The sequence below is a fragment of the Hypanus sabinus genome (genome assembly GCF_030144855.1).
Source record: "Hypanus sabinus isolate sHypSab1 chromosome Y unlocalized genomic scaffold, sHypSab1.hap1 SUPER_Y_unloc_10, whole genome shotgun sequence".
Lineage (NCBI taxonomy): Eukaryota > Metazoa > Chordata > Chondrichthyes > Myliobatiformes > Dasyatidae > Hypanus > Hypanus sabinus.
Window position 1 is genome coordinate 32,800 of NW_026779011.1, and position 576,716 is coordinate 609,515.

At 44.2% G+C, this 576,716-nt stretch overlaps 3 protein-coding genes and 3 long non-coding RNA genes across 14 annotated transcripts; 4 read left to right on the forward strand and 2 right to left on the reverse strand.

Moving 5' to 3' along the window:
* Positions 1 to 57,109: 57,109 nt before the first annotated feature.
* LOC132386002 (uncharacterized) lies at positions 57,110 to 63,466 on the forward strand. The gene is made up of 3 exons (XR_009509390.1): positions 57,110 to 57,277; positions 59,276 to 59,339; positions 62,706 to 63,466. It is a non-coding gene; the product is annotated as an uncharacterized LOC132386002 (long non-coding RNA).
* A 5,253-nt stretch (positions 63,467 to 68,719) lies between these two features.
* LOC132386007 (uncharacterized) lies at positions 68,720 to 327,160 on the forward strand. Its single transcript, XM_059958257.1, has 2 exons — positions 68,720 to 70,054; positions 326,788 to 327,160. Exons 1-2 carry the CDS (start codon positions 68,878 to 68,880, stop codon positions 326,925 to 326,927), a joined length of 1,317 nt encoding a protein of 438 aa, XP_059814240.1. The 5' UTR covers positions 68,720 to 68,877; the 3' UTR covers positions 326,928 to 327,160.
* LOC132386005 (protein LSM12 homolog A-like) lies at positions 78,462 to 252,735 on the reverse strand. Of its 8 annotated transcripts, XM_059958248.1 has the most exons (6): positions 178,921 to 179,666; positions 169,284 to 169,393; positions 159,272 to 159,398; positions 152,516 to 152,669; positions 137,745 to 137,811; positions 124,877 to 124,986 (listed from the first exon to the last, which is right to left on the reverse strand). In XM_059958248.1, the coding sequence occupies exons 1-5, from the start codon at positions 179,251 to 179,253 to the stop codon at positions 137,756 to 137,758; spliced, it is 780 nt and encodes a 259-aa protein (XP_059814231.1). In that variant the 5' UTR covers positions 179,254 to 179,666; the 3' UTR covers positions 124,877 to 124,986; positions 137,745 to 137,755. The 8 variants fall into 8 exon arrangements, with proteins under 8 accessions (XP_059814238.1, XP_059814235.1, XP_059814236.1 ...); XM_059958255.1 differs by lacking the exons at positions 124,877 to 124,986; positions 137,745 to 137,811; positions 152,516 to 152,669; positions 178,921 to 179,666 and adding exons at positions 78,462 to 80,001; positions 203,723 to 203,856; positions 251,957 to 252,728; XM_059958252.1 differs by lacking the exons at positions 124,877 to 124,986; positions 137,745 to 137,811 and adding an exon at positions 78,462 to 80,001.
* LOC132386006 (uncharacterized) lies at positions 252,109 to 253,467 on the forward strand. Its single transcript, XR_009509392.1, has 2 exons — positions 252,109 to 252,207; positions 252,764 to 253,467. It is a non-coding gene; the product is annotated as an uncharacterized LOC132386006 (long non-coding RNA).
* A 148,042-nt stretch (positions 327,161 to 475,202) lies between the features above and the next one.
* Positions 475,203 to 488,146, reverse strand: LOC132386003 (ATP synthase F(0) complex subunit C1, mitochondrial-like). 2 transcript variants are annotated; one of them, XM_059958245.1, is made up of 5 exons: positions 488,036 to 488,142; positions 485,926 to 485,975; positions 484,957 to 485,034; positions 483,955 to 484,145; positions 475,203 to 475,485 (listed from the first exon to the last, which is right to left on the reverse strand). In XM_059958245.1, exons 2-5 carry the CDS (start codon positions 485,965 to 485,967, stop codon positions 475,371 to 475,373), a joined length of 426 nt encoding a protein of 141 aa, XP_059814228.1. In that variant the 5' UTR covers positions 485,968 to 485,975; positions 488,036 to 488,142; the 3' UTR covers positions 475,203 to 475,370. The 2 variants fall into 2 exon arrangements, with proteins under 2 accessions (XP_059814228.1, XP_059814227.1); XM_059958244.1 differs by lacking the exon at positions 475,203 to 475,485 and adding an exon at positions 482,985 to 483,881 and having other exon boundaries at positions 488,036 to 488,146.
* A 125-nt stretch (positions 488,147 to 488,271) lies between these two features.
* On the forward strand, positions 488,272 to 493,575 carry LOC132386004 (uncharacterized). The gene is made up of 3 exons (XR_009509391.1): positions 488,272 to 488,516; positions 489,476 to 489,573; positions 492,947 to 493,575. It is a non-coding gene; the product is annotated as an uncharacterized LOC132386004 (long non-coding RNA).
* The last annotated feature ends 83,141 nt before the right edge of the window (positions 493,576 to 576,716 follow it).

Sequence of the window (576,716 nt, forward strand, 5' to 3'; positions counted from 1 at the left end):
AGCTGTTTCCTGAATCACTGCATGTGTGTTTCTTCAGACTTCTGTATCTCCTACCAGATGGTAACAGTGAGAAAAGGGCATGCCCTGGGTGCAAGAGTCCCTTAATAATGGACGCTGCCTTTCTGAGACACCGCTCCCTGAGGATGTCCTCGGTACTTTGTAGACTAGTGTCCAACATGGACCTGACTAGATTTACAACCCTCTGCAGCTTCTTTCGGTCCTGTGCAGTAGCCCCTCCATGTAGTGATGCAGCCTCTCAGAATGCTCTCGAAAGCACAACTATAGAAGTTTTTGAGTGTTTTTGCCAAATCTCTTCAAACTCCTAATAAATTTTAACTGCTGCCTTGCCTTCTTTGTAACTACATCGATATGTTGGGACCAGGTTAGATCCTGAGAGATCTTGACACCCAGGAACTTGAAGCTGCTCACTCTCTCCACTTCCCATCCCTCTATGAGGATTGGTATGTGTCTCATGAACTAATTGCCATTGTGTTAGGACACAGAAAAGATATTAAATTTTTCCTCAATTTGATATTTTTTGTTTTGAATTCTGACATACGATTACATGGTTTTAGTGCAAATATGTTTGTATTCTTCATCACAAAAAATCTATTAATCAATATATATAAACAAACCTCACATCTAAGTTATATTCCAATATCACTCTACAGTGGTATAAGCCTGGATTATAACCGATAACCCACTGGCAGATTATAGATTCTGTTAACATAGTCTCATCTCCAGAGAGAAAAAGATGATTGAGATATGGAAGGTGATAAAGGTGATGAACAAACAGGGACAGACATTACCCACATACATGTGGATTTATGTGAGCATATTTACACATTACAATGAGGTTATATGCATGAAACCTTATGGTCCCCTATCCTTAATTCTTGCCCTTTTCTTATTATTACTCATTTCCCAACTGTGTAGTTATGCAATGTCTTCATGTGCAGCAAACACTGCAATGACTTGAAATGGCAGATGTGACATTTATATTTGTGAACTTTTAAATAGCATTTACATTAAGTGGTTTTACAGTTATCATTAAGACCACACTGAATTCCAGATTATTGGATCAATTTCAATTATATTATTGAGTGCCCAAATTAATAACCTTTCTGTAACTCAGCATTTTCCACACTTGCTCATGTATTCAAGCTACCAAAATTAAACTCCTCTCACATTTACACTTCAAGTTTAATGTCCTTAATTATTAATATTAATTTACCTTATCTTCTGCAGCACATTTCAGTCTTGGTGCTGTGTTCAATAGGAGATACAATATTTCTCAATTAAACAAGCCAGACATGAGCAGTCATGTGCAGATGTATACTTTCATAAATAGATCACATAAAAGAAACAATTTCTATACATGTCATGTCATATAACAGAGTCAATGAAATATGGCAAATCCAAGATAAGTACACAATAAATTTAAATGTACATTATGGATACTGAGTGACACAATGCAGCCATTCGTGTATAGTAGGTGCACAAATGCATACACTTTAACAATCGTGTAAGCTAACAAGAATAGTAAATGCACAACTCCAAGCAAATGCATTTATTTCAGTTTTCTGACTAAACTGATTCTTTTTTAGATAAATCCATGCTCATGACTCAACTGAATCAGTATTTTTTTTAAATTCACGACATTTGTAGTTTACATTAATCTAATCCATACTAATTCAGACTCAAGACTCTTATGGAGATGCTACATCGGCTTAGTCAGAAATGATTAATATTCGGAAGGTGAATGAGGTTTGAGGAAGGAACTCCAGAAAATAGCTGAAGACAGTGGAATGGAAAATGAGAATGACAAAGAAATTAGAATTTCATGGAGATCTTAAAAACCTAGAATCCCTCCAGTAGGATACTGAAAAATGGAAGTGTGATAGAAATGGCAGAATTTAATATTGATAAGGTGTCAATGTAGATCAGTGAACACATGGTTAAGTCCTTCTTCCACATCATACAAAGCAACAGAAGTCAATAATTATATAGAACCAGAAAAGGATAGTATCTTGTTCAGAGCATGAAGTCTCATTCAACTTTATGACAACAACAGACAACTAACGAATGTTCTCGACAACCACCTCCCTTGGTACCTTAGAGAGTTCAATGAGAAACTTCATCACTCTTGTTCTAGAGCTACCAGTGTTTGGTGTTCATAATCTTTTATCATAAGACCTCACACCCACAGCTACATCATCTATTGAAAGTTACATAGTACAGGAGCATAGCATAGAAAATAGCACAGCCGGCCATATTTGTGAATTGACAATGAATACCACTAAAATCTTCTTGAAATCTAACTGATTGATGTAGGAAATTCAAAATGACTGATGCCTAACAGCTTTATTGAGTTTTAATTCTGTAAAGATCCTTCAATTTGATAAATTGCTTACCATATTAGATAGCTTTCCATGAGAGATAATTCAAAATTGCTACTCCAAGAAAACATAGCACTAGACATTCAAGAGTGGCAGGAAAATAAAGTATGTGCAGTGAAAATTATGACTGAGAAGATGCTCAAGAATGTTAATGGTCTGAGGCTGGATAAATCTCCTGGACCTGATGGAATGCACCCTTGGGTTCTGAAGGAAGTAGCTGGAGAGATTGCAGAGGCATTAATAATGATCTTTCAAGAATCCATAGATTCTGGCATTGTACCGGATGACTAGAAAATTGCAAATGTTACTCTGCTATTTTAGAAGGGTGGGAAGCAGCAGAAAGGAAACTATAGACCTGCTAACCTGACATCAGTAGTTGGGAAGTTGTTGGATTCAATTGTTAGGGATGAGATTATGGAATAGCAAAGCCAGCATGGTCTCCTGAAAGGAAAATCATGCTTGACTAACCTACTGCAACGTTTTGAAGAAAATACAAGCAGGGTAGACAAAGGAGATGCAGTAGACGTGGTGTACTTGGATTTACAGGAGGCCTTTGACAAGATGCCACACATGAGGCTGCTTAGCAAGATAAGATCCCATGGAATTACAGGGAAGTTATTAGCATGGTTGGAGTATTGACTGATCAGCAGAAAACAGAGAGTGGGAATAAAGTGATCATGTTCAGGCAGCCGGTTACCAGTGGAGTTCCACAGGGGTCGGTGTTGGGACCACAGCTTTTTATGACATATGTTAATTATTTGGACCATGGGATTAATGGATTTGTGGCTAAATTTGTCAATGATATGAAGACAGATGGAGCAGCAGGTAATGTAGAGGAAACAGAGAACCTGCAAAGAGACTGATAGTTTAGGGCAGGGGTCAGCAACCTTTACCACTGAAAGAGCCACTTGGACCCGTTTCCCACAGAAAAGAAAACACTGGGAGCCGCAAAACCCGTTTGACATTTAAAATGAAATAACACTGCATACAACGTTTTGTTTTGCCTTTATGCTATGTATAAATAAACTATAATGTGTTGCATTTATGAAATTGATGAACTCCTGCAGAGAAAACGAAATTACATTTCTGCATGCAACAAAAACATTTTGAACTCCGAAAAAAAGACGTTGGGTTGAAGGTTACTTTTAAGTAAAATACTCAACGTCTATTTGAGTCCTTCTTGTATTTATGAAAAACGCCAAACTTAAATTTGCCGCCAGCAGCAAACCAAAAATAACGTCAGCCAGCTGTCAACCTGAAAAATAAAAGGACTATTTCACTGAACAATGAAAACATATGAATATACGTAAAATAATAAGCAATTAAAATATTTATCATACTTCTTCAGGTTGACTCACACCTGACAATGCAGTCGTATTCAGTAGGGATGGATCGATGCTTAGGGGAGTGACCGGGAAGGATAATGTGTTTTTTTCCTCTCTGAACTCACAGAAGCGTTTCCCAAACGATGTTTGCATTGCGATGATTGCAGAATGTAAATACTCCGAATTTATCATGTCGTGACATTGTTTGAACTCTCTCAAATTGGGGAAGTGAGACAATGTGCCTTTCTGTAAATCTCTGGCAAGCAACGTCAACTTGCGCTCGAATGCAAAACATCCTCCAACATGTGCAGGGCTGTACGTCCTTACCCCGTTGAAGAGCTGTGTTCAGCGTGTTCAGGTGCGCTGTCATGTCTACCATGAAGTGTAGCTTTTCCAGCCACTCTGGCTGTTCCAGCTCAGGAAAGTTGAGCCCTTTGCTGCCCAGGAAAGTTTTCACTTCTTCCAGACGCGCGACAAAGCGTTTCAGCACCTCCCCTCTGGACAGCCAGCGATAAAAACACGTTGTAGCGGTTGCTACACGCAGTCAGTAAACTGCAGTCAAAGATAGCTTTATTCGAACTAAACAGCCTTGCTTTTAAGCATCCCTCAACCCGCCCCCCATGGGCGCGGATGCTGCAAAAGACACGTACTCACAAACCCCCGTAGGCTATCTCCCTTAGCCTGAACGCTGGCTAATTGTGAGCCGGTTCGGATGTGTCAGGAAATGGGTCGCCACAACGTCTTATTTAGATTGTACAAGATCACCATAATCTTCAAATTTAGATCTACATTTCAAAAACTAACAAACTAACATAAAATACATATTAATTAAATACTGACCATGTAGCGGTGTGCTACACGCAGCGCTAAAATTACGACACGGAGTCGGTAACTGCAGTCGAAGGAAAAAAACTTTATTCGAAATCTTCAGCCTCACTTTTAAGCCTCCCTCAACCTGCCCCCCCCCCCCATGGCGCAGAGGCTCCAAAGCTCTGTGCTCGCAAACCCCCGTAGGCTATCTTATTGTGAGTCGGTTCGGATGTGCCAGGAAAAGGGTCGCCACAACCAATTATTTCCCAAAGCAACAGGGAGCCGCAGCACAGACGTAAAAGAGCCACATGTGGCTCCGGAGCCGCGGGTTGCCGACCCCCGGTTTAGGGGAATGGGCAAAGAAGTGGCAAATGAAATACAATGTTGGAAAGTGTATGGCCATGCACTTTTGTGCAAAAAAATGGGCAGTCTTTTATTTAGATAGGAAGAGGATTCAAACTGCAGAGATGCAAAGGGACTTGGGAGTCCTTGTGTAAGATATCCTAAAGGATAAACTGAAGATTGAGTCGGTGGTGAAGAAGGCAAATGCAATGTTGGCATTCATTTCTAGAGGTATAGAATATAAGAGCAGGATTGTGATGTTGAGGCTCTATAAGGCACTCGTGAGACCACACTTGGAGTATTATGTGCAGTTTTGGGATCCTTATTTTAGAAAGGATATACTGACATTGGAGAGGGTTCAGAGAAGATTCACAAGAATGATTCCAGGAATGAAAGGGTTACGTATGAGGAACATCTGGCTTCTCTTGGGCTGTATTCCCTGGAGTTCAGGAGAATGAGAGGGGATCTCATTGAATCAGTCCAAATGTTAAAGGGCTGAACAGAATAGATATGGCAAAGTTATTTCCCATGGTAGGGGAGTCTAGGACAAAAGGGCACGACTGAAGGATGTCCATTTATAACAGAAATGTGGAGAAATTACTTTAGTCAGAGGGTGGTAAATCTGTGGAATTTGTTGCCACGAGTGGCTGTGGAGGCTAAGTCATTGTGTGTACTTAAGGTAGAGATAGATAGGCTCTTGATTAGCCAGGACATCAAAGGGTATGGGGAGAAGGCAGGGGAGTGGGGATGACTGGAAGAACTGGATTAGCCCATGATTGGGCCAAATGGCATACTTCTGCTCCTGTATTTTATGATCTTATAGTAAATTTGACAGACATAACAAGTTGAAGTTGAATTTTTCAAGAATCTCCCAAAAGGGTTCAGGTTGAATGATGATGAAGATTTATCAAAGCTATCTTTCCATCTGATCTATTACAGACAAAGTAAAAAGTGGGTATTCACACTCATCTTAAATTACCCAAACTTTTACCTGGCACAGGTGAGGTATGAATACCAGGAGATTTTATTTACAGTTTGTTAAAAACTCAATCTGAGAGAGAAGGGACAGTATCCCTTCAATTTATCCCAGCAATAGCATTAAGATTTTATCAAATTTTCAAACTCTTTTACATTACAACCATACATATTTAAGAATTTATGGAATAGTTTCTACTTCAGATGATTTTAGACAACATGAAACCAAAGGAAATGAAAACTATGATAGCCACACATCATATAACTGTCAAATGACAACGATTTTACAGTTACCCTTTGTTACAATTACTTTACACACACACACACACACACACACACACACACACAGACACACAGACACACACACACACACACACACACACACACACACACACACACACAGATAAATATGCCTCACTCAGATACATACATGCAACAAAGAGAAACACACAACAGAGCACACGCAGGCAGACAAAACACAAACAACACACTCAGACAAACACGGCCAAACACAGATGGACACTCAACACGCCCTTATGTACTCACCTACAGCACCCCCCCCACACACACACATAATAACATAACAAACACACTCACGCAAAAGCATGCATACACAAACTCTGACACACAACACATGAAGTCACATACCAACACGCAGTTACTCACAGTCATACAACTCAGACAGACAGACACACATAATCAACACACCTAGTCGCAAACACAACATGCACTAACAAACACACAACACACACACATAGACACACACAAATATATGAATACACAGTCAAAGACACACACACACACAACCATATATCCACACATATATACGTATGAATAAAAATATACACTTACACTATCTCAAATGGACGCATATACACACACATACACACACACAAACATGCAATACACACAGTCATATAGGCTATCACATTTCATCTGCATTGGTCAACCCACAGATTTTCTTTCTCCCTGGCAAGGTGTCCCTTATTTTCACAGCGAGCGGGGAAACATGACAACCACCTGCTGGTTTACGATGTTAAAAGTCTGTTTTGTTGCTTTGGAGTAACTGCAAGTCTGTGTCTTTGATACTGCTTAGACATGTTCTTGCTCGGTGATGGGTGCACTTTTTGTTTTGCTGGTGTGGGGAGGAGGGATTGCTTCTAGCTGCCACTTACGAATGAGAGGTGGGAGCTGGGGGGGTACTTTGGAGTTCTTACATTTAACTGTTGTTCATTCTTTGGGGCACTCCGCTGTTTTCACGGATGTTTGCAAAGGAAGAATTTCAGGATGTATACAGTATACATTTCTCTGATATTAAATTTGACCTTCGAGCCTTTGAACCTTTGAACACTCCGTATGTTCAAGCACACACAAACACAAACACTGACTCACACACAGTACACACACATACACTGATGCACACACAAGTAGAAATATTCAGACACATAAATGAATGCTGATGCACACGCACACACACACACACACACACACACACACACACACACACACACACACACACACACACACACACACACACACACACAGATGGGCACGCTGACAGACACACTCAGACATGTATGAATACACACATACACTTACAAACATAAAGGCACATATGCAGACATACAAACAAGTACACACACTCACATGCAACCATCCACACATATAGATGCACATACAGATAGAAAGAGATATGCAGACACACAAATGCACACAGAGGTACACACATACACAATGTGGTAAACTATGTGTATACCTGTCTGGACACGCCCCCCCCCCTCTGCTGACCGCTCCTGTGGCTTCTCCCACAGACCCCTGGATAAAGGCGATTGGGGTACTGCTCCTCCCTCAGTCTCCGAGATGTCGTGCTCTCTTTTTGCTGTTAATAAAAGCCTATCATTCTCTTCTAGTCTCCAAGAGTTATTGATGGTGGATCACACATGTACTCACACACACAGACATATATTCACACAGAACTATGGAGAAACACACACACAAGCATGCTCAGACACACTCACACATACAAATATACACCACCCATCCCTGGTAGACATACAGACCCACATTAACACATACATAGATACACAGAAATTGATACAAACAGCAGCACTGATACAAACAGCAGCAAACAACACACAAACATGCACATGGAGAAACACACACAACTATATGCACAGACACACATAAACACACACAGGCAGACACACAGAAAACATACAAATACACAGACAAACATATAAAATCACACACAGGCTCACACAGACATAGACACATGCACACAGACAAGCATACACACAGCAATAAACAGGCACACGCTTACAAATATACACAAAGATACAAACAACCAGAGACAAATACACACAGTAACTACACTCTAACACTTCCCTACAGAGAAACGCACAAACACACATAAACCCAAGTGCACATACAGACATAGTCACAAACAGGCACACACGCTCCTGCACATAGAGAGGCAATGGCATAGATTTGCTGACTCAAGTATATACATGCACACACACTCAAAGAAACATACATGAACAGACACACACGCACATACACTCAGAAGCAGACACACACAAACAGCACACAGCATTGTTATGAATGTGGAGCAACTCTGAGGGGCCGAAGGGTACAAAGTCGCCCCCTCCTTTTTGAGAATCACAAGATCGCTATTATTTCAGGTCTGGGACCCAGGAAATGAGAGAGAATCCACAAGGTTTGGAATATGTCCTGACCTCAGTGGAATGGAACCACTGATTACTGCCATTGTCTCTTGGAGACGGAATTGTGTATTGAGTACTGTTCTACTCATTGAAACCCCTCGGGGGCAACCAGAGTAGGCTGGTTGAGGGATTGCATCATCCCAGCCTGATTGACATCTGAGACCCAGTGAGTAAGGATAAAAGAGGGGTCTGGGGGAACACCCCTTTAGACGCACCAGGAGAAACGCTAGAAATCCCGTGACAGCATTTTATAGCGACAGCCGGTGGGAGCTCGTGTGCGTCCTTTTCCCTTGCCTGGGAATGGCGGGCTCACCACGGAAGAACGGTTTAGCTAAAGGAGAGGCCACAAGTGAACGGCCACGACAACGAGACTCTGATGGATCGAAATCATAAAAGGAAAATCGGCAAGTTTTTCTCCCAAAACTCTCTCTCTCTCTCTCTCCAACCATTGCAACACAGCGGTCCCCAAAAGCTGCAGCCTGCATGAACTGAGTGAACTTTATATTTCCATCGGACAATACATTATCCCCTAGACAACAATAGAGCTTATTTCTTATTGATTATTATTATACCCGCACTTTTAGATTTAGTATTGACGATGTATATTATCTGTATATTTGCATTGATATTATTTTTGTGTATTTTTGCTAATAAATACTGTTAAAAATCATATCATCAGACTTCAACGGACCTCTCTATCTTTGCTGGTAAGTGACCCAGTTACGGGGTTCGTAACAACATACACAGATCAGAGAGATAAGAGACACATACACATATAGTCATAGACAAAACATACACACACACACACACACACATACACAGTCCTAGTCCACATACCATGGAAACATACAAATGCAACACTTACACAACAGTGCATATTGATCTCTCACACACACATAGACAATGAAACACACAAACTCTCACACACACACACACACACACACACTCACACACACACACACACACACACACACACACACACACACACTCACACACACACACACACACACACACACACACACATACACACACACACACACACACACACACACACACACACACACACACACACACACACACACACACACACACACACACACACACACACACACAGACACACACACACCAACAGTGGTTTGTAAGTTGATGGAGAAGATCCTGAGAGGCAGGATATATGAACATTTGGAGAGGCATAATATGATTAGGAATAATCAGCATGGCTTTGTCAAAGGCAGGTCGTGCCTTAAGAGCCTGATTGAATTGTTTGAGGTTGTGACTAAACACATTGATGAAGGTAGAGCAGTGGATGTAGTATATATGGATTTCAGCAAGGCATTTGATAAGGTACCCCATGCAAGGCTTATTGAGAAAGTAGGGAACATGGGATCCAAGGGGACATTGCTTTGTGGATCCAGAACAGGCTTGCCCATAGAAGGCAAAGAGTGGTTGTAGACGGGTCATATTCTGTATGGAGGTCGGTGACCAGTGGGGTGCCTCAGGAATCTGTTCTGGGATACCTACTCTTTGTGAATTTTATAAATGACCTGGATGAGGAAGTGGTGGGATAGGGTAGTAAATTTGCTGATGACACTGTGGTGAACTACATATACCTATCTGGACATGCCCCCCCCCCGCCCGCTGACTGCTCCTGTGGCTCCTCCCACTGACCGTGGCTGCTCCCACAGACCCCGGTATAAAGGCGATTGGGGCCTGAGCCCTGCCTCTCCATCTCCAGGATGTAGCATGGTGGTCAATTGCTGCTTGTTCTTTCTTCCAGTCAATAAAAGCCGATATCTTGCCTCACGTCTCAGAGAGTTAATGATGGTGCATCAGACACAAAGATTGGAGGTGTTGTGGATAGTGTGGAGGGCTGTTAGAGATTACAGTGGGACATTGATAGGATGTAAAACTGGGCTGAGAAGTGACAGATGGAGTTCAACCCAGATAAATATGGAGAGGTTCATTTTGATAGGTCAAATATTATGGCAGAATATAGTATTAATGGTAAGACTCTTGGCAGTGTGGAGGATCAGAGGGATCTTGGGGTCTGAGTCCATAGGATGCTCAAAGCAGCTCAAGGTTGACTCTGTGGTTAAGAAGGCGTACGGAGTATTGGCCTTCATCAATCGTGGAATTGAGTTTAGAAGCCAAGAGGTAATTTTGCAGCTATATAGGACCCTGGTCAGACCCCACTTGGAATACTATGCTCAGTTCTGGTCACCTCACTACAGGAAGGATGTGGAAGCCATAGAAAGGGTGCAGAGGAGATTTACAAGGATGTTGCCTGGATTGGGGGCATGCTTTATGAGAATAGGTTGAGTGAACTCAGCTTTTTCTCCTTAGAGTGACGGAGGATGAGGGGTGACCTGATAGAGGTGTACAAGACGATCAGAAACATTGATCATGTGGATAGTCAGAGGTTTTTTCCCAGGGCTGAAATGGCTAACTTCATCTAAAACCAAAATGGGGCAAATCTAACTGACTGAGCAATAATCAAAATTCTGGAGCTATTTAGCATATCAGGCAGCATTTGAGGATGACATGAACATCGAAATTCCAGTAAAAAAAAATCCTTCCTACCTTCTCCCCATCCTTGATTCCCCAGATGGCTTTCCACTTCCTCTTGGCTGCTTATCAGAAATTGGCCCCACTCGAACCTTCCACTGTCCACTCTCTTCTCCTATCAGATTCTCTCTTTTTCGACCTTTCAACTTTCCCATCCACCTGGTCACACTCACCATCCTCCAGTTATCCTCTTTTCCCACTCCAAAGTTTTTTTCACATATGTCCCTCCCCCACATTTCAAGTCCTGATGAAGGGTTTCAGCCTGAAATGTTGACCAGTCATTTTGTTAGATGCTGCCTGACCCACTGAATTCCTCCAAGCAGTTTATGTGTGTTTTATCTGTGGAGGGAAATCAGTTGATGATATTTCTGGTCAAGACCCCATTCCTGTGTCTCTGGCTAAGGATCTCCTTCCTTGAGAGATTTTTGAACCACATGGTATGTTACAATGTCACTAAAAACAATGCACCCTTTACACACATATTTCCAGATAAGGAACTAAATTTAAATTCTGCAGGTAGTTCTGAAATACAGACTCTTGACTCTTGAGTTGATGGCTTTTGGTATGACCGATTGTTCATCCTATCTCTAGATGATAGAGATACCCAAGTGGGAGAGTTTTTAAACGGAAAAACCATTGCATTGTGGCCTATCTACCTCAGATGACTGAGTCCACAGATACAAGTATTTGTAACAACTGCACTCTTCTTAGAATGCAGTGGATAACCATGACTTTGTTGTTCTAGCATATCCTTGGTTTGAACTCAAGCACCAAGTCCTCTGGAGCTAACTTTGCATGTTAGAACATCATGGTATGAAACCTTTCAGCTACCCTCAACTGATTTAACCTATCTGTTGAAGTGGTATATCAGAGTGTGGCCACAGTTACATGCAAACATCTACTAGAAACCGTAGGTGAGAGATGAGTGCCCAGTGCTGTCCTAGAATATATACAACATGCCCCTTCATCAGAGGTGCTGCCTTCTCTAGTCACACTGAACCCACCAGTCTTCGGATTATTGATTTGATAATTTACACTGGCCCTAAACCCCTCTTCTCACATTTCTTATCCTACAAGTTACTTTGTATGCCATGAGATAGCATTCTGGAAATGAACACCTGTCTATCGTATATTCATGACTGCTCAGAGATTTATAGTTAGAAGTCATCTTTTAATAAAATGAAGACCTGGATTTTACTGCTGGTGAAGAATTAGACTTCCTATCAAAATGGCTTGATTTCAAAGTTCAAAGTAAATTTATTATCAAAGCACATATACAACACCGAGATTCATTTTCTTGCAGGCATTTTCAATAAATCTAAAATAGAATCAATGAAAGACCGCACCAACTTAAGTGTTCAACCAGTGTGCAAAAGACAACATACTGTGCAAATAGAAAACGAAAGGAATAGTCCTTGTACATGAGTCTATAGGTTATGGGAACATTTCAATGATGAGGCAAGTGAAGTTACCCATTTTTGTTCAAGAGCCTTATGGCTCTGGGGAGATTATGTTGGGGCTTTAGAGGAAGTCCTATAGGCGAACCAGCTGCAGCTTTAAGAATTACCTAGGATAGGCTCAAAGAATGTTACAGTTTATTGGAAGTACTGGATAGCTCACTCTTCAAGAAGCTGACCAGCATTTCAAAGATTACAAATAAGGCTAACTGTAAGTTATGAAAACTTGTGGATCTGTTAATGGAGCTGCTTTTAGAAAAGGAAGCTAGTTAACTGCCTGGCTTACCTTATTTACGAGGTCCGGTCCCTTTTGAAGGCTAGAGCTGCGGCTTTTAGGACCGGAGATACCAGTCACTACATGGAATACAGGCGTGAACCCATTAAGGGAGCCAGGAGGCAATATCGAGCCGTTAGAAGCCCAGGCTAAACAGAGGGATGCCAGTAGACTATGGCAGGGTCTAAATGAGATTACAGGGTGCAAAGAAAAGGCTGGGAATATCAATAACTGTAGCGCTTCTCTTCCTGATGAACTTAACGTATTCTATGCAAGATTCGAACAGAAGAGGAGCGTCCCGCCCTCTCTGGATGAACTGGACCTGGTGGAATCGAGATTCATTGTCACCGAGGAAGACGTTAGAAGAGCCTTCCTGAAGATAAATCCAAGGAAGGCGACGGGCCCAGATGGCGTCCCAGGACGGGTTCTCCAGGCCTGTATAGGCGAGCTAGCTGGAGTGTTTGCTGACAACTGCTCCCTGCTTCAGTCTAAGATCTCCTCGTGTTTTAAGAAGGCAACGATAATCCCGGTGCCGAAGGAGAGTAAGGTGGCATGACTGAATGACTATCGACCTGTGGCTCTGACACCAATTGCAATGAAGTGCTTCGAGCGATTGGTTATGGCACACATCAACCATAACCTACCAGTCAACCTCGACGCTTTGCAATTCGCCTACTGGAGCAACAGGTCAACTGCAGATGCCACCTCTCTGACACTACATTCCTCCTTAGAACACCTGGAGAATAAATATGCATATGAAAGGCTCCTTTTCATTGATTACAGCTCTGCCTTTAATACCATCATTCCAAATAAACTGATTCCTGAGCTCCAGAACCTGGGTCTTAGCACTCAGATCTGCAGCTGGACCTTAACTTCCTCACAGACAGGACCCAGGTTGTAAAAATAGGGGACAAGCTCTCCTCTACTATCACTCTGAGCACTGGTGCCCCAAAAGGCTGTGTACTCAGCCCCCTGCTGTACTCACTGTACACCCATGATTGTGTAGCCAAGTTTCTATCGAACTCAATATATAAGTTTGCTGATGACACCACAATTGTAGGCTGTATCTCGGGTAATGATGAGTCTGAGTACAGAGAGGAAATTAAGAACCTGGTGGCATGGTGCGAAGACAATAACCTATCCCTCAATGTCAGCAAGATGAAGGAATTGGTTGTTGACTTCAGAAGGAGTAGCAGACCGCACGACCCCATCTACATCAGTGGTGTGCAGGTGGAACAGGTCAAAAGCTTTAAGTTCCTTGGGGTGAATACCACAAATGACCTGACTTGGTCTAACCAAGCAGAGCCCACTGCCAAGAAGGCCCACCAGTGCCTTTACTTCCTGAGGAAGCTGAAGAAATTTGGCCTGTCCCCTAAAATCCTCACTAATTTTTATAGATGCACCATAGAAAGCATTCTTCTAGGGTGCATCACAACCTGGTATACAAGTGTCCTGACCAAGACCGGAAGAAGCTGCAGAAGATCGTGAACACAGCCCAGCACATCACACAAACCAATCTTCCATCCTTGGACTCACTTTACACCACACGCTGTCGGAGCAGTGCTGCCAGGATAATCAAGGACACGACCCACCCAGCCAACACACTTTTTGTCTCACTTCCCTCCGGGAGAAGGTTCAGGAGCTTGAAGATTCGTATGGCCAGATTTGGGAACAGCTTCTGTTATCTGTGATAAGACTGTTGAACAGATCCTGACCCGGATCTGGGCCGTACCTTCCAAATATCCGGACCCGACTTGCACTACCTTACTTTCCCTTTTCTATTTTCCAATTATGATTTATAATTTAAATTTTTATTTACTTCGATTTGTACTTCAGGGAGTGCGAAGCGCAGAAACAAATATCACTGTGATGATTGTACGCTCTAGTATCAATTGTTTGGTGACAATAAAGTATTTGTATTTGTATTTAGACAAAGTCCATAGCATTCATCCTAACTTGAAAATCTGCTACATTCTTCACAAGAACAATGGATTCTTAAGTTTCAACATATAAAGAGCAGTACAGTCACCTATTCCAATTTTTCCTTCTTTACTTACTTTGTCAGTCTTCAAACTAAAATAAGAAATGACCCTAGCTTTGCATTTCCCATCCACAACTCATCTAGAAGCAAAAAGCCTCCTCTGAAGCACACAATTATTAGGACTCTAGTGTCAATATATCAGACAAATGTCTCGCAACACACACTTTTTAATGAATCTGTTCTTCAAGATGATGCAACAAAACATTGTCCAATAAATCTTGCCTAATGTGGAAATGGCATGGCTTTAGGTTAAAAACTGTTGAGAATATAAAGTCCTGCTGAAAGAACAAGGGATTTGCTCCAGGTACTGATTTTTATCACCATATTTTGCACATAACTGCAAGGTCACACTGAAGTGTGATGAATGTAATGACAGTAAGGCAATGTGAAAATTATTTTAACTTGGATGCTATACTTGATGATTGGAGCATCAGATCCTTAGCCTGATCTGACTTTTCAGATCTGTTTTACATCCATAGTGAATCATTATCTTACACCTTGAAGGCCTGTGCTGGTGTAATGGAGAAATCAAGTAGAAAAGTGATGGGTTATCAGACTGAAACATGAAATGGTGATGTTTCTCTTACATGCTTATGGCACATAAGGTCAGAAATATTACTGCTAATTCACAGAAACTGGATCTAGGATAGGTCCTTGTTGGTGATTGTTTGGGAATGTTCACAGACCTTCTGATGACAGCTTTAAGACAAGTACTCTGGAAAATAGGCATCTTCTTTATTTAGTCATATTAACCTTAAAGGTAAACTCCAGTTCATAGTCTCAATATAGCCTCTCACAAAGCATTAACATCAACAGAACGTTCCAGAATAACTTTCCTCCTGAGAAGAAAGTGGCAGAAACATCTTCACAGAGAAAAAGATACAGCTAAATCCATTTTCTCTAGTCAACACCCAACTGCTACGCAAAGCCACAGGTTAAATCCAGTATATGATGGAAAATCTCAAATGATGAATCTCAGAGGAAGCAAAAGACATTTAGAAGGAGAACTGTGTGATCAGATAGCTGTGAACGGAGGGAGTGTCACCCAAATATTTTGTATAAAGTGTGTGCTTCACAATGATTTGACAGCTACAATGAAGAACACATCAAATAAAAGGAAAAGGATGTAAAATTAGTTGTGAAAAAGCCAAAAACTGATTGATACATATATAAAATTCAAAGAAAGTATTATAAATAATTGTTACATTTAATCTATAGCTTATAAAAATGTCTTGCAATATTAGGTTAGGCACTCCTCTTCTTCCAGGAGTGTGACAATTATGAAGCCTGTATTCTAATTTTGCTTGAATGAAAACTAGTTTCAGTGCCTCTCTGGTGACTTTATCCACATTACAACAGTACATATGTGTTACCATATACAAATCTGAGATTCATTTTCTTGTGGGTAATTACAATTAATATACAAAGCACAATAGAAAATCCATACCCAAAAAGGACAACATGCAAAAAAAACCACACTGAAAATACAAAGAGATATAATAATAACAAACAAGCAATAAATATTCAGGAGATGTGACAAAGAGCCCGTTGCTTGAGGGAACACTTCAATAAATGGGGTAAGTAAAGTTGAGTGAGTTCACAGAACCTGGTGGTGAGGGTCCTGAGACTTTTGTAACTATTTCCTGATGGCAATAACAAGAAGAGCTCATGGCCTGGAGGGTGGGGGTTCTTGAATGATTATGCTTTTCTGTGAGAATGTTCTGTGTAGGTGTGCTCAGAAGTGTGGAAAGCTTTACCAGTGATGGACAGGTCAGTATCTACTATTTTTTATAGGATTTTCCATTTAAAAGCACTGGTATTTCCATTCCAGGCAGCATTCTAGCCAGTCAATATACTCACCTCCACATATCTAGAAAAGTTTGCCAAAGTAGGAGATGGCCTGCTGAATCTTCACAGACTTCTAAGAAAATAGTGGCACAGATGTGCATTCTTCATAATAGCAGTTACGTTCTGGACCCAGGAAAGATCTTCAGAAATAATAACATAGAACATAGAACAATATGGAACAGTACAGGCCCTTTGGCCCACAATGCTGTGCCGACCCTCCATCTTAAATTCCTCCATATACCTGTCTAGTAGTCTCTTAAATTTCACTAGTGTATCTGCCTCCACCACTGTCTCAGGCAGTGCATTCCATGCACCAACCACTGAAGAATTTAACCCTTCTTCGTAACCCTGAAGAATTTAAAGTTGCTGATGTTTTCCACCTCTCATCCCTAATCACGACTGGCTCATGGACCGCTGGTTTCCTGACAGACTTGTGGTGCACCTGTACTGATCCAGATTCTGGAGATGTTGTTATCAATCCAAATTTATAGGGTTCTACATGTGAAGAAATCACGGACCCAATTGCACAAGGAAGCATTGAGGCCTAAGGCTTGAAGCACATTGATTAGCTTTGAGGGGATGATAGTATTGAATGCTGAGCTGCAGTCAATGAAGAGCATCATTATGCATGCATTGTTGTCATCTACATCATTTGCTTTCACTTTGCAAGAGGTGACAGTATTCAAGCCCTGCTACAGCTGGTTTCAGTGTTTCAAATTTGGTCTGAAATTACCACTTATGTGAGTGGCTTTCCAGAGCTCAAAACTAATCCTCTTATTCAAAGAAATCAGTGCCCAATTATCATCAACACATCACCTACAGTGTTGACCATGATCAGATATGCACAAGTATATTCCATAATTTGAGTTTTTAATGTATTTAATCTTGTAGTGTAAATGAACAAAATGAAACTTGGAAAATTCCCATAGTACATTACTATATGCTAGTACATGACAGGAACTATTTAATGTTATTAATCAGTCCATTGTGTAACCAAGGGTTGATTGATCTCTTCCTGGCCTTGGGTAGTGTAGCTTATTGAAGCGGAGAAGTAGTCTGCAGAACAGGTAACAACTAGAGCATAGCCTAAAAACTTACATAAAAAAATGAATTTGTAAGATGCAGGTTAGTTAGAATCAGCCTCCAGCTTCCCCCATAACCCTGAACACATGAAAATAACAAAAATTATCTCCACACCAAGTGTGTTAAATATTGTTTAACATTATTTTCATGTGTTCAGGATTATGGGGGAGAACTCTTTTGGTAAGTAGAATAGTCAACACATATCATTAGATCTTCCAGTCAGAAGAACAAGAGAATTAGAAGACCACTTCTTTGCAGCACCATGGACAGTTTATCAAAAACCATAGACTCCACTTTTTGCCTTCTCTGGATCAGCAGCATAGTTTATCCAATGAATTAAAAATTACTCTTGTCAACCATTGTGGTGTGTTGGGAGTGAGCTATGTCTCTATGATACACAGAACACAGAAATTCCTCATTTCCTTCTGATACAGAAATCTTGCCTTTAGGTCCACAATTTTGTTTCCAGTATATTTGCAGGGTAGAAGGGTTATCTTTTCTTGCTGCTTCTTCCTGTATGGATGTCCTTTTCTGTTTTTTTCTCAGTTCTACTCTTATTCAGTTGTATATCTGAGTGCTGCCCTAAACAAGCACCCACAGCTTGAATATTATATCCTGACACCTGCGTCCAATTGAGTAGAATATGGTGTACCAATAAATTGTGTGCTTACTACTTCATGTACAAGGAGAGCAGTACAGGTAGTTATCCTCGAAGTCCTGCTACTGTCATTAGATTCTGGGCCAACTGTTTGTTATATAAATGAGGCTATAAATGAGGAATGGTGTGTCTTAAGGGCAACATCATGATAATCATTCGGGTTTTTAATATGAAAGTGGAAGGGGAAAACCAGGCCAGTACTGGACCTCAAGAGAGAGAATTTGTAGAATGTCTAAGGAATAGGTTTTTAGAACAACTTGTTGTTGAGCCCACTAGGGGACTGGCTGTACTGGATTGGGTGTTGTGCAATCATCCAGATGAGTTAAGAGAGCTTAAGATCAAGGAACCCTTAGAAGATCAGTGATCACAATATGATTGAGTTCACATTGAAATTTGAGAGGGAAAAAGTAAAATCCAAAGTGTCGACATTTCAGTAGAATAAAGGAAATTACAATGACTTGAGAGGGGAACTGGCTGAAGTTAACTGGAAAGGGACATTTGCAGGAAGGACTGCACAGCAGCAATGGCTGGAATTTCTGTGAAAAACGTGGAAAGTAAAAGACATACATTCCAAATAAGAAGAAATTTTCAAAGGGAAGAAGGACACTACCGTGGCTGACAAGTGAAGTCAGAGCCAAAGTAAAAGCGAAAAAGAGGGCCTACAGGGAAGCCAGTGCTAGTGGCAAGATAGAGGATTGGGAAGCTTTTAAAATCTTGAAGAAGGAAACAAAGAAGGTCATTCAGAAAAAAAAGATGAATAATAAGAGGAAGCTGGTGACTAATATCAAAGTAACTAAAAGCTTTTTTAAGTATATAAAGGGTAAAAGGGATGAGGGTAGATATAGGGCCAATACAAAATGATGCTGGAGATATTGTAATGAGAGATGCAGAGATGGCAGAGGAACTGAAAGTGTATTTGCATCAATCATCACTGTGGAAGACATCTGCAGTGTACCGGATATACAAGAGTGTCAGGGAAGTGAAGTTTGTTCATTGAAACTTATGACTGAGAAGGTGCTCAGGAAGGTTAGTGGTCTGAGGTGGATAAATCTCCTGGACCTGATGGAATACACCCTCAGGCTCCGAAGGAAGTAGATGGAGAGATTGCAGAGGCATTAACATGATCTTCCAAGAATCCATAGATTCTGGCATTTTACTGGATGACTAGAAAATTGCAAATTTTACTCTGCTATTAAAGACTGGTAAGAGACAGCAGAAAGGAAACTATAGACCTGTTAGCCTGACATCATGGTTGGGCAAGCCAGCATGGTTTCACGAAAGGAAAATCCTGCCTGACTAACCTACTGCAATGTGTTGAGGAAATTTCAAGCAAGGAGGCAAAGGAGATGCAGTAGACGTAGTGTACCTGGATTTTCAGAAGGGCTTTGACAAGGAGCTGCACATGAGGCTGCTTAGCAAGATAAGAGCCCATGGAATTACAGGGAAGTTACTAGTGTGGGTGGAGCGTTGGCTGATCAGTAGAAAACAGAGAGTGGGAATAAAGGGATCCCATTCTGGCTGGCTGCCGGTTACCAGTGGAGTTCCACAGGGGTCGGTGTTGGGACCGCTGCTTTTTACGATGTATGTCAATGATTTGGACTATGGGATTAATGAATTTGTGGTTAAATTTGCCGACAATACAAAGATAGGTGGAGGAGCGGGTAGTGTTGAGGAAACAGAGAGCCTGTAGAGAGACTTAGATAGTTTAGGGGAATGGGCAAAGAAGTGGTAAATGAAATACAACGTTGGAAAGTGTATGGTCATGCACTTTAGTGGAAGAAATAAATGGGTAGACTATTGTTTAGATGGGGAGGAAATTCAAAATGCAGAGATGCAAAGGGACTTGGGAGTCCTTGTGCAGGGTGCCCTGTAGGTTAACCTCCAAGTTGAGTTGGTTCTGAAGAAGATGCATGCAATGTTGGCATTTATTTCTAGAGGTATAGAATATAAGAGCAGGGATGTGATGTTGAGGCTCTATAAGGCACTCATGAGACCACACGGGGTATTGTGTGCAGTTTTGGGCTCCTTATTTTAGAAAGGATATACTGACGTTGGAGAGGGTTCACAAGAATGATTCCAGGAATGAAAGGGTTACTGTATGAGGAATGTCTTGTAGCCCTTGGGGCTGTATTCCCTGGTGTTCAGGAGAATGAGGGGGGCTATCATAGAAATATTCCAAATATAAACAGTCTGAACAGATTCGATATGACAAAGTTATTTCCCATGGTAGAGGAGTCTAGGGCAAGAGGGCACAACTCAGGATTGAAGGACTTCTATTTATAACAGAGATGTGGAGAAATTACTTTAGTTAGAGGGTGGTAAATCTGTGGAATTTGTTGCCACAAGTGGCTATGGAGGCCAAGTCATTGGGTATATTTAAGGTAGAGATAGATAGGTTCTTGATTAGCCAGGGCATCAAAGGGTATGGGGAGAAGGCAGGGGAGTGGGGATGACTGGAAGAATTGGATCAGCCCATGATTGAATGGTGGAGCAGACTCGATGGGCTGAATGGCCTACTTCTGCTCCTACATCTTATGGTCTTGTGGTAGTGTGGATTAAGAACCAAGGCAAGGACTCAGGATGGTAACGAATCGTGGTTTTTAGGCAAAAGCTAATGTACTCCAAATCTCTTATTTTTATCACTGCTTTTGTTAGCACAGCAGGGAAATGGAAGGATTTGCATAATGAGCCAACATGAAGATGTTTGTAATTCTGCTTTTATAACTTGAAGGAATGTGATCATAAGAACAATGAAAGTTGCGACAACTGAAACATTAAGAGAATATCCAGACAAGAATAGTTTGCAGATAGTATGCATTCAATTCAGGTAAGTGTAAACCTTGAAGAGAATTGCTTTTATTTGCACAGAAGGGGACTACAGACTTTGCATACCCGCAAATTGTAGCCTGAGACAACTTCAAGAAGGAAGCAAAGCACACACCTATTAGGGGACAATTACTTTACTAATCTTGAAGTATCTTCAGTTGTTAACTTGTAGTTTCCATTGACTTTTATCACCTGTATTGAGAACGGTAGTTGATTTTGCAGATAAAGAATTTACATATACGTACTTTAACAATTGGTCTACATCTATAACCACTAATCAGTCCTATATAGAAATGCTGTTCTATTTGTGCTCAGTATTCCCGAATCACAGTAATAAAATGTGATTGAGGAGTAAGTGTGTTTTTAGGGTCAAGTTAATTGACTGTAACATAACGCTAAACGACAACTCCTTTGCCTGCATCTTTAGAAACAGCTCTATTTCTATCTTTGATAGCTCTAATTTTCCCTGTCAGGATTCTTTTGTAGACCCTGACCTGGAGTTACACACTAACTTTGGTTCTTTGTGGGAATGGACCTGCTCTCAGGGTGTCACAACTAACTGTTATCCAACATGCTAAGGGAACGGCCTCAGAGTTCAGCTCACCTTCAGAGGCCTAGGATCTTGGGGTTCTGTAGCTGGATGAATCGAAGGTCGGTGTCCTGATTGACCGGTATGTCATGGGAGCTGGAACATCTTTGGCTATTTGCCCAGAGACCTGAGATCTTTGGGCAACGAGCTCAGAAAAAGTAACCCAATGGACTTTTAACATTGTAAACCAGTGAGTTGTTTGTTATGTCCCCACGCTCGTTGTGAAACAGAGAAATCTTTTTCTACTTTATTAGATAGAGAGAGAGAGCCTGAGGAATGTCTACTACTGGGTGAGATGCGAAGTCTTTGGGGTAACTGCAAGTCTGTGTCTTTGCTATTGCTTTGCTCACACTTGAGTGCTGGTAGCCGGTGCTGATGCTTCTTTTGCTGGTGGCAGGAGCTCGCTGTGTTATGCACAGGAGGGGGGACTTTGAAGTTCTAACATTTAACTGTTGTTCATTCTTTGGGACAGTCCTCTGATTTTGTGGATGGCTGCAAAGAAAAAAGCATTTCAGGATGTATATAGTAACACTCTTTGACATTAAATGTACCTTTGTAACATGGAAATTGCACAGAGATGGCTAGCCCTCTACTTATTTATATAGGAGAAAGGAATTCAGCCCCAGAAACCAGTCCTAAATCCTAGGCAGTTCATAGTTGTGCAAAGGACTGAGTCTTCTGCTGGAACCTAAGTTTCCTCCTGTATGGATAAGTTAGGTTATACCAATACTTAAGTCACTGACATAAGAAAGCTGTAGCGTTAAAAAGGAGAATGCCTTGGGCAGGTTGGATTCGTTGAGTGTATGTTAAAAAGTCCAGTAGATTCCTCTTGTGTACAAGTAAATAAAGTGTGAATGATTGAGGCACAAGTGTGAGTTTTCAAGTCCAGTTTATTGACGTCAGTTAATGAACCTGGAAGAAAATTGCTATCCCTACAGATACCAGGCTTTGACATCCTCAGCAGATCATAGAGACTTAGCTCCAGCCAATGGGCCATGGCCTCCAGGTTTCCAATTTGATCAGTATTTGGTATCAGTCCCAGGACATGACCATAACTAACAACTAGAGTTGAAACAGCAAATGTCAATAATGAATCCATGTACACCTGTCTCACTGATTCATGAATCTTGGTGCCGTTGGAACTGGTCCTCCCTCCTGCCACATAGAACTCTCACTCTGGATATCCACTGAAAACTCATTATCCTTAAGAGCTCTCATACACTCTCTGCTGGTGCGAAATTGGCATTTGACATTTGACCACAATGCCTGTCACTGATTTCTTCAAACACTGGTTTTCAAAGATGTTAACTCCAGCCTGCCTTCTGATTCTAAAACATAACCTGACCATTGATTACCTTCTTTGTTCACAAAACCAGTGTTACAGATCTAAATACAATTGAAAATGAAGAACTAAATCTGTGCCATCAATGACGTACTATAATAAACCCATTAAGTGAAAATTTGTTATTATTAATTTCATTGTTTTAAATTAAATCTTCTTACTTCTGTTGTCCTCCAATCTCTATGGTAAAATGTACTTTAATGATAACCTTCTTGTAAAATATACTAAGCTATAAACCCAGTCTAAATTCTTGGCCTGTTCAGGTAAATAGCCAGGTGCCAAAAGTAAAGATATTTGATATTGGATTAGGCTGACTGATACAACCTTTTCACTTCAATTAATTATTGTTTACATTTTGCAAGATCATAGGTAATGTACAGTAAGTCTAACATGACCATTTAGTGGGATATTATCCCTTCTTCAATTAAGATTGCACTTTATTTGTAGAACTCTTCCATTCTGTGGAATCAATTGTTCCTAAAATGGTTGAAAATCTGACTAAAATAATGTTTATGTTATTTTGATGTATCTTCATTTTAATAGCTATTTTGTAAACAAAATAATGAACTGCTTTTTGAAATAAGGGTAATATATTGCCCATGCAATACATTTTTTTGAAAAACAGTAAATACAGTTTTTCATTGATTCCCAACAAGGATGGTAATGCCACAGTATTCCCCTTCAAGGGAGCAGTTGCATGACCTAATGAGTCGCTAGGGGAAAGAGAAATTGTTGGGGGGGTGCAGCGTTTGGCAGCACCCTAACCTGAGAAATGAGACCTAACCAACCATTAGTTGAGCATGCACTTCCAAACAAAAGTATGAGGCACCAGAACACAGGAAGAATCATAACTCTGCAGGCAAGGAGTACTCTTCATCACAGAGCATCTGAAAGTTTGCAACCTCATTCAGCCTTACCAATCAAATAGAGATAATTGGCGATGCATAAATTAACAACTAGGGTACCCAACAGTTCCCCTTAACTGACGGCACAAAATCAATTCATGCAATTGAAGAGTTGTATGTTAAGTACACCCTCTCAACTTTATCTGCAATTCTACAGAAAAAAAGGTCACACAACCATACAGCACCAATGGGAATGAAATGGTGAAATAGTCAGTCAGTGAATCTATGGTGCACCTGTGCTAGTGAAGGTCAATGGTGGAAATGTTATTGCAAATCTGAACTGATTCGGGTCTGAAGTGGAGAATCTATTGCACAAGGAAGTATTGAGGTCAAGATCTTGAAGCTTATTGATATGTTCTAAAGGAATAATATATTAAATGCTGACCTATATTTAATAAACAGCATCCTGATGTACGCATCTTTGCTGTCCGGGTGTTCCAGGGTTGAGTGAAGAATCAATAAAATGGCATCTTCTATATACCTGCTGTCAGAGTAGGGATAGAGAATTAATTTTCTAATTATAATAGATGCATGGATACAGGTAGGGAATGGGAAGGTAGTGGATTTGGGAAGGAGGGGAGCAAAGAAAATTTATTTCACTGAGTATTAGAATAATTACATTAAAAATAAGTTTGCAGAGATGTTCATATATTCAACAACCTGAAGTTCAAATGTTCAAAGTTAATTTTCTAAATAGAGAGAAAATTCAAAAATATGAAGTGAAGAGAGATTTGGGCGTCCTTTTGGAAAATTCTTTAAAGGTTAACACACAGGTTGAGTCAATGGTGATTAAGGCAAATGCAAATTTAACATCATTTCAAAAGAACTGGATTATAAAAGCAAGGATGTAACTTTAAGGCTTTATAAAGCACTGGTGAGGCCTGAAGTATTGTGAGCAGTTTTGGTGCCTTTATCTAAGAAATAATTTGCTGACATTTGAGAGGGTTATAGAACATAGAACGATACACCACAGTACAGGCCCTTCAGCCCACAATGTTGTGCTGACTCTCAAACCCTGCCTCCCATATAACACCCCATCTTAAATTCCTCCATATACCTGTCTAGTAGTCTCTTAAACTTCACTAGTGTATCTGCCTCCACCACTGACTCAGGCAGTGCATTCCACGCACCAACCACTCTCTGAGTGAAAAACCTTCCTCTAATATCCCCCTTGAACTTCCCTCCCCTTACCTTAACGCCATGTCCTCTTGTACTGAGCAGCGGTGCCCTGGGGAAGAGGCACTGGTTGTCCACTCTGTCTATTCCTCTTAATATCTTGTACACCTCTATCATGTCTCCTCTCGTCCTCCTTCTCTCCAAAGAGTAAAGCCCCAGCTCCCTTTAATCTCTGATCATAGGAAGGATGTGGAAGCATTGGAAAGGGTACAGAGGAGATTTACCAGGATGCTGCCTGGTTTAGAGAGCATGGATTATGATCAGAGATTAAGGGAGCAAGGGCTTTACTCTTTGGAGAGGAGGATGAGAGGAGACATGATAAAGGTGTATAAGATATTAAGAGGAATAGACAGAGTGGACAGCCAGCACCTCTTCTGCAGGGCACCACTGCTCAGTACAAGAGGACAGGACTTTAAGTTAAGGGGAGGAAAGTTCAAGGGGGATATTAGAGGAAAGTTTTTCACTCAGAGAGTGGTTGGTGGGTGGAATGCACTGCCTGAGTCAGTGGTGGAGGCAGATACACCAGTGAAGTTTAAAAGACTACTAGACAGGTATATGGAGGAATTTAAGGTGGGAGGTTACATGTGAGGCAGGGTTTGAGGGTCAGCACAACATTGTGGGCTGAAGGGCCTGTAATGTGCTGTACTATTCTATGTTCTATAACATGTCATTTATTATACTCCAGACACTGTGCACAAAGCAAAGTAAAAGTACTTTAAACAACACACACAAAATGCTGGTGGAAACAGCCGGCCAGGCAGCATCTATAAGGAGAAGCACTGTCGACGTTTCGGGCCGAGACCCTTCATCAGGACATCAGTAAAACAACTTGATAATGTTACGAATGTGGAGCAACTCCGATGGGCCGAAGGGTGGAAGGTCGCCTCCCTCCTTTTTAAGAATCGCAAGATTGCTATTATTTTGGGTCTGAGACCCAGGAAATAAGAGAGATACACAGCATGCCAGTAATGGGAGAGACACAGGATTACAGCAAAGGCAGTTGTAATAGACACTGCAGAATACACAAGGTTTGGAATGTCCCCTAACACAAGCGAACGGAACCATTGATAACGGCCATTGTCTCTTGGAAACGGAATTGTGTATTGAGTACTGTACTATTCATTGAAACCCCTCAGGGGGCAACTGGAGTGGTCTGGTTGAGGGATTGCATCATCCCAACCTGACTGACATCTGAGACCCCGTGAGTGAGGATAAAAGAGGGTCTGGGGAACAACCCTCAGACACACCAGGAGAAACTCTAGAAATCCAGTGACAGCATTTTATAGCGAAGCCGATGGGAGCTCGTGTGCGTCCTCCCTTGCCTGGGTGGCGGGCTCATCACGGAAGAATGGTTTAGCTAAAGGAGAGGTCACACTTCAACGGCCACGACAACGAGACACCGACGGATCGAAATCATAAAGGAAGGTTGGAAAAACACTTAGCGGTAACTGTTCCCATTCTTCTATCTCTCTCTCTCTCCAACAATTGCAACACAGCAACAAACAAACGACAGCAGCCTGTGGGAACTGAACTGAACTTTATATTTCCATCGGACAATTCATTATTCCCTTAGACAACGATAGAGCTATTTCTTATTGATTATTATTATACCCACACTTTTAGATTTAGTATTGACGACGTATATTATCTGTATATTTGCATTGATATTATTTTTGTGTATTTTTACTAATAAATACTGTTAAAAATAGTATCATCAGACTCCAATGGATGTCTCTATCTTTGCTGGGAAGTGACCCAGTTACGGGGTTCGTAACAACTTGGGGCCTCATCTTGAGATTTGATACCAAATTGGAGGGCCAGTGAATCAGGCTTTTAAGTCCAGACCTGGATCTGGTTGCGCGGGTAACCAGACAGGAAACCAGCAAAGATGGACGTAGACAAATCTATAAAAAACCTGACTCCGGAGGCCCTAGAGGCGGCCACAAAGTCGGACTTGATAAATATTGTGAAAGGACTAAATCTCACAGAGGTGAGGTCGTCAATGAAAAAGCGAAAAGTGCGGAGGGCCATAACTCAGTATTATATTGAGAAGAATGTGTTTTTGGCTGAGGTATTGGAAAATATCCCTGAAAAGGTACCAGCTAGTGGGACGGCTCAGTTAGAGTTGGAGAAATTGAGGCTGGACGCGGAACAGAGGAAAAGGGAGTATGAACTCCAGCTAAAGGAGTTAGAGGTGAAGAGGGAGCATGAAATTAGGTTAAAACAGCTGGAAGCAGCTGAAAAGGAGAGGGAGTATGAGGAGAAGGAGAAACAGAGGAAACATGAGCCGGACATGGAGACGTTCAGGCAAGAGCAAAGAGCTCAAGGGCCAGACCGAGAGGTGCGGTTTAATGTTAGTAGGGAGTTTAGGTTAGTACCTCCATTCGAGGAGACGGATGTTGATAGTTATTTCTTGCATTTTGAAAAGGTGGCAGTGAATCAGAAATGCCCCAGAGATCAGTGGGTGGCGTTGTTACAAAGTGTGTTAAAAGGGAAGGCACAACGGGCATATGCGGCGTTGTCTGTGGAGGAGGAGGAGTCTGAGAATTACGAGGAAGTAAAGCAGGCCATTCTTCGGGCCTACGAATTGGTACCTGAGGCCTATAGACAAAAGTTCAGAAATTTAAAGAAAGGGTGGAATCAGACATATACTGAGTTTGCCTATGAGAAGGATGTGCTCTTGGATCACTGGTGTGCAGCAGAAATGGTGGAAGAAGATTTTCGGTGTTTAAGGGAGTTAATTCTGATTGAGGAATTTAAAGGTTGTGTTTCAGATGATATCCGGATGTATTTGAATGAGAAGCCGAATAAGTCCATATCCGAATTTGCCAGGTTCGCAGATGAATATGCCCTAACACACAAGACAAAGTTTTCCTCAAATAAAAGTTACCAGAAAGACCATGGTAACGGTAGAGAAAGCCCGCCGGTTGAGGCAGAGATCCCATGGGAGCTAGTGGTAAGATTGAGGAGGAGGAAAGGCAAGATGGCAGGAGAGGTCCTGGCTTGACCTGTTTTAATTGATGAAAGGTGGGTCATATTGCATCTAAGTGCTTTGCTCCGAGGAAGGAGACAGGAAAAGGGAAAGCAGCAGTCCCTACAGGATGTATTGTGTGATCAGTAAATCAACGAGAAAGTCCCAGGTAGATAGAATATGAGAGGGGCGTGAGAAATTTATTTCAGAAGGGACCGTGTCTGTGAAAGAGGGAGACACACCAGTTCCAGTGTGGATCTGGAGAGACACTGGAGCTGAGCTGTCATTGATTCGCAGTACGGTACTAGATTTTGGTCCCGAGACGGGAGAGGTAGTTTTGAGAGGCAAAGGAAAAGGGACAGAAGCTGTGCCTTTGCATAGGATCATTATAAGTTGTGAGTTGGTATCAGGAGCAGTTGAAATAGGGGTGCGATCCGAATTTCCGAGAACTGATGTGGACATCCTTCTTGGTAACAATTTAGCCGGTGGTGATGTTTGGTCAGCAATGAAACTGACAAGCCAGCCTGTAACTGTTGAGGACCCGCCCCTAGATTCCAAGATCTATCCCGCATGTGTGACCACTCGCAGCATGTCGAGAAAGGCAGCTGAGAAAGAGACCAGTTTAATTCAGGCCAGTGTCGATTTGGCCGAGACGTTTTTACCGACCCTGTACCAAGAGGGGTTAGAGGGTGGTAAAACAGAGAGTAGGGAGGTGAAAGAGAGTAAGGGAGAGGATGTAGTCCTGCCCATAGCCAGGAGGAAATTTATAGAGGCACGGAGTAAAAATGAGAAATAGATAAGGCTGTTAGAAGGTCCAGGGTTGGACATGGATGATCTGTCTGGCTTAACAGAACTGTTTGAAGAAGTTGAAAATTCTAAAGGTGTTCCCGATAATGAAATGAGGGCAGTCCTAGAGGAAAAGGATGCCATTACCTTGAAGAAGTCTGCTGGGTTGGCAGATGAGGTTGTTTCAGCCCGCGGGGTTGAGTTTACTCCGGAAGTGAGTTGCCCAGAGAGTAGCTGGGAGAATCAGGGGAATTTAGAATTTGAAAAGGGTACAGGTATTGAAAGCTTGGAAGAGGCAGATGTCCCGTTTGAGACATCTGTTGTCCCGTTGAGTTCAAGATGTGGATGCACGTGGTACTGAACCTAGTAATGGAACTCAGGAAAAGTCTGAGGAATCTGATTTAGTTAAAAAGGAATGCAGTCCTTGTGGGTCAGATGGACTTGGTTCAGTGAAGAAAGGGTTAACCTTGGTAATAGTGAGGAATCTGATTTAGTTGAAAAGGAATGCAGTCCTTGTGGGTCAGATGGACTTGGTTCAGTGAAGAAAGGGTTAACCTTGGTAATAGTGGGAGGTGAGAATTCCCAGTTGTTTGTGTTCGAAGGTGTGTTCAAAGTTAGTGAGGAGATAAAAGGTGGTGATGTAGATATTATTATTGAAGGAGAAGGGAAAAGTGTAGTTCCTAAGTTGAATGAAGAAAATTTAAGGTCTGGATTGGTGTCAGAAGCAGTAACCAGGCTGAAGGAACAATGACTTGTTAACACAGTGCCTGCGAGTCAATTACAGTTTGATTTTGAATGTAAAGGTGCCCCACGCACTAATGTTATTCAAGAGAGTGCTATGAAGAGGCAGAATTTGAAATGTTGTTTGGACAAAGAGGGATCGCTTACAGATTTTAAACTGAAAACCAATAGAATACAGGGTCCTGAAGATAAAACTAACAACTTGCTTAAAAATAAAGAACTGTGTGGAAGTTCAGAAAATGAGCTGAGTTTGGAAAACATTGTTGATAAAATAACTCCTGTGAAAGGAGTATGCAAAAGCCTATTCCACACTGGTGAGCAAGCTAACCACGTGAGAGTCAAGTGGAAAAGGGGCGAGGGTTGACGGGATGCAACTTTAAATAACAGGATCCAGTTCTATGGGATTTCGACAAAGTATGTAAATAATAAAGACAACACCATGGAAGATTGACTGTTAAGTCTGAAAATAAAATAAAGATTAGTATCGTTATGAACTCCGTAACTGGGTGACTTACCAGCAAAGATAGAGACATCTGTTGGAGTCTGGTGATACTATTTTTAACAGTATTTATTAGTAAAAATACACAAAAATAATATCAATACAAATATAATATACGTCATCAATACTAAACCTAAAAGTGTGGGTATAATAATAATCAATAAGAAATAAGACTATCGTTGTCTAGGGGATAATGAATTGTCCGATGGAAATATAAAGTTCGTTTCAGTTCAAACAGGCTCCAGTGTTTGTTTATCGCTGTGTTGCAATTGTTGGAGAGAGAGAGAGGGATAGAAGAATGGGAACAGTTACCGCTACAGGTTTTTCCAACCTTCCTTTATGATTTCAATCCGTCGGTGTCTCGTTGTCGTGGCCGTTCAAGTGTGACCTCTCCTTTAGCTAAACCGTTCTTCTGTGATGAGCCCACCACTCAGGCAAGGGAGGATGCACACGCGCTCCCACCGGCTTTCACTATAAAATGCTGTCACGGGATTTCTAGTGTTTCTCCTGGTGCGTCTAAAGGGGTGTTCCCCCAGACCTCTCTTTTATCCTTACTCACGGGGTCTCAGATGTCAGTGAGGTTGGGATGATGCAATCCCTCAACCAGACCACTCTGGTCGTCCCCTGAGGGGTTTCAATGAATAGTACAGTACTCAATACACAATTCCTTCTCCAAGAGACAATGGCCGTTATCAGTGGTTCCGTTTTCACTGATGTCAGGACACATTCCAAACCTTGTGGATTCTGTGTATCTCTCTTATTTCCTGGCATGATGTGTATCTCTCTCATCTCCTGGGTCCCAGACCCGAAATAATAGCGATCTTGCGATTCTCAAAAAGGGGGGGGCGACTTTGCACCCTTTGGCCCCTCAGAGTTGCTCCACATTCGTAACAGTATTCGTAACAGTAAACTTTTGTAATATACACATAAGCTAAGATCACAACTCTAGTTTTCTTTTGCTGAAGAAAAGGAATAAAAGAATGGGTGGTTATTAAATTGCAGTCTGATGCTACAGGAATTTATTAAGGTACAAGATGTTAAGATATTAAAGGAAGTGACAATGTAATTGCTAACTGTTTAGATGCTGAATTGAATGTATAACTGTATTACTCTGTAGTGAAAAAAACTCTTTTGTATTGTGTTAGATTCTGAAATTCTGTAAGACTCTGTAGTAGTTAATTTTTACCTGTGGTGAAAATCCTTAGAAAGATGGGGGTGTTACGAATGTGGAGCAACTTTGGTGGACAGAGCAGGTCAGTAATGAGAGAGACACAGGAACAGCAAAGGCAGTTGTTATAGACGACGCAGAATACACAAGGTTTGGAATGACTCCAGACGTAAGCGGAATGGAACCACTGATCACTGCTATTGTCTCTTGGAGAAGGAATTGTGTATTGAGTACTGTTCTACTCATTGAAACCCCTCAGGGGCCAACCAGAGTGGTCTGGTTGAGGGATTGCATCATCCCAACCTGATAGACATCTGAGACCCTGTGAGTAAGGATAAAAGAGGGTCAGGGGAACAACCCCTTTAGACGCACCAGCAGAAACACTAGCAATCCCGTGACGGTGTTTTATAGCAAAAGCTGGTGAGAGCTCGTGTGTGTCCTCCCTTGCCTGGGTGGCGGGCTCATCACGGAAGAACAGTTTAGCTAAAGGAGAGGTCACACTTCAACAGCCACAACAACGAGACACCTGATGGATCAAAATCATAAAGGAAGGTTGGCAAAAACGATAGCGGTAACTGTTCCCATTCTCCTATCTCTCTCTCTCTCCGACAATTGCAACACAGCAACAAACAAACGATGTCTGTGTGAACTGAAGCAAACTTTATAATTCCATCGGACAATTCATTATCCCCTAGACAACGATAGAGCTGATTTCTTATTGATTATTATTATACCCGCACTTTTAGATTTAGTATAGATGACATATATTATCTGTATATTTGCATTGATATTATTTTTGTGTATTTTTACTAATAAATACTGTTAAAAATAGTATCATCAGACTCCAACAGATGTCTCTATCTTTGCTGGTAAGTGACCCAGTTACAGGGTTCGTAACAATATAGTTACGTCATCATGTCAGACCAGCCTCTTAAAGGGAACCCTGATTCACTGGAGGTGGCTGTGCATTATGTACATTTCTACCAATTACATTGTCATACACTAGAACACTTAAATGCTTTTATCACCTATAGACTTGCCTTCAGCTTCATACTCTCCAACAAGCTGAACTTAAACTTCACAATCTGGGGCACAATACAGTAATTTGAAACTGGATCCTGGTGTCTTATCAATCACACATAGACAGTCAGACTAGACAAGTTCATATCAACCTCCCTGACCCTGAACACTGGTGTGATTCAGGAATATGTAGTGAGCCTGTTTGTTTACACATTTTTCACCCTGCCCATGCCAACAAATCCATGATCAAATTTGCAGACAACGACATGGTGATTGATTACTTATTAATAACAATCAAGAGGAACTGCCTGAACAGCACAATAACCATAACCTTTCACTAAGCATATACAAGGAACAAATGAGAAGATTACTGATTTCAGAAAATCAATAAGATATGTGCAAACTCCAATACTCATAATACTCATAACTCATAATTCATTCTTGGGAATGAAAATCTCAAAAGAGCTCTCTTGGATTATCAACACCTCCCTGATAACAGAGAGGGTTCAGCATTGCCTATACTATCTGTCCCAAAATGCTGCTGATAAACTTTTATCAATGCCTAATTGAGAGCATATAGACCTACCGCACAACAATATGGTACACCAACTGCAAGATCAACCAAAAGGCATTTCAGTAAGTAATTAAGAATGTAGAGAACATAAATAGAAGACAACTACCAATATGATAGAATTCACAATGTCTGCTATGGGCTCACAAAATCATGATGGACTTACTTCACCCCAATAATTACCTGTTCAATACCTTACCATTTATTAAGTAACTTCTCTGTCCAGATATCCAAACAGAAAAACAACATTTTCCATAGCTGAACAATGCCGGCTATGGACTATTCCTAATGTTACATACCCTGTGGTTATCTTGTGACTGTCTCATGACCATGATGTAATTAAATATCTGGTGAGCATGATGTAATGGTCTTGTGATGGTGTGGTGATGTAATTTTCCGACAGTGTGAGGTCACATGATGTAATTTTCCTGCCAGTGTGAGCTCACGTGATGAAGTTTTCAACAGCTATAAAACTGGAAGGCCTGCTGTGACGCAGGAGCTTTTGTGTTGAAATGTTGTTTAAGTCGTCCGTTACTCCATTATGTTGCGTAGTTGTCTCATGATCCAATTTCGGTTTAAAGTGAAGTTTTAATTTCTAGTGTAAGGTACATTATCGTTGTGCCAGCAGTTTTGAAAACCACTATTAGTTATGTTTTATGTATCTTTGTTTTAATTTTAAATCTAAGTATTGGAGAGTGAAGATTTTACCAAAGTACGGGAACCCGAAGGATCAAGTAAAGTTTGGTGGTTTAATACAGGATCGACCTTATTAGATTTTCGTTCAAGGAAGTAGTGACCTGTATCTGAGATAACCCCTACCTGTATAGAGTAGAAAGGGTTGCACGGTGTTCATTCACCAAGAAAAAGGTCAGTTCCTTTAAGCCATTTTTATTTCCTTTGTCGGGAATCCCTCGGGCAAGACATATTTCGGATCAGTAGTAATATCACGTCATCGAGGAATTCGTTACTTCAAGGAAGTCTCTCCTAATTGACTGTATAAATCACTTGGACTTTCATATTTACCACTTTAAGTCTGTGTTTGCATTTATCACTTTAAGAACTGTTCGAGTTGCTGTATAGCAGTTAACTTCCGGTTAAGTTAGTCGTTTGTTTACTTTTCATTTTTTGTTGAGCAGAGTTTAATAAATTGTTTATTTGTTTATTTAAAAATCTGTATTAATTCTATATTCATTGTTCCCAGAGATGTATCATAACAATAAGTATAATAAATGGGCATATTTTGATTATAATTCTATCAATGTGTCTACACTGCTTTCTTTTGAATTACATATATGTAATACCCTTGTTAAAGTTTTTACTGTCATGTTGTAGGTATTTCATTTTAGCAGTTCTGTAAGAGCTGTCTGTTCTGCTTTCAGCCCGTCTGGGTTTGAGCTGAGATAAGAAGCTTTGTTGTTCAACTTAAAAATGTGCTGTCACCTGTTAGAATGGTTCTGGGAAAAAGTTCCAGAGAATACTTGGTGGGGAGACTTTGATTGGTGAGAGCTAGGAGAAGACAGGAAGGAAAATGTTGGAGGATGCCACCCCTGTTGTACCAGACACTTTGTAAAATTGAATGGTTTCCAGGAGGAAGGACCAACACTCCCATGGGAGAACCCATTTGTTCAAGATGGACTTCAAGCGATATTTAGAAGGAGGTGTGTGCAAGGATTCAGCACATAATTTACAGATGTTGAAGATTTGAGTTCCACTGTAACAGTTTAATTATTTTGTACTCTTTTTGATTTTTTCTTTATTTCCTTTAATGCCTGTTTGCTTAAGTTAACATTCTTAAATATACTTTGATTAATTGTGTGTAGTGCATGATCTGTTATTTCTTGCTGACAGGAGATTGCCGAGGGAAATAAATCAGAGAGCATTCAAGCAAACTAGGGATTGGGTGGGCATGTCATCCAAATCTCACAAATCAGGTGGGATAAAAGTCATATACACCCTAGACACAAGAAGCATCAGAAAGATGAGTTTCTTGGTGCAGAATCCAGTGGCTATTAGTGAGTGGCTAATAAGTTACATTTCCAGAGATGCCCAGTGGTTTCATATAGATTTCACACTTCAGGCACCCAAAGTGAATGTTTTGTAGCCTGGGGAAAAATACACATGCAGGACAACAAATACTTCTTCTGGCCTTAAATTCTTTTATCTGTTTTAAATGTTTTAAAGCAGAAAGAAGGTATCAAAATAAAAATCAAAAACAAAATAAATTTAAAAAGTTTAATTTCGGACCATGCCCTAGTTATGTATGCAGTATGAAAAAATAACTAAAACAACATATGCAGAACCAGTGGCAATTAAAAAAAAACAAACTTCATTAGAATCCCACCAATCTTGTACCTTATACCCATCATCAAGAATATACATAAATACATCTTATCTCAACTGAGAGGTATACTCACATTTGGCACACACATGCTTAACTTCCAAATACATCTGGAAATGAGTTCTCCTCGCTCACGCTATGTGAACAGAGATTAATACATTCACATTACTCTCTTATGTTCACATTTGGTCATGAAACTATAAGGACAGACAAATAAACTTTTACAATACATTGCCTTGTAGTTGAATTACTAAAAAACTAACCTAGTAGGACAAATAAGCTATTCAGCGCAGATCAATTTACTCATGTAAAGCATCCACATGTAAGATACCTGTCAAATTCCCGATATTCTAGATTTACAAACGAGTATAAACAAAGTTACATGGATATTATCAAATATTATTCACCTTTCCTCACCAAAACTGGGAAAAGTATTTGATCGTCATCCTTTGACAACATGGCATGACAACTTTGTTCTACTCAATCCTTGCAAAATGACATCACTGTTTTCTCTTAAAAGCACAGGCAGCTATTTCAGCATCAACAGGAGAATACCTGTGCACTTTAACAATAAAAAATGTAATTCAACGGTCACCTGGTTACATTCTCCCCTGAATACTAGTAAGTGTACTGATTACTAGCTCACTGCAGAAGTACTTTTAACCTCTTTAGTTGTTTCTCTGAATAGAACTGAACATAGATTAGCCAATGTCTGTGACACTGCTGCAGGACTTAGGGAGACCTCGGTTCGTGATGTGGGTTAAAGTGCTGACCAGCATTTACTCTTCCTGTGGGGTGATGCAACAGGGAGACTACCAATACATGACTGTGTATCAACTGTCACAGGCGCTATGGTCTCAGTTCCAGAAGTTTTACTGTCAAGCCTAGGATCATGATTATGTACACCCTGTTCCGACACATCTTCTCCTACTATCACGTCATTCTCTGAATCCTCAGAATCTGATTCATTTCCCAGGGAAGAAAGAATTACGGGAGTTTTCAGTTTCCTTTGAGGAATTGGGGTGGGAACATTCTCACAGGACCTGATGTCTACCCTGTTTAGCCTCTTGATAGGTCTTACCTCCAAAGGTTCCACAGTGAATGTGTTGTCTAGCACCTCCACCACCTGGTTAGGGTTCAACGGTTACCTGGTTACATTGACTTGTAATCAACTTCAATGCACAATTCCTGTTTGTCTCAGCAGTATTTTAAATTAAATCTACTTTCACATTCATGTCTGAAGATTGGTTGCTGGTGAAGTTAATATTTGATATATACCCTAAATCCAGAATATGCTTTAACAGGCATTTGTAACATTTGAACAGGTCAGCCACTGTTTCTTTTAATTTTTGAGTTGATTGTTTTTAGTTCAATTATAACTTAATTGAGGTGCAATTCTCAATTATTCTGATGTTATTTTAAATTTGTTCATTGTATTTTTAGTAACTGAATTGCCATTTGGCTGTTTTGCACAGATTGGACCTGCACAGAAATTTCCTTCTCCTCAGAAATGACAATAAAGTTCTAACTAATTAACAATTTTAATCTTAAACTTTGCATCTTTACAACATTGTGGATTTGATAGTATTTAATTATTTCCAGGTGCATGGTGTATAAACATCTTTAAGATGAAACTATTAGGTTAATCACATGCTAGCAAATGTTCTGATTGCATCTGATTAATTTGGTGAACTGACTTACTGTGAAAAAAGTTTATATAATCTTACTAGAACAATGCTTCTTTTAGTAAGTAACATTTTAAGATGTTAATACCTTCAGAAAAAGACACCTAATTATAGTCGGGCAATTGAAACCTACAGCTCAGAAGTAAGTTTTAATAATCTGGCTCTTTTATGTAAACCTCTTATTGAGTGTCTTTAATTTGCTTCTCAAGCGACAAACCTCTCTTTCCCTCCTACTTGGTTGCTATGGTAACTCAGGCTGACTTCTCGGCTCCATTGGGCCAAATCATTCCTTAGCTAGATTGTATACTATGGCTGCGAGTGAGTCGATCTTTCTGTGTACTGGGCCTACTAAGGCAACTTCCAGGATGCCGTCTAGATCATTATCGAACTGCATCCAGGTGGCATTGTCTGATGATCTAGGCCATTTGATCCTGTCTTTCCTTGACGAATGGATTGGGGTAGCCAAAGGGGAATTCACTTGGTCTGTTGTTTGGTGCTGAGGTGATTCAAGTGCGGCAAGATCTTCAGCTCTGTGGGGTGCTTCCTGGCTGTCAGTCTCCTTCGTCTCATCGGATACTAAGTCCGTGTGCTGCACTTGGGTCACCACTGATCCACATCTAGAGCTGCTCTGGTGCATCTTGAGCCCGCTGATGTTTTTGCAGACTTTCCCGCAATGACACCTTACTATGAATTCCTCTCCAGTCAGTGTTGTTTACTTTATTTTCCTCGTAGTCATGTTTCCTGTCCTAGCCGTTGCCCGTATGACCATCCCGTTGTCTCTCTCATCCTCCCCCACTCTTGGGAGACTCTGGGGGTATTGCTCTTCGTGTCCAATCATAGCTTGAGTGGTGCCCTCTTGCGAGTGCTGCCCATGAGGTTGCTAGCCTTGTGAGCCCATGCCAGTCTTTCCTGGAGGTTAGCTGTCTGTCCAGCGTCACCGACCTTCCTCGGTTGCCATCCAGTCTTTCCTGGAAGCCACTAGTAAAAAACAGAGATTACGTTACATACACCTGTTAGGGTGCATTCTTCGGATACCTTATGAGATAACCGTAGCCTTCAGCCAGGAGCAGATGTCATCATGTAGTTCCCAACCTTCACAGAGTGTTTTGAACTGTAACCACGACACTCTCCAGTTGGTGGGCCGACAGTGGTGGCCAAATCACTGCCCACCTGCTCCTGGCTTCCAGCTCCCCTCCTCTTGCCTACTTCAAATCCATCAAGAAGCTCATTCTTCCTCTTCCCTCATCCTACAAGCTTCTTGTTTTTTGCTCCTTTCATCCAGGATCAGAGCTGACAACAACCGCCATGCCAAGTAGAATGGGAAACCTCTGCAGCCGATTTGTATTTGATATTTGGTATATGATTTGATCTTAAAACTTACGTATACTTAAAAATTTGAATTACTGTAGTTACAAATCTAGGAAGAACGGCTTAAATCATCTAATTTTTAATTCCAAAAGAATAAAATTTAAAGGATGTTAACAGTAGAATTTTAAACCATAAGATGTAGGAGCAGAAGTCTGCCCATCGAGTCTGCTCCACCATTCAATCATGGGCTGATCCAATTCTTCCAGTCATCCCCACTCCCCTGCCTTCTCCCCATACCCTTTGATGCCCTGGCTAATCAAGGACCTATCCATCTCTGCCTTAAATACATCCAATGACTTGGCCTCCACAGCCATTCGTGGCAACAAATTCCACAGATTTACCACCCTCTGACTAAAGTAGTTTCTCAGTATCTCTGTTCTAAAAGGACTTCCTTCAATCCTGAAGTCATGCCCTCTTGTCCTAGAATCCCCTACCACCGGAAATAACTTTGCCATATTTAATCTGTTTAGGCCATTTAACATTCAGAATGTTTCTATGAGATCCCTCCTCATTCTCCTGAATGCCAGGGATTACAACACAAGAGCGGCAAAATGTTCCTCATATGGTAACCATTCCATTCCTGAACCCTCTCCGAAGTCAGTATATCCTTTCTAAAACACGGAGCCCAGAACTGCACACAACAGTCCAAGTTTGGTCTCACATTACATCCTTGTTCTTATATTCTATAGCTCTAGAAATGAATGCTAATATTTCATTCGCCTTCTTCACCGACAACCTGGAGGTTAACCTTTAGGGTGTGTTGCACAAAGACTCCCAAGTCCCTTTGCATCTCTGCATTTTGAATTCTCTCCCCATCTATATAATAGTCTGCCTGTTTATTCTTCCACCAAAGTGCATGACCAGACACTTTCCAACATTGTATTTCATTTGCCATTTCTTTGCCCATTCCCCTAAACTATCTAAGTCTCTCTGTTTCCTCAACACTACCCGCTCCTCCACCTATCTTTGTATCTTTGCTAAGAAGAGGCAGAACTATGTAGTTATGGCACCCAATGGCAACTCCTTTGTTTGGTTGTTCGAAAACAGCCCAATTTCCATCATTAATATCTCTATTTTTCCCTTTCAGGGTTCTTTTGAAGACCCTGACCTGGAGTTACACGCTGACCATGGTTCTTTGCGAGAATGGGACCTGCTCTCAGGGTTCCATAATTGGATGCTATTCAGCATGCCAAAGTCTCGGCCTAAGATTTTGGCACATATTCAGAAGCCTGGGATCTCGAGTAACTGGAGACAGATGGGTTAAAGGTCGGTGTTTCCACAGGAGAACCATGTGTTGTTGGTGGGTCGGAACATCTGCTGTGAGCCTGCAGACCTGGGATCTTTGCAATCTTCAGGCACAGAGTTCAGAAAAAGCGATGTAATGGACTTTTAACATCGATGTAATGTCTCCCCACTCGTTGGAAAATAGAGTCACCTCTTTCTCGCTTCTTAGGAGGGAGAGAGAGCCTACCGCATGTCAAATTATCGGGTAAACAATGTAGTCTTTGGGGTAATTGCAAGGCTGTGTCTTTTCTATTGCCTTGCTCAAGCTTAAGTGCTCAGTGGAGGGTGCCGATGTTTTTTTTGCTGGTGGCAGGAGGGGGGGATCATTGCTTGCTGCCACTTCTGTGCGAAAGGGAGGGGAGGTGGGGGAACTCTGGGGTTCTAACATTTAACTGTCATTCATTCTTTGGGGCACTCCTCTGTTTTTGCGGATGGTTGAGAAAAAAAAGCATTTCAGCTTGCATATTGTGTACAGTTCTCTGTCATTAAATGAACCTTTGAATCTTTGAACCTTTTGATCAGCAAATTTAGCCACAAATCCATTAATCCCATAGACCAAATCACTGACATACATTGTAAAAAGCAGTGGTCCCAACATCGACCCCTGTGGAATTCCACTGGTAACTGCACCCAACAGAATAGGATCCCTTTACTCCCACTCTCCCACTCAATCAACTAGTTCTTCACCCATGCTAGTAAATTTCCTGTAATTCCATAGGTTCTTATCTTGCTAAGCAGCCTCATGTGTAGGCCTTCAAAGGCCTACAAAGGCCTTCTGAAAATCCAAATACACCATATCTACTGCATCTCTTTTATCTCTGCTTGTAATTTCCTCAAAGAAATTCTGTAGATTAGTCAGTTAGGATTTCCCTTTCAGGAAACCATGCTGGCTTTGGCCTATCTTGTCGTGTGACTCCATGTACTCAGTAATTTCATCCCTAACAATCAATTCCAACAACTTCCCAACCACTGACGTCAGGCTAACAGGTCTATAGTTTCCTTTCTGCAGCCTTCCACTCTTCTTAAATAGTGGAGTAAGATTTGTAATTTTCCAACATCCTGTACAATGCTAAAATCTATCGATTCTTGAAAGATCATCGTTCACGCCTCCACAATCTCTCCAGCTACTTCCTTCAGAACCCGAGGATGTGTTCCTTCAGGTCCAGGAGATTTATCCACCTTCAGACCATTACGCTTCCTGAGCACCTTCTCAGTCGTAATTTTCACTGCACAAACTTCACTTCCCTGACACTCTTGAATGTCCAGTGCACTGCAGACATCTTCCACTGTGAAGACTGATGAAAAATATACATTCAGTTCCTCTGCCATCTCTGTGTCACTCATTACAATATCTCCAGAGTTATTTTCTATTGGTCCTTTATCTACCCTTGACTCTCATTTACCTTTTATATGCTTAAAAAAGCTTTTAGTGTCTTCTTTGATATTAGTCACCAGATTCCTTTCATAATTCATCTTTTCTTTCCTAATGACCTTCTTAGTTTTCTTTTGCAAGTTTTTAAAAACTTCTCAATCCTCTATCTTCCCTTTGACAACTTTGTATGCTCTCACTTTTGCTTTTACTCTGGCTCTGACTTCACTTGTCAGCCATGGTATTGTCTTTCTTTCATTTGAAAATTTCTTCTTACTTGGAATTTATCGGCCTAGTACTTCTCTCATTTTTCACAGAAACTCCAGCCATTGCTGCTCTGCTGTCCTTCCTGCTTGTGTCTCTTTCCAGCCAACCTTGGCCAGTTCCCCCCTCATGTCATTGTCATTTCTTTTATTCCACTGAAATACCGATACATTGGAATTTAGTTTCTCCTCAAATTTCAATGTGAACTCGATCATATTGTGATCACTGTTCCCTAAGAGTCCCTTAACATTAAGCTCTCTTATCACCGCTGGATCATTGCACAACACCCAATCCAGCACAGCTGATCCCCTAGGGGGGTCAAAAACAAACAGTTCTATAAAAGCATCCCTCAGAAATTCTACAAATTGTACCTCATGAGGTCCAGTACTGGCCAAGTTTTCCCAATCCATTTCCATCTTAAAATCCCCAACGATTATCATGACATTGCCCTTCCGACACGCCTTTTCTATTTGCTGCTGTAATTTGTAATCCACATCCTGGCTGCTGTTTGGAGGCCTGTATACAACTCCCATTAGGGTCCTTTTACCCTTGTCATTTCTTAACCCAACCCAAAGAGACCTTCTGATCCTTTCTAATTGTAAATCTTGCTTCAGCTAGCATTTTAATATAGGGGACAATAGCCAATCTTAAGAAATCTCGTTTGGGTGGATACTGTGCGATGTGCCCCCTGTTACAAATCAGTACCCCAAAATAACAAACTACACAATAAGCGATTAAATGATTGAGCTTTCTAATTCTTAATTCGACTATATGGTTAGTAAAGAAAACAAAAGGGCCCATTCTCATGAAACATTCTCTGTTGCGCAATGTTGGAGCTCACTAATAAGCTGTTTGTCCACCATTGGCCTCCTCCGATCATCAGTGACCTTTGGACCCTCACTCCAAGCCCACTCTGTCCAACGGTCTACCCGAGCTCTCCATTCATATCTTCTCTTCTCACCTCTCCCCGGCAAAAACACAAAACTTTCTCTTCCAGACTCATAAGAAATAGCAACATTTCTCTCATTGGATAGCTCCATTATTCCAAAGCCCTGTTAAATCTAGTCAGAACCCATACATTGCTGCCTCAGAGAAACCGTTATATTAGCAGTGAAACATTACAGAGAGGCCACTGCATTAGCAGTGAAACCTTAAAGTGTGTTACATTCTCTACCCATCCCGAACAAATTCAGTCATGTCCACTTAACGTTAAGATAATTTGCTAACCCTTCCTGCAGAACACAAAGCCCAATCCAGGTGTAAAAGGCAGTGACATAGCTCCCCAAAATGGTAGGGTTCATACTCTGTTCCCCTGGTGCTACATAGGGCATCCTTTCCAGTGGTCCCTTAAGACCTCTGCACCCATCATCTAGCTCTTCAGGTTCAAGCACCACTAGAGATACTTCCAGTTTACCTGGCGAGGCCTCACCTGATCTGTCACTTATACCCATCTGTAACTTAGAGCACTCTGTTCCATAGCCAAGCCCCACTTCACCTGACTCAGCAGGAGAAGGAAGGGAGTCTCCTCAGTCAATGGGGAGTTAGTGAAAGGCAGCATATACCACACATCCAGGTCCTCATGCTCTGAATCAGTATTACTGTAAGGGGTGGGGGCTGGCCTAACCTCGACTGCAATGGGCCCTGCAGTCGCCCTGCTTTTCAGCAGTCGTCTTACTAGGTGTAGGCTCCAAGTCGGGTTCTGGGTCAACCTGCACCTCTTGTCCCGGGGCAGCAGGTGGTTCCAGTGGAGAATTTTGACAGGCCCATTCCTATCCTCTGGTTTCACCCAGAAAACTGATAGGTTTGGCATCTGACTCTCCACCACATAGGGTGCCCAGCGGTCAGCCAATTTATGCTTTCCAGTTAGCCCCTTATTCCGTATGAGGACCCGGTCTCCTGGCAGGAGTTGGTAGAACCTCACCTTTTAATCATACCTGCTCCTATTTCCTCGATTCTACTTGGCAGCTGCAACTCCAGCTAACCCACAAACCCTCTTCAGCTCCCTTCTCATGTCAGACAGATACTTCAGATAAGTCTTCGGTGGTAAGTCATCTTCATCAGTCCCAAAACAAACGTCAAAGGGGAACCTTGCCTCACCCCTGAACGTCAGGTAATATGGCAAGTATCCAATAGCTTCATTTCACGTACAATTATAACTGTGGACCAGATGTCCAGTATGTTGACTCCACCTGCTCTTGTTGCTAATCTCCAGGGTCCTGAGGATGTCCATCAGGGTCCAAGTAAACCTCTCTGGCTGGGGGTCAGAGGGCATTGTCCTTGACTTCCTGACTCCGAGCATGCCCAGTAACTTATGGATGAGCCTGTTCCTGAAATCCCGTCCCTGGTCACTATGTATTCACCTGGGAAAGCCATAATAAATGGAACACTTCTTCCATAACACTTTTGCTGCTGTAGTCGCCCTCTGGTCCTTGGTAGGAAAAGCCTGAGCATATCTGGTGTATGCACATTTGCCGTGTTGCTGGTATTGGGTTCTATTGACAGGAAATCCATACACACCAGCTCCGGGGGCCCTGCATTCTGCAAGTGGGACAAGGAAGCAGCTACCTCCATAAGCAGTGTCTTCCGTTGTATGCAGTGAATGCACGACTTGCCGTATTCTTTGACCTCTGAGTTCATTCAGGGCTAGTAAAACCAATATCTGAGCAATCCACAGGTTTTTTCAAACCCCAAATGTCCAGAATCATCATAAAGTGACTTCTACCCTCTGATACTTCTCCGGTAGAACTAACTGGGATCCATATGCAGTATATGACAATCGGGGTCTGCAAAAGTCAGCATAGGCACCCGGATCAGTAGCTCCTTGAGTGACTGAAAGGCCTCTTCACATTTTGCCTCCACACAGAAACTGATTTAAAGGGTGACTCACTTTCACATACCCCTTAACGAACCTCCAGTAGTAAGCACAGAACCCGAGGAATGAACGCAGAGTGCTTACAGTCTGGGGACTTCGCCAAGTTGTACCTGCCTCTATCTTAGCTGAATCTGTAGCTACTCCATACTGTGAGACTATGTGCCCAACATAGCTAACAGACGTTTGGCAGAACTGGCACTAAGTTTTAACCCTTCAGCTTTCAGGCAGCCCAGCACCTTTAGTAGCCTCGTTTCATGTTCTTCCAAGATGGATCCAAACAATATGAGGTCATCCAGATACACCAATACCTCAAGCAAGTTCATATCTCCCATAGTCTTCTCCATGACCCTCTGGAAGTTTGCCAGGGCTCCCAGTTGCCCTGGGATATCCTTTTCAACTGGAAGAATCCCAGGGGACATATAAATGCTGTCTTCTCTCTGTCAGCCTCATTCATGGAGATGTGGTAATATCCACTTCTCAAGTCTAGCTCACTTCGCACCACCTTACACCACTCAGACAGGCCAGTGTGTCTTTGTATAGTGGTCAGGGACAATGCACTGGTTCCGGGTCCTATAGTCCACATACATCTGTACCTTCCCATTCTTCTTCCAGACCACTATTATTGGGGACACATAGGGGCTTCAGGACTCAGTGATGGTCCCAGCTTCTATCAGCTAACAAAAAAACTGCCAGATGCATTAGTGACACGCTGGACCATGGTCCCACTAAGTCTTCAGGAATTAGGCCTTTCGCTTTCATTACTGGGAACGTGCTCCCCCAGAGATACAAGGCATTTCCCTCACCGGGTCTCCTCTAAGTTTTATCACTGACTCTCCCTGCTGAGGTAACCGGGGGTTCACTCTCCTTCTGGCATGATACCTGCTATAAGCAGCCCTCCGCATTGTTCACCCTCTTGGGGAATCTGCCCTCTCTAACAGCTCCATCATATGGGGGGGGGGGGTCACATCTGCTGGTAGCAGCTGATGTATCTCCCCTCTCAACTCTGCCACAATCTCCTCTACTGCTCCCCAGGGTAGGCAACCTATGGACACTTTATTGCAGGGGACCACTACTGAGGACTGTAACCTGCTGACAGAGACCTGCACGCCTCTGACATGTTCCACTCTTCCTATACCTCTCTGATTAGTTCAACAAAAGATGGTGGGTGCGTGACTTACGAGACTGTCGGAGACCCCACTGAATCTGGACATGGGACTGGACACCCCTGATATTTGATCCACCTCAGCCACCTGGATGACCCCTCTGAGCTGCAAGCAATTTAGCTGCCTCTCTAGCTGAAAAATAAAAGCAGAAAGCTTCTTCCTGTTCTTCTGATACATGTTCTGAGACCCTGCCATGGGCTCCATTGGGCTTCCAGTCAGGCCAAAAGCATTGTCTAGTGCTTGCATGAAATTGGCACTTTAACCTGATGGTTCTCAAAATGTCAGCAGTCCCCCCCCCCATTAAAACTTTCAACCAATCCCTGTCGTTTTTCATCTCAGAGCACTGCCATTCATCTAACAACTGAAACTTCTGCACTACCCAAGTCTCATACATCTCCTCCCCTTTAGGGGTGGGTATTATTGTGGGAAAGAGCTGGGACTTGAAATCTGATTTTTCTATTTATTCACCAGAGAGGTAAGTGTGGATACTACCTCTGAATTCTCATTCTTCACCGGAGAATGTGGACTAATTAAATTTTCCAAATCCGACCATTCCTTCCCCTCAATCCTCAGAAGTGATCGAACCCTGTCTTTGAAATCTCCGCCCCTATCCACTGCTACCTCAGCACTGGTCTGCATTAAAACAAGAGCTGCGCCAGCCATTTTATCAAACCTCCACTCACAATCACAACTTTAACAGTACTTAGCAGGCGAATTAACAATTCATCTGGAGTACGAACATCTGCCCCACTGGTTCAAGTCTCAGGGTAATCACACAGCATCCAATGGAATCAATCTGGAAAGTTGCTCCCACAATTGTAACTCTCGCTTTGGCTAGTGGCTTAATATAGGGGGTGATAGCCCCCAGCCCAGCCAAACTGAAGAAATCTCATTTGTGTGGATGCTGCACAATGCGTCCTCCACTACAAATCAGTATCCCAAAATAACACCACACAATATGCAATTAAATGATTGAGCTTTATAATTCTTAATTTGACTCTATGGTTAGTAAAGAAACATTAAAAAAGGCCCATTCTCATGAAACAGTCTAATGCTCGTCACTGCCCTTCGGACCCTCGCTGCACTCTAGTTCCCATCCTCCTGCCAAATTAGTATAAACCCTCCTGAATAGCTCTGTTAAATGTGCCTGCTAGGATATTAGACCACTATCGGTTCAGGTGTAACTTGTCCTTTTTGTACAGGTCGTACCTTCCCCTGAAGGTGCCCCAGTGATCCAGGAATCTGAAGCCCTTGCCCCTATACCAGTCTCTTCAGGCACACATTTATACACCTGATCATACTATTCTTCCACTCATTAGCTCGTGATACTGGCAGCAATCCTGAGATTACTACCCTAGAGGTTCTGCTTTTCAGCTTCCTACCTAACTCCCTGAATTCTCTCTACAAGACCTCCTCTCTTTTTTTCTATTACGTCATTGATACCAACGTGTACCAAGACCACTGATTTTCACCCTCTCCCTTCAAAATACTCTGCACCCGATCCAAGACATCCCGTACCCTGCCACCTGGGAGGCAACACACCATGCTGGTATCTCTGTCAGGCTGACAGAACCTCCTGAATGTTCCCCTCACTATGGAATCCCCTATGACCTCCGCATTCTTCATCTTCCTCTTTCCCTTCTGCACCAGGGAACCGGGCTCAATGCCAGAGCCACAGTCACCATGGTTGTGTTCTGTCAGGTCATCCCCCTCAACCGCATCCAAAACGAGATAACGACTACTGAGGAGGATGGCCCTGGGGTGTTCTCTACTATCTGAGCTATTCCCATCCCTTCCCTGACCGTCATCCACTTGTCTAACTCCTTCAGCCTCGGGGTGACTAACTCCCTGTAGCTCCTATCTATCACCTGCTCACATTCCCTAACGATCTGTAGGTCATCAAGCCACAGCTCCAGATCCCTAACACGGTCTCTCAGGGTTTGCATATCAGTGCACCTGGTGCAGATTTGACCTTCCGGCAGACTGGAAGAAACCCAGGATTCCCACATCAGACACCCAGAGCAAAATGCTAACCCTACAGTCATGCTGTCTATCTCTCAAAAAAAATGACTTCCATTTACCCACTTACCTTGCCAAAGCCCTACCACTCCGCCTGAGAACACTCTGTTGATGACCACTCCACTAAGCAGTATCTTCCTTTTATGGCTGAAACTTCCCTGATCTCCAATTCACAATTGGTGCCCCTGAGTTCCTGAGAAGCTTCCCCCTTCTAACTTCACTCCCAGACCTGTGCACCACCTCCTCTCTTGTAACTCTCCAACTTACGATTGGTGTGCCAGTTATTCTGTATTGTTGATTCTGGTGATAAGGAAGAGGAAAATAGTAGAAAGCAACAATTCTTGTGTGTTGTCCTTTTAGGTAAGGAAATTGCTCCCTTAAGACCTTTTTCAAATATGATTCCATTCCATTTTTTTTATTTCTATTTTTTTTCTATTCCTCCCTAACTCATATATGAAAGGATGAAGGCTTGCCAACTCACTTGATTTTGAACAAACTTAAAATATTTTAAATGAATTATGTGTATGTTACTGAGTGCGCAAGCAAATACTGGAAGACTACAAAAACATGCATCTTTGGAACAGCTAAAAATAAAGTTTTAGAAACTAATCTAAATAGTCCTTCAGTGATGGTGAGGGGTTTGCTATCATAATCCTAATCCATTTTGGAGGTTAAGAAAGGGTACATGATCGTTTACCCAAAGCTCTTTTCTATGGCGAAGAAGCATGGTGGTCAGAAGCTGCGCTACAAAGATGTGCTCAAGCTCCATATGAAGAACACTGACATGGATGTCAACACCTGGGAGAAAGATGCTTCGGACAGATGAAGATGGCGCTGCATTGTCAAGAAGTCAATCCCAGCTATCGAGGAGAAAATATGAAGCAGGTCATGACCATGCTAGACCAGACAAATCATGAAAGTAGACTGATGTGGGAGACAGTGCCGATCCAGTGCTGGTCTTGTGGCCCGTAAACATGCCTGCAGAGACTAAACTCTCAACACATTCAACATCGAAATTGATGGACAGCTGAAGAAGAATGTCGCAACATGGCAATCCAAATGAAATAAGATCTGCATTTCATTTCAGAAAAAGAAAAGAATTTGCAGATGCTGGAAGTCAAGCAACACACACAAAATGCCTGATAAACTCAGCAGGACGGGCAGTATCATTGGAAAAAGTAAACATTCTGTTACATACCACAGGGTATCTTGTGACTGTCTTATGACCATGATGTAATTGAGCATCTTGTGCATCTTGTGTAATTGAGCATTGAGTATCTTGTGAGCATGATGTAATTCTCTTGTGATGATGGGGTGATGTAATTTTCCCGCCAGAGTGTGGTCACATAATGTAATTTTCTCACTGGTGTGAGGTCATGTAATGGCATGTACCAAAAGTTATATAAAGGGAAACCCCGTTCTAATGCAGGTTAGTTTGTTTGTTAGTTTTCCTGCATAGTTGTCTCAAAGCGCAGTTTGTTTTGAAGTGGAGTTTTTACTTTCTATTGTAAGGTGCAAAACTCTTGTGCTGGCAGTTTTGCCAATTGCTGCCAATTCTTATTTGGTGCACCTTGGTTTTACTTTATTGGAGAAATAATAAAGTTACATCGTTTGCTGTGTGGCCAGAACTATGTGACCAGCCTTGTGTTTGCTATTTGCTATGTACCCAAATTATTAGCCAGAATGAAATCTGTATTGTCTCTGAGCTATTGAACACATCAGTGCCTTGAGAATGTAGCTAACAGTGAAAGTAAGCATGTAGAGATAACGGTGGTAGATGGGATGGATCATGGAGTGGCGTGATGGTATGGGGACCAGTCATGGCCGAAAAGGGGAACACGTGTTCCAGGGATTAGACTAGAGGAAGTATGGGCTATGGAGTGGTGTGATGGTATGGGGTCCAGTCATGGCCGAGAAGGGGGACACGTGTTCCAGGGTGTAGACTAGAGCAAGTATGGGCTATGGAGTGGTGTGATGGTATGGGAACCAGTCATGGCCGAGAAGGGGGACACGTGTTCCAGGGTGTAGACTAGAGCAAGTATGGGCTATGGAGTGGTGTGATGGTATGGGGACCAGTCATGGCCGAGAAGGGGAACACGTGTTCCAGGGAGTAGACTAGAGCAAGTATGGGCTATGGAGTGGTGTGATGGTATGGGGCCCAGTCATGGCCCAGAAGGGGAACACGTGTTCCAGGGATTAGACTAGAGCAAGTATGGGCTATGGAATGGTGTGATGGTATGGGGACCAGTCATGGCCGAGAAGGGGAACACGTGTTCCAGGGATTAGACTAGAGCTAGTATGGGCTATGGAATGGTGTGATGGTATGGGGACCAGTCATGGCCGAGAAGGGGAACACGTGTTCCAGGGAGTAGACTAGAGCAAGTATGGGCTATGGAGTGGTGTGATGGTATGGGGCCCAGACATGGCCCAGAAGGGGAACACGTGTTCCAGGGATTAGACTAGAGCTAGTATGGGCTATGGAATGGTGTGATGGTATGGGGACCAGTCATGGCCGAGAAGGGGAACACGTGTTCCAGGGAGTAGACTAGAGCAAGTATGGGCTATGGAGTGGTGTGATGGTATGGGGACCAGTCAAGGCACTAGAACGAGTACATGCTAATGTAACTAAGATAAGAAATTACTATAAAGAATACTGTGAACTAGGCTCGGCAGGCAATTAGTGACACGCTCATTAATTGTCTCAGCTTTTGTTTGCAAATGAAGGCTTAAACTTCTCGAAGAACCTTTTGCGTCTCCTAGTTATTTCAAGAAACCACGACAACCTCTACAGTAGTGGTCACCAACCCATCGATCACAATCGACTAGTCGATCTTGGAGACGTTTCCAGTAGATCCCAAAATAAAGGAAAAAGAAATACACAAATACTGTTGAGAGACTGTTTCCAGGTTGCGGGGTTTTAGTTCCGCTCTTTCTGCCCAGTGTGCATGCGTGTAGCTCCCCCGCACTACACAGTGTACTTCAGTGGTCCCCAACCACCGGGCCGCGAGGAAACGATGTGAGTCAGTTGCACCTTTCCTCATTCCCTGTCACGCCCACTGTTGAACTTGAATACATGCGAGGTCATTACCCAAGGATGCCAGAGATCACTGGTTGGCCTCGGGTAACCGGCCGGCAGGAAGTGCTAATGCCACCGGCCCAGAGTGCGTACAGACGGGCGCCACCTCTGAACCTGTTTAGAACGTCGAATGTTCGTGGGGAACGCTTTGCTATAATATTCACAGACCTCATTCAGGCTCAGGGTTTCATAAGCAGCAGAGCAGTTACCTCGCTGCAACCTACTGAAACAAACTTTTGACGGCTGATAGCTCCTACGGGGGTGGGTGGTGGTGCACATCCTAATGTACTCCTTACTCAGTCAGTTGCTCTCTCCCCGGTCTGTGACCACCACAGCCCGGTATGGGAATAGCTGCACCTGGCCAAGGCAGCAGGCGGGTGGGTGGGAGGCTGTCTAATGAGGTAATGAAGCCCTCAAAACTGCTCGGTCAAAACTACCCTGAGTCCAAGCACCCTGCACTGAAAGACAAACCCGTTGAGTTTTTTTCCACAGTAAAAAACCTGAGCAAATGGGACAGCAGCTGAGAGCCACATCAACTAAATTGCAGAATAGACTGGACATAAGGAACCTGCTTCGAGAATTGCTGTATTCCCGACACATTTAACACCCACACCGCCGCAGCCCCCATCCCCCCGTTGGCCGGTCCGCAAGAATATTGTCAATATTAAACTGGTCTGCGGTGCAAAAAAAAGGGCGGTGACCCTTGGTATTTATATGTTATTTCTACTTCTGGGTTGTGGGGTTTTACCTCCGGTCTTTTCTGCCCCGGTGCACTTGCATGTGACTAATAGATCTGAAGTTGTTCTTGCCTTCACTAAGGCTGAGGTGGGGGATTTTGGGCTTAAAAAGGTTGGTGACCACTACTCCACAGTCTAGTATTGGAGAGTGAAGACTTTACCAAAGTACAGGAACCTGAAAGACTGATTAAAGTTGGTGTCATTCAGCAGTTCTGTAAAGGATCAACCTTATTGAATCTTCATTCAGGAATAATGGCCTGTATCTGAGATAATCCCTGCAAGATCAGGAAGGTTTGTGCAGTGTTCACCCTCCAGCAAAGAGGTCAGTTCCTTTAAGCAGTTCTATTTCCTTCATCATGAATCCTTTGGACAAGGCATCTCTTGGCTGGGAGCAGCAGTAATGTCACGTCTTTGAAGAAATCAGTTTGCAGGGAAATCTCTCCTTTCTGACTGTATAAATCACTTGGACTTTTGAATTTACCACTTTAAGTCTGTGTTTGAATATACCACTTTAAGAACTATTCCAGAGTTTGGCTCTTTGTTAAATTGCCATACAGCAGTTAACTTCCGGTCAAGTTAGTCGTTTGTTTCATAAATTTGGTCCTGAGCCTGCATTATCTGGAAACATCCTCTCCATATGCACTTTATCAAGGCTTTTCACCATTTGATAGGTCATTCCTCACTCTTCTAAATTCTTGTGAATACAGGCCCAGAGGCATCAAACGTTCTTCATATAACCAACTTTTCAATACTAGAATCATTTTCGTGAAACTCCTTTGAACCCTCTCCAGTTTTAGCTCATCCTTTCTAAGGTAAGAGGCCCAAAACTGCTGACAATACTCCAAGTGAGGTCTCACCAGTGCTTTATAAACCTCAATATTACATCCATGCTTTTATATCTTTGTACTCTTTATAATGGTCTGTATTCTTACTTTATTATTGTGTTATTACTTTCTCAAGGTAACCAGTTTCATTCTGGTGTTTTCCCACTGGTAAATTATTCTAATCCAAGAGTTCCCAACTTGGAGTCCACATATCCCTTGGTTAATGGTAAGGGTCCATAACATATATACTGTTGGGAACCCCTGTTCTAATCCCTCACGATTGAAGATAATAGGCCCATTATCCTCTGATGGATTGAGATGGGAAAACTACTATCCCATTCCTTGTTTCAGTGCCCTGTGAATCTGAAGCTTCTGCTCTGTTTCTCCAGCCTTGTATAAACATGGGTCTTTTCCAAGATGGCGGCGCGAAGCAGCTTGCAGCAGCCACTCCAGAGCTGATTATCTGTTATTTGAGAAGCGGGGTGCCGTGCATAATCATAATCAATTGAAAACTGACGTGGGAGCACAGAAGAACATCGGGAAATCTCCAGGAAGACCTTCTTTGTTGCTGCTGCTGTTGCTGTGAGGTCCGGGACTCTGCTGGGAAAAACAGGCCCCCAGTCCTCGGGGTCGTGTTGCTGATGGCCGCTCGGCAGAGGATGGTGCTTGGAGAAGCTGTGCCGGAGGGGATGGTCGTCGGCTCAGAGGTTTGATGGATTCGGAGTTCGCTGCGGTCAGGTCGCTTTCGATGTGTGCTGCGACTGCAAGGCTGAGTCGGGCGGCACCGTGGAAGTCCATAGCGGGGGTATTCCCTTCTGCCATGGCGTGGGACGGCGAGTCTGTCGGGACCCTGGGGACTTGTGGAAACTGTGGTGATTTCTTTTGAACTTATAGTCCTTTAATATCTTTGGACTATTTTTACTGTGCCCATAGTCTGTTTTTTTTTAAATCAATTATGCTGTTGTTTGCACTGTTGTAACTATGTGGTTTTGTGCAGGTCTTGTAGCTTTAGTTTTTGGTCTTGTTTTTGTCTAGTGGATTTGGAGCTCCTTTCCAGGGAACGCACTAAGACAGTAGCACGATATTAATACACAGCAGCCTCTCCGGACTCTGGATTGGGGATTGCCAAACGTTATGTGGATTTTCTAGTGTAGTCTGTTTTGTCATGTGCTTTTGTGATATCATTCTGGGGGAACGTTGTTTCATTTTTTAACTGCATTGCATTTGTGGTTTCTAAATGACAATAATCTGAATCTGAATTTTAACACTGCATTTGTCTTCCTCAACCTGTAAATTAACCTTTCGGGATTCCTGTACAAGTTATGCCTTTTTTTTGTATTTTCATTTAGAAAATAATCAATCCTTTCATTTCTTCTGCCAAAGTTCATGACCATACATTTCCTGACTCTGTATTCCATCTGCTAGGTCCATCTGTAGCCTCTTTACTACCGCAAAACCATCTTCTTATCATCTGCCATCTTGGCCACAAAGCCATCAATTCTGTCATTCAAATCATTAACATACAAATGGACTAAACACAAGCACCTGTGGAACACTTCTAATCACTGCCAGTAAATCAGAAAAGGCTACCTTTATTCCTACTTTTTTCCTGCTAATCAGCCAACACTCTATCCTTGCTAGAATCTTTCTGTAAAAGCATGGGGTCTTATCTTGTTAAGCAGCCTTATGTGTGGAACCTTATCTAAGGCCTGAAAATCCGAGTGCACAACATCCTGTTTTTTTCAAAGAATTCCAGCAGGTTTTTGCAAGCAACAGTTTCCTTTAAGGAAACCAAACTGAATGCTGGGGTATAGTTTGCCTGGTCCAGATGACTTACCTACATTCAGACCTTAACGGTTTCCCTAGCACCTTGTCCCTGGAAATAGTAGCTTTTCTAAGTACTGCCCCTTGGCACTCTTGAACATTTGGAAAATTTCTAGTGTCTTCCACAGTGAAGAATGATGCAAGATACTTATTTCCTTGTTCCTCATTACTACCTCTGCAGCATCATTTTCCAGTGGTAACAATATCTACTTTCACCTCTTTTTCTATCTATATATCTGAAGAAACTTTCAATATATTCTTTAATTATTAACTTGCTTACTTTCCTATTCTATCTTTCCCTTCTTTATGTTATTTTATATTGCCATTTACTGGGTTTTAAAAGATTCCCAATCCTCTCACTCATTTTTGCCCTTCCATTGGGTTTTATGTTGACTTTGACTTCCCTTGTCAGCCGTAGATGTGCCATCCTGCCTTTAGAATATTACTTCTAAATATGAGATTCAATGATCAAAATTTTGGAAAATTCTGTTTGAATTATTAGTTACTGAGCAGATGTTAATTCCCAAGAAATGAATAAAATAATTTGATGTTTGAATATTCATAATGATTACAACAACACCCTGTTGCATGGTAAATTTCTGATTTCTGATTGATAATTCAGGGAGTTGAACACTTGGCCACAAGAAGGTATTAGAAAAAGGCTCATGTCTCTATGAGTAAAGTTTAACCTTTCAGACCCATTAATTAACACTAACATTAGAGAAATAAGTACGATGTTCAGAACAAATGGAAACTTCACTTTTCTAATCAATAATCAGAGATAGATAGATAGATACATGCATACACACATACATACATACATACATACTTTATTCTTCCCCAAGGGGAAATTCAACATTTCTCCAGTGTCCCATACACTTATTTGTAGCAAAACTAATTACGTTCAGTATTTAACTCAGTATAAATATGATATGCATCTAAAATCACCCTCCCAAAAAGCATTAATAAATAGTTTTAAAAAGTTCTTAAATAGTTTACTAAAGTGCATTGAATGGTAACTTAAGCTCAGTCCTAACCGCAGCACTTTAACATGTCTTGCCCCTGGTGGTTGAATTGTAGAGCCGAATGGCGTTGGGGAGTAATGATCTCTTCATCCTGTCTGAGGAGCATTGCATTGACAGCAACCTGCCGCTGAAGCTGCTTCTCCGTCTCTGGATGGTGCTGTGCAGAGGATGTTCAGGGTTTTCCATAATTGACCGTAGCCTACTCAGCACCCTCCACTCTGCCTCCGATGTCATACTCTCCAGTTCTGTGCCCATGACAGAGCCCACCTTCCTTACCAGCTTATTAAGACGTGAGGCGTCCCTCTTCTTAATGCTGCCTCCCCAGCACGCCACCACAAAGAAGAGGGCGCTCTCCACAACTGACAAATAGAACATCTTCAGCATCTCACTACAAACATTGAATGACGCCAGCCTTCTGAGGAAGTACAGTCGACTCTGTGCTTTCCTGCACAGGGCATCTGTGTTGGCAGTCCAGTCTAGCTTCTCGTCTAACTACACTCCCAGATACTTGTAGGTCTTAACCTGCTCCACACATTCTCCATTAATGATCACTGGCTCCATATGAGGCCTAGGTCTCCTAAAGTCCACCACCATCTCCTTGGTCTTGGTGATATTGAGACGCAGGTAGTTTCAGTTGCACCATATCACAAAGTCCTGTATCTGTTTCCTATACTCTTCCTCCTGACCATTCCTGACACACCCCACTATGGCCGTGTCATCAGCGAACTTCTGCACATGGCAGGACTCCGAGTTATATTGGAAGTCTGATGTGTACAGGGTGAACAGGACCGGAGAGAGCACAGTCCCCTGTAGCGCTCCTGGGCTGGATGGTGTTAAAGGCACTAGAGAAGTCCAGGAATGTAATCCTCACAGCACCACTGACCCCGTCCAGGTGAGAGAGGGATTTGTGCAGCAAGTACGTGATAGCATCCTCCACTCCCACCTTCTCCTGATACGCAAACTGAAGAGGATCCCGGGCGTGCCTGGTTTGTGGCCTCAGATTCTGGATTATCAGCCGCTCCATGGTCTTCATCATGTGCGACGTCAAAGCAACAGGTCTGAAGTCATTCATCTCCCTTGGTTGTGGTTTCTTCGGTACTGGGACAATACAGGATGTTCTCCACTGTCTGGGTACCCTTCTCTGCTCCAGGCTCATGTTGAAGATGCGCTGAAGGGGTTCTCCCAGCTCAGACGCACAGGCCCTCAGTAATCGTGGAGATACTCCATCCGGTCCAGCCGCCTTGCTGGTACAGATCTTCCTCAGTTGACCTTTCACCTGTGCAGTCGTAATCTTGGGCGTGGGTAAGGTCTCCTGTGAGTGGCTATTTTCCTGTGAGGGAAGTGAGAGGGAGGACGAGTAGAGAGACAAGCCTGGTGTGGAGTTCTGCGGTGAGGATGAGATTGTGCTATCGAACCTATTGAAGAAGTTATTCAGCTGGTTCGCTTTCTCCACATCTCCATTTGTGTTTACCCCCCGCTTTGAACCTCATCCGGCTCTCCCGTCCCACACCTCCTTCATGCTTTTGTTCTAGCTTCCTCTTATACTGCTCCTTTGCCCCCCTGAGCTGTACTCTGAGTTCCTACTGAACTCTTTTAAGCTCCAACTGATCGCCATCTTTAAAGGCCCTCTTCTTCTGGTTTAGGAGGCCTTTGATGTGGCTAGTGATCCAGGGTTATTATTGGGATAGCAGCGAATAGTTCTAACAGGAACAACGGTGTCCACGCGAAAGTTCATATAGTCCGTTGTGCAGTCAGAGCCCCCCTTGCAGTACATCCCAGTTGGTAGTACCGAAGCAGTCTCTCAGGGCCTGTTCAGCTTCAGGAATCCACTTTCTAAAAGAGCGTGTGGTAGTGGGATGCCTCATCACAATTGATTTATATCTGGGCTGTAACAAAACCAGGTTGTGATCTGCTTTCCCCAGTGCAGGCAGCGGGGAGGCACTGTATGCGTCCTCTACCTTTGCATACAGTAGGTCAATAGTCCTACTTCCCCTGGTGTAACAGTCCACATACTGGGAGAAAGCGGGTAGTGTCGTGTCCAAAGCCACATGATTGAAGTCCCCTGTGATTAACACCAGTGCCTCAGGGTGCTGTGTCTGAAGCCTAGCAACAGCGGAGTTGATGACGTCATACGCTACCGTTGCGTCGGCACGCGGCGGGACGTACACGTTCGCCACAATGACGTTTGCGAATTCTCGCGGCGATCAGCTCAATATCTCTTTCACAAACGAAGATCTTTGTACTCATCTTGCGTTAATGTAGACAGCGAGTCCCCCTCCTTTCTTCTTCCCGCACTTTTTGGCATCTCTGTCAGGTCTTACCGTAGTAAAACCAGGTAATTCCACGTTTATATCCGGGATGTTAGCCGTCAGCCATGTTTCGGAAAAGCACATTAAACTGCATTCCTTGTATGTTTTAACATTCCTTACTAGTGAGGCTAGCTCATCCAATTTATTCGGCAGCGAGTTTACATTCCCCATAATGACCGAAGGAACAGCGGGCTTGTAACGCCGCTTCATCTCCATCCTCCTGTCCCTGCGCAGCTTTCCAGCCCTGGAGCCGCGGAACTTCCCTTTAATTCCGCTCGGGATCTGGTGCGCAACGCTGACCGGCGCCGTTCTTAGCGCAAGTAGCTGGTTTCTCGAATACAACTTTCTCTCCATCACAATACTAAACATAAAGCACTATGACTAAAAACAAACAAAAAATTATCAAGTTCTCGGGAGCAACTGGAAAAGGCTGCCGCTCAGGTCGGCGCCACTCCAACCTTCTACTGTTACTAGACTTGTACTGAGAAGTCCAAGTAACTGGACACCTATATCTAAGCCATTTTATTCTAACATTGTAGCCTATTTCATACAGGTGTTAAAGACCCCCTCTCACCTCCTTTTTATTCTGGCATCTTTCCCTTACCTTTCTAGTCCTGAGGAAGGTCTTGACCAAAAATATCAACTACTTATTTATTTTGGTAGATCTGCCTGACCTTCTGAGATCGAAATTCAAAGTACATTTATTATCAGAGTATTTATACAATACCAATTTCAGATTTGCCTTCTTACAGACAGCCACAAAATGAAGAAACCCAACAGAACCCAATAAAAACAAAAGATCATCAAACACCCAATGTGCAGAAAGAGAAACAAATCATGTATCAGTAAAATCAAGAAAACAGCATTCAAAACTGATTCACAAGGTCAGACCTCACTGCAGCTCATCCAGAAGTCCACTAGTCATAGGCCACAGCTTCATTTCAGCACAGACATGAGCAAACCATGCATAGCAGTGGCTCTGAAGTCAATCAAACCTCAAAAGCTTCCTACAGTTTGCATCCCCTTGACTCCACTGCATCAAATTGTTTCTCTACTGCATAACCCTCTATTTTTCTAATCTCCATGTACCTAACCAAGAGTCCCTTAAAATACCTTATAGTATCCGCCTCTACCACCATTGCTGGCAGTGAATTCCATGCACTCGCCATGCTCTGTGTGAAAATCTTACCCTTGACATCCCCTTAGTACCTACTTCCAAGCATCTTAAAACTGTGCTCTCTTGTGTTGGCCACTTCAGCCCTGGGAAAAAGCCTCTGACTATCCACAGGACCAATACCTCTCATCATCTTATACACCTCTATCAGGTCACCTCTCATCCTCTGTCACTTCAAGGAGAAAAGGCCGAGTTCACTCAACCTATTCTCATAAGGCATGCTCCCCAATCCAGGCAACATCCTTGTAAATCTCCTATGTACCCTTTCTATAGTTTCCACATCCTTTCTATAGTGTGATTACCAGAATTGAGCACAGTACTCCAAGTGGGGTCTGACTAGGGTCCTATACAGCTGTAACATTACCTCTTGGCTCTTAAACTCAATCCCACAGTTGATGGGAGGCCAATACACTGCATGACTTCTTAAATACACTGTTAACCTGCATAGCAGCTTTGAGTGCTGTGGCCCCAATAGGCCCCAAGGTCTCACTGATCCTCCACACTGCCAAGAGTCTTACCATTAATATTATATTCTGCCATCATATTTGACCTACTGAAATTAACCATTTCACAGTTATCCAGGTTGAACTCCATCTGCCACTTCTCAGATCAGTTTTGCATCCTATTAATGTCCCACTGTAACCTCTGACAGCCCTCCACAATATTCACAACACCTCTAACCTTTGTGTCATCAGCAAACTTACTAACCCCTCTTTTACTTCCTCATTCAGGTCATTTATAAAAAAATCACTAAGGGGGGGGGGGTCTCAGAAGAGATCCTTGTGGAACCACTGGTCACTGACTTCTTTGCCGAATATGAACCATCTACACCACCTTTTGCCTTTTATAGGAAAGCCAATTCTGGATCCACAAGGCAAGGTCTTCTTGGATCCCATGCTTCATTACCTTCTGAGGTGAGTCTTGTATGGGGAACCTTATTAAGTGCCTACCAAAATCCATATACACTATATCCACTGCTCTACCTTCATCAATGTGTTTTGTTACATCCTCAAAGAATTCTATCAGGCTTGTAAGACATGACCTGCTCTTGACAAAGCTATGCTGACCATCACTAATCAGATTATATTTCTCCAAATGTTCATAAATCTTGCTTCTCGGGATTTTCTGCAACAGCTTGCCCACCACTGAAGTCAGACTCACAGGTCTATGATTTCCTAGGTTATCTGTGCTCCCTTTCTTGGACATGGGAACAGCATTTACAACCTTCAAATCCTCCAGAATCTCTCTTGTCCTTATTGAGACAATGATCATTGAAAGTGGCTCAGCAATCACCTTACTCACTTCCCACAGTAGCCTGGGGTACATCTCATCCAGTCCTGGAAACTTATTTATCTTAATACCTTTCAAAAGCAGCACATCCTCTTTCTTATGGTCCACTGTAAGTCATCCCCACAAGGTCCTTTTCAATGGTGAATACCGAAAGTATTCATTAAGTACCTCCACTATCTTCAATGTTCCCTGCCTCAATGGAACATACCTATGCAGAATACCATACAAATGTTTCCTGAACATTTTCCACATTTCTGTCATGCATTTCCCTGCTAACACTTTATGTTCACAACTTCTTGTCTAATAACATCATATTTCCCCCTACTCCAATTATTATTTTTTCCCAAATTGTCTATTCTTATCCCTCTCCATTGCTATGGTAAAGGAGATAGAGTTGTGGTCACTACATCCAAAATGCTCTCCCACTGAGAGAACTGCTATCTAACCACATTCATTTCCCAATACCAGATCATGTACAGCCTCTCCTCCAGTTGGCATATTGCATCAGGAAGCCTTCCTAAACACAACTAACAATCACCAACACATCCAAACCCTTGTTCTAAGGCAATACCAGTCAATATTAATAAAGTTAAAATCATCCATCTCAACAACCCTATTATCATTGCACTGTTCCAGAATCTATAGCCCTATCTGCTCCTCAACATCCCTGTTACTATTGGGGGGGGGGGGATTGGTCAATAAAACACCCAGTAAGTAATTGCCCCCTTCCTGTTTCTGATTTCCACCAACAATGACTAGATGGCAATCCTCAATTACTTCCTCTCTTTCTGGAGCTGTGACACTATCCCTAATCAGCAATTCTTCGTCTCTTGCTCTCTCCCCTCCCTACCTGTCCTTTTTGAAACATCTAAAGCCTGACACACTCAGCAGTCATTTCTGCTCCCGAGACATTCAAGTCTCTGTAATGACACATCACAGTTCCATGTATTAGCCCATTTTTTAATTTCATCTATCTTGTTTATGATCCTTGCATTAAAATATTCACACCTCAATCTGGCTGAGTGTTTCTTTGTTCTATTATTTGCCTATCCTTCCTCATAAACTCCCCGCAAGCTGTCACTTGTACACCAACCACCCCATCCTATGCCTCTTCACTTCAGTTCCCACACCCATGCAAATTTAGTTTAAAACTTCCCCAATAGTATTAGCAAACCTCCCTCCGAGGATATTGGTTCCCATCCAGTTCAGTTGCAACCTGCCCCATTTATACAGGTCACACTTCCCCAGCAAAAGTTCCAGAGGTCCAACACCTTGAAACCCTGCCCCCTGTGCCATCTCGTTAGCCACATATTCACCTGCATTATCTTCCTGTTTGGACCATCCCTAGCATGTGGGAGTAATCTGGAGATTAGCTCCTTGGGGGTCCTGCTCTTCAGCCTTCTTCCTAACTCCCTAAATTTACAGCATAGGACCTCTACCTCTCTCCTGCCTATGTCACTGGTACCAATATGTAAGACAATCTCTAGCTGCTCACCCTCCCCTTCAAGGATACTCTGCAACCCCTCAGAGATATCCTGAACCCTAGTACTCAGGAAGCAACTGACAATCCTGGCATCTCTTTTGCTGCTGCAAAATCTCTTTATCTGTCACACTAACTATCAAATCCCCTATGGCTATTACTCACCTGACTTTACTCTACCTTTCTAAGGTTCAGAACTGACACAGGGCTACTGATCTGTAGCCTTGCCTTGCCCAGTTAGGTCATCCCCTTCAACAGTATCCAAAGAGGGGAAAGGCCCTGCACTGACTTCCTTCTCTCTTTACCTCTCTTGCTCTGCACTCTGGGTGTAACCACCTGCCCAAAAGTCAAGTCTATCAACTACTCTATCTCCTGGATGATCCTAAATTAATCCAACTCCAGCTCTAGCCCCTTAATGCGGTTTTCAATGAACTGGAGTTGGCTGCACCACCATGAATTTCCACATCCTACAGGAGGAGCATTCCACTGCCAAATCTGTCATCCTGCCCGCACTGTACAATAGACAACCTAGACCAAATTTGCCACCCCATTTCTTTGGCCTCAGCCTCTTCTTGTTGAAGCCTTTTGAGTCAAAGCCTGACACTCCCACTCTCACCACCAGTCTACTTCCAACAATGGCTACCCCGCTTGCCCCTCTGTACAGTACTTTTAAAAAAATTTGCAGATTCTGGTCCTGAAGCTGATTGAACCTCTGGGAAGTCTGAATGCCTGTGAAGCTCTCCTTTTATACAAGTTTTGCTGGCCTACGAGTAAACTCCTATGAAGTGATCTGCTCCAATTGCTGATTGGATCTCTGGAATGTCTGAATGCTCGCAAAGCTCTCCTGTTATACAAGATTTGCTGATTTGTGAGTAACCTCTTAGAAATGCTCTGCTTCCAATGTTGACTGGACATTTGGACCACCATCTAGTGACCACAAAGCCATCAGTTTCAAAGCAAATATGCAAAACTATAGGTCTGTCTATATAGGTCCCTGTGCAGACTGAGATTCTAAATTGGTGAAAGGCTAATATGATGGTATCAGAAAGGATCTGGCAAATGTGGATTGGGACAGGTTGTTTTCTGGCAAAGGTGCACTTGGTAAGTGGGAGGACTTCAAAAGTGAAATTTTTTGAGCACAATACTTGTATCTGCCTGTCAGAATAAAAGGTAAAAATACCAAGTGTAGGAAACCATTGTTTTCATAAGATATTGAGGTCCAGATTAGGGAAAAAAAAGTAGGTTCACAACAGGTACAGACAGGTAGGAGCAATGATGGGTTGTGGAGCATAAGAAATGGAAGAGAAAACTTATGAAAGAGACCAGCTGGGATAAAAGAAGACGTGAGGTTGCCCTAGCAGACAAGCCAAAGAAGAATCATAAGGGATTCTAAACATATCTTAAGAGCAAAAGGATTGTAAGGAACTAAATTGGTCTTCTGGATGATCACAATGGTAATTTATGTGTGGAACCAAAATAAATGATGAGATTTACATCTGTATTAACCCAGGAACAGAGTCTATAGAAGTGAGGAAGAGTGACATCAACTTCATGGACCTTCTACAGATTGCAGCCAAGGAGGTGTTTGCTGTCCAGACTCAAATCAGGGTGGATTGGACCCTGTGGAAGGTGTTACTAATGTGCCACAACTCTGAGGGGCCAAAGTGTACAAAGTAGCCCCCTTCTTTTTGAGAATCACAAGATCGCTATTAATTCGGGTCTGGGACCCAGGAAATGAGAGAGAGAGAGATTCAAAATACACAGGGTTTGGAATGTGTCCTGGCCTCAGCGAGACAAAGTCCCGGATAAGGGCCATTATCTCTTGGAGACGGAATTGTGTATTGAGTACTGTACTATTCATTGAAACCCCTCAGGGGGTAACCAGAGTGGGCTGGTTGAGGGATTGCATCATCCCAACCTGATTGACATCTGAGACCCCTTGAGTAAGGATAAAAGAGGGTCTGGGGAACCCCTTTAGACACACCAGGAGAAACGTTAGAAATCCCGTGACAGCGTTTAATAGCGACAGCCAGTGAGGCTCACATGCATCCTGTTCCCTTGCCTGGGAATTGGCGGGCTCACCACGGAAGAACGGCTTTAGCTAAAGGAGAGGCCACAAGTGACCGGCCACACCAACGGAACTCTCGAAGGTTCAAAATCATAAAAAGGAAAAGCCGGCAAGTTTCTAAAAATCTCTCTCTTGACTCCAACCAAAGGCTGCAGCCTGCATGAACTGAGTGACTTTTATATTTCCATCGGACAATACATTATCCCCTAGACAACGATAGAGCTATTTCTTATTGATTATTATTATACCCAGTTTTAGATTTAGTATTGACGACATATAGTATCTGTATGTTTGCATTGATATTATTTTTGTGTATTTTTACCAATAAATACTGTTAAAAATAGTACTATCAGACTTCAACGGACGTCTTTATCTTTGTTGGTGAGTGACCCAGTTATGGTGTTCATAACAAAGTGGGCATCTCGACTCGGGATTTGATACCAAATTGGGGAGCCAGTGAATCGGGCTTAAGTCCAGACTTGGGTCTGGTTGCGCAGGTAACCAGACAGGAAACCAGCAAAGATGGACGTGGATGAATTTATAGAAAAGGGTGGAAGCGCTAGAGGCGGCCACAAAGTCGGACTTGATAAATATTGCGAAAGGACTAAACCTCGCAGAGGTAAGGTTGTCAATGAAAAAGCGGGAGGTGCAGAGGGCCATAACTCAGTATTATATTGTGAAGAATGTGTTTTCTGTTGAGGTATTGGAAAATATCCCTGAAAAGGTACCAGCTAGTGGGACGGCTCAGTTAGAGTTGGAGAAATTAAGGTTGGAACTTGAAATTAAGATAAAACAGCTGGAAGCAGCTGAAAAGGAAAAAGAAAGAGCTGACAAGCAAAGGGAGTATGAGCTCCAGCTAAAGGAGTTAGAGGTGAAAAGGGAAAAGGAAAGAGCTGAAAAAGAGCAGGACAGAGCTGAAAGCATGAAATTCAGTTAAAACAGCTGGAAGCAGCTGAGAAAGAGAAGGAAAGGGCTGTGAAGGAGAGGGAGAGAGCCCAGAAAGAGAGAGAGTATGAGGAGAAAAAGAAACAGAGGCAACATGACTTGGATATGGAGAAGTTAAGGCAAGAGCGAAGAGTTCAAGGGTCAGACCGAGAGGAGCGGTTTAATGTTAGTCGGGAGTTGAGGTTAGTACCTCTGTTTGAGGAAACGGATGTTGATAGTTATTACTTGCATTTGAAAAGGTGGCAGTGAATCAGAAATGCCCCAGAGATCAGTTGGTGGCGTTGTTACAAAGTGTGTTAAAAGGGAAGGCACAACGGGCATATGCGGGCGTTGTCCATGGAGGAGGAGGAGTCTGAGAATTATGAGAAAGTAAAGGAGGCCATTCTTCAGACCTACGAATTGGTACCTGAAGCCTATAGACAAAAGTTCAGAAATTTAAAGAAAGAGTGGAATCAGACATATGCAGAGTTTGCCTATGAGAAGGGTGTGCTCTTGGATCATTGGTGTGCAGCAGAAATAGTGGAAGAGGATTTTTGGCGTCTCAGGGAGTTAATTCTGATTGAGGAATTTAAAGGTTGTGTTTTGGATGATATCCAGATGTATTTGAACGAGAAGCCAAATAAGTCCATATCAGAATTTGCCTGGTTCGCAGATGAATATACCCTAACCCACAAGACAAAGTTTTCCTTGAATAAGAGTTACCAGAAAGACCATAGGAATGGTAGAGAAAGCCCGCCGGCTGAGGCAGAGATCCCGCCGGGAGCTAGTGGTAAAAATAAGGAGGAAGAAAGGCAAGACGGCAGGAGACGTCCTGGCTTGACCTGTTTTAATTGTGGAAAGGTGGGTCATATTGGATCTAAGTGCCTTGCTCCGAGGAAGGAGATAGGAAAAGGGAAAGCAGCAGTCCCTACAGGATGTGTTGTGTGATCAGTAAATCAACGAGAAAGTCCCAGGTAGATAGAATATGAGAGGGGCGTGAGAAATTTATTTCAGAAGGGACCGTGTCTGTGAAAGAGGGAGAAACACCAGTTCCAGTGTGGATCTGGAGAGACACTGGAGCTGAGCTATCATTGATTCTCAGTAAGGTACTAGATTTTGGTCCCGAGACTGGAGAGGTAGCTTTGAGAGGCAAAGGAAAAGGGACAGAAGCTGTGCCTTTGCATAGGATCTGAGAGAAATGATTAAATTAAAGACGGTTCTTAAGGAGTCCATTTAGAATGTGCTGACACAGAAAGAGCGTGCAAAGCAACTTGCAGGGCAACGTATAAACCAATTTGCAAAATCAGGATGAAACAATAGCTTGCTGATTAAAGAAGCGATACGGGTAACGGGAAGACATGCTTAACGGTTGAACAATAACGGTGTTAATGCGCTGAGGCTGATAAGTGGGCCAAAGGGTAATCACATTTGTAATTTTGTAATGAGATTAAGGAAGAATGTCTGCACCTCACATGGGTGCAACTCACAAAGTCGTAAACAAGTAGGGTATAAAAAACTGTGCAAAGTGTAATTCGGGACTCAATCTAGCAGGAGCTGGTTGGGTCCGACTCTGCAGACTCGAAAAATAAAGTTTACCGTTCTGCAAATTGCTGAGACTCAGTGTGTTTCTGACAACGTGGGGACTCGTCCGGGATCCACACTCCGGCCGCGGTGGACACGAGGAAGGACATCGGAGACGGTGCACCCCGCCGAGTTTGGCGGTCCCTGACTCCCTGCTCGTCGCTCCAGCGCGGCTTGAGCGAGTGATATCCGGACAGCGCAGAGCGGTAAACGGGGAGAAGGGGACAGTACCTGGTACTGGAAGTCCCCAGGACGCACCGGGTAAGTGCCTACTATTATAGTAGAAGGGTGCGGGAATAAGTAAGGACGGAGAAGACCGGGATCGCTACCCGGGGGTCCTCCTGATAAAAGTCCTTGGGACGCACCGGGTAAAGTGCCTACTGTTGCAGTAGAAGGGTGCGGGATTAAGTAAGAGCGGAATAAGATGGGGGGGGGGGGGGTGGCTCTAAAAAGAAAGAGGAAACGGAAAGACCGGGACCATACCCGGGGGTTCCTCCTGATAGCCCCCTCGGTAGAATGTTTGAGAATTGGGGATGTGGAAGACTAAAAGGGAAACAAAAGAAAAAAATGATACAGTACTGTTTAATTTGGTCGAAACAGCCGATAGAAAAACCTGCGGTCTGGTGGCCGCGGCTTGGGTCTGAGGAGGATTGGGTACGACAAGCCTTAAACATTTACGTTAATTCAAAACCAAATGTAAAACCGGAAGAAATTGCTTATGCTTTTTGTTGGGCTCCCTGGCCAGGAGTAACAACAAGGAGTTTTAAATTGGGCATTAAAGGGGAGCGGAAGTGGGACCCACTCGATCATTTACCCCCTCCCTATGTCCAGCCTTCTGCGCCCCTTGCGGGAGCAGAGGGAGGACGTGAAGAAAGTGAAGGAACAGAAGAAATAGACCCGGAGAGGGATGTTAGGGAAAAAGCAAAAGCAAGGATCGAAACAAGGAGTGTGACAGGAGCAGATAAGAAAAAGAAAGACGAATCAAAAAGGGAAGAGGTATCGATGTATCCCCTTCGAGAGGTTCCAATGGGAGGAGAACGGGGAGGAACAGGATTTGTAAACGTCCCTCTGACAAGTACCGAAGTACGAGGATTTAAGAAAGATATGAAAACTTTATTAGAAGATCCGATGGGACTGGCAGAACAGTTGGATCAATTCTTAGGACCTAATGTTTACACTTGGGAAGAAATGCATGCGATTATGGGAACGCTATTTTCTGCACAAGAGAGGCAAATGATACGACAAGCTGCAATATCAATTTGGGGAAGGGAACAGCCGAATGAGTTACCGGGGGACCGGAAATTTCCAGTAAACGACCCACAGTGGGACAAACAAGCAGAAGAGAGAAGACGGCAATATCCCATTGCCATGGAAGGGAGGAGGGGATTACAACCTGTAATTGAGACATTAGTAGCAGATGGACTCCTGGAAGAATGTATGTCACCCTTTAATACCCCCATCCTACCGGTCCGAAAGCCCGACGGCACGTATCAAATGGTTCAAGATCTGAGAGGTCCAAACACGATACCCGGTAGTGCCTAACCCCTATACATTAATGAGCAAAATACCTCCTGAACATGAATGGTTCAGTGTGATAGATCTAAAAGATGCCTTTTGGAGTTGCCCGTTGGAGGAAGGTAGCCGAGATATGTTCGCATTTGAATGGGAAAATCCCTTCACTGGGCGGAAGAAACAACTCCGGTGGACCGTCTTGCCCCAAGGGTTCACGGAGTCCCCAAACCTATTCGAACAGGTACTGGAGCAAGTATTGGCTGGATTCCATTGTACCGAAAAGAACCAACTATTACAGTATGTCGATGACCTACTACTATCGGGACCAGCAGAGGAGGTAGTGCGAGACGATACTATAAGACTCCTGAATTACCTAGGAGAAAAAGGATTGCGGGTGTCCAAGAAGAAACTGCAATTTGTCGAGAAGGAAATAACATATCTCGGACACAGAGTCAGTAAAGGGCACCGCCAAATAACCCCAGAAAGAATAGCGGGAATAACTAAAATACCGCTTCCCAGGACAAAGAAGGAAATAAGACAATTTCTGGGCTTAGTGGGCTATTGCCGGATTTGGATAGAGAATTATACCTCCCTGGTGAAGCTTATGTACGACAAATTGGCAAAGGAAGACCGGGGAATAATCAGCTGGACCGAAGAAGAAGAACAGAAGTTCAGGAAAATAAAAGGGCAACTAATTCGGGCCCCGGTATTAACACTGCCAGCACTGGAAAAGCCCTTTCAGCTGTATGCAACAAACAATGAAGGAACTGCGTTAGGAGTACTAACTCAAGAAAAAGGAGGAAAGCGGCAACCTGTGGCCTTTTTATCAAAAATGTTAGACCCGGTATCCCGGGGATGGCCGACGTGCATAAAAGCCGTAGCGGCAGCTGCCGTACTAGTAGAAGAAGCACGGAAATTAACCTTTGGGGGAAGAATGACGGTGTATACCCCGCACTCCGTTAGCGCCCTCTTAGCCCAAAAAGCTCAGAGCTGATTGACGGACTCTCGCATACTGAAATACGAAACCATTCTGATGGTCGGGGATGATTTAAGCTTTGAAAAGAACAATAGTTGTAACCCGGCACAGTTCTTATACGGGGAATCAACAGGGGAGGAAACCGAGCATAACTGCGTGGAGCTAACAGACCTTCAGACAAAAAGTAGGGAAGATCTACAAGAAGTTCCCCTAATTGAAGGCGAGGAACTATATATCGACGGCTCCTCCAGATGCATCAATGGGGTACGACACAGTGGATATGCTATTATAAACGGGAGGACTAGGGAGACGGTGGAGTCCGGCCGGCTCCCGGGTAATTGGTCAGCCCAGTCTTGTGAACTATATGCCTTGCAGAGGGGACTGCAACTGTTAAGAAACAAAATAGGCACTATATACACCGATTCTAAGTATGCCTATGGAGTGGTACACACCTTCGGAAAGAACGGGGGTTGATAACAGCCAGGGGAAGGGAATTAGCTCACGAACAAATGATAAGCATGACTCTGGAAGCCCTAACATTACCTCAAGAAATTGCAGTGGTTCACGTTCCAGGACATCAACGAGGAACAGCCCCGGAAGCAATAGGAAACCGGCTCGCAGATGAAGAAGCCAAGCGGGCAGCAATGGAAAAAAACGGTCCGACTTCTAACCCTGATACCAATAAGGGAAGGGCTTAACAAACTACCAGTCTTCACCCAAGTAGAAATAGACGCTATGAGCCAGCTGGGAGCCCGACAAACATCAGAAGGCGAGTGGAAGACCCCCGACAGACGGCAAGTACTGAATAAGGAAGTAACTCGTCATATACTGCAACAACTACACCAACAAAGCCATTGGGGAGTGCAAGCTATGTGCGACACTATCCTAAGGGACTATGTTTGTAAAGGGATATTCACACTAGCTCAACAGGAGGTGTGGGGCTGTTACACCTGCCAAAAGGTAAACAAGAAAATGATGCGTGCCACCCATAAAGGGGGACAAACACTAGCCGTCCGACCGTTCCATCGGATCCAAATAGACTTTACGGAACTACCACAAGTTCAGAGATGGAAGTACCTGTTAGTAATTGTGGATCACTTCACTCGGTGGGTGGAAGCATTCCCAACCACTAAAGCGGACGCCCCTACAGTGGCACGGATCCTATTAGAAAATATAGTCCCGAGATATGGAATAATGGGGTCTATTGATTCAGATAGGGGAACACACTTTGCCTCAAAAACACACCAGCTAATCTGTGACGCCTTAGGAATCCAGTGGAAGCTGCACACCCCCTGGCACCCTCAGAGCTCAGGAAGAGATGAGAGGATGAACAGTACTTTGAAGACGCAATTGACAAAACTAATGATGGAAACCAAGCTACCCTGGACCAAGTGTCTACCCCTGGCCCTACTAAGAATCCGCACGGCTCCTCGAAAAGATATAGGAGTATCCCCTTATGAAATATTGTTTGGCCTTCCATATTGGAACAAGGTGGAGGGCTATCCTTCCCTGCAAGGGGGAGATGTCTTTGTAAGGGACTATTTACAGGCACGGTCTCGTTCTTTTGCAGAATTGCGCAGGAAGGGGTTACTCGCACAAACCCCACCTCTGGACTTCGCACTCCACCGAACTCAGCCCGGTGACTGGGTCCTGATTAAGACTTGGAAGCCAGAGAAGTTACAGCCGCAGTGGGAAGGCCCATTCCAGGTGCTACTGACCACCGAAGCCGCAGTAAGGACAAAAGAAAAAGGGTGGACCCACGCCGCGAGAATCAAGGGACCCGTAAAGCCCGAAGAAGGTGCAGAATGGACTTGCGTCCAGGGAGAAGACCCGATGGTGCTAAAGCTCAAAAGACGGACAGAATGAACTTTGGGACTGTAATGTATATACTGCTATTTATCAGAACCGCTTGGCATTAGATTATTTGCTTGCGGCTGAAGGAGGAGTATGTGGAAAGTTTAATCTAACCAACTGCTGCTTAAAGATAGATGACAACGGAAAGGTGGTCCAAAAAATATCAGATAAAATAAGGAAACTGGCCCACGTGCCGGTACAGACCTGGAAGCCGCTGGGGTATTGGGACTGGCTGGACGGATGGTTGAAAGGAGGCTGGTGGCGAACCGCTTTAGGGGTTATAGGAGGGGGATTGATGGTCCTCCTTCTGCTACCATGTCTAATCCCCTGCTTGCGGGAGCTAGTAGCTCGGGTGGCAAGACAAGTCATGCAACCAGGGGCCCCAGCTGATCCTGTTCAGGTACTCCTACAAAGGGAAATAGAGCTAGAGGAAGAAGCCTATGTAAACCCGTGGCAAAAGCCCAACTGATAGCACATTCTAAAAAGAAAAAGGGTGGATTGAGAGAAATGATTAAATTAAAGACGGTTCTTAAGTCCATTTAGAATGTGCTGACACAGAAAGAACGTGCAAAGCAACTTGCAGGGCACCGTATAAACCAATTTGCAAAATCAGGATGAAACAATAGCTTGCTGATTAAAGAAGCGATACGGGTAACGGGAAGACATGCTTAACGGTTGAACAATAACGGTGTTAATGCGCTGAGGCTGATAAGTGGGCCAAAGGGTAATCACATTTGTAATTTTGTAATGAGATTAAGGAAGAATGTCTGCACCTCACATGGGTGCAACTCACAAAGTCGTAAACAAGTAGGGTATAAAAAACTGTGCAAAGTGTAATTCGGCACTCAATCTAGCAGGAGCTGGTTGGGTCCGACTCTGCAGACTCGAAAAATAAAGTTTACCGTTCTGCAAATTGCTGAGACTCAGTGTGTTTCTGACAGGATCATTATAAATTGTGAGCTGGTATCTGGACCAGTTGAAGTAGGGGTGCGATCAGAATTCCCGAGAACTGACTTGGACGTTCTTCTTGGTAACAATTTAGCCGGTGGTAAGGTTTGGTCAGCAATGAAGCTGACGAGCCAGCCTGTAAGTGTTAAGGACCCGCCCCTCTATCCCGCATGCATGACCACTCGCAGCATGTCGAGAAAGGCAGCTGAGAACGAGACCTGTTTAATTCAGGCCAGTGTCGATTTGGCCGAGACGTTTTTACCGACCCTGTACCAAGAGGGTTTAGAGGGTGGTAAAATGGAGAATAGGAAAGTGAAAGAGAGTAAGGGAAAGGAGGTAGACCTGCCCTTAGCCAGGAGGAAATTTATAAGAGGCACAAAGTAAAGATGAGAAACAGATAAAGCTGTTAAAAGGTCCAGAGTTGGACATGGATGATCTGTCTGGTTTGGCAGAACTGTTTGAAGAAGTTGAAAATTCTAAAGGTGTTCCCGATAATGAAATGAGGGCAGACCTGGATGAAAAGGATGCCATTACCTTGAAGAAGTCTGCTGGGTTGGCAGATGAGGTTATTTCAGCCCGCGGGGTTGAGTTTACTCCAGAAGGGAGTTGCCCAGAGAGTAGCTGGGAGGATCAGGGGAATTTAGAATTTGAAAAGGGTACAGGTATTGAAAGCTTGGAAGAGGCAGATGTCCCATTTGAGTGTGTTCAAGATGTGGATGCACGTGGTACTGAACCTAGTAATGGAGATCAGAAACAGTCTGAGGTATTTGATTCAGTTGAAAAGGAATGCAGTCCTTGTGGGTCAGATGGACTTGGTTCAGTGAAGAAAGGATTAACCTTGGTAATAGTGGGAAGTGAGAATTCCCAGTTGTTTGTGTTCGAAGGTGTGTTAAAAATTAGTGAGGAGATAAGAGATGGTGAGGTGAATATTATTATTGGCGGAAAAGGGAAAAGTGTAGTTCCTAACTTGAACGAAGAAAATTTAAAGTCTGGATTGATGACAGAAGCAGCAACCAGGCTGAAGTAACACGGTGCCTGCAAATCAATTACAGGTTGATTTGGAATGTAAAGGTGCCCCACACGCTATTGTTATTCAAGAGTGTGCTGTGAAAAGGCAGAACTTGAAATGCTGTTCGAACAAAGAGTTTAAACTGAAAACTTATAGCCTTAAGGGTCCTGAAGAGAAAACTAGCAACTTGCTTAAAATTAAAGAATTGGGTGGAAATTCGGAAAATGGTCTAAGTTTGGAACACATTGTTGATAAAATAACTCCAATGGAAGGAGCAGGTGAAAGCCTATTTCGCCAGGGTGCACAAGCTCACCACGTGGGAGTTAACTGGAAAAGGGACGAGGGTTGACGGGATGCCGTTTTAAATAGCAGGATCCAGTTTTAAGAGATTTCGACAAAGCATGTGAATAATAAAGACAACCCCATGGACGAATTCAGTTTAAAAGTAACATAAAGATTAGTATTTGCATGAACTTTTGTAATATACACGTAAGCTAAGATCACAACTCTTTAGTTTTTGTTTGCTGAAGAAAAGGAATAAAAATAGGTAGTTATTAAATTGGAGTCTGATGCTACAAGAATTTATTAAGGAACAAGATGTCAAGATATTAAAGGAAGTGACAATGTAATCGTTAACTGTTTAAATGCTGAATTGAATGTATAACTGTATTACTCTGTAGTGAAAAAAACTCTTTGGTATTGTGTTAGATTCTGAACTCCTGTAAGACTGTATTAATTCATTTTTACCGATGGTAAAAAAGCTTTGAAGGAAGGGGGTGTTACGAATATGCCACAACTCTGAGGGGCTGAAGGGTACAAGGGTACAGGCCCCCTCCTTTTTGAGAATCGCAACATCGCTATTAATTCGGGTCTGGGACCCAGGAAATGAGAGAGAATCCTCAAGGTTTTGGAATGTGTCCTGGCCTCAGCAGGACAAAGCCCCGGATAACGGCCAATGTCTCTTGGAGACGGAATTGTGTATTGAGTACTGTACTATTCATTGAAGCCCATCAGGGAATGACCAGAGTGGGCTAGTTGAGGGATTGCATCATCCCAACCTGATTGACATCTGAAACCCCATGAGTAAGGATAAAAGAGGGTCTGGGAAACAACCCCTTTAGATGCACCAGGAGAAACGCTAGAAATCCCGTGACAGCGTTTAATAGCGACAGCCGGTGGGGGCTCGTGTGCGTCCTTTTCCCTTGCCTGGGAATTGGCGGGCTCACCACGGAAGAACAGCTTTAGCTAAAGGAGAGGCCACAAGTGACAGGCCACACCAACGGAACTCTTGAAGGTTCAAAATCATAAAAAGGAAAAGCCAGCAAGTTTCTAAAAATCTCTCTCTTGACTCCAAACAAAGGCTGCAGCCTGCATGAACTGAGTGACTTTTATATTTCCATCGGACAATACATTATCCCCTAGACAACGATAGAGCTATTTCTTATTGATTATTATTATACCCGCAGTTTTAGATTTAGTATTGACGACGTATAGTATCTGTATGTTTGCATTGATATTATTTTTGTGTATTTTTACCAATAAATTCTGTAAAAAATAGTACCATCAGACTTCAATGGACCTCTCTATCTTTGCTGGTAAGTCACCCAGATACGGGGTTCGAAACAAAGGAAAGTGCAGAAATTGCTGGGGTCCTGGCAGAGATATTTAAATTATCATTAGTGACAGAAGAGGTACCTGAGGATAGCCAATGTTGATCCACTTTTTAAAAAAAGCTCTAAAAATAAGCCGGGGAATTAAAGGCTGTTGAGACTGATGTCTGTAGTGGGAAAATTGTTGGAAGCTTGTCTAAGGGACTGGATAGATAAGTATTTGGATAAACATAGCCTAATTAGATGGTCAGCATGACTTTGTGCACGGGAGGTTTTGTCTAACCAATCTTACAGAGCTTTTTAGGAGAAGTTACCAGGAAAGTCGATGAAGGCAAGGCAGTTGACTGTGCTGACAAGGACTTTTGCAAGGCATCTGACAGGGTCCCCTATGGGAGTTTGGTCAAAAAGGTTCAGTCGCTCAGAATTGAAGATGAGGTAGTAAACTGGATGAGACATTGACTTTGTGGGAGAAGTCACAGAATGGTTGTCTCTCAGACTGGAGGTTTGTGACTAATGGAGAGCTGCAGGGATTGGTGCTGGGTCCATTGTTTGGTCAACAATATCAACCTGGATGATAACGGGGTTAAATGGATTAGCTAACAGAAAAATATGTGAATAATATAAAAGGAATCAATACTGCTAGTCTTGTCTGAACCTGTCCTCAGTTGAACAATCTGTCAGCATTCAAATGCATGAAGCTATAAATGCATTCAATCACACTGAAAATAACAGAATCAAAAAATTCTTCATTTTCATAATGACCCAAGCTTTAAAGAATTTAAACATTTTTTGTTTCTAGATGAGGGAGAACAGCGGTTAGGTTTCTACTTGTATGAAACAATGGTCTGTACACCCTGTTGTTGCTGATGTGCATCCAAATCTCACTCTAACTTCACATGGAATTACTTTTTCATTCCTAAGACAACTTTAAGTCATACCCAGACTTCTTGAAGAGTATTGGATCACCAGTCTTGAATGTCACAGATCTAGCCCTTAGTAGGCTATGAATATTCAGCTTCTGGTTTAGTTAAGTCCAAGAAGTTCTCAAAGACACATACTCATCTGCATGGGTCTTGATGAAGTCTGTGACAATTGCAGCATGGTCATTCAGGTTCAAGGATGAATTCCAGAATATTGTTCAGCCCATCAATACAAAGTGGACCTGTAAGTGTTCTTCTGCCTTCCTTACCACACCTTCAGTCACTACCACTTATGCTATGGTCCTCAATGTCTATCTGCACAATGGGATTAGTACAGCCAGGAGATTGACCATTCTGAAGTGCAGGTGTTGGATAGCACTGTAAGCATTCTGAATAGTCTTGCAATAGGGGTCAAATGTGTTGCTTCCTCTGCTTCCAGCTGATATGTTGGCCACAGACTTCTTCAAAATGGCCTGGTTGAAGTCTACTGCAATGATTGGAAAAATATCAGAGTGCTTTGTTTCACAGTTGCTGATAACGACCGTCAGCCATTCCACTGCCATATAATGTACACTACAACCTGGATGATGGCTGAAAATTCCTTAGCAGATAAAATACATGACGCAACCCCCGCAAGATGTCCAGGTCTGGGAAGCAGGACTGTGATAAACTCTCTGTCCCACAGTGAATGAAGCAAATGCACACATCACTGTCCAGTCCATTTGATGGAAGGTGTAGCCCTCATATCACAGTGCTGTGTCCGGATAGCAGTGGGTGAGTCAGGTCTTAAGTACATAGCAGTCTGGATATCTTTCTGGTACTGAATTATTTGAGGTCTTCAATCTTATTTTCCAGATATAGCACATTAGCTAAGAGGATAGTAGGATAATAGTGAATAGGTGCAACAGAGTGCATTTTTACTTTTGTGTCATGTCAGCCGTTCTTTCTTAAAGCAAATCTACCTGGATGGTCTGCAGTCTGGAATCTGTAAACTTTGTGTATTAATAGATTTTTAAATGTCTTAAAATAATGTTGCATACTGATGTTCTATGGCTGTCACTGTAGCCTTCAGTTGGAGCTCCTAAATGGAAATATCTATAATTCCCTTGGATCTGCACATAAAGAATCACCTCTCCAGCAGTATCTTAGTCAGAACTATGGAATAGGTAACTTAGAAATAGAAACTTAAAGCTGCTCACCCTCCAGATCCATTGATGTCAATAGGGGTTAGCTCGATTCCATTCATCCTGTAATCCACAACCAGCTCCTTTGTTTTTGTGACATTGAGAGAGAAGTTGTTTCTTGATACCATTGTGTCAGACAGTTTTACTTCTTCCCTGTAGGCCAGCTTCTTGTTAGTTAAGATTAGGGCAATTGTTGGCAAATTTAACCCCAGCATTTCAGAGCTGTGGGCGGTGACACAGTCATAGGTGTACAGGGACCCACAGCCCTGAGAGGCTCCTATTTTGAGTGTCAGAGGGCTGGAGGTGGGGGAGCCAACTCTCACCACATGTCAGTGATCTGAGTCCAGGATCCAGCTGCACAAGGCAGGATCAAGGCCAAGGCGTCCTGTTGATTTTGGATGTAATTATGGTGTTAAATGCTTAACTGTAATCCACGAACAGTATTAACATAAACGTCATTATTCTCCAGATGCCTATGGTATGTAGGGCAGTGGCTATTGCATCATCTATCAATAGCTTGTGTTGGTGGGCAAATTGTAGGGGGTCCAGTTTGGGTGGTAACAAGCTGCAGATGTAATCCTTGACCAGCCTCTCAAAGCACTTACTTATCATTGAAGTGAGTGCGACAGGACACCAGTTATGCTCCAATGTTACTTGGTCTTTTTAGGTACAGGGAAAATAGTGGATAATTGGAAGCAGGAAGGCATTCTACACTGGGAGAGGGAGAGATTAAAAATGTATGTAAACACATTTACCAGTTGTGCTGTACACAACCTGAATACTCACCCTGGGATGCCGTCCTGTCCTGCAGCCCTGCGACTGTTCACTTGTTGGAAGCATCTGCATACCTCAGTCTCATGAGATGACCAGATTGCAGGATGTAGTGGTGGTTTTGCTCAGAGGCTCAGAGTTAGTAACAATGAACTGAGCATAATAACGACTAAGCTCATTTGGGAGAGGGGCTGCAATGTTGGTGGCACATTTGGCTTTGAAGTCTGCAATGGTATACAACCCTTACTACGTCATGTGTGCTATTCACTGTGAACCTTGACTCAATCTTGTCCCCGTATTGTTGTTTCGTAGCCTTGACAGCTTTGTGCAGATCGTAAATGCTTTTCTTGAGCTCCTGCTGATTGTGACAGCATAAGCTCTGTGTCGCGCAGTAAGTGCTGCTCGCATGGAATTATTGATCTAGGGTTTCTGGTATGGGAAAACCATGAGCAACTTCTGGGGACATCACTGTTGATGCATTTTTGGATGAAGCAAGTGACTCCATCAGTGAAATCAAAGACATCCTCATCACAGAAGACCTTCCAGTCAACGTCCCTGAAGCAGTCCTGTAGCATGGAGACTGATTAATCAGACCAACAGTGGATGTTTTACCTATGGTTGCCTCTTGTTTCAGCTTGTCTGTACATCAGCAAAAGCAGGATCAAAGAGCAATTTGATTTTCCAAAACCTGGGCGAGGGAGAGCTTTGTAAGTGTTGCAAAAGTGAATGCAACAGTGGTCATGTGTCTTATCTCCATGAGTGCTCAACTGGATGTGCTAACAAAACTTCAGAGAGACTTTCGTCAGTGATGATCGATTAAAGACACAGATGATGATGAAGGCAGCCTCTGAGTGTGGAGACTCCAGCGTATCGATGGTCTTGTGCAATTCCATGAGAGACAGGTCAGTAACCTGCCGCAGAATGTACACCGCTGTGATGATAATGACCATGAACTCCATAGACGGCCAGTAGGACCTGAACAGCAACACCATGCATTCCAAATCTGGGGAACAAAAGAATTTCAGGGCATGCATATTCTGATGGTTGATTCATTGTTGACCATGAAGCATACCCCTTCTCATTTACTCTTCCCAGACAGATCCACTTCTGTCTGCCCAGAACACAGAGAACCCAGAAGGCTCAATTGCATGGTCCAGTATCTCCTGTGTCAGCCAGGTTTCCATGAAGTACAAATGTTACATTCCTTTGTCTCCTGTTCTTAGGAGATTCTGGCTCTCAGTTCACACAGCTATATGTCTGGGGACTGAACATTAGCCAGGTGTACTCTAGACAGCCATGGCTGATTACACGCTGTCTCAGCCTTACCAGGACGCTGGCTCTTCTCCCTCACTTCTACTAAGGTAGTGGTAGTGTAAGAGATGGGCCTCCAACAGATCGTGCAAGCAGGGGATCCCAATGTAAGAAAGGCGGTGCAAAGTGGGCAAATGCCATCTTTCAACGTTCAGAAGGGTAAGTCTATTGTTTCTGATCTGACTGTGAGCTACTTGGACATAAAATGCTGATTGTAGAAATTAGTAGTATACTATAGATCTGGAACAGAGCTTGCAACATGGCAGCCGTATGCGGCACCATCTTGAAGGTCTAATCGAGATTATAATAAACCACAGGAACAGATACCATTAACAGGGAACTACCACTCCTGCTAATAAAGCCTGCCCGTAATTTGCCATATAAACCGCAACCTTCCATATTTCCAAGACAGGTCTATCATGAACTAAAATAAGGCTGAAGCACAGGTACATACACTTTACCATGTTTTAAGTTTAACTGCTCTGTTCATGAAACTAGTACACAATATTTAAAAAGTGAAATTCATGAATGGAATTAAATGATTATAAAATAGCAAACTTCATTTAATTGAAGAAAGAGTTTAACAATAAAAGGTACACACTAAGTATCAGAGGCTGGATTAATAGTGCAACCTGAAATGTATCAACAGGTCCACCAAATGGCCCACAAGTATTAAAAAATTCTCTTCACACTAAGAAGATAAAAGTAACTAAGACTTCACTGCACACGATAATCAGTCTCAGAACATCCCAAATAATATTTAATAAATATTAAACAAATGTAATGGATTGTAATGATGACAATTTACTGTGTTAGTTTTACATTATTAAAATTCATATTTAATCATTCAATTGAGAATTGCAATATTACACAACAACACCACCCTTTTAGAAAAACAATAATTTGGGAATGGGAAAGTCAACAAGAGAATCTCATGTATAGGAAAATTATTATAACAGTTCTAAATGTCAAATTCATTTATCTACTAGATTTCTCAAAACATTTTGATTTGATTTTACAAGAAATGGTGACTTAAATGGAATTTGAACAAAATCCAAAACCTTTTTTTTCCAGATGAATTTTTCCACTCTATCTAACAAAATATGCGCAGAGAAAATAAAATGTATAGCATAAAAAAATTGGCTACATGTCTTCTTACTCCTTAATTTCATCTTTCATTAAAATAAGACAACAGAAGATTCAATTTTAAAATGCATTAAATTTCTCCAATTTATATTACTGTACTAACAGGGACTGTGAATAAAAATATACATTTTCAAAGAAATTTCACCTACCTATAAAAGACTTTAAATTACTGTTTTTGTCTAATTTTATTATGAAAAGACCAGACAACACATTTTTTTCCAACTGAATGAAGTGTACAGTAATGGCGCATGTAAAACTGCATGAACAGTTACATCCTTTAAAATTGCCATCTGCATAAATTGTCTTAGCAAGGAAAAAACGATCTAGTACATGTTTGGAGGATGTAAGCTTATGAGCTAAATCTTCCATCATCAGATGCTTGATTCCGCTCTGGAAGACTTTTCAGTTATGTTTTTATAATGGACATTTCTTTTGGGATAAGGTTCTTGAGGACTTAAAGGAAATCTCTCCTACATGGGACAATCACTTAACAAGTAAAATTACCTTTATGCTTTGCTTTGTATTCCTCTTTAGATTACCATTAATCAACTGGATTGTTACTTTACCAAATATATTTGTAAAGTCATGTTGTGAAGGTCACTGAAAACAACTTAGGCCCTAGCTAAAATAAGTGTAATGTTAATATGAAAAGCAAATGAACGTGTAAAAATAAAGAGGTATAACTTTATTTTTTGAAAAGCAAACAAAGGAAAAAGGTAACAGGTTACAATAAGTGCTGTCTGCTTTTCTTGTACAGTCTACTTTCTTCTCAAAATGGAAATGTTAGCTCACTGTAGATTCTCCCTGGAGGACATGTGGACTATTCCATGCCCAGCCAGGGAAAATAACTCCCCTTCCCTCCCTGATTAGCCTCTGCAGAGGTCTATCCAAGCCACTCAGGATGACAAAGCAGTTTCCTTCAGTGTTTGCTGTGCCTGTGAACGTTGTTGCATTAACTTCTGATTTTCCAAATCTCTAAAGTGTTTCTCGACCTAAAAGAAAAGAAGAGAGAAACAAAACTGAGCAAAACACTATCATGTTTTTCTAATTTAACAATCAGATCTAGTAAAAGTCTTTTTAGATTTCTGTTCGAAAAAGCTGATGAATTATGTGTTGTTCAGAAAAGTTCAGCAAATATGGAGTAAAATATGGATTAGGTTATTTAAGGAAAGCAGACAGAACTGTTGTAAAGTTTAAAAAGTAACACAACTACCAGTGGAATATTGGCCTTTATATGAAGGGTCTGCATATATAAATAAGATGTTAAGTTTTAGCTCAAAGATGCTTCACACATTTTTATTTTGTGTTCACTTTTAGATAACATTAAAGCAGTAGGAAACTATTTCAACTTCAAATCTACTCCATCATTCAAAAATAGTAAGTGCTTTTGTTTCCCAATTCTCTTAACTTCTGCAACCATAAGTACTATCCTTCTTAAATATACTTCATTCATGATTTACTAAGTTTAATGTTTCACCAGGGTTGAAAGAGTTAAATAAAAAAAGGTAGCTCACTTAGCTGACTAAATTCCAGAGTTGATGATGAGGATAATTTCTTTAAAATTATCAAAAGGATCTTTAGAGAATTGGAAAGTTGTTACCTCTGGAAATGAAATCAATGAAAGCAGTGGAAGTGCTTTATCCACAAACTTCATAATCCATTATACTTTCTTAAAACAACCTTTGGATGATCAATAAAAACACAAAATGCTAGTTGAGTTCAGCAGGCCAGACAACATCTATGGGAGGAGGTAGTGACGACGTTTCGGGCCAAAACCCTTCATCAGGAGTGAAGTAACATGGGATGGTGGAGAGGGGATAAGAAGTGGGGGGGAGAGATGAAGTAGAGAGCTGGGAAGTGATAGGCTGGAGGGAAATGGGCTGGGGGAAGGTGGAGAATTATGGGAAATAAAAGAGAAAGAAAGGTAGGGCTGGGGGGAGAGTAGAGTGAGGGGGGAGAGAGAGAGAGAGAGAGAGAGAGAGAGAGAGGAAGAGAACCAGACTAAAATTATAGATAGGGATGGGGTAAGGGGTGGGGGTCAGGGGTATCAACGGAGGTTAACTCACAGACCTCCGTTGATATTCCTGCCCCCCCTTACCCCATTCCTATCTATAATTTTAGTCTGGTTCTCTTTCTCTCTCTTTCTCCCCCCTCACTATGATCTCCCCCCAGCCCTACCTTTCTTTCTCTTTTATTTCCCGTAATTCTCCACCTTCCCCCAGCCCATTTCCCTCCAGCCTATCACTTTCCAGCTCTCCACCTCATCCCTCCCCCCACTTCTTATTCCCCCCGACCATCCCATGTTACTTCACTCCTGATGAAGGGTTTCAGCCCGAAACGTCATCACTACCTCCTCCCATAGATGCTGTCTGGCCTGCTGAGTTCTGCCAGCATTTTGTGTTTTTATCTATTTCCAGCATCTGCAGATTCACTCGTGCTGCCTTTGGATGATGAGATTTTACACATGCAATTGCACCCAATAGACAAGGTATTGAAGAAAACAGATACAGGTTCCCCTGCAATCCGAAGGTAGAGCGTTCCTATGAAACCATTTGTAAACTGAAAGGTCGTAAAGCGAAGAAGCAATTATCATTATTTTATATGGGAAAAATTTTTGAGCATTCCCAGACCCAGAAAATAACCTACCAAATAGCACATAAAACCTAAAATAACACTAACATATAGTAAAAGCAAGAATGATATGATAAATATACACCCTATAAACAGTAGAAATACTGTAGGTACAATGTAGTTTCACTTATCAAGATCGGGAGGACAGCAAGCCAAAATCGATTTGGAAAAAAAAAATCGTTACATACACGCATGCGCAAACAACTGCCCGCACAAGGCTTCATGGTCATTGTAGTCTTTCAAACACACATATAAAGCGGGCATCTTTTTTCATAAACGCGAAAATCCTCTTTGGTTAGCGAAAACAGGTACTAATGTAGGTCTTTTGTAACAGCGAGTTGTCGTAAAATGAACATTTGAAAAGCAGGGGACAGCTGTATAGGGTGATTGTCTGGTTTCGGGTAGCTAAGTGTAAAATAAGAAGAGATCAGATCATAATTGACCACTCTATTAAATTAGCACAGGATGGAAGTTCATATATCTGCAAATTCTAAAAGATCTTTTAACTTAACAAATATAATAGTGTGCTCAAAATAAAGAAGAGCCTTAAATATACCTCAGACTCTTGCACTAAAAAACAGAGGTCAAATTTAATAATAACTTAAGTTGTAATAGCTAGACCCTTAGAAACACTGATCAGCAAAAGAATATTGCACTGCAAGCCATAGCTGTCTTAAATTGGTAACACAAGTAGATAGAGTGGTAAAGAAGGTATTCTTGAGCTGAACTGTTTATAAAATATTTACCTCAATTTGAATCTGTTCATATAGATAATGAAAGATCAGATAAGAATAATCTTCCAACCTCTGCAGAATCTCCAGTGCGTGTGATTTTAAGAAATGTTATGTTCCAATAAAGTCAGATACAAACATAGAAAACAAATGGCCAACATGAAGAATTTTAATAACCCTATTTCTAATTCAACACCTATACCTACACCTACATAAATGTGCTTTCTAAAGCACATTTGAAGTACAATAATGAACTTTAAAAATATTGTTTTCATACACAATCAGGGCATAAAACCATGATTTTATATTCCGTAAAGGAGGGCATCTCTAGTTGATGAAGTACTGTACTTCCGTTAACCCTTAACAGCTCTTAACAACTCCCTTCTTCCAATGATCAGACAGTAAAATGAACGCTCAATTTGGCTTTCTGTATTTTCTACAAAAATCAAAACATTCAGCTAATGAACTTCAGATAGCTATTTCCTTCTGAAGCCCTATGTAGTCTGCTTCTTATTTTAAATTTGTGGCACTTGTTTTGGATTCACCTACTCAAAAAATTAAATTTTCCTATAGCTGTTCTATTTAACCATTTAAAGTAGATCAGCTATAATTAAGTCAAGGAAATACGTAATCACTTTAGGATAAACTCTCTACATTTTAAAAAAGGATACAACTTCAGGGAATCAGTGTTTAACTTTCACTGCCTTTTATAAAAAAAAATCTTCCCTCAATAACCTTAAAAATTATGTCCCTGGAATTAGCTATTTTTGCCCTGGAAAATAATCTCCGGCCATCCACTTGATCCAATACCTCTTATAATCTTGTATAAAGGTAACTTCTATAAAGTTTCTTCTCATCCTCCTTTGCTCCAGAGAAAAGCTCTAGGTTAATGACTCTGCACCCTTAGGTGCAGTTATGTGTCCTAAGAGAGCATTTGAAGAAATACAAGTCATCCTGATGAGGGGAGGTGATGGTAAGCGTCAACACCCATATCACCGAGGACAGTGCAGTGAATTTCCCAAGATTCAGAACATTTACAGAGACAGGTGTGTAAAAAGGGCTTGAAAGATCATTGGGAACCCAAGTCACCCCAGACACAATCTATTCCAACTACTACCTTCCTGGAAGTGGTACCAAAGCATAAAAGCCAGGACAACAGGCTCCAGGATAGCTTCTTCCACCAGGCCATCAGAATGATTAACTCACACTGATTTGAGTGTATTTCTATGTTACATTGATTACTCTATTTATTGTAAATTGCATATTGCACATTCAGACAGAGACATAAAGTAATATTTTTACTCCTTATGTATGTGAAAGATGTAAGAAATAAATAAAGTCAATTCAAGTCACTCACCATCCTGATTTGGAAACGTTTCAGTCAAGATCATTGAATTCCCTCCCTAACAGCACTGTGGGTGTACCTAAGGGACTACAGTGGTTCAAGAAGGCAGCTCATCACCACCTTCTCAAGGGCAACCAGGTATGGACAATAAATGCTGGCTTAAACCCATAAATGAATAAATTTTAAAAACTAGTTACCTTTGATGTTAAAGATGCAAGTATCTGATGTATTTTAGGGACTCTATTGAGAGGGTCCCCAAGAGAATACCTGTTAACTATAATGAATAAAGACTTCCATATCCACTTCTGTAGTACCAATCAAAGTCTCTACGGTGACAACAACCACAATCGCAACACTCATTGAGGACCTCCTCCAGCTTCAGCATCCTTAATACTTGCAGGGCTTTCTAATGTTCCTTTCTAACTCTCCTAGCAGTCCATTTGTCAGTTTCTTCCTGGGGACCTTGTAATACTCTAGTGCTCTGTTTAATACTCACTTCCTTAAGTAATTTCTTACTTCAGGACCCTTCCAGTCCTAATGGAGGGTCTTGTTCCAAAACATCAACTGTACTTTTTTCCATAGCTGCTGCCTGGCCTGCTGAATTCCTCCAGCATTTTGTGTTTGGTGCTTGGATTTCCAGCATCTGTAGATTTTCTTGACTTCTTTCTTTCTTTAGATTAAAATGATCCAATGGTCATTTACCTACCTTGACATGACAAACATCGAGAACTCTGTGCAAACGCTCCCTAAACTATTCCCATATTTCCATTGTGCACTTCTCTGAGTACATATGTTTCCAAATGATGATTTCCAAGTTCCTGCTGTTGACCATCAATAGAACTAGGTTAGGAAACTTTTTATGCTGTTACTTGTGCAGAGACAACATTGCCTAAAAGCATCACATTTTTCTTTCCCTCAAGTAAATATTTGGTCATAGCATGGGAAGTGTTTTAAGAAAGTTCAGGTGCTCAAATTTCACTATGAGGTAGTAAAATGGATTAGGCAATGGCCTTGTGAGAGAAGCCAGAAAGCAGAGTACAGATTTTCCTCTTTGATTGGAGGCTTGTTACTAGTAGAGTGTCACAAAGATGGGTGCTGGGTGCATTGCTGTTAGTGATCTATATCAGTGATCTGGATGATAATGTGGTTAACTGGATCAACAAATTTAGGGATGACACCAAGATTGGGGTTGAAGTGGACTGAGGAAGGCTGTCATGGCTTGAAGCAGGATTGGGACCAGCTGGAAAATGGATTGAAAACTAGCAGAAGGAATTTGATGCATAAGTGTGAAATATAGGACCAACCAGAGTAGGTCTCACTCAGTGAATGGTAGGGCACTGAAGAGTGTAGTAGAAATGAATACAGGTCCATAATTCATTGAAAGTGGCATTACAGTTAGATAGGGTAATAAAAAAAGCTTTTGGCACTTGAGCTTTCATTAATCAATGCCTTGAGTACAGAAGATGGATATTATGTTGAAGCTATGAAAGATTTGGAGTATTGAGTGCAATTTTGATCAATTTAGGCAAGATGTAAGCAAGACTGAAAAAGTACATGGAAAATTTATAAGGTTGTTGCTGGGTCTGGAAGACCTGTGTTATAAGGAAAGATTGAATAAATTAGGACTTTATTCCTTAGATGTAGAAGAATTAGTGTAAATTTGATAGAAGTATAGAAAATTACAAAGGGTAGATAGGGGAAATGCAAACAGGTGTTTTCCACTGAGGTTGGGTGGGACTACAAAAGAAGTCATGGGTTAAAGGGAGAAAGGTGAAAAGTTTAAAGGAAAATGAGGAGAAACTTCTTCACTTAGAAGGTTGTTAGAGAGTGGAATAAGCTGCCAAATAGTGCATGCAAACTCAATTTCAACATTTAAATGGAATTTGGAGAGGTATATGAATGGTAGGGGTATGGATGGCTGTGGGTCCGGTGAAAAGGTAGGTTAAATGGTTTGGCTTGGACTATATAGGTTGAGCAGCCTGTTTCTGTGCTGTATTCTATGATTCTGTAGGGTCTGTCCCCTCTAAGTCTATAATAAAAGTCAGAGAGTTGTGGTCACTGTCTCAGAAATGCTCACACTGAAAAATCAATGAGTGATGTATAGGCTGCTTCAAAAGTGAATCAAAGGAAAGCATTTGGTCCAGGTCGAATATTTACTGATTTGAATTGACTTTATTACTTACATCCTTCATATACATGAGGAGTAAAAATCTTTACAGCACCGTTCAAATGTGCAATGTACAATTTATACTAATTTAAAATAAACAGTATGTACATCAGGACAGGCAATATAACGCAAAAATATAGTTGTGTCTGCATGAATTAATCAGTCTGATGGCCTGGTGGAAGAAGCTGTCCTACAGCCTGTGGGTCCTGGCTTTTATGCTGCGGTACCGTTTCCCGGATGGTAGCAGTTAGAACACTTTTTGGTTGGACTGACTCAGGTCTCCAATGATGTCTCAACCCTTTTTATACACCTGTCCTTGTAAATATCCTGAATAGTGCGAAGTTCAGAACTACAGATATGCTGGGCTGTCCACACCATTCTCTGCAGTTCTGTGATTGAGGGAAGAACAACTCCTAAACCAGTCAGTGATGCAGCCAGTTAGGATGCTCTCAATTGTGCCCCTACAGAAAGTTCTTAGGATTTTGGGGCATATACTGAACTTCTTCAACCGTCTAAGGTGAAAGGTGTGATTTTGTCATTTTCACTATGCAGCTGGTATGTACAGACCTCATGAGATCTTGGTGATGAGTATGCCAAGGAACTTTTAAGCTGTTTACCCTCTCAGCCCTAGATCCACTGATGTCAATGGGGGTTAGCCTGTCTCCAATCCTCCTGTAGAACACAACCAGTTCCTTTGATTTTGCGACACTGAGGGAGAGGTTTTCTTGACACCACTGTGTCAGGGTGATGACTTCTTCTCTGTAGGTTGTGTCATTGTTATTTGAAATTAGGCCAATCAGTGTAGTATTATCAGCAAACTTAATTAGCAGATTGAGCTGTAGGTGGTGGTAGAGTTATGGGTATTCAGTGAGTAAAGGAGGGCCTTAGTACACAGCCCTGAGGGGCTCCTGTGTTGAGAGTCCGAGGGGTGGAGGTGAGAGAGCCCACTCTTACCGGTGAACTGACAGGAAGTCCAGGATTCAGCTGCACATGGCAGGGTGAAGGCTGAGGTCTCTGAGGTTCTTGTTGAGCCTGGATGGAACTATGGTGTTGAATGCTGAACTGTAGTCCAAGAACAACATTCTCAAATAACAGATGCATAAGAACGGTGTGTAGAGCTGTGGCTATTATGTCTTCTGTCAATCAGTTGTCAGAAGGTGCATTGTAGGGGGTCCAGTGTGGGTGGTAATATGCTGCAGATGTAGGCCTTGACCAGCCTCTCAAAGCATTTGCTTATTATTATATTAAGGTGAGTGCGACAAGACCTTGGTCTTTTTGGTACAGGGACAATGGTAGATGTTTTGAAGCAGGAGGGCACTCTACACTGGGAGAAGGAGGGATAAAAGATGTCTGTAAACACACCTGGCAGTTGTACCGTGCACACTCTTGAGTACTTACCATGGGATGCCATCGGGTCCTGCAGCTTTATGATTATCCAATCACTGGAAACACCTGGTTACTTTGGTTCAAGTGATGACCAACCTACAGCTCGCATCAGCGGCTCTCTTCAAAGGCTCAGTGTTAGAAACATTGAATCGAGCATAAAAAAGATTTAGTTTGTCTGTGAGAGAGGCAGTGATGTTGGAAATTCCAATTTGAAGTCTGTGTTGGTGTACAGACCTTGCCATAAGCTGCATGTATTATTGTTGGAGAGTTGTGTTTGAACCTTGTCCCTGTGTTGATGTTTCACTGCCTCTGATGAAGTTTTAAGGGAATTGGGGGCTGTAAGAAATTATTCTCAGATTCCTGTAAATAGTGGGTTAAAATTAAGTGCCAGCTTGTATTAATAACTCACAGTTGTCGCTTTGGAAACGGGATGAGGTCTAAGTTCACACAGGTCTACACACCCTGTCCCATGGTTTTTGCCACTGACTAGACAGAACATTCATTTATTTAATTAAAGCCCTAATTTAGTGGACTCTTTTATCTAAGTAAGTAAGTAAGTTTTGCTCCAAAAGACCTGGTAAGAATACCAGTTTCTCTAAAGTGCTCTTTGTCAGTCATGCTGGTTCAATAAATTGTAGCATTTCTGCATGTTAGGCAGAAGCTTGTCATGAACCTCCAGAGAGAGAGGTATTCTGTCTCTTTGATGTCTGACTCTGAGTTTTCTCACTGGCTGAATTTGAACAAATAAACTGATGAAAGATTTTCACCAGTTTGAAGAGAAACTGGTGAAAAGAATTGTCTGTGGTGTGGTTATTTGGTCCGGCATATTTAAGTTTATATATTTAAGTGACTCAGATACCAAAATAGGGTACGTTTCTCTGGGCTGAGTATATGACTGATGGTTTGAATTAAACACAACTGAGTGGTAGGGCGCCAACGTATTTTACCTCTGGCTGCTCCTTTTGCCCGGTCAGGCATTCTGCCCCTCACCCATAGAAACTTGTACCTTGACAGGATCCAACGAAGCTCCCGGACCAGGAAGAATAAGGTAAGCAGTTGATTTTGTGAAGTATTAATGGAGAATAAGGTTAGCAATTGTCTCTGTGAAGTTGCAGTGGGTGACACTGGCCTATTCTGTAATATGCTCAGAACGGGATTCAAGCCCCAGTTGGGAGAAGTGGTCGCTGGTGCCTGATGAATTCAGTAAAGGTTGCACATGCCTCAGAATATGGTCGGTTGAAATTTGATTTTCAGGATACGGGACTGGCAGCCTGGTAAGTTTCTCACCTCAGCAGCAAAAATATGGCCGGTTGAAATTTGATGATAAGGGTTAAAATGAGATGTTCAGGATAAGGGAAAGAAGGGGAACCCCTCCAGAGTACATGTGAGCAAATACCAGATAAGGACAAGGATCTTTGGATGTTACGTGCTGCACTAAACGATTGGGAAACAGTGTATGGCCCCCGGGTGGAACTCGGGATAAAACCTCTTGTGAACAAGCAATAAATTTTCTTTGGAAATTGATCAAAGAATGGAAAGATAGAGCTGATACTAAATAGCATGGTACCTTACTGGCCAGTTAGAGGAACAATGCAGGTGATAGAGGAATAGAGGCACGTACAGGTGATGGCACTCCCAAGAGTTAGGAAACTTTAGAGGCAGAGTGTGAGTCGGCAGACGGTAGGAGTAAAAGGGAACAGGAACAACAGAGAAAACAGGCAAAGGCTGATATGAACAGACAAGAAGGATTAGAACAACCGCATTGAGGGAAAACTCTGAGGCCTGACCGGGATCCCAAGTCTATGTCTGGTATACCAACTCTTTTTGATGATTCGGCAGATGAGGAGTGGTGATGTTACCCTAGACTGTCACCGCCCACCCTTACCTCTCTCACAACCAACACTCCACCCCCGACACCATACAAGGCTCCCGAAGGATCAAATGTGGCAGAGTGAGTCAAGTTGAATCTCAGAAGACAAATCTGGAGGGGATCCTGGCCAGGAGATTCTGGAGAGGGGCAGTCTAAACTTTGTGATAAGCTTGGAGGAATCCAACTGAATCCCCAATAGCAGTGCCCTATTAGGCAGTTGCCCAATCCCCGAGCGGGTGAGGGGGATGACCAACCACCACCGATTGAGTACGTCACCTGGAAACATCAGGAGATGATAATGAAAATAATTCAGGCCCCAGACCGTCAGGAGAAACCAGCCCAATTTGCTCAGTATGTTCGAAGTTGTATTCTAATGTATAATGCCACTCCCCAGGACCCGCTTGGACTATACTGCATGATACTGTCACCTGAAGAGACAACAAAGTGGCAGGACAGAGGGCCGATCCGAAGCCACAGGGAACTAGAGCAGTGATTTTCTAGTGACCAAGAAGCACAAATGAACCACTTAATCTAATCATTACAACAAGCCCTACACCAACCTGTAGGTGTTGGTGTTAGAGTACAGACCAAAGCCAAGAGAGTTAGGGGGTGATTATCTGGAGCAGTTTGTTGCTTGCTATGGTACATTTTTGGGGGATTAACCAAGGACAAGATTCACCTTTGTTTAATGCTACGGTCTTGCAATATATTTCCCCCGGTATTGCTGTCATGATCCCGACGAATGACATTAACTGGTCTGAGAACTCCTGGCCTCAGATGAGACAAGCAGTGGTGTATTACAGGAATGGCCAGAGTGAGTCTAAGCCTCGACTAGACCACAGCTAAAAAGCAAATATATCCAGTGTCAGAAACACACTGAGTCTCAGCAATTTGCAGAACGGTAAACTTTATTTTTCGAGTCTGCAGAGTCGGACCCAACCAGCTCCTGCTAGATTGAGTCCCGAATTACACTTTGCACAGTTTTTTATACCCTATTTGTTTACGACTTTGTGAGTTGCACCCATGTGAGGTGCAGACATTCTTCCTTAATCTCATTACAAAATTACAAATGTGATTACCCTTTGGCCCACTTATCAGCCTCAGCGCATTAACACCGTTATTGTTCAACCGTTAAGCATGTCTTCCCGTTACCCGTATCGCTTCTTTAATCAGCAAGCTATTGTTTCATCCTGATTTTGCAAATTGGTTTATACGTTGCCCTGCAAGTTGCTTTGCACGTTCTTTCTGTGTCAGCACATTCTAAATGGACTCCTTAAGAATCATTTCTCTCAATCCACCCTTTTTCTTTTTAGAATGTGCTATCAGTTGGGCTTTTGCCACGGGTTTACATAGGCTTCTTCCTCTAGCTCTATTTCCCTTTGTAGGAGTACCTGAACAGGATCAGCTGGGGCCCCTGGTTGCATGACTTGTCTTGCCACCCGAGCTACTAGCTCCCGCAAGCAGGGGATCAGACATGGTAGCAGAAGGAGGACCATCAATCCCCCTCCTATAACCCCTAAAGCGGTTCGCCACCAGCCTCCTTTCAACCATCCGTCCAGCCAGTCCCAATACCCCAGCGGCTTCCAGGTCTGTACCGGCACGTGGGCCAGTTTCCTTATTTTATCTGATATTTTTTGAATCACCTTTCCGTTGTCATCTATCTTTAAGCAGCAGTTGGTTAGATTAAACTTTCCACATACTCCTCCTTCAGCCGCAAGCAAATAATCTAATGCCAAGCGGTTCTGATAAATAGCAGTGCGCATCTGATTTTGTTGCTTAGCTAGTAGTTCCAGGGCCAATGCAGTCTGATTTGTAATTACTTCTACCACCGCCTGTAGTCTGATTATTCGGTTTAGCATGTATATGGGCATCCTATATCCCCAAGAGCCATCCTGAGCCCAGGTCGCTGGTCCATAATACTCAATAATCCGGGCGGGTGGCCAGCTATCTCCCCAGTCTCCAACCTGCAACTCTCGCCTACTTCTTCGTAGGGAATCAAATACCTTTACCCCCAATGCTTTGTCATCCTCCTCGGGCAACAGAAAGAATTCAGGCCGGATAATTCCCAGGAAACACACTCCCCCCCAGTTGGGCAACAGGCGTGTGTATGCCCTACCTCCGCAAATCCAAAACAATCCCTCTGGGGCAACACCCTGTCCTTTGTCCCAAACCTCGCTCACCCCGGGAATTCCGTGGTATGGGTCCGTTCCAGTACAATTCCATACTTCAGGGGTATTCCCGAGGGGCATACAGTTTCCTTTTGGTTCTATGGTAATATACCATTTCGGTTCCTCTGGCCACCAGGTAATGTTTCCGCTCTGCTCTTTATACTTAATGCTCTGACAGGGGCTTTTTCCTACTTTTATTTCCCCGTCCCGCGCAACACATATTTGTCCTTCGGGGAGATTCGTTAGTTCCCACCCCTGCTTCCTTCTATCCTTAACAACCGTCCAGTTCCGCTGAATTAATTCCCATGTATTTAGGCTTTCACCCCGCCAAGGCCATTGTTCACTCATGTGTGGCCCTCCACAGACCCAACAGTTGCTAATATTTAGACTGCCTGCTACCCGAGTTGCCAGATCTATAAAGAGGTTTTCTTTTACGTCTGGTAGCGTAATCTCCCTTTCTATTTCTTGGTATATCGATGGGTCTGTGGAGACTGCAGCTTTTTGTCTGTGTTGAGTTTCCTCAGCTATTTTCTTTTTCTCATTCTGGATTATAGTTTCCTTAACTTTATCCACATAATCGTCTACCAATATCGAGGGAATATCCCCCTGTCCTCCCTTGTTAATGCATAGCCATTTATCCTTGGGAGGACAAGTGGTAACACTCCCATATACCCCTAATCCTTGGCCCCCAAACCCCCACACATATCCCTTATTTCTTACTTGATAATATCGCCTTCCGTTTTCCAGGCATTCCTCCTTTTTGTTGTAGTCATAACATTTCTCGTTTACATGAGAGTGTGATACAAAGGACCCTGGAAAAACCGTCATGCCCACCCTTACTGTCGTCCTGCACTTATCACATCCCCCTTCAGCGCTTCTCAACAATAGCAGTATATACATTACAGTCCCAAAGTTCATTCTGTCCGTCTTTTGAGCTTTAGCACCATCGGGTCTTCTCCCTGGACGCAAGTCCATTCTGCACCTTCTTTGGGCTTTACGGGTCCCTTGATTCTCGCGGCGTGGGTCCACCCTTTTTCTTTTGTCCTTACTGCGGCTTCGGTGGTCAGTAGCACCTGGAATGCTAATAAAGTTTTCATATCTTTCTTAAATCCTCGTACTTCGGTACTTGTCAGAGGGACGTTTACAAATCCTGTTCCTCCCCGTTCTCCTCCCATTGGAACCTCTCGAAGGGGACACAGCTGTACCTCTTCCTTTTTTAATTCGGCTTTCTTTTTCTTATCTGCTCCTGTCACACTCCTTGTTTCGATCCTTGCTTTTGCTTTTTCCCTAACATCCCTCTCTTCCCTCTCCGGGTCTATTTCTTCTGTTTTTTCACTTTCTTCACGTCCTCCCTCTGCTCCCGCAAGGGGCGCAGAAGGCTGGACATAGGGAGGGGGTAAATGATCGAGTGGGCCCCACTTCCGCTCCCCTTTAATGCCCAATTTAAAACTCCTTGTTGTTACTCCTGGCCAGGGAGCCCAACAAAAAGCATAAGCAATTTCTTCCGGTTTTACATTTGGTTTTGAATTAACGTAAATGTTTAAGGCTTGTCGTACCCAATCCTCCTCAGACCCAAGCCGCGGCCACCAGACCGCAGGTTTTTCTATCGGCTGTTTCGACCAAATTAAACAGCACTGTATCATTTTTTTCTTTTGTTTCCCTTTTAGTCTTCCACATCCCCAATTCTCAAACATTCTACCGAGGGGGCTATCAGGAGGAACCCCCGGGTATGGTCTCGGTCTTTCCGTTTCCTCTTTCTTTTTAGAGCCACCCCCCCCATCTTATTCCGCTCTTACTTAATCTCTTACTTAATCCCGCACCCTTCTACTGCAACAGTAGGCACTTTACCCGGTGCGTCCCAAGGACTTTTATCAGGAGGACCCCCGGGTAGCGATTCCGGTCTTCTCCGTCCTTACTTATTCCCGCACCCTTCTACTGCAACAGTAGGCACTTACCCGGTGTGTCCTGGGGACTTCCAGTACCAGGTACTGTCCCCTTCTCCCCGTTTACCGCTCTGCGCTGTCCGGATATCACTCGCTCAAGCCGCGTCGGAGCGACGAGCAAGGAGTCAGGGACCGCCAAACTCGGCGGGGTGCACCGTCTCCGATGTCCTTCCTCGTGTCCACCGCGGCCGGAGTGTGGATCCCGGACGAGCCCCCACGTTGTCAGAAACACACTGAGTCTCAGCAATTTGCAGAACGGTAAACTTTATTTTTCGAGTCTGCAGAGTCGGACCCAACCAGCTCCTGCTAGATTGAGTCCCGAATTACACTTTGCACAGTTTTTTATACCCTATTTGTTTACGACTTTGTGAGTTGCACCCATGTGAGGTGCAGACATTCTTCCTTAATCTCATTACAAAATTACAAATGTGATTACCCTTTGGCCCACTTATCAGCCTCAGCGCATTAACACCGTTATTGTTCAACCGTTAAGCATGTCTTCCCGTTACCCGTATCGCTTCTTTAATCAGCAAGCTATTGTTTCATCCTGATTTTGCAATTTGGTTTATACGTTGCCCTGCAAGTTGCTTTGCACGTTCTTTCTGTGTCAGCACATTCTAAATGGACTCCTTAAGAATCATTTCTCTCATCCAGCGCCTGAGGCGCCCATTGGTGGGCGGACAGGAAGGGACTCCCAGTGGAAGGGAAGAGCCCAAAGACCCTGACCGGCGCTTCCCCAGTTGGTTGTATCCTGACCCTGATAATGACCCACCAGGAAGCCATATTACGGTATTATGAGTGCCTAGAAGACCCCCGAGAGGAGGAGAGCCAGGTATTAAATCCTGGGGGACAGGGGCAAGACACAGGAATTCAATATTAAACAGGATGAATACAGTACTGGGAACGACCCAGCCAACAGGTTGGCCAATTAATCCACCAGTGATGAGCCAGCTTGGGTCATGAAGTTGCGCATCCTACTTGCACCCCAATTCGGATATAAATAAAGGAGAATCAAACTCTACCATCTCTTCCCCAGTATCCCCTGAAACTGGAAGATTAAGAGGGGGCACGAGTGTTGATTAACTCCATTGCAGCTCAAAGGGATCCTGGTGCCTGGTAGCTGTCCCTGCAATACCCCCATATTTCCCATCCCCAAACCAAGGCGAAAAGATTGGCAACTAGTCCAGGACCTCAGGAAGGTTAATGAGATTGTAACTTCACTTCATGCTCTGGTTCCCAACCTGGCCACCATTTTAAGTTGTATCTCAGCCGATTCTTGTGTATTCACCATTATCGATTTACAACATGCATTTTTCACTGTGCCTCTACACCCAGACTCACAGTATTTGTTCGCCTTCACCTATCAAGGCCAGCAATATACCTGGACCTGGCTGCCCCGAGGGTTTAGCCACACCCCCACGCTGTTCTCACTGATTCTTCAGAAACAATTACGTACCCTTGAGTTGCCATGGGGATCAATGGTAATACAGTATGTGGATGATCTACTCCTGGCTACAAGGTGCAAGACTGTGAAAACTAACACTACTGTACTGCTGAATTTTCTCCACACTTTGGGCTATGTAGTTCCTCCACAGAAGGTAAGATGATCACAGACAGAGGTTAAATTCCTTGGCATTGTCCTTTTGACCAAAGAACAAAAACTGATGGAGGACCAAATACGACCCATTGCTGCTACCTCCCCGCCAACCACCCCTAAACAGATGTGTGCTTTCCTATGTCTTCTCAACTTTTGCAGGCAAAGGATACCCAATATTGCCATTTACAACCGCTTATTGACTCCCCTGATGTCATTGAATGATCCACCTAGTTTTACCCTGATGACCGAGCAATTGACAGCATTTATGGAACTAAAAGTACATTCAGCCAGAGACTCATTCCATCGAGATACAACACTAAGTGTCATAGGAAGTCATTCCTGGCTGTGGCCATCCCTCAGAGTGTTAGACATCCTGAGCCAATAGGCTGGTCCTAGACTTATTTCCACTTGGAATAATTTACTTATTATTATTTAATTATTTAGGGTTTAATATTGCTATATTTCTTCACTATTCTTGGTGCGACTGTAACGAAACCCGATTTCCCTCGGGATCAATAAAGTATGTCTGTCTGTCTGTCTAGTCTCTCAAGGGCTCCAGCCTCGGCCGGCCATTGCATGATCACCCATGCCAGCAGTATGTTACTATTAAGGAAGGATCTGCCACGGCCATCCTAACACAGATGCATGCCAACCACAGAAGACTGGTGGCGTAATACTCAATGAAGTCAGACCCGGTCATCACAGGATTACCACCGTTCACTAGTATTGCCAGCGATCTATATGTTAGTATCTGCGGCCTCAAATATTAAATACATCAACAGGTATCAGTCCTGACCCTTCATTCTACGGTCGAATTGTTAACCTCCCAACAGACTCAACATTTAACGCAAGCTCACCAGAACAGATATGAGACAGCCTTGATTGATAATCCCTCGCTCCCAGACCACGAATGTATGCTCAGAAACCATCTTTTTACGAAACCCCTTGAGGATTTAGCCGATCAGCCACTTCCTATTGTCGAACTGATTCTCAATATAGATGGCAGTTCCTTTATTGCTCCGACAGGCCAAAGCTGCTCAGGTTATGCTGTTGTCACGGACTCTGAAACAGTAGATCAAGGCTCCTTTGAAACACCAGTGTCTGCACGCCTATGCTTTCATATTAGCTAGAGGACAATCTGCCAATATTTATACAGACTCTCGCTATGCCTTTGGGGTGGCACATGACTATGGGGCCTTGTGGGAGCATTGGGGGTTCGTGACCTCTACTGGATAGCCCATTAGCAATGCTGCTTTTGTACACAACTTATTGCAAGCTTTACAATTACCATCCAGTGTGGCAATCATCAGATATACTGCCCGCACTGTAGAATATGATGAGGTTTCAAAAGACAATGCACGCGCTGACACTGCAGATAAACAGACCACTCTAAACCCTTCCCTTTTAGTCCCCTCGGGATCCCAGCAAGCTTCTGTTAGACAAAACTTAAGGATGGGTATGCTAGACGTGAATGAGATACCCATGATTAAGAGTGTAAACTATGGTTCCCAAATGGGATGTCACCTCGAGCCTCAGAATAATCTACGGGTGACCCCTGTGGGACAGGTTTGTGACCCTTCTGTGTTTCTACCTATGTTAATTGATTACGTGCATAACTGCACACACTTGGGCAATATGTTATTACATATTTGGAGGCACCCCAATTTCCAGAAAGCAGCTGAAAAACGAGCTAAAGCATGTTTAGTTTGTAAGAAGACAGATGCTGGAAAAGGGATGTCCTGTGGTTCTGGAACCACCACCTTACCCGGTGGGTCTCTTGCTTGTCTGCAACTTGATTTTACAAAATTACCTGGAGTACATTGTTATAAGCTTTGCTCAGTAATAGTAGATGTATTCAGTAGGTGGACTGAAGCTATCCCCACGACTGACAATACCGCTACAACGTTGGTAAAAGTATTGCTAAGGGAAATAATTCCCCATTATGGACGCTCAGAAATGATAAGCTCAAAGGACCGCATTTTGTAGCCAAAATAAACAAGGAAATCTGCAAGGAGTTGGCTATATAGCAACAGTTCCAGGGCAGCCACCACCAAAAAGTAGCTGGTATAATAGAACAAGCCAATGGTACTTTGGAAGATTTCTTTACGTTGGCCAAACTTAGCCAGGAGACTGGACTGACCTGGTTAAAGGTTCTATCCTTGGACCAGTTCCATGAGAATCACACCCTCAGTTAAAACAGAGTTATAACCCGCCGAGATAAGCTACCGGAAGCCCATGCAAACCCCATGGGGTCGGAACAATAGACAATAGGTGCAGAAGTAGACCATTCGGCCCTTCGAGCCTGCACCGCCATTTTGAGATCATGGCTGATCATCTACTACCAATACCTGGTTCCTGCCTTGTCCCCATATCCCTTGATTCCCCTATCCATCAGATATCTATCTAGCTCCTTCTTGAAAGCATCCAGAGAATTGGCCTCCACTGCCTTCTGAGGCAGTGCATTCCAGACCCCCATAACTCTCTAGGAGAAGAAGTTTTTCTTTAACTCTGTCCTAAATTACCTACCCCTTATTCTCAAAACATGCCCTATGGTACTGGACTCTCCCAGCATCTGGAACATATTTCCTGCCTCTATCTTGTCCAATCCCTTAATAATCTTCTATGTTGCAATCAGATCCCCTCTCAATCTCAATTCCAGCGTGTACAAGCCCAGTCTCTCTAACCTCTCTGCGTAAGACAGTCCTGACATCCCAGGAATTAACCTTGTGAATCTATGCTGCACTTCCTCTACAGCCAGGATGTCCTTCCTTAACCCTGGAGACCAAAACTGTACAAAATACTCCAGGTGTGGTCTCACCAGGGCCCTGTACAAATGCAAAAGGATTTCCTTGCTCTTGTACTCAATTCCCTTTGTAATAAAGGCCAACATTCCATTAGCCTTCTTCACTGCCTGTTGCACTTGCTCATTCACCTTCAGTGACTGATAAACAAGGACTCCTAGATCTCTTGTATTTCTCCCTTAACTAACTTTACACCGTTCAAATAATAATCTGCCTTCCTGTTCTTACTCCCAAAGTGGATAACCTCACACTTATTCACATTAAACGTCATCTGCCCACTCACTCAGCCTATCCAAGTCACCCTGAATTCTCCTAACATCCTCATCACATGTCACACTACCACTCAGCTTAGTAGCATCAGCAAATTTGCTGATGTTATTCTCAATGCCTTCATCTAAATTGTAAACAGCTGTGGTCCCAATACCGAACCCTGTGGCACCCCACTAGTCACCACCTGACATTCCGAGAAACACCCATTCACTGCTACCCTTTGCTTTCTATCTGCCAACCAGTTTTCTATCCATGTCAATGTCTTCCCCCCGATGCCCTGAACTTTGATTTTACCCACCAATCTCCTATGTGGGACCTTATCAAATGCCTTCTGAAAATAGTCGGGAACCGGCCCGAACTCCTCTTCCTGAGAGGATCGACAGGCATACCTTAGGGAAGGAGATGGGAAAGTATTTATTCAAGTTAACTAAAACTCTCCAAAGCTTGCATTCACAGGTACGACAGGACTATCGAGAGGACGACACCCAACCTAAGGGAGACCATTGAGCCTGGAGATTTTGTCCTAATTAAGAATCGGGATCGTAAGAAGTTGGAATCAAGGTGGAGAGGACAGTACCAAAAGCTATTAACAACACCTCCTGCAGTGATGGTGGAAGGTCAGCTACAGTGGATACATCAAATGGACTGTAAACGCATTACTGGCGGAACAGATAAGGACTGAAAATTTAGTGGTTAGTGCTGATTTTAATGACCCTAAAGGGACCTGTCCCTATCTCAGGAGGCTCCCCAGTTAACACCTTTTTCGTCCCTCTGCCATACCTACGTTAAGCAATTAGAGCAGGGAGCATGTTGGGTTTGTGCCAAAATTCCCCAACATGGAAAGTCTAAAGCTACATCGACACTAGACCGGATAATTTTGAAAACGCCGGATTTGTGTAAAAACGATAGGCGTCCACACTATGTATTTTTGAAAATACCTCTATCCACATTGAAACGGAGATTTCGGCCAATCTCCTCCCCCTGCGCATGTGCAGGACTCATCTACCGAAAACCACCAACATGTTTGGTGTTGTATCTCACCGTAAAATAATTTCCAAAATGGCAGCGTGACACAGCTTGCAGCAACCACTCCGGAGCTGATTATCTGTTATTTGTGAAGTGGGGTGCTGTGCGCAATCATAATCAATTGAAAACGGATGTGGGAGCACGGAGGAACATCGGGAAATCTCCAGTAAGACCTTCTTCACTGCTGCTGCTGCTGTGAGGTCCGAGAACAGGCCCCCAGTCCTCGGGGTCGCGTTGCCGATGGCTGTTGGCGGGGCCGTCATAGTGCGCTCGGTAGAGGATGGTGCTCGGAGAAGCTATGCCGGAGGGGATGTCGTTGGCTTGGAGGTTCGATGGACTCAGAGTCCGCTGCGGTCAGGTCACTTTCATTGTGTGTTGCGTCTGCAAGGCTGAGTCGGGCAGCGCCATGGAAGTCCATAGCAGGGGTATTCCCTTCTGCCACCGGCGTGGGATGCTGTCGGGACCCTGGGGACTTGTGGAAACTGTGTGGTGATTTCTTTTGTACTTATAGTCTTTTAACATCTTTGGACTATTTTTAGTGTGCCCATGGTCTGTTTTTTTTTATCAATTATGCTATTGTTTGCACTGTTGTAACTATATGTTGTAACTATGTGGTTTTGTGCAGGTCTTATAGCTTTAGTTTTTGGTCTTGTTCTGTCTGGTGGATTTGGAGCTCCTTTCCGGGGAACGCGCTAGACGGAAGCGCGGTATTAATACGCAGCAGCCTCTCCGGACTCTAGATTGGGGATTGCCAAACGTTATGTGGATTTTCTAGTGTAGTCTGTTTTGTCATGTGCTTTTGTGATATCATTCTGGGGGAACATTGTCTCAGTTTTTAACTGCATTGCATTTGTGGTTTCTAAATGACCATAAACTAAATTTGAATCTGAGTAAGAGCATGTTTGTGTAGTTACAAACTAGAAAAACTTAAAACAACAACCAACTGTTGGCTCTCGCACTGGAGAACTTAAAACTAAAGAAAAACAAATATTGGAGCGTACGGAGGCAACCGACAGGGAATTCATGGACTGAATGACCCCACTGACGACAAACACTGACTCTGTTGCATTAATAAAGCACCTTGTTAAATGTGTAAAACATGTCTGCATCAGTGTTATCTTGTATTTCCATACAATGTTACATTAGGCTGTTACACATCTATTGTCAGAGAAGTACTTGCATAAATAGGTAAACCACCTTCATATGAGCAAGGACAGAAAACGGCGAAGTGAGTACAGTATACTTACTTATTTAGTAAGTTATGGGTCAAAGTATTTGGTGAGTACATTTCTAACTCTTCTGGCTTCAATCTCGTTACCGTCTGTTCTGAAATTGTTAGGTTGAGTTCAAGAAAACAGTGAAGTAGCACGCTGCCGTCTGACAGCATTTTCAGAAGTCTCTGGTTACCCCGTCCACACTGATCTGCCCGAGCAGCGTTTTCGAAAATACACACTTTGGAGAGCATTACTGAAAACTCCGGTTTCAGGGGACGAGAACACCGTTTTAGTGTGGAGGGACAGTAAAAACGAAGAGAGAAAGCTTCAGTTATGGATTTTCTGGCGCAGTGTGGATGTAGCCCATGATCCCCATATCAGTGGTACCCCTTAATACTAGCGAAGTAAGTTTACTTATGATGTTTTCTGATAGCCATAATGGTAGTGTTGTCAATTGCACCTTATCCAGATCTGCAAGGCGAGACTGTGGATGGTGTTGCTTTGAGGGTTGGAGTCATAGATCTCCTCCACAAGATCCCTCCAAGCTATGGCCGGGAATAGGAGTTATATCTCCAGCAGTGGTTAATATCTCCAGCAGTGTTGGTGTAACCATAATGACAATGTACCCTATCAAGTGGGAAGTAGTAACTGTACCAAGAATCAAACTTATGATACCCCGGAACACTAAGTGGAACTTGTTGGATTTGTGGGAATACAGTCTATCCCTGGCTGTTGGTAGAAAGAATAGGGTAGCAGCATGGAACGAATCTGAAAGATTTTGGATGATTGCCTTTCCCTCCTATGGGGTAGCTAGAAATTCCAGGGAAATAATTAAGTAGCAGCCAATCTAGAAGAATTAGCCAAAAATACAGCCGGAGTACAAACTGACATTTAAGTGCAGGTAACTAGGATATCTACTGAGATGATTGCGATTCACTAAACAGTGCTACAGAACTGGATGGCCCCTATATCCCTGACAAATCCTCAAATATTACTGATCTATCTAAACACATAACCCAAGAGATCCAAAAAATTCAAGATGTTGGCAGTAAGCCAACAATTTTGGGGTCAGTAAGGCAGGGGATTGGCCTTGGCCCTTTAATATATTTGGGGACTTCTGGGGGTTGCTTTTGCATTTCGGAAGTATAATTGCATTAACTTTGATTATTATCTGTATCCTGTAGTGCCCTGGCCATGTTTTGTATCATGTTGTAGAAGCGACAATCTGTTCTGAAAAGTTACCATGTAATGATAAAAAGGGGAGAATGATGAAGTTTTAAGGGAACTGGGGACGTAGGAAATGATTCTCAGATTCTTGTAAATAGTGGGTTAAAATTAAGTGCCAGCTTGTATGTGCATTGTTCAGTGGAAGTCTGCAGAATCTGTCCTTGACTAAGAAATCTGCCCTTCAGCTTGTATAGATTAACAACTCACAGATGTCCCTTTGGGAGCAAGATGAAGGCTAAATTGACACAGGTGCACACACCATGTCTAATGGTTTCGCACCACTGAACTGACAAAAGGGAATAACTGATAAAGACTAGACAGAACATTTTTTTTTTAATTAAAGCCCCGATTTAGTGGACTCTCTTATCTAAGTAATTAAATCTTGCTCCAACAGACCTGGTGACAATGCCAGTTTCTCCAATGTGTTCTTAGTTTTGCCAGATCTATAAACTGTAGTTATTCTGCATGTTAGAAGCTCACCATGAGGGGAGGGAGGGAGAGGGAGGGGGAAAAAGAGAGAGGGGGGAGGAGGAAGGAGGGTGAGAGAGGGAGAGGGGGAGGGGGAGGGGGAGGAGGGGGAGGGGGAGGAGGGAGAGGGGGGCGAGAGAGAGAGAGGGAGAGGGAGAGAGGGGGAGAGGGGGAGGGGGAGAGGGGGAGAGGGAGAGAGAGGGGGGAGGGAGAGGGAGGGAGAGAGGGGGGGAGAGAGAGAGAGAGAGAGTGCGAGGGAGGGAGGGAGGGAGAGAGAGAGAGAGAGAGAGGGAGAGAGCGCGAGGGAGGGAGGGAGGGAGGGAGGGGGAGAGAGAGAGAGAGAGAGCGAGCGCGCGAGGGAGGGAGGGAGAGAGAGAGCGAGCGCGCGAGGGAGGGAGGGAGGGAGAGAGAGAGAGAGAGAGAGAGAGGGAGAGAGAGCGCAAGGGAGGGAGGGAGAGAGAGAGAGCGAGGGAGGGAGGGAGGGAGAGAGGGAGGGAGGGAGGGAGGGGGAGAGAGAGAGAGAGAGAGGGAGGGAGAGAGGGAGGGAGGGAGGGGGGAGGGAGGGGGGAGGGGAAGGGAGGGGGGAGGGGGGAGGGGGGAGAGGGAGGGGGAGAGAGAGAGAGAGAGAGAGAGAGAGAGAGAGAGAGAGAGAGAGAGAAAGAGAGAGAGAGAGAGAGATATCGATTGATTCTTGATGTACTTCTGGATGACACCTGTGAGCCCATTTGTGAACTCTGAGACATCCTCATCACTGAAGATGTACCAACTGATGTCATTAAAGCAGTCCTCTAACATGGAGGCCGATTGGTCAGACCAAAAGTGGCCACTTTTAACTATGGCTGCTTCTTGTTTCAGCTTCTACCTGTACCTTGGCAACAGGAAGATGGTGGAGCGATCCGATTTTCAAAATGGGGGGTGAAGGAGAACTTTGTAAGCATTGTGAAAGAGACAGTAGCAGTAACAGTAGTTCAGTATGTTATTTCCCTGTGTGCTCACCTGGACATGTTGACAAAACTTTAATCAGTGATGCTCTAATCAGCAACATTGAAGGCAGCCTCTGGGTGTGTAGTCTCCACGGTGATGATGGTTTTGTACAGTTCCAGGACAGTAAGCTGAGTACTGAAGACCTATGCTGACCAACAACTGGTATGTTCATAAATAGCCTCAATTTCTCGCTTTCGCAGTGTGTGGTACCCATTTGCTTCAATTATACCAGTGCCCAAGAAGAGCATGATAACCTGTCTCATTGAAAATTGTTCAGTGGCACCTACATCCACAGAGATGAAGTGTTATGAGAAGTTGGTATTGAAAAATATCAGCTCCTGTCTGATTGATGACTTGGATATGCTCCAGTTTGTCTACAGAAACAACAGGTCCACAGCAGATGATGGCTCATTGGTCTTCACACAACCATGGAACATCTGGACAGAAAAGATGCACACCATCAGGATGCTCTTTATCCATTACAGCTGAGCTTTTAAAACCATCATCCCTTCTAATGAGTAAACCCCAAGACCTGGGCCTCAATATCCTCTTATGCAATTGCATCCTGGATTTCCTCACTTGCAGACCCCAGTTGGTTTGAACTGGCAAAAATGTATCCTCCACAATTCCCAGCAGCACAAGTGCACCACAGGGCTGTGCGCTTTATCCTTGCTCTGCACTTTTTACACCACTATGTGGCTAAGTATAGCTCCAATGCCATATTGAAATACAGTCGGCCCTCCTTATCCACGAGAAATTGGTTCCGGAACCTCCCGCAGATACAAAAAATGTGGATGCTCAAAAAAGGCCTATCAAAAAAGGTGTATATAAAAAGGCCTAATATTTGCATATAACCTATGCACAACCTCCTATATACTTTAAATCATCTCTAGATTACTTATAATACCTAATACAATGTAAAAGCAATATAAATAATTGTTATACTGCAATATTTAGGGAATAATGACAAGAAAAAAAGTCTGTACATGTTCCTTGCTCACAACACAAGTAGCGAGGCGAACAATAATCAAACAAAGAATAAAACTTCTAATAACTGGACAGTAGTTGTTACACTGTCTTGTTTAGGGAATAAGGCCACTTTGGAGGAGGCTCAGTAATAGTAAAGTCAGGAACTGTGGAGGCTGAGGGCTGAGGATCTTAAAGCTTTAAATGTCAAGACTTCACAATTGCAGATGCTTTAGTTGGAAACATAGTTATAGGAAGCTGTCTCTTCTTTTTCTTTGCATCATCATACAAATCTTGCAGTGGTTGTAGGCATGTTGTATCCCTCGGCTGACACGGAGGCTTCTTTCCATCAAAGGATCGTACTCAAGGAACATATCTTTTAAACACTTGTGCCTGTTGACAAACTGCTGTAAATTTTTCAAGTGTCCAAATTGATAGCTCTGCCTCCTCTAAATCTTCTACATCATCATCATCTTCTCTAGAGGATGTCAGCAGATCTTCAAGTTCCTCATTGGTAAGGGTTTCTCTATGTTCTTCTAAGTGTTCCTTGATGTTGTTCTGATCATGTCAGAGAAACCTTCCCTGCCAACTTCCCCTGCAACATACAAGATATCCCTGACTTCTGCATCAATAGCAAAACAGTGAAATCATTGACTCTTTCACTCCATAATGGGATTCAACATGCATTATCTGTCTTACGTTCTTGAGGCTGTAGCACTTTACATAGCCAGCCATCCCCTACCATCCTTTTCTTTCGCTCTCCTCAACCCTGTCACAGTAATGCTCATAGAGATTAAGTGCTTTTTCACGTATAATATTGCCATCCACAGGGATAAGCTTCTGTGACATGTCCTCTAGCCAAACACTTAGTGCTCAGTCTTCGCAAGCACTTTATCATGAACCAGAGAAACCATTTTTGCCGTTACAGGGGCAGCACCAACACTTCCATGAATTTCAGCTTCTTTCTGCTTTATTGTGTGAATGCTCGATTCATTCTTACCAACCTTACTGCCCTTTTCAGAAAGTGGCATGCCACTTTTCAAAAGATCTAATATTTCTACTTTCTCGGCGAGAGATAGCACTTGAGGAATTGCTTTGACCACCTAATTGCTTTTTAGGAGCCATTTTTTTCATAGAAACAAAGTAGTGAATGAACGGCACACAAGGCAAACTATGAGTGCTGCAATGAGAACTTCTGGATACTCCCAATCCATGGTTGGTTGAAGTCACTCATGTGGAACCCGTGGATAAGGAGGGCTGACTGTATGCTGTTGACACCATTGTTGTGGGCCATATCAAAGGTGGTGATGAATCAGCATACAGGAGGGGGATTAAAAATTTAGCTGAGTGGTGTCATAATAAATACCTCTCAAGCAATGTCAGCAAGTTCAAGGATTGTAGACTTCAGAAGAGGGAAAACAGAGGTTCATGTGCCAGTCTTCACTGAAGGATCAGAGGTGAAGAGGATCATTTCCTTTAAATAGCTAGGTCTCAGAGAATGTGTCCTGGGCCCATCATATAAATGTTAATTGCAAAGAAAGCATGACAGCACCTCTAAATCCTTTGAAAACTGTGGAGATCCAGCATTACATCAAAAACCTTCCCAAAAATGTGGTGGATACTGCCTTGACTGGCTATGTCATGGCTGTTTTGAGAACACCAAGTTGCCTTTGAATGGAAATGTTATGTCAACCCACCCTAGTGAGCACCTGGGGAGTGGGTCAACCACTGCTTTCCTCCCTACTGCAGTGCCTACAAAGTGCTCCTCTGTCCACTGTCTGGAGAGTCAGATCACTCCTCCATCTTGTTGCTGTAAAGGTACAGACAGAAGCTGAAACAAGAAATGGCCATAATTAAAACCCACCACTCTGTCTGATCAAATGGCCTCCACGCTACATACTACTTTGATGACATCAGTTGAATTCTCTGTCATGATGACAACATGATACAACAGCTACAGTTCTTCACACCGTCCTTACACATCTGGAGAAGGAGGATGCTTATATGAGAATGTATTCAACATTTGGCACCATAATTTCCCCGAGGCTTGACAAGAAGCTCAGAGACCTTGGGCTTCATCCTGCCTTGTATAGCTTGATTCTAGAATTCTTGTGAGTTCATGGCAGGTGGTAAGAATGGACTCTGTCACCTCTGTCCCTCTGATCCTCAACACAGGTACCCCTCAAGGCTGTGTCCTAAGCCCCATCCTTTACTATCTGCATACCCATCACTGTCGACAGCTCTAATCTGCTAAATAAATTTGCTGATGAAACTACACTGATTGGTCTAATCTGAAATAATAATGAAGCAACCTAGCAAGAAGAAGCCATCACCTTGACACAGTGGTGTCAAGAAAACAACCTCTCCCTCAATGTTGTAAAGACAAAACAGCTGGTTGCGAACTATAGGAGGAAGGGAAACCCCAATGGACCTGGGATTGAGAGGCTGAACAGCTTTAAGTCCCTCGGTAATACACATCACCAAGGATCTCAGGTGGTCTGTATATACTGGCTGTGGGTGGTGAAAAGGCACACTAGTATTTCTTTCACCTCAAATGGTTGATGAAGTTTGGTATGTGTGCCCAAATCCTAAAGACTTTCTACAGAGGCACAATTGAGAGCATCCTGACTGGCTACAGCACTGCCTGGTATGGGAACTGTCCTTCCTTCAATCACAGGACTCTGTAGAGAGTGGAATAAATAGCCCAGCGCATCTGTGGATGTGAACTTCCTGTTATTCAGAATATTTACAAGAACAGGTGGCTAAGAAGGGCCCAAAGATTCATTGGGGACCGGAATCACTCCAACCACAAACTGCTCTAGCTGCTGCCATCTGAGAAATGTATAAAAGCCAGGACAACAGGCTTTGGGATAACATCTTCCATCAAGTCATCAGACTAATTAATTTAGGCTGATACAACTGTATTTCTGTTATACTGACTGTCCTGCTGTACATGCTATTTATTAGGAATTATAATAAATTGCACATTGCACAGTTAGATGGAGATATGATGTAAGATTTTTACTCATGTATATGAAAGATGAAAGTAATAAAGTGAATTCAATTCAGTTCAAAAGGTAGTGGATTTGGCCCTGTATAACAGGATCAGCCCTACCAACCACTGAGCACATCTGTATGAATGCTCTCGTAGAAACCTCATCAAAGATCACCAAAGATCCTCACCACCCAGGCCATACTCTTTTCTTGCTACTGCCATCACTTAGAAGGAACAGGATCCTTGGACTTGCACCAGCAGTTTCAAGAATGGTTACTACTCCTCAACCTTTGTTCTTCAAGAGGATAATTACACTCATCTATTGAAGTGTTACCACAATCAATGCTCTTTTAAAAAATTTATTCATTTACAGTTTGTGGGCATTGCCAGTTACACCAGCGTTTATTGTCCATACCTAGTCGCACTTGAGAAGAAGTTGCCTTTTAGAATCCTTGCAGTCCCTGAGGTGTAGGTACACCTACAGTGCTGTTAGGGAGGGAATTCAATAATTTTGACCCAGAGACAATGAAGGAATGGCAATATGTTTCCAAGTCAGGATGGTGAGTGACTTGGTGAGGGATTTCCAGGTAGTGATGTTCCCAGGTACCTGCTGTTCTCATCTTTCTAGATGGTAGTGGTTGCGCAACTGGAAAGTTCTGCCTTAAGAACTTTGGTGTGTTGTTGCAGTGCATCTTGTGAATTGTACACATTACTGCAACTGTTTATTGATGGTGAAGAGATTGGATGCTTGTGAAAAGGGTACCAATTTGACTTGTACTGGATGGTGTCAAGCTTCTTGAGTGTTAATGCAGCTGCACTTATCCAGGCGAGTGGTGAGTATTCCATTCCTGAGCCTTGTAGATGGACAGGCTCTGGGGAGTCAGGAGGTGAGTAAGACGTTGCAGGATTCCTAGCCATTGACCTGATCTGGTAGCCATGGTGTTTATTTGGCTAGGCCAGTTCAGTTTCCTGTCAATGGTAACCTCCAGGACACTGACAGTAAGGGATTCGGTGATGGTGATGCCACTGAATGTCAAGAAATGATGGTTAGAGCCTCTCTTGTTGGAGATGGTCATTGCCTGGCATATACCTGGCTTGAATGTTAGTTGCCACTTGTAAGCCCAAGCCTGGATATTCTCCAGCTCCTGATGCATTTAGGTGTGAAGTATTTCAATATCTGAGGAGTCATGAAAGTCAGATCATTGTGCAGTCATTTGTGAACATCCCAGTTCTAACCTTATGTTGGAAGGAAGATCATTGATGAAGCAGTTGAAGATGGTTGGTCCTAAGACTCTTCCCTAAGGAACTACTGCAGTGACGTCCTGAGAATAAGATGATTAATCTTCAACCATCTTCTTGTGTCAGGTGTGATTCTAATTAGTGGAGGGTTTTCCCTCTAATTCCTTCTGAGGCACCTTGATGCCATAACTCAGTCAAACCCAAGTTTGCCCTGCCTCTCATGATAGCACATAATACTAAACTAACAATGTGACTTGTCACATTTGGTGCTCCATCTACAGCACTAGAAATCATGTTCCTAACTGGAATACTTTTACTCTCAATATACATTTTGAGTGTGGCTCTGTTGGTAAGGTATGGCATCAAATCAGTAGAAATATGTGATGGAATTGCAAGATGTGAATCGTTGTGCGTTAAGTTAAGAAACTGCAAGGTTGAAAGGATCCTGATGGCAGCTACATACAGTAGCTAAGGTGCGGACCACAGATTACAATGGAAAGTAGACAAGGCGAGGCAAAAGTGCAATGTTATGACAACATGCAGATAAATAGGGAAAATCAGGTTGGAAATGGATTTAAAGAGAATAAGTTTGTTGAATGCCTAAGGTGGCTTTTTAGAGCAGTTTGTCATTGAGCCTACTAGAGGATCAGCTATACTGGATTTGGTGTTATGTAATGAACCAGAGGTGATTAGGGAGCTTAAGGTAAAAGAAACCTTAGCAGACAGTGATCACGATATGATTGAGTTCTACTTTCAATTTAACAGGGAGAAAGTAAAGTCTGACTTAGCAATATTTCTGTGGAGTAAAGGAAATTACAGTGTTGTGAGAAAGGAGCTGTCCAAAGTAAATTAGTAAGAGCTGCTGGGAAGGATGACAACAGAGCAGCAATGGTGTGAGATTCTGAGAAAGTGCAGGATAGATGAACTCCAAAATGAAGAAATACTCAAATGGCAAAATATACTATCGTGGCTGACAAGAGAAGTCAAAACTAATGTAAAAACAAAACAGAGGGAATATGAAAAAGCAAAAAATAGCAAGAAGGCAGAGGATTGGGAAGTTTTAAAAACCTACAAAGAGAAACTAAAAGAATCATTAGGTGGGAAAAGATGAAATATGAAAGTAAGCTAGCAAACAATATCAAAGTGGATAGTAAAAGCTTTTTCAAGTATGCAAAAAATAAGAGAGATGAGAGTAGATATAGGACCACTAGAAACTTAGTCTGGAGAAATAACAGCGGACAAGGGGATGGGAGATGAAGTAAATAAACATTTTGCATCAGTCTGTGGAAGATACTGGCAGTGTGCCAAATGTTGAAGGGTGTGAGGGAAGAGAAGCGAGTGCAGTTACTATTACAAATGAGAAGATGCACAAAAAGCTTAAAGATCAATAGGTACATAAGTCAGCTGGACTAGATGAAATGCACTCTGAGGTTCTGAAAGAGGTAGTGGTAGGGATGGTGGAAGCATTAGTAATAACCTTTCAAAAGTCATTGGACTCTGGCACGATACCAGACGACTGGAAATTGCAAATGCCACTTCACTCTTTATGAAAGGAGAAGGCAGCAGAAAGGAAATTATACGCCTGACCACAGAGGTGGGAAAATGTTGGAGTCAATTGTTAAGGATGAAGTTATAGAGTACTTGGTGACACAAGATAAGACAGGAAAAAGTCAGCATGGTTTCATTATGGCAAATCCTTGCGACGAACCTGGTGGAATTCTTTGAGGAAATTACAAATAGATAAAGGGAATGCAGTGGATGTTGCAAATTTGGACTTTCAGAAGGTGTTTGACAAGGTGCCACATGAAGCTGCTTACCAAGTTAACAGTATTATAGGAAAGTTACTAGCATGTAGTGTTAAGGAAACAGATAGGATGCGGAAGCACTTGGACAAATTAAGAGAATGGACAAAAAGTGCCCGATGAAATAGTATGTTGGAAAATGCATAGTTATCTACTTTGGTAGTAGAAATAAAAATGCACAGTATTCTAAGCAGGGAGAAAATCCAAAAATTGGAGATGCAAAGGGATTTGACAGTAGTAGTGCAGAACACCCTAAAAGTAACTTGCAGGTAGAGACAGTGGAGAGGAAGGTAAATGTAATGTTATCAGTCATTTCAAGAAGTCTAGAATACAAGAGCAAGAATGAAATGCTGAGGCTTTATAAGGCACCGGTGAGGCCTCATCTTGAGTATTGTGATGAGGTTTTGGACTCCCCATCTAAGAAAAGGTGTGCTGGCATTGGAGAGGGTTCAGCGGAGGTTCACAAAGCTGATTCCGGGAATGAAAGGGTTATCATATGAAGGATGTTTGATACCTCTGGGTCTGTACTTGCTGGAATCTAGAAGGTGCGGGGGGGGGGGGAAGGATCTCATTGAAACCTTTTGAATGTTGAACAGATTAGACAGAGTAGATCTGGAAAGAATGTTTTCTATGGTGGGGGAGTCTAGGACAAGAGGGGACAGCCTCAGCATAGAGAGACATCAATTTAGAACAGATGCAGAGGTTTTTTTTTTAGGCAGAGAGTGGTGAATTTGTTATCACAGGCAGTTGTGGAGGCCAGGTTGTTGGGTGAATTTAAGACTGAGCCTGACAGGTTCTTGATTGGACAGCATCAAAGGTTAGGGGGAGAAGGCCGGGGAGTGGGGCTGAGGAGGGGAAGAAAGGATCATCCATGACTGAATGGCCCAATTTTGCTCCTATGTCTTATGGTCTTAATCAAATTTGGTTCAGTACTCATCACCTCATGCAGAATAGCTGATTCCCTAGTCAACTCAATCAGAAGATGTTCTATATACCTCATTAGGCATATAATAATTCTATTGGGATCTAACACCAGCCTGATTTCCCAAACTACCTGCATATTGATATCGACCATGACTAAATCATTGCCCTCAAAACTTGACTTTTCAATCTCACATTGTAATTTATATCCCACATGCTGGCTACAATTCAAAGGCCTGTATATAACTCCCATCATGGTCGTTATACCGCTGCAGTTTCTTAACCCTACCCACAAGAATACTAAATTTTCCAACCTTGTCAGCACTTTCTAAGGAAATGATTTACTAGTTTTTTAACCAAATGAACCATCCAGTCTCTCTGCCAATCTGTATCTTTGGACAATAAGCTCCCAAATATAATTTTCCTCCAGCTATGACTCAGTGATGTCCACATCATAACTGCCAATCTCTAACAAGATCTGTATACTTACACATTCAAATATAACACCTTTAGTCCTGGATTCATCATCCTTTTTGATTTTGTCCCATCTTACACCAACTCATCCCACTGCCTGCAATTTTGCCCTATCATCTGCCATTTATCCTCACACTCTCACTACACACAGCACCCACTTGTACACCAATTGCCCCGTTTTCAGCTGTATCATTCTGGTTTCTATCCCCCTGCCTAATGTTTTAGATGCTTCCCTTTCCCTTTTGAAATACCTAAAGCCCAGAACATTAGTAATAATTTCTAGTTTTTCCTCCACATTATGACATACAGTCAAAATTAGATACCAAAGTTTAGTTTAATTCTAAACTGTTACAATATGCTCGAGTTGGTTTTATGATTTTTTCTGTTTCTATGCAGCATTTAAGGTACTTACTTTTATTTATTTTCTAATATGTTTATAACTACACCATGGGTATATTCTGTTAACTTCGTTAGTAATTAAAGATGGTATATCCTCATGCCTAAAAAAAAGTATCTCTTCACCCATAGTAAGTGAAAGAGAAAGGAGCTGCTAGGAGTTTGCAATGGACATGAATAAGTAGAGAATATATTGTTTTCTAGTAGATATCATTTTGTAAATACTGGCATTTTTCTTTTATATAGTCATTGATTCATAGGCCTTCATCAATCATGGGATTGAGTTCAAAAGCCATGAAGTAATGTTACAACTATATAAGAACTTGGTCAGAACCCACGGAGTACTGTGTCCTAGTCACCTCACCACAAGAAGGATATGGATACTATACAGTGTGTGCAGAGGAGATTTACAAGAATGTTGCCTAGATTGAGAGCAAGCCTTATGAGAATCACTAGAGTGAATTTGGCTTCTTCTCCTTGGAGCGACAGATGATGAAATAGTGGTACATAAGATGATGAGAGGCATTGATTGTGTGGGTAGCCAGAGGCTTTTTCCCAGGGCTGAAGTAGGTACAGAGGTAGGTTAGGGAGTGGTGGGTGCATGGAAAGCACCGCTGGGGTTGGTCATTGAGGTAGATATAATAGGGTCTCAAGAGTCTTTTAAGTACACAGAGCTACGGAGCTTAGAAAAATAGATGGCTATGTGGTAGGGCAATTCTAGGCATACCTAAGTCATTGGTACCATTATATAACATGACCTGGCTTCCCAGCCCCCTCCCCCCCCCCACCCCCACCACCTTTGAATTGCTGTGATTTAGGTTTAGGATGTACCTGACCATGGCAACTGGGAGCATCTCTTTCCCATCCAGACAATACCTTGTCTGGTCCTCTAACTATGAATCCCCCATCACATCTGCACTCTTCTTTCTTACCCCTTTGCTTCTGAGCCATAAAGACAGACTCAGTGACACAGATGTGGTTGTTGCTGCTTTTCCCTGATGTATCCAAAGTGGTTACTATCACTGAAAGCAACAGCCATGAGGTACTCTTGTCTATTCCCTTTACCTCTCCTGACAGTCACCCAGCTACCTGCCTCCTGAAATTTTGGGTGACCACCTTTCTGTACTTCATCATTTTCTCAAATGAACCAAAGCTCATCCAGCTGCAGCTCCAGTTCCCTAACATAGTCTGTAAGGAGCTGCCTTGGATGCACCACGCAGATAATTATCAGAAAGTGGGTTTTCTAAACCACCTACATTTGGCATGAAGAACACATGGCTAACAATGGATCCAGTCCCACTAATCCACCTGTGAAGAAATAAACTTCCCAGAAACACACACTATCTTCTACCTGTTTTTCCTGAAGCCTCTTGAGCCAAAGCCTTAAGACTGCATCATTTAAACCACTCCCTCTTTTTAAAGGCCTAATAAACCAAAGTACCCTAAGCCTGTTAAAATGTTCTTCAAGACCCTGCTTGGTTTCCTCAAAAAAAATGCAACCAATTTGTCAGGCAAGATTTCCCTTTAAGAAAGTCATGCTAACTTAAACCTATTTTGCTGTGTGCTTCCAAATACCCTGAAGCCTCATCTTTAATAAAGAACTAACATTTAGCTAATCGCTAAAGTCAAGCTATAATTTCCTGCCTTTTGCTTCCCTCCTTTTTTAAAGGGTGGACTTATATGTGCAATTTTCCAATCCCCCAGAACCATTCCATAATCTAATGCTCCTTGGATGATCATCACTAAGACCTTCATAGTATCTTCAATTGTCTTTCAAAACCCTGAGGTGTATTCATCTGTTCCATGTGACTTACCTACCTTCAGACCTCTCAGCTTCCCAAGTACCTTTTCCTTAGTAGCAACTACTCACTGCTGTATTTAAATATTCTTGAATTTCTGGCATACTGTTGGCACCTTCCACAGGAGACTAATGCAACATATCTATTAAGATGATTTGCCATTTCTATGTTCCTTTCCAATGTCATTTTCCAGAGGTTTAAGATGCATCTTTCCCCTTTTTTTTACTGTTTTTAGATCTTTTGGTATTCTGTTACAAAACTGTAACACTTTGGAAACAAACCAGCAGCAAGAGATTTCATGCTGAGTCAGGGTTTAACATTAAAACCACTATCTTTATTAGTATCTTCTTATAATATAGTAATTTAACCAAAATAAGTAAAAGCTAAAAGTGTTATGTGTATGTATGTGTAAATATAGCTCCCAAACTATTGAGCGTGGGGGAACAAGGCTAACAGTCCTGAGATGGTAAAGTAGGAAAATACAGTCATTCACATAATAAATGATGGGAGAGAGCTAATTTGTAATCTACATTGTAATGAAGAGAGAAGGTAAGTACAAAGTATTCCACAGGTTCCAAACTGGTAAACAAAGAATTAGTCGCTGTAAATCTTCTCCGTAGTGTTCCAAATCTACAAAGGAATCATCACCAAAAATGACTTGTCATAGGAATATCGTCTTCGCGTGATTACCTCATAATATACCCAGGCAAGGGCTACACAAGTGGTCCCACAGGATATTCCAAAAACCACTCCTATGGATTATACGAAGTGACAGGCACTTTTCTGTTATGCTCTTTGTGCTGAAGATTAACCCACCCATGTGGACATAGGAGAGTTCCAAACCCCAGCTGCGACAAGCTGAAGCTACCAGCTTCCCCAGTCTCTCCCTCTCTCTCTCTCTCTCTGTGATTAAGACCACAGTTAGCAATGTCAGCCTGTGATTGATGTCATAGTCCCACCTCACAGGCGCTCTTAAAGAACCATCTCAGTAAACCACCGCAGATTTGTTACAATTCTCTTTTACAGTATTGGGTAGATTTCCTTCAAGGAGAAGCCAGTAGATGGCTGAGAGGAAGAGAAGCCAGTGGACAAATTGGAGAAGGAGAAGCTGGCAGTTGGCCAGAAGGAGATGGATGAACTAGAGATTTTGTGCAAAATCCATGAGTACCTTGAAAGTTTGTCTTGTTATTGCAAGACACTGTTGGATACTGATAATGTGTCTTGTTCCCTTGGGGAGAAAGGCAATGAAGCAACAGCATGGCCTCAGTTGTAGTGAGGACTAGGCCTCAAGTCAGCTCTCCTGCAGCTGAAGTCCAGGTGATGAGATGCCAGAGATAATGCAGCATTGCAGCTTGTTTGGGGTTGGCCTCCCCTGTTGGTATTGCCCATCAATGATCAACTGGTGGAACAACAGGCTAGTCTGGTGGGTTCTGTACCATCAATTTGCATGTTGCTCAGGGTCTTGGACTATACATGCGTTTTCTAGTGTAAAAATATGCAATTTTGTTCCTCTTGTGATTTTAATATATGTTATACACCTTGGCCCCAGAGGAACATTGTCTCAATCAACTATATACGTTTGGTGTGAAAGCTAATTAAACTTGATTTTATATTGCAAACACGAGGAAATCTGCAGATGCTGGAAATTCAAACAACGCACAAAATGCTGCCTGGCCTGCTGTGTTCCACCAGAATTTTGTGTGTGTTGTTTGATTTTATATTTCAGTTTTTCTCTCATTATAGCTTTTCATAGTTCCCACTGATTTTTGTCATATTACATGTCCTCTCTTTTCCTTTTTTGCTGCCTCTGATTTCCTTTGTCAACTATCACTGATTCATCCTCCCTTAAGAATGCTTCTTTTTTTTAAAGATTCCTGTGTCTTCCAGTTGTAACACCCTGGTTAAGATTTTACCGCTAGTGTAGGGTATTTCATTTAATGGTTTTCTGTAGAAGCAGTGTGTTCTGCTTTCAGCATTTTTATGTTAGAGCTAAAGATAAGGGGTTGCGATGTTCATGCTTAGGAATGTAGTGTCATCCAATCAGGACAGTGGAATTAGGAGAAAGTTCTAGAGAATGCTGAGTGGAGAGGTTTTTGTGATGTACGTTGGTGTGGATCACCTTTTTTTGGCAGGAACTGGGAGAAGACAGGAGGGAAAATGGGTGAAGATGCCATCTCTGTTGCACAAGATGCTTTGTACAAATGAACAGTTTCGAGGAGGAAGAACAATACTCCTGTGGGAGGATTATTTGTATGAGATAGATTTCAAGTGACATTCAGAAGGTGGTGTGTGCTTTCATACAGATGTGGATCCGGCACCTGTTAAAGACAACTGCAAGATGACCAACTTATGTGAATATTTGGACGGCATTAATTGCAAGGGGCCCTTTTATCTTTTAATCTTTTTTTCCTGCTATCTGTCCAATAAAGCTGACATTTGTAAATATACTCTGTTTATAACTCTATGCAGAGTATGCTCTGTTGATAGAGGTCAGGGTTCAGGTGGGTGATACATCCCAAAGTTTTGGTGGGACCTAAGTCATACTAACCCAAGGTGTACAAAGTATGAAAGGGGTGTTTTCTCACTGCTGAGTCCAGGGCTAACAAGCTGTTTCTACAAACACCCAGTAAAAAGACACTTCATAGTTAAAAGGAATAAACTCCTGTCATTGCTGCTCGGTCATCAACCCTGCTATCATCCTCTTCTAATAAATTATGGCCAGCTGGTCTCATGTCTTGGCAACACACAAAAAATGCTGGAGGAATTTAGAAGGCCAGGCAGCATCTATGGAAAAAAAGTACAGTTGACGTTTTGGGCCAAGACCCTTCAGCAGTACTGAAGAAAAAAAGATGAAAGTAGATTTAAAAAATGGGGTGAGAGGAGGAAGAAATACAAGGTGATAGGTGAAACTGGGAGGGGGAGAAATAAAGTAAAGAGCTTGGAAGTAGATTGGTGAAACAGATACAGCGCTGGAGAAGGGAAAGTCAGAAAGTAGAGAACAGAAGGCAATGAAGAAAGAAGGGAGGAGCACCAGAGGGAGGTGTGGGCAGGCGATAAGGTGAAAGCGGAAATGGGGTTGGGAAATGGTGAAGGAGAGGGCTGCGAAGGGTGATTACCCTCATGTCTTATGTCTCTGTAGTTTCTGTTACATCACTATAATACGATTATGTCTGATATAATTTCCCTCTAACAAATTGCTGGATGAATTCTATTATGCTCTCTTTACCTTATGCTCCCTCCACAATCAACTCTAGTTCACTGTACAATACACAATCCTGGAATGTCTTTTCTCGAGCCTAACCACAAGCTACATTAAACCCCTCCCCCATTCTCCTCTGCTTCCTGCCAATTACTTCCCATTGTGCCGGCTCGCCCACATGGCAAGCGAACTGGCTCCAGCAGTCGCGGGCGAGTCTGCAGCCAGCGGCAACCAAGAGGGCTCTGAGTGTGGGCAGACCTCGGCCCGGAAGCCGGTGTCATACAGAACAGGGGATGCTGGGAGCGGGTACTTAAGCGTGCAGATTGAAACAGTAAACAGTTCAACCAGACCCTGCTCAACTCAGTGTGTTGCCTTCACTCGTTGCGTATCAGCGCGACGATATTGGTGACCCCGACGGTCCAACGGCATTTGGACCCAGCATGAATTACATGGTTCTGCAGAATGCAGTTTCCCTTAAACTGCCAACCTTCTGGACCACTCAACCCTGGTCTGGTTCGAGCAAGCAGAGGCCCAGTTCCCAGGTCAGGCACTGTCTCAGACCCCACCAAGTATTACTACGAGGTGGATGCCCTCAACCAGGAGACAGTGGGCCACGTTATCGACTTTCTGCATCAGCTCCCAGCAACAGACAGGTATGAGGCACTCAAGGCCCCGTTAATCCACACATTTGGCCTCTCCCGCCACGAACGGGCCACGCGGTTACTGCATATGGACGGCCTGGGTGACTGCGCGCAATCAGCCCTGATGAGTGACACGCTAGTACTGGCAGACGGCCATGAGCCTTACAACCTTTTTGAACAGATCTTCTTGGAGCAAATGCCTAAAGACATCTGCCTCCTGATAGCAAATGAAGACTTCAGAGACCCACATAGGGTGGCTGCCCGGGTGGACGTGCTTTGGCACGCCAAACAAAATGGCGGAACCACCATCGAAATTAGTGTAGCGGCATGGCTGAAAGCCAGCCCTCCCATACCCCTGCAGCGCAGCACGTAACACTCGCACCAAGGGACAGCACCACTTCTGAGTCTTGGTGTTTTTAACATCAAAGGTGGGGTTCCAGGCCCTGCTGCTTCCCACCACCATACTCATTCCAGGGAAACACCAGGACCAGCCATCACTGATGGCTACGGCGGCTGGTCACTGTGATAGTCTCCTCTACGTTTGGGACAAGCATTCTGGGCGTAGATTCCTGGTGGACACGGGAGCGGAAATCAGTGTCCTACCCCCCTCGAGCCACGAAACCTGAACTAGAAGAACAGGACTGGAACTTACGGCAGCCAACTGCAGCACCATCTGCACCTATTGCACAAGAACCATCCCCTTGCAGTTCGGTTCCAGCCGTTTTACATGGACATTTACACTGGCCACAGTATCACTTACACTGGCCGCAGTATCACAGCCACTGCTGGGTATGGACTTCCTCTGCACGCCCTGCCTGCTCGTGGATTTGAAGGGACGACGATGGTCGATGCGAAGACATTCCAGACTTTCTCCCTCGGTGAGGCCAGGTTACCAGCCCCTCACCTGGACTCTGTCACATATTCTGACGAGTTCGCCAGAGAGTTATCGGAGTTCCCATCTATCATCATGCTGCAGTTTTCCTCAACAGACCCCAAGCACGGCTTGATGTACCACATCCCTACATAGGGACCTCTCCTTCATGCCCGGACCCACAGGCTACTGCCTGACAAGCTCTGCCTTGCAAAAGAGAAATTCAAGAAGATGGGAGGAGATGGGTATTGTGCGGCGTTCTGATAGCCCGTGGGCCTCCCCACTCTATATGGTGCCCAAGTCCACGGGAGGGTGGAGACCGTGCGGCAACTATAGGAGGCTGAATGATGCCACCATGTCTGACCACTATCCAGTACCACATATCCAGGACTTTATGGCCAACCTGCAAGGGGCGCGCATCTTTTCGAAGATTGACCTGGTCCAAGGGTATCATCAGATCCCAGTCCACTCGGACGATGTACCCTAGACGGCCTTTGACTTGTTCGAGTTCCTCAGGATGCCGCTCGGACTTAAGAACGCTGCACAGACGGTCTAGTGCCTGATGGACACAGTAGGGTGAGATCTGGACTTCCTGTTCAATTACCTGGATGACTTACTTATCGCCAGCCGCTCCCACCAGGAACATCTAGCACATTTACGCCTGCTCTGCTGCCGCCAAAGCGACTACGGCCTGGCTATCAACCCCGCCAAGTGCCAGTTCGGTCTACCCGCCATCGACTTCTTGGGACACAGGATCGACTGCCATGGAGCTGTGCCCTGCTGGCAAAAGTTGATTCCATCCACCAATTTGTCAGACCCAGCACTGTTAAAGGCCGCAGGAATTTGTTTGGATGGTTAACTTCTACCACCATTTCCTGCCTTCAGCGGCCCGGATCATGTGGCCTCTTTTTGGCTTGATGTCCGGCAAGGTCAAAGAGGTCACCTGGACAGAGGAGAAAACGGTGGCTTTTGAACAAGCCAAGAACATACTAGCAAACACCACGCTCCTGGTCCACCCCAGGTCAACGTCCCCATTGCCTTCACTGTTGATGCTTCCGATGCGGCAGTTGGCGGCGTGCTCGAGCAGCTCATTGATGGCCAGTGGAAGCCGTTCACTTTCTTCAGCCGGCACCTATAACGCCCAGAACCTAAGTATGTGCTTTTGACAGGGAGCTGTTGGCCCTGTACCTTGCTATCCAGCACTTCAGTTATTTCCTGGAAGGGAGGGAAGTCATGGTCTTCACAGACCACGAGCCCCTTACTTTCGCATTTGCCAAAGTGGTCGGGCCACCAGCAACGCCACCTGTAGTACATCTCAGAGTTTACCACCATGATCAAGTGTATCTCTGGGAAGAACAACAGGGTAGCCGACGCGCTGTCACGCACCTCTGTCCAATCAGTTCACTCTCTGTCTCCGGGGGTGGATTATGCGGCATTAGCTAAGGCACAACGACTGAACAGCAAGATGCCGGCATACAGAACCGCAGTCTCAGGACTCTGCCTTGAAGACATACTGATGCACCATCAATAACTCTTGGAGACAGGAAGCAAACGATAGGCTTTTATGAGCAGCAAAAGTGACCACATCTTGGAGACTGAGGGAGGAGCAGTGCCTCCAATAGCCTTTATACAGGGGTCTGCGGGAGGAGCCAAAGGAGCAGTCAACAGAGGGGCTTGTCCAGATAGGTATATGTAGTTTACCACACATACCCATTGGGCCCGAAGGTAATGAGCTCCTTTGCGATGTATCCACCAGTCAACCTCAGCCCATTGTCCCGATCACTTGGAGGCACATGTTTTTGTCGCCTTGCACGGTTTAACCCACCCTTCCATCTGGGCCACCATCTGGCTGATCGCAGACAGGTTTGTGTTGTCACGGCCTATGCAAATAGGCCAACCTGTCAGGTTGGGCACTGGGCCAGGACATGCACACACTGTCAAACCTGCAAATTCCAGAGGCACATGAGGGCCCCACTGCAACCCTTCCAGCTGACACATAGGAGGACATCCACTGCCGGTTTCGAGAGGAGCAAGATACCTGCTCACCATGGTGGACAGGTTCACGAGGTGGCTGGACGCCATCCCACTCACTGACACGGCCACGGAGACATGCGCCAGAGCCCTGATTACCATCTGGGTGGCACAGTTCGGGCTCCCAGCTCATGTCACTTCAGACAGGCGTGTGCAGTTCACATTGTCTTTGAGATCTGCACTAACACAACTCCTCGGAACCCAGCTCCACCGACTGACTGCTTACACCAGCAATCCAACGGCCTGATAGAACGTTTCCTCAGGCACTTGAAATCAGCCCTGATGGAACGCCTCCGAGGATCAAACTGGATTGACAAACTCCCCTGGGTGCAGTCTGGCATCCGCATGGCACCCAAGGAGGACCTGGCTGCATCATTGGCCAAACTTGTTCATGGTGCCCCGATCACAGTTCCCAGTGAGTCTGTGCCAGCACCCCGTGGCCATCTATGGCGGAACTAATTAAACTCCGGGAGCGACTTGGAACACTTGACCCAGTCCCAACATCCCATCACAGAACAACACCCTCCTTTGTGCCCAAGGACCTACAACAGAGCAGGTACGTTTTCGTTCGCCGAGGCGCACACAGACCACCCTTGCAGCGACCATACGAAGGACCCTACAAGGTGGAGCGCCATAATGGGCGACCTGTGTTCTTGACATGGGCGCTTATGAAGAGACTTTTACCATTGACCATCTCAAACTGGTTGTGGTTCCACCCCCACGACGATGAGGCCGGCCACCTAAAAGAACCGTCAGTGTGCACCTGACTCTGCACCTCCTAGCACCAGTTCGGGGGGGGGGGGTGGGGAGAGGGGGAGTCAGTGTCACGTGCTGGCTCGCCCACACGGCAAGCAAACTGACTCCAACATCCAGCAGTCGCAGGCGAGTCTGCAGCCAGCGGCAACCAAGAAGGCTCTGAGTGTGGGCAGACCTCGGCCCGGAAGCCAGTGTCATACAGAACGGGGGATGCTGGGAGCGGGTACTTAAGCGTGCGGATTGAAACAGTAAACAGTTCAACCAGACCCTGCTTGATTCAATGTTTTGCTTTCACTAGTTGCATATCAGCGCAACGACACCATCTTCTTTTTATACTCATTTCTGGTGATTTGAAGATTCAAAGTTCATTTATTATCAAAGTATGCATGCAGTATACAAATCTGAGATTCATCTTCCCACAGAGTCACAAAACAAAGAAACACCAAAGAAAAAGATATTATATCAAGTCAAGTCCAGTCACTTTTTATTGTCACTTCGACCAAAATTGTTGCTATAGTACAAAGTAAAGATGAGACAATGTTTTTCAGGACCATGGTGCCACATGAAACAGTACAAAACTGAACTGCGTGGAAAAAACACAGAAAAAGCTAGACTACAGACCTACCCAGGACTGCATAAAGTGCACAATACAGTGCAGGCATTACAGTAAATAGTAAACAATACAATAGGCACAGTAGTGGGCAGTAAGGTGTCAGTCCAGGCTCTGGTTATTGAGGAGTCTAATAGCTTGGGGGAAGAAACTGTTACATAGTCTGGTCGTGAGAGCCCGAATGCTTTGGAGCCTTTTCCCAGATGGCAGGAAGGAGAAGAGTTTGTATGAGGGGTGCATGGAGTCCTTCATAATGCTGTTTGCTTTGTGGATGATAGTGTGGTGTAAATGTCCGTGATGGCGGGAAGAGAGACCCCGATTACCTCAGCTGACCTCACTATCCACTGCAGGGTCTTGCGATCCCAGGTGGTGCAATTTCCGAACCAGGCAGTGATGCAGCTGCTCAGGACGCTCTCAATACAACCCCTGTAGAATGTGATGAGGATGGGGGGTGGGAGATGGTCTTTGAGATGCTGAGGTGTCAAAGACTGATCGACCCGACACAAAGGCACAAGTGCCAAGGACGCAATAAGACTATAAAACAAGCGATAAAACTTTTACTCTTTATTTATAGCATACTATGGGGAAAGTTACAGCCTGATCTCTCAAACAGCCAGTCCGGACACTGCATCACAATTCTTCACAATTTATAACACTGATCATTACAGAAAATACTATAATTACGTGAGTTAATACAGTTTTAGAATAGTTTTGATCACATGCTAAGATACAATTAGATGTAAAATCATCATTGGTTAGTTATAATTATTTTCTGCCAAAGCTAGCCTGGATATATTAGTTCCTCATGCTGACACCTCCCCCTATTCTTGAACATTCTACCCCTATGCTATCTTACTCATATTTAGTTATGTTATACCTCAAAATGCTTTGTGTGACCAGATAATTCCTTATTTGACCTATATCTAACACTATTAGGGAACAATGACTGGTATGTAAATTGTTGCTGGGTAAGGTTCCCTTTTGGCTGTCCAGCAACATTAACAAGCATAAGGCACCTAGAAGGTAAATGATCCTTAGCTAATCATTGTCTTTCAATCTATACCCTTATTTACCTATCCCTTTACTCCATCATCCCCCATCTTTTATCATATCATGATAACCAACTAAATGGGGGTCGAGAAGGGCATCATCAGCCTTTCCATGAAAATTCTGCAGCCAGCATTTAGGCGTCATTATCGCACAACAAACGATAATTATTACAATGAGAGAAATCAGCCTGGGCAGTAAATAAGCTGCCCAAGATCCTCCCAGCAACCATCCTATCCAGCCCTCTTCTTCCTTGGAACTTACTAGACTGGATAGCATGGATTACATTGTATGATTCATCAGCAACATGGGTGATAGTCTCCAACTATTGCGCATATCCTCCACTTGCTGGGCCAACTGATAATCCACAGCATACCTGCTTTGCTGTGCTTAGAGTCGTAACTCCACCAATTTCCTGTTCACAGCCTCCAGGCCTTCCACTGTACTGTTTCCCAATGCCATTAGCCCACAAATGAGGTAGTTACGATTCTTTGCAGCTTTGGTTCCTGCAGAACCCCTAGAGAGAGAGAGTGCTCAGGAACCCATAGCACAGAGTAACAGGATTCCTCCAGTCAGCAAAGAATTCCTTACTCACGGCTTGAGCTATCAGTCATCGTTGAACGTGGGCATTCTGTACTTTACATTACAATTTCCACATACACACGGAACTCCCCTACGGAGGGTCACGCATTGTTCTTGAAAACATTCGCTACAGAATATTCCCTTGTCATCTTACATCGGCCATCCAAACGACGTCTCTCCAGGCAAGGTATTTCCCAGGGTACCCTGACGAAACGCACCCCAATCCCTTTCCCGTGAAAAAGAAGGGATAACAGCGTTCACTAGGTACCCACTCTTCCCCTTTCCCCGTTACACGCCGCTCGAGGGTCCCCACACACTCAGGGTTAGCGGCGTAGTAGTCACCATCATTGAGTTCTCCTCTCAATACAATATCCCCTAGCCCCTCTACGAAACTTCCCGTCTATCTCTTTACATTCTGCCCCGATCTACCCTCCACCATTAGGTCACATATAACCATATAGCAATTACAGCATGGAAACAGGCCATCTCGGCCCTTCTAGTCCGTGCTGAACACTTACGCTCACCTAGTCCCACCGACCTGCACTCAGCCCATAACCCTCCATTCCTTTCCTGTCCATATACTTATCCAATTTTATTTTAAATGACAATATTGAACCTGACTTTACTACTTCTACTGGAAGCTCGTTCCACAAATCTACCACTCGCTGAGTAGAGAAGCTCCCCCTTGCGTTACCCCTAAACTTTTGCCACCAACTCTTAACTTATGTCCTCTTGTTTGAATCTCCCCTACTCTCAATGGAAAAAGCCTATCCACGTCAACTCTATCTATCCCCCTCATAATTTTAAATACCTCTATCAAGTCCCCCCTCAACCTCCTACGCTCCAAAGAATAAAGACCTAACTTGTTCAATCTTTCTCTGTAACTTAGGTACTGAAACCCAGGTAACATTCTAGTAAATCTCCTCTGTACCCTCTCTATTTTGTTGACATCTCTGTAACTTAGGTACTGAAACCCAGGTAACATTCTAGTAAATCTCCTCTGTACCCTCTCTATTTTGTTGACATCTTTCCTATAATTCAGTGACCTGAACTGTACACAATACTCCAAATTCAGCCTTTCTAATGCCTTGTACAATTTTAACATTACATCCCAACTCCTACTCTGATTTATAAAGGCTAGCATACCAAAAGCTTTCTTCACCACCCTATACACATGAGATTCCACCTTCAGGGAACTATGTGACATTATTCCTAGATCACTCTGTTCTACTGCATTCTTCAATGCTCTACCATTTACCATGTCCTATCTTGATTAGTCCTACCAAAATGCAGAACCTCACACATTAGCATTAAACTCCATGGCTATCTTTCAGCCCACTCTTCTAACTGGCCTAAATCTCTCTGCAAGCTTTAAAAACTACTTCATTATCCACACGCCACCTATCTTAGTATCATCTGCATACTTAATAATCCAATTTACCGCCCCATCACGTCCCTTCCAGGATAGCCCTAATGGGTTAGCTACAAACAGTGCTTCCACAGATAGTACCAAAGGATAACAAGCAGTATGGTTACTGTGCTGTCATTCATGTACTTGATAAAACAAATTATCCTCTAAGGAATTGACTGCAACACACAATAAAGAAATGAGTCCACAAATGGTTAACTGCTGCCAGAAAGCCATATTTTACAGTCACTGAGGTGTATCCAATGCTCCTGGCCTTGTACTTTAACCGGGGTCCAAGTTTGGGACGCTGCCAATCCCTGATCAGTACCGAATCTCCAATTTTCAGCTTCGGCCACTCCGCTTCTTGCCCTCCGGAATCCTTAAGGGTATTCTTTACCTGAGAGTGGAGAAACTTTAGAAAGGACGTTAATTGGTGATAGTACTTCTGCAATTCATCCCCCATGACATTAAGGTCAATTTGGGTGTGAGGCTGCATGCTGGAATCCCATGGGGTCCTTCCAGGACGTCCATAAACAATTTCAGCTGCAGATACCCCTGTAGTGGAATGTGGGGTAATTCTCATATGGTATAAAGCTAACAAAAGGAGCTTCAGCCAGCTCAGTCCGGTTTTGGACATCAACTTATTTTTCGGGGTGCCATTAGCCAATTCCACTACTCCTGCAGCCTTCAGGTGGTAGGCACAATGAAACTGCTGTTCAATGTGTAGCATCGCACATAGCTCTTTATTTACTTTTCCCATAAAATGAGGGCCACTGTCAGAACTTGTCTGTCTGGGTATCCCAAATCTTGGTATAATCTCTGTCAGCAACACCCTTGCCACCATGGAAGCTTTATTATTGGTGGTCGGAGAACACATCTACCATCGCTAAACACTGTACACATGGTAGTTCGATAAAATCAAGCTGAATGCATGCAAAAAGTCCACTTGGCAAGGGGGTTTTCCCTGGGGCACATTTTATTCCTTTTCCTGCGTTTGTCTTTTGGCAGATCAAAAAGGCTTGTATCTTTGCTGTGTCAGCCTCCTCTAACCTTGGATGTCACTAGGTGCACAGCAAAATACTACTCATTCCCTCCTTGCCAAGGTGGGTGTCCGTATGCAGGCAATCAACAAGCACTGCTAACAATAGAACATGGCATAATACAGCATAGTACAGGCCATTCGGCCCACAATGTTGTGCTGACCCTTAAACCCTGCCTCTCATATAACCCTCCACCTTAAATTCCTCCATATACCCGTCTAGCAGTTTCTTAAATTTTAAATCTTAAATGCCTCCACCACTGACTCGGGCAGTGCATTCCACGCACCAACCACTCTCTGAGTGAAAAACCTTCCTCTAATATCCCCCTTGAACTTCCCTCCCCTTACCTTAAAGCCATGTCCTCTTGTACTGAGCAGTGGTGCCCTGGGGAAGAGGTGCTGGCTGTCCACTTTATCTAATCCTCTTAATATCTTGTATACCTCTATCATGTCTCCTCTCATCCTTCTTCTCTCCCAAAAGTAAAGGCCTAACTTCCTTAATCTCTGATCATAATGTATACTCTCAAAACCAGGCAGCATCCTGGTAAATCTCCTCTGTACCCTTTCCAATGCTTCCACATCCTTCCTATAGTGAGGCGACCACAACTGGACACAGTACTCCAGGTATGGCCTAACCAAAGTTTTATTGAGCTGCATCATTACCCCGTGACTCTTAAACTCTATCCCTCGATTTATGAAAGCTAACACTCCATAAGCTTTCTTAACCACCTATCTACCTATGAGGCAACTTTCAGGGATCTGTGGACATGTATATGTGTCCTGTTTTACGAACATTTGCTTTACGACACCTTGCTGTTACAAAAGACCTACACTAGTTACCTGCTTTCGCTAACAGGTGTTTTCATTGTTACAAAGAAAGGCAGCACGCGAAAAAGACAGCGTGCGCTGAGCAGACAAGCTCCTCCCCCGGATCTGCATTCTAGCCGGCATTGCTTAAACACGTGCCTGTGAGCATCAGTGCTTTATGTCAATTTATTTTGTGCATCCGTTAGTAAGATGAGTTCTAAGGTATCGAAAAAGCCTAAAAGAGCGCGTAAAGGTGTTACACTTAGCGTAAAACTAGACATAATTAAGCGTTTCGATCATGGTGAATGAAGAAAGGATAGACTGAGTCTGGTTAAAGGTTTGTGGAAGTTGACGAAGATGATGTTGAAGAGGTTTTGGCATCCCATGACCAAGAACTGAGAGATAAAGAGCTGATGAAGCGGAAAGGATAACAATTGAAACCAAACGCAGTAGCAAACAGTCCAAAAGTGAAGTCGTCCAGGAACTGAACATAAAGCAATTGTGTGAGATTTTCGCTGCGATTGACAACGCAGCAATGATTGCAGAAAAGTATGACCTTAATTTTGAAAAGGTACGTATGTTTAGGGCATTTTTGTACGATGGTTTGAGTGCTTACAAAGAACTGTATGATAGAAAAATGCACGAGCCTAAGCAGTCAAGCATACCGTCATTTTTCAGGCCATCCACATCAGCCAACAAAACTCGACCTTCGACATCGAGGCAGACAGACATAGAAGAAGGTGACCTGCCTGCCCTGATGGAAACAGACAACGATGAGATGACACCCCAGTTTCCCACCATCTCAACCTCTGATAACTCAGCCTAACACACCATCATCAGAGTGCTCACTGTCTTCCCGATTCTGGTAAGTGAAACTACACTGGACATACATTACTTCTATTTTATATAGGCTGCGTATTTTTATGTGTTATTTGGTATGATTTGGCAGCTTCATAGCTTAAACGTTACTGGAAAGTGTGTTTCTGCCGAGAGTGCTTGCGTGAGATTTTCGCTACGGTGGACAGTGCTACAATAATTGTAAAAAAGTATTTGTACTTTATATAGGCTGTATAATTATCAGATCATATCCTGCTTTTACTATAAATTACTGTTATTTTAAGTTTTACGTGTTATTTGGCATGATTTGGTAGGTTATTTTTTGGGTCTGCGAATGCTCAAAATTTTTTCCAATATAAAAAAAATGATAATTGTTTCTTCACTTTATGACATTCCAGCTTACAAATGATTTTATAGGATCACTGTACCTTCAAATAGTGGGGGGAAACCTGTAACCCCAGAACACTCTGCTCCTCCACACTTCCAAGTATCCTGCCATTTACTTTGTACTTATTGAGAAATATATACCTGAAGCGTAATCACTATGTACTAGTTATTTACTATACTATGTAATCACTATGTACTGAATATTACTATGTTGTAGCGGTGTGCTACACGCAGTGCTAAAATTACGACAAGGAGTCGGTAACTGCAATCGAAGGAAAAAAACTTTATTCGAAATCCTCAGCCTCACTTTTAAGCCTCCCTCAACCTGCCCCCCATGGCGCAGAGGCTCCAAAGCTCTGTGCTCGCAAACCCCTGTAGGCTATCTAATTGTGAGTCGGTTCGGATGTGCCAGGAAATGGGTTGCCACATAACCCCACCCCCCCCCCAGAACCGGCGATACACCCCCCAATGTCCACAGTCTGGGCCGGAACCTGCTTGGGAGGTCGGCCTCTGCGTCGAGGTGCCGGAAACTCGGCCGGTTGCGCCGGTTTGAGGCGGTCCACCGTGAAAACCTCCTTTCCCTCCAACGTCCAGCACGAACGTGGACCCGTTGTTCCGGATCACCATAAATGGCCCCTCGTATGGCCGCTGCAGCGGTGGCCGATGCCCGCCCCTTCGTACAAACACAAACTTACAGTTCTGCAGGTCTTTGGGTACGCAGGTCGGGTTCCGCCCGTGCTGTGAAGTGGGTTTGGGGGCCAGGTTACCGAGCTTCTCGCGTAGTCTGCCCAGGACTGCTGCGGGATCTTCCTCTTGCCCCCTTGGGGCTGGTAGGAACTCCACCGAGACGACCAGGGGCGCGCCGTATACCAACTCGGCCGAAGAGGCGTGCAGGTCGTCCTTGGGTGCTGTGCGGATGCCAAGCAGGACCCAGGGAAGCTCGTCCGCCCAGTTGGCTCCTCGCAGGCGGGCCATGAGGGCCGACTTCAGGTGACGGTGGAAACGCTCCACTAGCCCGTTCGACTGTGGGTGGTAGGCAGTGGTGTGGTGCAGCTGAGTCCCCAAAAGGCTGGCCATAGCTGACCACAGGCTGGAGGTGAACTGGGTGCCTCTGTCGGAGGTAATGTGGGCCGGTACACCAAAGCGAGATATCCAGGTGGCGATCAGTGCTCGGGCGCAAGATTCGGAGGTGGTGTCGGTGAGCGGGACCGCCTCTGGCCATCTTGTGAACCAGTCCACGATAGTGAGGAGGTGCCGCGCTCCACGTGACACTGGCAGGGGGCCCACGATATCCACATGAATGTGGTCGAAACGCCGGTGGGCGGGATGGAACTGCTGCGGTGGGGCTTTGGTGTGCCGCTGCACCTTGGCCGTCTGGCAGTGCATGCACGTTTTGGCCCATTCACTGACCTGTTTGCGGAGTACGTGCCAAACAAACCTGCTGGAAACCATCCGGACAGTTGTCCGGATGGAGGGATGCGCCAAGTTATGAATGGAGTCGAAAACACGGTGCCGCCAGGCTGTCGGGATGATGGGGCGGGGCTGGCCGGTGGCGACGTCACAGAGTAGGGTCCTCTCACCCGGGCCCACGGGGAGGTCCTGGAGCTGCAAACCGCAGACTGCGGTTCTGTAACTCGGGATCTCCTCATCTGCCTGCTGTGCCTCTGTCAGTGCCTCAAAGTCTACCCCTTGGGAAAGGGCATGAACGGTAGGGCGAGAGAGCGCATCCGCCATGACATTGTCCTTACCCGAGACGTGCCGGACATCCGTCCTGTATTCAGAGATGTAGGACAGGTGGCGTTGCTGGCGGGACGACCAGGGGTCGGACGCTTTCGTAAACGCAAAGGTAAGCGGTTTGTGGTCTGTGAATGCGGTGAAGGGCCGACCTTCTAGGAAGTACCTGAAATGCTGGATTGCCAGGTAGAGCGCCAACAATTCCCAGTCGAAAGCACTGTACTTGAGCTCGGGTGGCCGCAGGTGTTTGCTGAAAAACGCCAGGGGTTGCCAGCGACCTGCGATGAGTTGCTCCAGCACCCCACCGACTGCCATGTTAGATGCGTCCACTGTGAGGGTGGTAGGGACGTCCATTCTGGCATGCACTAGCATTGCGGCATTCGCCAAAGCTTCCTTCGTTTGAACGAAAGCGGCGGCGGACTCCTCGTCCCAGGTCCTTGCTCGGACCCGACATCAGGGCGAACAGGGGGTGCATGGTCCGGGCAGCTGAAGGGAGGAAGCGGTGGTAGAAATTGACCATACCTACGAATTCCTGACGGCCTTTGATCGTGGTGGGTCTGGGAAAGTGGCGGACCGCATCTACCTTAGCGGGCAGAGGGGTTGCCCCATCTTTAGTAATTCTGTGGCCCAGGAAGTCAATGGTATCGAGTCCGAACTGGCATTTGGCGGGGTTGATTGTAAGACTGTACTCACTCAGTCGGGCGCAGAGTTGACAGAGGTGGGACAGATGCTCCTGACGACTGCTGCTGGCTATGAGGATGTCGTCCAAATAGATGAACGCGAAGTCCAGGTCCCGTCCCACCGCGTCCATTAACCACTGGAACGTCTGTACGGCATTCTTCAGGCCGAACGGCATATGGAGGAACTCGAAAAGGCCAAACGGGGTGATGAGAGCCGTTTTGGGGACGTCGTCAGGATGCATCGGGATTTGATGGTACCCTCGGACGAGGTCTACCTTGGAGAAGATCCGTGCGCCGTGCAGGTTTGCTGCAAAGTCCTGAATGTGCGGCACAGGGTAGCGGTCCGGTGTGGTAGCCTCGTTCAGCCTGCGGTAGTCGCCGCACGGTCTCCAGCCTCCCGTCGCTTTGGGCACCATGTGCAGGGGGGAGGCCCATGGGCTGTCGGACCGCCGGATGATCCCCAATTCCTCCATCCTCTGGAACTCCTCCTTCGCCAGTCAGAGCTTGTCCGGGGGAAGCCGCCGAGCGTGGGAGTGGAGGGGTGGTCCTTGGGTTGGGATGTGGTGCTGTACGCCGTGTCGTGGCATGGCCGCTGTGAACTGCGGTGCTAGAACCGATGGGAAATCCGCCAGGACCCTGGTGAAGTCGTTGTCAGACAGCGCGATGGAGCCGAGATGAGGGGCTGGCAACTGGGCTGCACCCAGGGAGAACATCTGAAAGGTCTCGGCATGTACCAGTCTCTTCCTGGGCAGGTCGACCAGTAGGCTGTGAGCTCGCAAAAAATCCGCACCCAGAAGCGGTTGGGCTACGGCGGCCAGTGTAAAGTCCCACGTGAACTGGCTGGAGCCGAACTGTAGCTGCACCTGACGGGTGCCATAGGTCCTTACTGTGCTGCCATTCACGGCCCTCAGGGGGGGCCCCGGTGCCCTGCTGCTGGTGTCAGCGGCGGCTGGCCCTGGAGTTTCCCGGGAACTTGCAGGGCGGGCGACAACGGCGGGCTTCTGTGCCCCACCGCTGGTGGTAGAAGCACCAGTGTTCACTGGGCCGGGGGTTGGCGGGCTCTGCGGCCGGGCCTGGACTGGTTTGCTGCTGGGAGCTTGGCTGGGAGATCTGTGCGATGGACGCCCCGCTCACCTTTTTGGCGTTCCACAACAAGTCCGCCCGGGCTGCCACCTTCCGGGGGTCACTGAAATCTGCGTCGGACAGCAGCAAGCGTATGTCCTCGGGCAGCTGCTCCAGGAATGCCTGCTCAAACATGAGGCAGGGTGTGTGTCCGTCGGCTAGAGACAACATTCATTAAAGCCGATGGAGGTCCGTCGCCCAAGCCATCCAGGTGCAGTAAACGGGCAGCCCGCTCGCGCCGTGAGAGTCCTAAAGTCCTGAGGAGCAGGGCTTTGAATTCCGTGTACTTGCCGTCTGCTGGGGGCGACTGTACGAACTCCGCGACCTGGGCCGCTGTGTCCTGGTCGAGGGAGCTCACCACGTAGTAGTAGCGGGTGTCTTCTGAGGTGATCTGGCGAACGTGGAATTGGGCTTCGGCTTGCTGGAACCATAGGTCCGGGCGCTGTTTCCAGAAACCTGGCAGTTTCAATGAAACCGCATGAACAGAGGCGGCGTCGGTCATTTCTGGTCCAAAAATCGTTTGGACCATCGGGGTCACCAATTGTAGCGGTGTGCTACACGCAGCGCTAAAATTACGACACGGAGTCGGTAACTGCAGTCGAAGGAAAAAAACTTTATTCGAAATCCTCAGCCTCACTTTTAAGCCTCCCTCAACCTGCCCCCCCCGTGGCGCAGAGGCTCCAAAGCTCTGAGCTCGCAAACCCCCGTAGGCTATCTAATTGTGAGTCGGTTCGGATGTGCCAGGAAATGGGTCGCCACAATGTATTATTTTATTAGACACATTTTACTATGTATTGTTTTACTAGATACCTTGTATTCTTTTAGCTACATACTATGGCAGTTAAATATCTGTTTATCCTTAGCAGCACTAATTAGCTGAAATGTACCCTATATATTATACAATAGAATGGCTTATGAAGAGATAAAGGTGGCAGACAGGATGGTATGAACAGGAACTGTAATGTGAGGGAGGTTAAGGAGGCTGACTGAGAAACAACCTTGGCCAGGAATGAGGCCCAAGATGTGAACTGGAAAGAAATACTGGTGACGCACCGAGAGCTAGGCAAGAGCCATTGATTAGATAATATATAGATGATATGCGATTAAAACTTGATGGGGTATGCTGATGAAACCGAAATGTAACTGAGATAAGAAATTACTATAAAGAATGCTGTACACCGGAGCTCGGTGGGCTTTCGGTGACAAGTTCATTGATTGCCTCAGCCTTTGTTTGCAAATAAAGGTTTAAACTTCTTGAAGAATTGTCTGCGTCTCCTGGTCATCTCATGTAACCATGACAAAACTGGCGTCATGAACAGGTTCAGAAAGAGACCCGCGAAAAGAATTCGGCGGGTTGAGGCCGCTTCCCGGTCCCTCGGGAGCCATCACAGAGCTAACCGAATTACGGGTGCACCCAGAAAAAAGGTAAGCACTTTTTGCGACAACTTGGACAAAAATTCTGTTGGTTTTGGGGGTCTCGGGGACAGAAGTGTGTAGCAACTGCCGAAGGGTCTCTCCGATCCAAAGAATCTGGCAGAATTGAGGGTTTGACAGGAGACTCAGATCGAGAACACTGCAGTGGGGGTAAGTACGAATAAGGTAATAAGAGGTTGAGTAAAGAAAATTCCACATGGTGTTGGTAAATCCCTGTGGATACCGCTTTGCACAAAGCGAAGGGCTGAACGGGCAGGGTAAGGAATAATAGAGTAAATCCCTGTGGATACCGCTTTGTATGAAACAAGAGCGGAACGGGCAGGGGGAGTGAAGAGAAACTTCTGAGAGTACTGCCCTAGGTTGAGGGCTGCTCGGACAGAACGGAATAGAAGGTAAGAAGAATTTGATAAATTGCTTGAACAGTTTCAAGCAATTATTCTCCTGGTCATTTCAAGTAACCACGACATACTCTGCCTTGGAGTTCGTCCTTCATACCACCTCACACTTCTCTGGACTGAAATTCATCTGTCACTTCTCAGCCCACTTCTGCACTATCAATGTTTCTCTGCAATCTTCAACAATCCTTTACACTATCCACACCACCACCAACCTTTGTGTCTTCTGCAAACTTGCCAAGAATCAAGAATGCAAACTTGGCCAAGTGGGGTCTGCAGAAGCATGTGGACACATCCGTTGTGTCTTTCAGAGTTGTTTTTCTGAATCAGGGGCGTCCCCCTGGAGCTTTTCAATTTAGTCCTGTCTGGAGTGCCCAGTGCTGGTGACGATTTAGTCATAGTGAAAACCAATCGTTCAGTAGTGGAAACTATGACAGTTGCCTCCTGTGCAGCCTGCTTGGCTGCCAAGTCAGCCTTGTTGTTTCCTTTAGTCTTTGCAGAGTTGTCTTTTAGGTGTTCCGAACATTTAATAATGGCCTATTTTTCAGAGAGGAGTATAGCCTGGAGGAGATTTTTTATATACATGGCATTCTGGATGGGGGTCCCGGAGCAGGTGAGAAATCCCCGCTGTGCCCAGAGTTGTCCAAAATCAGGGACGACCCCAAATGCGTAGCGAGGGTCTATATAAACATCGGCCCTTTTGTCCTTAGCAAAAATACAGGTGTGAGTGAGAGCAAAAAGTTCTGCTTTTTGGACAGAGACTGGGGGCGGGAGAACACCATTTTCGAGCATGTAATCGTCGTTGACAATGGCATTGTCACAGAGGCGTTCCCCGGTCTCAGACCACGTAAAGCAGTGGTTCCCAACCTTTTTTTGGCCATGCCCCACCTAATCACCTCTAAAATCCTGATGCCCCCTGTGTTGATATATAATTCTTATTATTCAAAAAGTGAACTCCTATTCACCTGGAGGAAGCCTAAAAGACCATTAACTTGGTTTAAACAAGCTTCCAAAGGACATTACATTCATGAAAGAGAAAAATAAAAGAACCAAAGGACTGTTAAAGTTCTGAGGAAGAAATTACTAAGAAATTGTAAAAAAGAACATTAAGTGATATTAAAAAAATAATAATAATAATAAATAAAACAATGCCGATTCGTTTCTACAGCATACAAAGACAGGTACACTGTTTAAAAGAGATGACGCAATGTACACACCTTCACACCACCAAGAACCGAAAGCTACTGGAAAAAGCAGCATTGGCGCGACCTCGTACGAGTTTCTTATGCGTTTGGACTTGTTCATTCGTTCCTTCCTACATCAGTCAATTCATTAATTTAATTATGAAAGCCATTTGATGGTTGTAATGATGGTGATACACTATATATATATATACAGTACATACGCAATTACACATGTACATACACACAAGTATTTTTATGTATGCTTACTGTATATACACATATGTATTAACTCGCACACACACTCATACTCACACAGACTTACTAGAAAAAATTCACTGTTAATAACTCATTCTCGAATTGCCCCCCATAAAAATCAAATTACCCCCATGTGGGGCGTACACCCCACGTTGGGAACCACTGATGTAAAGGGTAAGTTTTGACCCTGGAATAGCCACATCTGAGAGGTCGGGGGTGGGGAGGTGAGAAAATGTTTCTGTAGCAGATAGTCATCAGGAGGCTCAGTCAACTCAGTCTCTAAAAATTAGAGGAATGGATTATTAAGTAATGTAATTTCATAGCGACTTAGTCTGGCTTGAGTAAGATGCTGGGTCTAGTATTTAATACTCAAATCCCTGTGCTACAGGGTCCAACTTGGTGGAGTCTACGCCTGTCCCCATGAATCTGAGTGAGTACTGCAGTGGCACAGCCACATAAAACATTCACAAAAAGCTGGAACGGACGGTTATTGAGCAGGCGCCCTTGAGTGATTTCTTCAATTCTTCAAAGGCCTCTTTTAGTTGCTCAGTCCGTACTAGAGGCCCTTTAAAGGCACTAGGTGCCAGGGGGCTCAAATGCCTATATAGGGCGACTTTTGGAATCCGGACAAAAGTTTACCAGGCCAAGGAAAACACACATGGATTTTGGCATAGTGGGCAGGGAGGAGGTCGCAAGAATCGGGGTTACCGTTTCAGGAGTGAGCTGCCTTTCAGTTGCACCCAAAAGGGTTCCCAGAAATCTCACTTGCCTTTGGGTTCTTTTAACTTTTTGGGGTGGGATTACATACCACCATGAATGCAGAGCATTCAAAAGTGTACTGGTATCGCGTACACTGGACACCTCCAACGGGCTTGCCAGTACGAGGACGTCTATGTACTGGATTACTGTAGAGCCCCAGGGAAATTGTAAATCTCTAAGCTGCCTATGCAATATCTGCAAGAAAATGGTAGGAGAGTGCACAAACCCTTGGGGTAACCTAGTCCAAGTGTACTGCTGATCTTGAAAGGTAAATGCAAAAAGGTACTGCAACTCAGGAGCAAGAGGAATTTCAAAAAACGCATGCTGCAGATCTGCTATGGTAAAAATTTGGGAGTCCAGTGGAATGCTGCTTAAAATTGTAGTGGGATTAGGGACTACCGGATGTATAGGCTGCACAATTTAATTAACTTTACGGAGGTCCTGCACTAACCGCCGATATGGCCTTCCTGACTTTGGAACCAGCAAGACAGGAATATTGCAAGGGACTGGCATGGGACTAGGATGCCCTTCTTACAGGAGGACTCTATGAGGTGGGTGATGTCATCAACCGCCTCTTTCTTGAGAGGGAATTGAGGAATAGATGGCATCTGAGCCCCTTCCTGAATGTCTACTTTTACGGGAGGGACAGAAGTAAGTCCCATCTCCATATTGGAGACAGCGCAAAGATCCTGTACAGCTTCATCAGTTGCCATGTGACGAGGCTGATGGTGCTGCAGACAACCCGGTACACTGAAGGGTTGTTGTTAAAAGGTGAGGGTCCCATCTGGGATAATCTGTGGTGTGCCCATTACAGCCTGTTCCTGTAGTTTGTTGGCTAAGAAACCCAACTTTTTGTATTTGCATCCCCCGTTAACTGTGAGGGTTACGTAGGTGAAACCAATTCTGATTGGTTCCAAAGTTCCTCCGGCACCTCAACCAGCAGAGCTGAGCCCTCCTTTCCTTTTACCACACCATAAACTGTCACCAGGACAGAATTCCCAAGAAAAGGAGAATAAATAGCCTCCAATTGTCATGAATTGCCCGAGGGGTCATACGGTAGAGTCACATGGGGATCGGGGGTATTTCATAAGATGATAAGTCCTCCCGCGCTATATTAAGGGACCACCACTGGGGAGGGTGGTGGACCCAAAAGACATTCCGGGAGTCAGACAAACTGATAGTAATCCCCTCATCTAAGCATTGAATTCGGAGCAGCAGGGTGTATAAAAGATCCTGTCCCGCTAGACTTCCTAGTCTGGGGTCACAGCAAATTATTGCGCCCTGTCGTTCCCTTTAAGTTAACCAGTGGAATGGTGAGGGGATAGGATTTTTCCTGTCCTATCAGACCACTGAATGTTATCGAGTAATTGGACAGAGCAAAGCTATGTTGGGCAATACAGGAAGCCTCTAGGTTTGACGCGGTGGCGCTGGCATCTATCATAAAGGGTATGATCTGTCCTTCTACTGACAGACTAATAATTGGCTCCTCCTCTGGGTGACTTGTAAGGGCGAGGAACAGTCACTGCCCTCCTTCTGCACCTCTACTTTCACTGGGTAGTCAGTACGAAAAAGGATCACCAGCAGTAAAGGGTTGGCGTCTGCCAGGTTGCCTTGGTTGGTGTTGATGTTGGGGACAGTCACAGAGCCAGCGATCAGCCACACCGCATCCATAGCACCCGATAAGACGGATGCTGTGCAGGGCAGGCTGCTACTGATTCGGTTGGGAGTGGCAGTACCTTGGTCCAGGGCAGCCCCCGGGGTTCCTCAGCAAGGGTGGGGCATGGGATGGTCCGCGGGCCAGAGCCTGAGATCCAATCAGGTGAGCAGCATACCCATATCCATAATGGTCCACCCCTCTGGGTACACAAAATTGAGGTTCCATGTGGTATCCTACATTGTGCGGCTCCTATTTTGGAGGCGCAGGAGGATGGTGCACCATTTCTTGTTTTACACTGGTTGGTTTGGAATCCCTGCCGTGATTGCAGAAATGCTCAATCGCCCTTTTCTTGGCTTGCTTGTTTCTATCTGGCCAATCCATGTCATTAGTTCTGATTGCCTTACTCACATCTTCGGGGAGGCACTGCAATAACATCGTATTAAACTGGAGCGAGGCATTACTGGCATTATAAACTGCATCCCCTGCACAGGTTGCATAGGCATTGCAAAAGCGCACCCAGAAATTGCTGCCATCCTCCCTCACCTTGGGGCAGCACTAAAGGACCTTATTAATGTCTATTGGGTGTTGCAGTGCCTTTCACAAAGCCTGCCATATCATATCCACCTGATCTTGAGGCTGGCAGAGCGCCGCCGAGATTGCCTGCTGGGTTTCCGGTGACATCATCATCAAGAATGGTGGCTTAATTCACTAGCTCCTCCGGAAAAACGAGTATTAAGCCCCATTCACCCATCAAATATAATATTTTTCAAAAAATATTTGAACTGAAAAGAGGGGCAAGAATGAGGAAAGAGAATGGAAATTTAAAAAGCAACACTGCGGAGCCTGTGGCCAAGAGGAGTGAAGTAAGCAGCTCTCCTACCCGACCGCGTGCTAGCAAAGCGGACGCTGGGTCTTGTTCAGGCAAAGCGGCGAATATGATCGAAATTCTGAAAGAGATAAGGGAGTTCCAGAAAGATATGAAGTAGCAGCTCCGTGATATTAAATCAGAACACGCTAATGTCAATCAAAAAATAGCTGTGGCAGAATCTCAAATTGAGAAGGTGGAAGATCACGTTCAAAACGTGGAACAGAAACCGAGTAAGATAATGAAAATATTAAATCACCAAGAAGGTAAACTGCTTGACCTGGAGGGAAGATCACGGCTGAAAAATATCAGAATATCCAACAATGTTCCTGAAGGAGCGGAGGGCTGCGGGACATGCTGGAGCTTCCCTGCACTATGGAGCTGGAAATCGAGAGAACGCATCGCGCGTTAGTCAAGATAAGCCATGCTCAATAATAATTAAATTCCTTCGGTACAGTACCAAGGCAGAGATTCTATGAAGGGCCTGGGGTAAGAAGAGGGTGTTTTTAGGCAATAGATTAATGTATTTCGACCAAGATTACTCCCCCACCCTCCCAGTCCTGCAGAAACGTAAAGAATACTCTGAAATAAAGTGAGTAGTAAGGCAAAAAAGGATTAGATTTCAAACTCCGTACCCTGCTGAACTTCGAGTGTTTTATGACAATGGGATGCGGTTGTACCAGACAGACAAGAGGCGACTACAGAAGGCCTGAGGGTTGCCCGTTAGCATGATCAAACCGAGGGAAAGCCTTGCAGAGGAATTATCCCACTCTGCTTGGGAAATAGTGCGAGAATCGAGAAGGCAGGAGATGGGAGGAGGAAGAGAGAAACATATCAGGAAGAGACTGGGAGTTTCCTAAAACAGTCCTCACCCCCTTCAGAAGAGCCATAAGGTTTGGCTAACTTTAACAATGTTGAGAAGCTAAATGGAAGCAAAAGTAGACGATGATATACCAATCTCGAGAAATACTTATTATAATGTGGATTTTATATTACTTAGTTGTTATTCTTTATTCGCTTATTTACTCCTTTTTCCCAACCAAAATGAGAATATGTATATAATTAAAATATATATAGGAGGAGTACACAGGGAAATCTTTTCTGTGTAATGGATTTGTTCACTGACTTTTATGAATACTGCAATGGGGACCCTCAACTCACAAGTAGGAGGGGTTATCCCCCACAGCTAGACGTTTCCTCTAGCTCAATGCAGGGTCATCTACTAGAGACCTCAGCCTTGGAATCACACGTTCATTGCCATTTTTGTTATTATTTGCGTTTCCTGGTTCTTATTTGTTCAGAGAGTAGATCGATTAAGTTTAGTTCTAATTTCAATGATACATTGACAGATAAATACAGATGGCTAAGGTCAAGGTAAAATTCATTTCTTTTAATGTCAATGGGCTATTAAATCCAATCAAATGTAATAGAATTTTATCCAAAATGAAAAAAGAACAAGCCCATGTAGTATATTTACAGGAAACTCATTTAAGTGATAATGAGCACAGAAAACTAGAGAGAATGGGCTTCACTAATTTGTTTTTCTCCCCATATAAATTAGAACACAGGAGAGGAGTTGCTATTCTTATCACAAGTAAGCTAAATTTTAAAAAAGTATTCCAAATGAGAGATAAAGAGGGCAGATATATTCTGGTAAGGCGGAATACACTTGGAAATTCCGTTACTCTATTGAATATACACACACCCCCGGGAAGTGATATTGGTTTCTTTCAGAAAATTATTGATATGGTAGCGGAAACAGAAGATCTCCTGATATGTGGGGGAGACTTAAATTTACAATTACAACCAAACTTAGACTCTTCCACCAGAAAAACCTATGAAACAAAATCCTTACATAAGAAAGTTAATACACTTTTTGAGGATGTTGGTTTAATTGATATATGGAGGGACCTTTCCCCCTGCAGAAGGGATTACACTCATTATTCTGCTCCCCGTTCTGTATATACAAGAATAGACTATTTCATAACATTTGGAAAAGACAAAGACAAAATGACCATACACCTATATATTTATCTGTTGATTTTGACCTACAACCAAAGAATACTATTTGGAAACTAAATTCAAGTCTACTCAATGATCTGTACTTTAAGGAACAAATTAAAAAAGAAATTGGTCTCTACTTAGAATTTAATGATAATGGAGAGGTTTCACCTCCCATTTTAGGTGAAACTCTGAAGGCGGTCTCAAGAGGGAAAATTATAGTGATATCTTCATATAAGAAAAAAATAAGGAATAAAATATTAGAGGAATTACAAAATAGACTGAAGGAACTAGAGAAAAAACACAAATTGAATTTGGCACAGGATACATTAAGGGTAATTAAAAGAATTAGGAATGAAATTAGTTGTTTGGCTACGCAAGAAATCAGGAAAAATTTAATGTTTCTGAAACAGACATTATGAAACTGGAACGAATTCTATGAAAACAATGGCATGGAAACTGAAAAAAAAAGGATAGCAGAAAATACAATTCACAGAATTTGGTACCCAAGAACAAAAATGATAAAAAATAAGCTATGCGAAAGCTTTTGAAGCTTTTGAACTGTTTTACAAAATCCTATATTTCAAAGTTCCAGGGGGAAGCATAACCCAAATTGACACCTTCTTGAATTCTCTAATTACCCACTTTAAGCGAAGAACAAAATAGAACGATGACTGCTGATATAACTGAAGTTGAATTAAAAGCTGCAATTAGTAGGCTTAAATTAAGCAAGTCACCAGGATCAGATGGGTATACGGCAGAGTGGTACAAAGAATTTAAAAACGAGTTAATTCCTGTTTTACTCCCCACACTGAACTGGGCTCTAAAAAAGGCACAAATGCCACCCAGTTGGAAGGAAGCAATAATCTCAGCTGTACCGAAAGAAGGCAAGAATAAAATGGAATGCGGGTCATTTAGGCCAATATCCGTTCTTAATGTAGATTATAGATTATTTACCTCCATCGTGGCCAAATGATTAGAGGAGTTTCTACCCATACTGATATGTAACTATCAGACAGGTTTTATACGACAACGCCAGACTCAAGACAATATACGAAGGACTCTTCACATTATGGATCATATACAAAAAAATAAAATCGAAGCAATAGTGATAAGCGTGGATGTTGAAAATGCATTCGATTCAGTTAATTGGAATTTTCTTTACAGAGTTTTACATAGATTTGGTTTCCAAGACACAATTATTAGAACTATACAGACACTATATGACAATCCTACTGCTATGATTAAAATCAATGGATATTTATCAAACAGTCTTACCCTAGAAAGGGGCACGAGACAGGGTTGTACATGGTCACCTCTTCACATTATATCTGGAATCATTAGCTCAATACATCAGACAAAATGAAGATATCAGGGGAATTACTATTAAAGGGACAAAGCTTAGATTGGCTCATTATGCAGATGACATTTTGATCTATCTGGGGCAACCAATATACTCTTTATCTATATTGATGCAATCCGTTGAACAATATGTTCAATTATCAGGATACAAGATCAACATAGATAAAACCCAATTACTTTCATATTACTATAGCCCACCAAGAGAAATTGAAAGTAGATACCCCTGGGCATGGCACAAAGAGTCTTTCAAATATGTGGGCATCATTATGTCAAAAGATTTGGCAAAATTATCAGAATGTAATTATCAGCCTTTATATAAAAAAAAGATGTGGCAAGATGGAACCTGATTCCTTTTTTTTTAATCTCAGTTCAAGGACTGAGTCTGTTAAAATGAATATACTGCCCAGACTGTTATATCTCTTTCAGACCCTACCAATAGAGATAAATCAAAATCAATTCAATGTATAGAACAAAATGTTATCAAGGTATATTTGGCAGGGTAAAAGGCCTAGAGTTTGTCTCAAAACTTCACAATTAGCAAAGGAAAAGGGGGAATGGGGCCTACCTTCCCTTAGAGATTATTATTTTGCAGCACAGTTGAGAGCTGTGATAGGTTGGTGCAACCCATCATATGACGCTCAATGGAAAAACATTGAGGAGCGGGTAATTCCCAGCCGCATAAAAGCTATTTTGGCTGATACAACCTGCGAAGGTACGTAAATACTATTGATAACCTATGGGTGAAATTGACTCTTAAAATATGGAATATTTTAAGAATATAAAGAATATTTTAAGAATATAAAAGAATATAATCTAGAGGGAGATATTGCAATTCTTAAATGGTGTGCATATGACTCAGATTTTACACCAAATAAATTGGATGCTAGATTTAAGGAGTGGACAGATAAAGGAATAACAGTTCTTTGCAACATAATGAAAGAAGGAACACTGTTCAGTTTTGAAATGCTTAAAGAGAAACATGAGAGGTCACCAGGAGACGCTGATGGAGTGAGCACTGTTTTAGATTCGCTCCATAACCTTTACTTTTTTAACCTATGATCACCCTTATTTAACTTATTTTCACCTACACCAGAAGATTCTTGCTACTTTTTTGGACTTATCTTTAAGAGTGTACTGTGAATTTTGAAGAAATGAATACTGAAATGGCTTTAAGATCTAAAGGGCGAGACCCTGGGAAAGATTCTAACGGCAATGGAAAGAAAAAAAAGACTGATCCTAAGCGTACCGAATTGACTTATGATACGTTATTGGAGCTCTTAAATGAAAAATTTGAAGAACGACAACAAACTTTCAAAGCAGATTTAAAGACTTTCCAGGATTCTTTGGATAAGATTAATCATGAAGTTAAACAGCATCAAACTCTAATCGCAACTCTGCAAGAGGACGCTCGGAAGCGAGATTTGAAAATCGAGAAACTGAGCAGAAATTATCTTCGGCGATTGAACAGTTGGAAATACTTAAAGCCAAGAGTGTCGATTTTGAAAATCGATCTAGAAGACAGAACTTACGCATACTTGGTTTCCCGGAAGATATCGAACAAGGGACCCCTCAAAGTATTTCGCTCAACTTTTAAAGGATGTGTTCCCTTCTGTTTTCCCAGATAGTCCGTTACTTGATCGTGCTCCGAAATTATAGAATTATGCTCCGATCACCAAGTTCTTCATCTAAACCACCTGTTGTAATTGTTCGATTTCATTATGTGCATGTTAAAGAGCAACTTATTTGTTTGGCTCGGCGTTTAGGGACAGTTAAATTGACAGAATTCCAATTTCCGCTTGTGGAGGATTTCAGCCCAGAAGTGATGAAGGCACGGCTCGCTTTTAAACCTTTGATGTCCAAATGTTATGAGAGAAACCTAAAACCAGCGCTTTTATACCCTGTGAAACTTAGAATCTCGCCTTCGACTACACGACGTGTTTTTCTCTGCACATCTGATGCTCGAAGCTTTCTGGATGAGAACTATCCTACTGCTTCAAATTCTCATCTCTAATAAATGTATGGTTTTGATCGTTACAAGATAGTTTTTGTTTCCAAAACCAGATTTTGTTTCTGACTATTGGTGTAGGTTTATTTTACATTTTATATTCCAATTAAAGTTTTTCTTTATTGACATACTAATCTATTTAATTTACTTACTTCAACCATTGTATTTTAGCTTTGGTCATTATTATTAATCCTTCAAAGATGAGTTTTTTTTAACCTTTTTATATCTTTTACATTTTTTGTGTAACTAAGATGGCGGTTTCTTTTCTAAAATATTTCTTACTTTTTTTAAAATTTCACCATTTTTTTGTCGACTTCTTCCTATAATGCCTTTCTTATCACATCCTTACTTTTATTTGTTTGGGTTTTAATCCAATTTATAAGTTACCAGTGTTTATATTCTTTTTGGTTTTTTTTTTGACTAGCAGACTAGAAGTCTGTTTTAGTATAGTGTTAATTACTTTTTAGGATTTTGGGTGGATCTTTTTTTTCTCCTTTATATATCTGGAGTCGCCTTCTGGAGACATGGGGGTAGATTTAGTCTCACAACTTATTTTCCTGGCCTCCTTCAGGCTCAGGGGGGTCTCTTTTCCGTGGATGGTGGGCAGGGGGTTCCTTTCTAATTCTATTGCTCTTGTTATTAATTTTTTTAGTTTTTTCATTCGGGCCGATTTCAAACTACTAAAATGTCCGACGTGTCGTCATTTCCAGGTCCTCCCCTTATTTTCGTTCCTCTTCCAGGTGCATGAGTTCATACTTTGGTTAACTCTTTATATACAGGGGTTGATTTTAGAAATATGGCTCAGACCACTAATTTTGTCTCTTGGAATACTAATGGCTTAAACCATCCAATTAAATGGAAAAAGATTTTTAAAGTATTCCAAAGACAGAATGTGCATATTATTTTTGTACAAGAAACTCATTTGAGGAAAGAGGACAATCAATTTTTTTTAGGTTTTGGAGGGGTCAACAGTGCCATTCAAAGTCAAATGCTAAAGTAAAAGGAGTTTCAATTTTTATTGACTCCTCTATTACATTTGTTCAACACAATATTATTTCAGAGCCGAGTGGTAGATTTTTGTTAATTACTGGGTTACTTTTTAATAAGAAGGTTGCTATGGTTAATGTTTATGCTCCAAATGTGGATTATCCTGATTTCTTTAAGTCTTTATTTACTTCTCTACCTAATCTAAATGAATATATGTTAATAATGGGTGGTGACTTCAACTGCTGTTTAAATCCTTTGCTGGATAGATCTATATCCATTCAGACTTTACCAAATAAGTCTTAATTCTTTTTTGACTGATAATGCAATTTTCGATATTTGGAGATTTCTGCATCCTAAGGACAAAGTGTTTTAATTTTTCTCATGTTTATAATTCTTACTCGAGAATTGACTTTTTTTATTGACACTTGTTTTATTCCATCTGTAACTGGTTGTAAATATGATATTATAGCCATCTCTGATCAGGCTCCAATAAAACTTTCTATTAAATTAATGGATACAGTTTCTAGTACTAAACAATGGCGATTTGATTCTACCTTACTGCAAGATCTGAATTTCATTAAATTTATGAAGGAACAGATTGATTTCTTCTTTTCAAATAATTCCATGGATGAAATTTCCTGCGGAATACTTTGGGACACTTTTAAAGCATATATACGTGGACAGATTATCTCCTATTCTGTTGGTTTGAGAAAACATATTAAGAAGGAAACTCTTTTATTGGTTGATAAAATTAAAAAAATTGACAAGAAATATTCGACTACTCCTAGTAAGGAGCTTTACAAACAAAGGGTTGAGCTTCAAATGGAACACAGTTTATTACTTACATCTCCGATTGAAAATCAATTAATGAAAACCATTTTTTATATACATAGTGATAAATCGGGTAAACTGTTAGCTAACCAATTGAAAAATGCTTCGGTTAAACGTCAAATTATTAAGATTCGTCAACAGAATGGTGAACTGACAGTTAACCATGATGAGATAAACAAATCTCCCTGTATCATTCTGAATTTCCTCATGATCATAATATCATGCATGATTTTCTTGGGAAATTGAATTTTCCAAAATTATCATCAAAAGAACTTTTAATATTAGAAACTCGTATTATGGATGTAGAAATTAAAGGCGTTATTTCCTCTATGAATTCTGGGAAAGCACCAGGTCCAGATGGGTATACAATGTTTTTCCTCTGCTCTTTCTCCTTGGTTATGCAAGGTTTTTGAAGAAGCAATTAGACTAGGTAAATTGCCACAATCTTTTTATAGAGCTTCCATTTCTTTAATACTGAAGAAAGATAAAGACCCTACTGACTGAGCATCCTATAGACCAATATCCTTATTGAATGTAGATTCCAAGATCTTATCCAAGTTACCGGCAACCAGGTTGGAGAAGGTATTACCTCAAATTATCTCGGAGGATCAAACTGGTTTTATTAAAAATCGCTATTCTTTTTTCAATATTAGGAGATTATTAAATATTGTTTATACTCCTTCACGCAGCACCTCAGAATGTGTCATTTCATTAGATGCGGAGAAAGCATTTGATAGAGTTGAATGGCCATATTTATTCACTGTGCTTGAGAAGTTTAATTTTAGTCCGACATTTATATCCTGGATTAAATTGATATATCATACTCCGGTAGCCTCGGTTTTTACTAACAATCAAAGATCTCCCTTTTTCGTTTATTTCGGGGTACCAGGCAAGGTTGTCGTCTTAGACCATTATTATTTGATATTGCTTTAGAACCTTTGGCAATTGCTATCAGAGAATCACAGAACATTTTTGGCATTACTCACGGGACGGATATACGTAAGTTATTATTATACGCAGATGACTTGTTATTATATATTTCTGGTCCTGAGAAATCCATTCCTGCAGTTATATCATTATTGGCTCAGTTTAGTAATTTTTCCAGGTATAAATTGAATCTTAATAAGAGTGAATTGTTCCCCTTAAACAGACAGGTTCAAATTTATGGAAATTTACCTTTTAAATTAGTTAATGACTTTTTTATATACATAGGGATTAAAATTACAAAAAAACATAAGGAGTTATTCAAAGTTAATTTTTTTACCCTTAATTGATCAGATTAAATGTTTGTTCACCATTGTCTTTATCTCTGATAGGTCGGATTAATGCTATTAAGATGATTATTTTACCGAAGTTCTTATAAATATTTCAAGCAGTACCAATTTTTATTCCGAAATCTTTTTTTGACAATGTTGATTCAAAAATTTCCTCATATATATGGCAGAATAAAAATCCTAGATTAGGTAATTTACAGAAGATATTTACAGAAGGCAAGGAAGGAAGGTGGATTGGCATTGCCTAATTTCAGGTTTTATTATTGGGCAATTAATATTCGATATTTGAAATGCTGGTTAAGGGATTGGGATTTATCTCCTAGCCCTCATTGGGTAAATCTGGAAACTAAATCTGTACAAGGATTTTCATTGGGTTCTATTTTAGGGACTTCTCTTCCCTTTGCTCTTTTTAAGTTGCATAAACGAATTGGCAATCCAATAGTTAAGCATACTTTACGTATATGGTTTCAATTTCAGAAATTTTTTGGGTTGAATCAATTTGTTTTAACTATTCCTATTGTATCCAATTTCTTTTTTCATCCTTCTATTATAGACCAAGCTTATTCAGCTTGGGACACTAAAGGAATACTACGATTTTCTGATTTATTTTTGAATAATTGTTTTATGTCTTTTGAACAATTATCTAATAAATATAATTTACCCAGATCTCAAATTTTTTAGATAATTACAGATTAGGAATATCTTAAACACTGTACTTCCTACTTTTCCAAATCTTGATTCTTCAGGTATTTTGGAGAAATTGTCAGAACTACATCCTTTTCAGAAAGGTGTAATATCAAATGTCTACAATATAATTATGAAAATACGTTCAGAGGCCTTTTATAAGATTAAAAATGATTGGGAAAGAGAACTTAACTTTACTATCCCTATTGAGAATTGGGATAAAATTTTTCATTTAGTTAACTTATCCTCTATATGTGCTAAACATTCATTGATACAGTTTAAAGTTGTGCACAGGGTTCATATGTTCAAGGATAAATTGGCTCGTTTTTATTCCAATATAAATCCTATATGTGACAGATGTCTTTGTAAGATAGCTTCTTTAACTCATATGTTTAGGTCTTGTCCGCTTTTGAAAAAATATTGGAAAGACATTTACGATATTATTTCCACGGTATTGAACATTGATTTACAACCACATCCTATTACTGCAATCTTTGGTTTACCAATGATGGAGTCAATCCATTTATCTTCTTCTGCTTGTCAGATGATTGCATTTCTTACATTAAAAGCTAGAAGATCTATTTTGCTGAATTGGAAAGAAATTAATCCCCCTTCTGTATTTCATTGGTTTTCTCAAACTATGTTATGTCTAAATTTGGAGAAAATTAAAAGTGTCATATATGACCCTTCTAATAAATTTGAAAAGATTTGGAGGCCATTTATTCAATATTTTCACATGATGTAATTTGACCCTGTTCCAAGCCTATTTGTTTTTCCGGTTTTGATTATATACATACGTTGAGAGGATCGGAGTTGGGGACACAGATGATTTTGTAATTTTTTTTTATAGATACTATAAACAGCCCATTTTTTTCTTCTTTCTTTTTTTTCTTTAATAGTTAGTGGTTAGTTTGTTAGTTTAGTTTTTCTTAGGGTATTAATTTTTTTTACTTCTTCTCTTTTCTGTTTTTTTTCCAACATGATTTACCTAGTTTTTTTTTGTTTATATGACATTTGTATCATTCATGATTTGGGAAGACTTAACTATATTGTACTTATTGCTTCTCTATCCTTTTATGTTCATTTTAATTTTGTAAGTTTGTAATCCCATTATCTATGTACTAATCTTATGTTGATATTAATAAAAAGATTGAAAAAGAAAGAAAAAAGAAAGAGAAACACATTAGAAAAACAAGATTTTTATTGGTATTTACGGATGCGACAATTTGTTAATAAGATGCTTAAAAATGTAACCAAGGCAAGTACATGCTTGATAGAGCTATTTAGAAAAGCATATAATTCAGATAACGGTAATAGAATCATTTCAAGCATGTATAAGGTGTTGTCAAATCTTAAAACTCATTCGAGTACAGAGCTTGCTCTGTGTTTGTCTTCACAGAGACATGGCTAATTGATGGGATTTCGGACGCTGCCATCCAGCTAGAGGGGCTAGCTTTGTTTCATTCGGACAGAGATGCAGCTGCCTCCGGTAAGACTCGCGGTGCGGTGTCTGTGTTTACATCGACACGGAATGGTGTGAGAACTCTGAGCTGGTTTCCAGACACTGCTCACCATTAGTGGAGTCTGTGGCAGCTCGATGCAGACCATTTTATTTGCCACGGGAATTCACCTCTGTCCTTATATTCAGTGTGTACATTCCCCCCCAGCGCTAATGCTAAGAAGGCGCTCTGTGAACTGTAATGGGCTATTAGCAAACTGCAGAACGCACACCCTAATGGCCTGTTTATTGTCGCCGGTGATTTTAACCACACGAACCTTAAGTCAGTGCTCCCCAAATTCCATCAATCTGTGGACTTTGCATTGGGGGAGGCGGGGAGAAAGCATTGGACCTGGATTACAAACATCCCCAACGCGTACCGGGCAGAGCCCCGCCCCCACCTTGGATACTCAGACCACATCTCTGTTATGCTAATCCCAGCATACAGACCGCTCGCCAGGCGCTCCAGACCAGTTCAGAAGCAGGTGAAAACCTGACCGCAGGAGCCATCTCTGCTGTTCAAGACTGCTTTGAGCACACTGACTGGCACATGTTCAGGGAGGCTGCAACCGATGGCGACTCTACCAACTTAGAGGAGTACACAGCATCAGTGACCAGCTACATCAGCAAGTGCACTGATGATGTTACTCTGTCCAAGACCATCACTATACATGCCAACCAAAAGCCATGGATGACCGCAGAGGTGCGTGCGCTGCTGAGGACCTGCGACTCCGCCTTCAGAGCAGGCGACAAGGCAGCTTTAACAACAACAAGGGCCAAACTATCCCGAGCCATCAGAGGGGCAAAGCGTGCACATGCCCAGTGAATCCACAGCCACTTCCAGGACAGCGGCGACATGCGGCGCAAGTGGAAGGGCATCCAGGACATCACCAATTACAGGACAACATCACCTGACTGAATAACTTCTACGCCCATTTCGAGGCAGAAAATGACGTGGCGGCAAGGAAGTTCTCCCCTCCTACAAATGACCAGGTGCTGTGTCTCTCCATGGCTGACGTCAGAAGAACCCTGTGCAGGGTCAACCCACGGAAGGCTGCTGGACCAGACAACATCCAGCACCAGGATGTGCAAACCAGCTAGCAGATGTTCTCACTGACATCTTCTACATCTCCCTGAGCAGCGCCACCATTCCAACATGCTTCAAGGACGCCACCATCGTCCCCATGCCGAAGAAGTCTTCAGTGTTCTGCCTAAATGACTACCGTCCCGTTGCACTCACATCCATCATCATGAAGTATTTCGAGAGGCTTGGCATGAGGCATATCCCCCCTCACTGGACCCCCTGCAGTTTTTGTACCACCTCAACCGCTCAACAGACGACACCATTGCCATCACCCTCCACCTGGCCCTAACCCACCTGGACAAAAAAGAGACATACGTTCGGATGCTGTTCATAGACTTAGTTCAGCATTCAACACAATCATCCCTCAGAAACTGATTGGAAAGCTGAGCCTACTGGGCCTGAACACCTCCCTCTGCAACTGGATCCTAGACTTCCTGACCAGGAGATCTCAGTCAGTCCGGATCGGGAGCAGCATCTCCAACACCATCACACTGAGCCACAGGGGCTCCCCAGGGTTGCATGCTCAGTCCACTGCTGTTCACTCTGCTGACCCACGACTGTGCTGCAACACACAGCTCGAACCACATCATCAAGTTCGCCAGTGACGCGACCGTGGTGGGTCTCATCAGCAAGAACGACGAGTCAGCTTACAGAGAAGAGGTGCAGCGGCTAACAGACTGGTGCAGACCCAACAACCTGTCTCTTAATGTGAACAAAAGAGACAGTTGTTGACTTCAGGAGGGCACGGAGCGACCACTCCCCGCTGAACATCGACGGCTCCTCGGTAGAGATCGTAAACAGCATCAAATTTCTTGGTGTTCACCTGACGGAGAATCTCACCTGGTCCCTCAACACCATAGCAAAGAAAGACCAGCAGCGTCTCTACTTTTTGCGAAATGGAGAACAGCTTATGGTTAACATGTTAACGTGTCATTTACAAAATGGAGAAGATAACAGCACCTGTTAACCATAAGCTGGAACAATTTGATTCATACTGGGAAAAATAGTTTAACTACATAATGCCTCAAAGGCATGATTTTATTCTCACAAATCAAAGAATATGTTGTAAAAAAAAGATCACTGCCTACTTGTACATAGTTCTTTCCTGTTGCTTGTTTTTTCTCTCCACTCTCAGATATTTACCTCAGATAAATACTTTGTGGAGATTTGATATATATGTACAATGTCTGAAATACATCTTATGGAAATGTTTGTTTGATGATGAACTGCAATAAAAAATAAATTACAAAAATAAGAATGCCTGCAAATCGGCATGATTTCCTAGTGCCTCCTGCCATCGTTCCTGCTCACTAGTGGTGAAGGGTATGCAACACCTACTAAAGAGAATCTGAGGGATCGCCTGAAACATTCGGATTGTACCAATCATATATCAATAAATCCCTCAGAGTCATTTTTCCTTTTTGGAGCCTGATTCATTATCATACACATCTCTGTGGGTTTCCAGGGAGTATATACATTTATCATGGGCTGCTTACCCGCTTGTTCTGCTTTAGGATTAGGTTCAGTGCACATAGAAAATTGCCTACCATGAGGTCTACTGGTGGCGGGGGCTGGTTGGAATCCTCTGAGGCATCACTACCTGTGCCTGAATAGTACTCTGTATCTGTCTTAGGGTCTACTAGGGGCCTGTCTCCTACCAGAGAATTCCTGGTCCCTGGCTGGTAATTACCCTTCCACTGCCTCAACTGTCTTCTCATGCGGGTGGCTACTGGGCTTGGTGGGGGTGCACTGGGATTACCTTGGGACGAGCACATGGGAGGAGCATATGGGGGTGGCATTGCCCTGGGCTGGGATCTCATTATCATACAGCAAGGGCAGTCCAGACATGTCAAGAGGTACCTGAGTTTTACCTTTGCCGGCTTCACCTTTACCTTGTCATCTATCCTTAACCCACCTATCTTTTGCCTGTTTTTTCTTATTCTTGTCATAATCCTCGCAGTCCTTTTAATGTCTCCCACGATTTCAAATTTCCTTCATTATCACATACACTAATCCCTCTTTGACGTGCATTGTGCTCCCAACTACTTTGCTTAGATCTATTACTTAATTCATCAGCCGTTTTTCTCCAAATGGACACCAAAACCTTCCATTTTTGTCTGGCACTTTGTTTCCAAATTGCTTCTTCTGCGTTCAGACATTTATCTAAGTCCCACCCAAAGGCCAAATGTCATTACCCAATTTATTATTTAACCATGCCGATAACCTTTGGTAATCATTTTCTCTTTCAAGAACATCTCTGCAAAGTTTAAATAATGGCGTATTATTCCCAGACTTATCTAATGTTTGCCCCATTCTTCCTAATCGAGTGGGTCAGCCACCTCCTTTTCTCACATCCACTTCAGGGTCCTGACCTTCCTGATTTCCCCCCCTTAACAACCAGTCTAAGGCTGGATGCTGATACTTCAGAGTGCGGCTTTACCACTATATAACGTACAACCCCTATTCTCTGTTAATCTTGTGCCGTGTCTCTGTGTAACGAATTCATGGTCCTGACCTTCACATGGGGGATTTCCCCTCTTAACAACTAGTCTAAGGCTGGATGCTGACACTGGCAAATTATCGTAAGTGCACCCCAAAGCGTATTTACAATATCCGAACAGACTACAGGAGACAGCCTGTTGCCCTGTGTTTGGCCAAACTTCGGTTCTGTCCCGTGATCAATTTACCATGCTACGCACTCCAGCCCCCCACATCATTTAAGATGCTCACCAGCTTAAAACGTAATAGGTTACTGCTACTAACCCACTGCACAATTCGTGAGACACATCCAAAGAAAAACGTAATAGATCACTGTTAATGATCCGCTGCCCAATTCTTCAACACACACAGACTTTAATTCTCACAATATCTGATATCTCACAACCTTTAATGCTCACAATACCTCATCGGGTCCCCTGTTACCCTGAATCTATTTACTCGGGCACGGTACTTAGGCGATCCTCAACTCAGGTTTCGGAAGGAGTCCGTCAAAGGATTACCCACCAGAGGAAGGGGTTGTCAAGGTGGACAATTAATGAGAGAGATCAAGGTTAATCTTACCCTGTGGGCCCATCCGTCTCAGGTCACGGCCACCAAGGTGACTACTAACGCCGTCTCTCGGGGATACCTCGTTTTGGATTCCTGGCTGGCTCGCCAAATTGTCAAAGACTGATCGACCCAACGCAAAGGCACAAGTGCCAAGGACACAATAAGACTATAAAACAAGTGATATAACTTTTACTCTTTATTCATAGCATACTATGGGGAAAGTTACAGCCTGATCTCCCACTGCATCACAATTGTTCACAATTTATAACACTGATCATTACAGGAAATACTATAATTACGCGAGTTAATACAGTTTTAGAATAGTTTTGATCACATGCTAAGATACAATTAGATGTAAAATCATCATTGGTTAGTTATAATTATTTTCTGCCAAAGCTAGCCTGGATATATTAGTTCCTCATGCTGACACCTCCCCCTACTCTTGAACATTCTACCCCTATGCTATCTTACTCATATTTAGTTATGTTATACCTCAAAATGCTTTGTGTGATCAGATAATTCCTTATTTGAACATTTAACACTATTAGGGAACAATGTCTGGTACCTCAATTGTTGCTGGGTAAAGTTCCCTTTTGGCTGTCCAGCAACATTAACAAGCATAAGGCACCTAGAAGGTAATTGATCATCAGCTAATCATTGTCTTTTAATCTATATCCCTATTTACCTATCCCTTTACTCTATCAGAGGTACCAGGTGAGATTCTCCGCCAGGTGAACACCAAGAAATTTGGTTCTTTTAACAATCTCTACTGATGAGCCATTGATGTTCACTGATGTTCACTTCGTGCCCTCCTGAAGTCAAAAACCATCTCTTCTGTTTTGATCACATTTAGAGACAGGTTGTTGGCTTTGCATCAGTCCATTAGCCACTACACCTCCTCTCTGTATGCTGACTCGTTATTTTTACTGATGAGGTTCGAATTGTGTGTTACAGCAGTCATGGGTCAGCAGAGTGAACAGCAGTGGACTGAGCACACAGCCCTGGGGGGCTTCTGTGCTCAGTGTGATGGTGTTGGAAATGCTACTTCCGATTTGGACTGACTACAATGTACCACCCAGCTACAAATGGTCTAGTGGAAAGCACTGTCCATTCTAAAGAAAACATTGTGAACAATGTCAGTAGAACTCTTTACACTGACTCTGAATCAGGATCTCATCAATTTCCTCCTTATATATCTTAAAAGCACCACACTCCACAACCAACATCTGACCAGCTGTTTTATTTGGTTGTCCCATGCATTTATGCTTGGATCTCCACAAAACCTAATGTCAAAAGGATAATGCAGGACAAACATCTTGATCAAACTGAGGCTCCTCAAACAAAGATGGTCATCATTTCACTCCTGGACAAGCAATCCTGGCAAGGGATTAGTGAGGTGATTAAAAGAGGGTACTTTGACAGATTAAAGACAAATCTCCTACACAGTGAAGATTGCTTCTAATGCCATCTGAGTCAACACATCAATCAGTGGAAAAGAGCAGAGTCAATTGTTAGAGAAGAAGGGTATCCAGAGCAGTCACAATTACAGCTTGCAATCCCAGAGTCAACTCAGCCACCACTGAAGTGGCCCGAGAACCTGAGATCATTTCATACATGCAAAACAGTGACCACTCACCCTGCCCGCCCGCTTGCCCCAGTCAAGAAAGATGTTATTCCATAGAGTATGAAGTCTATCACGGCGATTAGCTCTTTAGACCTGAGTGGCACATTTTATAATTTAAGATGCTATGGATGTGTTTTATAGCATGCTGTATATTTAAATTTATAAACAGTGGTGCTAGAAAGTTGGTGAATTTTCTCTATTTCTGCATTAATATGACTCTAAAATGTGATCGAACTGTCACGTGTCCTAAAACTAGATAAAGAGAACCCAATTAAATAAATATTATACTTGTTCATTTATTTATTGAGAAAAATAACCAGTATCGCATGTATTTGTTCAAATACACGTAAGTTGGGATAAGTTTTTTACAGAGAGAGTGATGAGTGTGTGCAATGGGCTGCCAGCAGTGATGGTGGAGGCAGATTCAATAGGGCCTTTTTAGAGACCCCTGGATAGGCACATGGAGCTAAAAAAAATAGAAGGCTATGGGTAACCCTACATAATTTCTAAAGTACATGTTCAGCACAGCACTGTGGGCCAAAGGACCTGAACTAAGCTGTAGGTTCTCTATATTTTTAAAACTTCAAACATCCAATGCGCAAAAAAAGAACTGATCATATAAATGGCAGAAAAACAAGCAATTATCACAGAGAAGATTAAACATTAAACTGCAAGGTCCTTAAAACATTCTAGAAAAGTTCAGTTCAGTTTAATTTAACGCTGTGTCATTCGTTCACTGCTGGTTGCCGAGCCAGTGCTCCGCAATCAAAATAACAAAATAACAATTAAAAAGGAGTAAACAGAAGCACATCATAATGTGAACTGCAGAGTCCAACAAAGGAAGTCCAATACACAAACTGCATAAATCAAATTTTGCCCAAGACCCAAGAATCTAGCACCCTCCTTTGCCAGTAGCAAAAAGGAGATGAAGACCAGACTAACAACGACAGATGGTGCTGAACACCCACTTGCCTTCTGTTCTTCTCCTAATCTTGCTCAATATTTTATTCAGCAAGATCAGTGAGAAATGGAATCTTCAGGTTTCTTGGTCTCCAGCACATAAACTATGTTCTAAACAGAAGCAACCTCCCTCTGAGACAGCATAGCATCAGATTGTTCTAACAGTACAAAAACACACCACCGAAATGTAAATCACTGGTCCCATTTGCATGCAGATTAGTAATAGAATTATATATAACAGAAGATGTAAAATAATGTTTCATGAACTGTCTAAAGGATGTCACCATTGGTCAAGTTGTTGGTCCATATTAGAGGATCAGAGATGGAGAGGATTATTAGTAACAGTAAATTCTTTAGCATTATCATTTCAGAAGATCTGTCCTAGGACCAACATGTAAGTGGCATCACAAAGAAGGCACAAAGATTCAGCAAGTCATCTAAACTTTTGAGATGTCTATAGGTGAATAATCTAGAGTATCTTAATGGGACGCATCATTTACCTGGTATTGAAATATTAATGACTGAGAATGGAAAAACCAACCAAAAAGTTTTGATACAGCTCAGAATATGAGAGGCAACTGAGCACATCATCAATGATCACTGCCACAAGAAAGTAGTATCCTCCATCTGAACTAGCATGCGCGGCTTCATTCATCTCAACTCCGAAATAAAACTATAACTTGGACTCAATTTCGATGACTCTACAATATATCATTCATGTATCAACTTCCTTTTACTGTATTTGCACAGAACATCTTCTTTTACACATTGGTTGTTTGTCAGTCTTTGTGTGTGTAATATTTCACTAATTTCACTGCATGCCTTTGTTCTATTGTGATTGACTGCAGGAGAATGAATTTCTAAGTACTGTTGGGACATACGTACATACTTTGATAATAAACTTACTTATAACTTTGAACAATTCCTTGAATTTGCAGAGTTATCAATTTTCTTTTGGACTGATATTGCCTGTTGGGCATTATTGGTTAATTGACCAAGTGTAAGTTTTGCCTTATTGATAATATAACTCAGTGATTAATCTACACAAAATGTTGGAGAAACTCAACAGGTTAGGCAGGTGGGAAGATGTTCCTTTCCAGTCCTGATAAAAGGTTTCCATAGCTGCTGTACTTCTATGCAATGTATCATTTCCTGGAGGATATTAGGGAGTTTTTTTCTTATTCTTTAGATACAGTATTTGTCCATCTAGTTTATATTGAGAATACTACTTGCAGAATAGTGCACAGAGGCTAAAGTTTTTGATTGTAGGGTTATAGGCTGAGTGACGGCCAGTGGGACTAGGTGAGAGTAAACGTTCGGCTCGGACTAGAAATTACATAAAATTATTTTCCACTTCAATTGTGAAGACAGCCAATTAACAACTGACAGACTTCATTTACAAGTACTTTTCTTAATCTTCTACGTTACAACATATGAAACATGGTAAACAAGATTAAAAAAGGCACTTAGTAATTTTACTTCTCATTTATCAGAAAATTAATTCCTAATACTTCATTATTGTGTATTAGGCAATAACAATAAGAAATAAATAGTGATAGGTGGAGATTGACAGTTATTGAATTTTAATTACATTGTTTTCTGTTTCACATAGTAGCCTATAATGTAAGTCAATTAAGAGAAAAGAAATCTACCATACTATAGTCGTCCTTCGGTATCCACGGGGAATTGGTTCCAGAACCTCCTGCGGATTCCAAACTCTGCAGATGCCCAAGTCCTTTATATAAAATGGTGTTGTATTTGCATAAAACCTAGGCACATCCTCCCATATACTTCAAATCCTCTCTAGATTACTTATAATACCTAATACAATGAAAATGCTATGTAAATAGTTGTTATACTGTATTTTTTATGAATTAATGATGCTTTGGAGGAGGCTCAATAATTCTAATGTCAGGATTTGTAGAGATTGAGGACTGAGGATCTTCAAGCGTTGAAGGTCGAAGCTTCAGAATTGCAGATGCTTTAGTTAGAAACATAGTTATAAGAAACTTTCTTCTTTTTCTTTGCATTATCAAACAAATCTTGCAGTGGTTGTAGGCATGTTGTATCCCTCAGGTGGCACGGAGGCTTCATTCTATCTAAGTTTTGTACCTTTCTATGAGTTTCTTGAGCTCCTCTGGGAACGCTGATGCTGCCTCGACATCAGCTGATGCTGATTCTCCAGTGATCTGAAAGTTCTTGAGGCTGTAGCACTTTACATAGCTAGCCAGCGATCCCTTAAACTCACTCTTCTCAACCCCTCACAGTAGTGCTCATAGAGGCTAAGTGCTTTCTCATGCATAATTTGGCCATCGACAGGGATATGCTTCTGTAACATGTCCTCTAGCCACACACTTAATGCTTTATCAGTCTTTGCAAGCACTTTATCACGAACCAGAGACCATTTTTGCCATTGTAGGAGTAGCACTTCGATGAATTTCAGCTTCTGTTTAATTGTGTGAAAGCTCAATTCGTTCTTACCGACCTTACAGCCCACTTCCACAAGCAACATGCCACTTTTCAAAAGATCTAAGATTTTTATTTTCTCAGTGAGAGATAACTCTTAACCTTTGAGGAATTGCTTTGACCACTTAATTGATTTTTAGGAGCCATTTTTTCCAGAAACAAAGAGTGCACTCAAATAGTCAGTGAACAAGACACGAGGCGAACGATGTTCAAACAATGAGTGCTGGAGAAAGACTGAGGATCTGTGAAATTGCGGAAGGCTACAGCAGGGTATGTCTACACATCACTTCAGTCACATAGATTAACCGCTTTGCTCGGTAAGTGGCAAATTCAAGTTTTGATTTTTTGGAACTTCCTGGAATTTTTTTCTAAATATTATCAATCCACGGTTGGTTGAATTCGTGGATACAGAACCCGCGGATACGGACAGCTGACTGTACTTATCTAACAAGGCAACCTCTTAGCTCAACAGAACTTTGAACATGTTATAATTAATGACCAAAATTAAGTTTCATAATTAATCACAGAATAAATTTATTAAAGACTCATGAACTTATACCTGTACCAGCGATGAAAACCAACATTAACTAAAAAAAACCTTTGTTAAATGGTATTCATTCCATCATTAGATTTCTCATTTCTGCCAAAGCAGTTAGTAAGCATTCACACAACACACACGAAATACGGGTAGAACACAGCAGGCCAGGCAGCATCTATAGGGAGAAGCGATATCGACATTTAGGACAAGGATTCACTATTACTCTCACAGCTTCACAAATGATACTTAAAAGTTAGTATTTTTCAAAAGACCAATTAAAATACACTCTGAAAGGCAATAAATTGAGGAACCACAAGCAATTTGGAAGACAAGTAAAAGAATTATGAGAACTGCTTGTTTAACACACAACTGTGCAAGTGCAGAAACTTCCTAAACACATCGCCTTCTTAGTCTATATATAAATGAAACAGAAGTTGCCTTCATGTATGAACAATTAGGGTTAGAAATTGACAATTATTGGCACTAATGCACACTGTCCTTAAATATAAAAGCATTTCTGATGTAACTATATTGCACATTTACAGAAACCTTAGTACTAGTACTGTATCAGAACAATTCAAGATTAAAATGAAAACTGAGTACAAAAATTTAGTCAGAAATATAATAATAATTTCAAAGTAAACTGGTAATAAGCAAAACAAAATCAATTGATGCTCACCCTCACTCCCTTCTCCTTGTCACACAACAGCTACCTTAGAGCATAGAACAGGACAGCACAAGAGGGCTTTTCCAACGGTCCCAAATCAAGCTAATCCATTTGCATGCGTAAATAGGTATCTGAATCATGATCTATATTCCTTCATTCCCTGCATGTTCATGAGCCTCTCTTATCTGTCAGTATATACACATATGTAGTCAAATGATCAGTCTAATATTACCATATACTGTAGGAAGAACCCACTTGCAAAAAGATACTCACTTGCTCATATTTAGTAAACATTTAAATATATACAATGAGCATTTACTCAAACACAATGTTTACTCTAGCACCTTTCTGGAGCGAGGATGTTAAAGATTAATTAATAATTCTCCAAATTCTTGCTGTATTGGCAAAGTAATTTGCCATATAGATCACTGAGCTAGGCTATAAAAGTGTCCAGATAGTTACACAATCAAGGAATAATGTGTGAGACCCGAAAAAGGAATGGCAAATACTTACTATTTTGCGTACATGACTTAATGCACTTCCCTCTTTGCCTCTACAGTTCTCAACTTGGTAAGGTGGTACAATTACAACTTCATCCATGACAATTATGCTCTTCTCTTGCCACTTACATTCCTTGATGCTAAAAAAAAGTATGCATTATTTAAGTATGCCAGTTGACCAAACAATGAAGTAGATTTTCAATTTACTGTTCAGAAAACTATTTCAAACTTATTGTATCAACTGAAAACTGTTAAAATATCAAAGAACAGTTCAATAGCCTTTTGCACTCGCATTTTTTCATAAATCAAGTTAGCGAATTTGAAAAGCACTAACTGAGAGTACAAGCTACCTTAGTACTAGTCACCATCATTAATGCAAAACACCTGTTCAAGGAGACAAAATAATCTATCAACAGTTAGGGAAAATAGAAAGTATGAATGTTTGGACAACTGCTGGCAGTAATAACTGATCTGTTAAGTGATCTGTTTTGTGAGAGATCATATAAAAAATCTTTGAATGTTGCTCAAATGGCCATTATTGATGCAACAGTAATCAATTTTTACTTTTAAATGGTATGGCTAATAATTCTTTGAAGGAAGGAGAAAATTCAGACTCCACTTAATTATTGCTGTGTGGGCATGTATAGTAGGCAATTTACACACTGTAATTCCACAAATAAAACAAGGTATCAATTAAGAGATAAAACTGATTGTTACTAGCAGCACACCCTATACTTTTCAGAAAGCAACATGCCTTTTTTAAGATCCTTACGTGAAAGACACAAAAATGAAAAATACACTTGTCTGAGCTGCTGATTCAAAATTAAATATTCATCTTCCTAGAGTGCTCAACAACAACTTTGAAAACCTTTACACTGGTCTTTTCCATTTTTACCTCAGTCTTTCTCGTCCCTATTTTAACAAGGGTTAGAAGCACAATGTTCACAGCCTAATTCAATCATCAATTAAGAGCAATGATTATGTGACAGTGATAATGTTTGAAATATCTCACTAATACCATTCCTTTAATGCTGATGTATTGAAAATGTCAAACCAGCACAGTGAAATTAGTATTATGAGTACAGAAATGTCTAAATTTCCAGAAAATACAAAAATCTTAACAGCACTACAGAAAGCTACAAAAACACTAATAAACTTTATTGTTAAACATGGAAAACATTTCACTCAGACCTCGCTTAATGCTGAGGATGTGTTCCTTGGAGGTGGAGCACTATGTAAATCAAAGCTATGCAGGGTCATCATAACATTATGTAAATGGACATAGTTATCTGATAAAAAAAATCAAACACCAGATACGAGGAAATCTGCAGATGCTGGAAATTCAAACAACACACACAAAATGCTGGTGGAAAACAGCAGGCCAGGCAGCATCTATAGGGAGAAGTGATGTCCACGTTTCGGGCCAAGACCCTTCGTCAGGACTCAACCAGATATATATTATTTTACGTATATGAAGTAATCTGTGGAGTAGCAAACAAGCAAATGGGCCTAACCTGTACATCAGTGGAGCAGCAACACACTGCAGCAGCAGTGGAAGGAACTGGGAGATACTTACATCTTTGAAGCAGGACCAGGCTGTGGGTCCTCCTCTAATTTTGGCTTCCTCTTCAAGTAGGGGATCAAGATTTGACACCTTTTTTTAAGTTTCCTCTCAAGAAGCTGTTCTTGGTAGCAGGAAATCATGCCAAAAACACCACTCTTTGCCTTATTCCTTCACTCCAGTCAGGGTCATTATCAAAGAAACGGTCCATGATTTGTGTGATAATGGTGATGCCAGTGCTGAGGAATATGGGCGAGGAAGCATGAATGTTTACACATGCAGGGGAGGCACAATGTGAACCAATATCTGATCAGCTGTGAGAAGTTCAGAGCATATGTAAAGAGCCCTCATTGGCTGATTGAATATCTACTGTAGTGACATCCACTCGAGAAGTTTTATGTGTCATTTAAAATTGATTTTTGTCATTTAAAAAAATTTCAATAAAAAATTGAATAACCGTGTTATAACAAATCAGTGCTATGCAGGGTAGCATTATGCAGTCTGGGTGTAAGTGTATTACGATAGGGAGTACTGAAAAAGAATCTTTTAAGTTTGAAGGAGAAAGTTATTTCCCCCTAGACCGGGGGTCGGCAACCCGCGGCTCTTTCATCTCTGTGCTGCGGCTCCCTGTTGCTTTGGGAAATAATTGGTCAGTATTTAATTAAAATGTATTTTATGTTAGTTTGTTAGTTTTTGAAATGTAATTCTAAATTTGAAGATTATGGTGATCTTGTACAATCTAAATAAGACGTTGTGGCGACCCATTTCCTGGCACATTGGAACCGGCTCACAATTAGCCAGCGTTCAGGCTAAGGGAGATAGCCTATGGGGGTTTGTGAGTACGTGTCTTTTGCAGCATCCGCGCCCATGGGGGACGGGTTCCGGGAGGCTTAAAAGCAAGGCTGTTTAGTTCGAATAAAGCTACCTTTGACTGCAGTTTACTGACTGCGTGTAGCACACCGCTACAACGTGTTTTTATCGCTGGCTGTCCAGAGGGGAGGTGCTGAAACGCTTTGTCGCGTGTCTGGAAGAAGTGAAAACGTTCCTGGGCAGCAAAGGGCTCACCTTTCCTGAGCTGGAACAGCCAGAGTGGATGGAAAAGCTACACTTCATGGTAGACATGACAGCACACCTGAACACAGCTCTTCAGGGGTAAGGATGTACAGCCCTGCACATGTTGGAGGATGTTTTGGCATTCGAGCGCAAGTTGACAGTGTTTGCCAGAGATTTACAGAAAGGCACATTGTCTCAATTCCCCAATTTGAGAGAGTTCAAACAAACTCACGACATGATAAATTCGGAGTATTTACATTCTGCAATCATCGAAATGCAAACATCGTTTGGGAAACGCTTCTGTGAGTTCAGAGAGGAAAAAAAACACATTATCCTTCCCGGTCACTCCCCTAAGCATCGATCCATCCCTACTGAATAAGAATGCACTGTCAGGTGTGAGTCAACCTGACCAAGTATGATAAATATTTTAATTGCCTATTATTTTACGTATATTCATATGTTTTCATTGTTCAGTGAAATAGTACTTTTATTTTCAGGTTGACAGCTGGCTGACGTTATTTTTGGTTTGCTGCTGGCGGACAATTTAAGTTTGGCGTTTTTCATAAATACAAGAAGGACTCAAATAGACATTGAGTATTTTACTTAAAAGTAACCTTCAACCCAACGTCTTTTTTTCGGAGTTCAAAATGTTTTTGTTGCATGCAGAAATGTAATTTCGTTTTCTCTGCAGGAGTTCATCAATTTCATAAATGCAACACATTATAGTTTGTTTATACATAGCATAAAGGCAAAAAAAACGTCGTATGCAGTGTTATTTCATTTTAAATGTCAAACGGGTTTTGCGGCTCCCAGTGTTTTCTTTTCTGTGGGAAACGGGTCCAAGTGGCTCTTTCAGTGGTAAAGGTTGCTGACCCCTGCCCTAGACATTGTGGGATGAAAATGTAGTACACCATGATCATTTTTCACCAGAAAATATGGAAAACAAAATAATTCCAAATTTCACTTCTCTCTCCAATATAAAGAGGCCAGTTTTCAAGATATTCACAACTCTTTCAGGTGGGCTGATTCCAAATAAACTTGATAATGTGGCGGCTCATTTCCTAGCGTATGCGAACCGACTCACAATTAGATAGCCTACGGGGGTTTGCGAGCACAGAGCTTTGGAGCCTCTTCGCCATGGGGGGCCGGTTGACAGAGGCTTAAAAGTGAGGCTGAAGTTTTTGAATAAAGTTTTTCCTTCGACTGCAGTTACCGACTCCGTGTCGTAATTTTAGCGCTGTTTGTAGCACACCGCTACAATTGGTGACCCCGACGGTCCAAACGATTTTTGGACCAGAAATGACCGACGCCGCCTCTGTTCATGCGGTTTCGTTGAAACTGCCGGGTTTCTGGACACAGCGCCCGGACCTATGGTTCCAGCAAGCCGAAGCCCAATTCCACGTTCGCCGGATCACCTCAGAAGACACCCGCTACTACTACGTGGTGAGCTCCCTCGACCAGGACACAGCGGCCCAGGTCGCGGAGTTCGTACAGTCGCCCCCGGCAGACGGCAAGTACACGGAATTCAAAGCCCTGCTCCTCAGGACTTTCGGGCTCTCACGGCGCGAGCGGGCTGCCCGTTTACTGCACCTGGACGGCTTGGGCGACAGACCTCCATCGGCTTTAATGAACGAGATGTTGTCTCTGGCCGAGGGACACACAGGCCTCATGTTTGAGCAGGCATTCCTGGAGCAGCTGCCCGAGGACATACGCCTGCTGCTGTCCGACGCGGATTTCAGTGACCCCCGGAAGGTGGCAGCCCGGGCGGACTTGCTGTGGAACGCCAAAAAGGTGAATGGGGCGTCCATCGCACAGATCTCCCAGCCACGCTCCCGGCAGCAAACCAGTCCAGGCCCGGCCGCAGAGCCCACTAACCCCCGGCCCAATGACCACTGGTGCTTCTACCACCAGCGGTGGGGCGCAGAAGCCCACCGTTGCCGCCCGCCCTGCAAGTTCCCGGGAAACGCCAGGGCCAGCCGCCGCTGATGGCTACGGCGGCTGGCCATCGGGATAGCCTCCTGTATGTGTGGGATAGCAGGTCGGGACGCCGCTTTTTGGTCGATACTGGGGCTGAGGTCAGCGTTTTACCTCCGACAAGTTACGACACTCGCAGCAGGGCACCGGGTTCCCCCCTGAGGGCCGTGAATGGCAGCACAGTAAGGACCTATGGCACCCGTCAGGTGCAGCTACAGTTCGGCCCCAGCCAGTTCACGTGGGACTTCACACTGGCCGCCGTAGCCCAACCGCTTCTGGGTGCGGATTTTTTGCGAGCTCACAGCCTGCTGGTTGACCTGCCCAGGAAGAGACTGGTACACGCCGAGACCTTTCAGACGTTCTCCCTGGGCGCGGCCCAGTTGCCAGCCCCTCACCTCGGCTCCATCACGCTGTCCGACAACGACTTCACCAGGGTCCTGGCGGAGTTCCCATCGGTTCTGGCACCGCAGTTCACAGCAGCCATGCCCAGGCACGGCGTACAGCACCACATCCCGACACAGGGACCACCCCTCCATGCCCGTGCTCGGCGGCTTCCCCCGGACAAGCTCCGACTGGCGAAGGAGGAGTTCCAGAGAATGGAGGAATTGGGGATCATCCGGCGGTCCGACAGCCCCTGGGCTTCCCCCCTGCACATGGTGCCCAAAGCGACGGGGGGCTGGAGACCGTGCGGCGACTACCGCAGGCTGAACGAGGCTACCACACCGGACCGCTACCCTGTGCCGCACATTCAGGACTTTGCGGCAAACCTGCACGGCGCCCGGATCTTCTCCAAGGTCGACCTTGTCCGAGGGTACCATCAAATCCCGATGCATCCTGACGACGTCCCCAAGACGGCTCTCATCACCCCGTTTGGCCTCTTCGAGTTCCTCCGCATGCCGTTCGGCCTGAAGAATGCCGCACAGACGTTCCAGCGGTTAATGGACGCGGTGGGACGGGACCTGGACTTCGCGTTCATCTATTTGGATGACATCCTCATAGCCAGCGGCAGTCGTCAGGAGCATCTGTCCCACCTCCGTCAACTCTGCGCCCGACTGAGTGAGTACGGTCTTACAATTAACCCTGCCAAATGCCAGTTCGGACTTGATACCATTGACTTCCTGGGCCACAGGATTACTAAAGACGGGGCAACCCCTCTGCCCGCTAAGGTAGATGCGGTCCGCCACTTCCCCCGACCCACCACGGTCAAAGGCCTTCAGGAATTCGTAGGTATGGTCAATTTCTACCGCCGCTTCCTCCCTTCAGCTGCCCGGATCATGCGCCCCCTGTTCGCCCTGATGTCGGGTCCGAGCAAGGACATTACCTGGGACGAGGAGTCCGCCGCCGCTTTCGTTCAAACGAAGGAAGCTTTGGCTGACGCCGCAATGCTAGTACATCCCAGAATGGACACCCCTACCGCCCTCACAGTGGACGCATCAAACACGGCAGTCGGTGGGGTGCTGGAGCAGCTCATCGCAGGTCGCTGGCAACCCCTGGCGTTTTTCAGCAAACACCTGCGGCCACCCGAGCTCAAGTACAGTGCTTTTGACCGGGAACTGTTGGCGCTCTACCTGGCAATCCGGCATTTCAGGTACTTCCTAGAAGGTCGGCCCTTCACCGCGTTCACGGACCACAAACCGCTTACCTTTGCGTTTACGAAAGCATCCGACCCCTGGTCATCCCGCCAGCAACGCCACCTGTCCTACATCTCTGAATACACAACGGATGTCCGGCACGTCTCGGGTAAGGACAATGTCGTGGCGGATGCGCTCTCTCGCCCTACCGTTCATGCCCTTTCCCAAGGGGTAGACTTTGAGGCACTGGCAGAGGCACAGCAGGTAGATGAGGAGATTCCGAGTTACAGGACTGCAGTCTCTGGTTTGCAGCTCCAGGACTTCCCCGTGGGCCCAGGTGAGAGGACCCTACTCTGTGACGTCGCCACCAACCAGCCCCGTCCGGTCGTCCCCGCAGCCTGGCGGCGACGTGTTTTCGACTCCATTCATAACTTGGCGCATCCCTCCATCCGGACAACTGTCCGGATGGTTTCCAGCAGGTTCGTTTGGCACGGACTCCGCAAACAGGTCAGTGAATGGGCCAGGACGTGCATGCACTGCCAGACGGCCAAGGTTCAGCGGCACACCAAAGCCCCACCGCAGCAGTTCCATCCCGCCCACCGGCGTTTCGACCACATTCATGTGGATATCGTGGGCCCCCTGCCAGTGTCGCGCGGAGCGCGTTACCTCCTGACTATCGTGGACCGGTTCACAAGATGGCCAGAGGCGGTCCCGCTCACCGACACCACCTCCGAATCTTGCGCCCGAGCCCTGATCGCCACCTGGATATCCCGCTTTGGTGTACCAGCCCACATTACCTCCGACAGAGGCGCCCAGTTCACCTCCAGCCTGTGGTCAGCTATGGCCAGCCTTTTGGGGACTCAGCTGCACCACACCACTGCCTACCACCCACAGTCGAACGGGCTAGTGGAGCGTTTCCACCGTCACCTGAAGTCGGCCCTCATGGCCCGCCTGCGAGGAGCCAACTGGGCGGACGAGCTTCCCTGGGTCCTTCTCGGCATCCGCACAGCGCCCAAGGACGACCTGCACGCCTCGTCGGCCGAGTTGGTATACGGCGCGCCCCTGGCCGTCCCCGGGGAGTTCCTACCAGCCCCGAGGGGGCAAGAGGAAGAACCCGCTGCAGTCCTGGGCAGACTTCGCGAGAAGCTCGGTAACCTGGCCCCCATACCCACTTCACAGCATGGGCGGCACCCGACCTGCGTACCCAAAGACCTACGGAACTGTAAGTTTGTGTTTGTACGAAGGGGCGGGCATCGGCCACCGCTGCAGCGGCCATACGAGGGGCCGTTTACGGTGCTCCGGAACAACGGGTCCACGTTCGTGCTAGACGTTGGGGGGAAGGAGGAGGTTTTCACGGTGGACCGCCTCAAGCCGGCCCATGTGGACCTGGCGCAACCGGCCGAGTTTCCGGCGCCTCGGCGCAGAGGCCGACCTCCCAAGCAGGTTCTGGCCCAGGCTGTGGACATTGGGGGGTGTATCGCCGGTTCTGGGGGGGGGTTATGTGGCGGCTCATTTCCTAGCGTATGCGAACCGACTCACAATTAGATAGCCTACGGGGGTTTGCGAGCACAGAGCTTTGGAGCCTCTTCGCCATGGGGGGCCGGTTGACAGAGGCTTAAAAGTGAGGCTGAAGTTTTCGAATAAAGTTTTTCCTTCGACTGCAGTTACCGACTCCGTGTCGTAATTTTAGCGCTGTTTGTAGCACACCGCTACAATAAAACTCTTAGGCACACGAGTGAATCTGCAGATGCTGGAAAAAAATAAAAACACAAAATGCTGGCAGAACTCAGCAGGCCAGACAGCATCTATGGGAGGAGGTAGTGACGACGTTTCAGGCTGAAACCCTTCATCAGGAGGGTGATGAACCGTCGTCACTACCTCCTCCCATAGATGCTGTCTGGCCTGCTGAGTTCTGCCAGCATTTTGTGTTTTTATTGATAAAACTCTTAGTTTGCTTCAGGCTCAGTTTTACCCTGTTTTTGCACTAGTGATAAAGTTTAGCAAATCCCTATCATTCCTGATTAATAATGATGTACCAAATGATGTGCTTAAGACAAAATCTGAATACAAAGGTATTCTTGTATAGATTTAGCTCTGGTTCAGTGCGAATAACTGCTTGGATAGAACCTAAAGAGCTACAGTTCAAAGGTATACAATTTCAGAAAGGCATTTGTACAGAGGTTAGATAGAAAGTGGAATAGGGTCCATTAGAAGGAATAGGGGTGGGGAACTGGAGGAAGAAGAGAAAAATGTTACATATAGAACAATGAAATGATCTTTATTAAAAATGGGTGCTTTGGAATGAAGTTGGATAACGCTGGAAAGAAAAGCAGCTGGTACTACTGTAATTGATGATCATGGAGCATTCTTATTACTGATCAACCCTCAAGTTCAGAATTTAAATAGAACTGACATTATGCAAAAATAGTTTAAAACAGTTCTATAGAAAAAGTTTTGAATTACAGGCAGTCCCTGAGTTACGAACATTGATTTACGGACAACTTGTACTTATGAACGGAGGGAGGAGAACACCGTCTGCCATTTTAGGTTGGATCACGACATTGTCTGCCATTTTAAGTCATTGCCGTTAACACTGTGTTGAATGTGTAACTTTGTATTTGGCTTAACTATTTCTAAGCAAGATTCACCCTAACTCCACCCCCCCCACCTTTCCAGTCAGCACCGCCCCCACTTGTCCCATTTAACCTTTCTCAGTGCAGGTGGACTTTAGGACCAGGAGCAGCTCAAGACCTGCCACCCGCGGCCACTGCTATCTTTTTTATTAAATGCAATCTTGAACAATAGCCAGATCAGAAATGCTGATCAAGTCAACTAGTTCCTAATGAGAACTCTGATAAGCCAATTAGATGGTTCACTGCTGCTCAGTGATAGAATACAAAATCCAGAGTTTTCTGTTCCGTTGATGAAAAATGATCGCAATTGAAAATAAAGTGGAAATAACAGAACGATTGGAAAGAGCTGAAACGCCATCGGTCATTGGAAAAGCTTTAGGCTACAGTCGGTCAACGATTGGAACAACTTTAAGGGATACAGGTAAAGGATAAAGTGAGAATACTGGAGCATGTGAAAGGCCCTGCTCCAATGAAAGCTACAATTATTACTAAGCAACACAGTGGTTTAATTATTGAAATAAAAATGCTAATGATAATTTGATTAGATGATCAAAATCAGCATAATATGCCCATTAGCCTTACTTCCGTGCAAAAGATGGCTTGGAGCCTTTTCAATGATTTAAAAGCTACACTGCACGTGCAGCAAGTGAAGGTGATTGGGATGAAGAATTTGTTGTGAGTAGAGGTTGGTTCAAAGTGTAAGGTGAAGCAGCGAGTGCCGATATAAGAGCTGCAAGTGATTTTCCTGAAACGTTGAAAAAATTATTGAGGAGGGAGGTTATTAATGAGGAAGAGGTGCTTTATAAGCATCAAAAAGTAAAATACATACTATACACTAAGGACAAACTTTTGACTAACTGACGCTAAATAAGAACCTGTTATGTACCTGTTCCGACTTACCTACAAATTCAGCTTAAAGACAGACTTAGGAACGGATCTCGTTCGTAACCCGGGTACTGCCTGTAATGTCAATGCACTGTACACTGCTTCAGAATGCATTACATTAAATTCAGTAAAATGAACTCGGGAGACAGTAACAAATTCTGATGTGACTACATTGTAGTTGGTACTACTGAACGTGAATGAATTTTAGGTACATATAAATACAAATTTAGGTAAATATTATATGAAATTAAATCAAATGCTGTATTATACCATAACGTTTTTTATTCTTTGTATTAGAAAATTTCTCCATTTGTGATTAAGTCAATCATTAAGAAATACTGAACTTACGTCTTGTGGATAGTCTGAAAAAGCTGCTGGCCTTCTGGAGAGACTCCGGCACTAATTGCATAAGCTTGGCTTAATTTCTCTTCCTTCTCTGTCCGTGCTCGATTGGCAAGCTATTCATAAAATAATAGTTTAATTATCAAATACCCTATCATCACAATAAAGTTGTCATCATGATGCAAGAGCTGAATCACTCTGAATTGTTATCACTAAGCTATTATAACAGTTTAATAGCCATCTTCTCAAAAGTAACATTCAATCAATCCTCCAATTAAAATCAAGTTCAGTTCAGTTAAAAAATTATCTTAGGTACCTTTTGAAATTTTACTAGTTTTTGAAAACAAAATAGCAATAGGATTCAGATGAAGACATACTATCGATCAATAAATACATGTCTATTAAAAAAAAGAAACACCATATATAATACTATATATACAGAATTATCTGGTACAATTCTTATCAAAACACATTGATGCAATTCTTGTGAATTAGTGTATGGCATTCAATGGTGTAGAATTCAGAATCTATCACTTCAACTGGTGCTGTCCATGGTTTTCAAACACTAACTAAGATATCACTGCCTCGCCTAATGTACCTTTAAGCAGGAATTAGGTTTTGCCTAATTCATGATGGCATCATAACTTTCCCCTTTATTGCTTGCAGCACCTCAGGTTGAACTTAAAAAAATTGGGATTCAACTATGGTCCTTAATCTTGTGCAATAGATGGGGCACTATCAGTGATAGGATGTCATGGTGGGTTCATTAATTTTTTGAAAAAAGGCATACCTTATATACTTACCATTCACTGTCTAATTCACAGATATTGTTATAAAAACAACCTAAGTGATTGGCTGCTCAGATCATTAAATAATAGTTACCATAGTAGTAAATAAATTCAAATGTCACATTCTCAATACTTGGCAGTTTTGAGAGCTTTGTACTGAGAATGATGAACAACTTGAACACTTGCTGCTGCATAAAGAAGTTAGATGGCCCTCAAAAGGAAACAGCCTGAGATCGTTTTATGTGCTTTTAAACACTGAGTCTTTGAAGACTCAAATGTTTCATTAAGTAATCTACTCAAGAATATTACACATTACATATTTGTCAGAATTATTCAGTTTAATGAAATATATCTTAAATTGCAAGAAATCTTATCTTGCGAATCTTATCAAAATCAAATCAGTCATCTCCAGATTTTTGTCCATGTTAAGCCTAAGTCAATGTATATACTTGCAAGCATCTCTGAAATGGAAGAATACCAGATGATGATCTTCAAGTATACTGTACCCACCTGGATGAGTTGCATAAGGCATGTCAGATTCAGCAACTTCTCTCAAACCAAATTCCAGATTAGGTAATAAATCCATTCCTGAACATTTGTAGTGAGGAATTAACAAGAAGGATGGACAAAGAACTGATCTCACTACAAAATTACTTTGAGCTGAACCCAATGTTAAAAAACCACAAGACTTCAGGTTTCAAAAATAAAGTCTGAATGCTACACTGAACTGTGGAAAATGGCCAAGATATTTTTCATTGCCTTTCAACATCATATATAGTATAATACAGTTCCAATACAATCACCAACCTTGTTCAAAACAATAAAACAGACAGGTGGAGAACTGAGAGACATTGAACTTGATGTTGAAAAGCTGATACCCTGCCCCATGCCCATTTATCTCACTGAAATTTGTAAAAACAATGAAATAGTATATATTTAGCGATACAGTGCAAATACTTTGGACGAACCAAGCTGCATTGCCTAACAGCCTATCAATTTAACCCTAGCTAATGATAGGACAATTTACAATAACCAATTAACCTCTATCCTTGGGAGGAGATTGGAAAAACCCACAAGCATAAGGGGAGAACCCCCTCTGGTTCCAGACATTTTCCCACTGTCACACTTGATGGGTCCTATCATCTTACTCTTCACATACTTGATTAATTTAGAAGACGCTGGCAGTGTGGCTCAAAGGTCAGAAGGGCTGTATCCTAGTAAATAATAAGATTCCTTTATAGAGTATGTCTAGGAAATCTGACGTAGCCTTGATCCTTTTGGAAAAGTGACTTTGATCACTTTGCACTAAAGTGGATTTTTTTTTGTACAATGTGTGTACTTTCTTACAAAAATAGAGCTTAGTTTGTATTTATGTTTTTCTTCTGAATGCTAATGATACGGTGCTCTGTGCCCGTGATGTTGTTGCATTGTAATTGCACTCTGTGCATACCTGTACTTCGTTCTGTACAGATTTTACAAGTTGGATGTGTCTAGAGCAGAGGACTCTGGCACTACAAATAATCATGAATGGGAAATCATCCAAGAGCCAGCAATATAGTTGTGAGTCTTAAAAAAAAATTCCAGTACATGAACTACTTAAATGGAATTACCTTAACTTATTCCCAGTACCTATCTGGGACTCACTAAGTGGCACCAATTTTGGTAGAATTCATAGCATGTCAAATGACAAAAGACAGCTATACTGTTAAGCAATAGAAAATCGTAAGGGCATCCAAATGTGAGTATAATTTTATTGGTTAATGCTGTGCATATTTGTGATGATCTGTGCACATTGTTGATCAGACTCTTGGAGTCAGCAAAACACTAGCTTTGCAACCTATAAGGCAAATTCTTGTTTGTTATCAACTTTTCATTAAGTACAATGTAAAACTGTAAAGTATACCTAAATAAAAAATAACACAAATCAATTTCTACACAGATAACACACTAACTACTCCTGAAGCCTGATGAGCCTCAAAACAGACTGATCAGAACAAAGGTTTATGAAATGAGTAGCAAGTATCAGTAACAGCTGTGTTTTGGGGGAAAAACCTCAGAAAATAACCAAGATTATATTTACCGTCCATACACTGAACAGTGATATTGAAGAAATTGTAAACAATATTCAAGTAGTTAATGCCCTTTCAGCAGTTCTCTAGAGGACAGAAATAATTATATTTTTAGGATATTTTTTCAAAAATGATGAAGAATAAAATTGTAAAAAGATAGTCTAATTGCATTACAAGATATTTGATGCTACCTTTCAGAACTACATGCCTGCAATCACAAGTTTCATTCTGAGTGCTAATTTGTTTCATTGTGGTAACTGTAATAGCAGTGCTCTTCAATATGAAACCGTTAACCTTCTTGTGCTTCTCATCCCATTATGCCAATGTAAATCACATGCACACAGATATCAAAATCAAGTTCAATTCTAATGCTAACTGCATTTAAATATCCTGTTGACACAAAATTAGAACCAAAGTACTGACTGAAGGAGGGGAGAAAAAAGTTACTTTTTTACTACATCAAACAACAAAAAGCAGCCCTTATCTGGAACCAGAAGACACAGTAGGAAGAATTCAACCATTTGTCCCATCAAGTCTCCTCTGCCTTTTCATCATGGCAAATCTAATTTTCCTCTTCAGCCCCAATCTCCTGTCTTCTCCCTGTACTTCTTCATGCCCTGACTAATCAAGAATCTATTAATCTCTGATGTCTGTGACAACCAATTTCACCGATCCAACACTAGGAAATATCCTGTCCACATCCACGTTATCGAGACCTTCCATCATTCCTCTCAGACTCAACCTGGAAATTAACCTCTAGGGAATCCTGCAGAAGGACTCACAAATCTGTTTGTGCTTCATATTTTTGTAATTTCTCTCCATTCAGAAAAGTCTCCCCTTTCATTTTTTTCTAACAAAGTGCATGACTACACTCTTCCTGACACTGTATTCCATCTGCTATTTAACTGCCAATTTTCTAATCTAAGTCCTTCTGTGGTGTCCGTACTTCCTCAAAACTATCTGCCTTCCACTTACCTTCAAAGTAAAATTTATTATCATACATACTTGTCACCACATTCAATGCTGCTTTATCTGTGGGCATACTAAGCAAATCAATATTGTTACTGTGTATGTAATCAAAAGGGCTTCTTTGTTTTGTTAAAAGCAGGAATGTTGCGAGAGAGTACTGGAAGCTTGTTTGGGTTAAAATTTACTGAGAACGAGAATTGTATTCCTTTGTAAACCAAAGGGGGATTAATGTTGTTCTTTCTTCTGAGTCTGTAAGCGGTTGTTGATGGGCTTTTGGGCAGATCGGCGCGAGGGGGTTGAGAGAGAGGATGCAATGCTGTAAGCTGGGCGAGGAACGGACCCCAAGCGGGGGTCCAAGGCCAGGAGGTACGCCGAGGAGGGGGGATGAAGCTAGATGTGCTTGGTTGACCACTTCGGAGGGTCCTGAGCTGCGAGTCGAGGAGTTCGGAGGGGATCGAATGGTGGCCAGAAGACTTCAGTAATTGAGCTCCAATGGTTGTGCACGAAGTGGTTTAGACTTTGATGTTTGGCGCCTTTTCTTTATTTTTTTCTTCATATACACTGTATCATTATTAATCACTTAGTTATAGTAACCTTTATAAATTGTACTCATTTAATCGCATATGGTGTACTGTCTGTTTTTGGGCGAGGCGGGGACATCACACAGCATCCACACCAGCTGATTACCCAGTTTGGCGGGGCTGAAGGCTGTTTCCCCTAGACGAGAACGAGCTGAGCGCGCCTGAGGTGACCCAGGGGGTTACAAATAAAAGAGTAACTGTAAACAATTCCAGATGTTTACAATTACTGTTCTATAGATTTGCTAAGTATCTTTGCAGCATGCCATGATTTCCATCAACCAAGTCATTAACGCACAACATAAAAAGAATTGGTCCCAACACACACCTCTATGGAATACCACAAGTTAAGATAGCCAATCATGAGGACATCTACCACGAGGATGTCTGCAGATGCTGGAAATTCAAACAACACACACAAAATGCTGGTGGAACACAGCAAACCAGGCAGCATCTATAAGGAGAAGTACTGTCGACAATTCGGGCTGAGACCCTTCATCAGGACTAACTGAAAGGAAAGATAGGAAGAGATTTGAAAGTAGTGGGGGGAGAGGGAGATCCAAAATGATAGGAGAAGACTGGAGGGGGTGGAATGAAGCTAAGAGCTGGAAAGGTGATTGGCGAAAGTGATACAAGAGCTGGAGAAGGGAAAGGATCATGGGACGGGAGGAAGGGGGAGGGGAGCACCAGTGGGAGATGGAGAACAGGCAGAGTGATGGGCAGACAGAAAAAAACAGGAGGGGGGAAAAAACTAAATATATCAGGGATGAGGTAAGAAGGGGAGGAGGGGCATTAATGTAAGTTAGAGAAGTCAATGTTCATGCCATCATGAGGCTACCAAGCCGGTATATAAGGTGTTGTTCCTCCAACCTGAGTGTGGCTTCATCTTGACAGTAGAGGAGGCCATGGATAGACATATCAGAATGGGAATGGGACGTGGAATTAAAATGTGTGGCCACTGGGAGATCCTGCTTTTTCTGGCGGTCCGAGCGTAGGTGTTCAGCGAAACAGTCTCCCAGTCTGCATCAGGTCTCACCAATATATAGAAGGCCACACCAGGAGCACTGGACGCAGTATACCACACCAGCCGACTCACAGGTGAAGTGTCGCCTCACCTGGAAAGACTGTCTGGGGCCCTGAATGGTGGTGAGGGAGGAAGTGTAAGGGCAGGTGTAGCACTTGTTCCCTTTACAAGGGTAAGTGCCAGGAGGGAGAGATCCCTGCAGAAAGCAGAAAGGGTGGGAGGGAAAGATGTGCTTGGTAGTGGGATCCCGTTGGAGGAGGCGAAGAGTTATACGTTGGACCCGGAGGCTGGTGGGGTGGTAGGTGACTTCAGGCACATCAGAATTTCCTGTAATGCCATGTGCTTGTAGCTTGTTATGCAGCCTCATGTGTAGCACCTTGTCAAATGCCTTCTGAATCAACTTTGTCTACCCTGCTTGTTATATCTTCAAAAACTTCTAACAAATATGTCAGGCAAGATTTGCCCTTCAGGAAACCGTGGTGACTACAGCTTACAAAAACCTTGAGATCTCATCCTTAATAACAGACACATTGTCACAACCACTGTCAGACAAAATAGTCTACACAGTCAGCCCTCCTTATCCGCGGGGATTGGTTCCAGGACCACCTGCATATGCTCAATGCCTTTATTTAACATGTCTCAATGTGGTGGACTTTAGGACCTGGCGGAGCTCCAGACCTTATTTAGTCTTTAGGACTCGGGGAGCTCAGATCAGGACCTGCTGCTGCCGAATCCAGTGTTTTTGCTCTGTTGATGGAAAGCAATCACGATTGAAAATAAATTGTAAAAAATAAAGAGATTGGAAAGGGATGAAACACCATCAGTCATTGGAAAAGCATGAGGCTACAGTCAGTCAACAATCGCAACAATTTTAAAGGAGAAAGTGGGAATAATGGAGCATGTGAAAACCCCTGCCCCGATGAAAGCTGAAATTATTACTAAGTAACCAAGTGGTTTAATTATTGAAATACATTCATTTCTTTAGTGTTTTAGATGTATAGAAAGGTAAAATATATACTATATACTAAAACAAACGTTTGACTAACAGATGCTAAATAATACCAGATGTATCTGTTCCAACTTACGTACAAATCTGACTTAAAGACTGCCTGTACTTTAAATCATCTCTAGATATAATACCTAATAAATGCTATGTAAATAGTTATTATACTGTATAGTTTAGGGAATAATGACAAGAAAAAAAAGTCTGCACATGCTCAAACGACGATTGCTGGAGTGAAATCTTCTGGGTTTTCCTGATCTGTGGTTGGTTGAATCCGCGCACACGGAACCCATGGATAAGGAGGGCTGAATGTAGTTTCCTTTCTTCTGCGTCCCTCTTCTTGAAGAATGGGATGGCATTTGCAATTTTCCAGTCTTCTGGAACTACTCCAGAATCTACAGATACTTGAAAGATCATTAATAATGCCTCCACAATCTTTTCAGCTACCTGTTTCAGAAACATAGAAAATCTACTGAAAAATACAGGCCTTTTGGCCCACAGAACTGTGCCAAACACGTTATTACCTGAGAAATTACCTAGGGTTAACCACAGCACTATTTTTCTGAGCTCCATGTACCCGTCCAAGAGTCTCTTAAAACACCCTATCATTTCTGCCTCCACCACCATTGCCAGCAACCCATTTCACGCTCTCACCACTTACTTGACATCTCCTCTGCACCTACATCCAAGCATTTTAAAACTGTGCCTTTCATACTAGCCATTTCAGCCCTGGGATAAAGTCTCTGACTATCCACAATATCAATGCCTCTCATCATCTTGTACACCTTTATCAGGTAATCCCTCAGCCTCCAAGGAAAAGAAGGCTCCAGCTTGTCTTGTGTGTGGGTGTCAGAACCAATGTCCCCTTCAATCCCATGCCTCGTTACTTTCTCAATAAGCCTTGCATGGGGTACCTTTATCAATTGCCTTGCTGAAATCCATATACACTACATCCACTGCTCTACCTTCATCAGTGTGTTTAGTCACATCTCAAAAAATTCAACAGGCTCGTACATCATAACCTGTCTTTCACAAAGCCATGCTGACTATTCCTGATCATATTATACCTCTCCAAATGTTCATAAATCCTGCCTCTCAGGATCTTCTCCATCAAATTACCAACCACTGAGGTAAAGTCAGAGACCGTATAAGTACAAATCCTTTATTCAAAGCACCTGGGGCTTTCTCAGCTAGCTGCTCAAATAGGAAGTCTGTGACTGTTCTTGCCTGAGGTAAGACTCACTGGTCTATAATTTCCTGGGCTATCTCTACTCCCTTTCTTGAATAAAGGAACAACATCCACAAACCCTGCAATCCTCTGGAACCTCTCCTGTCCCCATTGATGATTCAAAAATCATTGCCAGAGGCTCAGCAATCTCCTCCCTCACCTCCCACAGTAGCCTGGAATACATCTAGTCCTGTCCTGGTAACTTATCCAACGATGCTTTCCAAAAGCTCCTGCACATCCTTTCTTAATATCTGCATGTTCAAGCTTTTCAGTCTACTGTAAGTCCTCCCTACAATCACCAAGATTCTTTTCCATACTGCATACTTAAGCAAAGTACTCATTAAGTTCCTCTTCTATCTCCTACAGTTCTATACGCACTTTTCCACTATCATATTGGACTGGTCCTATTCTCTCACATCTTATCCTCTTGTTCATGTATTTGTAGATGCCTTGGGACTTTCCTTAATCCTGTCTGTCAATTTCACAGTAATGTTCTCTCTTGCTATGACCACACACTTTATGAGCCCTGACACCTAGAACTTCTACCATCTTGCTAGTGTCTTCCATAGTGAAGAATGATGCAAAATTTTTATTCAGTTCATTCGTCATTTCTTCGTTCCCCATACTACCTCATCAACATCATTTTCCAGCTGCTGCTATCTACTCTCACTTATGCACTTTATGTACCTGATGAAACCTTGGCAGCCTCTTTAACATCATTGGCTAGCTTACTTTCATATTCTATCTTTAGCTCTTAATGACTTTCTTAGCTGGCATGTTGGTATTTAAATGCTTTCTAATCCTACTAATGTTTACACTATTATATGTCCTCACTTTGGATTTTATACTGGCTTTGTCTCCCTTTATTAGCCATGGTTGTGTCATCTTTCCTTTAGAATACTTCTTCCTCTTTGGGATGTGTATATCCTGTGCCTTCCAAATTATTTCCAGAAATTCCAGCCATTGCTGCTCTGCTGACATCCCTGCCAGTGTTCTTTTTTAATCAATTCAAGCCAACTCTGCTCTCGTGCCTCAGTAATTCCCTTTACTCCACTGTAATACTGATACATCTGACTTTAGCTTCTCCTTCTCAAATTTCAAGATGAATTTGCTCATATTATGACTATTTTCTCTAAAGAGTTCTTTTACCTCTAAGAGCTCTCTATTCAATTCTGTTCATTTTTTAACACCCAATCCATCATAGTTGATCCTCTAGTGTACTCAATCACAAGCTGCTCTAAATAAAACCATCTCGTAGGCATTCTAAAGATTTATCTTCTTGGAATCCCGCACTAACCTATTTTTCGTAACCTGACAGCATACTGAAACTCCCCCATGACTATTAACAAATTACCCTACTGGCATACATTTTCGATCTCCCATTGTAACCCGTATACCATATCCTTACTACTGTTTGGGAACCTATATATAACTCCTATCAAGGATCTTTTTATACTTGCTGTTCCTTAGCTCTGAGCACAATGATTCAACACCTATGGTACGGTTCGTAAGCCGGAATGTGGTTAAGTGAAGAAGCAACAACCACTTATTTATATGGGAAAAATTTGTGAGCGTCTGCACACCAAAAAATAACCTACCAAGTCATGCCAAATGACACATAAAACCTAAAATAACAGTAACATAAAGTAAAAGCAGGAATGATACAATAAGTACACAGTCATATAAAGTAGAAATACTTTCCTGAAATCACTGCAACACAGTCCACCGTAGCGAAAATCTAACACAAGCGCTGTCAGGAGAAAGACTCGGCATAAGCGCTCTCGGCAGAACCACTCCAGGCACCAGCGCCCTCGGCAGAAATACTCAGCGCAAACACTCTCGGCAGAAGCACTCCCTGCACAAGCGCTCTCGTCAGAAGCACTCTCTCCAGTAATCTTTAAGCTATGAAGCTACCATATAACACATAAAAATATACACCCTATATAAAATAGAAATAATGTACGCCCAGTGTAGTTTGACTTACCAGAATTGGGAAGACAGCAAGCACACTGCTAATGGTGTTAGACTGAGCCATCGGAGGCTGGGGTGGAGGAGGCTGGGTTGTCATCCCATCATCATCTGTTTCCATCAGAGTAGACAGGTCATCATCTATGTCTGCCTGCCTCAATGTCGAAGGTCGAGGTTCATCGTCTGCTGTGGCTGATGTGGAAGACTTGAAAAATGACAGTATGCTTGACTGCTTAGCCTCGGGCATTTTTCTATCATACAGTTCTTTGTAAGCATGCAAAACATCCTGCAAATATGCCCTCAAGCTAAGTACTCTTTCAATATTAAAGTCATACTTTTCCGCAATCATTGCAGCATTGTCAATCACAGCAAAAATCTCATGCAATTGCTTCACATTCAGTTCCTGGATGTCTTCACTTTTGGGCCGTTCACTACTGCATTCAGTTTTGATTGTTATCCTTTCCTCTTGCAATTGTATCAGCTCATTTGTCAGCTCTTGGTCATGGGATGCCAAAACCCCTTCAACATCATCTTCTTCAACTTCCACAAACCAGCCTCCTTAGCCAAACTCACTATTGCTGTATTAATTTTTGATGCTTTGAAGCCCTTAAAATCGTTCACTGCTTCAGGACATAGATTCCTCTAAACGCCATTTCTCATCGAGACTGTTAGCCTATCGAGAGCATTTCCAATGTTGGCGATTGCCAATTTTATATTGTACTCTTTCCAGATCTCTCACAAAGATGGTTTGGAGTTGCCCTCTCTGTTAATGGTACTTAAAATAAAACGCATCACATTTTGCATATAGTAAGCCTTAATTGTGGCTATTAGGCCTTGGTCACATGGCTGCAGCAATGTCTTATTCAGCGTTAAGAATGCAACACAAATGTTACCGGCATACTCTATAATGAGCAGCAAAGTTCTCAACAATCACAAGACACCTATTATTGAGGTTATTTTCTCTACAGTAGTTTTCAACAAAGGGACTAAAGTGTCCACTCATGTACTCAGAGAAATGCACTTGGGCATTCCAACCACTTGGATGTGAACTGAACACAACAGAAAGTGTTTACTTACCAATGCCTTTAAGTGCCCTCGGATTTTCTGAATAGTACACTAGTAGAGGCATAAGAACAGCATCACCAGCGGCATTAATAATAAGCATCAGGGTAAACCTGTCCTTCAATGCCTTGTGTCCCTTAGCCTGCTTTTCTTCTATCGAAATAAATGTCTTGCTCGGCAAATTTTTCCAGCAAGTTGCAGTTTTGTCACAGTTAAACACTTGCTTATATGAATAACCACCTTCTGTAATTATTTTCTTCAGTTCTTCTGGGAACTTCTCCACAGCTTCAGTATCAGAAGAAGCACTCTCTCCAGTAAATGTTAAACCATGAAGCTGCCCTCTCCTCAGAAACCCATCAAACCACCCATGACTATCTTTAAATTCCACTTCTGCAACACTTTCATCACCATTGTCCAGTGTTTTGTTTCAGCTTATTAAAAACACTGACTGATTTCTCCTTAAGAATAAGATAACTTAACAGAACACCACAAAGGTACACTCATCAATCCACTCAAGAAATAGACTTCCCATTTTATCTATTATTGGATGCCAACTAAGAGAAACCACTTTGCTACGAGCAAAACCAACAGTCACATTGGCAGCTTTCAAGATTCTTTCTCTCTGCATATAAATAGTAGAAATGGTGAACGCAGGCAAGTTCAACGCATGGACAATGTCCTTACTTAGTTCACCATGATCGAAACGCTTAAGTATGTCTAGTTTTACACTAAGCGCAACACGCCATAAGCTCTTTTGGGCTTTTCTGATACCTTAGAACTCATCTTGCTAATGGATGCACAAAATAAATCGACATAAAGCACTGATGCTCACAGGCACGTGTTTAAGCAATGCCGGCTACAATGCAGTTCCAGGGGAGGAGCTTGGCTGCTTGGGGCATGCGCTACCTTTTTTCATAATAGTGAAAACACTCTTCTGTTAGTGAAAACAGGTAACCAATCAATATAGGTCTTTCATAATAGCGAGGTGTCGTAAACATTCATAAATTGGGCCACCTGTACTGTGCACAAATTTAACACCTTCAATCCTGATTTCACTTTTTTTGATTTTGTTTACCTTTTACATTGCAATTCAACCTGTTGCCTACAATTTTGCCAATCATCAGCCTATCCTAACTAGGAGTCTCACTACATATTCCCTCTAAACCAACTACCTTATCTACAGCACTATCACCCAGTTCCCATCTCCCCAGCCAAATTAGTTTAAACCTACCTGAACACTCCAGCTAATCTGACCACAAGAAACCCCCTCCAGTTCAGATGTAACCAATCTGTTTATTAGATGATATACCTTCCCCAGAAGAGACCCCAATGATTCAGAAATCTGAACCATTTCCTACTGCACCAGCTCATCAATGCATTCACTTACCAAGTCACCCTACACCTTCAATGGCATATTGCACAGTCCAAACATTACCACCCTCTAGGTCCTGTTTCTGAACTTTCTATCTAGCTCCCCAAAATCTCTCTTCAGGACCTCTTCACTGGTGTCAATATGTATCAAGACCTCCGGCTGCTTTCCCCTTCCCTTGAGAATGCCATGGACATGATCAAGTCATTCATAATCCTATCACTAGGGAAGCAACATACCATCTGGGTTTCTCAACTGTGTCCACAGAAACCTTGTCTATCACTTTTGACAGTGTGCTTGGACGAAAAACAAGCCATTTACATTATGCCAAATCTTGCCTATTGGAAAACCACTGATTATTGAATTACCAGACTAAGATTATTTTAAGTTGAGGGGGAAATTGCAGGTATCACTTAGCGTCTCCCATTTCTTGAATACTTTGGAACTTCTGGAAGATGTATCCCAACTACCTGGGTATCATTAATTTTACATGTACATTTTAGAAAATATAGATTTCATACAAATATTGAGCAAGTTTACTGAAAGAAGAGGAACATAAACAAAATGATGGAAGAACTTGGCAAGCCAGGCAGCATCACTGGAAAAGAGTACATACAATCTACCTTTCCGGCGAAAACCCTTCAGCAGAACCCTCCAGCTTCGCTCAGAAACATCCATTTACTCTTTCCTATAGATGCCCCTGACCTGTTGAGTTTCTCCAATGTTCTGTGTGTGTTGCTTGGCATCTGCAGATTTCTCATGTTTGTGGATGAAAAAGAATAATAGAAACCATATAAGGATGAAATAAATCACAAGATTCTTAAAAACAAAAATCAGAAGCTAGCAAGCGAGCTAGTATTAATGTGGCAGTCAGCCTGTGGTATTTCTAACATGACTGGGTTCAGTGCTGTTATAATTGTTAAATAAGTCTACAGGAGAAAGATAGCTAGGGGGTGATACAGCTGCAGGCAAGGGAAATTAGACTTCAAGAATACAAAGCAAACTAGTGTTTTGAGTTATGATAATCATAATGCAAGAGGAAGGAGGAGGCATTTACATTAGCTGCACATTGAATAGTGCAAATGCTTATACCTGAACCCAGAAAGTACGAGATAGTAGATTAACCAGACAAAATATTTATTTATGGAAGAAAATAGAGGATATAAAGGATATAAGGAAAATAAAGGATAGAACTGTAAAAACAGAGAAGAAAGCAAGCCCCAGAAGAATAATAAGGCCATATAATAAAATGCTGGCAGTAATATGCAACAACAGAAGGCTTATTGTGCAGAATAATATTGAGAAACTGACAAAACAAAATATAGAGAAAAAATATTTACTAGAGTGGACAATTTCTCGACATTATGAATTATATATTTTGATTTTCTGATTTTTTTAAAGCCTTATGCATAAGCTAAAGTTTATAAAAATGTTACTCTTAGAGGACTTCTGGGGAAAAAGATGTATTTTATATTCTGAGATACAGATGCTGTTTTAGGCCATGTCTATAGCTTGTATATTGCCATTCGGATATGAGCAGTGATGATAACATTTAAAATTAGTTAAGATTTTGGGAGTATTCAGAACTAGCAAATAAACAACAAAAAGAACAAAAATAGAAACTATATTAAATAAAATTGAATGATCCTCTACAACACAAAAATCAAAAATAAGTTTGTCTTTTAAGTACTGGTAAACAAAGTTCCTTGAATTCATGAAAGACCTATCAAAATGTTCTGGACTCTAGAACAGATGAAATATACAAATGAACAGAAGAAAGAAAAGGAATAGGAGATATAAAACAGTCAGCCTTTCATTAGCTGTTGAGAAAATAATTCCAATATTAAAGACGGAATCAATTTGAATTTGCGTAATTAGAGATAGAAAGCATGAACAGGCGTAGAACATTCCATGGCATCCAAACTTTGTATCATATTCCAACTTTCTCCCTTTCATCTTTTCTTTCTGGAGAGAAAAATATCTTCATCTTAGTTTTATAAACAGTACAGGCAGTCCCAGGGTTACGAACGAGTTCCATTCCTGAATCCGTCTTTAAGTCAGATTTGTATGTAAGTCAGAACAAGTACATCCGGAATTATTTAGCGTCAGTTAGTCAAACATTTTTCTTCGTATATAGAATATATTTTACCTTTCTATGCATATAAAACACTTAAGAAACGTATGTATTTCAATAATTAAACCACTGCGTTGCTTAGTAGTTTTCATCGGGCAGGGCCTTTCACATGCTCCATTATTCTCACTTTATCCTTTAAAATTGTTCCGATCATTGACTGACTGTAGCCTAACGCTTTTCCAATGACCAATGGCGATTCACCTCTTTCCAAATTATTTCCACTTTATTTTCAATCACAATCGCTTCCCATCAATGGAACAGAAATACTGCAGGTGGCTGGTCCTGAGCTCCACGGGGTCCTAAGGACTACCGCACTGAATTTCCCGGGTCCTAGACTCCACCACACTGAGACAGGTTAAATGGGACAAGTGGGGGCTGTGCTTGGTTTGGATATTTGATCCTCCACAATATTCCGCATGTGAATTTAAATTGGAGGTGGCAGAGTTCTTTTTACGAGGTCGAGTTGCGAGCTCGACATCAGCCCAGCACAGATGGTACAGGAGTCACTGGATCAACATCAACCCAGCACGGGAGCAGTCTGCCACTGGATCGAAATCAGGAACCTCCGTTCTCCAGCCTGGCATTGATCTCACTGCGCCACCAGCGACCGGAATGGGGTGGTGGGGTCAGGGTGAATCTGGCTACGAAAAATTTAAGCCAAATACCAAGTTATACACTCAACACAGTGTCAGCAGCAACAACTTAAAATGGCGGACGGTGTTCTCCTTCCTCAGTTCGTATGTACGATTTGTCCGTAAGTCGGACGTTCGTAACTCAGGGAGTATGTGTAGTTGATTCCTTCCCTTTAGAATGTGGCTCTGATCCTGGTTTCCTCGATCATCTTACATCTAACTTATTTATTCCTTAAAATACTTTTGCTTCCAATTCCATTGCTCCAAATGCTTCAATTTCACTGTTCTAATTCTATATTCTTCACACCTACCATTCTGAAAAACATTCTAAGGAACATTGAATTGACTCTATATTTCAAACATCTCAAAGTTCAAAGTAAAGTTATTATCAAGGTGGATGTGCATGAGTGCTACCAGATAAAAGTAAATCAGGCAAGTTATCACATTCTTCTTAGAGATCAGTATAGCTAAAGCCAGCTGGAAGCAGGTGGATACCTCAGAAGCCAGAGGGGTTAAAGATCTCAGTGTACAGTTCAGTAGTTCAGCAGTACAGGTCTTTAGTACTTGGCTGGGCACCCCTCTTGGGCCAAATGCCTCATGTGAGCTCACCCCTCTGAAGGGTGCTCTCATGTCAGCCTCAGAGACTGAAATCACAGACAGGGTTCTCTGGAGTAGTGAGAATTCAGAAGTATGTCTCCATGTTTAAATCTGTCAAAGCGAAGAGGTTGATAGGTTCAACAGGTATTGAACACATCTATGATTAAAATCTTACTGCACATTTTGCTTAGCTTCACTTTGTAGTCAATGATAGCATTCAAGCCCTGTCACATCTATCAAGCATCCTTCAGTGATTCCAAGTTTGGTCCAGAATTATCACTTTGCATATAAGATGGTTTTCCAGAAGTCATATCTGGCTTCTGGTTAGAGAAGACTGAATGATTTCATTGAGACACACTCATCGAAGACTGTTTTCATAAAGTCTGTGACAATAATGTCATTTTCACTAAAATGCTCTGATGAGCACTGGATACTATGGAATCGACCAATTGACACAATCCCCTAATACTCCACTATTTTCACAACCACCTAGTTATTGTCCTTTTCACAGAAGTCTTTATCCTCTACCTGTATGCAGATAGATGGACAGCCAGATGGTCAGATTTCCCAAAATATAGTCTAAACATGGAACAACAGGCATTCAGAATCAAGGTTTAACAGTAGTTGATTGTGTTGGGACCTCTTGTTGTTCCTTTTCATTTCTTGTAGCACATTGGACGACATTTTTGCCATTTCTTTAGCACCTGCCTGTTTTTTCGAGGCCAGGTTGCTAACTCAAACATCAACCCATCATGATAGAAAGTATGCAAGGAGCCTGGTAGGTACGAATGCAGGACTATTCACTTCAAAGTCCAATGCAGAAGCCAGTACCCCATCCCCTATGCTGTATAATATGAGGAACATAATTGCTCAAGTAAGATCATAGATGCGCACAATGTTCAAGGTATAGTCTCACAAGTCCAAATAAAATTGCATTCCTGATCATTCTCCGTGAAGATCTGCCCATCCATGGGTGTTTTAATTGCGTACTAGAATTGCATGCTTGTCTTTAGTCAGTGGAATCCCTGTAATACTCCAATGGTCACTGATGACTGTTCTTATTGTTTTCTGTCAGCCAATGAGGTCTCTATCCACACAGCACCTTGTCCACAGCAAAACATACTGTAAATTTATATGCCAATTTCTATGCAGAATCTTATCAAAAGCTTTTTGAAAAATCACTCTAACTACTGGTTCTGTCATTTATTCTACATAGACTATTTCTCTATTAATACTAATTTCAGTAGATATCATATTCCTCAACATTTCTTATATCCTCTTTGAGAAGAGAACCCAAAGTTTGAAATTAATTGATCTACCATACCTTGGTATTGCATTATTGTTTTGATCCAAACGATCTACATTTCTTTTTATTTTACTTAGATATTGACAGGAGTAGGCCCTTTGGCCACCTGAGCCATGCAACCCAGCAACTCACTAAACCACGCTAGCATAATCACGGGACAATTTATAATGACCATAACCTTAACACCGGGAGGAAATGAATGCGCAGAGGAAGCCAGAATTGAACTTCCATCTCCAAAGCCCTTAACTTTAATAATATCACACTAACCACTACAGTTCCATGACTAGTTCTTTTCTCTTTACTGTTATTGTCTAATGCTCAAGCTTACTCTCAAATTCTAGTTCCCGCTTCTCAAGCAATCTTTTTGTGTTCTTTGCTGTATCTTAAACCACAGCACTTTTTCAGGCTTACTTTATCAGGCACTTCATACTTCTCAACTTTAGATCTAACCTGTTCTCAATTTATTTTGAAATTTGTGGCAGGCCCATATTTTATTTCTGTGATCAAAATAGTAAGTACTTAATGTTTGCTTAATGTTTGCCATTACTTACCCCGTTTCAACTTTAAATAAGTTACCTAATAGCCAATTCACATAACATATTTTCAAAAGCTACCTGGAATATACCTGTTACCATCCTGAAACTTGTTAAAACACTACTCCCTTCTCTCAATTCCTCTGTCTCTGCTGCACTGCTCTAAAGTTGAGACTTTTCGTTCCACAACAAATGACAAGACCCCCATTCCTTCACCATCAATGCTGCCGACAACCCCATTTCCACTATTTCAAGCAGATTTGCTCTCATCCCATTCTCCTGCCACCCTACCACGGATAGGGTTCTTCCCGTCCTCAACTCGTGACATGAAATGTGGACTGTGCTCTTTTCCATAGATAATGCCTAGCCTGCTCAGTCCCTCCAGTATTTTGTGTAACACCTATTTTCATAGGTTTTTTTTTCAATTGTATGCAGAAGCAATATGATTTCCTAATTCTGTACATCAGCTGAATGGGACCCATCAACCAAGGTTGGCAACTCAACTAGAAGGAAAATCCTAATCTCAAACCTCTGCTGCCTTGCGGCTGTACACACTCATGAGGAAGGCTTTGGTTAGTAAATCCTGAGGGAAAAATCCTGAGCTAGAGACCTAAGGAAGTCCTATGTTGAGCTTTACACTGACTGACAACTCCTGAGATGCTAATGGTGCCTGTTACATGGGCAACAGCTTGTTCTCCATATTGTACCACATTAGTCTGCATATCACGTATTCCGCTAAGACTCAATATCCATGGTTGATCACAATTTTGTAATTATTTTATGCTTTGTAGGAATAAATTATAAATCACTTTTTTTGAAATGATTTTTTTGAATCAGAAGAAAACAGTTGTTATACTACATTAAGGATTTATTAACGTTTAATGAAAGATAACATTAAATACTAATTCATAAAATATATTTTCAAATTTGACCTTTCTTATTTAATTTCTTCTATTTCTATACCTCTTGGGCTTCCTTAGGTATAAAATTAATCAGTATCTTACTTTAGTTAACTGATTAAATCCAGTACATTTGAACAGCTTGAATTCCCCTCATTATTATTAACATCAACTTATCTAACTTCACTTGATCCTTTCAACATACTATCATTAACTGAGTAAAAAAAATGCAAAAATTTAAAGAACCAGGATTTTATTGAAATTTCTTTCTCAAAAGTGTGGATGCATGTTAATTTAGAATATTCAAATTGAAAATTGAATTATGAGTTTTCTAGATATTAAAGAAAATCATTTGGTAGATTGAGCAAGAAATGGACCATAATCCATAATCTTAGTCAACAACTAAGATTCGAGATATATAGCTTAATCTATTTGCTACCATTTGTATTTTTTAATATATTCAATTGAAGTTATCTAGGCATGTTTTTGGACTTTTCAGAAAGAAAAACATATTAGTAATGATACGGAGCTTGTTTTGATGTTGTTGCTTGTTGTCTGTTGTTTTCTGACAGTGTGAGCATGCTATGGATGTGGTGGAAGGTGTAGTGGCACTTGCTGGATGCCCCAGCATATTCTGATACATGTTGGTTGTTAGTGCAATTAATGTACTAAATAAACTTGAATCTTGAATGTTGAGGCAAGATAATTATTCAAACTCATTCAAGGACTATTTATTATAGTTTGAACAGGTCACACAAAGATAGAGAACTAATTTAGGAATTAAAAATATCCTTATACAGCTATTTAAAGGAAATAAACCAGCTAAATATCAATAACTTCCTTTGATGCTTTCTGATACATCTTACATGAAGAACATTTAATATTATGTTCAGAACTGAGTGGGTATTATCATAAATCCTTTAGCATACCATAAAGTGTCACTTCAACCAACATCGGAATGGACTGAGGCTGCCTGAAGAAATAATAAATTTCACTAGCACAATCTCAGTGCTTGAAGTTTAGCAATGTACTTAATTCAATTTTTGTTCACAATTATGTTCCATATAATAGCAACATTTGTATATAGGTGAAAACATCAAGTGATCTGATACACAAAATCATGCTTTATCTTCTTCTCCCAACTTGTCAACCATAAAACATGAATTTACTTAATACTGTGAAATTAACAATGCACAAGCAAATTGTATCTTTACTATTTTTAGATGTTGCCAAATCAATATCTCAAATTATGGAGTAAGTTGAAATAATAAGCAAAGAACCATTTCTAGCAAGTACACATTTCTGATTTACTAGGATTAGGAACCCTTGTCACTTTACAAAGGAAATAACCACGAAATATTAAAACAAAGAAATGGGGTTCCAGCAGAGTTCAAAGGAAGTTATTATCTAGAAAGTGAGATAAATGAATTATAAAACCTGAGCTTCACAGCCCAGCAACCTAAGCAACAATGGCCTTAAGCTACTTGCAGAACAAACTACCAAGTCACCTTGGCATGAAAAAAAAGGTAAATACAGTCGGCCCTCCTTATCTGTGGGTTGTGCGTGTGTAGATTCAACCAACCGCAGATTGGGCAAACCTGGAAGTTCTCTCTCCAACACTCATTGTTTGAGCATTGTTCACCTCGCATCTCATTTGTTCTCTACTTGTGTTGTGAGCGAGAGGAAAGAGTTTAAGGCTAGTAAGGGATGGATAGCTAGCTATGTAAGGTGCAACAGCCTCAAGAACTTAAAGATCATGGGAGAATCGGGATCATCTGATGCCGAGGCAGCATCAACATTCCCAGAAGAGCTACGATGGTTGTGCCTGTACTGAACATGAAAAGACGTCCTTCTCTTGTCATTATTCCCTAAGCAATACAGTATAACAACTATTTACATAGAATTTATATTGTATCTAGAGATGATTTAAAGTATACAGGAGGATTGTGTAGGTTATATGCAAATATTACGTCATTTTATATAAGGGACTTGAGCATCCGCAATTTTTGGTATCCATGGAGGGTCCTGGAACCAATCCCTCACCGATATGGAGGGCCAAATGTAATTTGCTTTGATGCAGAAAATGTATCAAAATGATGCAGTACTCTGAAATTAATGAAGACAAAAGAAATAAAGTGGGACACACACAGAGACAAGAAAATTATGTACATAGATCGTAGCTCATATAAAACGTTAACTGAAACATTTAATCCATGAAGGGATCAATTCAAGATAAATTATCATTTGAAACTAAAATAATTGTTAGTTACCAAATTTTCCAAAGAAACATTTCACAATTATGAAAGAACACAACATTAGCAATTACTTTACAATTTTGAAATTTCAGAAATGTTAAAATATTGTTCAATTTCTAGTACAGTCGGCCCTCCTTATCCGCGGATTCCGCATGCGCGAATTCAACCAACCATGAATTGCGAAAACCCAGAAGTGCTCTTCCAGCACTTCTTGTTTGAGAACGTACAGACCGTTTTTTTCTTGTCATTACTCCTAAAACAATGCAGTATAACAACTACTTTACATAGCATTTACATTATATTAGGTATTATAAATAATCTAGAGACGATTTAAAGTATACGGGAGGATGTGCATGCATTATCATGGATCGAGATCGAAAAATAATCAAAAGTTCTTTTACTAAGTACTAAGTACAGGTACATTTGGTATTATTTAGCGTGTTAGTCAAACATCCGTATATAGTATATATTTTACCTTTCTATGCATATAAAACACTTAACAACGTATGTTTCAGCGCCAGGCTCAGGAAGTTCCCGAGTTTGATCTAGTGACAGATCGATATGGAGTGCGCTCTCCACCGTGCCAGGTTGTTGTGGAGGATCAAAAACCCAAAACCAAAAATTTAAACCACTCCGTTGCTTAGTAATAATTGTAGCTTTCATCGGGGCAGAGCTTTTCTCACTTTATCCTTTAAAATTGTTCCGATCGGTGACCAACGTAGCTTAACACTTTTCGAATGACCAATGTTGTTTCAACTCTTTCCGATCACTTTATTATTTCCACTTTATTTTCAATCGTGATCATGATTATTTTCGTGAACAGAAACTCTGCGGATTCAGATCTCTGCTGCTGAGTCCTAATGTCCACTGCACTGAGAAAGGTTAAAAAAGGTCTGGGGTTCCGCTGGGTCCTAAGGTCCACTGCATTGAGACTGGTTGAATAAGGAACTTGAGCATCCGCGAATTTTGGTATTCACGTGGGGTCCCAGAACCAATGCCTCGCTGATAAGGAGGGCCGACTGTAATTCCATTTATCCAGTAAATAGGTGCTCAGAACAGCCTAATTCAATACCACATATGTGCTAAATTATTTCTCAACCAAACTGACTAAAAGGACACCAATTCCAAATCATTATTTAGTAGCTATCACTGCTGCAAATAAATGTACAGATAAGTTGTAAAGCAAGGGCAGGCAACCTATGGCCCACAGGCCAGATTCGGCCCTTGAGCAAATATTGGGATACTCTGCTTTTCCTTATTCTGAGTGTTTCACATGACCACACTGATGGACATGCATGGCGTCTTGATACACTGGCCCCAGGTTCCGTTATGTTCCAAACCAAACACTGGTATGTATGAATGACAGGAAGGCAGACTACCTTATCAATATGTATTATATACTCTGCATGCACGTGCAGGTTTTCAGATGGGATCATTCAAATTTGTAAACAGAAACAGTGTCACTGTGTTTTAACAAGAAATCCATGCTGAATCCAGATAGTTACATGTGCTACAATATTTGTTGAATAACTCACATTTCAAAATAAAATTAAAGAAAAAAATTCCAATGGCAACGAATGCAAACCGCAGGAAGGTAGACACTGAGTGCTGAAATTTCCAAGACACTTGACACTAGATTATTTCTTCATCATGCAAGCTGGGAAAATAGTTTGTCTCATCTGCCTAGAAAATGTTGCTATGAAGAAGATGGCAAATATCAGGCGACATTACGAGACCTGCCATAGTGGAAATTTTAACAAGTTTACTGGGCAAGCAAGGAAAGATGAAATTGAGCAAATGAAGACTATTTTCGGAAAACAAACATTTTTTTTTGAAGAAAAGCAGTGAAATTGAAAGAAATACCCATGGCAGCTACAAAGTCTCAAAACATATTACAAAAAAGATAAAGCCTTTTACAAATGGAGAGTTTGTCAAAGAATGTTTAAGGGCAGTGGATATTGTTTGTCCTGAAACCTTTATTTGCATCTATCAGCCTGTCAGCAAGAATGATCGCACAGCGAGTTGAAGAAATGTCAGCAGACCTTAAGTTGTTTAAGGAATGCCTGCAACGAATTGCACGTTTTTACAATTGTGCTTAATGAGAGCACAGACTTGAGAGATACTGCTCAACTTGCAGCGTTTGTGCAAGGAGTGACCTCAACTTTTCAAATTTTTGAAGTTTATTAATTAATTTATATGAAGGACATGGTTACTGGAGCAGACATTTTTGAAGCTTTGTTGAAAATGATGTCAGAAATGAAACTTATTGTGTCGAAGCTAATCGGCATCACAACTGATGGGGCACCAACAATGGTGGGACAGAAAAAAAGCATCATCGATTGCTGCAAGGACAAATGGAAAACCTTGGAATCACACAGAAACTGGTAAAAATTCATTGCATTATCCATCAAGAGGCATTATGTGCCAAGTCTTTGAAATTAAAGGATGTTTTGGACATTGTTGTGAAGGCAGTATCTCATGGATGAAATCATCAATAGTTTCAGCAGTTTTTTTAAAAAGCACAAGGACATCTGCAGATGCTGGAAATTCAAGCAGCACACCAAAATGCTGGTGGAACGCAGCAGGCTAGGCAGCATCTATTGGGAGAAGCACTGTCAATGTTTCAGGCCGAGACCTGTCCTGACGAAGGGTTTCAGCCTGTAACGTCAACAGTGCTTCTCCCTATAGATGCCGCCTGGCCTGCTGAGTTCCACCAGCATTTTGTGTGTGTTGCCTCAGCAGTTTTTGTTGGATACGGAGGCAGAATATGGGGATCTGGCTTATTTCTGCAATGTACGTTGGCTTAGCCGAAGATCAATGCTGGAAAGAGTATTTGCATTGCATGAAGAGGTGGCAATACTCCTTGAAATCAAAAATGAAGATGCTTCACATTTTCGTGATCCTGACTGGCTTGCAATCTTGGTATTTCTTGTGAACGTTCCACCTCATTTAAATAACTTAAATTTACAACTTCAAGGGAAAAAATCAGCTGATACATGAGATGTACGGTCATACTGTGGCCTTTGAAAGAAAGCTGCAATTGTGGGAGTACCAGCTTCAAAAAGGAAATAGTGCACATTTTCCCACTTTTGAAAAAAAATAATGCACAAGATCCAGGCATTTTTGTAAATATGGTCCAAGAACTGAGAAAAGATTTTTCATCTTGTTTTGCTAATTTTTGCTTGCATGCAAATGAGTTCAAGCTGTTTGCTACTCCATTTGATGTGGAAGTGGACAATGCATTAGAAATTTTTCAAATGGAATTGATTGAGATGCAGTGTGACAACGTATTGAGATCAAAATTTCATTCTGAAGATGTGTCAGTGCTTGTCTTTTATAGAAAATATATTCATCCAAGTGGGAAGTATCCTAACTTAGCGGATCATGCAAAAAAGATGGCATCACTGTTTGGCAGCACTTATCTGTATGAGCAATTATTTTCAAAAATGAAGCACACCAAGATCCATTTAAGAACAAGATTGACAAGTCTGACACCCAATATTAAGAAGCTTTCACGCAACAAACAGCATTGTCACATTGATTTATCTACCATTTGCATTAAAATTCTTATTTATTATACTTAATTTACCACTCTTCAATGAATCATGTTCATAAGATTCAAAAGATGCTTTGATTGAAATAAATCACAACTGAGTTCTTTGATTATTAATTGGCATCCTTGGTTAAGCACAAATGATTTTCTAGCATGTGTTATTGATTAATTTGAGGCAAGACATATTTAAATGGATAATTCCTATATTTCAAGTTTTTTATGGCATTTATCCAGCCCACCGTCCACTCATTAATATGTGATCCGGCCCACGGAGGCAAAAAGATTGACGACTCCTGTTGTAAAGAATTCTGGTAATTTTGCACTTAAATTTTTAACATTGCATAGTCAAAAATGCAGACTAGGGTAAGAATTACCACATGTAAAATAGAAACAGAAGCCAGCAAGATTGCAACTGTAAAGCTTAAGCAGAACACATTCCAAGGTTGAAAATAGCTGATAAATTCTATTTAAAGTAATTCATGCATTAAATTCCTTTAGAAATGGGAAAATCTATCAAGCCGAACATCTATGAAATGAAGATCCTTGCCATGTTATGAATACCCGATTTACTGACATCCATATATACAACTGAGCATTTCATAGATCAGTAAAATGGACGGGGATAAAAATACCAGTCGCTATAAGACTTCAGGCAGACAGCTTCTGCCTGGTGGAATGAGGATTTTCCATATGCCGCTCTCCACGATCCATAATCCAAAAAATCAGAGTCTGGGAAAGGCAGAGAAGAGCTGGGAGCACTGAGCAAAGTCACTTCAAAGTCAAAGAGGCCAACTGGCGGCTATACTTCGCTATTGTTTCTGCGACCATTTCTATAAATTTGGCTTATGAATGATGTTCTTGAGTCAAAGTCCAATGCAAGTTGAGAATTGCCTGTATAATTCATGGATGTACCTTTTATTTGCAGCAGTAATATTTACTAATTAGTCTGGATGTGTAGTCTTACTAATTGTAAAGGAATGATTTAGTACCTATCCAGAAATGATCAAGTTTTTTCTATACTTCTGCAAAATCCAATAATAGTAAGTTAGGATTAAGTGGAACTGCCACTCTGTGAGTAGGACAGTGTTGGAAGTGGTGAGATGAGGTTTTGGGTATCCTTTCATCTAGGCTTCAAAGGTGTAGGCCATTGGCAGATTTAGAGCAGTGGGAATGCCAAGCAGAATAATGGAATACTCTTGTTGGAAGGCAGGGAGACCATAGGGTGACTGTCAGAATTGGGAAATGGGGCGAGGCAGCCAGTCCAGAGTATCCCATTCATTTCAATAACAGTTCACCACTTTGGATACTGATTGGAGGCAACAGGATGGAGGGGAGCAACTCAATGTCCTAGCAGGGAAAAGCTACAGCTGTCAGATATCCGAGTTTAGCTCAGTACAACAAGACGTGAGCTGTAGTGATAAGAGGATCCACTGGTTTGGGGAACAGAAAGAAGATTCTATGGATAAGAACTATATTCCTGGTTTCTAAGATGCCTCCAGGTTTGTGATCTCAGGATTGTTAACCAAGTCTCATGCTACTGAAGTGGTGCAGGATGGAGAGTTTCAAATTTCTGGATCATTGGGCTCTCTTCCAAAGAAGCTAGGACCTGTACAGAAGAAACAGATGGTGCCTGAATTAAAAGGGGAATTAATAGCCTAGCGGAAAGATTTCCAAGTGCTCTGTGGGGAGTTAAAGTAGAATTGCAGGGGGGAGGGAACCACAGCACTAGAACAGATAATGGAGTGATTGTGGAGAAAGATATTGTTAAGCCTACAAAGTCAGAAATCAAAGGTTGAGCATGGTGGGACTAATGATCTGTTAATTTCATTTTAAGGAGTATTGTAGAAAGGCACATGGAAGTAAGACATTGTAGCCTTTAGAAGATAAGTTCCTGGGTTCTGTTGCCTTAGACATGGTACAACAAAGGGATTAAAGGGGGAGGGGTAGCACATTAGTTATGAAAATTAGTTGCTCAGACTAGTAAGGCTTTGTGAGTAGAACTGAATAATAAGGATATACTGGGATTATATTATGGATTACCAACAATACTTGGGATATACAGAAGCATGTCTGTAGACAGACTGCAGACTGTTGCAAGGAACAAAAGGTTGTGAAAGTAGGTGATTTTTCTTTCTACATATTGACTGGGACTCCCAGACTCATTAAGGTCTAAATGGGTTAGCGCTTGTCAAATATGTACAGGAAAGCTTCTTTAATTAGTACGCAGAAGTCCCAGAAAGAGAGTGTGCGATACTGGATCTTGTTAGGAAATGAGACAGAGCAGGGGACAGAAGTTTGTGTAGGGCAGGGGTCGGCAATGTTTACCACTGAAAGAGCCAATATGGACCCATTTCCCACAGAAAGGAAAACACTGGGAGCCACAAAACCCGTTTGACATTTAAAATGAAATAACACTGCATAACGGTTTTTTTTGCCTTTATACTATGTATAAACAAACTATAATGTGTTGCATTTATGAAATTGATGAACTCCTGCAGAGAAAATGAAATTACATTTCTGCATGCAACAAAAACATTTTGAACTCTGAAAAATGTCCATTGGGTTGAAGGTTACTCCATAGTTAGCCTACCTTGGATCGAAGAATTAAAAGAAAGCGCGCACTGGCGGGTGTCAGGCATTGGCAGTGGTGATGTATATTAATAGCGATAAAAAACACATTGTAGCGGTGTAGCGCTACACGCAGCGCTAAAATAACGACACTGCAGTCAAAGGTAACTTTATTCGAACTAAACAGCCTTGCTTTAAAGCCTCCCTCAACCCGCCGCCCATGGGCACGGATGCTCCAAAAAACACGTATTCACAAACCCCCGTAGGCTAACTCCCTTAGCCGGAACGGTGGCTAATTGTGAGCAGGTTCGGATGTGCCAGGAAATGGGGTCTCCACAACGTTTTTAGATTGTACAAGATCACCATAATCTTCAAATTTCGAATTACATTTCAAGAACTAACAAACCACGGGGAGCCGCAGCACAGAGATGAAAGAGTCACATGCAGCTCCAGAGCCGCGGGTTGCTGACCCCTGGTGTAGGGGAACATTTTGCATTTAGTGATAATACCATTAGTTTCAAGGTAATTATGGAAAATTATGGGTTTGGTCCTCCAGTTAAGGTTCTAAATTGGAGAAGAGCCAATTTTGATGGTATCAGAAAGGATCAGCAAGCATGGATTGGGACAGGCTGTTTTCTGGCAAGGTGTATTTAATAAATGGGAAGCCTTTAAAAGCGAAACTTTAAATGTTCTTGTTAGAATAAAAATGCAAGGATAACATCTATGGAGTCTTGATTTTTGAGAGAAATTGAGGCACTGTAAAGAAAAAGGAGATGCATAGCATGTATAAGTAGTAACAATGAGGTACTTGAGAAGAAATGTAAAGCAACACAAGAATGAAATCAAGAGGGCTAAAAGAAAGCATGAGTTTCTCCAGCAGACAAGGTGAAGAAGAATCCTAAGGGCTTCCACAGATATATTCAGTGCAAAAGGATTCCAAGGGACAAAACTGGTCATCTGGAATACTGAAATGGTAATCTGAGTGGAGCCAAAGGAGATGGGGGAAATCTTACAAAGGATTTTTTTGCACCTGTATTCATTCAGGAGTAGGACACAATCTATAGAGGTGAGTCAAAGCAGCATTAAGGTCACACACTCTACACAGATTACAGAGGAGGAGCTATTTGTAAACTAGGCAAATTAGGGTGGATAAATTCTCGGGGCTTTTCAAAGTGTTCCCTCAAACTCTGCAGTAAACTTCCACAGGAATTGCTTTAAATGATGACTTGTCGTTGAAACTGGAGTTTTTGGAAAGCTATGTTGGAGTAATTGAAACCCTTAGTATTGGTCATCCAGAATTGGTTAAAAAGTGAATATTCCATTATTGTGGGAACAAATACTCCCATTGTAAGAAGGATCATGGAAGCTTGCAAGGAGAGAAACAGAGAGAAATTTTTGAAAATTTTATCCATTCCGCTTGTGTACAGAGCAGCTGTTGAGAAGGTGCAATTTCCTCATCATAATTTATGATGAGCATAAATGAGGAACTATTAGGTACAACCAGTAAACGCATCATGTTACATCCTAGGCAGGCAGCTAGACAGATTGGAAGCCCCAAATTCTCTGGAATGCCCAAAGTCGAGGTTCTCCTGATAGTTGCTCCAGAGGATCACGAAGAGTCACACTTACCTGTTGGACTGTTAGAGAGACCTGAACTGAAGAAAGCTTCAGCTATCCACATGAACAAGATGAGAGTGATTGTCAGGAACACCTCAGAGAGAGAGGTTACCCTCAGTCTAGCATACTTTTCCCTGTGAGAGTAATAACAAGTTTTGCATTGAGAAAACCAGGAGAGACAGTTCTTGAGTTGGGGAAGTTAACAGAAAAGTCACTCAACTTGGGCGGTTCTCCGGTGTCTGAGGAATGGAAAAGGAGACTGACTGAGAAGATGTTGAAGCTCAAAGATGTCTCCCAAGTTTGATGTTAGTTGCTCCAAGAGTACCTGCTACACTATTAGAGTGACAGAGGAAATCCCTTTTAGAGAAAGGTCAATGGTTAACATCAGTGGATGTAGAAGATGTTCAGCAACATCTGCTAAAACTTAAAGAAGTTGGAATTATCAATCACAGTTTCCCAATATGTCACCAATAGTGGTGGTGAGGAAGAAGAATGGGAAGGTACAAGTGTGTGTTGCTAATAGGACACTGAACCAATGTACGGTCCCCGACCAGTATACTGTTCCACAGATAAAGGATGTGCTGACCTGCCTGAGTGAACCAAAGTGGTTCAGTGTTGGATCTAAGTATCAGGCCTTATCAGATGCCCACAAGTGAAGCTGACAAAGAGAAGATGGCATTTATATGTCCACCTGGATTCTTTCAGTTTGAAAGAATGCCCCAGGGCATATCAGGAGCACCAGCTACTCTCCAACGTGCCATCGAGAACTGTTGGGGATATGAGCTTGCTTGAAGTAGTAGTGTATTTGAATGATCTCACTGCGTTCGGAAGATCACTAAACAAGACTACTGAAGACGCCAGGCCACCTGAAAGCTGAAGAGTTAAAATTGTCACTGGACAAGTGCCAGTTCTGCAAGACATCTGTCAACTGTATCAGGCACATAGTCTCAAGGGATGGAATGCTTACACTCATTCCTTGGATTCTTGTGGGTACAACTGGAAATTTGCAAAGGACTACTCAAAAGCTACTCTTTAAATCAGCTTCTGTGTAATTACTAGTGGAAGAAAGAAAGGAGAATGAACAGAGAAGAAGGCAAGGATTAACAGCCCTTCAGAGCCTTATAGGGAAAGTTGGCTTGCAAAATATGAAGAGGCATTTCAGTTGCTGAAAGAGATGCTGACAAAAGTACCTGTGCAGGCCTTTGCAACCCCCCCAGTTGCCATTCTGCATACTGATGCCAGACAAGAGGGCTTATGAGGTGTTCCATAATAGAAACAAGATAAATCGTTCAGACCTGTTGCTTTTGTGAGCCAATGTCTGTCATCCTCCTACCCTACCCACAAATGAGCTTCTGAAATAAGCTATGACGGGTTAAACTAAATGACTATCTATATTATGTTCAGTTCAAGGTGAGAACTGACAACAAATCACTAATTTATATGGATTTACATCTGGTTGGTAGCATCATATGCCTATGATTTCAGCCTTAAATATCTGCCGAGCCATCAGAAAATTGATATGGAATGCTTTGTCCTGAGGTGTGGTATGCAGTGATGGGAATGGACGGAGAGTGGGAAGTCATTCCTGCCTCTGGTGTTGAAGCAACATGCCAATGCACAGCAGTGGGGAAATCAAAGGCAAGGCGATGGAGTGGTAGAGCTATGGATCATTTGGGAGCTTCTAGTCAAGACATTTCACAAGTTTATTGCAACTTGACCTCTCTGGATATTAGGCAGTTTAAGTCTTGTGGAATTGGCTGCAGCCCAGTGAGATGACCCTGAGCAGGTGCCAGTTGGTCATCTGTTGTCAAAGGGGATATCCCGTTGGAAAGACAAAAAGGCTTACCAAGCTCCTACTGATGAGAGACTGCGACAAACTAGAATTGAAGTACAGAGTTTTACTCAGGGTCGTGTCACCTACAGACTGGTCTTAGTGTTGCCAGCTGTTTTTTGATCCTGAGAGTCATCAGAGGATTGTGTTAAAATCACCATGATGATTCAGGTCATCTGGGGTTTGACAAGATCTACAGATTAGTCCAAGACCAGTTCTATTGCCTCCAAATGAAGTCTGAGGTTGAAGTATATGTAAGTTTTGCGTTCAGAGGAAAATGCTGCTTATGAGAGTTGCTTCATTATCTCATTTAGAGTGCACAGCTACTTGATTTAGTGTGTATGGATTTCTTCTCCATATAGCCTGACTCCAGTAAATTGTAAGTGTCTAGGTCATCACAGATCACTACACTAGATTTGCTCAAGTCTTCCGCTCTAAGGATCAGAGAGCATCCACATTTGCAGAAGTGTTAATTGTTCATTGTTCATTATGGCCTTCCCAAACTGATACACAGCAATTAGGAAAGAGATTTTGAGAGTCGGCTCATACACAAATTACTGATCATGCTTAGAGTCAAGAAGTCAAGGACCACGCCGGTACAGGACCCTGGTTATCAGCAAAAAGATCAAATGGAGTCAGCATATTAAGCATCCGATCCACTGCTACAACTGTACACAGACTGAAACTCCCGGATACTCGCCATATTATTTGATGTTGGGCACGAAGTGAGATTACCTGTAGATCTTTGTTTTGGAGCAGTGGTGAAAACTTTCTACAGAAGATCTATCTCTAGTGTTTGTCTGACAGGAGGAAAGAACTGCAAAAAGATTAATGAGCTAGCAGTGGCATCTGCTACCAAGCAAAATTAAAGAAACAATAGGAGATATAATCCAATGACTAATTCTCTCAACTGATAACTGGAGACAGTTTCAATAAGAAATTTGGGGCTATCAGGGAAGTATCAGTTGGCCAACTACTTGATGTCCAGATCTTATATCATCGAGAACCAAATGTTAAATTTGCCTCTTTTCCGGGTGAAATTAGAGGATGGAAAGGGTCCTGTCAAAATTCTCCATCAAAATCACCTTCTATCCCTAAAGCAAGAAGTACATGTTGACCCAGAGCCTACAAATAGTAAGAGAACCTGCTAGAGAAAAAAAAACCAGAAAGGCAATGGATTGAGGGTCCTGGAATCACAAAATCCATTTGAATACTGTGTTGTTATTTAATTTAACACATTTCAAAGTCATGGGAATATGATTATCTTAGATGTGTGTGTGGGGTACGGGACGGGGATGGAGAAGGTAATGCTTTGGGTAAAATTTCTACTGTTGTGCAGTTATTTTAGCAGTCTTCTGTAAAAGTAATGTGTCTTGCTGGAAAGAGTATTTTGGCTACAGCTAAAAATAAGGTGCCATGCTATCCAACTTAGGAATAGTCAATAGGTGCAGAAGTAGACCATTCGGCTCTTCGAGCCTGCACCGCCATTCTGAGATCATGGCTGATCATCTACTATCAATACCCAGTTACTGCATTGTCCCCATATCCCTTGATTCTCCTATCCATGATACCTATCTAGCTCCTTCTTGAAAGCATCTAGAGAATTGGCCTCCACTGCCTTCCAAGGCAGTGCATTCTAGACCCCCACAACTCTCTGGGAGAAGAAGATTTTCTTTAACTCTGTCCTAAATGACCTACCCCTTATTCTCAAACCATGCCCTCTGGTACTGGACTCTCCCAGCATCTGGAACATATTTCCTGCCTCTATCTTGTCCAATCCCATAATAATCTTATATGTTGCAATCAGATCCCCTCTCAATCTCCTTAATTCCAGCGTGTACAAGCCCAGTCTCTCTAACCTCTCTGCGTAAGACAGTCCTGACATCCCAAGAATTAACCTTGTGAATCTAAGCTGCACTTCCTCTACAGCCAGGATGTCCTTCCTTAACCCTGGAGACCAAAACTGTACACAGTACTCCAAGTGTGGTCTCACCAGGGCCATGTACAAATGCAAGAGGATTTCCTTGCTCTTGTACTCAATTCCCTTTGTAATAAAGGCCAACATTCCATTAGCCTTCTTCACTGCCTGCTGCACTTGCTCATTCACCTTCAGTGACTGATGAACAAGGACTCCTAGATCTCTTTGTATTTCTCCCTTAACTAACTTTACACCGTTCAGATAATAATCTGCCTTCCTGTTCTTACTCCCAAAGTGGATAACCTCACACTTATTCACATTAAACGCCATCTGCCAAGTATCTGCCCACTCACCCAGCTATCCAAGTCACCCTGAATTCTCCTAACATCCTCATCACATGTCACACTGTCACCCAGCCTAGTATCATCAGAAAACTTGCTGATGTTATTCTCAATGCCTTCATCTAAATCGTTGACGTAAATCATAAACAGCTGTGGTCCCAATACCGAGCCCTGTGGCACCCCACTAGTCACCACCTGCCATTCCGAGAAACACCCATTCACCATTACCCTTTGCTTTCTATCTGCCAACCACGTCATTATCTTCCCCCCAATGCCCTGAGCTTTGATTTTACCCACCAATCTCCCATGTGGGACCTTATCAAATGCCTTCTGAAAATCAAGGTACACTACATCCACTGGATCTCCCTTGTCTAACTTCCTGGTTACATCCTCGAAAAACTCCAATAAATTAGTCAAGCATGATTTGCCCTTAGTAAATCCATGCTGGCTCGGCCCAATCCTATCACTGCTATCTAGATATGCCACTATTTCATCTTTAATAATGGACTCTAGCCCCACTACTGATGTTAGGCTGACAGGATGATAGTTCTGTTTTCTCCCTCCCTCCTTTCTTAAAAAGTGGGATAACATTAGGCATTCTCCAATCCTCAGGAACTGATCCTGAATCTAAGGAACATTGGAAAATGATTACCAATGCATCCGCAATTTCCAGGGCCACCTCCTTTAGTACTCTAGGATGCATACCATCTGGATCTGGGGATTTGTCAGCCTTCAGTCCCATCAGTCTACTCATCACCGTTTCCTTCCTAATGTCAATCTGTTTCAATTCCTCTGTTACCCTATGTCCTTGGCCCATCCATACATCTGGGAGATTGGTTGTGTCTTCCCTAGTGAAGACTACTAAAGTACTTATTAAATTCTTCTGCCATTTCTGTTTCCCATAACAATTTCACCCAATTCATTCTTCAAGGGCCCAACACTATTCTTAACTATCTTCTTTCTCTTCACATACCTAAAAAAACTTTTGCTATCCCCCTTTATATTCCTGGCTAGCTTGCATTTGTACCTCATTTTTTCTCTCTGTATTGCCTTTTTAGTTAAGTTCTGTTGTTCCTTAAAAACTTCCCAATCATCTGTCCTCTCACTCACCTTAGCTCTGTCATATTTTCTTGTTTTTAATGCTATGCAATCTCTGACTTCCTTTGTCAACCACTGTGGCCCCTTTCCCCCCTTTGAATCCTTCCTTCTCTGGGGGATGAACTGATTTTGCACCTTGTGCATTATTCCCGAGAATACCTGCCATTACTGTTCCACTGTCTTTTCTGCTAGGATATCTGTCCAGTTAACTTTGGCCAGCTCCTCCCTCATGGCTCCATAGTCTCCCCTGTTCAACTGCAACACTGACACCTCCAATCTGCCCTTATCCTTCTCAAATTGCAGTTAAAAACATCATATTGTTGTGGGATCAAAAGTCAATCAAAATTGTGGGATGCAAAAGGAGGTTTTAGAGAGCTAGGCAGGAAGAGTTTTCTGAAGGACCGTAGTCCAGTATACAGTCTTTTTAATGGAGGCGCAGAGAAATGAACATCATGGAAGAAACCTGGAGGATTCCATCTGAAGGGGGGTGCCCTATTGCAAGGAATGCTTCCCGAGACCAAGTATTCCAAGAAGGGAAGTTCTTCCAGTGGTTAGTGATAAGAATTCAGTGCCATGAGTAAAATGCTATACCCAACATCCTCAAAAATGAGCTCCAATGTTTGTGTTCATTTAGAATGGTTTACATGCAACTTTAACAACTTCCTTATAATTTTATGCTGGTGTACAATCTGTCATTTCTGGGCTACCGATAACTGTTCGTGAGGAGTACTTACACAGCATTCGCTCAAATCAAAGTTCCTTTATTTGGAACATTCTGTTTGATTGAACCCCAAACTGTATCAGCCCAAGACATATATTGCTTATGAAAGGTGGCCTTCTCTAGCTGAATTACATGGCTGTTATCAGAGCTAGCTAACAAGTTGGTGTACAAACCCTAGTGAGAGTACATGTAAATTTAAGGTTATATTTTCTCCATAAAAATAAATGAGTTAATTTTGCATGCAGATATTTTCAGAACAAACCAATTGGTAAATTTTATTTCAAATGATTGGTGGAATTATTTGAAATGCACATAGGCTGAGTCCTTATTCTTAAACTAAACAAGAATTTCAGAATGTTATTTTTCTTCAGTTAAGATTCTTACCTTGCTAACATTCAGTGAAGCTAAGGGTGGTGGCATTTCTGTGCGATCACTAATTGTTTTAACATCCGAAACATAAGCTAAATTAATCAGCAGAACATCATTATGGTTGGGCTTCCCACTGGAAGAAGGACATTCTGAGAAAAAAAGTAGTTAAGGAATACACAATTAGTGGTAATTCCTGTAACATGTATTGAATTTTTGAGAACATCATTCAGTTCAATGAATCCATGCTGGTTACCAGAATATCCAAATAGTCCTAAACCTCATTTCCCTGTGGCCTAGAAACTTTTTCTTTCTCACATGCTCACTAATATACTTTTGCGATTTACCTACACAATAGGGTAATTCATAATTATTTGCTATATGTACTGTTTCAGTACATGTGAAGAAGCTGATAGAAACCACATGGTCAAAAGGAGAATGGTAGAATTGCAGAAGTAGTTGTAAGGCAAGCATAAATATAATGTCTAGGCAAGGATAGAATGCAAACGGTTGACACACAAAAGGTCACTGATGAGCATAACTTCTCATTGCGTAGCAGTTTATGACAATTTGATTCAAGATTACAACCAAATGATGAGAGGCATACACACCAATTACAAAATATCAGTTATCCTAGCTTGTAGCTTGTATTAATTTTGAACACCTGTTGTAAATGGCAGCTGATTTTGCGAGTAAGAAATTCAAATATACACAATTTCCAAAATAGACAATATCATAACTGCTAATCAATTCTGTAGAAAAATTTTATTTCTCTGTTCAGACTTCAGAATACTGAGTTCACAGGGGCCATGCTGATCTGCTTACTCACAAGTAAACAAAGGTATGAATGTTGCCTTGATCTAGATCAGATCCTGAAAGAGTCTGAGAGGGGAGTGTCCAGAGAAGGTTCATAAGGATGATTCCAGGAATGAAAGGGTTATCATACAAGGAATGTTTGATGGCTCTGGGTCTGTACTCACTGGAATTCAGAAGGGTGAGGAGGCCTCTCATTGAAACCTTTAGATGTTTAAAAACCTAGACAGAGAAGATGTGGAAAGACAAAAAGTGGAGGCATGTGTTTAATGATAAACTCACAGTGGTGTTCCAGTGTGGTGGTTTTGTTGTACACGATTCTGTCACCTGGAACACAAATGGGGAAATCCAAAATGACAGAAGAAGACAGGAGGGGGAGGGATGAAGCTAAGAGCCGGAAAGGTGATTGGCAAAAAGGAGAAGGGAAAGGATCACAGGACAGGAGGCCTAAGACGAGAGAAAGGGGGAGGGGAGCACCAGAGGGAGATGGAGAGCAGGCAAGGAATGATTGTGAGAGGGGCAGAGAGAGAAAAAAGAGAGAAATGAAGAAAAAAAAGGAAAAGGGATGGGGTAAGGAGGGGGCATTAACAGAAGTCAGATAAAATCTCTCTCCCTCTCCTCCCACTTTCAAATCTCTTACTATCTCTTCTTTTAGTTAGTCCTGACGAAGGGTCTCAGCCCAAAATGGCAACTATACTTCTTCCTATAGATGTTGCCTGGCCTGCTGTGTTCCACCAGCAATTTGCATGTGTTGCCTGAAGAAAACCCTGCCAAATACCATCAGTATATAGCCAGATAGTTCCAGATATCCCAATGTACTAGACCACTGTTTCACTAAGGAATGCCTACCATTCCATTCCCAGACCATATTTCAGTTAATCAGATCATTTCTCCTTCCTGAAAACAAGCAAAGGTTAAAAGAAAAGCTCCACAGATTAGAACAACAAAGAGGAGGTCAGGAGAGGCAAGCAGCTATGGGATTCTTTTGTCAGTGGATTGGGCCATGTTCAAGAAGTCATCTGTTGATCTGAACGAATACAATTTGGTTATCACGGAATTTTTTAAATCAGATGTAGATGAGTGTGTCCCCACAAAATCATTCAGTCTTCTCCAATCAGAAGCCCTGGATAAAGCATGAAATCTGCCACCTGCTGAGGTCCTGGTACAATTCCTGGAAAGTCAGCTCACAGGCCAAATGGCAATCCCAAACTAAAATTGGGGTAGGGCTTAAATACTCTTGATAACTATCACTTCTTACAAAGTTAAATCATCTGACATGTGACAACAGGGCTTCAATCGCAGATGAGCTCAATGCCTTCTAAGCTCACCTTGGCTGTCAAAATATTTGCCAAGAATAGGTCATTAGTTCTTCACTCAACCTTAGAACATCAAGACGATTAAAGCTGCGCATTCAATACCATTATCCTCTCGGAACTAATAAATAAGCTTCAAGACCTTGGTGTCAATACCTCCTTGTCAAATTGGATCTTCGATTTCTTCACTTTTAAACCCCATTCAGTTTGCATTGGCAACATCTCCTCCACAATTTCCTTCAGCACAGGTTAGCACAGGCTACAGCAAGCCAGGCAGTATCAAGGAGAAAAAATTGACATTTTGGGCCAAAACATCAACTGTACTTTTTTCCACAGATGCTGCCTGGCCTGCTGAGTTCCTCCAGCAATTTGTGTGTGCTGCTTGGATTTCCAGCATCTGCAGATTTTCTCTCCTTTGTAAAAAAGGCTATGAGCTTAGTCTTTTACTTTACTCATTTTACATCTATGACTGTGTGGCTAAGTACAGCTCCAATGCCATATTCAAGTTTGTTGTCACAGAACAAATCCAAGGTAAAGACAAATCTGTGTACGGGAGAAATTCTGGCAGAGTGAAACCACAACAACCTCTCACATAGTGTTAAACAAGACCAAGGAGCTGATTATTGACCTCACTAGGAGGAAGCTCGATGTCCATTCAACAAGACGTCTAAAATTCTGACAAACTTCTGCAGATGTGTAAGAGATTTTAAAGACTGACTGCATCACAGCCTGGTACCAATGCCCTTTCTATTAACAGAAATTATTTTCTAAAATGTGTTAAGTATTCCCGCAAGAAAATGCATCTCAGGTTTGTAACTACTGACATATATGTATGTTGGTAATAAATTTATTTTCAAATTTTAAGACCGTAAGATATAGGAGCAGAAGTAGGCCATTCAGCCCATCAAGACTGTTCTGCCATTCAATTCTTCCAGCTTTCCCCACTCCCCAGCTTTCACCCCATACCCTGTGATGCCCTGGATAATCAAAACCCAATCTATCCTTGCCTTAGAAGCACCCAATGACTTGGTCTCCACAGCCACTCGTGGCAACAGATTCCACAAACTTACCACCCTCTGACTAATGTAATTTCTCTGCATCTCAGTTCTAAAAGGACGTCCACAATCCTGAAGTCATGTCCTCTTGTCCTACACTCCCCTACCATGGGAAATAACTTGGTCATATTTAATCTGTTCAGACCTTTTACATTTGGAATGTTTCTATGAGATCCCCCTTTATTCTCCTGAACTCCGGGGATTACAGTCCAAGAGCCGCCAGATGTTCCTCATATGGTAACCCTTTCATTCCTGGAATAATTCTCATGAATCTTCTCTGAACCTTCCCCAATGTCAGTATATCCTTTCTGACAATAAGGAGCCCAAAACTGCACACAATATTCCAATTGTGGTCTCACAAGTTCCTTATAGAGCCTCAACATCACATCCCTGCTCTCATATTCTATACCTCTAGAAATGAATGCCAACATTGCATTCGCCTTTTTCACAACCAACTCAACCTGGAGGTTAACTTTTAGGGAATCTTGCACAAGGACTCCCAAGTCCATTTGCATCTCTGCATTTTGAATTCTCTATCTAATTAAGTCTGCCCATTTATTTCTGCCACCAAAGTGCATGGCCACACACTTTCCAACATTGTATTTCATTTGCCACTTCTTTGCCCATTCTTCTAAACCAGTGGTCCCCAACCACTGGGCCACAAAGCATGTGCCACTAGGCCATGAGGAAATGATATGATGTGAGTCAGCTGCACCTTTCCTCATTCTCTGTCACGCAAGCAAGATCATCAGGCAGTCACAAACCTACAACTACCCAATTAGTAAAGAACAAATGTTGCTTGAGAGTTTCTTTGGAAGAGGTGGTAGGGGACATAAAAGGCCTAACAATGATGATAACGCAGAGACAGCTGAGGCCAAGACTGCAATGGGTGGAGTTTCAGGGAAGACAGTATCAGACAGTAAGATGTTACCCTGGTAACATCAGCCTGTAAATGTGCTCTCTTCCCACTCGGGGGTGGAGTTTTTGACCTCCTGAGAGACACAGCACCTCTCTCAGGCACGACCAAATCTCTATGAGACAGACTTACTGAGCAACCCACTGCTGACATTTTCTCACTGCTCCACTTCAAACCCAGCCACTTTCCTAATGTCACCACTCCAGGTTACAGACAACTCTGAACCCGATTGCGTGCTGTGAAATCAATTTCTCACTACAACCCATGAGGACCTCACGGACCAACCCCTACAGGACCCCGACATAACCTTGTATGTCGATGGAAGTTCTTTCACGGGCCCTCAAGGTTGGAGATGTTCAAGCTATGCTGTGGCCACAGATAACACGATGCTCGATCAGGCAGCCTTTCAACCAGCCGTGTCAGCACAAAAAGCTGAGTTATTTGCCCTCACGTGCCTGCATCCTGGCTGCCAACAAACGTGCAAACATCTACAGTGACTCTCGATACACCCTCGGGGTAGCTCATGTCTACGGAGCGCTTTGGGAATACCAGGGTTTCCTCACCTCCTCAGAACATCCATTAGCAATGCTACGTTTGTACAGAATCTCCTCACCGCCTTACAGCTTCTAAAGACATCGGCCATCATTAAACGTTCCGCTCATACCTGTCAGACTGATAAAATCTCCACCATGGCTGAAGAGGTTGCCGAAGTCACAGCCCAGAGACTCGAAATGATAGTTCCACCTGGGCCCCGCCAAAACCCCCTACCCTCTCAGACAGCACGGGTATGACTGACATGCAAGTCGTTCGCTCCCAAGGAGGAAATCAGACTATGATCACAAATGGGCTGTAAGGAGGGTCCCGTCATGGGCTTCTGGTACTCCCCTGCGGGACAGGTCTGTGTCCCTACCCAATTTCTACCAGTCCACCTTGATAATATTCATACTAGTACCCACCTCGGAAAGGAGGGAAGGGTAAACAGTTTGCTGTAAACATAGCGGTATTCAAAATTGCAGCAAGTGGCAGCAAAGAGGACAGAAGTATGCTTAATATGCTGTAAGAACAATGTGGGAAAGGGGGCACCAAAGAGGCCCCTTTTAATGTTTATAAATTGATTTTATTGAACTACCTAGAATGCATTGTTACAAATATTGCTTAGTGATCACAGGTGTGTTTAGAAGATAGACTGAGACAATTCTTGCCGCGAATAACCAGAATCAAGCTTATTATCACTGGCATGTGACGTGAGATTTGTTAACTTACCAGCAGCTGTTCAATACAATACATAATCTAACAGAAAGATAATAATAATAAAAAAATAAAACTTAATAAATAAACAAGTAAATTAATTACATATATTGGATAGATTTTTTAAAACGTGTAAAATCAGAAATACTGTGTATTACTCTTACCTGATGGTAACAGTGAGAAAAGAGAATGCCCTGGGTGCTGGGGGTGCTTAATAATGGACACTGCCTTTCTGAGACACCGCTCCGTAAAGGTAAACTGAGTACTTTGTAGGCTAGTGCCCAAGATGGAGCTGACTAGATTTACAACCTTCTGCAGTTTCTTTTGGTCCTGTGCAGTAGTCCCTCCATGCCAGATAGTGATTCAGCCAGTCAGAATGCTCTCCACAGTACAACTATAGAAGTTTTTGAATATATTTATTGACATGTCAAATCTCTTCAAGTTCCAAGTAAGCCCTGACATCAAGTAGAATACTGATGCAAGTGATTCCCCAGCATGGGCTACCAGAAATAATGAGTTCAGATAATGGTTCCCACTGTGTAGACAAGTTAAATGAGAAAGCTGCAATGCCTTATCCATCAAACAACAATTCCATTGCTCTCACCATACCCAGCCTATAGGTATAGTGGAGAGGGCAAATGGTACATTAAAAATTAAATTGGCAAAACTTACAGAGGAAACCAGGCTTAACTGGTTAAAGGTATTGTAGTTAGTAGTAGTAATTAGTAATTAGTTAGTAGTTCCCCAAGTGCTGTCGCCAAAACATCCCCTACTGTCTGATTTTGTCTATTGTTTATCCCAGTTTGGCAAAAGAATAAACCAGGGAAGGTAGTGCACCCATGGCTGACAAGGGAAATTAGGTATAGTATCAAATCCAAAGAAGAAATATATAAATTAGCAAAAAAAAAGCGGCACACCTGAGGACTGGGAGAAATTCAGAGACCAGAGGAGGACAAAGGGCTTAATTAGGAAAGGGAAAAAAGATTATGAGAGACAGCTGGCAGGGAACATAAAAACTGACTGTAAAAGCTTTTATAGATACATGAAAAGAAAAAGATTGGTCAAGACAAATGTAGGTCCTTTACAGTCAGAAACAGGCGAATTGATCATAGGGAACAAAGACATGGCAGATCAATTGAATAACTATTTTGGTTCTGTCTTCACTAAGGAGGACATAAATAATCTTCCAGAAATAATAAGGGACCAAGGGTCTAGTGAGACGGAGAAACTGAGGGAAATACATGTTAGTAGGGAAGTGTTAGGTAAATTAAACGGATTAAAGATGGATAAATCCCCAGGGCCAGATGGTCTGCATCTCAGAGTGCTTAAGGAAGAAGCCCAAGAAAAAGTGGATGCATTAGTGATAATTTTTCAAAACTCTTTAGATTCTGGATTAGTTCCTGAGGATTGGAGGGTGGCTAATGTAACTCCACTTTTTAAAAAAGGAGGGAGAGAGAATCCGGGGAATTATAGACTGGTTAGTCTGACATCGGTGGTGGGGAAAATGCTAGAGTTGGTTATCAAAGATGTGATAACAGCACATTTGGAAAGAGGTGATATCATCGGACAAAGTCAGCATGGATTTGTGAAAGGAAAATCATGTCTGATGAATCTTATAGAATTTTTTGAAGATGTAACTAGTAGAGCGGATAGGGGAGAGCCAGTGGATGTGGTATATTTAGATTTTCAAAAGGCTTTTGACAAGGTCCCACACAGGAGATTAGTGTGCAAACTTAAAGCACATGGTATTGGGGGTATGGTATTGATGTGGATAGAGAACTGGTTGGCAGACAGGAAGCAAACAGTGGGAGTAAATGGGACCTTTTCAGAATGGCAGGCAGTGACTAGTGGGGTACCGCAAGGCTCAGTGCTGGGACCCCAGTTGTTTACAATATATAATAATCATTTAGACGAGGGAATTAAATGCAGCATCTCCAAGTTTGCGGATGACACGAAGCTGGGCGGCGATGATAAGAGGATGTAGGGTGACTTGGATAGGTTAGGTGAGTGGGAAAATTCATGGCAGATGCAATTTAATGTGAATAAATGTCAGGTTATCCACTTTGGTTGCAAGAACAGGAAGACAAATTATTATCTGAACGGTGGCCGATTAGGAAAAGGGGAGATTCAACGAGACCTGGGTGTCATTGTACACCAGTCATTGAAGGTGGGCATGCAGGTACAGCAGGCGGTGAAAAAAGCAAATGGTATGTTGGCATTCATAGCAAAAGGATCTGAGTACATGAGCAGGGAGGTTCTACTGCAGTTGTACAAGGCCTTGGTGAGACTGCACCTAGAATATTGTGTGCAATTTTGATCCCTTAATCTGAGGAAATACATTCTTGCCATAGAGGGAGTACAGAGAAGGTTCACCAGATTGATTCCTGGAATGGCAGGACTTTCATATGAAGAAAGACTGGATAGACTAGGCTTATACTCACTGGAATTTAGAAGATTGAGGGGGGATTTTATTAAAACGTATAAAATTCTAAAGGGATTGGACAGGCTAGATGCAGGAAGATTGTTTCTGATGTTGGGAAGTCCAGAACAAGGGGTCACGGTTTAAGGATAAAGGGGAAGCCTTTTAGGACCCAGATGAGGAGAAACTTCTTCACACAGAGAGTTGTGAATCTGTGGAATTCTCTGCCACAGGAAAGAGTTGAGGCCGGTTCATTGGCTATATTTAAGAGAAAGTTAGAGATGGCCCTTGTGGCTAAAGGGATCAGGAGTTATGGAGAGAAAGCAGGTACAGGGTTCTGAGTTGGATGATCAGCCATGATCAGACTGAATGGAGGTGCAGGCTCGAAGGGCCGAAGGGCCTACTCCTGCACCTATTTCCTATGTTTCTATAATACTTTCCTGTCCCTTTGCCACAACTATGCCACACACCAAGGTGGGATATGCTGAGTATGTGCACAAGTACCCTTGCATGAAAAGATTGGCAGTGCTTGCAGACATAGCAGCCGCTCAGCTCACTCTCGGCCTCGCATTTTTCTTAGTTCTAAGTATCCTAAGTATAGTAGCAGCTCTCACCAGTTACGATCGATTCCAGCTACTGTTCACTGGAGAACACTACACAAATCCCGGAATTAACACAACTCTCTTACCGCCGGAGATTCTACGCACCCCAAAGCCCTTTGGAATTGCAATCCCACTGGCAAGACGGCGGAGGGAGAGGAAACAGAAACGGGGAAAGCAAGCTGGGCTAAGGGCTAGGCTAAAGGCTAACCCGTACAGACCAGCACTTTCAAACCTGTTTGTTGCTAACGCCAGATCCCTCACCAACTAGATGGGTGAGATTAGATTGAGAACCATTCCTCACTGTGCGACTATCATCACAGAGACCTGGCTGAACCCAAAGGTACCTGACGCTGTTATCAAGCTGGCCGTCTACTCTGTTTACAGGGCCAATTGCACGAAGGACTCCGGGAAGAGCAGGGGAGGAGGGCTGTGTGTCTACATAGACAATAATTAGTGCACAGCCATGAACATTGTGTATAAACACTGCTGCGTGCACGGATTTGGAGCTCCTTTCAGTAAGGTGTAGACCATCCTTTCTCCAGAGGGAATTCATGACGATAATAATTATGGCTGCATACGTTCACCCATAAGCTAAAGCTAAGTTAGCATTGGAAAAGCTATATGATAACGCCAACAAACAGCCCGTGGCTCACCCGGATAGAGTGATCATTGTAGAGGGGACTTCAATCACACAGATCTTAAACTGGTCATGCCCATATTTTACAAAAATATGAATTTCTCCGACACGAGAAAATAACATACTATACCTAGTCTACACAAATATTCAAAGAGCATTCAAAACTGCCCCATCTGCACACCTAGGACAATCAGACCATATCTCCCTCACAATGATACCAGCTTACAGACCACAGATCTGCAGAGTAAAACCAACTATCAAGACAGTACAAGTGTGGTCTGAGGAAGCCACCTCAAGGTTACAATACAGTTTTGACAACACAGATTAGGGCTTGTTTGCAAAGGGAGCGGACCTGGAGGAATATGCTGGTTCAGTCCTAGGATATATTAAGTTTTGCATAGAAAATGTAATAACGCATAAGACAATGAAGGTGTTTCCCAATCAAAAGCCATGGCTTAACAGCAATGTGAGGGCACTACTCAGGGAAAGCAATGAGGCCTTCAGGTCAGGAGACTAACAGGCCTGCAGTGAAGCATGGGGAAATCTCTACAGGGGCATCAGGGATGCAAAGGGCAAATACAAATTGCGCATTGAAAATCAGTTTGATAACAGCAATCCCTGCAGTACGTGGAAAGGCATCAAGGCACTGAGACTACAAAACCAATAATCTGCTGCCAGATGATGACACCACACTGCCTGATGACCTAAACCAGTTCTTTGTCCTGACGAAGGGTCTCGGCCCGATTCGTCGACAGCGCTTCTCCCTATAGATGCTGCCTGGCCTGCTGTGTTCCACCAGCATTTTGTGTGTGTGGTTCAAACTTCCAGCATCTGCAGATCTCCTCATGTTAAATCAGTTCTTTGCCCACTTTGATACTCAGAGGGAGGAGGCTGCTCCACTGATGACCCACTGACCACTGACTACCCACCAGACGATGAGTCCACACTGGTCCTTAAACAACATCTGGTGAGATCCACCCTGAGGAAAGTGAGTCTGAGTAAGGCAGCTGGCCCAGACGGAATGCCCGGCCAGGTACCAAACGCATGTGCCGACCAGCTTGCTGAGGTGTTTACAAGTATATTTAACCTCTCACTGTTCCAACATACCTTAAAACCTCCGCCGTCATCCCAGCACCCAGAAAATCAGCTGTGAAGTGCCTGAATGACTATCGCCCTGTAGTGCTGACACCCATTGCCAGGAAGTGCTTTGAGAGACTTGTGCTCTCACACAGTAAGGCAACAATCCCACCTGATCTGGACAAACACCAGTTTGCCTACTGGGCAAACCGCTCCACAGAGGATGCAATCACAACAGCCCTCCATATTGCTCTGACTCACTTAGAGGAACTGAACACCTATGTGAGGATGTTATTTGTGGACTTCAGATCTGCATTTAACACAGTCATCCCCCATAAACTGGTCAGCAAACTGAACTCTCTTGGCCTTGGTTCCTCCCTGTGCTCATGGGTCATGGACTTTCTCACAGACCCACCACAGCAAGTCAGAGTTGGTAAGCACACCTCCACCACCCTCATCTCAAACACAGGCACCCCGCAGGGCTGTGTGCTGAGCCCTATGCTCTACATACTCTTCACACACGACTGCACCCCCATCTACATCTCCAGTTCCATTATTATATTTGTGGACGATACCACAGTGGTTGGCCTGATCTCGGAATAGGATGAAACAGCCTACAGGCTCGAGGTGGATCATCTGACGGAGTGGTGTAAGGCAACGACTGGTTCTTAACGCTTCTAAAACAAAAGAGATGATCATTGACTTCAGGAGATTAAAGGACAGAGTACACACCCACCTCCATATACATGGAGAGGTAGTGGAAAATGTGGAGTACCTAAAGTTCCTTGGAGTTATGTTACCAAAGGCTCATCCGGGATCCTCTTCAGTTTGCGTATCAGGAGAAGGTGGGAGTGGAGGATGCTATCACGTACTTGCTGCACAAATCCCTCTCTCACCTGGACAGGGTCAGTGGTGCTGTGAGGATTACATTCCTGGACTTCTCTATTGCCTTTAACACCATCCAGCCCAGGATCATAAGGCACAAACTAATGGAGATGGGAGTAGACTCACACATGGTGGCTTGGATAACGGACTACATGACAGACAGACCTCAGTATGTGCGGTTGGGAGACTGTAGGTCTGACAGGAGCCCCGCAGGGGACCGTGCTCTCTCCGGTCCTGTTCACCCTGTACACATCAGACTTCCAATATAAATCGGCGTCCTGCCATGTGCAGAAGTTCGCTGATGACACGGCCATAGTGGGGTGTGTCAGGAATGGTCAGGAGGAAGAGTATAGGAAACTGATACAGGACTTTGTGATATGGTGCAACTCAAACTATCTGCGTCTCAATATCACCAAGACCAAGGAGATGGCGGTGGAATTTAGGAGACCTAGACCTCATATGGAGCCAGTGATCATTAATGGAGAATGTGTGAAGCAGGTTAAGACCTACAAATATCTGGGAGTGTAGTTAGACGAGAAGCTAAACTGGACTGCCAACACAGATGCCCTGTGCAGGAAAGCACAGAGTCGACTGTACTTCCTCAGAAGGCTGGCGTCATTCAATGTTTGTAGTGAGATGCTGAAGATGTTCTATCGGTCAGTTGTGGAGAGCGCCCTCTTCTTTGTGGTGGCGTGCTGGGGAGGCAGCATTAAGAAGAGGGACGCCTCACGTCTTAATAAGCTGGTAAGGAAGGTGGGCTCTGTTGTGGGCACAGAACTGGAGAGTATGACATCGGAGGCAGAGTGGAGGGTGCTGAATAGGCTACGGTCAATTATGGAAAACCCTGAACATCCTCTGCACAGCACCATCCAGAGACGGAGAAGCAGCTTCAGTGGTGGTTGCTGTCAATGCAATGCTCCGCAGACAGGATGAAGAGATCATTACTCCCCAACGCCACTCGGCTCTACAATTCAACCACCAGGGGCAAGACATGTTAAAGTGCCGGGGTTAGGACTGAGCTTAAGTTACCATTCAATGCACTTTAGTAAACTATTTAAGAACTTTTTAAAAGCTATTAATGCTTTTTGGGAGGGTGATTTTAAATGCATATTATATTTATACTGAGTTAAATACTGTATGTAATTAGTTTTGCTACAGTAAGTGTATGGGACACTGGAGAAATGTTTGAATTTCCGCTTGGGGATGAATAAAGTATCTATCTATCTATCAAAGCAGCAGACGTGGACCACCAACACCTCACTGACATGGACCCCCAACACCGCGCTGACGTGGACCACCAACACCGCGCTGACGTGGACCACCAACACCTCACTGACATGGACCCCCAACACCTCACTGACATGGACCCCCAACACCTCGCTGACGTGGACCACCAACACCGCGCTGACGTGGACCCCCAACACCGCGCTGACGTGGACCCCCAACACCGTGCTGACGTGCACCCCCAACACCTCGCTGACATGGACCACCAACAACTCGCTGACGTGCACCCCCAACACCTCGCTGACGTGGACCACCAACAACTCGCTGACGTGCACCCCCAACACATCGCTGACGTGGACCCCCGACACCTCGCTGACATGGAGCCCCGACACCTCGCTGACATGGAGCCCCGACACCTCGCTGACATGGACCCCCGACACCTCGCTGACATGGAGCCCCGACACCTCGCTGACATGGAGCCCCGACACCTCGCTGACATGGAGCCCCGACACCTCGCTGACGTGCACCCCCAACACCTCGCTGACGTGGACCCCCGACACCTCGCTGACATGGAGCCCCGACACCTCGCTGACATGGAGCCCCGACACCTCGCTGACATGGAGCCCCGACACCTCGCTGACATGGACCCCCGACACCTCGCTGACATGGAGCCCCGACACCTCGCTGACATGGAGCCCCGACACCTCGCTGACATGGAGCCCCGACACCTCGCTGACATGGAGCCCCGACACCTCGCTGACATGGAGCCCCGACACCTCGCTGACATGGAGCCCCGACACCTCACTGACATGGACCCCCGACACCTCGCTGACATGGAGCCCCGACACCTCGCTGACACGGACCACCAACAACTCGCTGACGTGCACCCCCAACACCTCGCTGACGTGGACCCCCGACACCTCGCTGACATGGAGCCCCGACACCTCGCTGACATGGAGCCCCGACACCTCGCTGACATGGACCACCAACACCTCGCTGACATGGAGCCCCGACACCTCGCTGACATGGACCACCAACACCTCGCTGACATGGAGCCCCAACACCTCGCTGACATGGAGCCCAACACCTCGCTGACAAGGAACCCCAACACATCGCTGACATGGAGCACCGACACATCGCTGACATGGAGCACCGACACCTCGCTGACATGGACCCCCAACACCTCGCTGACAAGGAACCCCAACACATTGCTGACATGGAGCACCGACACCTCGCTGACATGGAGCACCGACACCTCGCTGACATGGAGCACCGACACCTCGCTGACATGGAGCGACAGCTCGCTGACGTGGAGCAACACCTCGCTGACGTGGACCCGCAACACCTCGCTGACGTGGACCCGCAACACCTCGCTGACGTGGACCCGCAACACCTCGTTGACGTGGAACCCCAACACCTCGCTGACGTGGACCACCAACACCTCGCTGACGTGGAACCGCAACACCTCGCTGACGTGGAACCGCAACACCTCGCTGACCTGGACCCCCAACACCGCGCTGACGTGGACCCGCAACACCGCGCTGACATGGACCAGCGACACCTCGCTGACGTGGACCAGCGACACCTCGCTGACGTGGACCAGCGACACCTCGCTGACGTGGACCAGCGACACCTCGCTGACGTGGACCCCCGACACCGCGCTGACGTGGACCCCCAACACCGCGCTGACATGGACCAGTGACACCTCGCTGACATGGACCACCAACACCTCGCTGACGTGGACCCCCAACACCGCGCTGACGTGGACCCCCAACACCGCGCTGACATGGACCAGCGACACCTCGCTGACGTGAACCAGCGACACCTCGCTGACGTGGACCAGCGACACCTCGCTGACGTGGACCCCCGACACCTCGCTGACATGGAGCCCAACAGCTCGCTGACATGGAGCCCAACACCTCGCTGACATGGACCCCCGACACCTCGCTGACATGGACCCCCAACACCTCGCTGACAAGGACCCCCAACACCTCGCTGACATGGACCCCCAACACCGCGCTGACGTGGACCCCCAACACCGCGCTGACATGGACCAGTGACACCTCGCTGACATGGACCCCCAACACCTCGCTGACGTGGACCCCCAACACCGCGCTGACGTGGACCCCCAACACCGCGCTGACATGGACCAGCGACACCTCGCTGACGTGAACCAGCGACACCTCGCTGACGTGGACCAGCGACACCTCGCTGACGTGGACCCCCGACACCTCGCTGACATGGAGCCCAACAGCTCGCTGACATGGAGCCCAACACCTCGCTGACATGGACCCCCGACACCTCGCTGACATGGACCCCCAACACCTCGCTGACAAGGACCCCCAACACCTCGCTGACATGGACCCCCAACACCTCGCTGACGTGGACCACCAACACCTCGCTGACCTGGACCCCCAACACCTCGCTGACAAGGACCCCCGACACCTCGCTGACATGGACCCCCGACACCTCGCTGACATGGATCACCGACACCTCGCTGACATGGATCACCGACAGCTCGCTGACATGGATCACCGACAGCTCGCTGACATGGAGCACCGACAGCTCGCTGACATGGACCCCCGACACCTCACTGCCATGGACCCCCGACACCTCGCTGCCGTGGACCCCCGACACCGCGCTGCCGTGGACCCCCGACACCGCGCTGCCGTGGACCCCCGACACCTCGCTGACGTGGACCCCCGACACCGCGCTGACGTGGACCCCCAACACAGCGCTGACATGGACCAGTGACACCTCGCTGACATGGACCACCAACACCTCACTGACATGGACCCCCAACACCGTGCTGACGTGGACCCCCAACACCGCGCTGACATGGACCAGCGACACCTCGCTGACGTGGACCAGCGACACCTCGCTGACGTGGACCCCCGACACCTCGCTGACATGGAGCCCAACAGCTCGCTGACATGGAGCCCAACACCTCGCTGAAATGGAGCCCAACACCTCGCTGACATGGACCCCCGACACCTCGCTGACATGGAGCCCAACAGCTCGCTGACATGGAGCCCAACACCTCGCTGACATGGACCCCCGACACCTCGCTGACATGGACCCCCGACACCTCGCTGACATGGACCCCCAACACCTCGCTGACAAGGACCCCCAACACCTCGCTGACATGGACCCCCAACACCTCGCTGACGTGGACCACCAACACCTCGCTGACCTGGACCCCCAACACCTCGCAGACAAGGACCCCCGACACCTCGCTGACATGGACCCCCGACACCTCGCTGACATGGATCACCGACAGCTCGCTGACATGGAGCACCGACAGCTCGCTGACATGGAGCACCGACAGCTCGCTGACATGGAGCCCAACAGCTCGCTGACATGGAGCAGTGACACCTCGCTGACGTGGAGCAGCGACACCTCGCTGACGTGGAACCGCCGACACCTCGCTGACGTGGACCCCCGACACCGCGCTGACGTGGACCAGCGACACCTCGCTGACGTGGACCAGCGACACCTCGCTGACGTGGACCAGCGACACCTCGCTGACGTGGACCCCCGACACCTCGCTGACCTGGACCCCTGACACCTCGCTGACGTGGAGCACCAACACCTCGCTGACGTGGAGCACCAACACCTCGCTGACATGGACCCCCAACACCGCGCTGACGTGGACCCCCAACACCGCGCTGACATGGACCAGCGACACCTCGCTGACATGGACCCCCGACACCTCGCTGCCGTGGACCCCCGATACCTCGCTGCCGTGGACCCCCGACACCTCGCTGCCGTGGACCCCCGACACCTCGCTGCCGTGGACCCCCGACACCTCGCTGACGTGGAACCGCAACACCTCGCTGACGTGGACCCCCAACACCGCGCTGACATGGACCAGTGAAACCTCGCTGACATGGACCACCAACACCGCGCTGACGTGGACCCCCAACACCGCGCTGACATGGACCAGTGACACCTCGCTGACATGGACCACCAACACCTCGCTGACGTGGACCCCCAACACCGCGCTGACGTGGACCCCCAACACCGCGCTGACATGGACCAGCGACAACTCGCTGACGTGGACCAGCGACACCTCGCTGACGTGGACCCCCGACACCTCGCTGACATGGAGCCCAACAGCTCGCTGACATGGAGCCCAACACCTCGCTGAAATGGAGCCCAACACCTCGCTGACATGGACCCCCGACACCTCGCTGACATGGAGCCCAACAGCTCGCTGACATGGACCCCGACACCTCGCTGACATGGACCCCCAACACCTCGCAGACAAGGACCACCAACACCTCGCTGACGTGGACCACCAACACCTCGCTGACCTGGACCCCCAACACCTCGCTGACAAGGACCCCCGACACCTCGCTGACATGGACCCCGGACACCTCGCTGACATGGATCACCGACAGCTCGCTGACATGGAGCACCGACAGCTCGCTGACATGGAGCACCGACAGCTCGCTGACGTGGACCACCAACACCTCGCTGACGTGGACCCCCAACACCGCGCTGACGTGGACCCCCAACACCGCGCTGACATGGACCAGCGACACCTCGCTGACGTGGACCAGCGACACCTCGCTGACGTGGACCCCCGACACCTCGCTGACATGGAGCCCAACAGCTCGCTGACATGGACCCCCAAAACCGCGCTGACATGGACCAGCGACACCTCGCTGACGTGGACCCACGACACCTCGCTGACATGGAGCCCAACAGCTCGCTGACATGGAGCCCAACACCTCGCTGACATGGACACCCGACACCTCGCTGACATGGACCCCCGACACCTCGCTGACATGGACCCCCAACACCTCGCTGACAAGGACCCCCAACACCTCGCTGACATGGACCCCCAACACCTCGCTGACGTGGACCACCAACACCTCGCTGACCTGGACCCCCGACACCTCGCTGACAGGGACCCCCGACACCTCGCTGACATGGACCCCCGACACCTCGCTGACATGGATCACCGACAGCTCGCTGACATGGAGCACCGACAGCTCGCTGACATGGAGCACCGACAGCTCGCTGACTTGGAGCCCAACAGCTCGCTGACGTGGACCATCAACAGCTCGCTGACGTGGACCCCCAACACCGCGCTGACCTGGACCCCCAACACCGCGCTGACGTGGACCAGCGACACCTCGCTGACATGGACCCCCGACACCTCGCTGCCGTGGACCCCCGACACCGCGCTGCCGTGGACCCCCGACACCGCGCTGCCGTGGACCCCCGACACCGCGCTGCCGTGGACCCCCGACACCTCGCTGCCGTGGACCCCCGACACCGCGCTGACGTGGACCAGCGACACCTCGCTGACCTGGACCCCCGACACCTCGCTGACGTGGAGCACCGACACCTCGCTGACGTGGAGCACCGACACCTCGCTGACGTGGAGCACCAACACCTCGCTGACGTGGACCCCCAACACCGCGCTGACATGGACCAGCGACACCTCGCTGACATGGACCCCCGACACCTCGCTGCCGTGGACCCCCGACACCTCGCTGCCGTGGACCCCCGACACCTCGCTGCGGTGGACCCCCGACACCTCGCTGCCGTGGACACCCGACACCTCGCTGACGTGGAACCGCAACACCTCGCTGACGTGGACCCCCAACACCGCGCTGACATGGACCAGTGACACCTCGCTGACATGGACCACCAACACCGCGCTGACGTGGACCCCCAACACCGCGCTGACATGGACCAGTGACACCTCGCTGACATGGACCACCAACACCTCGCTGACGTGGACCCCCAACACCGCGCTGACATGGAGCCCAACAGCTCGCTGACATGGAGCCCAACACCTCGCTGAAATGGAGCCCAACACCTCGCTGACATGGACCCCCGACACCTCGCTGACATGGAGCCCAACAGCTCGCTGACATGGACCCCGACACCTCGCTGACATGGACCCCCAACACCTCGCTGACAAGGACCCCCAACACCTCGCAGACATGGACCACCAACACCTCGCTGACGTGGACCCCCAACACCTCGCTGACCTGGACCCCCAACACCTCGCTGACAAGGACCCCCGACACCTCGCTGACATAGACCCCGGACACCTCGCTGACATGGATCACCGACAGCTCGCTGACATGGAGCACCGACAGCTCGCTGACATGGAGCACCGACAGCTCGCTGACATGGAGCCCAACAGCTCGCTGACGTGGACCATCAACAGCTCGCTGACGTGGACCCCCAACACCGCGCTGACATGGACCCCCAACACCGCGCTGACGTGGACCAGCGACACCTCGCTGACATGGACCCCCGACACCTCGCTGCCGTGGACCCCCGACACCTCGCTGCCGTGGACCCCCGACACCTCGCTGCCGTGGACCCCCGACACCTCGCTGCCGTGGACCCCCGACACCGCGCTGCCGTGGACCCCCGACACCGCGCTGCCGTGGACCCCCGACACCGCGCTGCCGTGGACCCCCGACACCGCGCTGCCGTGGACCCCCGACACCGCGCTGACGTGGACCCCCAACACCGCGCTGACATGGACCAGTGACACCTCGCTGACATGGACCACCAACACCTCGCTGACGTGGACCCCCAACACCGCGCTGACGTGGACCCCCAACACCGCGCTGACATGGACCAGCGACACCTCGCTGACGTGGACCAGCGACACCTCGCTGACGTGGACCCCCGACACCTCGCTGACATGGAGCCCAACAGCTCGCTGACATGGAGCCCAACACCTCGCTGAAATGGAGCCCAACACCTCGCTGACATGGACCCCCGACACCGCGCTGCCGTGGACCCCCGACACCGCGCTGACGTGGAGCACCGACACCTCGCTGCCGTGGACCCCCGACACCGCGCTGACGTGGACCCCCGACACCTCACTGACGTGGACCAGCGACACCTCGCTGACGTGGACCAGCGACACCTCGCTGACGTGGATCACCGACACCTCGCTGACGTGGACCACCAACACCGCGCTGACGTGGACCCCCAACACCGCGCTGACATGGACCAGTGACACCTCGCTGACATGGACCACCAACACCTCGCTGACGTGGACCCCCAACACCGCGCTGACGTGGACCCCCAACACCGCGCTGACATGGACCAGCGACACCTCGCTGACGTGGACCAGCGACACCTCGCTGACGTGGACCCCCGACACCTCGCTGACATGGAGCCCAACAGCTCGCTGACATGGAGCCCAACACCTCGCTGAAATGGAGCCCAACACCTCGCTGACATGGACCCCCGACACCTCGCTGACATGGAGCCCAACAGCTCGCTGACATGGACCCCGACACCTCGCTGACATGGACCCCCAACACCTCGCTGACAAGGACCCCCAACACCTCGCAGACATGGACCACCAACACCTCGCTGACGTGGACCACCGACACCTCGCTGACCTGGACCCCCGACACCTCGCTGACAAGGACCCCCGACACCTCGCTGACATGGACCCCGGACACCTCGCTGACATGGATCACCGACAGCTCGCTGACGTGGAGCACCGACAGCTCGCTGACGTGGAGCAGCGACACCTCGCTGCCGTGGACCCCCGACACCGCGCTGACGTGGACCCCCGACACCTCACTGACGTGGACCAGCGACACCTCGCTGACGTGGACCAGCGACACCTCGCTGACGTGGATCACCGACACCTCGCTGACGTGGAGCAGCGACACCTCGCTGACGTGGATCACCGACACCTCGCTGACGTGGAACCGCAACACCTCGCTGACGTGGACCCCCGACACCGCGCTGATGTGGACCAGCGACACCTCGCTGACATGGACCAGTGACACCTCGCTGACATGGACCACCGACACCTCGCTGACGTGGACCCCCAACACCGCGCTGACGTGGACCAGCGACACCGCGCTGACGTGGACCAGCGACACCTCGCTGACGTGGACCCCCGACACCTCGCTGACGTGGACCCCCGACAGCTCGCTGACATGGAGCCCAACACCTCGCTGACATGGAGCCCAACACCTCGCTGAAATGGAGCCCAACACCTCGCTGAAATGGAGCCCGACACCTCGCTGACATGGAGCCCCGACACCTCGCTGACATGGAGCCCAACAGCTCGCTGACATGGACCCCCGACACCTCGCTGACGTGGACCCCCAACACCGCGCTGACATGGACCAGTGACACCTCGCTGACGTGGACCCCCAACACCGCGCTGACGTGGACCCCCAACACCGCGCTGACGTGGACCCCCAACACCGCGCTGACATGGACCAGCGACACCTCGCTGACGTGGACCAGCGACACCTCGCTGACGTGGACCCCCGACACCTCGCTGACATGGAGCCCAACAGCTCGCTGACATGGATCACCGACACCTCGCTGACGTGGACCCCCGACACCTCGCTGACGTGGACCCCCGATAGCTCGCTGACGTGGACCCCCGACAGCTCGCTGACGTGGAGCAGCGACACCTCGCTGACGTGGAGCAGCGACACCTCGCTGACGTGGACCCCCGACACCTCGCTGACGTGGAGCAGCGACACCTCGCTGACGTGGAGCAGCGACACCTCGCTGCCGTGGACCCCCGACACCGCGCTGACGTGGACCCCCGACACCTCGCTGACGTGGAGCAGCGACACCTCGCTGACGTGGAGCAGCGACACCTCGCTGACGTGGAGCAGCGACACCTCGCTGACGTGGAGCAGCGACACCTCGCTGACGTGGACCCCCGACACCTCGCTGACGTGGACCACCGACACCTCGCTGACGTGGAGCACCGACACCTCGCTGCCGTGGACCCCCGACACCGCGCTGACGTGGAGCAGCGACACCTCGCTGACGTGGAGCAGCGACACCTCGCTGACGTGGAGCAGCGACACCTCGCTGACGTGGAGCAGCGACACCTCGCTGACGTGGAGCAGCGACACCTCGCTGCCGTGGAGCACCGACACCTCGCTGCCGTGGACCCCCGACACCGCGCTGACGTGGAGCAGCGACACCTCGCTGACGTGGAGCAGCGACACCTCGCTGACGTGGTGCAGCGACACCTCGCTGACGTGGAGCAGCGACACCTCGCTGACGTGGAGCAGCGACACCTCGCTGACAAGGACCCCCGACACCTCGCTGACAAGGACCCCCGACACCTCGCTGACATGGACCCCCGACACCTCGCTGACATGGATCACCGACACCTCGCTGACATGGAGCACCGACACCTCGCTGACATGGAGCACCGACACCTCGCTGACATGGACCCCAACAGCTCGCTGACGTGGACCCCCAACACCTCGATGACGTGGAGCACCAACAATTCGCTGACGTGGACCATCAACACCTCGCTGACATGGACCCCCAACACCGCGCTGACGTGGACCCCCAACACCGCGCTGACATGGACCAGCGACACCTCGCTGACGTGGACCCCCAACACCTCGCTGACATGGAGCCCAACAGCTCGCTGACATGGAGCCCAACACCTCGCTGAAATGGACCCCAACACCTCGCTGACATGGACCCCCGACACCTCGCTGACATGGAGCCCAACAGCTCGCTGACATGGACCCCGACACCTCGCTGACATGGACCCCCAACACCTCGCTGACAAGGACCCCCAACACCTCGCTGACGTGGACCACCAACACCTCGCTGACGTGGACCACCAACACCTCGCTGACCTGGACCCCCGACACCTCGCTGACAAGGACCCCCGACACCTCGCTGACATGGACCCCGGACACCTCGCTGACATGGATCACCGACAGCTCGCTGACATGGAGCACCGACAGCTCGCTGACATGGAGCACCGACAGCTCGCTGACATGGAGCCCAAGAGCTCGCTGACGTGGACCATCAACAGCTCGCTGACGTGGACCCCCAACACCGCGCTGACATGGACCCCCAACACCGCGCTGACGTGGACCAGCGACACCTCGCTGACATGGACCCCCGACACCTCACTGCCGTGGACCCCCGACACCTCGCTGCCGTGGACCCCCGACGCCGCGCTGCCGTGGACCCCCGACGCCGCGCTGCCGTGGACCCCCGACACCGCGCTGCCGTGGACCCCCGACACCGCGCTGCTGTGGACCCCCGACACCGCGCTGACATGGAGCCCAACAGCTCGCTGACATGGAGCCCAACACCTCGCTGAAATGGAGCCCAACACCTCGCTGACATGGACCCCCGACACCTCGCTGACATGGAGCCCAACAGCTCGCTGACATGGAGCCCAACACCTCGCTGACATGGACCCCCGACACCTCGCTGACGTGGACCCCCGACACCGCGCTGACGTGGACCCCCGACAGCTCGCTGACGTGGAGCAGCGACAGCTCGCTGACGTGGAGCAGCGACACCTCGCTGACGTGGAGCAGCGACACCTCGCTGACGTGGAGCAGCGACACCTCGCTGACGTGGAGCAGCGACACCTCGCTGACGTGGAGCCGCGACACCTCGCTGACGTGGAACCGCGACACCTCGCTGACGTGGACCCCCGACACCTCGCTGACGTGGACCCCCGACACCTCGCTGACGTGGACCCCCGACACCTCGCTGACGTGGACCCCCGACACCTCGCTGACGTGGACCCCCGACAGCTCGCTGACGTGGAGCAGCGACAGCTCGCTGACGTGGAGCAGCGACACCTCGCTGACGTGGAGCAGCGACACCTCGCTGACGTGGAGCAGCGACACCTCGCTGACATGGAGCAGCGACACCTCGCTGACGTGGACCCCCGACACCTCGCTGACGTGGACCCCCGACACCTCGCTGACGTGGACCCCCGACACCTCGCTGACGTGGAGCACCGACACCTCGCTGCCGTGGACCCCCGACACCGTGCTGACGTGGACCACCAACACCTCGCTGCCGTGGACCCCCGACACCGCGCTGACGTGGAGCAGCGACACCTCGCTGACGTGGAGCAGCGACACCTCGCTGACGTGGACCCCCGACACCTCGCTGACGTGGACCCCCGACACCTCGCTGACGTGGAGCAGCGACACCTCGCTGACGTGGAGCAGCGACACCTCGCTGACGTGGACCCCCGACACCTCGCTGACGTGGAGCACCGACACATCGCTGCCGTGGACCCCCGACACCGCGCTGCCGTGGACCCCCAACACCGCGCTGACATGGAGCCCAACAGCTCGCTGACATGGAGCCCAACACCTCGCTGACATGGACCCCCGACACCTCGCTGACATGGAGCCCAACAGCTCGCTGACATGGAGCCCAACACCTCGCTGACATGGACCCCCGACACCTCGCTGACGTGGACCCCCAACACCGCGCTGACATGGACCCCCGACAGCTCGCTGACGTGGAGCAGCGACACCTCGCTGACGTGGAGCAGCGACACCTCGCTGACGTGGACCCCCGACACCTCGCTGACGTGGATCACCGACACCTCGCTGCCGTGGACCCCCGACACCGCGCTGACATGGACCCCCGACAGCTCGCTGACGTGGAGCAGCGACACCTCGCTGACGTGGAGCAGCGACACCTCGCTGACGTGGACCCCCGACACCTCGCTGACGTGGATCACCGACACCTCGCTGCCGTGGACCCCCGACACCGCGCTGACGTGGAGCAGCGACACCTCGCTGACGTGGAGCAGCGACACCTCGCTGACGTGGAGCAGCGACACCTCGCTGACGTGGACCCCCGACACCTCGCTGACGTGGAGCACCGACACATCGCTGACGTGGAGCACCGACACCTCGCTGCCGTGGACCCCCGACACCGCGCTGACGTGGACCAGCGACACCTCGCTGACGTGGAGCAGCGACACCTCGCTGACGTGGAGCAGCGACACCTCGCTGACGTGGAGCAGCGACACCTCGCTGACGTGGAGCAGCGACAGCTCGCTGACAAGGACCCCCGACACCTCGCTGACAAGGACCCCCGACACCTCGCTGACATGGACCACCGACACCTCGCTGACATGGACCCCCGACACCTCGCTGACATGGACCCCCGACACCTCGCTGACATGGATCACCGACACCTCGCTGACATGGAGCACCGACACCTCGCTGACATGGAGCACCGACACCTCGCTGACATGGACCCCAACAGCTCGCTGACGTGGACCCCCAACACCTCGCTGACGTGGAGCACCAACACCTCGCTGACGTGGAGCACCAACACCTCGCAGACGTGGACCCCCAACACCGCGCTGACGTGTACACCCAACACCGCGCTGACATGGACCAGCGACACCTCGCTGCCGTGGACCCCCGACAGCTCGCTGACGTGGAGCAGCGACAGCTCGCTGACGTGCAGCACCGACAGCTCGCTGACGTGGAGCACCGACAGCTCGCTGACGTGGAGCAGCGACAGCTCGCTGACGTGGACCCCCGACACCTCGCTGACATGGACTCCCGACACCTCGCTGACATGGATCACCGACACCTCGCTGACATGGAGCACCGACACCTCGCTGACATGGACCCCAACAGCTCGCTGACGTGGACCCCCAACACCTCGCTGACGTGGACCACCAACACCTCGCTGACCTGGAGCCCAACACCGCGCTGACGTGGACCAGCGACACCTCGCTGACGTGGAGCAGCGACACCTCGCTGACGTGGAGCAGCGACACCTCGCTGACGTGGAGCAGCGACACCTCGCTGACGTGGACCCCCGACACCTCGCTGACGTGGATCACCGACACCTCGCTGACGTGGAGCACCGACACCTCGCTGCCGTGGACCCCCGACACCTCGCTGACGTGGAGCAGCGACACCTCGCTGACGTGGAGCAGCGACACCTCGCTGACGTGGAGCAGCGACACCTCGCTGACGTGGAGTAGCGACAGCTCGCTGACAAGGACCCCCGACACCTCGCTGACAAGGACCCCCGACACCTCGCTGACATGGACCACCGACACCTCGCTGACATGGACCCCCGACACCTCGCTGACATGGACCCCCGACACCTCGCTGACATGGATCACCGACACCTCGCTGACATGGAGCACCGACACCTCGCTGACATGGACCACGAACACCTCACTGACATGGACCCCCAACACCTCGCTGACATGGACCACCAACACCTCGCTGACATGGACCACCAACACCTCGCTGACATGGACCACCAACACCTCGCTGACATGGACCACCAACATCTCGCTGACATGGACCACCAACACCTCGCTGACATGGACCACCAACACCTCACTGACATGGACCACCAACACCTCACTGACGTGGACCACCAACACCTCACTGACGTGGACCACCAACACCTCGCTGACGTGGACCACCAACACCTCACTGACATGGACCAGCGACACCTCGCTGACGTGGACCAGCGACACCTCGCTGACGTGGACCCCCGACACCTCGCTGACATGGAGCCCAACAGCTCGCTGACATGGATCACCAACACCTCGCTGACAAGGACCCCCGACACCTCGCTGACATGGACCCCCGACACCTCGCTGACATGGACCCCCGACAGCTCGCTGACATGGATCACCGACAGCTCGCTGACATGGAGCCCAACAGCTCACTGCCATGGACCCCCGACACCTCGCTGCCGTGGACCCCCGACACCTCGCTGACGTGGAGCACCGACAGCTCGCTGACGTGGACCCCCGACACCTCGCTGACGTGGATCCCCGACACCTCGCTGACGTGGATCACCGACACCTCGCTGACGTGGAGCACCGACACCTCGCTGCCGTGGACCCCCGACACCGCGCTGACGTAGACCAGCGACACCTCGCTGACGTGGAGCAGCGACACCTCGCTGACGTGGACCACCAGCACCGCGCTGACGTAGACCAGCGACACCTCGCTGACGTGGAGCAGCGACAGCTCGCTGACGTGGAGCACCGACAGCTCGCTGACGTGGAGCAGCGACACCTCACTGACGTGGAGCCCAACAGCTCACTGCCATGGACCCCCGACACCTCGCTGCCGTGGACCCCCGACACCTCGCTGACGTGGAGCACCGACAGCTCGCTGACGTGGAGCACCGACAGCTCGCTGACGTGGAGCAGCGACACCTCGCTGACGTGGAGCAGCGACACCTCGCTGACGTGGAGCAGCGACACCTCGCTGACGTGGACCCCCGACTCCTCGCTGACGTGGATCCCCGACACCTCGCTGACGTGGATCACCGACACCTCGCTGACGTGGAGCACCGACACCTCGCTGCCGTGGACCCCCGACACCGCGCTGACGTAGACCAGCGACACCTCGCTGACGTGGAGCAGCGACACCTCGCTGACAAGGACCCCCGACACCTCGCTGACAAGGACCCCCGACACCTCGCTGACAAGGACCCCCGACACCTCGCTGACATGGACCCCCGACACCTCGCTGACGTGGACCACCAACACCGAGCTGACGTGGACCACCAACAGCTCGCTGACATGGACCACCAACAGCTCGCTGACGTGGACCAGCAACACCTCGCTGACCTGGACCAGCAACACCTCGCTGACATGGACCACCGACACCTCGCTGACATGGACCACCGACACCTCGCTGACATGGACCACCGACACCTCGCTGACATGGACCACCGACACCTCGCTGACATGGACCACCGACACCTCGCTGACATGGACCACCGACACCTCGCTGACATGGACCACCGACACCTCGCTGACATGGACCACCAACACCTCGCTGACATGGACCACCAACACCTCGCTGACATGGACCACCAACACCTCGCTGACATGGACCACCAACACCTCGCTGACATGGACCACCAACACCTCACTGACGTGGACCACCAACACCTCACTGACGTGGACCACCAACACCTCGCTGACGTGGACCACCAACACCTCACTGACATGGACCAGCGACACCTCGCTGACATGGATCAGCGACACCTCGCTGACGTGGACCCCCGACACCTCGCTGACATGGAGCCCAACAGCTCGCTGACAAGGACCCCCGACACCTCGCTGACATGGACCCCCGACACCTCGCTGACGTGGAGCAGCGACACCTCGCTGGCGTGGAGCAGCGACACCTCGCTGGCGTGGAGCAGCGACACCTCGCTGGCGTGGAGCAGCGACACCTCGGTGGCGTGGAGCCCCAGCAGCTCGCTGACGTGGACCCCCAACACCTCGCTGACGTGGACCCCCAACACATCGCTGACGTGGACCCCCAACACCTCGCTGACGTGGACCACCAACATCTCGCTGACGTGGACCACCAACACCGCGCTGACGTGGACCACCAACACCTCGCTGTGGACCACCAACACCTCGCTGACGTGGACCACCAACAGCTCGCTGACGTGGACCAGCAACACCTCGCTGACGTGGACCACCAACACCTCGCTGACATGGACCACCAACACCTCGCTGACATGAACCACCAACACCTCGCTGACATGGACCACCAACACCTCGCTGACATGGATCACCAACACCTCGCTGACGTGGACCACCAACACCTCGCTGACGTGGACCACCAACACCTCGCTGACGTGGACCACCAACACCCCAATGACGTGGACCACCAACACCCCAATGACGTGGACCACCAACACCCCGCTGTGGACCACCAACACCTCGCTGTGGACCACCAACACCTCGCTGTGGACCACCAACACCTCGCTGACGTGGACCACCAACAGCTCGCTGACGTGGACCCCCGACACCTCGCTGACGTGGACCCCAGACACCTCGCTGACGTGGACCACCAACACCTCGCTGACGTGGACCACCAACACCGCGCTGACGTGGACCAACAACACCGCGCTGACGTGGACCACCAACACCCCAATGACGTGGACCCCCAACACCTCGCTGTGGACCACCAACACCTCGCTGTGGACCCCCAACACATCGCTGACGTGGACCCCCAACACCTCGCTGACGTGGACCACCAACACCGAGCTGACGTGGACCACCAACAGCTCGCTGACATGGACCACCAACAGCTCGCTGACGTGGACCAGCAACACCTCGCTGACCTGGACCAGCAACACCTCGCTGACATGGACCACCGACACCTCGCTGACATGGACCACCGACACCTCGCTGACATGGACCACCGACACCTCGCTGACATGGACCACCGACACCTCGCTGACATGGACCACGGACACCTCGCTGACATGGACCACGGACACCTCGCTGACATGGACCACGGACACCTCGCTGACATGGACCACCAACACCTCGCTGACATGGACCACCAACACCTCGCTGACATGGACCACCAACACCTCGCTGACATGGACCACCAACACCTCGCTGACATGGACCACCAACACCTCGCTGACATGGACCACCAACACCTCCCTGACATGGACCACGAACACCTCACTGACATGGACCCCCAACACCTCGCTGACATGGACCACCAACACCTCGCTGACATGGACCACCAACACCTCGCTGACATGGACCACGAACACCTCGCTGACATGGACCACCAACACCTCGCTGACATGGACCAGCAACACCTCGCTGACATGGACCACCGACACCTCGCTGACATGGACCACCGACACCTCGCTGACATGGACCACCGACACCTCGCTGACATGGACCACCAACACCTCGCTGACATGGACCATCAACACCTCGCTGACATGGACCACCAACACCTCGCTGACATGGACCACCAACACCTCACTGACGTGGACCACCAACACCTCACTGACGTGGACCACCAACACCTCGCTGACGTGGACCACCAACACCTCGCTGACGTGGACCAGCGACACCTCGCTGACGTGGACCAGCGACACCTCGCTGACGTGGACCAGCGACACCTCGCTGACGTGGATCAGCGACACCTCGCTGACGTGGACCCCCGACACCTCGCTGACATGGAGCCCAACAGCTCGCTGACAAGGACCCCCGACACCTCGCTGACATGGACCCCCGACACCTCGCTGACGTGGAGCAGCGACACCTCGCTGGCGTGGAGCAGCGACACCTCGCTGGCGTGGAGCAGCGACACCTCGCTGGCGTGGAGCAGCGACACCTCGGTGGCGTGGAGCCCCAGCAGCTCGCTGACGTGGACCCCCAACACCTCGCTGACGTGGACCCCCAACACATCGCTGACGTGGACCCCCAACACCTCGCTGACGTGGACCACCAACATCTCGCTGACGTGGACCACCAACACCGCGCTGACGTGGACCACCAACACCTCGCTGTGGACCACCAACACCTCGCTGACGTGGACCACCAACAGCTCGCTGACGTGGACCAGCAACACCTCGCTGACGTGGACCACCAACACCTCGCTGACATGGACCACCAACACCTCGCTGACATGAACCACCAACACCTCGCTGACATGGACCACCAACACCTCGCTGACATGGATCACCAACACCTCGCTGACGTGGACCACCAACACCTCGCTGACGTGGACCACCAACACCTCGCTGACGTGGACCACCAACACCCCAATGACGTGGACCACCAACACCCCAATGACGTGGACCACCAACACCCCGCTGTGGACCACCAACACCTCGCTGTGGACCACCAACACCTCGCTGTGGACCACCAACACCTCGCTGACGTGGACCACCAACAGCTCGCTGACGTGGACCCCCGACACCTCGCTGACGTGGACCCCAGACACCTCGCTGACGTGGACCACCAACACCTCGCTGACGTGGACCACCAACACCGCGCTGACGTGGACCACCAACACCGCGCTGACGTGGACCACCAACACCCCAATGACGTGGACCCCCAACACCTCGCTGTGGACCACCAACACCTCGCTGTGGACCCCCAACACATCGCTGACGTGGACCCCCAACACCTCGCTGACGTGGACCACCAACACCGAGCTGACGTGGACCACCAACAGCTCGCTGACATGGACCACCAACAGCTCGCTGACGTGGACCAGCAACACCTCGCTGACCTGGACCAGCAACACCTCGCTGACATGGACCACCGACACCTCGCTGACATGGACCACCGACACCTCGCTGACATGGACCACCGACACCTCGCTGACATGGACCACCGACACCTCGCTGACATGGACCACCGACACCTCGCTGACATGGACCACGGACACCTCGCTGACATGGACCACGAACACCTCGCTGACATGGACCACGAACACCTCGCTGACATGGACCACCAACACCTCGCTGACATGGACCACCAACACCTCGCTGACATGGACCACCAACACCTCGCTGACATGGACCACCAACACCTCGCTGACATGGACCACCAACACCTCGCTGACATGGACCACCAACACCTCACTGACATGGACCACGAACACCTCACTGACATGGACCCCCAACACCTCGCTGACATGGACCACCAACACCTCGCTGACATGGACCACCAACACCTCGCTGACATGGACCACGAACACCTCGCTGACATGGACCACCAACACCTCGCTGACATGGACCAGCAACACCTCGCTGACATGGACCACCGACACCTCGCTGACATGGACCACCGACACCTCGCTGACATGGACCACCGACACCTCGCTGACATGGACCACCGACACCTCGCTGACATGGACCACCGACACCTCGCTGACATGGACCACGGACACCTCGCTGACATGGACCACGAACACCTCGCTGACATGGACCACGAACACCTCGCTGACATGGACCACCAACACCTCGCTGACATGGACCACCAACACCTCGCTGACATGGACCACCAACACCTCGCTGACATGGACCACGAACACCTCGCTGACATGGACCACCAACACCTCGCTGACATGGACCACCAACACCTCGCTGACATGGACCACCAACACCTCGCTGACATGGACCACCAACACCTCGCTGACATGGACCACCAACACCTCGCTGACATGGACCACCAACACCTCGCTGACATGGACCACCAACACCTCACTGACATGGACCACGAACACCTCACTGACATGGACCCCCAACACCTCGCTGACATGGACCACCATCACCTCGCTGACATGGACCACCAACACCTCGCTGACATGGACCACGAACACCTCGCAGACATGGACCACCAACACCTCGCTGATATGGACCACCAACACCTCGCTGACATGGACCACCAACACCTCGCTGACATGGACCACCAACACCTCGCTGACATGGACCACCAACACCTCACTGACGTGGACCACCAACACCTCGCTGACGTGGACCACCAACACCTCACTGACATGGACCACGAACACCTCGCTGACATGGACCACGAACACCTCGCTGACATGGACCACCAACACCTCGCTGGCATGGACCACCAACACCTCGCTGCTTGTAAAAAAGACACAACAAAGATTCCTCTTCCTCAGAAAGCTGAAACAGGCCAAACTCCCACAAAAGCTGTTGCTTAACTTCTACAGAAGCACAACTGAAACCATCCTGACCGACAGCGCCACCGTGTGGTGTGCCAGCTGCACAGCCGCTGAGCGACAAGTCCTGCGTTGTGTGGTGAAGATGGCCCGTTGAGTCTTCAGGATGGCTCTCCCAGGACTGGACACCATCTACTCCAGCAGACTCAGGAGGAAATCAATCAGCATAACCAGAGACACCACACACCCCTGCCACTCCCGGTTTGACCCGCTGCCGTCCAGCAAAAGGTTCAGGACACTAAAAACCAGGACAAATCAACTGAGGAACAGCTTCTACCCCAGAGCTGTGGTCTCCATCACAGCACTCCCAAACAATGACTGAAACTGCGAGCATATACATATACACCAAGGACTCAAATACTTGCACTAACAGCACTTTGTGCATTACTGTGATATTCTGTTGCTGCTACAACTTATTTTCTGCTACTTGTCTATCTAATACTGTTTTTCTATTAGTCTTGTTTTTATCTACCTCTTTATTTAATTGCCTGAGAAGAAGCCAAACAGAGTTTCATTGTCCTATGTATAATGACAATAAACATCATTCATTCATTCACTATGGTACAGTTGTCAGTGATCCCCCTCAATTCTAGCGAGGAGCTTGGGCATTCTCTAATAACACATGGGGTAGTGAAGTCCAGAATTACAAACGGACTCCGAGCAATTGCAAATGTCAGTGTTTTGAAGTGTGATACCTCAGGTCCCCGTTGACTTCCTAAAGCCTCTTAACAAATACAACTTGTTACTTTAATCACCAGGGGAAGCTTTTCCTGAGAAACAGAACTTGCAGCATCTATAAATATAATGTTAATGGCGGACTTCTCCCCAGCCCGACTGTCACCTATTGGGTTTGTGGGGATAAAGCCTTCTTGTGGCTACCCGGGGAAGTGATTAACAGATGGGACCCACAGCCACCCCAGAAGAAATGGAGCGGGTGCTGTTATCTAGCTTACCTAATCCCCAGCCTAAGGGTAGTGCCCGAGCTGTAGGATCACTCCCACAGAGGCAGAAATGGGGAATCACAGAATCAGAGAGGTTCTGGATGATTACCTTCCCATCTGATGGCATGGCCAGGAACTCCTGAGAAATCATTAAGTTGTCAGCTGCCCTGGAGGAATTGGAAAATGAAACTGCTAGTACTCTATTAGGCACCCAGACTCAGGTGGCTGAGGTGATCACGGAAATGTCAGCTGTCCGACAAACAGGCCTACAGATTTGTATGGCTTTAGATTTTATCCTAGCTGAGAAAAGGGAACCTGTGCTATTATTGACACAGAATGCTGCACCTATATCCCTCTCCAAGCACATTGCCAAGGAGATCGACAACATCAAGAAAGTAGGGCAGGATTTACAGTGGCTCACCAAGGGGGCTAAATGGTGGCAGTTTGATGGGTGTTCATTAATATGTAGAGCATGATATTGCACTATGGCCTAACAGTTGTACTTACCATTGTTATAATTACTATTGTCACTGCTTTTACCCACTGATATGACCATAAAACCGTAAGACAAAGGAGCAGAAGTTGGCCATTTGGCCCATCCAGTCTGCTCCATCATCTCATCATGAGCTGATCCAATCTCCCATTTAGTCCCATTCCCCCGCCTTCTCACCATAACCTTTGATGCCCTGACTACTCAGATACCTATTAATCTCTGCCTTAAATACACCCAATGACCTGGTCTCCACTGCCACCTGTGGCAACAAATTCCATAGATTCACCACCCTCTGGCTAAAAAAATTTTCTCGCATCTCTGTTCTGAATGGGTGCCCTGCAATCTTCAAGTCACATCCTCTTGTACTAGACTCCCCCACCATGGGAAACAACTTTGCCACATCCACTCTGTCCATGCCTTTCAACGTTTGAAATATTTCTGAGGTCCCTGCCTCATTCTTTTAAATTCCAAGTAGTACAGTCCAAGAGCGGTCAAACATTCCTCATATGTTAACCCTTTCATTCCAGGAATCATTCTAGTGAATCTACTCTGAACCTTGTCCAATGTCAGCACATCCTTTCTTAAATAAAAGAGCTCAAAACTGGACACAGTATTCTAAGTGAGGTCTTACCAGTGCCTTATAGACCCTCAACATTACAATCCTGCTCCTATACTCTATTCCTCTAGAAATGAATGCCAACATTGCATTCGCCTTCTTCACCACCGACTCAACCTGGAGATTAACCTTAAGGGTATCCTGCACGAGGACTCCCAAGTCCCGTTGCATCTCAGAACTTTGAATTCTCTCCCCATTTAAATAATAGTCTGCCCCTTTATTTCTTCTACCAAATTGCATGACTGTACACTTTCCAACATTGTAATTCATTTGCCACTTCACTGCCCATTCCCCCGATCTATCCAAGTCTCTCTGCAGACTCTGTTTCCTCAGCACTATCGGCCCCTCTTTGTATCATCAGCAAACTTAGCCACAAAGCCATCTATTCCATAGTCCAAATCGTTGATCTACAACGTAAAAAGAAGCGGCCCCAACACCGTCCCCCGTGGAACACCACTGGTAACCGGCAGCCAACCAGAATGGGATCCCTTTATTCCCACTCTGTTTCCTGCCAATCAGCCAATGCTCCATCCACGCATGTAACCTTCCCACAATTCCATGGGCTCTATCTTGCTTAGCAGCCTTTTGTAACTCACTGCTGTACTCAGTGGCTTTCTCTGTAAGAAATTACTGCTTTGTTAATCAGATAATGATCAAAAGGAAGGAATGATAAAGCATGTAAAAGGGTTAACAATTCATTAAAGAAGAGCACCCTGTTTTTCTAGAGAAACCACTGCAGATCTCAGATGTATTAATTTTGTTATTAAATGTTGAACAATAGTTCTTCTTGAAGGTAGCTAGCTAGGCTTTCAGTATACTTATCTCCTTGTGCAATCATGCACAGAAATAGGACAGCTCCAGTCTGTTTTGTGTATTAGGCCATTAAGCCTATTCTGTATTTTGTCTCTCAGTACCGTCAAGCTACAGATAAGTCTGACTCCAGCTTGGTATGTGCAAAGGGTTTCTGAATGACTATACCTCTTCTGTAAGGGGAATCGTGAGTCAGTTGGTGGATCACTATCAGTCACAGACAGACTGTTCCTGTTTAAGGAACTAACTGAGTAAGCACCAGTAGCTTTGAATAAAGAGTCTGTGTCCCTGAATGTCAGCAAAAGAGATGATTGTTGACTTCAGTAAGGCACAGAGCAACCACTCCCTACTGAACATCAACGGCTCCTCAGTAGAGATCATTAGGAGCACCGAATTTTTTGGTGTTCACCCGGCGGAGAATTTCACCTGGTCCCTCAACAAAAGGAGACTTCCTGTCTCCCTTTCTCTTCACCAGCTACACCTCGGACTTCAACTACTGCACAGAGTCTTGCCACCTTCAGAAGTTTTCTGATGACTCTGCCATAGTTGGATACATCAGCAAGGGAGATGAGGCAGAGTACAGAGCTACAGTGGGAAACTCTGTCACATGGTGAGAGCAAAATCATCTGCTGTTTAATGTGAAAAAGACTAAGGAGCTGGTGGTGGACCTGAGGAGGGCTAAGGCACCGGTGACCCGTTTCCATCCAAGGAGTCAGTGTGGACATGGTGGAGGATTACAAATACCTGGGGATACGAATTGACAATAAACTGGACTGGTCAAAGAACACTGAGGCTGTCTACAAGAAGGGTCACAGCTGTCTCTACTTCCTGAGGAAACTGAGATCCTTTAACATCTGCCAGACGACGCTGAGGATGTTCTACGAGTCTGTGGTGGCTAGTGCTATCATGTTTGCTGTTGTGTGCTGGGGCAGCAGGCTGAGGGTAGCAGACACTAACAGAATCAACAAACTCATTCATAAAGCCAGTGATGTTGTGGGAGTGGAACTGGACTCTCTGATGGTGCTGTCTTAAAAGAAGATGCTGTCCAAGTTGTATGCCATCTTGGACAATGACTCCCATCCACTCCATAATGTACTGGTTAGGCACAGGAGTACATTCAGCCAGAGACTCATTCAACCAAGATGTAACACTGAGCGTCACAGGAAGAGATTGCTGCCTGTGGCCATCAAACTTCACAACTCCTCCCTTGGAGTGTCAAGACACCCTGTGCTAATAGGCTGGTCCTGGACTTATTTCCACATGGCATAATTTACTTACTATTATTTAACTATTTATGGTTTTATATTGCTATATTTCTACACTATTCTTGGTTGGTGCGACTGTAACGAAACCCAATTTCTCTCGGGATCAATAAAGTATGTCTGTCTGTCTGTCAACACCAGCTCCATAGCAAAAAAGTCCCAGCAGCGTCTCTACTTACTGCGAAGTATGAGGAAAGTCCATCTCACCCCCCCGCCCCCCCCCCCCCCCATCCTCATCACATTCTACAGGGGTTGTATTGAGAGCATCCTGAGCAGCTGCATCACTGCCTGGTTCAGAAATTGTACCATCTCGGATCGCAAAACCCTGCAGCGGATAGTGAGGTCAGCTAAGAAGATCATCCGGGTCTCTCTTCCCGCCATTAGGACATTTACACTACATGCTGCATCCGCAAAGCAAACAGCATTATGAAGGACCCTATGCACCCCTCATACAACCTCTTCTCCCTCCTGCCATCTGGGAAAAGGTACAGAAGCATTCGGGCTCTCACAACCAGATTATGTAACAGCTGCTCAGCCCCCAAGCTATCAGACTCCTCAATACCCACAGCCTGGACTGACATCTTGCCCTATTGTCCTATTTATTATTTATTGTAATGTTTGCATTATTTTGTGCACCTTATGCAGTCCTGGGTAGACCTGTAGTTTAGTGTAGTTATTATGTTTTTTTTGCTCTGTGCTGTTTTTTATGTAGTTCAGTCTAGTTTTTGTACTGTGTCATGTAACACCATAGTCCTGAAAAACATTGTCTCATTTTTACTGTGTACTGTACCAGCAGTTATGGTCGAAATGGCAATAAAAAGTGACTTGATTTGACTTGTACTTATATGGTCTCTCAGTGACTTTATCTGGATTCGACTTCCACATTCGATCATGCTACCAGCCGAGATTTGGTACTGGTGCAAGAATTCCCTAAAACCCAATCTTATCCCTCACTATCCTTTTGCTATGAATATAACTGTAGAAATCTTTCCGATTAATTTTCACCTTACTTGCCAAAGTAAGTGATCCTGCAGAAAATACGTGTTTATAAAGATTTGACTTCCAGGACAAAATTGCTATCTATCCTGTTATCATATAATACATCGTTTAAAATGAATCACTAATTCGGGTTCCGGTGTCAGCTTAAATCACTAGCTCCTCCAGAAAAACACATATTTTGCCCCATTAATCCATCAAATATAAGATCTTTCAAAAATATCTGAATTGTTAAGGGGGCAAGAATGGGGAAAAGAATGGAGATTAAAAAAGCATCACTGCGGAGCCTATGAACGAGAGGGGTGCAGTGAATGGCTCTTCTACCCGAAGGCATGCTAGAGAAGCTGATGATGGGCCTCGTTCAGGCAAAGCAGCAAATGATAGAAATTCTGGAAGAGATACAGGAATTCCGAAAAGATATAAAACAGCAACTAAATCAAATTAAGACACAGCTCACCAACGTCAATCAAAAAATAACGGTGACAGAGACACGAATTGAGAAGGTGGAAAATCACACGCAAAACATGGAACGGATACAAAGTAAGACAATAAAAAAATCAACAAGAAAGTAAACTGCTTGACCTGAGGGAAGATCACCACGGAAAAATATCAGGATATACTATGTTCCCAAAGGAGCAGAGGGTTTGTCTATGATGGAGCTTGTAGGAAAGTTGCAGTGGGACGAGCTGCAGATTCCCTCGACTATGGAGCTTGAAATTGAGATGGTGCATCATGCGCTCGCCCCGCGGCCTACTGGAGACAGAGAAGATAAGCCACGTTCAATAGTAATTAGATTTCTTCAATACAATACTAAGGTACAGAGAAGAGGGTGTTTTTGAACAGGAAATAAATATATTTCAATCAAGATTACCCCCCCCCAGACCTGCAGAAATGTAAGGAATACTACAAAGTAAAGTGAATATTAAAGGAAAGATTAGTTTCCAAACTCTGTACTCTGCTAAACTGCAAGTGTTTTATGAAGATGGGACACAACTGTATCAGACAGTGGAAGAGCAGACTAGACATGAAAAACAGAGGGCTGCCCATTAGCATCGTCAAACCAAGGGAAAACCTAGCTGAGCAGTTATCCCGATCTGCTTAGGAAATAGTAAGGGAACCAAGAAAGCAGGGGATGGGTGGAGGGCGAAAGGAGAATATCAGGAAGAGGCTGTGAGTTTTCCAAAGACAGCTCTCACCCCCTCCAGAAGAGCTATAAGGTTTGGCTAATTTTAAAAGTGTTGATAAGCTAAGCAAAGCAAAAACAGACGGTGCTCTACCTATCAAGAAATACTTATTACAATGTGGATTTTATATTACTCAATTATTCTTTTTTAATTCATTTATTCAGTCCCTTGTCCCCACTTAAATGAGTATATTTGGGAGGAATACACAGGGAGATCTTATCTATGTAATGGGCATAGATTTATTCACTTACTTTTATAAATACTGCAAAGGGGGCCCTCAACTTACAGGCAGGAAGGGCTATTCCCCACAGCTGGACATTTCCTCTGGCTTAACCCAGGGTCATCTGCTAGAGACCTCAGCCTTGGAACCACACCATTGTTTCTTGGTTCTTATTTATCCAGGGAGTAGATCAATTAACTTTTAATGTTAATTTCCATTACATATATATATATATATATATATATAGGAATATAAATATAGGATATATTTATATTCCATATATAAAGGCAGGACTTCTTTTCAGAGTGGGCAGCGGAGTCCGTGGAAGCAGAGTCCTGGGCTTTGGCTAAGTGGGCTTCGGCGTAAGGGGACTTCGGTAAGCCTGTGTGATTGCTCGCTGAGGGGAAGAAGGTAAGGTCGCTAGGTGCTTTTTAGACTTTTTCTATTAATTCAGTTCAGGTATGGGGGAGACAGTCAGAGCAGTGGTGTGCTCCGTATGCAGTGTGGGAAGTCAGGGTCAACACTGTTGTCCCTGATGACCACACCTGCAAGAGGTGGGTCCAGCTGCAGCTCCTATCAGACCGAGTTAGGGAGTTGGAGCAGGAGCTGGATGAACTACGGATCATTCGGGAGGTGGAGGCAGAGATAGATAGGAGTTATCAGGAGGTAGTCACACCAAAAAACCAAGAAGTAGGGTGACAGTCCAGAGAGGCAGGGGGAGCAGGCAGAGAGAGTAGAGCACCCCTGCGGCCATTCCCATTAACAATAAGTATACCATACTGGATACTGTTGATGGGGATGACCTACCAGGAATTTGTAGTGGTCCTGCCTCTGGCACAGTGGTTGAACACTCAACTAGAAAGGGGAGGAGGGAAGAGAAGAGAGCGATAGTTTTAGGGGATTCTATAGTCAGGGGGGCAGACAGGAGATTTTTTGGGGGAGATCGGGAGTCTCGGATGGTATGTTGCCTCCCTGGTGCCAGGGTCTGGGACATCTCAGATCGGGTGCAGGCTATTCTTGAGAACGAGGGCATGAACCCAGATGTACTGGTCCATGTAGGGACCAACGATGTGGGTAAGGTGAGTGAGGGGATCCTGCTTAGAGAGTTCAGGGAGTTGGGAGTGAAGCTGAAAGGCAGGACCTCCAGGGTGACAATCTCGGGATTGCTACCTGTGCCACGTGCGACTGAGGCGAAGAATAGAATGATTATGCACATCAATAATAGGCTGAGAGCATGGTGCAGGAAGGAAGGGTTCAGGTTTTTGGATAATTGGTCGTTGTTCCAGGGACATTGGGATCTGTTTCGAAGGGACGGTCTACATCTGAACCGGAGGGGTACTAACATTCTTGCAGGAGTATGTGCTGCTCGGGGGGGTTTAAACTAGATGTGCAGGGGGCTGGGATCCAGATCCAGAGGAGCATGGGGTTAAATGTGTAGAAGGTTTGGGTGATCTTGAGAAGGTCATCAAAATTCAGGGTGCAATTAGCCCGATGGAAGTTCAAGGAGCTGGGTTAGGTACACTAGACAGTGTCTTAAGCAAAGAGAGGAGGAATGGGCTCAGAATTCTATACTTGAATGCGCGTAGTGTCAGAAATAAGACAGATGAGCTTGAAGCTCAGATGAAAATGGGGAACTACGATATTGTTGGGATAACAGAGACATGGCTGCAAGGGGATCAGGCCTGGGAATTGAGTGTACCAGGGTATACGTGCTATCGTAGAGACAGAAATATGGGAAGAGGGGGTAGGGTGGCCCTGTTGGTGAGGAATGAGATTCAGTCCTTAGCAAGAGGTGACTTGGGAACAGGGGAAGTAGAGTCTGTGTGGATGGAGCTGAGGAACAGTAAGGGTAAAAAGAGCCTAATGGGTGTTGTGTACAGGCCCCCAAACAGTAGCGTGGATATTGGGTACAAGTTGATTAGGGAGTTAACATTGGCATGTGCTAAAGGTAATGCAGTTGTTATGGGAGATTTCAACATGCAGGTGAACTGGGAGAATCAGGTAGGTGCTAGACCCCAGGATAGGGAGTTTGTGGAGTGTCTAAGGGATGTATTTTTGGAACAGCTTGTGCTTGAGCCAACCAGGAACGAGGCTATTTTGGACTTGGTGATGTGTAATGAACAGGAATTGATAAGTGATCTTGAAGTAAAGGAGCCATTAGGAAGTAGTGATCATAACATGACAAGTTTTTATCTACAATTTGAGAGGGATAAGGGCAGATCAGAAGTGTCAGTGTTGCAATTAAATAAAGGAGACTACGGAGCCATGAGGGAAGAGCTGGCCAAAGTTAAATGGGCGGATGCCCTGGCAGGAAAGACAGTGAATCAGCAGTGGCAGATATTCTTGGGAATAATACAAAAGATGCAAAAGCAGTTCATTCCAATGAGAAGGAAGGATTCAAAGAGGGGGAAGGGGCCACAATGGTTGACAAAGGAAGTCAGAGATTGTATAGCATTAAAGAAAAAGAAGTATGACAGGGATAAGATGAGTGGGAATACAGGTGATTGGGAAAGTTTTAAGGAACACCAGATCTTAACTAAAAAAGCAATACGGAGAGAAAAAATCAGGTATGAGCTCAGTCTAGCCAGGAATATAAAAGGGGATAGCAAAAGCTTTTTTAGCTATGTGAAGAGAAAGAAGATAGTTAAGAACAATGTTGGCCCATTGAAGAATGAATTGGGAGAAATTGTTATGGGAAACAGGGAAATGGCAACAGAATTTAATGCGTACTTTAGATCTGTCTTCACCAGGGAGGACACAAGCAATCTCCCAGATGTATGGATGGGCCAGGGTCATAAGATATCAGAGGAATTGAAACAGATTGACATTAGGAAAGAAACTGTGATGAGAAGACTGGTAGGACTGAAGGCTAATAAATCCCTGGGTCCAGATGGTCTGCATCCGAGGGTTCTAAAAGAGGTGGCTCAGGAAATTGCGGATGCATTAGTAATCATTTTCCAATGTTCCTTAGATTCAGGATCAGTTCCTGAAGATTGGAGAGTGGCTAATGTTATCCCACTTTTCAAGAAGGGAGGGAAGGAGAAAACGGAGAACTATCGCCCTGTTAGCCTAACGTCAGTCATGGGGAAGATGCCTGAGTCCATTATTAAGGACGAAATAGTGGCACATCTTGATGGCAGAAATAGGATTAGGCCGAGCCAGCATGGATTTACCAAGGGCAAATCATGCTTGACTAATCTGTTGGAGTTTTTTGAGGGTGTAACAAGGATGTTAGACAAGGGTAAGCCAGTGGATATTGTGTACCTAGATTTTCAGAAGGCATTCGATAAGGTGCCACATAGGAGATTGGTGAGTAAAATCAGAGCTCATGGCATTGGGGGCAGGGTTTCAACATGGATAGAAAACTGGTTGGCAGATAGAAAGCAAAGGGTAGCAGTGAATGGGTGTTTCTTGGACTGGCTGGAGGTGACTAGTGGGGTACCACAGGGCTCTGTATTGGGACCACAGCTCTTTACGATTTATGTTAATGATTTAGATGAGAGCATTGAAAACTATATCAGCAAGTTTGCTGACGATACTAAACAGGGTGGCAGTGTGACATGCGAAGAGGACGTTAGGAAAATACAGGGAGACTTGGATAGGCTGGGTGAGTGGGCAGATACTTGGCAGATGTCATTCAATGTGAATAAATGTGAAGTTATTCACTTTAGAAGCAGGAGCAAGAGGGCAGAGTATTGTCTGAACGGTGTAGAGTTAGGTAAGGGAGAAATGCAAAGAGACCTAGGAGTCCTAGTTCACCAGTCAATGAAGGTGAATGAGCAAGTGCAGCAGGCAGTGAAGAGGGCAAATGGAATGTTGGCCTTTGTTACAAGGGGAATTGAATACAAGAGCAAGGATGTCCTTTTGCATTTGTACAGGGCCCTGGTGAGACCACACCTGGAATATTGTGTACAGTTTTGGTCTCCAGGTTTAAGGATGGACTTTCTGGCAATTGAGGAAGTGCAGCATAGATTCACTAGGTTGATTCCTGGGATGGCAGGGCTGTCTTACGCAGAGAGATTGGAGAGATTGGGCTTGTACACGCTGGAATTGAGGAGATTGAGAGGGGATCTGATTGAAACGTTTAAGATAATTAAAGGATTTGATAGGATTGAGGCAGGAAATATGTTCCAGATGTTGGGAGAGACCAGTACCAGAGGGCATGGATTGAGAGTAAGAGGTCAGTTATTTAAAACAGAGTTGATGAAGAGCTTCTTCTCCCAGAGAGTTGTGGAGGTGTGGAATGCACTGCCTCGGAAGACAGTGGAGGCCAATTCTCTGGATGCTTTCAAGAAGGAGCTAGATAGATATCTGAAGGATAGGGGAATCAAGGGATATGGGGACAAGGCAGGGACTGGGTATTGATAGTGAATGATCAGCCGTGATCTCAGAATGGCAGTGCAGACTCGAGGGGCCGAATGGTCTACTTCTGCACCTATTGTCTATTGTCTATATTGACAGACAGATACACATGGCTAAGGGCTAAGTAAAATTCATTTCTTTTAATATCAACGGGCTGTTAAATCCATTCAAACGCAGTAGAATTCTATACAAAAGGAAACAGAACAAGCCATGTAGTATATTTACAGGAAACTCATTTAAATGATAATTAGCATAGAAAACTAAAGAGAATGGGCTTCACTAATTTATTTTTCTCCTCATATAAATCAGGACATATGAGAAGAGTTGCTATTCTTATCTCAAGTAAGGTAAATTTAGAAAAAGTATTTGAAATGGGAGATAAAGAGGGCAGATATATTCTGGTAAGGAGGAATATAGACGGCAATTCAGTTACTCTATTGAATATACACGCACCCCCGGGAAGTGATATTGGTTTCTTTCAGAAAATTACTGATATGGTAACGCAAACAAAAGGTCTCCTGATATGTGAGGGAGATTTAAATTTACAGTTACAACCAAAGTCAGATTCTTCCAATAGAAAAACCTATGAAACAAGATCCTTACATAAGAAATTTAATATACTTTTTGAGGATGTTGCTCTAATTGATATATGGAGGGACCTTTTCCCCAACAGAAAGGTTTACACTCATTATTCTGCTCCCCATTCTGTATATACAAGAATAGACTATTTCATAACATTTGGAAAAGACAAAGTAAACACCTGTGGACTTGGGACAACAGATCTAAGTGACCATGCAACTAAAGAATATTATTTGGAAACTAAATTCAAGTCTACTCAATGATATGTACTTTAAAGAACAAATTAAAAAAGAAATTGGTCTTTACTTAGAATTTAACGATAATGGAGAGGTTTCACCTCCCATTCTATGGGATACTCTGAAGGTGGTCCTAAGAGGGAAAATTATAGCGATATCTTCATATAAGAAAAAAATAAGGAATAAAACATAAGAGGAATTAGAAAACAGGCTGAAGGAACTAGAAAAAGAAACACAAATCGAGTTTGGCTCAGGATACAATAGAGGAAAATTTAAAACTTAGGAATGAATTTAATAGTTTGGCTATGCAAGAATCAAGAAAAACATAATGTTTCTGAAACAGAATCATTATAAAAGTGGATCTAAGCCTATAAAAATACTGGCATGGAAACTGAAAAAAAACAGCAGAAAATACAATGGATAGAACTAGGAATCCAAGAACAAAAATGACTTTAAAAAATTCTAAGTGAAATTCAAGAAGCTTTTGAAGTGTTTTACAAAACTCTAAATTCCAAAGTTCCGGGGGAAGCATAACCCAAATTGACACCTTCTTGAATTCTCTTTAAGCGAAGAACAAAATAGAACGATGAGTGCTGATATAACTGAAGGTGAATTAAAAGCTGCAATTAGTAGGCTTAAATTAAGCAAGTCACCAAAATCAGATGGGTATACGGCAGAGTGGTACAAAGAATTTAAAAATGAGTTAATTCCTGTTTTACTCCCCACTCTGAACTGGGCTCTAAAAAAGGCACAAATGCCACCCAGTTGGAAGGAAGCGATAATCTCAGCTATACCGAAAGAAGGCAAGGATAAAATGGAATGTTGGTCATTCAGACCAATATCCATTTTTAATGTAGATTATAGATTATTTACCTCCATCATGGCCAAACGATTAGAAGAGCTTCTACCCATACTGATATGTAACGATCAGACAGGTTTTATACAACAACAAACACAAGACAATATATGAAGGACTCTTCACATTATGGATCATATACAAAAAAAAAATTTGAATCAATAGTAATAAGTGTGGTCAGTGAAAATGCATTTGAGTCAGTTATTTGGTATTTTCTTTACAGTTTTATATAGATCTGGTTTCCAAGACACAATTATTAAAACTATACAGGCACTATACAACAACCCTATTGCTAGGATTAAAATCAATGAATAATTATCAAATAGTCTTACCCTAGAAAGGGGCACGAGACAGGGTTGTGCATGGTCACCACTACTCTTCGCGTTATATCTGGAACCATTAGCTCAATACATCAGACAAAATGAAGATATCAGGGGAATTACTATTAAAGGGACAGAGCATCAATTGGCTTGTTATGTGGATGACATTTTGATATATCTACGGCAAACAACATACTCTACCTAAATTGATGCAATCCTTTGAACAATATGGTCAATTATCAAGATACAAAATCAACACAGATAAAACCAAATTACTATCATATTACTTTAGCCCACCAAGAGAAATTGAAAGTCGATACCACTGGGCATGGCACTCAGTCTTTCAAATATTTGGGCATCATTATGCCAAAAGATTTGGCAGAATTATCATAATGCAATTATCAGCCTTTATATAAAAAATTAAGGAACATAGAACAAGATGAAACCTAATTCCTTATTTTAGTCTCAATTCAATAATTGAATCATTAAAATGAATATACTGCCCAGACTACTGTATCTCTTTCAGACCCTACCAATAGAGATTAATCAAAATCAATTCAATGAATGGAACCAAATGTTAACAAGGTATATATGGCAAGGTAAAAGCCTAGAGTTTGTCTCAAAACTTTGCAATTAGCCAAGGAAAAGGGGGGTTGTGTTCTCTTAGAACACAGTTGATACTTCCCATCCCTATACAAGCAATTTTGGCTTATACCAACCTACAAAGGTACATAAATACTATTGATAACCCATGGGTGAAATGGACTCTTAAAATATGGAAAACTATTATAAAAAATATAATCTAGAGGGAGTTATTGCAATTCTTAAATGGTGTGCATATGACTCAGATTTTACACCAAATAAACGGGATGCTAGATTTAAGGACTGGACAGCCAAATAACAGACAGACAGACATTCTTTATTGATCCTGAGGGAAATTGGGTTTTGTTACAGTCGCCCAACCAAGAACAGTGTAGAAATACAGCCATATAAAACCATAAATAATTAAATAATAAACAGTTAATTATGCCAAGTGGAAATAAGTCCAGGACCAGCCTATTGGCTCAGGGTATCTGACACTCCAAGGGAGGAGTTGTAAAATTTGATGACCACAGGCAGGAATGACTTCCTATGACACTCAGTGTTAGATCTCAGTGGAATGAGTCTCTGGCTGAATGTACTCCTGTGCCTAACCAGTACATTATGGAGTGGATGGGAGTCAATGTCCAAGATGGCATGCAACTTGGACAGCATCCTCTTTTCAGACACCACCATCAGAGTCCAGTTCCACCCTCACAACATCACTGGCCTTACGAATGAGTTTGTTAATTCTGTTGGTGTCTGCCACCCTCAGCCTGCTGCACCAGCACACAACAGCAAACATGATAGCACTGGCACCACAGACTCGTAGAACATCCTCAACATTGTCCGGCAAATGTTAAAGAAATAACAGTTCTTTGCAACATAATGAAAGAAGGAACACTGTTCAGTTTTGAGATGTTTAAAGACTAATGTCAATTAGAAAAACAAGATTTTTATTAGTATTTACAGATGCAACAGTATGTTAATAGGACAGTTATAAATGTAACCAAGGTAAATACATGCTTGATAGAGCTCTTTAGAAAAGCATATAATTCAGATAATGGTAGTAGAATCATTTCAAGCATGTATAAGGGATTGTCAAATCTTAAAACACATTCGACTTCATACATTAAAACAAAATGGGAGAAGGAAGGAGGGATAATTATATCTGAGGAAGAATGGACAATAATATGGAGGTATCAATGGAAGTGTAGCAGTTCACAGAAATGGAGGGAGTTTGGATGGAAAAACTTGCTAAGATATTTTATTACACTCTCTCAGAAATCCCATTATGGTAGTAACAGTGTTTGCTGGAGAAATTGCAGAAATCAAAATGCAAATCATTACCATATTTTCCAGGAACACTCTGTTATCAAAGACTATTGGAGGGGGATACACAATGCTCTACAAGACATCTTTAAATATGAAATACCTTAGAAAGTAAGACCATGTATTTAGGTACAGTATTTACCTCAAGAATGGTTGAAAAGAAATAAATATTTAATAAATATACTGTTGGTGGCTGGTAAGAAGACTCTTACGAGTTGGTTATCACAGGAGAGCACAACTGTAAATACATGGATGGAAATTACAATGGACATTTACAAAATGGAGAAGATAACAGCATCTGTTAATCATAATTTGGAACAACTTGATTCATACTGGGAAAAACGGTTTAACTACATAATGCTTCATAGGCCTGATTTTATTCTCATAAATCAATATGTTGTGAAAAAAAAATCACTCCCTACTTGTACATAGTTTTCTCCTTTCGCTTCTTTCTTTCCACTCTTCTGATAAGTGTATAACTCAGATAAATATTATGTGATTTGTGGCAAACATGACTACATGATATATATGTACAATATCTGAAATACATCTTATGTAAAGGTTTGTTTGATGAACTTCAATAAAAAATTACAAAAAGTAAAATTTATCACAAATCCAACTTGTAAAAATGTTCAAATTAAAAACCAAAATATTATTCCGCAAACTAAAATTCAAAACATTAATTTTGGACTGTCAAGTTAAATAGGTCTACTCATTGTCATGAATACCACTCTCTTCCAGTGCTTATTTGTGCAATCCTCACTTCCTTGTTTTAACAAATAATGAATGAGTTAAGCTCTATAGTTACTTAACTATTCTTCTATTCTCATTTATATCCACCAAAATCTGTTTTACAAAGTTTTGGTCGAATGTCTTAATATCTTCTTCAGCCCTGCCTCACATACAAGTTTTCAAATTCACATTAATAATAGTATTTTCTACTGCATTGTTAGAAAATAACGTCTTTTTAGCACGGATTTTAAATAAATAGTACACTGCAGAACTGAAATAGTACACAACGTTACTAATAAACAGGCACTTAGTCAAAGTAAAAGACGAAAAATATTCTCAAAATACACCAACTGCACGCTGACCTATCTCTACTTCCAATGCCTTTCATGAGGATTTCGATCATTTATTTAGCTTTGGGATTTACTTTAGAGGAACGGAAGTGCAAAATGAAATCCAAGATGGCACGATACTGAAGCTTCGGCATACTCACACCCTTCTTCCTTACCCCATGTTATTAAAGTCCTGGGATACTGACGGCGGTGGCAAGTTAATGGTAACCACATTCGCAGTTTGTTACCCATGCCTGGATTCAACCGTGCGGTACCAAGCCAAGCAACCATTTGCCAGATAACAGACATTATACTTTAAAGATTTTTATACACACAGGTCTACTAACGCAGAACAGCTGCTGGAATCCAGACACATGAATAATTTTTCGTACATATAGCTGGGTTCAAGCCATAGAGCTGCGAATTCTGAGGAGCATAATGCAAGCCAATCATAAACACAAGAAAATCTGCAGGTGCTGGAAATTATAGCAACACATACAGGATGCTGGAAGAACTCAGCAGGCTGGCAGCATCTATGGAAAAAAGTGAAGAGTCGACTTTTTCAGCCGAAACCTTTAGCAGGATGGTCTCGGCCGAAACATCGAGTGTTCACTTTTTTCTACAGATGCTGTCAGCCCTGCTGAGTTCCTCCAGCATTTTATGTGTGTTACGAAACGAAGAAATGGTGTATTGAGCAGGTTACATTTTGTGGAAAAGTACGAAGAATGCTAGTCCATTTTGTAGCAGAGCCGGCGGGAAGATGAGCGCATGCGTAGATCCTACCACTGGCAGGACACCGGTGAAGGCCGCTCCATACCCGCATTGGCTGGGCCTCCACAAACTGACTTACACACTCCCTAACGTGCTCCGTCCGACTCTACTTCCCCACCCTCCTGTCCCAACAAAGGATACTTAAGGTTAACATCTTGGATTGGTAATCGAAGGCGACCACCTCCCCGTGGAGCTGCTGGCCCAGGCACGTCAAACAGGAAATCTGACTTCCGACACCAAAGTACTCTCCAGGAGCAGCCATCTTGTTAATGCTGGCCAGGAACGCTTACCCAGCAGCCTTTGTGCTATGCAGAGTATGCGCAGAGGAAGATGGAAGCTGGCTGTCAATCAAAAAGGGAAGCGAACGGAGCTGAAGCGGTTCAAGTTCTGCAGTAAGAAAGTCGGTGTTGACGTTGTATCGCCGTCTTGCACCTAGAGAAAGAGAAAGTAACTCGGCGACTTTCAGACCCCAAATTAGGAGTACAGTGGAATATTTAATGCCTCTAAAATGAAAGCAGCGCCAAGCAACACTAAGTCGTTAACCAATGCCGTGAAGATGTACTACAGCATCTGTCTGCGAATTTAATACAATGTTTTAAAAATGTTAACACTAATGCTGAATGTATTGACCAGGAATGTAAAAACTTCTATACCTTTATATATAGTCTTTTATTTTTATTTTTAAAAAACTCACCCAAAATGACAAACAAGCACACTGGAAAAATTTAATTTAACCTACTTTAAATAATAATAGATTTAATTGTATATGTTAGATGCTAGTTTATTGGGCCATTAGCTAATCAGGACAGCTGCTTATTTATGACAATTCTTAAACACTGAAAATCAAGGCAGAGCGAAGTGGAGATGGCGCTAAACAGCGATTCCTTTGCTTGCATCTTCAGAAACAGCTCTATTTCCTTCTTTAATATCTCTGTTTTTCCCTTTCAGGGTTCTTTTGAAAACTCTGACCCAGAGTCACACGCTGACTTTGGTTCTTTGCGGGAATGGGACTCATTCTCAGGGTTTCAGGACCAGCTGTTGTTCAGCCTGAGAGTCCAGCTCAGATTTGGAAGCCTAGGATCGTGGAGCTCTGGAGATGGGTGGATCAAGAGTTGTGTCACAGCTGGAGGTCCGTCTGTCTGTCATCGTGGGAGAGTCAGAATATCTGTTGTGGGCCCAGAGACCCAGGACCTTTGTGCTCTTAAGGCACAGAACTCTAAAGAGTGACATAATGGATTTTTAACATCGCAAACTAGTGAGTTGTTTGTTATGTCTCCCCGCTCGCTGGGCAAACAGAGACACCTCCTTCTCCGTTATTCGGGAGAGAGAGCCTGTGGTATGTTGAATGTTGAGTGAGACAAAGTCTTTGCGGTAACTGCAAGTCTGTGTCTGTGTCTTTGCTTTGCTCACGCTGGAGTGCTCAGTGGTGGGTTTCAATGCTTTTTTCATGCTGGTGGGGGGAGAGGGGGGACTGTTTCTTGCTGTAGCTTACGTGTGGAAGGGAGGGCAGCTTGAGGCAGGGCTTTGGACATTTAACATTCATTCTATGGGGCATTTCTCTGTTTTCATGGATGTTTGCAAAGAAAATGAATTTCAGAATGTATACTGTATACATTTCTCTGACATTAAATTGTACCGTTAAACCTTTGAAATAGCTGGGATTCTCATTTATTTGAGACACTAAGTATGCAGGAACTCTAATCTCAGAGTGCATTTTGCTACATAGTTAATAAATGTACTTCTGATCTTTAATTGTGACAGGAGACCATTTCCCAATAGTTTCTAATCAGTTGTGGGCAATTGTGTAGCCATTAGATACAACAAACTTAGAGCAAACAGTTTTTAAATAGTGTCAGATTTGTATTCAAAAAGCAGTGCTTTTTGTCTCCAGCAGTTGAGACAAATAAGCAGTAAAACAATTCAGATCTGCTTTACTTGTTGAAGTTTCAAGCATTAAGGCTTATATAGCCGGGAATGAAAATTGAATAATTTCTCTACATCATCAAGTTAGAAACTACAAAGAATCTGAAAGGTATTGACAGTCATCAACAGTATTTTACGAAAACGCTCCATTATCTGCATTGGGTTCATTTTTGTTCACTTACAGTCAAAAAAATGTGAATGAGGTGAATTCCTCTGATGATAAGTATGAACATACACAATTTCATAGTATTGTGGTGTTCTAATTTGTATTATATTTCATGTATATACAATACAGGCAGCCCCTGGGTTACAAACGAGTTCCGTTCCTGAGTCAATCTTTAAGTCAGATTTGTAAGTAAGAGAACAGGTACGTCTGGTATTATTTAACATCAGTTAGTCAAACATTTGTCTTAGTATATCATATATATTTTTACCTTTCTATGCACATAAAACACCTAAGAAATCTGTATTCCAATAATTAAACCACTGCGTTGCTTAGTAATAATTGTAGCTTTCATTGGGATAGGGTCTTTCACATTCTCACTTTATCCTTTAAAATTGTTCTGATCGTTGACTGACTGTAGCCTAACACTTTTGCAATGACCGATGGTGTTTCACCTCTTTCCAACAGATTTATTATTTCCACTTTATTTTGAACAGTGATCGTTTTCCATCAACGGAACAGACACACTGCGGATTCAGCAGCAGCCACAGGTCCTCTGTTCCTCCGGGTCCTAAAGTCTACCCGCACTGAGACAGGTTAACTGGGACAAGTGGGGCTGGTGCTGACTGGAAAGGGGGGGGGGGATCAGGGTGAATCTTGCTAAGAAAAATTTAAGCCAAATACAAAGTTACACACTCAACACAGTGTTAACGGCAACGTGATCCAACTTAAATGGCGGATGCCAGCAAATTTTTAATATAATAGGCTTTATGGCAGGCCAGTCGTAAGTACAAGTTGCTTGTAAGTCAGACGTTCATAACTCAGGGACTGTCTGTGTTCATTAATCATTTTGTCCTTTTTAATAACTTTTTAACTATTTCAATGAAACCAGCTAATTGAGGCAGACCCTTAATTGGGTCAAAATATACTGGTCCTAATGTGTCCCAATTAACTGGAATCCACTATATTTAAATTACGTAGTTTATTTAAAACTTAAATATGAGGTTACCATGAATCACCGTTGAAATTCAAGATGGTATTTGTGAGCAGGCAGCTCACAAAATGAGTAGATATACATCAGCTGAACGGTGAAAATGGTTCCAGGGGCTATGTTTTTTTCAGTGTGTGTGTGTGTTGTGGGATTTCTGGGAGACCTCCAGCACTAAGATGCAGCTCTCAGAGAGAGTGTTAAAGAATTGCAGCAGTAGCTTGATGACAGGCTCATACAGATGACTACTTTTGCAGTCCTGCTTCTCAATTTCCTTCCTAACTCCCTATAGTCTGTTTTCAGGACCTCCTCCCTTTTCCTGCCCATGTTAATGGTACCAATATGTACCACGACCTCTGGCTGTTCTCCTTCCCACTTCATGATATCATGGGCATGATCAGAAACATCCTGGATGCTGGCACCTGGGAGACAAACTACAATTCATGTTTCTTTCCTGCGTTCTCAGAATTGCCTGTCTGACCCCCTAACTATAAAGTCCCTATTACTGCTGCCATCCTCTTCCTTTCCCTACCCTTCTGAGCCACAGAGCCAGACTCTGTTTCAGAGGGATGGTCACTGTTGCTTTGCCCAGGTAGGCTGCCCTCCCCCCACCAGCAATACTCAAACAGGAGTACTTACTGTTAAGGAGGACAGCCACAGGGGTCCTCTCTAGTACCTAATTCTTGACCTTCCCTCTCCTGACTGTGAACCACTGATCTGTCACCCGAAGTCCTGTTGTGACTACTTGCCTGTAACTCCTTTCTATCACCTCCTCTCTCCCTGATGAGATGAAGGTCATCGAGCTGCATCTCCAGTTCCCTAATGTGGTCCCTAAGGAGCTACAACTGATACATCTGGTGTAGATATGGCCATCCAGGAGGCTGGGAGACTCCCAGACTTCCCACATCTGATAGCGAGCACAGAAGATCAGACCTCACACAGATACTTACTGTTTTTATTCTTCACAAGTAAGATACCTGACCTTGTCCCGTTATCGCTGAAGCCCCATTGAGCCAACTGTGACTCCATCCTTTCCCAACAGCCTCTCTATAAAGCTGTCTTCTTTTTAAATTCTTCCCGCCAGTCTAACTCACTGATGTCCACATGCTTGCAAAGTTGTGCCTTGATCAAACGACTGAAGAAAATATGATCTCCTTTTAAATTCTTCCTGTGCAGTCACCCTTTATTCAGTAAAGCTAAAAAATGATTTCAAATAGTAGAACTGATCTTGAAAGATATAAATATGAACTTTGGACTGGATAAGTGCAGAACATTCAACATAAAGTAAGGTGCAATGGAGCTACTAGAACACAAAACAAAGCAGCATGATACAATACAACAGACAGATACATATGAAACAAGTATCTGGCATATCAAGAAGTAAAGAAAATAGATCATAGTGATGAAGAGAAGATGTCTGGCACAATTTACCTAAAAGCTTAAGAAAATCTGCCAAACTGGATTCAACATTAAAAATACAACAAAGGCAACAGACACTTTTGCTATAACCATATTAATGTATTCTTTTGGTATAATATCTTGTTTGGAAACCGATCTTGAAAATTTACAAAAAAATTAAGCTGAATTGATAAATTTCAGAAAGCTCTATACAGTCAAATATACTTAAATGAACACTACTTAGGACAAACGGAGGAAGAGGAAAAACAGACAAAGGTGAAACTTCTAAGGATATATTTTCATCAATATTAAGCAGGATTCAACACTCCAGGATGAACATATACAATTCTAATTAGTACACCACTAAAATGAAAGCACAAATCAGAATAATGAAAATATTATCAGTAATGAAGAAAATGTTAAACAATGACGCTCCATGGAAGATATCCCTATGATCTAGCTGTTGACAAAGAAATGTTGAATATCTGACTCAGAGTTGGAGACCTCTTCTTAGAAACAGAGGGATTCCATGTAGCAATACAGGAACAGATGGTTTACACAAAAAATACCAAAATTACATAATAATAGAGCAATGAATACATAATGATAAATGAAGAAAATTTTAAGAGAAAATAGTAAATGGATCTGCCTTGATGGAATGGCAGGGCAGACTTAATGGGCCAAATTACAATGGGAGACAGAAAATGCCTGCCAAAAGGGAATTGATTCAATAGTTATGGGAGTCTTCAATATGAAGATAGATTGGCAAGATCAGAACCATTCACAATATTGTTCACAAGTGAGGCCTCAACACCACTGGTTTAAAAAGCTTCAACATTGCTTTTAGATCCTAGCTTTTAGATTCTAGTCCTGAAATGAATGCTAACAACACATTTTCCTTCCTCACTATGAACTCAACCTGAAAATTAACCTCTAGGGACTCCTGCATGAGGAGCTCCAAGTTGGTTTGCACCTTGGATTTGTAAACCTTCTCTCCATTTAGAAAATAACCTAAGCTTTATTTTGTACCAAGTTCATGAACAAAGTACAAAGCCACACTGTATTCCATCTGCGATTTCTTTGTCTTTTCTTATATCTTGCTTCTCCTTCTGTAGCCTCATTGCTTCCTCACTAATACCTGCCCCTCCACCTATCTTCATTTTCCAGAAACTTGGTCATAAATTACAGCATCGATTCACTGGAATTCAGAAGAATGAGGGGTGACTTAATTGACTGTTATCAAATGCTAAAAGGTCTCATTAGAGTGGCTGTGGAGAGGATGTTTCCAATTGTGAAAGAGTCTAGAACTAGAAGCAGCCTCAGAATAGAGGGTCATCCATTTAGAATGGAGAGGTGAGGAATTTCTTTAGCCATAGAGTGGAAAATCTGTGGAATTTATTACAACAGGGAACCGTGGAGACCAAGTCTTTGGATATATTTAAGGCAGAAGTTGCTAGATTATTGATTAGTCAAGGTAGGAAGAGACATGGGGACATACACAAAACACTGGAGTAACTCAGAAGGACAGGCAGTATGTATGTAAAAGAATACAGTTGATGTGTCAGGCCTAGATCCTTCAGCAGGTCTTTTCCATAGATGCTTCCCTGCCTGTTGAGTTCCTTTGGTTTGAGTTCCAGCATCTGAAATTTTCTTGTTTTTGAAGGGTTACGGGCAGAATGCAGGAGATTGGGGCTTAGAGGGAAAATGGATCAGCCATGATGAAATGGCAAAGCAGACTCAATGGGGCAAATGGCCAAATTCTGCTCCTATATCATATGGCTTTATGGTCAAACAGCCACTCAATGTATTGAGTGCCAAATAAGTTATAGCTGCACTAATGCACTCCATATCCTTACTAGGGATATCTATGAGGCCATCATGAAGAAATCTCTGGGGAATGGTCACTGTTGGGACCGCATCTTTTCACATTATATGTCAATAATTTGGATAGCAGAATTGATGGCTCTCTGGACCTTTCAATATTCGATAAAGTTCAATGAGATCCACCCCCATTCATCTAAGCCCCAGCGAGTAAAAGCCCAGAGCCATCAAATGTACCTCAAATGTTGACCCCAGAATCATTATCATTATCTGGACTCTCTCCAATCCCAGCACATGTTTTCTCAGATAAGGAGCCAAAACTGCTCACAATACTCCAAGAGCAAACTGACCAACCCTTTATAAAAGTTCAGTATCACAGCCTTGCTCTTATATTCAAGTCCTCTCAAAATGAATGCTAACATCGCATTGGTTTCTGCCCCACCAACTCAACCTGCAAGGGAATCCTGCATAAGGATTCAGCTATCTGCTTCAGAACTCTGGGGTGTAGTCAGTTTGGTCCAGGTCACCAATCTACCTTCAGACCTTCCAGCTTCCCAAGCACCTTCACTTTAATATGTTACAAATGAGGAGCAACTCTGATGGGCAGAAGGGTACAAAGTACCCCTCCTTTTGGAGAATTGCAAATCGCTACTATTCCGATGCTGTTATCAAGGGAGATGAGAGAGACACAGGATAACAGCAAAGGCAGTTGTTCTTGACAATGCCGGGATACACAAGGTGGAATGTCTCCTATTGACAAAGAGAGAGATTACTGCTATTGTCTCTTGGAGACGGAATTGTGTATTGAGTACTGTTCTATTCATTGAAATCCCTCAGGGGGCAGCCAGAGTGGTCTGGTTGAGGGATTGCATCATCCCAACCTGACTGACATCTGAGACCCCGAGAGTAAGGATAAAAGTAGGGTCTGGGGAAACACCCCTCAGATGCACCAGGAGAGACACTATGAGACCGGTGGGGCTTGTGTGCGTGTCCATCCTTGCCTGGGTGATGAGTCCACCACGGAACGGTCTAGCTAAAGGACAGATACGGATCAAGATCGTAACAAGGAAAGTCGGCAAGTTTCTCTCTCTCTCTCTCTCTCTCTCTCTCTCTCCAACAATTGCAACACAGTGATCAGTAACGACTACAGCCTGTATGAACTGAACTGAACTTTATATTTCCATTGGACAATTCATTATCCCCTAGACAACAATAGAGCTTATTTCTTATTGATTATTATTATACCCACACTTTTAGGTTTAGTATTGATGACGTGTATTATCTGTATATTTGCATTGATATTATTTTTGTGTACTTTTACTAATAAATACTGTTAAAAAGTTACGGGGTTCGTAACAACTTGGGGCCTCGTCTTGAGATTTGATACCAAGTTGGAGGGCCAGTGAATCAGGCTTTTAAGTCCAGACCTGGATCTGGTTGCGTGGGTAACCAGATGGGAAACCAGCAAAGATGGACATAGACGAATTTATAGAAAACCTGACTCCGGAGGCGCTAGAGGCTGCCACAAAGTCGGACTTGATAAATATTGTGAAAGGACTAAATCTCGCAGAGGTAAGGTTATCAATGAAAAAGTGGGAGGTGCGGAGGGCCATAACTCAGTATTATATTGAGAAGAATGTGTTTTTGGCTGAGGTATTGGAAAATATCCCTGAAAAGGTACCAGCTAGTGGGACGGCTCAGTTAGAGTTGGAGAAATTGAGGCTGGACGCGGAACAGAGGAAAAGGGAGTACCAGCTCCAGCTAAAGGAGTTAGAGGTGAAAAGAGAGACAGAAAGATCTGAAAAGCAGAGGGAGCATGAAATTAGGTTAAGAGAGCTGGAAGCAGCTGAAAAGGAGAGGGAGTATGAGGAGAAGGAGAAACAGAGGCAACATGAGCTGGATGTGGAGAAGTTAAAGCAAGAGCGAAGATCTCAAGGGCCAGACCGAGAGGTGCGGTTTAATGTTAGTCGGGAGTTTAGGTTAGTACCTCCGTTTGAGGGGACAGATGTTGATAGTTATTTCTTGCATTTTGAAAAGGTGGCAGTGAATCAGAAGTGGCCCAAAGATCAGTGGGTGGCGTTGTTACAAAGTGTGTTAAAAGGGAAGGCACAACAGGCATATGCGGTGTTGTCTGTGGAGGAGGAGGAGTCTGAGAATTACGAGGAAATAAAGCAGGCCATTCTTCGAGCCTACAAATTGGTACCTGAGGCCTATAGACAAAAGTTCAGAAATTTAAAGAAAGGGTGGAATCAGATATATACCGAGTTTGCCTATGAGAAGGGTGTGCTCTTGGATCACTGGTGTGCAGCAGAAATGGTGGAAGAAGATTTTCGGCGTCTCAGGGAGTTAATTCTGATTGAGGAATTTAAAGGTTGTGTTTCGGATGATATCCAGATGTAGTTGAACGAGAAGCCGAATAAGTCCATATCCAAATTTGCCAGGTTCGCAGATGAATATGCCCTAACCCAGAAGACAAAGTTTTCCTCGAATAAGAATTACCAGAAAGACCATAGGAACAGTAGAGAAAGCCCACCGGCTGAGGCAGAGATCCCGCGGGAGCTAGTGGTAAAAGTAAGGAGGAGGAAAGGCAAGATGGCAGGTGGGGTCCTGGCTTGACCTGTTTTAATTGTGGAAAGGTGGGTCATATCGCATCTAAGTGCCTTGCTCCAAGGAAGGAGACAGGAAAAGGGAAAGCAGCAGTCCCTACAGGATGTATTGAGTCGATCAGTAAATCGATGAGAAAGCCCCAGGTAGACAGAATACGAGAGGGGCGTGAGAAATTGATTTCAGAAGGGACCATGTCTGTGAAAGAGGGAGAAACACCAGTTCCAGTGTGGATCTGGAGAGACTCTGGAGCTGAGCTGTCACTGATTCTCAGTAAGGTACTAGATTTTGGTCCCGAGACTGGAGAGGTAGCATTGAGAGGCATAGGAAAAGGGACAGAAGCTGTGCCTTTGCATAGGATCATTATAAATTGTGATCTGGTATCTGGACCAGTTGAAATAGGGGTGCGATCAGAATTTCCGAGAATTGTCGTGGACATCCTTCTGGGTAACGATTTAGCTGGTGGTGAGGTTTGGTCAGCAATGAAGCTGATGAGCCAGCCTGTAAGTGTTGAGGGCCCTAGATTCCAAGATCTATCCCGCATGTGTGACCACTCGCAGCATGTCGAGAAAGGCAGCTGAGAAAGAGGACAGTTTAAATCAGCCCAGTGTGGATTTGGCTGAGACGTTTTTACCGACCCTGTACCAAGAGGTGTTAGAGGGTGGTAAAACAGAGAGTAGGGAGGTGAAAGAGAGTAAGGGAGAGGATGTAGTCCTGCCCATAGCCAGGAGGAAATTTATAGAGGCACGGAGTAAAAATGAGAAATAGATAAGGCAGTTAGAAGGTCCAGGGTTGGACATGGATGATCTGTCTGGCTTAACAGAACTGTTTGAAGAAGCTGAAAAATTTAAATGTGTTCCCGATAATGAAATGAGGGCAGTCCTAGAGGAAAAGGATGCCGTTACCTTGAAGGAATTTGCTGGGGTGGCAGATGAGGTTGTTTCAGCCCGCGGGGTTGAGTTTACTCCGGAAGGGAGTTGCCCAGAGAGTAGCTGGGGGGATCAGGGGAACTTAGAATTTGAAAGGGGGATGGGTATTGAAAGCCTGGAAGAGGCAGATGTCCCGTTTGAGGATGTTCAAGATGTGGATGCACGTGGTACTGAACCTAGTAATGAAATTCGAGAAAAGTCTGGGGTATCTGATTTAGTTAAAAAGGAATGCAGTCCTTGTGGGTCAGATGGACTTGGTTCAGTGAAGAAAGGGTTAACCTTGGTAATAGTGAGGAATCTGATTTAGTTGAAAAGGAATGCAGTCCTTGTGGGTCAGATGGACTTGGTTCAGTGAAGAAAGGGTTAACCTTGGTAATAGTGGGAAGTGAGAATTCCCAGTTGTTTGTGTTCGAAGGTGTGTTCAAAGTTAGTGAGGAGATAGAAGATGGTGATGTGGATATTATTATTGAAGGAGAAGGGAAAAGTGTAGTTCCTAAATTGAATGAAGAAAATTTAAAGTCTGGATTGGTCAGAAGCAGTAACCAGGCTGAAGTAACAATGGCTTGGTACCAAGGTGCTTGCAAATCAATTACAGTTTGATTTGGAATGTAAAGGTGCCCCACTCGCTAATGTTATTCAAGGGTGTGGTGTGAAGAGGCAGAATTTGAAATGCTGTTTAAACAAAGAGGGATCGCTTGCAGATTTTAACCTGAAAACCAATAGAATGAAGGGTCCTGAAGATAAAACTAACAACTTGCTTAAAAATAAAGAATTGTGTGGAAATTCAGAAAATGGGCTAAGTTTGGAACACATTGTTGATAAAATAACTCCTATGAAAGGAGCATGCAAAAGCATATTCCACACTGGTGAGCAAGCTAACCACATGGGAGTTAACTAGAAAAGGGGTACGGGTTGACGGGATGCCACTTTAAATAACAGGATCTGGTTTTAAGGGATTTCGACAAAGCATGTAAATAATAAAGACAACCCCATGGAAGATTGACTGTTAAGTTTGAAAGTAAAATCAAGATTTATATTTGCATAAACTTTTGTAATATACACGTAAGCTAAGATCACAACTCTTTTGTTTTGTTTTGTTGAAGAAAAGGAATAAACATAGGTGGTTATTAAATTGGAGTCTGATGCTACAAGAATTTATTAAGGTACAAGGTATTAAGATATTAAAGGAAGTGAAGTAATTGCTAACTGTTTAGATGCTAAATTGAATGTATAACTATTATTCTGTAGTGAAAAAAACTCTTTTGTATTGTGTTAGATTCTGAAATTCTGTAAGACTCTGTAATAGTTAATCTTTACCTGTGGCAAAAATTCTTAGAAGAATGGGGATGTTATGAATGAGGAGCAACTCTGATGGGCAGAAGGGTACAAAGTACCCCTCCTTTTGGAGAATCGCAAATCGCTACTATTCCGATGCTGTTATCAAGGGAGATGAGAGAGACACAGGATAACAGCAAAGGCAGTTGTTATTGACAATGCAGGGATACACAAAAGTGGAAAGTCTCCTCCAAACAAAAGCAGAACAGAACCATTGATTACTGTTATTGTCTCTTGGAGAAGGATTGTTTACTTGGTACTGTTCTATTCATTGAAACCCCTCAGGGGGCAGCCAGAGTGGGCTGGTTTGATGGGTTACATCATCCCAACCTGATTGACACCTGAGACCCCGTGAGTGGGGATAAAAGTAGGGTCTGGGGAAACACCCCTCAGATGCACCAGGAGAGACGCTATGAGACCGGTGGGGGATTGTGTATGTGTCCATCCTTGCCTGGGTGATGAGTCCACCACGGAACGGTCTAGCTAAAGGACGGATATGGATCAAGATCGTAACAAGGAAAGTCGGCAAGTTTCTCTCTCTCTCTCTCTCTCTCTCTCTCTCTCTCCAACAATTGCAACACAGTAATCAGTAACGACTATAGCCTGTATGAACTGAACTGAATATATTTCCATTGGACAATTCATTATCCCCTAGACAACGATAGAGCTTATTTCTTATTGATTATTATTATACCCGCACTTCTAGGTTTAGTATTGATGACGTATATTATCTGTATATTTGCATTGATATTATTTTTGTGTATTTTTACTAATAAATACTGTTAAAAATAGTATCACCAGACTCCAACGGACCTCTCTATCTTTGCTGGTAAGACACCCAGTTATGGGGTTCGTAACAAATCATAACAACAACATTGACTTCTTCCCCAACACCTTGAATTTCTAGCACACTCTTACTGTCTTCCATCATGAAGATGACGCAAAATACTTATTAAGTTCATTTGCCATTTCTCTGTCCCCCATTACTACCTCTCTAGCATCATTCTCCAGCAGACCACTATCTGATTTCATCTCTTTTTTTCTCTTTATATACTGTTGATATCCTTTGATATTATTGGCCAACTTACAATAATATTTTATCTTTTCTCTCCTTAAGTTTCTCAGTCACCTTCTGTTGGTTTTTAAATGCCTCCAAATCCTCTAAATTCCTACTAATTTTTGCCATAATATATGCCCTCTCTTTTCCTTTTATGCTCTCTTTGAGTTCCTTGTCAGCCACAGTTGCCTTATTCTGCCTTTAGAATACTTCTTCAGCATTAAGATCCTGCGCCTTCAGAATTGTCCCCAGAAACACCAGCCATTGTTGCTCTGCCATTATCCCTGCTAGTGGTGTTGATTGGTGTTAATCCAAGAGAAAAGTCAACATGGATGTGTAAGTCATGAATGACCTATTTCTGTGCTGTACTTCTTTATGTTTAATATACTTGATGTTTTGTATTTAATATACAATAACAATTTAGTGAGGTATTTCTTTGAGCTGCTTGTAATGACTACACTTTGTCCAGTTGACATATTAAGGGCTTTCATTTAATGGAAATCTAGTTCCACATTCACTTTTGCATGCCCAGTTTGAATGTGAATTCTGTGGCTCATTAGGGATCTCTGACAAAAAACACTCAAGAAGTACATAGGAGTAATTTAAATTATTACTGTCATTGACATAATTTTAAATAGTATAGTCTAATCTTTGACATTACTCACGATTTTTATAAATGACATGAATGAGGAAGTGGAGGGATGGGTTAATAAATTTGCTGACGACACAAAGGTTGGGGGTGTTGTGGATAGTGTGGAGGACTGTCAGAGGTTACAGCAGGACATTGATAGGATGCAGAACTGGGCTGAGAAGTGGCAGATGGAGTTCAACCCAGATAAGTGTGAGGTGGTTCATTTTGGTAGGTCAAATATGATGGCAGAATATAGTACTAATGGTAAGACTCTTGACAGTGTGGAGGATCAGAGGGATCTTGGGGCCCGAGTCCATTGGACACTCAAAGCTGCTGTGCAGGTTGACTCTGTGGTTAAGAAGGCATACGGAGCATTGGCCATCAACTGTGGGATTGAATTTAGGAGCCGAGAGGTAATGTTGCAGCTATATAGGACCCTGGTCAGACCCCACTTGGAGTACTGTGATGAACTACATAGACCTGTCTGGACACGCTCCCTCTGCTGACTGCTCCTGTGGCTCCTCCCACAGAACCCGGTATAAAGGCGATTGAGGCCTGAGCCCAGCCCTCAGTCTCCAGGATGTAGTATGGTGGTCAATTGCTGCTTGTTCTTTCTTCCAGTCAATAAAAGCCGATATCTCACCTCGCATCTCAGAGAGTTATTGATGGTACATCAATTTTATTGACTGGAAGTTTTAAAACATGGAAAGTATTTTACGTCCGGAAAAATTGGATTTGGATCCCCAAGCCCCTGAAGCAGTTCTTGCTTTTGAACTCTGGCTTGCATGCTTCCAATCGTACTTGGAGGAGGTTCATGCGACTGACCCTGCCGTTATGCACAGAATTCTCCTCTCAAGGGTCACCCCGAAAGTTTACTCACTTATCAGAGACCTGCCGACCTACCAAGAGGCACTGGACGCCCTCAAAAGACAGTACCTGTGGCCGGTGAACACCGTCTACACAAGACATCGCTTAGCGATGCGATGACAGCGACCCGATGAGATGAGCACCAAGTTTTTCTGAGCTCTACAGATACCCATGCGGAATTGCGACTGCAAAGCTCTCACGGCGGGGCAGCATTCGGAGCTCCTGGTAAGAGACGCCTTCGTTACGGGGATCAGGTCAGTGTACATGTGCCAGCGGCTACTGGAAAATGCCAACCTTACCTTACGCTCGGCGATCGAGACGGCCGACAAGCTGGAGGCCGCTCTGCACTATGCTGACGCTGTCCAGCTGTGCGATCCCTCACCGGTCCCGTGGATACCTCAGACCCCACTGCCGCCGGTTCCCGCGAGCAAATTCACCAATGCCGCTGCCAGTCACAATTCCACGAACTCCCCAAACCCGACCACAGCTGTGGCCAGTCGCAAGTCCGCGCAGTGTAACTTCTGCTGACTCGAAAAGCACCCCAGAAAACGCTGCCCAGCCCGAGAAGCGACCTGATTCAGCTGCTGGAAGAAGCGCCATTTCGCCAGGGTCTGTAAGTCTGAACCAGGAGCGGGGTCGGGCAGCGCTGCGTGTGAGGCATGGGGGCCGCCATCTTGGTGGCCGCCATCTTGCCTGCCCGCCTCGTGCGTGACATGGGGGCGGCCATCTTGCCTGCCCGGATGGGGGCGGCCATCTTTGTCGGCGCCAACATGCCCTGCCCCCGTCCCACCAGTGCTTACCAGGCACCAAGACGGCGATTCAACTCTGGCCTCCGTAACCCTCGACCAAAGCGCCCCACACCAGCTTGCAAGGTCAATGATGGACATCCTGGTGGGGGGGCACAGGACTAGCTGCCTATTTGACACGGGCAGCACTGAGAGTTTTATTCACCCGGACACGGTGCAATGCTGCGGACTCGTGACACGGCTGGTAAGCCAGAGGGTCACCATGGCTTCTGGGTCGCATTCCACAGACATCCGGGGGGGTTGTGTAGCGACATTGGTGGTGCAGGGCACAGAATATCAGGACTTTGCACTATTGGTCATGCCTCAACTGTGCGCGCCTGTGCTATTGGGGCTGGACTTCCAGAGCCACCTTAAAAGTGTGACTACGGCATATGATGGGTCCCTCCCATCACTTGCTGTCAGGAATCCTCAGTTTTGTGGGACTTCATCATATACCCCGCTACTGACCACACACACAACCGACCCACACATCCCACCCAGCACCATGCCGACAGCTGCGCTACCAACTCCACTTGCAGCCTCTCTACCCTCAAGGTCCCTCCCCCTCCTGCGTTCGCCAACCTGACCCCCAACTGTAAACCTGTGGCAACTAAAAGCAGGAGGTACAGCGTGGGGACAGAGCCTTCATTAAGTTGGAGGTGCAGCGGCTGCTCAGGGAGGGGATCATTGAGCCAAGCTCAAGCCCTTGGAGGGCCCAGGTGGTTGTTGTTCAGACCGGGCAGAAAAATAGGATGGTCGTGGACTATAGCCAGACCATCAATAGGTTCACACAGCTTGACACGTGCCCCCTAACCCCCCCATCACGGATATGGTCAACCAGATAGCTCAGTACAAAGTGTACTTGACAATAGATCTGAAATCCACTTATCACCAGCTCCCCATCCGCTCAGAGAACCGCCCCTACACCGCCTTTGAGGCGGGCGGCAGGATCTATCACTTCCTGCGCGTCCCCTTCGGTGTCACGAATGGTGTCTCTGTCTTCCAGAGGGAAATGGACCGGATGGTGGACCAGTGCCAACTGAAGGCCACATTTCCCTACCTGGATAACATCACCATCTGTGGTCACGACTGGCCGGATCACAACACCAACCTCCATTGATTTTTCCAAGTGGCCGAAGCCCCGAACCTTACCTATAACAGGGACAAGTGTGTGTTCAGAACCACCCAACTCGCTATCCTTGGGTAAGTCGTGGAAAACTGGGTCATTGGCCCTGATCCTGACCGTATGTGTCCCCTGTTAGAACTCCCTCTTCCCACCACCCTCAGAGCCCTCAGACGGTGCCTGGGCTTCTTTTCCTATTACGCCCAATGTGTCCCTCATTACACAGACAAGGCCCGCCCCCTGGTCAAGTCTACCACTTTTCCCCTCTCTGCTGAGGCCCGCGCGGCCTTCAGCCACATTAAAGGGGACATTGCCAAAGCAGCGATGCATGCGGTGGATGAGACCATTCCCTTCCAAGTAGAGAGTGACGCCTCCGATTTCGCGCTTGCTGCTACCCTCAATCAGGCAGGCAGGCCAGTAGCATTCTTCTCTCGTACCCTTCAAGGCCCTGAAATTTGGCACTCCGCAATGGAGAAAGAAGCCCAGGCCATAGTGGAAGCTATTAAGCACTGGAGGCACTATCTCGCCGGCAAAAGGTTCATCTTGCTGACCGACCAACGCTCAGTTGCGTTCATGTTCAGCAACCAACAGCGGGGCAAAATCAAAAATGATAAAATTTTGCGGTGGAGAATAGAACTCTCCACCTACAACTATGATATCCTGTACCGGCCTGGAAGGCTCAATGAGCCCCCTGATGCCCTATCCCGGGGAACATGTGCCAGCACACAGCTCGACCAGCTGTACACCCTTCATGCACATCTTTGCCAACCAAGGGTCACCCGATTTTACCATTTTGTGAAAGCCCGGAACCTGCCGTACTCCCTTGAGGACATCAGGACGATGACCAGGGACTGCCAAGTCTGCGCTGAGTGCAAACCGCACTTCTACCGTCCTGAAAAGGCACAACTTATCAAGGCCACCCGCTCCTTTGAGCAACTGAATGTCAACTTTAAGGGCCCCCTTCCCTCCACTGACCGCAATGTCTACTTTCTCTATATTATCGACAAGTACTCACGGTTCCCCTTTGCCATCCCCTGCCCCGACACCACTACCACGTCCATCATAAAAGCCCTGCGCCAGCTCTTCACTCTGTTCGGATATCCCTGCTATATCCACAGTGATAGGGGGTCCTCCTTTATGAGTGATGAGCTGCGCCAGTACCTGTTGGCTAGGGGCATTGCTACTAGTAGGACCACGAGCTATAATCCCCGGGGAAATGGACAGGTGGAGAGGGAGAATGCCACAGTGTGGAAGGCCACATTTTTAGCCCTTAAGTCAAAAGGGTTGCCGGTCTCTCGATGGCAGGAGGTCCTTCCCCGAGGCACTCCACTCTATCCACTCCCTGTTATGTACGCCCACCAATGCCACCCCTCACGAGCACCTATTCTCTTTTCCCAGGAAGTCTGTCACAGGGACCACCCTACCAGTTTGACTGACATCCCCAGGGCCAGTGCTGCTCCGGAAACATGTGAGGAGTAATAAATACTCCCCGCTGGTCGAGAGGGTTCACCTTCTACATGCGAACCCCCAGTATGCTTACGTGGTCTTACCTGATGGGCGGGAGGACACGGTCTCTGTCCGCGACCTGGCGCCCGCAGGAGCAGCAGACCACTACCCCAAACACTCCACGGTAACTATGAACCCTGTACCTGAGGTGACACCGCGTACGCCGAGCCCTACACAGACTCCTCATGACACTCCCATACCGGGTGTCTCGCTCGTGCATGAGAGATCACCGATGCCTAGTGGGCTGACACCTCCAGTCAGGCCGGAACCAGCACAACCTCCGTCTCCGGTGCAATCACCACCGGCACCTGTGCAATCACAGCCGGTGCTACGTAAATTCGACCACCTCATAGACTTAACCTGTAAATATACTTGTAAGAAACTTCACCCCATGGGGACTCTCTTTTAAAACAAAGGGGGGGTGAATGTGGTGAACTACATATACCTCTCTGGACACGCCCCCCCCGCTGACTGCCCCTGTGGTTCCTCCCACTAACCATGGTTCCTCCCACTAACCATGGCTCCTCTCACAGACCATGGCTCCTCTCACAGACCATGGCTCCTCTCACAGACCATGGCTCCTCTCACAGACCATGGCTCCTCTCACAGACCATGGCTCCTCTCACAGACCATGGCTCCTCTCACAGACCATGGCTCCTCTCACAGACCATGGCTCCTCTCACAGACCATGGCTCCTCTCACAGACCATGGCTCCTCTCACAGACCATGTCTCCTCTCACAGACCCCGGTATGAAGGCAATTGGGGCCTGAGCCCAGCCCTCAGTCTCCAGGATGTAGTATGGTGGTCACTCACTGCTTGTTCTTTCCTCCAGTCAATAAAAGCCGATATCTCGCCTTTCGTCTCAGTGAGTTATTGATGGTGCATCAGGTACTGTGCTCAGTTCTGGTTGCCTCATTACAGGAAGGATGTGGAAACCATAGAAAGGATACAGAGGAAACTATACAGAGGAGATGTTGCCTAGATTGGGGAGCATGCCTTATGAGAATAGGTTGAGTGAACTCGGCCTTTTCTCCTCGGAGCGACGGAGGATGAGAGGTGACTTGATAGAGGTGTATAAGATAATGAGAGGCATTGATTGTGTGGATAGTCAGAGGCTTTTCCCATGGCTGAAATGGCTAGCACGAAAGGGCACAGTTTTAAGGTGCTTGAAAGTAGGTTCTTGAGGAAATGTCAGGGGTAAGTTTTTTACTCAGAGAGTGGTGAGTGTGTGGAATGGGCTGCCAGCAACGGTGGTGGCGGTGGATACGATAGGGCCTTTTAGGAGATTCCTGGATGGATACATGGAGCTTAGAAACGTAGACGGCTATGGGTAACTCTAGATAATTTCTGATGGATATGTTTGGCACAGCTTTGTGGGGCAAAGAGCCTGTGTTGTGCTGTAGGTTTTCTATGTTCTATGTTCTAATTACCTCCAGCATATTACCTTCAGCATTAGACACAGTTAGCCAATGCTACACTAATATCAAGAATGCCCACCATTCCATTTCTAGAATGGATTTTGGAAATATGACCTGTCCTGCTGTTGTCCTGCTCCTGTCTGCATACATGAAGAAGCCAAAGAGCAAGCAAAATTAAGGATAGCATGGGAGGCAAACTAGCAGCAATGGGATTGCTTTGAGTTGGTGGACTTGACTTGGTCAAGGACTCTTCAGAGAACAATGAATGCCTTATGATTATCATGGATTTTATAATGACACTTTCAGGTAAATCTGTCCCATTAAATCAGCTTCCCCATTCAGTCACCTGAATGAACCAAGAGATCTTAAAAGTGAAACCAAGCAGGATAGGTGAAAATAAGGTTCCCCTTAAACTTCCCACCATAGGAAACATCCACTCTTTTGAGGCCTTTCAACATTCAATGTTTCAATGAAGTCATTCTTCATTCTTCTGAATTCCAATGTGCAGAGGCCCAGAGCTATCAACTGTTTCAAGTATGGCATGCCTTTCAATTCCAGAATTATTTCCCATTTTCACCAAGTGAGCTCAAAACAGTTTACAATTGTTTTGACCGACAGGTCGAGGCGTTTTCACATTTCCACATTCCTCAATGACCCAATGAGCTCAGACTCTGAGGCCAGCATGAGAGCATCCTGCAGATGAGCTAAACCATGAGAAACATCTAACTCAGACCACGTACTCAGTTGAGTACTGAAGACTTGTGCTGAACAATGGGCTAGAATTTTATAGATATGTTTGGAAGTCTGAGGTACCTATCCACTTCATGCAGGTTTCAATCATACCTGTGCCTAAGAAGAACATGATAACCTGTCTCAATAACAATCATCCTGTAGCACTTACTGTACATCCATTGTGATGAAGTGCTTTGAGAGACTTGGCACTAAGCAACTCCACCCTGTGGAGTGACTTGGATCCACTCCAATTTGTCTACCATCACACTAGATCAACACAACTGATACCATTTCATTCTTTTTTCTTTACCTTTTTTCTTTATCTGGCTCAGCTTTCAAAACTATCATTGCTTTGAAGCTGATCAATAAGCTCCAAGATTAAGGCTTTGTTCCTCCTTGTGCACCTGGGTCCTTTATTTCCTCAGTTGCACACCCCAATTTGCCTGGGTGGATCATAGCAGCTCAATGCCTTCTCTGCTTACTTTGACCATCAAAACATGGAGGCATCTTCACAAACTCTCATAGTCCCCAGTGAGCATTTCAGTCTCTCAGGTTGATGTGACAGCATCCTCCATGACGATTAACCCAAAGAAACATTCATCCCAGATAGGGTACTTGGCCAATTCTCAACATCTATGTTGACCAACTGGCTTAATCACTATCATTCAGTAACATTCCATCCATAGTGATGAAGTGCTTTCAGAGGTTGTTGGTGAAACATATCATCTCCTGCCTGAAAGCAACCTGGATCACCTCCAATTTGCCTAGATAAGCAACAGATCAACAGCAGATGCAGTTTCACTGGATCTTCATTTAAACCTGGAACATCTGGACAGCAGGTATGCATACATCAGGATGCTCTTTATCAACTGCAGCTCGACATCTAATACCATCATTTTCCAAACCCTAATCAATAAACTTCAAGACCCTGGCCTCACCCTCAATACACCCTTGTGAAATTAGATCCTCAATTTCCTCACTTGCACATCCCAGTCCATTCATTTTGGCAACAACATTTCATCCACAATCAGCACAGCAGAACCATTAGAATAAGTAGATTTTCTATGCTATATTTGAGGTTGCTGACAATTACACTGATGTTTACCAAATCTAAAGTGGTGACTAATTGGCATATATATGGAGGAGACTGAAAATCTGTAAATTAATGCCTCAATGACAACTACTCACTCAGCATGAGGAAAACCAAAGAGCTAGTTATTGACTACAGGAAGAGGAAACTGGAGGTCCATCAGCCTGTTCCCTTTAGGAAATCTGAGGTATATAGGACTGATAATTTTAAATTCCTTGGTGTTATCATATCAGAGGATCTGTCTGAGACTATCACATAAGTCTCATCACAATACCTCTATTATCTTTCAAGTTTCTAGAGATCCAACATATAACCTAAAACATCGACAAACTAAATTTGATTCATTCTCATTGAAGAGTATCCTGACTGATTGCATCATGCTTGGTATGGAAACATCCAACACTCAAGAATGGAATCAATGTGGCTAACTCTGAAAGGGTGTTACAATCTTTCAATGATTTTACTACTTATATTTTTGGTATTATTTATTTACTTATTTATATATTTAATGCACAACTTTCCTTTTACACATTGATTTTATATCAGCATTTGTAATTTTTCATTGCTTCTATTATATTTCTCTGTGTTACTGTGAATGTCTACAATAAAATAAATTTGCAAAAGAGTATATGGTGATATATAAGCACTATGAAAATAAAGTTAATATGAAATTTGAAGTTTCAATTGGAAGTGGATTAGTCTGGAGATGTGGAAGATTTCTTGATCTGCGAATGTCAGCAATCTTCAAATCTCAAATCAGAAATAAATGGAATATTTTGCTCTTGTACATTGCTGCAGCTCCAAATAATACTAAAATGTAACAACAGAGATCAAATAAAGTATAATTGGTGTGAATTACTGTTGTCCAAAAGAAACTTCAGTCTGATCAATGACAGGGGAAGCAGACAAACTAATTGTCTTTGTTTCCCCCCATTTTATGGACTCTGAACTGATTCTTGCACGCGATAATTGAATCAGAGCAACTGAAGCTACATCCACACTAGACCAGATAATTTTGAAACACCAGTTTCGCGCAAAAATGATAGGCATCCACACCAGGCATTTTTGAAAATACCTCCATCCCTATTAAAATGGGTACGTGGGCGAATCTCCTACTAGGCATGTGCAGGACACATCTACAGAAAACAAGCAAAGAGGAAATGGTATACTATTTCCATTGCTGTGGCGGCATTGAAACACGTGTCGTGTGATTCCATGGCTGAGATCTCTAGTAGATGACACTGAGTTGATCTATGGGAAACGTCTAGCCGTGGGGGATTGCCCATCCTACCTGTGAGAGGAGGGCCCCCATTGCTAGATTTAAGGACTGGACAGCTAAAGGAATAACGGTTCTTTGCAACCTAATGAAAGAAGGAACACTGTTCAGTTTTGAAATGCTTAAAGAGAAACACTTATTAGAAAAACAAGACTTTTATTGATATTTACAGATGCAACAATATGTTAATAGTACGGTTGAAATGTAACCAAGGCAAGTACATGCTTGATGGAGCTCTTTAGAAAAGCATATAATTCAGATAATGGTAGTAGAATCATTTCAAGCATTTATAAATGTTTGTCAAATCTTAAAACACATTCGACTTCATACATTAAAACAAAATGGGAGAAGGAAGGGAGGATAATTATATCTGAGTAAGAATGGACAATAATATGGAGATATCAATGAGAGTGTACCAGTTCACAGAAATGGAGGGAGTTTGGATGGAAAAACCTGATAAGATATTTTATTACACCCTCTCAGAAATCCCATTATGATAGTAACCTCCCTGTTTGCTGGAGAAATTGTGGAAATCAAAATGCAAATCATTATTATATTTTTTGGGACTGCCTTGTTATCAAAAACTATTGGAGGGGGATACACAATGCCCTACAAGACATCTTTAAATGTGAAATACCCTTAGAGAGTAAGACCATGTATTCTGACTATGTTGTAAAAAAAAGATCACTCCCTACTTGTACATAGTTCTTTCCTTTTGCTTGTTTTTCTTTCCACTCTTTTCTATAAGTGTATACCTCAGATAAATACTTTGTGGAGATTTGTGATATATATGATTACATGATATATATGTACAATGTTTGAGATACATCTTATGGAAATGTTTGTTTGATGACGAACTTCAATAAAAAATAAATTACAAAAAAAAACGTGTGATGTGGAGGATAGGGTTTACACACATCGCAGCAACTGATGTATAGCTTCTTCGTCCGCTTTGACAAGTACACCTGACTCCGACAGTTTGGACTAAACAACGGGTGAGGGCTGTGACATTTTTGGTGTTGAACCTCGTCATGAAAGACTTGGTGTATGTTTGTCCACTCAAAGACTTGAAAAACATAAAAGAAATTGCCGAACAATGGACAACTGTTCACTCTTGCGCAAGAGGACGTAAAACTAAGAAACTAATACTGGAGCATATGGAGGCAACCGACAGGGAGTTCACGGACAGTATGACTTGGCTGATGATGAACGTTGAAAAACCAACTAACTCTGTTGCAGAGGGATTTGCAATGATGAGGAATATGATGGCCATACCCCCCCCCCCAGAACTTTTCACCGTCACAATACCAGCCTCACAGCTACTACAATAGCTACAGATATGGACACACAGACCCCCAGGTGGCCCCACAGGCATCATCCCCACTCCCACAGAGGGGTCACCCTAGAAAGAGTTCCTACAGCTATAGGAATGTCATGACAGCATTCTTAAAAGGCTCCAGTTACTCCGTACACGCTACACCACCGAACCGACGTTTTCAAATTTACACACTATGGAGAGCATATTAGAAAAGCTCTGTTTTCGGGGGAGGAAAATGCCATTTCAGTGTGGGCAGAGGGTCAAAATGAAGAGAGAATGTTTCAGTTATGGATTTATCTGATCTAGTGTGGACGTTGCCTGAATGTGATTTGCTAAACCTGAGACATTGGGCCTCACTCAGACGAAATGGCAAATATCTTCGAAATCCTGAAAGAAATAATGGAGGTCCGGAAAGAAATAGAGCAGCAGCTCCGTGATATTAAGTCAGAGCTCACCAACGTCAATCAAAGACTTGCATTGAGAAGGTGGAAGATCGCGTTCAAAACGTGGAATGGATACTGAGTAAGACAATAAAAATAAAAATAATACATCACCAAGAAGTTAAACTGATTAACTTGGAGGGAAGATCACGGCGGTAAAATATCAGAATCTACTACGTTCCTGAAGGAGCGAAGGGCTCATCTATGATGGAGTTTGTCGGTAAGTTACTGCGGGACATGCTGGATCTTCCCTCGGCTATGGAGCTGGAAGTTGAAAGAGTCCACTGCGCGCTCGTCCTAAAACCTACCCAGGATAGAAAGCTGCGCTCTATAATAATTAAATTCCTTCGGTACAGCACCAAGGAGGAGATTCTACAAAGGGCCTGGGGTAAGAAGAGAGTGTTTTTAGAGGATAAATTAATATGTTTCGACCAAGATTACTCCCTGCGGTCCTCCAGTAATGCAAAGACTATTCTGAAGTAAAGCAAGTACTAAAGCAAAATAAAATTAGATTTCAAACGCTGTACCCTGCTAAGCTTTGAGTGTTTTATGATAAAGGGACGTGGTTGTACCAGACAGTGGAAGAGGCGACTACAGACATGAAGGCCAGAGGGTTGCCCATCAGCGTGACCAAACCGAGGGAAAGCCTGGCAGAGGAATTATCCTGCTCCGCTTGGGAAATAGTGCAAGAACTGAGAAGGCAGGAGACGGGAGGAGGCTGAGAGAAATATATCAGGAAGAGACTGGGAGTTTCCCAAAGGCAGTCCTCACCCCCTCCAGAAGAGCCATAAGGTTTGGCTAACTTTAAAAATGTTGAGAAGCTAAAGGGAAGCAAAAGTACACGGTGATATACCTATCTCAAGAAATAATTACTATAATGTGGATTTTATATTACTTAGTTGTTATTCTTTATTCACTCACTTACTCCTTTTTCCCCACCAAAATATATATATATGTGTGCATATATGTGTATGTATGTAATGTGTGTGTGTGTGTCTGTGTGTGTGTGTGTGTGTGTGTGTGTGTGTGTGTGTGTGTGTGAGTGTGTGTGTGTGTGTGTGTGTGTGTGTCTGTGTGTGTGTGTGTGTGTGTGTGTGTGTGTGTCTGTGTGTGTGTGTGTGTGTGTGTGTGTGTGTGTGTGTGTGTGTATCTATATATAGATAGGAGGAGTACACAGAGAAACCTTTTCTGTTTAATGGATTTGTTCACTGACTTTTATGAATATTGCAATGGAGGCCCTCAACTCACAAGTAGGAGGGGTTATCCCCCACAGCCTAGACATTTCCTCTCGCTCAACACAGAGACCTCAGCCTGGGAATCACACGTTCGTTGCCATTTTTGTTATTATTTGCGTTTCTTGGTTCTTACTTGTTCAGGGAGTAGATAAAGTAAGTTTAGTTCTAATTTCAACGATACATTGACAGATAAATACAGATGGCTAAGGACAAAGTAAAATTCATTTCTTTTAACATCAATGGGCTATTAAATCCAATCAAACGTAAGAGAATTTTATACAAAATGGAAAAAGAACAAGCCCATGTAGTATATTTACAGGAAACTCATTTAAATGATAATGAGCATAAAAAACTAAAGAGAATGGGCTTCACTAATTTGTTTTTTTCCTCATATAAATCAGGACATAGGAGAGGAGTTGCTATTCTTATCTCAAGTAAGCTAAATTTTGAAAAAGTATTTGAAATGGGAGATAAAGAGGGCAGATATATTCTGGTAAGGGGAATATGGACGGAAGTTCAGTTACTCAATTGAATATATATGCACCCCTGGGAAATGATATTGGTTTTTTTCAGAAAATTACTGATATTATGGTAATGGAAACAGAAGGTCTCCTGATATGTGGGGAGAATTAAATTTACAATTAAAACCAAACTTAGACTCTTCCAATAGAAAAACCTATAAAACAAAATCCTTACATAAGACACTTTTTGAGGATGTTGGTTTAATTGATATATGGAGGGACCTTTTCCCTGACAGAAGGGATTACTCTCATTATTCTGCTCCCCATTCTGTATATACAAGAATAGACTATTTCATAACATTTGGAAAAGAGAAAGACAAAATAAACACCTGTGGAACTGGGACAATAGATGTAAGTGACCATGCACCTATATATTTATCTGTTGATTTTGATCTACAACCAAAGAATACTATTTGGAAAGTAAATTCAAGTCTACTCAATGATCCGTATTTTAAGGAACAAATTAAAAAAGAAATTGGTCTCTACTTAGAATTTAATGATAATAGAGAAGTTTCACCTCCCATTTTATGGGATACTCTGAAGGCGGTCTTAAGAGGGAAAATTATAGCGATATTTTGGCGACCCATTTCCTGGCACAACCGAACTGGCTCACAATTACCCAGCATTCCGGCTAAGGGAGATCGCCTACGGGGGTTTGCGAGCACAGAGCTTTGGAGCCTCTGCGCCATGGGGGGCAGGTTGAGGGAGGCTTAAAAGCGAGGCTGGGTATTTCAAATAAAGTTTTTCTTCGACTGCAGTTACGGACTCCGTGTCGTAATTTTGGCACTGCGTGTAGCACACCGCTACAATTGGTGACCCCGACGATCCAAACAAATTTTGGACCAGAGATGACCAACGCCGCCTCTGTTCATGCGGTTTCGTTGAAACTGCCAGGTTTCTGGACGCTGCGACCTCACCTATGGTTCCAGCAAGCAGAAGCCCAATTCCACATTCGGCAGATAACCTCAGAGGACACCCGTTACTACTACGTGGTGAGCTCCCTCGACCAGGAGACAGTGGCCCAGGTCGCGGAGTTCGTACAGTTGCCCCCGGCAGACGGCAAGTACATGGAATTCAAAGCCCTGCTCCTCAGGACTTTCGGACTCTCACGGCGCGAGTGGGCTGCCCGTTTACTGCACCTGGATGGCTTGGGCGACAGACCTCCATCGGCTTTAATGAATGAGATGTTGTCTCTAGCCGACGGACACACACCCTGCCTCATGTTTGAGCAGGCATTCCTGGAGCAGCTGCCCGAGGACATACGCCTGCTGCTGTCCGATGCAGATTTCAGTGACCCCCGGAAGGTGGCAGCCCGGGCGGACTTGCTGTGGAACGCCAAAAAGGTGAGCGGGGCGTCCGTCGCACAGATCACCAGGCCACGCTCCCAGCAGCAAACCAGTCCAGGCCCGGCCGCAGAGCCCACGAACCCCAGGGTCAGGGGTGGGGAGCACAACGAACAATGGTGCTTCTACCACCAGCGGTGGGGCGCAGAAGCCCGCCGTTGCCGCCCGCCCTGCAAGTTCCCGGGAAACGCCAGGGCCAGCCGCCGCTGATGGCTACGGCGGCTGGCCATCGAGATAGCCTCCTGTATGTGTGGAATAGAAGGTCGGGACGCCGGTTTTTGGTCAACACCGGTGCCGAGATCAGCGTTTTACCTCCGACGAGTTACGACACCCGCAGCAAGGCAACGGGTCCCCCCCTGAGGGCCGCGAACAGCAGCACAGCAAGGATCCATGGCACCCATCAGGTGCAGCTACAGTTCGGCTCCAGCCAGTTCACGTGGGACTTCACACTGGCCGCCGTAGCCCAACTGCTTCTGGGTGCGGATTTTTTCGGGCTCACAGCCTACTGGTCGACCTGCCCAGGAAGAGACTGGTCCACGCCGAGACCTTTCAGATGTTCTCCCTGGGTGCAGCCCAGTTGCCAACCCCTCACCTCGGCTCCATCACGCTGTCCGACAACGACTTCACCAGGGTCCTGGCGGATTTCCCATCGGTTCTGGCACCGCAGTTCACAGCGGCCATGCCCAGGCACGGCGTACAGCACCACATCCCGACCCAGGGACCACCCCTCCACGCCCGCGCTCGGCGGCTTCCCCCGGACAAGCTCCGACTGGCGAAGGAGGAGTTCCAGAGAATGGAGGAATTGGGGATCATCCGGCGGTCCGACAGCCCATGGGCCTCCCCCCTGCACATAGTGCCCAAAGCGACGGGGGGCTGGAGACCGTGCGGCGACTACCGCAGGCTGAACGAGGCTACCACACCGGACCGCTACCCTGTGCCGCACATTCAGGATTTTGCAGCAAACCTGCACGGCGCACGGATCTTCTCCAAGGTAGACCTCGTCCGAGGGTACCATCAAATCCCGATGCATCCTGACGACGTCCCCAAAACGGCTCTCATCACCCCGTTTGGCCTTTTCGAGTTCCTCCGCGTGCCGTTCGGCCTGAAGAATGCCGCACAGACGTTTCAGCGGTTAATGGACGCGGTGGGACGGGACCTGGACTTCGCTTTCATCTATTTGGATGACATCCTCATAGCCAGCAACAGTCGTCAGGAGCATCTGTCCCACCTCGTCAACTCTGCGCCCGACTGAGTGCGTACGGTCTTACGATCAACCCCGCCAAATGCCAGTTCGGACTCGATACCATTGACTTCCTGGGCCACAGGATTACTAAAGACGGAGCAACCCCTCTGCCCGCTAAGGTAGATGCGGTCTGCCATTTCCCCCTACCCACCACGATCAAAGGCCTTCAGGAATTCGTAGGTATGGTCAATTTCTACCACCGCTTCCTCCCTTCAGCTGCCCGGATCATGCGCCCCCTGTTCGCCCTGATGCCGGGTCTGAGCAAGGACATTACCTGGGACGAGGAGTCCGCCGCTGCTTTCATTCAAACGAAGGAAGCTTTGGCTGACGCCGCAATGCTAGTACATCCCAGAATGGACGCCCCTACCGCCCTCACAGTGGACGCATCTAACACGGCAGTCGGTGGGGTGCTGGAGCAACTCATCGCGGGTCGCTGGCAACCCCTGGTGTTTTTCAGCAAACACCTGCGACCACCTGAGCTCAAGTACAGTGCTTTCGATCGGGAACTGTTGGCGCTCTACCTGGCAATCCGGCATTTCAGGTACTTCCTAGACGGTCGGCCCTTCACCGCGTTCACGGACCACAAACCGCTTACCTTTGCGTTTACGAAAGCATCCGACCCCTGGTCGTCCCGCCAGCAACGCCACCTGTCCTACATCTCTGAATACACGACGGATGTCCGGCACGTCTCGGGTAAGGACAATGTCATGGCGGATGCGCTCTCTCGCCCTAACATTCATGCCCTTTCCCAAAGGGTAGACTTTGAGGCACTGACAGAGGCACAGCAGGCGGATGAGGAGATTCCGAGTTACAGAACCACAGTCTCCGGTTTGCAGCTCCAGGACCTCCCCGTGGGCCCGGGTGAGAGGACCCTACTCTGTGACGTCGCCACCGGCCAGCCCCGTCCAGTCGTCCCGACAGCCTGGCGGCGCCGTGTTTTCGACTCCATTCATAACTTGGCGCATCCCTCCATCCGGACAACTGTCCGGATGGTTTCCAGCAGGTTCGTTTGGCACGGACTCCGCAAACAGGTCAGTGAATGGGCCAGAACGTGCATGCACTGCCAGACGGCCAAGGTGCAGCGGCACACCAAAGCCCCACCGCAGCAGTTCCATCCCGCCCACCGGCGTTTCGACCACATTCATGTGGATATCGTGGGCCCCCTGCCAGTGTCGTGTGGAGCGCGGCATCTCCTAACTATCGTGGACCGGTTCACAAGATGGCCAGAGGCGGTCCCGCTCACCGACACCACCTCCGAATCTTGTGCCCGGGCACTGATCGCCACCTGGATATCTCGCTTTGGTGTACCGGCCCACATTACCTCCGACAGAGGCCCCCAGTTCACCTCCAGCCTGTGGTCAGCTAAGACCAGCCTTTTGGGGACTCAGCTGCACCACACAACTGCCTACCACCCACAGTCGAACGGGCTAGTGGAGCGTTTCCACCGTCACCTGAAGTCGGCCCTCATGGCCCGCCTGCGAGGAGCCAACTGGGCGGACAAGCTTCCCTGGGTCCTACTCTGCATCCGCACAGCGCCCAAAGATGATCTGCACACCTCATCAGCCGAGTTGGTGTACAGCACACCCCTGGTCATCCCGGGGGAGTTCATACCAGCCCCAAGGGTGCACGACGAAGATACCCACTTCGCAGCATGGGCAGAACCCGACCTGCGTACCCAAAGACCTGCAGAACTGTAAGTTTGTGTTTGTACGAAGGGGCGGGCATCGGCCACCGCTGCAACGGCCATATGAGGGGCCATTTACGGTGCTCAGGAACAACGGGTCCACGTTCGTGCTGGACGTTGGGGGGAGAGAGAAGGTTTTCACGGCGGACCGACTCAAACCGGCCCATGTGGACCTGGCGCAACCGGCCGAGTTTCCGGTACCTCAGCACAAAGGCCAAGCAGGTTCCGGCCCAGACTGTGGACATTGGGGGGTGTATCGCCGGTTCTGGGGTGGGGGGGGTTATGTGGCGACCCATTTCCTGGCATATCCGACCCGGCTCACAATTAGCCAGTGTTCTGGCTAAGGGAGATAGCCTGCGGGAATTTGCGAGCACAGAGCTTTGGAGCCTCTGCGCCACAGGGGGCAGGTTGAGGGAGGCTTAAAAGCAAGGCTGGGTATTTCGAATAAAGTTTTTCTTCGACTGCAGTTACCGACTCCGTGTCGTAATTTTAGCGCTGTGTGTAGCACACATCTACAATATCTTCATATAAGAATACAATTAGGAATAAAACATTAGAGAAATTACAAAATAGGCTGAAGGAACTAGGGAAAAAACACAAATTGAATTTGGCACAGGATACATTAGGGGAAATTAAAAGAATTAGGAATGAAATAAATAATTTGGCTACGCAAGAAATAAGGAAAAGTTTAATGTTTCTGAAACGAGACAATATGAAAATGGATCGAAATCTATGAAAATACTGGTGTGGAAACTGAAAAAAAAAGATAGCAGAAAATACAATTCATAGAATTAGGGACCCAAGAATGAAAATGATAAAAAAAAGCTAAGTGAAATTCAAGAAATTTTTGAAGTGTTTTATGAAACTCTGTATTCCAAAGTTCCAGGGGGAAGCATATCCCAAATTGACACCTTCTTGAATTCTCTAATTACCCACATTAAGCGAAGAACAAAATAGAATGATGACTGCTGACATAACTGAAGTTGAATTAAAAGCTGCAATTAGTAGGCTTAAATTAAGCAAGTCACCAGGATCAGATGGGTATACGGCAGAGTGGTACAAAGAATTTAAAAATGAGTTAATTCCTGTTTTACTCCCCACACTGAACTGGGCTCTAAAAAAGACACAAATGCCACCCAGTTGGAAGGAAGCGATAATCTCAGCTATACCGAAAGAAGGCAAGAATAAAATGGAATGTTGGTCATTCAGACCAATATCTGTTCTTAATGTAGATTATAGATTATTTACCTCCATCGTGGCCAAATGATTAGAGGAGTTTCTACCCATACTGATACATAATGATCAAACAGGTTTTATACGACAACACCAGACACAAGACAATATACGAAGGACACTTCACATTATGGATCATACACAAAAAAATAAAATTGAAGTAATAGTGATAAGCGTGGACGCTGAAAAAGCATTTGATTCGGTTAATTGGAATTTTCTTTACAGAGTTTTACGTAGATTTGATTTCCAAGACACAATTATTAAAACTATACAGACACTATATGATAATCCTACTGCTAGGATTAAAATCAATGGATATTTATCAAATAGTCCTACCCTAGAAAGGGGCACGAGACAGGGTTGTGCATGGTCACCACTACTCTTCGCGTTATATCTGGAACCATTAGCTCAATACATCAGACAAAATGAAGATATCAGGGGAATTACTGTTAAAGGGATAGAGCATAAATTGGCTTGTTATGTGGATGACTTTGATCTATCTAGGGTAACCCAACATACTCTTTACCTAAATTGATGCAATCCTTTGAACAATATGTTCAATTATCAGGATACAAGATCAACATAGATAAAACCCAATTACTTTCATATTACTGTAGCCCAGCAAGAGAAATTGAAAGTAGATATCCCTGGGCATGGCACACAGAGTCTTTCAAATATTTGGCATCATTATGCCAAAAGATTTGGCAAAAATATCAGAATGTAGTTATCAGCCTTTATATTAAAAAATTAAGGAAGATGTGGCAAAATGGAACCTGATTCCTTTTTTCAGTCTCAGTTCAAGGATTGAGTCTATTAAAATGAATGTACTGCCCAGTCTGTTATATCTCTTTCAGACCCTACCAATAGAGATAAATCAAAATCAATTCAATGAATGGAACAAGATGCTATCAAGTAATATTTGGCAGGGTAAAAGGCCTAGAGTTCATCTCAAAACTTTGCAATTAGCAAAGGAAAAGGGGGGATGGGGCCCACCTTCTCTTAGAGATTATTATTTTGCAGCACAGTTGAGAGCTGTGATATGTTGGTGCAACCCATCATATGACGCTCAATGGAAAAACATTGAGGAGTGGGTACTTCCCATCCCCATACAAGCAATTTTGGCTGATAACAACCTGCAAAGGTACATAAATACTATTGATAACCCATGGGTGAAATTGACTCTTAAAATATGGAAACCTACTATAAAAGAATATAATCTAGAGGGAGATATTGCAATTCTTAAATGTTGTGTATATGACTCAGATTTTACACCAAATAAATTGGATGCTAGATTTAAGGACTGGACAGCAAAAGGAATTACGGTTCTTTGCAACATAATGAAAGAAGTTACACTGTTTAGTTTTGAAATGCTTAAAGAGAAACACTTATTAGAAAAACAAGATTTTTATTGGTACTTACAGCTATGTTAGTAAGATGCTTAAAAATGTAACCAAGGCAAATACATGCTTGATAGAGCTCTTTAGAAAAGCATATAATTCAGATAATGGTAGTAGAATCATTTCAAGCATGTATAAGGGGTTGTCAAATCTTAAAACACATTCGACTTCATACATTAAAACAAAATGGGAGAAGGATGGAGGGATAATTATACCTGAGGAAGAATGGACAACAATATGGAGATATCAATGGAAGTGCACCAATTCACAGAAATGGAGGGAGTTTGAATGGAAAAACTTGATAATGTGGTGACCCACTTCCCAGCGCACTCGAACTGGCATTGAGGCCGGTCCCAAAAAAGGCGCCAAGTCTGCTTCACCAGCAAGGGGAAAAGCCCGTGCACAGGACAGGACTGTGAATACGTGCCCCCTACAGCATTCCCACCCGGGGAGGACGGGATCAGGAAGGCTTTAAAGCGAGGCCGCGAAGTTTGGATAAACCTCTTTTGTAACTGCAGCTCACCGACTCCATGTCGTTATCTCAGCGCTGTGTGTAGCACACCGCTACAATAGGTGACCCCAATGGCCCAAATGATATTTGGACCGGAGATGAACGACACCGCATCTGTTCATGCAGTTTCGTTAGAACTGCCAAGCTTCTGGACTCTGCGACCTCACCTATGGTTCCAACAAGCAGAAGCCCAATTCCACATTCGGCAGATAACCACGGATGCCACATGTTACTACTACGTGGTGAGCTCCCTCGACCAGGAGACAGCCGCCCAGGTTGAGGAGTTCATACAATCTCCCCCAGCGGATGGCAAATACACAGAATTCAAAGCCTTGCTCATAAGGACTTTCGGACTCTCACAGCGCGAGCGAGCTGCCTGCTTACTGCACCTGGATGGTTTGAGGGACAGGCCACCGTCGGCTTTGATGAACGAGATGCTGTCCCTGGCCGGAGGACACAAGCCCTGCCTCATGTTTGAGCAGGCATTCCTGGAGCAGCTGCCCAAAGACATACGCCTGCTGCTGTCCGACGCGGATTTCAGTGACCCCCGGAAGGTGGCGGCCCGGGCAGACGTGCTGTGGAAACCATGAAGGTGAGTGGGGCGTCCGTGCACAGATCACCAGGCCACGCTCCCAGCAGCAAACCAGACCAGGCCTGGCTGCAGAGCCCGCTAACCCCAGAGGCAGGGGTGAGGAGACCAATGAACAATGGCTTCTACCACCAGCGGTAGGGCGCAGAAACCCGCCACTGTAGCCCACCCTGCAAGTTCCCGGGAAACGCCAGGGCCAGCCGCCGCTGATGATACGGCAGCTGGCCATCGGGATAGTCTCCTGTATGTCTGGGACAAGCAGTCCAGACGCTGCTTTTTGGTCGACACCGGAGCCGAGATCAGCGTCTTACCTCCAACGAGTTACGACACCCGCAGCAGGGCACCGGGTCCCCCACTGAGGGCCGTGAATGGCAGCACAGTAAGGACCTATGGCACCCGTCAGGTGCAGCTACAGTTCGGCTCCAGCCAGTTCACGTGGGACTTCACACTGGCCGCCGTAGCCCAACTGCTTCTGGGTGCGGATTTTTTGCGGGCTCACAGCCTACTGGTCGACCTGCCCAGGAAGAGACTGGTCCACGCTGAGACCTTTCAGACGTTCTCCCTGGGTGCAGCCCAGTTGCCAACCCCTCACCTCGGCTCCATCACGCTGTCCAACAACGACTTCACCAGGGTCCTGGCGGATTTCCCATCGGTTCTGGCACTACAGTCCAAGGCAGCCATGCCCAGACACGGCGTATAGCACCACATCCCGACCCAGGGACCACACCTCCACGCCCGTGCTCGGCGGCTTCCCCCGGACAAGCTCTGACTGGCGAAGGAGGAGTTCCAGAGGATGGAGGAATTGGGGATCATCCGGTGGTCCGACAGCCCATGGGCCTCCCCCCTGCACATGGTGCCAAAGCGACGGGGGGCTGGAGACCGTGCGGCGACTACCGCAGGCTGAACGAGGCTACCACACCGGACCGCTACCCTGTGCCGCACATTCAGGACTTTGCAGCAAACCTGCACGGCGCACGGATCTTCTCCAAGGTAGACCTCGTCCGAGGGTACCATCAAATCCCGGTGCATCCTGACGACGTCCCCAAAACGGCACTCATCACCCCTTTCGGCTTTTTTGAGTTCCTCCGCATGCCGTTCGGCCTGAAGAATGCCGCACAGACGTTCCAGCGGTTAATGGACGCGGTGGGACGGGACCTGGACTTCACGTTCATCTATTTGGATGACATCCTCATAGCCAGCAGCAGTCGTCAGGAGCATCTGTCCCACCTCCGTCAACTCTGCGCCCGACTGAGTGCGTACGGTCTTACGATCAACCTGGCCAAATGCCAGTTCGGGTCGACACCATCAACTTCCTGGGCCACAGGATTACTAAAGACGGGGCAACCCCTCTGCCCGCTAAGGTAGATGCAGTCCGCCATTTTCCCCAACCCACCACAATCAAAGACTTTTAGGAATCCATGGGTATGGTGAATTTCTACCACCGCTTCCTCCCTTCAGCTGCCCGAATCATGCGCCCCCATTCACCCTGATGTCAGGTAAAGGCAAGGACATTACCTGGGATGAGGAGTCTGCAGCCGCTTTCATTAAAACCAAAGAAGCCTTGGCGGACGCCACAATGCAGGTGCATCCCAGAATGGACGCCCATACCACCCTCACAGTGGACGCATCTAACACGGCAGTCGGTGGGGTGCTGGAGCAGCTCATCGAGGGTCGCTGGCAACCCCTGGCATTTTTCAGCAAACACCTGCGACCACCCGAGCTCAAGTACAGTGCTTTCGACCGGGAACTGTTGGCGCTCTACCTGGCAATCCGGCATTTCAGGTACTTCCTAGAAGGTCGGCCCTTCACCGCGTTCACGGACCACAAACCGCTTACCTTTGCGTTTACGAAAGCATCCGACCCCTGGTCGTCCCGCCAGCAGTGACATCTGTCCTACATCTCTGAATACACGATGGATGTCCGGCACGTCTCGGATAAGGACAAAGTCGTGGCGGATGCCCTCTCTCGCCCTAACATCCAAGCCCTGTCCCAGGGGGTAGACTATGAAGCACTGACGGAGGCGCAGCAGGCAGACGAGGAGATCCCTAGTTACAGAACCGCAGTCTCTGGTTTACAGCTGCAGGACCTCCCCGTGGGCCCGGGTGAGAGGACCCTACTCTGTGACGTCGCCACCGGCCAGCCCCGTCCCGTCGTCAACTCCATTCACAACTTGGCGCACTCCTCCAACAGGACAACCGTCCAGATGGTCTCCAACAGGTTCGTTTGGCACGGACTCCGCAAGCAGTTCAGTGAATGGGCCAAAACGTTCATGCACTGCCAGACGGCCAAGGTGCAGCGGCACACCAAAGCCCCACCGGAGCAGTTCCATCCCGCCCACCGGCGTTTCGACCACATTCATGTGGATATCGTGGGCCCCCTGCCAGTGTCGCGTGGAGCACGGCACCTCCTGACTATCGTGGACCGGTTCACAAGATTCACCTCCGAATTTTGCGCCCGGGCACTGATCACCACCTGGGTGTCTTGCTTTGGTGTACCGACCCACATTACCTCCGACAGAGGCACCCAGTTCACCTCCAGCCTGTGGTCAGCTATGGCCAGCCTTTTGGGGACTCAGCTGCACCACACCACTGCCTACCACCCACAGTCGAACGGGCTAGTGGAGCGTTTCCACCGTCACCTGAAGTCGGCTCTCATGGCCCGCCTGCGAGGAGTCAACTGGGCGGACGAGCTTCTCTGGGTCCTACTCGGCATCCACACAGCACCCAAGGACGATCTGCACACCTCGTCGGCCGAGTTGGTATACGGCGCGCCCCTGGTCGACCCCGGGGAGTTCCTACCAGCCCCAAGGGGGCAAGAGGAAGAACCCGCAGCAGTCCTGGGCAGACTACGCGAGAGGCTCGGCAACCTGGTCCCCATACCCACTTTGCAGCACGGGCAGAACCCGACCTGCGTACCCAAACAACTGCAAAACTGTAAGTTCGCTTTTGTACGATGGGGCAGACATCAGGCACTGCTACAGCGGCCCTACGAAGGGCTGTTTACAGTGATCAGAAACAACGGGTCCATATTCATGCTGGACGTTGGGGGGAGAGAGGAGGTTTTCACGGTGGACCGCCTCAAACTGGCCCATGTGGACCTGGCACAACCGGTCGAGTTCCCGGCACTGCGGCGCAGAGGCAGACCTCCCAAACAGGGTCCAGCCCAGACTGTGGACATTGGGGGCTGTATCACCGGTTCTGGGGGGGTTTATATGGCGACCCACTTCCCAGCGTACTCAAACTGGCTCACAAAGTGGCGCGCGCCGGCATTGAGGCCGGTCACAAAAAGGGCGCCAAGTCTGCTTCACCAGCAAGGGGAAAAGCCCACGCGCAGGACGGGACTGTGAATACGCACCCCCTACAACATTCCTGCCCAGGGAGGTCGGGATCAGGGAGGCTTTAAAGCGAGGCTTCAAAGTTCGAATAAATCTCTTTTGCAACTGCAGCTCACTGACTTCGTGTTGTTATTTCAGCGCTGCTACAATAAGATATTTTATTACACCCTCTCTTAAATCCCATTATGATAGTAACCTCCCTGTTTGCTGGAGAAATTGTGGAAATCAAAATGCAAATTGTTATCTTTTTTTTAGTACTGCCCTGTTATCAAAAACTATTGGAGGGGGATACACAATGCCCTACAAGACATCTTTAAATGTGAAATGCCCTTGGAGAGTAAGACCATATATTTTGGATATATACCTCAAGAATGGTTGAAAAGAGATAAATATTTAATGAATATACTGTTGGTAGCTGGTAAAAAGACTCTTACTAGGAAATGGTCATCACAGGGGAGTCCAACTTTAAATACATGGATGGAAATTACAATGGACATTTACAAAATGGTGAAGATAATAGCATCTGTTAATCATCAGCAGGAACAATTTGATTCATACTGGGAAAAATGGTTTAACTACATAATGCCTCATAGGCCTGATTTTATTCTCATAAATCAATGAATATGTTGTAAAAAAAAAGATCACTCCCTACTTGTACATAGTTCTTTCCTTTTGCTTGTTTTTAATTTCCATCCTTTTCTATAAGTGTATACCTCAGATAAATACTTTGTGGAGATTTGTGATATATATGATTATATGATATATATGTACAATGTCTGAAACACATCTTATGGAAATGTTTGTTTGATGATGAACAATAAAAAAATAAATCACAGAAAGCAGACAGGTCTTCATTTGGACGCATCATAGTGGTGTGTCCTCAACACTATCTGAAAACACCACCAACATTTGAGTCATCTGCAAACTTGCCAACCCACCCTTCTACCCCCTCATCCAGGTCATTAATAAAAATCACAAAAAGTAGAGGTCCCAGAACAGATCCTTGTGGGACACCACTAGTCACAACCCTCCAATCTGAATGTACTCCCTCCATCACAACACTCTGCCTTCTGCAGGCAAGCCAGTTCTGAATCCACCTGGCCAAACTTCCCTGGATCCCATGCCTTCTGACTTTCTGAATAAGCCTACTGTGTGGAACCTTGTCAAATGCCTTACTAAAATCCATGTAGATCATATCCATTGCACTACCCTCATCTATATGCCTGGTCACCTCCTCAAAGAACTCTTTCAGGCTTGTTAGACACGATCTGCCCTTCAGAAAGCCATGCTGACTGTCCCTGATCAGACCATGATTCTCTAAATGCCAATATCTCTAAGAATCTTTTCCAACAGCTTTCCCACCATAGACTCACTGGTCTATAATTACCCGGACTAACCCTACTACCTTTTTTGAACAAGGGGACAACATTCGCCTCCGTCCAATCCTCCAATACCATTCCCGTGGACAACGAGGACATAAAGATCCTAGCCAGAGACTCAGCAATCTCTTCCCTTGCCTCATAGTGCAGCCTGGGGAATACTCCATCAGGCCCCGGGGACTTATCCATCCTAATGTATTTTAACAACTCTAACACCTCCTCTCCCTTAATATCAACAGGCTCCAGAACATCAACCTCACTCATATTGTCCTCACTGTCATCAAATTCCCTCTCAGTGGTGAGTACCGAAGAGAAGTATTAATTGAGGACCTCACTCACTTCCACAGCCTCCAGGCACATCTTCCCAACTTTATCTCAAATCAGTCCTACTTTCACTCCTGTCATCCTTTTGTTCTTCACATAAATGGAGAGTGCCTTCGGTTTTTCTAACATCCTGCAAGAGATCCTTAAACATCGACCACATGTCCATAGTACATTTCCCTGCAAAAACATCATCCCAATTCACACCCGCAAATTCTAGCCTTATAGCCTCATAATTTGCCCTTCCCCAATTAAAAATTTTCCTGTCCTCTCTGATTCTATCCTTTTCCATGATAATACTAAAGGCCAGGGAGTGGTGGTCACTGTCCCCCAGATGCTCACCCACTGAGAGATCTGTGACCTGACCTGGTTCGTTACCTAATTCTAGATCTAGTATAGTATTCTCCCTAGTCGGCAGGAATCCATCCTGGACACACTTAACAAACTCTGCCCCATCTAAACCCTTGGAACTAATCAAGTGCCAATCAATATTAGGGAAGTTAAAGTCACCCATGATAACAACCCTGTTATTTTTGGACCTTTCCAAAATCTGCCTCTCAAACAGCTCCTCTGTATCCCTGCTGCTACCAGGGGGCCTACAGAATACCCCCGTAGAGTAACTGCTCCCTTCCTGTTCCGAACTTCTACCCATACTGACTCAAAAGAGTATCCTGCTTCATTACCCACCCTTTCTGCAGTTGTAATATTATCCCTGACCAGTAATGCCACCCCTGCTTCCCTTTCCCCCCTCTCTATCCCTTTTAAAGCACTGAAATCCAGGAATATTGAGAATCCATTCCTGCCCTGGTGCCAGCCAAGTCTCCGTAATGGCCACTAGATCATAATTCCATGTCTGTATCCAAGCTCTCAGTTCATCACCTTTGTTCCTGATGCTTCTTGCATTGAAGTACACACACTTTAGCCCTTCTACCTTACTACCTTCACACCCTTTATTCTGTTTCTCTTTCCTCAAAACCTCTTTATATGCTAGATCTGGCATCCCCTCCCCCTGCAAATCTAGTTTAAATCCTCGGAGCAGCACTAACAAACCTTCCCGCAAGGATGTTAGTCTCAAAGAGAATTTAGGAAGTTAGGTGCAAAGTTGAAGGACAAGACCTCCAGGGTTGCAGTCTCAGGATTGTTACCCGTGCCACGTGCTGGTGAGGCTAGAAATAAGAAGATAATGCAGCTAAATATGTGACCAAGGAGTTGGTGCAGGAGAGAGGGCTTCATGTTTCTGGACAATTGGGCCTTGTTCTGGGGAAGGTGGAACCTGGTCTGAGGGGACAGGTTGCACCTGAACTGGAAAGAGACTAACATCCTTGCGGGAAGGTTTGTTAGTGTTTGTTCTCATTCTTCCTACCCACGTCATTGGTCCCTACATAGAACATAGGACAGTACAGCACATTACAGACCCTTCGGCTCACAATGTTGTGCCGACCCTCAAACCCTGCCTCACATATTCTGCCTCCACCACAGACTCAGGCAGTGCATTCCACGCACCAACCACTCTCTGAGTGAAAAACCTTCCTCTAATATCCCCCTTGAACTTCCCTCCCCTTACCTTAAAGCCATGTCCTCTTGTACTGAGCAGTGGTGCCCTGGGGAAGAGGCGCTGGCTGTCCACTCTTGTCAATTCCTCTTAATGTCTTGTACACAAGATGATTAATTAAGCTGTCTTAATATCTTGTTTATTCCTCTTGTACACATGGGCCATGACATCTGGCTGCTCACCCTCTCTCTCGCATCATTCCAAGTCAGCATGGATTTATGAAGGGAAAATCTTGGTGGCAAGAACAGGAAAGCAGATTACTATCTGAATGGTGTCAAGTTAGGAAAAGGGGAAGTACAACGAGATCTAGGTGTCCTTGTTCATCAATCACTGAAAGTCAGCATGCAGGTACAGCAGGCAGTGAAGAAAGCTAATGGCATGCTGGCCTTTATAACGAGGAGAGTTGATTATAGTAAAGAGGTCCTTCTGCAGGTGTACAGGGTCCTGGTGAGACCACACCTGGAGTACTGTGTGCAGTTTTGGTCTCCAAATTTGAGGAAGGACATCCTTGCTATTGAGGGAGTGCAGCACAGGTTCACGAGGTTGATTCCCGGGATGGCGGGACTGTCATGTGTTGAAAGATTGGAGCAACTGGGCTTGTATACCCTGGAATTTAGAAGGATGAGAGGGGATCTGATTGAAACATACAAGATTATTAAGGGATTGGACACACTAGAGGCAGGAAACATGTTCCCAATGTTGGGGGGAGTTCAGAACCAGAGGCCACAGTTTAAGAATAAGGGGTAGGCTATTTAGAATGGAGTTGAGGAAAAACTTTTTCACCCAGAGTTGTGGATCAATGGAATGCTCTGCCTCAGAAGGCAGTGGAGGCCAATTCTCTGGATGCGTTCAAGAAAGAGTTAGATGGAACTCTTAAAGATAGCGGAGTCAAGGGATACGGGGAGAGGGCAGGAACGGGGGTACTGATTGTGGATGATCAGCCATGATCACATTGAATGGCGGTGCTGGCTCGATGGGCCAAATGGTCTACTCCTGCACCTACTGTTTATTGTCACTTGAGAATACTGAGAACTTGATCTGAGATATTGCGGACCCTGGCACCAGGGAGGCAACAGACCATCTGGCATTCTCGATCTCTTCCACAGAACCTCTTATCTGTCCCACTAACTATCAAATCTCCTCTCATTACTGCTCTCCTCTTTTCCCTCTTTCCCTTCTGAGCTGAGGGTCCAGTCTTGGTACCAGAGACAGAACCACTGCAACTTCTCCCTGGTAGATCGTCCCCACCAACGGTATCCAAAACGGTATACTTATTGTTGATGGGAACGGCCACAGGGGTGCTCTGTACTTCCTGTCTATTCCCCTTCCCTCTCCTGACAGTCACCCAACTACCTGTCTCCTGACTCCTAGGGGTGACTATCTCCCTGAAACTCTGATCTATTTCTACCTCTGCCTCCCGAATGATCTGAAGTTCATCCAGCTCCAGCTCTAGTTCCCTAACTTGGGCTGATAGGAGCTGCAGCTGGATGCACCTTTTGCAGGTGTAGTCATCAGGGACAACAGTGCTCGTCCTGACTTCCCACATACTGCAAATGGACCACTCAACTGCCCTAACTGCTGCTTCCATTACCTACTCCTGTTAATTAGATTAATTAAAGGAACTTACCTAGCCATACCTTAGTGAGAGCAAGCTCGTCCTCAGCCTTTGCTCACTGATGCCTCTTGAGCCAAAGGCTTCCTACTCTGTCTCCCTCTACTCCGTTGCTTGCTCCGCTAATTTGCTCGCTTTTTAAACTCTCCCACTGGTCTCACAGGCCAACCTTCATGCATTTGTGCAGTTTTGCCCTGTTCAAACTGCTGAAGAACTTACAAAGAGTACAGAGCAAATCTACTGTAAAAGATTCTGTATTCAACTGTGAATGACAAATGTTACGGAATCACAGCTTAAGACAATGAGGAGGTGTCAGCTCTTCAGTGTCAATGAGAAGAAGTAGTTGGTCACCTACTTCTGCAAGCTGCCCAAGCCACAAGAGAGGGATACCAATCTGTAGTGATCTGCTCAGAAGACACAGATACCTTTATCATTTTGTGACAAGATTGAGGCCCCACTGTTCCAGAAGTGTGGCACTAGAACCCGTACAAGGCTCGTAGGCATCAGGAAGGTTGCTGCCACTGTTGGCATAGAGGTTTGTAGTGCTCTCATCGGGTTGCACGCATATACAGGATGTGAAACTGTAAGCACTTTTGCAGGCAAAGGGAAGACAAGTGCCCAGCAACAGCAAACTTTTGACCAGCAACAGGGAAACTCAGGACACATTCTTAAGAGTTGGAGCAGGAATGGGACCTCTCCCCAGAACTGATGGACAAACTGGAGGCATTTATATGTCTCCTGTATGCCCCAAAAGCATCAACCGCCAAGGTCAATGAGCTCAAGTGCCAAAAAAGGTGAAATTGAAAGTCATCAACTCCCACTATGCAAAGACTGCTTAACAAAACAAGCACAGCGAGCCAACTACCAGACTGGTATATGGAGAAGAGCCCACAAGTGCCAAGCCCTGTTGGCAGAGGATGGAGAGAGAGAGAAGAGGAAGCTGAACAGTTGCTGGTGCACTGGATGGAAGGCCAGCCAGCACCCGATGCCATCCTGGATCTACTGACCTGTAACTGTCCAAAAAAATTTGTTCACTCCCAAGATGTATGTGTGTTGCAAATGGTCTCAGGTGTACTGACATTGTGTAGACTGGCAGACTGTGAGAACCAGGCATCCGCCTCAGAGAGTGTGGAAAGTTCAGGTGAAGATGTGGAAGATGTGGAAGACTATGATGATTATTAATAGGTTATGAAAGTGTGGAAAACATAGTGTGGAAAGCAGTCTTTGATTAAATATATTCATTTTACAACCAAATGGAGCCTAGGTAATGGCCATGTGGAACCCCACATTTGAATTATTGTACTGTAATTCTATATGCTATGACAAAAGCTTAAGATTGTTCTGATTTGATACAATATGGAAAATATCATGACATTGATAAAACTCCAGAAATCTTTTCAAATGAGGTTTTTTACCTTTTGGGGGGGAGGGTAACATTTTCTGTTGAGCTGATGTTAATATGGAATACATACAAATATATACAAAAAGTAATTACTTACAAACGTATTTGAGTCCCTGAAAAAATTCTCTACAAATCCATTTGATTATATGTGTCCTAAGGTTTTTATTGACTTTTCCAAAATAAACAATGGACAAGAATTTTTCTAAAAATGAAATGATTCACTCTACTGAAATTGGGCACTGTTCTGTGAGTGCCACCAATGACATAGCTTTCAATGTAGAATTTTATAAAAACATTTGATGAAAAATGCTTGAACTCAGCTATCATTGTGACAAATTTCAATGTTGAGGGATCACTAATGACAAAATACCACTAGGTTGAATATATATGTTGTACTTCATATTGGACAGTTTCAGAAATGCTTATTTTAGGGCAGTTTTATAAGATGCAGGATAACACACATTAAACTGCCACTGGTGCAATGTTATCACATATTTTCTAACTCTAGAGATGTATACCTTGCCAAAAATCACTATGAGCATTATTCCCCTCAGATGGTACCGATCAACTCTGCTTGGTCATGGACTAAAGGGGTGATTCTTGTAACAATAACCTTTTTGAACTTTTATTTTGCATACCATGAGGTGATGTGAAATTGAAGATGATATACATTTCTACTACGGCAATGATTACTGAATATTATTAAACATCCTCAGTATTGCACAGAAGAGCATTTATGACTATGGAAGGATTTTCATCTTATTCCATTGACGTATCCTACTCAGAACTTACTTAAAGCTTAAGGAGATTTTGAAATCCATAATCACTGAATACTCAGCCTTTACATTCCTGTATGTAATTGGCATGCCTGTAGTTTTTTTGCTCTTTGTGTCTTTATAATTATGCTATTCAAAAATGCATTTGAAACATTTTCTTCAGAGGTATTCTTCGCCACAGAATTTTTTCAAACAAATGTAAAAACATATTCTAGACAAGGCTTTGATAAACAGTAGACAGCTCAGCCAAAGAAATGTAAGAGGGCGTAATTCTGAAGAAGAAATAGCTATGTATACTTTAGGAAACAGTAAAAACACAACTTAGATTAAGATTGAAGAAAGATGAAGAGGGTGGATTCATTACTGGAAGTTTGTGAAATCAACATTCATGCCATCAGTTTGGAGGCTACCAAATGGAATATAAAGTGTTGTTCCTCCAACCTAAGTGAGTCCTCATCAAGACAGTCATGGAGGCCATAGATGGACATATTGGATTATGAGTAGGAACTGGAATTGAAATGGGGAACCATTGGAAGATCCCACTTGTTCTGGCAGACAGAGCATAGATGAACATAATTCTAACACCACATCCAATGGAATCCCACCACCAAACACATCTTCCCCTCTCCTCACTTTCTATTTTCCATATATCCTCTCCATATTCCCTCTATAAGGCCTTTCACCATTTGTTAGTTTCCAATTAGGTCACCCATCATTCTTCTGAATTGCAGTGAATACAGACCCAGAGCCATCAAACACTCTTCATGTGACAAGCCATTCAATCCTGGAATCATTTTCATAAACTCCTTTGAACCCTCTCCAGTTTCAGCACATCCTTTCTAAGATACAAGGCCCAAACCTTTGCGCAATATTCCAAGAGATGCCTCACCAGTGCGTCATAAATCCTCAATGTTACATCCTTGCTTATATGTTTTAGTTTTCTTGAAATGAATACTAACATTGCATTTGCCTTCTCTCCTCACACTCAACCTGCAAACTACCTTGAGAGAATCCTGAAGAAGGTCTCCCAAGTCATTTTGCATCTCAGTTTCTTTCCATTTAGACAATAGACAACTCTTTCTTCTAAGTGCATAACCATACACTTCCCAACATTATATTCCATATGCCACTTCTTTGCCCATTTTTCTAATCAGCCTGTCCTTCTGTAGCCTCCCTACTTCCTTAATTCATATCATCTGCAAACTTTGCACAAAGCTGTGTCCATCACCTGTCATCGACAAAACTTACCACTAGACATGACAGCCAATTAGAAAAGTCCCTTTACTCTCATTCTTTGCCTCCTACCACTGCTTTAAGCATGTTAGAATATTTGTTGTAATACCATGGGCTCGTAGCTTGTTAAGCAGTGAGGTCAGACTAACTGGACTACAATTTCCTTTCTTCTGCATCTTTTCCTTCTTGAACAGTTGAATGGCATTTGCAATCTTCCAGTCTTCCAGAACTGTTTCAGAATCTAGTGATTTTTGAAAGATCATTACTAATACCTACATAATCTTGTCAGCCACCTCTGTTTGAACTCTTGGGGTGCGCACTGTTATGTTCTTCATATTTGTACGTACCGTGGGTTACTAATAAAGAACCATATTCTGGAAGAACAGAACTTCTGTTTAACAACAACCACATTTCTAAAATACCATGTTTTCTTGATCTACCTATCATTTCTGTGCTTGCTCAGAACTCCCTCCAATCATGTTCTTACATGTCATATCACCACGTCTTCCTTTCCTTAAAAAGAAAAACAATTAGCAACATTGACCAGAGCAATTGCGTAAGTTAACATGTCCCTACTAGTCTCTCTGGAGGTTTATGAACATGAGTAGACCTTATAAGTGGTTCACACAGTTCTTGTGTTTCATTGTTATTTCTATGTTTTGTCTGGTCTACATCAGTTAACTGAAACTCTGAAGTTGGCTCTTTCTTGAGGTCTTTGCAATTTCTTCTCCACACTGCTGCTACTTCTGTCTGGACCATGTCTGATCTAGGTTGTGCTTCTTCAAGTACTGTAGCTTTGTGTCCATGTGTTCATTTTGTCTTGTATCCTCTCTTCATCTCCTTGGTGCAGTTCAGGTAATGGACAAGAACATCTGTCAATGTCTTCTGCTTTGCTTTGTGTTCATCTTTCCACCTTTTCACTTGTTCACTTCTCTCTGCTCTCACCTATTGGCAGATTGGATCTCAAACGGCATCCCATCAAGAGCTGAGCAGGTGAAAACCCACATTCCAGTGGAGTACTGTGATAGGCTGACAAAGCTTTATAAAAATCACCTCCTCTGTCTTTTGCTTTGTGCATCAGTTTCTTGATAATTCCTACCGACTTCTCAACCAATCCATTGGACTGGGGGGGAAAATGGACTCTCTGTTGTATGAACAAAGCCCCAAAGTCCCATTCCCGAGCAAAATGTCTCGTGTTCACCATTGAATTGTGGCCCATTGTCCGTGAAAACTTCATCAGGTACACCATGTCTGGAAAAAACTGATTTCATGCATGTAATTACATTCTCTTTTGTCGTTCTGCCCAGACAACATACTTAAGGATACGAGCAATAATCCATTGTTAATGGATAATCTTTGTTGTCAATGACAACAAGAACAACACCTATCTTCTGATGAGGTCTCTGAGGACTAGGATGTGAACGCAGTGGCTTCTTAGGGTTGTTAGGTTGGTATTTAAAGCATATTCAACAAGAACACACCAATTCTGCAATTTCTTGATTCATCCTGGGCCAAAACATCACTTCATTCACCCTTCTGTTATACTTCTCAATATTTAGCTGGCCTCCATGAATTTCATCAAGCATTTCTTTTCGGAGACTTTTAGGAATCATAATTCTGCTACCTTTGTACAATATCCCATCCACAACAGAAAGTTCTGATCTGTGATTCCAATATTCTTGTCCTTCTGAGGTACAGTCATTCCTATTATCTGGCCATTCATCCATCACCACTTGTATTACCGGACTGAGAATGTTGTCCTTCTCTATCTCCAGATGCTGCAGTTCCAACTTTTCAGGAGCAACAGGTACAGTCTCTGTGATCATATCAACAAATGCCTGAATATCAACAGCATCCCAGTGACTGTCTTTTGTTGTTGGATCTACAGCTCTGGAAAGTGTGTCAACCGTGTACGTAAATTTTCCGGGTGTGTATGACACATTCAATACATATCTTTGTAATTTGATCATCATTCGCTGAATTCACAAAGGACTGTTGCTTAAAGGTTTGTAAAACAATGTGATCAGAGGCTTTTAATCAGTTTCAACATCAATAGATTGCCCTGTCACAAACTGATGAAATCGCTCACAAGCAAACATAATGTTGAGCAATTGTTTTTCAATTTGGGCATACCAAAGTTATGAACAAAATACATATGCCATTGGTATCCATTCCTGCCCCTAAGCCTGCTTGAGATGCATCACATGAGATTTTGATGGGTCTCTCAGCATCACAGAATTTCAACACAGGTTCTTTTGTGAGTACTTTCTTGAGATTTTGCCTTGCCTTCTCCTGTTCATGATTCCAGCTCCATTTGTTTCTCTTTTTATTTTTTCCAAATCTTTTTATTATACTATTCAAAAATAACACGTACATTGAAGTAACAACACTTACAATGCCACAAGGAAAAAATTATCTTAAAGGTTGAAAATTTTGTGAATAAAAAAACCCTACTAAGCAAAAAAGTGGGGAAAATAACCCATTGGAAGTACAACACCGGAGCCATGTGTCATACAAAAAGCTTCTAAAGATAAACATCAAATGGTCAGCAAGAAAGAAAAATATATATAAAAAATTTACATTTAGATGGTGGAGGAAATCTATCAGTTAACTGAAATGATAATAACAAGCAAATGAGCCCCATCTCTTCTCAAAATCAAATAAAGGTTCAAAGGTTCGACTTCTAATTTTCTCCAAGCTAAGACACAGCATCACTTGAGAGAACCATTGTGTCAAAGTAGGAACTGATATATCCTTCTATTTCAACAAGATGGCCCTCCTAGCTATCAGTGTAACAAACACAATAACATATTGGTCGGACACAGAAATACCGTGGATATTTTGAGGAATTATTCCAAAAAGCACAGTCAATTTATTAGGTTGTAGGTTAATTCTGAGTGCTTTAGAAATTGTCGAAAAGACTGACTTCCAGAACTGTTCCAGTATGGAACACGACCAGAACATATGTGTCAGTGTAGCTATCTCAGTTTTACATCTATCACAATAACTATCAACATAGGGAAATATTTTAGAGAACCTCTCCTTTGTCAAATTATAATTTTAAATTGAATCAGTGAATGACTAGCACAGATCAAAGAAGAGTTAACCAGCTTCAGAATCAATCCTCCCATAAAGGAGTCAAGTTGAGTTCCTTCCCCCAATCCTGTTTAATCTTATATAAAGGACGCTTATCCCATTGTAATAATAAATTATAAATTCTTCCAATATAACCTTTCATTGAAGGGTTCTTATTCATAATAGTATCTAACAGGTCAGCCACCAATATGTAAAGAAAATTACTTAAATATTTTTGTAAAGAATGTCTAACTTGAAGGTATTGTTAAAAGTGTGAATATAAGAGAGAATATTTATTGACTAATTGTTCAAAAGACATCATTCTGCCTTCTTTAAATAAATCCAAAAAAGAATTAATACCTTTATTTTTCCAAAGTAAAAAAATTGGATCACTCAAAGAAGGTTTAAAAAAGTAATTATGATAAATTAAACTACAAAGTTTAAATTTTTAAAGATTGAAAGAATTGCAGAACTGAAGCCAAATTTGTAAAGAGTGCTTAATCACAGGATATAGGTTTAAATTAGTAACTTTAGCTAATTGTATAGGTAAAGCAACTCCTAATAACGAAGTTAATTAAAACTGTATCACAGCTCTCAGTTCCAGGTCTACTCAAATTGGCCAATCATTCCTATCACCCCAATATAACCAAAAGGACGTATCTCGCAAATAATACATTCTTAGATTAGGCAAAGTGAGACTGCCATCCTTTTGTAAATGACAGTTACCAATTCTTGGTCTTTTATTATTCCAAATAAAAGATAGGATAATAGAATCAATCTGGTCAAAAAAACTTAGTCAAAAAAAGGATATTCTGAAATAAATATAAAATTTTGGTAAAATCATCATTTTAACTATATGAATATGACTAATAAGTGAAAATGTAAGTGGACTCCATCTACTAAATAAATATTTCATGAAGTCCACTAAGGGAAGAAAATTGGCTTTATAAAGATCCTTACATTTTTTAGTAATTATAACACCTAAATATCTAAAAGAATCCATAACTTTAAAGGGAGTATTACCATAGTTGAATCCAAGATGGCGGCGTGACGCAGCTTGCAGCGGCCACTCCGGAGCTGATTATCTGTTATTTGTGAAGCGGGGTGCCATGCGCAATCATAATCGGTTGAAAACGGACGTGGGAGCATGGAGGAACATCTGGAAATCTCCAGGAAGACCTTCTTCATTGCTGCTGCTGCTGTGAGGTCCGGGACTCTGCTGGGAAGAACAGGCCCCCAGTCCTCGGGGTCGTGTTGCCGATGGCCATTGGCGGGGCTGTCGTAGTGTGCTCAGCAGAGGATGGTGCTCGGAGAAGCTGTGCCGGAGAGGATGATCATCGGCTCAGAGGTTCCACAGACTCGGTGTCTGCTGCAGTCAGGTCGCTTTCGGTGTGTGCTGCGTCTGTGAGGCTGAGTCGGTCAGCATCATGGAAGTCCATAGCGGGGGTATTCTCTTATGCTGCCAGCGTGAGATGGCGAGTGTGTCAGGACCCTGGGGACTTGTGGAAACTGTGTGGTGATTTCTTTAGAACTTACAGTCCTTTAACATCTTTGGACTATTTTTACTATGCCCATAGTCTGCTTTTTATTAATTATGCTATTGTTTGCACTGTTGTAATTATGTGGTTTTGTGCAGATCTTGTAGCTTTAGTTTTTGGTCTTGTTCTGTCTGGTGGATTTGGAGCTCCTTTCCGGGGAACGCGCTAGACGGAAGCGCGATATTAATACGCAGCAGCCTCTCCGGACTCTGGATTGGGGATTGCCAAACGTTATGTGGATTTTCCGGTGTAGTCTGTTTTGTCGTGTGCTTTTGTGATATCATTCTGGGGGAACGTTGTCTCATTTTTTAACTACATTGCATTTGTGGTTTCTAAATGACAATAATCTGAATCTGAATCCGAATCTGAGATAGAGACAGATTCATTTAAAGGAAGTAATTCACTTTTACTAAAATTTATTTTATATCCTGAAAAATCTCCAAATCTATCAAATAACTTTAGCAAAGCAGGAATAGATTTTTCAGGCTTAGATATATAAACCAATAAATCGTCAGTGTAAAGAGAGATCTTGTGCAAGGTCTCATTCACGAAAATCCCGTGAATATTTTTGGCTTCATGAAGAGCAATAGTAAGGGGTTCTAATATTAAGTTAGATAACAAATGACTTAATGGACAACCTTGCCTTGTCCCCCATGATAGCTGAAAAAAAGGAGACCTACAGTTGTTAGTGACAACAGTAGCAATAGAAACTTTATACATCATTTTAATCTAATTATTAAAACTAGCACCAAAACCAAATTTTTCTAAAACATTTGTACAATGTCCTGTGTATGTGACTCAAAATGGGTTTTTTGGTTTGTTAAGAGTAGGAATGCTTCTTTGATAAGTGTTTCTCTCGCAGTTGTTTTGCTTTATACTTGTTGATATGGTAATTGTATTCATTTGCTAACCAATGGGGAATGTTATTTTGTCTTGTGAGGCTGGGAACCTGGGGGAGGGGTTTTTCGTGGGCTTTTGGTAGCGCGCAGGAGGATGACGTCGAGGAAGGTGGACGTGTGCTGCACTGCTCGGAAGACCACCGGGGGTGGTCCTGGGTGCGAGGACGTGGAGGTCGGAGGCAAGCGACGAGGGGTCTAACGGTTCGAGGTTTGAGCTCCAACGATGTGCACTAAACCGACTGAACTTTGATAAGTTGACGCCTTTTTGTTTGTTTACCTTGCATATATATTGTATTGCCTAATACTCTTTTAATTTTAGTAAACTCTTTAAAGTGTATTTCGTAATGGTATTTGTTGGTGGGCGCAAGGCATAAACTCAATTCTCACAGCACCTGCATGTACGGGAGGTGGGATTGGTGAGTGGCTGGATCTCCTTTTCCCCTAGACATTTACCAGCCTGCTGGGTAAGTGTTACATTTGTGGGGTGCTCATCCCGGATTGGATTGTCAGGGTCTGTGGAATCGCCCTGGAAGCAAGAATGTTGATGCAGTTGCTTTGTCACGTCGGGAGCCGGGGGGACAGGAGAGGGACGAGGAGTGGGAGAGTGTCCCTGCCCCTGGAGTGAAGGCGATGTGTCAGTTTGCTATCACCGTGAAGGCCGAGGGAAGAGGGAGGATGGAAAGAGCCGTGGACCACTTGGGGGTTTTTGACAACGCCATACCCCTAGTTTACTGTGACCTGACCGCTCTGGGGACTAAACAGTTGCCAGAACTGAGTCCGGGGGAAGTGGCAACTGCTCAGCAAAATGACTCGGGCATTGGCACAGTGTGGAGAGCGGTCGAGAAGGGGGATGGGGCGAAACACCCATGCGTGCCTCTGTTGTTGAAGGAGTGGTCTCGGTTGAAGTTAAAGAACAAAATCTTGTACCGGGTAACGACGCCTCCGGACCAAGCCCGCGGTTGGCAACTGGTCCTGCCGGAGGAGTATCGCCAGGCTGTACTCCAGGCCTTACATGATGATTCTGGACACTTGGGGGTGGAAAAGACATATGGATTACTCAAAGACCGGTTCTACTGGCCCCAGATGAGGGCGGAAATCGAAGAATACTGTAAGGGATGCAGTCATTGCACTCGGAGGAAGACCCTGCCAGCATTGGCGGCTCCACTGTCGCACTTGCAGAGTGCGGGACCTCTGGAATTGGTATGTATGGATTTCCTGTCGATTGAGCCTGACACCAGCAACACCGCGAATGTATTAGTCATCACTGATCATTACACTCGCTATGCTCAGGCATTTCCCACCAAGGATCAGAAGGCGACGACAGTGGCGAAGGTGTTATGGGAGAAGTATTTTGTGCATTACGGCCTTCCCAGGCGAATCCATAGTGATCAGGGGCGGGACTTTGAGAGCCGACTTATCCAGGAATTACTGACTATGCTTGGGGTTGAGAAATCCAGGACTACCCCTTACCACCCACAGGGAGACCCTCAGCCAGAGAGATTCAACAGGACCCTGTTGGATATGCTCGGGATGCTGGAGATTGGGCAGAAAAGCAGGTGGAGTCGTCATATTGGACAATTGGTTCACTGTTACAAATGTACTCGCAATGATGCTACAGGGTATTCGCCCTATTATCTGATGTTCGGGCGGGAAGCGAGGTTGCCCATTGACTTGTGTTTTGGGGGTGGAGTGGGTGAATTACCCGGGAAGCCCTATCTAAAGTATGTGTCTGACATGAAGAGGGAGTTACAGCAGGCGTACGAGTTGGCCGAGGCGGCGGCTACCAAACAAAATCAGAGGAATAAGATGTGGTATGATCGAAAGGTGAAGTTTGTACAATTGTTACCGGGTGACCGGGTCCTTTTACGGAATTTGGGACTCCCTGGTAAGCACAAGTTGGCAGATCGATGGGCGGCCAGCCCCTATGTAATAGAGAGCCAGATGCCGAACCTGCCAGTTTACCGGGTGAAACCCGAGGATGGAAAAGGGCCTATCAAGGTACTCCATAGGAATCACCTGCTGCCACTGGGTCAAGCGGTGCAGGTGGATAAGGAGCCCGAGTGGGAGGTTACGCCCAGTACAAGGACTCTGCGAGGGCGCGGAGAACGGGAAGAGCCCGCTGCTGAAGAGCGGGGACGGGTCCCTCACCCGGGAATGGATACCGATTCGGAAAAGGACGACTCAGATGAGTGGGTCCTGTTCCCATTCGCTGGTGCTCCAGTACCAGGAGAGGAGGCTCCTGGCCCTTCCCATACTGCATTGGGTGAGAGGGTCAGATGGAGAGGCAGCCAGTGTTGGGGGGGAGAGAGGGTGGAACCCGAGCGTGAGCCGGAGAGATTTCAGGTGAGGGAGGACCCTCCATGAAGAAGGGGGTGAGGGTCTATCAGGTAGACCTGGGGAGTCCGAGACAGTGAGTTCGCAGGTGACGAGGGAGCCCAGTGGGGCAGAAGGGGTATGGAGATCTCAGAGGATTAGGCGCCCCCCGGAGCGGTTGACATATGTGGTAGCGAGAGAACCGAGTGTGATTTCTACTGCTCTGGGTAGTTATGTCATTGCTTTCTGCACCTGGGTTGGGTTTTGTGTGTTGCAAGAAGCTTTGGGGAACTCCAGTAATGCCATGAGGGAATGACATTTGCTGGTGGGGAGAGAATGTACAATGTCCTGTGTATGTGACTAAAAATGGCCTCTTTGGTTTGTTAAGAGTAGGAATGCTTCTTTGATAAGTGTTTCTCTCGCAGTTGTTTTGCTTTATACTTGTTGATATGGTAATTGTATTCATTTGTTAACCAATGGGGAATGTTATTTTGTCTTGTGAGGCTGGGAACTTGGGGGCTTTTGGTAGAGCCGGGAGGAAGACGTCGAGGAAGGTGGACGTGCGCTGCACTGCTCGGAACACCCCCGGGCGTGGTCCTAGGTGCGAAAACGTGGTCGGAGGCAAGTGACGAGGGGTCTAACGGTTCGAGGTTTGAGCTCCAACGATGTGCACTAAACCGACTGAACTTTGATAAGTTGGCGCCTTTTTGTTTGTTTACCTTGCATATATATTGTATTGCCTAATACTCTTTTAATTTTAGTAAACTCTTTAAAGTGTATTTCATAATGGTATTTGTTGTGGGTTTGACACTGTTGGTGGGCGCGAGGCATAAACTCGATTCTCACAGCACCTGCATGTACGGGAGGTGGGATTGGTGAGTGGCTGGATCTCCTTTTTCCCTAGACATATACCAGCCTGTTGGGTAAGTGTTACAAATTAAATAAATATTTCCATTCAACTCAGTCAAATGCTTTTTCAGCATCCAAAGATACAATGTATTGTGGAGTTTTTGAAGTGAATATATAATGTTAAATAGTCTCCAAACATTTGGAAAGGAATAGCAACCCTTTATAAAGCCTGTTTGATCTTTAAAAATAACTTTACCTTAAAGACTCTCTAACCACTTGGTCATTATCTTTGACAGAATCTTAGCATTAACATTCAATAATGAAATAGGTCTGTATGAGCCACAATCAGTAGGATCTTTATCCTTTTAGAGAATTAAATAAATAGAAGCCTCATAAAAAGTAGAGGGTAAATCACCTTTCACAAAAGAATCTTAAAACATCTCCAACATATATAGAGAAAGAAATTTCCAGATTTTTAATAAAATTCTACAGGATAACCATCAAGTCCTGGGGCCTTACCCGATCACATTGAAAAAATAGCTTTATGGATTTTGGATTCAGTAATGTGGGCATCAAGAGTTTTTTGATCATCAGCAGAAATCTTAGGGAAAACAATCTTTCGTAAAAAAGCATTCATTTCAGAAGAATCTACTGGACATTGAGATTTATAAAGTTCAGTATAAAAATCTTGAAAAATCTTATTAATTTCTTCATATTCCTGAGCCAGGGTACCAACTTTTCTACGAATTTTCAAAAATTTTCCTCTTGGCTCCAGCTAATTTTAATTGAGATGCAAGTAGTTTATTATTTTTATCCCCAAACGTATAAAATTGGCTCTTTAACTTAAGTAGATAACCTTCAATTGGATGAGTTAATAATAGGTTATATTGTGATTGAAGTTCCTCCCTTTGTTTAAATAAATCAATATTAGGGGAAGTTGCATAGATATTATCTAAATCTTTAATTTTTTTTGAAATTTTATCTAATTCTACTTTAGTCTGTTTTTTAAATTTAGCTGAATAAGAAATAATCTGACCACGTAAAAATGCTTCAAATGTATCCCATATAATTAATTTGGACATACCCCCTAAAAGAAAAAAATCTTTTATCTGGTTTTCAATAAAACTGACAAAATCAGAGTTTTGCAATAAAGTCTGAGACATGCGCCATGGTGGACGGCCAAAAAGGACATCATCAAATGCAAAGGACAAACTCAAAGGCGTATGATCAGGTATAGCAATAGCATCATTTTCACAGTTTTTAACATTAGACAAAAAGCAGGGATCAATTATAATATAATGAATCCTCGAATATTTTTATAGACATGAGAAAAAAAGGAATATTCTCTGTTATCAGCGTGCAAATGCCTCCATAATTCAATCAACCCAGAATTGATCAAAAAGGAATTAATAAGTGATGCAGAATGATTTGGAAGTCACTGATTAGTTGAGCTCTTGTCAATCATAGGATTTAAACAACAGTTAAAATCCCCACCCGTTATCAACATATATTCATTTAAATCAGGCAATAAAGCAAATACTTTTTAAAAAAAAGATCATCTAAATTGACCAAAAAAAATCTTTCTATTACAAATCACTCCTTTAACAATTAAAAATCTACCATTAGAATCTGACTCAATATCCTCTTGAATAAATTTATTGGATTTAATAAAGATACACGTGCCTTTAGTTTTACTCTGAGAAGTAGAGTGGAACTGCAGGCCATTTTACCATCTAAAAAACCTATTTAGATCTCCCACCCTGATATTTGTCTCCTGATAAGAAATTATATCAGGTTGGAATCGATTAATAATTTTACGTCTTTTTTCATTTGATAGAATGATTCCCCATGTCCATTCTAACATAATACATTAATTTGTTTATATATCATACTATAATTTTATTCTAATTTACTTTATATGTGCTCAGAACACATATGGGATGAACAAAAATGGTGGTGATGAAGAATAAAACCATATAGAAAACACGTATGCTCCGGAACCACCTAATGGGAAAAAACTCATAACCCTAGACCCACCCACCCTCCCAAAAGCCCGAAAAGAAGACAAGTGAACTAAGATGGAATACAAAGCCAAAGACCACTCTGTCGGTCTCCTCTCTCCATCTCCCTCTCCCCCAGCCAGAACAAAAAAATAAAATGACCTTGCAAGAAAGACAGTAATGTCTCAACAAAGGAGAGTGTTTTCATTCCATCATGTATTAAACAAAAAAAGATATAATATAAAAGATATAATAATAAAAAAAGATATAATCTCTTAGAGAGAAAAACCAGCTCCATCTTAAGTTTAGTTTTAAATCTCTAAAAAGCTTTAAATTCAAATTTAAATTCAGTTATAAGACACTATAATAAAACAGCAAAAAAAGGTTAATAGTATATTTAACCAATCTAAACTTACAAAAATATTAATTAATAATATCATAAATAAGTAAAACCTCCCAAATTTATATGTACAAACTATGTGTAAAGAAACCTTATTAATAGGAGAAAACTACCAATTAGTTATTAAAAAATAACAAAAAAACATCAAACCAAATATCTTTTCTTGTTCAATTATCTGAATTGCCATTTAAATGGTTGAACCATAGATCTTCTTCCCAAAAAAATCCAATAATGTGCAATAATGAACAAGTCTTCTTATCTTCTTTTATTAATCTCTCAATGAAATACCCAAATAACTTTCATATATCTTCTTTTTGAAATGTGAATAATATACAGATAATCAAAGAACTCTTCAGATAGTTCATTTGGTAGTGCTGTCAGTAGCGGTGGCTGGTATAGTCTGAACAAAGTCCAGTGCAACTTTTGGATCATAGAATGTGCAATTAAAAGTGTTATCAAAACCAAGTCAGAGTCCTCTCTCTCGTTTAATTGCCTCCTTGTTCATTAGACTGCTGAACTTTCTAGCAGTTTCTCACCTGCGTGACACCTTCCCCCTTCTGGTAAATTCAGTTTTAATATTGAAAGAGTATGATAGGGCTTTTCTCATTGGAGTGAAGATAGGCAATTTGATAGAGGTGTACAAGATGATAATAAGTATGTACAGAGTATACAGTCAAGAGACTTTATGCCAGAGCATAATTTAAAGCTGATTGGAGGAAAGTGTAGCCACACCACATAACAACCCACTTATTTTATGAAAGCCTAATCTTAGGACAACTTATAATGATGAATTACCCATTAACCATATGTCTTTGGAATGTAGGAGGAAAGCAGATCATCCTGAAGAAATTCACACTGTCAAGAAAAGGACATATAAATTTCTTCCAGGTGGCATTGGAATGGAACTCCAAACTTCAACAAAGCAGTGATAGTGTTGCACTAACAGCTATGCTACCATGGAGCTCAATATACCATGGAGGGAAGGGTTAAATTAATCTTAGAGTAGGTTAAAAGGTTGGCTAAATATTGTGGCTTGAATGGCATGTACTGTGCTATAGTGTTTTTTATTTTTGTTCATTATTCTCAATAAGTATCGAGCTTTCAATTATGTTATTTACTACAAACTACAAATTACAATCATTGCATAAACACACAATAGCACACTATATAATGCTTGCTTCTAAAAAAAATTCGAAATAACTTAGCCATGGCATTCAACTGATGCTCCAAGAGAATGCACAAAATTCATTTAGTCATATTGATGTTTTTTCTATCAACTTGGCTAAGGCCAGAGTTAATATGCCATTTCAATGTCTGAACACATTAATATGTTTAAAGTTCAAAGTAAAGTTTATTATCAAAGTACACATAATGACCTCCTATACTGAGGTTCATTTTAGTGTGGATGCCCAATAAATATATAGAACAATAACTATAACAGTATCAATGTAAGACTCACCAACAGGGCATTCAACCAGGGTGCAGAAGACAAATGTAGTATTTTGTGCAAATCCAAACAAAAGGAATAATAATTTAAATAAATGATAAATAAGCAATAAATCTGAGAGAAAATGAGATGAAGAGTTCTTGAAAGTGAGACTATGGTTATGGGAACATTTCGATGATGAGATAAGTGAATTTGAGTGAAGTTATTCACTTTGTTTCAAAAGCCTGCTGATTGAGGGGTAATGATTGTTCCTCAGTCTGGTGGTGTGAGTCCTGAGGCTCTTGTATCTTTTTGAGAATAAAGCATGTCCTGGGTGGTGGGGGTCCCTGATGATGGATGTTGCTTTCCTGCGACAGGGTTTCATGTAGATATGGTCAATTGCTGGGAGAGCTTTACCCATGTTGAAGTGTGCAGTATCAACTACTCTCTGTAGGATTTTCCATTTAAAGGATTGGTGTTTCCATATCATACTGTGATGCAGCTAGATAATATACTCTCCACTACATATCAAAAGAAGTTTCTGGAAGTTTTAGAAGTCATGCCAAATCTTCGCAAACTCTTAAGGAAGTAGAGGTGCGGCCATGCTTTCTTTGTAATTACACTTATGTACTGGGCTAGGATAGATCCTCTGAATAATAACACAGATTTCATTTGGCCTACAACAGTGATGACATCAACAAATTTGAATATGGTGTTGGAGTTGTGCTCAGCTAAACAGTCATAGAGCAGGGGCTCTTCTCACTTTACAAAATGAATTGGAGTCTGCGAGTGAGAAAATCCTGAAACCATGTGCAGAATGAGTATAGGGGCCAAGGTCTTGGAGCTTGTCAATTAGTTTTGCGGGGATGACTGTATAGAAGGCTGAACTGTAGTCCAAAAAGAAAATGCTATGTAGGCATCTTTGCTGTCTAGATCTTCCAGGATTGTGTGAAGAGCCAACATGATGGTTCTAGATGTGGAACTACTGCTCTGGTAGGTAAATTAGAGTACAGCATGAGGTGATAAGTTTCATCACCAGCCTCCCAAAACAATTTATCGCTGAGGATCTAAGTGTTACCTATATATCTTTGAGGCTGATCACCACACTTTGCTAAAGCGAGAGGTTAAGGAGGTCAGTGAACACACCAGCTAGTGGATCAGAACATGCCTTGGTACTTAGTACCAGATATGCATCTAGGGTAGATATTTTCATGGGTTCACCCTCTTGAAAGCTGTCTGTGCATTGACTTCAGAGACCGAAGTCATAGGATCACTGGGGGAAGTGGAAGTTTGTGGTGCATTAGAGTTTAGTCAAGTATTGTCACTTCACCTGTGGGATCGTTTCTCATGGTTCATCCATGGCTTCTGACTGGAGAAGAATTTGAATGTTTAGTCATCTACAGCTGTTTTAATAAAGTCCATCATAACCATATGCTTAATTATAGTTGGTTACTGATAGAATGTAAACTGCAGTCAGGATCATGGGTAAGAATTCCCTGCGTAAGTTGAATACACAGCATTTGATAACTTGAGGGCACATGAGTTGACAAAGCTTACACATCCAGCACCGCCAAGAGTTTATCATGAAACACACACCTTCTCCTTGTGCATTCTCTGTATCAGCAGTTCTGTAAATTGAAAAGCCTTTGGTTCTGATCATTCTCTCTGGTGTGCTGGGAGAAAGCCAGGCTTTCAATTCCCTCCTATACAGTGATGTTGCTCTCAGGTCCTTAATTTTATTCTGTAGCAACTGTACATTTGTCAATAATGTTATGAGTGATGAACAAACCTGATATACAATGAGGTACAGAGTTAACCATTCCCAGTCTTCCAAATACAATAAAATCTGTCTTCTTCAGCCTCCAGCAAACTCAAATTTGGATGTGTTCATGAAGATATGGGCCTTTGACTAACCCTGAAGATTTGCAGATATTCACAGATTTGGGGCTTCAACCAATTAACCTGAACTTCTGGGTCTTTTGATTTGATTCTTGGCACAGACTACCAGACCTGACGATCACCAAACTCTAGGCCTCAAACTCTGAACTCGCTGATGATAGGATGCCAAACACTAGACCATGAACTCCGGTCTCACTGATTTGGGAATCAGGGGGTCATTGGATCTTGTTCCTCCTGACCGCAATAATCCACGGCTCTAGAACCTGCTGACAACTCACTGGTCCAGGGGTGTGGGGGTGGGGTGTTTGGTGGGGAAACAGTGCCTTTGGTAATGCTGGTCTGTCAGTCTGCACCCACTACTGCTACTTCCAAGTCTACTCGAATAAGTTTAACTATTTTTGGATATTGTCTGCATGGCCAGCCTCCTGTGACCATTGCTGGATTAATAGTGACAAACAATGTGATAGTGTAGGTTCTGAGAGATGCAGACATACAGGTCCTGATCAACCACATCTTATTTTTTAAAAATCCTTGTGATCAAAGTCCCTCTTCCTCATCTCATCAAGATAATTCTCCTGAATTAACATAGGTTGAAAGTTTGAGGTTAGCTTGCTTCTGAATGGTCCACAGAAATATTCTGACTGAAATAGTGTTAGGGAATAAAAAGCTCCATAAAAACCAGCTACATAAGAGGAATATAAAAATGTTCAATCTTTTTTAAAAGATAATTATTATCACTTTAATGTTTGGTACATTATTTTAGAGATCAGAGCAATCCACATTGCTAAAACTAAGGTAAGTAAGTAAAATATATCTTGATGAGATATTGAAAAGAGGAAGGTGAAGTTGAATACAAATAGTGGCATTAATTTCCGTCAGGTCATCCAGTCTACACAGCCAACAGGGTACTTACAAAGCGTTGTAATGTGGGAGATTCAATAGTCCATTTGATCATTTCAAGCCCCTATAAACCACGTATCAATCTCTTTTAGTAATGTTTATTGAGAATGAACATTGGCCAAGAGAGCAGGGCAATATATCCTGCTTTACTTTGAAATGGTAGTCACAGGGTATTTGAAAAGATAGTGCCTCAGTTGTGAACATCACATCTGAAAAATGCACCTCCTCAGAGCATCTGCTGACAGCCATATTTTACCTACAATAAAGTTTGTAACTATCACAATGAAATTATGGTAATAAACTCTGGCAGCAATCTACTATATAGTACATTTAAAATAACTATATATAATTTAACTTAATTAAATCTGAGTAAAAATACCTGAAGGCTAGGGAGCTAACCAGCACTGGTATTTTTGGTCTTCAGTCAGCAATCAATTTTGATAATCACTTCAAAGGTATTCATTCTGTGTTCTCAACATTCATGACGGCTCACAAGCAGAAAACAAATGACCCAAGACCCAAGTACAGCCAAGACGAAGAGTTTCAACCTCATAAGTCAACTGTATTGTTGCCTGGCTTGCTGAGGTCCTCCAGTACTTTGTGTGTGTTGCTCAGATTTCTGGCATCCGCAGATCTTCTTATTTGTAAAAATGCAGAATAATTTTCTGGACTGAGCAGGGATGGAAGATGGAGAGTAAATTCACCACATTCAGTGTGTGGGCCATGATATTTCCTTAAATAACTGAAATGACTGACATTAGTTCCTATTTAAAAACAAATTCCAAATAAGGGCCAGACTAGTGCTGTTCATATGACTCTGTAACAACCTAAAGCTTTGAAAACTGTTATATTTGTCCATTTCACTGTCTATAAATTATTTAGAAAGTTTCCAATCAGTGACTGAAATGTATGATGTAAATCTTCACTTGTTCAAGATATTGGATGAGCCACATCAGATATTAATCCAAATCCAAGTATGCTGAGGTCCTTTAGTTCTGTCTTTCATTGGATTAGATTTGTTATAATGGTTTTCCATTCTTCAAATCTTCTATATATCAAAGTAATACGCTACTACTTCACTCAATTAAAATCAAGATTATCGCTGGCATGGCCACCATATACCATCTACACACAGAGGTATGATAGACCTTTCACTGAGTCACAGAGTTACATTGCAAGGAACTAAGTCCTTTGGCCCAATTTATTCATGCACCACCTTAGTGATTACAGACTCTTGGGAAAAAGATTCTACAATATTGTCTGTTGAAAGCAGGGTTCCTAGTTTCAATCATGATTGGCTTAGTTGTTAACCTTATGAAGTCTTTTATGTATGTATGATAGAGAAGAAATGTTGGTTAAATCTATCCCATTAGCATTCTATGCAACCAGTTCTCATCGTAACTCAGGCAAGCTCTCAAGAATAAAGTTAACCATCATCACATCAACCCAAGATTCTTTGCTTTGCTAAATAATTTTAATACCATTACCTCCTGAATGGACTCTTTTTATAATAAGTATCCTGTTGGACACCGTTATAGGGTGTTAGCAAATAGGTACAGAGGAGATGTCAGGGGGTAGGTTTTAACCATATAACAATTACAGCATGGAAACAGGCCATCTCAGCCCTCTAGTCCGTGCCGAACGCTCACTCTCACCTAGTCTCACTGACCCGCACTCAGCCCATAACCCTCCATTCCTTTCCTGTCCATATATCTATCCAATTTTACTTTAAATGACAATACCAAACCTGCCTCTACCACTTCTACTGGAAGCTCGTTCCACACAGCTACCACTCTCTGAGTAAAGAAGTTCCTTCTCGTGTTACCTTTTGCTCCTAACTCTCAACTCATGTCCTCTCATTTTTTACGCAAAGAGTGATGAGTACATGGAAAGGGCTGTCAGCAATGGCGGTGGAGGCAGATACAATAGGGTCTTTAAAGAGACTCCTGGATAGGTACATGGAGCTTAGTAAAATAGAGGGCTATAGGTAACCTTAGGTAATTTCTAAAGTAAAGGCATGTTTGGAACAGCATTGAGGGCTGAAGGGCCTGTATTGTGCTTTGGGTTTTCTATGTTTCTATGTTGTACAAGTAACTCCTCATGTAGGTTCTGAAAATGATGAATTATCAAACAATCAGAGAAATAGAACCTGAAGTGCACATCAACCCACTAACTCTGAGCTTTCCCTCACTCGTTCTCCATATGCCATTAGACTTTTCATTATTCACTAATTTCCTTCTTAAACCATTCAGACAATATTAACAGAAACATAATCTCTCTGTAAGAACATTTCTCTAGCATTTGTATGAACTACTTAATATCTGCTGTCTTGTTATAATCTGACAGGAAAATAATCTTGGTAAGTTTACAATCTTGAAAATCTATTAAGTACTCTATGAACCATTTAAATTCTAACTAACCACAACTCGTCACATTTTCAAATGTATTCTTCTACTTAACAGAACATACCCTGAAATTATACTATCGTTTCTCAAAATTCAATATTATTTTATTATCAAAGTACATTTATGTCACAATTAACTGTCCTGAGATTAATTTTCTTGTAGGCATACTCAATAAATCAAATAACCATAGTAGAATCAATGAAAGACCACACTAACTTGGGCATTCAACCAATGTGCAATAAAGACAATCAACTATGCAAATAGAAAAAGAAATAAATATAATAAATAAATAGGCAATAAATATCATGAACAGGATATGAAGAGTCCTACAAAGTGAGTCCATAGGTCGTGGGAACATTTCAATGATGGGGTAAGTGAAATTGAATGAAGTTATCCCTTTGGTTTGTTATGAGTGATGAACAGGCCTGATGGACAATGGGGTACAGAGTTAACCATTCCCCTCCTGAGAACCATGAACTATTACTGTTGCTATGCTGACCATGAGAAAGAGAGAAGGAAAAACAAGCAAGAACATCGGCGACAGATAAGAGAGAGGGGGAATTGCTGATTAACCGTATTGTGACTCTTTTTAAATTACTTACTATTTCGCTGCAAGGACAATAGTTTGCTCATAAACATTCCTCAGTGGACTGAAGGAGTGGCCTTATTTGATGGACACGGTCATTCAGGAGTGATGGATAGCTGAGTCCCCGTGAGTAGGGATAAGAGACAGGTCTGGAGAGACACCCTCCAGACACGCCAGTGGACACTGATTGAGTGTTGGAACCCACAAGAAAGGTGGGGGCTTCGAAGACTGAACCAGGAGGTCGGTCATTAAGGCTATCAGTGTAAAAGCAGGGCTGGTGGGGACTTGTTTGTGTGTGTCCACTCACGCCAGAGTGACGAGTCCACCACAGAAGAACGGTCTAGCAGAAGGACGGAGAGGTCATAACTGAATGACCACATCGATACGATGGATTAAAAAAGCAAAGAAAGGTTTGCCTGACTGTAGCTGTTAAATCTCGCTCGCTCTCTCTCTTTCCGATTACAATACATCAACCATAACTACATCAGCACTTACGAACTGAACTGAACTTTATACTTTTCTATGACAATTCATTTACCCCTAGACATCGATAGAGCTTGTTTATTATTGAATATTATTATTATCCCTACACTTTTAGGTTTATTACTGCTAACTTGTTTTATATGTATATTTGCATTATTTATATGGCTTTGCTTATTTTTATTAATAAACACCTTTAGTTTGGTACCACCAGACTCTAACAGATTCTTCTTCCTCTGCTGGTTAGACACCCAGTTACAGGGTGTGTAACAATAAGATGCTGGTCAGAGAAGGTGTCATCTTTCTGCATTTCACTGTCTCGCCTCCAGCCATGGCGATTATCAGAGAAGGGTGTGGCTTATCCTACTTGTTTTAAGTCACTTTGTTGTGATTGGTTAGTTTAGAAACTGCAGGTGCTTTTCCCATTGGTTAGCCAGCTGGTGTCCAATTTCAGATATTCCAGGTATAATATAGCACATGGAAGGGGCTTGCTCTCTCTTTCGCTGTTTATGGCAAATGGTGCACACAACCATTGGGAAGATATGTTCTGTGTATGCTTTAACTAAGTATGTTTGTTGACTATTCAGCTCCTGTAGTGTCTGTAACTTGGGTAACATGAATGTTTGGTTGAATCTTTACTGCTTGTAAATAAATAATTAATATTCACAGTCAGTTTTCTGTCCCACTTGCCAGATCTGTGAATCTGCAATGAACTTTGTCCTCTTAAAGGTTCAGTACCTGTATGATCCGCTGAGTCCTTCAGACAATCATTATATGTGAAAATCATTATGTTGATTTAAAAGTATATTGATTAGTAGTAAGTTGCATGCTGCAGATTGCAGTGAAAGTAATTCTAAAGAGACATATTTAAAAGAACATTTTAAACCATTGTCTTCAGCCCCCAGAACGTCACTAATATCACCTTCTTGATTAAGGTATTACTGAAGAGTAGAACTACTTAAAGCTACATTGATCAATTATGTCAATAAGGCACTCAGATTTCCTGCACCATTCTATGAAATCACAGGTGGTTGGTACCTTAATTCCATTTTCTATCAATTAGTCCTCCTTATCCAAGGACATATTTCTTATCCCAGAGACTGCAGTGAAGAATAGAAGTAAAGACTGGGTGACAAGGTAGCACACTGGTTAACACAACTCTTCACAATGTCAATTCTCACCACTGTCTGTAAGGAATTTGTATATCTTCCCCATGTCCGCATGGTTTTCCTCTGGCTTCTCTGGTTTCCTCCCACAGTCCAAAGACATATAGATTAGTAGGTTAATCAGTCACATGAGTGTAATACGATAGCTTGAACTAATTGGGCTGAAAAGGCCTATTAAATGATGCTCTTCTCCCTAAATAAATAAAATTTAGTGTGCCTATTTCAAGGATTGTGGCTTTGCTATATAGAAGTGGAAGAATACTGATGCAATCACTGTTACTGCCCTACAGCACCAGCAACCCAGTTTTAATTTGGACTTTATGTTCTGTTTATAAAATGCATTTAACCAAATATAACCATATAACTGTATAACAATTACAGCACGGAAACAGGCCATCTCGGCCCTTCTAGACCGTGCCGAACGCTTACTCTCACCTAGTCTCACCGACCTGCACTCAGCCCATAACCCTCCATTCCTTTCTTGTCCATATACCTATCCAATTTTACTTTAAGTGATAATACCAAACCTGCCTCAACCACTTCTACTGGAAGCTCGTTCCACAAATCTACCACACTCTCTGAGGAAAGAAATTCCCCCTCGTGTTACCCCTAAACTTTTGCCCCCTAACTCTCAACTCATATACTCTTGTTTGAATCTCCCCTACCCTCAATGGAAAAAGCCTATCCACGTCAACTCTATCTGTCCCCTTCATAATTTTAAATACCCCTATCGTCCCCCTCAACCTTCTATGCTCCAAAGAATAAAGACCTAACTTGTTCAACCTTTCTCTGTAACTTAGGTGCTGAAACCCAGGTAACATTCTCTGTACCCTCTCTATTTTGTTGACATCTTTTCTATTATTCGGTGACCAGAATACTCCCCTCACCTTTTGTTTTCCTCTCAATGCTCCCACATTTCACAAAAGCATGTTATTAACAAATGGATATTGTAAGTTATCTCTCATAGGAGCTAAATAATCAAAAGAATCAAAGGCAATTAATGGATGTGTGAAACAGAGTAAGTTGCAAACACAGAAAGAAAGGGAGGAATAGGAACAATGCCACTGCTTGCATAGGATGTAGCACAGTGTTGATAGAATGAACTTTGTTTCTTCTCAAAAAAGATGATCAAAAGTACAATCTCTGGATTTAGAATAGAATAGTACAGCACAGTACAGGCCCTTCAGCCCACAATGTTGTGCTGACCCTCAAACCCTGCCTCCCATATAACACCCCACCTTAAATTCCTCCATATACCTGTCTAGTAGTCTCTTAAACTTCACTAGTGTATCTGCCTCCACCACTGACTCAGGCAGTGCATTCCACGCATCAACCACTCTGAGTAAAAAACCTTCCTCTAATATCCCCCTTGAACTTCCCTCCCCTTACCTTAAAGCCATGTCTTCTTGTACTGAGCAGTGGTGCCCTGGGGAAGAGACGCTGGCTGTTCACTCTTATCTCTTCCTCTTAATATCTTGTATACCTCTATCATGTCTCCTCTCATCCTCCTTCTCTCCAAAGAGTAAACACTAGCTCCCTTAATCTCTGATCCTAATGCGCACTCTCTAAACCAGGCAGCATCCTGGTAAATCTCCTCTGTACCCTTTCCAATGCTTCCACATCCTTCCTATAGTGAGGCGACCAGAACTGGTCACAGTACTCCAAGTGTGGCCTAACCAGAGTTTTATAGAGCTGCATCATTACATCGTGTCTCTTAAACTCTATCCCTTGACTTATGAAAGCTAACACCCCATAAGCTTTCTTAAGTACCCTATCTACCTGTGAGGCAACTTTCAGGGATCTGTGGACATGTACCCCTAGATCCCTCTGCTCCTCCACACTACCAAGTATCCTGCCATTTACTTTGTACTCTGCCTTGGAGTTTGTCCTTCCAAAGTGTACCACCTCACACTTCTCCGGGTTGAACTCCATCTGCCACCTCTCAGCCCACTTCTGCATCCTATCAGTGTCTCTCTGCAATCTTCAACAATCCTCTACACTATTTACAACACCACCAACCTTTGTGTCGTCTGCAAACTTGCCAACCCACCCTTCTACCCCCACATCCAGGTCGTTAATAAAAATCACGAAAAGTAGAGGTCCCAGAACAGATCCTTGTGGGACACCACTAGTCACAACCCTCCAATCTGAATGTACCCCCTCCACCATGACCATCTGCCTTCTGCAGGCAAGCCAATTCTGAATCCACCTGGCCAAACTTCCCTGGATCCCATGCCTTCTGACTTTCTGAATAAGCCTATCGTATGGAACTTTATCAAAAGCCTTACTAAAATCCATGTAGATCACATCTACTGCACTACCCTGATCTATATGCCTGGTCGCCTCCTCAAAGAACTCTATCAGGCTTGTTAGGCATGATCTGCCCTTCACAAAGTCATGCTCTCTGTCCCTGATCAGACCATGATTCTCTAAATGCCCATAGATCCTATCTCTAAGAATCTTTTCCAACAGCATTCCCACCACAGATGTTAAGTTCACTGGTCTATCCCTATTGCCCGGACTATCCCTGCTACCTTTTTTGAACAAGGGGACAACATTCGCCTCCCTCCAATCCTCTGGTACCGTTCCTGTGGACAACAAGGACATAAAGATCCTAGCCAGAGACTCAGCAATTTCTTCCCTCACCTCATGGAGCAGCCTGGGGAATATTCCGTCAGGCCCCGGGGACTTATCCGTCCTAATGTATTTTAACAACTCCAACACCTCCTCTCCCTTAATATCAACATGCTCCAGAACATCAACCTCACTCATATTGTCCTCACTGTCATCAAGTTCCCTCTCATTGGTGAATACTGAAGGGAAGTATTCATTGTGGACCTCACTCACTTCCACAGCCTCCAGGCGCATCTTCCCACTTTTATCTCTAATCGGTCCTACCTTCACTCCTGTCATCCTTTTGTTCTTCACATAATTGAAGAATGCCTTGGGGTTTTCCTTTACCCTACTCTCCAAGGCCTTCTCATGCCCCCTTCTTGCTCTTCTCAGCCCCTTCTTAAGCTCATTTCTTGCTACCCTATATTCCTCAATAGACCCATCTGATCCTTGCTTCCTAAACCTCATGTATGCTGTCTTCTTCCACCTGACTAGATCTCCAACCTCACTTGTCACCTAAGGTTCCTTCACCCTATCATTCTTTATCTTCCTCACCAGGACAAATTTATCCCTAACATCCTGTCAGAGATCCCTAAACATTGATCACATGTCCATAGTACATTTCCCTGCAAAAACATCATCCCAATTCATGCCATATAGCCTCATAATTTGCCCTTCCCAATTAAAAATTTTCCTGTCCTCTCTGATTCTATCCTTTTCCATGATAATACTAAAGGTCAGGGAGTGGTGATCACTGTCCCCCAGCAATGTAAGGGGAATGCAATTTAGAGGAGTGGAAGGAGATATTGTTAAAACTTAAATGCCTTTTCACTGTCTGCATGAACTTGAGTTCACAGTCTCAGAATAGGGGAGAGGGCATTTAGGACAGACGTCCACAAAAAATTCTTCACATAAATGATGATGAATGTTTGTAATTTTCTACTATGAGGTACAGAACTGTGCAAAAGTTTTAGACATCCAGGATTTTTTAAATAAATGTTGTTTCAGATGTTTATTTTCTTTTGTCTTCTGTATTAATATAAGTATAGAAAAGCAAGTTTTAGATTTCCAAACATTAATTTTTCAAAAAAATGTAATGTTATGCTTCATTAAAGAAAGTAATGCATTAAGTAGTAGACCACTCCTGTGCAAAGATAAAGCCACCCTCAGGCTGAAGCAACAACATATTTTGTCTGGGTAGCCTCCAACCTATTGGCATGAATATCACTTTCTCCTTCCAATAAAAAAAAATCTACCTTCTCCTCTTTCCCACTCTGATCTTTTATATCTTCTCATCTGTCTATTACTTTCCCCTGGGACTCCTCCTTGATGCACCATCAATAACTCACACTGAGACGTAAGGCAAGATATCTGTTTTTATTGACTGGAAGAAGGAACCAGGAGTGAGTGTCCATCATACTATGTCCTGGAGACTGAGGCCGAGCGTCAGGCCTCAGGTCTCCTTTATACAGGGGCCTGTGGGAGGAGCCACAGGAGCAGTCAGCAGGGGGCGTGTCCAGATAGGCACATAGTTCACCACACTCCTACTCCCCTTTCTCTTATGGACCACTCTCCTCTTCCATCAGATTCCTTCAACCCTTAACCTTCCCCTCTTATCAGGCTTCACCTATTACCTTCTAGCTAGCTTCCTTACCTTACATACATTTTTTTATTTTGGTGATTTCTTCCTTCTTTCTCAGTTCTGAAGAAGGGTCTCAACCCAAAATGTTGACTGTTATTTTATTTTCATAAAATTTAAGCAATTTTAAAGGCAAAAGGTAGTCACACCAAACATTGATTTGATTTAGCTTTTTACTGTTACAGCACTTTACAATACATTTTTTGTTATTTTTTTGAAAGCATCTTGGCTTTGCAGAATGTGCTTAAGAATTTTTGCACAGTACTGTAAGTGGAAGTCAAATCTCTGCTATCAAGCAAACAGAGATCAATAGATTTCTGGAATCAAGAGAACTGGGATATAAGAAAAATGCTACTGTATGGAAGATTAGCCAGTTTGAAAGGCTGTTTGGCTTATTATAACTGCTGTTTCTTCTGTTTTCATAAAACCATACAAACAGAATGTACTAAAAATCCAAGGGCAAAACACATTAATACACAGCTGCATTGATAACCTAATGTGTGGGCTTGGGGTTTGCTTCTGTATCAGTGGAATTGTTACTGCATCACGATTATTTCCACTCTGTGTAAATACAGACGTGGTTCTACCTTGTGACATTCTTGCTACAGACTTGAGTTATGAAAGGAGAAAACAGTCAAGAATTAAATTTTAGTCATATCTGCCTAAGCAGGTATCATACATTGCAAGTAAAACAAGTTCAAATGCTCTTCTACATTTCACCTAGGAATGATTTTAAATGAACTTTGAGAAGATGACGGCATGATGGCAGTGTGTGTGGCCAATCCAGGAATGAATATCTCTTATCTGTAATTAGGGGCCGTGCACAATCCTGATTTGATGGAGACGGACGGGTGAAGCACGGTGGAACATCTGGTGAAACTTCTGACATGTCTATTTCACTGCCACTGCTAATGTGCGATTGAGAAATCTCCGGGAGGAAGGCCCCGAATCCTCGGCTTTGCCTGTTGCTTGGCAGCTGGTGCCGGGGTCAAAGCACTCGGCAGAGATGGTGCTCGGTGTCGGGGGGGGGGGGGGGGTCGGAGGCTCAAAGTTTTTCAGACGGACTCGGAGTTGGCTGCATCGGGAAGCTTGGCGACACTGGAGGTTCATGGCAGGAAGAGCTTTTCTTCCTTCTACCATCTACGTGAGATGATCGAGGACTTTGAGACTTTCTTTTACCGTGCCCATGGTCTGCCCTTATCAAATTGTGGTATTGATTTGCACTGTTGTAACTATATGTTATAACTATGTGGTTTTTGTCAGTTAGTCTTGGTCTGTATTGTGTTTCTGTGATATCATACTGGAGGAACATTGTATCATTTCTTAATGCATGCATTACTAAATGACGATAAACGAGGACTGAGTGTCCTCACAATCTAATCTAAAATCGAAAAATATATACCTTTTGAGAGAAATGATTCTTAAGGAGTCCATTTAGAATGTGCTGACACAGAAAGAACGTGCAAAGCAACTTGCAGGGCAACGTATAAACCAATTTGCAAAATCAGGATGAAACAATAGCTTGCTGATTAAAGAAGCGATATGGGTAACGGGAAGACATGCTTAACGGTTGAACAATAACGGTGTTAATGCGCTGAGGCTGATAAGTGGGCCAAAGGGTAATCACATTTGTAATTTTGTAATGAGATTAAGGAAGAATGTCTGCACCTCACATGGGTGCATCTCACAAAGTCGTAAACAAGTAGGGTATAAAAATCTGTGCAAAGTGTAATTCGGCACTCAATCTAGCAGGAGCTGGTTGGGTCCGACTCTGTAGACTCGAAAAATAAAGTTTACCGTTCTGCAAATTGCTGAGACTCAGTGTGTTTCTGACAACGTGGGGGCTCGTCCGGGATCCACACTCCGGCCGCGGTGGACACGAGGAAGGACATCGGAGACGGTGCACCCCGCCGAGTTTGGCGGTCCCTGACTCCTTGCTCGTCGCTCCAGCGCGGCTTGAGCGAGTGATATCCGGACAGCGCAGAGCGGTAAACGGGGAGAAGGGGACAGTACCTGGTTCTGGAAGTCCCCAGGACGCACCGGGTAAGTGCCTATTGTTGCAGTAGAAGGGTGCGGGAATAAGTAAGGACGGAGAAGACCGGGATCGCTACCCGGGGGTCCTCCTGATAAAAGTCCTTGGGACGCACCGGGTAAAGTGCCTACTGTTGCAGTAGAAGGGTGCGGGATTAAGTAAGAGCGGAATAAGATGGGAGGGGGTGGCTCTAAAAAGAAAGAGGAAACGGAGAGACCGGGACCATACCCGGGGGTTCCTCCTGATAGCCCCCTCGGTAGAATGTTTGAGAATTGGAGATGTGGAAGACTAAAAGGGAAACAAAAGAAAAAAATGATACAGTACTGTTTAACTTGGTCGAAACAGCCGATAGAAAAACCTGCGGTCTGGTGGCCGCGGCTTGGGTCTGAGGAGGATTGGGTACGACAAGCCTTAAACATTTACGTTAATTCAAAACCAAATGTAAAACCGGAAGAAATTGCTTATGCTTTTTGTTGGGCTCCCTGGCCAGGAGTAACAACAAGGAGTTTTAAATTGGGCATTAAAGGGGAGCGGAAGTGGGGCCCACTCGATCATTTACCCCCTCCCTATGTCCAGCCTTCTGCGCCCCTTGCGGGAGCAGAGGGAGGACGTGAAGAAAGTGAAAAAACAGAAGAAATAGACCCGGAGAGGGATGTTAGGGAAAAAGCAAAGGCAAGGATCGAAACAAGGAGTGTGACAGGAGCAGATAAGAAAAAGAAAGACGAATTAAAAAAGGAAAAGGTACAGCTGTGTCCCCTTCGAGAGGTTCCAATGGGAGGAGAACGGGGAGGAACAGGATTTGTAAACGTCCCTCTGACAAGTACCGAAGTACGAGGATTTAAGAAAGATATGAAAACTTTATTAAAAGATCCAATGGGACTGGCAGAACAGTTGGATCAATTCTTAGGACCTAATGTTTACACTTGGGAAGAAATGCATGCGATTATGGGAACGATATTTTCTGCACAAGAGAGGCAAATGATACAACAAGCTGCAATATCAATTTGGGGAAGGGAACAGCCGAATGAGTTACCGGGGGACCGGAAATTTCCAGTAAACGACCCACAGTGGGACAAACAAGCAGAAGAGAGAAGACGGCAATATCCCATTGCCATGGAAGGGAGGAGGGGATTACAACCTGTAATTGAGACATTAGTATCAGATGGACTCCTGGAAGAATGTATGTCACCCTTTAATACCCCCATCCTACCGGTCCGAAAGCCCGACGGCACGTATCGAATGGTTCAAGATCTGAGAGGCTTAAATGCGGTAGTCCAAACACGATACCCGGTAGTGCCTAACCCCTATACATTAATGAGCAAAATACCTCCTGAACATGAATGGTTCAGTGTGATAGATCTAAAAGATGCCTTTTGGAGTTGCCCGTTGGAGGAAGGTAGCCGAGATATGTTCGCATTTGAATGGGAAAATCCCTTCACTGGGCGGAAGAAGCAACTCCGGTGGACCGTCTTGCCCCAAGGGTTCACGGAGTCCCCAAACCTATTCGAACAGGTACTGGAGCAAGTATTGGCTGGATTCCATTGTACCGAAAAGAACCAACTATTACAGTATGTCGATGACCTACTACTATCGGGACCAGCAGAGGAGGTAGTGCGAGACGATACTATAAGACTCCTGAATTACCTAGGAGAAAAAGGATTGCGGGTGTCCAAGAAGAAACTGCAATTTGTCGAGAAGGAAATAACATATCTCGGACACAGAGTCAGTAAAGGGCACCGCCAAATAACCCCAGAAAGAATAGCGGGAATAACTAAAATACCGCTTCCCAGGACAAAGAAGGAAATAAGACAATTTCTGGGCTTAGTGGGCTATTGCCGGATTTGGATAGAGAATTATACCTCCCTGGTGAAGTTTATGTACGACAAATTGGCAAAGGAAGACCGGGGAATAATCAGTTGGACCGAAGAAGAAGAACAGAAGTTCAGGAAAATAAAAGGGCAACTAATTCGGGCCCCGGTATTAACACTGCCAGCACTGGAAAAGCCCTTTCAGCTGTATGCAACAAACAATGAAGGAACTGCGTTAGGAGTACTAACTCAAGAAAAAGGAGGAAAGCGGCAACCTGTGGCCTTTTTATCAAAAATGTTAGACCCGGTATCCCGGGGATGGCCGACGTGCATACAAGCCGTAGCGGCAGCAGCCGTACTAATAGAAGAAGCACGGAAATTAACCTTTGGGGGAAGAATGACGGTGTATACCCCGCACTCCGTTAGCACCCTCTTAGCCCAAAAAGCTCAGCGGTGGTTGACGGACTCTCGCATACTGAAATACGAAACCATTCTGATGGTCGGGGATGATTTAAGCTTTGAAAAGAACAATAGTTGTAACCCGGCACAGTTCTTATACGGGGAATCAACAGGGGAGGAAACCGAGCATAACTGCGTGGAGCTAACAGACCTTCAGACAAAAAGTAGGGAAGATCTACAAGAAGTTCCCCTAATTGAAGGCGAGGAACTATATATCGACGGCTCCTCCAGATGCATCAATGGGGTACGACACAGTGGATATGCTATTATAGACGGGAGGACTAGGGAGACGGTGGAGTCCGGCCGGCTCCCAGGTAATTGGTCAGCCCAGTCTTGTGAACTATATGCCTTGCAGAGGGGACTGCAACTGTTAAGAAACAAAATAGGCACTATATTCACCGATTCTAAGTATGCCTATGGAGTGGTACACACCTTCGGAAAGATTTGGAAAGAACGGGGGTTGATAACAGCCAGGGGAAGGGAATTAGCTCACGAACAAATGATAAGCATGACTCTGGAAGCCCTAACATTACCTCAAGAAATTGCAGTGGTTCACGTTCCAGGACATCAACGAGGAACAGCCCCGGAAGCAGTAGGAAACCGGCTCGCAGATGAAGAAGCCAAGCGGGCAGCAATGGAAAAAACGGTCCGACTTCTAACCCTGATACCAATAAGGGAAGGGCTTAACAAACTACCAGTCTTCACCCAAGTAGAAATAGACGCTATGAGCCAGCTGGGAGCCCGACAAACATCAGAAGGCGAGTGGAAGACCTCCGACAGACGGCAAGTACTGAATAAGGAAGTAACTCGTCATATACTGCAACAACTACACCAACAAAGCCATTGGGGAGTGCAAGCTATGTGCGACACTATCCTAAGGGACTATGTTTGTAAAGGGATATTCACACTAGCTCAACAGGAGGTGTGGGGCTGTTACACCTGCCAAAAGGTAAACAAGAAAATGATGTGTGCCACCCATAAGGGGGGACAAACACTAGCCGTCCGACCGTTCCATCGGATCCAAATAGACTTTACGGAACTACCACAAGTTCAGAGATGGAAGTACCTGTTAGTAATTGTGGATCACTTCACTCGGTGGGTGGAAGCATTCCCAACCACTAAAGCGGACGCCCCTACAGTGGCACGGATCCTATTAGAAAATATAGTCCCGAGATATGGAATAATGGGGTCTATTGATTCAGATAGGGGAACACACTTTGCCTCAAAAACACACCAGCTAATCTGTGACGCCTTAGGAATCCAGTGGAAGCTGCACACCCCCTGGCACCCTCAGAGCTCAGGAAGAGTTGAGAGGATGAACAGTACTTTGAAGACGCAATTGACAAAACTAATGATGGAAACCAAGCTACCCTGGACCAAGTGTCTACCCCTGGCCCTACTAAGAATCCGCACGGCTCCTCGAAAAGATATAGGAGTATCCCCTTATGAAATGTTGTTTGGCCTTCCATATTGGAACAAGGTGGAGGGCTATCCTTCCCTGCAAGGGGGAGATGTCTTTGTAAGGGACTATTTACAGGCACTGTCTCGTTCTTTTGCAGAATTGCGCAGGAAGGGGTTACTCGCACAAACCCCACCTCTGGACTTCGCACTCCACCGAACTCAGCCCGGTGACTGGGTCCTGATTAAGACTTGGAAGCCAGAGAAGTTACAGCCGCAGTGGGAAGGCCCATTCCAGGTGCTACTGACCACCGAAGCCGCAGTAAGGACAAAAGAAAAAGGGTGGACCCACGCCGCGAGAATCAAGGGACCCGTAAAGCCCAAAGAAGGTGCAGAATGGACTTGCGTCCAGGGAGAAGACCCGATGGTGCTAAAGCTCAAAAGACGGACAGAATGAACTTTGGGACTGTAATGTATATACTGCTATTGTTGAGAAGCGCTGAAGGGGGATGTGATAAGTGCAGGACGACGGTAAGGGTGGGCATGACGGTTTTTCCAGGGTCCTTTGTATCACACTCGCATGTAAATGAGAAATGTTATGACTACAACAAAAAGGAGGAATGCCTGGAAAACGGAAGGCGATATTATCAAGTAAGAAATAAGGGATATGTGTGGGGGTTTGGGGGCCAAGGATTAGGGGTATAGTGGAGTGTTACCACTTGTCCTCCCAAGGATAAATGGCTATGCATTAACAAGGGAGGACAGTGGGATATTCCCTCGATATTGGTAGACGATTATGTAGATAAAATAAGGAAACTGGCCCACGTGCCGGTACAGACCTGGAAGCCGCTGGGGTATTGGGACTGGCTGGACGGATGGTTGAAAGGAGGCTGGTGGCGAACCGCTTTAGGAGTTATAGGAGGGGGATTGATGGTCCTCCTTCTGCTACCATGTCTGATCCCCTGCTTGCGGGAGCTAGTAGCTCGGGTGGCAAGACAAGTCATGCAACCAGGGGCCCCAGCTGATCCTGTTCAGGTACTCCTACAAAGGGAAATAGAGCTAGAGGAAGAAGCCTATGTAAACCCATGGCAAAAGCCCAACTGATAGCACATTCTAAAAAGAAAAAGGGTGGATTGAGAGAAATGATTCTTAAGGAGTCCATTTAGAATGTGCTGACACAGAAAGAACGTGCAAAGCAACTTGCAGGGCAACGTATAAACCAATTTGCAAAATCAGGATGAAACAATAGCTTGCTGATTAAAGAAGCGATACGGGTAACGGGAAGACATGCTTAACGGTTGAACAATAACGGTGTTAATGCGCTGAGGCTGATAAGTGGGCCAAAGGGTAATCACATTTGTAATTTTGTAATGAGATTAAGGAAGAATGTCTGCACCTCACATGGGTGCAACTCACAAAGTCGTAAACAAGTAGGGTATAAAAAACTGTGCAAAGTGTAATTCGGCACTCAATCTAGCAGGAGCTGGTTGGGTCCGACTCTGCAGACTCGAAAAATAAAGTTTACTGTTCTGCAAATTGCTGAGACTCAGTGTGTTTCTGACACCTTTACCTTTTTTGTCGGGGCCCTGTGGAAGATAAATCAATTATGGAAGGATTTGTATAGCTTGGCAAAAAGGACCCATCATCTGCACTTGTGGTATCCGGGGACAAAGCTCCAAAGCTGGAAATATACATTAAAAGCCACCTTTAGGTTGGCCAAACAACCTTAGACCATCATTCTTTGCTTCCAACCATTGATCCAATTAGTCATCACTCCCAGATAAAATGCGATCTAACATTCCAGAGAAACCTACTAAAAGGAACATTAATCACCTAACAGAAATCCATAAACATTACATCTACCACACTGATTAGGCTCTGGAGATCTGTCTTGTGAAAAGAAGAAGCCATCCTGGGCAATAGAAAAACATCAAATGAGATGTTAATGGATAATTTGTCCTGTTAAATTGCAGGAAATTAGATGTTTTTAGGTGATTAAGGGGTCTTTGTCAAATACTACTGAGATATAAAAACTTCAATTTGTCCTGATGACATGCAAGAATTTAGATGCAAATCGCGATTTGCCATTTTGCTGCAAATGGAGTAAGTCGCATTCTTAGCGGCTCTCTTTCTTAATATATTTTATATCCCACTGACAGATCCCTTTTAGCTTTGATGATTTATTATTTCTACTGAAGGATTTACGACTTAATTACAAAGGCCGAAAAAAGTCATTCTGGTATTGAACTGAGAAGCGGCAAGACTTTCCCTGAAACGGAACAAACCAAGAAAACGGAGGAATCTGTTACACTAGCGGGAATATTTTCTTCAATACAAGACATGAAGTCGGAATTCAGATCGCTTAATATTAAAATTGACCAGTTCAAACAGGAAGCTCAAAAAAGCTATTTCTACTGTCAGAAACACAGAGTCTCAGCAATTTGCAGAACAGTAAACTTTATTTTTCGAGTCTGCAGAGTCGGACCCAACCAGCTCCTGCTAGATTGAGTCCCGAATTACACTTTGCACAGTTTTTTATACCCTACTTGTTTACGACTTTGTGAGTTGCACCCATGTGAGGTGCAGACATTCTTCCTTAATCTCATTACAAAATTACAAATGTGATTACCCTTTGGCCCACTTATCAGCCTCAGCGCATTAACACCGTTATTGTTCAACCGTTAAGCATGTCTTCCCGTTACCCGTATCGCTTCTTTAATCAGCAAGCTATTGTTTCATCCTGATTTTGCAAATTGGTTTATACGTTGCCCTGCAAGTTGCTTTGCACGCTCTTTCTGTGTCAGCACATTCTAAATGGACTCCTTAAGTACCGTCTTTAATTTAATCATTTCTCTCAATCCACCCTTTTTCTTTTTAGAATGTGCTATCAGTTGGGCTTTTGCCACGGGTTTACATAGGCTTCTTCCTCTAGCTCTATTTCCCTTTGTAGGAGTACCTGAACAGGATCAGCTGGGGCCCCTGGTTGCATGACTTGTCTTGCCACCCGGGCTACTAGCTCCCGCAAGCAGGGGATCAGACATGGTAGCAGAAGGAGGACCATCAATCCCCCTCCTATAACTCCTAAAGCGGTTCGCCACCAGCCTCCTTTCAACCATCCGTCCAGCCAGTCCCAATACCCCAGCGGCTTCCAGGTCTGTACCGGCACGTGGGCCAGTTTCCTTATTTTATCTACATAATCGTCTACCAATATCGAGGGAATATCCCACTGTCCTCCCTTGTTAATGCATAGCCATTTATCCTTGGGAGGACAAGTGGTAACACTCCACTATACCCCTAATCCTTGGCCCCCAAACCCCCACACATATCCCTTATTTCTTACTTGATAATATCGCCTTCCGTTTTCCAGGCATTCCTCCTTTTTGTTGTAGTCATAACATTTCTCATTTACATGCGAGTGTGATACAAAGGACCCTGGAAAAACCGTCATGCCCACCCTTACCGTCGTCCTGCACTTATCACATCCCCCTTCAGCGCTTCTCAACAATAGCAGTATATACATTACAGTCCCAAAGTTCATTCTGTCCGTCTTTTGAGCTTTAGCACCATCGGGTCTTCTCCCTGGACGCAAGTCCATTCTGCACCTTCTTTGGGCTTTACGGGTCCCTTGATTCTCGCGGCGTGGGTCCACCCTTTTTCTTTTGTCCTTACTGCGGCTTCGGTGGTCAGTAGCACCTGGAATGGGCCTTCCCACTGCGGCTGTAACTTCTCTGGCTTCCAAGTCTTAATCAGGACCCAGTCACCGGGCTGAGTTCGGTGGAGTGCGAAGTCCAGAGGTGGGGTTTGTGCGAGTAACCCCTTCCTGCGCAATTCTGCAAAAGAACGAGACAGTGCCTGTAAATAGTCCCTTACAAAGACATCTCCCCCTTGCAGGGAAGGATAGCCCTCCACCTTGTTCCAATATGGAAGGCCAAACAACATTTCATAAGGGGATACTCCTATATCTTTTCGAGGAGCCGTGCGGATTCTTAGTAGGGCCAGGGGTAGACACTTGGTCCAGGGTAGCTTGGTTTCCATCATTAGTTTTGTCAATTGCGTCTTCAAAGTACTGTTCATCCTCTCAACTCTTCCTGAGCTCTGAGGGTGCCAGGGGGTGTGCAGCTTCCACTGGATTCCTAAGGCGTCACAGATTAGCTGGTGTGTTTTTGAGGCAAAGTGTGTTCCCCTATCTGAATCAATAGACCCCATTATTCCATATCTCGGGACTATATTTTCTAATAGGATCCGTGCCACTGTAGGGGCGTCCGCTTTAGTGGTTGGGAATGCTTCCACCCACCGAGTGAAGTGATCCACAATTACTAACAGGTACTTCCATCTCTGAACTTGTGGTAGTTCCGTAAAGTCTATTTGGATCCGATGGAACGGTCGGACGGCTAGTGTTTGTCCCCCCTTATGGGTGGCACGCATCATTTTCTTGTTTACCTTTTGGCAGGTGTAACAGCCCCACACCTCCTGTTGAGCTAGTGTGAATATCCCTTTACAAACATAGTCCCTTAGGATAGTGTCGCACATAGCTTGCACTCCCCAATGGCTTTGTTGGTGTAGTTGTTGCAGTATATGACGAGTTACTTCCTTATTCAGTACTTGCCGTCCGTCGGGGGTCTTCCACTCGCCTTCTGATGTTTGTCGGGCTCCCAGCTGGCTCATAGCGTCTATTTCTACTTGGGTGAAGACTGGTAGTTTGTTAAGCCCTTCCCTTATTGGTATCAGGGTTAGAAGTCGGACCGTTTTTTCCATTGCTGCCCGCTTGGCTTCTTCATCTGCGAGCCGGTTTCCTATTGCTTCCGGGGCTGTTCCTCGTTGATGTCCTGGAACGTGAACCACTGCAATTTCTTGAGGTAATGTTAGGGCTTCCAGAGTCATGCTTATCATTTGTTCGTGAGCTAATTCCCTTCCCCTGGCTGTTATCAACCCCCGTTCTTTCCAAATCTTTCCGAAGGTGTGTACCACTCCATAGGCATACTTAGAATCGGTGAATATAGTGCCTATTTTGTTTCTTAACAGTTGCAGTCCCCTCTGCAAGGCATATAGTTCACAAGACTGGGCTGACCAATTACCTGGGAGCCGGCCGGACTCCACCGTCTCCCTAGTCCTCCCGTTTATAATAGCATATCCACTGTGTCGTACCCCATTGATGCATCTGGAGGAGCCGTCGATATATAGTTCCTCGCCTTCAATTAGGGGAACTTCTTGTAGATCTTCCCTACTTTTTGTCTGAAGGTCTGTTAGCTCCACGCAGTTATGCTCGGTTTCCTCCCCTGTTGATTCCCCGTATAAGAACTGTGCCGGGTTACAACTATTGTTCTTTTCAAAGCTTAAATCATCCCCGACCATCAGAATGGTTTCGTATTTCAGTATGCGAGAGTCCGTCAACCACCGCTGAGCTTTTTGGGCTAAGAGGGTGCTAACGGAGTGCGGGGTATACACCGTCATTCTTCCCCCAAAGGTTAATTTCCGTGCTTCTTCTATTAGTACGGCTGCTGCCGCTACGGCTTGTATGCACGTCGGCCATCCCCGGGATACCGGGTCTAACATTTTTGATAAAAAGGCCACAGGTTGCCGCTTTCCTCCTTTTTCTTGAGTTAGTACTCCTAACGCAGTTCCTTCATTGTTTGTTGCATACAGCTGAAAGGGCTTTTCCAGTGCTGGCAGTGTTAATACCGGGGCCCGAATTAGTTGCCCTTTTATTTTCCTGAACTTCTGTTCTTCTTCTTCGGTCCAACTGATTATTCCCCGGTCTTCCTTTGCCAATTTGTCGTACATAAACTTCACCAGGGAGGTATAATTCTCTATCCAAATCCGGCAATAGCCCACTAAGCCCAGAAATTGTCTTATTTCCTTCTTTGTCCTGGGAAGCGGTATTTTAGTTATTCCCGCTATTCTTTCTGGGGTTATTTGGCGGTGCCCTTTACTGACTCTGTGTCCGAGATATGTTATTTCCTTCTCGACAAATTGCAGTTTCTTCTTGGACACCCGCAATCCTTTTTCTCCTAGGTAATTCAGGAGTCTTATAGTATCGTCTCGCACTACCTCCTCTGCTGGTCCCGATAGTAGTAGGTCATCGACATACTGTAATAGTTGGTTCTTTTCGGTACAATGGAATCCAGCCAATACTTGCTCCAGTACCTGTTCGAATAGGTTTGGGGACTCTGTGAACCCTTGGGGCAAGACGGTCCACCGGAGTTGCTTCTTCCGCCCAGTGAAGGGATTTTCCCATTCAAATGCGAACATATCTCGGCTACCTTCCTCCAACGGGCAACTCCAAAAGGCATCTTTTAGATCTATCACACTGAACCATTCATGTTCAGGAGGTATTTTGCTCATTAATGTATAGGGGTTAGGCACTACCGGGTATCGTGTTTGGACTACCGCATTTAAGCCTCTCAGATCTTGAACCATTCGATACGTGCCGTCGGGCTTTCGGACCGGTAGGATGGGGGTATTAAAGGGTGACATACATTCTTCCAGGAGTCCATCTGATACTAATGTCTCAATTACAGGTTGTAATCCCCTCCTCCCTTCCATGGCAATGGGATATTGCCGTCTTCTCTCTTCTGCTTGTTTGTCCCACTGTGGGTCGTTTACTGGAAATTTCCGGTCCCCCGGTAACTCATTCGGCTGTTCCCTTCCCCAAATTGATATTGCAGCTTGTCGTATCATTTGCCTCTCTTGTGCAGAAAATATCGTTCCCATAATCGCATGCATTTCTTCCCAAGTGTAAACATTAGGTCCTAAGAATTGATCCAACTGTTCTGCCAGTCCCATTGGATCTTCTAATAAAGTTTTCATATCTTTCTTAAATCCTCGTACTTCGGTACTTGTCAGAGGGACGTTTACAAATCCTGTTCCTCCCCGTTCTCCTCCCATTGGAACCTCTCGAAGGGGACTCAGCTGTACCTCTTCCTTTTTTAATTCGTCTTTCTTTTTCTTATCTGCTCCTGTCACACTCCTTGTTTCGATCCTTGCCTTTGCTTTTTCCCTAACATCCCTCTCCGGGTCTATTTCTTCTGTTCCTTCACTTTCTTCACGTCCTCCCTCTGCTCCCGCAAGGGGCGCAGAAGGCTGGACATAGGGAGGGGGTAAATGATCGAGTGGGTCCCACTTCCGCTCCCCTTTAATGCCCAATTTAAAACTCCTTGTTGTTACTCCTGGCCAGGGAGCCCAACAAAAAGCATAAGCAATTTCTTCCGGTTTTACATTTGGTTATGAATTAACGTAAATGTTTAAGGCTTGTCGTACCCAATCCTCCTCAGACCCAAGCCGCGGCCACCAGACCGCAGGTTTTTCTATCGGCTGTTTCGACCAAATTAAACAGCACTGTATCATTTTTTTCTTTTGTTTCCCTTTTAGTCTTCCACATCCCCAATTCTCAAACATTCTACCGAGGGGGCTATCAGGAGGAACCCCCGGGTATGGTCTCGGTCTTTCCGTTTCCTCTTTCTTTTTAGAGCCACCCCCCCCATCTTATTCCGCTCTTACTTAATCCCGCACCCTTCTACTGCAACAGTAGGCACTTTACCCGGTGCGTCCCAAGGACTTTTATCAGGAGGACCCCCGGGTAGCGATCCCGGTCTTCTCCGTCCTTACTTATTCCCGCACCCTTCTACTATAATAGTAGGCACTTACCCGGTGCGTCCTGGGGACTTCCAGTACCAGGTACTGTCCCCTTCTCCCTGTTTACCGCTCTGCGCTGTCCGGATATCACTTGCTCAAGCCGCGCCGGAGCGACGAGCAGGGAGTCAGGGACCGCCAAACTCGGCGGGGTGCACCGTCTCCGATGTCCTTCCTCGTGTCCACCGCGGCCGGAGTGTGGATCCCGGACGAGTCCCCACGTTGTCAGAAACACACTGAGTCTCAGCAATTTGCAGAACGGTAAACTTTATTTTTCGAGTCTGCAGAGTCGGACCCAACCAGCTCCTGCTAGATTGAGTGCCGAATTACACTTTGCACAGTTTTTTATACCCTATTTGTTTACGATTTTGTGAGTTGCACCCATGTGAGGTGCAGACATTCTTCCTTAATCTCATTACAAAATTACAAATGTGATTACCCTTTGGCCCACTTATCAGCCTCAGCGCATTAACACCGTTATTGTTCAACCGTTAAGCATGTCTTCCCGTTACCCGTATCGCTTCTTTAATCAGCAAGCTATTGTTTCATCCTGATTTTGCAAATTGGTTTATACGTTGCCCTGCAAGTTGCTTTGCACGCTCTTTCTGTGTCAGCACATTCTATATGGACTCCTTAAGTACCGTCTTTAATTTAATCATTTCTCTCATCTACGATTCAAGACTCGCTGAAAAACTTGGATTCTCAACTTCAAACACTCCAGCAGACTACAACCCGAATCGAGAGTGAGCATGATCGATTCAAGCAAACTATTAATGATCAAGGAATGAAGATATCTTCGATGGAAAAGAAAATCAATGAAATTACCTCGGAACTATCTAAAACGAAGAAAAGAATGGTTGATTTAGATAGTAGAGGGTATCGGAGGAATCTGCGTATTCTGGGACTGCCTGAAAATACAGAAGCTGGTGATCTGTTAAAATACTTTTCAGATATGCTGTATTCACTTTCCAATGGGACCTTCGAAGCTAGCCCCTTAATCGACAGAGCCCTCAGAATTCCATTTTCTCGGCGTTCATCTGAATTACATCCTCGAGCAGTTGTACTTTCTTTGCATTATTACACGACTAAAGAAGCTATTCTTCGAGAAGCCAGAAAGAAGCGGGTTAATCTTTAATTCAGCACAAATTCGTACAGTAAAAGACTATCCCCCTGAAATCTTTGCCGAAAGAAAGAAATACTGAGAAGTTATGAGTGAAATGTATATATTAGATTTATACCCCTCCCTTCGCTTTCCAGCAAAGCTAATAGTTTTTCCTGAAAAATCTCAGTCACTGAGAATCTACTCTCCTCAGGAGGGATGGGAGTATATTAAAAATCTTAAAGTTAAGCCTACTGAATAAAATATTAAAGTTAACCCGATTATTCAATAGGCAATTTTGAAGATACGAACTGCTTAAGGATCCTCTGAGTTAAGCTTGTCCTATTTTTTTAGTCTTTGGTATGGGATGTGGCTGATAATTTTTTTTAACCTATTAATAATTAGTATATATAATTGTTTTGTAGGGAACTTTTATAGTATTGTACTCTAATGCTCTGTATAGGACCTATCGTGTATTAATCTTTTTATTTCTTTTATTTGTTTATATACTAATATAGTTTTAGGTCTGTTTTATATATATACTCATTTATTCTTTTTCAAGAGAAAGAATATTGTTTGTAATATTATTTGCTTGGATATTTTCTCCTTTTCTCGAATATGTGATTAAGATACTTTAGCTGATTCTAAGATGGCCATTGTTGATTATGTTTTTATTAATGTTAGACATAACATTACAGTAGTTGAATTCTGCTTGTGCTTTTTATTATGGCTATTTTCCATGGGATTTTTGCTTTAATTAATATACCGAGATGCAAAATGGAGAATAGGGTCAAGGGTTATTAGCTTTTCATGGGGCCAGCCTATTGGTCACTGGTTTTCTGGGGGGAGGGGGCTATTAGAGTAGGTTTTTTTCTTGATTGGGCAGTCCTTTTGATGGATTTTTTTTCTTGTAAATATATCATTCCTTCTGGTTGTATCCATGCCATTTGGGTTAATCTGTGCTTGTGTAAAAAAAATATATATATTGTATTAAATCCAATTTTAAACATGGATGTTAATAAAATTAATATAATACCTTGGAATTGGAATGGTGTGAATCACACTAGTAAGCGTAAAAAGATCTTTAAGAAATTAAAAACAATGCGGATATTATTTTTGCACAAGAAAATCACATACGGAAACAAGATGAGGACAGATTTTTCCATTTTTGAAAAAGGCCTTTGTACCATTTGCTGTCGAATAATAAAATAAGAGGCGTTTCTATTTTTCTTAGTCCCAAAATCCCTTTTGTACACTTTAATACTACTACTGATTCGATTGGAAGATACTTAATTGTTACTGGTTTATTATGCGAGCAAAAGGTAGCTCCGGTGTGTGTATACGCACCTAATGTAGATAATTCTGATTTTTTTAAGAAGCTTTTTTCAGAGTTACCGAATCTCAATGTATATAAGCTGATCATGGATGGTGACTTTAATTGTTGTTTAAATCCGACAATCGACAGGTCATCAACCAATCTGTCACTTCTTAATAAAGTGGCAGTTTATATTAACTCTTTTCTATTAGAATATGGCCTTTTCGATATTTGGAGATATAAACACCCCAATGATAAAGATTTATCATTTTTCTCACACGTCCATCACAAATATTCCCAAATTGATTACTTTTTTATTGACACACGTCTGTTACACTCCGTTGTTGAATGTGCGTATGACATCATTGCGCTTTCAGATCACGCATCTTTAAAGTTAATCCTTAAGCTTTCAGATAGATTTTTGAAAATCTCACAGTGGAGATTGAACCCCGTATTGTTACAGGATCCAGCTTTTGTTAATTTTATTAAGGAGCAAACCTCTATATTTTTTGAATTTAATACAACTGAAGGAATGTCAAATCTGGTTATTTGGGACACCTTGAAATCTTTTCTTAGGGAACAGTTAATCTTGTATTTAGCAGCCTTGAGAAAGAAAACTAAAGTGGAATTGTCAGTGCTTATTAATAAAATTATACAGATAGATAAGGCGTATTCAGTAAAACCTACTGAAGACCTATATAAAGAAAGGATCGAACTTCAATCACAGTATGATTTACTAATGACCTTTCCCATTGAACAGCAAATTTTTAAATCTAAAAGTTCATTCTATATACATGGAGAAAAATCTGCTAAGCTTTTGGTGGGTCAGTTAAAAGCTGGGATGGTCAGAAGACAGATTTTAAAAATTCATAGACCAGATAGAACAGAAACTTTAGACCCTTATGAAATTAATAAGATATTTATGGACTTGTATTCTAATCTTTATAAATCTGAATTCTCTGATAGCACTATTATCATGAATAGATTTTGCAAAGATTAAATATACTCCAAATTTCAATTCAAGATGCACCTATCAAACAAGAGGAGATAGCCAAGGCTATATCCTCTATGCAATTAGGTAAAGCTCCGGGACCTGATGGTTATACGGTAGAATTTTACAAGACTTTTCATGAAATGCTTATAGCACATCTTCATCAAACGTTTACTGATTCTACATCCTCTGGGAACCTTCCTAAAACTTTTTATGAGACATTACTTTCATTGATTCCAAAAAAAGGAAAAGACCAACTGGAATGTGTATCCTATAGACCTATTTCTTTACTGAATGTAGATTTTAAAATCCTCTCTAAGATTCTAGCAAATAGGCTTGAGATTATCTTGCCTAATGTTATCTCAAACGATCAGACAGGATTTATTAAAAATAGGTACTCACATTTTAATATTTGAAGATTATTAAATATCATTTATTCCCTCTCAGCCAAAGAATCTGAATGTATTGTATCTTTGGATGCAGAGAAAGCCTTTGATAGGGTGGAGTGGCCTTCTCTATTTCAGGTTTTGAAGAGGTACAATTTTAGTCCAGGATATATCTCCTGGATTAAATTGATTTATCATGCCCTGGTAGCTGCGGTTCTAACTAATAATCAAAAGTCTCCTTACTTTAGATTATATAGAGATACCTGTCAGGGTTGTCCCCTTAGTCCTTTATTATTTAATTTGGCTTTCGAACCACTTGCTATTGCTCTTAGGGATTCTAATTCTGTGCAGGGTACTAGGAGAGGGGATAAATTACATAAGGTTTCGTTATACGTGGATGATTTATTAGTTTACATTTCAAATCCTAGGAAATCTGTTCCTTTTATGTTATCTATATTTATGGAATTTGGCACTTTTTTCTGGATATAAACTTGATTTACATAAAGTGAATTAGTTCCTATTAATAATTTGATTAATATGATCAAATACCTTTTAATATTGCTAAAAACCATTTCACTTACCCCCTTGGAATCAATATTACTAAAAATTTTAAAGACCTATATCGGTATAATTTTTCCCCTCTAATGGAATATACTCAACAAGCACTTTTTAAATGGTCGCCTATGTCGATGTCATTGATAGGTCGAATAAATGCTATAAAAATGGTTATTTAACTGAAATTTTTATATATATTTCAAGCAGTTTCCTCTTTTGTTCCAAAAACATTTTTTGATAAAATAGATTCTTTGATTTTATCTTATATTTGGAATAATAAAAGCTCTAGAGTGAATAAACTTTTATTGTAAAAACCAAAAAAAGATGGAGGACTGTTTCTACCAAACTTCAGATTTTATTATTGGGCAATTAATACTTGTTATATTACTTTTTGGATTCACGGTATAGATAACCAGGACTGTCCTTCATGGTTACATGTGGAGGAGAATTCGGTAAGGGGGTTTTCTTTAGCTTCTTTATGAGGAGCTCCTCTTCCTTTTTTGTTCTCCAGAATAGGTAGACAAACTCTCAACCCTATCGTTAAACATACTTTAAAAATCTTGTTTCAGTTTTGTAGATTTTTTGAATGAAATGATTTTTTACTTTCTAGTAATACTTATTCTAATTTCTTTTTTTAAATCATCAACTCTGGATAAGCAAACACGAGGAAATCTGCAGATGCTGGAAATTCAAGCAACACACACAAAATACTGGTGGAACACAGCAGGCCAGGCAGCATCTATAGGGAGAAGCACTGTCAACGTTTCGGGCCGAGACCCTTCATCAGGACTAACCGAAAGGAAAGATAGTAAGAGATTCTCTGGATAAGGCTATTTTTAACATGGAAAATTAAGTGAATAAAAACTTTTTTAGATTTGTTCTTACAGGATTGTCTTTTTCGCAGTTAATGGATAAATATGACATCTCTAATACACGCTTTTTTAGATACTTACAGGTTAGGAATTTTTAATGTGATTTTTTACGGAATTACCCCTTGGCCTTACTTAAATTTGGCTTATTTATTTTTCAGTTTAAGCCTTTTCAAAAACAATTAATAGCTATCATTTATAAACAGTTAATGAATGCTTGCCTGTCGCCTAATGATAGGGTTCAATGAACCTGGGAAGTAGAACTTCAACATTCACTCTCAGATAACCACTGGAGTAAAATTTACTATTTAGTCAATAATTCATCTATCTGCGCACGCCATATTTTAATTCAATTTAAGATAGTACACAGGGCCCATATGTCCAAAGATAAATTGGCACATATTTTTCCTAACATAAGCCCTATTTGTGACAGATGTAACACAGAAATGGCTACTCTAACTCATATGTTTTGGTCATGTGTAAGTTTAAATAATTTTTGGAGGGTTGTGTTTGGAATATTATCTAAAGTTATAGATATGGTTGTTCAACCTAATCCACTTACAGCAATTCTTGGGATTATTCCAGAGGAAGCAAGCAAAGTGTCTACTTCTGCCCAACATGTGATAGCTTTTTCAACTTTACTGGCTAGGAGAGCTATTTTGCTACACTGGAAAGAATCTAACACCTACTGTTTTTTATTGGCTCTCCTCCATTATGTCATGTCTAAGCTTGGAGAAAATTAGAAGCCAGACATTTGATACATCTTTTAAATTTGAACAAGTCTGGTGACCCTTTATTGAATATTTCCACACGATTTATTTATTTATTTGTTTGCTTGTTTGTTTGTTTGTTTGTTTGTTTTCTTCATTATCTTTAGGGGAAATCCTTATCTGTGAAGGTTCGAAGATGACTGGAAAGATGTTTATTTTTCTTGCTTTCTCTTTTTTCTAATTTTATCCTCCAATGGACTGCACAATCATTTTTTTTGTTTCAGTTTAGGTAGTGGGTTCTTTTTCCTTTATTAAATAAAATTTCCACTCTTTTTTTTACGATTGTTAAGAGGAGTTGTGTTTTTTTGATTATATTGTATACATAACAGCATAACATTTTACCTAACTGATTTTGACAATATATACTTTTTTTACTGCTGTTTATATGTCTTTTATATTAACTGTTTGCTAAACTCCTCCTCTGATTTGTATATTCTTTATTTGAAAATCAATAAAAAGATTGAAAAATGATACAAATTGCACACTTTGTTCTCGGGCGGCTGACCTTTGTATCTGTTTTAGGTGCTTAATTATTCTCTGTCTTGTACTATCACTGTTGACAGGCAAGTTACTGTGGAGGTAGCTAAAAACTGTATCTTGCATAAGTGGCTGACTGTGGTGTAAACCCTATAAAAAGGGAGGACCGTTCCCTTGTTCAGGGAGTATCGCTTGACAGGTCTCCACAAGCACTGTGAAGTTTGTTAAGAGATCCTGAAAAAAGCTTGTACTTAAATAAAGAAACATGGCTATCTACGGAAGTTGTACTTGTATAAAGTGTGTAAGAATCTCAAGAAAAACGAACTGACATGTGGCGACGAGGATGGGATTCCAACATATATGGAGCTCATAGGTGGACTAAATATGTGATCACCGGTGTGATGGTGATGTGACATGAATAGGCCCACAAGGTAAGATTTACCTTGATCTCTCTCATTAATGTATCACTCAGTCAACCCCTTGCCCCTAGAACTCTGAACTAACAGAATTCCAGGGATACCATACTCAATTGTACACCAATGGATTTGTCTTAGGGAGGTTTGAGTCCCCCTGGAGTTTGGAGGTTAGAGTGCTCCAATAGTGGGGTTTGAGTCCTGTAAATAAGATTAATTAAGGGAAATACCCCACGCGAAGGTCAGGATCTCGAAGTGGGTGTGGAGAGCTGGTATATAGAAATAAGTTAAGAAGTTAACTTATACTTTAATAATGGGACAGACGTTGGATAAGCTGGGTGTCGGAACACTTTTGTATCGGTTATGTCGGGATAACCCCAAAGATTAAAAATGGTTCAGACACCTGGCGGCATACTTAAATAAAATACTGGGAAATGAAATTTGGCTAATAGGGGGAACTTGGGACATAGATAAATGTTTAAAAGTAGAAGAGGCAATTTGGAAATGTAATACTGGGACTAAGTGAAAAACTTAAATATCCACATGGAGGAAGACTGTTGAGGAAACAACGAATAAATCTAAGCAGGCCAGCTGGGAGAATAACGCGCATTGGAGAGGGATTAGTTCATATGATTATGAGGGAAGCCCTAAGCCTTGGGGGGTGTTGAAGTGGCAGTGTGGGAATTACGATATGAACAGAGAAAAACAGGGAAGATTGAGAAAGAAGAGATAAAATAAGGAATCAGGGTTGAAATGCCAAGCCGAACTATCATAAGGGAATAAAATGGAGGTACCTCCTGACATATCAGGTCTGCCAATGCTGTTCCAAAATAATGACACTGATGAACAGGAGGAGGATTGGCAAAATCTGCCTAAAGATTAGTGCAGGATCTCAGGCAGTTCAACAAAATAGTCTAGCCTTTACACCCAATTGTAACAAACCTTACAACGATTCTTAGCAGCATCCCTACCAATGCCTGTGTTTTCACTCTGGTTGACTTACAGCATTCCTTCTCTGTTATCCCGCTGGAAGAAGGATCCCAATATTTGTTTGCCTTTACCTCCAAGAGCTAGCAGTACACTTGAATATGCCTCCCTCAAGGATTTGTCCATTCGCCCACTTTATTCTCCCAGGTACTGACCCAGCAGCTTAGGGAGCTTTGGCTCCTGGATGGCTCTACCATCGTCCAATATGTTGTTGACTTGCTCCTAGCCAGCCCTTCGGAACCTGCTAACATTGCAGATACCAACCGTCTCCTGAACGCTCTCCACTCTTCGGCGTATGTCATACTGGCCGCCAAGGTTAAGCACACACAGCACCAAGTCGAATTCCTGGAAACTTTGTTCAATGCTTCTGACAGACAATTGACCCTGGAATGTATCGCACCCATTCTGGCAACCCCTTTGTCCACAAGCCCCAAGCAAATGCATGCCTTCTTAGGTTCAGTTAACTACTGCCAACAGTAGCTCCCTAACGAAACACTACTCACCAAACAGTTAACCCCTTTGGCCTCAAGCAAGGCCCCAAAGATCTTCTCCTACTGTTCAAATGTGAACCCAGTGACCTTCCTGATTGGCCCACCAAAAGAGCTCCCAGCACCCTCATGATTACCTTTTACACAATCACTTCTTAACCTCCCCTCAACTGAACCTTTCAGATGCTCCATTACCCACAGCGGATCTTACCCTCTTTGTGGATGGTAGCTCTTTGATATCACGTTTAAGAATTCACCTTTCAGGATATGCAATTGTGAACCACACAACCACCCTAGAATCAGTCTCCTTCAGTCCTCCAACATCTACTCAAAAAGCAGACCTCTTTGCTCTAAAACAAGCCTGCATCCTGGCTACAGGAAAAATCGGTAAGCATATACATGGATTCATGAAACGCCTTTGGCGTGGCCTATGACTTCGGCCAATTATGGTCACAACATGGATTTCTGACCTCCTTAGGGACACCTATTCAGAACTCACTATATGTCCAAAACCTCCTCAAAGTCATCCTCCTTCCCAAGCAATTGGCCATAATCAAATGCCCATGTAATGGATGACATGAACTTCAGTAATGACAATGCCAGAGCTGACCAAGCTGCTAAAGACACTACAGCAGCTCGCAATTCTATTGTGTCCTCTATGAACCAGCAGGCACTAGATTGTTCACCTGCCTCGAAAGCAACAAGCATACAAGACATTGTCACTGTGCAGTGCCTACAGGGGGACGCCCCTGACTCAGAAAAACAAATATGAAAGATGCATGGGTGTTCGCACTCTGTGTCGGAGAGCCTCTGACTCATTCCAGTTGGCCATGTGTGTATACCTGATGCTGTGCTATCAATGCTTATTGATTGTTTGCATACTGATACCCACCTTGGAAAGGAGGGAATGAGCAATATGTTGCGTACCTGGTGGCACCCATGACTGGAAGAGGCAGCACAGGCACGTGTCAGATCATGTTTAATATGTCAGCAAAATAACACTAACCAAGGAGTGTGGTGTGCAACAGGGAAAACGCCCTTGTCAAGTGGTCCATTTGAATGAATTCAGCTTGATTTTATTGAATTGATGCATGTACATTGCTATAAGTATTGTTTTGTTACTATTAATGTATGTAGCAGATGGGTTGAAGCCTTTCCAACCACCAATAATAAGGCCTCAATGGTGGTAAAATTACCACTGACAGAGATCATACCGAGGTTTGGAGTGCCTCGACAGATTAGTTCAGACAATAGTCCCTACCTGGTAGGGAAAATTAACAAGGAATTATATGAATCATTGCATATTTAGCAACAGTTCCATTGAGCCTACCACCTTAGGCAGCTGGAATAGTAGAAAGAGCCAATGAAACTCTTAAGACCAAACTAACCAAATTAATGTCCAAGACAAGTCTCAAATGGCTAAAGGTCCTGCCCTTAGCTCTATATCCCATGAGAGTCACCCCACCTCATTCCCTCCTTTCCAAGGTGGGTATCAGTATGCAAACAATCAATAAGCATTGATAGCACAGCATCAGGTATACACACATGGCCAACTGGAATGAGTCAGAGGCTCTCCGACACAGAGTGCGAACACCTGCACAGACACGATACTGTATCCCATTTCCTTCCTGTACAGTTACCTGTCTCTGTGATGGGAAATGTGAAAATGTGATGGGCAGATCAAATATGACGGCAGAATACAATATTGATGGTAAGACTCTTGGCAGTGTGGAGGATCAGAGGGATCTTGGGGTCCGAGTCCATAGGACGCTCAAAGCAGCTGCGCAGGTTGACTCTGTGGTTAAGAAGGCGTATGGTGCATTGGCCTTCAACAATCGTGGGATTGAATTTAGGAGCTGAGAGGTGATGTTGCAGCTATATAGAACCCTGGTCAGACCCCACTTGGGAGTACTGTTCTCAGTTTTGGTTACCTCACTATAGGAAGGATGTGGAAACCATAGAAAGGGTGCAGAGGAGATTTACAAAGATGTTGCCTGGATTGGGGAGCATGCCTTATGAGAATAGGTTGAGTGAACTCTGCCTTTTCTCCTTGGAGCGACGGAGGATGAGAGGTGACCTGATAGAGATGTACAGGATGATGAGAGGCATTGATTGTGTGGATAGTCAGAGACTTTTTCCTAGGGATGAAATGGCTAGCACAAAAGGTTTAAGGTTTAAGTTGTGGGGGAGTAGGTACAGAGGAGATGTCAAGGTAAGTTTCTTACTTAGAGAGTTGTGAGTGCTTGGAATGGGATGCCAGCGATGATGGTGGAGGTGGATATGATGTCTTTTAAGAGGCTTTTGGATAGGTACGTGGAGCTTAGTAAAATACAGGGCTATGGGTAAGCCTAGTAATTTCTAATGTAGGGATGTGTTCAGCACAACTTTGTGGGCCAAAGGGCCTGTATTGTGCTGTAGATTTTCTATATTTCTATGAAAGGTCTTAATCTGTTCGCCACTAAACACACAATTCCCCATCTCCTTCCTATGACTGTAAATGGGAATAGTCACAGACTGTACACCAACAGAGACAATTCCTCATCTCCTTCTTGTACAACTGCCCATCTCTGTGATGGGAGACAGAAAAGGTCACAGAGTGTTCCCCACTAAAGACACAATTCCCCACCTCATTTCTATACATCAATCAATCTCTGAGATAGTAAATAGCAATAATCACAGCCTGTTCCACAACAGACACAATTCCACATCCCTTTCTTGGAACAGTAACAGGAATGGTGACAGGCTCTTCCCCACAACAGACATAATGCTGCATTTCCTTCCTGTACAGCAGCCTGTATATGTGATGGGAAATGAGAATGGTCACAGACTGTTCCCTGCTACAAATACAATACATCATATTTTTCCTCTACAACTCATCTCTGTGATGGGGCAGGGGAATGGTTACATACTGTTCCATTACAGCACAATTCCATGTCTCCTTCCTGTACCACAGCCTATCTCTATGATGGGAAATGGAAAAGGTCACCATCTGTTCACCACTAAAAACACAATTCCCCAGCTCCTTCTTGTACATCAACCCATCTCTGTGATGGTAAACTGGAACAGTCACAGACTGTTCTCCACAACAGACACAATTCCCCATTTGATTTTGCGAGAGTATGATCTCATGATAACTCATATTAAAGGCAAAAATAATGTAATTGCTGATGGTCTTTCCAGATGTTAAACTTGATATGTAATTTTAATGGTGGTGTGGGATTTAATATTTGTATATGCTTGTGCAAGATGTTGTATTAGTTTGCAGTATGCTGTGTGATAACCGTATAAGTATTGTTCACCATTCTGTAGTTTGTACTTAAAGTTTTGCTCTTAGCATATCAAAATGTTCTCTTCTTGGAGCGAAGTGTCACAGTTTTGATTCCTGTGGGTGTTATGTGACCATAGTTTCACTTTATTGGGAATCCGTAGTTTTGTTTCTGTAAGCGTCACTTGATGACATATACTGGCAGTATAAAAGAACTGTGGACATTTTGCTGAGAAGGGAGCTGAAGGAGAAAGAGACTGAGTGAAGTTCAGAGGCTTTGAGCAATCCAGGAACTGCTCACGATTGAGAAGGGTAAAGTCTAATGCTTACCTAAACCCAAAGGTTAATCAGCGGCACACTGTGCATTGTGGAGATGTGTCTGTCCTTCATATGACCGATGGGTATGTTTTTCATGACAGTCACTTTGTGAAATCGCTCTTTGTGGACTTCAGAACAGTATTCCTAGGCTGGGATCTTCGGTAACCGTTTGTTTGTTTGTAGCGTGGGATCTTTGGAATTTGTCCTGATCACCTTGTTGCTGCACTGTGAATCCACAATTCTCTCCTCTCACCTTTTTCGTGAATTATTGGGACTCTCTGAACTGCCACTGTAAGACTGTGCTTCAGTAAGATTTGTTAAGAACGGGTTCTATGTTTGACTGTTTGGGAGCTATAGATGTATAACACTTAACTTCTGTTTAAGAAAGCAGTTTTTTAAATTTTCAATATTTTTGAATAGATGTTAATAAATATATTGGTTTTAATATTAAAACACAACTCAATTTATCATCTCTTGCTGCCGCTACGTTATGAAATCGTAACAAAAGACAATCACTCTACGTTGCTTTCATTGGAGAGACCAATATCCTGGTTGGTAGGTTTGCTAGAGCTGTTGGGGAGAGTTTATACTAGTTTGACAGGGGGTGGGAATCAGAATGTGAGTGCAGAGATTAGGGTAGAAGGACAAGTTCATGTTGTGTGTTCTGAATTGGTGAGGAAGGAAAGGCGGGGATAGAACATAAATAATAAATGTAGCTAGTTAGAGGGGTAGAAATGTGTCTATTTCAATGCTAGGAGTATTAGGAATAAAGGGGGTGAACTTAGAGCATGGATTAGTACGTGGGTCTACGATGTTGTGGCTGTTACTGAACTTGGTTGGAGAAGGGCTGGATTGGATGATGCAGGTCCCGGGGTTCAGGTGTTTTAAAAGGAGGGAGGTAGAAAAGTGGGGAGAGGTCAGGGATAGTATCACGGCTATAGAAAGGGAGGACGCTGCAGGAATGTTCACAGAGTCAGCCTGGGTGGAAGTCAGAAATAGAAAGGGATCAATCACTGTGCTGGGAGTAGTCTACAGGCCTCCAAATAGCCCTCGGTATACCAAAGAGCAGATAAGCAGGCAGATTTTAGAATGGAGCAGGAAATACAGGGTAGTAGTTATGGGTGATTTCAACTTCCCCCATATTGACAGGCACCTCCTGAGTGCAAGGGGGATGGATGGGGCTGAATTTGTCAGGTGTGTTCATGAAGGATTCCTGACACAGTATATGGACTGGCTGATGAGAGGAAAGGCTATATTGGATCTAGTACTGGGTAATGAACCTGGTCAGGTGACAGACCTCTTAGTGGGGGGAGCATTTTGGTGAGAGTGACCATAACTCCCTTAGCTTCAGCACAACTATGGAAAAGGATAAAAAACAAACAGATTCTTTCAAATATTTGGCATCATTATACCAAAAGATCTGGCAAAATTATCAGAATGTAATTATCAGCCTTTATATAAAAAAATTAAAGAAGATGTGGCAAGATGGAACCTGATTCCTTTTTTCAGTCTCAGTTTAAGGATTGAGTCTATTAAAATGAATATACTGCCCAGACTGTTATATTTATCTGTTGATTTTGACCTACAACCAAAGAACACTATTTGGAAACTAAATTCAAGTCTACTCAGTGATCCGTACTTTAAAGAACAAATTAAAAAAGAAATTCACCTCCCATTTTATGGGATACTCTGAAGGTGGTCTTAAGAGGGAAAATTGTAGCAATATCTTCATATAGGAAAAAAATAAAATAAAACATTAGAGAAATTACAAAATAGGCTGAAGGAACTAGAAAAAGAACACAAATTGAATTTGGCACAGGATACATTAAGGGTAATTAAAAGAATTAGGAATGAAATTAATAATCTGGCTATACAAGAAATCAGGAAAAACTTAATGTTTTTGAAACAGAGACATTATGAAAGTGGATCAAAATCAATGAAAACACTGGCATGGAAACTGGAAAAAAAAGATAGCAGAAAATACAATGAATAGAATTAGGGATCCAAGAACGAAAATAATAAAAAATAAGCTAAGTGAAATTTGAGAAGCTTTTGAAGTGTTTTACAAAACTCTATATTCCAAAGTTCCAGGGGGGAGCATAACCCAAATTGACACCTTCCAGAATTCTCTAGAGTTACCCACTTTAAGCGAAGAACAAAATAGAACGATGACTGCTGACATAACTGAAGTTGAATTAAAAGCTGCAATTAGTAGGCTTAAACTAAGCAAGTCACCAGGATCAGGTGGGTATACGGCAGAGTGGTACAAAGAATTTAAAAATGAGTTAATTCCTGTTTTACTCCCCACACTGAACTGGGCTCTAAAAAAGGCACAAATGCCACCCAGTTGGAAGGAAGTGATAATCTCAGCTATACCGAAAGAAGGCAAGGATAAATTGGAATGTGGGTTATTTAGACCAATATCCGTTCTTAATGTAGATTATAGATTATTTACCTCCATCATGGCCAAACGATTAGAGGAGTTTCTACCCATACTGATACGTAACTATCAGACAGGTTTTATACGACAACGCCAGACTCAAGACAATATACGAAGGTCTCTTCACATTATGGATCATATACAAAAAAATAAAATCGAAGCAATAGTGATAAGCGTGGATGCTGAAAAGGCATTCGATTCAGTTAATTGGAATTTTCTTTACAGAGTTTTACATAGATTTGGTTTCCAAGACACAATTATTAGAACTATACAGACACTATATGACAACCCTACTGCTAGGATTAAAATCAATGGATATTTATCAAATAGTCTTACCCTAGAAAGGCGCACGAGACAGGGTTGTGCATGGTCACCACTACTCTTCGCGTTGTATCTGGAATCATTAGCTCAATACATCAGACAAAATGAAGATATCAGGGGAATTACTATTAAAGGGACAGAGCATAAATTGGCTCGTTATGCAGATGACATTTTGATCTATCTAGGGCAACCAACATACTCTTTACCTAAATTGATGCAATCCTTTGAACAATATGTTCAATTATCAGGATACAAGATCAACATAGATAAAACCCAATTACTTTCATATTACTGTAGCCCACCAAGAGAAATTGAAAGTTGATGCCCCTGGGCATGGCACACAGAGTCTTTCAAATATTTGGGCATCATTATGCCAAAAGATTTAGCAAAATTATCAGAATGTAATTATCAGCCTTTATATAAAAAAAATTAAGGAAGATGTGGCAAGATGGAACCTGATTCCTTTTTTCAGTCACAGTTCAAGGACTGAGTCTATTAAAATGAATATAATGCCCAGACTGTTATATGTCTTTCAGACCCTACCAATAGAGTTGAATCAAAATCAATTCAATGAATGGAACAAGATGTTATCAAGGTATATTTGACAGGGTAAAAGGCCTAGAGTTCGTCTCAAAACTTTGCAATTAGCAAAAGAAAAGGGGGGATGGGGCCCACCTTCTCTTAGAGATTATTATTTTGCAGGACAGTTGAGAGCTGTGATATGTTGGTGCAACCCATCATATGATGCTCAATGGAAAAACATTGAGGAGCGGGTACTTCCCATCCCCATACAAGCAATTTTGGCTGATAACAACCTGCAAAGATACATAAATACTATTGAAAACCCATGGGTGAAATTGACTCTTAAAATATGGAAAACTACTATAAAAGAATATAACCTAGAGGGAGATATAGCAATTCTTAAATGGTGTGCAGATGATTCGGATTTTACACCAAATAAATTGGATGCTAGATTTAAGGACTGGACAGCTAAAGGAATAACAGTTCTTTGCAACATAATTAAAGAAGGAACACAGTTCAGTTTTGAAATGCTTAAAGAGAAACACTTATTAGAAAAACAAGATTTTTATCGATATTTACAGATGCAACAATATGTTAATAAGATGCTTTAAAATGTAACCAAGGCAAATACATGCTTGATAGAGCTCTTTAAAAAGCATATAATTCAGATAATGGTAGTAGAATCACTTCAAACATGTGTAAGGGGTTGTCAAATCTTAAAACACATTTGACTTCATACATTAAAACAAAATGGGAGAAGGAAGGAGGGATAATTATATCTGAGGAAGAATGGACAACAATATGGAGATATCAATGGAAGTGCACCAATTCACAGAAATGGAGGGAGTTTGAATGGAAAAACTTGATAAGATATTTTATTACACCCTCTCAGAAATCCCATTATGATAGTAACCTCCCTGTTTACTGGAGAAATTGTGGAAATCAAAATGCAAATCAGTATCATATTTTTTGGGACTGCCTTGTTATCAAAGATTATTGGAGGGGGATACACAATGCCCTACAAGACATCTTTAAATGTGAAATACCCTTAGAGAGTAAGACTGTATATTTTGGATAGATACCTCAAGAATGGTTGAAAAGAGATAAATATTTAATGAATATACTGTTGGTGGCTGATAAAAAGACTCTTACTAGGAAATGGTTATCACAGGAGAGCCCAGCTTTAAATGCATGGATGGAAATTACAATGGACATTTACAAAATGGAGAAGATAACAGCATCTGTTAATCATAAGCTAAAACAATTTGATTCATACTGGGAAAAATGGTTTAACTACATAATACCTCATAGGCCTGATTTTATTCTAACAAATCAATGAATTGCTTGTAAAAAAAAAATCACTCCCTACTTGTACATAGTTCTTTCCTTTTGCTTGTTTTTTTCTTTCCACTCTTTTCTATAAGTGTATACCTCAGATAAATACTTTGTGGAGATTTGTGATATATATGATTATATGATATATATGTACAATGTCTGAAATACATCTTATGGAAATGTTTATTTGATGATGAACTTCAATAAAAAATAAATTACAAAAAGAAAAGAACCATAGGACCATAGAACACTACAGCACAGTACAGGCCCTTCAGCCCTCCATTTTGTGCTGACCCATATAATCCTTAAAAAAAGTACTAAACCCACACTACCCCATAACCCTCTATTTTTCTCTCATCCATGTGCCTGTCTGATAGGCTCTTAAATACCCCTAATGTTTTAGCCTTCACCCCCATCCCTGGCAAGTCATTCCAGGCACTCACAACCCTCTGTGTAAAAAACTTACCCCTAATGTCTCCCCTAAACATCTCTCCCTTAATTTTGTACATATGCTCTCTGGTGTTTGCTATTGGTGCCCTGGGAAACAGGTACTGACTATCCATCCACCCTATCTATGCCTCTCATAATCTTGTAGATCTCTATCAAGTCTGCTCTCGTTCTTCTACGCTCCAAAGGGAAAAGTCCCAGCTCTGCTAACCTTGCTTCATATGACTTGTTCTCCAAACCAGGCAACATCCTGATAAATCTCCTCTGCACCCTCTCCATAGCTTCCACATCATTCCTTTAATGAGGTGACCAGAACTGAACACAATACTCTAAGTGCGGTCTCACCAGAGATTTGTAGAGTTACAACATGACCTCTCTACTCTTGAACTCAATCCCCCTGTTAATGAAGCCTAGCATCCCATAGGCCTTCTAAACTACCCTATCAACCTCCGCAGCGACCTTGAGGGATGTATGGATTTGAACCCAAAGGTCCCTTTGTTCATCCACACTCTTAAGTAACTGACCATTAATCCTGTACTCAGTCTTCTGGTTTGTCCTTCCAAAATGCATCACCTCACACTTGTCTGGATTGAACTCCATCTGCCATTTTTCTGCCCAACTCTGCAGCCTGTCTATATCCTCTCGTAAACTTCGACCACCTACAGCTCCATCCACAACTCCTCCAATCTTCATGTCATCCGCAAACTTACTTACCCATCCTTCCGCCTCCACATCCAGGTCATTTATAAAAATCATTGAACGCTCCTCACATATTAACATTAACACTTTCATTCTGAGAATATTTCTAATGAACCTCCTCTGGACCCCCTCAATGCCTTACATGGAGTGGAATAAACAACCTAGTGAATATAAACAGTCTGACTATCTGTCAAGATCATTTTGGATGTCTCAGTCCAAAACCATTTTTAAGGACCTTAAAGTATTCGGATGAAATACCTTGTCTTAAAGTGTCAACTGCTTATTCCTGTTCATATTTACAGCCTCACAATGTACCTAGATTTCAAGGTCAAAACAGCAAAACTACCCCAGTGCAATAGCTTTTCCACTTTAAAAATTCTCCTGCAAAGGTTTCTTGTTATCATCGGGAAACAACGGACTACCACTGTATGCTCAGCAGAGACATTGTATGCTTGTTTTATATTTATGATTATCAAGTTCAAATGTCCAAACATATATATATATATGACTACAACCAAACAAAAACAGAGCCAAGGTCAGAATCCGAATCAGAATCAGAATTATTATCACAGGCATGTGATGTAAAATATTTTAACTTATCAGCAGTAGTTCAATGCATTAGGTAATCTAGCAGAGAGAGAAAGAAAAAAAATAATAAATACAATAAAAATATAATAAACAACTAAATCAATTACAGTAGAGGTATATTAAATAGATTTTTTTAAAACTTGCAAAAAACCGAAATGCTGTATAATATAAATGAGGTAGTGTCCAAAGCTTCAACGTCCATTTAGGAATTGAATGGCAGAGGGGAAGAAGCTGTTCCTGAATCGTTGAGTGTGTGTCTTCAGGCTCCTGTACCTCCACCCTGATAGCAGAGGGGAAGAAGCTGTTCCTGAATCGTTGAGTGTGTGTCTTCAGGCTCCTGTACCTCCACCCTGATAGCAGAGGGGAAGAAGCTGTTCCTGAATCGTTGAGTGTGTGTCTTCAGGCTCCTGTACCTCCACCCTGATAGCAGAGGGGAAGAAGCTGTTCCTGAATCATTGAGTGTGTGTCTTCAGGCTTCTTTACCTCCTACCTGACAGTAACAGTGAGAAAAGGGCATGTCCTAGGTTCTGGAGGTCCTTAATAATGGACAATGCTTTTCTGAGACATCGCTCTGTAAAGATGTCCTGGGTACTTTGTAGGCTAGTACTCAAGATGGAGCTAACTAGATTTACAAACCTCTGCAGCTTCTTTTGGTCCTGTGCAGTAGCCCCCCTCCCCCAATACCAGACAGTGATGCAGCCTGTCAGAGTGCTCTCCACGGTACAACTATAGAAGTTTTAGAGTGTATACCAAATCTCTTCAAACTCCTAATAAAATATAGCCACTATCATGCCTTTTTAGTAAGTACATCACTATGTTGGGACCAGGTTTGATCCTCAGAGATCTTGACACCCAGGAACTTGCCAAAAATAATGAACAGCACAGAGTTATGATAGCAGAAAAAGTCACAAAATATAATAATATTATAATAACAATACTATAAAATCATTAGGCAATAAGATAAAGGAGCAGAAATTGGCCATTTGGCCATCAACTCTGCTCTGTCAAGTATAATTAGCATAAAAGGGGGTTGAACAGTGTTCTAATAGCAATATGAAGTGTTACAATAGTGATATCAGCAGTCAACAAAAAATTACACAATTCCCCTGCTGCCTCTAATAACTAACTTTCTAAGGCCAAGTGTGAACATTTGTTTGAACCGTGCCATGACCTGTACAATAGATTATCATATTCAGATAAAGTCAACAAAGACAATACAGACAGAAAATATGAACACACACACATACACATACACACACACACACCCACACACACACACACACACACACACACACACACACAGACAGCCCCACACACACACTTACACAAAATCACATAGAAACACACACATACACACATGAACGTGTATACACGCAAACATACACACATACCCAAATGCACACATACACACATAAGTCCTGAGTGTCACTGCTATAGATTTATGGTGCAAAATCTGCATATTCATACATCCACTGCACAAAGATAAATAAATTCAGCCTGCCTTTATGAAATGTGTCAATTGCGGACTTACTTGTGGTGGTAAGATAGTTCTTTGACACAGCTATCATATTCAGAATCAATCAGCTAAAAATGATATACACCATGGACTGGCAGGAGGGTAAAGGGGATAATTTTTTCAAAGATTCAGGTTCGGGATTTAATTATACATATGGCTAGTATGGTACATATTGAACTTCAAGTTTTCCAACTCATATTTTACCCCTCCACCATCCCCATACTTCACTTCTGCACTCCAGTGTCCCTACTTATCTCTTTTCCTCACTGCCTGTCACCTCTTACTAGTGCCCTTCTCTTTCATTTTCTCCCATGTTTCACTCACCTCCCCTAACCCACTCAATCTCCAACTCTAATTTTTTTACATATCACCTCCTAGTCTTAATTCATAAGTCTTAAGCCACCTCTACCACCCATCTGGCTTCATTTATCACCTTCCAGCTCATATGCTTACTCTCTCCCCACCTTTTTATTTTGGTAAGAGCAGAAGTAGGTCATTTGGCCCACTAAGTCTGCTCCACCACTCAATCATGGATTATCCTTTATTTCTCTTCCTCAGCTATACTCTCCAGCCTTCTCACTGTAATCTTTGATGCAGTATTCAATTAAGAACCTTTCAATCTCTGCTTTAAATACATCCAGCAATTTGGCGTCCACAGCTGCCTGTGATAACAAATTCTACACAGTCAGCACCCTCTAGCTAAAGAAATTCTCCACATCTCTGTTTTAAGTGGATGACCCTCTATCCTGAGATTGTGCCCTCTTGTCCTAGACTTTCCCACCATGGGAAGCATTTCTTTCCACAGCTACTCTGCCTAGACCTTTCAACATTCAAAGGGATTGTATGAAATTCCCCCTCATCCTTCTAAACTCCAGCGAATACAGACCCAGAGCCATTAAATGTTCCTTGTATGATAACCCTTTCGTTCCTGGAATCATCCTTTAGAACTGCCTCTGGACCCTCTCCAATGTCAGCATATCTTTTCTTAGATAAAAAAAAGCCAAAACTGTAGACAATACTCAAGGTGAAGCCTCACCAGTGCCTTATAAAGCCTCAGTATCACATCCCTGATCTTGTATTCTAGACCTCTTGAAATGAATGCTAACGTGGCATTTGCCTTCCTCACCACCAACTCAAGCTACAAGTTAATCTTCAGGCTGTTCTGTACAAGGACTCCCAAGTCCCTCTGCATCTCAGATTTCTATAGATTTCCACCATTTAGAAAATAGTCTGCTCATTTATTTCTACTACCAATGTTGACAACCATGCATTTTCCAACATTGTATTTCATTTGCCACTTTCTTGACCATTCTCCTAATCTGTCTAAGTCCTTCTGCATCCTACCTGTTTTCTCAACCCTACCTGCCTCTCCACCAATCTTCATATCTTCTGCAAACTTGGCAACAAATCCATCTATTCCATCAACTAAATCATTGATATATAGCATATAAAGAAGTGGTCCCAACACCGACCTTTACAAAACACTACTAATTACTGGCAGCCAACCAGAAAAGCAACCTTTTATTCCCACTCACTGCCTCCTACCAATCAGCCAATGCTTTAACCATGCCAGTAACTTTCCTGTAATACCATGGGCCCTTAACTTGATAAGCAGCTTCGTGTGTGGCACCTTGTCAAAGACCTTCTGAAAATCCAAATATACAACATCTACTACATCCCTTTCATCTATCCTACTTGTAATTTCCTCAAAGAATTCCAGCAGATTCATCAGCAAACATGAGGAAATCTGCAGATGCTTGAAATTCAAGCAACACTCACAAAATGCTGGTAGAACACAGCAGGCCAGACAGCATCTGTAGGGAGAAGTACAAACAGACAGACAGACATACTTTATTGATCCCGAGGGAAATTGGGTTCCGCACCAACCAAGAACAGTGTAGAAATACAGCAATATAAAACCACAAATAATTAAATAATAATAAGTTAATCATGCCAAGTGGAAATAAGTCCAGGACCAGCCTATTGGCTCAGGGTGTCTGACACTCCGAGGGAGGAGTTGTAAAGTTTGATGGCCACAGGCAGGAATGACTTCCTACGACACTCAGAGTTGCATCTCGGCGGAATGAGTCTCTGGCTGAATGTACTCCTGTGCCTAACCAGTACATTATGGAGTGGATGGGAGTCATTGTCCAAGATGGCATGCAACTTGGACAGTATCCTCTTTTCAGACACCACAGTCAGAGAGTCCAGTTCCACCCCCACAACATCAGTGGCCTTACAAATGAGTTTATTGATTCTGTTGGTGTCTGCTACCCTCAGCCTGCTGCCCCGCACACAACAGCAAACATGATAGCACTGGCCACCACAGGCTCATAGAACATCCTCAGTATCGTCCGACAGATGTTAATGGACCTCAGTCTCCTCAGGAAATAGAGATGGTTCTGACCCTTCTTGTAGACAGCCTCAGTGTTCTTTGACCAGTCCAGTTTATTGTCAATTCGTATCCCCAGGTATCTGTAATCCTCCACCATGTCCACACTGACCCCTTGGATGTAAACAGGGGTCACCAGTGCGTTAGCCCTCCTCAGGTCCACCACCAGCTCCTTAGTCTTTTTCACATTAAGCTGCAGTCAATGTAATTTAAAAATGCAAATACAAGGAAATCTGCAGATGCTGGAAATTCAAACAACACAGAAAACACTGGTGGAACTTACTTCCGATAGATGCTGCCTGGCCTGCTGCGTTCCACCAACATTTTGTGAGATTCATCAGGCAGGATTTTCCCTGAAGGAAACCATGCTGACTTAGTCCTATCTTGTCCTGTGTCACCAGGTACTCCATAATCTCATCCTTAACAACTGACTCTGACATCTTCCCAACCGCTGAGGTCAGGCTAACCGGTCTATAATTTCCTTTCTGTGCCTTCCTCCTTCCTTAAAGAGTGGGGTGACATTTGCAGTTTTCCAGTCTTCTGGCACCATGCCAGAGTCCCATGATTCTTGAAGGATCATTGCTAATGCCATCACAAATTCTACCGCTATCCGACTGGCAACCAGTTTGTACAGCTTCAGAGCTATGTGTCAGACTTTCTACAAGTAGCACTGGGGCCCCACAGGGAAGGTACTGACTCCCTTCCTGTTTACCCTGTATACCCACACATAACACTGAATCATGTCAACTGCAAAAATTCAGCAGCGAGTAAAGGGAGGATAGGAAGATAAATATACGGCCCTGGTAGATGGTTTGTCAAATGGTACCAGCAATGGTGGTGAAGGCAGATATAGTAGGGTCTTTTAAGAGACATGGAGCTTAGAAAAATAGAGGGCTTTGGGTAAACCTAGATAATTTCTAAAGTAGGTACATGTTCAGCACAGCATCGTGGGCTGAAGGGCCTGTATCTGCAGATCAGCATCAGTAAGATAAAGGAGATGGTGATGGACTTTAGGAAGACTAAGCCTGTGCTGCTCCCTGTTACAACTAATGGTGATGATTTGGAGGTGGTATGGACGTACAAGTACTTGGACGTACACCTGAATGACAGATGAGTGGAGCACCAACACAGAGGCTGTGTACAAGAAGGGCCAGAGCTGCCTCTACTTCCTGAGGAAACTTGAGGTCCTTTGGAGGGTGCAGGCCTCTCCTTCGCAAGTTCTACCAGTCTGTTGTCATCAGTCCAATCTTCTATGCAGTGTTGCGCTGGTGCATCAACATGTGTGATATCAGCTGGCTTGATTAATTGATTAAAAAGGTTGACTGTGTCTTAGGAGTCAAACTGGACACAATGGATATTGTGGTAGAACTAAAAAATCTATGGAAAATCCTGGCTATTCAGAGATATGCATCTCACACTCTTGACTGAACAAGGAGGCACTTCTAGTAAAAGACTAAGACAACTGTGCTGTTGCAAAGTGCACCATATGAAGCCATTCTTATATTTGGCCATTAGGCTCTATAATGAGTCAGCTTATAGCTGGGAAAGAGATTACTTCCTCCTGTTAAGACTGTGATAACTTTTTTTATTCTTTCTCACTTCTCTTTTAATATTTGTGTACCTACACATTTGTAATGCTACTGTGACTCTACACAGTAATTTTCTTTGGGATCAATAAAGTATCAATCCATCCATCTTTCAGAACCCTAGAGTGTAAAAGATAGAAACATAGAAAATCGACAACACAATACATGCCCTTCGGCCCAAAAAGCTGTACCAATCATGTCCCTACCTTAGAAGTTACTAATTTCGGCAGCCCATTCTACACACTCACCACTCTCAGAGTAAAAAACTTACCCCTGACATCTACTCTGTACCAATTCCCCAGCACCTTAAACCTGTGTCCTCTTGTGGTAACCATTTCAGCCCTTGGAAAAAGCCTCTGACTATCCACATGATCAATGCTTCTCATCATCTTGTACACCTCTATCAGGTCACCTCTCATCCTCCGTCGCTCCGAGGAGAAAAGGCCGAGTTCACTCAACCTATTCTCATAAGGCATGCTCCCCAATCCAGGCAACATCCTTGTAAATCTCCTTTGCACCCTTTCTATGGCTTCCACATCCTTCTTGTAGTGAGGCAACCAGAACTGAGCACAATACTCCATGTGGGGTCTGACCAGGGTCCTAAATAGCTGCAACATTACCTCTCGGCTCCTGAATTCAATACCATGATTAATGAAGGCAAATACATCATACGCATTCTTAGCCATAAGTCAACCTTTGCAGCTGTTTTGAGGGTCCAATGGACTCGGTCCCCAAGATCCCTCTGATTCTCCACACTGCCGAGAGTCTTACCATTAATACTATATTCTACCATCATATTTGACCTACTAAAATGAACTACCTCACACTTATCTGGGTTTAACTCCATCTGCCACTTCTCAGCCCAGTTCTGCATCCTATCAATGTCCCGCTGTAACCTCTGACAGCCCTCCATAATATTCACAACACCTACAACCTTTGTATCATCATCAAACTTACTAACACATCCCTCCACTTTCTCATCCAGGTCATTTATAAAAATCACTAAGAGTAAGGGTCCCAGAACAGATCCCTGAGGCCAATATCCACGGCAGAATATGACCCGTCTACAACCACTCTTTGCCTTCTGTGGGCAAGCCAATTCTGGATCCACAAACTAATGTCCCTTTGGATCCCATGCTTCCTTACTTTCTCAATAAGCTTTGCATGGGGTACCTTATCAAATGCCTTGCTGAAATTCATGTACACTACATCTATATGCTCTGCCTTCATCAATGTGTTTAGTCATATCCTCAAAAAATTCAATCAGGCTCATAAGGCACGACCTGCCTTTGACAAAACCACGCTGACTATTCCTAATCATATTATGGCCTCTCCAAATGTTCATAAATCCTGCCTCTCAGGATCTTCTCCATTAACTTACAAACCACTGTTGGTGTGTGAGTATGTGTGAGTATGTGTGTGTGTGTGTCTGTATGTGTGTGTGTGAGTGTGTGTGTGTGTGTGTGTGTGTGAGTGTGTGAGTGTGTGTGTGTTTGTGTGAGTGTGTGTGTGTGTGTGTGTGAGTGTGTGTGTGTTTGTGTGTGTGTGTGTGTGTGTGTGAGTGTGTGAGTGTCTGTGTGTGTGTGTGTTTCATTGTCTATGTGTGTGTGAGAGATCAATATTCAATTCCACTCAGTGTATATTTGTGATCTAACTTCCTGCAAATGTACTTTTCACTGACGCTTCACAAGATTAGTTAAATCTAAATATCAGTTTACTTTAGTTTGCAGCTAATTTATAACAGTCCTCAATTAATTGAAATAAGGTAAAGAGAATCTTAATGTACAAGATAAAAAAAACGCTGTTTAGTATAATTTCTTTAGATTTGCTAGATATTGCGCATTAGATGTAGCATGGGCATTTATAGTACATGACATCAAATGGCAACCTGAAAACGATATGCTTAAGTTACAAATCTGTCAGCATTCGCAGGAAAAGGCAGGAGGTATACAGACAGTAAAGGGAAAAAGTTAAAGACACTATTCAATTCCACTATCTACAGGCATTAATCACTATTATCAGCAATACTGATGTTCATTGTAGTGACAATAGTTCATCCTAAATAGTTCAGTTAGGAAGGTTTTCTTTTCTCACTATTTCTAGTCAAGATTCCAAATTGGCGAATCTAGGGTGAGCAGTTTCAAGTTCCTGGGTATCAACATCTCTTGAGGAACTATTCTGGGATCAACATAATGATGCACATACAAAGAAGGCACAACAATTGCTATACTTCATCAGGAGTTTGAGAAGAGTGATGTGTCACTACAGACACTCACAAATTACTAAATTCACTACAGAAAAGGACCTTGGTGATTGTAGAGATGACTTACAGTGGACTGAAAAGCTTGACATTAAGAAAGAGGATGTGCTGGAGCTTTTGGAAAGCATCAAGTTGGATAAGTCACCAGACCAGATGAGATATACTTCAGGCTACTGTGGGAAGTGAGGGAGGAGATTTCTGAGCCTCAGGCAATGCTCTTTGCATCAACAATGGGGTCAGGAGAGGTTCTGGAGGATTGGAGGGTTGCAAATGTTGTTCCTTTATTCAAGAAAAGGAGTAGAGATAGCCCAGGAAATTATAGACCAGTGAGTCTTACTTCAGTGGTTGGTAAGTTGATGGAGAAGATCCTGAGAGGCAGGAGTTAGGCATAATATGATTTGAAATAGTCATATGGAATAGATGGATATGGGTAAGCCTAGGAAATTTTGAAATATGTGCATATTCGGCAAATATTATGGGTCAAAGGTTTTCTGTGTTTCAGGGATTCATCTTCGAACTTGGATGAGTATGGTGCAGTTGTTACTGATTTCATTAAAAGCTGTGTGGATGAGTGTGTGCGTACAGAGACTTACTGTACATTCCCAAACCAAAAGCACTGGATGAACCAGGGGTATGTCATCTGCTGAAGGCTAGATCTGTGCCACTGTGACATTCAAGTCTGGCAACCCAAGCCTGTACCAGAAAACCAGGTACGACTTGTGGACTGCTATTTCAAAAGCGAAGAGACAATTTCGAACAAAGTTGGAGACAATATCGGATGTGTGTGAACTCCGGCAGGGATTGCAAGACATTACTACCTACAAAGTGAAACCCAATAAATAGCATGAATGGCAGCGATGCTTCACTACCAGATGAACCCAACATCTTCTATGCCCGATTTGAAAGGAAGAATATAACTACAGCTGTGAAGATCCCTGCTGCACCTGCTTATTCTGTGATCTCCATCTCTGGGCCAATATTAGCCTATCTGTAAAAAGAGGGTGAACCCTCACAAGGCAGAAGGCCCTGTTGGAGTACCTGGAAAGGCTCTGAAAACCTGTGCCAACCAACTGGTGGGAGTTTTCAAGGACACTTTCAAACTCTCACTGCTATGGCAATAGTTCCCACTTGCTTCAAAAAGGCAACAATTATTCCAGTGCTAAAGAAGAATAATGTGAGCTGCCTTAATGACTATTACCTGGTAGCACTCACATCGGCAGTGTTGAAATGCTTTGAGAGGTTGGTTATGATTAGACTGAACTCCTGCCTCAGCAAGGACCTGGACCCATTGCAATTTGCCTATCGTCACAATAGGTCAACTACAGACACAAACTCAATGGCTCTCCACACGGCTTTAGGTCACCTGGACAACACAAACAACTACATCAGGATACTGTTCATCAACTATAGCTCAGCACTTAACAGCATCATTCCCACAATCCTGATTGACAAGTTGCAAGACCTGGGCAACTTCCTCTCCCTCTTCAACTGGATCCTCAACCTTCTAACCGGAAGTTGTGCAGATTGGTGATATCTCCTCCTTATTGACGACCAACACGTTGCACCTCAGGTATGAGCTTAGCCCACTGCTCTACTCCTCTATATACCCATGACTGTGTGGCTAGACATTGCTCAAATACCAACTATAAATTTACTGATGATACAACCATTCTGCTGACAATAGCATTTCAGGAATGACAAGAGGCATACAAGAGTGTGATATGCCACCTAGTGGAGCATTGGCATTCAACGTCAGTAAGACAAAAGAGCTGTTTGTAGACTTCAGGAAGAGTAAAATGAAGGAACACATACCAATCCTCATAGAGTTATCACCTGATCCCAACCTATCAATGTAGTTATAAAGAAGGCAAGACAGCCACTATACTTTTAGAGTTTAAAGAGATTTAGCACGTCAACAAACACTAAGAAACTTCTACAGATGTACCATGGAAAGCACCCTGACAGACTGCATCACTGTCTGGTATGGGGATGGGGGCTATTACACAAGACTGAAAGAAGCTGTAGAGGATAGTAAATTTAGTCAGTTCTATCTTGGGTACTAAGTACGCAGGACACCTTCAGGGAACGGTCTCTCAGAAAGGCAGCGTCCATTATTAAGAACCTCCAGCACCCAGGGCATTCCCTTCTTTCACTGTTACCTTCAGGTAGGAGATACCGAAGCCTGAAGGTACACACTCAGTGATTCTGGAACAGCTTCATCCCCTCTGTCATCCAATTCCTAAATAGACATTGAAGCCGTGAACACGCCCTCACTTTTTTAATATATATTACTTCTGTTTTTGTACAATTTTTAATCTATTCAGTAAATATATCCTGAAATTTATTGTTTTATTTCTTCTATATTATGAAATGCTTTGAACTGCTGCTGCTAAGTTAACAAATTTCACGTCACATGCCAGTGATAACAAACCTGATTCTGATTCTGCATCACTGAATAGTATGAAAGAGCCACTTCACAGGATTGGGGAAAAGCTGCTAAAAGTTGCAAACAGAGCCAGCTCCATCATAGGCACTAACTTCTCTAGCACTGAAGACACAATCAGAAGTTAATTATTCAAAAAGGCGTCATCCATCACTAATGACTCCCATCACTCAGGACATGTTTTCATTATTATGTATTTCAATGTAGTGCTGTCACAAAAAACAAATTTCATGACATCTACCACTGATATTGCTTAAAGTGCATTGCATTCTGGAGTTGGAATATAGCAAATACTAATTTCAACAGCAACCAGTCTTCAGATCAGAATGCAAATTGTAGATTGAGTTTAAAAGGCACTCAGAACAATGATGTTCTCAGAGCTGCAGACTGGGGTTGATTGCAAACCAGGATATACTCACAGACCTGACTGTGTTCATATGTATGAATGCAACTCAAACACACCAATCATTCAGTTTTGAGTGTTCAGAGTGCCTGAAGATCTAGTTGTTGTCTGAATCATATGAAATAGTAAGAATCTATTGTAACCATAGAATTGTCCCTCTGGTACCGCGCACTCGCGCGCACACATTCACACACATGTGCGCACACACACACACACACACACACACACACACACACACACACACACACACACACACACACACACACACACACACACACACACACACTCGCACACACACACACACACGATTTTACAATTTCACACTATACAAAGTTGTAGCAATTGGTTTTGAGGTTACAATATTAATTTAATCCTCCTCTTGGTGTGGTATTAGTGGATTCAGAATTAGAATCAGGTTTAATATTGTTGTGATGAACAAAGTCAATAAAGAGACACTGAAGCTAGTGAAACAGCACCCTTTATTCAGCACAACAAGGAGGCCTTGAAAGAAGAGTCTCTTTGATTCATTACTTCGTAACATTTTTAAGCTAAAGATCAAAGATAACAGCAGGAATATTCCATACTTACAATAGATTCATACTGCTTAACTGATCATACCTTACCAAGACTGTGCAATTGTGGAGAAACCACTCATACTAAAGAGTTGACTGTATAGATTAATGTAGTCATTGCAAGAAATCAACTCAGAATGAAATTTCATCAACCACTGTTAGCTCAAATGCATCAAAACTCAAATATATTATTAGATGTGTTTAAGAGAATATATCAACGCATGAATAAAATTCAATGAACCACTACTACAACTTCATTGTTCTCTTCAAAAAAGTTACAACAAATATTTGATGTCACTCTCTAAAATACCGAATTGCTTTCAAATGAAATCAAAATAAAAATAGTGTCATATCAAAATTTTATAGATGGCGCATATTATTTAAGTCTGTTTGAATTTAAAACAAAGCAAAGAAATTATTTTCCTATACTGAATGCTTACCTTGAGCTTCTTCCCTCTATAGGGATTTTTCACGTTTTCTTGGACATCAAGAATCAATTCTGATAAAGTGCGAAACTTTCTCACCTAAACACAAAATTTTATTACTAAAAGTGAAAAAACTCCTAACAGCAGTACTTGAAGGCAAATTATAAATGGGGAGCAAAGAATCTGATAGCCTATAACTCCTAAAATTTCTGTAGATAAAAATGAGATCCTTCAGATGCTGGAAATGGAGTACGTGCATACAGAAACAAGGAAAACTTACAGCACAATACAAGCCCTTCAGCCCACAATGCTGTGCCGAATATGTCCTTACTTTAGAAACCATAGCCCTCTGTTTTTCTAAGCTCCATGTACCTATCCAGGAGTCTCTTAAAAGACCCTATCATATCCACCTTCACCACCATCAATGGCAGCCCACTGCACACACTCACACCATTATCTGTGTAAAAAACCAATCCCTGACATCTCTTCTGTAACTACTTCCTAGCACCTTAAACCTGTGCCCTCTTGTGGCAACCACTTCAGCCCTGTGAAAAAGCCTCTGACTATCCACACGATCGCAAATGCCTTACACGATAAGGCATCACGATGTACCTTATCAAATGCTTTGCAGAAATCCATACACACCACATTTACTGATCAACCACCATCAATGTGCTTAGTCACATCCTCAAAAAATTCAAACAGACTCATAAGACTTGACTTGCTTTTGACAAAGCTGTGCTGACTACTCCTAATCATATTATACCTCTCCAAATAAATCCTGCCTCTCAGGATCTTCTCCATCAACTTACCAACCACTGAGGTAAGACTCACTGGTCTATAATTTCCTGGGCTATCTCTACTCCCTTTCTTGAATAAATGAACAACATCCACAACCCTCCAATCATCTGGAATCTCTCCCGTCCCATTGATGATGCAAAGATCATCTCCAGAGGCTCAGCAATCTCCTCCCTCGCCTCCCACAGTAGCCTGGGGTACATCTCAACTGGGCCCAGTGACTTATCCAACTTGATGCTTTCCAAAAGCTCCAGCACATCCTCTTCCTTAATATCTACATGCTCAAGCTTATCAGTCCACTGCAAGTCATCACTACAATCACTAAGATCCTTTCCCATAGTGAATATTGAAATAAAATGTTTATTAAGTACCTCTGCTAATTCCTCCAGTTCCACACACACACTTTCACCTTGATAGGTCCTATTCTTTCATGTCTTATCCTCTTGCTCTTCATGTACTTGTAGTATGCCTTGGGGTTTTCCTTAATCTTGACTGTCAAGGCATTCTCATGGCCCCTTCTGGCTCCTAATTTCATTCTTAAGCTCCTTCCTGTTAGCCTTATAATCTTCTAGATCTCTAACATTACCCAACTCTCTGAACCTTTTATAAGCTTTTCTTTTCTTCTTGACAAGATTTATTACAGCCTTTGGTACACCATGTAACTTCCCTGTCTCATTAGAACGTACCTATACAGAACTCCACACAAATATCCCCTGAATATTTGCCACATTTCTTCCTTACTTCTCCCTGAGAACATGTTTCCAATTTAAACCTCCAATTTCCTGCCTGATAGCCTCATAATTCCCTTTACTCCAATTAAACACTTTTCTAACTTGTCTGTTCCTATCTCTCTCCAATGCTATTGTAAAGGAAATAGAATTATAATCTCCAAAATGCTCTTCCACTAACAATACTATTCTCCCACTATTAATAGAGCTGACACCTGACCAGGTTCATTTCCCAATACCAAATCAAGTACAGCCTCTCCTCTTGTAGGCTTATCTGCATACTGTGTTAAGAAACCTTCCTGAACACACCTAACAAACTCCACCCCATCTAAACCCCTTGCTCTAGGGAAATGCCAATCGATTTTTGGGAAATTAAAATCTCCCATTACAACATCTCTGTTATTATTACACCTTTCCAGGATCTGTTTCCCTATCTACTCCTCAATATCCCTGCTACTGTTAAGCAACCTTTAAAAATCACCCAGTAAAATTATTGATCCCATTCTGTTCCTAACCTCCACCCACAGGGACTCCGTAGACAATCCCTCCATGACGTCCACTTTTTCAGCAGCTGTGACATTATCTCTGATCAACAGTGCCATGCTCCCACCTCTTTTGCCTCCCTCCCTGTCCTTTCTGAAACAGCTAATACCCGGCACCTGAAGTAACCATTCCTGTCCCTGAGCCATCCAAGTCTCTGTAATGGCCACCACATAGTATCTTCAAGTACTGATCCACGCTCTAAGCTCATCCACTCTGTTCATAACACTCCTTGGGTTAAAATAGACACTTCTCAATCCTTCAGTCTCAGCGCGTCCCTTCTCTATCACCTTCCTGTCATCCTCTCGCACTGTCATTACATGTTCACAGTTTGAACATGGGGCAGTGGGCTGATGTAATGGTCTTGTGAGTGGGGTGATGTGATGTCACGTGATGGCATTTTCCAAACGGTATTTAAACCAAGCCAGTGGACTGTGACGCAGTTCTCGTTTTTATTTTTGTGCAACGTTGCTGTTGCCGGTCAGAGATGTAGAGGCTCCACCAGTTTAGTTTGTTGCATGTTTATTTTTCCCTTACAGTTCAGTATCGGAGAGTGAAGGCATCACCAGTCATCCAAGTTCAAAAACGATTGGATAAAGTTAACATTGTTCAGCATCTTGGGGAATAATAGACCTTTGTGACTTCGCTCAGGAATCATAGCATGCACATTTGAGTCAAATCCCTGCAAAGGTCAGGAAGGCTTGTGCAGTGACCACCCTCCAGTCAAAAGGTCAGTACCTTTATTTCCTCGTGATTTCTTCGAACAAGGCATCTCCCGGCTGTGGGATCGGCAGATTTGTCATTACTTCAAAAGAATCATTGCTTCAGGGCAGTCTCTCCTTAATGACTGTATAAATCACATGGACTTTTGAATTTACCACTTTAAGTTTGTGCTTGGATGAGAACTCATTAAGAGTTTCTAAGTTTGACTGTTTGTTAGATATTACCACCTTGCTGTTAATTTCTAGTTAAGTTAGTCATTTGTTTACTTTTCTAAGTTTTGATTTATTAACCTCTCAAAACTTAGAAAAGTAAACAAATGACTAACTTAACTAGAAATTAACAGCTAGGTGGTAATATCTAACAAACAGTCAAACTTAGAAACTCTTTTACTGGCCCCATGGCTCCCAAACCATATCCCCAGCAAACCCTCTCACTTTCTGGCCATTTTATAAAAACTATTGTTTTGTAATTATTTGTCACTGCTTTGAATTTGCAGTTTCCATTTTTTTTCAATGTGCATCATTAATCAAATTATCAATATCATTTGCACCTGGGAGGCAAACTACCAACCGAGTTTCTTTCCTGCGTCCACAGAATCGCCTGTCTGACCCCCTGACTATAGAGTCCCCTATCACTACTGCCTTCCTCTTCCTTTCCCTACCCTTCTGAGCTACAGGGCCAGACTCTGTGCCAGAGGCACGGCCACTGTTGCTTCCCCCAGATAGGCTGTTCCCCCCCCCAACAGTACTCAAACAGGAGTACTTATTGTCAAGGGGTACAGCCACTGGGGTACTCTCGAGAACCTGACTCTTCCACTTTCCCCTCCTGACTGTGACCCACTTGTCTGTCTCCCATGGCCCCGGTGTGACCACCTGCCTGTAACTCCTCTCTATCACCTCCTCACTCTCCGACCAGACGAAGGTCATCGATCTGCATCTCCAGTTCCCTAACTCGGTCCCTCAGGAGCTGCAGCTCAACACACCTGGTGCGGATGTGGCCATCCGGGAGGCTTGGAGACTCCAGAAACCTTTGTATTAGTAATTACACTCACTTTCACACCCTACAACATTTGGTGCAATGCGTGTGTCTTCCACAGTGAAGACTGATGCAAAATACTCATTTGGTTCATCTGCCATCCCGTTATTATTTCTTCTGCCTCATTTTCTAGCGGTCCTTTATCCACTCTCATTTCTCTTTTATTCAGATATACTTGAAAAAGTTTTCTCTATCCACTTGGATACTGTTTGCTAGCTTGCTTTCATATTTCATCTTTTTCCTCTTAATTTTTCTTCTAGACGTTTTCTGTCGGTTTTAGTTTCCCAATCCTCTATCTTCATGCTAATTTTTGCTTTGTTGTATGCCCTCTCTTATTCTTTTATACTAGCTTTGATTTTTCTTGTAAGCCTTGGTTGTAGTATTTCTTTGTTTTTGGAATACATCTATCCTGCACCTTCTCCAATTTGCCCAAAAACTCAAGCCATTGCTGCCCTGCTGTCATCCCTGCCAACATCTCCTTCCAATTTACTTTGACCAACTCCTCTTTCATAGCACTGTAATTTCCTTTACTCCACTGAAATACTGCTATGTCAGACTTTACTTTCACCCTATTAAATTTCAAGTTGAGTTCATGCTGTGGTCACCATCTCCTAAAGCATCCTTTACCTTAAGCTCCCTAATCTCTGGCGATTCATTACATAACACCTAATCAGCATAGCCAATCCCCTAGTAGGCGCAACAACAAAATGCTCTAAAAAGCTATCTCATAGGCAAACTCACTCTCTTGAAATCCATTTCAACCTGTTTTTCCCAATGTTTCTGTATGTTGAAATCTCCCATAATTATCACAATATACCCCTTTTGACATCCCTTTTCTATTTCCCATTGTAATCTGTAGTCCACATCCAAACTACTGTTGGAGGCCTGTATATAACTGCCTCCTCTCACCCTTGTAGTTTCTTAACTCATCCAAAAGGATTCAACATCTTTCAATCCTAGTCACATCTAATGATTTGATGTCATTCTTTACCAGCTGAGCCATGCTATCCCCTCTGACAATGTTCCTATCCCTCCAATTCAACATGTAACCCTGGACATTCAGCTCGCAACTACAACTATCCTTCAGCCTAGATTCAATGATAGCCACAACATCACACCTGACAAACTGTAATAATCCAGCAAGATCATCCACCTTACTTCTTATACTCCATGCATTGAGATATAACACTTCAAGTAGTTTTTGCTACCCTTTTTGATTCTACATCCCTAATTCACAGATACTCATCCTGCTGGCTACAATTCTTTCCTATCATCTGCTTGCCCTTCCTGAGTGCACACTATCTTTGCTTTTTACCACTTGTCCTATCCTGAGTCCCTTCACTCTGATTTCCATCCTCCTGTCAAATTAACAAACCCTCCCCAACAGCTCTAACCCTGCTCAAGAGCCTGCACACAAATTTTGTGTGTGTTGCACAGGATTTCCAGCGTATACAGAATCCTTTGTGATTAGTATGGTGCACCTCAAGTGTAGTTATAAACTTACTTTTGTAAACATCGTACTGTAGCGGTGTGCTACACGCAGCGCTGAAATTACGACACGGAGTCGGTAACTGCAGTCGAAGGAAAAAACTTTATTCGAAAACTTCAGCCTCACTTTTAAGCCTCCCTCAACCGGCCCCCCATGGCGCAGAGGCTCCAAAGCTGTGCTCGCAAACCACCGTAGGCTATCTAATTGTGAGTCGGTTTGGATGCGCCAGGAAATGGGTCGCCACATAACCCCCCCCCCCCCAGAACCGGCGATACACCCCCCAATGTCCACAGTCTGGGCCAGAACCTGTTTGGGAGGTCTGCCTCTGCGCCGAGGCGCCGGAAACTCGGCCGGTTGCGCCAGGTCCACATGGGCCGGTTTGAGGCGGTCCACCGTGAAAACCTCTTCTTTCCCCCCAACGTCCAGCACGAACGTGGACCCGTTGTTCCTGAGTACCATAAACGGCCCCTCGTATGGCCGCTGCAGCGGCGGCCGATGCCCGCCCCTTCGTACAAACACAAACTTACAGTTCTGTAGGTCTTTGGGTACGCAGGTCGGGTGCCGCCCGTGCTGTGAAGTGGGTATGGGGGCCAAGTTACCGAGCTTCTCGCGTAGTCTGCCCAGGACTGCTGCGGGTTCTTCCTCTTGCCCCCTTGGGGCTGGTATGAACTCCCCTGGGACGACCAGGGGCGCGCCGTATACCAACTCGGCCGACGAGGCGTGCAGGTCGTCCTTGGGCGCTGTGCGGATGCCGAGTAGGACCCAGGGAAGCTCGTCTGCCCAGTTGGCTCCTCGCAGGCGGGCCATGAGGGCCGACTTCAGGTGACGGTGGAAACGCTCCACTAGCCCGTTCGACTGTGGGTGGTAGGCAGTGGTGTGGTGCAGCTGAGTCCCCAAAAGGCTGGCCATAGCTGACCACAGGCTGGAGGTGAACTGGGCGCCTCTTTCAGAGGTAATGTGGGCCGGTACACCAAAGCGAGATATCCAGGTGGCGATCAGGGCTCGGGCGCAAGATTCGGAGGTGGTGTCGGTGAGCGGGACCGCCTCTGGCCATCTTGTGAACCGGTCCACGATAGTCAGGAGGTAACGCGCTCCGCGTGACACTGGCAGGGGGCCCACGATATCCACATGAATGTGGTCGAAACGCCGGTGGGTGGGATGGAACTGCTGCGGTGGGGCTTTGGTGTGCCGCTGCACCTTGGCCGTCTGGCAGTGCATGCACGTTCTGGCCCATTCACTGACCTGTTTGCAGAGTCTGTGCCAAATGAACCTGCTGGAAACCATCCGGACAGTTGTCCGGATGGAGGGATGCGCCAAGTTATGAATGGAGTCGAAAACCCGTCGCCGCCAGACTGTCGGGACGACCGGACGGGGCTGGCCGGTGGCGACGTCACAGAGTAGGGTCCTCTCACCTGGGCCCACGGGGAGGTCCTGGAGCTGCAAACCGGAGACTGTGGTTCTGTAACTCGGAATCTCCTCATCCGCCTGCTGTGCCTCTGCCAGTGCCTCAAAGTCTACCCCTTGGGAAAGGGCATGAACGGTAGGGCGAGAGAGCGCATCCGCCACGACATTGTCCTTACCCGAGACGTGCCGGACATCCGTCGTGTATTCAGAGATGTAGGACAGGTGGCGTTGCTGGCGGGATGACCAGGGGTCGGACGCTTTCGTAAACGCAAAGGTAAGCGGTTTGTGGTCCGTGAACGCGGTGAAGGGCCGACCTTCTAGGAAGTACCTGAAATGCCGGATTGCCAGGTAGAGCGCCAACAGTTCCCGGTCAAAAGCACTGTACTTGAGCTCGGGTGGCCACAGGTGTTTGCTGAAAAACACCAGGGGTTGCCAGCGACCTGCGATGAGTTGCTCCAGCACCCCACCGACTGCCGTGTTTGATGCGTCCACTGTGAGGGCGGTAGGGGTGTCCATTCTGGGATGTACTAGCATTGCGGCGTCAGCCAAAGCTTCCTTCGTTTGAATGAAAGCGGCGGCGGACTCCTCGTCCCAGGTAATGTCCTTGCTCGGACCCGACATCAGGGCGAACAGGGGGCGCATGATCCGGGCAGCTGAAGGGAGGAAGCGGCGGTAGAAATTGACCATACCTACGAATTCCTGAAGGCCTTTGATCGTGGTGGGTCGGGGAAAGAGGCGGACCGCATCTACCTTAGCGGGCAGAGGGGTTGCCCCGTCTTTAGTAATCCTGTGGCCCAGGAAGTCAATGGTATCGAGTCCGAACTGGCATTTGGTGGGGTTGATTGTAAGACCGTACGCACTCAGTCGGGCGCAGAGTTGACGGAGGTGGGACAGATGCTCCTGACGACTGCTGCTGGCTATGAGGATGTCATCCAAATAGATGAATGCGAAGTCCAGGTCCCGTCCCACCGCGTCCATTAACCGCTGAAACGTCTGTGCGGCATTCTTCAGGCCGAACGGCATGCGGAGGAACTCGAAAAGGCCAAACGGGGTGATGAGAGCCGTTTTGGGGACGTCGTCAGGATGCATCGGGATTTGATGGTATCCCTGGACAAGGTCGACCTTGGAGAAGATCCGGGCGCCGTGCAGGTTTGCCGCAAAGTCCTGAATGTGCAGCACAGGGTAGCGGTCCGGTGTGGTAGCCTCGTTCAGCCTGCGGTAGTCGCCGCATGGTCTCCAGCCCCCCGTCGCTTTGGGCACCATGTGCAGGGGGGAGGCCCATGGGCTGTCGGACCGCGGGATGATCCCCAATTCCTCCATCGTCTGGAACTCCTCCTTCGCCAGTCGGAGCTTGTCCGGGGGAAGCCGCCGAGCACGGGCGTGGAGGGGTGGTCCCTGGGTCGGGATGTGGTGCTGTACGCCGTGCCTGGGCATGGCCGCTGTGAACTGCGGTGCCAGAACCGATGGGAAATCCGCCAGGACCCTGGTGAAGTCGTTGTCGGACAGCGTGATGGAGCCGAGGTGAGGGGCTGGCAACTGGGCTGCACCCAGGGAGAACGTCTGAAAGGTCTTGGCGTGGACCAATCTCTTCCTGGGCAGGTCGACAAGTAGGCTGTGAGCCCGAAAAAATCCGCACCCAGAAGCAGTTGGGCTACGGCGGCCAGTGTGAAGTCCCACGTGAACTGGCTGGAGCCGAACTGTAGCTGCACCTGACGGGTGCCATAGGTCCTTACTGTGCTGCCATTCACGTCCCTCAGGGGGGGACCCGGTGCCCTGCTGCGGGTGTCGTAACTCGTTGGAGGTAAAACGCTGATCTCAGCCCCAGTATCGACCAAAAACCGGCGTCCCGACCTTCTGTCCCACACATACAGGAGGCTATCCCAATGGCCAGCTGCCGTAGCCATCAGTGGCGGCTGGCCCTGGCGTTTCCCGGGAACTTGCAGGGCGGGCGACAACGGCGGGCTTCTGTGCCCCACCGCTGGTGGTAGAAGCACCAGTGTTCACTGGGCCGGCGGTTGGCGGGCTCTGCGGCCGGGCCTGGACTGGTTTGCTGCTGGGAGCTTGGCTGGGAGATCTGTGCGATGGATGCCCCGCTCACCTTTTTGGCGCTCCACAGCAAGTCCGCCCGGGCTGCCACCTTCCGGGGGTCACTGGAATCCGCGTCGGACAGCAGCAGGCGGATGTCCTCGGGCAGCTGCTCCAGGAATGCCTGCTCAAACATGAGGCATGTGTGTCCGTCGGCCAGAGACAACATCTCATTCATTAAAGCCGATGGAGGTCTGTCGCCCAAGCCATCCAGGTGCAGTAAACGGGCAGCCCGCTCGCGCCGTGAGAGTCCGAAAGTCCTGAGGAGCAGGGCTTTGAATTCCGTGTACTTGCCGTCTGCCGGGGGCAACTGTACGAACTCCGCGACCTGGGCCGCTGTGTCCTGGTCGAGGGAGCTCACCACGTAGTAGTAGCGGGTGTCTTCTGAGGTGATCTGGCGAACGTGGAATTGGGCTTCGGCTTGCTGGAACCATAGGTCCGGGCGCTGTGTCCAGAAACCTGGCAGTTTCAACGAAACCGCATGAACAGAGGCGGCGTCGGTCATTTCTGGTCCAAAAATCGTTTGGACCGTCGGGGTCACCAATTGTAGCGGTGTGCTACACGCAGCGCTAAAATTACGACATGGAGTCGGTAACTGCAGTTGAAGGAAAAAACTTTATTCGAAATCTTCAGCCTCGCTTTTAAGCCTCCCTCAACCTGCCCCCCATGGCGCAGAGGCTCCAAAGCTCTGTGCTCGCAAACCCCCGTAGGCTATCTAATTGTGAGTCGGTTCGGATGTGCCAGGAAATGGGTCGCCACAGTACTTCCATTTGACAATTTGTACATACCCAAGTATGCTGAGGCACACCTTTCCATTTCTGTAAAAGTTTGGGTTAAAGTGGACAGTATTACTCCCAGTTGTCATAAGTTTGACTCTTGGTGGGTGAATGGGATAGTCGGGAGGGCAGCGAAAGAGGAAAAGAGAAAAACCTCCTTCATAAGGTGTGTCGAAAGGTCTTGTGATTAGAGCATAGATCTGAATGGAAAAAAAAAACAAAAAATTTGATCAGAAAATGTTTAAAACATTACTGGGCATCAGCCCACAAGACTAAAGTTCAGTTGTTAATCAATGCTTATTTTATTATTTATTTATTTAGATATCCAACATGGTACAAGTCCTATCGCCCAATTACAGTCATGTAACCAACTAACCTACAGCTCACCACATTCACATGGACTAGGGGATTGATAGATTAATGTATTATGTACACATTAAGATACAGTGCCGAATAGGTCCTGGCCCTTCAAGTCACACTGCCCAGTAATCCATTAATTTAACCTTAGTTTAATCATGAGACAATTTACAATGACCAATTAACCTACCAATAAGAACATCTTTGGACTCTGGGAGGAAACTAGAGTACCTGAAGGAAACAACCACAACCATGGGGAGAACATAAAATGCCTTTCATGTAGCAGTGGGAAATGAACCTGAGTCTTCTGCACTTTAAATCATTTTGCTAACCACTATGCTACCGACAAGGTGAAGTGCTGCACTTTAGGAGGACAAACCTAGGTAATATATATACAGTAAGTGGTAGGGCATTGAGGAGTGCAGTAGAACAAAGGAATCAGGGAATATAGATTCACAATTCCTTGGAAGTTGCTTCATAGGAAGAGAGGTTCCTAAAGAGAGCATTTAGCATATTGGACTTCATAAATCAAAGTATTAGCCTTCTACCCATCTAGTCTATCATTGTCTGCCTAGTTCCATCTACCTGCACCTGGGCCACAGAGCATTTTACAACCAGAGAAACATCAATGACATTGAACTACAGGCCTCAAGCTTTAGTCTCACTGATGATAGGACTTCAACCAGGCCTTGAATATCATTCTCATGGTTCATAGACCTAGGGAGTCATTGCTTGGATGGATTCCCATCCTGAGATACACTGATGATTCCAGCCCTCATCCTCGTTGGTTTGTTGGCCCAACATCTGACCATGTCCATGACTTTGACCCTTGAATGGCCTTTAAATTCCTCACAATCCTTTCCATAAACCCTAACCTAAACCCAGCTCCTCTCAGAAGCTATCTTACAAACTTAAAAAAAACTAAACTAAATCTGAGTCACAATCTTAACAGAGACCATAGCTCAGTGTCACTGCAGCCAAAAGCCAGCGATGTGGATATATGATGATGGGCATACATAGATGTCAGGCTGGCAGACCAGCAAAGATAAGAGTAGGTTCCAGGATTGGAGTAGTGCAAGTAGAAGGGATGAGGCTCGGTAACAACACAGATAAATGAGTTAGGGAATTTGAAATTCAAGACTTTGTGTTTGGGGTCCTAATCCTGGTGATGTGGGTCCTGAAGCTCCTGTATTTCGTTCCTAATGGTTGAAGAGTAATAACTGTTCTAGAAACTGGTGCTGAGGGTTCTGAGGCTCCTATACCTCCTTCCTGATGGTTGAGGGGTAATAACTGTTCCTGAACCTGGTGGTGTGGGTCCTGAGGCTCCTGTACCTCCTTCCTGATGTTTGAGGAGTAATAACTGTTCCTGAACCTGGTGGTGTGGGTCCTGAGGCTCCTGTACCTCCTTCCTGATGGTTGAGGGGTAATAACTGTTCCTGAACCTGGTGGTGTGTGTCCTGAGGCTCCTGTACCTCCTTCCTGATGGTTGAGGGGTAATAACTGTCCCTGAACCTGGTGTTGTGGGTCCTGAGGCTCCTGTACCTCCTTCCTGATGGTTGAGGGGTAATAACTGTTCATGAACCAGGTAGTGTGCGTCCTGAGGCTCCTGTATTTCCTTCATGATGACTAACATGTAATCTGTTCCTGATCCAAGTGGTGTGGGTCCTGAGGCTCCTGTACCCCCTTCCTGATGGTTGAGGGGTAATAACTGTTCCTGAGCCTGGTGGTGTGGGTCCTGAGGCTCCTGTACCTCCTTCCTGATGGTTGAGGGTTGAGGGGTGATAAATGTTCCTGAACCTGGTGTTGTGTGTCCTGAGGCTAATGTACCTACTTCCTGATATTTGAGGGGGTAATAACTGTTCCTGAACCTGGTGGAGTGGGCCCTGAGGCACCTCTACTTCCTTTCTGATGGTTGAGAGTTAATAAATGTTCCTGAACCGTTGTGGTGAGAGTCCTGATGCTCCTATACCTCCTTCCTGATCGTTGAAGGGTAATAACAGTTCTTAAAGCTGGTGGTGTGGGTACTATGGTGAACTACATATACCTGTCTGGACACACCCCCCTCTGCTGACTGCTCTTGTGGCTCCTCCTTCAGACCCCGGTATAAAGGTGATTGGGGCCTGAGCCCGGCCTCTCAGTCTCCAGGACGTAGTATGATGGACAATTGCTGCTTGTTCTTTCTTCCAGTCAATAAAAGCCGATATCTCACCTCACGACTCAAAGAGTTATTGATGGTACATCAATTTTATTGACTGGGAGTTTTAAAACATGGAAAGTATTTTACATCCAGAAAAATTAGACTTGAACCCCCAAACTCCAGAAGCTGCTCTTGCCTTTGAACTCTGGTTTGCATGCTTCCAATCATACTTGGAAGCGATTCCAGTGACCGAGCCTGCCACAATGTACAAAATACTACTATCCAGAGTAAGTCCAAAAGTATTCTCCCTTATCCAGGACCTGCCGACGTACGAAGGGGCACTGGATGCCCTCAAAAGACAGTACCTGCGGCCGGTGAACACCGTCTATGCAAGACATCGTTTAGCTACGCGACGACAGCGGCCTGCAGAGTTGAGCGCCCAGTTTCTCCGAGCTCTACAGACACTCGAATGAACTTGCGACTGCAAAGCTCTGACGGCGCAACAGCATGCGGAGCTCCTGGTAAGAGACATCTTCGTTACGGGGATCAGGTCAGTGTACGTGTGCCAGCGGCTGCTGGAAAATGCCAACCTTACCTTACGCTCGGCGATCGAGACGGCCGACAAGCTGTCCAGCCGCGCGATCCCTCACTGGTCCCGTGGATACCTCAGACCCCGCGACCCGCGAGTGAATCGATCACCGCTGCTGCCAGTCGCAAATCCGCACAGTGTTACTTCTGCGGACTCGAAAAGCACCCCTGAAAACGCTGCCTGGCCTGAGAAGCGACCTGATTCAGCTGCGGGAAAAAGGGCCATTTCGCCAGGGTCTGTAGGTCGGAACCACGAGCGGGGTCAGGCAGCGCTGCATGTGAGGCATAGAGGCCGCCATCTTGCCCACTCGCCTCGTGTGTGACATGGGGGCGGCCATCTTGCCTGCCCGGATGGGGGTGGCCATCTTTGTCGCCGCCACCTCGCCCCGCCCCCGACCCATGGGTGCTTACTGGGCACCAAGACGGCAATTCAACACCCTCTGTAACCCTTGACCAAAGCGCCCCACACCAGCTTGCAAGGTCAATGATGGACAACCTGGTGGAGGGGCACCGGACTAGCTGCCTGTTTGACATGGGCAGCACTGAGAGTTTTATTGACCCGGACACAGTGCAATGCTGTGGACTTGTGACACAGCTGGTAAGTCAGAGGGTCACCATGGCTTCTGGGTCGCATTCCACAGACATCCGGGGGGGGGTTGTGTAGCGATATTGGTGGTGCAGGCACAGAACATTGGGACTTTGCGTTACTGGTCATGCCTAAGCTGTGTGCGCCTGTGCTATTGGGGCTGGACTTCCAGAGCCACCTCAAAAGTGTGACTATGGCAAATGACTGGCCCCTCCCACCACTCACTGTCAGGAATCCTCAGTTTTGTGGGACTTCATCATATACCCCACTACTGACCACACACACACACCCACCCACACATCCCACCCAGCACCATGCCGACAGCTGCGCTACCAACTCCACTTGCAGCCTCTCCACCCTCAAGATCCCTCCCCCACCACTGTTCGCCAACCTGACCCCCGACTGTAAACCTGTGGCAACTAAAAGCAGGAGGTACAGTGCGGGGGACAGAGCCTTCATTCAGTCGGAGGTGCAGCGGCTGCTCAGGGAGGGGATCATTGAGCCAAGCACAAATCCTTGGAGGGCCCAGGTGGTTGTTGTTCGGACTGGGCAGAAAAATAGGATGGTGGTGGACTATAGTCAAACCATCAATAGGTTCACGCAGCTTGACGCGTACCCCCTACCCCGCATCGCGGATATGGTCAACCAGATAGCTCAGTACAAGGTGTACTCGACAATAGATCTGAAATCCGCATATCACCAGCTCCCCATCCGCCCAGAGGACCGCCCCTACACCGCCTTCAAGGCAGGCGGCAGGCTCTATCACTTCCTGCGCGACCCCTTCGGGGTCACGAATGGTGTCTCTGTCTTCCAGAGGGAAATGGACCAGATGGTGGACCAGTGCCAACTGAAGGCCACATTTCCATATCTGGATAACATCACCATCTGTGTTCACGACTGGCCGGATCACAACACCAACCTCCAACGATTTTTCAAAGTGGCCAAAGCCCTGAACCTTACTTATAACAGGGACAAGTGGGTGATCGGAACCGCCCGACTCGCTATCCTTGGGTAAGTCGTGGAAAACTGGGTCATTGGCCCTGATCCCAACTGTATGTGTCCCCTGTTAGAACTCCCTCTTCCCACCACCCTCAGAGCCCTCAGAGGGTGCCTGGGCTTCTTTTCCTATTAGGCCCAATGTGTCCCTCATTACACAGATAAGGCCCGCCCCCTGGTCAAGTCTACCACTTTTCCCCTCTCAGCTGAGGCCCACGCGGCCTTCAGCCACATTAAAGGGGACATTGCCAAAGCAACGATGCATGCGGTGGACGAGACCATTCCCTTCCAAGTAGAGAGTGACGCCTCCGATTTCGCGCTGGCTGCTACTCTCAATCAAGCAGGCAGGCCAGTAGCATTCTTCTCTCGTACCCTTCAAGGCCCTGAAATTCGGCACTCCGCAATGGAGAAAGAAGCCCAGGCCATAGTGGAAGCTATTAAGCACTGGAGGCACTATCTCGCCGGCAAAAGGTTCATCTTGCTGACCGACCAGCGCTCGGATGTATTCATGTTCAGCAAACAACAGTGGGGCAAAATCAAAAATGATAAAATTTTGAGGTGGAGAATAGAACTCTCCACCTACACCTATGATATCCTGTACCGGCCTGGCAGACTCAATGAGCCCCCTGATGCCCTATCCCGGGGAACATGTGCTAGCACACAGCTCAACCGGCTATACGCCCTCCATGCACATCTTTGCCATCTGGGGGTCACCCGATTTTACCATTTTGTGAAAGCCCGGAACCTGCCGTACTCCCTGGAGGACATCAGGACGATGACCAGGGACTGCCAAGTCTGCGCTGAGTGCAAACCGCACTTCTACCGTCCTGAAAAGGCACAACTTGTCAAGGCCACCCGCCCTTTTGAGCGACTGAGTGGTGACTTTAAGGGCCCCCTTCCCTCCACTGACCGCAATGTCTACTTTCTCAACATTGTCGATGAGTTCTTGCGGTTCCCCTTTGTCATCTCCTGCCCCGACACCACTGCCACATCCGTCATAAAAGCCCTGCACCAGCTCTTCATTCTGTTCGGATATCCCTGCTATATCCACAGTGATAGAGGGTCCTCCTTTATGAGTGATGAGCTGCGCCAGTACTTGCTAGCTAGTGGTATTGCTACTAGTAGGACCACGAGCTATAATCCCTGGGGAAATGGACAGGTGGAGAGGGAGAAGGCCACAGTGTGGAAGGCCACATTTTTAGCCCTTAAGTCAAAGGGATTGCCGGTCTCTCGATGGCAGGAGGTCCTCCCCGAGGCACTCCACTCTATCCGCTCTCTGTTATGTACGCCCACCAATTCCACCCCTCATGAGAGCCTATTCTCTTTTCCCAGGAAGTCTGCCACTGGGACCACCCTACCGGCTTGGCTGACATCCCCAGGGCCAGTGCTGCTCTGGAAACATGTGAGGAGCAATAAATACTCCCCGCTGGTCGAGAGGGATCACCTTCTACATGCGAACCCCCAGTATGCCTACGTGGTCTTACCTGATGGGCAGGAGGACACGGTCTCCGTTCGCGACCTGGCGCCCGCAGGAGCAGCAGACCACTACCCCAAACACTCCACGGTAACTATGAACCCTGTACCTGAGGTGACACCGCGTACACCGAGCCCTACACAGACTCCTCACGACACTCCTATACCGGGTGTCTCGCTCGTGCATGAGAGATCACCGACGCCTAGTGGGCTGACACCTCCAGTCAGGCCGGAACCAGCACAACCTCCGTCTCCGGTGCAATCACCACCGGCACCTGTGCAATCACAGCCGGTGCTACGTAGATCGCAGCGACAGATTCGACCACCTCATAGACTTAACCTGTAAATATACTTGTAAGAAACTTCACCCCATGGGGACTCTCTTTTAAAACAAAGGGGGGGTGAATGTGGTGAACTACATATACCTGTCTGGACAAGCCCCCCCCCCCCCCCGCTGACTGCCCCTGTGGCTCCTCCCTCTGACCATGGCTCCTCCCACAGACCCAGGTATAAAGGTGATTGGAGGCACAGACCCTTCCTCAGTCTCCAGGATGTTGTGTGATCGTCACTTGCTGCTTGTGCTTTCTTCCAGCCAATAAAAGCCTATATCTCACCTCACGTCTCAGTGAGTTATTGATGGTGCATCAGGTACTGAGACCCTTGAACCTCCATTCAGATGGTTGAGGGATAATAACTGTTCCTGAACCTGGTGGTGTGGGTCCTGAGGCTCCTGTAACTCCTTAATGATGACTGAGGGGTGATAACTTTTCCTGATCCAGGCAGTGGTCCTGAGGCTCCTGTATTTCCTTTTTGATGACTGAGATGTAATAACTGTTCCTGATCCTGATGTTGTGGGTCCTGAGGCTGCTGTACCTCCTTCCTGATGGTTGAGGTGTGATAACTGATCCTGGTGGTGTGGTTCCTGAGGCTCCTGTACATCCTTCATGGTAATAACCATGAAGGTAATAACTGTTCCTGAACCTAGTGGTGTGTGTCCTGATGCTACTATAACTCGTTCCTAATGGTTGAGTGGTGCTAACTGCTCCTGAAACTGGTGATGTGTGTCCTGAAGCTCCTGTATTTCATTCCTAATGGTTGAGGAGTAATAAATGTTCCAGAAACTAGTCATGTGTGTCCTGAGGCTCCTGTACCTCGTTCCTGATGGTTGAGGGGTGATAACTGTTCCTGAGCCTGTTGGTGTGGGATCTGAGGCTCCTGTACATTCTTCCTGATGGTTCAGGAGTAATAACTGTTCCTGAAAATGGTGGTGTTGGTCCTGAGGCTCCTGTCCCTCCTTCCTGATGGTTGAGGGGTAATAACTGTTCCTGAACCAGGTGGTGTGGGATCTGAGGCTCCTGTACATAGTTCAAGATGACTAAGAGGTAATAACTGTTCCTGAAACAGGTGCAGTGTATCTTGAGGCGCCTGTAACTCCTTCCTGATGGTTGAGAGGTGATAACTGATTCTGATCTACGCGGAGTTACTGAGGCTACTGAATTTCCGTCTTGATGACTGAGAAGTAATAACTGTCCCTGAACCCGGTGGTGTGGGCCCTGAGGAGCCTGTACCTCCTTTCTGATGGTTGAGGGGCGATAACTGTTCCTGGTCCAGGTGGTGTGGGTTCTGAGGCTCCTGTCTTTCCTTCGTGAGGATTAACATGAAATAACTGTTCCTGATCCAGGTGATGTTGGTCCTGAGACTCCTGTACCTCCTTTCTGATGTTTGAGGAGTAATAACTGTTCCTGAAACTGGTGGTGTGTGTCCTGAGGCTCCTGTATTTCCTTCATGATGACAAACATGTAATCTGTTCCTGATCCAATTGATGTGGGTACAGAGGCTCCTGTACATCCTTCCTGATGACTGAGAGGTAATAACTGTTCCTGACCCTGGAGCTGTGGGTACTGAGGCTCCTGTACCTCCTTCAAGATAACTGAGATGTTAAAACTATTCCTGAATCTAGTGGTGTGGGTCCTGAGTCTCCAGTACATCCTTCAAGATAACTGAGATGTAATAACTGTTCGTGAACCTGGTGGTGTGGGTCCTGAGGCTCCTATACCTCATTCTTGATGGTTGAGGCATAATAACTGTTCCTGAACCTGGTGGTGTGGGTTCTGAGGCTCCTGTACCTCCTTCCTGATGGTTGAGGGTAATAACTGTCCCTGACCATGGTGGTGTGGGTCCTGAGGCTCCTGTACCCCCCTTCCTGATGGTTGAGGGGTAATAACTGTTCCTGAACCAGGTAGTGTGAGTCCTGAGGCTCCTATACGTCATTCCTGATGGTTGAGGCATAATAACTGTTCCTGAACCTGGTGGTGTGGGACCTGAGGCTCCTGTATCTCCTTCCGGATGGATGAGGGGTGATAACTGATCCTGGTGGTGTGGTTCCTGAGGCTCCTGTATTTCCTTCATGATGACAAACATGTAATCTGTTCCTGATCCAACTGGTGTGGGAACAGAGGCTCCTGTACATCCTTCCTGATGACTGAGAGGTAACAACTATTCATGAACCTAGTGTTGTGGGTCCTAAGGCTCCTGTTCCTCCTTCCTGATGGTTGAGGGGTAATAACTGTTCCTAAACAAGGTGCAGTGTGTCCTGAAGCTCCAGTACCTCTTTCCTGATGGCTTAGGAGTAATAAATGTTCCCGAAACTGGTGGTCTGGGGCTTGAGGCTCCTTTACCACCTTTCTGATGAGTGATTGATAATAACTGTCCTGAAACTAGTGGTGTGTGTCCTGATGCTCCTATAACTCGTTCCTAATGGTTGAGGATTGGTAACTGCTCTTGAAACTGGTGATGTGTGTCTTGAAGTTCCTGTATTTCGTTCCTAATGGTTGAGGAGTAATAACTGTTCCAGAAACTGGTGTTGTGTGTCCTGAGGCCCCTGTACCTCCTTCCTGATGGTTGAGGGGTGATAACTGATTCTGATCTATGCGGAGTTACTGAGGCTACTGTATTTCCGTCTTGATGACTGAGAAGTAATAACAGTTTCTGAACCTGGTGGTGTGGGCCCTGAGGAGCCTGTACCTCCTTCCTGATGGTTGAGGGGTGATATCTGATTCTGATCCACGCGGAAGTACTGAGGCTCCTGTACCTCCTTCCTGATGGTTGAAGGGCGATAACAGTTCCTGATCCAGGTGGTGTGGGTTCTGAGGCTCCTGTCTTTCCTTCGTGAGGATTAACATGAAATAAATGTTCCTGATCCAGCTGGTGTGGATACAGAGGCACCTGTACATCCTTCCTGATGACTGAGAGGTAATAACTATCCATGCCCCTGGTGGTGTGGGTCCTGCAGCTCCTGTACCTCCTTCCTGATGACTGAGAGGTAAGAACTATTCCTGAACCTAGTGTTGTGGGTACTGAGGCTCCTATACCTAATTCCTGATGGTTGAGGCATAATAACTGTTCCTGAACTGGGAGGTGTCGGTCCTGAGTCTCCTGTACCTCCTTCCTGATGGTTGAGGAGTAATAACTGTTCACGAAGCAGGTGGTGTGGGTCCTGAGTCTCCTATACCTCCTTCCTGATGAGTGATGGATAATAACTGTTCTGAAACTAATTGTGTGTGTCCTGATGCTCCTATAACTCGTTCCTAATGGTTGACGGGTGGTACCTGTTCCTGAAACTGGTGATATGTGTCCTGAAGCTCCTGTATTTCATTTCTAATGGTTGAGGAGTAATAACTGTTCCAGAAACTGGTGTTGTGTGTCCTGAGGCTCCTGTACCTCCTTCCTGTTGGTTGAGAGGTGATAAGTGATTCTGATCCACACGGAGGTGCTGAGGCTCCTGTATTTCCTTCTTGATGACTTAGAAGTAATGACAGTTCCTGATCCTGGTGGTGTCAGTCCTGAGGCTCCTGTCTTTCCTTCGTGATGATTAACATGTAATCTGCTCCTGATCCAGCTGGTGTGGGTACTGAGGCTGCTGTACATCCTTCCTGATGACTGAGCGGTAATAACTATTCCTGCCCCTGGTGGTGTGGGTCCTGTGGCTCCAGTACATCCTTCAAGATGACAGAGAGGTAATAACTGTTCCTGAACCTAGTGGTGTGTGCCCTGAGGCTCCTGTACCAAATTCCCATTTTTCAAGAAGGGAGGGAAGGAGAAAACGGAGAACTATCGCCCTGTTAGCCTAACGTCAGTCGTGGGGAAGATGCTGGAGTCCATTATTAAGAAATAGTGGCACATCTTGATGGCAGAAATAGGATTAGGCCGAGCCAGCATGGATTTACCAAGGGCAAATCATGCTTGACTAATGTGTTGGAGTTTTTTGAGGGTGTAACAAGGATGTTAGACGAGGGTAAGCCAGTAAATGTTGTGTACCTAGATTTTCAGAAGGCATTCGATAAGGTGCCACATAGGAGATTGGTGAGTAAAATCAGAGCTCATGGCATTGGGGGCAGGGTTTCAACATGGATAGAAAACTGGTTGGCAGATAGAAAGCAAAGGGTAGCAGTGAATGGGTGTTTCTCGGACTGGCTGGAAGTGACTAGTGGAGTACCACAGGGCTCTGTATTGGGACCACAGCTCTTTACGATTTATGTCAACGATTTAGATGAGGGCATTGAAAACTATATCAGCAAGTTTGCTGACGATACTAAACTGGGTGGCAGTGTGACATGCGAAGAGGATGTTAGGAGAATACAGGGAGACTTGGATAGGCTGAGTGAGTGGGCAGATACTTGGCAGATGTCATTCAATGTGAATAAATGTGAAGTAATCCACTTTGGAAGCAGGAACAAGAGGGCAGAGTATTGTCTGAATGGTGTAGTTAGGTAAGGGAGAAACGCAAAGAGACCTAGGAGTCCTAGTTCATCAGTCAATGAAGGTGAATGAGCAAGTGCAACAGGCAGTGAAGAGGGCAAATGGAATGTTGGCCTTTGTTACAAGGGGAATTGAGTACAAGAGCAAGGATGTCCTTTTGCATTTGTACAGGGCCCTGGTGAGACCACACCTGGAATATTGTGTACAGTTTTGGTCTCCAGGTTTAAGGATGGACTTTCTGGCAATTGAGGAAGTGCAGCATAAATTCACTAGGTTGATTCCTGGGATGGCAGGGCTGTCTTACGCAGAGAGATTGGAGAGATTGGGCTTGTACACGCTGGAATTGAGGAGATTGAGAGGGGATCTGATTGAAACGTTTAAGCTAATTAAAGGATTTGATAGGATTGAGGCAGGAAATATGTTCCAGATGTTGGGAGAGTCCAGTATCAGAGGGCATGGATTGAGAATAAGAGTTCAGTTATTTAAGACAGAGTTGAGGAAGAGCTTCTTCTCCCAGAGAGTTGTGGAGGTGTGAAATGCACTGCCTCGGAAGACGGTGGAGGCCAATTCTCTTGATGCTTTCAAGAAGGAGCTGGATAGATATCTGATGGATAGGGGAATCAAGGGATATGGGGACAAGGCAGGGACTGGGTATTGATAATGAATGATCAGCCATGATCTCAGAATGGCGGTGCAGACTCGAGGGGCCGAATGGTCTACTTCTGCACCTATTGTCTATTGTCTATTGTCTATTGCTGATGGTTGAGGCATAATAACTGTTCTTGAACCTGGTGATGTGGGTTATGAGGCTCCAGTGCCTACTTACTAATGGTTGAGGGGTAATAACGTTTCCTGAACCTGATGGCGTGGGTCCTGAGGCTCCTGTATTTCGTTCCTAATGGTTGAGGAGAAAAAACTGTTCTGAAACTGGTGGTGTGGGACATGAGCCTCCGCTACCTCCTTCCTGATAACTGAGATGTAATAACTGTTCCTGAACCTGATGGTGTGGGTCCTGAGGCTCCTGTACCTCCTTCCAGATGGATGAGGGGTGATAACTGATCCTGGTGGTGTGGGTCCTGAGGCTCCTGTACATCCTTCCAGATGTTTGAGGGGTAATAACTGTTCCTGAAACTGGTGGTGTGTGTCCTGAGGCTCCTGTACCTCCTTCCTGATGGTTGAGGGGTGATAACTGAATCTGATCTACGCGGAGTTACTGAGGCTACTGTATTTCCGTCTTGATGACTGAGAAGTAATAACTGTTGCTGATCCAGGTGGTGAATGTCCTGAGTCTCCTGTACCTCCTTTCTGATGGTTGAGGGGCAGGACCTTTTCCTGATCAAGTTGGTGTGGGTTCTGAGGCTCCTGTCTTTCCTTCGTGAGGATTAACATGAAATAAATGTTCCTGATCCAGCTGGTGTGGGTACAGAGGCTGCTGTACCTCCTTCCAGATGACTGAGAGGTAATAACTATTCCTGCCCCTGGTGGTGTGGGTCCTGAGGCTCCAGTACATCCTTCCAGATAACTGAGATGTAATAACTCTTTCTGAACCTGGTGATGTGGATCCTGAGGCTCCTGTACCTCCTTCATGATGGTTGAGGCATAATAACGGTTCGTTAACCTGGTGGTGTTGGTCCTGAGGCTGCTGTACCTCCTTCCAGATGAATGAGAGGTAATAACTGTTCCAGAACCTGGTGGTGTGGGTACTGAGGCTCCTATACCTCATTCTTGATGGTTGAGGGGTAATAACTGTTTGTGAACCAGGAGCAGTGTGTCCTGAGGCACCTGTACATCCTTCCTGATGACTGAGAGGTAGTAACTATTCCTATCCCTGCTAGTGTGGGTCCTGAGGCACCAGTACATCCTTCAAGATGACTGAGATGTAATAACTGTTCCTGAACCTGGAGGTTTCTGTCCTGAGGCTCCTGTCCCTCCTTCCTGATGGCTGAGGGGTAATAACTGTTCCTGAAACTGGTGGTGTGTCCTGTGGCACCTGTCTTTCCTTCGTGATGGTGCTGTTGGTGCTGAGGCTCCTGTATCTCCTTCCGATGACTGAGGGGTCATAACAGTTCCTGTACCTGGTGGTGTGATTTCTGAGGCTCCTGTACCTCCTTCCTGATGGTTGAGGGAGTAATAATTGTTCCTGAACCTGGTGGTGTGAGTCCTCAGGCTCCTGTACCTGCTTCATGATGGTTGAGGGAGTAATAACTGTTGCTGATCCAGGTGGTGAGGATCCTGAGGCTCCTGTACCTCCTTCCTGAAGATTGAGGGGTAATAACTGTTCTTGAACCTGGGGCTGTGTGTCCTGAGGCTCCTGTACCACCTTCCTGATGGTTGAGGGGTGATAACTGTTCCTGAATCTGATGGTGTGTGTCCTGAGGCTCCTATACCTCCTTCCAGATGGATGAGGGGTGATAACTGATCCTGGTGGTTTGGGTCCTGAGGATCCTCTGTTTCGTTCCTAATTGTTGAGAAGTAATAATTGTTCCAGAAACTAGTGGTGTGTGTCCTCAGGCTCCTGTACCTCTTTCCTGATGGTTTAGTGGGTCTAACTGTTTCTGACCCAGGTGGAGTGGGGCTTGAGGCTCCTGTACCTCTTTGCTGCTGATTGAGGGATATTGACTCTTTCAGAACTTGTTGGTGTGGGTCCTGAGGTTCCTGTACCTCCTTCTTGATGACTGAGAGGTAATAATATTTCCTGCCCCTGGTGGAGTGGGTCCTGAGGCTCCGGTATATCCTTCAAGATAACTGAGATGTAATAACTGTTCCTGAACCTAGTGGTGTGGGTACTGAGGCTCCTGAACCTCATTCTTGATGGTTGAGGTAGAATAACTGTTACTGAACCTGGAGGTTTCTGTCCTGAGGCTCCAGTACCTCTTTCCTGATGGCTTAGGAGTAATAAATGTTCCTGAAACTGGTGGTTTGGGGCCTGAGGCTCCTTTACCATCTTTCTGATGAGTGATGGATAATAACTGTACTGAAACTAGTGGTGTGTGTCCTGATGCTCCTATAACTAGTTCCTAATGGTTGAGTGGTGGTAACTGCTCCTGAAACTGGTGGTGTGTGTCCTGAAGCTCCTGTATTTCGTTACTAATGGTTGAGGAGTAATAACTGTTCCAGAAACTGGTGTTGTGTGTCCTGAGGCCCCTGTACCTCCTTCCTGATGGTTGAGGGGTGATATCTGATTCTGATCCACGCGGAAGTACTGAGGCTCCTGTACCTCCTTCCTGATGGTTGAAGGGCGATAACAGTTCCTGATCCAGGTGGTGTGGGTTCTGAGGCTCCTGTCTTTCCTTCGTGATGATTAACATGTAATAACTGTTCCTGATCCAGCTGGTGTGGATACAGAGGCTGCTGTACATCCTTACTGAAAACTGAGAGGTAATAACTATTTCTGCCCCTGGTGGTGTGGGTCCTGTGGCTCCAGTACATCCTTCAAGATTACAGAGAGGTAATAACTGTTCCGGAACCTAGTAGCGTGTGCCCTGAGGCTCCTATACCTCATTCCAGATGGTTGAGGCATAATAACTGTTCTTGAACCTGGTGGTGTGGGTTCTGAGGCTCCTGTGCCACCTTCCTATTGTTTGAGGTGTAATAACTGTTCCTGAACCTGATGGTGTGCACCTTGAGGCTCCTATACCTCATTCCTGAAGGTTGAGGGACAATAACTGTTCCTGACCCAGGTGGAGTGTGGCCTGAGGCTCCTGTACCTCTTTCCTGATGATTGAGGGTTATTGACTCTTCCAGAACGTGGTGGTGTGGGGCCTGAGGCTCCTGTACCTCCTTCATGATGATTGAGGGATATTGACTCTTCCAGAACGTGGTGGTGTGGGGCCTGAGGCTCCTGTACCTCCTTCCTGATGGTTGAGGGGCAATAACTGTTCCTGAACCAGGAGCAGTGTGTCCTGAGGCTCCTGTACTTCCTTCCTGATGGTTGAGAGGTGATAACTGATTCTGATCCACGCGGAGTTACTGAGGCTACTGTATTTCCTTCTTGATGACTGAGAAGTAATAACTGTTGCTGATCCAGGTGGTGAATGTCCTGAGTCTCCTGTACCTCCTTTCTGATGGTTGAGGGGCGGGACCTTTTCCTGATCAAGTTGGTGTGGGTTCTGAGGCTCCTGTCTTTCCTTCGTGAGGATTAACATGAAATAAATGTTCCTGATCCAGCTGGTGTGGGTACAGAGGCTGCTGTACCTCCTTCCAGATGACTGAGAGGTAATAACTATCCATGCCCCTAGTGGTGTGTGTCCTGAGGCTCATGTACCTCATTCCTGATGGTTCAGACATAATAACTGTTGTTGAACCTGGTGGTGTGGGTCCTGAGGCTCCTGTACCTCCTTTCTGATGATTGAGGGGTAATAACTGTTCCTGAACCTGGTGGTGTGGGTCCTGAGGCTCCTGTACCTCCTTTCTGATGATTGAGGGGTAATAACTGTTCCTGAACCTGGTGGTGTGGGTCCTGAGGCTCCTGTACCTCCTTTCTGATGCTTGAGGGGTAATAACTGTTCCTGAACCTGATGGCGTGGGTCCTGAGGCTCCTGTACCTCCTTCCAGAAGGATGAGGTTTAATAACTGTTCCTGAACCTAGTTGTGTGGGACCTGAGGCTCCTGTACCTCCGTCCAGATGGATGAGGGGTGATAACTGATCCTGGTGGTGTGGGTCCTGAGGCTCCTGTACCTCTTTCCTGATGGTTTAGCGGGTATATCTGTTCCTGACCCAGGTGGAGTGTGGCCTGAGGCTGCTGTACCTCTTTCCTGATGATTGAGGGATATTGACATTTCCAGATCGTGGTGGTGTGGGGCCTGATGCTCCTGTACCTCCTTCCTGATGGTTGAGGGGTGATAACTGTTCCTTAACCTGATGGTGTGGGTCCTGAGGCTCCTGTACCTCCTTCCTGATGATTGAGGGGTGATAACTGTTCCTTAACCTGATGGTGTGGGTCCTGAGGCTCCTGTACAACATTCCTGATGGTTGAGGGTTAATAACTGTTCCTGAACCTAGTGGTGTGGGTCCTGAGGCTCCTCTACTTCCTTCCTGATGATTGAGGGGTGATAACTGTTCCTGAACCTGGTGGTGTGGGTCCTGAGGCTCCTGTACCACCTTCCTGATGATTGAGGGGTAGTAACTGTTCCTGAACCTGGTGGTGTGGGTCCTGAGGTTCCTGTACCTCCTTCCTGATGACTGAGAGGTAATAATATTTCCTGCCCCTGGTGGAGTGGGTCCTGAGGCTCCGGTATATCCTTCAAGATAACTGAGATGTAATAACTGTTCCTGAACCTAGTGGTGTGGGTACTGAGGCTCCTGAACCTCATTCTTGATGGTTGAGGCAGAATAACTGTTACTGAACCTGGAGGTTTCTGTCCTGAGGCTCCAGTACCTCTTTCCTGATGGCTTAGGAGTAATAAATGTTCCTGAAACTGGTGGTCTGGGGCCAGAGGCTCCTTTACCATCTTTCTGATGAGTGATGGATAATAACTGTACTGAAACTAGTGGTGTGTGTCCTGATGCTCCTATAACTCGTTCCTAATGGTTGAGTGGTGGTAACTGCTCCTGAAACTGGTGGTGTGTGTCCTGAAGCTCCTGTATTTCGTTACTAATGGTTGAGGAGTAATAACAGTTCCTGAACCTGGTGTTGTGTGTCCTGAGGCCCCTGTACCTCCTTCCTGATGATTGAGGGGTAATAACTGTTCCTGAACCTGGTGGTGTGGGTCCTGAGGCTCCTGTACTTCCTTCCTGATGATTGAGGGGTAATAACTGTTCCTGAACCTGGTGGTGTGCGTCCTGAGGCTCCAGTACCTCCTTCCTGATGGTTGAGGGTTAATAACTGTCCCTGACCCTGGTGGTGTGGGGCCTGAGGCTCCTGTACCTCCTTCCAGATGGTTGAGGGGTAATAACTGTTCCTGAACCTGGTGGTGTGGGACCTGAGGCTCCTGTACCTCCTTCCTGATGGTTGAGGGGTGATTACTGTTCCACAACCTGGTGGTGTGCGTCCTGAGGCTCCTGTACCTCCTTCCTGATGGTTGAGGATTAATAACTGTCCCTGACCCTGGTGGTGTGGGGCCTGAGGCTCCTGTACCTCCTTCCAGATGGTTGAGGGGTAATAACTGTTCCTGAACCTGGTGGTGTGGGACCTGAGGCTCCTGTACCTCCTTCCTGATGGTTGAGGGGTGATTACTGTTCCACAACCAGGTAGTGTGCGTCCTGAGGCTCCTGTATTTCCTTCGTGATGACAAACATGTAATCTGTTCCTGCCCCTGGTGCTGTGAGTCCTGAGGCTCCTGTATCTCCTTGCTGATGACTGACATGTAATAACTTTTTCTGAACATGGTGGTGTGGGTCCTGAGGCTCCTGTACCTCCTTCCTGATGGTTGAGGGGTGATAACAGTTCCTTAACCTGATGGTGTGGGTCCTGAGGCTCCTGTACATCCTTCCTGATGGTTGAGGGTTAATAACTGTTCCTGAACCTAGTGGTGTGGGTCCTGAGGCTCCTCTACTTCCTTCCTGATGATTGAGGGGTGATAACTGTTCCTGAACCTGGTGGTGTGGGTCCTGAGGCTCCTGTACTTCCTTCCTAATGATTGAGGGGTGATAACAGTCCCTGAACCTGGTGGTGTGGGTCCTGAGGCTCCTGTACTTACTTCCTAATGATTGAGGGGTGATAACAGTCCCTGAAACTGGTGGTGTGGGTCCTGAGGCTCCTGTACCTCCTTCCTGATGGTTGAGGGGTAGTAACTGTTCCTGAACCTGGTGGTGTAGGGCCTGAGGCTCCTGTACCGCCTTCCTAATGGTTGAGGGGTAGTAACTGTTCCTGAAGCTGGTGGTGTGGGTCCTGAGGTTCCTGTACCTCCTTCCTGATGACTGAGAGGTAATAATATTTCCTGCCCCTGGTGGAGTGGGTCCTGAGGCTCCGGTATATCCTTCAAGATAACTGAGATGTAAAACTGTTCCTGAACCTAGTGGTGTGGGTACTGAGGCTCCTGAACCTCATTCTTGATGGTTGAGGCAGAATAACTGTTACTGAACCTGGAGGTTTCTGTCCTGAGGCTCCAGTACCTCTTTCCTGATGGCTTAGGAGTAATAAATGTTCCTGAAACTGGTGGTTTGGGGCCTGAGGCTCCTATAACTCGTTCCTAATGGTTGAGTGGTGGTAACTGCTCCTGAAACTAGTGGTGTGTGTCCTGATGCTCCTATAACTCGTTCCTAATGGTTGAGTGGTGGTAACTGCTCCTGAAACTAGTGGTGTGTGTCCTGATGCTCCTATAACTCGTTCCTAATGGTTGAGTGGTGGTAACTGCTCCTGAAACTAGTGGTGTGTGTCCTGATGCTCCAATAACTTGTTCCTAATGGTTGAGGAGTAATAACTGTTCCAGAAACTGGTGTTGTGTGTCCTGAGGCTCCTGTACCTCCTTCCTGATGGTTGATGGGCGATAACAGTTCCTGATCCAGGTGGTGTGGGTTCTGAGGCTCCTGTCTTTCCTTCGTGATGATTAACATGTAATAACTGTTCCTGATCCAGCTGGTGTGGATACAGAGGCTGCAGTACATCCTTACTGATAACTGAGAGGTAATAACTATTTCTGCCCCTGGTGGTGTGGGTCCTGTGGCTCCAGTACATCCTTCAAGATTACAGAGAGGTAATAACTGTTCCTGAACCTAGTAGCGTGTGCCCTGAGGCTCCTATACCTCATTCCAGATGGTTGAGGCATAATAACTGTTCTTGAACCTGGTGGTGTGGGTTCTGAGGCTCCTGTGCCACCTTCCTATTGTTTGAGGTGTAATAACTGTTCCTGAACCTGATGGTGTGCACCTTGAGGCTCCTATACCTCATTCCTGAAGGTTGAGGGACAATAACTGTTCCTGACCCAGGTGGAGTGTGGCCTGAGGCTCCTGTACCTCTTTCCTGATGATTGAGGGTTATTGACTCTTCCAGAACGTGGTGGTGTGGGGCCTGAGGCTCCTGTACCTCCTTCATGATGATTGAGGGATATTGACTCTTCCAGAACATGGTGGTGTGGGGCCTGAGGCTCCTGTACCTCCTTCCTGATGGTTGAGGGGCAATAACTGTTCCTGAACCAGGAGCAGTGTGCCCTGAGGCTCCTGTACTTCCTTCCTGATGGTTGAGGGGCAATAACTGTTCCTGCACCAGGAGCAGTGTGTCCTGAGGCTCCTGTACTTCCTTCCTGATGGTTGAGAGGTGATAACTGATTCTGATCCACGCGGAGTTACTGAGGCTACTGTATTTCCTTCTTGATGACTGAGAAGTAATAACTGTTGCTGATCCAGGTGGTGAATGTCCTGAGTCTCCTGTACCTCCTTTCTGATGGTTGAGGGGCGGGACCTTTTCCTGATCAAGTTGGTGTGGGTTCTGAGGCTCCTGTCTTTCCTTCGTGAGGATTAACATGAAATAAATGTTCCTGATCCAGCTGGTGTGGGTACAGAGGCTGCTGTACCTCCTTCCAGATGACTGAGAGGTAATCGCTATCCATGCCCCTAGTGGTGTGTGTCCTGAGGCTCATGTACCTCAATCCTGATGGTTCAGACATAATAACTGTTGTTGAACCTGGTGGTGTGGGTCCTGAGGCTCCTGTACTTCCATCCTGATGATTGAGGGGGGATAACTGTTCCTGAACCTGGTGGTGTGGGTCCTGAGGCTCCTGTACCTCCTTCCTGATGGTTGTGGGGTGATAACTGTTCCTGAACCTGGTGGTTTGGGTCCTGAGGCTCCTGTACCTCCTTCCAGATGACTGAGAGGTAATAACTGTCCCTGAACCTGGTGGTGTGGGTCCTGAGGCTCCTGTACTTCCTTCCTGATGATTGAGGGGTAATAACTGTTCCTGAACCTGGTGGTGTGGGTCCTGAGGCTCCTGTACTTCCTTCCTGATGATTGAGGAGTAATAACTGTCCCTGACCCTGGTGGTGTGGGTCCTGAGGCTCCTGTACTTCCTTCCTGATGATTGAGGGGTAATAACTGTTCCTGAACCTGGTGGTGTGCGTCCTGAGGCTCCTGTACCTCCTTCCTGATGATTGAGGGGTAATAACTGTCCCTGACCCTGGTGGTGTGGGTCCTGAGGCTCCTGTACCTCCTTCCTGATGATTGAGGGGTAATAACTGTCCCTGACCCTGGTGGTGTGGGTCCTGAGGCTGCTGTACATCCTTCCTGATGGTTGAGGGGTGATAACTGTTCCTGAATCTGATGGTGTGGGTCCTGAGGCTCCTGTACCTCCTTCCTGATGGTTGTGGGGTGATAACTGTTCCTGAATCTGATGGTGTGGGTCCTGAGGCTCCTATACCTCCTTCCAGATGGATGAGGGGTGATAACTGAACCTGGCGGTTTGGGTCCTGAGGATCCTCTGTTTCGTTCCTAATTGTTGAGAAGTAATAATTGTTCCAGAAACTAGTGGTGTGTGTCCTCAGGCTCCTGTACCTCTTTCCTGATGGTTTAGTGGGTCTAACTGTTTCTGACCCAGGTGGAGTGGGGCTTGAGGCTCCTGTACCGCTTTGCTGATGATTGAGGGGCAATAACTGTTCCTGAACCAGGTGGTGTGGGTACAGAGGCTGCTGTATCTCATTCCAGATGACTGAGAGGTAATAACTGTTTCTGAACCTAGTGGTGTGTGTCCTGAGGCTCCTGTACCTCCTTCCTGATGACAGAGAGGTAATAATATTTCCTGCCCCTGGTGGAGTGGGTCCTGAGGCTCCGGTATATCCTTCAAGATAACTGAGCTGTAATAACTGTTCCTGAACCTAGTGGTGTGGGTTCTGAGGCTCCTGAACCTCATTCTTGATGGTTGAGGCAGAATAACTGTTACTGAACCTGGAGGTTTCTGTCCTGAGGCTCCAGTACCTCTTTCCTGATGGCTTAGGAGTAATAAATGTTCCCGAAACTGGTGGTCTGGGGCCAGAGGCTCCTTTACCACCTTTCTGATGAGTGATGGATAATAACTGTACTGAAACTAGTGGTTTGTGTCCTGATGCTCCTATAACTCGTTCCTAATGGTTGAGTGGTGGTAACTGCTCCTGAAACTGGTGATGTGTGTCCTGAAGCTCCTGTATTTCATTCCTAATGGTTGAGGGGTAATAACTGTTCCTGAACCTGGTGGTGTGAGTTCTGAGGCTACTGTACATTCTTCCTGATGGTTGAGGGGTGATAACTGTTCCTGAAACTGATGCTGTTGGTCCTGAGGCTCCTGTACCTCCTTCCTGATGGTTGAGGAGTGATAACTGTTCCTGAACCTGATGGCGTGGGTCATGAGGCTCCTGTACCTCCTTCCAGATGGATGAGGGGTGATAACTGATCCTGGTGGTGTGGGTCCTGAGGATCCTCTATTTCGTTCCTAATTGTTGAGAAGTAATAATTGTTCCAGAAACTGGTGGTGTGTGTCCTTAGGCTCCTGTACCTCTTTCCTGATGGTTTAGTGGGTATAACTGTTCCTGACCCAGGTGGAGTGTGGCCTGAGGCTCCTGTACCTCTTTGCTGATGATTGAGGGATATTGACTTTTTCAGAACTTGTTGGTGAGGGTCCTGAGGTTCCTGTACCTCCTTCTTGATGACTGAGAGTTAATAATATTTCCTGCCCCTGGTGGAGTGGGTCCTGAGGCTCCGGTATATCCTTCAAGATAACTGAGATGTAATAACTGTTCCTGAACCTAGTGGTGTGGGTACTGAGGCTCCTGAACCTCATTCTTGATGGTTGAGGCAGAATAACTGTTACTGAACCTGGAGGTTTCTGTCCTGAGGCCCCTGTACCTCCTTCCTGATGGTTGAGGGGTGATATCTGATTCTGATCCACGCGGAAGTACTGAGGCTCCTGTACCTCCTTCATGATGATTGAGAGGTATTGACTCTTCCAGAACGTGGTGGTGTGGGGCCTGAGGCTCCTGTACCTCCTTCCTGATGGTTGAGGGGCAATAACTGTTCCTGAACCAGGAGCAGTGTGTCCTGAGGCTCCTGTACCTCCTTCCTGATGATTGAGGGACAATAACTGTTCCTGAACCAGGAGCAGTGTGCCCTGAGGCTCCTGTACTTCCTTCCTGATGGTTGAGAGTTGATAACTGATTCTGATCCACGCGGAGTTACTGAGGCTACTGTATTTCCTTTTTGATGACTGAGAAGTAATAACTGTTGCTGATCCAGGTGGTGAATGTCCTGAGTCTCCTGTACCTCCTTTCTGATGGTTGAGGGGCGGGACCTTTTCCTGATCAAGTTGGTGTGGGTTCTGAGGCTCCTGTCTTTCCTTCGTGAGGATTAACATGAAATAAATGTTCCTGATCCAGCTGGTGTGGGTACAGAGGCTGCTGTACCTCCTTCCAGATGACTGAGAGGTAATAACTATCCATGCCCCTAGTGGTGTGTGTCCTGAGGCTCATGTACCTCATTCCTGATGGTTCAGACATAATAACTGTTGTTGAACCTGGTGGTGTGGGTCCTGAGGCTCCTGTACCTCCTTTCTGATGATTGAGGGGTAATAACTGTTCCTGAACCTGGTGGTGTGGGTCCTGAGGCTCCTGCACCTCCTTTCTGATGCTTGAGGGGTAATAACTGTTCCTGAACCTGATGGTGTGGGTCCTGAGGCTCCTGTACCTCCTTTCTGATGATTGAGGGGTAATAACTGTTCCTGAACCTGGTGGTGTGGGTCCTGAGGCTCCTGCACCTCCTTTCTGATGCTTGAGGGGTAATAACTGTTCCTGAACCTGATGGCGTGGGTCCTGAGGCTCCTGTACCTCCTTCCAGATGGATGAGGTTTAATAACTGTTCCTGAACCTAGTTGTGTGGGACCTGAGGCTCCTGTACCTCCGTCCAGATGGATGAGGGGTGATAACTGATCCTGGTGGTGTGGGTCCTGAGGCTCCGGTACCTCCTTCCTGATGGTTGAGTGGTACAAACTATTCCTGAATCAGGTGGTGTGCGTCCTGAGGCTCCTGTACCACTTCCTGATGTTTGAGGGGCAATAAATATTCCTGATCCGGGTGGTGTTGGTCCTGAGGCTCCTGTACCTCCTTCCTGATGGTAGAGGGGAAATAACTGTTCTTCATCCAGGTGGTATGTGTTCTGAGCCTCCTGTATATCCATCGTGATGACTCACATGTAATAACAGTTCCTGTACCAGCTGGTGTGCATCCTGAGGCTCCTGTACCTCCTTCCTGATGACTGAGAGGAAATATCTGTTCCAGAAACTGATGGTGTGAGCTCTAAGGCTCCATTACCTCCTTACTGATGAGTGATGTATAATAACTGTCCTGAAGGTGGTGGTGTGGGTCCTGAGGCTCCTTTTCTTCCATCCTGATGATTGAGGGGGGATAACTGTTCCTGAACCTGGTGGTGTGGGTCCTGAGGCTCCTGTACTTCCTTCCTGATGATTGAGGGGTAATAACTGTCCCTGACCCTGGTGGTGTGGGACCTGAGGCTCCTGTACTTCCTTCCTGATGATTGAGGGGTAATAACTGTCCCTGACCCTGGTGGTGTGGGTCCTGAGGCTCCTGTACCTCCTTCCTGATGGCTGAGGGGTAGTAACTGTTCCTGTACCTGGTGGTGTGGGGCCTGAGGCTCCTGTACCTCCTTCCTGATGGTTGAGGGGTAATAACTGTTCCTGAACCTGGTGGTGTGGGTCCTGAGGTTCCTGTACCTCCTTCCTGATGACTGAGAGGTAATAACTGTTCCTGAAACTGGTGGTGTGGGGCCTGAGGCTCCTGTACCTCCTTCCTGATGATTGAGGGGTAGTAACTGTTCCTGAACCTGGTGGTGTGGGTGCTGAGGTTCCTGTACCTCTTTCCTGATGACTGAGAGGTAATACTATTTCCTGCCCCTGGTGGAGTGGGTCCTGAGGCTCTGGTATATCCTTCAAGATAACTGAGATGTAATAACTGTTCCTGAACCTAGTGGTGTGGGTACTGAGGCTCCTGAAACTTATTCTTGATGGTTGAGGCAGAATAACTGTTACTGAACCTGGAGGTTTCTGTCCTGGGGCTCCAGTACCTCTTTCCTGATGGCTTAGGAGTAATAAATGTTCCTGAAACTGGTGGTCTGGGGCCAGAGGCTCCTTTACCATCTTTCTGATGAGTGATGGATAATAACTGTACTGAAACTAGTGGTGTGTGTCCTGATGCTCCTATAACTCGTTCCTAATGGTTGAGTGGTGGTAACTGCTCCTGAAACTGGTGGTGTGTGTCCTGAAGCTCCTGTATTTCGTTACTAATGGTTGAGGAGTAATAACTGTTCCAGAAACTGGTGTTGTGTGTCCTGAGGCCCGTGTACCTCCTTCCTGATGGTTGAGGGGTGATATCTGATTCTGATCCACGCGGAAGTACTGAGGCTCCTGTACCTCCTTCCTGATGGTTGAGGGGTGATATCTGATTCTGATCCACGCGGAAGTACTGAGGCTCCTGTACCTCCTTCCTGATGGTTGAAGGGCGATAACAGTTCCTGATCCAGGTGGTGTGGGTTCTGAGGCTCCTGTCTTTCCTTCGTGATGATTAACCTGTAATAACTGTTCCTGATCCAGCTGGTGTGGATACAGAGGCTGCTGTACATCCTTACTGATAACTGAGAGGTGATAACTATTTCTGCCCCTGCTGGTGTGGGTCCTGTGGCTCCAGTACATCCTTCAAGATTACAGAGAGGTAATAACTTTTCCTGAACCTAGTAGCGTGTGCCCTGAGGCTCCTATACCTCATTCCAGATGGTTGAGGCATAATAACTGTTCTTGAACCTGGTGGTGTGGGTTCTGTGGCTCCTGTGCCACCTTCCTATTGTTTGAGGTATAATAACTGTTCCTGAACCTGATGGTGTGCACCTTGAGGCTCCTATACCTCATTCCTGAAGGTTGAGGGACAATAACTGTTCCTGACCCAGGTGGAGTGTGGCCTGAGGCTCCTGTACCTCTTTCCTGATGATTGAGGGTTATTGACTCTTCCAGAACGTGGTGGTGTGGGGCCTGAGGCTCCTGTACCTCCTTCATGATGATTGAGGGATATTGACTCTTCCAGAACGTGGTGGTGTGGGTCCTGAGGCTCCTGTACCTCCTTCCTGATGGTTGTGGGGTGATAACTGTTCCTGAACCTGGTGGTTTGGGTCCTGAGGCTCCTGTACTTCCTTCCTGATGATTGAGGGGTAATAACTGTCCCTGACCCTGGTGGTGTGGGTCCTGAGGCTGCTGTACCTCCTTCCAGATGACTGAGAGGTAATAACTGTCCCTGAACCTGGTGGTGTGGGTCCTGAGGCTCCTGTACTTCCTTCCTGATGATTGAGGGGTAATAACTGTTCCTGAACCTGGTGGTGTGGGTCCTGAGGCTCCTGTACTTCCTTCCTGATGATTGAGGAGTAATAACTGTCCCTGACCCTGGTGGTGTGGGTCCTGAGGCTCCTGTACTTCCTTCCTGATGACTGAGAGGTAATAACTGTTCCTGAACCTAGTGGTGTGGGAACTGAGGCTCCTGTACCTCCTTCCTGATGGTTGTGGGGTGATAACTGTTCCTGAATCTGATGGTGTGGGTCCTGAGGCTCCTATACCTCCTTCCAGATGGATGAGGGGTGATAACTGAACCTGGCGGTTTGGGTCCTGAGGATCCTCTGTTTCGTTCCTAATTGTTGAGAAGTAATAATTGTTCCAGAAACTAGTGGTGTGTGTCCTCAGGCTCCTGTACCTCTTTCCTGATGGTTTAGTGGGTCTAACTGTTTCTGACCCAGGTGGAGTGGGGCTTGAGGCTCCTGTACCGCTTTGCTGATGATTGAGGGGCAATAACTGTTCCTGAACCAGGTGGTGTGGGTACAGAGGCTGCTGTATCTCATTCCAGATGACTGAGAGGTAATAACTGTTTCTGAACCTGGTGGTGTGGGGCCTGAGGCTCCTGTACCTCCTTCCTGATGGTTGAGGGGTAATAACTGTTCCCGAAACTGGTGGTGTGTGTCCTGAGGCTCCTGTACCTCCTTCCTGATGACTGAGAGGTAATAATATTTCCTGCCCCTGGTGGAGTGGGTCCTGAGGCTCCAGTATATCCTTCAAGATAACTGAGCTGTAATAACTGTTCCTGAACCTAGTGGTGTGGGTTCTGAGGCTCCTGAACCTCATTCTTGATGGTTGAGGCAGAATAACTGTTACTGAACCTGGAGGTTTCTGTCCTGAGGCTCCAGTACCTCTTTCCTGATGGCTTAGGAGTAATAAATGTTCCCGAAACTGGTGGTCTGGGGCCAGAGGCTCCTTTACCACCTTTCTGATGAGTGATGGATAATAACTGTACTGAAACTAGTGGTTTGTGTCCTGATGCTCCTATAACTCGTTCCTAATGGTTGAGTGGTGGTAACTGCTCCTGAAACTGGTGATGTGTGTCCTGAAGCTCCTGTATTTCATTCCTAATGGTTGAGGGGTAATAACTGTTCCTGAACCTGGTGGTGTGAATTCTGAGGCTACTGTACATTCTTCCTGATGGTTGAGGGGTGATAACTGTTCCTGAAACTGATGCTGTTGGTCCTGAGGCTCCTGTACCTCCTTCCTGATGGTTGAGGAGTGATAACTGTTCCTGAACCTGATGGCGTGGGTCATGAGGCTCCTGTACCTCCTTCCAGATGGATGAGGGGTGATAACTGATCCTGGTGGTGTGGGTCCTGAGGATCCTCTATTTCGTTCCTAATTGTTGAGAAGTAATAATTGTTCCAGAAACTGGTGGTGTGTGTCCTTAGGCTCCTGTACCTCTTTCCTGATGGTTTAGTGGGTATAACTGTTCCTGACCCAGGTGGAGTGTGGCCTGAGGCTCCTGTACCTCTTTGCTGAAGATTGAGGGATATTGACTTTTTCAGAACTTGTTGGTGAGGGTCCTGAGGTTCCTGTACCTCCTTCTTGATGACTGAGAGTTAATAATATTTCCTGCCCCTGGTGGAGTGGGTCCTGAGGCTCCGGTATATCCTTCAAGATAACTGAGATGTAATAACTGTTCCTGAACCTAGTGGTGTGGGTACTGAGGCTCCTGAACCTCATTCTTGATGGTTGAGGCAGAATAACTGTTACTGAAGCTGGAGGTTTCTGTCCTGAGGCCCCTGTACCTCCTTCCTGATGGTTGAGGGGTGATATCTGATTCTGATCCACGCGGAAGTACTGAGGCTCCTGTACCTCCTTCCTGATGATTGAGAGGTATTGACTCTTCCAGAACGTGGTGGTGTGGGGCCTGAGGCTCCTGTACCTCCTTCCTGATGGTTGAGGGGCAATAACTGTTCCTGAACCAGGAGCAGTGTGTCCTGAGGCTCCTGTACCTCCTTCCTGATAGTTGAGGGACAATAACTGTTCCTGAACCAGGAGCAGTGTGCCCTGAGGCTCCTGTACTTCCTTCCTGATGGTTGAGAGTTGATAACTGATTCTGATCCACGCGGAGTTACTGAGGCTACTGTATTTCCTTCTTGATGACTGAGAAGTAATAACTGTTGCTGATCCAGGTGGTGAATGTCCTGAGTCTCCTGTACCTCCTTTCTGATGGTTGAGGAGCGGGACCTTTTCCTGATCAAGTTGGTGTGGGTTCTGAGGCTCCTGTCTTTCCTTCGTGAGGATTAACATGAAATAAATGTTCCTGATCCAGCTGGTGTGGGTACAGAGGCTGCTGTACCTCCTTCCAGATGACTGAGAGGTAATAACTATCCATGCCCCTAGTGGTTTGTGTCCTGAGGCTCATGTACCTCATTCCTGATGGTTCAGACATAATAACTGTTGTTGAACCTGGTGGTGTGGGTCCTGAGGCTCCTGTACCTCCTTTCTGATGATTGAGGGGTAATAACTGTTCCTGAACCTGGTGGTGTGGGTCCTGAGGCTCCTGCACCTCCTTTCTGATGCTTGAGGGGTAATAACTGTTCCTGAACCTGATGGCGTGGGTCCTGAGGCTCCTGTACCTCCTTCCAGATGGATGAGGTTTAATAACTGTTCCTGAACCTAGTTGTGTGGGACCTGAGGCTCCTGTACCTCCGTCCAGATGGATGAGGGGTGATAACTGACCCTGGTGGTGTGGGTCCTGAGGCTCCTGTACCTCTTTCCTGAGGGTTGAGGGGTGATTACTGTTCCTGAAACTGGTGTTGTGGGTCCTGAGGCTCCGGTACCTCCTTCCTGATGGTTGAGGGGTACAAACTATTCCTGAATCAGGTGGTGTGCGTCCTGAGGCTCCTGTACCACCTTCCTGATGTTTGAGGGGCAATAAATATTCCTGATCCGCGTTGTGTTGGTCCTGAGGCTCCTGTACCTCCTTCCTGATGGTAGAGGGGAAATAACTGTTCTTCATCCAGGTGGTATGTGTTCTGAGCCTCCTGTATATCCATCGTGATGACTCACATGTAATAACAGTTCCTGTACCAGCTGGTGTGCATCCTGAGGCTCCTGTACCTCCTTCCTGATGACTGAGAGGAAATATCTGTTCCAGAAACTGATGGTGTGAGCTCTAAGGCTCCATTACCTCCTTTCTGATGAGTGATGTATAATAACTGTCCTGAAGGTGGTGGTGTGGGACCTGAGGCTCCTGTACTTCCTTCCTGATGATTGAGGGGTAATAACTGTCCCTGACCCAGGTGGTGTGGGTCCTGAGGCTCCTGTACCTCCTTCCTGATGGCTGAGGGGTAGTAACTGTTCCTGAACCTGGTGGTGTGGGGCCTGAGGCTCCTGTACCTCCTTCCTGATGGTTGAGGGGTAGTAACTGTTCCTGAACCTGGTGGTGTGGGGCCTGAGGCTCCTGTACCTCCTTCCTGATGGTTGAGGGGTAGTAACTGTTCCTGAACCTGGTGGTGTGGGTCCTGAGGTTCCTGTACCTCCTTCCTGATGACTGAGAGGTAATAACTGTCCCTGAACCTGGTGGAGTGGGGCCTGAGGCTCCTGTACCTCCTTCCTGATGATTGAGGGGTAGTAACTGTTCCTGAACCTGGTGGTGTGGGTACTGAGGCTCCTGAACCTCATTCTTGATGGTTGAGGCAGAATAACTGTTACTGAACCTGGAGGTTTCTGTCCTGAGGCCCCTGTACCTCCTTCCTGATGGTTGAGGGGTGATATCTGATTCTGATCCACGCGGAAGTACTGAGGCTCCTGTACCTCCTTCATGATGATTGAGGGATATTGACTCTTCCAGAACGTGGTGGTGTGGGGCCTGAGGCTCCTGTACCTCCTTCCTGATGGTTGAGGGGCAATAACTGTTCCTGAACCAGGAGCAGTGTGTCCTGAGGCTCCTGTACCTCCTTCCTGATGGTTGAGGGACAATAACTGTTCCTGAACCAGGAGCAGTGTGCCCTGAGGCTCCTGTACTTCCTTCCTGATGGTTGAGAGTTGATAACTGATTCTGATCCACGCGGAGTTACTGAGGCTACTGTATTTCCTTCTTGATGACTGAGAAGTAATAACTGTTGCTGATCCAGGTGGTGAATGTCCTGAGTCTCCTGTACCTCCTTTCTGATGGTTGAGGGGCGGGACCTTTTCCTGATCAAGTTGGTGTGGGTTCTGAGGCTCCTGTCTTTCCTTCGTGAGGATTAACATGAAATAAATGTTCCTGATCCAGCTGGTGTGGGTACAGAGGCTGCTGTACCTCCTTCCAGATGACTGAGAGGTAATAACTATCCATGCCCCTAGTGGTGTGTGTCCTGAGGCTCATGTACCTCATTCCTGATGGTTCAGACATAATAACTGTTGTTGAACCTGGTGGTGTGGGTCCTGAGGCTCCTGTACCTCCTTTCTGATGATTGAGGGGTAATAACTGTTCCTGAACCTGGTGGTGTGGGTCCTGAGGCTCCTGCACCTCCTTTCTGATGCTTGAGGGGTAATAACTGTTCCTGAACCTGATGGCGTGGGTCCTGAGGCTCCTGTACCTCCTTCCAGATGGTTGAGGTTTAATAACTGTTCCTGAACCTAGTTGTGTGGGACCTGAGGCTCCTGTACCTCCGTCCAGATGGATGAGGGGTGATAACTGATCCTGGTGGTGTGGGTCCTGAGGCTCCGGTACCTCCTTCCTGATGGTTGAGTGGTACAAACTATTCCTGAATCAGGTGGTGTGCGTCCTGAGGCTCCTGTACCACCTTCCTGATGTTTGAGGGGCAATAAATATTCCTGATCCGGGTGGTGTTGGTCCTGAGGCTCCTGTACCTCCTTCCTGATGGTAGAGGGGAAATAACTGTTCTTCATCCAGGTGGTATGTGTTCTGAGCCTCCTGTATATCCATCGTGATGACTCACATGTAATAACAGTTCCTGTACCAGCTGGTGTGCATCCTGAGGCTCCTGTACCTCCTTCCTGATGACTGAGAGGAAATATCTGTTCCAGAAACTGATGGTGTGAGCTCTAAGGCTCCATTACCTCCTTTCTGATGAGTGATGTATAATAACTGTCCTGAAGGTGGTGGTGTGGGTCCTGAGGCTCCTTTTCTTCCATCCTGATGATTGAGGGGGGATAACTGTTCCTGAACCTGGTGGTGTGGGTCCTGAGGCTCCTGTACTTCCTTCCTGATGATTGAGGGGTAATAACTGTCCCTGACCCTGGTGGTGTGGGACCTGAGGCTCCTGTACTTCCTTCCTGATGATTGAGGGGTAATAACTGTCCCTGACCCTGGTGGTGTGGGTCCTGAGGCTCCTGTACCTCCTTCCTGATGGCTGAGGGGTAGTAACTGTTCCTGAACCTGGTGGTGTGGGGCCTGAGGCTCCTGTACCTCCTTCCTGATGGTTGAGGGGTAGTAACTGTTCCTGAACCTGGTGGTGTGGGGCCTGAGGCTCCTGTACCTCCTTCCTGATGGTTGAGGGGTAGTAACTGTTCCTGAACCTGGTGGTGTGGGTCCTGAGGTTCCTGTACCTCCTTCCTGATGACTGAGAGGTAATAACTGTCCCTGAACCTGGTGGTGTGGGGCCTGAGGCTCCTGTATTTCGTTACTAATGGTTGAGGAGTAATAACTGTTCCAGAAACTGGTGTTGTGTGTCCTGAGGCCCCTGTACCTCCTTCCTGATGGTTGAGGGGTGATATCTGATTCTGATCCACGCGGAAGTACTGAGGCTCCTGTACCTCCTTCCTGATGGCTGAGGGGTAGTAACTGTTCCTGTACCTGGTGGTGTGGGGCCTGAGGCTCCTGTACCTCCTTCCTGATGGTTGAGGGGTAGTAACTGTTCCTGAACCTGGTGGTGTGGGGCCTGAGGCTCCTGTACCTCCTTCCTGATGGTTGAGGGGTAGTAACTGTTCCTGAACCTGGTGGTGTGGGTCCTGAGGTTCCTGTACCTCCTTCCTGATGACTGAGAGGTAATAACTGTCCCTGAACCTGGTGGTGTGGGGCCTGAGGCTCCTGTACCTCCTTCCTGATGATTGAGGGGTAGTAACTGTTCCTGAACCTGGTGGTGTGGGTCCTGAGGCTCCTGTACCTCCTTCCTGATGATTGAGGGGTAGTAACTGTTCCTGAACCTGGTGGTGTGTATCCTGAGGCTCCTGTACCTCCTTCCTGATGACTGAGAGGTAATACTATTTCCTGCCCCTGGTGGAGTGGGTCCTGAGGCTCCGGTATATCCTTCAAGATAACTGAGATGTAATAACTGTTCCTGAACCTAGTGGTGTGGGTACTGAGGCTCCTGAAACTCATTCTTGATGGTTGAGGCAGAATAACTGTTACTGAACCTGGAGGTTTCTGTCCTGGGGCTCCAGTACCTCTTTCCTGATGGCTTAGGAGTAATAAATGTTCCTGAAACTGGTGGTCTGGGGCCAGAGGCTCCTTTACCATCTTTCTGATGAGTGATGGATAATAACTGTACTGAAACTAGTGGTGTGTGTCCTGATGCTCCTATAACTCGTTCCTAATGGTTGAGTGGTGGTAACTGCTCCTGAAACTGGTGGTGTGTGTCCTGAAGCTCCTGTATTTCGTTACTAATGGTTGAGGAGTAATAACTGTTCCAGAAACTGGTGTTGTGTGTCCTGAGGCCCCTGTACCTCCTTCCTGATGGTTGAGGGGTGATATCTGATTCTGATCCACGCGGAAGTACTGAGGCTCCTGTACCTCCTTCCTGATGGTTGAAGGGCGATAACAGTTCCTGATCCAGGTGGTGTGGGTTCTGAGGCTCCTGTCTTTCCTTCGTGATGATTAACATGTAATAACTGTTCCTGATCCAGCTGGTGTGGATACAGAGGCTGCTGTACATCCTTACTGATAACTGAGAGGTGATAACTATTTCTGCCCCTGCTGGTGTGGGTCCTGTGGCTCCAGTACATCCTTCAAGATTACAGAGAGGTAATAACTTTTCCTGAACCTAGTAGCGTGTGCCCTGAGGCTCCTATACCTCATTCCAGATGGTTGAGGCATAATAACTGTTCTTGAACCTGGTGGTGTGGGTTCTGTGGCTCCTGTGCCACCTTCCTATTGTTTGAGGTGTAATAACTGTTCCTGAACCTGATGGTGTGCACCTTGAGGCTCCTATACCTCATTCCTGAAGGTTGAGGGACAATAACTGTTCCTGACCCAGGTGGAGTGTGGCCTGAGGCTCCTGTACCTCTTTCCTGATGATTGAGGGTTATTGACTCTTCCAGAACGTGGTGGTGTGGGGCCTGAGGCTCCTGTACCTCCTTCATGATGATTGAGGGATATTGACTCTTCCAGAACGTGGTGGTGTGGGGCCTGAGGCTCCTGTACTTCCTTCCTGATGGTTGAGAGGTGATAACTGATTCTGATCCACGCGGAGTTACTGAGGCTACTGTATTTCCTTCTTGATGACTGAGAAGTAATAACTGTTGCTGATCCAGGTGGTGAATGTCCTGAGTCTCCTGTACCTCCTTTGTGATGGTTGAGGGGCGGGACCTTTTCCTGATCAAGTTGGTGTGGGTTCTGAGGCTCCTGTCTTTCCTTCGTGAGGATTAACATGAAATAAATGTTCCTGATCCAGCTGGTGTGGGTACAGAGGCTGCTGTACCTCCTTCCAGATGACTGAGAGGTAATAACTATCCATGCCCTTAGTGGTGTGGGTCCTGAGGCTCATGTACCTCATTCCTGATGGTTCAGACATAATAACTGTTGTTGAACCTGGTGGTGTGGGTCCTGAGGCTCCTGTACCTCCTTTCTGATGATTGAGGGGTAATAACTGTTCCTGAACCTGATGGTGTGGGTCCTGAGGCTCCTGTACCTCCTTTCTGATGCTTGAGGGGTAATAACTGTTCCTGAACCTGATGGCGTGGGTCCTGAGGCTCCTGTACCTCCTTCCAGATGGATGAGGTTTAATAACTGTTCCTGAACCTAGTTGTGTGGGACCTGAGGCTCCTGTACCTCCGTCCAGATGGATGAGGGGTGATAACTGATCCTGGTGGTGAGGGTCCTGAGGCTCCTGTACCTCTTTCCTGATGGTTTAGTGGGTATATCTGTTCCTGACCCAGGTGGAGTGTGGCCTGAGGCTGCTGTACCTCTTTCCTGATGATTGAGGGATATTGACATTTCCAGATCGTGGTGGTGTGGGGCCTGAGGCTCCTGTACCTCCTTCCTGATGATTGAGGGGTGATAACTGTTCCTGAACCTGGTGGTGTTGGTCCTGAGGCTCCTGTACCTCCTTCCTGATGGTTGAGGGGTGATTACTGTTTCCTGAAACTGGTGTTGTGGGTCCTGAGGCTCCGGTACCTCCTTCCTGATGGTTGAGTGGTACAAACTATTCCTGAATCAGGTGGTGTGCGTCCTGAGGCTCCTGTACCACCTTCCTGATGTTTGAGGGGCAATAAATATTCCTGATCCGGGTGGTGTTGGTGCTGAGGCTCCTGTACCTCCTTCCTGATGGTAGAGGGGAAATAACTGTTCTTCATCCAGGTGGTATGTGTTCTGAGCCTCCTGTATATCCATCGTGATGACTCACATGTAATAACAGTTCCTGTACCAGCTGGTGTGCATCCTGAGGCTCCTGTACCTCCTTCCTGATGACTGAGAGGAAATATCTGTTCCAGAAACTGATGGTGTGAGCTCTAAGGCTCCATTACCTCCTTTCTGATGAGTGATGTATAATAACTGTCCTGAAGGTGGTGGTGTGGGTCCTGAGGCTCCTTTTCTTCCATCCTGATGATTGAGGGGGGATAACTGTCCCTGACCCTGGTGGTGTGGGACCTGAGGCTCCTGTACTTCCTTCCTGATGATTGAGGGGTAATAACTGTCCCTGAACCTGATGGTGTGGGTCCTGAGGCTCCTGTACTTCCTTCCTGATGATTGAGGGGTAATAACTGTCCCTGAACCTGGTGGTGTGGGTCCTGAGGCTCCTGTACTTCCTTCCTGATGATTGAGGGGTAATAACTGTCCCTGACCCTGGTGGTGTGGGTCCTGAGGCTCCTGTACTTCCTTCCTGATGATTGAGGGGTGATAACTGTTCCTGAACCTGGTGGTGTTGGTCCTGAGGCTCCTGTACTTCCTTCCTAATGATTGAGGGGTGATAACTGTCCCTGAACCTGGTGGTGTGGGTCCTGAGGCTCCTGTACCTCCTTCCTGATGGTTGAGGGGTAGTAACTGTTCCTGAACCTGGTGGTGTGGGGCCTGAGGCTCCTGTAGCTCCTTCCTGATGGTTGAGGGGTAGTAACTGTTCCTGAACCTGGTGGAGTGGGTCCTGAGGCTCCGGTATATCCTTCAAGATAACTGAGATGTAATAACTGTTCCTGAACCTAGTGGTGTGGGTACTGAGGCTCCTGAACCTCATTCTTGATGGTTGAGGCAGAATAACTGTAACTGAACCTGGAGGTTTCTGTCCTGGGGCTCCAGTACCTCTTTCCTGATGGCTTAGGAGTAATAAATGTTCCTGAAACTGGTGGTTTGCGGCCAGAGGCTCCTTTACCACCTTTCTGATGAGTGATGGATAATAACTGTACTGAAACTAGTGGTGTGTGTCCTGATGCTCCTATAACTCGTTCCTAATGGTTGAGTGGTGGTAACTGCTCCTGAAACTGGTGGTGTGTGTCCTGAAGCTCCTGTATTTCGTTACTAATGGTTGAGGAGTAATAACTGTTCCAGAAACTGGTGTTGTGTGTCCTGAGGCCCCTGTACCTCCTTCCTGATGGTTGAGGGGTGATATCTGATTCTGATCCACGCGGAAGTACTGAGGCTCCTGTACCTCCTTCCTGATGGTTGAAGGGCGATAACAGTTCCTGATCCAGGTGGTGTGGGTTCTGAGGCTCCTGTCTTTCCTTCGTGATGATTAACATGTAATAACTGTTCCTGATCCAGCTGGTGTGGATACAGAGGCTGCTGTACATCCTTACTGATAACTGAGAGGTAATAACTATTTCTGCCCCTGGTGGTGTGGGTCCTGTGGCTCCAGTACATCCTTCAAGATTACAGAGAGGTAATAACTGTTCCTGAACCTAGTAGCGTGTGCCCTGAGGCTCCTATACCTCATTCCAGATGGTTGAGGCATAATAACTGTTCTTGAACCTGGTGGTGTGGGTTCTGAGGCTCCTGTGCCACCTTCCTATTGTTTGAGGTGTAATAAGTATTCCTGAACCAGATGGTGTGCACCTTGAGGCTCCTGTACCTCATTCCTAAAGGTTGAGGCACAATAACTGTTCCTGACCCAGGTGGAGTGTGGCCTGAGGCTCCTGTACCTCTTTCCTGATGATTGAGGGTTATTGACTCTTCCAGAACGTGGTGGTGTGGGGCCTGAGGCTCCTGTACCTCCTTCATGATGATTGAGGGATATTGACTCTTCCAGAACGTGGTGGTGTGGGGCCTGAGGCTCCTGTACCTCCTTCATGATGATTGAGGGATATTGACTCTTCCAGAACGTGGTGGTGTGGGCCTGAGGCTCCTGTACCTCCTTCCTGATGGTTGAGGGGCAATAACTGTTCCTGAACCAGGAGCAGTGTGTCCTGAGGCTCCTGTACCTCCTTCCTGATAGTTGAGGGACAATAACTGTTCCTGAACCAGGAGCAGTGTGCCCTGAGGCTCCTGTACTTCCTTCCTGATGGTTGAGAGTTGATAACTGATTCTGATCCACGCGGAGTTACTGAGGCTACAGTATTTCCTTCTTGATGACTGAGAAGTAATAACTGTTGCTGATCCAGGTGGTGAATTTCCTGAGTCTCCTGTACCTCCTTTCTGATGGTTGAGGGGCGGGACCTTTTCCTGATCAAGTTGGTGTGGGTTCTGAGGCTCCTGTCTTTCCTTCGTGAGGATTAACATGAAATAAATGTTCCTGATCCAGCTGGTGTGGGTACAGAGGCTGCTGTACCTCCTTCCAGATGACTGAGAGGTAATAACTATCCATGCCCCTAGTGGTGTGTGTCCTGAGGCTCATGTACCTCATTCCTGATGGTTCAGACATAATAACTGTTGTTGAACCTGGTGGTGTGGGTCCTGAGGCTCCTGTACCTCCTTTCTGATGCTTGAGGGGTAATAACTGTTCCTGAACCTGATGGCGTGGGTCCTGAGGCTCCTGTACCTCCTTCCAGATGGATGAGGTTTAATAACTGTTCCTGAACCTAGTTGTGTGGGACCTGAGGCTCCTGTACCTCCGTCCAGATGGATGAGGGGTGATAACTGATCCTGGTGGTGTGGGTCCTGAGGCTCCTGTACCTCTTTCCTGATGGTTTAGTGGGTATATCTGTTCCTGACCCAGGTGGAGTGTGGCCTGAGGCTGCTGTACCTCTTTCCTGATGATTGAGGGATATTGACATTTCCAGATCGTGGTGGTGTGGGGCCTGATGCTCCCGTACCTCCTTCCTGATGTTTGAGGGGCAATAAATATTCCTGATCCGGGTGGTGTTGGTCCTGAGGCTCCTGTACCTCCTTCCTGATGGTAGAGGGGAAATAACTGTTCTTCATCCAGGTGGTATGTGTTCTGAGCCTCCTGTATATCCATCGTGATGACTCACATGTAATAACAGTTCCTGTACCAGCTGGTGTGCATCCTGAGGCTCCTGTACCTCCTTCCTGATGACTGAGAGGAAATATCTGTTCCAGAAACTGATGGTGTGAGCTCTAAGGCTCCATTACCTCCTTTCTGATGAGTGATGTATAATAACTGTCCTGAAGGTGGTGGTGTGGGTCCTGAGGCTCCTGTACTTCCATCCTGATGATTGAGGGGGGATAACTGTTCCTGAACCTGGTGGTGTGGGTCCTGAGGCTCCTGTACTTCCTTCCTGATGATTGAGGGGTAATAACTGTCCCTGACCCTGGTGGTGTGGGTCCTGAGGCTCCTGTACTTCCTTCCTGATGGTTGAGGAGTAATAACTGTCCCTGAACCTGGTGGTGTGGGTCCTGAGGCTCCTGTACTTCCTTCCTGATGATTGAGGGGAAATAACTGTCCCTGAACCTGGTGGTGTGGGTCCTGAGGCTCCTGTACCTCCTTCCTGATGATTGTGGGGTGATAACTGTTCCTGAACCTGGTGGTGTGGGTCCTGAGGCTCCTGTACTTCCTTCCTGATGATTGAGGGGTAATAACGGTCCCTGACCCTGGTGGTGTGGGTCCTGAGGCTCCTGTACTTCCTTCCTGATGATTGAGGGGTAATAACTGTCCCTGAACCTGGTGGTGTGCGGTCCTGAGGCTCCTGTACTTCCTTCCTGATGATTGAGGGGTAATAACTGTCCCTGAACCTGGTGGTGTGGGTCCTGAGGCTCCTGTACTTCGTTCCTGATGATTGAGGGGTAATAACTGTCCCTGACCCTGGTGGTGTGGGTCCTGAGGCTCCTGTACTTCCTTCCTGATGATTGAGGGGTAATAACTGTTCCTGAACCTGGTTGTGTGGGTCCTGAGGCTCCTGTTCTTCCTCCCCGATGATTGAGGGGTAATAACTGTCCCTGACCCTGGTGGTGTGGGTCCTGAGGCTCCTGTACTTCCTTCCTGATGATTGAGGGGTAATAAATGTTCCTGAACCTGGTGGTGTGCGTCCTGAGGCTCCTGAAACTCGTTCCTGATGGTTGAGGGTTAATAACTGTCCCTGACCCTTGTGGTGTGCGGCCTGAGGCTCCTGTACCTCCTTCCAGATGGTTGAGGGGTAATAACTGTTCCTGAACCTGGTGGTGTGGGACCTGAGGCTCCTGTACCTCCTTCCTGATGGTTGAGGGGTGATTACTGTTCCACAACCTGGTGGTGTGGGTCCTGAGGCTCCTGTACATCATTTCTGATGTTTGAGGGGTAATAACTGTTCATGAACCAGGTGGTGTGCGTCCTGAGGCTCCTGTATTTCCTTCGTGATGACAAACATGTAATCTGTTCCTGATCCAATTGATGTGGGTTCTGAGGCTCCTGCACCTCCTTCCTGATGACTGAGATGTAATAATTGTTCCTGCCCCTGGTGCTGTGAGTCTGAGGCTCCTGTATCTCCTTGCTGATGACTGACATGTAATAACTTTTTCTGAACATGGTGGTGTGGGTCCTGAGGCTCCTGTACCTCCTTCCTGATGGTTGAGGGGTGATAACTGTTCCTTAACCTGATGGTGTGGGTCCTGAGGCTCCTGTACTTCCTTCCTGATGATTGAGGGGTAATAACTGTCCCTGACCCTGGTGGTGTGGGTCCTGAGGCTCCTGTACCTCCTTCCTGATGGCTGAGGGGTAGTAACTGTTCCTGAACCTGATGGTGTGCACCTTGAGGCTCCTATACCTCATTCCTGAAGGTTGAGGGACAATATCTGTTCCTGACCCAGGTGGAGTGTGGCCTGAGGCTCCTGTACCTCTTTCCTGATGATTGAGGGTTATTGACTCTTCCAGAACGTGGTGGTGTGGGGCCTGAGGCTCCTGTACCTCCTTCATGATGATTGAGGGATATTGACTCTTCCAGAACGTGGTGGTGTGGGGCTTGAGGCTCCTGTACCTCCTTCCTGATGGTTGAGGTGATGCACCATCAATAACTCACACTGAGACGTAGGCGAGATATCGGCTTTTATTGACTGGAAGAAGAAACCAGGAGTGAGTGTCTATCATAGAAGGTCCTGGAGACTGAGGCCGATTTCAGGCCGCAGGTCTCCTTTATACAGGGGCCTGTGGGAGGAGCCACAGGAGCAGTCAGCAGGGGCGTGTCCCGACAGGCACATAGTTCACCACATGAGGGGCAATAACTGTTCCTGAACCAGGAGCAGTGTGTCCTGAGGCTCCTGTACTTCCTTCCTGATGGTTGAGAGTTGATAACTGATTCTGATCCACGCGGAGTTACTGAGGCTACTGTATTTCCTTCTTGATGACTGAGAAGTAATAACTGTTGCTGATCCAGGTGGTGAATGTCCTGAGTCTCCTGTACCTCCTTTCTGATGGTTGAGGGGCGGGACCTTTTCCTGATCAAGTTGGTGTGGGTTCTGAGGCTCCTGTCTTTCCTTCGTGAGGATTAACATGAAATAAATGTTCCTGATCCAGCTGGTGTGGGTACAGAGGCTGCTGTACCTCCTTCCAGATGACTGAGAGGTAATAACTATCCATGCCCCTAGTGGTGTGTGTCCTGAGGCTCATGTACCTCATTCCTGATGGTTCAGACATAATAACTGTTGTTGAACCTGGTGGTGTGGGTCCTGAGGCTCCTATACCTCCTTTCTGATGATTGAGGGGTAATAACTGTTCCTGAACCTGGTGGTGTGGGTCCTGAGGCTCCTGTACCTCCTTTCTGATGCTTGAGGGGTAATAACTGTTCCTGAACCTGATGGCGTGGGTCCTGAGGCTCCTGTACCTCCTTCCAGATGGATGAGGTTTAATAACTGTTCCTGAACCTAGTTGTGTGGGACCTGAGGCTCCTGTACCTCCGTCCAGATGGATGAGGGGTGATAACTGATCCTGGTGGTGAGGGTCCTGAGGCTCCTGTACCTCTTTCCTGATGGTTTAGTGGGTATATCTGTTCCTGACCCAGGTGGAGTGTGGCCTGAGGCTGCTGTACCTCTTTCCTGATGATTGAGGGATATTGACATTTCCAGATCGTGGTGGTGTGGGGCCTGATGCTCCCGTACCTCCTTCCTGATGATTGAGGGGTGATAACTGTTCCTGAACCTGGTGGTGTTGGTCCTGAGGCTCCTGTACCTCCTTCCTGATGGTTGAGGGGTGATTACTGTTCCTGAAACTGGTGTTGTGGGTCCTGAGGCTCCGGTACCTCCTTCCTGATGGTTGAGTGGTACAAACTATTCCTGAATCAGGTGGTGTGCGTCCTGAGGCTCCTGTACCACCTTCCTGATGTTTGAGGGGCAATAAATATTCCTGATCCGGGTGGTGTTGGTGCTGAGGCTCCTGTACCTCCTTCCTGATGGTAGAGGGGAAATAACTGTTCTTCATCCAGGTGGTATGTGTTCTGAGCCTCCTGTATATCCATCGTGATGACTCACATGTAATAACAGTTCCTGTACCAGCTGGTGTGCATCCTGAGGCTCCTGTACCTCCTTCCTGATGACTGAGAGGAAATATCTGTTCCAGAAACTGATGGTGTGAGCTCTAAGGCTCCATTACCTCCATTCTGATGAGTGATGTATAATAACTGTCCTGAAGGTGGTGGTGTGGGTCCTGAGGCTCCTTTTCTTCCATCCTGATGATTGAGGGAGGATAACTGTTCCTGAACCTGGTGGTGTGGGTCCTGAGGCTCCTGTACTTCCTTCCTGATGATTGAGGGGAAATAACTGTCCCTGACCCTGGTGGTGTGGGTCCTGAGGCTCCTTTTCTTCCATCCTGATGATTGAGGGGGGATAACTGTTCCTGAACCTGGTGGTGTGGGTCCTGAGGCTCCTGTACTTCCTTCCTGATGATTGAGGGGTAATAACTGTCCCTGACCCTGGTGGTGTGGGACCTGAGGCTCCTGTACTTCCTTCCTGATGATTGAGGGGTAATAACTGTCCCTGAACCTGATGGTGTGGGTCCTGAGGCTCCTGTACTTCCTTCCTGATGATTGAGGGGTAATAACTGTCCCTGAACCTGGTGGTGTGGGTCCTGAGGCTCCTGTACTTCCTTCCTGATGATTGAGGGGTAATAACTGTCCCTGACCCTGGTGGTGTGGGTCCTGAGGCTCCTGTACTTCCTTCCTGATGGTTGAGGGGTGATAACTGTTCCTGAACCTGGTGGTGTTGGTCCTGAGGCTCCTGTACTTCCTTCCTAATGATTGAGGGGTGATAACTGTCCCTGAACCTGGTGGTGTGGGTCCTGAGGCTCCTGTACCTCCTTCCTGATGGTTGAGGGGTAGTAACTGTTCCTGAACCTGGTGGTGTGGGGCCTGAGGCTCCTGTACCTCCTTCCTGATGGTTGAGGGGTAGTAACTGTTCCTGAACCTGGTCGTGTGGGTCCTGAGGTTCCTGTACCTCCTTCCTGATGACTGAGAGGTAATAATATTTCCTGCCCCTGGTGGAGTAGGTCCTGAGGCTCCGGTATATCCTTCAAGATAACTGAGATGTAATAACTGTTCCTGATCCAGCTGGTGTGGATACAGAGGCTGCTGTACATCCTTACTGATAACTGAGAGGTAATAACTATTTCTGCCCCTGGTGGTGTGGGTCCTGTGGCTCCAGTACATCCTTCAAGATTACAGAGAGGTAATAACTGTTCCTGAACCTAGTAGCGTGTGCCCTGAGGCTCCTATACCTCATTCCAGATGGTTGAGGCATAATAACTGTTCTTGAACCTGGTGGTGTGGGTTCTGAGGCTCCTGTGCCACCTTCCTATTGTTTGAGGTGTAATAAGTATTCCTGAACCAGATGGTGTGCACCTTGAGGCTCCTGTACCTCATTCCTAAAGGTTGAGGGACAATAACTGTTCCTGACCCAGGTGGAGTGTGGCCTGAGGCTCCTGTACCTCTTTCCTGATGATTGAGGGTTATTGACTCTTCCAGAACGTGGTGGTGTGGGGCCTGAGGCTCCTGTACCTCCTTCATGATGATTGAGGGATATTGACTCTTCCAGAACGTGGTGGTGTGGGGCCTGTGGCTCCTGTACCTCCTTCCTGATGGTTGAGGGACAATAACTGTTCCTGAACCAGGAGCAGTGTGTCCTGAGGCTCCTGTACTTCCTTCCTGATGGTTGAGAGTTGATAACTGATTCTGATCCACGCGGAGTTACTGAGGCTACTGTATTTCCTTCTTGATGACTGAGAAGTAATAACTGTTGCTGATCCAGGTGGTGAATGTCCTGAGTCTCCTGTACCTCCTTTCTGATGGTTGAGGGGCGGGACCTTTTCCTGATCAAGTTGGTGTGGGTTCTGAGGCTCCTGTCTTTCCTTCGTGAGGATTAACATGAAATAAATGTTCCTGATCCAGCTGGTGTGGGTACAGAGGCTGCTGTACCTCCTTCCAGATGACTGAGAGGTAATATCTATCCATGCCCCTAGTGGTGTGTGTCCTGAGGCTCATGTACCTCATTCCTGATGGTTCAGACATAATAACTGTTGTTGAACCTGGTGGTGCGGGTCCTGAGGCTCCTGTACCTCCTTTCTGATGATTGAGGGGTAATAACTGTTCCTGAAACTGGTGGTGTGGGTCCTGAGGCTCCTGTACCTCCTTTCTGATGCTTGAGGGGTAATAACTGTTCCTGAAACTAGTTGTGTGGGACCTGAGGCTCCTGTACCTCCGTCCAGATGGATGAGGGGTGATAACTGATCCTGGTGGTGTGGGTCCTGAGGCTCCTGTACCTCTTTCCTGATGGTTTAGTGGGTATATCTGTTCCTGACCCAGGTGGAGTGTGGCCTGAGGCTGCTGTACCTCTTTCCTGATGATTGAGGGATATTGACATTTCCAGATCGTGGTGGTGTGGGGCCTGATGCTCCCGTACCTCCTTCCTGATGTTTGAGGGGCAATAAATATTCCTGATCCGGGTGGTGTTGGTCCTGAGGCTCCTGTACCTCCTTCCTGATGGTAGAGGGGAAATAACTGTTCTTCATCCAGGTGGTATGTGTTCTGAGCCTCCTGTATATCCATCGTGATGACTCACATGTAATAACAGTTCCTGTACCAGCTGGTGTGCATCCTGAGGCTCCTGTACCTCCTTCCTGATGACTGAGAGGAAATATCTGTTCCAGAAACTGATGGTGTGAGCTCTAAGGCTCCATTACCTCCTTTCTGATGAGTGATGTATAATAACTGTCCTGAAGGTGGTGGTGTGGGTCCTGAGGCTCCTTTTCTTCCATCCTGATGATTGAGGGGGGATAACTGTTCCTGAACCTGGTGGTGTGGGTCCTGAGGCTCCTGTACTTCCTTCCTGATGATTGAGGGGTAATAACTGTCCCTGACCCTGGTGGTGTGGGTCCTGAGGCTCCTGTACTTCCTTCCTGATGATTGAGGGGAGTTAACTGTCCCTGAACCTGGTGGTGTGGGTCCTGAGGCTCCTGTACCTCCTTCCTGATGATTGTGGGGTGATAACTGTTCCTGAACCTGGTGGTGTGGGTCCTGATGCTCCTGTACTTCCTTCCTGATGATTGAGGGGTAATAACTGTCCCTGACCCTGGTGGTGTGGGTCCTGAGGCTCCTGTACTTCCTTCCTGATGATTGAGGGGTAATAACTGTTCCTGAACCTGGTGGTGTGGGTCCTGAGGCTCCTGTACTTCCTCCCCGATGATTGAGGGGTAATAACTGTCCCTGACCCTGGTGGTGTGGGTCCTGAGGCTCCTGTACTTCCTTCCTGATGATTGAGGGGTAATAACTGTTCCTGAACCTGGTGGTGTGCGTCCTGAGGCTCCTGAAACTCCTTCCTGATGGTTGAGGGTTAATAACTGTCCCTGACCCTGGTGGTGTGGGGCCTGAGGCTCCTGTACCTCCTTCCAGATGGTTGAGGGGTAATAACTGTTCCTGAACCTGGTGGTGTGGGACCTGAGGCTCCTGTACCTCCTTCCTGATGGTTGAGGGGTGATTGCTGTTCCACAACCTGGTGGTGTGGGTCCTGAGGCTCCTGTACATCATTTCTGATGTTTGAGGGGTAATAACTGTTCATGAACCAGGTAGTGTGCGTCCTGAGGCTACTGTATTTCCTTCGTGATGACAAACATGTAATCTGTTCCTGATCCAATTGATGTGGGTTCTGAGGCTCCTGCACCTCCTTCCTGATGACTGAGATGTAATAATTGTTCCTGCCCCTGGTGCTGTGAGTCTGAGGCTCCTGTATCTCCTTGCTGATGACTGACATGTAATAACTTTTTCTGAACATGGTGGTGTGGGTCCTGAGGCTCCTGTACCTCCTTCCTGATGGTTGAGGGGTGATAACTGTTCCTTAACCTGATGGTGTGGGTCCTGAGGCTCCTGTACATCCTTCCTGATGGTTGAGGGTTAATAACTGTTCCTGAACCTAGTGGTGTGGGTCCTGAGGCTCCTCTACTTCCTTCCTGATGATTGAGGGGTGATAACTGTTCCTGAACCTGGTGGTGTGGGTCCTGAGGCTCCTGTACATCCTTCCTGATGGTTGAGGGTTAATAACTGTTCCTGAACCTAGTGGTGTGGGTCCTGAGGCTCCTCTACTTCCTTCCTGATGATTGAGGGGTGATAACTGTTCCTGAACCTGGTGGTGTGGGTCCTGAGGCTCCTGTACTTCCTTCCTAATGACTGAGGGGTGATAACTGTCCCTGAACCTGGTGGTGTGGGTCCTGAGGCTCCTGTACCTCCTTCCTGATGGTTGAGGGGTAATAACTGTTCCTGAACCTGGTGGTGTGGGTGCTGAGGCTCCTGTACCTCCTTCCTGATGACTGAGAGGTAATACTATTTCCTGCCCCTGGTGGAGTGGGTCCTGAGGCTCCGGTATATCCTTCAAGATAACTGAGATGTAATAACTGTTCCTGAACCTAGTGGTGTGGGTACTGAGGCTCCTGAACCTCATTCTTGATGGTTGAGGCAGAATAACTGCTCCTGAAACTGGTGGTGTGTGTCCTGAAGCTCCTGTATTTCGTTACTAATGGTTGAGTAGTAATAACTGTTCCAGAAACTGGTGTTGTGTGTCCTGAGGCCCCTGTACCTCCTTCCTGATGGTTGAGGGGTGATATCTGATTCTGATCCACGCGGAAGTACTGAGGCTCCTATACCTCCTATCAGATGGATGAGGTTTAATAACTGTTCCTGAACCTAGTTGTGTGGGACCTGAGGCTCCTGTACCTCCGTCCAGATGGATGAGGGGTGATAACTGATCCTGGTGGTGTGGGTCCTGAGGCTCCTGTACCTCTTTCCTGATGGTTTAGTGGGTATATCTGTTCCTGACCCAGGTGGAGTGTGGCCTGAGGCTGCTGTACCTCCTTCCTGATGATTGAGGGGTGATAACTGTTCCTGAACCTGGTGGTGTTGGTCCTGAGGCTCCTGTACCTCCTTCCTGATGGTTGAGGGGTGATTACTGTTCCTGAAACTGGTGTTGTGGGTCCTGAGGCTCCGGTACCTCCTTCCTGATGGTTGAGTGGTACAAACTATTCCTGAATCAGGTGGTGTGCGTCCTGAGGCTCCTGTACCACCTTCCTGATGTTTGAGGGGCAATAAATATTCCTGATCCGGGTGGTGTTGGTGCTGAGGCTCCTGTACCTCCTTCCTGATGGTAGAGGGGAAATAACTGTTCTTCATCCAGGTGGTATGTGTTCTGAGCCTCCTGTATATCCATCGTGATGACTCACATGTAATAACAGTTCCTGTACCAGCTGGTGTGCATCCTGAGGCTCCTGTACCTCCTTCCTGATGACTGAGAGGAAATATCTGTTCCAGAAACTGATGGTGTGAGCTCTAAGGCTCCATTACCTCCTTTCTGATGAGTGATGTATAATAACTGTCCTGAAGGTGGTGGTGTGGGACCTGAGGATCCTTTTCTTCCATCCTGATGATTGAGGGGGGATAACTGTTCCTGAACCTGGTGGTGTGGGTCCTGAGGCTCCTGTACCTCCTTCCTGATGGTTGGGGGGGTGATAACTGTTCCTGAACCTGGTGGTGTGGGTCCTGAGGCTCCTGTACTTCCTTACTGATGATTGAGGGGAAATAACTGTCCCTGAACCTGGTGGTGTGGGTCCTGAGGCTCCTGTACCTCCTTCCTGATGATTGTGGGGTGATAACTGTTCCTGAACCTGGTGGTGTGGGTCCTGAGGCTCCTGTACTTCCTTCCTGATGATTGAGGGGTAATAACTGTCCCTGAACCTGGTGGTGTGGGTCCTGAGGCTCCTGTACTTCCTTCCTGATGATTAAGGGGTAATAACTGTCCCTGAACCTGGTGGTGTGGGTCCTGAGGCTCCTGTACTTCGTTCCTGATGATTGAGGGGTAATAACTGTCCCTGACCCTGGTGGTGTGGGTCCTGAGGCTCCTGTACTTCCTTCCTGATGATTGAGGGGTAATAACTGTTCCTGAACATGGTGGTGTGGGTCCTGAGGCTCCTGTACTTCCTCCCCGATGATTGAGGGGTAATAACTGTCCATGACCCTGGTGGTGTGGGTCCTGAGGCTCCTGTACTTCCTTCCTGATGATTGAGGGGCTATAAATGTTCCTGAACCTGGTTGTGTGCGTCCTGAGGCTCCTGTACCTCCTTCCTGATGGTTGAGGGTTAATAACTGTCCCTGACCCTGGTGGTGTGGGGCCTGAGGCTCCTATACCTCCTTCCTGATGATTGAGGGGTGATTACTGTTCCACAACCTGGTGGTGTGGGTCCTGAGGCTCCTGTACATCATTTCTGATGTTTGAGGGGTAATAACTGTTCATGAACCAGGTAGTGTGCGTCCTGAGGCTCCTGTATTTCCTTCGTGATGACAAACATGTAATCTGTTCCTGATCCAATTGATGTGGGTTCTGAGGCTCCTGCACCTCCTTCCTGATGACTGAGATGTAATAATTGTTCCTGCCCCTGGTGCTGTGAGTCTGAGGCTCCTGTATCTCCTTGCTGATGACTGACATGTAATAACTTTTTCTGAACATGGTGGTGTGGGTCCTGAGGCTCCTGTACCTCCTTCCTGATGGTTGAGGGGTGATAACTGTTCCTTAACCTGATGGTGTGGGTCCTGAGGCTCCTGTACATCCTTCCTGATGGTTGAGGGGTAATAACTGTCCCTGAACCTGGTGGTGTGGGTCCTGAGGCTCCTGTACCTCCTTCCTGATGGTTGAGGGTTAATAACTGTTCCTGAACCTAGTGGTGTGGGTCCTGAGGCTCCTCTACTTCCTTCCTGATGATTGAGGGGTGATAACTGTTCCTGAACCTGGTGGTGTGGGTCCTGAGGCTCCTGTACTTCCTTCCTAATGATTGAGGGGTGATAACTGTCCCTGAACCTGGTGGTGTGGGTCCTGAGGCTCCTGTACCTCCTTCCTAATGATTGAGGGGTGACAACTGTTCCTGAACCTGGTGGTGTGGGTGCTGAGGTTCCTGTACCTCCTTCCTGATGACTGAGAGGTAATACTATTTCCTGCCCCTGGTGGAGTGGGTCCTGAGGCTCCGGTATATCCTTCAAGATAACTGAGATGTAATAACTGTTCCTGAACCTAGTGGTGTGGGTACTGAGGCTCCTGAACCTCATTCTTGATGGTTGAGGCATAATAACTGTTCTTGAACCTGGTGGTGTGGGTTCTGAGGCTCCTCTACTTCCTTCCTGATGATTGAGGGGTGATAACTGTCCCTGAACCTGGGGGTGTGGGTCCTGAGGCTCCTGTACCTCCGTCCTGATGGTTGAGGGGTAGTAACTGTTCCTGAACCTGGTGGTGTGGGGCCTGAGGCTCCTGTACCTCCTTCCTGATGGTGAGGGGTAGTAACTGTTCCTGAACCTGGTGGTGTGGGTGCTGAGGTTCCTGTACCTCCTTCCTGATGACTGAGAGGTAATACTATTTCCTGCCCCTGGTGGAGTGGGTCCTGAGGCTCCGGTATATCCTTCAAGATAACTGAGATGTAATAACTGTTCCTGAACCTAGTGGTGTGGGTACTGAGGCTCCTGAACCTCATTCTTGATGGTTGAGGCATAATAACTGTTCTTGAACCTGGTGGTGTGGGTTCTGAGGCTCCTGTGCCACCTTCCTATTGTTTGAGGTGTAATAACTGTTCCTGAACCTGATGGTGTGCACCTTGAGGCTCCTATACCTCATTCCTGAAGGTTGAGGGACAATAACTGTTCCTGACCCAGGTGGAGTGTGGCCTGAGGCTCCTGTACCTCTTTCCTGATGATTGAGGGTTATTGACTCTTCCAGAATGTGGTGGTGTGGGGCCTGAGGCTCCTGTACCTCCTTCATGATGATTGAGGGATATTGACTCTTCCAGAACGTGGTGGTGTGGGTCCTGATGCTCCTGTACCTCCTTCCTGATGGTTGAGGGGCAATAACTGTTCCTGAACCAGGAGCAGTGTGCCCTGAGGCTCCTGTACTTCCTTCCTGATGGTTGAGAGGTGATAACTGATTCTGATCCACGCGGAGTTACTGAGGCTACTGTATTTCCTTCTTGATGACTGAGAAGTAATAACTGTTGCTGATCCAGGTGGTGAATGTCCTGAGTCTCCTGTACCTCCTTTCTGATGGTTGAGGAGCGGGACCTTTTCCTGATCAAGTTGGTGTGGGTTCTGAGGCTCCTGTCTTTCCTTCATGAGGATTAACATGAAATAAATGTTCCTGATCCAGCTGGTGTGGGTACAGAGGCTGCTGTACCTCCTTCCAGATGACTGAGAGGTAATAACTATCCATGCCCCTAGTGGTGTGTGTCCTGAGGCTCATGTACCTCATTCCTGATGGTTCAGACATAATAACTGTTGTTGAACCTGGTGGTGTGGGTCCTGAGGCTCCTGTACCTCCTTTCTGATGATTGAGGGGTAATAACTGTTCCTCAACCTGGTGGTGTGGGTCCTGAGGCTCCTGTACCTCCTTTCTGATGATTGAGGGGTAATAACTGTTCCTGAACCTGGTGGTGTGGGTCCTGAGGCTCCTGTACCTCCTTTCTGATGCTTGACGGGTAATAACTGTTCCTGAACCTGATGGCGTGGGTCCTGAGGCTCCTGTACCTCCTTCCAGATGGATGAGGTTTAATAACTGTTCCTGAACCTAGTTGTGTGGGACCTGAGGCTCCTGTACCTCCGTCCAGATGGATGAGGGGTGATAACTGATCCTGGTGGTGTGGGTCCTGAGGCTCCTGTACCTCTTTCCTGATGGTTTAGTGGGTATATCTGTTCCTGACCCAGGTGGAGTGTGGCCTGAGGCTGCTGTACCTCTTTCCTGATGATTGAGGGATATTGACATTTCCAGATCGTGTTGGTGTGGGGCCTGATGCTCCTGTACCTCCTTCCTGATGATTGAGGGGTGATAACTGTTCCTGAACCTGGTGGTGTTGGTCCTGAGGCTCCTGTACCTCCTTCCTGATGGTTGAGGGGTGATTACTGTTCCTGAACCTAGTGGTGTGGGTCCTGAGGCTCCTGTACTTCCTTCCTGATGATTGAGGGGTGATAACTGTTCCTGAACCTGGTGGTGTGGGTCCTGAGGCTCCTGTACTTCCTTCCTAATGATTGAGGGGTGATAACTGTCCCTGAAACTGGTGGTGTGGGTCCTGAGGCTCCTGTACCTCCGTCCTGATGGTTGAGGGGTAGTAACTGTTCCTGAACCTGGTGGTGTGGGGCCTGAGGCTCTTGTACCTCCTTCCTGATGGTGAGGGGTAGTAACTGTTCCTGAACCTGGTGGTGTGGGGGCTGAGGTTCCTGTACCTCCTTCCTGATGGTTGAGGGTTAGTAACTGTTCCTGAACCTGGTGGTGTGGGTGCTGAGGTTCCTGTACCTCCTTCCTGATGACTGAGAGGTAATACTATTTCCTGCCCCTGGTGGAGTGGGTCCTGAGGCTCCGGTATATCCTTCAAGATAACTGAGATGTAATAACTGTTCCTGAACCTAGTGGTGTGGGTACTGAGGCTCCTGAACCTCATTCTTGATGGTTGAGGCATAATAACTGTTCTTGAACCTGGTGGTGTGGGTTCTGAGGCTCCTGTGCCACCTTCCTATTGTTTGAGGTGTAATAACTGTTCCTGAACCTGATGGTGTGCACCTTGAGGCTCCTATACCTCATTCCTGAAGGTTGAGGGACAATAACTGTTCCTGACCCAGGTGGAGTGTGGCCTGAGGCTCCTGTACCTCTTTCCTGATGATTGAGGGTTATTGACTCTTCCAGAACGTGGTGGTGTGGGGCCTGAGGCTCCTGTACCTCCTTCATGATGATTGAGGGATATTGACTCTTCCAGAACGTGGTGGTGTGGGTCCTGAGGCTCCTGTACCTCCTTCCTGATGGTTGAGGGGCAATAACTGTTCCTGAACCAGGAGCAGTGTGCCCTGAGGCTCCTGTACTTCCTTCCTGATGGTTGAGAGGTGATAACTGATTCTGATCCACGCGGAGTTACTGAGGCTACTGTATTTCCTTTTTGATGACTGAGAAGTAATAACTGTTGCTGATCCAGGTGGTGAATGTCCTGAGTCTCCTGTACCTCCTTTCTGATGGTTGAGGAGCGGGACCTTTTCCTGATCAAGTTGGTGTGGGTTCTGAGGCTCCTGTCTTTCCTTCGTGAGGATTAACATGAAATAAATGTTCCTGATCCAGCTGGTGTGGGTACAGAGGCTGCTGTACCTCCTTCCAGATGACTGAGAGGTAATAACTATCCATGCCCCTAGTGGTGTGTGTCCTGAGGCTCATGTACCTCATTCCTGATGGTTCAGACATAATAACTGTTGTTGAACCTGGTGGTGTGGGTCCTGAGGCTCCTGTACCTCCTTTCTGATGATTGAGGGGTAATAACTGTTCCTCAACCTGGTGGTGTGGGTCCTGAGGCTCCTGTACCTCCTTTCTGATGATTGAGGGGTAATAACTGTTCCTGAACCTGGTGGTGTGGGTCCTGAGGCTCCTGTACCTCCTTTCTGATGCTTGACGGGTAATAACTGTTCCTGAACCTGATGGCGTGGGTCCTGAGGCTCCTGTACCTCCTTCCAGATGGATGAGGTTTAATAACTGTTCCTGAACCTAGTTGTGTGGGACCTGAGGCTCCTGTACCTCCGTCCAGATGGATGAGGGGTGATAACTGATCCTGGTGGTGTGGGTCCTGAGGCTCCTGTACCTCTTTCCTGATGGTTTAGTGGGTATATCTGTTCCTGACCCAGGTGGAGTGTGGCCTGAGGCTGCTGTACCTCTTTCCTGATGATTGAGGGATATTGACATTTCCAGATCGTGGTGGTGTGGGGCCTGATGCTCCCGTACCTCCTTCCTGATGATTGAGGGGTGATAACTGTTCCTGAACCTGGTGGTGTTGGTCCTGAGGCTCCTGTACCTCCTTCCTGATGGTTGAGGGGTGATTACTGTTCCTGAAACTGGTGTTGTGGGTCCTGAGGCTCCGGTACCTCCTTCCTGATGGTTGAGTGGTACAAACTATTCCTGAATCAGGTGGTGTGCGTCCTGAGGCTCCTGTACCACCTTCCTGATGTTTGAGGGGTAATAAATATTCCTGATCCGCGTTGTGTTGGTCCTGAGGCTCCTGTACCTCCTTCCTGATGGTAGAGGGGAAATAACTGTTCTTCATCCAGGTGGTATGTGTTCTGAGCCTCCTGTATATCCATCGTGATGACTCACATGTAATAACAGTTCCTGTACCAGCTGGTGTGCATCCTGAGGCTCCTGTACCTCCTTCCTGATGACTGAGAGGAAATATCTGTTCCAGAAACTGATGGTGTGAGCTCTAAGGCTCCATTACCTCCTTTCTGATGAGTGATGTATAATAACTGTCCTGAAGGTGGTGGTGTGGGTCCTGAGGCTCCTTTTCTTCCATCCTGATGATTGAGGGGGGATAACTGTTCCTGAACCTGGTGGTGTGGGTCCTGAGGCTCCTGTACCTCCTTCCTGATGACTGTGGAGTGATAACTGTTCCTGAACCTCGTGGTGTGGGTCCTGAGGCTCCTGTACTTCCTTCCTGATGATTGAGTGGTAATAACTGTCTCTGAACCTGGTGGTGTGGGTCCTGAGGCTCCTGTACTTCCTTCCTGATGATTGAGGGGTAAAACTGTTCCTGAACCTGGTGGTGTGGGTCCTGAGGCTCCGGTACCTCCTTCCTGATGGTCGAGGGGTAATAACTGTCCCTGACCCCGGTGGTGTGGGTCCTGAGGCTCCTGTACTTCCTTCCTGATGATTGAGTGGTAATAACTGTCTCTGAACCTGGTGGTGTGGGTCCTGAGGCTCCTGTACTTCCTTCCTGATGATTGAGGGGTAATAACTGTCCCTGACCCTGGTGGTGTGGGTCCGGAGGCTCCTGTACTTCCTTCCTGATGTATGAGGGGTAATAACTGTCCCTGAACCTGGTGGTGTGGGTTCTGAGGCTCCTGTACTTCCTTCCTGATGATTGAGGGGTAATAACTGTTCCTGAACCTGGTGGTGTGCGTCCTGAGGCTCCTGTACCTCCTTCCTGATGGTTGAGGGTTAATAACTGTCCCTGACCCTGGTGGTGTGGGGCCTGAGGCTCCTGTACCTCCTTCCAGATGGTTGAGGGGTAATAACTGTTCCTGAACCTGGTGGTGTGGGATCTGAGGCTCCTGTACCTCCTTCCTGATGGTTGAGGGGTGATAACTGTCCCTGAACCTGGTGGTGTGGGATCTGAGGCTCCTGTACCTCCTTCCTGATGGTTGAGGGGTAATAACTGTTCCACAACCTGGTGGTGTGGGTCCTGAGGCTCCTGTACATCATTTCTGATGTTTGAGGGGTAATAACTGTTCCTGAACCTGGTGGTGTGGGGCCTGAGGCTCCTGTACCTCCTTCCTGATGTTTGAGGGGTAGTAACTGTTCCTGAACCTGGTGGTGTGGGTCCTGAGGTTCCTGTACCTCCTTCCTGATGACTGAGAGGTAATAATATTTCCTGCCCCTGGTGGAGTGGGTCCTGAGGCTCCGGTATATCCTTCTAGATAACTGAGATGTAATAACTGTTCCTGAACCTAGTGGTGTGGGTCCTGAGGCTCCTGAACCTCATTCTTGATGGTTGAGGCAGAATAACTGTTACTGAACCTGGAGGTTTCTGTCCTGAGGCTCCTGTACCTCTTTCCTGATGGCTTAGGAGTAATAAATGTTCCTGAAACTGGTGGTCTGGGGCCAGAGGCTCCTTTACCATCTTTCTGATGAGTGATGGATAATAACTGTACTGAAACTAGTGGTGTGTGTCCTGATGCTCCTATAACTCGTTCCTAATGGTTGAGTGGTGGTAACTGCTCCTGAAACTGGTGATGTGTGTCCTGAAGCTCCTGTATTTCGTTACTAATGGTTGAGGAGTAATAACTGTTCCAGAAACTGGTGTTGTGGGTCCTGAGGCCCCTGTACCTCCTTCCTGATGGTTGAGGGGTGATATCTGATTCTGATCCAAGCGGAAGTACTGAGGCTCCTGTACCTCCTTCCTGAAGGTTGAAGGGCGATAACAGTTCCTGATCCAGGTGGTGTGGTTTCTGAGGCTCCTGTCTTTCCTTCGTGATGATTAACATGTAATAACTGTTCCTGATCCAGCTGGTGTGGATACAGAGGCTGCTGTACATCCTTACTGATAACTGAGAGGTGATAACTATTTCTGCCCCTGGTGGTGTGGGTCCTGTGGCTCCAGTACATCCGTCAAGATTACAGAGAGGTAATAACTTTTCCTGAACCTAGTAGCGTGTGCCCTGAGGCTCCTATACCTCATTCCAGATGGTTGAGGCATAATAACTGTTCTTGAACCTGGTGGTGTGGGTTCTGTGGCTCCTGTGCCACCTTCCTATTGTTTGAGGTGTAATAACTGTTCCTGAACCTGATGGTGTGCACCTTGAGGCTCCTATACCTCATTCCTGAAGGTTGAGGGACAATAACTGTTCCTGACCCAGGTGGAGTTTGGCCTGAGGCTCCTGTACCTCTTTCCTGATGATTGAGGGTTATTGACTCTTCCTGAACGTGGTGGTGTGGGGCCTGAGGCTCCTGTACCTCCTTCATGATGATTGAGGGATATTGACTCTTCCAGAACGTGGTGGTGTGAGTTCTGAGGCTCCTGTACCTCCTTCCTGATGGTTGAGGGGCAATAACTGTTCCTGAACCAGGAGCAGTGTGCCCTGAGGCTCCTGTACTTCCTTCCTGATGGTTGAGAGGTGATAACTGATTCTGATCCACGCAGAGTTACTGAGGCTACTGTATTTCCTTCTTGATGACTGAGAAGTAATAACTGTTGCTGATCCAGGTGGTGAATGTCCTGAGTCTCCTGTACCTCCTTTCTGATGGTTGAGGGGCGGGACCTTTTCCTGATCAAGTTGGTGTGGGTTCTGAGGCTCCTGTCTTTCCTTCGTGAGGATTAACATGAAATAAATGTTCCTGATCCAGCTGGTGTGGGTACAGAGGCTGCTGTACCTCCTTCCAGATGACTGAGAGGTAATAACTATCCATGCCCCTAGTGGTGTGTGTCCTGAGGCTCATGTACCTCATTCCTGATGGTTCAGACATAATAACTGTTGTTGAACCTGGTGGTGTGGGTCCTGAGGCTCCTGTACCTCCTTTCTGATGATTGAGGGGTAATAACTGTTCCTGAACCTGGTGGTGTGGGTCCTGAGGCTCCTGTACCTCCTTTCTGATGCTTGAGGGGTAATAACTGTTCCTGAACCTGATGGCGTGGGTCCTGAGGCTCCTGTGCCTCCTTCCAGATGGATGAGGTTTAATAACTGTTCCTGAACCTAGTTGTGTGGGACCTGAGGCTCCTGTACCTCCGTCCAGATGGATGAGGGGTGATAACTGATCCTGGTGGTGTGGGTCCTGAGGCTCCTGTACCTCTTTCCTGATGGTTTAGTGGGTATATCTGTTCCTGACCCAGGTGGAGTGTGGCCTGAGGCTGCTGTACCTCTTTCCTGATGATTGAGGGATATTGACATTTCCAGATCGTGGTGGTGTGGGGCCTGATGCTCCCGTACCTCCTTCCTGATGATTGAGGGGTGATAACTGTTCCTGAACCTGGTGGTGTTGGTCCTAAGGCTCCTGTACCTCCTTCCTGATGGTTGAGGGGTGATTACTGTTCCTGAAACTGGTGTTGTGGGTCCTGAGGCTCCGGTACCTCCTTCCTGATGGTTGAGTGGTACAAACTATTCCTGAATCAGGTGGTGTGCGTCCTGAGGCTCCTGTACCACCTTCCTGATGTTTGAGGGGTAATAAACATTCCTGATCCGGGTGGTGTTGGTCCTGAGGCTCCTGTACCTCCTTCCTGATGGTAGAGGGGAAATAACTGTTCTTCATCCAGGTGGTATGTGTTCTGAGCCTCCTGTATATCCATCGTGATGACTCACATGTAATAACAGTTCCTGTACCAGCTGGTGTGCATCCTGAGGCTCCTGTACCTCCTTCCTGATGACTGAGAGGAAATATCTGTTCCAGAAACTGATGGTGTGAGCTCTAAGGCTCCATTACCTCCTTTCTGATGAGTGATGTATAATAACTGTCCTGAAGGTGGTGGTGTGGGTCCTGAGGCTCCTTTTCTTCCATCCTGATGATTGAGGGGGGATAACTGTTCCTGAACCTCGTGGTGTGGGTCCTGAGGCTCCTGTACTTCCTTCCTGAAGATTGAGTGGTAATAACTGTCTCTGAACCTGGTGGTGTGGGTCCTGAGGCTCCTGTACTTCCTTCCTGATGATTGAGGGGTAAAACTGTTCCTGAACCTGGTGGTGTGGGTCCTGAGGCTCCGGTACCTCCTTCCTGATGGTCGAGGGGTAATAACTGTCCCTGACCCCGGTGGTGTGGGTCCTGAGGCTCCTGTACTTCCTTCCTGATGATTGAGGGGTAATAACTGTCCCTGACCCTGGTGGTGTGGGTCCTGAGGCTCCTGTACTTCCTTCCTGATGATTGAGGGGTAATAACTGTCCCTGAACCTGGTGGTGTGGGTTCTGAGGCTCCTGTACTTCCTTCCTGATGATTGAGGGGTAATAACTGTTCCTGAACCTGGTGGTGTGCATCCTGAGGCTCCTGTACCTCCTTCCTGATGGTTGAGGGTTAATAACTGTCCCTGACCCTGGTGGTGTGGGGCCTGAGGCTCCTGTACCTCCTTCCAGATGGTTGAGGGGTAATAACTGTTCCTGAACCTGGTGGTGTGGGATCTGAGGCTCCTGTACCTCCTTCCTGATGGTTGAGGGGTGATTACTGTTCCACAACCTGGTGGTGTGGGTCCTGAGGCTCCTGTACATCATTTCTGATGTTTGAGGGGTAATAACTGTTCATGAACCAGGTAGTGTGCGTCCTGAGGCTCCTGTATTTCCTTCGTGATGACAAACATGTAATCTGTTCCTGATCCAATTGATGTGGGTTCTGAGGCTCCTGCACCTCCTTCCTGATGACTGAGATGTAATAATTGTTCCTGCCCCTGGTGCTGTGAGTCCTGAGGCTCCTGTATCTCCTTGCTGATGACTGACATGTAATAACTTTTTCTGAACATGGTGGTGTGGGTCCTGAGTCTCCTGTACCTCCTTCCTGATGGTTGAGGGGTGATAACTGTTCCTTAACCTGATGGTGTGGGTCCTGAGGCTCCTGTACATCCTTCCTGATGGTTGTGGGGGTAATAACTGTCCCTGAACCTGGTGGTGTGGGTCCTGAGGCTCCTCTACTTCCTTCCTGATGATTGAGGGGTGATAACTGTTCCTGAACCTGGTGGTGTGGGTCCTGAATCTCCTGTACTTCCTTCCTAATGATTGAGGGGTGATAACTGTCCCTGAACCTGGTGGTGTTGGTCCTGAGGCTCCTGTACCTCCTTCCTGATGGTGGAGGGGAAGTAACTGTTCCTGAACCTGGTGGTGTGGGGCCTGAGGCTCCTGTACCTCCTTCCTGATGGTTGAGGGGTAGTAACTGTTCCTGAACCTGGTGGTGTGGGTCCTGAGGTTCCTGTACCTCCTTCCTGATGACTGAGAGGTAATAATATTTCCTGCCCCTGGTGGAGTGGGTCCTGAGGCTCCGGTATATCCTTCTAGATAACTGAGATGTAATAACTGTTCCTGAACCTAGTGGTGTGGGTCCTGAGGCTCCTGAACCTCATTCTTGATGGTTGAGGCAGAATAACTGTTACTGAACCTGGAGGTTTCTGTCCTGAGGCTCCTGTACCTCTTTCCTGATGGCTTAGGAGTAATAAATGTTCCTGAAACTGGTGGTCTGGGGCCAGAGGCTCCTTTACCACCTTTCTGATGAGTGATGGATAATAACTGTACTGAAACTAGTGGTGTGTGTCCTGATGCTCCTATAACTCGTTCCTAATGGTTGAGTGGTGGTAACTGCTCCTGAAACTGGTGGTGTGTGTCCTGAAGCTCCTGTATTTCGTTACTAATGGTTGAGGAGTAATAACTGTTCCAGAAACTGGTGTTGTATGTCCTGAGGCCCCTGTACCTCCTTCCTGATGGTTGAGGGGTGATATCTGATTCTGATCCACGCGGAAGTACTGAGGCTCCTGTACCTCCTTCCTGATGGTTGAAGGGCGATAACAGTTCCTGATCCATGTGGTGTGGTTTCTGAGGCTCCTGTCTTTCCTTCGTGATGATTAACATGTAATAACTGTTCCTGACCCAGGTGGAGTGTGGCCTGAGGCTCCTGTACCTCTTTCCTGATGATTGAGGGTTATTGACTCTTCCAGAACGTGGTGGTGTGGGGCCTGAGGCTCCTGTACCTCCTTCATGATGATTGAGGGATATTGACTCTTCCAGAACGTGGTGGTGTGGGGCCTGAGGCTCCTGTACCTCCTTCCTGATGGTTGAGGGGCAATAACTGTTCCTGAACCAGGAGCAGTGTGTCCTGGGGCTTCTGCACCTCCTTCCTGATGATTGAGGGGCAATAACTGTTCCTGAACCAGGAGCAGTGTGTCCTGAGGCTCCTGTACTTCCTTCCTGATGGTTGAGAGGTGATAACTGATTCTGATCCACGCAGAGTTACTGAGGCTACTGTATTTCTTTCTTGATGACTGAGAAGTAATAACTGTTGCTGATCCAGGTGGTGAATGTCCTGAGTCTCCTGTACCTCCTTTCTGATGGTTGAGGGGCGGGACCTTTTCCAGATCAAGTTGGTGTGGGTTCTGAGGCTCCTGTCTTTCCTTCGTGAGGATTAACATGAAATAAATGTTCCTGATCCAGCTGGTGTGGGTACAGAGGCTGCTGTACCTCCTTCCAGATGACTGAGAGGTAATAACTATCCATGCCCCTAGTGGTGTGTGTCCTGAGGCTCATGTACCTCATTCCTGATGGTTCAGACATAATAACTGTTGTTGAACCTGGTGGTGTGGGTCCTGAGGCTCCTGTACCTCCTTTCTGATGATTGAGGGGTAATAACTGTTCCTGAACCTGGTGGTGTGGGTCCTGAGGCTCCTGTACCTCCTTTCTGATGCTTGAGGGGTAATAACTGTTCCTGAACCTGATGGCGTGGGTCCTGAGGCTCCTGTACCTCCTTCCAGATGGATGAGGTTTAATAACTGTTCCTGAACCTAGTTGTGTGGGACCTGAGGCTCCTGTACCTCCGTCCAGATGGATGAGGGGTGATAACTGATCCTGGTGGTGTGGGTCCTGAGGCTCCTGTACCTCTTTCCTGATGGTTTAGTGGGTATATCTGTTCCTGACCCAGGTGGAGTGTGGCCTGAGGCTGCTGTACCTCTTTCCTGATGATTGAGGGATATTGACATTTCCAGATCGTGGTGGTGTGGGGCCTGATGCTCCCGTACCTCCTTCCTGATGATTGAGGGGTGATAAGTGTTCCTGAACCTGGTGGTGTTGGTCCTGAGGCTCCTGTACCTCCTTCCTGATGGTTGAGGGGTGATTACTGTTCCTGAAACTGGTGTTGTGGGTGCTGAGGCTCCGGTACCTCCTTCCTGATGGTTGAGTGGTACAAACTATTCCTGAATCAGGTGGTGTGCGTCCTGAGTCTCCTGTACCACATTCCTGATGTTTGAGGGGCAATAAATATTCCTGATCCGGGTGGTGTTGGTCCTGAGGCTCCTGTACCTCCTTCCTGATGGTAGAGGGGAAATAACTGTTCTTCATCCAGGTGGTATGTGTTCTGAGCCTCCTGTATATCCATCGTGATGACTCACATGTAATAACAGTTCCTGTACCAGCTGGTGTGCATCCTGAGGCTCCTGTACCTCCTTCCTGATGACTGAGAGGAAATATCTGTTCCAGAAACTGATGGTGTGAGCTCTAAGGCTCCATTACCTCCTTTCTGATGAGTGATGTATAATAACTGTCCTGAAGGTGGTGGTGTGGGTCCTGAGGCTCCTTTTCTTCCATCCTGATGATTGAGGGGGGATAACTGTTCCTGAACCTGGTGGTGTGGGTCCTGAGGCTCCTGTACTTCCTTCCTGATGATTGAGGGGTAATAACTGTCCCTGACCCTGGTGGTGTGCGACCTGAGGCTCCTGTACTTCCTTCCTGATGATTGAGGGGTAATAACTGTCCCTGAACCTGATGGTGTGGGTCCTGAGGCTCCTGTACTTCCTTCCTGATGATTGAGGGGTAATAACTGTCCCTGAACCTGGTGGTGTGGGTCCTGAGGCTCCTGTACTTCCTTCCTGATGGTTGAGAGGTGATAACTGATTCTGATCCACGCGGAGTTACTGAGGCTACTGTATTTCCTTCTTGATGACTGAGAAGTAATAACTGTTGCTGATCCAGGTGGTGAATGTCCTGAGTCTCCTGTACCTCCTTTGTGATGGTTGAGGGGTGGGACCTTTTCCTGATCAAGTTGGTGTGGGTTCTGAGGCTCCTGTCTTTCCTTCGTGAGGATTAACATGAAATAAATGTTCCTGATCCAGCTGGTGTGGGTACAGAGGCTGCTGTACCTCCTTCCAGATGACTGAGAGGTAATAACTATCCATGCCCCTAGTGGTGTGTGTCCTGAGGCTCATGTACCTCATTCCTGATGGTTCAGACATAATAACTGTTGTTGAACCTGGTGGTGTGGGTCCTGAGGCTCCTGTACCTCCTTTCTGATGATTGAGGGGTAATAACTGATCCTGAACCTGGTGGTGTGGGTCCTGAGGCTCCTGTACCTCCTTTCTGATGCTTGAGGGGTAATAACTGTTCCTGAACCTGATGGCGTTGGTCCTGAGGCTCCTGTACCTCCTTCCAGATGGATGAGGTTTAATAACTGTTCCTGAACCTAGTTGTGTGGGTCCTGAGGCTCCTGTACCTCCGTCCAGATGGATGAGGGGTGATAACTGATCCTGATGGTGTGGGTCCTGAGGCTCCTGTACTTCCTTCCTAATGATTGAGGGGTGATAACTGTCCCTGAACCTGGTGGTGTGGGTCCTGAGGCTCCTGTACTTCCTTCCTAATGATTGAGGGGTGATAACTGTCCCTGAACCTGGTGGTGTGGGTCCTGAGGCTCCTGTACCTCCTTCCTGATGGTTGAGGGTAGTAACTGTTCCTGAACCTGGTGGTGTGGGGCCTGAGGCTCCTATACGTCCTTCCTGATGGTGAGGGGTAGTAACTGTTCCTGAACCTGGTGGTGTGGGTCCTGAGGTTCCTGTACCTCCTTCCTGATGACTGAGAGGTAATAATATTTCCTGCCCCTGGTGGAGTGGGTCCTGAGGCTCCGGTATATCCTTCAAGATAACTGAGATGTAATAACTGTTCCTGAACCTAGTGGTGTGGGTTCTGAGGCTCCTGAACCTCATTCTTGATGGTTGAGGCAGAATAACTGTTACTGAACCTGGAGGTTTCTGTCCTGGGGCTCCAGTACCTCTTTCCTGATGGCTTAGGAGTAATAAATGTTCCTGAAACTGGTGGTTTGGGGCCAGAGGCTCCTTTACCATCTTTCTGATGAGTGATGGATAATAACTGTACTGAAACTAGTGGTTTGTGTCCTGATGCTCCTATAACTCGTTCCTAATGGTTGAGTGGTGGTAACTGCTCCTGAAACTGGTGCTGTGTGTCCTGAAGCTCCTGTATTTCGTTACTAATGGTTGAGGAGTAATAACTGTTCCAGAAACTGGTGTTGTGTGTCCTGAGGCCCCTGTACCTCCTTCCTGATGGTTGAGGGGTGATATCTGATTCTGATCCACGCGGAAGTACTGAGGCTCCTGTACCTCCTTCCTGATGGTTGAAGGGCGATAACAGTTCCTGATCCAGGTGGTGTGGGTTCTGAGGCTCCTGTCTTTCCTTCGTGATGATTAACATGTAATAACTGTTCCTGATCCAGCTGGTGTGGATACAGAGGCTGCTGTACATCCTTACTGATAACTGAGAGGTAATAACTATTTCTGCCCCTGGTGGTGTGGGTCCTGTGGCTCCAGTACATCCTTCAAGATTACAGAGAGGTAATAACTGTTCCTGAACCTAGTAGCGTGTGCCCTGAGGCTCCTATACCTCATTCCAGATGGTTGAGGCATAATAACTGTTCTTGAACCTGGTGGTGTGGGTTCTGAGGCTCCTGTGCCACCTTCCTATTGTTTGAGGTGTAATAACTGTTCCTGAACCTGATGGTGTGCACCTTGAGGCTCCTATACCTCATTCCTGAAGGTTGAGGGACAATAACTGTTCCTGACCCAGGTGGAGTGTGGCCTGAGGCTCCTGTACCTCTTTCCTGATGATTGAGGGTTATTGACTCTTCCAGAACGTGGTGGTGTTGGGCCTTAGGCTCCTGTACCTCCTTCATGATGATTGAGGGATATTGACTCTTCCAGAACGTGGTGGTGTGGGTCCTGAGGCTCCTGTACCTCCTTCCTGATGGTTGAGGGGCAATAACTGTTCCTGAACCAGGAGCAGTGTGCCCTGAGGCTCCTGTACTTCCTTCCTGATGGTTGAGAGGTGATAACTGATTCTGATCCACGCGGAGTTACTGAGGCTACTGTATTTCCTTCTTGATGACTGAGAAGTAATAACTTTTGCTGATCCAGGTGGTGAATGTCCTGAGTCTCCTGTACCTCCTTTCTGATGGTTGAGGGGCGGGACCTTTTCCTGATCAAGTTGGTGTGGGTTCTGAGGCTCCTGTCTTTCCTTCGTGAGGATTAACATGAAATAAATGTTCCTGATCCAGCTGGTGTGGGTACAGAGGCTGCTGTACCTCCTTCCAGATGACTGAGAGGTAATAACTATCCATGCCCTTTAGTGGTGTGTGTCCTGAGGCTCATGTACCTCATTCCTGATGGTTCAGACATAATAACTGTTGTTGAACCTGGTGGTGTGGGTCCTGAGGCTCCTGTACCTCCTTTCTGATGATTGAGGGGTAATAACTGTTCCTGAACCTGGTGGTGTGGGTCCTGAGGCTCCTGTACCTCCTTTCTGATGCTTGAGGGGTAATAACTGTTCCTGAACCTGATGGTGTGGGTCCTGAGGCTCCTGTACCTCCTTCCAGATGGATGAGGTTTAATAACTGTTCCTGAACCTAGTTGTGTGGGACCTGAGGCTCCTGTACCTCCGTCCAGATGGATGAGGGGTGATAACTGATCCTGGTGGTGTGGGTCCTGAGGCTCCTGTACCTCTTTCCTGATGGTTTAGTGGGTATATCTGTTCCTGACCCAGGTGGAGTGTGGCCTGAGGCTGCTGTACCTCTTTCCTGATGATTGAGGGATATTGACATTTCCAGATCGTGGTGGTGTGGGGCCTGATGCTCCCGTGCCTCCTTCCTGATGATTGAGGGGTGATAACTGTTCCTGAACCTGGTGGTGTTGGTCCTGAGGCTCCTGTACCTCCTTCCTGATGGTTGAGGGGTGGTTACTGTTCCTGAAACTGGTGTTGTGGGTCCTGAGGCTCCGGTTCCTCCTTCCTGATGGTTGAGTGGTACAAATTATTCCTGAATCAGGTGGTGTGCGTCCTGAGGCTCCTGTACCACCTTCCTGATGTTTGAGGGGTAATAAATATTCCTGATACGGGTGGTGTTGGTCCTGAGGCTCCTGTACCTCCTTCCTGATGGTAGAGGGGAAATAACTGTTCTTCATCCAGGTGGTATGTGTTCTGAGCCTCCTGTATATCCATCGTGATGACTCACATGTAATAACAGTTCCTGTACCAGCTGGTGTGCATCCTGAGGCTCCTGTACCTCCTTCCTGATGACTGAGAGGAAATATCTGTTCCAGAAACTGATGGTGTGAGCTCTAAGGCTCCATTACCTCCTTTCTGATGAGTGATGTATAATAACTGTCCTGAAGGTGGTGGTGTGGGTCCTGAGGCTCCTTTTCTTCCATCCTGATGATTGAGGGGGGATAACTGTTCCTGAACCTGGTGGTGTGGGTCCTGAGGCTCCTGTACTTCCTTCCTGATGATTGAGGGGTAATAACTGTCCCTGACCCCGGTGGTGTGGGTCCTGAGGCTCCTGTACTTCCTTCCTGATGATTGAGGGGAAATAACTGTCCCTGAACCTGGTGGTGTGGGTCCTGAGGCTCCTGTACCTCCTTCCTGATGATTGTGGGGTGATAACTATTCCTGAACCTGGTGGTGTGGGTCCTGAGGCTCCTGTACTTCCTTCCTGATGATTGAGGGGTAATAACTGTCCCTGACCCTGGTGGTGTGGATCCTGAGGCTCCTGTACTTCCTTCCTGATGATTGAGGGGTAATAACTGTCCCTGAACCTGGTGGTGTGGGTCCTGAGGCTCCTGTACTTCCTTCCTGATGATTGAGGGGTAATAACTGTCCCTGAACCTGGTGGTGTGGGTCCTGAGGCTCCTGTACCTCCTTCCTGATGGTGAGGGGTAGTAACTGTTCCTGAACCTGGTGGTGTGGGTCCTGAGGTTCCTGTACCTCCTTCCTGATGACTGAGAGGAAATAATATTTCCTGCCCCTGGTGGAGTGGGACCTGAGGCTCCGGTATATCCTTCATAATAACTGAGATGTAATAACTGTTCCTGAACCTAGTGGTGTGGGTACTGAGGCTCCTGAACCTCATTCTTGATGGTTGAGGCAGAATAACTGTTACTGAACCTGGAGGTTTCTGTCCTGGGGCTCCAGTACCTCTTTCCTGATGGCTTAGGAGTAATAAATGTTCCTGAAACTGGTGGTTTGGGGCCAGAGGCTCCTTTACCATCTTTCTGATGAGTGATGGATAATAACTGTACTGAAACTAGTGGTGTGTGTCCTGATGCTCCTATAACTCATTCCTAATGGTTGAGTGGTGGTAACTGCTCCTGAAACTGGTGGTGTGTGTCCTGAAGCTCCTGTATTTCGTTACTAATGGTTGAGGAGTAATAACTGTTCCAGAAACTGGTGTTGTGTGTCCTGAGGCCCCTGTACCTCCTTCCTGATGGTTGAGGGGTGATATCTGATTCTGATCCACGCGGAAGTACTGAGGCTCCTGTACCTCCTTCCTGATGGTTGAAGGGCGATAACAGTTCCTGATCCAGGTGGTGTGGGTTCTGAGGCTCCTGTCTTTCCTTCGTGATGATTAACATGTAATAACTGTTCCTGATCCAGCTGGTGTGGATATAGAGGCTGCTATACATCCTTACTGATAACTGAGAGGTAATAACTATTTCTGCCCCTGGTGGTGTGGGTCCTGTAGCTCCAGTACATCCTTCAAGATTACAGAGAGGTAATAACTGTTCCTGAACCTAGTAGCCTGTGCCCTGAGGCTCCTATACCTCATTCCAGATGGTTGAGGCATAATAACTGTTCTTGAACCTGGTGGTGTGGGTTCTGAGGCTCCTGTGCCACCTTCCTATTGTTTGAGGTGTAATAACTGTTCCTGAACCTGATGGTGTGCACCTTGAGGCTCCTATACCTCATTCCTGAAGGTTGAGGGACAATAACTGTTCCTGACCCAGGTGGAGTGTGGCCTGAGGCTCCTGTACCTCTTTCCTGATGATTGAGGGTTATTGACTCTTCCAGAACGTGGTGGTGTGGGGCCTGAGGCTCCTGTACCTCCTTCTTGATGATTGAGGGATATTGACTCTTCCAGAACATGGTGGTGTGGGTCCTGAGGCTCCTGTACCTCCTTCCTGATGGTTGAGGGGCAATAACTGTTCCTGAACCAGGAGCAGTGTGCCCTGAGGCTCCTGTACTTCCTTCCTGATGACTGAGAGGAAATATCTGTTCCAGAAACTGATGGTGTGAGCTCTAAGGCTCCATTACCTCCTTTCTGATGAGTGATGTATAATAACTGTCCTGAAGGTGGTGGTGTGGGTCCTGAGGCTCCATTTCTTCCATCCTGATGATTGAGGGGGGATAACTGTTCCTGAACCTGGTGGTGTTGGTCCTGAGGCTCCTGTACTTCCTTCCTGATGATAGAGGGGTAATAACTGTCCCTGACCCTGGTGGTGTGGATCCTGAGGCTCCTGTACCTCCTTCCTGATGATTGTGGGGTGATAACTGTTCCTGAACCTGGTGGTGTGGGTCCTGAGGCTCCTGTACCTCCTTCCTGATGATTGTGGGGTGATAACTGTACCTGAACCTGGTGGTGTGGGTCCTGAGGCTCCTGTACTTCCTTCCTGATGATTGAGGGGTAATAACTGCCCCTGACCCTGGTGGTGTGGATCCTGAGGCTCCTGTACTTCCTTCCTGATGATTGAGGGGTAATAACTGTCCCTGAACCTGGTGGTGTGGGTCCTGAGGCTCCTGTACTTCCTTCCTGATGATTGAGGGGTAATAACTGTCCCTGAACCTGGTGGTGTGGGTCCTGAGGCTCCTGTACTTCGTTCCTGATCATTGAGGGGTAATAACTGTCCCTGACCCTGGTGGTGTGGGTCCTGAGGCTCCTGTACTTCCTTCCTGATGATTAAGGGGTAATAACTGTTCCTGAACCTGGTGGTGTGGGTCCTGAGGCTCCTGTACTTCCTCCCCGATGATTAAGGGGTAATAACTGTCCCTGACCCTGGTGGTGTGGGTCCTGAGGCTCCTGTACTTCCTTCCTGATGATTGAGGGGTAATAAATGTTCCTGAACCTGGTGGTGTGCGTCCTGAGGCTCCTGTACCTCCTTCCTGATGGTTGAGGGTTAATAACTGTCCCTGACCCTGGTGGTGTGGGGCCTGAGGCTCCTGTACCTCCTTCCAGATGGTTGAGGGGTATTAACTCTTCCTGAACCTGGTGGTGTGGGACCTGAGGCTCCTGTACCTCCTTCCTGATGGTTGAAGGGGTGATTACTGTTCCACAACCTGGTGGTGTGGGTCCTGAGGCTCCTGTACATCATTTCTGATGTTTGAGGGGTAATAACTGTTCATGAACCAGGTAGTGTACGTCCTGAGGCTCCTGTATTTCCTTCGTGATGACAAACATGTAAACTGTTCCTGATCCAATTGATGTGGGTTCTGAGGCTCCTGCACCTCCTTCCTGATGACTGAGATGTAATAATTGTTCCTGCCCCTGGTGCTGTGAGTCTGAGGCTCCTGTATCTCCTTGCTGATGACTGACATGTAATAACTTTTTCTGAACATGGTGGTGTGGGTCCTGAGGCTCCTGTACCTCCTTCCTGATGGTTGAGGGGTGATAACTGTTCCTTAACCTGATGGTGTGGGTCCTGAGGCTCCTGTACATCCTTCCTGATGGTTGAGGGTTAATAACTGTTCCTGAACCTGGTTGTGTGTGTCCTGAGGTTCCTGTACCTCCTTCTTTATGGTTGAGGGGTAATAACTGTTACTGAACCTGGTGGTGTGGGTCCTGAGGCTCCTCTACTTCCTTCCTGATGGTTGAGGGGTGATAACTGTTCCTGAACCTAGTGGTGTGGGTCCTGAGGCTCCTCTACTTCCTTCCTAATGATTGAGGGGTGATAACTGTCCCTGAACCTGGTGGTGTGGGTCCTGAGGCTCCTGTACTTCCATCCTGATGATTGAGGGGTGATAACTGTTCCTGAACCTGGTGGTGTGGGTCCTGAGGCTCCTGTACTTCCTTCCTAATGATTGAGGGGTGATAACTGTCCCTGAACCTGGTGGTGTGGGTCCTGAGGCTCCTGTACCTCCTTCCTGATGGTTGAGGGGTAGTAACTGTTCCTGAACCTGGTGGTGTGGGTCCTGAGGCTCCTGTACCTCCTTCCTGATGGTTGAGGGGTAGTAACTGTTCCTGAACCTGGTGGTGTGGGGCCTGAGGCTCCTGTACCTCCTTCCTGATGGTTGAGGGGTAGTAACTGTTCCTGAACCTGGTGGTGTGGGGCCTGAGGCTCCTGTACTTCCTTCCTGATTGTTGAGGGGTAATAACTGTTCCTGAACCTGGTGGTGTGGGGCCTGAGGCTCCTGTACCTCCTTCCTGATGATTGAGGGGTAGTAACTGTTCCTGAACCTGGTGGTGTGGGTGCTGAGGTTCCTGTACCTCCTTCCTGATGACTGAGAGGTAATACTATTTCCTGCCCCTGGTGGAGTGGGTCCTGAGGCTCCGGTATATCCTTCAAGATAACTGAGATGTAATAACTGTTCCTGAACCTAGTGGTGTGGGTACTGAGGCTCCTGAACCTCATTCTTGATGGTTGAGGTAGAATAACTGTTACTGAACCTGGAGGTTTCTGTCCTGAGGCTCCAGTACCTCTTTCCTGATGGCTTAGGAGTAATAAATGTTCCTGAAACTGGTGGTTTGGGGCCAGAGGCTCCTTTACCATCTTTCTGATGAGTGATGGATAATAACTGTACTGAAACTAGTGGTGTGTGTCCTGATGCTCCTATAACTCGTTCCTAATGGTTGAGTGGTGGTAACTGCTCCTGAAACTGGTGATGTGTGTCCTGAAGCTCCTGTATTTCGTTACTAATGGTTGAGGAGTAATAACTGTTCCAGAAACTGGTGTTGTGTGTCCTGAGGCCCCTGTACCTCCTTCCTGATGGTTGAGGGGTGATATCTGATTCTGATCCACGCGGAAGTACTGAGGCTCCTGTACCTCCTTCCTGATGGTTGAAGGGCGATAACAGTTCCTGATCCAGGTGCTGTGGGTTCTGAGGCTCCTGTCTTTCCTACGTGATGATTAACATGTAATAACTGTTCCTGATCCAGCTGGTGTGGATACAGAGGCTGCTGTACATCCTTACTGAGAACTGAGAGGTAATAACTATTTCTGCCCCTGGTGGTGTGGGTCCTGTGGCTCCAGTACATCCTTCAAGATTACAGAGAGGTAATAACTGTTCCTGAACCTAGTAGCGTGTGCCCTGAGGCTCCTATACCTCATTCCAGATGGTTGAGGCATAATAACTGTTCTTGAACCTGGTGGTGTGGGTTCTGAGGCTCCTGTGCCACCTTCCTATTGTTTGAGGTGTAATAACTGTTCCTGAACCTGATGGTGTGCACCTTGAGGCTCCTATACCTCATTCCTGAAGGTTGAGGGACAATAACTGTTCCTGACCCAGGTGGAGTGTGGCCTGAGGCTCCTGTACCTCTTTCCTGATGATTGAGGGTTATTGACTCTTCCAGAACGTGGTGGTGTGGGGCCTGAGGCTCCTGTACCTCCTTCATGATGATTGAGGGATATTGACTCTTCCAGAACGTGGTGGTGTGGGGCCTGAGGCTCCTGTACTTCCTTCCTGATGGTTGAGAGGTGATAACTGATTCTGATCCACGCGGAGTTACTGAGGCTACTGTATTTCCTTCTTGATGACTGAGAAGTAATAACTGTTGCTGATCCAGGTGGTGAATGTCCTGAGTCTCCTGTACCTCCTTTCTGATGGTTGAGGGGCGGGACCTTTTCCTGATCAAGTAGTGTGGGTTCTGAGGCTCCTGTCTTTCCTTCGTGAGGATTAACATGAAATAAATGTTCCTGATCCAGCTGGTGTGGGTACAGAGGCTGCTGTACATCCTTCCAGATGACTGAGAGGTAATAACTATCCATGCCCCTAGTGGTGTGTGTCCTGAGGCTCATGTACCTCATTCCTGATGGTTCAGACATAATAACTGTTGTTGAACCTGGTGGTGTGGGTCCTGAGGCTCCTGTACCTCCTTTCTGATGATTGAGGGGTAATAACTGTTCCTGAACCTGGTGGTGTGGGTCCTGAGGCTCCTGTACCTCCTTTCTGATGCTTGAGGGGTAATAACTGTTCCTGAAACTGATGGCGTGGGTCCTGAGGCTCCTGTACCTCCTTCCAGATGGATGAGGTTTAATAACTGTTCCTGAACCTAGTTGTGTGGGACCTGAGGCTCCTGTACCTCCGTCCAGATGGATGAGGGGTGATAACTGATCCTGGTGGTGTGGGTCCTGAGGCTCCTGTACCTCTTTCCTGATGGTTTAGTGGGTACATCTGTTCCTGACCCAGGTGGAGTGTGGCCTGAGGCTGCTGTACCTCTTTCCTGATGATTGAGGGATATTGACATTTCCAGATCGTGGTGGTGTGGGGCCTGATGCTCCCGTACCTCCTTCCTGATGATTGAGGGGTGATAACAGTTCCTGAACCTGGTGGTGTTGGTCCTGAGGCTCCTGTACCTCCTTCCTGATGGCTGAGGGGTGATTACTGTTCCTGAAACTGGTGTTGTGGGTCCTGAGGCTCCGGTACCTCCTTCCTGATGGTTGAGTGGTACACACTATTCCTGAATCAGGTGGTGTTGGTCCTGAGGCTCCTGTACCTCCTTCCTGATGGTAGAGGGGAAATAACTGTTCTTCATCCAGGTGGTATGTGTTCTGAGCCTCCTGTATATCCATCGTGATGACTCACATGTAATAACAGTTCCTGTACCAGCTGGTGTGCATCCTGAGGCTCCTGTACCTCCTTCCTGATGACTGAGAGGAAATATCTGTTCCAGAAACTGATGGTGTGAGCTCTAAGGCTCCATTACCTCCTTTCTGATGAGTGATGTATAATAACTGTCCTGAAGGTGGTGGTGTGGGTCCTGAGGCTCCTTTTCTTCCATCCTGATGATTGAGGGGGGATAACTGTTCCTGAACCTGGTGGTGTGGGTCCTGAGGCTCCTGTACTTCCTTCCTGATGATTGAGTGGTAATAACTGTCTCTGAACCTGGTGGTGCGGGTCCTGAGGCTCCTGTACTTCCTTCCTGATGATTGAGGGGTAAAACTGTTCCTGAAACTGGTGGTGTGGGTCCTGAGGCTCCGGTACCTCCTTCCTGATGGTCGAGGGGTAATAACTGTCCCTGACCCCGGTGGTGTGGGTCCTGAGGCTCCTGTACTTCCTTCCTGATGATTGAGTGGTAATAACTGTCTCTGAACCTGGTGGTGTGGGTCCTGAGGCTCCTGTACTTCCTTCCTGATGATTGAGGGGTAATAACTGTTCCTGACCCTGGTGGTGTGGCTCCTGAGGCTCCTGTACTTCCTTCCTGGTGATTGAGGGGTAATAACTGTCCCTGAACCTGGTGGTGTGGGTTTTGAGGCTCCTGCACTTCGTTCCTGATGATTGAGGGGTAATAACTGTTCCTGAACCTGGTGGTGTGCGTCCTGAGGCTCCTGTAACTCCTTCCTGATGGTTGAGGGTTAATAACTGTCCCTGACCCTGGTGGTGTGGGATCTGAGGCTCCTGTACCTCCTTCCTGATGGTTGAGGGGTGATAACTGTTCCTGAATCTGGTGGTGTGGGTCCTGAGGCTCGTTTACATCATTTCTGATGTTTGAGGGGTAATAACTGTTCATGAACCAGGTAGTGTGCGTCCTGAGGCTCCTGTATTTCCTTCGTGATCACAAACATGTAATCTGTTCCTGATCCAATTGATGTGGGTTCTGAGGCTCCTGCACCTCCTTCCTGATGACTGACATGTTATAACTTTTTCTGAACATGGTGGTGTGGGTCCTGAGTCTCCTGTACCTCCTTCCTGATGGTTGAGGGGTGATAACTGTTCCTTAACCTGATCGTGTGGGTCCTGAGGCTCCTGTACATCCTTCCTGATGGTTGAGGGTTAATAACTGTTCCTGAACCTAGTGGTGTGGGTCCTGAGGCTCCTCTACTTCCTTCCTGATGATTGAGGGGTGATAACTGTTCCTGAACCTGGTGGTGTGGGTCCTGAGGCTCCTGTACTTCCTTCCTAATGATTGAGGGGTGATAACTGTCCCTGAACCTGGTGGTGTTGGTCCTGAGGCTCCTGTACCTCCTTCCTGATGGTTGAGGGGAAGTAACTGTTCCTGAACCTGGTGGTGTGGGGCCTGAGGCTCCTGTACCTCCTTCCTGATGGTTGAGGGGTAGTAACTGTTCCTGAACCTGGTGGTGTGGGTCCTGAGGTTCCTGTACCTCCTTCCTGATGACTGAGAGGTAATAATATTTCCTGTCCCTGGTGGAGTGGGTCCTGAGGCTCCGGTATATCCTTCAAGATAACTGAGATGTAATAACTGTTCCTGAACCTAGTGGTGTGGGTACTGAGGCTCCTGAACCTCATTCTTGATGGTTGAGGCAGAATAACTGTTACTGAACCTGGAGGTTTCTGTCCTGAGGCTCCAGTACCTCTTTCCTGATGGCTTAGGAGTAATAAATGTTCCTGAAACTGGTGGTCTGGGGCCAGAGGCTCCTTTACCATCTTTCTGATGAGTGATGGATAATAACTGTACTGAAACTAGTGGTGTGTGTCCTGATGCTCCTATAACTCGTTCCTAATGGTTGAGTGGTGGTAACTGCTCCTGAAACTGGTGGTGTGTGTCCTGAAGCTCCTGTATTTCGTTACTAATGGTTGAGGAGTAATAACTGTTCCAGAAACTGGTGTTGTGGGTCCTGAGGCCCCTGTACCTCCTTCCTGATGGTTGAGGGGTGATATCTGATTCTGATCCACACGGAAGTACTGAGGCTCCTGTACCTCCTTCCTGATGGTTGAAGGGCGATAACAGTTCCTGATCCAGGTGGTGTGGTTTCTGAGGCTCCTGTCTTTCCTTCGTGATGATTAACATGTAATAACTGTTCCTGATCCAGCTGGTGTGGATACAGAGGCTGCTGTACATCCTTACTGATAACTGAGAGGTAATAACTATTTCTGCCAATGGTGGTGTGGGTCCTGTGGCTCCAGTACATCCTTCAAGATTACAGAGAGGTAATAACTGTTCCGGAACCTAGTAGCGTGTGCCCTGAGGCTCCTATACCTCATTCCAGATGGTTGAGGCATAATAACTGTTCTTGAACCTAGTGGTGTGGGTTCTGTGGCTCCTGTGCCACCTTCCTATTGTTTGAGGTGTAATAACTGTTCCTGAACCTGATGGTGTGCACCTTGAGGCTCCTATACCTCATTCCTGAAGGTTGAGGGACAATAACTGTTCCTGACCCAGGTGGAGTGTGGCCTGAGGCTCCTGTACCTCTTTCCTGATGATTGAGGGTTATTGACTCTTCCAGAACGTGGTGGTGTGGGGCCTGAGGCTCCTGTACCTCCTTCATGATGATTGAGGGAAATTGACTCTTCCAGAACGTGGTGGTGTGGGTCCTGAGGCTCCTGTACCTCCTTCCTGATGGTTGAGGGGCAATAACTGTTCCTGAACCCAGGAGCAGTGTGTCCTGAGGCTCCTGTACTTCCTTCCTGATGGTTGAGAGGTGATAACTGATTCTGATCCACGCGGAGTTACTGAGGCTACTGTATTTCCTTCTTGATGACTGAGAAGTAATAACTTTTGCTGATCCAGGTGGTGAATGTCCTGAGTCTCCTGTACCTCCTTTCTGATGGTTGAGGGGCGGGACCTTTTCCAGATCAAGTTGGTGTGGGTTCTGAGGCACCTGTCTTTCCTTCGTGAGGATTAACATGAAATAAATGTTCCTGATCCAGCTGGTGTGGGTACAGAGGCTGCTGTACATCCTTCCAGATGACTGAGAGGTAATCGCTATCCATGCCCCTAGTGGTGTGTGTCCTGAGGCTCATGTACCTCATTCCTGATGGTTCAGACATAATAACTGTTCCTGAACCTGGTGGTGTGGGTCCTGAGGCTCCTGTACCTCCTTTCTGATGCTTGAGGGGTAATAACTGTTCCTGAACCTGGTGGTGTGGGTCCTGAGGCTCCTGTACCTCCTTTCTGATGCTTGAGGGGTAATAACTGTTCCTGAACCTGGTGGTGTGGGTCCTGAGGCTCCTGTACCTCCTTTCTGATGATTGAGGGGTAATAACTGTTCCTGAACCTGGTGGTGTGGGTCCTGAGGCTCCTGTACCTCCTTTCTGATGCTTGAGGGGTAATAACTGTTCCTGAACCTGATGGCGTGGGTCCTGAGGCTCCTGTACCTCCTTCCAGATGGATGAGGTTTAATAACTGTTCCTGAACCTAGTTGTGTGGGACCTGAGGCTCCTGTACCTCCGTCCAGATGGATGAGGGGTGATAACTGATCCTGGTGGTGTGGGTCCTGAGGCTCCTGTACCTCTTTCCTGATGGTTTAGTGGGTATATCTGTTCCTGACCCAGGTGGAGTGTGGCCTGAGGCTGCTGTACCTCTTTCCTGATGATTGAGGGATATTGACATTTCCAGATCGTGGTGGTGTGGGGCCTGATGCTCCCGTACCTCCTTCCTGATGATTGAGGGGTGATAACTGTTCCTGAACCTGGTGGTGTTGGTCCTGAGGCTCCTGTACCTCCTTCCTGATGGTTGAGGGGTGATTACTGTTCCTGAAACTGGTGTTGTGGTTCCTGAGGCTCCGGTACCTCCTTCCTGATGGTTGAGTGGTACAAACTATTCCTGAATCAGGTGGTGTGCATCCTGAGGCTCCTGTACCACCTTCCTGATGTTTGAGGGGCAATAAATATTCCTGATCCGGGTGGTGTTGGTCCTGAGGCTCCTGTACCTCCTTCCTGATGGTAGAGGGGAAATTACTGTTCTTCATCCAGGTGGTATGTGTTCTGAGCCTCCTGTATATCCATCGTGATGACTCACATGTAATAACAGTTCCTGTACCAGCTGGTGTGCATCCTGAGGCTCCTGTACCTCCTTACTGAAGACTGAGAGGAAATATCTGTTCCAGAAACTGATGGTGTGAGCTCTAAGGCTCCATTACCTCCTTTCTGATGAGTGATGTATAATAACTGTCCGGAAGTTGGTGGTGTGGGTCCTGAGGCTCCTGTACTTCCTTCCTGATGATTGAGGGGTAATAACTGTCCCTGAACCTGGTGGTGTGGGTCCTGAGGCTCCTGTACTTCCTTCCTGATGATTGAGGGGTAATAACTGTCCCTGAACCTGGTGGTGTGGGTCCTGAAGCTCCTGTACTTCCTTCCTGATGATTGAGGGGTAATAACTGTTCCTGAACCTGGTGGTGTGGGTCCTAAGGCTCCTGTACTTCCTCCCCGATGATTGAGGGGTAATAACTGTTCCTGAACCTGGTGGTGTGGGTCCTGAGGCTCCTGTACTTCCTTCCTGATGATTGAGGGGTAATAACTGTCCCTGACCCTGGTGGTGTGGGTTCTGAGGCTCCTGTACTTCCTTCCTGATGATTGAGGGGTAATAACTGTTCCTGACCCTGGTGGTGTGGGTCCTGAGGCTCCTGTACTTCCTTCCTGATGGTTGAGGGGTAATAACTGTTCCTGAACCTGGTGGTGTGGGGCCTGAGGCTCCTGTACATCCTTCCAGATGGTTGAGGGGTAATAACTGTTCCTGAACCTGGTGGTGTGGGACCTGAGGCTCCTGTACCTCCTTCCTGATGGTTGAGGGGTGATTACTGTTCCACAACCTGGTGGTGTGGGTCCTGAGTCTCCTGTACATCATTTCTGATGGTTGAGGGGTAGTAACTGTTCCTGAACCTGGTTGTGTGTGTCCTGAGGTTCCTGTACCTCCTTCCTGATGACTGAGAGGTAATAATATTTCCTGCCCCTGGTGGAGTGGGTCCTGAGGCTCCGGTATATCCTTCTAGATAACTGAGATGTAATAACTGTTCCTGAACCTAGTGGTGTGGGTACTGAGGCTCCTGAACCTCATTCTTGATGGTTGAGGCAGAATAACTGTTACTGAACCTGGAGGTTTCTGTCCTGAGGCTCCAGTACCTCTTTCCTGATGGCTTAGGAGTAATAAATGTTCCTGAAACTGGTGGTTTGGGGCCAGAGGCTCCTGTACCATCTTTCTGATGAGTGATGGATAATAACTGTACTGAAACTAGTGGTGTGTGTCCTGATGCTCCTATAACTCGTTCCTAATGGTTGAGTGGTGGTAACTGCTCCTGAAACTGGTGATGTGTGTCCTGAAGCTCCTGTATTTCGTTACTAATGGTTGAGGAGTAATAACTGTTCCAGAAACTGGTGTTGTGTGTCCTGAGGCCCCTGTACCTCCTTCCTGATGGTTGAGGGGTGATATCTGATTCTGATCCACGCGGAAGTATTGAGGCTCCTGTACCTCCTTCCTGATGGTTGAAGGGCGATAACAGTTCCTGATCCAGGTGGTGTGGGTTCTGAGGCTCCTGTACCTCCTTCGTGATGATTAACATGTAATAACTGTTCCTGATCCAGCTGGTGTGGATACAGAGGCTGCTGTACATCCTTACTGATAACTGAGAGGTAATAACTATTTCTGCCAATGGTGGTGTGGGTCCTGTGGCTCCAGTACATCCTTCAAGATTACAGAGAGGTAATAACTGTTCCGGAACCTAGTAGCGTGTGCCCTGAGGCTCCTATACCTCATTCCAGATGGTTGAGGCATAATAACTGTTCTTGAACCTAGTGGTGTGGGTTCTGTGGCTCCTGTGCCACCTTCCTATTGTTTGAGGTGTAATAACTGTTCCTGAACCTGATGGTGTGCACCTTGAGGCTCCTATACCTCATTCCTGAAGGTTGAGGGACAATAACTGTTCCTGACCCAGGTGGAGTGTGGCCTGAGGCTCCTGTACCTCTTTCCTGATGATTGAGGGTTATTGACTCTTCCAGAACGTGGTGGTGTGGGGCCTGAGGCTCCTGTACCTCTTTCCTGATGATTGAGGGTTATTGACTCTTCCAGAACGTGGTGGTGTGGGGCCTGAGGCTCCTGTACCTCCTTCATGATGATTGAGGGATATTGACTCTTCCAGAACGTGGTGGTGTGGGGCCTGAGGCTCCTGTACTTCCTTCCTGATGGTTGAGAGGTGATAACTGATTCTGATCCACGCGGAGTTACTGAGGCTACTGTATTTCCTTCTTGATGACTGAGAAGTAATAACTGTTGCTGATCCAGGTGGTGAATGTCCTGAGTCTCCTGTACCTCCTTTGTGATGGTTGAGGGGCGGGACCTTTTCCTGATCAAGTTGGTGTGGGTTCTGAGGCTCCTGTCTTTCCTTCGTGAGGATTAACATGAAATAAATGTTCCTGATCCAGCTGGTGTGGGTACAGAGGCTGCTGTACCTCCTTCCAGATGACTGAGAGGTAATAACTATCCATGCCCCTAGTGGTGTGTGTCCTGAGGCTCATGTACCTCATTCCTGATGGTTCAGACATAATAACTGTTGTTGAACCTGGTGGTGTGGGTCCTGAGGCTCCTGTACCTCCTTTCTGATGCTTGAGGGGTAATAACTGTTCCTGAACCTGATGGCGTGGGTCCTGAGGCTCCTGTACCTCCTTCCAGATGGATGAGGTTTAATAACTGTTCCTGAACCTAGTTGTGTGGGACCTGAGGCTCCTGTACCTCCGTCCAGATGGATGAGGGGTGATAACTGAACCTGGTGGTGTGGGTCCTGAGGCTCCTGTACCTCTTTCCTGATGGTTTAGTGGGTATATCTGTTCCTGACCCAGGTGGAGTGTGGCCTGAGGCTGCTGTACCTCTTTCCTGATGATTGAGGGATATTGACATTTCCAGATCGTGGTGGTGTGGGGCCTGATGCTCCCGTACCTCCTTCCTGATGATTGAGGGGTGATAACTGTTCCTGAACCTGGTGGTGTTGGTCCTGAGGCTCCTGTACCTCCTTCCTGATGGTTGAGGGGTGATTACTGTTCCTGAAACTGGTGTTGTGGGTCCTGAGGCTCCGGTACCTCCTTCCTGATGGTTGAGTGGTACAAACTATTCCTGAATCAGGTGGTGTGCGTCCTGAGGCTCCTGTACCACCTTCCTGATGTTTGAGGGGCAATAAATATTCCTGATCCGGGTGGTGTTGGTCCTGAGGCTCCTGTACCTCCTTCCTGATAGTAGAGGGGAAATAACTGTTCTTCATCCAGGTGGTATGTGTTCTGAGCCTCCTGTATATCCATCGTGATGACTCACATGTAATAACAGTTCCTGTACCAGCTGGTGTGCATCCTGAGGCTCCTGTACCTCCTTCCTGATGACTGAGAGGAAATATCTGTTCCAGAAACTGATGGTGTGAGCTCTAAGGCTCCATTACCTCCTTTCTGATGAGTGATGTATAATAACTGTCCTGAAGGTGGTGGTGTGGGTCCTGAGGCTCCTGTACCTCCTTCCTGATGATTGTGGGGTAATAACTGTCCCTGACCCTGGTGGTGTGGGTCCTGAGGCTCCTGTACTTCCTTCCTGATGATTGAGGGGTAATAACTGTTCCTGAACCTGGTGGTGTGGGTCCTGAGGCTCCTGTACTTCCTCCCCGATGATTGAGGGGTAATAACTGTCCCTGACCCTGGTGGTGTGGGTCCTGAGGCTCCTGTACTTCCTTCCTGATGATTGAGGGGTAATAACTGTTCCTGAACCTGGTGGTGTGGGTCCTGAGGCTCCTGTACTTCCTTCCTGATGATTGAGGGGTAATAACTGTCCCTGACCCTGGTGGTGTGGTTCCTGAGGCTCCTGTACTTCCTTCCTGATGATTGAGGGGTAATAACTGTCCCTGAACCTGGTAGTGTGCATCCTGAGGCTCCTGTACCTCCTTCCTGATGGTTGAGGGTTAATAACTGTCCCTGACCCTGGTGGTGTGGGGCCTGAGGCTCCTGTACCTCCTTCCAGATGGCTGAGGGGTAATAACTGTTCCTGAACCAGGAGCAGTGTGCCCTGAGGCTCCTGTACCACCTTCCTGATGTTTGAGGGGTAATAAATATTCCTGATACGGGTGGTGTTGGTCCTGAGGCTCCTGTACCTCCTTCCTGATGGTAGAGGGGAAATAACTGTTCTTCATCCAGGTGGTATGTGTTCTGAGCCTCCTGTATATCCATCGTGATGACTCACATGTAATAACAGTTCCTGTACCAGCTGGTGTGCATCCTGAGGCTCCTGTACCTCCTTCCTGATGACTGAGAGGAAATATCTGTTCCAGAAACTGATGGTGTGAGCTCTAAGGCTCCATTACCTCCTTTCTGATGAGTGATGTATAATAACTGTCCTGAAGGTGGTGGTGTGGGTCCTGAGGCTCCTGTACTTCCATCCTGATGATTGAGGGGGGATAACTGTTCCTGAACCTGGTGGTGTGGGTCCTGAGGCTCCTGTACCTCCTTCCTGATGATTGTGGGGTGATAACCGTTCCTGAACCTAGTTGTGTGGGACCTGAGGCTCCTGTACCTCCGTCCAGATGGATGAGGGGTGATAACTGATCCTGGTGGTGTGGGTCCTGAGGCTCCTGTACCTCTTTCCTGATGGATGAGGTTTAATAACTGTTCCTGAACCTAGTTGTGTGGGACCTGAGGCTCCTGTACCTCCTTCCAGATGGATGAGGTTTAATAACTGTTCCTGAACCTAGTTGTGTGGGACCTGAGGCTCCTGTACCTCCGTCCAGATGGATGAGGGGTGATAACTGATCCTGGTGGTGTGGGTCCTGAGGCTCCTGTACCTCTTTCCTGATGGTTTAGTGGGTATATCTGTTCCTGACCCAGGTGGAGTGTGGCCTGAGCCTGCTGTACCTCTTTCCTGATGATTGAGGGATATTGACATTTCCAGATCGTGGTGGTGTGGGGCCTGATGCTCCCGTACCTCCTTCCTGATGATTGAGGGGTGATAACTGTTCCTGAACCTGGTGGTGTTGGTCCTGAGGCTCCTGTACCTCCTTCCTGATGGTTGAGGGGTGATTACTGTTCCTGAAACTGGTGTTGTGGGTCCTGAGGCTCCGGTACCTCCTTCCTGATGGTTGAGTGGTACAAACTATTCCTGAATCAGGTGGTGTGCGTCCTGAGGCTCCTGTACCACCTTCCTGATGTTTGAGGGGCAATAAATATTCCTGATCCGGGTGGTGTTGGTGCTGAGGCTCCTGTACCTCCTTCCTGATGGTAGAGGGGAAATAACTGTTCTTCATCCAGGTGGTATGTGTTCTGAGCCTCCTGTATATCCATCGTGATGACTCACATGTAATAACAGTTCCTGTACCAGCTGGTGTGCATCCTGAGGCTCCTGTACCTCCTTCCTGATGACTGAGAGGAAATATCTGTTCCAGAAACTGATGGTGTGAGCTCTAAGGCTCCATTACCTCCTTTCTGATGAGTGATGTATAATAACTGTCCGGAAGGTGGTGGTGTGGGTCCTGAGGCTCCTGTACTTCCTTCCTGATGATTGAGGGGTAATAACTGTCCCTGACCCTGGTGGTGTGGGTCCTGAGGCTCCTGTACTTCCTTCCTGATGACTGAGAGGAAATATCTGTTCCAGAAACTGATGGTGTGAGCTCTAAGGCTCCATTACCTCCTTTCTGATGAGTGATGTATAATAACTGTCCTGAAGGTGGTGGTGTGGGTCCTGAGGCTCCTGTACTTCCATCCTGATGATTGAGGGGGGATAACTGTTCCTGAACCTGGTGGTGTGGGTCCTGAGGCTCCTGTACCTCCTTCCTGATGATTGTGGGGTGATAACCGTTCCTGAACCTCGTGGTGTGGGTCCTGAGGCTCCTGTACTTCCTTCCTGATGATTGAGGGGTAATAACTGTCCCTGAACCTGGTGGTGTGGGTCCTGAGGCTCCTGTACCTCCTCCCTGATGGTAGAGGGGAAATAACTGTTCTTCATCCAGGTGGTATGTGTTCTGAGCCTCCTGTATATCCATCGTGATGACTCACATGTAATAACAGTTCCTGTACCAGCTGGTGTGCATCCTGAGGCTCCTGTACCTCCTTCCTGATGACTGAGAGGAAATATCTGTTCCAGAAACTGATGGTGTGAGCTCTAAGGCTCCATTACCTCCTTCCTGATGGTTGAGGGGTAATAACTGTCCTGAACATGGTGGAGTGGGTCCTGAGGCTCCTGTACCTTCTTCCCGATGGGTAATGTGTAATAACTGTTCCTGGATCTGATAGTGTGGTTCCTGAGGCTCCTGTACCTCCTTCCCGATGGGTAATGTGTAATAACTGTTCCTGGATCTGATAGTGTGGTTCCTGAGGCTCCTGTACCTCCTTCCTGATGACTGAGATGTAATAACTATTCCTGCCCACAGTGCTGTGGATCCTGAGGCTCCTGTACCTCCTTCCTGATGGTTGAGGGGTAATATCTCTTCCTGAACGTGGTGGAGTGTGTCTTAAGGCTCCTGTACCTCCTTCCTGATGTTTGAGGGGTAATAACTGTTTCTGAACATGGTGGAGTGGTTCCTGAGGCCCCTGTACCTCATTCCTGATGACTTAGATGCAATAACTGTTTCTTATCCTGGTGGTGTGGGTCCTGAGGCTCCTTCCTGATTATAGCTGAAAATGAAAATGAAGATGAAAACATGGCCTGATGGTGGAGTCCCTGATGTTGGATTGTACCGTAAACATTATTTTTATTTTTAAATGTGTGAAACTTCTTTTATGTCTTTTAGACTTATTTCTGTTCTTGAATGTGAACCAGGAATTTTTGGAGCCTGTAGTTTGTAGTCTGGAGTTCGCTTGAGTGTTTCAGTTCTCTGTAGTCTTCGATGGGATTCCAGGAAGCTGAACCAATGTGTGAAAACCTTCTGTCAAGGAGGCTGCGAGCCAATGTTCAACTCTATGTCTTTGATTTAAACAACAAGGAAGACTGAAAGACCATCTGCCTGTCTTTTTATTGCTGGAATTATTGCTCTGCTGCTGAAGAGGGGAGACCATCTTTTTATTGCTGGTGAGATTGCTCTGCTATGAAGAGGGAGAATATTACCCAGGTTTTCTGTGTTTTGAACGTGGCTTTGAACGAGCAACAGTTTTTAATACTTACTGTTTTTTGTATTATGTGTTTTTTGCCTGATCTTTCTCATTTTTTTTGTGAGAAGAGGGATTTGGGGGTCAACATGGCTGTTCTGTTTCTTTTGGGTATTTTTTTGTGCAGGAAGCTGAAATTTGGGGGTTCATGATAAAGCTAATTTTCTTTTCTTTCTTGGTTTCATGGCTATTAAGAGAAGAAGAATTTCAATTGTAACCCCCTGGGTCGCCTCAGGCTCGCTCAGCTAGGGGGAGCAGCCTTCGGCCCCGCCAGACTGGGTAATCAGCTGGTGTGGATGCTGTGTGATGTCCCCGCCTCGCCCAAAACTAGACAGTACACCATATGCGATTAAATGAATACAATTTATAAAGGTTACTATAACTAAGTGATTAATAACGATACAGTATATATGAAGAGAAAATTAAAGAAAAGGCGCCAAACTTATCAAAGTCCAAACCACTTCGTGCACAACCGTTGGAGCTCAATTACTGAAGTCTTCTGGCCACCATTCGATCCCCTCCGAACTCCTCGACTCGCAGCTCAGGACCCTCCGAACTCCTCGACTCTCCAAACAGCTCAGGACCCTCCGAGTGGTCAACCAAGCACATCTAGCTTCATCCCCCCCCCTCCTTGGAGAATCTCCCGGCCTCGGACCCCCCTTTGGGGTCCGATCCTCACCCCGCTTACAGCATCGCGTCCTCTCTCTCGACCCCCTCGTGCCGATCTGCCCAAAAGCCCGTCAACAAAAGCTTACAGACTCAGAAGAAAGAACATTAATCCCCATTTGGTTTACAAAGGAATACCATTCTCGTTATCAGTAAATTAGCATTCCTGCTAGTTAACAAAAGGAAACCCTTTCCAAAAAGAGAAAACAGAAACCCCCTTTACACAAAATTATATGCACTGATAGTAAATGAACCTTTGAGAAGTACAGGCATAAAAGCTGTGTTGATGCCAAGGACAATGATTATTAACTCTTTTATGACACTTAGTACTTTAATTCATATTTATACCCAAGCTATAATGAGGATTGCAACTGTGACCATGGGAATATCCAATTCTAGCATGAGTGGCCAGGTCAGTCAGAATAAATTGGATTAGGTAAACAAGCTGGTTATTAAGAACACAAAAGTACAAGGGAATGATTAAATATCTTTAATCCCTTCCTCAATCACACATATCAATAAAAAAACAGTATCTTTAAGGGATGGTGCAGTAACATTACATTATTACTATTCGGGCTTAATTTCACTGTTATCTGCTAGTTGTTTGAAGATTTCTCCCTGTGACTGTGTGGGTTTTCTTCCACATAAGACCATAAGGCAAAGTACCCAGCCTCTGCTCCACCATTTCATCATGTTTGAACTATTTCTTTCTCAACCCCATTCTCCAGTCTTTCTCTTTGAAACTTTTGACTCTCTGACTAATCAAGAGCATATTAATCTCTGTCTTCAATATATTCAAAGACTTGGCCTCCACAGACACCTACGGCAAACATTTCCAGAGATTCACCATCCTCTGACTAAAGGAATTCCTTCTAATCTCTGTTCTAAATAGATATCCCTCTATTGAGCCTGTGACTTCTGGTCCTAGAAGCTTCCACATCAACTCTCTTTAGGCCTTTCAACGTCTGACAGGTTTCAATGAAATTCCCCCCTCATTCTTTTAAATTCCAGTGAGTAAAGGCCCAGAGCCATCACTCACTCCTCACACAATAACCATTTAATTCCTGGAATCATTCTTTTGAACCTCCTCTGACATCTCTCCAATGTCAGCACATCATTTCACATGGGTGTAATGGGTTGCATGGACTCATTGTACTGGAAAGCCTTTTACTGTGCTATCTCTTTAAATTTAAATTGCACACCTACATTCATGACCAATGTGAACCTACAACACTGAATATACCCTTTGCATGGTCATGCAGTTGCTTTTCATGGTGGAAATTCTGAATGCATGTGTAACTTATGGACCTTGATTTTAAGATGAAGGGGTTGGACTTCCATTAATCTCTCTGCACTGAAGGATCGTTACCTACTGGCAAAAAATCATTTCACATGTGCTGCTTATATTGTAAGTGAAAACTTGATGCAAACATTTGTCATACCGCACTTGGATCAGTTATGTGCCACATCATATGATGTAGGCAATCCTGGTCTTTCCATGACTATGATTGTTTAGGTAAATTTTTCTACAAAAGTGGTTTGCCATTGCCTTCTTCTGGGCTCTCAATACAGGAATCAGATTGATGAATCTGATTTGGACTGCTTCCAATGCTACTATATCCTTTCTCAGAAAAGGGACTAAGCTGCATTCAGTGCTCCAAGTGTGGCATCACTCTATACAATTAGAACAAAACTTCCCTAGTTCTAAACCCAAAAACATATATGCACAAAGAGTGAAGGAACTCTGCAGGTCAGGTAGAATCTATGGAGAGAAATAAACAGCTGATGTTTAAGTCCAAGATCTTTCATCAGGGCTGGAAAGGAAGGAGAAAAAAGCCAAAATAAGTTTGGGGGAGAGGAAGGTGTAAAAGCTAGGTCATAGGTGAAGCCAGGTGAGAGGAGATAATAGGTGGATGGGGAGTTGGAATAAAACAAAGAATTGGGAGGTGATGTGGAAGAAGTTAAGGCCATAGAAGCAGAAATCTGAAAAGAAAAGGGATAGAGGAGCGGCACAAGATGGAGATAATGGGCAGGTGAGGAGAAGTGGTAAGAGTGAGCCAGAACAGGGAATGGAATAAAAGGATAGGAGGGAAAAATTACCAAAAGTTAGAGAATTCAATATTCATGCTATCAGGAAGTAGGACAGAAAGATAAATTATGAAGTGCTGCTTGTCTAACCTGACAGTGGCTTCTCACAGCAGTACAGGAGGCCATAGACCAATTTGTTAGCATGGGAATGGTTAGTGGATTTAGGCTCATATATATAGCTAGGGTGACTATGACTTTTGCACGGTACTGTATTTGTCAATGTGGAGCAAAGAGTGAGTTTGTAAATTTAACAGGAGCAAAGGATGTTGGGAATGGTGAGGGTGATGTGCCAAAGGAGGGTGTGAGACAGCTGGTAGCAAAGGGTGGGGGCGGTGCAGGTGTAGACACACCCAGCCCTGAGACACCCCAGGTAAGATCAATTCCAAACAATTGATTTATTGAACATTACAGAGGTGCTTCCCACTCCATCCCCTCACTCTCCCCTTTTCCCAACCCTGGTTCCCCTCTTCCTGTCCCTTTCCCACAATATCAGAATCAGATGTATCATCATTCACATGTCATGAAATATGTTTCTTTTTATAAAATTACTACAGTACAGTGCAAAGACAGGCAAACTAGCATATTTCCTGTACACTATATTTAAAAATATAGCACAGTACTCTATATTAAAAAGATTTAAGTAGTAATGCAAATTGAAAGAGAAAATAGAGCCATAGTACACATGAGTTCATTTGCTGTTCAGAAATCTGATGGTGGAAGGAAAGAAGCAGTCTCTGAATCATTCAGTCTGTCTTCAGGCTCCTGTAACTCTTCCTTGATGGTAGCAATGAGAAGAGGGAATATCCCGGTCAGGGTGATAGACGTCCTTAATGATGAATGCTGCTTTTTGAGGTTTGCCTTTTGAAGTTGTCGTCAGTGCTGAGAAGGCTAGTACCCATGTTAGTGATGACTTGAGTTCCCAACTTTCTGCAGCTTTTCCCAGTCCTATGCAGTGCCCCCTCCATTGTCATGGTCATTATTAATAACTGCCGGTCTTCTTTTTTCTCACTTTCTCGTGAGCTAGACAGGGATGTCCATTAAGTCCTTTATTATTTAATCTTGTATTGGAGCCTTTAGCTATAACATTATGTGAAGCTAAAAATATTCATGGTATCTCTATGAATGGAACCATACCTAAGATTTCTCTTTATGCAGATGATCTTTTGTTTTTTATTTCAAATCTTGAGGAATCAATTCCTAATCTTTTGGAAACACTTAAAGATTTTGGTAAATTTTCAGGATATAAACTTAACTTGAATAAAAGTGAATTGTTTACTCAATCCCTCATTTCAAACTCCATTCAATGGTGTCAGTACAGGGTTTTACTTATTTGGTGTTAAAATCACTCCTATTATTGATAAAATAATCCCAACTAATTATAACCCTCTCACAGACTCAGTTATTCAACTTATAAACCAATGGACGAAATTGCCCATATCTTTGATTGGATGCATAAACATTTTAAAAACATCAAGTTTACCGAAGTTCCTGTACCTTTTCCAACCTATCCTACTTTCTCCTCCATCATCTTTCTTTTATTTATTAAAGAAAATTGTTTCTGATTTCATCTGGAATAATAGACGTCCAAGACTCAGGCTTTCCCTGTTATATCTGCCGTATGATAGAGGTGGCTTACAGCTACCAAATCTTATATGGTATTTCTGGGCGGCCCAAATTAGAGAAAAAATGTTCTACTTTGTTAAGGATCACTCCCCTCCTTGGGTCTCAATGGAATCCCAGTCGATCAATATCCCTCTAGAACTATATATGCATTCAGCAGGTAAGAAAAAAACTGGTCAAACAAACTAAAAACCCTTTCTTAAAAAATACAATAATGGTTTGGCACGATGTTCTTGCATATTTAGGAGTGACATCACAGTTATCCCAGTTTACTCCTATCTTTGGTAACGATAGCTTCCGGCCTAGCAGAGCAGACCCTGGCTTTAAAACTTGATCAACCTGAGGCATAGCTAAGCTGTGTGATCTTTATAATGGCAATACATTTATGTCACTTGAAGAACTCAAGGCCACATATGGAATTCCAACAAAACAGTTGCGAAGCTTTATTATTATTATTATTGCAATGTTACAGTTTGAAACTCCCTCCTTTATCTACCCTAGAAGACATCACTCTGAAATTATCTGAAGCTAGGGGACATGCTTGTGTACTATACAATTTATTTGCAAGCAAATGCAAAGAGTCATCAAACAACATACTACAAGATTGGCGAATTGATTTGAATGAGAATCTATCTCAAAAAGAAGCTTGTTCCTTAGCTCAAACCCAATCAATGAACACTCACTCTAAATTATTACAATATAAATGGATAAGCAGACAGTACATTACTCCAGTCAGATTGCATCACTTTAACCCCAAAATTCCAGACACTTGCATTAAATTTAACCATCAAAAGGGATCTCTGTTTCATGGTATGTGTGAGTGCCCCCAGATAATCTGTTTCTGGAAGAATGTACTGGATTTGATTAGTCAGATTTTTGGGAAAAAAGTGCCCCTCAATCCTAAATTATGTATTCTGAACATTTATCCAAATGATTTTGTAACCTCCAAAACTGTAAGGTCTCTGCTTAACATTTGTTTTTTGGAAGCTAAACGCTGCATAGCCTATTCATGGAAGAAATCAACAACCAGTGGCTTCTCACAATGGTTGAAAGGAATGACTTCTTATCTTGGGCACACGAGTGAATCTGCAGATGCTGGAAATAAATAAAAACACAAAATGCTCAGCAGGCCAGACAGCATCTATGGGAGGAGGTCTTATCTTCCTCTGGAAAAGATAAGCTACATTACAAAAAACAAACGACAAATTTTGAGAAATATAGAAAGTTTTCTACAAGTTCCTGGAGAATAATGTTCAAGATGATGGAAGTAATGAACTGAATTTCACGGTGGGATGGTTGCGTCTTTTTTTTTGATATATATATATATTTTTGTTTTCCAATATTTTTTTCAACTTTGTCATATTTTCAACTTATGATATATATTGTTTTTTTTCTTTTATTCTGTAAAAACAATAAAGAGATGTTACAAAAAAGTGAATTGTTTCCATGAAATGTTCATGTTAGTACATATAAGGATATTCCTTTTAGAATTGTTAATACATTTAGATATTTAGGTATTATAATTACTAAAAAATATAAAGATCTCTATAAAGCAAATATAGTTCCTTTAATGGACTCCATGAAACAATTATTTTCTAGATGGAATCCACTTACTTTTTCTTTAATAGGTCGTATTCATGCTGTGAAAATTATGATTTTACCTAGATTTTTATATATTTTCCAAAAAAAACCTATCTTTTTAACTAAAAAACTTTTGATTCAAATTGACTCTCTTATTTCTTCTTTTATTTGGAACAATAAGAGACCAGGAATTAATAAGTATCATTGACAAAAATTTTAAAAAGATGGTGGACTTGCACTTCCTAATTTAAGACTGTATTATTGGGCTGTGAATATTAGACAATTATGTTTTTTGGTTATACTGGCTTGATAAGAGCCAAAAACCATGATGCATCGATTTGGAATTAAAAGCTGTTAAACAATTTCATTTAACTTCAATTCAATTACCTTTACAGCTCTCTAAATTTCCAAATTTAAATCTCTATCCAGTTATTAAACAATCCCTATGGATTTGGGTTCAGTTCCGTAATTCTTTTAATCTTAAACAATCTAAGTTATCTAGTTTTTAATATCAAAATCTTTTATTTAAATCTTCAACAACTGACCCCATTTTACTTCTATGGAAAAATAAAGGAATTCATTCTTTTAAGGCTTATTTTGTGATAGTCGATTGATGACTTTTGAGGAGTTAATTAATAAATTTTCTCTCGCTCATACACATTTTTTGCAATATTTTCAGGTTAGACGTATTTTACAATATTTACCAAGTTTCCATATTTACAAGAATCTGATTTGTTGGATACCATTTTGAAATTGAATCCCTTAGTGAAAGGTTCCATTTGTAGAATTTATAATTTATTTTTGTTACAAAAAGAGAACCTATCACTAAAGATTAAACAAGATTGGGAGAGAAAACTTAATATGACCTTTGTTAATGAAGATTGGCTTCAAGTTTTGAAAAATGTAAATTCTTCTTCTATATGTGCCAACCATTGTTTAATTCAATTTAAAATTGTACACTGTTATCACTTAACAAAGGAGAGACTATCTAAAATATTTCCTAGTAGAGACAACTACTGTGATAGATGTAAAATTGAAGGAGCTACTTTGTCACATATGTTCTGGCCATGCTCTTCATTAAAATCTTTTTGGAAATCTTTATTTTCTACAATCTCTAAAGCTTTGAAAATTAATTTACAACCTAATAGATTAACTGTTCTATTTGGAATAGTTCCACATCATATTCAGGATATCTCATCTTCAGATCAACACGTAATTGCATTTGTTACGGTGCTGGCAAGAAGGGCTGTCTTATTAAAATAGAAAGTTATTTCTTCTGCTATATTAATTGAATGGTTTTCTCAAGTGATGTTATGTCTTAGTTTGGAAAAAATCTGAAGATCCTCGATTTGATTTTGAGAGAAGATGGGGCTCTAAATTATATGGTTTCCTTCCAATTTTATCTTTTTATATAAATATGAAATGGCAGTTGATGACTTTTTTTATATTTAGATGATAGTCAAACGTATTGCTCCAGGGGGTTGATTCCTAATGAGGTTTTTTTAATAGTTAGTTGGATTTTTTTCTTAGTTAGATGGGGTTCTTCCTTTTTCCTTCTTTTTTCGTTATATATTTTTCCATTTTTATATTTCAATTTTTTCTTTTCTTCAGCTTTATTAATTGTATGCATATTAATCTTTTAAAGTTTTGTATCATTTTATAGCTGTTGATGACTATGTATCAATAAAAAGATTCTAAAAATTAAAATGGAAACACCAATGAAGAATCTCTCTACATTTGTAGAAGATGATATTTCTGAGACCCCACCCAGGACTTGCATGACTGGCAATGACTGTGTTGGGGTAAGTTAAATTATTCCCTTCAATTCCAATCCTGAGGCTCCTGCACCATCTGCCTGATGGCTGCATCAACTAGAGAGCATGTCCTGGATGGTGGCAGTATTTCAAAATGCATGTTGTCTTCCTGCAACAGAACTTCCTGTAGATATGCTCAATGGCTGGGTAGGGTTGGGTATCTGATTTATTATCAGTGACATGAAATTTGTTGTTTTGCAACAGCAGCCATACAGTGCAAGGACAAAAAATCTAAATGTAACCCTCTCACCTTAGGTTTGTAATGAGTTAACTATTACTGTGAATACAACCTAACAGTAACATTACATATAATAATGATGAAAAGGCCATTTCTGTTAATAAAAATGTCTAGAGCAAACATGAATTCAGATAAACACAAAGATAAAAGTTTGAATGTTCCTTCTAAGGGAATACAAAGGCAGTTACTGTATGAACACTGACACTCCTATGTAAATTTACCGTCCTAGGCAAGAGTAGTTTATCTCACAACAGTACAAACATAGATTGTAATTGTATTGACAAATATTTTAAATCATAACAAACATAATAATACTATGTAATATAAAACAAAGAAACAAAGCCTATTAAATATATGGTCCATGTAATCATTGGAGCTTATTATTACATTGTGGCGACCCATTTCCTGGCACATCCGAACCGACTCACAATGAGATAGCCTACGGGGGTTTGCGAGCACAGAGCTTTGGAGCCTCTGCGCCATGGGGGGGCAGGTTGAGGGAGGCTTAAAAGAGAGGCTGAAGATTTCGAATAAAGTTTTTTCCTTCGACTGCAGTTACCGACTCCGTGTCGTAATTTTAGCGCTGCGTGTAGCACACCGCTACAATTGGTGACCCCGACGGTCCAAACGATTTTTGGACCAGAAATGACCGACGCCGCCTCTGTTCATGCGGTTTCGTTGAAACTGCCAGGTTTCTGGACACAGCGACCGAACCTATGGTTCCAGCAAGCCGAAGCCCAATTCCACGTTCGCCAGATCACCTCAGAAGACACCCGCTACTACTACATGGTGAGCTCCTTCAACCAGGACACAGCGGCCCAGGTCGCGAAGTTCGTACAGTCGCCCCCGGCAGACGGCAAGTACACGGAATTCAAAGCCCCACCGCAGCAGTTTCATCCCGCCCACCGGCGTTTCGACCACATTCATGTGGATATTGTGGGCCCCCTGCCAGTGTCGTGCAGAGCGCGGCACCTCCTGACTATCATGGACTGGTTCACAAGATGGCCAGAGGCGGTCCCGCTCACCGACACCACCTCCAAATCTTGCGCCCGAGCCCTGATCACCACCTGGATATCTCGCTTTGGTGTACCGGCCCACATTACCTCCGACAGAGGCGCCCAGTTCACCTCCAGCCTGTGGTCAGCTATGGCCAGCCTTTTGGGGACTCAGCTGCACCACACCACTGCCTACCACCCACAGTCGAACGGGCTAGTGCAGCGTTTCCACCGTCACCTGAAGTCGGCCCTCATGGCCCGCCTGCGAGGAGCCAACTGGGTGGACGAGCTTCCCTGGGTCCTACTCGGCATCCGCACGGCGCCCAAGGACGACCTGCACGCCTCGTCGGCCGAGTTGGTATACGGCGCGCCCCTGGTCGTCTCGGTGGAGTTCCTACCAGCCCCAAGGGGGCAAGAGGAAGAACCCGCAGCAGTCCTGGGCAGACTACGCGAGAAGCTCGGTAACCTGGCCCCCATACCCACTTCACAGCACGGGCGGCACCCGACCTGCTTACCCAAAGACCTACAGAACGGTAAGTTTGTGTTTGTACGAAGGGGCGGGCATCGGCCACCGCTGCAGCGGCCATACGAGGGGCCGTTTATGGTGCTCCGGAACAACGGGTCCATGTTCGTGCTGGACGTTGGGGGGAAAGAGGAAGTTTTCACGGTGGACCGTCTCAAACCGGCCCATGTGGACCTGGCGCAACCGGCCGAGTTTCCGGCACCTCGGCGCAGAGGCCAACCTCCCAAGCAGGTTCTGGCCCAGACTGTGGACATTGGGGGGTGTATCGCCGGTTCTGGGGGGGGGGTTATGTGGCGACCCATTTCCTGGCACATCTGAACCGACACACAATTAGATAGCCTACGGGGGTTTGCGAGCACAGAGCTTTGGAGCCTCTGCGCCACGGGGGGGGGGGGGCAGGTTGAGGGAGGCTTAAAAGTGAGGCTGAAGGTTTCGAATAAAGTTTTTTACTTCGACCACAGTTACCGACTCCGTGTCGTAATTTTAGCGCTGCGTGTAGCACACCGCTACAACATAATCAATTCTGTTTACTTCACTTTGGTTACTCACAACACAAAAAGGCTTTACACTGAAGAGTCAGTCTCAGGAAACAAATACTCATGCAACTTCCAAGACAAAGCTGTTTAACTTTCTCCAATATTGCGTGTTAACTTGTAACTAAAAGTTACCTACACATTCTCTGTGTGACCATTGTCTCTGTATCTTCCAACATGTCATGGAAACACAAACTAAGAACATCAGAATAACTTCGTTTCATTTGAGTTTATTAATATGATATCAAGGAGAAGTCTCCACCACCACCAGAACTCATAACTTTTAGGTTATACAGAGCTCACATTTATACAGCAAGACAAACAATTTCAAATAACCTTGTTTGGCATCCCAGTCAGTACATGATCAATCTTTTAAAAGATGTCGATCATCTCTCAGCGTAAGTCGAACAGTTCTTCCTGCTTCCTGTTATCAGGACTCATATTTTACTCCCAGTCACATCCTCCCTCCTGGTTCCAGGGACCTAGTCTCTTACTTATTGGAGTTCCTGGTACTATGCTTAACATCCAAAGTTATTCTTGACATGCATCAGTAGTCTTAAGCCCAGCTGTTCCAGAATGTCAAGTATCCCATCAAACACTAGTTTTAACCATTTCCACCACACAGCATCAATATATGTCCTTCCAAATGGTTTTTGCCAATGTTTCACCATGTTCTTCTCTGAAGTTCGTCATTCATTTCCATTTTCCTTTTCTCCTTCTTCCATTCTTTGCTCTGTCTAGAAGATGCCTTCCCATTCTTTTAACTGCACTTTCTTGGAAAAGAATGTTAAGACAAATTCTGTTTGGTAATTCAATAAGGTCAATTCATCAATTCACTGATTTTTAAAATTTTTAAACAGTAAAAAAAGAAAAATTGCAGAATGTAATTAAAGGAACTCATTGCATTTTGAGAAAATTTTTAGAAAATAAAATACCCAACAGTATAACTTTATTAATAAAGCAAGGTCTTAAACCAAGATACTGTATTACATGTAAATTACAAAATTAAATATAAGATGTTCATTGGTTCAAGTATGTAGAATCTGATTGAGCAGAGGAAGAAGGTGTTTCTGAATCAATAAGTGTGTGTCTTCAGGTTACTGTAACTCCTCATTAATGGTAGCAATGAGAAGACAGCAGGTCCTGGGTGAGGGGTGCCTTCTGTGATGGAGTGAAACACATAAGCTGGCAGAGTGGTTTCACAACAAAAAGCTTATACTCAATGCCTACAAAACTGGAGACTTCAAGAAAACCAGGTCAGGATAACTCACACGAATTCTCATTGAGGTGCCAGTTGAAAAATAAAGGAAGAGTAACTTCTGGTTCTTGGGTGTCAACAAACTCCAATATCTGAGCCTTTGTATCTTCCTCTGCAACTGGATCCTTGACTTCCTCATCAGGTGACCACAGTCACAGACGATTGGAAATAACATCTCCTCCTTAATGTCCATCAACACTGGTGCAACACAGGGATGTTTGCTTAGATCACCACTCAACTCCCTCTATACCCCCAATTTTGTGGCTAGGTATAGCTCAAATATCATCTATAAATTTGTCAATGACATAAATATTGTTGCTGGAATCTCAGATAGTGACAAGAAGGTGTACAGGAGTGAGATAGATCAGCTGGTTGAGTGGTATTACAACAACAAACTTGCACATCATTGGTAAGATAAAGGAATTGATTGTGGACTTCAGAAAGGCTAAGCAAGGACACACAAAATAGCCTTCATAGAGACATAGAAACAATACAGGCCCTTCGGCCCTCAATGCTATGCCGAACATGTCCTTACCTTAGAAATTACCTAGTGTTACCCATAACCCTTTTTTTTAAACTCCAGGACTCCTGTTGCCGGCAGCTCATTCCACACACTCACCACTCTCTGCATAAAAAACTTCGCCCTGTCATCTCCTCTGTACCTACTCCCCAGCACCTTAAACTATGTTCTCTCGTGCTAGTCATTTCAGCCCTGGGAAAAAGCCTCTGACTATCCACATGATCAATGCCTCTCATCATCTTACATATGCCAATCAGGTCATCTCTCATCCTCTGCCGCACCAGGGAGAAAAGGTCAAGTTCACCCAACTGATTCTCATAAGGCATGCTTGTAAATCTCCTCTGTACCCTTTCTATTGTTATATCCCAACAGCAATAGATCACAAACTGAGTCAGGGTTTAATGTTAAACCACTATATTTATTAATATCTGCTCAAAATATAGAAAATTTAACTAACTATTCTTCCAAACAGAAGTTAACAGTGTTGTGCATTTGTGGGTCCCAAACTGTCAGACTTAGGAACAGTTCTTAAAGTCTTAAGATGGCAAGCTGGAAAGTTCCAATAATCCACGGAATAGGTGAGAGGAGAAACTTGTAAATCCACCTTAAAATGTAACAAGGAGGCGATCATGAAGAATTCCAAAGGTTCCACACTGGGAAAACAAGGTAACAGTCACAGAAGATCTCAGCTGATGAGTGGTATCCAGAATCCGTGTACAGACATCACCAGGTGACAGTCACAAAATACTCCTTAGCACAAGTGGTTACCACATAACAAACCCATATCCCTGTAAGGGTTAATAAAAGTAGTCACCACAGAATACTCTGAAAATCCACATATGGATCATATGAAGTGACAGTCACATATCCAATATGCACTGTGTGCTGCTCATTCACCCAATCCTTTGGGCATGGGAAAGTATCAAATTTCACCCATTATTGTAGTGAGCTCCTGCTCGCAGTCTGGAGCATTAACTCTGTCTGTCTGTCTGTCTCTCTCTGAATGTTCCAGCAGTCTATCCGCATTCTGTTATACTAACGTCATACTCCTGCCTCCTCCAGGCATTTAAAGTGATGCCCACTGTAAATGAAATCTGTGGTCACGTAACACTACAGTTGCCATATCCTTCCTGTAGTGAGGCAACCAGAACTGAGCACAATACTCCAAGTGGAGTCTGACCAGGGTCCTATATAGTTGTAACATTACCTCTCAGCTCCTAAACTCAATTTCACGATTGATGAAGGCCAATACACCATACGCCTTCTTAACCACAGAGTCAACCTTGAGCTGCTTTGAGTGTCCAATGCACTCGGACCCCAAGATCCCTCTGATCCTCCACACTGCCAAGAGTCTTACCATTAATTCTATATTCTGCCATCATATTTGACCTACCAAAATGAACCACCTCACACTTATCTGGGTTGAACTCCATCTGCCACTTCTCAGCCCAGTTTTGCATCCTATCAATGTCCCACTGTAACCTCTGACAGTCCTCCACACTATCCACAACACTTCCAACCTTTGTGTCATCAGCAAATTTACTAACCCATCCCTCCACTTCCTCATCCAGGTCATTTATAAAAGTCACAAAGACATATAAGATATATAACCATATAACAATTACAGCACGGAAACAGGACATCTTGGCCCTTCTAGTCTATGCCGAACGCTTACTCTCACCTAGTCCCACCAACCTGCACTCAACCCTCCATTCCTTTCCTGTCCATATACCTATCCAATTTTACTTTATCGAACCTGCCTCTACCACTTCTACTAGAAGCTCTTTCCACACAGCTACCACTCTCTGAGTAAAGAAATTCCCCCTCATGTTACCCCTAAACTTTTGCCCCCAACTCTCAACTCATGTCCTCTTGTTTGAATCTCCACGACGTCCCAGAACAGATCCACTGGTCATCGACCTCCATGCAGAATGTGCCCCATCTACAACCACTCTTTGACTTCTGTGGGCAAGCCAGTTCTGGATCCACAAAACAATATCCCCTTGGAACCCATGCCTCCTTACTTCCTTAATAAGCCTTGCAAGGGGTACCTTATCAAATGCCTTGCTGAAATCCATATAAACTACATCTACTGCTCTTCCTTCATCAATGTGTTTAGTCACATCCTCAAAAAATTCAATCAGGTTTGTAAGGCATGACCTGTCTTTCACAAAGCCATGCTGACTTTTCCTAATCATATTATACCTCTCCAAATGTTCATATATCCTGCCTCTCAGGAGCTTCTCCATCAACATACCAACCACTGAAGTACAGCTGACTAGTCTATAATTTCCTGGGCTATCTCTACTCTCTTTCATGAATAATGGAACAACATCCACAACCCTCCAATCCTCAAGAAATCTCTTCCATCCCCATTGATGATGCAAAGATCATCTCCAGAGGCTCAGCAATCTCCTCCCTCACCTCGCACAGTAGCCTGGGGTACATCTCATCCGGTCCCGGTGACTTATCCTACTTGATGCTTTCCAAAAGCTCCAGCACATCCTCTTCCTTAATATCCATATGTTCAAGCTTTACATTCCACTGTAAGTCACCCCTACAATCACCAAGATTCTTTTCTGTAGTGAACATTATTCATTAAGTACCTCTGCCATCTCCTCTGGTTCAATATACACTTTTCCACTGTCACACTAGATTGGTCCTATTCCCTCACATTTTATCTTCTTGCTCTTCACATACTTGTAGAATGCCTTGAGGTTTTCTTTAATCCTGCTTGCCAAGGCCTTCTCATACCCCTTTCTGGCTCTCCTAATTTCATTCTTAAACTCCTTCCTGCTAGCCTTATAATCTTCTAGATCACTATAATTTCCTAATTTTTTTTTACCCTTTCATAGGGTCCTTTTCTTCTTCACTGGATTTACAAAAGCTTTTGTACACTACGGTTCCTGTACCCTACCATCCTTTGTCTCATTGGAATGTACCAATGCAGAAAACACAAATATCCCCTGAACATTTGCTACATTTCTGAAAATGTAGCAGGAAGATCTGTTCCCAATTTGTATTTCCAAGTTCCTGCCTGATAGCCTCATATTTCCCCTTCCTCCAATTAAACACTTTCTTAACTTGTCTGTTCCTATCCCTCTCTGATGCTATGGTAAAGGAGATAGAATTTTGATCACTATTTCCAAAATGTTCTCCCGAGAGACCTGACACCTGACCGAGTTCATTTCCCAATACCAAATCAAGTACAGCCTCTCCTCTTGTAGGCTTATCTACATATTGTGTCAAGAAACCTTCCTGAACACACCTAACAAACTTCACCCCATCTAAACCCCTTGCTCTAGGGACATGCCAATCGATATTTAGGAAATTAAAATCTCCCACCATGGAAAACCTATTATTGTTACACCTTTCCAGAAACTGTCTCCCTATATGCTCAATTTCCCTGTTAATATTTGGTGGTCTATAAAAAACATCCAGTAAAGTTATTGTCCCCTTCCTGTTCCTAACCTCCACCCACAGAGACTCTGTAGACAATCCCTCCATGGTGTCCACCTTTTCTGCAGCTGTGACACTATCTCAAATCAACAGTGCCACACCCCCACCTCTTTTGCCTCCCTCCCTGTCCTTTCAGAAACATCTAAAGTCTGGCATTCTAAATAACCATTCCTGTCCCTGAGCCATCCAAGTCTCTGTAATGGCCACAAAATCATAGTTCTAAGCACCAATCCACACTCTCAGCTCATCTGCTTTGTTCACAATACTCTTTGTTAAAATAGACAAATCACAAACCATCATTCTCTGCATATCCCTTCTCTTTCACCTATTCTCCCTCTCAGTGTCTCCAAGTTTTCTCTGTGTGAGCCCCTTCCTTCATCTCCAGTTCAAATGATTGGCGTATTTGATCAATGTCCCTACCAACCAAGATTTTCACTCTCCAGTATCAAAGTAAAATTTTTAAGCAATGTAAATTTCACCATATACCTTGAAACTGATTTTCTTGAAGGCATTTTCCAGAAAAGCAATAGAATTTTTGAAAAACTGAATATAAAAAATGAAGAACCAATGTGTTCAAAGGGAAATTGTGAAATTACTAAGTGATACTGAGAACATGAGTTGTACGAGTCCTTGGAAGAGAGTCCATTATCAGTGTCGATGTGAATTAAGTTATCCACATTGGTTCAGGAGCAAGATGGTAATAGGATAATAACTGTTTCTGAATCTAGTGCCGTGTAACTTTATCTACACATTTTCACTTGTACATCCCTATCAAATTACCTCTCAGTTTTGTGAAATTAGTTCAGAGTAGAGGTGAGTAACATTTTCCATACCACTTCAGGGACCAGATGGCTGAAGATCCTGCTATGTGCTGTAGTATTCTATGTTCTGTCCAGGGGTCAGCAACCTTTACCACTGAAAGAGCCACTTGGACCCGTTTCCCACAGAAAAGAAAACACTGGGAGCCGCAAAACCCGTTTGACATTTAAAATGAAATAACACTGCATACAAAGTTTTTGTTTTGCCTTTATGCTATGTATAAACAAACTATAATGTGTTGCATTTATGAAATTGATGAACTCCTGCAGAGAAAACAAAATTACATTTCTGCATGCAACAAAAACATTTTGAACTCCGAAAAAAAGACGTTGGGTTGAAGGTTACTTTTAAGTAAAATACTCAATGTCTATTTGAGTTCTTCTTGTATTTATGAAAAACGCTGAACTTAAATTTTCCGCCAGCCGCAAACCAAAAATAACGTCAGCCAGCTGTCAACCTGAAAAATAAAAGGATTATTTCACTGAACAATGAAAAAATATGAATATTCCTAAAATAATAGGCAATTAAAATATGTATCATACTTGGTTAATGGGATTTCTGCTCCTGGACCTCAGCGCACAGCATCTGCACATCAGGGTTGTATGACGTCACCTTCATCTTTACACAGGATCGCAAGCTGTCATCTGTGAGGTATGCGCGATGTTTGTTTTTAATAAAGTTCATGTTGGAGAATACCTGCTCACTTACATATGTGGATCCAAAGATCGACAGGACTCAAAGCGCATACTTTTTAATGTTTACATAAATGTCGGGGATAGCATTCCATGTTTCGAACACAAGTTTGTTTGCTTTTAGGAGGTTTTCCATATCACTCCATTTGTGATTCTGAGCAAGAACGGCCTTCTGACGGGCAACATCTTCAAGGTCTGCTGTCAAGCGTCTAAACTTGGACACCCATGTCTTTGTCGGCTATTTCGGCCAGTTCCATCTCAAGATCAGGTTTACTCACACCTGCCAATGCAGTCGTATTCAGTAGAGATGAATCGATGCTTAGGGGAGTGACCAGGAAGGATAATGTGTTTTTTTCCTCTCTGAACTCACAGAAGCGTTTCCCAAACTAAGTTTGCATTGCGATGATTGCAGAATGTAAATACTCCGAACTTATCATGTCGTGACCTTGTTTGAACTCTCTCAAATTGGGGAAGTGAGACAAAGTGCCTTTCTGTCAATCTCTGGCAAGCACTGTCAACTTGCGCTTGAATGCCAAAACATCCTCCAACATGTGTAGGGCTGTAAGTCCTTACCCCTGAAGAGCTGTTTTCAGTGTGTTCAGGTGCACTGTCATGTCTACCATGAAGTGTAGCTTTTCCAGCCACTCTGGCTGTTCCAGCTCAGGAAAGGTGAGTCCTTTGCTGCCCAGGAAAGTTTTCACTTCTTCCAGACACGCAACAAAGCGTTTCAGCACCTCCCCTCTGGACAGCCACCGGACTTTGTTGTGCAGCAGGAGATCAGAATATGCGCTTTCCATCTCGTCCAGTAACAAACGGAATTGACGGTGATTTAAACTTCTTGCCATTATTTTATTGACAATCTGAATGACAATATCCATTACTTCTGTGCATTCCGGAGGAAATGTTTGAGCGCACAGTGCCTCTTGGTGCAAGATGCAGTGAAAAATCAGCAGCTTTCTGTCCAGCGACTTCTGCAGTAAAGCCACAATTCCCTTGTGCTTTCCCGTCATATTCGGTGCCCCATCAGTAGCTACTGACACCAGGTGGGTAGTCTTTATTCCTTTGGCTCTTAAACAATTCAAGACAGCCTCACAGATGTCCTCCCCCCGTGTTTGGTCTTTTAGAGGTATCAACTCAATCATTTCTTCCTGTGGCCCGGCAGAGTTTACATACCGGCAGAACAACGCTATTTGTTCAATATCACCTTTGTCTTTAGACTCGTCACAGGCAATCAAGTAGGCCACAGCTGAATTGATGTCTTTAATTTGCTGTCTTGTGATGTCTTCTGCCATTTTTATGGTTCTGTCTTTGACAGTCTTTGCAGAGAGGGGCATATCCCTGATTTTCTGCACAATTTCACTCTTGTTTTTAAAGTCCGTGAATAGATGTTCTGAAATCTTAATGAAAGATTCTTTTATATATTCATCATCTGTAAACTGCTTCCCGTGCCTGACTATTTCCTGAGCGGCAATATAACTAGCGTATGTCGTTGGTTTTCCGGACTTCATCCATTGCTTGAAATGATTTTTGCTCAGATCAACCTTCTGCATCAGTTCCGAAACGGCTTTTTTTCTCTCATCTCCATCCGGATATTTTTGAGCAAAGTCTGCGTGTTTATTCTAGAAATGCCTTGCAACATTTGACTTTTTGTTGTTTGCTAGTTTCTCATTGCATATTAAGCATACCGGTAAACCAGTCTCGTCAACAGTGAAAGCAAATGAATCAGTCCACGTATCATTAAACGTTCTGTTTTCTTCAGTCACTTTTCTTTTTTTAGAATTCTCCATAGTTGGCCTACCTTGGATCGAAAAATTAAAGAAATCGCGCACTGGCGGGTGTCAGGTATTGGCAGTGGTGACGTATATTAATAGCGATAAAAACACGTTGTAGCGGTGTGCTCACGCAGTCAGTAAACTGCAGTCGAATAACTTTATTCGAACTAAACAGCCTTGCTTTTAAGCCTCCCTCAACCTGGCCCCCATGGGCGCGGATGCTGCAAAAGACCAATTATTTCCCAAAGCAACAGGGAGCCGCAGCAGAGGTAAAAGATCCGCATGTGGCTCCGGAGCCGCGGGTTGCCGACCCCCGTGTTACACACTGTGCTTGGATTTCTATCCTATGCCTGTTACCATTAATGATTTTAGATAGCTTCCTCCTTTTTGTCAGTTTCTGAATGAATGATGAATACATGTATGCTATATTTGTATTTATGCCATTGCTCTTGTAAAGGGGTTTCTTTTTTTCCTTTGTTACTGTTGGGAAAGGGTTTCTTTGTTTTGTTAAAAGCAGGAATGTTTTTTTGTTGCGAGAGTGCTGGGAGAATTGTATTCCTTTGTAAACCAAATGGGGATTAATGTTCTTTCGTCTGAGTCTGTAAGCTTTTGGTGGGCAGATCGGCACGAGGGGGTGAGAGAGAGAGAGAGGATGCAATGCTGTAAACTGGGCGAGGAATGGACCCCAAGCAGGGGTCGGAGGCCCGGAGGTACTCCAAGGAGGGGGGGATGAAGCTAGAAGTGCTTGGTTGGCCACTTTGGAGGGTCCTGAGCTGTGAGTCGAGGAGTTCGGAGGGTCCTGAGCTGCGAGTCGAGGAGTTCGGAGGGGATCGAATGGTGGCCAGAAGACTTCAGTAATTGAGCTCCAACGGTTGTGCACGAAGTGGTTTGGACTTTGATAAGTTTGGCGCCTTTTCTTTATTTTTTCTCTTCATATATACTGTATCGTTATTAATCACTTAGTTATAGTAACCTTTATAAATTGTACTCATTTAATCGCTTATGGTGTACTGTCTGTTTTTGGGCGAGGCGGGGACATCACACAGCATCCACACCAGCTGATTACCCAGTTTGGCGGGGCCGAAGGCTGCTCCCCCTAGACGAAACGAGCTGATCGAGCCTGAGGTGACCCAGGGGGTTACACACTATTTAATTCATAAGACCAAGCAGCACCTATGGAAGAGTACACTTGAAGCTTCAAGCCGAAAAAGGCTTTGACTTCCAGCATCTTCAGATTTTCTCTATTTCTTATTATTTTTAATTCTTATGGATTGCAATGTACTGCTGCCACTGGTACCTGTGACATGGGAGAGTTTCTGTAAAAGTTTCATATGTATCACTCAGTCATTGTAGTTCTTAATTTATCAATTCAAATGTCAGAATCAAGTAAAGCTTATAAATTTGGTATGTCCACTTTAAGAAAAATACTGAAAAAGAATGGTATTGATGTAAGGATACCACTTTCCAGAGAAAATTGCAAAAGAACACCTGTATTTTCTACACCGCTTTTGGTACAAGGTTTTGTGGACAGATGAGACAAAAGTTTATGGCAGAAACTTTTGTTTCTGAAACAAAAAAGCAGAAATGCACATTGCTATGTTTGGAGGAAAAAGGGCACTGCACACCAACACCAAAATCTCATCCCAACTGTGAAGCACGGTGGAAGGAGCAATTTGGTTTGGGTCTGCTTTGCTGTTACAAGGCCTGGACAGCTTACAGTTGAGGGAATAAAAAATTCAAAATTTCATTAAGACATTTTATAGGAGTACACGCCTGAATCTTAATGGAACCTGGATGATGCAAAAAGACAATGATCTGAAACACAAGAGTAAAACAACAAAATAGTTTAAATAAGAGAAAATTGGACTTCATAAGTGGCCAGGTCAGAGCCCAGAGCTTAAACCTATTGAGATGCTGTGGCATGACCTGAAGAGGACTGTTCATGCAGGGTATTCCAGAAATACTGACGAACTGTAAGTTTTGTGTGGAGGTATGGTCTAAAATTCTTCCTCGGCATTGTACAAGACTGATCACCAGCTACAGAAAACGTTCAGTGAAGGTTATTGCTGTAAAAGGAGGTTCTACCAATTATTAAGAACAAGAGTTCACATACTTTTTCCATCCTGGACTGTGTATGATTAAACAATATTTTCAATAAAGACATGAAAAGTACAATTGTTTGTTATTAGTTAGGCAGATTATAATTGCTTACTATTGTATCAAACATCCAGAAATGGTTCATGCAAGAGGCACAGATTAAGTGGAAGACTGTTTAAAGATACATCACTACCAAAAGAGGTGTAAGATGTTCCTTCTTCCCACTAGAGTGATGGACATGTGGAACACCCTGCTAAGGTGTTGGTAAAGGCAGATACTCTAGTAACATTTAAGGAACTCTAAAATAGGCACATGGATGATATAAAAAAAGTAAGGCTATGTAGGAAGTAAAGGGTTAGAATAATCTTACAGTAGGTTAAAAGGTTAGCACTTCTTAGGCTTAAAGATCAGTACTATTCTATTAAAGTGCAGCACCCTGATGAATCCCACATGGTTGTAGGGAGAACATAACAAACTCTCTGTGTAGTGGCAGGAATTGAACTGTGACCTGGCAGCTGGTGTGATAGTATTGTGCTAACTGTATGCCCAGTTTCCAGACCAGAAATCTTCACTGACTGCATACTTTTCACAAGATTGTTTAACCATTTTATTCAGACATCGATCCTGCTGGACTAATTCATAAAGTTCTTACACAATTGACTGGACAAAACGATATTCCGTTTGAATACTCAGGGGTGGCAGAAGCCATCCACCCATTGCAATAGTCTTCCCCGGCCGTCTTCCAGATCTCACACAGGAATTTACATGGCAAAAAGAATGAGGAAGGCAACCATCAAACAGAAGAGCCCCATGGCCTCAGAGAGGGCAAAGCCCAGGATGGCGTAGGAGAAAAGCTGCTGTTTCAGGGAAGGGTTCCTGCAGAGGAAAAAAAAGTAAAACAAAACTTTTAAACACAAGAAATTCTGCAGACACCGGAAATCTTCAGCAACATACAAAATGCTGAAGGAACCAGGTTGGTCATTTATCATCAAAGAAGGGGAAATTGTCTGTGTTTCAGGTTAAAACCCTTCATCAAGATTGGAAATAGAAAACAGTTGCTTTCTCCAGGCAGTTAAGTCTGATCAACACACCCACCCATTAATCCATTCCACCAGACATCCAACCACTACTACTTCACCACTTCCTATCAGTTTCACCTTATGTACAGATGCTCCTGTGGTGAGTGTCATTTTATGGATATACAATCAATCAATGTATATAGGCTATCTTATGAATTCATATTTATTGTGTTCCTTATCTTATTCTGTTGTTTGTGCTGTATTGAATCAAGACTAACAAAAATTTTGTTTTCTTTTACACTTGTGTACTGGAAATGACATTAAACCAGGGGTTCCCAACCTGAGATTAAACCATCTTGAAAAAAGGGGAAGAAGCCAGAATAAGGCAGTGGAGGGGAAGAACTACAAGCTGGCAGGGAAGACACTGCCTGAAACTAATGCCATCTACAATATTCATTGCACCAATTCCCCCAACCTAAACCCATCAGACTTAAGGTGGACCAACTTGACATTTGGTGCCTGGGGGTGGAGAGAGGAGATACTGTCCACGACTATGGGAAAATGAGTACGTTTGCTAGGTGGAGCTCTACAGTTGAAGGTATTCATCTCACAGAGAACTATGCAAAATAACTACTTTCTATCATGGTGTGGAAGAGCAATACACTCTATTCTGCCTAGGTAGTGTTCAACAAGATGGCATTATTTCTCCTCCCAGTAAAAATTTCCCTCCTCTTCCCTCTTCAATTCCCACTTTGACTGCTTACCTCTTCTCCCCATCTGTCTATCACCTCCCCCGGGTCCCATCTACCTTATCTTTCTCCAATCAGATCCTTTCCTATCAGATTCCTTTCTCTCTAGTTCTTTTACCTTCCCATCCACCTGGCTTTACCTATCACCTTCTAGCTATCTTTCTTCCCCTTCCACCTTTTTATTCTGACATCTTCTCCTCTCCTTTCCAGTCCTGATGAAGGGCCTTGGCCCACAATTTCAGTTGTTTATTCTAATGACCAGAAGCCTCATGAATAACTGGCAGTAATGGGATCAACTAAAGCAGAGCACAAGCCCTTTGTTGCAAGATCTTATAACCATATAACAATTACAGCACGGAAACAGGCCATCTCGGCCCTTCTAGTCCATGCCGAACGCTCACTCTCACCTAGTCCCAATGACCCACACTCAGCCCATAACCCTCCATTCCTTTCCTGTCCATTTACCTATCCAATTTTACTTTAAATGACAATACCAAACCTGCCTCTACCACTTCTACTGGAAGCTTGTTCCACACAGCTACCACTCTCTGAGTAAAGAAATTCCCCCCTTGTGTTACCCTTAAACTTTTGCCAACTCTCAACTCATGTCCTCTTGTTTGAATCTCCCCTACTCTCAATGGAAAAAGCCTATCCACATTAACTCTATCTATCCCCCTCATAATTTAAAATACCTCTTTCAAGTCCCCCCTCAACTTTCTATGCTCCAAAGAATAGAGACCTAACTTGTTCGATCTTTCCCTGTAAATTAGGTGCTGAAATCCCGGTAACATTCTAGTAAATCTTCTCTGTACTCTCGCTATTTTGTTGACATCTTTCCTATAATTTGGTGACCAGAACTGTACACAATACTCCAAATTCGGCCTTACCAATGCCTTGTACAATTTTAACATTACACCCCAACTCCTATATTCAATGCTCTGATTTATAAAGGCTAGCATACCAAAAGCTTTCTTCACCACCCTGTCCACATGAGATTCCACCTTCAGGGAACTATGCACCACTCTGATGATCACTCTGTTCCACTGCATTCTTCAATGCCCTACCATTTACCATGTATGTCCTATTTGGATTATTCAAACCAAAATGTAGCACCTCATACTTATCAGCATTAAACTCCATCTGCCATCGTTCATCCCACTCGTCTAAATGGCCTAAATCTCTCTGTGAGCTTTGAAAACCTACTTCATTATCCACAACGCCACCTACCTTAGTATCATCTGCATACTTACTAACCCAATTTATCACCCCATCATCCAGATCATTAATGTATATGACAAACAACATTGGACCCAGTACAGATCCCTGAGACACACCACTAGTCACCCGCCTCCAACTTGACAAACGGTTATCCACCACTACTCTCTGGCATCCCCCATCCAGCCACTGTTGAATCCATTTTACTATTTCAATATTAATACCTAACGATTGAACCTTCCTATCTAACCTTCCATGTGGAACCTTGTCAAAGGCCTTACTGAAGTCCATATAGACAACATCCACTGCTTTACCCTCATCAACTTTCCTCATAACCTCTTCAAAAATTCAATAAGGTTTGTTAAACATGACCTTCCACGCACAAATCCATGTTGACTATTCCTAATCAGACCCTGTCTATCCAAATAATTATATATACCATCTCTAAGAATACTTTCCATTAATTTACCCATCACTGACGTCAAACTGACAGGTCTATAATTGCTATGTTTACTCTTAGAACCCTTTTTAAACAATGGAACCACATGAGCAATACGCCGATCCTCCGGCACCATATCCTTTTCTAATGACATTTGAAATATTTCTGTCAGAACCCCTGCTATTTCTACACTAACTTCCCTCAAAGTCCTAGAGAATATCCTGTCAGGACCTGGAGATTTATCCACTTTTATATTCCTTAAAAATGCCAGTACTTCCTCCACTTTAATTGTCATAGTTTCCATAACTTCCCTACTTGCTTCCCTTACCTTACACAATTCAATATCCTTCTCCTTAGTGAATACCGAAGAAAAGAAATTGTTCAAAATCTCCCCCACCTCTTTCGGATCCACACATAGCTGTCCACTCTGATTCTCTAAGGGACCAATTTTAACCCTCACTATCCTTTTGTTATTTATATAACTGTACAAACCCTTTAGATTTATTTTCACCTCACTTGCCAAACCAACTTCATTTCTTCTTTTAGCTTTTCTAATTTCCTTCCTAAGATTTTTCTTACATTCTTTACATTCCTCGAGCACCTCATTTACTACATGCTGCCTATATTTATTGTAGATCTCTCTCTTTTTCCTAACTAAGTTTCCAATATCCCTTGAAAACTATGGCTCTCTCGCAAACTTTTAACCTTTCCTTTCAACCTAACAGGAACATAAAGATTCTGTACCCTCAAAATTTCACCTTTAAATGACCTCCATTTCTCTATTACATCCTTCCCATAAAACAAATTGTCCCAATCCACTCCTTCTAAATCCTTTCACATCTCCTCCAAGTTAGCCCTTCTCCAATCAAAAATCTCAACCCTGGGTCCAGTCCTATCCTTCTCCATAATTATATTGAAACTAAAGGCATTGTGATCACTGGACCCGAAGTTCTCCCCAACACATACCTCCGTCACCTGACCTATCTCATTCCCTAACAGGAGGTCCAACACTGCCCCTTCTCTAGTTGGTCCCTCTATGTATTGCTGCAAAAAACTATCCTGCACACATTTTGCAAACTCCAAACCATCCAGCCCTTTTACAGAATGGGATTCCCAGTCTATGTGTGGAAAATTAAAATCTCCCACAATCACAACCCTGTGCTTATTACAGATATCTGCTATCTCCTTGCAAATTTGCTCCTCCAATTCTTGCTCCCCATTAGGTGGTCTTTAATACACCCCTATAGGTGTTACACCTTTCCCATTCCTCAATTCCACCCAAATAGTCTCCCTAGACAAGCCCTCTATCCTGCCACAGCACTGCTGTAATATTTTCTCTGACAAGCAATGCAACACCTCCCCCTTTTGTCCCTCCGATTCTATCACACCTGAAGCAATGAAATCCAGGAATATTTAGTTGCCAATCACATCCCTCCTGCAACCATGTTTCACTAATAGCTACAATATCATATTTCCAGGTATCAATCCATGCTCTAAGCTCATCCACCTTTCTTACAATGTTCCTAGCATTAAAATTAAATGCATTTAAGAAATTCTCCACCTCTTCCTCTCTGTTTATCTCTAACAGTACAAAGAACTTTATTGTCTTCTTTTTCTTCCTTCTCCCATACATCTGTTCCTACACTCTGGTTCCCCTTCCTTCTCGTATCTAGTTTAAATCCACTGGAATATTTGTCATGACACAGGGTTGAGTCCTGACAAAGGGTCTCGGCCCGAAATGTCCACAGTGCTTCTCTTATAGATGCTGCCTGGCCTGCTGTGTTCCACCAGCAATTTGTGTGTGTTGTTTGAATTTCCAGCATCTGCAGATTTCCTCGTGTTTGAAAGAATATTTGTCCCCCTCCGGTTCAGATATAAACCATCCCGCCGGAACAGGCCCCACCTTCCTTGGAAAACTGCCCAATTATCTATAAATCTGAAGCCCTCCCTCCTGCACATGTCTTCAGTCACGTGTTGATCTGCACTATCTTACTATTTCTAAACCCACCTGCACGTGGCACTGGTAGCAATCCTGATATTGCTATCCTGGAGGTCCTGTCCTTTAACTTGGTACTCACCTTTCAGGACCTCAGGACCTCCTCACTCTTCCTACCCATGTCATTGGTCCCTACATGGACCATGACATCTGGCTGCTCACCCTCCCTCTTGAGAATACTGAGAACTCGATCTGAGATATAGTGGACCTTGGCACCAGGGAGGCAACAGACCATCCGGGATTCTTGATCTCTTCCACAGAACCTCCTATCTGTCCCCCTAACTATCAAATCCCCTAGCACTACTGCTCTCCTCTTTTCCCTCCTTCCCTTCTGAGCTGAGGGTCCAGTCTCGGTGCCAGAGACGCAACCACTACAACTTGTCCCTGATAGATCGTCCCAACCAACGGTATCCAAAACTGTATACTTATTGTTGATGGGAACGGCCACGGGGGTGTTCTGCACTTCCTGTCTAATTCCCTTCCCTCTCCTGACAGTCACCCAACTACCTGTCTCCTGACTCCTAGGGGTGACCATCTCCCTGAAACTCTGATCTATTTCTGCCTCTGCCTCCCGAATGATCTGAAGTTCATCCAGCTCCAGCTCTAGTTCCCTAACTCGGGCTGATAGGAGCTGCAGCTGGATGCACCTTTTGCAGGTGTAGTCATCAGGGACAACAGTGCTTGCCCTGACTTCCCACATATGGAGCACTCAACTGCTCTAACTGCTGCCTCCATTACCTATCCCTAAGCTAATTAGATTAATTAAAGGAGCTTACCCGGCCTTACCTCACCTGGAGTGAAGCTCGTCCTCAGCCTCTGCTCGCTTTTTAAATTCCCCCGCTGATCTCAGAGGCTGACTTTCACGCACATGCGCAGTCTAGCCTCTTTGTCCTGAACAGTTTAAAAAAAAACAGCTTCTCTCCGAGCTTCTTTTACCTCTTCCCTCTTCGCTTCTTGCTGCGATTTAATGATCTTGTACTGATCATTTAACCTACTGAGAGTAATCGAAACCCCCCTCCACTGTCCTTTCATGTGCTTTTACCACCACCCTGGCTAGACGTCCCATGCACCCACAACACTGTTTTTAAAAAAAAGCTACCTCAAACAGTCCCTCCTATATAGGAACAGAATGACATCTGACCCATTGAGTCTGCTCCATCTATCCTCTCAGCACCAATGTCCTGCCCTCACCCCATAACCCTTCACGTCTTGACTAATCAAAAATGTTCGAACCTCTGACTTAAATGCATCCACTGACTCAGCTTACACAACTGTCTGTGGCAATGAATTCCAGATACACCACCCTCTGGCTTAAGATATTCCTCCTTTTCTTTATTGCAAATGGTCATCTGTCTATTCTGAGGCTGTGCCTAGACTCCATTACAGGAAACATCGCCACACCAGCCTATTGAGGCTTTCAAAACTCTATAGGTATTAATGAGATCCCCAACAAAACTTTACTTCAATCACCTAAAAAATGTCCCCTCATATTAACCATTGCTCCCCTGGGGAAAGTCTCTGTCTCTGCTTATTACCATGTACACTTTTTAGCAAGTGGCTTTTCAATCTTCTTAGTTCCAAAGAGAAAAACCCTACTCGCTCATCCTAACCCGGGGGTCGGCAACCTGCGGCTCCCAAGCCATTTGTGGCTCTTTCACCTCTGTGCTGCGGCTCCCTGTGGCTTTGGGAAATAATTGGTCAGTATTTAATTAAAATGTATTTTATGTTAGTTTGTTAGCTTTTGAAATGTAATTCTAAATTTGAAGATTATGGTGATCTTGTACAATCTAAGTGTGGCCTCACATTTCCTCACAATTAGCCAGCATTCCGGCTAAGGGAGATAGCCTACGGGGGTTTGTGAGTACGCGTCTTTTGCAGCATCTGCGTCCATGGGGGCTGGGTTGAGGGAGGCTTAAAAGCAAGGCTGTTTAGTTCGAATAAAGTTACCTTTGACTGCAGTCTTTATTTTAGCGCTGCGTGTAGCGCTACACCGCTACAACGTGTTTTTTATCGCTATTAATATACATCACCACTGCCAATGCCTGACACCCGCCAGTGCGCGCTTTTAATTCTTCGATCCAAGGTAGGCTACCTATGTAGTAACCTTCAACCCAACGTCTTTTTTTCGGAGTTCAAAATGTTTTTGTTGCATGCAGAAATGTAATTTCGTTTTCTCTGCAGGAGTTCATCAATTTCAAAAATGCAACACATTATAGTTTGTTTATACATAGCATAAAGGCAAAAAAAACCCGTTGTATGCAGTGTTATTTCATTTTGTGGCTCCCAGTGTTTTCTTTTCTGTGGGAAATGGGTCCATATTGGCTCTTTTAGTGGTAAACGTTGCCGACCCCTGTCCTAACCCTTTAAGACATGGTCTCCTATCCAGGGACCATGATGGTAAATCTTCTCTGCACCCTCTGTAAGCTTCCACATCTTTCCTACATAGAGTAAACCAGAACTGAACACAATATTCCATGTGATCTTACCAGGGTTTTATAGACCCTCAACATTACCTCAATGTTCTTGAACTCAATTGCCTGAATAATGAAGAACACGCTATGCATCTTCTTAACCAACTTGCAAGGGAACTGTAGGAACTATGTATCTATTTTCTGACTGTATGTATTAAATTTTGTGTTGCACTTTTATTATGCGTTATAGTCATTTGTCACAAGTTGGATAGTGGTAGAAATGAAGAGTATAGTTATGTATCCATGATTTATCCAAGTCAGTTTTAGTCTGGTTAGAGTAGGAAGTGGGTCACTATTGTTAAAATAGGCTTAACACTAAGCTACGTTTAAATATGCATAGGCCACTTACCACTTATATAATTTATTTATAGGTTCAGTAGTTTTTAATCTTTTCAACATCATTTGTTTCTGTTGGTTTCAAAATAAAGGATCAAACATTACTTTCTACAGCTTAGAACTTGGTTATTGTGGAGAGTGCATCAGTGTCAAACCACTGTACTTTGCATCTAAGAGGTTTTGGTATTTTCAACTAACTGTTACAGAAAACTCTGAGGCAGCCATGAGTGCAGAACCCAGGTTCCCTTGGTTCCTTCACACTTCCCGTTTTTTGAACGTTCGTTTTATGACAGCTTGCTGTTACAAAAAACCTAAAAGAGTATACCCATTTTCACTAACCAGAGGATTTTCACTTTTACAAAAAAAGACACCTTCTTTAAACGTGTGTTTACCCTGAAAAAGACTGCCATGACCATGAAGCCTTGTGTGGACAGTTGTGTGCGCTTGAATATACATGCGTACGCATGCACGTGCTGATTTTTCCCCCTCCAAATCGATTTTGCCTTGCTTTTCTTGATTCTGATAACTGAAACTACACCGTACATTCAAACACAAAGTAAACTGCAGATGCATGTGGTCAAATCAACACGTACAAACAAGCTGGATGAACTCAGCAGGTCGGGCAGCATCCACTGAAAGCAGACAATGTTTTGGGTTGAGACCCTTCGTCAGGACTGAAGGAGGGGGCAGGGGCCCTATAAAGAACGTTGGGGGAGGGGACAGGTAGGAAAGGTGAAGAAGGAATGTAAGGGGAGAGCACTATGGGTAGTAGTAGAATCATGAGAGAGGCGATAGGCAGCTGGAAGAGGAGACGGAGTGAAGGTGGGATGGGGGAAGGGAGAGGGAGGGAATTACCGGAAGTTGGAGAATTCGATGTTCACACCAAGGGGCTGGAGACTACCCAGACGATATATGAGGTGTTGCTCCTCCAACCTGAGTTTGGCCTCATCATGGCAGTAGAGGAGACCATGTACGGACATATCTGAATGGGAATGTGAAGCAGAGTTGAAGCCAGTGGGAACCGGGAGATCCTGTCTGTTCGTCTGTCTGTATATGGGGAACAGTCTGTTTGTAAAGTGTTAGAGCGAGAACAAGAGGCTAACAGAAGAAGGACACTCACCTGGCATATCCGATAATCAAGCTGCCGAATACAGTCCCAATGCCAGCACCGGAGCCGGCCACTCCCACAGTGGCAGCCCCAGCACCGATAAACTTAGCAGCAGTGTCGATGTCCCTGGAAGCAACACTGGTGTGGAGGTCCCGCTGTATAACCGGTATCAGTATACTCCCTGGTCCAGGGAGGAGCTGAGCCTAAAGAGGTGCCAGAAGATATTAACAAAATGCAAAACCTGTCCTCTTCAACTATATTCTCTGCACCTTTTCCAATTCTACCAATTGAATCAAATCACAGCTGAGTAGCCAACTGACTTCTCAAGGTTTTTCCCTCTCAAAGTGGAAGGAGTAATAAACATTACCTTGATTTGTCACATGTATATTGAAACATACAGTGAAATACAGCATTAGTGCCAATGACCACAGTCTGAAGTCTGAAATTCACATTCTATAAAATTGAAGAGCTATGTAGCAGAGTTAGAATGGTTTGAATAAGTTAAAAGGTCAGTTCAACACTGTGAGCCATAAGGTCTGTACTGTACTAAGGATAACTAATAAGAATCACCACACTTCCAAATATCTTTCAATTTTGGGAGAAATAGAGTAACCAGCAGAAATGCACAGAATCATGGAAATTATGTATAAAGTCCTTAAAGAGAGTGGTAGAAAGTGAACTCCAATTGCTGGTGCTACAAAGCATCACAGTAACAGAAACTGTGCTGCCCCTGGGAAAAATAGCCTTTAGCACCTGAAGACAGCAGCCTAATCAAAATCAAATCTAAGAGATCAAGTTCTAAAGGATAAGTATGAATAGAGGTGTGAGGTCACTGTCTTGATTGTTAATTGACACAAACAATGCATTTCATTGTATGTTTCAATGCACATGTAACAAATGAAATTAAACTTCCTTCTTTTCCTTTATAGGAAATAAGCAGGCTCTGTAGATGTACCCTGAACAATTCCATTTATAGAGACAAAACCAAGAAGTTTTCAGAAAGTGCGCACTTACTTTTTCATTTCGCAGCTCTGGTCTGCTTAAGATAGATGCTGACACAGGCCTAAGGAATGTCCTGGAAGTGCTGCGAACCTACAAAGGAAATCAAATAGTTTAATAATGATATTACATAGCCTCCACCCTACTCCAGATCCATCATTGGGCCACACCCACATCAAAACAGTCTAACCATCATCTGGAGCAATACACCAGTGTGTTGAGGAACTCAGGTCAGGAAACTTCTATGGAGGGAAATGAACAGCTGACATTTCAAGTTGAAACCCTTCATCAGGAGTGGAAGGAATATCATCTAGAAGGTGCTAGGGAAAATAGATGGAAGAGATAAAGGACTGCAGATAAGAGAGGTCAGTGGACCATGGAAGAAAGGGACGGAGGAGTGGTGCCAGAGAGATGTAGTGACAGGGTAAGAAAGGGTAACAGGGTAACTGGAATGGAAAAAGTAAAGAGAGGAGGAGAAACTGATATTCATACCTTCATCTCACCAGGTGCCACAGACAATCCTTCTCCAGATATTCTTCCCGTTGACCAATGGCCCTGCCAAGGCTCAATTACCATCACTTTTACTTTGAATGTTGTTTCTCAGCATAAGCACCCACAATCTATTCCAACTGCTCATGTTTCATGTACAGCAGCCTCAAGAAGACAGCCATGCTAGATCCTGGACAACTGAAACTCCCGCCATATTTCCCCATAGCTACATGTAGCATTTCCAAACCATTGCTGTTTTACTAGCTGCTAACCATCAAGCTACTCTGATTTCTGAGCAATACAAGTTGTTGAGGTGCATGAAAATTATCCCAAGAATGCAAAGGGGTTAACAAATGAGGAACATTATATAGCTCTGGGCCTATAATTACTGAGGGGGGGGGGGCGGTTTAAGAGAGGGGGGATTAGTGTGTGCTGTTGGTTGAGATCTCAGTGCAAACCAGAGTGAAGTGTAGAGAAGTGCATTAAAACACTCACCACAGCAGGACAGGAGACAAACTTTGCACAAGTGTACATCATGGTTAAACCTTAAAAGGAAGATGAAGCAAGTTACAAACATGAGGAAATCTGCAGATGCTGGAAATTCAAACAACACACACAAAATGCTGGTGGAAAACAGCAGGCCAGGCAGCATCTACTATAAGCCTACAGACTCTCACAGCTACCTGGACTATTCCTCTTCCCACCCTGTCACTTGCAAAAATGCTATCCCCTTCTCTCAATTCTTCTGTCTCAACCGATATGCTCTCAGGATGAGGCTTTTCATTCCAGGACGAAGGAGATGTCTTCCTTTTTTAAAAAAAAAGGGGCTTCCCTTCTTCCACCATCAACTCTGCTCTCAAACGCATCTCTCCCATTTCCAGCATATCTGCCCTCACCCCATTCACCCACCATCCCACTTGGGATAGGGCTCCCCTTGTCCTCACCTACCACCCCACCAGCCTCCAGGTCCAACGTATAACTTCCGCCACCTCCAACGGGATCCCACTACCAACTGCATCTTTCCCTCCCCACCTCTTTCTGCTTTCCACAGGGATCGCTCCCTACGCAACTCCCTTGTCCACTCGTCCCCCCCATCCCTTCCCACCGATCTCCCTCCTGGCACTTATCCTTGTAAGCGGAACAAGTGCTACACCTGCCCATACAGTTCCTCCCTCACCACCATTCAGGGCCCCAGACAGTCCTTCCAGGTGAGGCGACACTTCACCTGTGAGTCAGCTGGTGTGGTATACTGTGTCCGGTGCTCCCAGTTTGGCCTTTTATATATTGGTGAGACCCGACGCAGACTGGGAGACCGTTTCGCTGAACACCTACGCTTGGTCCGCCAGAGAAAGCAGGATCTCCCAGTGGCCACACATTTTAATTCCACGTCATATTCCCATTCTGATATGTCTATCCATGGCCTCGACTGTCAAGATGAATCCACACTCAGGTTGGAGGAACAACACCTTATATACCGGCTGGGTAACCTCCAACCTGATGGCATGAACATTGACTTCTCTAACTTCCGTTAATGCCCTTCCTCCCCTTCTTACCCCATCCCTGACATACTTAGTTGTTTGTTTTTTCCTCTCTCTCTGCCCATCACTCTGCCTGTTCTCCATCTCCCTCTGGTGCTCCCCTCCCCCTTTCTTTCTCCCGAGGCCTCCCGTCTCATGATCCTTTCCCTTCTCCAGCTCTGTATCACTTTCGCCAATCACCTTTCCGGCTCTCAGCTTCATCCCACCCACTCCGGTCTTCTCCTATCATTTCCTCCTCCACCCCCCCCCCTCCCACTTTCAAATCTCTTACTATCTTTCCTTTCAGTCAGTCCTGACGAAGGGTCTCGGCCCGAAACGTCGACAGTGCTTCTCCCTATAGATGCTGCCTGGCTTGCTGTGTTCCACCAGCATTTTGTGTGTGTTGTTGTTTGAAGCAAATTACACTGCTTTCAGAACTCTTCAACAAGTTCGGCCGGACCATATTACCGTGTTGAATCATTTGAACTTCTTACCGTTCTCATCCATTCTCACTATGACAGCCCAAAAGTTAATCAATTTATTCAACCTATCCTTTATTCTATGCGCTATATACCCAGCAGTTTACGGTAATTCAAAAACTAAAAAAAATAGAGTCCGCCTGTGCGGGAAGCATGCGACGTTTAATTCATTGCTTGATTCACTGACCTTTTGTGCAGCCTCTGGAGGTCAACATCGAGGTCAGTACATTGTAGAATAAGAAGTTACGAGCCCCCGTTTGCCCTTCGTACATTTGGGGGGAGTCCGAACTCAACGTCGGAGAAAGGGAAAAATGTCAACTTCTCGGGCGTGAGGAAAACGGCCGCACCGCAGATACCCTAACCCTCTAGGGCGTGGCTGTGGACTGGGTGAGAGCAGTGAACAGACACCCATCCACGAAAGGAAAAGTGGCCGGCGAATAAAACCTTGACCGGTCTCAACAACAATCCACCCACCACCCGCACACATCCCGCCAGCAAACGGGTAACTCCGGTCCCGATCTGCAATGACTCCGACACCTGAAAGCCCCAGCCACACTGGTTCCAAGCCGCAAATGCAAAGGGTCTGGGGTGAAAGCGCTAACTACCTACCAATGTAGCACCTCCAACCGCTTACAATCTTCGTCCCGCAATGGCGCCGCCACCGAATATTCACCTTCTCCTTTAAGCCACTTCCACTCTCCTCTCTGCTGATTGGTCTTCCATATACGGATATCCCGCCCACATCTTCTCCCCTCGCCTCTGTTACGTTCCCGCAGTGGACGATTGACTGGTATCATGGTGTAACTATTGAATTTCTTCCGGGTAATGTGCAAGGTTAAGGTGACATTGCGCCACGCATCTCTGCTTGACTGTGTAGATTATCAGCCATTTTAGCAAATTCCCAGCAGTCTTTCACAGATTTATTAGCAAAGGACTACGCGAACTTGATCAGGCATTTGCTGCATGGAGCTCTTTAGAAGTTTAAACAAGGAGAGTGATTTCCCGTTAGTGGTCCATTAGTTCTGAAGGCCTAGGCTGGGCAAGAAAAGCAATTTTTGGTGCGCTCAGACGATCCAAAATTCTGTGATAGGTGAGTTTTCAGAGTACCATATTTATCATGTTTAGGTGGGTCTCATTAGACTCACCACTTTAGTTGCAGTGGAACTACTTACTCTCACTAGACCTGCCATTCTCTCTGCTACCCCAATGAACATCTAATCCTGGTAATCCTCCAGGGATAAATTGTTAAATTAACAAACCAGCCCTTTCCTCCACCATCTCCAACATTTTGTAGAAAAAAATCTTTGACACTTTTCCAGTGTTTTTCAAAGCAATTTAATTCCTAGCACTCCTGCAAAGCTCTACATGGTCCCACCTTATTTAAATCTCATAGTGCAGGTTTGCTGTGACTGTGAGGACAATAACCAAGGGTTGCAAACTCAAATTATTGGGTATGCTATTCAAGTATGAGATGCGAAGACATTTTTTTTACCTTCTAGAGAGGATTCATGATAGGTTGGAATAACCTAAAAAGCCTGAAAATCAGAATTGTCTGCTCATCAAGTCAGCTCTGCCGTTTAACCATGGTTGAATTATTACCCATCTCAAAGCCACTATGCCTGCTTCCCATAACTATTGACACACTTTCTAATCAAGAACATATCAATTTTCACTTTAAATATACCATGACCTAGTCTCTGCAGCCGTCCATAGCAATGAATTCCATACATTTTCCAGAACCCTCTGCCTAAAGAACTTCCTCTTCACCTTTGTTCTAAAGGGAGTCTTTCTATTGAGAGGCAGTCCTAGACACCCCATTATAGGTGTAGGATTCTCATCAACTGTGATGTTAACTGTTCAGACTAACAAAATGGCTTCTCTGTGCTGTTAAAATGAAAAGGCTTCTCGGTAATGTCACTTAATGCTGTCATGGGTTTCTGTGTCTGGAATGTTTGGGTTATGACTGACGATAAGGAGGAACTAACCAATGGAGAATTGTTATGCTACCTTGTATGAGTGAGCTGATCCGGAGTTTGTGGGTTTTTTCAGGAAGAGAGCGAGGGGGACGACACATGAGGAGCGGACAGCAGTTCCAGAGCGACGGATACTGGACGTCGGCGGTTCAGATGGTGGCTGAAGGCTCAGAGGTTTGTTGTGGATGGAACCGAAGGCATGAGCTCCAACGTATTAAAATATCATGTGCACAATCTGATAAACTTACTGATTTATCACCTTTATCTTATCTGTTTCTACTAACCCATCACTAGGAAATAACTATAAAGTAGCAATTATTTACTCGCCTTTGGTGTATTGTCTGATATTTGTGTTGCAAGCTTGTACTGGGGAGGGCATTACACCGTATTTACACCAAAGTATTGCACTGTTGGCGGGGTGACGGCAGTTCACCCTAGGTAAATGGGGGTAAATTGGGGGCACAAACAGTACATAGGAAACATCCTCATGAACTCTAACTAGGTCTTCCAATATCAATACTTTTCAGTGAGATTCCCCTCATTGTAAAGTCTACCAAGTACAGACCAGAGTCGTCAAGTGTTCTTTATCTGTTAACCCTTTAATTTCAAGGATTATTCTCAAAATAAATGCTGTTTGCATTTGTCTATCTTATCAACAAATCAATCTGTAAGTTTACCTTTAGGCAATCTTGCAGAAGGACTCCAAGCACCTTTGCATCTCTGATTTCTGATATGTCACCCTGTTTGTAAAATAGTCTATGCCGGGGGTCGGCAACCCGCGGCTCCGGAGCCACATGTGGCTCTTTTACGTCTGTGCTGCGGCTCCCTGTTGCTTTGGGAAATAATTGGTCAGTATTTAATTAAAATGTATTTTATGTTAGTTTGTTAGTTTTTGAAATGTAATTCTAAATTTGAAGATTATGGTGATCTTGTACAATCTAAATTAGACGTTGTGGCGACCCATTTCCTGACACATCCGAACCGGCTCACAATTAGCCAGCGTTCAGGCTAAGGGAGATAGCCTACGGGGGTTTGTGAGTACGTGTCTTTTGCAGCATCCGCGCCCATGGGGGGCGGGTTGAGGGAGGCTTAAAAGCAAGGCTGTTTAGTTCGAATAAAGTCATCTTTGACTGCAGTTTACTGACTGCGTGTAGCACACCGCTACAACATGTTTTTATCGCTGGCTGTCCAGAGGGGGGGTGCTGAAACGCTTTGTCGCGTGTCTGGAAGAAGTGAAAACTTTCCTGGGCAGCAAAGGACTCACCTTTCCTGAGCTGGAACAGCCAGAGTGGCTGGAAAAGCTACACTTCATGTAGACATGACAGCGCACCTGAACACGCTGAACACAGCTCTTCAGGGGTAAGGACGTACAGCCCTGCACATGTTGGAGGATGTTTTGGCATTCGAGCGCAAGTTGACAGTACTTGCCAGAGATTTACAGAAAGGCACATTGTCTCACTTCCCCAATTTGAGAGAGTTCAAACAAGGTCACGACATGATAAATTCGGAGTATTTACATTCTGCAATCATCGCAATGCAAACTTTGTTTTGGAAATGCTTCTGTGAGTTCAGAGAGGAAAAAAACACATTATCCTTCCCGGTCACTCCCCTAAGCATCGATTCATCTCTATACTCTATTCCTCTAGAATTGAATGCCAACATTGCATTTGCCTTCTTCACCACCGACTCAACCTGGAGGTTAATCTTTAGGGTATCCTGCACAAGGACTCCCAAGTCCCTTTGCATCTCTATTTTGAATTCTCTCCCCATCTAAATAATAGTCTCCCTGTTTATTTCTTCCACCAAAGTGCATGACCATACACTTTCCAACATTGTACTTTAATTGCCACTCTTTGCCCATTCCCCTAAACTATCAAAGTCTCTCTGGTTCCTCAACACTACCCACTCCTCCACCTATCTAGTAACCAGCAGCCAGCCAGAATAGATCCCTTTATTCCCACTCTCTGTTTTCTGCCAATCAACCAATGCTCCACCCACACTAGTAACTTCCCTATAATTCCATGGGCTCTTATCTTGCTAAGCAGCCTCAAATGCAGCACCTTGTCAAAGGCCTTCTGAAAATCCAAGTACACCATGTCTACTGCATCTCCTTTGTCCACCTTGCTTATAATTTTCTCAAAAAATTGCAGTATGTTAGTCAGGTAGGATTTTCCTTTCAGGAAACCATGCTGGCTTTGGCCTGTCTTGTCATGTGCCTCCAGGTACTCCGTAATCTCATCCCTAACAATTGATCCCAACAACTTCTCGACCACTGATATCAGGCAAACAAGACTATAGTCTCCCTTCAGTTGCTTCCAACCTTTCTTAAATAGTGGAATAAAATTTGCAATTTTCCAGTCATCCAGTACAATGCCAGAATCTATTGATTCCTGAAAATCATTGTCGTATGCAATATCTCTACTTACTTCAGAATCTGAAGTGCATTCCATCAGGTTCAGGAGATTTATCACACATTAAGCTTCCTGAGAATCTTCTTCATTGTAATTTTCACTGTACATATTTCACTTCTCTGACACTCCTGAATATACTACAGATGTCTTCCACTGTGAAGACTGATGCAAAATACGCATTCAGTTCCTCTGTCATTTCTGTCTCTCTCATTACAATATCTCCAGTGTCATTTTCTATTGGACTGCTATCTACCCTTGACTCTCTTTTACCCTTTATATCTGTGCACTTGTAATGCTACTGTGACACAGTAATTTCCTTTGGGATCAATAAGGTATCTATCTATTCTTAATTTATTTTTTTCTGCCACTTTGTTTCTGATTTTGCCTGTGATTATTCCTGTTACTTCTATGTATGCAAAAAAGCACATTTCCATGCAGTTATTTCTAATGTTATGAAGAAAATGATCAAATTCAGAAAAGCAATATCATGATAAATAACACATAAAAACATTAAAAGGTTTTATTTTCAAGATTATTGATAATTTATAGAGAACCAGAGGTAACTGGCTGGTATGATACAGAATACGATGGAAGTTAATGCTCCAGTTATTGCAATCTTCATATTTTGTGTTCATTTTTTGCTTCTATGTTATTTAAATCCCACAGTGGGGCTGCTGTACAATTTAAAGAAATATGATTACAAAATTTTGTTTCCATAATCAAGAACTGCTTAGCTCAAGACAATAAATTAATCCAACTAAATAGAATGTATATAATAATGAGGTTAAATTTGTTCTGAAAAAGTCAAATGCAGAGTACCCACCATATATGAAGTAAAAAAAAGCTTGAAGTTAAAAGGAAACCCTTTACAAAGGCAAAATTTTATAGATAAGATTCACAGGACTAGAAACAAAAGAAAATTCTCCTGTCCTTTTATTTTTGTGTGCGCATGTAGAAGAGCAAAACTATGCAACACAGAATTGCCAGTGCATTCTGTAAAGTATAATGTTCAAGGCAACTGCGGAGTAAAAGAGAAATAAACAGAAATCATACAAATACTGAACCTGTTCTGGACTGTCAAAGAGCCTTCTGTACGATGCAACCACTTATCTTTTCTCTTTACTGTTGTGTGTTAGATGATGAAGATGGATACCAGATTTTCATCAAGAAACCAAGACACTACTAGGAACAGACTGATCTGTGGAATGGTCACTAATGTTAATGCTTCATGTGATTATCATACAAAACCAGTCATCTTTTTTTAACTATACTATTGAAACTGCAGCCAGAGCAAATGCTAACACAATGTGTTCATTGATACTATGCCAGAAATGGCATGGAGAGTCATTTTAAATTGCATGTGTTTGTACAGTGCACAAACCAGTAATGTTTAAACTGTAGCATAATCATGAGTACACTGGAGTGCATCTACTGTACAAATCAATGTATACTCTTCATTTTCATATTATCTACCAGTAAAATCTTACAACTGTGACATTCAAGTAGAATTACATGTAGGAATGAAAATACCTTGTTCATCTAAACAGATATTTCAGAATTATACATAGTCCAATTAATCAATGTCACTAAAGCTACAACTCAAATATTCTTCTCTGGTTTTATTGTAAACGGATTTCAAAAAATATCAGGCCGATTATTGTTTAATACAATTATTGTTGGGTGTGTTTTATTCATTGGATAAGTTAAGAAGCTCCTTTTGAAATAGGTATTTCCACACTGGTCAATAAAATAATGCACTAGTACAGCCTCTCCTCTTTTTTAAGGTAGGTTATTTGAATTTTAAGATATATGGTTCTTGTGCTATGCTAATTATTAATGCTTTGTTGCATACAATGGGCAATGGGTTTAACAAATATTACTGTTCAGCCTGCAAGTCATATACAGTTTATTGTAAACACTGTTTATTATATATCTCTTCAAAATTTCCAGGATTGTTCTTTATGCATGTAATAGGAATATAACATCATATTAATACTGACTGACTCAAAAATGTTGATTAAAATATATAAAATTAACAAAATAAATCAACATATAAATGATAGTTTAATACTCTTCCTTTAAACACACTATGATCTTAAATAACAAATTTCATGAGATATGTCAGTGGTACTAAACCTAATACTGAATAAATAAAAATTGAATTGAAAAATGTGAACGGTTCTATAGATTGGTCAGTACATCTGATGGTTTCAAATTTAAGCATATTTATATGATGTGGAAATAAGTCAATGGTGATAATGGCAGAAGAAAGAATGTTCATGGGGAAAATATGTTCCCTATCATTAGAGAATTGGCTCATTGATACTGTAACAGTATGCATTAATTTTATAATACTGAACGAAGATCCCATAAACTGCTTGAAAGAGCCAAATTACAAATACACAAAAAACTCTAAATTCTAAGTGCTTTGGCCAGAATGCAACTTTAAAAGATGCTGTGTACATTACAATGTTTGCACCAGAAACATCACTGAGGCCCAGGTGGGCATCTTCCTTTATATGCCTGGCTATTGACTCATTCAAGCACTATACTACAATATAAGCAATGCTGCTCTACTTTGAAGGTGAAACATTTACTGTTAACAGATTATGCAATCAAAATCAGCCAGTCAGTCCTCTGAGAAAATGTCTTTCATTAATCCCATCATATCTAATTCAGATGTTCTGTACAACTTTACAAGTAAAGAACTATAGTAATGATTACTACATTTATTGTAAGTGTAAATACATAATAATAAATCTGGCACTGACAGCATGATATCAAAGTAAACATCAAAAAGTGGGAAATTTAGTTTTAACCATATTTACTGCATAGTGTTCAATGATTCTACAAATTTATCAGAAGTCAAAGGTTAAGATGACATGAATTTTGAAGGTTCAGTTTAACTTCTTAAAGAAAACCAAAACAAATTACTCTTTGCTTTTCCATTTGATTTGTAGTGTAACTCTGACACATAATTCTTAGATCACTGGTAAGCTGCCTCCCAATAAACTATCAACTTAAAAAATAATTTTCTCATTATAGTCAATGTTCCATTACCTCAGCCCATTTGCAATGAAAATTGCTGGAGGTGGAAGATGCGAAGGTCAAAAAAAGACCTAGAAAATCTCAGATAGGAATTCATGTACTAAACAGTTCTGGAGGTTCTGCCCCGGTGTAGTGAACTAGTTAAGGATCTTGAGTTGAACACCCAGGAGAAGAAAACCTAGTATATCAGTCTTCCAATAGCGGATGCAATGAATAACAAAACCCAGATGACAGATCACCTTCCAATGGGTGGCAGAGGTGGTGCTCCTCGAACAACTGCAAAAAATGGAAACAAAAAATGTGTCAGTAAATATCCTAAACAAACTAAAGAGGATTTAATACCTCAACGTGCTTTGTAGCTGCTTGTACGAAAGATGCACCACTTAATTTACACTTCATACTGTTACATACCTGTGGGTATCTTGTACCTGTCATGTGACCAAGATGTAATTGAGGCTATGCTGGACATGATGTAATGGTCTTGTGATGGTGGAGTGATGTCATTTTCCCACCAGTGAGAGGTCATGTGATAGTTTTTTTTCAACAGGGTATAAAAGGGGAACCCCTCTCTGTGAGGTGGGGCAGTTCGTGGCTGTATTTGCCAGACACTCCATGTCGCTGCGTATTCGATGTTATGATGCAGTTTTATCCAAAGTGGAGTTTTACTTTCTGCCTTAATTCAAAGATTATTGCCAGCAGTTTTGCTACAATACTGCCAGTTAAAATCCAGTTGGAGAGTGAAGATTCGTCGAAGTTCGGGAAGCTGAAAGATCGAGGAAAGTTGATGTCAGCTGTGAAGCAGACTCAACCTTTATTTACCCTTCGTATGAGGAATTAATAACTTGTGTCCGTGTTAACTCCTGCTTTGCCAAAAGAGCAGAGAGAGTTGGATGCAGAGTTTCACCAAGGAAAGGTCAGTGTCTTAAAGCCATTTTATTTCCTTCAATTGTAAATCCCTTGGCAAAGCATACTTCGGCTGGGATTAGCAGTAACGTCGTGAAAGAGAATGTTAATTACACCAAGGGAAGTCTCTCGTTTAACTGACTATAAATCATTTTGGACTTTTTACAATACTATTTTAAAGAACTGAGTTCACATTTCTCGTTTTAAGAACTGTTTGAACTGCCGTATTCTGGTTAAGTCGTTCATTTACTTTTGGGTTTTTTTGAGCAGTGTTTAATAAATGTTTTATTTGTTATTAAAAAAACCTGTCTCAATTCTATATTCATTGTTGCTGGATCATAACAATACTCCTCAAGATAATTTCAATGGGAAACAGCCATCTTCTGGACCTTGTGCACAAATCACAAACAAGAGGGAAATATTTTGATCAGTAAGTGGGTTCATGTCATATGTCAGACTAACCATACATTATCATTTCCTCTGTTATTTTATGGTTAGCATTCTATCACTAGTTTCACAAATCCAAACAAAGGAAAACTAGAGAAATGCAAAATTGAGGAAGAGATAGAACTAAGTGAAATGGCTTGTGAGGAGGCTTATGTAAAGGATAAACACTATCACTACTAGGTTGAACCAAAAATTCAATAGCCCATATTTAATTTCAGTGAAATTCATTAGCCACACTTAAGAAGAACATTCAAAAATACTGAGGAACTCTGAAGAAATGAATACATAGTCAATGTTTTAGGCTGAGACTTTTCATCAGGACGTGATGTTAAGTCTCAGACTGAAAAGTTGACTGTTTATTCATTTCCAAAGATCTTTTTTCATATGTAGCTTCCCCAGTTCTAAAAATTAATGATGTTACATTATTTTTTCCCCCTCCATTGGATGAAAGTTGAGAAACAGAACACTGGAAGATAGTATTTTTGTAGATGATATAAGTCTAAGACATCATGTAGACATAGTCTACATACTATAGGCCCTCTGCATCTGAGGATACAGAGTCATAGAAATGCCTATCAGTTAATATTATTGAGTTTCTGATGCACCATCAATAACTCACACTGAGACGTAAGGCGAGATATCGGCTTTTATTGACTGGAAGAAGGAACCAAGAGTGAGTGTCTATCATACTATGTCCTGGAGACTGAGGCCGAGCGTCAGGCCTCAGATCGCCTTTATACAGGGGCCTGTGGGAGGAGCCACAGGAGCAGTCAGCAGGGGGCGTGTCCAAACAGGCACATAGTTCACCACATTCACCCCCCCCCTTTGTTTGAAAGAGTCCCCATGTGGCAAAGTTTCTTACAAGTCAAGTCTATCAGGTGGTCGAATCTGTCGCTGCGATCTACGTAGCACCGGCTGTGATCGCATGGATGCCGGCAACATTGGTGATTGCACAGGGGACGGAGGTTGCTCTTGTTCTTGCCCACTAGGCGCTGGTATAAATGTATAAATGCGTACGAAACGCCCGGTATACAGGTGTCGTGAGGAGTCTGTGTAGGCCTGGTGAGCACGGTGTCACCTCTGGTGCAGGGTTCATAGTTACCGGAGAGCCTTCAGGGTAGTGGTCTGCTGCACCTGCGGGTGCCAGGTCGCGGATGGAGACCGTGTCCTCCCGCCCATCAGGTAAGACCACGTAAGCATACTGGGGGTTCGCATGTAGAAGGTGAACCCTCTCTACCAGCAGGGAGTATTTATTGCTCCTCACATGTTTCCAGAGCAGCACTGGCCCCGGGGACGTCAGCCAAACTGGTAGGGTGGTCCCAGTGACAGACTTCCTGGGAAAAGAGAATAGGCGTTCGTGAGGGGTGGCATTGGTGGACGTACATAACAGAGAGCGGATAGAGTGGAGTGCCTCAGGGAGGACCTCCTGCCATCGAGAGACCGGCAATCCCTTTGACTTTAGGGCTAAAAGTGTGGCCTTCCACACTGTGGCATTCTCCTGCTCCACCTGGCCATTACCCCGGGGATTATAACTCGTGGTCCGACTGGTAGCAATGCCCCTAGCTAGCAGGTACTGGCACAGCTCGTCACTCATAAAGGAGGACCCTCTATCACTGTGGATATAGCAGGGATACCCGAACAGAGTGAAGAGCTGGTGCAGGGCTTTTATGACGGACGTGGCAGTGGTGTCGGGGCAGGGGATGGCAAAGGGGAACCGCGAGTACTCGTCATTAACACTGAGAAAATAGACATTGCGGTCAGTGGAGGGAAGGGGGCCCTTAAAGTCAACACTCAGTCGCTCAAAAGGGCGGGTGGCCTTGACAAGCTGCGCCGTGTCAGGAAGGTAGAAGTGCGGTTTGCACTCAGCGCAAATTTGGCAGTCCCTGGTCATTGTCCTGATGTCCTCCAGGGAGTACGGCAGGTTCCGAGCTTTCACAAAATGGTAAAATCGGGTGACCCCCGGATGGCAAAGTTGTGCATGAAGGGTGTACAGCTGGTCGAGCTGTGTGCTAGCACATGTTCCCCGGGATAGGGCATCAGGGGGCTCATTGAGTCTGCCAGGCCGGTACAGGATATCATAGGTGTAGGTGGAGAGTTCTATCCTCCACCGCAAAATCTTATCATTTTTGATCTTGCCCCGCTGTTGGTTGCTGAACAGGAACGCAACTGAGCGTTGGTCGGTCAGCAAGGTGAACCGTTTGCCAGTAAGATAGTGCCTCCAGTGCCTAACAGCCTCCACTTTGGCCTGGGCTTCTTTCTCCACCGCGGAGTGCCGAATTTCGGAGCCTTGGAGGGTGCAAGAAAAGAATGCTACTGATCTGCCTTCCTGATTGAGGGTAGCAGCCAGAGCGAAATCAGAGGCATCACACTCCACTTGGAAGGGAGTGGTCTCATCCACCGCATGCATTGTAGCTTTGGCAATGTCCGCTTTAATGCAGTTGAAGGCCGCGCAGGGTCTTGAGGGTCCAAATCCAACCAGTGCGGACACAAAACAGGTTCCATGTTTTAAAACTTCCAGTCAATAAAATTGATGCACCATCAATAACTCACTCTGAGACGTAAGGCAAGATATCCGCTTTTATTGACTGGAAGAAGGAACCAGGAGTGAGTGTCTATCATACAATGTCCTGGAGACTGAGGCCGAGCGTCAGGCCTCAGATCTCCTTTATACAGGGGCCTGTGGGAGGAGCCACAGGAGCAGTCAGCAGGGGGCGTGTCCAGACAGGTATACACATAGTTCACCACAGTTTCATTTGGCCAGTTTTACGGTATGTATGTCAAATAATTGATCTCTGCGGGGTGCCCAGTACTCATGTAGAGATCCTTGTATACTAATGCAAACACAGTCTGGAGCAGCTCACCTCTGTTCATCTTACTTGGGTACATTTTTTGGAACTGCTGATACTCCTCTGGTGCAGGAAAATCTTCAACCGGGTGAAAGCAGTATTTTGATTCTAAGTCACCTATGGAAGAAACAATTTTATTTTAGAATAATCTGAAAAGTCAAAAGAGTTTCTTCCTGCAATTATGACGCTGAATACTTCCAGTATTTCTTGCTTTTGCGTGGGTTAGCACTAATTTGGGTAAATGAAAATTGCTGTATTGAAAAGCCAGGAAACTGAACAATATTCACAACAAGTACTCTTCAGCTCCAATCTGATTATAAACGTGTGGACTAGAAGAGAATTGAACACACTCTAAGCTTAATTACAGGAATCAGTTCAACAATAGTTTACTATTTCCAAAATTCTATTAAATACACAAGTGCTTAAACAAAGAGGAAAAACTCAGCAAAACAAGGTGTTCCTGAGGTACTAAAACATGAGATGGAAAGTAGTCTTATGTGGTTCAGTGTCTAGTCTGCGCTATGGTGCAGTAATTGTTACTTGTTACATACACTTGTTAAGGACATTCTCCAAATAGCTTTGAGGTAACTGTAGCCTTCAGCTAGGAGCAGATGTCATCAGGTGGTTTCCGACCTTCACAGAGGTCAATGCTTTAACAGAGGCATTGACTGAGGCTCAATTTGTGTAATGGTTGCAAGAAGTTTGTAAATTCTTCCTGTGATCAAGTGGATTTCTACTGAGTATTTAGAATTCCTCTCACATTCCCTAGGAAGTACAAGTTAGTGCTATTAAGATTTGGGTTTGGATCACTGCCCACAGGATCATGTATTGGTGTACTGATAACAGCACCTCATTCCAATCATCAAATGGGGAATGGTACGGGATGGTCAGAACATGTAGTAGGTTTACTATTGCTCACATATGTCATGAAATTAGTTGTTTTGCAACAAATTTCTGTTACAAAATAAAAAAGTACAGAAATACAACAAAATAGAGAGGAAGAGGGTTCAAGGACTGTTCAGAAATCTGATGGCAGAGGAGGAAGAATTAGTTCCTAACAAAGTAGTGTGTGTCTTGCACTCCTCCCTAATGTCAGCAATGTCAAGAGGGCATATCCTGATGGTGAGAGTTCTTAATACCATCTTCTTGAATAGACCAGTACAACTTAGGTTGATCAATTTCAATTGTCAACATTAGTGGTAAAATTTACTTTTCTGACTATCTAGCAACTATACAGCAAGTGTGGACAATGCATGTCCGATGACCTGCAGGAGTCCAATAACCAGCTCTCTAGTTCACACCTAGAAAATCATTATTATTATTATTATCATTATATTCTTCCATCCTGCGCACAGACTGTTTGAACTGTTTCCGTCTGGTAGGCGCTTCAGATCCCTCCAGACTAAGACTAATAGGCACTGGAGAAGTTTTTTCCCTACTGCGGTCACTTTACTGGACAGTTTAACTGTCGGCTAACTATTACTTGGATTGCACTACCTGTATGTATAATCTATATTTTCATTTATATTTATCATCTGTTATGAGCAGAGAGACAACATCTGCCGGAAGTAAATTCCTTGTATGTGAACAGGTACTTGGCGATTAAAGTCTGATTCTGTTTATCATTGTTATAGCACAACATTTAAAAACACATGTTGTAATAGTAATTGAAACACTCTGGGGAAGGTTTCTGTAGTGTTCTCGCACAGGTATAAAATCTCTGAACTAAACACTAAGTATAAACTGGAGTCAATGAGGTGCGATCGCAGTAAGATTAAGCATTTACTATTCACTCTTTCACATCAACGTATGGTGAAAACTGTTGATAAAACAATACAAAATATATACAGTATTTGTTTCCTTCTTGACATCACATTTACATCATAAATACTTGCAAAAATAAAACTACAACAAACTAAATTACATTAAAGTACAGCATACAGTCAGAATCTACCTGCGCCATCGACAGGCTTTAAATACACTTCAACACAAACTATCCGCAACTGTTTAAATAACAAAGAACATAAACTTTATCAACCATCATTACTTTTAACAGAATCAGCATTAACATTTTTACTTCAATGTATCGATTATCTTATAAACTTACAGTGTTGCTTCTATGATGTTTCTAGTGCATAGAATGAAACTTTTCACGCTCTGATCCTGCACACACAAGCCCCCTCCTTCTCATTTCTCCAAACCGGTATCTTCCCACAGGACGCAGCAAAACCGTCATCACATGCTGTGATATATCACAAACAACGAATTTACTTTCAACAACCTTAACTTTAACTAGAAAACGATTACAAATGAATTACTAAAGTGAAAATATAATAAACTAAACAAATGCCTTAAGGGCAACAAACTCCCCGCCTGACCTTTGTAAGGTCACTATGAACATAATACAAACTTCAGTCCCCGTATCAGTCCTTAGGGAGAAGTAGAATGATTTCTGCAACTGGCCTTTGGTAAGTTTTCATATCACCTTGGTCGGTAGTTTTCATCTCAACCTTCCTGACATGTCCATCCCTACTAGGGAATGTGGCAGTGATTCTGGCCATTGGCGGGTGATCTGCTTGTCCCTGAGCAGGACTATATCTCCAACTTGAAGATTCCTGCGAGGTTCTGTCCAGTTTTGTCTGTGTTGCAACAAAGTTAGATATTCATGTCTCCAACGAGACCAGAACTGATTTGTGAGAGCCTGAACCTGTCTCCATTGCTTTGTGTACAAATCAGAGAAGTTCCCGGTAGAGGGGGAGCTCCTGCCTTCTGCGTAAGGAGCATTAATAGCGAGAGTATGAAGGGGCTTTCCGGGTCAGAAGAGACAGGTAGGAGTGGTCGTGCATTTATAATGGCTGTGACATCTGCCATTTGTGTGCACAGTACTTCATGGGTCAGTCGAGTGTTCGTGGGTCAGTCGGATGCATTGCTGCAGAAACATTGAATCAAGAATTCTGACGATACCAATCATTCACTCCCATGAGCCTCCCATGTGAGAGGCGTGTGGTGTGTTGAACTCCCAGTTGCATCCCTGCTCACTGAGGTACCTTTGCACCGTCTTGTCCATCCCCAGCTCCTTGGATGCTCCAACAAAGTTTGTGCTGCAATCAGACCTTAACTGTTTTGCAGGGCCTCTTAGCGCAAAGAAGCGCCTGAGAGCATTAATGCAGCTGGATGTATCCAAAGATTTGATGACTTCAATGTGTACCGCTCTTGAACTCATGCAGCTAAACATGATGGCCCACCATTCACTCTCTGCTTGTCCTCCTCTGGTGCGTCTAGTGGTGATAGACAGGGACCAACTACATCGAGACACACGTATGTAAAAGGAGAGCAGGCTCCAAGACATTCTGGTGGGAGGTCCGCCATACGTTGAGCTTCCAACTTCCCTTGCAGTTTCCTGCAGGTTACACATCTATGGAGTACTGAATTGATCAGTATTTTACCTCCCAAGATCCACAGTCCCGCTGCCCTTATTGCTCCTTCCGTCAGGTGACGGCCCTGATGCTTTACCTGTTCATGATGATGGCGAGTGAGCAATAAGGACACATGGCTGTCTTTTGGCTCTTTTCTGCAGCTGTAAGGTGAGAGTGTATTAACTGGGCTCCAATGCAAATGAGATCGTTCTTCAGGATCGGGTTGAGTTTCCTCAAAGGGCTGTCCTTTGATATTGGTTTATTAACTTGGAGAACCATGAACTCTCTTGCAAAAGCTGCTCTTTGAGTTGCTTTAAGGATGACATCCTTTGCCTGGGCCAATTCATCCGCAGTGTACCTACGTGGGATATGAAGCTGTTTTAGATCTTGAAGTGACTCTCTCCAAGCCTCCCATCTGTTTAGCTTGTCTTCTGGTAGAGGAGTATCCCAGTGGTATCCCAGCTCAGAGGTAAGTTCTCTGAGAAGGACTCTTCCCTGGATCGTAACTGGCGCCAGTAGACCCAAGGGATCGAAAACACTGTTGACAGTGGAGAGAACTCCACGGCAGGTAAATGGTTTGATCACGGTCAGCACGGAGAACGTGAATGTGTCAGTCATATTCTCCCAAAGGAGACCCAGACTCCTTTGTGTGGGAATGGTTTCTCCATCTAGATCTAGGTTTTTGATTGCCGGAGCACAGTCATGATGTGAAAAGGCCTCCATTACTGCCTGACGGTTTGATGCAAACTTGTGTAAGCGGAGGTTTGACTCCGCGATTGAGGCTTGTGTACGTCGGAGCAGATCGATTGCTTCGTCTTCTTTCTGTAGCGATATCAAGCCGTCATCGACATAGAAATGCCTTTCTACAAACTCAATGGTGTCGTCACCGTGCTCCTGTGCGCCCTCTCTGATGGCTCTTCGCAGCCCATAGATGGCCACAGCAGGTGATGGACTTTTGCCGAAAACGTGGACTTTCATCTGGTACTCAATAACTTCCTTGATAATGTCATTGTCCTTGTACCATAAGAAATGGAGGAAAATATGATAGTCTTCCTGTACTAAGAAGCAATGGAACATCTGCTGGATGTCCGCTAGGATTGCAACCTTCTCCTTCCGAAAGTGCAGCAGGACCCCGAGAAGGGTATTGTTGGGGTCGGGGCCTGTAAGGAGCACGTCATTAAGGGAGACACCAGCGCACTGAGCACCGGAGTCAAAGACCACCCTGATCTCATTGGGCTTTTGTGGGTGGTAAACCCCAAACGTTGGGAGGTACCAGCACTCCTCGCCTTCCCTCAGTGGCGGTGCTACTTCAGCATGTCCGTTAGCGAAGATCTTCTCCATGAATGCTACGTATTGTTGCTGCATCTCAGGTTTCCTTTTCAGGGTTTTTTGCAAGAGTGTGAACCGCTTGACTGCCTGCTCTTTGTTGTTTGGCAAGCGCTGGCGTGGTTCTCTGAAAGGCAGTGGGGCGACCCCATTATTTGCTTCGTCTCTGAAGACCTTGGTGTCCATTATTTTTAAGAAGATGGTGTCTTGTGCTGATGGAGCAAGTTTATTATCATGCTCAGTTTGAGTGAAGACTGACTATCCCAGTGTTACACTTCTTAAAGCCCTGTCATGTTTCTTTGATACACATGTAGCTTGTGCAGGGTTGAAAAATTGAATGGCAGCCACTCTCTAGCACATTGGTCTCGAGTGTGTTAACTGTCGGTTTGTGTACATTGCCAAACACACCTCTCCTATCACCACCCAGCCCAGATCCAGGCATTCGGAAAAGGGGGTGTCGTGTGGTCCATTGACCTGCTGCCTAACCTTGTGCACCTGGAGAACGTCTCTTCCGAGTAGCAGGAGTATTTTTGCTTTTGGGTCCAGTGCTTGGCGATGTGGTGGAGATGCGGCTGGTGTCGCACAGCGCTTGGTGTTGGGATCTCATTGCGGTTATTCAAAATTTCATCGCTCTCTAAGAGCGGAGGGAGACAGATGACAACTTTACCATCCAGGGACTCGAGCTGGAAGCCTTCTGCCTTCCTTCCATAAGTTTCTACGCTGCCTGAGCAAGTTCTAAGGTAGTATGGGAACTGATTACTCTCAATGTTGAACAAGTCAAAGAGCTCTGGTCTGACTAGTAAGCAATTGCTGTGGTCGTCCAGAATTACATAGGCTTTGATGGCCTTGTCTTTGGCTCCCTTAGGGTACACCTTAGTGAGGCAGATCTTTGAACAAGAACGGCTTGACTGAGCTTGACCGCAAACTTCTGTACAGCTCGAGCTGATAACAGTTATCTTGGAGTGATCCTCTCCCTCCCCACCGTCCTGTTGTGAGGGTGAAGGAGTTTTGTCAGTTTGCGGTAATGGGCCGGGATGCATGGCCCCATCATGACTAGCATTATTACATTCTGAGCACTTCACGGTGATCGTACACTCTCTAGCAAGGTGAGAGGTAGAGGAACAGCATTTAAAACATATTTTTTTCTCTTTGAGAAGGGCCATTCTCTCATCAAAGGGTTTTTTCCTAAATGTCCTGCATTTTTTGAGGGGGTGGGGTTTGTTGTGCAATGGACAATTCTTGCTCGGGTCATTGCTAGTTGTAAAGACTTCAGTTTTACGCACGGAGATGGGTTTATTGACATTAAAATTACTCGAAGTGGATTTGACCGGCTTGGTGTGAATTGTACTGCTACCTTGACTCATGAAGCTAGGGTTGTTTCGCTTCTTCGCCTCCTTGCACACAAACCTAGTGAAATACTCAAAGGGAGGAAATCGACCATCGTTCTCTTTCTTGTACTCTGAGCCAACAGACACCCACCTTTCCTGTAGTCCAAATGGAAGTTTGTCCATGATTGGTCTAATTCAGTATGAAGTATCTAAATATGACAGGCCAGTTAAATAGCCGTCTTCTTTAGCACCTTCAATCTCCATGAGTAAATCTCCGAGCTCTCTTAACTTAGTGTTGTCCCTGGCTGACACCTTAGGAAAGTTTTCCAGATGTCGAAATAGTGCCATTTCAATAATTTCAGGGGCCGCATAGCACTCCCGAAGTCTCTCCCATGCTTTGCGTAAGGCTAGCTTGGAGTTGTTGATGTACACTGAACGTATGCGTCTCACCTGTTCGAATGATTCTTTTCCCAACCATTTCGCCATGAGATCCAACTCTTGGGTTGCTCTGAGCTGGACTCCGTCGACAGCATTGGCAAATGAGGAGTACCATGCACTGTAATTTTCAGGCTTATCGTCAAACTGGTATAGTCCTGAAGTGACAAGATCTCGTCGTGCTTAATACTGTGCCTTGGGTTCAACTGCAAGTGGCATGCTGGCTGGGGAAATATGTCAGCGGGTATATGACAGACGGTGTACATTCGTTATGGAATTTGCTGTTCTGAATTCAACCTTTGCCTCTTCTCAGAATCAGAATCAGAATCAGACTTTAATCACCAAGTACCTGTACACACACAAGGAATTTACTTCCGGCAGATGTTGTCTCTCTGCTCATAACAATAATAATGATAAATATAAATGAAAATATAGATTATACATACAAGTAGTGCAATCCAAGTAATAGTTAGCCGACAGTTAACCGGCAGTTAACTGTTCAGCAAAGTGACCGCAGTAGGGAAAAAACTTCTCCAGTGCCTATTAGTCTTAGTCTGGAGGGATCTGAAGCGCCTACCAGACGGAAGCAGTTCAAACAGTCCGTGCGCAGGATGGAAAGAGTCCTTCATGATGTTCCCCGCCCTCTTCTTCAACCTGGAAGAGTACAGGTCCACAATAGAGGGCAGGGAGGCTCCAGTGATGCGCTCGGCAGTCCTCACTGTGCGCTGTAGTCTGGTTCTATCCTGCTTGGTGGCGGCTCCAAACCACACAGTGATGGAGGTACACAGGACAGACTCAATGACTGCAGCAGCAATTCCTGAGGCAGACCATATTTCCTCAAGAGCCGCAGGAAGTACATCCGCTGCTGGGCCTTCTTCAGGATGGAGCTGATGTTCTGCTCCCACTTCAGATCCTGAGAGATGGTGGTTCCCAGGAACCTGAAGTTCTCCACGGTGGACACAGGGCTGCCGAGGACTGTGAGGGGGGACATAATGGGGGGATGTCTCCTGAAATCCACTATCATCTCCTTTGTCTTGAGCGTGTTCAGCTCCAGATTGTTCCGACTGCACCAGAGCGCCAGTTGGTCCACCTGCTGTCGATATGCAGACTCATCACTGTTCTGGATGAGTCCAATGACGGTGGTGTCATCTGCAAACTTCAAAAGCTTCACATAGTGGTTGGAGGAGGTGCAGTCATTGGTGTAGAGGGAGAACAGCAGTGGAGAGAGGACACACCCCTGAGGGGTGCCGGTGTTGGTGATTCGAGTATCTGAGGAGACCTGTCCCATCCTAACCTGCTGACCTCTCGCCAAATCTGGTAAGTTTGGTGTCGAGAAGTATTTGTCATCAGCCCTTTCATTCTTGAATTCATCGTGGAGTTGCAAGGGTAAATTGTCTTCCTCGGATGGATGTGATGCAATTGGGCCTCTCTGAGACTTCTCATGAGGTGGGATGTTAGCATATATGTATGGAGAGGAAGAACGAATCTTCAAATCCATTTGCGATCGGACATAGTTGCTTGTGCGTTCCAATCTTGTCCTTTCTGAAGTAGATTTTACTTCATCCAGAACATGCATTTCTTCAGCATTTTCCAATATTTCTGCTTCCACCCTGGCAGCTTCTGCTTCTCGGTGTAGCGTCAGCACTTCTAACTCTGACTCCATCCTTACCCTTTCCAACTGGTTTTCAGCTTCTCTGGCAGCCTTTTCCATTTTCAATTTTTCCTCCTGCTCAGCGTATGACGCTCGCACCTTAGCGGTTTCTGCTTTAGCTCTTGCGTGGGCAGTCTTATTTGTTGATGCCCTACTGCTCCTGGTGCTGGATGGCAATGATTTGATGCTGGATTGCGATGCCATCGTAGCACTTGAACCACATGGTAATGCTGTCTTTTCACTGTAGTGTACTCGTACAGGTGTAAAAACTCTGAACTAAACGTTATACTAAGTATAAACTGGTCAATGAGGTGCAGTCCCAGTAAGATTAACCATTTATTGTTCGCTCCTCCACATCAACGTATGGTGAAAACTGTTGATAAAACAATACAAAATATTTACAGTATTTGTTTCCTTCTTGGCATCACATTTACATCATAAATACTTGCAAAAATAAAACTACAACAAACTATATTACATTAAAGTACAACATACAATCAGAATCTACCTACGCCATCAACTGCTTTAAATACACTTCAACACAAATTATCCGCAACTCTTTGAATAACAAAGAACATAGAACATGACATAGAACATGACAACTGTCATTACTTTTAACAGAATCAGCGTTAACATTTTTACTTCAACATATCGATGATCTTATAAACTTACGGCGTTGCTTCTCTAATGTTTCTAGTGTGTAGAAAGAAAGCTTTTCTCACTCTGATCCTACACACACACAAACCCCCTCTTTCCCGTATCTCCAAACTGGTATTTTCCCTCAAGACGCAGCAAAACCGGGTGTGACGTCATCACATGCTGCGATATATCACAGACAACGAATTTACTTTCAACAACCTTAACTTTAACTAGAAAACGATTACAAACAAATCACTAAAGCAAAAATATAATAAAGTAAAGAAATGCCTTAAGGGCAACACAGTTTCACTGCTAACATAATGGTGTTTCTGTAGAAGCATTGTTTAGAAACATAGAAACACAGAAAATAAGTGCTGGAATAGGCCATTTGGCCCTTCGAGCCTGCACCGCCATTCAGTATGATCATGTCTGATCATCCAACTCAGAACCCTGTACCTGCTTTCTCTCCATAACTCCTGATCCCTTTAGTCACAAGGGCCATATGTAACTTCCTCTTAAATATAGCCAATGAACCAGCCTCAACTGTTTCCTGTGGCAGAGAATTTCACAGATTCACCACTCTCTGTGTGAAGAAGTTTTTCCTCATCTCGGTCCTAAAAGGCTTCCCCTTTATCCTTAAACTGTGACCCCTCGTTCTGGACTTCCCCATCATCAGAAACAATCTTCCTGCATCTGGCCTGTCCAATCCCTTTAGAATTTTATATGTTTCAATAAGATCTTCCCTCAATCTTCTAAATTCCAGTGAGTATAAGCCTAGTCGATCCAGTCTTTCTTCATATGAAAGTCCTGCCATCCCAGGAATCAATCTGGTGAACCTTCTCTGTACTCCCTCTATGGCAAGAATGTCTTTCCTCAGATTAGGGGACCAAAACTGCACACAATATTCTAAGTGCAGTCTCACCAAGGCCTTGTACAACTGCAGTAGAACCTCCCTGCTCCTGTACTCAAATCCTTTTGCTATGAATGCCAACATACCATTTGCTTTTTTCACCGCCTGCTGTACCTGCATGCCCACCTTCAATGACTGGTGTACAATGACACCAAGGTCTCGTTGCACCTCCCCTTTTCCTAATCGGCCACTGTTCAGATAATAATCTGTTTTCCTGTTCTTGCAACCAAAGCGGATAACCTCACATTTATCCACATTAAATTGCATCTGCCATGAATTTGCCTACTCACCTAACCTATCCAAGTCACCTGCATCCTCCTCACAGCTAACACCGCCACCCAGCTTCATGTCATCTGCAAACTTGGAGATGCTGCATTTAATTCCCTCATCTAAATCATTAATATATATTGTAAACAACTGGGGTCCCAGCACTGAGCCTTGTGGTACCCCACTAGTCACTGCCTACCATTCTGAAAAGGTCCCGTTTACTCCCACTCTTTGCTTCCTGTCTGCCAACCAATTCTCTATCCACATCAATACCATACCCCCTATACTGTGTGCTTTAATTTTGCACACTAATCTCCTGTGTGGGATCTTGTCAAAAGCCTTTTGAAAATCTAAATATACCACATCCACTGGCTCTCCCCTATCCGCTCTACTAGTTACATCTTCAAAAAATTCTATAAGATTCGTCAGACATGATTTTCCTTTCACAAATCCATGCTGACTTTGTCCGATGATTTCACCTCTTTTCAAATGTGCTGTTATCACATCTTTGATAACCGACTATAGCATTTTCCCCACCACCAATGTCAGACTAACCGGTCTAGAATTCCCCAGATTCTCTCTCCCTCCTTTTTTAAAAAGTGGGGTTACATTAGCCACCCTCCAATCCTCAGGAACTAATCCAGAATCTAAGGAGTTTTGAAAAATTATCACTAATGCATCCACTATTTCTTGGGCTACTTCCTTAAGCACTCTGGGATGCAGACCATCTGGCCCTGGGGATGTATCTGCCTTTAATCCCTTCAATTTACCTAACTCCACTTCCCTACTAACATGTATTTCCCTCAGTTCCTCCATCTCACTAGACCGGGGGTCGGCAACCCGCGGCTCCGGAGCCACATGTGGCTCTTTTACGTCTGTGCTGCGGCTCCCTGTTGCTTTGGGAAATAATTGGTTGTGGCGACCCTTTTCCTGGCACATCCGAACCGACTCACAATTAGATAGCCTACGGGGGTTTGCGAGCACAGAGCTTTGGAGCCTCTGCGCCATGGGGGGGGGGGGCAGGTTGAGGGAGGCTTAAAAGTGAGGCTGAAGATTTCGAATAAAGTTTTTTCCTTCGACTGCAGTTACCGACTCCGTGTCGTAATTTTAGCGCTGCGTGTAGCACACCGCTACATGGTCAGTATTTAATTAAAATGTATTTTATGTTAGTTTGTTAGTTTTTGAAATGTAAATCTAAATTTGAAGATTATGGTGATCTTGTACAATCTAAATAAGACGTTGTGGCGACCCATTTCCTGACACATCCGAACCGGCTCACAATTAGCCAGCGTTCAGGCTAAGGGAGATAGCCTACGGGGGTTTGTGAGTACGTGTCTTTTGCAGCATCCGCGCCCATGGGGGGGCGGGTTGAGGGAGGCTTAAAAGCAAGGCTGTTTAGTTCGAATAAAGCTATCTTTGACTGCAGTTTACTGACTGCGTGTAGCAACCGCTACAATGTGTTTTTATCGCTGGCTGTCCAGAGGGGAGGTGCTGAAATGCTTTGTCGCGTGTCTGGAAGAAGTGAAAACTTTCCTGGGCAGCAAAGGGCTCAACTTTCCTGAGCTGGAACAGCCAGAGTGGCTGGAAAAGCTACACTTCATGGTAGACATGACAGCGCACCTGAACACGCTGAACACAGCTCTTCAGGGGAAAGGACGTACAGCCCTGCACATGTTGGAGGATGTTTTGGCATTCGAGCGCAAGTTGACAGTGTTTGCCAGAGATTTACAGAAAGGCACATTGTCTCACTTCCCCAATTTGAGAGAGTTCAAACAAGGTCACGACATGATAAATTCGGAGTATTTACATTCTGCAATCATCGCAATGCAAACATCGTTTGGGAAACGCTTCTGTGAATTCAGAGAGGAAAAAAACACATTATCCTTCCCGGTCACTCCCCTAAGCATCGATCCATCCCTACTGAATACGACTGCATTGTCAGGTGTGAGTCAACCTGAACAAGTATGATAAATATTTTAATTGCCTATTATTTTACATATATTCATATGTTTTCATTGTTCAGTGAAATAGTCCTTTTATTTTTCAGGTTGACAGCTGGCTGACGATATTTTTGGTTTGCTGCTGGCGGCAAATTTAAGTTTGGCGTTTTTCATAAATACAAGAAGGACTCAAATAGACGTTGAGTATTTTACTTCAAAGTAACCTTCAACCCAACGTCTTTTTTTCGGAGTTCAAAATGTTTTTGTTGCATGCAGAAATGTAATTTCGTTTTCTCTGCAGGAGTTCATCAATTTCATAAATGCAACACATTATAGTTTGTTTATACATAGCATAAAGGCAAAACAAAACGTTGTATGCAGTGTTATTTCATTTTAAATCTCAAACGGGTTTTGCGGCTCCCAGTGTTTTCTTTTCTGTGGGAAACGGGTCCAAGTGGCTCTTTCAGTGGTAAACGTTGCTGACCCCTGCACTAGACCCTCGGTCCCTTACTATTTCCGGAAGATTATTTATGTCCTCCTTAGTGAAGACAGAACCAAAGTAGTTATTCAATTGGTCTGCCATGTCTTTGTTCCCTATGATCAATTCACCTGTTTCTGACTGTAAAGAACTACATTTGTCTTGACCAATCTTTTTCTTTTCACGTATCTATAAAAGCTTTTATAGTCAGTTTTTATGTTCCCTGCCAGCTTTCTCTCATAATCTTTTTTCCCTTTCCTAATTAAGCCCTCTGTCCTCCTCTGCCAGTCTCCGAATTTCTCCCAGTCCTCAGGTGTGCCGCTTTTTTTTGCTAATTTGTATGTTTCTTCTTTGGACTTGATACTATCCCTAATTTCCCTTGTCAGCCACGGGTGCACTACCTTCCATGGTTTATTCTTTTGCCAAACTGGGATGAACAATTGTTGTAGTTCATCCATGCGATCTTTAAATTCTTACCATTGCATATCCAACATCAACCCTTTAAGTATCATTTGCCAGTCTATCTTAGCTAATTCACGTCTCATACCTTCTAAGTTACCCTTCTTTAAGTTCAGAACCTTTGTTTCTGAATTAACTATGTCACTCTCCATCTTAATTCTACCATATTATGGTCACTCTCACCCAAGGGGCCTCGCACGACAAGATTGCTAACTAACCCTTCCTCATTGCTCAATACCCAATCTAGAATGGCCTGCTCTCTAGTTGGTTCCTCGACATGTTGGTTCAGAAAACCATCCCGCATACATTCCAAGAAATCCTCTTCCTCAGCACCCTTACCAATTTGGTTCACCCAATCTATATGTAGATTGAAGTCACCCATTGTAACCATTGTTCCTTTATTGCACGCATTTCTAGTTTCCTGTTTAATGCCATCTCCAACTTCACTACTGCTGTTAGGGTTATGACTAGAGATAACAGGTGCTTTGGAATGTGAGCTGTCCTTTGTTTGGTCTAAGACAGGGGTCGGCAACCTTTACCACTGAAAGAGCCATATGAACCCATTTCCCACAGAAAATACTGGGAGCCACAAAACCCGTTTGACATTTAAAATGAAATAACACTACATACAACGTTTTGTTTTGCCTTTATGCTGTGTATAAACAAACTATAATGTGTTGCATTTATGAAATCGATGAACTCCTGCAGAGAAAACGAAATTACATTTCTGCATGCAACAAAAACATTTTGAACTCCGAAAAAAAGACGTTGGGTTGGAGGTTACTCCATAGTTAGCCTACCTTGGATCGAAAAATTAAAAGAAATCGCGCACAGGCAGGTGTCAGGCATTGGCAGTGGTGATGTATATTAATAGCGATAAACAACACGTTGTAGCGTTATGCTACACACAGCGCTAAAATAATGACATGGAGTCGGTAAACTGCAGTCAAAGATAACTTTATTCAAACTAAACAGCCTTGCTTTTAAGCCTCCCTCAATGCCCCCCCCCCCCCCATTGGCGTGGATGCTGCAAAAGACACGTACTCACAAACCCCCGTAGGCTATCTCCCCTAGCCGGAACGCTGACTAATTGTGAGCCGGTTCGGATGTGTCAGGAAATGGGTCGCCACAACGTCTTATTTAGATTGTACAAGATCACCATAATCTTCAAATTTAGATTTACATTTCAAAAACTAACAGACTAACATAAAATACATTTTAATTAAATACTCATCATTTATTTTCCAAAGCCACAGGGAGCCGCAGCACAGAGATGAAAGAGTCGCATGTGGCTCCGGAGCCGCGGGTTGCCGACCCCTGGTCTAAGAGAAAGAGAGAAGATGCTGGAGAGAACCTGTCACAGGATACAACCCGGTAGAGATACAATGATTCAATGAAGCCGAACAGTGAGATCGACTGAGGATCGGTGAATTGAGATCCAACTAGTGTACATTTAAATATTTAATTAGAATGGGCCCTTTTTGTTTTGTCTTTCTTTTCTTTACTAATCCTTAAGGTTAAGATTCAAAAACAGAATTCCTTCAATTGTATGCAGCGTGCTGTCTGTTGTTTCTTGGCACTGAGTTTTAACAAGGTTACAAAATACAATGGACCACACAAAATAGGATTTGGGGTGTGAAAGTCATCTCAATCTCATGGCTTTGACAAACTGGAGTGTGTCTTCCCTAGACTTAAGCAGCCAAGGAAACCAGTGGGGTTTCATAATAAATAAAAAACAATAATAAATAATAAAGATCAGAATAATTACACAGGCAGTCCCCAAGTTACAAACATCCGACTTATGAACAACTTGTACTCATGAATGGCCTGCCATAAAGCCTATCATATTAAAAATTTGTTGGTGTCCACCATTTTAAGTCAGATCACATTGCTGTTGACACTGTGTTGAGCGTGTAACTTTGTGTCTGGCTTAAATATTTCTTAGCAAGATTCACCGTGACCCCCCCCCCACCCCTTTTCCAGTCAGTACCACCCTCACTTGTCCAATTTAATTTGGACTCAGTGTAGTTGGACTTTAGAACCCAGGGGAGCTTGGGACCTGCCACCCACGACTGCTGCTGAATCCACAGTGTTTTTGTTCCATTGATGGAAAATGATCGTGTTTGAAAATAAAGTGGAAATAATAAAGCAACTTGAAAGAGGTGAAACACCATCGGTCACTGGAAAAATGTTAGGTTACGTCGGTCAACGATCGGAACAATTTTAAAGGATAAAGTGAGAAAGGCCCTGCCCTGATGAAAGCTACAATTATTACTAAGCTATGCAGTGGTTTAATTATTAGAATAGATACATTTCTTAAGTGTTCTTTATGTATAGAAAGGTAAAATATATACTATATACAAAAACAAACGTTTGACTAACGGACACCAAATAATACCGGATGTACCTGTTCCAACTTGCATACAAATCCGATCTAAAGACTGACTCAAGAACGGAACTCATTCAAAACTGGGGACTGCCTGTATACATAATTGTAGTTTACCAATATGTAATAATGTGCAATAGTAATGTACAAAATAATAGAACAGACTACTGTACAATGATGTGTGTTCTCCTGTCACAAAGAGATGAACTGTTGTATACGCTTATTTCCTTTGGTAGGAAAGATTTTCTGTAACGAAAGCATGCTTATTCAGTAGGTCATGGAGAGCACGTGTCTGATTGTCTACAATGGATAACAGTTTGTTTAGTGACCTCCTCTCCACCACTAACTCAAAAGTCCTGTACTGATGCTGTTCCCCCAACATAAAGCAGCAAAGCAGACTAATAACTGTAATGGGCAACAAACAACTGTAGCCATCCAAATAACTGTACTGCAGAAAGAACATTGGATAGAAAAGGAGTTCTTGAAATAATATTTGGAAAAGACCACACAGGAGTCGCATGAACAAGAAACAAACTATCTCTCTTTCCCCCACAAATGCTCCTAATCTAATGTATTCCCAGCATTTTTTGTTTTCTATTTCAGATTGTTAATATTTGCTCTTCAACTAAAAGATAATCATTCCATTTAGAACTCACCAAATTCACCAAATTTAGAACTTCATAAACATCTATTGTTTAATCACATTCAAATTTGTTTCTTTGTTTAATGTGAACATGTTATTAATTTTACCAAATGACCTAGAAGAATTTAATAGACACTAAAACCAATGTTTTACATAGAATGTCTCCTGGTATAGTGCTGAGCCATTTATAAGAGAGGCTCCCATGTTGTGCTTGGTGATCCCAGCTGATGGAAATGTGAATGGCACCAGAGCAATATGAAGCTAGCTCAAACTCCCTCTCCTGGCCATTAATTCAGTGACAGCAAGTATGCAAATGGATAGAATGAAAGGACAACAGACTTCCCCTGCTATCCAAAGGCAGAGTGTTTCTATGAAACCGTCTGTAAGCCGAAATGTTGTAAGGCGAAGAAGCAATTACCACTACTTTATATGGGAAAAATTTTTGAGTATTCCCAGACCCAAAAAATAACCTACCAAATCAAACAAAATAACACATAAAATCTAAAATAACACATATAGTAAAAGCAGGAATGATATGAAAAACGGGGGCCTACTGAATATCTATTGCCACCTAGCACAACTGCTGTTCCTTATTGTGGTGGGGAGGTTTGTGTGCCTTTATGATCCTGTTATATCAGCTGGGACCTCAGTCCCTGGTAGGTTCAACCTTGCTGGGCAGGTTCCAGGTGAAGGGGCAGATGAATACAGCACCTGGTCCTCCAGCCTGGGGGTTGTGCATAGGGCCAGCAACCCTACCCTGTAAAATCTTAACCATTAGAATGAAATCCCATCTATGTTCGTTTAAACTCTAAGTTTGCTAAACTGTCCATTTACATGCACCTACTGAGGATGCGGAAGAAGAAACTAAAAATGAATTTTATAACAGCCTCCAAGCTGCCATGGAAAAGATCCTGAAACACGATGTGCTCATTATAATGGAGGACCTTAATGCAAGAGTTGGGAGTGAAAACAGCAATCACGAAAGTACTATTAGAAGGCATAGTGTTGGAGTCTTGAATGACAATGGTAAAAGACTTTGTGACTTTTGTGAAATGAACTGTCTTACAGTAAGAGGCACCATTGTCCAGCATAGAGGTATCCATAAACTCACATGGAAATCTCCAGCTGGGAAAACTGAGAGTCAGATTGACCATATCATTATCAACAACAAATGGAAGTGATCACTCAATGATCTTCAGGTAAAAAGGCTAGCGGATGTTGGCAGCGATCACCATCTCCTTGTAGCAAAAGTGTAACTAAAATTGAGAAAAGTAAGAATGGGCTTAGGAAGAGGCTGACACTTCGATTCCAGCAAACTTCAAAACTTCAAGATACAGAGAAAACTTATACTCAAACTTACAAACAGATTTAGCATACTTGGCAAAGATACTGACATGACAATCCATGACTTTAATAATGTGATGGAGACTTGTAAAGAGATCCTGGGATACCAAAAGAAACAGAAAGAAGAATGGATTAGTGAGACCTGGATGAAAATAACGAAAAGAAAAGAATTCAAGAAAGGAATGCTCAGTACAACTTCTTGTCGCCTGGAGGAGAGACTTGCTGCTGAATATGCTGAGAATGACAATGAAGCTGCAGAAAGGACAAGTGACAGTATTTTGAGATGCTTGCCTCAAAAGCTGAAGAAGCTGCAAAAAATATGGATATGAGAACATTATACAAAATAACCAGGTGCATGAAGGGGAACTATGGAAATAAGCATGATATTGCTATAAAAGCAAAGGATGGCAATGTTATCAAAAACGAGAAAGGAATAACCACCAGATAGAAAGAACATTTTGAAGCGGTTTTGAACACCTCAAGAAATCCTGAGATTCGTGAGAGTAATGAAGACCTTGCTATCTCCATGGAACCATCCTCAGCTGAAGAAGTCCAGCAACCCACTAAGAAAAAGAGATCAGGAAAGACACCCAGAGAAGATGAGATAAGTGCAGAAATGCTTAAGGGAGGTGGCAAAGAAATGTGGTGTGTGCTGTGTCAAATCTTTAACACCATCTGGAAAAGTGAAGGAATATCCAAGGGGTGGAAAACTGGACATTGTAAAACTGCCAAAGAGAGGAGATTTAAGTATGTATGTGACATCTGGAGAGATGTTACACTCCCCTAAATTACAAAAAAAATTTTTAGTCGCATCTTATTAAATTGGCTCTCAGAGGCTGTGGAAATATTTGGAAAGAACAAGCTGTCTTTAGAAAACGTCGATCTTGCATAGACCATATGTTTGTACTAAGACAAATTCTTGGACAATCTGCAGAGTGGAACAGCAACCTTTATGTACTATTTGTGGATTTGGAAAAAGCATTTGTCAGTATCCACTGAGAAACACTCTGGAAAATTTTAAGTAAATATGGATTTCTCCAAAGAATTGTAAACATTATCCAAATGATGTACAGTGACTTTCAATGCAAGGTGATTTGTGGAAAGCAACTGACAGAAAGCTTTAGGGTATGCACAGGAGTATCCTATTACCTTCTCTCTTCATTTTAGCAATGGATTGGCTTCTGAGGGAAACAATCACAGAAAACAAACAGGGTAGTCAATGGACACTTACCTCAACACTTGAAGACCTAGCTTTTGTGAATGATATCAGTCTGCTAGGGAGTCGTCTTTGTGACAATCAGGAGATTGCATTCATAGACATTGCAACTTGGGATGAACATTCAAGTGAGAAAAACAAAAATCATGAAGATGAACGTTTCCAACCTCCAACCAGTAATCATCAAGTGGAGGAGGTAGATGAGTTCACGTACCTTGGGAGTAAAGTCAGCACTTATGGAGACAGTGGTAAGGATGTATTAGCAAGACTATCTAAAGCAAATCAAGCTTTTGGCATCCTCAATGCAGTTGGGTAATCCACACAACTCAAACTTAACACCAAAATCAGAATTTTTAAAAGCAACGTCCTAAGCGTGCTACTTTATGGAATTGAATGTTGGAAGATGATGAAAGATATCTGCAAGAAACTTGACACATTCCAGACAAAATGTCTATAACGTATCAAGAAGATCTTCTGGCCTGATCAAATCAGAAACCAGATTTGCTTACATCTTGCAATATGGAATCAATCTTAGTTTGTGTGAAAAGAAGACAATGGAGATGGCTGGGCCATGTGGTGAGAATGCCAAATGATCAACAAGCAAAAGCGAAGCAGGGGCAAGCCCAAAATGATGTGGCAAAGATCTGTGGAAGCAGAACTGAAAGAAGTAGGCGTAAACTGGGTAAGGGTGAGCAGCAGAGTGAAAGACCGGTGGAAATGGAAGATCCTCATGGAGGCCCCATGTGCCACCTAGGCACTAAGGGTTCAGATGACGACGATCTAGCACAACAGATTAACTGCTTGAAATTCCAGATTATCTAGAAGTTGCCCGTGTTCTGCTGAAATTTGGAGAAAATTAGTTAAACAAGTTAGTTAAACACTATACTTGCAACATTGACTTAATCAGATAGTGTTTTATAAAAGTGGTACAATTTCTTATTCCTCCTTGTGAGATCAATTCTTTTTCATTTTGTTAAAATAGGATCTACCTTGTGTGCGTACATAATCATGGAAGAAATTTTACAGCTATGGATAAACAATACAAGGAATTAGTGTTTCAAAATCATTTCAAGATGTTTTCATAAAATACACAGGTTTATCCTATGCCACTTTTATATGGGAATATAGGAAGATTGAGGAGAGATTTGATAGGTATGTACAAAATTAAAAGGGATATTGATAAGATAAATACAAGACAGTTTTTCCATTAGGGTTAGTTGAGGCCAGGACTAGAGGTCATAGGTTAAGGGTGAAAGGTGAAACATTTAAGGGGAACATGAGGGAGAATTTCTTCTCTTAGGGGGAATTAGCTGCCTGCTGATACAGGTTCAATGTCAATGTTAAAGAGAAATTTGGATGTACATGAATGGAAGGGTTATGGATGGCTATGGTCCAGGTGAGGAAAATACAACTAAGCAGAAAAATAGCTTGGCATGGACTAATTGGGGTCAAAAAGCCTGTTTCTGAGCTGTAGTGCTCAATCACTCTATAAAGCTTATCAAATGAACAAATGGTACTAAGAGTTCAACAACATCAATTTCAATTGGAGCAGGGAATTTAAAATAGAGCAGCCAGTACATTAAAACAGGAAAGCAGGAAAATGAAGAGAACAGGTCAACAGTTTTGATAGAGGAAGATAGTGAGATACTGGGTACACTATTTAGTGAGAAAGGATAACTATACTTTGCAGGCACATACACGAATAACTGAACATTTTAAAAATCATTGCTGCGTAGCATTCTTAGCACCTTTACCTTGGAATGATTTGGAAAATGATCCAACAGGCTCCCTGTGTCCATTTCGTAAAGGTGGTGGTGGAGGAAGAGGTGCAGGAGTCCGTATAGGAGGTGGTGGTGGCTTGCCTCGATGTGAATGGCCTGAAGAGGTTGCCCTATAGGGCAGCTGGGGAGGGGCTTCTCGGGTTCCATTTCGCAATGCAGTGGGAGGTGGTGGTGGAGCTGTGGAACACAAAATTAACACATAGTTCTATCTGGTGCAGATAAGTAAATTCATCATGATTAAATTCAAACAGTTTGTTCACTATATAAGAAAAACAATGAAAACTGTGAGGAAGAATTAACCCTGTTAGATTTGGTGGTGGTCACTCTAGATAATGGTATTAAAATCAAAATACAAACTGACAAGATGCAAGTAGTTCTAATCATAAATCAATCAGAGTAAAATTCTGTCCCATTCGTGTTTCCCTTCAGACAATCTATAATCAATACTTTAAGAGAAAAACAATTTAAAAAAGAGCATATCTTCAACAAATCCAAGTCTCTCATATTGTGTTCTCTTTAAGATTAAAGATACATTTATTTATCACATGTACATCAAAACATAGTAAAATGTGTCATCTGCATTATGAACCAATATACCTAATCCTGTGCTGGAGATGCCTCCATGTGTTCTCATATATTCCAACACCAACATAACGTGCCCACAGTGCTCAGAAGAACAACACAACAGAACAGTATACAACACTTATCAAAACAAGACAATTCTTCCCTCCCACCCTTGCTCATTCCCAGTCTTCCAAACACAATAAAATCTGTCTTCTTCAGCCTCCAGCAAACTCAGATTTGGATGTGTTCATGAAGATATGGGCCTTTGACTAACCCTGAAGATTTGCAGATATTCACAGATTTGGGGCTTCAACCAATTAACCTGAACTTCTGGGTCTTTTGATTTGATTCTTGGCACAGACTACCAGACCTGACGATCACCAAACTCTAGGCCTCAAACTCTGAACTCGCTGATGATAGGATGCCAAACACTAGACCATGAACTCCGGTCTCACTGATTTGGGAATCAGGGGGTCATTGGATCTTGTTCCTCCTGACCGCAATAATCCACGGCTCTAGAACCTGCTGACAACTCACTAGTCCAGGGGTGTGGGGGTGGGGTGTTTGGTGGGGAAACAGTGCCTTTGGTAATGCTGGTCTGTCAGTCCGCACCCACTACTGCTACTTCCAAGTCTACTCGAATAAGTTTAACTATTTTTGGATATTGTCTGCATGGCCAGCCTCCTGTGACCATTGCTGGATTAATAGTGACAAACAATGTGATAGTGTAGGTTCTGAGAGATGCAGACATACAGGTCCTGATCAACCACATCTTATTTTTTAAAAATCCTTGTGATCAAAGTCCCTTTTCCTCATCTCATCAAGATAATTCTCCTGAATTAACATAGGTTGAAAGTTTGAGGTTAGCTTGCTTCTGAATGGTCCACAGAAATATTCTGACTGAAATAGTGTTAGGGAATAAAAAGCTCCATAAAAACCAGCTACATAAGAGGAATATAAAAATGTTCAATCTTTTTTAAAAGATAATTATTATCACTTTAATGTTTGGTACATTATTTTAGAGATCAGAGCAATCCACATTGCTAAAACTAAGGTAAGTAAGTAAAATATATCTTGATGAGATATTGAAAAGAGGAAGGTGAAGTTGAATACAAATAGTGGCATTAATTTCCGTCAGGTCATCCAGTCTACACAGCCAACAGGGTACTTACAAAGCGTTGTAATGTGGGAGATTCAATAGTCCATTTGATCATTTCAAGCCCCTATAAACCACGTATCAATCTCTTTTAGTAATGTTTATTGAGAATGAACATTGGCCAAGAGAGCAGGGCAATATATCCTGCTTTACTTTGAAATGGTAGTCACAGGGTATTTGAAAAGATAGTGCCTCAGTTGTGAACATCACATCTGAAAAATGCACCTCCTCAGAGCATCTGCTGACAGCCATATTTTACCTACAATAAAGTTTGTAACTATCACAATGAAATTATGGTAATAAACTCTGGCAGCAATCTACTATATAGTACATTTAAAATAACTATATATAATTTAACTTAATTAAATCTGAGTAAAAATACCTGAAGGCTAGGGAGCTAACCAGCACTGGTATTTTTGGTCTTCAGTCAGCAATCAATTTTGATAATCACTTCAAAGGTATTCATTCTGTGTTCTCAACATTCATGACGGCTCACAAGCAGAAAACAAATGACCCAAGACCCAAGTACAGCCAAGACGAAGAGTTTCAACCTCATAAGTCAACTGTATTGTTGCCTGGCTTGCTGAGGTCCTCCAGTACTTTGTGTGTGTTGCTCAGATTTCTGGCATCCGCAGATCTTCTTATTTGTAAAAATGCAGAATAATTTTCTGGACTGAGCAGGGATGGAAGATGGAGAGTAAATTCACCACATTCAGTGTGTGGGCCATGATATTTCCTTAAATAACTGAAATGACTGACATTAGTTCCTATTTAAAAACAAATTCCAAATAAGGGCCAGACTAGTGCTGTTCATATGACTCTGTAACAACCTAAAGCTTTGAAAACTGTTATATTTGTCCATTTCACTGTCTATAAATTATTTAGAAAGTTTCCAATCAGTGACTGAAATGTATGATGTAAATCTTCACTTGTTCAAGATATTGGACGAGCCACATCAGATATTAATCCAAATCCAAGTATGCTGAGGTCCTTTAGTTCTGTCTTTCATTGGATTAGATTTGTTATAATGGTTTTCCATTCTTCAAATCTTCTATATATCAAAGTAATACGCTACTACTTCACTCAATTAAAATCAAGATTATCGCTGGCATGGCCACCATATACCATCTACACACAGAGGTATGATAGACCTTTCACTGAGTCACAGAGTTACATTGCAAGGAACTAAGTCCTTTGGCCCAATTTATTCATGCACCACCTTAGTGATTACAGACTCTTGGGAAAAAGATTCTACAATATTGTCTGTTGAAAGCAGGGTTCCTAGTTTCAATCATGATTGGCTTAGTTGTTAACCTTATGAAGTCTTTTATGTATGTATGATAGAGAAGAAATGTTGGTTAAATCTATCCCATTAGCATTCTATGCAACCAGTTCTCATCGTAACTCAGGCAAGCTCTCAAGAATAAAGTTAACCATCATCACATCAACCCAAGATTCTTTGTTTTGCTAAATAATTTTAATACCATTACCTCCTGAATGGACTCTTTTTATAATAAATATCCTGTTGGACACCATTATAGGGTGTTAGCAAATAGGTACAGAGGAGATGTCAGGGGGTAGGTTTTAACCATATAACAATTACAGCACGGAAACAGGCCATCTCGGGCCCTCTAGTCCGTGCCGAACGCTCACTCTCACCTAGTCTCACTGACCCGCACTCAGCCCATAACCCTCCATTCCTTTCCTGTCCATATACCTATCCAATTTTACTTTAAATGACAATACCGAACCTGCCTCTAGCACTTCTACTGGAAGCTTGTTCCACACAGCTACCACTCTCCGAGTAAAGAAGTTCCTTCTCGTGTTACCTTTTGCTCCTAACTCTCAACTCATGTCCTCTCATTTTTTACGCAAAGAGTGATGAGTACATGGAAAGGGCTGTCAGCAATGGCGGTGGAGGCAGATACAATAGGGTCTTTAAAGAGACTCCTGGATAGGTACATGGAGCTTAGTAAAATAGAGGGCTATAGGTAACCTTAGGTAATTTCTAAAGTAAAGGCATGTTTGGAACAGCATTGAGGGCTGAAGGGCCTGTATTGTGCTTTGGGTTTTCTATGTTTCTATGTTGTACAAGTAACTCCTCATGTAGGTTCTGAAAATGATGAATTATCAAACAATCAGAGAAATAGAACCTGAAGTGCACATCAACCCACTAACTCTGAGCTTTCCCTCACTCGTTCTCCATATGCCATTAGACTTTTCATTATTCACTAATTTCCTTCTTAAACCATTCAGACAATATTAACAGAAACATAATCTCTCTGTAAGAACATTTCTCTAGCATTTGTATGAACTACTTAATATCTGCTGTCTTGTTATAATCTGACAGGAAAATAATCTTGGTAAGTTTACAATCTTGAAAATCTATTAAGTACTCTATGAACCATTTAAATTCTAACTAACCACAACTCGTCACATTTTCAAATGTATTCTTCTACTTAACAGAACATACCCTGAAATTATACTATCGTTTCTCAAAATTCAATATTATTTTATTATCAAAGTACATTTATGTCACAATTAACTGTCCTGAGATTAATTTTCTTGTAGGCATACTCAATAAATCAAATAACCATAGTAGAATCAATGAAAGACCACACTAACTTGGGCATTCAACCAATGTGCAATAAAGACAATCAACTATGCAAATAGAAAAAGAAATAAATATAATAAATAAATAGGCAATAAATATCATGAACAGGATATGAAGAGTCCTACAAAGTGAGTCCATAGGTCGTGGGAACATTTCAATGATGGGGTAAGTGAAATTGAATGAAGTTATCCCTTTGGTTTGTTATGAGTGATGAACAGGCCTGATGGACAATGGGGTACAGAGTTAACCATTCCCCTCCTGAAAACCATGAACTATTACTGTTGCTATGCTGACCATGAGAAAGAGAGAAGGAAAAACAAGCAAGAACATCGGCGACAGATAAGAGAGAGGGGGAATTGCTGATTAACCGTATTGTGACTCTTTTTAAATTACTTACTATTTCGCTGCAAGGACAATAGTTTGCTCATAAACATTCCTCAGTGGACTGAAGGAGTGGCCTTATTTGATGGACACGGTCATTCAGGAGTGATGGATAGCTGAGTCCCCGTGAGTAGGGATAAGAGACAGGTCTGGAGAGACACCCTCCAGACACGCCAGTGGACACTGATTGAGTGTTGGAACCCACAAGAAAGGTGGGGGCTTCGAAGACTGAACCAGGAGGTCGGTCATTAAGGCTATCAGTGTAAAAGCAGGGCTGGTGGGGACTTGTTTGTGTGTGTCCACTCACGCCAGAGTGACGAGTCCACCACAGAAGAACGGTCTAGCAGAAGGACGGAGAGGTCATAACTGAATGACCACATCGATACGATGGATTAAAAAAGCAAAGAAAGGTTTGCCTGACTGTAGCTGTTAAATCTCGCTCGCTCTCTCTCTTTCCGATTACAATACATCAACCATAACTACATCAGCACTTACGAACTGAACTGAACTTTATACTTTTCTATGACAATTCATTTACCCCTAGACATCGATAGAGCTTGTTTATTATTGAATATTATTATTATCCCTACACTTTTAGGTTTATTACTGCTAACTTGTTTTATATGTATATTTGCATTATTTATATGGCTTTGCTTATTTTTATTAATAAACACCTTTAGTATAGTACCACCAGACTCTAACAGATTCTTCTTCCTCTGCAGTTAGGGGGTATGTAACAGGTTCAATAGCCTGATTGTTGAGGAGTAATGACTATTCCCAAACCTGGAGGTGTAAGTCCTAAGGCTAAATCATTTCTTAAAAAGACATATCGAAATCTAGTCAAGAAGTATTTCTACAATTTTTATTTTCTTGAATTGTATGTAATTCACAGAAGAAAACAGCAAAGTATCAGATTTCCTTATTTCCTTGCTGCATAACAATCCAGCACTAGAAAATTATTGCTGTTTTATTTATTTGGCTTGGATAAGGTGCAAGCTGTTTGGAACTTTCAGTTCTAAGGAAAAGCTATCTGTCAGTTACAACTGGCAGTAACTTAATTTTTTTTCCTTTTTCCTATTGCCTAGTCATCATCTGTACTTTAACTGTTTATTCCACCATTCAATAAAATTATGGCTGATTCAATTATAATCTCAATCTGCAAATCCCAGTTGATTTTTCATTCTGTAACCTTGCTGCTCATCAAGAATGTTCCTAATAGTCCTTGAAAACATTTGAAAACTCTATTTTCATCGCTCATTAAGGAAGTGAACTAATTTCAATGGTGAGATGTCTGGAGACAATGCCGTACTGTGCCTCAAAATAAGTTTCTCAAAGGGAACTGCAGATTCATTGCAAAGGCATACTTTTATGTACCAGGTTAAAATCAATACATACTCATTCTATCATTTTTTGATGATATAATATTAAAGGCCCTTACCAATTCAATTTTTTCAGTTGATATTCGAAGAATATTTTCTATTTAATGTAATAATGAAGCACTTCAATGTTCATCAATATTATTGACTTGGTAGCAACAGCAGGTGAGCCCTGAAAGACAGTCAGCAACTGCTGCAAACCTAAGATAAGAGGTGGTATCACCACAACCTATGTTTGGCAAATGTTACGTCTTTTAATGAGGAAGTTTAATTTCAATGTTAATAATAGATTCTCATGGCACTATAACTGTGCTGCAAAAGATACAGATATATCAACTTGAACAGCTGAAATTAGGCATCCAAGAAGCACTGTGGACCATCACAGCAGAAATGTACATCATATTCTCTGAGATGTTAAGGAGTTTGCATCGCATAAGCCGCCTGTGACCTTGGCTATTTTGTAAGGGTCATAGTGGATAAGACTTTGAAAAAAGTTCAGAAGCACAACTATTTTCTTTGCGACCTGTGTTTAACTTCAGTTCTTGCTTAAGAGTAACTTGTACCATTGCTTGATTAATTGCTGTGAGAGACATACCCTGTACTCATTGTGGCATCTGCAAGATAAGCATTAAAAGGAGTAGGTATTTCCAGGGCAAGAGGCTCTGAGTGGTAAGCCTGTGCCTGTCTGTTTCCAGACATAGGGGCAGTTAAGCTGTTACACAAACAATTTATAGTTGATAAGTTAACAATAACCATCTGAACAGAAAACCAAGGGGGTTGAACCCACATGTATCCAGTGTAGGACTGCATGTGTATTAAAGAGCTCTAATTGCTTTTGAAACCAGAGACCTCCATTGCAGCCTCCGAGAGAGTGCTTAAGGAAGGTTCTCTCTGGTAAATTGCTAATAAAGAGTTAAAGTTCTATTCACCGTAGTATGTGGTGTCTTTGCATTAGGTAGATTGGAAGAAGTTTACAACATCTGTAGTCTTCAGGCCTACAACTTCTTTAACACTACCATTACAAACAGACCAGGGAACTGGCCTTAGTTCAATGAATACAAAAGTTGATGCTTGTCAAAGACCTTGCTAAGGTGCATGTTGACAACATCTATTGCCTTCATTAATTTTCCTGGTAACTTCCCTAAAAAACTCAAAAACTTAGAGCCTTTCTTAAACAATGGAACAACACTATCCATCTTCTAATCTTCTGATAACTCACCTGTGATTAAGGATGTTTAAAAAATCTCTGTTTGGGGCCCTGCAGCTCCTGAACTAACTTCCCACAGAGACAGACAGAACACCTTGTAAGGATTTGCCTAATTTGTTTCAAGCCAGTAAATACTTCTATAGCCTCTGTGTCCAGCTCCTGCGTAAATACAGTTGCAAAAGAAATCGATTTAAGACCTCCCCACCTACAGCTCAACATCACTAAGACAAAGGAGTTGATGATGGGACTTCAGAAAGGTGAAAACACCCTGTATTCCCATCTCTATCAAGGGAATGGAAGTGGAAGCCATCAGGGACTACAAGTACCTGGGAACTCACCTGGACAATAAAATGGACTGGACTGAAAATGCAGGGGCTCTGAACAAGAAGGGATAGAGCTGACTGTATTTCATGAAGATGCTCTGATCATTGAACATCTGCTGTACTTGGTGGTGGCCAGCATTCTATTCCACACTGTACTCTGCTGGAGCAGCAGAGTGAAAAGCAGCCAACACCCAGAAGACTGATAAGCTCATCAGGAAGGCTGCTTCCATTCTGTTCTGTTCAGAGAGGAGGATGCTGCAGAAACTACAGAGCATTAAAAGGTATGGGATGAATGCAGGGGAGTGGGGATGACTGGAAGAATTGGATCAGCCCATGATTGAATGGTGGAGCAGACTTGATGGGCTGAATGGCCTACTTCTGTCCCTATATTGTATGGTCTTAAAGGCAACAGGTTTTCTAAAAATAAGGAACTGGAAGGAAGGTACAACATAGGACTACAAACATGCTAATAAGAATTCAACATGTATGCAACCCTACAACCAGTATATCAATTTAAATACCTGCAGTTCTGCCATATCTAATTATCGTAAATTCTGGTGTATAAGCTGACCTGGAGTATAAACTGATACCCCATTTTCAAGATTAAAAAATTGACTTTTTCATGTTACCTTTATATAAGCCAACCCTTTTTGTAGAGGTTTTTGATTTAACCATTAAAGATTACAAGATCTCACGTGCTGGTACTCAGGTTTGCCGGATCCAGAACCTGGAAATTTTGTGAACCAGTACCTGCTAAGAAAACAGGCCTACACATTGTAGTGCATTATAGGCAAGTTCTTAATAAATAAATAAATCAGGGAGGGAAATTTTGGATTAGGTTTCCAATGGAACAGAATCCTCTGAAATGCAACTCCCGTGAAACCATTTTTGAGCCCATCGTAATCTCGTTAAAACATAACACGAGGTGACGGGATCAGTACGTGTACTCAGTATTGAGTTTGCAACCACCATGCAGAAAAGATTAAAACAAATGCGATATGCTGCTGGCTTCAAGCTGAAGATTGTTGATTTTCCTAAAGGAACGAATAATTCTGCAGCTGCTAAGAAGTTTAGTGTAAACAAGAAACAATGAGAGAGTGGAGAAAGGCAGAGGAGACGCTGAGGGAAACGCCAAAGATGAAATGTGCAAACCACGGGAAAACATGCCAGTGGCCAGAACTGGAAGAAAAAGTTTTAGAATGGGTGAATCACCAGCGATCATCTAGATACATCGGTACCAGAGAAATGATTCCAATTCAAGCGTTGAAATGGGACGAGAAACACCGTGAGGTCTGCAAAAATTTCAAAGCTACACGAATTTGGTGCACCAAATTTATGAATAGATGTGATCTTGTGTTGAGACAAAAAAACAAAGATTGTTCGGAAAATTCCCGGGGGGTGTTGTTTTAGTTCAAGAACGCTGCTGGATGGATGAAGCGGGTTGCTTGAAATAGGTTAAAGAGGTGTGGCGTTGACATCCCAAAGGTTTCAGGAAAGAATAGTCACTATTTGTCCGGGACGTGCTCAAAGCACACTTGTCAGGTGAGACAAAAGCATCATTGAATCTGAAAATATGGGGTTTCCGGTGACGTCATCGTCGAGAGTGGCAGCTTAAGTCACTGGCTCCTCCGGAAAAACGCGTATTAAACCCTGTTAACCTATCAAATATAATATTTTTTGAAAAATATTTGAACTGAAAAGAGGAGCAAGAATGGGGAGAAGAAATGGAAATTAAAAAAGTGACTCAGTGGAGCCTGCGTCCGAGAGGAGTGCAGCGAGTGGCTCTCCGACCCGACCGCGTGCTACCGAGGCAGCTGCTGGGCCTCGTTCAGTCGAAGCCACAAATGTCTTCGAAATCCTGAGAAATAATGGAGGTTCAGAAAGAAATAATGGAGTTCCGGAAAGAAATAAAGCAGCAGCTCCGTGATATCAAGTCAGAGCTCGCCAACATTAATCAAAAAATAGCGGTGGCAGAGACTCACATTGAGAAGGTGGAAGATTGTGTTCAAAATGTGGAACGGATACTGAGTAAGACAATAAAAATATTACATCACCAAGAAGGTAAACTGCTTGAACTGGAGAGAAGATCATGGTGGAAAAATATCAGAATCTACAACGTTCCCAAAGCAGCGGAGGACCCGTCTATGACGGAGTTTGTCGGAAAGTTACTGCGGGATGCGCTGGAACTTCCCCTGGCTATGAAACTGGAAATCAAGAGAATGCACAACGCGTTAGTCCTGAAACCTACCCAGGATAGAGAGCCACGCTCAATTATAATTAAATTCCTTCAGTACAGCACCAAGGCAGAGATTCTACGAAGGGCCTGGGGTAAGAACAGACTGTTTTTAGACGATAAATTAATATATTTCGACCAAGATTACCCCCCACCCCCATGGTCCTCCAGAAACACAAAGAATACTCTGAAGTAAAGTGAGTACTGAAGCAAAATAAGATTAGATTTCAAACTCCGTACCCTGCAAAACTTCAAGTTTTTTATGACAACAGGACACGGTTGTACCAGACAGTGGAAAAGGCGACTACAGACATGAAGGCCAGAGGGTTGCCCGTCAGCGTGACCAAAACGAAGGAAAGCCTGACTCAGGAATTATCCTGCTCTTTTCCCATAGCCATTTAGATTCCCATTTATATATAAAATCTTCTGGTATATTTTCTCCTATCTTATCTAACCCTATTCTAATCCATGCCGGTTTTTCTTCAAAAAAGATGCAATAAATTTAAGTTGATTTGCTTTATAATAATTCTTAAAATTTAGAAGTTGTAACCCTCCTAGGTCAAATTTACATGTCAATTTTTCCAACGATATTCTTGACATGTAAATTTGACCTAGGAGGGTTACAACTTTCCAAAGAAACTTCCTCACACATTTATTCAACTCCTGAAAAAACTTCTGGGGCAGTTGTATTGGTAATGTTTGGAATAAATACTGTAATCTAGGAAATATATCCATTTTTACAGCATTAACTCTACCTACTAATGTTATTGGTAACATCATCCATTTATCAAGATCCTCTTGAATTTTTTTCAATAATGGCAAATAATTTAAACATCAAAATTGAGTTACTAATTGACATTGACTGTAACCTCCTTTAGTACAGGGTAAAATTTCACTTTTATCCCAGTTTACTTTATACCCATATTCTTCCAATCTAAAAGATAATTTAAGCAATGAATACAATGGGTTTGTTAATCTTATATTCCTCCTGGTTAACTCTGAAGCCCACAATATCTTGATCGGTTCTAATTAATTCAGCTAATGGTTCAATCGCCAATACAATTAGGGCAGGTGATAATGGACAACCTTGCCTAGTTGACCTTGTTAACTGGACTGACATTGAAATTTGACCATTTGTCACTACTTTAGCTTTGGGACTAGTATTTAAGGTTTTAATTCATTTTATAAAAGATTTTCCTAACCCATATTTTTCCAATAAGAATCTCTTATATTAAAACATTTGATTGATTTAGGGAATAAAATAAATGTGGATGATGAGATAAAGAAATCTTTATTAGCAAAGAGAACCCTAATTCAAAATAGACTTATTCCTTTTACAACTTTTATATAACTGGTTTCAAAAAGGCATCAGATTTATAGGTGACTGTTCCGAAGGAGGTATATTGATGTTGTTTGATCAATTAGAGAATAAATATAAAATATCAAATAACACTCTTTTCTGTTATTTTCAATTAAAGGCCTATTTAAGAGATAAACTGGGTCAAACAATGTTATTTCCGAAACCTAATGAAATAGAAACTTTAATTCAAAAAGGAGAAATTAAAAAATTTATGTCTTGTATGTATAATTTGAATAAAAAAACAGGCAATTAAACAAGGAATTCATAAGTCAAGACAAAAATGGGAAACTGATTTGAATATTAAAATTAAATATAATATTAAATATGAATTGAATATTAAAATATATAAACATTGGTCAAGACTATGTCTTGATAGTATGACAAATACAATAAATGTTCAACTTATATTAGTATAATACAATTTTTTTAATCAATTATATAATACACCACAAAAAATAAATAGATTAAACCCAAATTTATCTGACCAATGTTTCCGATGTAATCAAGAAATTATTTTAAAATTCAACCTTTTTGGATAAATCTAAGACTTTTACTGGATCAAGTTATTGGAATACAACTTCCACATAGCCCAGTATTATTTTTATTAGGCGATATTGAATGGATAATACCGAAACCTAAATTGAATAAGTATTAGAAAAAATTTATAAAAATTGCATTGGCAGTAGCCAAAAAAGCTATTGCAGTTACTTGGAAATCGGATACATATTTAAGTATAGATCGTTGGAATAATGAAATATATAGCTGCATTCCACTTGAAAAAATTACTTATAATTTAAGAATTGAATATATTTTTTTGAAATTTGGCACCCTTATCTACAAAAGATAGGATTAAATATATAGGTCCTTTGAAGATAAAATTATTAGTTATTTGGGGGAGAAAAGATATATACTAAAGTTATTTTGAACTCCGTGGAGCATGTGGGGATCTTCAGATATCCAGGCAATCTTTCTTTCTTCCTTTTTTCTTTTTTTTAGATAGGAATGTTAAGGGGGGGGAGGGTTGGGGAAGGGCTAATATTAATTTTCATTTCTCTATTATTCTATGTAATTCTCTTAAAAATTTAATTAAAAATATATATTATAAAAAAGGAATTATCCTGCTCAGCTTGGGAAATAGTGCGAGAATCGAGAAGGCAGGAGATGGGAGGAGGCCGAGAGAAACATATCAGGAAGAGACTGGGAGTTTCCCAAAGACAGTCTTCACCCCCTTCAGAAGAGCCATAAGGTTTGGCTAACTTTAACAATGTTGAGAAGCTAAACAGAAGCAAAAGTAGACGGTGATATACCTATCTCGAGAAATACTTATTATAATGTGGATTTTATATTACTTAGTTGTTATTCTTTATTCGCTCACTTATTCCTTTTTCCCCACCAAAATGAGAATATATATATGTGTGCATATATATGTATGTATGTAATGTGTGTGTGTGTGTGTGTGTGTGTGTGTGTGTGTGTGTGTGTGTGTGTGAGAGAGTGTGTGCGTGCGCATGTGTGCATATATATATATGTATATATAGGAGTACTCAGGGAAATCTTTTATGTGTAATGGATTTGTTCACTGACTTTTATGAATACTGCAATGGGGGCCCTCAACTCACAAATAGGAGGGGTTATCCCCCACAGCTAGACATTTCCTCTAGCTCAACGCAGGGTCATCTACTAGAGACCTCAGCCTGGGAATCACACGTTCGTTGTCATTTTTGTTATTATTTGAGTTTCTTGGTTCTTATTTGTTCAGGGAGTAGATCGATTAAGTTTTATTCTAATTTCAATGTTACATTGACAGATAAATACAGATGTCTAAGGACAAGGTAAAATGCATTTCTTTTAATGTCAATGGGCTATTAAATCCAATCAAACATAAGAGAATTTTATCCAAAATGAAAAAAGAACAAGCCCATGTAGTATATTTACAGGAAACTCATTTAAATGATAATGAGAATAAAAAACTAAAGAGAATGGGCTTCACTAATTTGTTTTTCTCCTCAAATAAATCAGGACATAGGAGAGGAGTTGCTATTCTTATCTCAAGTAAGCTAAATTTAGAAAAAGTATTTGAAATGGGAGATAAAGAGGGCAGATATATTCTGGTAAGGAGGAATATAGACGGCAATTCAGTTACTCTATTGAATATATACGCACCCCTGGGAAGTGATATTGGTTTCTTTCAGAAAATTACTAATATTATGGTAACGGAAACAGGTCTCCTGATATGTGGGGAGACTTAAATTTACAATTACAACCAAACTTAGACTCTTCCACCAGAAAAACCTATGAAACAAAATCTTTACATAAGAAAGTTAATTGTAATAGGACCCTGTTCCAGGCCTATTTGATTTTCCAGTTTTGCTTTCATATATGTCAAGAGGATCAGAATTTACGACACTGATGATTTTGTATTTTTGTGAGATATTATAAACAGCCCTTTTTTTCTTTTTTGTTTTTTTTCTTCTATTAGTTATTAGATTTTTAGATTAGTTTTTGCGTAATAAATTTTTTTTCTTTTTTCCTTTTTATTTTTTCTTTTTATTTTATATTATGATATGCCTAGGTTTGCCTTGTTTATTTGTATATTGTATCTTTTACGATGTGGGAATACTCATTTATACTGTAATTATTGTTTCTGTAATCTTTTATAGTTGGTTGAAATATGTACGTTTGTAATCCTATTATCTATGTACCAATTTTATTTTGTTGTTATTAATAATGATAATAAAAAGATGGAAAAAGAAAGAAAGTTAATATACTTTTTGAGGATGTTGGTTTAATTGATATATGGAGGGGCCTTTTCCCTGACAGAAGGGATTACACTCATTATTCTGCTCCCCATTCTGTATATACAAGAATAGACTATTTCATAACATTTGGAAAATACAAAGACAAAATAAACACCTGTGGAATTGGGACAATAGATGTAAGTGACTATGCACCTATATATTTATCTGTTGATTTTGACCTACAACCAAAGAATACTATTTGGAAAGTAAATTCAAGTCTACTCAATGATCTGTACTTTAAGGAACAAATTTAAAAAGAAATTGGTCTCTACTTAGAATTTAATGATAATGGAGAGGTTTCACCTCCCATTTTATGGGATACTCTGAAGGTGGTCTTAAGAGGGAAAATTATAGCGATATCTTCATATAAGAAAAAAATAAGGAATAGAACAGTAGAGGAATTACAAAGTAGGCTGAAGGAGCTAGAGAAAAAACACAAACTGAATTTGACACAGAATACATTAGGGGAAATTAAAAGAATTAGGAATGAAAATAATAATTTGGCTACACAAGAAATCAGGAAAAACAATGCTTCTGAAAAAGAGAAATTATGACAAGTGGATTGAAAGTGTCCTATGGGGGGGGGCATGGGCCTGTAGCACTGCTCACTCGTTCTCTCTGGACTGCAACCACTGCTGCCCCCACACGGGGACCTCCGGCCCTGACCTTGCCCTCTCACCCCACCCATGACCGGTCACACCTGGCCAAGGTGTCTGGCAGCGCGTGGGCAGAGGCTGGAGTTCAGGCCTGGAGGATGTCTAATGAGGCAATGAGTCCTCAAAACTGCTTTGGCACCTTGAGTCCAAGCACCCTGAACTTAAAGATACACCCACTGAGTTTTTCAGCAGAAAAAACTTGAGCAGCATGGTACAGAAGCTAAGTGCCCGGAGCTGCAAAAACTAAATTGTGTAATAGACTGAACATAAGGAACCTGCTTCGAGTATCGCTGTACTCCCATCGTATTTAACCCTAACCCACTCCCCGTCGGCTGGTCCGCAAGAATATTGTCAATATTAAACCTGTCCGCGGTGCAAAAAAAGGGCAGGTACCCCTGGTGCTTATGCATTATCTCTACTACCAGGTTGCGGGGTTTTACTTCCGGTCTTTTCTGCCCCAGTGCGCATGCATGTGACTAATCAATCTGGGGTCGATCTTGCCTTTCACTAAGGCCGAGGTAGGGGATCTTGGGCTTAAAAAGGTTGGTGACCATTACTTTAAATCATCTCTAGATTACTTATAATACCTAGTACAATGTAAATGCTATGTAAATAGTTGTGTACAATGTCCTATGTATGTGACTCAAAATGGCTTCTTTGGTTTGTTACGAGTAGGAATGCTTCTTTGTCTGATAGGTGTTTCTCTCGCCGTTGTTTCACTTTAGAATGGCTGATATGGGGATTGTATTCATTTGTTAACCAATGGGGAATGTTATTTTGTCTTGTGAGGCTGGGAACTTGGGGGGGTTTTGCGGTCTTTAGAGGACAGTCGGGAAGGAGATGCTGAGGAAAGTGGACGTCGCTGCACTGCTCGGTCGACCACCCGGGTGGTCCCAGGTGCGAGGACGTGGAGGTCGGAGGAAAGTGACGAGGGGTCAAATGGTTCGATGGTTGAGCTCCAACGATGTGCACTAAACTGATTGAACTTTGATAAGTTGGTGCCTTTTAATATTTCTTTTTTTTCATATATATTCTTATATACTCTTTTAGTTTTACTAAAATCTTTAAAGTGTATTTCATAACGGTATCTGGTTTGTTTGATACTGTTGGCGTGCGCGAGGCATAAACTTGATTCCCACAGCACCTGCGTGTAAGGTTGGTGTGTGGCTGGATCTCCTTTTCCCCTAGACATATACCAGCCTGTTGGGTAAGTGTTACAGTTGTTATACTTCATTGTTTAGGGAAAAAAGACACGAAAGGAAGTCTACATGCTTGAACAACAAGTACTTGAAGAGCACTTCCAGATTTTCGCAATTCGCGGTTGTTTGAATTCGCACATGCAGAATCCGCGGATAAGGAGGGCTGACTGTATTTTGCAGATCATTTTCTGTGAAAGAGAATGCCATACTTCCCAAGCAGGGAAACCGTGAGAACCTTTTTTCTCCCAATGTTTTACGTATACTTTGCCAATTTTTCCAATAAAAAAAATAGATGCCACATTGAGAGAAATGATTAAATTAAAGACGGTACTTAAGGAGTCCATTTAGAATGTGCTGACACAGAAAGAGCGTGCAAAGCAACTTGCAGGGCAACGTATAAACCAATTTGCAAAATCAGGATGAAACAATAGCTTGCTGATTAAAGAAGCGATACGGGTAACGGGAAGACATGCTTAACGGTTGAACAATAACGGTGTTAATGCGCTGAGGCTGATAAGTGGGCCAAAGGGTAATCACATTTGTAATTTTGTAATGAGATTAAGGAAGAATGTCTGCACCTCACATGGGTGCAACTCACAAAGTCGTAAACAAGTAGGGTATAAAAAACTGTGCAAAGTGTAATTCGGCACTCAATCTAGCAGGAGCTGGTTGGGTCCGACTCTGCAGACTCGAAAAATAAAGTTTACCGTTCTGCAAATTGCTGAGACTCAGTGTGTTTCTGACAACGTGGGGACTCGTCCGGGATCCACACTCCGGCCGCGGTGGACACGGAAGGACATCGGAGACGGTGCACCCCGCCGAGTTTGGCGGTCCCTGACTCCCTGCTCGTCGCTCCGGCGCGGCTTGAGCGAGTGATATCCGGACAGCGCAGAGCGGTAAACGGGGAGAAGGGGACAGTACCTGGTACTGGAAGTCCCCAGGACGCACCGGGTAAGTGCCTACTATTATAGTAGAAGGGTGCGGGAATAAGTAAGGACGGAGAAGACCGGGATAGCTACCCGGGGGTCCTCCTGATAAAAGTCCTTGGGACGCACCGGGTAAAGTGCCTACTGTTGCAGTAGAAGGGTGCGGGATTAAGTAAGAGCGGAATAAGATGGGAGGGGGTGGCTCTAAAAAGAAAGAGGAAACGGAAAGACCGGGTCCATACCCGGGGGTTCCTCCTGATAGCCCCCTCGGTAGAATGTTTGAGAATTGGGGATGTGGAAGACTAAAAGGGAAACAAAAAAAAATGATACAGTACTGTTTAATTTGGTCGAAACAGCCGATAGAAAAACCTGCGGTCTGGTGGCCGCGGCTTGGGTCTGAGGAGGATTGGGTACGACAAGCCTTAAACATTTACGTTAATTCAAAACCAAATGTAAAACCGGAAGAAATTGCTTATGCTTTTTGTTGGGCTCCCTGGCCAGGAGTAACAACAAAGAGTTTTAAATTGGGCATTAAAGGGGAGCGGAAGTGGGACCCACTCGATCATTTACCCCCTCCCTATGTCCAGCCTTCTGCGCCCCTTGCGGGAGCAGAGGGAGGACGTGAAGAAAGTGAAGGAACAGAAGAAATAGACCCGGAGAGGGAAGAAGGGATGTTAGGGAAAAAGCAAAAGCAAGGATCGAAACAAGGAGTGTGACAGGAGCAGATAAGAAAAAGAAAGACGAATCAAAAAAGGAAGAGGTACAGCTGTGTCCCCTTCGAGAGGTTCCAATGGGAGGAGAACGGGGAGGAACAGGATTTGTAAACGTCCCTCTGACAAGTACCGAAGTACGAGGATTTAAGAAAGATATGAAAACTTTATTAGAAGATCCAATGGGACTGGCAGAACAGTTGGATCAATTCTTAGGACCTAATGTTTACACTTGGGAAGAAATGCATGCGATTATGGGAACGCTATTTTCTGCACAAGAGAGGCAAATGATACGACAAGCTGCAATATCAATTTGGGGAAGGGAACAGCCGAATGAGTTACCGGGGGACCGGAAATTTCCAGTAAACGACCCACAGTGGGACAAACAAACAGAAGAGGGAAGACGCAATATGCGACAGTGGCGAGAGTACATCATTAAGGGAATAAGGGAGGCTGTGCCAAAAGGTCACAACTTTGCCAAGGCGTTTGGAAACCACCAAGGGAAAGATGAGAGCCCAACCGACTTCCTCGATAGGGTGCGGAAAAATGTGCAACAGTATGCGGGGGTGGACCCTAATTCGGCAGTAGGGGAACAATTCATACGAATTGAATTTGTATCAAAAGCATGGCAAGACATCCGGAAGAAGCAACTCCGGTGGACCGTCTTGCCCCAAGGGTTCACGGAGTCCCCAAACCTATTCGAACAGGTACTGGAGCAAGTATTGGCTGGATTCCATTGTACCGAAAAGAACCAACTATTACAGTATGTCGATGACCTACTACTATCGGGACCAGCAGAGGAGGTAGTGCGAGACGATACTATAAGACTCCTGAATTACCTAGGAGAAAAAGGATTGCGGGTGTCCAAGAAGAAACTGCAATTTGTCGAGAAGGAAATAACATATCTCGGACACAGAGTCAGTAAAGGGCACCGCCAAATAACCCCAGAAAGAATAGCGGGAATAACTAAAATACCGCTTCCCAGGACAAAGAAGGAAATAAGACAATTTCTGGGCTTAGTGGGCTATTGCCGGATTTGGATAGAGAATTATACCTCCCTGGTGAAGCTTATGTACGACAAATTGGCAAAGGAAGACCGGGGAATAATCAGCTGGACCGAAGAAGAAGAACAGAAGTTCAGGAAAATAAAAGGGCAACTAATTCGGGCCCCGGTATTAACACTGCCAGCACTGGAAAAGCCCTTTCAGCTGTATGCAACAAACAATGAAGGAACTGCGTTAGGAGTACTAACTCAAGAAAAAGGAGGAAAGCGGCAACCTGTGGCCTTTTTATCAAAAATGTTAGACCCGGTATCCCGGGGATGGCCGACGTGCATAAAAGCCGTAGCGGCAGCTGCCGTACTAGTAGAAGAAGCACGGAAATTAACCTTTGGGGGAAGAATGACGGTGTATACCCCGCACTCCGTTAGCGCCCTCTTAGCCCAAAAAGCTCAGAGCTGATTGACGGACTCTCGCATACTGAAATACGAAACCATTCTGATGGTCGGGGATGATTTAAGCTTTGAAAAGAACAATAGTTGTAACCCGGCACAGTTCTTATACGGGGAATCAACAGGGGAGGAAACCGAGCATAACTGCGTGGAGCTAACAGACCTTCAGACAAAAAGTAGGGAAGATCTACAAGAAGTTCCCCTAATTGAAGGCGAGGAACTATATATCGACGGCTCCTCCAGATGCATCAATGGGGTACGACACAGTGGATATGCTATTATAAACGGGAGGACTAGGGAGACGGTGGAGTCCGGCCGGCTCCCGGGTAATTGGTCAGCCCAGTCTTGTGAACTATATGCCTTGCAGAGGGGACTGCAACTGTTAAGAAACAAAATAGGCACTATATACACCGATTCTAAGTATGCCTATGGAGTGGTACACACCTTCGGAAAGAACGGGGGTTGATAACAGCCAGGGGAAGGGAATTAGCTCACGAACAAATGATAAGCATGACTCTGGAAGCCCTAACATTACCTCAAGAAATTGCAGTGGTTCACGTTCCAGGACATCAACGAGGAACAGCCCCGGAAGCAATAGGAAACCGGCTCGCAGATGAAGAAGCCAAACGGGCAGCAATGGAAAAAACGGTCCGACTTCTAACCCTGATACCAATAAGGGAAGGGCTTAACAAACTACCAGTCTTCACCCAAGTAGAAATAGACGCTATGAGCCAGCTGGGAGCCCGACAAACATCAGAAGGCGAGTGGAAGACCCCCGACGGACGGCAAGTACTGAATAAGGAAGTAACTCGTCATATACTGCAACAACTACACCAACAAAGCTATTGGGGAATGCAAGCTATGTGCGACACTATCCTAAGGGACTATGTTTGTAAAGGGATATTCACACTAGCTCAACAGGAGGTGTGGGGCTGTTACACCTGCCAAAAGGTAAACAAGAAAATGATGCGTGCCACCCATAAGGGGGGACAAACACTAGCCGTCCGACCGTTCCATCGGATCCAAATAGACTTTACGGAACTACCACAAGTTCAGAGATGGAAGTACCTGTTAGTAATTGTGGATCACTTCACTCGGTGGGTGGAAGCATTCCCAACCACTAAAGCGGACGCCCCTACAGTGGCACGGATCCTATTAGAAAATATAGTCCCGAGATATGGAATAATGGGATCTATTGATTCAGATAGGGGAACACACTTTGCCTCAAAAACACACCAGCTAATCTGTGACGCCCTAGGAATCCAGTGGAAGCTGCACACCCCCTGGCACCCTCAGAGCTCAGGAAGAGTTGAGAGGATGAACAGTACTTTGAAGACGCAATTGACAAAACTAATGATGGAAACCAAGCTATCCTGGACCAAGTGTCTACCCCTGGCCCTACTAAGAATCCGCACGGCTCCTTGAAAAGATATAGGAGTATCCCCTTATGAAATGTTGTTTGGCCTTCCATATTGGAACAAGGTGGAGGGCTATCCTTCCCTGCAAGGGGGAGATGTCTTTGTAAGGGACTATTTACAGGCACTGTCTCGTTCTTTTGCAGAATTGCGCAGGAAGGGGTTACTCGCACAAACCCCACCTCTGGACTTCGCACTCCACCGAACTCAGCCCGGTGACTGGGTCCTGATTAAGACTTGGAAGCCAGAGAAGTTACAGCTGCAGTGGGAAGGCCCATTCCAGGTGCTACTGACCACCGAAGCCGCAGTAAGGACAAAAGAAAAAGGGTGGACCCACGCCGCGAAAATCAAGGGACCCGTAAAGCCCGAAGAAGGTGCAGAATGGACTTGCGTCCAGGGAGAAGACCCGATGGTGCTAAAGCTCAAAAGACGGACAGAATGAACTTTGGGACTGTAATGTATATACTGCTATTGTTGAGAAGCGCTGAAGGGGGAGTGTGTTTCCTGGGAATTATCCGGCCTGAATTCTTCCTGTTGCCCGAGGAGGATGACAAAGCATTGGGGGTAAAGGTATTTGATTCCCTACGAAGAAGTAGGCGAGAGTTGCAGGTTGGAGACTGGGGAGATAGCTGGCCACCCGCCCGGATTATTGAGTATTATGGACCAGCGACCTGGGCTCAGGATGGGTCTTGGGGATATAGGACGCCCATATACATGCTAAACCGAATAATCAGACTACAGGCGGTGGTAGAAGTAATTACAAATCAGACTGCATTGGCCCTGGAACTACTAGCTAAGCAACAAAATCAGATGCGCACTGCTATTTATCAGAACCGCTTGGCATTAGATTGTTTGCTTGCGGCTGAAGGAGGAGTATGTGGAAAGTTTAATCTAACCAACTGCTGCTTAAAGATAGATGACAACGGAAAGGTGGTTCAAAAAATATCAGATAAAATAAGGAAACTGGCCCACGTGCCGGTACAGACCTGGAAGCCGCTGGGGTATTGGGACTGGCTGGACGGATGGTTGAAAGGAGGCTGGTGGCGAACCGCTTTAGGGGTTATAGGAGGGGGATTGATGGTCCTCCTTCTGCTACCATGTCTGATCCCCTGCTTGTGGGAGCTAGTAGCTCGGGTGGCAAGACAAGTCATGCAACCAGGGGCCCCAGCTGATCCTGTTCAGGTACTCCTACAAAGGGAAATAGAGCTAGAGGAAGAAGCCTACGTAAACCCGTGGCAAAAGCCCAACTGATAGCACATTCTAAAAAGAAAAAGGGTGGATTGAGAGAAATGATTAAATTAAAGACGGTACTTAAGGAGTCCATTTAGAATGTGCTGACACAGAAAGAGCGTGCAAAGCAACTTGCAGGGCAACGTATAAACCAAATTGCAAAATCAGGATGAAACAATAGCTTGCTGATTAAAGAAGCGATACGGGTAACGGGAAGACATGCTTAACGGTTGAACAATAACGGTGTTAATGCGCTGAGGCTGATAAGTGGGCCAAAGGGGTAATCACATTTGTAATTTTGTAATGAGATTAAGGAAGAATGTCTGCACCTCACATGGGTGCAACTCACAAAGTCGTAAACAAGTAGGGTATAAAAAACTGTGCAAAGTGTAATTCGGCACTCAATCTAGCAGGAGCTGGTTGGGTCCGACTCTGCAGACTCGAAAAATAAAGTTTACCGTTCTGCAAATTGCTGAGACTCAGTGTGTTTCTGACACACATTCTGCCTGGATTAAATTCTCACCCTGCAGTTTGATATAATAAATGTTCATTTTGTCATACAAATCAGCTAGGTACCACATCTCCACACAGCAGTTTGATCTTTTTTCCCCCAAGTTGATTTTGAGCAAAATTTCAACCAGTATAAAGATCATGGAACATTTTAAGCAGCAGCATTTTGACAACCATCACTGATCAGTATGAAGAATCAATCATTTATTCATTGTTATCTTGACACAACTGGCAAAATATTCTATTTAATAGACGAGGTCTCATGACTCCCAAAGATGGATCTTGATGACGCATGAAGCTAAAGTTGCTTTGAACACCTCTAGAAAACTCCCTGCTGTCAGCAGGTTCACTGATTGGCTCTATTTTGCAGTTTGGTTCTGGTCAGCACAGTGTCGTTGTGCAACCTGTTTCCAAAGATCTGTAGAAAAAGTTGAGAGGCTGTTAAATTGCACAAACTTCTTCGGTCAAGGGAACTTGCACAAATTTCTTCCCCATGAGTCAAGGGGAACTGTTGGGAAATCCTGTTTGTTAATTTATGCATCCCCAATAATATCTGTTTGGTTGATAACGTCAAATGAGATTGCCGACTTTCAGACGTGTTGTGATGATGAGCGATCACCTTTTGCAAAGCTCTGTTCTTCCTGTGTCCCAGTGCCTCATCCGTTATACTGAAAGTAACTGCTGTACTAATGGTTGGTCAGGACTCGTGCTTCAAGTTAGAGTGTATTGGAGTATTGGAGTATAAAAATATTATGGAGTATAAAACTTGTATCGTTTGCTGTGTAACTAGTCAGTCTGCTATGCATGTACCCAATTTAGTAGAATGAAGTCTTAGGAATGTAGAAGACAATAGTATGTTAATGAGAGGAAGCTAAAGAGCTAAAGAAATGTAGATTAAGAACCTTGCTCAGTTCTGGTGAGTTTATTATTTGCTATACAGGTACCCAATTTGGTAGGAGACTGAAGTCTTAAAAATGTAGAAGACAATGGTATGTTAATGAGAGGTAGCTAAAGAGATGTAGATTAGAACATCTTGTTGATTAAGCCAATTGATAGAAACAATAGGGACATGTAGTACGTGTAATACGCAACTATAGATCGATTACATATGCTAATACAACTGGACAAATACTATAAAAAATGCTGTGTCCAGAGATCGGTGGGCAATCAGCAACTAGCTCAATGACTGTCTCAGCTTAGATTTGCAAATTAAAGTTTAACCCTTCTTGAAGAACCTTCTGCGTCTCTTGGTCATTTGTGAGGCACAAAAACCACAACATTATTGGCGACCACGGCAGGACCGGATAGAGACCCACGGAAAGGAAACGGCAGATTGGGAACGCTTCCCAGTCCTCTAGGGACCCCCACAAGGTTAACAGAATTAAGGGTGCACCCAAACAAAAGGTAAGCGCTTTTGCGACAATTTGGACTAAGAATTCTGTTGGTTTTGGGGAGGTCTTGGAGTCTCAGAAATGTGGAACCACTGCCGAAGGGTCTCTCCGGTCCAAAGAATCTGGCAGAATTGGGGGTTAACAGAGGAGGCTCAGAGGATTAATCAAGAACACTGCAGTGAAGGTAAGTACAAATAAGTTAATAAGAAGTTCAGAAAAAGTCCTCGTGGATACCGCCTTATGAGATAAGGGTCTGAACAGGCGAGGTGTTTAGAGAAAGTTCTGTGGGTACCGCTCTGAAAAGAGGTCTGCACGGGCAGAACAGAATAGGAAACAAGGACAGTCCAAAACATAGTATAAAGCGCTGGTAGATAGACAATAGACAAGGTATAGAATTAGAGAAAGTTTAACTAAGAAAAAGTACATGTGGTGTTATAGGAAGAAAAAGTCCAGGTGCTGTTATAGGAAGAAAAAGTCCATGTGGTGTTATAGGAAGAAAAAGTCCACGTGGCGTTATAGGAAGAAAAAGTCCAGGTGGTGCTATAGGAAGAAAAAGTCCACGTGGTGTTGTAGGAAGAAAAAGTCCACGTTGTGTTATAGGAAGAAAAAGTCCATGTGGTGTTATAGGAAGAAAAAGTCCACGTGGTGTTATAGGAAGAAAAAGTCCATGTGGTGTTATAGGAAGAAAAAGTCCACATGGTGTTATAGGAAGAAAAAGTCCACGTGGTGTTACAGGAAGAAAAAGTCCATGTGGTGTTATAGGAAGAAAAAGTCCACGTGGTGTTACAGGAAGAAAAAGTCCATGTGGTGCTACAGGCAGAAAAAGTCCATGTGGTCTTACAGGAAGAAAAAGTCCACGTGGTGTTATAGGAAGAAAAAGTCCACGTGGTGTTATAGGAAGAAAAAGTCCACGAGGTGTTATACGAAGAAAAAGTCCATGTGGTGTTATAGGAAGAAAAGTCCATGTGGTGTTATACGAAGAAAAAGTCCATGTGGTGTTATAGGAAGAAAAAGACCACGTGGTGTTAAAGGAAGAAAAAGTCCACGTGGTGTTATAGGAAGAAAAAGTCCACGAGGTGTTATAGGAAGAAAAAGTCCATGTGGTGTTATAGGAAGAAAAAGTCCATGTGGTGTTATAGGAAGAAAAAGTCCATGTGGTGTTATACGAAGAAAAAGTCCACGTGGTGTTAAAGGAAGAAAAAGTCCACGTGGTGTTATAGGAAGAAAAAGTCCACGAGGTGTTATAGGAAGAAAAAGTCCATGTGGTGTTATAGGAAGAAAAAGTCCATGTAGTGTTATAGGAAGAAAACGTCCACGAGGTGTTACAGGAAGAAAAAGGCCATGTAGTGTTATAGGAAGAAAAAGTCCACGAGGTGTTATAGGAAGAGAAAGTCCACGTGGTGTTATAGGAAGAAAAATTCGATGTGGTGTTATATGAAGAAAAAGACCACGTGGTGTTATAGGAAGGAAAAGACCACGTGGTGTTATAGGAAGAAAAAGTCCACGTGGTGTTATAGGAAGAAAAAGTCCACGTGGTGTTATAGGAAGAAAAAGTCCACGTTGTGTTATACAAAGAAAAAGTCCATGTGGTGTTATAGGAAGAAAAAGTCCACGTGGTGTTATAGGAAGAAAAAGTCCAAGAGGTGTTATAGGAAGAAAAAGTCCACGTGGTGTTATAGGAAGAAAAAGTCCATGTGGTGTTATAGGAAGAAAAAGTCCATGTGGTGTTATAGGAAGAAAAACTCCACGTAGTGTTATAGGAAGAAAAAGTCCACGTGGTGTTATAGGAAGAAAAAGTCCACGTGGTGTTATAGGAAGAAAAACTCCACGTGGTGTTATAGGAAGAAAAAGTCCACGTGCTGTTATAGGAAGAAAAACTCCACGTGGTGTTATAGGAAGAAAAAGTCCACGAGGTGTTATAGGAAGAAAAAGTCCACGTGGTGTTATAGGAAGAAAAAGTCCATGTGGTGTTATAGGAAGAAAAAGTCCACGAGGTTTTGTAGGAAGTAAAAGTCCACGAGGTGTTATAGGAAGAAAAACTCCACGTGGTGTTATAGGAAGAAAAAGTCCACGAGGTGTTATAGGAAGAAAAAGTCCATGTGGTGTTATAGGAAGAAAAAGTCCACGAGGTGTTATAGGAAGAAAAAGTCCATGTGGTGTTATAGGAAGAAAAAGTCCATGTGGTGTTATAAGAAGAAAAAGTCCATGTGGTGTTATAGGAAGAAAAAATCCACGTAGTGTTATAGGAAGAAAACGTCCATGAGGTGTTACAGGAAGAAAAAGGCCATGTGGAGTTATAGGAAGAAAAACTCCATATGGTGTTACAGGAAGAAAAAGTCCACGAGGTGTTATAGGAAGAAAAAGTCCACGTGGTGTTATAGGAAGAAAAAGTCCGCGTAGTGTTATAGGAAGAAAAAGTCCATGTTGTGTTATAGGAAGAAAAAGTCCATGTGGTGTTATAGGAAGAAAAAGTACACGTGGTGTTAGACTAGAAAGAAAAAGTCAAAGTTGTGTTATAGGAAGAAAAAGTCCACGTTGTGTTATACGAAGAAAAAGTCCACGTGGTGTTACAGGAAAAAAAAGTCCAGGTGGTGTTATAGGAAGAAAAAGTCCACGTCGTGTTATAGGAAGAAAAAGTCCACGATGTGTTATAGGAAGAAAAAGTCCACGTGGTGTTATAGGAAAAAAAAGTTCATGTGGTGTTATAGGAAGAAAAAGTCCATGTGGTGTTATAGGAAGAAAATGTCCACGTGGTGTTATAGGAAGAAAAAGTCCATGTGGTGTTATAGGAAGAAAAAGTCCGCGTAGTGTTATAGGAAGAAAAAGTCCATGTGGTGTTATAGGAAGAAAAAGTCCGCGTAGTGTTATAGGAAGAAAAAGTCCACGTGGTGTTATAGGAAGAAAAAGTCCATGTGGTGCTATAGGAAGAAAAAGTCCACGTGGTGTTACAGGAAGAAAAAGTCCATGTGGTGTTATAGGAAGAAAATGTCCACGAGGTGTTATAGGAAGAAAAAGTGCATGTGGTGTTATAGGAAGAAAAAGTACATGTGGTGTTATAGGAAGAAAATGTCCGCGTAGTGTTATAGGAAGAAAACGTCCACGAGGTGTTACAGGAAGAAAAAGGCCATGTGGTGTTATAGGAAGAAAAAGTCCACGTAGTGTTAAACGAAGAAAACGTCCACGAGGTGTTATAGGAAGAAAAAGTCCACGTGGTGTTAAAGGAAGAAAAAGTCCACGTAGTGTTATAGGAAGAAAACATCCACGAAGTGTTACAGGAAGAAAAAGGCCATGTGGTGTTATAGTAAGAAAAACTCCACGTGGTGTTACAGGAAGAAAAAGTCCACGAGGTGTTATAGGAAGAAAAAGTGCATGTGGTGTTATAGGAAGAAAAAGTACATGTGGTGTTAGACTAGGAAGAAAATGTCCATGTGCCGTTATAGGAAGAGAAAGTCCACGTGGTGTTATAGGAAGAAAAAGTCCATGTGGTGTTACAGGAAGAAAAAGTCCACGTGGTGTTATAGGAAGAAAAAGTCCATGTGGTGTTATAGGAAGAAAAAGTCCATGTGGTGTTACAGGAAGAAAAAGTCCATGTGGTGTTACAGGAAGAAAAAGTCCACGTGGTGTTATAGGAAGAAAAAGTCCATGTGGTGTTATAGGAAGAAAAAGTCCTTGTGGGTTATAGGAAGAAAAAGTCCACGTGGTGTTATAGGATGAAAAAGACCACGTGGTGTTATAGGTAGAAAAAGACAACGTGGCGTTATAGGAAGAAAAAGTCCACATGGTGTTATAGGAAGTAAAAGTCCACGTGGTGTTATAGGAAGAAAAAGTCCACATGGTGTTATAGGAAAAAAAGTCCACGAGGTGTTATAGGAAGAAAAAGTCCATGTGGTGTTATAGGAAGAAAAAGTCCATGTGGTGTTACAGGAAGAAAAAGTCCATGTGCTGTTATAGGAAGAAAAAGTCCACGTGGTGTTAAAGGAAGAAAAAGTGCACGTAGTGTTATAGGAAGAAAACGTCCACGAGGTGTTACAGGAAGAAAAAGGCCATGTGGTGTTATAGGAAGAAAAAGTCCACGAGGTTTTATAGGAAGTAAAAGTCCACGAGGTGTTAAAGGAAGAAAAAGTCCACGTGGTGTTATAGGAAGAAAAAGTCCACGTGGTGTTATAGGAAGAAAAAGTCCACGTGGTGTTATAGGAAGAAAAAGTCCACGAGGTGTTATAGGAAGAAAAAGTCCATGTGGTGTTATAGGAAGAAAAAGTCCATGTGGTGTTATAGGAAGAAAAAGTCCATGTGGTGTTATAGGAAGAAAAAGTCCACGTGGCGTTAAAGGAAGAAAAAGTCCACGTAGTGTTATAGGAAGAAAACGTCCACGAGGTGTTACGGGAAGAAAAAGGCCATGTGGTGTTATAGGAAGAAAAAGTCCACGAGGTGTTATAAGAAGAGAAAGTCCACGTGGTGTTATAGGAAGAAAAAGTCGATGTGGTGTTATAGGAAGAAAAAGTCCACGTAGTGATATAGGAAGAAAAAGTCCACGTTGTGTTATACGAAGAAAAAGTCCATGTGGTGTTATAGGAAGAAAAAGTCCACGTGGTGTTATAGGAAGAAAAAGTCCCCGAGGTGTTATGGGAAGAAATGTCCACGTGGTGTTATAGGAAGAAAAAGTCCATGTGGTGTTATAGGAAGAAAAACCACGTGGTGGTATAGGAAGAAAAAGTCCATGTGGTGTTATAGGAAGAAAAAGTCCACGTGGTGTTATAGGAAGAAAAACTCCACGTGGTGTTATAGGAAGAAAAAGTCCACGTGGTGTTATAGGAAGAAAAAGTCCATGTGGTGTTATAGGAAGAAAAAGTCCATGTGGTGTTAGAAGAAGAAAAAGACCATGTGGTGTTATAGGAAGAAAAAATCCACGTGGTGTTAAAGGAAGAAAAAGTCCACGTAGTGTTATAGGAAGAAAACGTCCATGAGGTGTTACAGGAAGAAAAAGGCCATGTGGAGTTATAGGAAGAAAAACTCCACGTGGTGTTACAGGAAGAAAAAGTTCACGAGGTGTTATAGGAAGACAAAGTCCAGGTGGTGTTATAGGAAGAAAGAGTCGATGTGGTGTTATATGAAGAAAAATACCACGTGGAGTTATAGGGAGAAAAAGACCACGTGGTGTTATAGGAAGAAAAAGTCCACGTGGTGTTATAGGAAGAAAAATTCCATGTGGTGTTATAGGAAGAAAAAGTCCACGTGGTGTTATAGGAAGAAAAAGTCCACGAGGTGTTATAGGAAGTAAAAGTCCACGTGGTGTTATAGGAAGAAAAAGTCCACGTGGTGTTACAGGAAGAAAAAGTCCATGTGGTGTTATAGGAAGAAAAAGTCCACGTGGTGTTAGACTAGTAAGAAAAAGTCCACATGGGGTTATAGGAAGAAAAAGTCCACGTGGTGTTATATGACGAAAAAGTCCACGAGGTGTTTTAGGAAGAAAAAGTCCATGTGGTGTTATAGGAAGAAAAAGTCCACATGGTGTTATAGGAAGAAAAAGTCCACGTGGTGTTACAGGAAGAAAAAGTCCATGTGGTGTTATAGGAAGAAAAAGTCCACGTGGTGTTACAGGAAGAAAAAGTCCATGTGGTGCTACAGGCAGAAAAAGTCCATGTGGTCTTACAGGAAGAAAAAGTCCACGTGGTGTTATAGGAAGAAAAAGTCCACGTGGTGTTATAGGAAGAAAAAGTCCACGAGGTGTTATACGAAGAAAAAGTCCATGTGGTGTTATAGGAAGAAAAGTCCATGTGGTGTTATACGAAGAAAAAGTCCATGTGGTGTTATAGGAAGAAAAAGACCACGTGGTGTTAAAGGAAGAAAAAGTCCACGTGGTGTTATAGGAAGAAAAAGTCCACGAGGTGTTATAGGAAGAAAAAGTCCATGTGGTGTTATAGGAAGAAAAAGTCCATGTGGTGTTATAGGAAGAAAAAGTCCATGTGGTGTTATACGAAGAAAAAGTCCACGTGGTGTTAAAGGAAGAAAAAGTCCACGTGGTGTTATAGGAAGAAAAAGTCCACGAGGTGTTATAGGAAGAAAAAGTCCATGTGGTGTTATAGGAAGAAAAAGTCCATGTAGTGTTATAGGAAGAAAACGTCCACGAGGTGTTACAGGAAGAAAAAGGCCATGTAGTGTTATAGGAAGAAAAAGTCCACGAGGTGTTATAGGAAGAGAAAGTCCACGTGGTGTTATAGGAAGAAAAATTCGATGTGGTGTTATATGAAGAAAAAGACCACGTGGTGTTATAGGAAGGAAAAGACCACGTGGTGTTATAGGAAGAAAAAGTCCACGTGGTGTTATAGGAAGAAAAAGTCCACGTGGTGTTATAGGAAGAAAAAGTCCATGTGGTGTTATAGGAAGAAAAAGTCCACGAGGTGTTATAGGAAGAAAAAGTCCATGTGGTGTTATAGGAAGAAAAAGTCCATGTGGTGTTATAAGAAGAAAAAGTCCATGTGGTGTTATAGGAAGAAAAAGTCCACGTAGTGTTATAGGAAGAAAACGTCCATGAGGTGTTACAGGAAGAAAAAGGCCATGTGGAGTTATAGGAAGAAAAACTCCATATGGTGTTACAGGAAGAAAAAGTCCACGAGGTGTTATAGGAAGAAAAAGTCCACGTGGTGTTATAGGAAGAAAAAGTCCATGTGGTGTTATAGGAAGAAAATGTCCACATGGTGTTATAGGAAGAAAAAGTCCGCGTGGTGTTATAGGAAGAAAAAGTCCGCGTAGTGTTATAGGAAGAAAAAGTCCATGTTGTGTTATAGCAAGAAAAAGTCCATGTGGTGTTATAGGAAGAAAAAGTACACGTGGTGTTAGACTAGAAAGAAAAAGTCAAAGTTGTGTCATAGGAAGAAAAAGTCCACGTTGTGTTATACGAAGAAAAAGTCCACGTGGTGTTACAGGAAAAAAAAGTCCAGGTGGTGTTATAGGAAGAAAAAGTCCACGTCGTGTTATAGGAAGAAAAAGTCCACGATGTGTTATAGGAAGAAAAAGTCCACGTGGTGTTATAGGAAAAAAAAGTTCATGTGGTGTTATAGGAAGAAAAAGTCCATGTGGTGTTATAGGAAGAAAATGTCCACGTGGTGTTATAGGAAGAAAAAGTCCATGTGGTGTTATAGGAAGAAAAAGTCCGCGTAGTGTTATAGGAAGAAAAAGTCCATGTGGTGTTATAGGAAGAAAAAGTCCGCGTAGTGTTATAGGAAGAAAAAGTCCACGTGGTGTTATAGGAAGAAAAAGTCCATGTGGTGCTATAGGAAGAAAAAGTCCACGTGGTGTTACAGGAAGAAAAAGTCCATGTGGTGTTATAGGAAGAAAATGTCCACGAGGTGTTATAGGAAGAAAAAGTGCATGTGGTGTTATAGGAAGAAAAAGTACATGTGGTGTTATAGGAAGAAAATGTCCGCGTAGTGTTATAGGAAGAAAACGTCCACGAGGTGTTACAGGAAGAAAAAGGCCATGTGGTGTTATAGGAAGAAAAAGTCCACGTAGTGTTAAACGAAGAAAACGTCCACGAGGTGTTATAGGAAGAAAAAGTCCACGTGGTGTTAAAGGAAGAAAAAGTCCACGTAGTGTTATAGGAAGAAAACGTCCACGAAGTGTTACAGGAAGAAAAAGGCCATGTGGTGTTATAGTAAGAAAAACTCCACGTGGTGTTACAGGAAGAAAAAGTCCACGAGGTGTTATAGGAAGAAAAAGTGCATGTGGTGTTATAGGAAGAAAAAGTACATGTGGTGTTAGACTAGGAAGAAAATGTCCATGTGCCGTTATAGGAAGAGAAAGTCCACGTGGTGTTATAGGAAGAAAAAGTCCATGTGGTGTTACAGGAAGAAAAAGTCCACGTGGTGTTATAGGAAGAAAAAGTCCATGTGGTGTTATAGGAAGAAAAAGTCCATGTGGTGTTACAGGAAGAAAAAGTCCATGTGGTGTTACAGGAAGAAAAAGTCCACGTGGTGTTATAGGAAGAAAAAGTCCATGTGGTGTTATAGGAAGAAAAAGTCCTTGTGGGTTATAGGAAGAAAAAGTCCACGTGGTGTTATAGGATGAAAAAGACCACGTGGTGTTATAGGTAGAAAAAGACAACGTGGCGTTATAGGAAGAAAAAGTCCACATGGTGTTATAGGAAGTAAAAGTCCACGTGGTGTTATAGGAAGAAAAAGTCCACATGGTGTTATAGGAAAAAAAGTCCACGAGGTGTTATAGGAAGAAAAAGTCCATGTGGTGTTATAGGAAGAAAAAGTCCATGTGGTGTTACAGGAAGAAAAAGTCCATGTGCTGTTATAGGAAGAAAAAGTCCACGTGGTGTTAAAGGAAGAAAAAGTGCACGTAGTGTTATAGGAAGAAAACGTCCACGAGGTGTTACAGGAAGAAAAAGGCCATGTGGTGTTATAGGAAGAAAAAGTCCACGAGGTTTTATAGGAAGTAAAAGTCCACGAGGTGTTAAAGGAAGAAAAAGTCCACGTGGTGTTATAGGAAGAAAAAGTCCACGTGGTGTTATAGGAAGAAAAAGTCCACGTGGTGTTATAGGAAGAAAAAGTCCACGAGGTGTTATAGGAAGAAAAAGTCCATGTGGTGTTATAGGAAGAAAAAGTACATGTGGTGTTATAGGAAGAAAAAGTCCATGTGGTGTTATAGGAAGAAAAAGTCCACGTGGCGTTAAAGGAAGAAAAAGTCCACGTAGTGTTATAGGAAGAAAACGTCCACGAGGTGTTACGGGAAGAAAAAGGCCATGTGGTGTTATAGGAAGAAAAAGTCCACGAGGTGTTATAAGAAGAGAAAGTCCACGTGGTGTTATAGGAAGAAAAAGTCGATGTGGTGTTATAGGAAGAAAAAGTCCACGTAGTGATATAGGAAGAAAAAGTCCACGTTGTGTTATACGAAGAAAAAGTCCATGTGGTGTTATAGGAAGAAAAAGTCCACGTGGTGTTATAGGAAGAAAAAGTCCCCGAGGTGTTATGGGAAGAAATGTCCACGTGGTGTTATAGGAAGAAAAAGTCCATGTGGTGTTATAGGAAGAAAAACCACGTGGTGGTATAGGAAGAAAAAGTCCATGTGGTGTTATAGGAAGAAAAAGTCCACGTGGTGTTATAGGAAGAAAAACTCCACGTGGTGTTATAGGAAGAAAAAGTCCACGTGGTGTTATAGGAAGAAAAAGTCCATGTGGTGTTATAGGAAGAAAAAGTCCATGTGGTGTTAGAAGAAGAAAAAGACCATGTGGTGTTATAGGAAGAAAAAATCCACGTGGTGTTAAAGGAAGAAAAAGTCCACGTAGTGTTATAGGAAGAAAACGTCCATGAGGTGTTACAGGAAGAAAAAGGCCATGTGGAGTTATAGGAAGAAAAACTCCACGTGGTGTTACAGGAAGAAAAAGTTCACGAGGTGTTATAGGAAGACAAAGTCCAGGTGGTGTTATAGGAAGAAAGAGTCGATGTGGTGTTATATGAAGAAAAATACCACGTGGTGTTATAGGGAGAAAAAGACCACGTGGTGTTATAGGAAGAAAAAGTCCACGTGGTGTTATAGGAAGAAAAATTCCATGTGGTGTTATAGGAAGAAAAAGTCCACGTGGTGTTATAGGAAGAAAAAGTCCACGAGGTGTTATAGGAAGTAAAAGTCCACGTGGTGTTATAGGAAGAAAAAGTCCACGTGGTGTTACAGGAAGAAAAAGTCCATGTGGTGTTATAGGAAGAAAAAGTCCACGTGGTGTTAGACTAGTAAGAAAAAGTCCACATGGGGTTATAGGAAGAAAAAGTCCACGTGGTGTTATATGACGAAAAAGTCCACGAGGTGTTTTAGGAAGAAAAAGTCCATGTGGTGTTATAGGAAGAAAAAGTCCACATGGTGTTATAGGAAGAAAAAGTCCACGTGGTGTTACAGGAAGAAAAAGTCCATGTGGTGTTATAGGAAGAAAAAGTCCACGTGGTGTTACAGGAAGAAAAAGTCCATGTGGTGCTACAGGCAGAAAAAGTCCATGTGGTCTTACAGGAAGAAAAAGTCCACGTGGTGTTATAGGAAGAAAAAGTCCACGTGGTGTTATAGGAAGAAAAAGTCCACGAGGTGTTATACGAAGAAAAAGTCCATGTGGTGTTATAGGAAGAAAAGTCCATGTGGTGTTATACGAAGAAAAAGTCCATGTGGTGTTATAGGAAGAAAAAGACCACGTGGTGTTAAAGGAAGAAAAAGTCCACGTGGTGTTATAGGAAGAAAAAGTCCACGAGGTGTTATAGGAAGAAAAAGTCCATGTGGTGTTATAGGAAGAAAAAGTCCATGTGGTGTTATAGGAAGAAAAAGTCCATGTGGTGTTATACGAAGAAAAAGTCCACGTGGTGTTAAAGGAAGAAAAAGTCCACGTGGTGTTATAGGAAGAAAAAGTCCACGAGGTGTTATAGGAAGAAAAAGTCCATGTGGTGTTAAAGGAAGAAAAAGTCCATGTAGTGTTATAGGAAGAAAACGTCCACGAGGTGTTACAGGAAGAAAAAGGCCATGTAGTGTTATAGGAAGAAAAAGTCCACGAGGTGTTATAGGAAGAGAAAGTCCACGTGGTGTTATAGGAAGAAAAATTCGATGTGGTGTTATATGAAGAAAAAGACCACGTGGTGTTATAGGAAGGAAAAGACCACGTGGTGTTATAGGAAGAAAAAGTCCACGTGGTGTTATAGGAAGAAAAAGTCCACGTGGTGTTATAGGAAGAAAAAGTCCACGTTGTGTTATACAAAGAAAAAGTCCATGTGGTGTTATAGGAAGAAAAAGTCCACGTGGTGTTATAGGAAGAAAAAGTCCAAGAGGTGTTATAGGAAGAAAAAGTCCACGTGGTGTTATAGGAAGAAAAAGTCCATGTGGTGTTATAGGAAGAAAAAGTCCATGTGGTGTTATAGGAAGAAAAACTCCACGTGGTGTTATAGGAAGAAAAAGTCCACGTGGTGTTATAGGAAGAAAAAGTCCACGTGGTGTTATAGGAAGAAAAACTCCACGTGGTGTTATAGGAAGAAAAAGTCCACGTGCTGTTATAGGAAGAAAAACTCCACGTGGTGTTATAGGAAGAAAAAGTCCACGAGGTGTTATAGGAAGAAAAAGTCCATGTGGTGTTATAGGAAGAAAAAAGTCCATGTGGTGTTATAGGAAGAAAAAGTCCATGTGGTGTTATAGGAAGAAAATGTCCACGAGGTTTTGTAGGAAGTAAAAGTCCACGAGGTGTTATAGGAAGAAAAACTCCACGTGGTGTTATAGGAAGAAAAAGTCCACGAGGTGTTATAGGAAGAAAAAGTCCATGTGGTGTTATAGGAAGAAAAAGTCCACGAGGTGTTATAGGAAGAAAAAGTCCATGTGGTGTTATAGGAAGAAAAAGTCCATGTGGTGTTATAAGAAGAAAAAGTCCATGTGGTGTTATAGGAAGAAAAAATCCACGTAGTGTTATAGGAAGAAAACGTCCATGAGGTGTTACAGGAAGAAAAAGGCCATGTGGAGTTATAGGAAGAAAAACTCCACATGGTGTTACAGGAAGAAAAAGTCCACGAGGTGTTATAGGAAGAAAAAGTCCACGTGGTGTTATAGGAAGAAAAAGTCCATGTGGTGTTATAGGAAGAAAATGTCCACGTGGTGTTATAGTAAGAAAAAGTCCGCGTGGTGTTATAGGAAGAAAAAGTCCGCGTAGTGTTATAGGAAGAAAAAGTCCACGTTGTGTTATACGAAGAAAAAGTCCATGTGGTGTTATAGGAAGAAAAAGTCCACGTTGTGTTATACGAAGAAAAAGTCCATGTGGTGTTATAGGAAGAAAAAGTCCACGTGGTGTTATAGGAAGAAAAAGTCCACGAGGTTTTATAGGAAGTAAAAGTCCACGAGGTGTTATAGGAAGAAAAAGTCCACGTGGTGTTATAGGAAGAAAAAGTCCACGTGGTGTTATAGGAAGAAAAAGTCCACGTGGTGTTATAGGAAGAAAAAGTCAACGAGGTGTTATAGGAAGAAAAAGTCCATGTGGTGTTATAGGAAGAAAAAGTCCTTGTGGTGTTATAGGAAGAAAAAGTCCATGTGGTGTTATAGGAAGAAAAAGTCCACGTGGTGTTAAAGGAAGAAAAAGTCCACGTGGTGTTATAGGAAGAAAAAGTCCATGGGGTGTTACAGTAAGAAAATGTCCACGTGTTGTTAGACTCGGAAGAAAAAGTCCACGTGGTGTTACAGGGAGAAAAAGTCCATGTGGTGTTATAGGAAGAAAAGTCCATGAGGTGTTATAGGAAGAAAAAGTCCAAGTGGTTTTATAGGAAGAAAAAGTCCACGTGGTGTTACAGGCAGAAAAAGTCCACGAGGTGTTATAGGAAGAGAAACTCCACGTGGAGTTATAGGAAGAAAAAGTCGATGTGGTGTTATATGAAGAAAAAGACCACGTGGTATTATAGGAAGAAAAAGACCACGTGGTGTTATAGGAAGAAAAAGTCCACGTGGTGTTATAGGAAGAAAAGGTCCACGTGGTGTTATAGGAAGAAAAAGTCCACGTGGTGTTACAGGAAGAAAAAGTCCATGTGGTGTTATAGGAAGAAAAAGTCCATGAGGGGTTATAGGATGAAAAAGTCCATGAGGGGTTATAGGATGAAAAAGTACACGAGGTGTTATAGGAAGAAAAAGTCAATGTGGTGTTGTAGGAAGAAAAAGTCCACGAGGTGTTATAGGAAGAGAAAGTCCACGTGGAGTTATAGGAAGAAAAAGTCCACGTGGTGTTATAGGAAGAAAAAGTCCACGTGGTGTTACAGGAAAAAAAAGTCCAGGTGGTGTTATAGGAAGAAAAAGTCCACGTCGTGTTATAGGAAGAAAAAGTCCACGATGTGTTATAGGAAGAAAAAGTCCACGTGGTGTTATAGGAAAAAAAAGTTCATGTGGTGTTATAGGAAGAAAAAGTCCATGTGGTGTAATAGGAAGAAAATGTCCACGTGGTGTTATAGGAAGAAAAAGTCCATGTGGTGTTATAGGAAGAAAAAGTCCGCGTAGTGTTATAGGAAGAAAAAGTCCATGTGGTGTTATAGGAAGAAAAAGTCCGCGTAGTATTATAGGAAGAAAAAGTCCACGTGGTGTTATAGGAAGAAAAAGTCCATGTGGTGCTATAGGAAGAAAAAGTCCACGTGGTGTTACAGGAAGAAAAAGTCCATGTGGTGTTATAGGAAGAAAATGTCCACGAGGTGTTATAGGAAGAAAAAGTGCATGTGGTGTTATAGGAAGAAAAAGTACATGTGGTGTTATAGGAAGAAAATGTCCGCGTAGTGTTATAGGAAGAAAAAGTCCACGTAGTGTTAAACGAAGAAAACATCCACGAGGTGTTACAGGAAGAAAAAGGCCATGTGGTGTTATAGGAAGAAAAAGTCCACGTAGTGTTAAACGAAGAAAACATCCACGAGGTGTTATAGGAAGAAAAAGTCCACTTGGTGTTAAAGGAAGAAAAAGTCCACGTAGTGTTATAGGAAGAAAACGTCCACGAAGTGTTACAGGAAGAAAAAGGCCATGTGGTGTTATAGTAAGAAAAACTCCACGTGGTGTTACAGGAAGAAAAAGTCCACGAGGTGTTATAGGAAGAAAAAGTGCATGTGGTGTTATAGGAAGAAAAAGTACATGTGGTGTTAGACTAGGAAGAAAATGTCCATGTGCCGTTATAGGAAGAGAAAGTCCACGTGGTGTTATAGGAAGAAAAAGTCCATGTGGTGTTACAGGAAGAAAAAGTCCACGTGGTGTTATAGGAAGAAAAAGTCCATGTGGTGTTATAGGAAGAAAAAGTCCATGTGGTGTTACAGGAAGAAAAAGTCCATGTGGTGTTACAGGAAGAAAAAGTCCACGTGGTGTTATAGGAAGAAAAAGTCCATGTGGTGTTATAGGAAGAAAATGTCCACGTGGTGTTATAGTAAGAAAAAGTCCGCGTGGTGTTATAGGAAGAAAAAGTCCGCGTAGTGTTATAGGAAGAAAAAGTCCACGTTGTGTTATACGAAGAAAAAGTCCATGTGGTGTTATAGGAAGAAAAAGTCCACGTTGTGTTATACGAAGAAAAAGTCCATGTGGTGTTATAGGAAGAAAAAGTCCACGTGGTGTTATAGGAAGAAAAAGTCCACGAGGTTTTATAGGAAGTAAAAGTCCACGAGGTGTTATAGGAAGAAAAAGTCCACGTGGTGTTATAGGAAGAAAAAGTCCACGTGGTGTTATAGGAAGAAAAAGTCCACGTGGTGTTATAGGAAGAAAAAGTCAACGAGGTGTTATAGGAAGAAAAAGTCCATGTGGTGTTATAGGAAGAAAAAGTCCTTGTGGTGTTATAGGAAGAAAAAGTCCATGTGGTGTTATAGGAAGAAAAAGTCCACGTGGTGTTAAAGGAAGAAAAAGTCCACGTGGTGTTATAGGAAGAAAAAGTCCATGGGGTGTTACAGTAAGAAAATGTCCACGTGTTGTTAGACTCGGAAGAAAAAGTCCACGTGGTGTTACAGGGAGAAAAAGTCCATGTGGTGTTATAGGAAGAAAAGTCCATGAGGTGTTATAGGAAGAAAAAGTCCAAGTGGTTTTATAGGAAGAAAAAGTCCACGTGGTGTTACAGGCAGAAAAAGTCCACGAGGTGTTATAGGAAGAGAAACTCCACGTGGAGTTATAGGAAGAAAAAGTCGATGTGGTGTTATATGAAGAAAAAGACCACGTGGTATTATAGGAAGAAAAAGACCACGTGGTGTTATAGGAAGAAAAAGTCCACGTGGTGTTATAGGAAGAAAAGGTCCACGTGGTGTTATAGGAAGAAAAAGTCCACGTGGTGTTACAGGAAGAAAAAGTCCATGTGGTGTTATAGGAAGAAAAAGTCCATGAGGGGTTATAGGATGAAAAAGTCCATGAGGGGTTATAGGATGAAAAAGTACACGAGGTGTTATAGGAAGAAAAAGTCAATGTGGTGTTGTAGGAAGAAAAAGTCCACGAGGTGTTATAGGAAGAGAAAGTCCACGTGGAGTTATAGGAAGAAAAAGTCCACGTGGTGTTATAGGAAGAAAAAGTCCACGTGGTGTTACAGGAAAAAAAAGTCCATGTGGTGTTATATGAAGAAAAAGTCCACGTCGTGTTATAGGAAGAAAAAGTCCACGATGTGTTATAGGAAGAAAAAGTCCACGTGGTGTTATAGGAAAAAAAAGTTCATGTGGTGTTATAGGAAGAAAAAGTCCATGTGGTGTAATAGGAAGAAAATGTCCACGTGGTGTTATAGGAAGAAAAAGTCCATGTGGTGTTATAGGAAGAAAAAGTCCGCGTAGTGTTATAGGAAGAAAAAGTCCATGTGGTGTTATAGGAAGAAAAAGTCCGCGTAGTGTTATAGGAAGAAAAAGTCCACGTGGTGTTATAGGAAGAAAAAGTCCATGTGGTGCTATAGGAAGAAAAAGTCCACGTGGTGTTACAGGAAGAAAAAGTCCATGTGGTGTTATAGGAAGAAAATGTCCACGAGGTGTTATAGGAAGAAAAAGTGCATGTGGTGTTATAGGAAGAAAAAGTACATGTGGTGTTATAGGAAGAAAATGTCCGCGTAGTGTTATAGGAAGAAAAAGTCCACGTAGTGTTAAACGAAGAAAACATCCACGAGGTGTTACAGGAAGAAAAAGGCCATGTGGTGTTATAGGAAGAAAAAGTCCACGTAGTGTTAAACGAAGAAAACATCCACGAGGTGTTATAGGAAGAAAAAGTCCACTTGGTGTTAAAGGAAGAAAAAGTCCACGTAGTGTTATAGGAAGAAAACGTCCACGAAGTGTTACAGGAAGAAAAAGGCCATGTGGTGTTATAGTAAGAAAAACTCCACGTGGTGTTACAGGAAGAAAAAGTCCACGAGGTGTTATAGGAAGAAAAAGTGCATGTGGTGTTATAGGAAGAAAAAGTACATGTGGTGTTAGACTAGGAAGAAAATGTCCATGTGCCGTTATAGGAAGAGAAAGTCCACGTGGTGTTATAGGAAGAAAAAGTCCATGTGGTGTTACAGGAAGAAAAAGTCCACGTGGTGTTATAGGAAGAAAAAGTCCATGTGGTGTTATAGGAAGAAAAAGTCCATGTGGTGTTACAGGAAGAAAAAGTCCATGTGGTGTTACAGGAAGAAAAAGTCCACGTGGTGTTATAGGAAGAAAAAGTCCATGTGGTGTTATAGGAAGAAAAAGTCCTTGTGGGTTATAGGAAGAAAAAGTCCACGTGGTGTTATAGGATGAAAAAGACCACGTGGTGTTATAGGTAGAAAAAGACAACGTGGCGTTATAGGAAGAAAAAGTCCACATGGTGTTATAGGAAGTAAAAGTCCACGTGGTGTTATAGGAAGAAAAAGTCCACATGGTGTTATAGGAAAAAAAGTGCACGTAGTGTTATAGGAAGAAAACGTCCACGAGGTGTTACAGGAAGAAAAAGGCCATGTGGTGTTATAGGAAGAAAAAGTCCACGAGGTTTTATAGGAAGTAAAAGTCCACGAGGTGTTAAAGGAAGAAAAAGTCCACGTGGTGTTATAGGAAGAAAAAGTCCACGTGGTGTTATAGGAAGAAAAAGTCCACGTGGTGTTATAGGAAGAAAAAGTCCATGTGGTGTTATAGGAAGAAAAAGTCCATGTGGTGTTATAGGAAGAAAAAGTCCATGTGGTGTTATAGGAAGAAAAAGTCCATGTGGTGTTATAGGAAGAAAAAGTCCACGTGGCGTTAAAGGAAGAAAAAGTCCACGTAGTGTTATAGGAAGAAAACGTCCACGAGGTGTTACGGGAAGAAAAAGGCCATGTGGTGTTATAGGAAGAAAAAGTCCACGAGGTGTTATAAGAAGAGAAAGTCCACGTGGTGTTATAGGAATAAAAAGTCGATGTGGTGTTATAGGAAGAAAAAGTCCACGTAGTGATATAGGAAGAAAAAGTCCACGTTGTGTTATACGAAGAAAAAGTCCATGTGGTGTTATAGGAAGAAAAAGTCCACGTGGTGTTATAGGAAGAAAAAGTCCCCGAGGTGTTATGGGAAGAAATGTCCACGTGGTGTTATAGGAAGAAAAAGTCCATGTGGTGTTATAGGAAGAAAAACCACGTGGTGGTATAGGAAGAAAAAGTCCATGTGGTGTTATAGGAAGAAAAAGTCCACGTGGTGTTATAGGAAGAAAAACTCCACGTGGTGTTATAGGAAGAAAAAGTCCACGTGGTGTTATAGGAAGAAAAAGTCCATGTGGTGTTATAGGAAGAAAAAGTCCATGTGGTGTTAGAAGAAGAAAAAGACCATGTGGTGTTATAGGAAGAAAAAATCCACGTGGTGTTAAAGGAAGAAAAAGTCCACGTAGTGTTATAGGAAGAAAACGTCCATGAGGTGTTACAGGAAGAAAAAGGCCATGTGGAGTTATAGGAAGAAAAACTCCACGTGGTGTTACAGGAAGAAAAAGTTCACGAGGTGTTATAGGAAGACAAAGTCCAGGTGGTGTTATAGGAAGAAAGAGTCGATGTGGTGTTATATGAAGAAAAATACCACGTGGTGTTATAGGGAGAAAAAGACCACGTGGTGTTATAGGAAGAAAAAGTCCACGTGGTGTTATAGGAAGAAAAATTCCATGTGGTGTTATAGGAAGAAAAAGTCCACGTGGTGTTATAGGAAGAAAAAGTCCACGAGGTGTTATAGGAAGTAAAAGTCCACGTGGTGTTATAGGAAGAAAAAGTCCACGTGGTGTTACAGGAAGAAAAAGTCCATGTGGTGTTATAGGAAGAAAAAGTCCACGTGGTGTTAGACTAGTAAGAAAAAGTCCACATGGGGTTATAGGAAGAAAAAGTCCACGTGGTGTTATATGACGAAAAAGTCCACGAGGTGTTTTAGGAAGAAAAAGTCCATGTGGTGTTATAGGAAGAAAAAGTCCACATGGTGTTATAGGAAGAAAAAGTCCACGTGGTGTTACAGGAAGAAAAAGTCCATGTGGTGTTATAGGAAGAAAAAGTCCACGTGGTGTTACAGGAAGAAAAAGTCCATGTGGTGCTACAGGCAGAAAAAGTCCATGTGGTCTTACAGGAAGAAAAAGTCCACGTGGTGTTATAGGAAGAAAAAGTCCACGTGGTGTTATAGGAAGAAAAAGTCCACGAGGTGTTATACGAAGAAAAAGTCCATGTGGTGTTATAGGAAGAAAAGTCCATGTGGTGTTATACGAAGAAAAAGTCCATGTGGTGTTATAGGAAGAAAAAGACAACGTGGTGTTAAAGGAAGAAAAAGTCCACGTGGTGTTATAGGAAGAAAAAGTCCACGAGGTGTTATAGGAAGAAAAAGTCCATGTGGTGTTATAGGAAGAAAAAGTCCATGTGGTGTTATAGGAAGAAAAAGTCCATGTGGTGTTATACGAAGAAAAAGTCCACGTGGTGTTAAAGGAAGAAAAAGTCCACGTGGTGTTATAGGAAGAAAAAGTCCACGAGGTGTTATAGGAAGAAAAAGTCCATGTGGTGTTATAGGAAGAAAAAGTCCATGTAGTGTTATAGGAAGAAAACGTCCACGAGGTGTTACAGGAAGAAAAAGGCCATGTAGTGTTATAGGAAGAAAAAGTCCACGAGGTGTTATAGGAAGAGAAAGTCCACGTGGTGTTATAGGAAGAAAAATTCGATGTGGTGTTATATGAAGAAAAAGACCACGTGGTGTTATAGGAAGGAAAAGACCACGTGGTGTTATAGGAAGAAAAAGTCCACGTGGTGTTATAGGAAGAAAAAGTCCACGTGGTGTTATAGGAAGAAAAAGTCCACGTTGTGTTATACAAAGAAAAAGTCCATGTGGTGTTATAGGAAGAAAAAGTCCACGTGGTGTTATAGGAAGAAAAAGTCCAAGAGGTGTTATAGGAAGAAAAAGTCCACGTGGTGTTATAGGAAGAAAAAGTCCATGTGGTGTTATAGGAAGAAAAAGTCCATGTGGTGTTATAGGAAGAAAAACTCCACGTGGTGTTATAGGAAGAAAAAGTCCACGTGGTGTTATAGGAAGAAAAAGTCCACGTGGTGTTATAGGAAGAAAAACTCCACGTGGTGTTATAGGAAGAAAAAGTCCACGTGCTGTTATAGGAAGAAAAACTCCACGTGGTGTTATAGGAAGAAAAAGTCCACGAGGTGTTATAGGAAGAAAAAGTCCACGTGGTGTTATAGGAAGAAAAAAGTCCATGTGGTGTTATAGGAAGAAAAAGTCCATGTGGTGTTATAGGAAGAAAAAGTCCACGAGGTTTTGTAGGAAGTAAAAGTCCACGAGGTGTTATAGGAAGAAAAACTCCACGTGGTGTTATAGGAAGAAAAAGTCCACGAGGTGTTATAGGAAGAAAAAGTCCATGTGGTGTTATAGGAAGAAAAAGTCCACGAGGTGTTATAGGAAGAAAAAGTCCATGTGGTGTTATAGGAAGAAAAAGTCCATGTGGTGTTATAAGAAGAAAATACCACGTGGTGTTATAGTAAGAAAAAGTCCGCGTGGTGTTATAGGAAGAAAAAGTCCGCGTAGTGTTATAGGAAGAAAAAGTCCACGTTGTGTTATACGAAGAAAAAGTCCATGTGGTGTTATAGGAAGAAAAAGTCCACGTTGTGTTATACGAAGAAAAAGTCCATGTGGTGTTATAGGAAGAAAAAGTCCACGTGGTGTTATAGGAAGAAAAAGTCCACGAGGTTTTATAGGAAGTAAAAGTCCACGAGGTGTTATAGGAAGAAAAAGTCCACGTGGTGTTATAGGAAGAAAAAGTCCACGTGGTGTTATAGGAAGAAAAAGTCCACGTGGTGTTATAGGAAGAAAAAGTCAACGAGGTGTTATAGGAAGAAAAAGTCCATGTGGTGTTATAGGAAGAAAAAGTCCTTGTGGTGTTATAGGAAGAAAAAGTCCATGTGGTGTTATAGGAAGAAAAAGTCCACGTGGTGTTAAAGGAAGAAAAAGTCCACGTGGTGTTATAGGAAGAAAAAGTCCATGGGGTGTTACAGTAAGAAAATGTCCACGTGTTGTTAGACTCGGAAGAAAAAGTCCACGTGGTGTTACAGGGAGAAAAAGTCCATGTGGTGTTATAGGAAGAAAAGTCCATGAGGTGTTATAGGAAGAAAAAGTCCAAGTGGTTTTATAGGAAGAAAAAGTCCACGTGGTGTTACAGGCAGAAAAAGTCCACGAGGTGTTATAGGAAGAGAAACTCCACGTGGAGTTATAGGAAGAAAAAGTCGATGTGGTGTTATATGAAGAAAAAGACCACGTGGTGTTATAGGAAGAAAAAGACCACGTGGTGTTATAGGAAGAAAAAGTCCACGTGGTGTTATAGGAAGAAAAGGTCCACGTGGTGTTATAGGAAGAAAAAGTCCACGTGGTGTTACAGGAAGAAAAAGTCCATGTGGTGTTATAGGAAGAAAAAGTCCATGAGGGGTTATAGGATGAAAAAGTCCATGAGGGGTTATAGGATGAAAAATTACACGAGGTGTTATAGGAAGAAAAAGTCAATGTGGTGTTGTAGGAAGAAAAAGTCCACGAGGTGTTATAGGAAGAGAAAGTCCACGTGGAGTTATAGGAAGAAAAAGTCCACGTGGTGTTATAGGAAGAAAAAGTCCACGTGGTGTTACAGGAAAAAAAAGTCCAGGTGGTGTTATAGGAAGAAAAAGTCCACGTCGTGTTATAGGAAGAAAAAGTCCACGATGTGTTATAGGAAGAAAAAGTCCACGTTGTGGTATAGGAAAAAAAAGTTCATGTGGTGTTATAGGAAGAAAAAGTCCATGTGGTGTTATAGGAAGAAAATGTCCACGTGGTGTTATAGGAAGAAAAAGTCCATGTGGTGTTATAGGAAGAAAAAGTCCATGTGGTGTTATAGGAAGAAAAAGTCCACGTAGTGTTATAGGAAGAAAAAGTCCACGTGGTGTTATAGGAAGAAAAAGTCCATGTGGTGCTATAGGAAGAAAAAGTCCACGTGGTGTTACAGGAAGAAAAAGTCCATGTGGTGTTATAGGAAGAAAATGTCCACGAGGTGTTATAGGAAGAAAAAGTGCATGTGGTGTTATAGGAAGAAAAAGTACATGTGGTGTTATAGGAAGAAAATGTCCGCGTAGTGTTATAGGAAGAAAACGTCCACGAGGTGTTACAGGAAGAAAAAGGCCATGTGGTGTTATAGGAAGAAAAAGTCCACGTAGTGTTAAACGAAGAAAACATCCACGAGGTGTTATAGGAAGAAAAAGTCCACGTGGTGTTAAAGGAAGAAAAAGTCCACGTAGTGTTATAGGAAGAAAACGTCCACGAAGTGTTACAGGAAGAAAAAGGCCACGTGGTGTTATAGGAAGAAAAAGTCCACGTGGTGTTACAGGCAGAAAAAGTCCACGAGGTGTTATAGGAAGAGAAACTCCACGTGGAGTTATAGGAAGAAAAAGTCGATGTGGTGTTATATGAAGAAAAAGACCACGTGGTGTTATAGGAAGAAAAAGACCACGTGGTGTTATAGGAAGAAAAAGTCCACGTGGTGTTATAGGAAGAAAAGTTCCACGTGGTGTTATAGGAAGAAAAAGTCCACGTGGTGTTACAGGAAGAAAAAGTCCATGTGGTGTTATAGGAAGAAAAAGTCCATGAGGGGTTATAGGATGAAAAAGTCCATGAGGGGTTATAGGATGAAAAAGTACACGAGGTGTTATAGGAAGAAAAAGTCAATGTGGTGTTGTAGGAAGAAAAAGTCCACGAGGTGTTATAGGAAGAGAAAGTCCACGTGGAGTTATAGGAAGAAAAAGTCCACGTGGTGTTATAGGAAGAAAAAGTCCACGTCGTGTTACAGGAAAAAAAAGTCCAGGTGGTGTTATAGGAAGAAAAAGTCCACGTCGTGTTATAGGAAGAAAAAGTCCACGATGTGTTATAGGAAGAAAAAGTCCACGTTGTGTTATAGGAAAAAAAAGTTCATGTGGTGTTATAGGAAGAAAAAGTCCATGTGGTGTTATAGGAAGAAAATGTCCACGTGGTGTTATAGGAAGAAAAAGTCCATGTGGTGTTATAGGAAGAAAAAGTCCGCTTAGTGTTATAGGAAGAAAAAGTCCATGTGGTGTTATAGGAAGAAAAAGTCCGCGTAGTGTTATAGGAAGAAAAAGTCCACGTGGTGTTATAGGAAGAAAAAGTCCATGTGGTGCTATAGGAAGAAAAAGTCCACGTGGTGTTACAGGAAGAAAAAGTCCATGTGGTGTTATAGGAAGAAAATGTCCACGAGGTGTTATAGGAAGAAAAAGTGCATGTGGTGTTATAGGAAGAAAAAGTACATGTGGTGTTATAGGAAGAAAATGTCCGCGTAGTGTTATAGGAAGAAAACGTCCACGAGGTGTTACAGGAAGAAAAAGGCCATGTGGTGTTATAGGAAGAAAAAGTCCACGTAGTGTTAAACGAAGAAAACATCCACGAGGTGTTATAGGAAGAAAAAGTCCACGTGGTGTTAAAGGAAGAAAAAGTCCACGTAGTGTTATAGGAAGAAAACGTCCACGAAGTGTTACAGGAAGAAAAAGGCCATGTGGTGTTATAGTAAGAAAAACTCCACGTGGTGTTACAGGAAGAAAAAGTCCACGAGATGTTATAGGAAGAAAAAGTGCATGTGGTGTTATAGGAAGAAAAAGTACATGTGGTGTTAGACTAGGAAGAAAATGTCCATGTGCCGTTATAGGAAGAGAAAGTCCACGTGGTGTTATAGGAAGAAAAAGTCCATGTGGTGTTACAGGAAGAAAAAGTCCACGTGGTGTTATAGGAAGAAAAAGTCCATGAGGTGTTATAGGAAGAAAAAGTCCATGTGGTGTTACAGGAAGAAAAAGTCCATGTGGTGTTACAGGAAGAAAAAGTCCACGTGGTGTTATAGGAAGAAAAAGTCCATGTGGTGTTATTGGAAGAAAAAGTCCTTGTGGGTTATAGGAAGAAAAAGTCCACGTGGTGTTATAGGATGAAAAAGACCACGTGGTGTTATAGGTAGAAAAAGACAACGTGGCGTTATAGGAAGAAAAAGTCCACATGGTGTTATAGGAAGTAAAAGTCCACGTGGTGTTATAGGAAGAAAAAGTCCACATGGTGTTATAGGAAAAAAAGTCCACGAGGTGTTATAGGAAGAAAAAGTCCATGTGGTGTTATAGGAAGAAAAAGTCCATGTGGTGTTACAGGAAGAAATAGTCCATGTGCTGTTATAGGAAGAAAAAGTCCACGTGGTGTTAAAGGAAGAAAAAGTCCACGTAGTGTTATAGGAAGAAAACGTCCACGAGGTGTTACAGGAAGAAAAAGGCCATGTGGTGTTATAGGAAGAAAAAGTCCACGAGGTTTTATAGGAAGTAAAAGTCCACGAGGTGTTAAAGGAAGAAAAAGTCCACGTGGTGTTATAGGAAGAAAAAGTCCACGTGGTGTTATAGGAAGAAAAAGTCCACGTGGTGTTATAGGAAGAAAAAGTCCACGAGGTGTTATAGGAAGAAAAAGTCCATGTGGTGTTATAGGAAGAAAAAGTCCATGTGGTGTTATAGGAAGAAAAAGTCCATGTGGTGTTATAGGAAGAAAAAGTCCACGTGGCGTTAAAGGAAGAAAAAGTCCACGTAGTGTTATAGGAAGAAAACGTCCACGAGGTGTTACGGGAAGAAAAAGGCCATGTGGTGTTATAGGAAGAAAAAGTCCACGAGGTGTTATAAGAAGAGAAAGTCCACGTGGTGTTATAGGAAGAAAAAGTCGATGTGGTGTTATAGGAAGAAAAAGTCCACGTAGTGATATAGGAAGAAAAAGTCCACGTTGTGTTATACGAAGAAAAAGTCCATGTGGTGTTATAGGAAGAAAAAGTCCACGTGGTGTTATAGGAAGAAAAAGTCCCCGAGGTGTTATGGGAAGAAATGTCCACGTGGTGTTATAGGAAGAAAAAGTCCATGTGGTGTTATAGGAAGAAAAACCACGTGGTGGTATAGGAAGAAAAAGTCCATGTGGTGTTATAGGAAGAAAAAGTCCACGTGGTGTTATAGGAAGAAAAACTCCACGTGGTGTTATAGGAAGAAAAAGTCCACGTGGTGTTATAGGAAGAAAAAGTCCATGTGGTGTTATAGGAAGAAAAAGTCCATGTGGTGTTAGAAGAAGAAAAAGACCATGTGGTGTTATAGGAAGAAAAAATCCACGTGGTTTTAAAGGAAGAAAAAGTCCACGTAGTGTTATAGGAAGAAAACGTCCATGAGGTGTTACAGGAAGAAAAAGGCCATGTGGAGTTATAGGAAGAAAAACTCCACGTGGTGTTACAGGAAGAAAAAGTTCACGAGGTGTTATAGGAAGACAAAGTCCAGGTGGTGTTATAGGAAGAAAGAGTCGATGTGGTGTTATATGAAGAAAAATACCACGTGGTGTTATAGGGAGAAAAAGACCACGTGGTGTTATAGGAAGAAAAAGTCCACGTGGTGTTATAGGAAGAAAAATTCCATGTGGTGTTATAGGAAGAAAAAGTCCACGTGGTGTTATAGGAAGAAAAAGTCCACGAGGTGTTATAGGAAGTAAAAGTCCACGTGGTGTTATAGGAAGAAAAAGTCCACGTGGTGTTACAGGAAGAAAAAGTCCATGTGGTGTTATAGGAAGAAAAAGTCCACGTGGTGTTAGACTAGTAAGAAAAAGTCCACATGGGGTTATAGGAAGAAAAAGTCCACGTGGTGTTATATGACGAAAAAGTCCACGAGGTGTTTTAGGAAGAAAAAGTCCATGTGGTGTTATAGGAAGAAAAAGTCCACATGGTGTTATAGGAAGAAAAAGTCCACGTGGTGTTACAGGAAGAAAAAGTCCATGTGGTGTTATAGGAAGAAAAAGTCCACGTGGTGTTACAGGAAGAAAAAGTCCATGTGGTGCTACAGGCAGAAAAAGTCCATGTGGTCTTACAGGAAGAAAAAGTCCACGTGGTGTTATAGGAAGAAAAAGTCCACGTGGTGTTATAGGAAGAAAAAGTCCACGAGGTGTTATACGAAGAAAAAGTCCATGTGGTGTTATAGGAAGAAAAGTCCATGTGGTGTTATACGAAGAAAAAGTCCATGTGGTGTTATAGGAAGAAAAAGACCACGTGGTGTTAAAGGAAGAAAAAGTCCACGTGGTGTTATAGGAAGAAAAAGTCCACGAGGTGTTATAGGAAGAAAAAGTCCATGTGGTGTTATAGGAAGAAAAAGTCCATGTGGTGTTATAGGAAGAAAAAGTCCATGTGGTGTTATACGAAGAAAAAGTCCACGTGGTGTTAAAGGAAGAAAAAGTCCACGTGGTGTTATAGGAAGAAAAAGTCCACGAGGTGTTATAGGAAGAAAAAGTCCATGTGGTGTTATAGGAAGAAAAAGTCCATGTAGTGTTATAGGAAGAAAACGTCCACGAGGTGTTACAGGAAGAAAAAGGCCATGTAGTGTTATAGGAAGAAAAAGTCCACGAGGTGTTATACGAAGAGAAAGTCCACGTGGTGTTATAGGAAGAAAAATTCGATGTGGTGTTATATGAAGAAAAAGACCACGTGGTGTTATAGGAAGGAAAAGACCACGTGGTGTTATAGGAAGAAAAAGTCCACGTGGTGTTATAGGAAGAAAAAGTCCACGTGGTGTTATAGGAAGAAAAAGTCCACGTTGTGTTATACAAAGAAAAAGTCCATGTGGTGTTATAGGAAGAAAAAGTCCACGTGGTGTTATAGGAAGAAAAAGTCCAAGAGGTGTTATAGGAAGAAAAAGTCCACGTGGTGTTATAGGAAGAAAAAGTCCATGTGGTGTTATAGGAAGAAAAAGTCCATGTGGTGTTATAGGAAGAAAAACTCCACGTGGTGTTATAGGAAGAAAAAGTCCACGTGGTGTTATAGGAAGAAAAAGTCCACGTGGTGTTATAGGAAGAAAAACTCCACGTGGTGTTATAGGAAGAAAAAGTCCACGTGCTGTTATAGGAAGAAAAACTCCACGTGGTGTTATAGGAAGAAAAAGTCCACGAGGTGTTATAGGAAGAAAAAGTCCACGTGGTGTTATAGGAAGAAAAAAGTCCATGTGGTGTTATAGGAAGAAAAAGTCCATGTGGTGTTATAGGAAGAAAAAGTACACGAGGTTTTGTAGGAAGTAAAAGTCCACGAGGTGTTATAGGAAGAAAAACTCCACGTGGTGTTATAGGAAGAAAAAGTCCACGAGGTGTTATAGGAAGAAAAAGTCCATGTGGTGTTATAGGAAGAAAAAGTCCACGAGGTGTTATAGGAAGAAAAAGTCCATGTGGTGTTATAGGAAGAAAAAGTCCATGTGGTGTTATAAGAAGAAAATGTCCACGTGGTGTTATAGTAAGAAAAAGTCCGCGTGGTGTTATAGGAAGAAAAAGTCCGCGTAGTGTTATAGGAAGAAAAAGTCCACGTTGTGTTATACGAAGAAAAAGTCCATGTGGTGTTATAGGAAGAAAAAGTCCACGTTGTGTTATACGAAGAAAAAGTCCATGTGGTGTTATAGGAAGAAAAAGTCCACGTGGTGTTATAGGAAGAAAAAGTCCACGAGGTTTTATAGGAAGTAAAAGTCCACGAGGTGTTATAGGAAGAAAAAGTCCACGTGGTGTTATAGGAAGAAAAAGTCCACGTGGTGTTATAGGAAGAAAAAGTCCACGTGGTGTTATAGGAAGAAAAAGTCAACGAGGTGTTATAGGAAGAAAAAGTCCATGTGGTGTTATAGGAAGAAAAAGTCCTTGTGGTGTTATAGGAAGAAAAAGTCCATGTGGTGTTATAGGAAGAAAAAGTCCACGTGGTGTTAAAGGAAGAAAAAGTCCACGTGGTGTTATAGGAAGAAAAAGTCCATGGGGTGTTACAGTAAGAAAATGTCCACGTGTTGTTAGACTCGGAAGAAAAAGTCCACGTGGTGTTACAGGGAGAAAAAGTCCATGTGGTGTTATAGGAAGAAAAGTCCATGAGGTGTTATAGGAAGAAAAAGTCCAAGTGGTTTTATAGGAAGAAAAAGTCCACGTGGTGTTACAGGCAGAAAAAGTCCACGAGGTGTTATAGGAAGAGAAACTCCACGTGGAGTTATAGGAAGAAAAAGTCGATGTGGTGTTATATGAAGAAAAAGACCACGTGGTGTTATAGGAAGAAAAAGACCACGTGGTGTTATAGGAAGAAAAAGTCCACGTGGTGTTATAGGAAGAAAAGGTCCACGTGGTGTTATAGGAAGAAAAAGTCCACGTGGTGTTACAGGAAGAAAAAGTCCATGTGGTGTTATAGGTAGAAAAAGTCCATGAGGGGTTATAGGATGAAAAAGTCCATGAGGGGTTATAGGATGAAAAAGTACACGAGGTGTTATAGGAAGAAAAAGTCAATGTGGTGTTGTAGGAAGAAAAAGTCCACGAGGTGTTATAGGAAGAGAAAGTCCACGTGGAGTTATAGGAAGAAAAAGTCCACGTGGTGTTATAGGAAGAAAAAGTCCACGTGGTGTTACAGGAAAAAAAAGTCCAGGTGGTGTTATAGGAAGAAAAAGTCCACGTCGTGTTATAGGAAGAAAAAGTCCACGATGTGTTATAGGAAGAAAAAGTCCACGTTGTGTTATAGGAAAAAAAAGTTCATGTGGTGTTATAGGAAGAAAAAGTCCATGTGGTGTTATAGGAAGAAAATGTCCACGTGGTGTTATAGGAAGAAAAAGTCCATGTGGTGTTATAGGAAGAAAAAGTCCGCTTAGTGTTATAGGAAGAAAAAGTCCATGTGGTGTTATAGGAAGAAAAAGTCCGCGTAGTGTTATAGGAAGAAAAAGTCCACGTGGTGTTATAGGAAGAAAAAGTCCATGTGGTGCTATAGGAAGAAAAAGTCCACGTGGTGTTACAGGAAGAAAAAGTCCATGTGGTGTTATAGGAAGAAAATGTCCACGAGGTGTTATAGGAAGAAAAAGTGCATGTGGTGTTATAGGAAGAAAAAGTACATGTGGTGTTATAGGAAGAAAATGTCCGCGTAGTGTTATAGGAAGAAAACGTCCACGAGGTGTTACAGGAAGAAAAAGGCCATGTGGTGTTATAGGAAGAAAAAATCCACGTGGTGTTAAAGGAAGAAAAAGTCCACGTAGTGTTATAGGAAGAAAACGTCCATGAGGTGTTATAGGAAGAAAAAGTCCACGTGGTGTTATAGGAAGAAAAAGTCCACGTGGCGTTAAAGGAAGAAAAAGTCCACGTAGTGTTATAGGAAGAAAACGTCCACGAGGTGTTACGGGAAGAAAAAGGCCATGTGGTGTTATAGGAAGAAAAAGTCCACGAGGTGTTATAAGAAGAGAAAGTCCACGTGGTGTTATAGGAAGAAAAAGTCGATGTGGTGTTATAGGAAGAAAAAGTCCACGTAGTGATATAGGAAGAAAAAGTCCACGTTGTGTTATACGAAGAAAAAGTCCATGTGGTGTTATAGGAAGAAAAAGTCCACGTGGTGTTATAGGAAGAAAAAGTCCCCGAGGTGTTATGGGAAGAAATGTCCACGTGGTGTTATAGGAAGAAAAAGTCCATGTGGTGTTATAGGAAGAAAAACCACGTGGTGGTATAGGAAGAAAAAGTCCATGTGGTGTTATAGGAAGAAAAAGTCCACGTGGTGTTATAGGAAGAAAAACTCCACGTGGTGTTATAGGAAGAAAAAGTCCACGTGGTGTTATAGGAAGAAAAAGTCCATGTGGGGTTATAGGAAGAAAAAGTCCATGTGGTGTTAGAAGAAGAAAAAGACCATGTGGTGTTATAGGAAGAAAAAATCCACGTGGTGTTAAAGGAAGAAAAAGTCCACGTAGTGTTATAGGAAGAAAACGTCCATGAGGTGTTACAGGAAGAAAAAGGCCATGTGGAGTTATAGGAAGAAAAACTCCACGTGGTGTTACAGGAAGAAAAAGTTCACGAGGTGTTATAGGAAGACAAAGTCCAGGTGGTGTTATAGGAAGAAAGAGTCGATGTGGTGTTATATGAAGAAAAATACCACGTGGTGTTATAGGGAGAAAAAGACCACGTGGTGTTATAGGAAGAAAAAGTCCACGTGGTGTTATAGGAAGAAAAATTCCATGTGGTGTTATAGGAAGAAAAAGTCCACGTGGTGTTATAGGAAGAAAAAGTCCACGAGGTGTTATAGGAAGTAAAAGTCCACGTGGTGTTATAGGAAGAAAAAGTCCACGTGGTGTTACAGGAAGAAAAAGTCCATGTGGTGTTATAGGAAGAAAAAGTCCACGTGGTGTTAGACTAGTAAGAAAAAGTCCACATGGGGTTATAGGAAGAAAAAGTCCACGTGGTGTTATATGACGAAAAAGTCCACGAGGTGTTTTAGGAAGAAAAAGTCCATGTGGTGTTATAGGAAGAAAAAGTCCACATGGTGTTATAGGAAGAAAAAGTCCACGTGGTGTTACAGGAAGAAAAAGTCCATGTGGTGTTATAGGAAGAAAAAGTCCACGTGGTGTTACAGGAAGAAAAAGTCCATGTGGTGCTACAGGCAGAAAAAGTCCATGTGGTCTTACAGGAAGAAAAAGTCCACGTGGTGTTATAGGAAGAAAAAGTCCACGTGGTGTTATAGGAAGAAAAAGTCCACGAGGTGTTATACGAAGAAAAAGTCCATGTGGTGTTATAGGAAGAAAAGTCCATGTGGTGTTATACGAAGAAAAAGTCCATGTGGTGTTATAGGAAGAAAAAGACCACGTGGTGTTAAAGGAAGAAAAAGTCCACGTGGTGTTATAGGAAGAAAAAGTCCACGAGGTGTTATAGGAAGAAAAAGTCCATGTGGTGTTATAGGAAGAAAAAGTCCATGTGGTGTTATAGGAAGAAAAAGTCCATGTGGTGTTATACGAAGAAAAAGTCCACGTGGTGTTAAAGGAAGAAAAAGTCCACGTGGTGTTATAGGAAGAAAAAGTCCACGAGGTGTTATAGGAAGAAAAAGTCCATGTGGTGTTATAGGAAGAAAAAGTCCATGTAGTGTTATAGGAAGAAAACGTCCACGAGGTGTTACAGGAAGAAAAAGGCCATGTAGTGTTATAGGAAGAAAAAGTCCACGAGGTGTTATACGAAGAGAAAGTCCACGTGGTGTTATAGGAAGAAAAATTCGATGTGGTGTTATATGAAGAAAAAGACCACGTGGTGTTATAGGAAGGAAAAGACCACGTGGTGTTATAGGAAGAAAAAGTCCACGTGGTGTTATAGGAAGAAAAAGTCCACGTGGTGTTATAGGAAGAAAAAGTCCACGTTGTGTTATACAAAGAAAAAGTCCATGTGGTGTTATAGGAAGAAAAAGTCCACGTGGTGTTATAGGAAGAAAAAGTCCAAGAGGTGTTATAGGAAGAAAAAGTCCACGTGGTGTTATAGGAAGAAAAAGTCCATGTGGTGTTATAGGAAGAAAAAGTCCATGTGGTGTTATAGGAAGAAAAACTCCACGTGGTGTTATAGGAAGAAAAAGTCCACGTGGTGTTATAGGAAGAAAAAGTCCACGTGGTGTTATAGGAAGAAAAACTCCACGTGGTGTTATAGGAAGAAAAAGTCCACGTGCTGTTATAGGAAGAAAAACTCCACGTGGTGTTATAGGAAGAAAAAGTCCACGAGGTGTTATAGGAAGAAAAAGTCCACGTGGTGTTATAGGAAGAAAAAAGTCCATGTGGTGTTATAGGAAGAAAAAGTCCATGTGGTGTTATAGGAAGAAAAAGTACACGAGGTTTTGTAGGAAGTAAAAGTCCACGAGGTGTTATAGGAAGAAAAACTCCACGTGGTGTTATAGGAAGAAAAAGTCCTCGAGGTGTTATAGGAAGAAAAAGTCCATGTGGTGTTATAGGAAGAAAAAGTCCACGAGGTGTTATAGGAAGAAAAAGTCCATGTGGTGTTATAGGAAGAAAAAGTCCATGTGGTGTTATAAGAAGAAAATGTCCACGTGGTGTTATAGTAAGAAAAAGTCCGCGTGGTGTTATAGGAAGAAAAAGTCCGCGTAGTGTTATAGGAAGAAAAAGTCCACGTTGTGTTATACGAAGAAAAAGTCCATGTGGTGTTATAGGAAGAAAAAGTCCACGTTGTGTTATACGAAGAAAAAGTCCATGTGGTGTTATAGGAAGAAAAAGTCCACGTGGTGTTATAGGAAGAAAAAGTCCACGAGGTTTTATAGGAAGTAAAAGTCCACGAGGTGTTATAGGAAGAAAAAGTCCACGTGGTGTTATAGGAAGAAAAAGTCCACGTGGTGTTATAGGAAGAAAAAGTCCACGTGGTGTTATAGGAAGAAAAAGTCAACGAGGTGTTATAGGAAGAAAAAGTCCATGTGGTGTTATAGGAAGAAAAAGTCCTTGTGGTGTTATAGGAAAAAAAAGTCCATGTGGTGTTATAGGAAGAAAAAGTCCACGTGGTGTTAAAGGAAGAAAAAGTCCACGTGGTGTTATAGGAAGAAAAAGTCCATGGGGTGTTACAGTAAGAAAATGTCCACGTGTTGTTAGACTCGGAAGAAAAAGTCCACGTGGTGTTACAGGGAGAAAAAGTCCATGTGGTGTTATAGGAAGAAAAGTCCATGAGGTGTTATAGGAAGAAAAAGTCCAAGTGGTTTTATAGGAAGAAAAAGTCCACGTGGTGTTACAGGCAGAAAAAGTCCACGAGGTGTTATAGGAAGAGAAACTCCACGTGGAGTTATAGGAAGAAAAAGTCGATGTGGTGTTATATGAAGAAAAAGACCACGTGGTGTTATAGGAAGAAAAAGACCACGTGGTGTTATAGGAAGAAAAAGTCCACGTGGTGTTATAGGAAGAAAAGGTCCACGTGGTGTTATAGGAAGAAAAAGTCCACGTGGTGTTACAGGAAGAAAAAGTCCATGTGGTGTTATAGGTAGAAAAAGTCCATGAGGGGTTATAGGATGAAAAAGTCCATGAGGGGTTATAGGATGAAAAAGTACACGAGGTGTTATAGGAAGAAAAAGTCAATGTGGTGTTGTAGGAAGAAAAAGTCCACGAGGTGTTATAGGAAGAGAAAGTCCACGTGGAGTTATAGGAAGAAAAAGTCCACGTGGTGTTATAGGAAGAAAAAGTCCACGTGGTGTTACAGGAAAAAAAAGTCCAGGTGGTGTTATAGGAAGAAAAAGTCCACGTCGTGTTATAGGAAGAAAAAGTCCACGATGTGTTATAGGAAGAAAAAGTCCACGTTGTGTTATAGGAAAAAAAAGTTCATGTGGTGTTATAGGAAGAAAAAGTCCATGTGGTGTTATAGGAAGAAAATGTCCACGTGGTGTTATAGGAAGAAAAAGTCCATGTGGTGTTATAGGAAGAAAAAGTCCGCTTAGTGTTATAGGAAGAAAAAGTCCATGTGGTGTTATAGGAAGAAAAAGTCCGCGTAGTGTTATAGGAAGAAAAAGTCCACGTGGTGTTATAGGAAGAAAAAGTCCACGAGGTGTTACGGGAAGAAAAAGGCCATGTGGTGTTATAGGAAGAAAAAGTCCACGAGGTGTTATAAGAAGAGAAAGTCCACGTGGTGTTATAGGAAGAAAAAGTCGATGTGGTGTTATAGGAAGAAAAAGTCCACGTAGTGATATAGGAAGAAAAAGTCCACGTTGTGTTATACGAAGAAAAAGTCCATGTGGTGTTATAGGAAGAAAAAGTCCACGTGGTGTTATAGGAAGAAAAAGTCCCCGAGGTGTTATGGGAAGAAATGTCCACGTGGTGTTATAGGAAGAAAAAGTCCATGTGGTGTTATAGGAAGAAAAACCACGTGGTGGTATAGGAAGAAAAAGTCCATGTGGTGTTATAGGAAGAAAAAGTCCACGTGGTGTTATAGGAAGAAAAACTCCACGTGGTGTTATAGGAAGAAAAAGTCCACGTGGTGTTATAGGAAGAAAAAGTCCATGTGGGGTTATAGGAAGAAAAAGTCCATGTGGTGTTAGAAGAAGAAAAAGACCATGTGGTGTTATAGGAAGAAAAAATCCACGTGGTGTTAAAGGAAGAAAAAGTCCACGTAGTGTTATAGGAAGAAAACGTCCATGAGGTGTTACAGGAAGAAAAAGGCCATGTGGAGTTATAGGAAGAAAAACTCCACGTGGTGTTACAGGAAGAAAAAGTTCACGAGGTGTTATAGGAAGACAAAGTCCAGGTGGTGTTATAGGAAGAAAGAGTCGATGTGGTGTTATATGAAGAAAAATACCACGTGGTGTTATAGGGAGAAAAAGACCACGTGGTGTTATAGGAAGAAAAAGTCCACGTGGTGTTATAGGAAGAAAAATTCCATGTGGTGTTATAGGAAGAAAAAGTCCACGTGGTGTTATAGGAAGAAAAAGTCCACGAGGTGTTATAGGAAGTAAAAGTCCACGTGGTGTTATAGGAAGAAAAAGTCCACGTGGTGTTACAGGAAGAAAAAGTCCATGTGGTGTTATAGGAAGAAAAAGTCCACGTGGTGTTAGACTAGTAAGAAAAAGTCCACATGGGGTTATAGGAAGAAAAAGTCCACGTGGTGTTATATGACGAAAAAGTCCACGAGGTGTTTTAGGAAGAAAAAGTCCATGTGGTGTTATAGGAAGAAAAAGTCCACATGGTGTTATAGGAAGAAAAAGTCCACGTGGTGTTACAGGAAGAAAAAGTCCATGTGGTGTTATAGGAAGAAAAAGTCCACGTGGTGTTACAGGAAGAAAAAGTCCATGTGGTGCTACAGGCAGAAAAAGTCCATGTGGTCTTACAGGAAGAAAAAGTCCACGTGGTGTTATAGGAAGAAAAAGTCCACGTGGTGTTATAGGAAGAAAAAGTCCACGAGGTGTTATACGAAGAAAAAGTCCATGTGGTGTTATAGGAAGAAAAGTCCATGTGGTGTTATACGAAGAAAAAGTCCATGTGGTGTTATAGGAAGAAAAAGACCACGTGGTGTTAAAGGAAGAAAAAGTCCACGTGGTGTTATAGGAAGAAAAAGTCCACGAGGTGTTATAGGAAGAAAAAGTCCATGTGGTGTTATAGGAAGAAAAAGTCCATGTGGTGTTATAGGAAGAAAAAGTCCATGTGGTGTTATACGAAGAAAAAGTCCACGTGGTGTTAAAGGAAGAAAAAGTCCACGTGGTGTTATAGGAAGAAAAAGTCCACGAGGTGTTATAGGAAGAAA

Bases quoted from the DNA above. Each gene is read 5' to 3' on its own strand.
- LOC132386005 (XM_059958247.1), bottom strand. From the start codon at position 179,253: ATGATTGCGGAAAAGTATGACTTTAATATTGAAAGAGTACTTAGCTTG. The intron at 169,394-178,920 runs GTAAGTCAAACT...TTTTATGAATAG, and splicing joins TTGCTGTCTTCCCAATTCTG to CTTGCCAATCGAGCACGGAC. The intron at 124,987-159,271 runs GTAAGTATTTGC...TCCTTTCTAAAG, and splicing joins TAAGTCATGTACGCAAAATA to TTTCTCCACTCTCAGGTAAA.
- LOC132386003 (XM_059958244.1), bottom strand. From the start codon at position 485,967: ATGATGTACACTTGTGCAAAGTTTGTCTCCTGTCCTGCTGTG. The intron at 485,035-485,925 runs GTGAGTGTTTTA...TTTCCTTTGTAG, and splicing joins TTGTCTCCTGTCCTGCTGTG to GTTCGCAGCACTTCCAGGAC. The intron at 484,146-484,956 runs GTAAGTGCGCAC...GCACCTCTTTAG, and splicing joins CAGAGCTGCGAAATGAAAAA to GCTCAGCTCCTCCCTGGACC.
- LOC132386007 (XM_059958257.1), top strand. From the start codon at position 68,878: ATGAAGAAGCCAAGCGGGCAGCAATGGAAAAAAACGGTCCGACTTCTA. The intron at 70,055-326,787 runs GTGCAGAATGGA...TGACCACCGAAG, and splicing joins ACCCGTAAAGCCCGAAGAAG to CCGCAGTAAGGACAAAAGAA.